Genomic DNA, 529,880 nt, shown 5'->3' with positions numbered 1-529,880 from the left:
GCGGGCGCGGGCGGCGCGGGCGGGGCGGGGCGCGGGCGGGGGCGCGGGCGGGCGCAGCCCCTCGCTCGCCGCTCGCCTTCCCTTTGTGTCCGCGGCCGGCGCCACCGCGTCACAAAGACCCCGGCCCGCCCGGCGAGGGGCGCGTGACAGAGCCGCGGGCGGGAGGGGAGGCTGCGACCCCGCCCCGCGCACACCCCCGGCGCCCGCGTCGGCAGCCCCGCCCCCGCCCGCGGCCGGCGCCGCCTCCGGGGGAGCTATTGTTCCTGCTGCGGGGCGGGGGGCGGGCGCGCGGGCGGGCGCGGGGGGCGCTGCCCTGACCCACGCCTTTGCCGCCCTTTGCAAGTGGTTTTCAAGCATTGCCTCGGCCCAGCAGCGAGGCCGCGAAGGGAGGGCAGGTGGTCCATCACCCATCTCTGCTCCAGGCAAAGAAATGGAGCCGCGGAGAGGCGAAGGTGACTGGTCCAAGGTCGCACCCCAAGAATTGGACAGCACCCGAACTGGGACCCAAGTTCCAACTCCCGCTGTGCAGTTCTTAGAGATGCGGTGAGCGGCCAGGCTCCTCACCCGCACCCCTTCCCCACAAACACCTACTGAATTTAAAAGACCCTTTTAAACATCCATAGTGCCCTCTCCCACTCCCCGTAAGAGCTCATATTGCATATGCATTTGCCAATTTGCCACATGCAAGACCTGGACGAAGCTTGTCACGAGCGTTCTCCCCAATTCTTTTTTGCAGCCCTGCAAGGGAGTTTTCATTTTCATCCCCATCCCATAGATGAGGAAGTTGGGCCCCAGAGAGGCCATGTGGTCGGCCTCCCCGTCGGTGCTCTCTCCGTCACATCTTGGTAGAGGAGACCTAGGGTAGTAAGATTATGGACTGGATTGTTCCAAGGTCCTCTGCCTTTTCCGTAGATTATGCGGCTTCTCGCCTTGGAGTTTTTTGTTTTTTTTTTAATCCCGTTGAAAAATTGATAAATATGCCTCAAAATTTTTAAATGTGCGAAAAGCCACCACAAGCAAAGCCACATCAGAGAAAATATTTTCAATGTGAATAGGAGATAATGTACTCAATATGAAGAATATAAATCAAGAGGAAAACGTTGACATAACAGAAAAATGAGAAGCTGACTTGTCTTTTTAACTTAAGATACAGGGATGCCTGGGTGGCTCAGGGGTTGAGACTCTGCCCTCAGCTCCGGTGGTGGTGATCCCGGGGTCCCAGGATCAAGTCCTGCATCGGGCATCCCGTAGGGAGCCTGCTTCACCCTCTGCCTCTCTCTGTGTCTCTCATGAATAAATAAATATTTTTAAAAATAAGTAACATAAAATATGACAATATATATGAAGGCATATTTAAACCCACTAGCAAAGCCAAACTGTGGAAGGAGCCTCGGTGTCCATCGAAAGATGAATGGATAAAGAAGCTGTGCTCTATGTATACAATGGAATGTTACTCAGCCATTAGAAATGACAAATACCCACCATTTGCTTCGATGTGGACGGACCTGGAGGGTATTATGCTGAGTGAAGTCAATCAGAGAAGGACAATCATTATATGGTTTCACTCTACGGGCAATATAAAAACTAGCGAAAGGGATTATAGGGGAAAGGAGAGAAAATGAGTGGGAAATATCAGAGAGGGTGACAAAACATGAGAGACTCCTAACTCTGGGAAATGAACAAGGGGTACTGGAAGGGGAGGTGGATGGGGGGGTTGGGGTGACTGGGTGACAGGCGCTGAGGGGGGCACTTGGTGGGATGAGCACTGGGTGTTATGCTATATTTGTTGGCAAATTGAACTCCAATAAAAAAAAATTTTTTTTAAAAACCCACTAGCAATAAAAGGCAGATTGAAACCACAAGGGTTTTTTTTTCCTCAACATAATTAACAATAGTTAAAAGAATTAACAAAATCTAGCGCTATTAATTTATACATCTTGGGAGGGCAATTCGAGTTTATATCAAAAACCTTTAAAATATGTTTACCCTGTATTTTTTTTAAGATTTTATTTATTCATTCATGAGAGACACAGAGAGAGAGAGGCAGAAACGCAGGCAGAGGGAGAAGCAGGCTCCATGCAGGGAGCCTGATGTGGGACTCGATCCCAGGACCCCAGGATCCCACCCTGGGCTGAAGGCAAGCGCTAAACCAATGAGCCTCCCAGGGATTCCCTGTTTATCCTTTAAATCTAGGAATTCCGGGTATCGGAATTTATCCTAAAGAAATCATTGTACAAGCACACAAATATGTATATAAGGATGTTCATTACTTTTTTATAGTAGTAAATATAAACTAAATGTCCATCTGTGGGAAATAAAGTATGGTTCCTCTTTGTATGGCGAAGTATTTTGCAATTTTATTTATGATGATAACATGGAAAAAATATTGATGAGTTGAGAAAATCCCATATTTCTAAAACATACGTGTGTGTGTACACATCCATAGGAAAGATGTCAAGAAAAATATACAGCTATATATTAACTGTGATTATCTCTGAAAGGGGGCTTATGAGTAATTGGCACTTGTCCTTTATATTTTTCTGTATTGTCTGAATTGTTTTTCAATGATAATTTTTATATTTGTAATTTAAAACTATTTTCTTCTCAATTATATTTTCAACTGGCTTTTTATGTAAATTCATATGTTAACTTTTTGTTAAGATTTGCCTCAAACCTTTAAACTGCTAGCATGGCAATTGGTAAAATGAAAATCCAGCTTCTGGCTTCTGTTTCAAGTGTGATCCCAGGTTTCTGACTGCTAAGCCACAGCTAAAGGCTCCTTCTCAGAGCATTCCTTCAACAGCTTCTCTGCTAGTCTGGACCTCTTCTTGTGCTTCTTTCCCGCCCTCTTGTCTTGGCTCTCCCACCCCCAGTATTGTGCATTTAATTTTCATTTGACTGCTAACCATAGCCTAGGCAGAAATACTAGAGGAGACAACCCTTAAATAAAACGCAAAACCCCAGTGCCCATAAATCACAAATTAATTTGCATCTACATCTTTCTCCAAATTAGGTAGGAAAAATTCAGCATAGATTTCTCAAAAGTTGTCAAGTTGAAAAGGGACTCTACTACAGAAATAGGATTTCTCCGATTTCAATCATCCAATCTCAGAGAGGAAAAAAGGTCTTAATGGTCATCTACTACAACCCCCATCACATGCTTTAATATTGGTGACCCCAAAGTGTTAGGTAGCGAGAGTATGGGACTTGCTACATGAAAATCACCCAGAGTTTTAAAAGAATGTAGATTGCTGAACACCACACCAGACATGCTGAGGGCTGGGTACTCAAGTATCCCTTATTTATATTAAAGTTCTCTAGTAACTCAGTGCACTGCCAGTTTGGAAAACACTGACCTAACCTCAATCAGTCAGTTACTGCTCTGTAACAAACAACCACAAACCCTTAGCGGTGTGCCACAATTAGCATTCATTTCTCATAGGTCTGGGGGTTGATTAATCTAGGCTAGACTTGGGTGTTGAATGGCTCTGCTTCAAGCTGCAAGTTCAGCTGGGCTTGACTCCTGTGTGCAGGTTGAGCTCTGATCTTCTCCAGTATTATGCTTTTGGGGGCCCCAGCTGGAGGGGCAGCAAGCTACCCAAGGGGAACTCTTATGGAGTTGATACTGGTGCAGGGGGGCATGCCCAACTGTGCAAGCATTTTTCATACCGCTTGTACATGTCTGCTAACATCCCACTGACTAAATCAAGTCTCATAGCTGAACCCAAAGAAAGGGGGAAGGGAACTCTATTCTTCTGGAGGTGATTGAGAGAGGGAGTGACTACAGGGTGCGTATTTTTGAACAATGAACTATCATAAATCCTATACTTGAATGCCATGATCTATTCTCCGTCAGAATGTTTTCAGTTCTAGGGTGCCTGGGTGGCTCAGTTGGTTAAACATTCTAAGCTTGATTTCTGCTTAGGGCAGGATCTCAGAGTTGTGAGGTCAGGTTCCTCACTGGGTGTGGAGCCAGCTTAAGATTCTCTCTATCCTGCTCCCTCTGCCCCTACCCTACCCTTCCCTCTCTTAAAAAAAAAAAAAAAAAAAAAAAAGAATATTTTCAGATCCAAGTAACAGAAAACCAACCCAAATTAACTGAAGAAGAGATTCATTGGCTCAGATTTAAAATTAAATTTTTAAAAAGCAAAAGCTAATGCCCTCTCTTATGAGTTGGTTTTTGTCCTCAATAAGGCTTTTCTCATGTTTAAAACATTGCAGTCCTTCAAGAAATCTTTATGAGCACCCACTGTGTACTAGGTACCACAGTAGCCTTGGAGGGGCACGTGATCATTCTGCCTTGCTGTCTTGGGGGGAAAGTGGGAGGACATCTGAAAATTAACAATTACAACTCAGTGTGATAAACACTAAATAGAAATGGAGCATGTGGGCAGGGGTAGGAGTAAATGGCAAATCCTACTCCACACTCCCAGGTTGGCCAAAATTCTGGCTTTTCTGGACCTCCTGCTGCAGGGTCTAGCTGCATAATGAAGCCCTAATAAATGGTAATGAGACAATTTGGGACTGACAAATTGGCCCTGGTAGGAGAGAGTCACAGCACTTGAGCTCAGTCCAGAAACACTGGAATGATTTATGATGCAGCACTGACACAAGCCTGGGATTGACCTCTGGCCCATCTTGGGAAATTAGACCCCCCTTCCTAGAGAAAAGAGTCTTTTCAAAAAATGGAAAGAGTGAGTGAAGTCACTCACTCTTCAGTCATTCATTCAGTAAGTTTGTACTGAAGGCCTACTCCTTGCTGAACACAATGGTGAGCACAACAGACCTAGTCCCTGTCCTAATGAAGTTTACAGTCAAAGATTAATCAAACAAGTATACAAATAAAAGTGAAATTGCAACAATGTTGATAAATGCTATGAAGGGAAAGGTCAGAGGTTTACCTGTTACAGTGATGCTTGCGCTAAGATTAGAAGGCTAAGTAGAAGTTGGCCAAGTGAAGAGAAAGTATTCCAGGCAGAGGGAACATCGTGAGCAAATGCCTGTGAGTAAGAAGGGTCTGAATGCCAGCCAGGGTAGTAAAGACAAAGTCAGCTTGTTTTAAATTTCATTCATTGACTCAACAAATATTTACTGAGTACCTACTGTGATGTAGGCACTGTTGTAGATGCAAAGAAACCTCAGTGAACAAAACAAAGTCCCTGCTTTTCATGGAACTTCGGGTCTAGTGAGGAGACCCCATCAGAGTAATCCTGGTGGGGGAGAATGATTGTTGGATCAGGCCACAACAACAGCAACTACAATTCACCGAAGACCTACTACATGCCACGTATTGCCAGCCACTTCGTATTTACGTCACTCATCTTCCCACCCACCCTGTTGGTAGGCATTATTTCCACTTTATAAGTAGGAAACTGAGGTTTATGAGGTTAAATGACAACTCAAACCCCAAAGCTACAAATTTGGAATCACCTGACTCTGACGCCAGAGCTCCACCACATGAGCCAGTAGACAGAGCAGCAGCAGTGTCTGATACAAAACGGAGCAAAGATTGGCACCACTAAGACTGCAGCCACCACAAAGTGTGCACAAACAATCCTGAGCCCCCTGCCAGCATGTCAGGAGACTTTTGTTGGGGCTTCTTGTGATCAGGCAGGGATTACAGTAATGTGATTACATTGCTTGTAATTACAACTCTGGTTGAAAGCACTATGATTGTTACCCACATCCCCTTAATGGTCCTCAATTACGTAGATGGGCAGAAGCCAAGGAGGCAAGGGTTACAGATATCTGAGCAAAAAGTGCTATAGGGATCCAGAGAAGTAGCCTCACTCTGCCTAGAGAACAGGCTTCACCACTGTAATTCTGTCAATTTGAAAAGCATCCCACCCAAACAGTCCCCATGATTGGATAGGGAGACTGAGGAGGCATCTCTGGGTTCTCCCTGCAGGTCTTCTTGTCTTTCAATTGTTCGGTATTGCACTGAATACAGAAGTAAGATTTTTCTCCATCTTTCAGCAAATAGAAATTTTCAGCTGCAATTCAAAAATTTCTCCAAGGGTTTAACTCCTAAAGGATTGTACCAAAGAAACAGCTTCTCTGACAAAGACAATCACACATAAATGGTAGTAAGAGGTATAGCATAGTAATTAAGAGTGTAAGCTCTGGAACCAAACCATCTGGTTTTGCATCTTAACTCTGCCACCCACTAGCTCTATGACCTTGGGCAATTTATTTCTGGATGCCTCAGTTTCGTAATCTGTAATATGAAGATAAAATTTCTATTTGTTTCAAAGGGTTATTGTAAGGATAAAATGGGTTTGGATGGGTAAAATGCCTAGAGTCATGCTTAGTTTATAAGTACTCAATAAATAATTAGCTAGGAATAGTAGTGGCAAAGTAAGCACGTAATAACTGCTAACTATTATTAGTGGCAGTAGCCATTAACTGCATTTATATACTAGGCTAAGAGCGTCACGTGTATTATCTAATGTAATGTTCCCAAAAATCTAATGGGGAAGGGTGCTATCATTATCCTCATTCTGTAGCTGAGAAAACTGAGATTTGGAGAGTTTAAATAATTTGCCTGTGGTTACACAGCGAGGAGGCAGCAGGACTGGTACTTGAATCAAGGTCTGTCTGACTCGAAAGCCTATGGTCTAAGACAAAACTCAAAGAGTTAAAGTCAGCAGTCAAAACAGTTCATGTGAGCTGACAGGTTGCTAGAGAGACCTGCAGGAGGGCAGCCTGCTGAGCGGCAGGAAAAGTGGTGACAAACAGCCAGGTGGGTCAAAGGGAACGACACGAGTTTACAGCCAAGAGTCTAGGAACTTGAGAATGGCATCCACTGAGCCAAGAATCATGAAAGAGAGCTAAAGCAAGAAGCTAACTACATAGAGGAATTAAGAGTGAGCCCAATGGAGTTAAATAATTATATTTTACCACTGTATATTTAAGTATGTCAGCTTGCCTCTGTATGTATACATACGTATAGAACATATGTCATTTGCCTGTGTGTGTACATATGTAATGAGTGTGTCAGCTTGCCTCTGTACATATGCAAAAGTGGCAAGCATATGTCATTTTACTCTCTGTGTACATATGTAGGGAATGAGTGAGTATATATCAGGTTGCCTCTCTGAGAGTGTGTATGTATGCATATTTGAGTGTGACAGCTGGGCTCTGTGTTTGTACATGCAGATTTACATGTATGTATCCATGCACTGTATATAGCAACTCATCTATATGTGTACATGTAAGCTTAAATTGAGTCAACCGTTTTCTAATTCTCCTTCCTTGGCTGTTAGTTGAAAATTATTTCCTACAGTCTGATGGACTCAGCATCAGGATCAATACAGTTAGACTTGGCACTCAGTCTGGGTTCCTAATTAAGGAATTTATAAAGTTGAAACAAAGACCACATTCTAAACTGTTTCTCTCAACACAGAACAATCATGATAAGACTTAGGACAGCTATGGTGGTTTCGATGGGAGTGGGAGCAAGGGTCAGGGCAGGGTATGGAGAGTGGTGACAGTAGCACCATTCATCTCATATTCATCCACAAGTGTTTAGAGATTGCCTGTTATGTGCCAGGCAACCACATTAGCCACTGAGGATGCACAAGTGAACAAGATAGGCACAGTCCCTGTCCTATAGTCCAAGAGGGAGTCAGACTTTAAACAAACAATGATAATTGTAAAAGATTTTTGCAAAGCATGTGTGAAAGCATCAGACAGGGATCCTTAACATCCCAGGGGCAGTGGGTATCAAATAAAGCTTCTCCAAAGAAGTCATATGTAAGCTAAGGCTGGAAGATTGAAGAGTTAGGAGGGAGGAGAAAGGGAAGAGTATTCCATGAAGAAAGTTCAACATGTAAAAATAAAAGAATATGGCAAGATTAGAAGCAGAGAAGCCAGCTATGCCTAAAGCTGTGGAAAGTGAGCAGGTAAATGACATAAAGAATGAGGTTGGAGACTTCAGGAAGCACAGGCCAGATCACATAGGGCCTCTCAAGCCAGAATAAGGATTCAGATTCCATCCTAAAATTATAAACAGGAAATTGCCTGCTCAGATTTGTATTTTTAAAAGATCACTTAGTTAGGGGTGCCTGGGTGGCTCAGTCAGTTAAGCATCTGCCTTTGGCTCAGGTCATGATCCCAGCATCCTGAGATCAGGTCCCACATCGGGCTCCCTGCTCAGCAAGGAGCCTGCTTCTCCCTCTTCCTCTGCCTGTTGCTCACCCTGCTGGTACACTCTCTCTCTCAAATAAATAAAATCTTTAAAAAAAAATTTTTTTAAAGATCACTTAGTTAAAGGAGTGAACCATAAGGTATGTTAATTATATCTCAGTGATGCTATTGGAAAAAAAAATCACTTGGGCTGCAATGTACAGAGTAGATTGAAAAGGTACAATGCACCCAAGGAAACTATGGGAAAGCTATTGCAGTGGTCTAGATGAGTGATGATGGTGGCTTAGACTAGGGAAGATGGTAACAAGTAAATGAATTAGATTGCGGGGGCGGGGGGGACGGTGATCAACAGAATTTGGTGACTGTCTAGATGTGGGGAGAAACTGTCAAGCCAGGGTTATCCCTTGGTTTAGTGGCATTTACTAAAATAACCATTTCTGGAGAAGAAGCAGGTTTGGAGGAAGGATGATGAGCTCAGTTGTAGGCTCACTGAGTCTGAGTGGCCAATGAGGCATCTGTATTGAGCCAGTTGGATTTTTAAGTCTGGTGTTCTTGAGAGATTTAAACCGGACATAGAAGTGTGGGTGTCATCAAAGGATAAATTAATTGAAGTCACAGAAGTGGGTGTGATGACTTAAAAGTGACTAACAATGAGAAGAGGGCCTAGGCTGAAGCCCTGAGGAACTCCAAAGGAGGGAACTATGAAAGAACTGCCAGAAATTAGGAGGAAAATGGGAAGAAAACAATGTCATTGTGACCAAAAAGTGTTTCAAGAAGCAAGATGTGGTCAACTGCTCAAATGCTGCTGAAAAAGATCAAGAAAGATGAGTACTACACAGTGTCCAATGGATATATCCACTTGAAGTCATCAGCGATCCTAGCAAGAGCCTGTTAAGTGGTAAAGTGGTAAGAGTAGAATCCAGATTAGAGCATGTTGAGACATAAGTAGGAAGTGGAGACTGATCATTTAGACAGGTTGGCTATAAAGAGAAGAGAAACAAAGCTAGAAGTAACTATGGGTGGAAGAGGGACTTTTTAAGATGAGACTGTATAATATTTAAACAATGATGATGGGGCACCTGGGTGGCTCAGTCAGTTAGGCGTCCAACTCTTGGTTTCGGCTCAAGTCATGATCTTGGGGTCATGAAATCTAGTCCTGTGTCACGGTTGGGCTCACACAGAGCCTGTTTAAGATTCTCTCTCCCTCTCCCTCTGCCCCTCCCTGTCCTGTCATACTCCCACCCCCCTCAAAAAACAACAAAAAAACTAATGATGATAAGGATCCAGTGGGGTGGGGGCAGTTGAATACACAATACAGGATAAAAGATAATCAGTAGTAGGATGAGGATAATTTCAAGTAACTTAAGACAGGAAAGGGTGGAATTCAAAGCGTAGAAGGAAGGATTACCTTGAGAGAAGACACTTTCTTTGTAATTAGAGGGAAGGTAGAGAGATGGAGGCTGACTCAAATGGGTTTGTAGATATGGTATTGAGATACCAAGGAAATTCCTGGATCTTGGTTTTGATATTTTCCAGAGAGAAACAGAGATGGGGTGGTGTGGGGATGGTGGGGGGGGGGGGAGTGGCTAGGTCAAAAGGTGGCTTAAGGTAACTATGGCCCCACTGTGATCCCTATCAGCTCCCTCTTAGCCTTTCTACCCCAATCTTCATCACCATCATTGATGTGGGCAGTGGCATTCTACCTTGTATACAAAATTACTTTGTTTTTAAGTGATCTAAAATATGCAATATAGGGCAACCCGGGTGGCTCAGCGGTTTAGCGCCACCTCCAGCCCAGGGCGAGATCCTGGAGACTCGGGATCGAGTCCCATGTCAGGCTCCCTGCGTGGAGCTTGCTTCTCCCTCTGCCTGTGTCTCTGCCTCTCTCTCTCTGTGTGTGTGTCTCATGAATAAATAAATAAAATCTAAAAAGAAAAAAGAAAAAAAGAAAAACTTACACCAATAATTAAAAATAAAATAAAATAAAATATGCAATATATGTAATAGACACCATAGCCAATACCCTGGGCCCTCCCTCTTAGCCAGATTACTGCCCAAGTCCCTACTACAGAGAAATTTTGGTCAGATTTGAGAAGTGTAGTCAATGATGTTAAAGGGAGAGAAAATATGTGTTTTTCCCAGCAGAGCTCAAGAGAGATCGATCCATAGCACCAGAGGCAGAGAGCAGAGAAGCAATTTGAAGCAGGAGTGCTTAAGAGAAGGAATTTAGGGGCCCTTTCTCTCACGTGGGCATTTATTAATATTGTTGTGGGGGGAGAAACTACCCCTCTTACTACATACCTCCAGCAGAGGAGTTCTAAGGTAGCTCCTTAAGAAGGTTGGGACAAAGTGGACCCTTTGCTTTCTGAGTAATCAGTGTGAACTAAATTAAGATTTTTCTCAGGTCTGGCATACTTTCTTTCCATATGAATGCTGGCAAATTATCAAGACTGATTAATCATAATGTTGCAATCCCTATGAAATAACTAATCAGAGTGATGATCATTAATGGATGCTAAAACCATTGGATGGGGGAATCCCTGGTGGCTCAGCAGTTGAGTCTTCCGCCCAGGGCGTGATCCTGGAGTCCCCGGATCGGGTCCCATGTCAGGCTCCTTGCTTCTCCCTCCGCCTGTGTCTCTGCCTCTCTTTCTCTATGTCTCTCGTGATAAATAAGTAAAATCTTTTGTTTTTTTTTTTTAGATTTTTTATTTATTTATTCATGAGAGACAGAAACACAGGCAGAGGGAGAAGCAGGCTCCATGCAGGGAGTCCAATGCGGGACTTGATCCCAGGACTCCAGAATCATGCCCTGAGCCAAAGGCAGACAGACTCTCAACTGCCAAGCCTCGCAGGCATCCCAAAAAGTAACTTTATAATGGAGAGATCTAGCAGATATTGCCTTCACTAAGTGATGAAATTTAGCTCCCCCAATGGTGGGGCAGCTTTTGACCACGTGACTTCCAAAATTATGTAATGACAAGTACATGACATTATTGACATGATAGTCTTGCCAAAGAGGGTTAACCTGAATCTAATCATGAGGAAGTAAATAAATCCAGTGTATGAGGCACATTGACAAAGCCTGGACTTTACAAGAAATTTAATGTCATGAAAAACAAAAAAGGAGAGGTTTGTTCTAGATTAAATTAGACTAAAAAGACGAAAACAACCAAATGTAATAACCTTGATTGAATCTGAGAAAATCAACAGCAATAAAAAACATTCTTAAAGCAACTGGAGAAATTTGAATGTAGACTGCACATAGATGATATTATTGAATTATTATCAGTTTTCTTAGGTGTGATAATGGGATTGTGGTAATGCAGGAGCATGTTCTTATTCTTAGCACATGCATGCTGAATAGTTTAGGGGCAAAGTGTCATAATATCTGCAGCTTTCAAAGCGCTTGAAAGAGAGAAAAGCTGTTAACAATTGGTAAATCTAGGTGGAGAGTAAAAAAAGATTTTTTAAAAAACTCAATACAGTCTATTTCTTCATTACTTTTTTTTTTTTTTTGCCATGACCTTGGGTAGCTTTATGCTTATAAGCATAAACTGTACTTCTTAATGTGCTAAATTAAATTAGATTGAAATCTTTAAAAGCATCATAGCAAGAAAATTGTTCTGCAAAGCTTTTTAGACATAAAAGAACTTCTAATTTGTGTAGGAGTATAAGTGAAGAATAGTAAAGTGGGAGAGAGAGCCACAAAATAACAAAAGAACACTTTCCTAGGAGTCAGAAGACCTTTGGGTCCAGCACTTAACCACAGGAGATTAAATTCCATGTCAGCAATGTGGGGCTAATGGTTTTGCCTTCGTCATCCTGCTGTACAGGTACAGGAGAAACAGGATGTGAAAAAGCTTTATCACCTGGAAACGAGCATGCAAGTGAAGTGATTTTTGTTATCATGCCATGGGGACATCCTAGTAGCAGTGGTTCTGGAACTTTATGATACCTAACAAGCAAATGGGAAGCTTGTTAAAAGTATAAATTTCCAGTCCAGCCTGCAGGGATTCTGATTCAGGAGGTCTGAATTGGTCCTAGAATTTGCTTTATGAGAGGAATCCCAGGACCCTGAGATTACGACCTGAGCCAAAGTCAGGTGCTTAACCGACGGAGCCACCTAGGCATCCCCCATTTTAACCATTTTTAAGTGTACAGTTCAGGAATATGATTTTGAACAAGTCACTTAACCTCTCAAGTCTTCATTTCACTATCTTTAAAATATAGACAAGGTGCACCTGGGTGGCTTAGTCAGCTGAGCATCTGACTCTTGGTTTCAGCTCAGGTCATGATGTCACGGTCTTGAAATCAAGCCCCACGTTGGACTCCACATATATTAGGGTCTGCTTGAGAGTCTCTCTCTTCCTTTCCCTCTCCCGCCCCCACCCCGCTCACACACACTCTCTCTCTCTCTCAAAGAAATCAATCTTAATTTTTTTAAAGATTTGATTTCTTCATTCACAAGAGACACAGAGAGAGAGAGAGACATAGGCAGAGGAAGAAGCAGGCTCCTCACAGGAAGCCCAATGTGGGACTCGATCCTGGACCCTGGAATCACACCCTGAGCCAAAGGCAGACACTCAACCACTGAGCCACCCAGGCATCCCAAAGAAATAAATCTTTAAAAAAATAAAATATTCCAAAAAAATAAATAAAAATTAAAAAAATAAAAAATAAAATATACATGATATTACCTATTCCTAGAGAGTATTTTAAGAATTAAATTAGATAATATATACAAACATGCCTAGGACCACAAAAGATGTTCAACAAATGCTAACTCCCTTCCTTCTTCCTTCACTTGAATTAGGTTTCAGACCCCCCTGGTTTTATAACAGATATCATCTACTGAAATCAACTGCTAAGATTTTTTAAAACATATGCAAAAAATCTACACACTATTGTCTTAGAACAGGGCAATTGTAAAATAGAAGTATCCTATAATCTATAGAATTGGACAATTTGAAACAGCTAAAGGAAACAGTACTCAGTTATATTTTGTTGCGAAAATTATATTTTAGGAAGCAGCAAATCTTTTGTGCTCATTATTCAGAAATTCTTTAATCATCTTTTTTTTTAAGATTGTATTTATTTATTCATGAGAGACACAGGGAGAGAGAGAGAGAGAGAGGCAGAGATACAGGCAGAGGGAGAAGCAGGCTTCATGCAGGGAGAGACGTGGGACTGGATCCCATGACTCCAGGATCAGGCCCTGGGCCGAAGGCAGGCGCCAAACCGCTGAGCCACTGAGGGATCCCCCCATTATACAGAAATTCTTATTTGACTGTATTTAGATTGTTTTAGAAACAATTTAAGTACAATTATCATCCAATATCATTAGCTTCTACAAATGGGGCTTTCAACCTTGGGAGTGATCCATTTGGATGCAGTATTTGAATTCCATTTATGTGCACATTATCTGTCAAAGAGAATGCTAAATTGAAATTTTGGGTTATGTGCAGTAAATGGAAAAGATTACTTTAACTTGAGAATTAGACTAATGAGAACAGGGGAAAGGAATTTAGAGATCCTCTCCTCCAACCTCCTTATTTTACAAATAAGGAAATTAATAGCATGAAAGACCTAGTAACTTGTCCTCACGAGTTACTCATGAGTTACCAGCAAACCTGGGAACAGAGCCCCGGTTCCAGGAGTGTCTTCTAGTGTCGTTTGACTTTGAAGAATGGGTGACACTTCAGCAGCATAGGTGATGGGAAGGGATTGTGGAGAGGCCAACAGCACTCCAGCCAGAGGGATCAATGGAAGTAATTGTACAGAGACAGGCTCTGAAACAGGGAATGTCAGAAAGGGGAGGCCGGAAGAAGAGATTAAGATGAAGTTCTGTGATGTCAGAAGAGAGTCTGGGATTCTCTTGTAACACAGAATATCAGAAAAGAGTTTTAGGGACTCCTTTAAAATTTTTTTTTAATTTTATAGTTTATACGGCTTTTCCATATTTGTATCCTCATATAATCACTATAGCAATCTTAGGAAGTAGATATTATACAGATGATAGTCTAATATTCAGGAGGTCACATTCTTTGCAAAACTAAGGGTTTTTTTTTTAAGATTTGATTTATTTATTCATGAGAGAGGCAGAGACACAGGCAGAGGGACAAGTAGGCTCCCTTCAGGAAGCCTGTTGTGGGACTTGATCCCAGTACCCCAGGATCATGTCCTGAGGCAAAGGCAGATGCTCAACCACTGAGACACCCAGGTCTCCCTAAAAACTAAGCTTTAAACTCAGGCTCTGAATAGAAAAAGTGTGTGTTATAATTTTTTTTAAGATTTTTTTGTTTTGGGGCACCTGAGTGGCTCAGTCTGTTGAATGTCTGCCTTCAGCTCAGGTCAAGATCTCAGGGTCCTAGGATCAAGCCCCAAACCTTCTTAGGAGAACTCTACTTCCCTCCCCTTGATGTTGGGCTCAACCATGTGACTTGTTTTGGCCAACGAAATATTAGCAGATTTAATGTTGAAATTTGAAATGTGCTTCTACACACAAGCTGGAGTTGTCCTCTTGTACTTCTGCTATCATAATGAGAAGAGCTTCACCTGAATGATAGTTCCTGGTCCATTAGCCTCAGGCTCAAGAATTTGAGTACATCTGCCCAGCTCCCCCCAGACTTCCCAGTGGTTGAGTGGCTGGAGTAACCACCCTCCCATCCTTCAGAAGATCTAATACTAGCCCATCCAAAGACACTCTCTGAGACTCAAGGATAATAATCTAGATCCATATGCACCTCACCAGCAGAGCACCAACCTCTGAGCTTCCTTCTTCATTACTCCGGAAGCTGAACCAGATGATGGGACAAAAAACTGAAACCTTAACTTCTATGTCTACTTACAGTATTTTCTCTGTAACAAATATTCTTTTTATCAAAAAAACCCAACTTCTTAAATAATAGGGTTTGGAATCTTTTTCCCCAACAAACCCATAAAAAGAAGACTCAAACCAGAACCCAATTAAATCTCTTGACGGTCATCAGGAGTTAAGAGAGCCCATGTTTATGGATAGAGAACGTCCTACTCTGAGCCCCTTATTTTTTTTAAAGATTTTTTAAAAGATTTTATTTATTTATTCATGAGAGCCAGAGAGGCAGAGACCTAGGCAAAGGGAGAAGCAGGCTCCTTGCAGGGAACCCAATGCATGACTCGATCCCAGGACCCCAGGATCACACCCTGAGCCAGAGGCAGATGCTCAACCATTGAGCTCCCAGGTGCTCCCCACTCTGAGCCCTTTAATGAAGGTACATGGTTAATCTTACACGCACACAACACACACACACACTCTCACACACACACTGGCAGTGCTGTAAGGGCATTTTGCAAGTAGAACTAGAGCTTCTGATCCTCATTCAGAAGTAGCAGGATCATCATTCTGTTCATTCCAATGAGTGAAAACAGTGAGAGAACCTTCATGCATAATCTGGATATCTGGATAATGTAGGACTAGACTTTTTTCCACCTAGTGATGATAAATTGCACTGTTAGGGTAATAATCAGCTTGCAAACCCAACAGTTAACAGTTGTATGGAGATTCAATAGATATGCTCTTTAAAAACCTTACTTCAAAAAAAAAAATAAAAAATAAAATAAAATAAAATAAAAACCTTACTTCAAGTGCACCTGGGTAGCTCAGGTCATGATCTCAGGGTCCTGGAATCAAGCCCCACATCGGGCTCCCTGCTCAGTGGGAGTCTGCTTCTCCCTCTCCCTCTGTTTCTTCCCCCTGTTCAGGCTCTCTCTCTCTGCCCCTTTCTGTCTCAAATGAATAAATAAAATCTTAAAAAAAAAAAAACCTTCATCACTCTCCTATAAATTGAATCTCATTCTAAATGCATCAAAAGGCTGTTTAAGAAAATGTCATGTTGAAATTTTTGACAAAGCAAATAATCCCACTCTTGTATCTGTTATGGAAGTTTTCTATACTGGGTGTTCCTAAACCACAGTGTACCTGCGGTACTTCCCCTATAAGGCAGCTTCTCTGCAGGAGGGCGTCCATATCACAATGACAACAGTAATGTTAAAATGCTTTACATCACTCTTTATTTCAAAAGTGCTTTACTAACATAGACTAATCTTCACAACATTTAAGGGAGGTAGATAAGTATTACACCACTTTCACGGATGGAGAAACGGAGGCAAAGATGAGTAAATTGTGTTGAAGGGCATAATATATGGCACGATTAGGAAAAGAATATGTTGCTGTCACGGATCACTGGTGATCTTTCCCATGACTTCTGAGTCCCACCAACACCAAGGTAGCAGATGCAGCATGGAAGCAGGTTGTCCACAGTTTGGCTAGTCTAAGGCTACGCTTCACCTCGATACCAGATGTTGTTGAATGTGCTACCCTTTGGCAAGTATTTCCCTCACACACACACTCTCACCTGACTCCACCTCTAAAACAGGGGAGAGTGGGAGCTATTGTGGGTGCAGAAGGAGGGGCTGGAGGAGCAGGGCTGGGAAGGCAGAAGACAGAAAATATGAACTCATATCAAAGCAAGGGCGAGGAGGAACAGGAGGACCAGTTGGAAGCAGCCCAAGAAAGAGGAAAGCCACGGCAGCAAAGAGTGTCACTTCATTTGAAAAGCTCAGACATCCAGAAATGCTATTAAAAGGGTAATTCTTAGCAATGACATTACAGAACCGCTCCTTGTGGCTTTGCCAAATATAATTATCAGGTCCTTCTGACATTCCCAGAAGGCAGAGCCATTCCTTTCCCCTGCTCCAGACCAAGTGCTGATGTAATTGACCTGACACTGCAGAAGCTGTTGACAACTCAAACGCACTCTGCCACCATGCCACCTCTCTTCCTTTATTCTTTCCTCTTTAAAAAAAAAAAAAAAAAAGCCAATGCATTTTAAGATTCTTTGCGAAATTCATAAAACATTCCCTAAAATTTTGATGCTTAAGAGGGCAGGTTTCCATGTTTGACTTTTGTAAAGGGGCTGTGATAGGCCTACATGGGGATTACCAGCCCCTCCGCTAATGCCCCTTTACACAACATGGCATGCTAAAGAATCTTTTCTGAACTTTCTAGCACAAAACCATGATAAGAGATGGTGACATGCACTGCTAGCTGCACTGGAGGTACTGGGGGCAGAGGCAGCACAAAACAAGAGGGCTGACAAAGACCCAAAGAGGGGCTACTGTGTCGGACAGACAAGTAGAAGAGACAAAAGCCAGAGTGAAGATGGGACAATCAAAGCAGAGATGGGTGCAGGTGCTCGTGTTTGAGGCTGAGTGGCAGGCAACAGCATTAGTTCATCTCTCGACCTCTCCTGCGTTGAGTCAGAGCCAGAAATGCATTCTTTCTGCTTTCATTTCAATTGGCAGGATTATTCTTTCAGGCATCTAGCTCTAACACCTCACCCCTCCTCTCCAACAAAAGCAATCCACCGCCAAACCTGACTGCGTCCCCCTCTGCAGTGCTCTTGACATTGGTCTCCCCCAGTCTGACTAGAGCCTCCTCTAGATCCTTCTATCATCTCGTCCTAACCAGGGCCAGATCCTCCTACCTCATCTCCCAGATTCATCTTCTCTAAACTCAGTTTCACCTTCTCTTCTTCCTCCTGGCTCACAGTTTTGATCATGCTACTGCCCAATTTGGAAATCCACCATGTTCTCACTGCTTCCCAATCATGTGTCTCATCCTCTTGAATCTTCAACAGGACCTTGCATCCAGCAAAGGTTCTCCTCTTTCTGAATCTCTACCTGTCCAAATGCCAACTCTAAAGACTTAGCTCAGATGCCACCTCCTCGAGAAGGCTTCCTTCCTCCTGGAGGAGGTGGTTATTTGCTCTGAGCTACAAATGCACTTGAAGATATGCACTAATGGAGTACGTGACAGCTGTGTACAAGTCTTCCCTCCCTTACTGGGCTGTGTCTGTGATCTGGCTGGGGGGATGGTGAACTGCCTTAAATTTTGTCTGTTCCCTACAACATCTATCAAGAAATGCTTTTGCATTTCCACCTCAGTTAGGGAACTACTCAACGGTGAAATGAACATATACCTGTCCATGAATGGAGACACCAAAGTACACCATAGGCATGATCTGGCTTTCAGAATAAAACAAATCTCTGATATAACCTGGAGGGATGGGGCAGGGGCAGGCAGGTGGGACTGTTTGTTTTCTAATCAAGAGTCTGGGAACTGAGCTTCTGCTTTGCCATTTATTAGCTACTGGTCTGGTACCAGATGGTTCTTCTCTGAGCATCATTTTCTTACTTCTGCATGACCTCACAGGATTAAGGATCAAATGAGACATATCTGTGAGCTCTACACCATTGGTTCTCAATCCCAATGACGTATTATAATCTCCATTAAAGTTTTCAAAAAATGTAGAGGACCAGGCCCCAACCCAGATAACTGAATAAGACTCTTTTGAGAATGGAACCAGGTGAGACTAATTATTTATAAAATACTATTTCTAATGCATAGCCCAAGTGGAAAACTGTTAAAAACTCATAAATATCATTAACAGTAGAGCAAGTTGCTTTAGGCTGCTGGTTTCATTATCCTTTGTTTGGTTAGGAATTAGTTCCATGTTTTTATAGTTTCATTATGTGTGAGCATTTTTTGTGTGTGTGTGTTGTGTTCTGCAATGGTTGTTTGTGTGCTTAAGTGATAAATTCTGAGAGAGGATAATATCCAGCACAAAGCTGCACACAAAGTGTACCTAACCCAATCTGGGTAGGGGGTGGGAAATAAGTAAAATCTTCTTGGAGTCCTCTGAAACCTTACTACACAGAAGTGTGATGATCAGACAGGCAGAACTGGCATAACCTGGGAGTTTTTAAGAAATGCAAAATCTCAGGTCCCACTCCAGAAGCTGCATATTAACAAGATTTCCAGATGGATCAGTAGGTGAAGCAAAGCGACACTTCTCTCAGTTGACATCCATGTTGAGGGCCTGCTGTTCCCTGCCCTAATCCTGAAGGGGTGAGAGGGCATGGAGAGTCAAGTCCTGTCTCCCATAAATCATTTAAGCTTGGGACTTTATCCAGATGTGTCTTATCTGAAGAGTCCATTGGGTAAAAACGAAATGAAGGACACAAATCCTTACAAAAGGATCCTTCCTTTCAAAGACTAGTCTTCACAGCTTTCCTTCAAATAACTAGTTCCTTATATTAAGAGATCAGGGTAGAGAATAAACTGATATCCATTCAAGTTTTATGCAGTGCATCACTAACAAGTGTCTGTTTATCTTATTGAACTTATAGCTCCCAGGACCCAAATCCCAAAATTATGAAGGCAGGAAGCTGAGCCAATGCAAGTCGTCAATTACTGCCTGTTGACCCATGCCCTCTGGACAACCATGATGTTGGCAGTACCCATCCAAGACTCTACAGACTATTATAGTCGAGGAGTTGTAGCAGATTCTGAACATTAGCTAGACCAACTTCCTTGTTGTATGAACAGGAAAGACCAGAGCCTGGATTAAAAGGAGTTACACCAGGTCACATGGTACTTTGAGGCAGGGCCACGATCAGAATTCAGGCCCTGACTCCTAGCCTTACACTCCCTACATAGCTTCTGCCACACATTCTTTTCTTTCCCCATCACATGGCCTTGATATTTCACACTCAGAAATTGCTGACCTGCCTTGGCACGTAAGTGTCACTTTGACTGTTCCAGCTACTGCTGTGTCCAACATCCCAGAAATGTTTTCAACACTAGGCTACAGGAGAAGTTATATCACAACCCAATCCAAATATCCACTTGCCAATCCATATTTCCAAATATGTTGGTAATGGGTTCTTAAAAAGCCCAATGCTACCCATGCAATGCAAACTACAAAGCATTACTATCAGCTAGCACCATGAGCACAGTGACCGAAGGGCCTTTCCCTAGGTGGCTAGAGATTAAAAACAGGGCGCCCATGAACTCAGTAGCACAAAGTTGGGAGGACACTACAGAGGAAAAGCAAAGATGAGCACAGTGGGGGGAGGCAGCACCTTTAAAAAACATACACAGTGTGACTATAAAATTGCAAGTCTTATCTTTTAATAAAACAGACATGACAGATTATAGAAATCTAATGAACGTTTCTCCCTCAAAGCAGTTACATCCTTAGTTCCAACAAACTATCACGGTTGGAGCTGCTATTTGGAACTCCTCTTTGGGGGAAAGGCCTTAAAAGGCAGTTTATGAGCCACATTAGAAAATATCCTTCCAAATGCTGGACTGTTTAAAATCAGAAAAGCCACTCAAAAAACAAAAAAACGACACTGATAAGAAAAACAAAACAAAACAAAACAAAAAACAATGAGAGAGGTGCTGTGTGCGGTTCTCAGGGAGGTTCCCTAAGGACTTCCCGCAAGTTCTGAGCAACAGCACCACCACTGCAGAAACAATGTGTGGCCTCCTGGGTCTTTGTGCTGCTTTCAATAGGAGCCCATTCATTTGGATAGAAAAGTTCTGCTGTCTATTTAAAAAAAAAAAAAAAATCAGCCACACTTCTTTATAGTCACACTTGCAATCTGATTTAAAAAAATACAGCAACAACACTCGCACATGGTTCTTGTATGAATTCTAATTAAGAGACATTACATTCAGAATTATAGCACTCGTAGTGATCATTTTCAGGAGACTGGAACAGCTTCTTTGCCACTGAAGGGGTACACAGGGTGCGGCTGGCTGTTTACCTGAATGTATTCTTAAATACGCGACTACTACCGCTCTAAGTTTCCTACTTGTAGCTCTGTTACAAGTTCCTGACCGCAAGTTCACGTTCCAGGCTTTCTTTGCCCACATGGGCTGGTTACAAGGGAGCCGACCCCCGCAGTCTTAGGGTGAATTGGGAAAGGGCCGGTTAAATGAGGAGACAGGCCACTCCTTGGTGAAAGTTTGTAGCTTTCTTTCCCAATACATCTTCTTTTTATTGAGAACTTCCATTTTTATCCTGTGCTCCTCCTCTGCCATCTCACACTCCCGCTCTATCTGCTGGATTTTGGCCACATGCACCTCGTTCATTTGTATCAGCTGCAGCTGTAAGATGGACATTTGTTGATGGTGTTCTTCCTCATGCATCTTTTTTAAAGCACCTTCCTGAGAGGTTTTGCTCCTGTAGTGTTTATTGGCTGTGATTCTGACAGCTGAACACGAGGGTTCAGGTTGAGAGGTCCCTTCACACACTGGAAAATGTATGAACTCTTTCTCATCATCGCACAGTTCTCTATTTGAAACAGCAAATGATTCTGAAAAACAGTAGCAGAAAACATATACGTTCAAAGATTTTACAGGCAAAGAGTAAATCGATCCTATTTCAAATGGCAGGTCCCCCATCACAGGAAGTAGCGGAAACAGCGTCTGCATGAGCCTGCGTGTCTATGGGTACCCTTGCCATGCCTGACTTTTGAAAAACCCACAAGTCAAAACCAGTGTTCCCTTCAGAAGTAATGATAAAGAGTTTTGTCATGTCACTTCTAGAACTGTGAACTATGGGAACAGTGGCTCAAGACTATGCTGATCCAGAACTGGAGACCCTGTTATGTTGATCTAAGTTCTAAAGGGGAATGTGCACAACTCTGAGGGAGCAGAAGGCCACGGCACGAGGCCAGCAGTGGGTTTTCAGATTAAGTTCTCCCTCCATCTGATCTCCCCATCTCGGGCTCTCATCCAACCGTGAACACTTATTACATTCGATTTCCACAACGGTGCCACTGCTCCTTTTCCTGGTCACGGGTCTTACCCCTGGAGAGCCACCTCACGGATGTTCCTTGAAAGGCGAGTCTACATTCCCCGGCCTAACCTCCTAGCACATCATTTCTCTGCAATCTCTAACATTTGGCTGTTACCTCTAGCACTGCCATCTGGGGGGCAACATCCAGATCTCAAAGAAACTTTTCAGTGCCCCTCTTACGTAACCTCTCCCTAGCACTTAACAATCCTTGAAATGTCTTCCTTAGCTTCTGCACCATGGCTCTCTGATCAGTTTTCGACACTTCCTCTCTGATTGCTCCTTCTCAAGCCTCCTTCCAGGACTGAGACTCTTGCTGCATCCACTCCTCACCTTTAATATCCCCCTGGGGTTCCCATCTTTGGCTCTGTTTTCATTGTTCTGGCCTTCCTTTATTCAAAAATACCCTGGGCGCCCTGCAATCCTACTACAGGCTTCATATTCTTTAAAAGCCAAGCTCTTTTTCACAATTCTGCCTCTGTTCCTTCAGCTGGAAGCTGGGCTAATTATTCATCTCTCCCCTCTCTCCCCCAACCCAGGGCCCTGTGCTCCTTTAAACCTGCATTTACTCCAGACTCTCCTTTTTAAACTCTCCCCAACCCCTACTTTGTCCAGCATCTGTGAAACCCCAGATCTCTCCTTTCTCTATGAGTACTCTACTGTTAAGGCACTTACCACATCCTAGTATTACTGTGGGACCATGCTTATTCATTTCTTTTATCCTTGGGTACCAATTATTTTGCTTGGTACACAGAGGATGCCTAGTAAATATTTATTGGCTGAAGCTCTGAACACAAAGGGAGAAGAGCTTATGGATACAAAAGGCTGCCATTTTAGCTGGTGCCACATTTGCACTAGTATTTTTATAGGGCAATGACATTTTATCAATTAAGGAGTTTCAATAAGGAAGACACTAACTCCACTAACCTATGGAGTCTTCCAGCTGTGACTCCAAGGCTTTCTTGGGATGCTTTATGTTTCCAATAATGAGAATTGTCTCCTTGGAGAAAAATAATATCAATTTATTAACAGAGTTGATTATGTTATAAGTCCACTCCATTATTCCAGAAGATGGGATGCCGGGAATGTTAACGGCTGCTGGGGGAAACCTAACTCGTAATACTCTGTTAATAAAAGGGAAATGGCTCCTGTTTGGTTTATTTTACTCCAAGGGGTTACGCAACTACCATAACTGGTCCCTAATTAAGATGAAAGGAAAGGTAGATGTCTCGCTTCTGAAGGAGAAGGTTAAAAGTACTTCTGTGTCATCCAGAGATAGTGAAGATGTCTCCCTAGGAATCTTTCCCAACTCCGAGGGCTATGGCTTTAATTAGATGTCCTGCCTTCACATTCTTGCTGCCTCCTGAGCCTACCTCTGGCACGGCACTTGTTAAAACTGGTGGCTTAACTATGTCCCCCTCAGGTCTCTGCCTACTGTGAAGACAGAAACTGTCTATTGTTCGTCCTCGAGGAGAACCCACTATGGCCTGGACACTGCTGGCCATGTCCAAAAGGTATGGGAATGAACTGGTTGCAGGGGGTCACATCTCTCTCAACTCAGCACAACAGGGTATACAGGACCGTGTTCTGAATGGAGAGCCAAGGCACAGGACGAGGGAATGGGAAAGGCTTTGCCCCGAGAATAGGGTCCCTCAGATGTGAACAACTGTAAAGAGGATTACCTCACCTGCTTCCCATCTACTATGAGATCTGAAAGTGTCTTCTTTGAAGGCTGGACACATAGACATTTTGTGGGACCTCTAGCCTCTTCTTTTCTTTGATTCCATTCCAGAGGGTAGTTCTGCACAGTCCTCTAAGTCTTTAACGTTCATGCCCTCATGATGCTGCTCATCTCTCCCCATTTCTAAATTTTTATCTCAACTATTCCAGGCTTTAGGGGCCTGATGATGATGAAGGCAGCTACCATTTTCTGAGTAGCTAACCAGGCACAAGGCTAGTGCTTTGCAGCATCACCTCACTTAATTGTTACAACAATCTTCCAAGAGAGGTATTACAGGAAACCAAACACGGGGCAGCCCAGGTGGCTCGGCGGTTTAGTGCCGCCTATCAACCCAGGGTGTGATCCTGGAGACCCGGCATCAAGTCCCACATCAGGCTCCCTGAATCTCCCTCTGCCTGTGTCTCTGCCTCTCTCTCTCTCTCTCTCTCTCTCTCTCTCTCTGTGTGTGTGTGTGTCTCTCATGAATATATAAATAAAATCTTAAAAAAAAAAGAAAAGAAAAGAAAACCAAACACAATATCCAAAGTCATTTGGCTAATTGAAAGAACCAGGACTCTAATCCAGGTTTGTGTGACTCCAAAATCCAAGCTCAACTACTACAACACCCAGCTTCTTCCTGCCTCACTTGCTCAGCTGATCACTCAGGCATCTTAAAAATGCTACCTCCAAGTTGTATCTACTACAAAATGCTCTATTATTAAGAATATGAGCACACAGTTAAAATGTTGATCTCCAAATTTGTCTCTATAGAACTGTGAACACGAAGACAAGTATGGTCATGTCTGGGAGCAGAGAAAGGACTCTACTTTTAACTGTCCTTTTTTAGTTTAAATGTGTGCTAATGTATAAATTTTAAAGAAAAAACAATTCAGGCCTCTTAAGAAAACTCTGGCAGAAGCTAAAGCTTAAAACTAGAAGAGCCTGATGGAGTAGTTAATTAACTTTCACACAAATATTAGCTCCAATGAATGGAAGCTAGTGTTCAGATGGGGAGAATCTTCTCTTAATTGGAAAAAGGCTATCCTGGGAATGGCAACCTGCTGCAAACACAAACCATGCAATCTCTCTCCCAGGTAACACAAAGTCACCCGAAGTAGAAAACAACTCAATCTTGTGCAAAATGGATAGGAAGACCTGGCTGAGTCAGGTTAAGCATCTGACTCTTGATTTTAGTTCAGATTTTGCATATTTAAAATACATGCATACAAAATACCTGCTGTCAAGGACATGTGAGAGAATACACAAGCACATTGGAATGATTAGGAGGCAGAAGAAAAGAATGAACGTGGTTAATGGTGATAATAACAAGGGAATAAATGCATAAATAACACAAAAAAGGGGGGCTTTACACAGACCAATGATGTTAATGTGCCATGACTAGAACTACAACTCAGTCCCTGTACTGGAGTTCCCATCCCCAAAAGAAGAGGATTAGATTAAAAAGTGATTAATCATGGAATTTACTAATAAATGTTTGCATTATTTAATTATAGCCTTGTGTACCTATGTTTGCATTATTCACTTATAGCTTTATAATAGAAGAATAATAACTATTATATAACAGCATATGAAACTAAATATCAGTTTTCTTAAGATAGTTGAGTACTACTTGAAAGCTTAGGTTTTTTTTTTTTTTGAAAGCTTAGTTTTCTTAAATGTATTTGACATTTGGTCATCCTACTCTCCTTTCCACCTCTAGCACATTTTGTTGGCTCCCTTAGTTTGTTCTGCAAACCTGTTCCCCCACGATAACAAGAGATATGTATCACAGTCAAATGATCACATATTATAAATCTATAGGGTACAAATTGTTTCAATATATTTAAGGGGGAAAAATGCTGGGGTTTTTTGCAAATACATTCCTTAGAGTTAAAATTTAAGACTACCATGTTCAAATACAGATGCACATCTCAAGAAAGTCATGGACAAAGCTAAGAATATCCAGGGGATGGTGATCAAGATGACACAGCCGAAACCATCTCACACAAGAAACAGTTGGAGGGAGGCCTCTAGTGGAATACTGCCAGGCTCCATCCTGTTCAACAAATTTCAACAAATCTCTAATCATCTAATTCTGTAACAGGCACTACTCTGTAAGGTGTGAGAACAGTACTGTCCAATAGAACTATAATACGAGCTGCTTGTGTAATTTAAAATTTTCTCATAGCCACCTAAAAAAAGTAAAAGGAGGTGAAATTAATTTTAATAATATATTTTTATCCAATATAAAATATTATCATTTCAACGTGTAATCAAAATAAAAATTATCAGTAAGATTTTCTACTTTCTGTTCTTGGTATTAAGTCTTGATAATACAGTGTATATATGCAAGAGCATATCTCAATTCAGCCCACCCACATTTCAAGTGTTTACTAGCCTCTTGGGGCTACTGTACTAGATAGCACAGAGTTAGAGACTACAGTAAAACACACACACACACACACACACACACACACAGTCTATGTGTCAAAATACACACCACAAAATGAAAGCCATATCCTAATGCAAGTTTTCAACTTTTTCCCCACCAAGCCCCAGAAGGGATAAATGACAATTATAGCTTTCTTCTTCTTTCTTGAAAATAAGTTGAAATACAAAATGAGGTAACCTCAAGGCTGTTTTAATGGATAAAGAGAATTCCAGTACCTTATCTACTAGTGTTAACAGATTACTTTGGACACACTTCCCAACTGACAAAGCACCACGGTTCTCCACTGACCTCCAGATGTGACCTAGAAACAGGAATAGTCAGCATAGGCTGTACTTTGATCGTCACCAGCAAAAAGAGAAGTCTCCCATGTCATATAGGTACAAACATTCAATTTAAAAACAATCTTTTTTACAAGTGTGAATCTCTAGAAATGTCACTACAGAAGGACACTGAGAATTCATATTTGTTCCCTTCTCACTGGAAATTTATAAATTGTGTTTATGAGTAAATGAATGACATCATTTCCTCTGAAAAGAAAGAAAAAAGTTTTTGGAATGAACTTTCCAGATCCTACTCTAGAATTTGAAAGTGGGGAAATACGACTGTCCCCTTAGAATAACGCTATGAAGTCAATACACAATAATTAAGATCAAAGATTTGCAACATTAAGTGAAAGCAGTCTATACCAGCATCTTCTTCAGCAACATCTCTCAGGGAACTAAACAATTTGAAAAGCAGCCGGGCTGATTCACCTGCCTCTCTCCCTCAGCACCACTCCCTTCACTGCCTGCCGAGAGTGAATGGCTCTGAGGCCAGGAGACAGACACTGTCAATTAGCAGTGCATTCCATCCACAATAAATGCTAACAAGGAGAGGTAAGAGAGAAAGTTGGCAGTGTCCACCCAAACACTATCTGCTGGGGGGTACCCTGGCTTGGGAACTCAAGAATCAAAACTCACACAGGGTTTCTGCACTGGAAAACAATATGTGATGTTCATGACACTATGGCTGTCCAAATGGCTCCCTGGACTTAATCTTGGTCAAACGATCAGCAAACAAATTTTTAATTATCCCCAGGATGATCTGCCTATAGTGGGAAAAAATGTGCTAACTAAAAACATGTATTCAATTCACTTGGTTACCATCTTTTTCACTCCATATGGAAAATATTCTTAGTTTTAGACAGTTTCTTGTGACTTATAATTAACCACTCCCTCAGAACTCAGTCTAGTCTGGGAACGCTAATAAGTGAATTTCTCATCCTGCAAGCCAAAGATCATAGTTTTCCTAGGCCAGTGCTTGCTAGGTCCTGGGAGCAGCCCTCTGGCCTCCCTAGGAATATTTCTCTGCTTTACAGTGTGTCTTCTGCAAACTTTAAATAAAATCTTTAAGAATAAATAAATTAATAAAACTCCGTCTCTTGATTTTGGCTCAGGTCATAATCTCAGGGTTCTGGGATCCTAGGGAAGGAGATGCCTGCTCAGCACAGAGTCTCCTTCCCCTCTCCCTCTGCTTGTGTGTGCTCTCTGTCAAATAAATAAATAAAATCTTTAAAAAAAATAAGATTGAATAAATATACATTCTCAAAGAAATTTTCTTTAATATGGATGACGTAGGCTGAGATAAGCAACTGAGGTACTTTATTAATAGCTGTATTAATAGAGCCCTTTATTTTTCCTTATTCTTCATAATAAAGATGAGAGAGACCCTAGAACAAGGATATCAACAGGTCCTCTTGTTTTGTTTTGTTAATATTTTATTTATTTATTCATGAGAGACACACACACACAGAGAGAGAGAGGCAGAGACACAAGCAGGGGGCGAAGCAGGCTCCATGCAGGGAGCCCAAAGCTGGACTTCATCCCAGGTCCCCAGGATCACACCCTGTGCCAAAGGCAGGGTGAGCCACCCCAGGGATCCTGGTCCTCGTTTTTATGTTCTATGCAATCTGGAGATTTTGAATTGGGAAAAATCAAGTTTGACATGAAAAGTTTCTCTTTAACAAACTCCCTCGAAATTAAAGATCTTAAAACTAAAACGTCAAGCAGGCACCCAGAGAGACCACGCCTGCTGGAAGCCATACCTTGGGCTGCGTTGTCCGGGTGGTACTCGGGCTCCTCTTCTGGAGGGCTCTGCAGGAAGTAGAGCTGCTCCGGCAGCATGCTGGTGATCTTCTCCTTCCCCAGGACGTGCGTGCTCAGGAGAGGGCTGACGCTCCGTTTCACCTTCTCTCTCCTCTCATGGGCCATAATCTTTTTGGTCCGAGCCTTGATGTTCTCCCAGCACTTCTTCAGCTGTTTGAAATCCCGCAGTGACACACTTGGCTGAGAGTTGTATTCATGGGCAAGCGCCTGCCAGGTACGCTGCTTGAGTGCAATAGTTCGCGCATCACTTTTCTTACATTCCAGCACATATTTGTACTTTTCTACCAAAGCAAGCAGGATGCTCTTTTCCAACTCCGAGAAGTATTTGGCAGGTTTTATAATTTCGTTGTTTTGCATTTTCCACTATATTTTTCCTGGCTGTTAGCTATCCTGTAAAAGGAAGTTTGAAACAATAATTACTAACTCCAGCAATGAAAATGTCTGCAAGCCACTTAAGCTGAATCCCGGGCTTGATCCCGTTGCCTGAGATACAGTACTTTCTCTCCCATTAATAGTGAATTAGGATAGTCTCAGGAAAACATTCAGAAGGTCACTAGGAGTGGGGCTTTACTTCAAAGAAGGTTTTCAAGTAGGTCCTTAATTGTGGGTCTTGGCCATTCTGTGATATCTTGTCTGTAACAGCAAAAAAAGAAAAGTGAACATCTAGGGGTACTCTTAATTTGTTCATTTATTTCTGCTCAGTGTGGGGGAACTAATCATTCCCCCACCTTCATAATGTTAGGCAGCTTTTCAACTAAACAACTTTCTCAAAGTTTTGTCACAGCTGAAGTCAAGAAAAGCCACAGTGTAACCAAATAGAATGGGTAACATAAACACTGAGATTTCGGAATCATCAGGAAATCACCCCAAAAGACTCGACATTTCCATCACTATGTCTGTGATCTTAGATAGGGGCATGCTCCTAAAGAAACTGCAGTTTCTTCATCTTTAAAATGAGGGCTTGGAGTCTGTGATCCCTTAAGGTCTGAGGGTCACTTTTAAGTATACAGTCCGATATAAATAATTCATATAATTTCAGAGGTGAAAGGGCCAGCAGCTCTTTTTTCAATTGAGGGAACCAAGGGCCAGCAAATAGATTGCTCAAAATCACAAAGATGGTGCCTTGGGAAATCACGAACCTGGATTGTCCTAATAATCTGGCATTCTTTTTTTTTTTTAACACACCAAATATTCATTTTTATTATGGATATTCCTTTAAAGTCTTTGTTCAGATACTATAATAACAGTTATCAATTGTATATTATTTATAACTTTTGAAATACTTTATATCTCTATTATCTTTTAAGAATAAGTTACATATCTTTTTATACATTTAGTTTAAAAATATATATTAAGGGCTCCTGGGTGGCTCACACAATTGAGCATCCAACACTTGATTTCCACTCAGGTCGTGATCTCAGCATCATGAGATCAGGCCCCAAGTTGGGTTTCCTGCTCAGTGGGGAGTGTGCTTGGGATTCTCTCTCCCTTTCCCTCTGCCCACCCCCTCTCTGAAATAAATAAATAAATAAATCTTAAAAAAAGAAAACTATATATTTAATACATATTAATTTGATAGCTATATACATAATGAAATGATTACTACAGTCAACATATCATCTCCTCACATAGTTACCTTTTTTCTTTTTTAAGCAATCTCTATACCCCACCTGGGGCTTGAATTTACAACCCCAAGATCAAAAGTCGCATGCTCTACTGACAACAAGCCAAGCAGGTGCCCCAACACAGTTACCATCTTTGTGTGTGCCCTAAGAGCACCTGGAACCTACTATCTCAGCATATCTCCAGTATTTAATACAGTATTACATAGACTTGTTCATCCCACATACCTGCAACTTTGTACCTTTTGTTGATTCTCCTTTCCCCCACCCCTAACCTCAGTCCCAGTAACTTGTGTTCTATAATCTACTGCTAGGAGTTAAATAGTCTAGTATTTTTTTTTTTAAGAATTTATTTATTTGATGGGATCCCTGGGTGGCGCAGCGGTTTAGCGCCTGCCTTTGGCCCAGGGCGCGATCCTGGAGACCCCGGATCGAATCCCACATCAGGCTCCCGGTGCATGGAGCCTGCTTCTCCCTCTGCCTATGTCTCTGCCTCTCTCTTTCTCTCTCTGTGTGACTATCATAAATAAATAAAAATTAAAAAAAAAAAAAAAAAGAATTTATTTATTTGAGAGAGAAAGAGAGGAGAGAGAGCACTCATGGGAAGGGAGAGGCAGAGGGAGAAGCCGACTCTCTGCTAAGCAGGGAGCCAAGACGGGACTCTATCTCAGGACCCTGAGATCATGACTCGAGCTAAAGGCAGACACTTAACCAACTGAGCCACCCAGGCGCCCCAGTCTAGTATTCTTAGTATCATTTCACAACTATGTCTTGGGTTCTCACCTTGGGTGATTCCAAACTACAAGTAGCCATGACTCCCATAGGTCATCTTATCATCCCCCCCAGTACCGAACCAGCATTCGTTCATGCAAAAGATGCTTAGTAAATGTCTTATTCCCCTGAACCTAGGTGTGTTTTGTCAACCCACACATTTGTGACATATCTTCATCACAGGAAGTTTCCTACACAATTAATCACTCAAATATCTTCTAGTAAGAATGTCGCTAAGCAACACTGAATACAGCAATTGAGTGTTGTATGTTTCCCTCTGTGGGAAGGACCAACACACCTCAGTCTTTATATTTTCCAAGCCTCTGATTTTTTGGAATAACAGGCAAGCATCAAGATTCTTGATGATGCAGTCATCAGATGATAATGTAGTCCATTTAAAACTGATCAAAAGAATTAGGAACCAACTTGAAAGGAATGAAACATCTGAAAATCAACAAAGGTGACAGGTACACAAAGATTCATTAAATTATTCTCTCCATCTCCGTGTATGTTTATGTTTGAAAAAGTTCTGCAATAAGAAGTTATTGGAAAAAAGGCTGTGACTTTTAAATAAATGGTATACTAATTTAAAATTACATGATTACAAGCCAGCTATTCACACACTATGCTTGGAGAGGGGTTACTATAGTTGTGAAGAGCTAAAATCTGTGAGACCTGAAGGGACCAGGCCATATCAGAGAGCCTTGCAATTGAGGCCAAGGAAAAAGAGCTTTACATGAAGGCAACAGAACCCAATTAGGTTCTCTCGTGATGTACCACCTCATCCCCAAAGTTAAGGTCAGAAAGACTAATCACTAGTGTGATTAGTGCCTCCACATACGAGGTACCCTGCCCCACATTCACTGTGGGCATATCAGCATCAGAGATCAAGAGATTTAGATACATGTCAAGGCAATTTGACCTTCAGGTCTTGGACAAAGCTAAACAAGGAGAAATTTACCTTTGGGAATGTGTCTCTGTATCCCTTAATTCCCAGGCCTGTATTTCAATCATGTTGGTCTAATGTCCCTACAATAACCCAATCCAGGCCCCTTCCTCCTCAAAGGTCCAAAATTTTTTGCCTTCATCAATATTCCTATTCCCTATTAACCAACATACCCCAAACAGAAATCTATTAGCACATATCCACTACAATACAGCTCTTCTGTATTATCTCTAGCTGCCAAGATATCTATGCCCAACTACATGTTCTTAAACTACACAGCTCCCAGAGCAGATTTTGATCCCTCATCCCAGCTCTTCTGCACCAGATGTCAATATGCCTACCTGCCCTTACACCCTCACTCTTTTGAAGAATCATTGCTATAAAGATAGAGAAATCTAAAAGAGAGAGAGAGAGAGAGAAATCTGATTAACGAATGAAAGGAATTGTTCCCTACACTTTTCTATTATAGGTAATGCTATCTTATTTATATGTACTTATTTATATACTTTTTCTTTCTACATAGATTTTTTTCTAACTTTAAAGATTTTGTTTATTTATTTGACAGAGAGAGACAGCACAAGTAGGCAGAGCAGCAGGCAGAGGGAGAAGCAGATCCCCCGCTGAGCAGACAGCGGACATGGGACTCCATCCCAGGACCCCAGATCATGACCTGAGACAAAGGCAGATACTCAACTGACTGAGCACCAACCCCCCCGCACCCCGGTGCCCCTCTAACTTTTCTTCTTCAAGATAGATTCCTAGAAGAGGAATAGTCGCCACAAAAGATGAAAACACTGAAGACTTCTGTTCCATCACCATCTGTCCTCCAGAAATGGTACACCGATTCACATTCCTACTAATAACACATGAGCACTTCTGCTTCCCCACTTCATTTACTGGTGCCCTTAACACTTTTTTTTACTCTATGCCAACCATGGAGCTGAAAAATGTCAGTTCACTGTTTAATGAAACATAAATTCCTGCTCTCAGGCAAATAAGTCACACTCTGAAAAAAAGTCTCTGTGATACTTGATGGAGCTCAAATTACATGGAATTAATTTCAAGCAATTAAATGACTCTACCTCATAATGTATGCAGAACCACTAGCTGCCACTAGGTGGTGGTGAGTTCGTGGGGAGTCTATTGACCTGTGTGACCAATTGAGTCTCAGTAGCAGATAACCTATACTGAGTACTTAATGTGGGTTAGACGTTATAGTAAAGGCTTAATATGCACTATATCACTTAATCCTCCCAAAAATAGCCCCTGAGACCACCATTTGTTAGACACAGTATTTTCTGTTAAAAAAAAAAAAACTTTATTAAAGTACCGGAAGAAATTATACAACTGCTCTCAAAAGCAAATACTCAGAATTACCAACACCTGGGGACCATTAATAGCCTATTAACTAAACTGTTATTTAATCACTAGCTAAGTAAATCCAGAGTTACCAATTTACTTTGCTTAATTTTGTAGAACAGCAGGCCTCCCTGGGCCATGTGGTTGCATTCTGCAGGGCTGTAAAGGAATTCTGGTATGAGCCAATGTACCCCTAGAGGTCCCCTATGGATTCCCATCAGCCTCATGAGGGAAGCTGTTTATTCCCACTAACCAATTCCATTTCCCAGGTCAGAAAAGTGAGGTTCAGTCACCTGCCTGTGGCCACACAAAAAGTAAGTGGCAGAACCAGGATTCAAACCCAGATCCAATGCCCTCACTGTTCTCCATCTTTCAGACCTGATGACTGCTTGGGTCCCCGCTCAAATTACATGTCAATGAGCAATCTAACGGTCAGCAGGGAAAGTTCCCAGGGCAGAGCTACTCCTCGGGAGGAGCTGTTCATGCTTCTGTCCATCTCCTTTTGGTGGCTCTTCGTCCCCCATCCCCCCATCACCTGGGCCTTCATGTCTCAAAGCTAAGGCCCACAGCCACCCCACCCCAAGGTGAACCAGAACTCTAACCAGAACTCTGAAATAATTTCTGCTGTTGATCTGATGAGAACGAATCCGTAGAGACAGGGAGCTTTAAAATGGTCCACGCCTCAGGGGAACACTGACATTCTGCTTGAGCACCTGACAGTCCTAAGAAAACAAATACTTCTCAAAGTAAGATATCTCCAGGCAAAGCTTGTTAAAAGAAACTTCGAGGACAGAAAGCATATTCTAGCTTAAAACTACTCAGCGAGGTCCATAACTGGTTACAGATGACAACAAAACAAGCCTTTCCGGCTGCATCAGCTTTTATTAGCAAAAAGACGGGCCTTCCCCATCCCTCAACTCTCTGCTCAATACAGATCATCGTTTTGTGTTCTTTTTTTTAAGATTTTTAAATTTATTTACTCATGAGAGACCGAGAGAGAGAGAGAGAGAGAGAGAGAGAGAGGGAGAGACATAAGCAGAGGAAGAAGCAGGCTCCTTGCAGGCAGCCTGAAGTAGGACTTGATGCCAGGACCCGGGGATCATGACCTGAGCCGAAGGCAGACGTTCAACCACTGAACCACTCAGATGCCCAATACAGATCATTTTTTGCCATTCTGCAAGATGATACAGCTCCTGGTCCTTATGCATGGTTGTACTTCAACTGGCAGCCCAAGGGACCCTCATTCATTAAACATTTAATGAGTGAATACATTTTGATATAGGCATAAAACTGCCTATCATGCACACAATGAGTGTCACACATGAAACTGTACATCAAAAGCTGCATTAAAGTAAAAATGGTCAGGGCACCTGGGTGGCTCAGTGGTTGAGTGTCTGCCTTTGGCTCAGGTCGTGAACCCAGGGTCATAGGTCCAGTCCCCGAGCCAGCTTCTCTCCCTCTGCCTGTGTCTCTGCCTCTCTCTGTGTCTCTCATGAATAAATAAATAAAAATCTTTTAAAATATAAATTTTTTTAATTTTAAAATTTAAAAAAATAAAGTAAAAATCGTCCAAAAAATGGCAAACAAAAACTCCCCTTGTGCCAGGCGAAGACTTGCAGACAGGACTAAATAAAAGAGCATGAATCCAATACCAAACAAGAACAGAGGAAACGGCACAATTCCCCAAACACGAACACTGACTAAAGCACCAGAAGATTGTAATAAGTACATTTAATATGACTTTAAAACAAAGACTCATCTGTTATGGGCTGAATGCTTATACACCCCCAAAATTCTTTTTTTTTTTTTTTTTTTAGATTCTATTTATTTATTCATGATAGAGAGAGAGGCAGAGACGACACAGGCAGAGGGAGAAGCAGGCTCCATGCAGGGAGCCCATTGTGGGACTCAATCCTGGGTCTCTAGGATCAGGCCCTGGACTAAAGGCGGCTCTAAACCGCTGAGCCACCTGGGCTGCCCTACTCCCAAAACTCTTAGGTGGAAGTCCTGCCCCCAGGATGACTGTACCTAGAGACTAAGTAATTAAGGTTAAGGAAGATGATAAAGGTGGGACCCTGATTCAAGGGGATTTACTGTCCTTATAAGAGACATCAGAGACAACATTCCCTTTCCCTCCTTCCCTCCCTCCTTCCTCCCCTCTCCCAGGCTTCCTATCTTCCCCAGGGCTCACAAAGAGGTCACATGAGCACACTGGGCACCAGCAGCCCACAAGCCCAGAGAAGCAGCTTCACTTGGAAGGAAACTTACTTCATTGGCACCACCTTGATCGTGGACTCCCCAGCCTCCGGAACTGTGAGGAATACGTTTCTGATGTTCAGGCCACCTCGTCTGCCGTATTTTATTATGACAGTCCAAGCTAACACACCATCTAATGACATTTCAAGTCCCCCAAGAGTCAATCTAAGCCCTAAAATTTGAGCAAAGACTAGAGAAACTTGGCCAGATTTTACTTCTATTGCCTTTCATGGAAAAGGGAAGGGAGCTCTTTGAAGTCAATACTCAGAATAGGAAGCGTGACTGGAGATTGGTAGTGCTGAGATCTGGGACAGGTGTCAGGACCTTTTAAACTTTAATGAATGACTGCTCGTGAAGTGAAGTGAACCAAGACACTGAGTGCATAAAACCTGGCCTCGAATCCTGACTTCACCCCTCACCGAGCTGTGTGACTTCGACCAAGTCAGTTCATCTCCAGCGTTTCATCTGTAACACAGGGCTAAAACCCCCGACTCTACCTCATTCCATCTGCACAACCACTCTGCAACGAGTATAATGAAGCAGCACAGACTAAAGCTTCAATAAATCTCGGTTCTTTCCCCTCCCTCCCACCTGGCCCATATTAAACTGCTTCCAAAAATAGAAGAGTGGGCTATATACAAGACACTCAGATACTTACTGGTTCTCTTACCGCATAGACATAGGATTCAACAAATGTGTCCTGAACACCTGCCAAAGGCTCTGTAGTATCCTAAACTATGTGGGAGGCACAAAAGCAAGCCAGACCCTCTGGCCTAGAAAGCGAGTTGGCCTGCACAAACTGATAACAAAAAGAGAAGCACATGGAAACAGATACTACGAAAGAGGACAAAGCCCCTTGGGCAGTCAGAGGAGGGAAGAGGTTCATTTGCATTCTTCATGAACAAGAGGATATCTGAGCTAGATCTTTAAGAATGTAGAGGATAAAAAAAAAGAATGTAGAGGATATGAACACAGAGAGTTGAAGGAGACCATTCAAATAGATAATCAATAAGGCCCTACACTCTGAGTGGTGGTGATGATGCTAATGGAAAGGAGAAGGTGCGCACCAGAGACTTCAAAGCGAGAAATCTGTGTGCATGTCTCTACACTAGGGTTGGGGGGGATCAAGAGGAAGCAGTGGATCCAGGAGCATCCACTCTGTGCAGGCACAGAGAGAGGGGGTATTCCTTAAGATCGAGGAGGTCACAATCCAACGAAGACCTAACCCAGTATAGCATATTGCAGGGCAGGCTGGTGACAAGGCAGAGTGACAAGCACGGTGAAAGAAATGTGCTCAGGGATACTACTCCGGGATTGGGAGGATCTCGATTAAGAACCTTAATTCCTATTAGAATAGACTGGAATTAGAATTAGCATGGCAGCAAAGGAAGACCACAATTTGGGAAAGAAAGAAAGAATGCACGGCGGTGTATGAGTGAGCGCAAGGAAACGTGGCACCCATTCCCCGAAGGCGGGCCTGGCAACACATTATGGGTGATCATTTGTTCTGAAGAGATGAAAGGTTATTTCTTATCCTGGCCTGTTGACTTCTCCCTGACTCAGCATCCCCAAAACAACCTTGTTCTCAAGGCAACGCTGATCCTAGCATGGTGAAAGTCCAATCCTCCCACAGATGAGGAAACTGGGGCTCAGAGCAAAATCAGGGGCTCCCTGGGATTCCAGCAACAAAGGAGGACCTAAAAGCAAAGCTTCCTCATTTGCTTTCAACATCTCCCCTTTGGAACCCTCTCACAGTCAAGATGCCCTCTTGCGAGGTGTCCTCAAGCCCTCTCCACTATCCCGGCTGGGAACCCCAAGGGCCCTGCTCTCAACTCTGATGTTAAATCTCTGACATTAGGCAAGTCCCCTTCCCTCCGTGACTGTCGATTTCTCATCTCTAAATTATAAAGCTAAAGTGGGTGTTCTCTAAAGCCCCATCCAGCACTGGGAATTCATAGTAACTCTGCGGCTGTGATGGTTTTTCTGCAACCTAATTTCCACAGATCTCTGCCAAATACGCAGAGATGGTATCTCCTGATAATTTATGAAGCTGGTGGCCCTACTGGCCAATGAAAGAGAACGCTGCAACAGAATAAAGGGATCTCAGCACTTTAGACCATGTAAGGCCCACACACAGCTTTAACCTATAGGTTAAGTAGTTCCCCGTGAAATGTCTAAAGCAGGTGATCGCATCTCATCATTACTGCAGCCCCAGCAAATTGAAGAGGACCTGGTACACAGAAGGCACTTGATAAATATTTGTGGAACATATGTTGAAACTAACCTGCTTTCCATTTGCATTTTTTACTAATTATATCTAGTTGTTCTACTATCTAAAACTTCTCCTTTGACAAAGATTTTATAACAGAAATGGCTTCCTGGCTTCTTCTTGTAAATGCTATTGAATTGTTTGCCAAAAATTTTTAAAAGATTTTATTTATTTATTTATTGGATAGAGCGAGAGAGTGAGCAGGAGGGGGACAGAGAGAGAGACAGAGAGAGAGACACTCTGGAGCAGACTGCACTGAGCACAGAGCCCGACTCTGGGCTCGATCCCACAACCTCAAGATCATGACCTGAGCTAAAACCAAGAGTCAGAGGCTTAACAACAAGCCACCCAGGCACCCCCATATACCAAATTTTTAAGAGCCACACTATGACAATGACGGCTTCATGATTTCACTTTATCCAGAGGGAAGAGTTATCAGACATTACTGTGCCTGTGCCCACCTTACTGTATACCTGCCCTCGCAAGTTCAAACCTGACCACCCAGGATGGCCACTCACCTGTGCCCTCTCCATCATCTCTCCTTCCCTCAGAGGGCTTTGCAGTCTTAAACCTTGAGATGAACTTGCTTCCTCCAATGCTCTCCCTCCTCTCTCCCTTCACCACCCACCCCAGGCGGCCTTGTAACTTGGAAGTGTTTATTTTTACCATCTGTGTCTGAGTGTGACTGTGAGCAGAACCAGCCTTGTGTTTAAGGCAAGAGCTCCCACCTCCTGTCCTTCCACCCTCACGCTTTCCTCTATAGACCAGATGAAGGTTCTTAAAAGTTCCCACCGCTTCTTCCCTTCGCCCATGGCTCCATCCTAAACCATCTCCCCACCCCAAGCTCCCCGAAAATTCCCTTGGTATCATTTTTATTAAAGTATCCTCTATAGAAAGTGCTTTCATAATAAAGTTCCCTCTCCAGCCCACTTCTTGCCTGTGAGCCCTCCTCCCCTCCCACTGCTGCAGAACAAGCTGGGGTGCTCCCTCCGATCTCTGGGCCAGGGGTCCCACGTATTTACCTCTTCTGCAGTGCTCAGAATTACTCTGAACCTCAATCTATCTGTATTCTCAAGTGCTGCCACTGTCTGAGGGTGAATTCCTGAGGCTGGGAACTACGTTTTATTTGTATTTTTAGCACACAGCAGATTTTCAGTGTTTGTTCAAAAGATAGCAAGGGTGTCAGGGAGATCCTCTCTCCCCGGCCCCATTCTCCTCAGCAGCACACACATCCCCACTTGTCCACCAGCAACCGTGTCCAACTGCCCATAGTGGGCACCTCAGAGATCTCCAATTCTTTTTTTTGTTTTTTTTTTGAGATTTATTTATTCATTTGAGAGAGAGTAGGGAGGGAGCGGCAGAGGGAGAGAATTTCAGACTCCTGCTGAGTGCAGAGCCCAAGGGGGAGGGCTCAGTCCCACAACCCTGAGATCATGACCTGAGCCACCAAGAGTTGGCTGCTTAACCAACTGAGCCACCCAGGTGCCCCAAAATCTCCAACTCTTCACAGCCAAAAGCAAACAAATTATTCCCCTATTTCCAAACCTCCTGATTTCTGATGATTTCTGAAAACTCAGAAATTAATTGGCCTCACAAGCAGAAAACTCAGCAGGCACTTCCATCACTGGTAACCAATCACTAAGACCTCCTACTTTTTACTTCAGTATTTATTACTCCCTCTCTCATCCTTAATTGCCTTATATTTCTGATATCAGGCCCTGGTATCCCAAAATGATCTCCCAACTTCCAGCTTCTCTTTCACACAGCTACCAGAGGGTTCTTCCTAAAACATAGTGATCATGTCCCTGTTCTGTGTGTAATCCTCTTAGGTCTCCCTCATCCTCAATAATATAGTTCAAACTCTGCCATAGCATTCAAGGCCTTTCCAGATCGGTGCCCCCTCCACCCCATCCCAATTCCTCTTTCCATATATTTTTCACCCCAGCAGACCAAATTCACCATCATGGCCTTGAACCTGCTGTGTTCTCATGACTCTGATGACTCTGTATACAGGGCTTCCTCTGGCTGGAATCCTTAACTCCAAGGTCTGCCAAATGCTCACTTTCTTTCTTTTTTCTTTAATGATTTTATTTTATTTTATTTTATTTTATTTTATTTTTTTTATTTATTCATGATAGGCACACAGTGAGAGAGAGAGAGGCAGAGACACAGGCAGAGGGAGAAGCAGGCTCCATGCACCGGGAGCCCGACGTGGGATCCGATCCCGGGTCTCCAGGATCGCGCCCTGGGCCAAAGGCAGGCGCCAAACCGCTGCGCCACCCAGGGATCCCAATGATTTTATTTTTAAGTAATCTCTATACCCAACATGGGGCTCGAACCCACAACCCCAAGGTCAAGAGTCACATGTGCCACCCCTCCCCAAAGGGCTCATTTTCATACCTCAAGATCCAACTCTTAGGACATTTTTATGATGACTCCTCAACTAATGCCTGAGCTGTTTGTTTACAATAGCTTCCTTCTAAAATGAGTTTGAGGTAGCTTACAAAGCATGCACACACTGTTAACTAGACTTTTTTTTTTTAAAGAGAGAGAATATCAGGGCAAAGGTAAAGCAAGGATAAAAAAAGAAGCTATGAGGTGGTGTAGCATTCAAAATCTCCATCATAATGTCTCAGATTCTTCTTGTTAGAGGTAATTTGGCCTTGAATTTTCTATCCAGAATGAATTAGTTACTCCTCTGTGAGCTCCCTGCCAGTTGTATACAACTATACTATGGTACTTCCTATATTTTTTGTAATTTGTTCTTTGTGTCTGTCTCCTTCACTGGACTGGGAAATTCATAAGGGAATACATCATTTCTGACTCATCTCTGTATCCCCAGCAGGAAGCATATGACTCAGCAGACAAGTGGTGCTCAGCAGACATTTGTTGAATGAATGTCACCATGGACAGGGAAGAAGGTACTAGTGTTGGTTGAGCTCCTTAACAGACGTCTGAAATAACATTATTTTATATTCATGAAACATTACACAGCTGAGAAATGGCAGAGCCAGGACTGGAACCCCAAACTGTCGATCTCTCCAAAGCAACTGCTCTTTCTGCTATGCACGCAAGGCTCTCTACCCTCACCACCAGTATGTGCCCAAAGACCCCTCCTGCAAGGTCTGGTTTTAAAAGAACCCTTCTCCAAGAAGCCCTTCCTACTTACTCAGGAGAAAAGTCAGCCTGAATCCAGCCCAGACCTTCCACAAACACTCAAGTAAGGAATAGCCACAAATTGGGTGAGGAAAGGGTGCATAATATTCTGCAGATGGTGTTGGGAGGTCCTTAGCTCCCCTTTCCAGTCCCTTTCCCCAGGGTACAGTCCCTAGGCCCTTCCTGCCTTTCTCTGGCTTCTTCAGGGTTGAAAGCCTTCCAAACTAAACCCCCAAATAATCTCCTCATGCCCATGGCTCCTCTAAACAAGTGAACTGTGTTCAAAACACACTCCTTCACTGCACCAGTCAGACCTTTGTATCTTAAGAGTCTTACCAACCTTTAGGGTCCATGAGCACCCCAATCTCCTTAACACCTGAAAAGAATTTCAAGGGGATTCCCGGGTGGCTCAGCAGTTTACCACCTGCCTTTGGCCCAGGGTGTGATCCTGGAGACCCGGGATTGAGTCCCACATCGGGCTCCCTGCATGGAGCCTGCTTCTCTCTCTCTCTCTCTCTCTCTCTCATGAATAAATAAATAAAATCTTAAAAAAAAATAAAAGAATTTCAGGAATCACAAGAAGGGTCTACAACGTTTTGGGGAGACCAATCTTCTGACTCTCAACCCATACAAATATTTTTGGGGTGGCTTGGGAGTAAGAAAAGACAACCTGTGATCTCATCCCCGCATCCCTCTCCCCTCCCCCAGGCAGGGTGCCTGGTCTCTAAGGACAGGATGGAATCCCGGTCCAGAATACTCCTGGGGTGGTGAACCCTGATCCCTTCCCTCAACATTTTCTTCCAGAGCTCCAGAAGTCTTCCTTGTCTCCCCCTCTCCAGGTCCTCCCCTCCTTTCTCTCCACGGTCCCCAACTCCCACAACAGCCCTCAATCTTAACTCGGGGGAACTACGGTTTTGAATTTCATATTCAACAATTTCCTTGGTAACACAACAGCCTCCCATCCGACAGGCTAAAATCCACAGTCCCGGCCCCGGTATTTTCCTACTCCCCCCCCCCCCTTTTAACTGTGACAAACAGACATCCCTGCACCCCGAAACCCCTCTCCTGCACCGCAGGAACATTTGTAACGTCAAATGTTACCACATCTAAGAACCGACCTATCTCCTGGATCGGAAGAGGGGGGAGGCTAACTAAATCCTTCCCTGTTTCCTACTCCTAAATAAAGATTATTCGGGCCATTCCCGGTAGCTACTACCTGAGAGCGCCGGGGTGATGATCTCGGGAACTCACGCCAACTGTCTAGTGCCCGGGGCCTGGTGCCCAGAAAGTGCTCGGAATGCAGCTCTAGGATCAGCGATGTGCATTTTCTCTCACAATAGTACCAGGGGGTGGTGCTGCGCGGGGCACTTCCCCGCCACAGCCCCCGCCCCCGGCAGCCGCGGAGGGCCCAGCTCGGGGTGAGGCAGCTCTCCCAAGGTCAGGCGGGCGCCGGCGTGATGCTCGGCGCGGCCTCCGACCCGGCGGCCCTCGCACCGCAGCCTCGCACGGGGCCCCGGGGTCTCAGGCACAAGTAAGCAGAAGCGCCCAGCACAGCGCCCGGCCACGGCGGGGCCCCCGGGCTGGGGGGACCCGGGCGCCGCGGGGGCGCCGACCCCTCCCCGGCGGCTCCCGGGGCCCCGGAGCCCCCGCCCCGCCCCGGGTGCGCCGCCGACTCGCCCGAGGTCCGCGCCCCGGGGCTTTGTACGGCGCAGGCCGGCCTGCGGGGCAGGGGTCGCGGCGGCTCGGCCCGCACGCCCCCCGCGCGCCCCGCGCCCCCCGCGCCCCCGGCCCCGGCCCCGCGGCGGGGGAGCCTCCTACCTGCAGCGGCGGCGCGGCGGCCGCGGCGACGGGGGAGGGGCCGGCGGGGCGCGGGCGCGGGCGGCCTCGGCTCCTGTCGCAGGCGGGGCGGCCGGGCGGGCCGCGGGCTCCCAGCGCCGGGCGGCGGCGGCGGCGGCGGCTGCGCGCCCCCGGCCGCTCAGGCCCCAACGCGCGCGCCGCGGCCACAAAGCCCGGGAGCCGCCGCCCCCTCGCGGGCCGCCCGCGGGCTGCGGGTCCGGCGGCGCCGAGCAGGGCGGGCGCGCAGCCCCCCACCGCGGCCCCCTCCCCCGCGGCCCCCCTCCCCGAGGCCCCCCTCCCCGCGGCCCCCGCCCCCCGGCGCCGGCGGCGCCCCCCTTCCCGCCCGGCCGCGGAGCTCCCCGAGGCCCCGGCTCGCCGCCTCGGCTGCGGGAACGACAAAGGACGCCCTCGCCACCGGGGGTCGGCGGCGGTGGGCGCGGGTCGGCTCCGGCCGGTGCCGCGTCTGCACGGGGCGCCCTCTGCTTTCGGGGTTCCCTGCCGCTCGGAAGCGCCGGCTCGCGTGCTGGCGTCTCCACGGAGTTGTCTTGTTTGTTTGTTTGTTTGTGGTTGTTTTGTTTGGTTTTACATTTACGGGATGCGTGTGCCCTAGGCTCGCGCCCCGAGGGCAGGCGGGCAGGCGCTGTGCCCCCCGGAGCCCAGCGCCCGCGGTGCCGCCTTCCGTGGAGCGTCCTGCGGGGGTCGGTGCGCCCGTTACCGCGCCTCCCACCGGGACCGTGGCTGCGGGGATTCCCAGCTCCCAAGGGCCGCAGGGCCGGTTGGACTTTGTGTTGTGATTAAGCTGAAGTTCACATTGCATAAGACTGACCCCTTTAGAATGAATGATTCGGTGGCATTTATTACAACGCTGAGCAACCAGCATCTTTAGTTCTGAGACATTTTCATCTCCCCAAAAGGAAAACTGGTGGCATGAGGCAGTGGCTCCCCATTCCCTCCTCCCCCCACCCCACCCCCCCCCCCCCCCCGCAACCGCTATCAACCACCAATCTATTTTCTGTCTCTTTGGATTTACCTATTTTGGACATTTTATATATATATATATAGTGTATATATGTATATATATGTGTGTATATATATAACCTATTCTGGACATTTTATATATATATATATATAATTATATATATATATATATGGAATCACAATATGTGGCCTTCTATGTCTGGCTTCTTTCACTTAGCTTGATATTTTTAGGTTCATCCCCTCTTGCAGCATGTATCGATCAGTACTTCATTCCTTTTTACCACTGGGTAATATTCCATTGTCTGTATACCAAGGTTTGTTTATACCTTCATCCTTGGTGGATATTTGCGTTATTTCCAACCTTGGTGAATAGTGCTGTCCTTAACATGCCTGGGAATGTATTTGTCTGAGTATCGCTTTTCAGTTCTCCCAGACATATACCCAGGGCTGAGCATCCTGTGGTCGTTCTGTGTTTACCTGCCAAAAAGGAACTGCCAAAAAGCTTTTCCTCGTCGCTGAATGATTCTCCAGTCCCACCAGCAAGGTACGAGGATTCCATATTCTCCACACCACCACTAACATGCACTATTTGGGTTTTTTTGTTGTTGTTGTTACAGATTTGAGGCTATGGATGTTCTCCCAGCTCCCATCACCTCTAGCCCTAGAACAGAGGCTGAGCCAGGCCCTTTGACTACAAAGAAATACCCAAATGCTTCCCAGGACCAGAAGCGCCAATAAAAATAAAGACACTTACTGTAACTAAGAGTTTTAACTGTTTATCACCTTAACAAAGATAAACAGGTCCACAGAACCTGGAGACTTGAGACCATCCTGAGGGAGTTGCTATTGACAAACTCTGTGAAAATCACCTCAGTGGAACCCAAGGCAATAAGCCATCACTACCCATAGTTTTGCACCCTAGTGCCATGTAAGACATTCATGCATATTTCCTTCTTAAATGAGGCTGTTGTCCAGGGGAAACTATTGGTGTGTGAAAATAGAAAGCCACTTGAGATTAGAAATGTGATCGATAGGTGGGACAGTATGGGGAAAGCAGTGGATTTAACAGATGTCTGAATCCTGACTTTGCTGCCTATATCTTCGTGAACTGAATTAAATTCCTTGAACCTCAGTGTTCACATTCTAAGGTAGGAATAATAGTACCTACCTGGCAGGGTAGATTAACTGGCTAGTCTTCAGTAAATGATCAATATCATTATTGTTATTTTTATTTATTTAAAATAATGATGATTGACATGTGCCACACACACCAAAATGCTGCTTAGGAAACACAGAAAACCCATATTTAATCACGAGTCTCCTCCTTGAATCAAGAGAGTAAACAATCTCCAAAACTAACATGACCGGGGTATCTACTCAGACCTGTAACATGGTCACTACCCCCTCAGCTCTCTCCTTGTTCCTAACTTAGCTCTCCATGTTCCTTGCCCTTGAACCAGCTTCTTAACCGGTCTGAACCTTCTCTGGAAAGTAGAGTAGCAATACCTATTTAATAGGGTTGTTTGATGATTCAGTAACATGTTATATTTGTAAAGAGCTTAGCACAATGCAAGCTTCATTAAAAAATACTCAAAAATGTTAACTATTATTTCGTTATTAATAATAAAGTTGTTCTGACTTCTCTGTAGAAAATGTTACAGGGGCACCTGGGTGGCTCAGTCAGTTAAGCATCTACCTTTGGCTCAGGTCATGATCCCAGGGTCCTGGGATCCCAGGGTCCTGGAACATTTTGGGCTCCCTGCTCAGAGAAGAGTACTTCTTCCTCTGCCCTTCCCTCCTGCTCGTGATCTTTCTCTCTCTCTCTCTCTCAAATAAATAAATAAATAAATAAATAAATAAATAAATAAAATCTTCTTTAAAAATGTGAACAAGAGAGTGGAGACCACACAGAGTTTAATAATAGGAAGCCATAGAGAAAACACATTCATGTGACTTATCCCTTCCCCATGCTTGTCGCAGGCAATTCATCCCCGCGTTGGAGATGCACGATGCATTGCATTCTGATTGCTTGTTGAGAACAACTCTGAAAATGATCTACCTTTTGCTCAGATCCAGTCTCACCAAGCAGTCTTGACACAGGAGTTGGTTTCTGTCAAAAGTTTTCTTACGGGAGGAAAAATAGACTGATCATCCAACCTGAACACTCCAGCGTCCTAAGAAAATACAGTTATCTTTGCAAACTAATATTCCGGTGTTTGGTTTATTCATGTGACTGTTAACGATTTTGACCGGCCATATCCAGTCTCCCTAAAATTTAATTAAGTATAGACATAGAGACAACTTTTATCTGGCTTTTGGGTGGCAAGGAATAGATTCATTCAAGTGTGCTAAAGAAAAAGATGTTCATTGAATTGTAGGTGAATTGGAAGACAGGAACCTGAGTTGAGCAGGTTAAGTTGAGTTAAGTTCCTCACAGGAACTTAAAAGCCAATAAGAACCCATTTTTTTCTCTTGTTTGAGGTGTGTCTTTATTTTTTTTTAAAGATATGATTTATTTATTCATGAGAGACACAGAGAGAGAGTCAGAGACGTAGACAGAGGGAGAAGCAGGCTCCCTGAGGGGAGCCCGATGTGAGACTCAATCCCAGCACCCCGGGATCATGACCTGAGCCAAAGGCAGATGCTCAACCACTGAGCCACCCAGGCATCTCGAGGTGTGTCTTTCGGTGTCTCTGCCTCTCTGACTTTCTCTTGCCTCTAAGTGCCCTCTCTTTATCCTGTTCCACCCTTGTCTCCCTCTGTACCTGTGCTCCTTCTCCCATATCTCCCAGGCTGCTCTCTCTGCTTGCTCACCTGCACTTAACGATCATGGCTACCCAGGCCTATGGTAGAAACCTCCTCCTTGTCTCTTGGCTCATATTTACCCATGCAAAAAAATGTGATTGGCCCATCACATTTTTTTTTAATTTATTTATTTATGATAGTCACAGAGAGAGAGAGAGGCAGAGACACAGGCAGAGGGAGAAGCAGGCTCCATGCACCGGGAGCCCGACGTGGGATTCGATCCCGGGTCTCCAGGACCGCGCCCTGGGCCAAAGGCAGGCGCTAAACCGCTGCGCCACCCAGGGATCCCCCCATCACATTTTTTTGATGAGCACTCAATGCTCATCATTTCATGCAGGAAACAGGAAACAAGGAAACAAGCTGGTAGCTTATGAATTGACTGTTTTGGGACTAGAAGTCCACTTCTGACTCAATCAGCAGTTATGGGATACAAAGGGAGGTATCATCCAGGACAAAAATCATCACCCAGCATGGCAGGAACTGAGAGTGAGAGTATCTGTGGGAAGCTAGAATGGATGGGTAGATGCACTGAAATCATACTTTCTGAACCAAATATCAGGATAAATTGTATTAAAAGTATTTGTAGTCCACTTTCTGATGGTAGAGGTAGCCTGGGAGTCATATAGTTCAGATGCTGAACTATCAAAACTTCTGAAGCATTTTGATAGCTAATGAAAAAAATGGACCAAGATTCTGAAATTGAGACTTTTCTGGAAAATCTTCATCACTGTAAGTTGGTGAATGATTTTATAAAGCAGAATACATATACCACAGAATTGTTGAGAGGAGTAAATTATATATATATATATATATAAATATTATGTATATATATATACTCACTTTAGTAGTTCCCATGTAATCCAAACTGTTGTTCTCACATAGAGAAAGACTGATCTGTGGTGACCCCACTAAGGTACAACTACCCTGTCTGACTGCTAGTCAATCCGTCTCTTTGCACATTTCTCTTTAAATACAGTACCAAGCACAGATAAACCAGGAAGATAGTTTTTAGGAAGTTCAGGGATCTCTCCCAGGATCTTACCACTGAGTTGATTTTCTATCTGAACATCTCCTTCCCTGGGTTGGAGAAAGGTAAGCTATTCTTCAACGGCCAGGCATATTCAAATATCTCTCGTAAGATATGGGCATTGAGAAAAACTAAAATGCCTCCATCTGTAGGATCCAGCTGTCCAGGGAAGGAATGAAGGGCAAGGAGTGTGGAGCACTGAACAAGAGACTACAGGTAGAAATATTAAGAACAAAAGCCAGTGTTGGTGGAACAACCTAGAGGAGTGTCAGGTCAGAAGGGGGGAGGGGGGGACGGGCCAGAGTGAAATCCAGACTGCCTGAAAATTCCAGGACTTATAGAACTCAAATGCCAATATTCTACATTTTCCTCAGACCCACCTTGTCTATCTTTATTTATTTGTTTGTTTGTTTAGAGAGAAAGAGAGAACACAGAGGGGAGGGAGAGAGTGAATCTTATGCAGGCTTGAGGCTCAGCACAGAGCCCGTGACTCTTAGTTCATGACCTGAGCCAAAATCAAGAGATGGATGCTTAGGGTGCCTGGGTGTCTCAGTCAGTTAAGCATCTGCCTTCGGCTCAGGTCATGATCCTGGAATCTTGGGATCGAGCCCCGAGTCAGGCTCCCTGATCAGTGGGGAGCTGCTTCTCCATCTCCCTGTGAATCTCCCCCGTTCGTGCTCTCTCACTCTCTCTCTCCTTCAAATGAATAAATAAAACATCTAAAAAAAATGAAAAAGAGTTGGATGCTTTACTTACTGGGTCAACCAGGTGCCTCCCACCTTGTCTATTTTTAAATGGCTGGATTTGCAAGCTACTGGTCACTGGAATTGCTGGTGCCACAGCAATTTGATGTTGACGTTGAAGTGATTTTGGTGAACATATTACTGGTACTTAGGTGTATTAGTTAGTTATCGCTGTATAACAAATTACTCCAAAATTTAGAGGCTTAAACCAACAAATATTTATTATCTCACGGATTTTCTGGATCAAGAAGTAGCTCAGCTAAACAGTTATGCCTTGGGGTCTCTTCTAAGGTTTCAGTCAAAATGTCAGCTTGGGCAAGAGGCAGGCTCCAGTGTTCTTTGTAGACCCAAATTTGTCCTCACAGGTGCTCATTTGTCCTTGATCTCACCTACGTCCATGCTCAACACTAGACTCCGGGCGACAGCAGCCTGCTCACACTGTTCCACCAGCTGCCACAATTGCACCAGGTCTAGTCTAACCCCTTGATAATGTCTAAAACACTGAAGCAAGCCTGCTTTACTTTTCATAAAACTGCTCAACACTGCTGTGTATTTCTAGGTCTGCTCAGCCACCAATAGACTGTGAAACCTTGAGAGAGAGGTTTAGTGCCTGAAAAATAAAGTGTTTTTTTTTAAGATTGATTGATTGATTGATTGATTGATTGATTTATGTGAGAGAGAGAGGGAGACCACTCATGCGCACAAGCTGGAGGAGCAGAGGGAGAGGGAGAGAGAGAATCCCAAGCAGACTCTGTGCTGAGCACAAAGCTTGACTCAGGGCTTGACCTGGGGCTCTATCCCAGGACCCTAAGATCAGGATCTGAGTCAAAACCAACCGTACCCCCAGGCACCCAGAAGGAAGAGTTTGGTTTGGTTTGTAAAGGCTTGATGGCCTTTACAGTGTTGGTTACCACTCCTCTCTTCCTTTCATTATCCAGGGTTTTTTTAAATTTTATTTATTTATTCATGAGAGGCACACACACACACACACACACACACACACACACACACACAGAGGCAGAGACACAGGCAGAGGGAGAAGCAGACTCCATGCAGGAAGCCCAATGTGGGACTCGATCCCAGGACTCCAGGATCCTGCCCTGGGTTGAAGGCGGCGCTAAACCGTTGAGCCACCCGGGCTGTCCCATTATCCAGTTTTTAGCACAACAATTCCAGTTCTAGGTATCTCTTCTAGAAAATATTCTCCATGGTTACAAAGAGGCACACTCATTGCATTTTTTGTGATAGAACATAAAGGAAGGCAGGAGGGAGGGAGGGAGGCAAAGAGAGAGAGAGAGAAAGAGAGAGAGAGAGGAAGAACAAGGAGGAGGAGAGGAGGAGAAGGAGGAGGAAAGAAGAGAATAAAGGGAAAAGGAAATTTTGGAAACAACCTAAGAGTCCATCAAAAGGGGAATTCTTCAGCAGACTATGATTTTTAAAAAAAGATTTTTATTTCTTTATTTGAGAGAGAGAGAGAGAGAGCACAAGCAGGGGTGGGGAGGCAGAGGGAGAGGGAGAAGCAAACTCCCAGCTGAGCAGGGAGCCCGAAGTGGGGCTCCATTCCAGGACTCTGAGATGATGACCTGGGGCAAAGGCAGACACTTAACCGACTGAGCTACCCAGGTGCCCCATTAAACTATGATTCTGGGGGTACCTGGGTAGCTCAGTGATTGAGGATCTGCCTTTGGCTCAGGTCATGATCCTGAGGTCCAGGGATCAAGTCCCACAACAGGCTCCCAGTGGGGAACCTGCTTCTCCCTTTTTTTTTTAAAGAGTTTTATTTATTTATTCATGAGAGACACACAGAGAGAGACAGAGACACAGGCAGAGGGAGAAGCAGGCTCCCTTTAGGAGCCCGATGGAGGACTCAATCCCGGAACTCCAGTTTCATGTCCTGAGCTGAAGGTAGATGCTCAACCGCTGAGCCACCAAGGCGTCCCCAATGACTTTTTTTTTTTTTTTTTTTGGTAAGATTGACAAAGCATTCTATTGATGTGGGTTTTGTTTGGTTATTTTTGCTTTTGTTTGGTTTTGCCTAGCTATTTTGACTCCACAATTTTAAACTGGTGAGTATTTTAGTCTTGGGCATATTCTCACCCAGGGCATTGTGATCTAAGGACATTTTGATCCATTTTGATGCAACTAAAAGTTAGCTTGTTCTTACTTCTACAGCAAATGAGTAGTTAGTACTACAGGCAAAGCTTAAAAAGCAGTAGACTGATAGAAGATGACAAGGAAATGTTACTCCTCTGGACCATCCGAAAGGAATTGCTTACAGTATTCTCAGAAATTACCTAATAATTAGTATAAACTATCAGTATTTTATCCAATTCATAATAAATATTTCTGGTGAAAATAATGCAAAATTAAATTGACAGTGGCTAAAATTGCACATTGCAAATGTCAGATCTGCTAACATTGACTTGGAAAAACAGGACTTAGAAATATTGATCACAAACTAGAACTCAAAATGGCAGAAAAGCTAATCAATTAAATAGAAAAATTTCGGGGTACCTGAGTGGCTCAGTCAGTTAAGCATCTACCTTTGACTCTGGTCATGATCTCAGGGTCCCGAAATGGAGCCTCACATCAGGCTCCCTGCTTAGTGGGAGCTACTTCTCCCCCTCCTCCCTACTCGTGCTCTCAGTTGCTATCTCTGTCTCTCTAATAAATAAATAAATAAATAAATAAATAAATAAATAAATAAATAAAGTCTTTTTTTTAAGAAAAATTTCATAAAGGAATTATCTTAATTATTCTATTAATTATAATTTCAATAAGATAAAAATGTAAAAATTGGACAAGTTAAAAAATTTGATGACAGAGTCATTAAAACAAGGAATATATAAGAAATTTTCACAGCCAAGAGGAGCATAAGGGGACATGACAACTAAGTATAATGTGCTGTGTGGATGAGACCCTGGAACCTAATGTGGATGAGACATTAGGCAAAAAAACAAGGAAATCTGAATAAAGTATGAGCTTTTGTTTGTTGTTGATTTTTAGATTTTATTTATTTATTCTTGAGAGACACAGAGAGGCAGAGACATAGGCAGAGGGAGAAGCAGGCTCCCTGTGGGGAGCCCAATGCAGGACTCGATCCCAGGACCCCGGGATCACTACCTGAGCAAGAGGCAGACACTCAAACACTGAGCCACCCAGGTGCTCCTGAGCTTTTGTTGATAATAACATATATTTCACTTCTCCACCCCAAGCTAGACATAGGGGAAAGAAATGTTGACTTCAGGATAGAGAACTGATTGGGCTAAAAAAAAATTATGATGATGATGGTGGTGGTGGTGGTGATGATGGTAGTGATGATGGTGATGTATGAATACTGGTTCATCCACTGTGACAAAGTGCTAATATGAGAGGTTAATAGTAGGAGACACTGGGTGTGGGGTTACGTGAACACTGTACTATCTTTAGTTTAGAATGACCTTACGTTTCTAGAAGTATTAGGGATTTTATGGGATGTCCTTCAGTTTCTCTCAATATTAGATGGGGGTTATTGATTCAGGGTAGGGCAATAATTATTAGAATTTTTAATTATGAAATTTAGGTATCTAGAGAAATACTACTTGCACATATGGAAAAAGGGCATGGACAAGGGTTTACTGGACCATTATTTGAAAGAAGAGTTAAAGCATCTATTGATAGGGAAATGATTAAATAAACTGTGGAATAGCCATAGCCATAGCCTAGAATACCAAAATTCTAGGTATGATGACTTCAGGAAGTCATCAATTATAGGCATCATTATTTTATGTATCACTAAGAAAAATGCTTCTTTTTTTTTTTTAGAAAAATGCTTCTAATTAAACTATGACACAAAGCTTTCTTATCACTTATAATTTTTATTTCACACTTATTCAAAAAGCCAACTGAGACTTAAGTCATGAGGTTTTTTTTATTCCATACCATCCTTGCACACGCATTAAAAGGGAAGTATTCATGAAATAAATTAAGGCATGTCTAAATCTTCTCAGAGTCTGAACCTCCTGAATCATGTTTAGACTCAGAATCATCAATATTCCATGCTGCTAACTTCCATTCTGCAAGTTTTGAAGCATATCCAGCAGGCAATGACAGCTACATCACTAATGCTGCCTCGCCGACAGCGATTGTAAGGTGCATACCAATGTTTAAGATCATAAAATGTGAATGAAAAAGTGTGCCTCAGAATAGTGAAACAAGGGTAACAGGCAGTAGCTAAATGAGCCGAGGAAGTGTCATATATGCCACATGCAAAGTTCTAATTCGTGTTACTAAGGAAAAATAGGTAGTTGCAAAAAATACATACAGCATGTGCTCATCATTTATGGAAAAAGGGAAAGAAACCTCTATATTCCTGTAGCAGACACTGAAAAGTTGGTTGCCCAAAAGACATTCACAACTTGTTTTTACTGTGCCAGTCTACACTTTAGATACTTGAAAGGTAAATTACTTTTCTAGACTCTGTTGTTGATAAAGGGGTCATATGATACATCTCTGGCCAATGAATTGTACGCAGATGTTCTGTGGGCTTCACAAGAAGATGACTTCACAAGGAGATGACTTTTGTCCTCTCCTGTCTAGTGTGTGGAAACATTCTTAAAGGAGCAGCAATCACCTTGTGACCATGAGGACAAAAACGAAATGCTTTTGTGGATGGTGGAAATGAAAAAGCAAGCCTGGGCTGATGGTATCACAGGCTGCCCTGCACTGTTGGCTTTGCGCTGCCAGCCCCTGAGCTTCCTTCTGAATGACACTAATGAATTGCTTTCTTTTGTTGGGTATTCAGTTGGCTGAATAAAGTTCTAACTACTACAAGTCATACATGTGTAAAGATAGTTTTAAAATATCTGAACAGGGATCCCTGGGTGGCGCAGCGGTTTGGCGCCTGCCTTTGGCCCAGGGCGCGATCCTGGAGACCCGGGATCGAATCCCATGTCGGGCTCCCGGTGCATGGAGCCTGCTTCTCCCTCTGCCTGTGTCTCAGCCTCTCTCCTCTCTCTGTGTGACTATCATAAATAAATAAAAAAATTAATTAAAAAAAAAAAAATATCTGAACAAAGTGTACACCAAACTGATAAGATGGGAATAGAATTGGGAGGGGATATTAGGAGGCTTTAACTTTATTTTTACTTTCTGAATTTCTTACAACATATAGGTAATGCATTATTACCTACGGAACTAAAAAAATATTTTTTTGTAAGATTGATGTCAAATGGAGGGCACTTGGCTGGCTCAGGTGATAGAGCATGCAACTCTTAATCTCAGGGTTGTGAGTTCATGTACCACATTGGGTGTAGAGCTTACTTTTAAAAACTAAATTTAATTTAATAACCAAAACCAACCAAACAAAAAGATTGATGTCAAATGGAAAGAGACTTGCTAACAAGAAAGGAGGATACAATGAGCCAGCACCTCAGGCTAAGATATTTTTCCAAAAGACTTAAGTCCAGAAAGACAAAAAGTTTTTCCACCGAGGTATCAGTTTACTACTATCCATTCAAAATGGTTAGTCTGGGTTGATTTATTTGTTCTCACTGCAGACTGCTTCCTAATGGACACCATTTCTTTTTCTAAATGCTCACAAATTACCTGTGATGTGACCCATCCTGGGTTTGTATTGGGGCTCAGTAATTCAAGATTATTAGACCCCATTTTTCAAGATCGACTCTTTTCTCCTTTTTAAAATCAGTATACTTTCCAGTCTTGAATTTCTTGTTACTTTTTACATACTGTGATATTTTTCAAGGATTACCAGCATAACGGTTGCATACAAAAGATCCTGGCACAAAAAACAAAAACAAAAACAAAAACAAAAAACAAACAAAAAAAACCACGGTATGACAAATATTATGCTATTAATCATGGTAATGATAATAACAGCCGTTATCACTTATTCAGCGCTGTCTCATTTACTTATTTATTTTGTATATTTTTTTATTGGAGTTCGATTTGCCAACTCGGCACTGCCTCATTTAATCTTCACAAAAGCCCAGTGCAGTCCATGACTATTTTCAGCTCCATTTTATACAGGCAGACACTGAAGCTTAGGCAGCTAACTTGCCTTAGGCCACAGAGTCACAGCGAGTCACAACGGATTGGAACCTGCAAAGCACCAGGTCTTGACCACTAAATTTAATTGCAAAAAAGGCAAAAACAGGGCATCCCGGGTGGCTCAGCGGTTTAGTGCCGCCTTCAGCCCAGAGTGTGATCCTGGAGACCCGGGATCGAATCCCACGTCGGGCTCCCTGCATGGAGCCTGCTTCTCCCTCTGCCTGTCTCTCTGCCTGTCTCTCTCTCTCTCTCTCATGAATAAATAAACAATATCTTAAAAAAAAAAAAAAGGCAAAAACGGTGAGCGGTAAAACGCCTCGTCTTGTCCATTCAGGTCTCCAAGAGGCTCTCTTTGAGTACCCACCAACGCCCTCTAAAGGGCCCCACCTTCCCCAACCCCTGGGAGCCAGAGCCCACTCCCTTCCGCTCCTCTCCGCATTTTCCGTATCACCGCAGTCTAAGCCCTGCAAGCCCCGCCCCCTCCAGCCGGTGGCGCCTCCTGCGCAAGCGCACTGTGGCCCGCCCCGGCCCGCGGCTCCGCGCATCCCCGAGCGCCCGGGACAGGTGCGGAGGAGCGCGCGGGGCGCGGCCGCGCCCGGGGGTGGGCGGCCCGGGTACCTGCGGGTGGCGCGGAATGAATGGCGGGGAGTAGGGTCCTAGCGGGGAAGGAACCGCAAGAAGTTTCCACTGCACGAGAGTTTTTATCACCCATCCATTTATTCCAGAAATATGTATTAGTGACTACTGTGTGGAGGAACCCCTCGAGCATGACGACTGCCCTCCCTGGGCTCCCGTACTGACTGATGGAACATGCGAGAGGGACGGACTAGCAGATAGGAGACATGTTCCTTGAAACCTCCCCCCCCCCCCAGCATTCGTGCATGAGAATACCTAATGCAGCAGGAGGAAATAGGGACCTAAGTCAGGGTTCCCTTCCCGGCCACATCTACTAGGGGAGTGGCACCCAGGTCGCCTCTACACTTGCCATTCCATCCTTTTCTATTCTCCAGAGCGCTTGTACTGATCCCATGTACACCGACCAGTCTTGCTTTCCAGAAGCTTACACTGTAGTGGGCTTAGAACACTCCGCCTCAATATAAGAGAGGAAAAGGCTGCGCTCAGCAGAGGGGCAAACAGCTGGGGAGGGTTTGTAGAAGATAATTAATCCTCATACTGGTCCCCAGTTATCACTGCAGTTCAAAGTAACTAGGTAGTGACAGGCATGACGTATTCAAAATCCCTGAGAAGTGAGGGGCTTCCCTCAGGAAGCTCACAATCCTAAAAAATAAAAGAATGGAAACAGTAGCCTGTGCTGTTAACTAGGAGAAAGCTAAATAATAGGAAAAGTATTAATTGTGTTTTGCCTGCTTATTTGTATTTTTGCGAAAAGCTATTTTTATTGCAGTTCTATTTCCTCCAAAGTTGTGTAGTTTCTCAAATCTGCAGCAACCTAAGCCATTTTTGCAGAAGTTCCTATTTCCTCATTGTCTCCTTGGTGTCACTCCTCTGCCCTCCCTCCCAGTTCTTCCCATGCCCATCACCTTCTACTAATAATTAACAAATACTAAATTGTAGAAATATTTTCTGTTCCCATTGTTCACCTTCTAAACCATTTTCCTTTATTTCCAGAATATATAGGCTTTAACGCATGAAAAGAAACAGCGAAATCTATTTTTTACTCTATTGACTATTTTATTTGCTTATTACTATCTTTTTTATTTTTTAGTGAGCTCTACCCTCAATGTGGGGCTCAAACTCATGACCCCAAGAGCAAGAGTCACATAGTCTACTGACTGAGCCAGCCAGGAGTCCCTGTTGACTATTTTATCATTTCCCAGTTCTATCCATTTAGTCTTACAATCAAGAAATCTAAACTTCCTTGACACTGTCCTCACTTTCACACCACCATATCCCATATATACTGAGTCTTCTTTTACGTCCCCCATATTTCTCAAACTTTTTGTCTCACCTTAGTCCAGCTCTTGCCTGGATTATGGCTATTCTCACCTCCATTTCATTTTTTTTTTTTTAGATTTTATTTATTTATTCATGAGAGATGGGAGGGGGGCAGAGACACAGGAGGAGGGAGAAGCAGGCTCCATGCAGGGAGCCCGATGTGGGATTCGATCCCGGGACTCCAGGATTACGCGCTGGGCCGAAGGCAGGCACTAAACTGCTGAGGCACCCAGGGATCCCCTCTTTTTTTTTTTTTTTTTTTAGATTTTATTTATTTATTCATGGGGGGGGCAGAGACTCCATTTCATTTTTGCCTGCCAATCCATTATCTCCTGAGGGATTTTCTAAATACACAAATCTAATTTGTCATTCAATGCTAATTAACCTGTCAATGGCTTACTTTTTTTTCCTTAAAAGGAAAAAAAAAACAGAATCCTTAATGGAAGCTACAATGTGGTCCTTCCAAAATCGTCTTTGACTCCATTCTCCCCTTTCGTCTGTTTCATCCACTGTCCTTTCTTTAAAAAAAAAAAAAAAAAAAAAAAAAATTTGTTTATTGACTTGACAGAGAGCCTGCAGGAGTTGAGGGAGGGGCAAAGGTAGAGAATCCCATGGTGACTCCTCATTGAGTACAGAGCCCGACTCCGGGGCTCAATCCCACAATCCTGAGACCACGTCCTAAACCAAAATCCAGTCAGTTGCTCAACCAACTGAGCCCTCCAGATGCCTCTCATCTACTGTCTTTTCAATTCCTTAAACCTGCTCTCCTACTTCAAGGACTTCATACAAGCCATTCCCTCTGTTGAGTGTGTTCTTTTTCTTACCCATTACATTTTTTAAAAGTTTCTTTTAATTTTCTAACTTCGCTGAGGAATAATTGACAAATATATATTTAATGTGTACAATATGATGATTTAATGTACATATACATTGTGGAATGATTACCAAGATAAAGATAAAATCCATCAGTTCACAAAGTTAACTCTTTTGTACACACTATTTCTGTGTGTGTGGTGAGAATGCTTAAGATCTACTCCTGGCAACTTTCAAGCATACAATACCATATTATTAGCTACAGTCACCATGCTTGCTGCATTAGATCCTCAGAACTTAGTCTTCTTTTAACTGAAAATTATACCCTTTGACCTATATTTCCCCATTTCCTCCTCCCCCCTCCCTTCCCCAGCCTCTGGCATAACCACCATTCTCCTCTCTGATTCTATGAAACTGAATTTTTCCCCTAGATTCCACACATGAGTGACACCATACCTATTTGTCTTTTTCTGCCTGGTTTATTTTACTTAGCATAATGCCTCAGGTTCATCTATGTTGTTGCTCATGAAAAGAATTTCTTCTTTTATGGCTAAAAAGTATTTCACTTGATATGTATATTATGAGAGATAGATATGTATCTCATATTTTTATATATTTCATATATATTTACATATAGCTCTCACACATCTTTCATTACATATCACTTATTACTACATATTGTCACATATTTCATTTACTTGTATATGAGATATAAATGGATGTAGATCTGTATAGATATATATTTCCTTTTCCATTGCATCCATCAATAGACATTAAGGTTGTTTCCATATTTGGCTACAGTGAATAATATTGAATTGAACATGGGAATGCATATACCCCTTTGAGGGACTGATTTTATTTCCTTTGGATATATCCAGAAGTGGCATGTTTGGGTCATATAGTAGTTTTATTGTTAATATTTTGAGGAGTCTCAAAAAGAAAATTTGTTTTGAGGAGTCTCCATACTGTTTTCCATGATGGCTATATCAATTTGCATTCCCATTAACAGAGTATAAGAATTTCTTTTTCTCTTGGGATGCCTGGGTGGCTCAGCGGTTGAGTGTCTGCCTTTGGCTCAGGGCATGATCCCAGGTTCTAGGATTGAGTCCTGCATTGGGCTCCCTACAGGGAGCCTGCTTCTCCCTCTGCCTATGTCTCTGCCTCTCTCTGTGTGTCTCTCATGAATAAATAAATAAAACCTTTAAAAAAAAAGAATTACTTTTTCTCCACCCCCTTGCCAACATTTGTTATCACTTGTCTTTTATTTTTTTTATTTTTTTTAAGATTTCTTTATTTATTCATTCAGAGAGAGCGAAGAGAGAGGCAGAGACACAGGCAGAGGGAGAAGCACGCTCCCTGCAGGAAGCCTGATGTGGGACTCCATCCTGGGTCTCCAGGATCACACCCCGGGCTGCAGGCAGGGCTAAACCGCTGCGCCACCAGGGCTGCCCTCACTTGTCTTTTAATAACAGCCGTCCTAACAGCTGTGAGGTGACATCTCATTGTGTGTTTTTTTCAAAAGATTTATTTATTTATTTATTTATTTATTTATTTATTTATTTATTTATTTGATGGGAGAGGGGCAGAGAGAGAGAATCTTCAAGTAGACTTGCCTGCAGATCAGGAGGGCTCAGCTTGTGTCCCTGAGATCATGACCTGAGCTGAAACCAAGAGTCAGAAGCTTAACCAACTGAGCCACCCAGGCATCCCTCATTGTGGTTTTGATTTGCATTTCCCTGATGATTAGTGATGTTGAGCACCTTTCCATATACCTATTGGCCATTTCAATGTCTTCATTGGACTCATCACACTCTTGACACCTTCACATCCTTTAGCTCTCAGATTCAACATAACTTCTTAACCTCTGTCTCCCAGACTCCCAATATCCCATTACAAAGATATTTCAATTTACCCCTCCAGATGCATTTTCCACTTTTTCAACCATGCTTTGTACCCAAGGAGTCCACCCCGCGGGGACCACACCAAAGTCTCTCTGGCCCTCTTCTGATGGGGGAGAACAATCTGACTGGAGAGCACAGGTAGGAGTTCAGAGCCAGGTAGGATGTCTTGCCATTTATCCCTCTGATCTTTCCTTCAGGATTGCTGCAGGCTGTCTGTTCCCTTAACCAAATGCCTACTATATTTCTTATGCCTACTACAGCTTAGCTCAGGCAGGGGTCTCCACCAAGCTTTCGTTGTTTATAGATTCCAGTAACTGCCCACTCCTCCCTCCTCATGCCCAATGTGTCACATACTGCATTATTACTTGGGATCTCCCTAATCCCTACCTACTCCTTTCTGAATAGATCTTGTGTTAAAGACTCCTCAAATTACTCTCTTGAAATGTGCCATCTGTTACCCTCAGGGACCCTGATTGAGACAGTGCCCCAGGGAATTCTTCATGTAACTAAAATTTACATCACTGGTGTCAAGACTTTTTCTTATAGCCTATGACAATGGATTCTCTAATCACTTATAGTTATAAAAATTGAGTGATGCTTGATTATTGAAAAATTATGTTTTTAAAAACTAGAAATGGGCTCCTGGTGGCTGTCAGTTAAGCATCTGACTCTTGATTTCAGCTCAGATCATGATATCAGGGTTGTGAGATTGAGCCCTGCATTGGGCTCGGTGCTGGACATAGAGCCTAGTTGGGATTCTCTCTCTCCCTTTGCTTCTTCTGGCATGTGCACTCTCTCTTCTGGCTCTCAAAAAAAAAAAAAAAAAAAAAAAAGGGGGAAGGAAGAAAGAAAGAATATAAAATATATGTTGAATTTGATCTCAATTTTATAAAACAAAATAAATTAAAAACAAATGTGTATATTAAAAGATTCAACATGTAATGCTCCAAAATGGTGATAATTGATTTTAAAGTGACAGGATTATTTTTTTGTTATAAATTCTATGTTTCTATGTTTTCCTTGTTTTTGGCAATAATGCTATGTTATTATTACAATGAAAAATATATATAAATGTTATTTTAAAACATTTTTACTTGATCATATTATACAGATTATAAAAATTACTAACTAAAGTATAAGTTAAATAAGACAGTGAATTTATATGACCTAGGACATTACTTGGCACAAAGTAGACATTCAATATGTCAATAATAATTTTTTGTTACAAATCAAAGTATGTTACAAAACATACTTTACCTAAAGAAACAAAATACAGAGAATAGAAATTAGCCTTTTCTGGATGACTCAGGAATATTAATTATTATAATTATACTTTAATAACATGATGCTCTGAGCTCAGTTGAATCCTATCACTTAACATACAAGAAAATCTGTAAAATGGAATTATCCCTAGAGAGAGTAAGTGACTTCCCTGAGGTCATATACAGCTAATTAGTGCTCTCGGCTCACCTTTTCTCTCTAAAGACTCTCTCCAAAGATATCCTTCCTTCTCTCTGGAGAAATACTTCTTTTCCTGTATTTGTCACTACCTACAACTTAGTTAATTCAATTATAGACTTTTTCATTAAGTAATTAAGTCTATTTCTATCTTTATCATAGTACATTATGTACGATTTTTTTCTTCTCTCTCCTTGCCTCAGTTCTATTTTAATTCTAGAAATGGAACTAACCAGGTAAAATCAGTACTAGTGAGGGGCAGATACAGTGAAAAGAAATTAAAAAGTTTCTGAGTTACATTAAATAAAGAATAAATACTATCAACTCTTACAGCCCCTTAACATGTCATGTATTCCTCTTCAGAAAACACACAATGTTCTTTCTCCAACTCTTTATCCTAGTAGTACTTTAGTGAGGTATAACTTACGTATTCAAAGATGAACAAGTCTAGGGGCACTTGGGTGGCTCATTCGGTTAAGCGGCCAACTCTTGGTTTCTGCTCAGGTTGTGACCTCAGGGTCATGAGATCAAGCCCTGCATGGGACCCCACACAAGGCTCTGTGCTCCATGTGGAGAGCTTGAGATTCTCTGTGCCTCTCCCTTGGCCCCTCCCTCTTGTGCTTTCTCTCTCTCTCAAATAAATAAATAAATAAATAAATCTTTAAAAAAAATAAAAGAGGAAGAAGTTTAGTGTAAAGTTTAATGAATTTTGACAAATATGTACACTTACACAACCATTGTCTGTTAAAAAATGTCCTTTGCCTCAGAATATTCCTTCATGCCTCCTTCCTTTCATCCTATGCCCTGCAGCCTCCATCCTCTGCCCATGGCACAATACAACCACTATTCTGATTTCATTGCTTGGTTTTGTCTATTCTTGAACTTTTTATAAATGGAATCATACAGTGTGTACTATATATATCAGTTGTTCATTTCTTTAATACTACTGTGTGGTACACTCCTGTACTGGTACACCACAAATTCTTTATCTATTCTGTTGATGAACAGCTGAGTTGTTTCCAGTTTAGACTACTATGAATAAAACTGCTATGAATATTTCTGCACAAGTTTTTGGAGGCATGTGCACTCATGTCTTCTGGGTATGTGCCTAGAAGTGGAACTCCTCTATGGTGGAAATTGCTCTATCATGGGGGACATTTTACTTTATAAGAAACTACTGAAAGGAAGAAAAATTTCTTCCTCCACCCCTTAGTCTTCTAGCTAGACTAAGAATTAAATTTATGTGAGATAGATTAACAAGGGAATAAAGCCAAATTTTTATTAGATGAGGACAAAGACCCAATAATGAAATTGAGACCCAGAGAAATGACCACATCAGGCAGTTTTTATACTTTTTAGACAAAGAAATAATAAATCATGGGGAATTGACTGGACAAAGAAAATTCAGTTAGCTTTGGGAGCTACAATTACTTAAAAAGTAAAAAGCATTGCTTAAAGCCTTCTCTGCTTTAAATTTCCCGTCTCTGATAATAAGGGTGTGGCTTTACCTCCTAGTACAGTGTGGGTCATTTTTCACAGGGGAGATTTATTTCTTGCTTTCAGGGAGACAGAGCAGGGTCTGAGTGTTTTCACACAAGCTGTCTCTTAAGTAACTTTTATTTAAAATAATCAATATGTCAAAGTGGTACATTTTGAGGCAACCTGAACCTGTCTTTGTTATTTTTTTTATAATAAATGTATTTTTTATTGGTGTTCAATTTACCAACATACAGAATAACACCCAGTGCTCATCCCGTCAAGTGCCCCCCTCAGTGCCCGTCACCCATTCACCCCCACCCCCCACCCTCCTCCCCTTCCACCACCCCTAGTTCGTTTCCCAGAGTTAGGAGTCTTTATGTTCTGTCTCCCTTTCGGATATTTCCCACACATTTCTTCTCCCTTCCCTTATATTCCCTTTCACTATTATTTATATTCCCCAAATGAATGAGAACATACAATGTTTGTCCTTCTCCGACTGACTTACTTCACTCAGCATAATACCCTCCAGTTCCATCCACGTTGAAGCAAATGGTGGGTATTTGTCGTTTCTAATGGCTGAGGAATATTCCATTGTATACATAAACCACATCTTCTTTATCCATTCATCTTTCGATGGACACCGAGGCTCCTTCCACGATGGACACCGAGGCTCCTTCCACAATTTGGCTATTGTCTGAACCTATCTTTGACCTTTACATGATGAAAGAGTATTTATTTATTTATTTATTTATTTATTTATTTATTTATTTATTTATTTAGAAAAAGTTTTCTAAAGTGGTTATCGTATTTTATATTTTCTCCCATTACCCCACACCTGTCCCCATACTTTAACCATTCTTTTAAATTGTAGCCATTTTGGTGAGTATGTGGGTATATTGAACTATGAGATTTTAATTTGTTGAGCACCTTTTCATAAGTTTAGTAGTCATTCAGAAATCTTCTGTGAGGCTCTGCCTCAAGAAGTCATCACCTAGGGCACCTGGGTGGCTCAGTGGTTGACCATCTGCCCTTGGCTCAGGTCATAATCCTAGAGTCCTGGGATTGAGTCCCGCATCGGGCTCCCCACAGGGAGCCTGCTTCTCCCTCTGCCTATGTCTCTGCCTCTCTCCCTCTCTCTCTCTCTGTATGTGTCTCTCATGAATAAATAAATAAAATCTTTTTTAAAAAAATCAACCAAGTTTGTGCTACAGAAGGCTGTACTATGTTATTAAAACCTAATTAACTGAAAATGATATTCAGATTATTGATCTTCCCAGCCAGGGAGGGTGGGGGAGTAGGGATACATACCCCAGAGGAACCAAGAATGCTGTTGTATGAGAGGGAGGAAGGCAGCATTTTGTAAGGTTGTACTTTCCAGTGAAAGCTCCAGGGACCGTCACAGGGAAACGGGGACCAGTTCTGGATCAGATGTGTTTCTGAGGCAGGATCAAAAGTGCAAAAAACCAGGAATTGGATGCTATTTGTTGACAGAATATCCTGGTTAGCTGTGGAGAGGACACTGCAAAAAGACCAGACATGGAATGGAACCAAACAATGGAAAAGAACAGTAAGAAACATCCCATAATATGAACTCACAAGCTAAAGTTCAATGTATAAATGGAAGAGGCACTCCTAAGGAAACAGATTATAGAGGGGGGAAAAAAGGTTATGATTCTCAAAGAAGCAAATAAGGAACATCCATAGAAAAGAACAGAATCAAGCAGCCCGGGTGGCTCAGCGGTTTAGTGCCACCTTTGGCCCAGGGCCTGATCCTGGAGACCCAGGATCGAGTCCCATGTCAGGCTCCCTGCATGGAGCCTGCTTCTCCCTCTGCCTGTGTATCTGCCTCTCTCTCTCTCTCTCTCTCTTTGTGTCTGTCTCTCTCTGTGTCTCTCATGAATAAATAAATAAAATCTTAAAGAAAAAAAAAGAACAAAATCATAAAACACTACTACTGGAAAGGAAAGCCATAGTGGAATAAAAATCTCAGCAAACTAGATAAAGTTTAGAATGAATACCATCTATTATTAAAGATTGATTTATTTATTTTAGAGAGAGAGAATGTGTGTGAGTGGGGAGAGGGGCTTAGGAAGAGGGAGAAAGAGAAAGAGAGGAATCCCACGCAGATTCCCCAGTGAGCTCCCAGCCCAACATGGGGCTCCATCCCATGCCCCCAAGGTCATGACCTGAGCTAGATTAGGAGTCTGACACTTAATTGACTGAGCCACTCAGGTGCCCCTAGAATGAATACTATTTAAAAAATAGAAAGACTTGAGAAAAGCACTGACAAATTCATCCAGGAGCACCACAGAGATGAAAAGATTGTTTTGAAAACAAGAAAATGCAGTTAAGAAACATGGAGGATAATTTGAGACATTACAAAATATTTAAAAGTGGATGAGTGATTATGTGTATTGTGGGAATTATGTGTCAATAAAGCTGTTTTAAGATCTATCTACATCTTAGATACATTGGAGTTCCAGGAGAGAATGGTGGGAAGAGAGGCGAAAAGAGAGCTGATAACTTTCTAGAACTGAATAAAGTTCTTAAGTTCTCAGAGAGAAAGCCCTAGGTACAATAATGAATCTGTAAAACTGTAAAGAATAAGAAAAACTTAACTACAAAACAGAAGTATGAAGTGTACATAAAGTCCTCCTTCACCTATCCCCGTAGTATCATTTCTCTCTCCACAAATCATCCCTATTTTTTAAATTTTTATTTATTTTTTTAAGCAATCTCCACACCCAACATGGGGCTCAAATTCATAACCCTGAAATCAAGAATCACATACTCTACCCACTGAGCCAGGCAGGCGCCCCTAATCACCCTATTAACAAGGTTGGTTTATCAATGTACAAGCATTTACATCCTCTAATATGACTTTAATATTCCTTTAATGACAATCACTTAGTTTTTTTCCCTATGTTTTGCTTCTACAAGTGTGGCACACACAAAACATCCTTTCCATATATCCTTGTGAATATTATTGTTTTATAGATTTCTAGATTTTGGATTCTGATTTAAGGCATATGGACACTTAAATCACTTAAATTTTGTAGACTACTATCTACCTTCCCTTCCAAAAATCTCCACCAGTTTACACCTCTTCCTCTTTTTTTTTTTTTTTTTTTTTTTACAGAGGGAGAGTGGGGAGGGGCAGAGAATCATCTTAAGCAGGCTTCACACCTAGTGCAGAGCCAGAGGCAGGGCTGACTTGGGGCTTGATCCCACACCCCTGAAAATCATGATATGAGCCAAAATCAAGAGTGGGACATTCAACCAACTGAGCCACCCAGGTGCCCCACACTTCCATTATCAGAGTATCTGAGTGCTTTTTTGTCCACTTCTTGTCAATACTGAGTGTTACCAAGTTAAAAAAAAAAAAGTCTGCATGGAAACTAAAAATGGTGACTCATTATTTTATATAGATTTTTCTAATTTCTAGTAAGAAAGGCAACATTTCATAGGCTTAATGATCATTTGAATTTCTTTTTCAAGCCCATTTTTTGGTTAGAGAGAGAGAGAGAGAGTGTGTGTGTGTGTGTGTGTGTGTGTACTGAAATAATCTGGTGCTTGTCGTTTATCTGTCATATCTTTTTACCATATCAAATCTTGAAATTTTAATAAAATCTAATGGTCAATCTTTTCCTTATGGATTTCAGATTTAGTGATTTTCCCGCAAAGGCCTCTGCATGCCCACGAAAATATTTATTTTTTCTTTCTAAGTTTTTTTTTTTTTTAACATCTAGATGTTAGGTTGGGATATGAATACAACTTTGATTTTCAAATCCATAGTCAATCATTCCAACATCATTTATTAAATCATATTTTTCTTCATTGACTTGAAATGTCATGTTCAACATATACTACTTGCATATATATGATATATATATCATATCATATATATATATAAATTCTGGTACACATGCATATCAGAGTATTTGTGTATGTGTATGCATATGTAGAGATCTCAGATCTCTTACTACAGGATAATAATTTTAGTATATGTGCTGCCGAAGCAAGCACCAGGATAATAATAACAAATGGTTCCAACTCTTACCATCTGAAATCCATCATTATTTTTGCTCTAAGGCCAGTTAGCAATTAAGTACAGCAAAGAGACCAAGGTTGGTCTGTTTCTGAGACACTAGGATTCTCTCCAACAAGTGATTTTGGCTGGAAGACTTTCTGTTGGCCTTGGTGAAACTTTCTCTTTTTTTCAGCCTTTTTTAAAAAAAAGATGTTATTTATTTATCCATGAAAGACACAGAGGAGAGAGAGAGGCAGAGACACAGGCAGAGGGAGAAGCAGGCTCCATGCAGGGAGCCTGATGTGGGACTCGATCCCGGGACTCCAGGATCACGCCCCAGGCCATAGGCAGGCGCTAAACCACTGAGCCACCCACGGATTCCCTTTTTCAGCTTTATTGATGTAAAATTGACAAATATAATTGTAGTATACTTAGAGTGTACAATGTGATGATTTGATACGTGTATACTTTATGAAAAGATTTCCATCATTGCCTTAATTAACACATTCATCACCTCAAATATTTACCTTTTGTGTGTGTGTAAGAATGTAGTTTCCACTCTCAACAAATTTAATTCCTATAAGATAGTATTATCAACTATAGATACCACTTTATCTCGTAACTCATAGTTTGTACCCTATTTCCCCCACCCCCGACTCTAGTAGTTCTACTCTCTGAAACTTCCTTAGAACTGCATGGAGGCTAAGACCTTCCTTCTTTCTCTCACTCCCAGGAGCATCTGTACTGTGGTCTATGCATTCCCAGCCCCCTCCACTTGCTCTCCATTTTTCCTCACAGGTATTTCCCCTCAGAGTTGTGAGAGATATCATCCCATTTTGATTCTCAGAGGATCTGTATTAATACAATGTATTTGGGTCTCTTTTGTTCCACTGATCTATATCTATTCTAGGTCTGATACTACAGAATTTTAATACTATAGATTTCTGGTGTATCTTGAAATTCAGTTAAGTCCCCTACATTGTTTTGTCAGAATATTTTTGGATATTCTTGCACATATACTTCCATCTGAGTTTGTTTCATGAAGTCTTTTTCCTTTTATTTATTTATTTTTTAATATTTTTTATTTATTTATGGTAGTCACAGAGAGAGAGAGAGAGAGAGAGAGAGAGAGAGAGAGGCAGAGACATAGGCAGAGGGAGAAGCAGGCTCCATGCACCAGGAGCCCGACGTGGGACTCGATCCCGGGTCTCCAGGATCGCGCCCTGGGCCAAAGGCAGGCGCTAAACCGCTGCGCCACCCAGGGATCCCTTTCCTTTTAATTAATGTATGTGCAGAATGACAAAATGATATGTGAAAAGTAAGTTTCTCTCCCACCTCTGACCCTCAGTTCCAGAGGTTCTCTTCTCAGAGAAAATCACCTTTACTACATTCTTCTGTATCATTCCAGAAGCATCCCAAGTATACACTAGTGTGTGTGTATATGTATATACCCATATACATAAAAATACATACACATCCTTTCCTTCTTGGCGCTTATTGTAGCATAAGATTGTTGTTCACTTAACAATAGGTCTTGGAGAATTTTACTTTATTTTAATTTTTTTAAAGATTGTATTTATTTATTCATGAGAGAGAGAGAGAGAGAGGCAGAGACACAGACAGAGGGAGAAGCAGGCTCCATGCACCGGGAGCCCGACGTGGGATTCGATCTCGGGTCTCCAGGATCGCGCCCTGGGCCAAAGGCAGGCGCCAGACCGCTGCGCCACCCAGGGATCCCTCAAAAGAACTTTAGAATCATCTTGTCAAGTTCATTTTTTTTTAAATCTCATTGGGATTGAAATGTATAGATTTAATTTAGGCACAAGTAATATCACTTTATTTGGGTTTCCCCAACCAGGCCACATAGAATGTCTTTCTTTACATTTAGTTAGTTAGACAAACTTCTACATCCTTGGTCAAGTTTATTAGTTTTTATAAATACAAATCTTGCATTTTTGTTTTGATTTTTTTCCTAAGAGTTTTTTTTTGTTTGTTTGGTTTTTATTGATATTGTAAATGGGAGTTTCCTTTTATATAACATTTGCTCATTATTTTTTGCTGATTTGCAGGAAACTCTTGATTTTTATGTGCAACTCCTATACCTGGTCTTTTTCCTAATTTTCCTTATTAGTTCTAATAGGTTCTCAGTTGGTTTTCTTAGGTTAATACCATTCTAGATAGAACAGCATGTGTGAAGACCAGGGGGAGAAAGAGAGCTTCATTTGATAAATTTTTAAAAGTTCAGAAAGACTGGGACCAGCAGGAACAAAGCGGCAATGAGACACACACAATTGTGTGATTATGACATTTTGTTGAAGTTGGTGGTAGAGGCAGTAGCAAATGGGTGTTGTTGGCAGTTGTCTGCTTTTTAGTTGAAGATACAAAAGCTACATGGATTGGAGAGATAAAGCAGTTATGATAAAAGTGCAGATTGCTACCTCAGGTCTTTAAAGAGGGAATGAAGAACAGCAGAGGCTGATTGGAAGCTAGGAGTCCTAGTTCTAGCTCACGTGACTGGGAATGACTCGTGTTCTTTCTGAGTCTCAATCTGCAGGATAATAGTAGTGTACCAGGAGATTTCTCAGTTCCTTTTGAATTCTGGCAATGTAAAATCCTATACCTCAGTATTCAGGCTCTCTGCAGAAGTGACTTCTCTTGTATCCACAGTCTATCTAGACCTCAGGAGAGAGGAAGATATCTCCAGGTTCCATGTAGGGATAGACTCATCCAAGTGCTTTTACTTAAATGACCTGCAGTGTTCTGGCTCCCCAGCTGAGGGAGCTAACTTAGTCTGGAGATTGGTATAAACAAGGCTAAAGGCTAGGATTGGGAAGTGTAGGGGATTTGGCAAGAGGGTCACCGGGCCTGGTCACCTAGCTTGCTAACTCTTAAGAATTCTGCTTTTCAAGACCTGGAAATTGTGCCAGAGTGAGTTTCTAAGTTTTCAGAGTCTGATTTTGGCCTTGCTTCTCAGGTGTTGAGGCACTCACCCAATATGTTTTATTGGCTCTTGTCTGCATAAGAAGTTTACATTGGGGTGTAAGGTCCCCTTCTCCATCCTCCACATGCAGCACTTCCCCTGAGGTGGATCGGGCACGCAGGAAATACTTGGCAAGTAGTTGTCACAGGATGAATGATGTTATTGCAATACCTAAAGAAAGGGGATAAATGAATGAAAGGATATATAAAAACATGAAGATCCCAAATACTCTATTCTCAACTGCCTGGTGCTTTCTAAAAGATATCAAAATAATAATTGTCCTTTAAAGACAAGAATTTCTCAGATTCAAGAATAAAGCTAGTTAAACACACCTTTAGGCTGAAGCTATCTTTTACTTGTTTGTTCATATTTTTGTACATTTGCTTAATTTTCTATTTGGTTATCATTGTTAAGTCACATGCAGTCATAAGAAATAATGAAGAGCGGGACACTTGGGTGGCTCAGCGTTTAGGTTCAGGGTGTGATCCCGTGGTCCTGGGAAGTCCCACACCGGGCTTCCTGCATGGAGCCTGTTCCTCCCTCTGCCTACGTCTCTGCCTATCTCTGTGTCTCTCATGAATAAATAAATAAAAGAAAAAGAAATAATGAAGAGAGATCCTATATATCCTTCACTCAATGTCCCACAATGGTATCATCCTCCATAACCATAGTACAACATCACAACCAGGAAATTGGCATGGGTAATAATCCACCCATCTCATTCAGATTTCACCAATTTAACGTGCAGTCATGTATGTGTGTTTAGTTCTATGTAACTTTACTACATATATCCATTTGTGTGACTAGGCAACAGTCAGGAGACAAAAGAGTATTATCACAAGGATCCCTGCTGCTAATCTGCTATGGCCACAGCTCCCTTCCTCTGATCTCCCTCCTTGCAAAAAACACTCATCTCTTGTCCATCTCTAGAATTTTTTTTTCAGTTTTAGAATATTATATGAATGGAATCCTATGTTGTTTAACCTTCTGAGATTTTATTCCTTACTCATCATAATTCCCTTAAGATCCATCTCAGTTCTTGTGTGGATCAATGGTCTTATTTCTGTTGTTGAGAAGTATTCCATGGTATGGATATACGACAGTTTGTTTAACCATTCACGCATTTAAGTACATTTGGGTTGCTTCCAATTTGGGGCTATTACAAATAAAGCTACTATGAACATACTTACACAGGCTTTTACATGAACATCATTTTTTTAAGATTATTTATTTATTTATTTTATTTATTTATTTTTTTCATGAGAGACACAGAGAGAGGCAGAGACATAGGCAGAGGGAGAAGCAGGCTCCTCACAGGGAGCCCAATGTGGGACTCGATCTCCAGACCTGGGATCACACCCTGAGCTAAAGGCAGGTGATCAACCACTGAGCCACCCAGGTGTCCCCACACATAGTTTTAATTTCTCTGGAAATCTTACCTGGTTTTTGAATTATATGATAACCAGAACTAAATTAAGAGGAGAGCTGGTACAGTTGCCTAAGATAGAAATCTATAAAGTGTGCTAAAAAATTTTTCTGTAGAGTTTTGAGGGAAAAACAATTATACTTATCCAAACTCCCCTTAGGAAGAACACTATATTTAGATGGTATCTTTGATAAGGCCTTCAGCACCTTTCTAAGGAGAATGCTCCAGTTGTTTGAAGGCCTTTTATTTTGCTGAAGGCAAAGGATACAAGCCCCCAAACACAATAGTCAGAGAGACAAACAAAATCAGCAATAGAAGTTTGTTAAGCAAAGATACAGAGAAAGCTCTTAGAAATGAGAGGGGCTCGGACAGGGTTGCCATAGAAGGCTTTTTGATTGGCCTTTTAATGGGAACCTAACCAGGGAGCCCAAGGCCTTGAGATTTCTTTGTGCTGTCACAAGTGATTGACATATGGCTGTTTTGGGGTCTGGTGAATTTCTGGGATTGTCTGGTAACCATCAAACAGGATCCTAACACTTTAGAGCTAGCTAGCTAGCTATTTATTTATTTATTTATTTATTTATTTATTTATTTATTTTTCTGTTTTTACTGTCTTATCTCTGTTTCCTTGGGATGGGTAGGAGCCTGACTCTGGACCATTTGGTGTCCTTGAGACTTATGGGAGCCCACAGATTTATAGGAGCCTGACTCTGGGCCTTTCCCTTATCTTTCCCTGCCTAGCCCCATCTTCTCCTAACTCATTCCTACATCAGTACTGTGCTCTATAGGTTGGATCTTACTCCCTAGCCAATGGTGAACTTATGAAAAGACTAAGTGAACTCCACCTCCACTAGCAGCGTGCATGTCAAACATTAATATTAAGCGTTCACAATCATAACCACTAGCAAACATTTATTAGGTCTTGCTATGTATATAAGATTCAGAACCAAGTTTCAGAACATTTACATATGTTTGGGGGGATGACAGGAAAACTGAGAGGTAAATATTATGTGAAGTGAAAATTAGAAGAACAGAAAAAGCAATGGCACAGAAGTCAAAGGAGGAAGAGAACCCTATAAGCTGAAGTCGCTGAAGAAAGTTTTCTTGAAGAATTATGGTTTCAACACAATTTTGAAGGATGGATAAGTCTTAAGTGTAGAATAGAAGATGAGACAAATTCTGGGAACAGGGGTTAACAAAGTGGAAAATCACATTACGGCACCAAAGAAAGAATTAGTAAGAGATAAGTTAGTTGAATAGGTGGATTGAAACCAATCTAAATTATTTTGTAGACATCTGGAAACAAATATTTTAAAACAATTTTTAAAGAGAATACTGGATTTGGGTGCCTGGGTGGCTCAATGGGTTGAGTGTCTGCCTTTGGCTTGGGTCATGATCCCAGGGTCCTGGGATTGAGTCCCATTTTGGGCTCCCTGCTCAGTGGGGAGCCTGTTTCTCCCTTTCCCTCTGACTTTCCTTTTCATGCTCTACCTTGCTCTCTTGCTCATGCACGTGCATGAGCTCTTTCTCTCTCTCTCTCTCTCTCTCAAATGAATAAATAAAAAATCTTAAAAAAAAACACACTAGAACACACTAGATTCTACAAAGTGGTGTTTAATATGAACTTAATTCAATATTGCTTGAATTAGCAATTCAAGTCTCTCACCCAGAGAGACTGTAGATTGGTGGCAGAGAGAAGAGCGTGACCTGAATAATGAATAAGCAATTCATTAAGGAAGTGTGATTGGCCAAACTATCAATTAGGAGTGGGATTTTGTGTTATTCTGCCATGTAACAGAAGACACAAGTAATGGTTGCTTAAATAACATTGTTTAGAAGATGAGCTAGTTCAGAGATTTTAAGGCCTAGGTCTTTTAGTTCTCTTAGTTAACATTCCCATGTGCTATGAAGTGTAACATGTCCTCTCCAAAGTCATACAGCAAAGACCTAGCACCCAATTTGACTACAGATATAGGAGGTTTAAGAGATAATTAATATTCAATGAAGCCATTAGGGTGGGTCCTGATAGGACTGTGGCCTTATAAGAAAAAGAAGAGGGAGGCACCTGGGTGGCTCAGTGGTTAAGCATCTGCCTTTGGCTCAGGAGGTGATCCCAGAGTCCTGGGATGGAGTCCCAAACTGGTTTCCCTGCAGAGAGCCTGCTTCTCCCTTTGCCTATGTCTCTGCCTCTCTCTCTGTCTCTCATGAATGAGTAAATAAAATCTTTAAAAAAAAAATAAGAGGATGGAGAGATCTTTATTTCTCTTTGCTATGTGAGGACACAGTGACAAAGTAACTACATCTTCAACTTGAGATGAGCATGCTCACCAGAAAACGACCATGTTGGTACACTGATCTTGGACCTCCAGCCTCTAGAACCATGAGAAAATAAAATTCTGTTGTTTAGGCCAAGCAGTCTATGGTCTTTTGTTGTGGCAGCCCTAGCTAATACACTATGCTTGTTCCCAGTCGAATTCCCATGGTTTGTTGCAAATGGCTGCTGCAGCTCCAGCTATCATGTCTATATTTTAGACAAAAAAAGAGGGGAAGGGACATACCAGCTGAGTCTGAAGGCCTTTAAAGATGCTTTTCTCGAAGCTCCACTCAATGACATACATTTAGATCTTACTGCCCAGAATTGTGATATACAACCACCCTTACTGCCAAGAAGGCTGGGAAATGTACTTTTTTAGCTAGACATATCACTGTATCTAGTAAAATTGGGATTTTTGTTAGTGAGGAAGAAAAAGAGAATAGATGGATACTGCGTAGGCAACTAGCTATCTCTGAAATAGCCAACAAATATATGGGGAGAAAAGCACAATTTTGATAAATTCAAATTAAACCAACAATGAAATATTATTTTTTTATTCACTAATGTAGAAAGGATTTTTATTTATTTTATTTTATTTTTGTATATTTTTTTATTGGAGCTCAATTTGCTAACGTATAGTGTAACACCCAGTGCTCATCCTGTCAAGTGCTGCTCTCAGTGCCCATCACCCAGTCACCCCATCCCCCTGCCCACCTCCCCTTCCACCACCCCTTGTTCGTTTCCCAGAGTTAGGAGTCTCTCATGTTCTGTCATCCTCTCTGATATTTCCCACTCATTTTCTCTCCTTTCCCCTTTATTCCCTTTCACTATTTTTTATATTCCCAGAATGAATGAAACCATGTTTGTCCTCCAGTTGACTTCACTCAGCATAATCCCCTCCAGTTCCATCCACGTTGAAGCAAATGGTGGGTATTCATCGTTTCTAATGGCTGAGTAATATTCCATTGTATACATAGACCACAGCTTTTTTATCCATTCATCTTTCAATGTACATGGAAAGGATTTTTAAAAGTTTGTACCTAGTGTTGGCAAGGGCACAGAAATTTGCCCTGCTGGTAGAAGGGCAAATATATTCAACATTACCAGGTAGATCTTGAAATATGCATATCCTTTGGCCCATTAATTTCTATTTCCAGAAATGTATCCAAAATTAGTCCAAATCTGAAGAGAGATTTTTTTTCAAAGAAGATATGCAAATTTCCAATAAGCACTCAAAAAGATGCTTAACATCATTAGTGATCAGGGAAATGCAAATCAAAACTGCAATGAGATACCACTTCGTACCCACTAGGGTAGCTATGATAAAGGTGACAGATGATAACAAATGTGACTAAGGATGTGGAAAAATTGGAAATTTCAAACACTCCTGCTGGGAATGTAAAATTATTCAGTGTCTTTGGGAAATAGTTTGGCAATGCCTCAAAAAGCTAAACATAGAGTTACCATCTGATCTAGCATTCTACTCACAGGTATGTTCCCAAGAGAAATGAAAACCTATTTCCACACAAAAACTTGTACATAAATGCTCATAGCAGCATTTCCATACTAACCAAAAGTGTAAAAAATCTATATCCATCAACTCATGAATGGATAAACAAAGTAGATATTATCTATATGATGGAATATTATCAGCCATAAAAAGGAATTAAGTTCTGATACATGCTACAACACAGATGAACCTAGAAGCCAGTCACAAAAGACCACATATTATATAAATGGAATTATATAATATATTATATAAATGTCAATTCCATTTACATGCAATGTCCAGAATAGACAACTGTATAGAGACAGAAAGTAGATTAGTGGGTGCCTAGGGCTGGGGGAATGGGAAATTTAAGGGTCATAAATAAAGGATATAGGGTTTCTCTTGGGGGTATGGAAATGTCTGAAGTTGATTATGTGATGATTGTAAAACTATCTGATCATTCTAAAAACCACTGGATTTTTACACTTTAAATGAGTGGATTATATTGTGTGTAAATTACATCTCACTACAGCTGGAAGAAGGAGGAGGAGGAGGAGAAGGATGAGAAGAAGGAGGAGGAGGAGGAGGAGGAGGAGGAGGAGGAGGAGAAGAAGAAGAAGAAGAAGAAGAAGAAGAAGAAGAAGAAGAAGAAGAGAAGAAGAAGAAGAAGAAGAAGTTATCTTTTAAAAAGAGAAAGACAATTCATTAAATTTTAGCCACATTTGATACAAATATCCCTAAAGTCATGTTTTCTCATCTGTACTCGATGAACTTTCTTATGTATAATTTGGTTTCAAATTTCTTCTATGTCAGCTAGAGTCTTACTATTTTTAGTGATAATATTTTCATTCCTGTGAGTCTAGTGTACAGCGTACTTGCTGGAAGCACTGAGTTTGAATCCCACCTTACACTCTAAGACTCAATTCCCTTGGCTGCTACATGGTTCTGACTACAGAATAACTAAACTCTTTTTTGGTGTGTGAATTTGTGCTGGCTTCAGTTTCAGGGATGTTCCTTTCCTAAACTTCTTTCTAATTTATGGAACTGTACTACCTTGAGCACCACTACAGCCATCACTGGGAGTATATTAAAAAAATCATTTGGTGGGGCACCTGGCTGGCTCAGTCAGAAGAACATATGAGTCTTGATCTCAGAGTTGTGAGTTCCAGCCCCATGTTAGGTGTAGAAATTACTTTAAAATAAAATCTTCAGGAACACCTGGGTGGCTCAGTGGTTGAGCATCTGCCTTAAGTTCAGGGCATGGTCCTGGAGTCCTGGGATCGAGTCCTGCTTTGGTCTCCTTGCATGGAGCCTGCTTCTCCCTCTGCCTGTGTCTCTGCCTCTCTCTCTCTGTCTGTCTCTCATGAATAAATAAATAAAATATAAAAAAATAAAATAAAATATTTGAAGGGGCACCTGGGTGGTTCAGTGATTGAGCATCTGCCTGTGGCTCAGGTCATGATCCCAGGGTCCTGGGATTTTTTGAGGCTCATATCGGGCTCCCTACTGGGAGCCTGTTTCTCCCTCTGCCTATGTCTCTGCTGCTCTCTGTGTCTCTCATGAATAAATAAATAAAATCTTTAAAAAATAATAAAATAACATCTTTTAAAACTTTGTGGTTTGGAAAAGGACTGGAAAAGGAAACAGCAAAGATGTTCCAAAACTGGAGATTGGGCCCGAGATATAAGAGCAAGAGGTTCAAGGAATCACAGATGCTGGAGGGGTCAGAGCTCAGGCAGTTGTCATAGCAGTAGTCAGCACTGAGCAATTGGTGATGCTAATGTAGGTGTTGCTAGATGGCTTTTATAGGTGAAGAATCCTTGTGTTGGCGGTTATGAAAACCTTGGAGGTAAGAAAGACTGTGCTTAAATTAAGCAATTTCAGAGCCCAAGAAAGGCAAGGGTGTTGATGCATAGCTCTTGTGGAGAGAGAGCTCATGGAATCAAAGATTCATATAAAACATGTTTTACTACATATTTGGGGTAAGTCCATTCTTGCTTCACTTGACAAAAGGAACACTGAAAGGAGTGATAAAAAAATCTCATATTATGTGATTGTTTTAGAATAGAAACTAAAACTGGAATCTGTTTCTCATCTTAGCCATTTTCCCCATGCCATGACCTGTCTTTCTTTGCCAATTTCTGGTCCCTCTCTGCACCAGGAATGACTTCCTTCCACAATGAATTAGTGGGACTGGCTCCTAAATGTCAGTCATTCCTCTCGCACCCTCACAGGGCAGATCCAAGGATTCTGTAAGACCCCCGTGTAGAAGAAGGATATAAATAGACCATTTGAATGTAGACCAGATCTTCAACAGGGCTGGCTGTGGACGAAATTGCTATGTTTCTGAATGCAGTACTGGGTAGAATTTTAGGATATCCTCTTTGGTTAAGGGTTGAGTGTGTTCTGTGTTGTTGAGGAAACGTGATATTTAGCAGAGGCTGAGGCTAGCTAGTTGTTTATCAAACTGAAAGGATTAACAGCACACCAATGTAGTATGAAAATTACTTTAAACTGGAAACATCTGAAAAAAAAAATAAACTAGAAACATCTGAACAATTAGCAGCCACAGAAAGAAACATCTAAACTTAAGCAGGGCCTCCCCAAAATACAGCTGCCATTGACCCTCCTCGAAGAGTTTCCCACTTGGAAGAAGACTGATGCTTAGCACAAGGAAGTGTGAATTCAGCTGTCTATAAGCATTTAAAAAAAAAAAAAAAAGCAATAGAATCTTCCATACTTTCCTCATTAGAGCCCTAAATTACCCTCCTCTTTTTTTTTTTTTTAAGATCTCTACACCCAACGTGGTGCTAGAACCCATAACCCCTAGATCAAGAGTCACAAGCTCCACTGAGTCAGACACCTCTACCCTCCTTTTTAAGTTGGCATATAAAACTTTACCTTTGATTATTCAGGGAGTTACCCACTACTAAGTACTCCTGCAAGTAAGCAATAAACTTTTCTCTGGTTTTTCTATTGTTAGTTGGTTTGCACCCCTGCCCCTGCCAATCGACCGGTCAGACATAAATTGATAGTGAGGATTTCCTCCCAACAAAACTCAATTCCTTACTTATCTAGACACGATGAACTATATTTTCTTTCTTTTTTTTTTTTTATGATAGTCACAGAGAGAGAGAGAGAGGCAGAGACACAGGCAGAGGGAGAAGCAGGCTCCATGCACCGGGAGCCCGATGTGGGATTCGATCCCGGGTCTCCAGGATCGCGCCCTGGGCCAAAGGCAGGCGCCAGACCGCTGCGCCACCCAGGGATCCCCTGAACTATATTTTCTATATTACTCCTGTAGCTGTGGCCATGTGATGGAGTTCTAGCCATAGAACATGGGTTTTGAGAAAATACTTAAAAATAAATTTCCTGGGTCACCTGGGTGGCTCAGTCAGTTAAGCATCTGCCATCAGCTCATGATCTTGGGATCCTGGGATCTAGCCCCTGGTCATTGGGCTCCCTGCTCAGCAGGGAGTCTGCTTCCTCCTCTGTCCCCTTCTACTCATGCTTGCTCTCTCTCAAATAAATAAATAATCTTAAAAAAAAAATAGGGGCACCTGGGTGGCTCAGGTTTGCGTATCTGCCTTTGGCTCAGATTGTGATCTGGGGTCCTGGGATCAAGTTTGCATCAGGCTCCCCGTGGGGATGTCTCTGCCTATGTCTTTGTCTCTCTCTGTGTCTCTCATGAATAAATAAAATCTTAAATAAAATAAAATAAAATAATTAATTTTTTGCCAACCCAGAAAACATCTCCATAAAGGTAGACAAGAAAAAAAAAGTTTTATTATTGAATATGTATTAAACAATAGTGTGATACACATCACAGGTAAGGGTAAAAGAGAGCAAAATCAAAAAGAAATCTCATCCTTTTATGTATGCAAGTTGTGTTCGTTTCAGCAGCACATATACTAAAAATATGTATGCATGTTAATTGTCCTTATCCAAAGGGAAAATGAAATTTCTCATATCTTTTCAACAACTTGGATGTCACTAATTGGAGCCAAGCATCTAGGCTAGAACAGGTAGTCAAGATGTCATGCTCCTTTAGGTTTGTATTGAAAAGTGGCAAAAAGAAAGTGGTTCCTGAAATGCAAAACTAACAAGGGGCTCACTTAGCTTTAAAAATAAAGATATATATCTCCCTCCAAGAGAAGGGAAAGCATTCACAGTTTCAAGTTTTCTAGAGGAAATGCTTAAGAAAAGGGAGATGGGAAAAGTTCTCTTTCCCTTTTGGCACCAGGAAAAATTTTAATTTTTTTAAGACTTTATTTTCAATCTATTGACCTTTACATGAGCGGAGGTGATGTGCATCTCCTCCGAGCTTGGTCCATGAAAATGTCCCACAGGTGATTCCCCATAACCTCTCTTTCTAGCATCTTGATATAGAGGAGCTCAGATGCCATATTTAAACAGCTTTTGCAGTTGTGTGATGCTGGTATATGTAATATTTGCTGTTTAGAATAGGTTAAAAATGCACATGGACAAAATGTTAAATATTAAAGGACATCATAGTCAACATGTTGGTGCCCACCCAGGTTCTTTGCACGGCCAGCACACCCATTCGCAGCTGCTCAATATTGGCTGCTAAAGCTCACAGCTGCAACCTTCTCCAGAGAATTGCTTTTGGCCAAATGGGAACTGCTTCCCTGGGGTGATCACCTCCCAGCCCTAGGTGCAACCCACAGCCAGTCATTGATCCTATGCCATTGATCCTATGCCAGGGTGCAAAAGGCTGGCTCCTTTGCCTCAAGGTGGGACCAACAGTTTGTGGCAATTTGTGCTCCTACTTCCACGGTGTGAACAGGTAGAGAAAACATGCTTGCTTAGCTACTTCTTCAGCTTTATCCTGCTTTCTTCACTCCCTTTCTCCTGGAAGCATTCAATAAACTGCCTGCATGTTATTTCCTGTGTCCGTGTCTGCTTCCAGGGAATTTGACCTCAAGGAGTAATACAACTGACCCTTGTTCAACACAAGTTTGAACTGTAAGGTCTACTTGTATGTAGATTTTTTTTTTGTACAGCACAGTATTGTAAACATATTTTCTCTTCCTTATATTTTTTCTTTTTTAAAAATTTTTGTTTATTTACTTGAGAGAAAGAGCACAAGTGGGAGGGGCAGAAGGAGAGGGAGAGTCTCAAGCAGACTCCACCCTGAGTGCAGAGCTGGATATGGGTCTCGATCTCATGACCCTGAGATCACGACCTGAGCTGAAATCAAGAGTCGGATGCTTAAACAACTGAGCCACCTAGGAGCCCCTCTTCTTTATAATCTTCTTAACATTTTCTTTTCCCTAGCTTACTTTTATTATGAGAATACAGTATTTAATACATGTAACACACAAAATATGTGTTAGTTGTTTATGTTATCAGTAAGACTTTTGGTCTGCAGTAGGCTGTTTCTGAGAATCAAAATTTTTTTTTTTTTTTTTTTTTTTTGAGAATCAAAAGTTATATGCAGATTTCTGACTGGGGGTATCAGTGCCTCCAATCCCCTCATTGTTCAACGGTCAATTGTACAGTTAAATGGGGTGGTCAGTAACAGAAGCACTGATCTCTCAACTGGCTTTGGACTTGTAAATTTTCTCTAAGATACATTGTGAAAAAAAGGAAAAAGACTGGAATGTAACATACAATTGTGTTGTATGAAACTGCTTGTTTTAGTGTACTGCTAGACACCGTGTACAGGTTTCTTCTTGTGCAACACCTATCAAGTATGTTGTGTTAAAAAAAAAAAAAAAGTAAAAAAAATAAAAAAGAAAATAAAAAAAAGAAAAAAAAAAGTATGTTGTGTTAAGAAGGATTCTGAGGCCTAACCTGGGCCTCAGCACTAGTAAAAGAGTGCTGATTGATATTTTTGCTTTAGGCAAGAGATAATGGTGTTCAAAAGGAGATGCTGAGGGATAATTTTGGTGCAGTTTTGCTATAAAAACAAATCCTTCTCTTTTTTAAACATGATTACAGTTTCAGTCTTATTTTTGGTGTCAAACTGAATGTAGTAAATTCCTCAGTAATTCAGTTTCAAAACAAGTATGTGAGTGCTATTTGAAGGGCACGTTACTGTACTGATTAGGAACACAGGCCCAGAGGCAAATGGCCTGGGATGCAATTCTGAATCTCCTACTTAGAAACTATGTAACTAAAAGAGACCTTTGACTACCTGCCTCTATTTTGACCTCAATCTGTGACATGGGATCGTGAAGCCCAATGGTCAATACAGAATTCTTGAGATGTTTTACATTCTTGAGACTTTTTACAGTGCAAAACATGTTTTTATTTTAGCATGGGTGGCAGGACCCATGAGCAGAAAGAGCTGCATTGTGATTGTGAGGAGTGACTGATTATACAGGGTTTTCTATGTTTTTGGTTTTTTTAAGATTTTATTTATTTATTCATGACAGAGAGAGAGAGAGAGAGATTGATTGATTGAGAGAAAGGCAGAGACACAGGCCGAGGGAGAAGCAGGCTCCATGCAGGGAGCCTGACGCGGGACTCGATCCTGGGTCTCCAGGATCACGCCTTGGGGCCGAAGGCAGCGCTAAACCTCTGGGCCACCAGGGCTGCCTATCTTTTTTTTTTTTTTTTTTTTTAATATTTTATTTCTTTATTTGAAAGAGAGGGAGTACAAGAGGGAAGGGTCCAAGAGGGGGAAGGTCAGAGAGGGCAGGGTCAGGGGGAGAAGCCAACTCCCCACTGAACAGGCGCCTGATGGAGGATCATGACCTGAGCTGAAGGCAGACTTTTAACCAACTTAACCACCCAGGAACCCCCTAAGGTTTTCTTTTAATTTTTTAAAAAAGATTTTATTAATTTATTCCTGAGAGACTCAGAGAGAGGCAGAGACATAGGCAGAGGGAGAAGCAGGCTCGATCCCAGGACCCCAGGATCACAACCTGAGCCAAAGGCAGCTGCTCAACCACTGAGCCACCCATGTGCCCTGCTCCGCCCCCCTCAACACTCATTCAGAGTTTTCTATCCTGTGAAGGTTAAGGTGATGTTAGGGCTCCAGGAAACTGAGTCTGGAGGTCTATTATTAAGATTGTGTTTTTCTTGTAAATCATTAAGACAGTTAAAACTATCATGGAGTTTCATGTCCTACATGACTGTGATCTTTATCAGTTGACCCATTTGTGTTTCCCCTGCCTTTGTTCTTAGGCAGTCACTAGTGTCTGAGGAGGTTGGTACATGTCCCACCTTAAGTGGAGAAGGGTGTTATGCTCAGCTTGCCTTTTGCTCTCTCGTGGGTCTGTACTTTCTGATTAAGCTCTTTTCAGCTTATCTCTTAACTCAAGCAAAAGACCCTTCCAGCAAAGGATCCTAGAATGGAAACCAAAACTACCCCTCAACTACCCCCTGGGGACTGCCTTGAGCCAGCAAGCCCCTATGTGACTGACCCTAGACACTGATACACCTGACCTTTCCTGCCCACCTGCATGTATCCACCAACTGTTGTCCCACATTCTCCTTATGTGAACCTAGAAGTATTTTCAACACTTCCCAAGTCTTTGAGATGTTAGTCCAGTGCCTTCCGAATGTTGGCCTCAGGAAGATTAATATCATTTTTGTTTTACCACCACTCATCCCTCTGCCTTTAGGATTTTGTCAGCTGCAAGCCTGGCCTGTTTGGGACCCCCAGAACCAGGCACTCCTGCACCCCTGAGTCCCAGTCACAGAACTGACCGAGTTACTTAACCTCAGTTTGAGTCTGTGAAACTACAATGCTAATAGCTTCCTCATAAAATTTTTATGAGAATTAAATAAGTTGATTCATGTAAAGCTCTAAAACAGTGGCAGGTACATATTAAGTAATCAATAACTGTAAGCTACTATTTTACTTTTTTTTTAAAGCAATCTCTATACTCAGAGTGGGGCTTGAGCTCATGACCCTGAGATCAAGTGTCAGATGTCCTACTGATTGAGCCAGCCAGGTGCCTTCCACCTTTTATTATTTTCAGTTAATGATTTCAAAGTAGTGCAGGCTTCATCAATGAGTGATTATTCTTTACTTAAAATATGTGTGTTAATCACATAGCTGGTTATTCATGATAATTTTAAAAATATTTTATAGGGATGCCTGGGGAGGCTCAGCGGTTGAGCATTTGCCTTCAGCTCAGGGCATGATCCCGGGGGCCAGGATCGAGTCCAGCATCAGACTCCCGCAAGGAGCCTGATTCTCCTTCAGCTTATGTCTGTGCCTCTCTCTCTGTGTCTTTCATGAATAAATAAAATCTTAAAAAAATATAGAAGCACCTGGGTGCCACAGTCAGTTGAGAGCCCAGCTCTTGGTTTCGGTTCAGGTCCTGATCTTGGGGTTGTGAGATTGAGCCCTGCGTAGAGCTCTGTGCTTAGTGCAGAGTCTGCTTGGGACTGTCTCTTGCTTGCCCTCCCCCTTTCCGCCATCCTGCCCACACTCTCTTTCTCAAATAAAAAAAATCTTTATTTTTAACATTTTATTTATTTATTCATGAGAAACACAGGGAAAGAGAGAGAGGCAGAGGGAGAAGCAGGCTCCATGCAGGGAGCCTGATGTGGGACTCCATCCTAGGACTCCAGGATCACACCCTGGGCCAAAGGCAGGCACTAAACCACTGAGTCAGGTGACTCAGTCCCCCAAATAAAATAAATCTTAAAAAAATATATATGTAGGGGCACCTGGGTTGGCTCTTAATTTTACCTTAGGTCATGATCTGTGTCCTGGGATCAAACCCCACATGAGGCTCTCTGCTCAGTGGGGAGTCTGCTTAAGGATTTTCTCTCTCCCTCTCCCCTTCCCCTGCTATGGAGGCTTGTGTGCGTGTATTACCTCTCTAAAAATAAATGAATAAATCTTTAAAAAAATTTTAAAAATATTTCGTATACTAGAATTATAATTTCTAGGCAATAGAATACAACTACTTAAGCTTTTAAAGGAATAAACTGTTCAGTAAGACTGGTGATTGTCCTTATTATCTATGATTGGTCAGGTTAAGGTTGGGGAACGTGACTACTTCTGCCAGGTAAAAGTATTAATCCCTTTAAGGGAAGGCAGTGAAAGAGCAGGTCAAAATGAAAGATCTAAAATTGAAAATGGAAGCTCTTAGAAATATTGATTAATGGAACTTTTTAACAAGTTTCTTTTTCACTTTGGAGGTTACTTAGAATGTTGATTTATGTAATTCACTATTTTTGGCTGCCATTTGAACAATATGTATTCATCAGAAAATATTTCTGAAATGCCTTGAGATCAGGTATTGGTAAATGTTTTGTGAAGATCAAAAACATATGATTTGAGATAGATACACTCTGTCCATCGCATGAAAATGTTTTTTGTACAACACGCAAAAAACTGGAAATAAGAGTGATAATGTAAAAACACTGTAATGTAGTTGAGTTAACTGTAATGAGTTAAGTGAAAAATGAAACTGTAATTCCCAGGAGAAACCAGGAAGAACTGGGATGCTTCTGTCTCAGACTTGTGCTAATGTTCCTAATATTAGTTGGAGGAGGGAAGTACTGGAAAATTATTGCAGGAATAGTTTACATTTAGTAGTGGTTGTTTTTCAAACTATGATTTAAATTCCATTATGGTGAATATTTTAATTGTACCTCCGCTCTTGCAAAGAAAGGGCTACATTTGCATTAGCATAGCCCAGACAACACTTAATTAGCACAGAAATTTCATTGAAAGGCAATATTCTTAATTTATTAACATATTTGCCACAGCATTCTGCAATGAAATAATTAAACAAATTTCAAATAAGTGTTAATAGATAATTTTATTGTGCTGGGAGGGTAGTGATTTCAAGAAACCGTCACAAAAAAGTCTAGTTCTATAAAGTACCATTTATTTTTATGTACACCATAATTGACTTAAAAAGGAATATAAATGCCTTTTTCCTTAACTGAAGATAGTCTAGTCTTTTCTATTGATTGAGTTGATTATAACAAGATCTGTAAAGTTGTAGTAGCTAGTCAAACATTACAAGATTAATGAGTAAATTTAAGCTTAATTTCCCTTAATTCACATACAGGGAACAGATAAAAATTCCTGTACCAAACAAGGAAATACGCATTATAATCTTAAGGCTAAGAGTTACTTAACAAATAACTCTTGATATTAAAGTTGGCTCCCACATCGGGTTTGGCAAATCATCACTCTTGGAAATGTCAATTTCCTTCCTTTTGTCTTCTTTCCTCTTTCTTATATTGAATTTTTCTTATTAAATATCCTATGATGTTGGCTTATCTTTAGATAAGAAATAAAACTTCAGCCATCATTGAGCACATCTATGGTTATCAGCCAGTCTTCCACCCCTCTTGGATGACCCAGGCTGAAGGGAACACAAGTTAATGTCCAGGAAAAGAGGAACCTAAACTATTGAGTAATAGGTGCAGATAATCATCTCCAGCAAATTTATCTCTGGCAAAAGTCAAGGGATCTAAAGCCTTCCCCCTGCTCCAGTTTAATATAATTTTATTATTCACACTAGTTGATTATGTAAGAAAGGAAGAGAAAATGTAACAAAATTTTATTTTTGAATTACATCTTTTGTGTTTACTGTGATCTTGAATAACAACTGAGCAGACCTTAGAAGAATGCCGTAGACTAGAGAATGTAAGAATCCAGAGCTTGCAGTTGATACTTTCATTAATTTTTCTTTTTAATCATTTTATTAGTAGTTCACAATGAAAGCTTTGAGTCTCCAAAATTTGCTTAATTTAAAATGTAATTAAACATTTACTATTTATAGAAAAGAGAAGAAAATAGAAGTGTCTATTCAGAAGGGGCTTATAATCTGAATTCATGCAAAAACATGAAAAAAAATCAGTTGTTTATCCAAAAGATCAAAGTGATTAAATACAAAATAAATGGATACATTTATTGCTCTTTGTTGAAAATGCAACCTAATCTGGAATTCTAAACTGCCATTTTTAGTGACTTTTCATTGAAGTTCCTCCTGTGTGATAGGTGCCATGCTTGTTAATAAACTTTCTCTTGTTAATTTTTTTATTGCAGTCCCAGCTAAAAACCTAAAATAGTTAAAGTTTTGCCTCTATTACAAGAGGAACTGCCCAATTCTTTCTCTTTCCCCATTTCATCCTCACAATGACCCAATAAAATAGGCTATATCATCCAAATTATGTAAGATGAGGAAATTAAAGTATAAAAATAAGAAATAACTTGCCCCAAATCACATAACTTTCAAATTGTGGTGCAGCACATTTTACATGGTAGCTTGCCACCAGGACTGCTCTCACTCAGATCCTGCCTCTCCAGATACAGCTTAACGAGAGAGAGGAATAGTATCTATGCTCTCATATTTTATGTATGATAATAGTATATATTTCATTCTTATGTACAAATGGAAAGAGTTGGCCTAAATAGATGATCCTATGAATTTGCCACTTGATACCCCCTGCTCTTCCTAAATTTCCTGGTTATTTTTCAAAGCTTTGGATGCTAAGGTGTGTGTTTTCATTCTGGATCATGAAAATGATTCCAAAGTAGAAAGTCAGGACTGAAGAACAGCTGTTGTGGTAGTTGACAATATGGTTAGGTGACAGTACACTTCGGTGACAATATTCTTAGGTCTTCCCTCAGCATAACATCACATCTGATCACTGCTTTACAAAGAAAGTAGCGGCTGTATAAATAAGAAACATCTGTGAATCATTTGCTAAACAAGTTAGCTTTCTTATTTTTTAATTATTAGTCCCTATAATCATATTTCATGCAAAAAGAATAAACGGTCTAGGGACACCTGGGTGGCTCAGTAGTTGAGCATCTGCCTTTGGCTCAGGGAGTGATTCTGGGATCCTGAGATAGAGTCCTGCATCAGGTTCCCCAGAAGGAGCCTGCTTCTCCCTCTGCCTCTCTCTCCCTCTCTCTGTGTATCTCATGAATAAATAAATAAAATCTTAAAAAAAAAAAAAAAAAGAAGTGGCATAGAAAAGAAAAAACATGAATTTGAAATATTTTTTCCAATTTTAGGATACAACTGATACAAATATAAGTGTGCATTTATTTGAGTGTATGACTATATGTGTATTTATTTAAACAGATTTACAAAAACAAAAAACAAAACATTTTACTCAAAGATTCTCTTTGTCCTTTCTTGACTTTGTGACGACAAATGAGAACATTTCTGTTTTCTATAATCTGAGGTCCACACTGAAAACAATCAAATTTTAGAATTTAGATTTAGTGGTAGAAAATTTAAAAACCTATTAAGATTCATAAATGATAAAGATTATATTCTCACTAGTCCTCAACAGTTCTTAGAGTATCATGTTTATCTCACAATAAAATCAATCTGTTTTGCCTGATTATTTGAAGATAAGCTTTTAAATTCCCAATCTTGATTTTATACAATTGTATAATTAATGGTGATGATCACATTATAGAGACAGAGGCATATGTGTGTGGGAGGTGGTAGAGATGGGGAGGCCCAAAAAGAAATTATAAGTAAAAGAAATAAAATTCCATTTTTTTGGTGTTAAATTACAAAAATGATATATCCTGATTTCAAAGAGGGATATGTCACTTAAAAAAAAAAAAAAGACTTCTTGGATTGTAAGACAGAAGGTAAATTGAGGGCAGCCCTGGTGGCTCAGTGGTTTAGCGCTGCCTTCAGCCCAGGGTGTGATCCTGGAGACCGGGGATCAAGTCCCATGTTGGGCTCCCTGCATGGAGCCTGCTTCTCCCTCTGCCTGTGTCTCTGCCTCTCTCTCTCTGTGTCTGTCATGAATAAATAAATAAAAAGTCTTGAAAAAAAAAAAGAAGTTAAATTGAATTTATTTTCATAGCTAACAAAAAAAATGTTAATCAGAAAAGGAATTGATTGTTTTTTTAAACAAAGGAAAAGGGAAATTCCCATAAATTTTGCTGTGTTCATTGGACACTGCTGGGGGAAGAAGCTTATTGCAACACTTCAGAAATTCCTTCCCTGGGGACAAATCCAGCCCCAGTTTGAAAGTGGGTTCACCAAGATCTCCTACTAGCAATCATTCAGTTAACTTACTCCCTTTGTTCCATTTCCCTATTCACTACTCAACCTCGTGATCATAGTTTTTCTTTCTTCCCACGGAAGTGTGCTCATTGGGAGAGAATGTACTGGCATGTTAACTCCAGCATCATAGTCTCTGTAGCAGGTGTTTTTTTTTTTTTTTTTTTTTTTTTTTTTTTATAAATCCAAACATTAACACTAGGTCTTTATGCACTAGCCCCCTTGAGCTGGTTAATCTAAACCTGCCTAAGATAACCTTTCAGTATTCAGGGGATAAGAGGGAGACTCTGCAGACACTTTCGTGAAGTTATCAAGGTAATGGTGAAAATTACCAGCATTTTCCCCGCAAAGAACTCTGTGTCATTGAGCACAGTTTTCTTTCAGAAACATCAACACAGTTGCCACTCATCTCAAGAATCTACTGAGGTGGGGAAGAGGGGGGCAGCCCGGGTGGCTCAGCGGTTTGGCGCTGCCTTCAGCCCGGGACGTGAACCTGGAGACCCGGGATCGAGTCCCGCATTGGGCTCCCTAAGTGGAGCCTGCTTCTCCCTCTGCCTGAGTCTCTGTGTCTCTCATGAATAAATAAATAAATAAATAAATAAATAAATAAATAAATGAAAGAATCTACTGAGGGGGGTGGCTGAGTGGTTCAGTTAAGCATCTGCTTTTTTTTTTTTTTTTTTTTGGTTTTGGTTTTTTTGTTTTTTTGTGGTTTATTTATTTATTTTACTGAAAGCAGTGCTACACCGCTGAGCCACCTGGGCTGCCCAAGCATCTGCTTTTGGCTCAGGTCATGATTCCAGGGTCCTGATTCCAGGGTCCTTGGATGAAGCCCCACATCAGGCCTCCTCCTCAGCTGGGAGCCTGATTCTCCCTCTTCCTCTGCCTGCATGCCCCCCCTCCTCTGCTTGTGCTCTCTCTCTCTCTGTCAAATAAATAAATAAAATCTTAAAAAAAAAGAAAAAGAAAAAAAAGGAACCCACTGAGGTATTGTGAAATAATTATTGAGGGCTTTTCTCTCCTAGGAAAAAGAAAAGATTGACATTTGTTCATTTACAGAATCAAATTAACAGGAACACAAATAGTTGTGTTCTGCTGTTATAAAATACCTTTCTAGGGGCAGCCCGTGTGGCTCAGCGGTTTAGCGCCACCTTCAGCCCAGGGCCTGATCCTGGAGACCAGGAGACCAGGGATTGAGTCCCACGTCGGGCTCCCTGCATGGAGCCTGCTTCTCTCTCTGCCTGTGTCTCTGCCTCTCTCTCTGTGTCTCTTATTAATAAATAAATAAAACCTTAAAAAATAAAAATAAAATACCTTTCTATCTTGCAGATGGAATGATCTTTAATGATGAAAAGGAAAGCATTATCTCTAAAATAGTTTTAAGAATTAGATGAAGACAGAACTGATGAAATATTCAAACTCCTAAATTAAGTTTATTTCTTTGTGGGTTATCAAAAAAAAAAAAAAAACAAAATATCAGTTATTTGGGAAGTAATTTTTTGAAAACCATTGAAGTATTTTGAAATGAAGAGATGAGAAATACCTAAATAAAACTATTTTTGCAATTGCTATATAGAAAATTTTTTAAATTATTGTAAATATGCCTAAAGTTAATATAAAAACCTAAGTCTTCTATAATAAATGGTATTCTGTGTGAGAACCTACACTAGCTTTGTTCTTTGGAGAAAAAGTAAATTTGCTAAAATTATTTGGAAATGCAATGCTAATTTCAGGTAAAATGAAAGAGGTAATGGTGTTAACTAATATTTAAAATTAATGCTTTCTTGGTGTCTCAGAAATTTGGTCTTTCCAACAGTCCTTATTTACAGATGAAACACTAAGGGCCTAGAGAGTTTACATAAACTGCCCAGAGTCGCAATACCCAATGGAGGTGGAGCAGGGATTCCCACCCAGACAGCTTAACTCCAGAGCTTCCTCTCTCCATCACTACAGTATGTACCAGAACAAGTGATACTTACATTAAAATGTAGTCATTCGAACCTATGTTTCAGTAGTGTTACAGAAGAAAATTCAAGGGGCACCTGGGCGGCTCAGTTGGTTGAACATCTGCTTGCGACTGGGTTGTGATCTCCAGGTCTTGGGATCCAGCCCCACCAAGGTCTCCTTGCTCAGCGGGGAGTCTGCTTCACCTTCTCCCTCTGCCTGCCACTCCCCCTGCTAGTGCTCTCTCTCTCTTTCTCTCTGTCAAATAAATAAATAAAACCTTTAAAAAAAAAAAAAAAGAAGAAGAGAATTCTAGGTAAAGGATTGTTGACTGAGCTGTTAAATACAGCTAAAATTTCATGTTCTGTGGTCTTTAGGAACTTGAATACTGGGACACCTGTGTGGCTCAGTGGTTGAGCGCCTACCTTTGGCTCAGGGCGTGATCCCAGAATCCAGGAGTGGAGTCTCTGCATCGGGCTCTCTGCATGGAGTCTGCTTCTCCTCCCTCTGCATATGTCTCTGTCTTTCGTGAATAAATAAATAAAATATTTAAGGACACCTGGGTGGCTCAGCGGTTAAGGTTAAGTGTCTGCCTTTGGCCCAGGGCGTGATCCTAGAGTTCCGGGATTGAGTCCCACATCAGGCTCTCTGCATGGAGCCTGCTTCTCTCTGCCTATATCTCTGTCCCTCTCTCTGTGTGTCTCTCATGAAGAGATAAATAAAATCTTAAAAAAAAAAAAAAACGATCTTGAATACTCTCTGACAATCCTTAATGACTATTGGTAAATCAGTTCAATTCTTTAATATTTTAAAAATATTTTTTAGATAAGTTTGACTTTAGAAATCCCAAAAGCTTTTGCGTACCTGTACTTATTTTCCCCTTCACAGCTAGATTTTTGCCAGAGCACTGGGAAATTCTCTTCTAAATATGTATCCCACAAAATATTAATTCCATGGAATGTCAAAACTTTTAATCAAGTAAGTTTGAGAAATGCTAGGGTGAATGAAAATAAAATACATTCCTTTATTTAAAATTTCCCAGAGCCTTTTTTTTCCCCTTTAGATTTTATTTATTTATTCATGAGAGACACACAGAGAGAGAGAGAGAGAGAGAGAGAGAGAGAGAGGCAGAGACATAGGCAGAGGGAGAGGCAGGCTCCCTGCAGGGAGGCCGATGCAGGACTCAATCCCAGACCCCAGGATCATGCCCTGAGTCGAAGGCAGACTCTCAACCACTGAGCCACCCATGTGCCCTCATTTCTTTTAAAATTTTATTCTCTTATTTGAGAGAGAGAGAGAGCACACAACCGCACAAGTAGGGGGTGGGGAGAGGCAGAGGCAAAGTGAGAAGCAGACTCCTCGCTGAGCAAGGAGCCCCAATGTGGGCTCGATCCCAGGACCCCGAGATCATAATCTGAGCCTAAGGCAGATGCTTAACCGACTGAACCACCCAGGTGCCACAGAATTCATTCCCTTTTAAGGCCAAATAATATTTCATTGTGTGTATGTACCAAATCTAATTTATCCATTCATATGTTGATGGAAATTTGGGATGTTTCTACTGGTACAAATTTATTGAGGCATAATTTATATGTAAGAAAATTATACAGGGCTCCTGGCTGGTTTAGTCGGCAGAGCATGTGACTCTTGATCTTGGGGTTGTGGGTTTGAGTCCCATGTTGGGTGTAGAGATTACTTAAAAATAGAATCTTAAAAAAATTGCACCTATTTAGGTGTACAGCTTGTTACACTCTGAAAAATGTATATACCCATGCAACCACTGCCACAACAAAGATGCATAATGAAAAGCCCCATCAAAAAAAAAAAAAAAAAAGAAAAGCCCCATCAATCAGGGTAGTTTCCTCCTTTGCCTTTGTGGTCAACATGCCTCAAATCCCTTGTCTCAGGCAAGTAGTGACCTGCATTCTATCAATATAGATTAGGTTTACCCAATCTAGAACTTCATAGAAATAGAATCATACAGTACTGTATTCATTTTTGGCTTTTTCTTTTCACCCAGAGTATTGTTTTCAAAGGTTAATTTTGTTGGTTTATGTATCAGTGATTCATTCTTTTTCATTGCTGAGCAGCATTCCATTGTCAAAAACGGAAAATTCTGAGATTTTACCCTACTTGCAAGATAACAAGTAAGACTGCCACAGGGTCATGGTAGAAGATATAAGATTTCTGGGTCAGAGATAAAGGTCTTTTTTACTCATGGCACAGCAGGAAGCATTAACTTCATGCTTGTGCCAGTTTCCAAGTGCCCCCCATCCCAAGTCCCAGGGAAGTGATTCAGATGGGCCTCAGTGGATACTACACACACAGTAATCTTGAGTCATAGTGAACCCCAGACTTAGGAAACTCTGATCTTTTAATAGAGGCTGCAGGGAACCTTGCCCAACTTATGACCAGGAGGGAGACATTATCTTCATTTTACTGGGCAGCAAACAAACTTGCCCTCTGCTCCAGATAGAGAAACTATATCTTCCAAGGTATCTGCTATACAAGAACTCTGGAGAAGATTGGAGCAAAGCTGTTAGTGCCTCTGTTCACAAGACATGCAGAAACACAAGAGACCCATGGAGAATCCTTTTCCAATATCTATTGTATGAATACATTTATTTATTTACTCTCCTATTGGGGAACATGTGAATTGTTTGCACTTTGGGCTATTATGAATACTGTGGACATGAACATTCTTGTAAAAACTTTTTGGATATACGTGCTTTCGTTTCTTTTGTGTCATTGCTAGGTCATATGATAAGTATATATTTAACATTTATTTTTTCAATTTTTATTTTTTAAAGATTTTATTTATTTATTGGGAGGAGGGGCATCTGGGTGGCTCAGCGGTTGAACATCTACCTTTGGCTCAGGTCATGATCCTGGGGTCCTGGGATTGAGTCCCACATCAGGCTCCCCACAAGGAGCCTGCTACTCCCTCTGCCTATGTTTCTGCCTCTCTCTGTGTGTCTCTCATGAATAAATAAATAAAATCTTTTTTTTAAGTTGTTTATTTCGGAGGGAGAGACAGTGAGCACAAGCAGAGGGGAACAGCAGAAGGAGAGGGAGAAGCAGACTTCCCCCCTCGCACGGATCTCAATCTCAGGACCCAGGGATCATGACCTCAGTCAAAGGCAGACACTTAACCAACTGAGCCATCCAGGAGCCCTATATTTAACGTTATTTTAAAAACTGGGGGGCCTGGCTGGCTCATTCAGTAGAACACGCGACTCTTGATCTCAGGGCTGTGGTCTTGATCCCCACATTGGGTGTTGAGATTACTTAAAAATTAAGTCCTTAAAATTACCTGTTTTCAAAAAAAGTGACATTTTTTACTCACTTTATTTTATTATTTTTTAAAGATTTAGTTTATTTATTCATGAGAGACAGAGAGAGGCAGAGACACAGTCAGAGGGAGAAGCAGGCTCCATGCAGGGAGCCTGATGCAGGACTTGATCCTGGAACCTGGGATCATGCCCTGAGCCAAAGGCAGATGCTCAACCACTGAGCCATCCAGGCATCCCTTTTTACTCATTTTATACACACTAATGTTTACCAGTCTCAGAGATTCCTCCTCCTTACCACAAATGTTAACACTTTATCATACTTTCTTTATTATTGTATCTTTCTCTGTCTCTTTCTATTCACTACCACCCCCAACTGAATTCTTAAATTGCAGACATGATACCACTTTACCCCTAAATATTTTAGCGTTTCATAAAAACAGACTTTTCTTATATATAACTGCAGTTCAGTTATTAAAATCAGGAAATTAACAGTGATACAATACTATTATTCAACTGATAGATCTTAGTCAGGATTCACTAACTTTGTCCATAAGGCCCTTTGTAGCAAAAGAAAGTCTGAGAGGTGCCTGGAAGGCTCAGTCAGTAGAGCATGTGACTCTAGATCTTGGGGTCATGAGTTCAAGACACACTTTGTATGTAGAGATTACTTAACAAAAGAAAAGAAAAGAAAAGAAAATCTGGGATTATGTATTATATTCAGTTATAATGGCTATTTAGTTTCTTTTTTTTTTTTTTTTTTTTTTTGGCTCTTTAGTTTCTTAGCAGAGTGTGCCTTAGTTTTCATTTTGTATTAGGGGAAAACAGCCCTGTGATGCTAATCTCCTCACCCACTTTTAGGCATTATGATTTCCATTTTAGTCTTTATTTTAAATAAATTAATGGGGATCCCTGGGTGGCGCAGCGGTTTGGCGCCTGCCTTTGGCCCAGGGCGCGATCCTGGAGACCTGGGATCGAATCCCACGTCGGGCTCCCGGTGCATGGAGCCTGCTTCTCCCTCTGCCTGTGTCTCTGCGCCTCTCTCTCTCTCTCTGTGGCTATCATAAATAAATAAAAAATTAAAAAAAAAATAAATAAATTAATGAATTATACAAGGTAATATATTCATATGGTTCAAAATTTAAAAGGCATATAGTATTCATAGGGGAAAAAGAAATCTCCTTTTACCCATTTCCTAGCCTCCGAATACCCTTCCCTTAAAACAATGTTTCTAGTCTTACGTGTTTCTCTCCAGAGATATTTTACGCAGATAGAAGCAAAATGAAAAACATTATCTTTTACCCCCAGCCACCAGAACAAATGGTTAAGCTTCCTTTTTTTTTTTTTTTTAGATTTATTTATTCATTCATGGGAGAGACAGAGAGAGAGAGAGGCAGAGGCACAGGCAGAGGGAGAAGCTGGCTCCATGCAGGGAGCCCGATGTGGGACAGGATCCTGGTCCCTGGGATCACACCCTGAGCAGAAGGTAGATGCTCAACTGCTGAACCATTCAGGCATCCCAGGGTTAAGCTTCCTTATGGAAGGTATAAAATTCTCATAAAGAGTCTCCTAGTGCTTTTGATCCGTAGGTGTTTCCTGAATCTATTGATATCCACACCAATACTAAAAAGAAAAAAAAAATCAATTCTCCATTATTTGAGTTGATTTTACGCCTCAAAATCTTCCTTCCAACCCTATGTGATTCCAGAATTGATGTCTATTTTCAGTCTAACCACTCCTCACTGCCAGCTTCTATTCCATTTACTCTAGGGATTTTTCTACTGAAAAGAAAGAAATGTAGTGACTCCCAAAGCAGGAATTTATAACCATTCCCCTAATTGGGTGTGTATGTATACCCTCCCTACCCCCAATCTGCTCCCTATTGTTTGCCCAACACTTAAGGAGGAGGAAGTAGTTGTGTTTCAAAGCAATTAGATAATCTGGCATTGACTAGAGAAGAATATTGCAAACCAGTTTTCCTCTTTCATATTAAATTGACTTTATCTAGATTAAAAAATTATTTACTACTTGCCTCTTTACTTTTTTGTCTTCCCCAGTAGATAAGAGCAGAGACTGGGTCCCCAAGACCTATCACAGAAGCCTGTCACAATATAGGGCTTTGTAAATGTGTATTACACACTTACAAAGAATAAACAACTTTATCTACTGAGATCCAGAAAATCTGCATTTCTCCTCTTGAACTCCAGTTACTTGGGAAAAAGATTCTAGAGGAGTGAACTAAATGAGGATCATACCTAATTTCTAGAGGAAGACCTTGTTTAAGGCTCTGAATTAGGAGCCTTTGGGGTTAGTGTCAGTGATTTGGGAAAGATTTGTCTTATATCCTGAGAAAGGCAAAGTTTCACAGGAAATGGCAGTGTAGGCCCAGATTATTCTTTTCATTTGATCATGGACATGACTGCTTTATTTTTCAAATCCAATTCATGATGTATAACCTGAAAAATAAATTAACCCTGGTATGTGAATTTGTTTATATCAAAATTTACAGTAGCATAAGAATTATATGTATCTACTTATAGGTTATTTATTACAAGGTATAAAAAAAAATTGGTCCAGGACTTGCTCCTTATTCCCTTGTGAGTCTACTTGCCTTTTTTTTTTTTTTTTTACTATGAATCTACAGTACTAGACTTTTTTTTTTTTTTTTTTTTTTTTTTTAAGATTTACTTATGTATTTGAGAGATAGTGTGGGGGATAGAGGCAGAGGAAAAGGGAGAGAGAATCCCAAACAGACTCCCTGGTAAGCACAGAGCCCAATGTGGGCTCGATCTCACTACTCTGAGATCATGACCTGAGCTGAAACCAAGAATCAGATGCTTAATCTATTATACCACTCAGGAACCCCAGTACTAGTTTTTTTTTTTTTTCTTTTTAAGGGTTATATTATAGAAAATTACATATAGAAAAATAGGCAGTGAATCCCCACATTTCTATCCTCCAGCTTCAATAGTTTGTCAGCTTATGGATAAACTTACTTTATCTCTGCCCTACTCATTTCTCCTTTCTGGAAGGATATATCATCATTTCATTCATAAATATTTCAGTATGTTTCTTTAAAAGATACGAACTCTTTAAAAAAAAAAGATTTTATTTATTTACTCATGAGAGACAGAGAGGCAGAGACATGGGTAGAGGGAGAAGCAGGCTCCCTGTGGGGAGCCCGATGTTGGACTTGATGCCAGGACCCTGAGCACAATCTGATCCAAAGGCAGATCTTCAACCACTGAGCCACCCAGGCATCCCTGAAAGATATGAACTCTTAAAAAAATTTTTTTTAGTATAGTTGACAATGTTACATTAGTTTGAGGTGTACAACATAGTGATTCAACTTCTTTATACATTATGATTTGCTCACCACAAGGGTAGCTACCATCTGTCACTGTATAACACTATTACAGTACTATTGACTATATTTTCTATGCTATACCTTAAAAAAAAAAAAGACTTAATTTAATTTATTCATGAGAGACACAGAGAGAGAGAGAGGCAGAGACACAGGCAGAGGGAGAAGCAGACTCCATGCAGGAAGCCGGAGTGAGTGGGACCCGATCCCAGCACTCCAGGATCACACCCTGAGCCCAAGGCAGACTCTCAACCACTGAGCCACCCAGGCATCCCTATACTATACTTTTTAGTCCCATGACTTACTCATTTCTAACTAGAAGCCTGTACCTCACTCCTCTTCACCAATTTTTGCCCATCCCTCCACCCCTTTTTCCTCTGGTAGCCAATAGTTTGTTGCTTCATTTAAAGCCTAATTCTGCTTTTTGTTTGTTTATTCATTTGTTTTTTAGATTCCACATGTGAGTAAAATCATACGATATTTGTCTTTCTTGGTCTGACTTATCTTAGTATCTTACCCTCTAGGTCCACCCATGTTGTTGGAAATGACGAGGTCTTGTCCTGTTTAAAGGCTGTGCAATATTCCATTGTATATATACTACATTTTCTTTATCCATTCATTTATCGATGGACACTTGTGTTGCTTTTATACCTTGGCTACTGCAAATAATATTGCAATAAACATACAGGTACGTATATCTTTTTGAATTAGTGTTTTTGTTTCTTTGGGTAAATACCCAAGAGTGAATTATTGGATCATGTGGTATTTCTATTTTTAATTTTTTAAGAAACCTCTGTACTGTTTTCCATGGTGGCTGTGCCAATTTACATCCCCAAAAACAGCTCACAAGTTTTATTTTTTCTCCATATTCTCACAAATATTTGTTATTTCTTGACTTTTTTTTTTTTAATTTTAGCCATTCTAACAGGTGCAAGATGATATCTCATTATGGTTTTGATTTGCATTTCTCTGATGATTAGTGACAATGAGCATCTTTTCATGTGTCTATTGGCCATCTGGATATCTTCTTTGGAAAAATGTCTATTCAGGTTTTCTACCCATTTTTAATTGGATTGTTTGGTTTTTAATGTTGAGTTGTATAAGTTCTTTATATATTTTGGATATTAACCTCTTACCAGATGTATCATTTGAAAATATCTTCTCCCATTAAGTTGGTTACCTTTTTGTTTTGTTGACAGTTTCCTTTATTGTGCCAAAGCTTTTCATTTTGATATACTCTTGTAGTTTATTTTTGCTTTTGTTTTCCATGCCGTAGGAGATGTAACTAGAAAATGTTGCTATGTATAGCCAATGCCAGAGAAATTACTGTCATGTTCTCTTCTTCAAATTACTGTCACAACTTTTATGGTTTCAAGTCTCACATTTAGGTCTTTAATCCATTTTAAGTTTATTCCTATGTATGGTATAAGAAAGTTGTCCAGTTTCATTCTTTTGCATGCAGCTGGCCAGTTTTCCCAGCACCATTTATTGAAGAGATTATCTTTTCTCCATTGTATATTCTTGCCTCCTTTGTCACAGATTAATTGACTATGTAAGCATGGGTTTATTGGGCTGTCTGTTCTCTTCAATTGATATGCCTGCCTTTTTTTGTGCCAGTACTATACTGTTTTGATTATTACAGCTTTGTAGTATGTTTTGAAATCTGGAATTTTGATACCTTTGTTTTTCTTTCCCAAAATGGCTCAGGCTATTTGAGATCTTTTGTTGTTCCATACAAATTTTAATATTTTTCAATCTAGGTCCGAAAAATGCTGTTGGTATTTTGATAGGGATTCCATTGAATCTGTAGATTACTTTGGGTAATATGGACATTTTAACAATATTAATTCTTCCAATAAATAAGCATAGAATATCTTTCCATTTTTAGGTGTCATCTTCCATTTCTTTCATCACTATTTTATAGTTTTCAGAGTAGAGGTCTTTTATCTCCTTGGTTAAATTTATTCCCAGGTGTTTTATCCTTTTTTGGTGCAATTGTAAGTGGAATTATTTTCTTAGTTTCTCTTTCTGCTACTTTGTTATTAATGCACAGAAACACTATCAATTTCTAGGTATTAATTTTGCATCCTACAATTTTACTAAATTCATTTATTGCTTCTAGTAGGGTTTTTTTTGGTGGAGTCTTTAGCGTTTTCTATGTATAGTATCATGTCATCTGCAAATAGTGAGAGTTTTACTTCTTCTTTACCAACATTGATATCTCTTTTTTTTTTCTCTCTGATTGCTGTGGCTAGGACTTCCAGGAAATGGTGAATAAAAGTGGTGAGAGTAGACATTCTTGTCTTGTTCCTGATCTTAAGGAAAAGCTCTCAGTTTTTTACCATTGAGTATAATGTTAGCTGTGGGTTTTTCATATATAGGCTTTATTTTTTATTTTTTATTTTAAAAGATTTTATTTATTCATGAGAGATACAGAGAGAGAGGCAGAAACATAGGCAAAGGGAGAGAGGGAGAAGCAGGCTCCATGCAAGGAGCCCGATATGGGACTCAATCCCAGGAATCCAGGATCACACCCTGAGCCAAAGGCAGACACTCAACTACTGAGCCAATCAGGTGTCCCATATATGGGCTTTATTATGTTGAGGTGTGTTCTCACTAAACCTACTTGTTGAGAGTTTTTATCATGATGATATTGAATTTTGTCATGTGCTTTTTCTGCTTCTATTGAGATGATCATGTGATTTTTATCCTTCATTTTGTTGATGTGATGTATCACATTCATTTGTGAATATTGAACCATCCTTGCATTCTTGGAATAAATCCCACTTAATTGTGGCAAATGATCCTTTTAATATATTGTTGAATGTGATTTGCTAATATTTTGTTGAGGATTTTTGCATCTATGTTCATCAGAGATATTGTCCTGTAGTTTTTTCTTTTTGTGGTGTCTTTGTCTTTGGTATAAGGATAATGCTGGCCTTGTAGAAAGTATGTGAAAGCTTTCCTTCCACTTCTATTTTTTTAAATAGTTTGAGGAGAATAGATATTAAATCTTCTTTAAATGTTTGATAGCATTCACCAGTGAATTTATCTGTTCTTGGGGCAGCCTGGGTGGCTTAGCAGTGAAGTCCTGCCTTTGGCCCAGGGTGTGATCCTGGAGACCTGGAATGGGGTCCCACGTCAAGCTCCCTGTATGGATCCTGCTTCTCCCTCTGCCTGTGTCTTTGCCTCTCTCTCTCTGTGTCTCTCATGAATAAATAAATTCTTTAAAAAAATTATCTGTTCTTTTTTTTTTTTTGTCCTTTTTATTGCCAATTCAATTTCATTATTAATAATTGTTCTCTTCAGATTTTCTATTTCTTCCTGATTCAGTTTTGGGAGATTGTATGTTTCTAGGAATTTATTCACTTCTATGTTGTCTAATTTGTTTGCATACAATTGTTCAAAGTTCAGAGTATTCTCTTATAATCCTTTGTATTTCTGTGGTATTAGTTGTTGCTTCTCTTTCATTTCTGATTTTATTTATATTCAGGTTCTTCCTCTTTTTTTTTTTCTTGAGCAGGGTGGAGAGGTAGAGGGAGAAGCAGGCTCCCTCCTCATCTGGAAGCTTCTTCTTCTTCTTTTTTTTTTTAATGAATCTGGCTAATAGTTTATCAATTTTGTCTATCTTTTAAAAGAATCAGGTCTTGGTTTCACTGAATTTTTCTATTTTTCTTTTTTAAAAGATGTAATTATTTATTTGAGAGACAGAGAACAAGCTCAAGTGAGCAGGGGGAGGGATAGAGGAAGAGGGAGAGAGAGAATCCCAAGCAGACCTCCTGCTGAGTTACAGAGCCTCACATGGCACTTGATCCCATGATCCCATGAACCCAAGATCATGATCTGAGCTGAAATCAAGACTCAGATACTCAGCCACCTGAGCCACCCAGGTGCCTCCGTTTTTCTATTATCTTTTTAGCCTCTGTGTCATCTATTTCTGCTCTGATTTTTATTATTTCCTTCCTTCTACTCAACTCGGGCTTTGTGTTTTTATTTTCTAGTTCCTCTAGATCTAAGCTTAGATTGTTTATTTGAGCTTTTTCTTATTTCTTGAGATAGGCTTGTATTGCTATATACTTTCCTCTTAGAACTGCTTTCTTGGGGTGCCTGTGTGGCTCAGTGGTTGAGCATCTGCCTCAGTTCAGGGTGTGATCTCAGGATGCCTGGATTGAGTCCTGCATCAGGCTCCCTGCATGGAGCCTGCTTCTGCCTCTGCCTATATCTCTGCCTCTCTCTCTCTCTCTCTCTCTCTCTGTGTCTCTCATGAATAAATAAATAAAATCTTAAAAAAAAATGCTTTCTCTATGTCCCAAAGATTTTGGACCATTGTGCTTTCATTTTCATTTAAAAAAATTTTTTTATTGGAGTTCAATTTGCCAACATATAGCATAACATCCAATGCTCATCCCATCAAGTGCCCCGCTCAGTGCCTATCACCCAGTCACCCCATCCCCCTGCCCACCTCCCCTTCCACTACCCCTTGTTCATTTCCCAGAGTTAGGTGTCTCTCATGTTCTGTCTCCCTCTCTGATATTTCCCACTCATTTTCTCTTTATTCCCTTTCACTATTTATTAAGAGAGAGCTCTTTCTCAAGATAATTAAAGTTGCTTTATTATTCAAGATTTCTTAATATTATGAAATGTCTAATGTTCATATTTCCCTGATTGCCATATACATAATTTATGGTTTGTTTATGTGAATCCAGTATCCTTGGAAAATCCATACATTATAATTGGTTGATATAGCACTTAAAATTCTCTTCATCTATTCAGTCTCCTTTTATCCTTTCAAAACAACCTTTGCTAACAGAAACCAGGTTGTTTGCCTCATTGAGTTTTTCACATCTAGATTGTACTGATTGTATTGCTGTAATGTAGTTAATATGCTTCTCTGCTTTTAGTTTCCATAAATTGTTAGATTTAGGCTTAATCAGATTCACTTGTAAATTATCCGGCAAGACTTTTTAAAAGGTAGTATTGTGTACTTTCAGAAGAAGGTACATAATGTTGGAACACTTGGGTGGCTCAGTGGTTGAGCGTTTGCCTTTGGCTCAGGTTGTGATCTTGAGGTCCTGGGATCAGATCCCACATTGGGCTCCTTGTAGGAAGCCTGCTTCTCCCTCTGCCTATGTCACTGCCTCTCTCTGTGTGTTTCTCATGAATGAATAAATAAAATCCTAAAAAAAAAAAAAAAAAAAAAAAGAAGGTACATAATGGCTGGGGGCATCTGGCTGGTTCAGTCAGTGGAGCATATGACTCTTGATCTCAGGGTTCTGAGTCCAAACCCCATGCTGGGTATAGAGATTCCTTGAAAATAAAGCCTTAGTAAGAATAAAAGAAGGTACATAATGTCTGTTTCACTCTCTATGATTTAATAAACTATTGATGATCTTTCTTAGATCCATTAGAACCATTTGTTCATTAAGGTTTGCAAAATAGTGATTTTTTCCACTGAAGATTTCCCTTGATACTTAGTCTTTAAAAACACTTTTTTAAGGGGTAATTGGGTGGCACAGTTGGTTAAATGTCTGACTCTTGGTGTTGGCTCTGGTTGTGATCTCAGGGCCCTGAGATTAAGCCCTGTGTTGGGCTTGGTACTCAGTGTGGAGTCTACTTGAGACTCTCCCTTTCCCTCTGGCTCTCTCCACTGCATACCTTTCCACCCTCTAAATAAATAAATAAATCTTTTTTAAAATCCTGTTTTTAAAGTCTTTGTGTATTCTTTCTTAAAGATTTGCCATACTTAAATATATATATTCACTGATTGCTGGACATCTATACTTTCTGATTTTTCAGTCTATAAACATTGATGGGATCAACATTCTTATACATCTCTTATACATAAATCAGTGGAAGTCTAAGCTTTATAGCTTCTTCCTACGCACAAAAATGTCTTCCTCAAAAGTAGCAGTTCATTCCCTCCACTGAAAAGAATGCCTGTTTTCTATATATCTTTATCATTCTTACATATTTAATATGTTTTTATTCCATATTTTATATTAAATGCAAATTATTACAAGTGAATTAGGAATCTAGCTACTATAAATACAATAAGAAAATTCAAGTTTTGTTATTTTCTAAAATGCAGACAAGAAAAAGTAATTGCTCACATACGAGAAAATTAAAAATTAATCTGTTGAACTTTCAGAACCATGGAAAATTATTGAACTACTTGGTGGGCCTCATGTTTATCCATCTATTGTTTTCAGGAATTAGTGGTAACTACAGAGTAGCTTTGTGTGCAAGTGTGCTATTTAATATCCTAAAAATTTTGAAGTAATTTTTTTTAAAATGTAAGTTTCTGACTATAAATATAATACGCTAATTGCAAAATGCTGCTCTAAGGAATAGTATCTTAGAAATAATGCCCCAGGCTCTGTGACTACCTTCTTGTAATTTTAAAGTTTCCGTTAACTATTTACTATATTTACTATAAGGAAAATTGTTTGATTTCTTTCCCTGTAAACTTAGGGGTTTTGAGATGTGGATTCAGAGCTTAACTTTATGCTTTACTAGATATGTATGTCCTTATGGCTTAGTTTCTTCAGGGTTGATATTCAACTGGGAGGTACTGGGATGACTATTTCAATAGATTAAAGCTGTATCTGTTGTTAAACCTCTGAGCATCATCATTGGGAATATGAATATCAACCTTCTGACTTCCATTGTGGGTTCAAGGATGTTCATCTGGATCCAAACAGAACACTTTTTTTCAATCTCTAGCTGTGGAAATTGCCAAACTTCTCCTGTTTAGCAGGATTTCTGAGAGCAGCAAAGTAATATCCTGATGTGGGAAAATATTTGTAGTGACTATGGATACGTGTAGAATCTGCAAGGTGGTAATTTAACCTCTGCAATGGTCATGTGACTTTTACAAAACAATTTCTTAAAGGATGTACTTTCTTAAAATATGTGGTCTGTGTTTTAGCCTCTTAGGAAACAAAATTGGGACGTTTACTGCTTAAGAGTAGTCTTCTTCAGAACTTTGTAATGGAACTTTTTTTTTTAATTTTTATTTATTTATGATAGTCACACAGAGAGAGAGAGAGTCAGAGACATAGGCAGAGGGAGAAGCAGGCTCCATGCAGGGAGCCCGATGTGGGATTCGATCCCGGGTCTCCAGGATCGCGCCCTGGGCCAAAGGCAGGCGCTAAACCGCTGCGCCACCCAGGGATCCCTGTAATGGAACTTATTAGTATGTTATTATAGGGTTTATTAATGTCTCAAATTTTGGGAAATGGTCAGGCATGCATTTAAAAATCAAAGCTTGGACAAATAATGAGGTATCTGAAATAGTCCAACTTAGAGAAGCAGAAAATAGAATGGTGATTGCCAGGGGACAGGGAGATGGAAGTTGATGTTCAATGGGTATAAAGTTACCTTTATGCAAGATCTGTTAGTTCTAGACAATTCCCATAGGACAGAGCGTGTATAGTTAGCAATATGGTCTTGTGCACTTAAAAACTCAAGAGGGTAGATCTTGTGTTCAGTGTTCTGTACTAGAAATTTTATTTTTTTTCTTTTTAAAGCAAAGGGGCACAGAGAAACTTTCAGGGATGATGGATGTGTTTATTATCTTGATTTGTGGTGATGGTATCACAGGTGCAGATGTATGTCCAAACTCAACACGTTGTATACATTAAATATGCACAGGTTTTTGTGTATCATTTATATATTAATAAAGCCATAAAAATTAGTGCTTATTAGAAAAACCGATCAGATCCAGATGTGATCTGTACCTGAGTTAATAGTATTGTAACAACTTCAATTTCCCAGTTTTGAAAATGTATTATGTTAAAATAAAAAAACTAATACTTAACATTAAGGCATTAAATATTATTTTATTTTAATTTTTGATAACCATTCTTTCAATTACCTATTGCTATTTACACATCTCTCCTTGCTTCAGTTCCTCCCAGGTAATTAATAACTTTCTGACCTGTAATGTTTTACACATTCTCCATGTTTCCATGGTCACATACAAATACATGCATTTCTGGGGATGCCTGGGCCACTTAATTGGCTAAGTGTCTGATTCCTTTTTTTTTTTCTTTTTTTAAAGATTTTATTTATTTATTTATTCGTGAGAGACACAGAGAGAGAGAGAGAGAGAGAGAGAGAGAGAGGCAGAGACACAGGCAGAGGGAGAAGCAGGCTCCTGCATAGAATATGGAAGCCTGACATGGGACTCGATCCCAGGTCTCCACGATTACACCCTGGGCTGAAGGCGGTGCTAAACCGCTGAGCCACCCGGGCTGCCTGATTCTTGATCTCAGCTCAGGTTCTTTTCTTTTCTTTTTTTTTTTTAAGCTTTAATTCACTTTTATTTTTCTTGTATAAAACTATGTGGTAGCCACAGCTGGAGCCTGGGTCCTCTGCATGGAGACTCTGGTGTGGGTCTTTACAAGATGGTCAGTGAATTGCTGATAAGGAGACTTGGTGAACACAGAGATCAGGGGCGAGATAGCTGTAGGTTTTGGAGATCGCATCAAAAGTAGCCTTGGCAAAGTTCCCCAGGGTGGCAGTGCAGCCCCTGGCTGAAGTGTAGCAGTCATCAATATCAGCCATCATCAGTAGCTTCTTGGGCACAGGGGCTGAGACAATGCCAGTGCCTCTGGGGGCAGGGATGAGACACACCAGCACAGAACCACAGCGACCGGTCGGTCACCTTGCATGGGACAGTGGGGCTTGCCTATCTTGTTCCCCCAGTAGCCTCATTGCACGGGGACGATGGAAAGCTTGGCCAGGATGATGACTCCACGGATGGCAGTGGCTACCTCCTTGGAGCACTTGACACCCAGACCCATGCGTCCATTGTAATCTCCGATGGCAACAAATGCCTTGAACCTGGTCCGCTGGCCAGCACGGGGCTGCTTTTGCACGGGCATGATTTTCAAGACCTCGTCCTTGAGGGATGCCCCCAAGAAGAAGTCAATGATCTCAGGTTCCTTGATGGGCAGAGAAAAGAGATGTATCTCCTCCAGGGACTTGATCTTCATGTCCTTGACTAGGCGGCCCAACTTGGTGACGGGGATCCACTCCTTGTTCTCCGCCTTGCCTCCATGAGCTCTGGGCCTCTCGGCCTCTGGGCCTCTGGGCCCTTCTGCAGCACCGGCGTCATCCGCCATTTGGTGTTCTCTCAGAGAAGGGCAGTTCAGGTTCTGATCTCAGGGTTGTGAGTTCAAGCCCTGCATTGGGCTCCCACTGGGTGTGGAGTCTACTTAAAAAAAAAAAAGATGCTCAATATCCCTAACACCCCCCCCCCACAAAAAAACAAAACAAAACAAAACAAAATACATGCATTTTTGGTTTATTTTGTAACAGCGTGATTAGGATTATATATACTTTCATGCAGGTTCTTATTTTACTTGAAAATACATCAAGGAAAAATATCTTCAAACAAACTTAACTGAAATAGATGGAACTCAGTCCCTTTAATAGCTCCAAAACACAATTAGGGTATCACAATTTATTAAACTGTGCCTTTATTTATCCATATCCATTTTCTCTTTCTTTCTTTCTTTCTTTTTCTTTCTTTCTTTCTTTCTTTCTTTCTTTCTTTCTTTCTTTCTTTCTTTCTTTCTTTCTTTCTTTCTTTCTTTCTTCTTTTTCTTGTCTTTCTTTTTAAGTAGGCTCCATAACCAATGTGGGGCTTAAACTCATGACCTCAAGATCAAAAGTCGTGTGCTCCACTGTCTGAGCCAGCCAGGTGCCCCATATATCCATTTTCTTCCCAATGTATTGGTACTCAAATATTGTTGAAATAAATAAACATATATATATATATTTTAAAGATTTTATTTATTTATTCATGAGAGAGAGAAAGAGAGAGAGAGAGAGAAAGAGGCAGAGTCACAGACAGAGGGAGAAGCAGGCTCCATGCAGGGAGCCTGATGTGGGACTCGATCCCAGGACTCCAGGATCATGTCCTGGGCTGAAGGCAGGCACTAAACTGCTGAGCCACCCAGGGATCCCCAAATAAATATATTTTGGACCGATGCTTTTATAGCTATGGGATAAGTTCTCAGGGGATGGGATCACTAGATTGAACGAAATACGAATTTATTTATTTTTAAGATTTTTATCCATGAGAGATACAGAGGGAGAGGCAGAGACACAGGCAGAGAGAGAAGCAGTCTTCCTTCCCAGAGCCCTATGCAGGGACTCCATCAGGGACCCTGGGATCAAGTCCTGAGCCAAAGGCAGACTCTCAATCACTGAGCCACCCAGGCATCCCGAAAGAATATGAATTTAAAGAAAACTTTGTTTAGATATTTCCGGACTTATTTCCCAAATGGTGGCATTATTTTACATTTCCAGTAGCAAACATAGAAAATACACTTTTCCTTGTATCCTCACCAGCAGTAGGTGTTATATTGCTTTATAATTGTTGTGAATTTGGTAAGTCAGAAGTCATACCTCATTGTTGTATTAATTTACATTTCCCTGACAATTGTGAGGTTGAGCAGGCTTGCAAAGTTTATTGATCATTTGGATTTTTGTACGTGTGAATTGCTATTCACAGCTTTAGGCCTTTTTTCTCATTGGATTGTTTTTGTCATTTTCTCAATAATTTGTAAAAACTCCTTGTATATTGCAGTTATCAATCACTTATCTTTCATATGTGTTACAAATCTTTCCCCTATGCTATTTTTTTTGCCTTTTGTCTATGTTTATGGTATCATTTGCCATATCATATTACATTTTTCTAGTGTTGTGAACTCTGTCTACATTCTTCTTCAATGGCTTCTAGGTTTCCTATCTTTTCAAAGAAAGTCTCCTCAACCCCCATATTACACATTATAATTACTTAATTTTTTCTGATGCTTCCGTTATTTTATTTAGTTGCTTAAAACTTTTATAAAGTTGTAGTTCTGATTATTAAGCAATGCTCTCTTGCTTCAAACTCACCCCTTCTATCTTCTGAAAGAAGAACTTCCTGGAGTCTGCTTGCATCTTGATTTTCAAGTGAGGAATTAACTTCTTGACTTTAATGTGAGAAACTAATACTTTTTTATGTTTTACTGTTACTCCTAGCCAAATTAAATTCTTGCAAGTACATCTTTTGTAGAGTTTATACTGCTACTAACAATATGTGAGAGGGATGCTTCTCCAGTGTCACTAACTGGTACGTTGTCAAATTCTTGAATTTTGATAACCGTAAAAAGTAAGAAAAATTATCATATTTTAATTTGCATTTCTCTTGTTGTGCGTCAGGCATAATATCTTTTATGTGAGGGTGACTTTTTAAAATTTATTTTATTTATTTATTTGTTTTTTACGTGAGGGTGATTTATATTTCTTTTTCTACAAACTGTATGGATATCAGTATTTCCTATCAAGCACTTCATATTTTTTTTTTTAAAGATTTTATTTATTTATTCAGGAGAGACACAGAGAAAGAGGCAGAGACACAGGTAGAGGGAGAATCAGGCTCCATGCAGGGAGCCCGATGTGGGACTCGATCCCAGGTCCCCAGGATCACACCCTGGCCTGAAGGCTGCGCTAAACCGCTAAGCCTAGCTGGCTGCCCTTTTTTTTGTTTCTAAGAATTCTTTGTATATTAAGAAAATTAATCCTTTACTTGTGATATGAGTTGCAAATATGTTTCCAAATTTGTTATTTGCCTTTACTTTTTATTTTCTCTCCCCCCCCCTTTTTTTCCCTTTGATCATGTGGAAGATTTCAGAATGTTTTGGGGAAAGCCTGCAATCAAATTTTTAAAACTTTTCTCTCTGGTATTTAGATTTCAAGTCCTAATACAGGGTCAAAGTAATAAAATAAAATTTTGTTTTCTGAGATTTTTATAGATTTGTTTTTTTTTTTTAAATTTACATCTTCAAATATAACATGTAAAGTATGAACCCAACTTTATCTTTTTCCAAATGGCTCCCTATTTGTGCAAATCATTTATCTTTATACTATTGATGGAAGATATTTACCTTACAATGTATTAAATTCTTGTATTCATATTGGTCTATTTCTGGACTTTGTATTTTGTTCTGTTGGTTTGTCTGTTCATATGACAAAATCCACTTTTTAAATTATTGAGTTTTTTAGAATGTGCTTCTGTATTTAGTAGGGCTGATTCCTCCTCACTGCTTTTCTTTTTCAAAATTTTCTTGGCTATTCTTGTTTAGTTTTTTTCTTTCTTTTTTTTTTTTCTTGTTTAGTTTTTTTCATGTGCAAATTTTAATCAGCTTGTGTAGGTCTAGAGAAAAGCCCCAATCTGTTGACATATATATTGGGATCTCATTCAATTTACCAATACCTTCAGGGAAAATTGACATTTGTAGGATATTGACTATTCTAATCTGATTTCTTATTCAGTCCTAGGAATTTTATCTATCTTTAAAAAAGATTTACTTATTTGAGAGAGAGAGAGAAGAACAAGCAAGTGAGCAGGGGGAAGGGCAGAGGGAGAGCAGAGATGCAGACTTCCTGCTGAGCATAGAGCCCCATGTGGGGCTCAATGAGGAGCTCTGTGGGGGGCTTTGATCTAACAACCCTGAGGTTATGACCTGAGCCAAAATCAAAAGTAGGATGCTTAACTGACTGAGCCACCCAAGCCACCCCAGCAATTTTATCTGTTTTGATTGCTGTTGTAAATGGGGCTTCTTTTTCCATTCTATTGTCTAACTAGTTTTTGTTTGTATAGGTGAAATCTATTGATTTCTGAATATTAGTTTTATATTGCTTTACTTTTTCTGAATTTTTATTGTTTGTAGTAGGTTTACAATTGATTTTTTTCAGATATACAATCATATCATCAAATGGAGATGATTTTACTTCCTCATTTCCAATTCTTATGTCTTGGACTGATATTTGTGGTATATTGATGGTTGTGCTCCTAGCTGGTGTTCTTCCTTCCTGTCTTTTTTCAAACCTGGGATCAGCAACCTTCCTGGCCATCTGTGTGTTACCCGCTATCTCAATAAATTCCTTTTAATTTAAAGTCAGAACGAGTTTCTTGTTACTTTCTTATCTAGGAAGCCTAACTAAAAGTTTTATTTTGCACAATGATAACATATCATTAATAGTAACATTTGTTGCTATTTATCTAGGGTTTAAAGTGTACCAGGCAGTAACCTAAGTAATTTGCATACATCATATCAATCAACTCCTGGAGAATGGGTTTTGAATTTTTGTCTGTGGTTATAGCAACAAATTTGAAGTCATCCTTTTAGGCTTTCTTCAGAGTCTCTGCTTTTCGTGTTAGCAGTAGCTTTGAAAAATAAGGTAAGAGTTAATTTAATGTTTATGTTTTTATTGTTTGCCTTTACATTATAAATCAAGCTTATTAAACTTTTTTATTTTTAGAAGTGTTACCCTATTTCCTAAGTAAATATTAACTAGGAAGCCTGGTTAAGAAAAAGAGAAGCTGTGGGGCACCTGGGTGGTTTAGTGGTTAAGCATCTGCCTTTGGCTCAGGTCATGATCCCCGGGAAGGGTCCTAAGATTGAGTCCCACATCAGGCTCCCCTCAGGGAGCTTGCTTCTCCCTCTACCTAGGTCTCTGCTTCTGTCTCTGTATCTCTCATGAATAAATAAATAAAATATTAAAAAGAGAGAAAGAAACAGAGAAGCTGCAAAGGTTATATAAATTGTGCAGGAGTAAGTTTCTTAATCTAGACTTCTGCGATGCTCCTGAGCATAGACAAAAAAGAGAGGTTGTTCCTATTAAATATAGATATTTCTGGACACAGATCTTGGTGTCGGTTAGGAGCTGAGTTGTGTCCCTCATAAAAGATGAGTTAGGACCCCTACCACCTCAGAAGGTGTCCTTATTTGGAAACAGGGTTTTTACAGAGGTAATCAAATAAAAAATGAGGTCATTTGGGTGGGCCCTAATCTGACTGGTGTCCTCATAGAAAGAGGAACTCTGGACACAGACACACACAGAGGGAAGACAATGTGAAGAGAGAGAATTTATCTACAACCCAAGGAACATCTAAGGCTACCGGAAGCTAGGAGAAGGCATGAAGGAAGCAGCATCTCCCTTAGAGCCCTCAGAAAGAACCAATCCTTTTTTTTTTTAATGATTTTATTTATTTATTTATGAGAGACAGAGAGAGAGAGACAGAGAGAGAGAGAGAAAGAGAGAGGCAGAGACACAGGCAGAGGGAGAAGCAGGCTCCATGCGGGGAGCCTGACGTGGGACTCGATCCCAGGTCTCCAGGATCACACCCTGGACTGAAGGCAGCACCAAACCGCTGAGCCCTCCGGGGCTGCCCAGAAAGAACCAATCCTGCCAAACCATGATCTCAGACTTCTAGTCTCCAGAATTAACAAATTTCTGTTGTTTAGCCACCAAGCTTGTGATACTTTGTTACAGAAGCCCCAAGAAACTAAAATACTGGAGTTTCTGTGGCTAACTGGACAGAGTTTTGAAAATGAAGTATGCCACGATTTTAGAATGCATGTTTTTTTGGCAAGGGTTAAAGACCTTGCTACATGACTGTCATTTATCAAAGGTCTATTCTGGCTCAGCTAAGCAGGTGACTCTTGTAACTATTGAGTTCATAACTTAGAGTTGGAAAAAGCTTCCTTTTGTAAACATACTTTTCATGTCTTAAACCAGAGGTTGTAAACTAGTAAGTAACCTGCTTATAAGAATTTTGTTTAGCCCACACAGTGTTTTGTTTTTTGGATTTTATTTTTTTAAGATTTTATTTATGTATTTATTTAGAGAGCACATGTGCTTGAGCGGGGGAGGGGTAGATGGAGAAAATCACAAGCAGACACCCCACTGAGTGTGGAGCCCAATATAGGGCTTGATCTCACCACCCTGAGATGACTGGAGCCAAGATCAAGAGTTGGACACTTAACTGACTGAGTCACACGACACTTCTTTTATTTTTATTTTTTAAAGATTTTATGTATTTATTTGAGAAAGTGAACTAGGGAGAACACAAAAGGGGGGGGGGGCAGAGGGAGAAGCAGACTCCCTGCTGAGCTGTGAGCCTGACCCAGGGCTCCTTCCTTGGATTCCAGGATTATGACCTGAGCCAAAGACAGAGGCTTAACTCATGGAGCTACCCAGGCACCCCTCAGGCATCCCTTTTTTTTTTTTAATTTTTAAAAGATTTATTTATTCATGATAGACACACACACAGAGAGAGAGAGAGAGAGAGAGAGAGAGAGAGAGAGGGAGAGGCAGAGACACAGACAGAGGGAGAAGACAGAGGGAGAAGCAGGCTCCATGTCAGGAGCCCGACCAGGACTCGACCCCGGGACTCCAGGATTGCGCCCTGGGCCAAAGGCAGGCGCTAAACTCCTGAGCCACCCAGGGATTCCCCCAGGCACCCCTTTTATAATTTATTTTTAAGTTACTTCTATACCCATTGTACTGCTTGGATTCATAACTTCAAGATCAAGAGTCTCAAGTTCTACTGACTGAACCAGCCAGGCACCCCAGTGTTTTAAAAATAGGAAAAAAAATGTGCTTGTTCACCAAAATTTAAAGATCAGATTTCATGGTGCTTGAGAGGCTCAGTCTGTCAAACGTCTGCCTTGGGCTCATCATGATCCCAGGGGTCTGGGATTGAGCCTGGCATTAGTTTCCTGCTCAGTAGAGTGCCTGCTTCTCCCTCTTCCTGTCTTTTCAACTTATGTTCTTGGTTTCTCTCTCTCTCTCAAATAAAAAAATTATTTAAAAAAAATAAAGATCAGATTTCTTATTTTTTGTTTTCCTTTTTTCTTGAACATGATTCCTCATGGCATACTTCCTTTAGCCAGGCCAAGCACTTCTGTTACTTACATCACCACCAGTGCCACTTTGCCACAGACAAGAAGCAAGGGAGGTTGGCTGGAGAAGAGTGAAAACAGGAGAGTTGTAGGAGTGTCCAGAAGTTCAGTGATATTTCAGAATACGGCAGATCTTGAGGCTATGATAAGGATTCTGGCTTTATTCCAAATGACATGGGGAGTTGAGGGGTTTTGAGCAAAAGCGTGACCTGACCTTAGATTTTAAATTAATCACATAGCTTTTCTGCTGATATTAGACCGTAGGGGGGAGACACTAGAGTGTAATAATGGAAACAGGAAACCCATTCAGAGATCTTCTATCGTGATCATGAGATGGCTTGGACCACGGTGATAGCGAGGGAGGTGGTGGTAAGTGGTGGAAGTCAGGTAACATTTGAAGTAATCTCCTGATGAGTTAGGTGTGAGATGCGGAAGAAAGAAGACCTTCTTTGGGTTTTTGGCTTGAGTAACCAGAAGGATGAAATTGCTATTTGAGATGAAGAAGCTGTAGCAGGAATACATTTCGGGGGTGGGGTGGGGTGGGGTGGGGTGGGGGGGTGTGATCAGGAGTTCCATTTTGGACAAGTGCACCCTGAGATGCAAATAGGATGTCAAAGGAAATGTTGAGTAAGCTGTTAGCTAGGAACCTGGAGTTTAGGGGACATGATGGGTGGCAATAAACCTTTCCTCTTCTGATCCAGTTTCACAACTTTTAACATCATGTAATACTGTAGGATGCTGGGGACTCCCAAATGTTGGTTTATGGTGGATTCAAGGCAGATTGTGTGTCGCCAGGGGAGGGGGAGGGGGGTATCTGGCTCTGCCTCATCTCTCATCCTAGAACAGGAATGGTCTCTGTCCCAGGGCTCGGGTCTCTGCTCATCAACGGAGGCTCATAGGGCTGTCAGCTTTTCTGTCTTATAAACTGATAAGCTGTAGAGACAAATCTGAATCATGGTCTCCCACCCATACCCGGGGGGGAGGGCGGGGGGGTGTCTTCCCTCCACCCTACCTGCCAGTCTTTGGCAAGGATTATTCTTTCCAACAAGCACTCTCCTTCCTTTCTCATCTCCTTTCTAGACATTCAGGTCCTCCCTGAACTTCCCCGGGGGAGCGGGGCCCACTTCATTTCAGCCGTTGCAATCTCAGGGCTGAGATTTTGAAACATCAGGGGGAAAAAAAAAACAAAACAAAAAACCCTCGACGAAGACTTTCAGGCTTCAGCGACTATAGGTGTACGTTGCCCTCGGCCCGGCAGTTGCGAAGCGCTCCATCCAGGTTAAAGTCCTCGGGAACTCCCGGGTTCCAGCGGCCCGAAACTTTTCCCGCGGCCCCCCCCCCCCCCCCCCCGCTCCATTTCGGTTCAACTTCTGTTCTCTGAATGTGGCACCGGGTCCGGGGAGCCATGGAGCACGGAGGGGAGCAGAGGCACGCTCTAGCGCCGCGGGAACCCGGGCGACGCCTCCGGCCCCCGCCCCCGCCTCGCCCGCCCCGCAGGTCCGCGGCCGCGCTCCGTCCCGCGCCGGCCTCCGCGAGCGCAGGGGGCTTCCGGCGGGCCCCCTCCTCCCGGGGGCGGGGCCTGGCGCTCGCGCTCCCGCTCCCGCCTCCCCGGCTGCGCGCGGCTGCGGGCCGCGGTCACGTGAGCGCGGCGCGGCGGGGGAGGGGCCCTGGTTTCCGGGCGGCGGAAGGAGACGCGGCCGCGTGAGGACGAGGCGATTTGAAAACACGCTCGGGGAGCGAGGGGCTGAGGCCGGTGGCGCGCGCCGTCGCCCCGCGGGCTTCCGCTCGGACGCTCTGTCCTCCGCTCCGCGCCCCGGTCCCAGCCGGGCCCTCAGGTGAGCGGCCGCCGCCCGTCGGGCCGGGCCCTCCCGGGGCGCGGGACGGGCGCGCGGGGCCGTGGCTCCCCCGGTCCGCGCGGCCCAGGCGGGCCAGGCCGAGCCGTGGCCGGTCCGCGCGCCCCGGTGGGGGGGCGGGGGGCGGGGGGCGGAGCGGGGCCTGGGCGCGCGGCGGGGCAGGGCGGGGGCGGGGCGGGGCGGGGCGGCCCGCGGGCGTGTGGAGCGCCTCGAGTGACTGGGCGGGTTCGCGCCGTTTCGCGGCGGAGGCACTTTTAGGCCGGGGAGCCTCGATTTGGGCCCCGCGGCCGCCGGGAGGGGAAGGGACGGGAGCGCTGGCGGCCCGGGGGGGCTCTTCTTGCCGTGTGGGACGCCGGACGGCGGCGGGCGGCGGGGAGGAGCGGGCGTCCCCTCCCGGGCCCCCGCCGCGCTCCAGGTGTGCGGGCGGCGCGGGCGGCGGGGGCGGCGGGGGCGGAGCGGCGTCGGGCGGCCCCTCGGGGGGGCGTCCACTTTCTGGGAAGTCCCGGGTCTCTCCCCCGGCCCCTTCTGTAGAGTCGGGAGGAACTCGGGAGAGGAAGGGGTTGACGGGGAAACCATCGAAAGGAAAACTGCAGTACACGCGTTATTACAGTTTCATTAATTTATTATTTATTTATTTTGCGAAGGAGGTTGGAAATCGGGGGTGGCAGACAAGCCTAGCTGGAATTCGATTCGGTCGGTGGACATTTTCAGGCCCGCGAGAATCTCCCCTTGTGTTGACAATCCAGGAGACCTGCAAATTGATTGGAATCTGTGAAATGTTCAGTTCTCAAACTTCAGGGGCTTCCCCCCCCCCCCCCCCCCCCCCGCGTGGGAGGTGGCAGCGATGTGAAAGTTCAGCCCCTTAAGGCTGGAGTTGGTACCTCCTGTTCCATACCGGCTGCTGCAAAGTAGCTTTAGTCAAACCATTTGACTTGCCGTGCTATGAAAAAAATCTTATTTGTGTTTTATTGACTTGTTTTTAAGAGATTTTTAAGTCCTCGCTCGCTACACCCAGTGTCAACCTGAGATCCAGAGTTGGCGTGCTTTTTACAGGCTCCACAGGCTTGCCCAGCCGGGCAGCCCTAAAAAAAAAAAAAAAAAAAAAATAAATCTTTATTTTGAAGTGAAAATGACAAATTGGTTAATAGAGCTTTAAAAGTTCCTAGTATAAAAATGTTCTCTGCGTATCATAAAATAAAGGTCCCGGCTTCAAAAGTCGAGGAATGGCGATCAGCCCTCTTAGGCTTTCTTATTAGGGAAATTAGTGTGACGGACACAAAGTGATACAAAGTGATACAGCATAGACCTTGACAAGACTGTGTTGGACACAGGCCAGATATAGTGGCTAAAAATAACACGGAGGATTGGTGAGTTGGGTTGATTCATTTGATTTTTCTGTCTTGTACCATTTATTTTCATCTCTGGTACTAGCTAGTAATAAAATTGTAGGGAAAGCTCAAAAAGTGTGCTTGCTTAATGAAAGTTTTTTTTTTCCCCCCCTCAAAGATTTATTTATTTATTCATGAGAGAGAGAGAGAAAAGAGGCAGAGACACAGGCAAAGGGAAAAGCAGGCTCCATGCAGGGAGCCCGACGTGGGACTCGATCTGGGGTCTCCAGGATCACTCCCTGGACCGAAGGCAGGCTCTAAACCGCTGAGCCACCGGGGCTGCCCCCTCCCCCCTTTTTTTTAAATTAAAAGAGGCCATGCGAATTTTTTTTTTTTTAGATTTTTGCTTACCCATTTTTAAAAACTAGAATAACTAGAGGTGTGGGTGGGATGAAAACTTGAATAGGTATAAATGAAGTAAGATAAGCCATTTTGCCACTCAGGTTTCCAATCCTCACCTTAATTCCACTATATGTGACATAAAGCTGATTTTGCAGAGCTCTCTTTGGTGTATTAAGTCCCTCTTCAACTTCCTAATACAGGTCTGACAAATCTTTCTGAGCCACATCTTTAAGATGGGTTTAGTACCACTTTCCTTACGTGGTTTTGTGAGAATTGAATGCTAATATACATAATGCATGTGGTTTTGTGAGAATTGAATGCTAACGTACGTAATGCATTTAATACTATATGTGATTTGTACTGGTCCTGAGACTTTTAAGAAAATATACATGTTTGTGCTTTTAGCATACATGTTTAACAGTGCCAGGTATAAATGCTCAGAGTTTTACAAATAGGAACTCATTTGCTCCTCATTAATCCTACCTCGTAATAATTGTATGATGTAAGTTTTATTTAATTTTTTGGGTATGTATTATTATTCCTATTTTGTGGATGAAACTGAGGCACAGTTTTTTTTTTTTTAATTTTTATTTATTTATGATAGTCACACAGAGAGAGAGGCAGAGACACAGGCAGAGGGAGAAGCAGGCTCCACGCACCGGGAGCCCGTCGTGGGATTCGATCCCGGGTCTCTAGGATCGCGCCCTGGGCCAAAGGCAGGCACTAAACCGCTGCGCCTACCCGGGGATCCCTGAGGCACAGTTTTTAACTACAGCTAGAAAGTGGTATTCTGGATAAAGAACTAAATCAATCTGGCTCTAGAATCTGCTCTTAACCTATGTAGCCAAATCCTATCTATCTCAAGGGGCTCTAATGTATTAAAACCTTGAAATCGGGCAGCCTGGGTGGCTCAGGGCTTTAGTGCCACCTTCAGCCCTGGGCCTGATCCTGGAAACCCGGGATCGAGTCCCATGTTGGGCTCCCCGCCTGGAGCCTGCTTCTCCCTCTGCCTGTGTCTCTGCCTCTCTCTGTCTCTGTCTCTCTCTCTCTCTGTCTCTCATGAATAAATAAATAAAATCTTTAAAAAAATAAAATGAAACCTTGAAATTATGTAAATTTGTATGTAATGTTATAGATGATTAGCTTCTGGATTCCTGGAACTTGAGCTGCTTGGTCTGGCACAAGCTATTTTATTTCACAATAAATGTAAATCTTCATTTTACTCAAGGTTTTTTTGGGTCCTCATTTATTGTATTGTGTCTTTTTTTTTTTTTTTTTAAGTACCTGGACACAGGGTAATTATGATAGACCAAGAAGAAGTTTTATTTATTTCAGAGGTACTTATCTATTCTAGTGGGTGTACAGAGGCAAGCAGAATTCAGTTTTTGCAGCATGCTGGAAAAGGTTTCAAGAAGAGTTGGGCTAGTTCCTGGTATAGGAGGCTATTTTTTAGATAGATGTTAGCTTGTGGGAAGATAAAGCTGGAGAGGAAGTTAGGAAGGACGTGATATGTCAAGCTATGGAGTTTTTACTGTAAGTGAGTAAAGAAACAGCTGAAAACTCATGAGTCTTGGTCAGATCTGTGTTTAGAAAGAACCCTCTCATGACTCCAGCAAATGGGCTAGGGAGTAGATACTAGAAATAAGGCAGGCATACTGATGGGGGAAACTACTAAACAATCTAGGTAGAAATAAAGGATTTAAGAAGTGGCCTGGGAATGAGTAGGAGGATCAGATCAAAGATTTTGTGTGTAAGTGGGAAGATTTAGATGTTAATTGAAAAAATATGTAGACGGGAAAGTGCAAGATGGCATGTTTATGCCCAAGTTATTTATTACAACAATGGCCTAGTTGGTCTTTGCTCCTTTTCTCTCTGTTGCACTTTATTTTCTTTTATACTGTTTTTTATCCTGCTTTTGAGTACCATTTTTTTAAACTTTATTCATGAGAGAGACAGAGAGGGAGGCAGAGATACAAGCGGAGGGAGAAGCAGGCTCCAGCAGAGATCCTGATGCAGGACTTGATCCCGGAATCCTGGGATCACAACCTGAGCCAAAGGCAGATGTTCCACCACTGAGCCACCCAGGTGCCCTGGATACCGTTTTCTGTTTATATCTAGTCTGAACCTAAGCCTGGTGTCCAAAATGCTGATACCACATTTTTGCCTATACTAGGCTTTTTCTCTACTGATCTATTGTTTTCCTTGCTCATGAAATGTTCATTAACTCTCCTTGCTGCATATTTCTGTATCTTATATTTCTTTCAAGCATCAGCTTAGGTTCATGAAACTTTTTCTATTATAGGCTGCATTTAAAAACTTTGTTTTGTTAGTAGAGGTTCCTTAGGGACTTTTAGGGGCCAGGAGCAGATACATCTCTAGTAATCTGTGTGTTGCCCACTCATTCCCCCAAAACTCTGGGTGAGGGGTTATTTCAAAAGATTTTCATTTAGTACAATTACTTGACAAAGGTTCCATGGCTAAAAACCCTTGACAAACCTGTGGCTGGATTGTTACCTTATTGTTGATGACCCCTGTTTACATTATTGACTAAGATATACTTCTTGGTAAAGCTATTTTCCATTTAGTACTTTGATCCTTTCCGCATAGGTCTTAATTTTTGATTATCTTTGAAATGTATTTTAGAGTAATGTAAATGTTAGAAAACACCTTTATTATTTTAGAATTTATCTTTTTTTGCCCATTGTTTTAAAATTCTTTTCACTGTAGCACTCAAGAATGACCAAAAAAAGAAAACGCCAAGATGATTTTCAAAAAGTAAAACTAAAAGTTGGTAAAAAGAAACCCAAATTAGAAAATGCTACTGTTACAAACTTTAAAACAAAGACTATATATCTCCCTGAGCAGCTCAAAGAAGATGGAACTCTTCCAACAAACAACAGAAAACTTAACATAAAGGTAAATGGTAACTATTGTTTTGATAAATAACATTTTCTTTGAAATCACCTTTTTTTGTGAAAAGTTGTTTTAATTCTCAGGGTTTACTGATGGCTGAAGTTTGGAGTTTATTAACCAAATCTGAGTTGCCAATGTAGCTTTCCTACCTCCTCTAGAAAGACTTGCTCAACTAAACCCACAGTCATTTTTCTATTGTGTACCTGTTTGATGATTTGATATATGATCTAGAGATAATTCTTGTGTTTATCTTGTTGATGTATCAAGTTTTTGGTATGATAACTTTTTAGCTGTTTTTATAGTTTATGAAGGTAATTGTCTTATTTTTTAGCCTTACATAGCACATAATATATAGGTTTGTAGTAAATGTGTGAAGTTTTAGCAATGATTTTGCCTACAATTTTGACAACTTCATTGAAATGTAACTTTTGCATTATAAAATTCCAGGGGCACCTGGGTGACTCATTGGTTAAGTGTCTGACTCTTGGACTCAGCTCAGGTCTTGATCTGGGGGTTGTGAGTTCAAGCCCTGTGTTGGGCTCCATGCCCAGCGTGGAGCCTACTTAAAGTGTACCATTCTGTAGTTTTTAAATGTATTTGCAGAGTTATGCTATTATCACCATAATCTAATTTTAGGACATAATTATCATGCCAGAAAGAAAACCTATGCCTATTAGAAGTCACTGCCCATTCTTTTCCCTTTGCTCTACACAGCCACTAACCTACCTTTTATCTGTATAGATTTGCTTATTCTGGTCATTTAATATAAATGCAACAATATGATACATGGTCTTTTTTTTTTTTAATTTTTATTTATTTACGATAGTCACAGAGAGAGAGAGGCAGAGACATAGGCAGAGGGAGAAGCAGGCTCCATGCACCGGGAGCCCGATGTGGGATTCGATCCCGGGTCTCCAGGATCGTGCCCTGGGCCAAAGGCAGGCGCTAAACCGCTGCGCCACCCAGGGATCCCCATGGTCTTTTTTTTTTTTTTTTTGATACATGGTCTTTTGTTACTGGTCTTTTACTTAGCATGTTTTGAGGTTCATCCATGTTATAAAGTATCTCTGAGAACAGTACTCCATTCCTTTGTATTGTTGAATAGTATTACAGTGCATGGTTATGCCACATTTTATCACATATCCGTTGATAGTCATTTGGTTGTTGCCACTTTTTTTTTAGGTTTTTGTTTTTATTTTTTTAATTTAAATTTTGTTAACATATAGTGCAATATTGGTTTCTGGAGTAGAATTCAGTGATTCATTATTTACATACAACACCTAGTGCTGCTCATCACAACAAGCCCTCTCTTTAATACCCATCACCCATCTAGCCCATCCTTCACCGAGTTTCACTCTTAGGTGTAATGCTATTATGAACATTTGTGAACAAGTTTTTGTGAGGATAAACTTTTTCTAGTTTTGCTTTTAAGCCCTGAAGGTTAAATAATATTGAAAAGGTATTTGAAGTTATATTTTTTCACAGATTATATAAATTATTCCACAAATAAAATTGTCAAATGTTATACTCAGGATGCACATACACCCTGAAAGACCACTTAAAATAGGCAGACTGTGCCTGTTTAGTAGTGTATAAATGCACCTATCAAATGTTTGATTTTTTTTTTTTTTTAAGATTTTATTTATTAGACAGAGAGAGACAGAGACAGGCAGAGGGAGGAGCAGGCGCCATGCCGGGAGCATGACGTGGGACTCCATCCTGGGTCTCCAGGATCACTCCCTGGGCTGAAGGCGGCGCTAAACCGCTAAGCCACCGGCTGCCTGATTTTTCTTTTATTCTTTTTTTTTTTAAGATTTTATTTATTTATTCATGAGAGACAGGCAGAGACATAGGCAGAGGGAGGGGCAGGGCTCCCTGTGGGGAGCCCTATGTGGGACTCAATCCCAGGACCCTGGAATCATGACCTGAGCTGAAGGCAGATGTTCAACCACTGAGCCACCCAGGCGCCTGTATAGTAGGCCTTTAAATAGTGATGATAATTTCTGTCACTTTAAATGATAGCATGCCTAAGTCTTCATACAGGTTAATTTCAAAAAGAGAAAATTCTAACTGAAAATTATGTAATGTTTTTATTGAGCTAAATCTGTCTTAAGGATAAAATAATGTTTCTGTTCTTAGTAAAAGCTTGGTAACATTTAGAAAAGTACTTATTGAAGCAGTTTCCCCAAAGATTGTCAGTTTATGGTTTTAGTTAGCATGTTTATTTGAAAATGTTAGAATGTGCACATATACTTAAATCCTGTATTTTTATTTTTAGGATTTGCTGTCACAGATGCATCACTACAATGCTGGGGTTAAACAAAGTGCTCTTCTTGGACTTAAAGACCTTTTGTCTCAGTACCCATTTATAATTGATGCACACCTTTCAAACATATTAAGTGAAGTGACTGCTGTGTTTACAGATAAAGATGCTAATGTACGATTAGCAGCAGTTCAACTTCTTCAATTCCTGGCCCCCAAAATACGAGCTGAACAAATTTCTCCATTTTTTCCTTTGGTAAGTGCCCATCTCTCTAGTGCCATGACTCACATTACTGAAGGAATTCAGGAGGACTCTTTAAAAGTTTTGGACATTCTGCTGGAACAGTACCCAGCCTTAATTACTGGCCGTAGCAGTATATTGCTTAAGAATTTTGTAGAACTTATTTCTCATCAGCAGCTGTCTAAAGGACTAATAAATAGAGACAGATCCCAGTCCTGGATACTTTCTGTAAATCCTAATCGGAGACTCACTTCTCAGCAATGGAGGCTGAAAGTCTTAGTGAGACTCAGTAAATTCCTTCAGGCCTTGGCAGATGGATCCAGTAGGTTGAGAGAAAGTGAAGGACTTCAGGAACAAAAAGAAAATCCCCATGCCACTAGCAACTCCATTTTTATCAACTGGAAGGAACATGCCAACGACCAGCAGCACATCCAGGTTTATGAAAATGGGGGTTCACAGCCAAATGTCAGTTCACAGTTCAGGCTACGGTAAGAAGGATTTCAGTTATGTCCACACTCAGTTTTCCTGTATTGAATTTTAACTGCTGACCATTGATGGCTAATGGTGGGAAGATATGCAGTTGTCTTTTATAGTTTTCATATAGTTACTCATGATTTGATTTTTATTTACTGATGGGAGGAGTCATTTGAAAGTATTAATTTATTCATTTCTAGCAAAGCCTAATGAGAAGTAAAACTTGATAGTCTCGGCTTTGTCATTTAGAATTTTATTTTCTTACTGGTCTTAATCAATGTAATTATCAATTCAGGGAACTTCATTTTTACTGGTACTTTTCACTTAATATTTAAATTAAACAAGGAATAATATTTTTTGCTCATTAATTTTTTTTTTATTCTTACCCTTCCTTATTAGGTACCTGGTTGGAGGACTAGGCAGTGTGGATGAAGGCCTCTCATCTACTGAAAACTTGAAAGGATTTATTGAGATAATAATTCCATTGCTGATTGAATGCTGGATTGAAGCTGTGCCTCCACAACTAGCTGCTTCTATTGGAAATGGTATAGAGCGAGAACCTCTGCAGGTCATGCAGCAAGTTCTTAATATTATTTCCCTTCTGTGGAAACTCTCTAAACAACATGATGAAACTCATAAATTGGTGAGAACTTAATGGGTTCTTTATATTCTCAGTAATGTCTTTTATCATAAATGGGCAGATTAGAAATCAGCATTGGTTATGCATTTTCTAAAACATTCCATAGTCTAACTATAAACTTGTTTCTTGCTTTTGCCCCAAACTGCAAATTAAAATAGTTTGTGCGATTCTCTGAATAGTTTTAACTTATGTGAAATGTATACGTTTTTTTGAAAAAGATTTTATTTATTTAGAGAGTGTCTGAGTTGGGGGGGGGGGACGGAGGGAGGGGCAGAGGAAGAGAGAGAATCAGCGCTGATCCTGAATGTGGGGCTTTGTGGGGCTTAGTGCAGGGCTCATTCCAACAACCCTGAGTTTATAACCTGAGCTGAAATCAAGAGTTGCTTAACCAACTGAGCCACCCAAGTGCTCTGTGAAATGCATAACTTAATGAGCTTTTTTTTTTAATGACCTTAGTTTCATTTGCTTTTATTAGATATAATTCACAGTAGTGTTACAATGTATTGTTTATGGCAGGTTGATTGTGTAGGAACATTCTACTTTCTGGAGGTCTTTTGTGAGATTAAAAATGTTGCTTTTTTAAGTACTTTCTTCCAGTGTGTGCCACATTGCCAAATTTAGCAGAAATGGACCACAGCAAAGATCTCATAACCAATCCTGAGTTGTTTTTAAACTACTGTGATTGATTGATTTTTTTTTTTTAATATTTTACTTATTCATGAGAGACAGAGACAGAGAGAGAGGGAGAGGCAGAGACACAGGCAGAGGGAGAAGCAGGCTCCATGCAGGGAGCCTGATGTGGGACTCGATCTCGGGACTCTAGGATCATGCCCTGGGCCAAAGGCAGGCGCTAAACTGCTGAGCCACTCAGGGATCCCTAAACTACTGTGATTTATTTTTTTCTTTTCTTTTCTTTTCTTTTCTTTTCTTTTCTTTTCTTTTCTTTTCTTTTCTTTTCATTTCATTTCATTTTATTTTATTTTATTTTATATTTATTTTATTTAGTAATTTAATTTATTTTATTTTTTAAATTTTACTTATTTATTTTGTTTTGTTTTATTTTATGATTATTTATTTATTTATTCATGAGAGACAGAGAGGCAGAGACACAGGCAGAGAGAGAAGCAGGTTCCATGTAGGGAGCCCAATGCGGGACTTGATCCTGGGACTCTAGGTTCACAGCCTGGGCCAAAGACTGGCACCAAACCACTGAGCCACCCAGGGATCCCCCAAACTACTGTGATTTAAAGCAGAAGCTACATAGAGACTTGATTAGTGCATGCTCTTGTTTTCTCTTGAAAAGGGATAGGATCAGAAAACATTTGTAAAAGTTACCCTTACTATATATGTAGGTAAACTGTAGTTGTAGGTATGATGTTCGTGAAATTAACCTAAGATTCTAAGTCTATAGCAGTTTTTTACTAAAACTGATAGTAAAGACATGATTAAATCTGTGGTGATTAAATTATCTACTGTTTGGGAGAGAATTGAATGGTGGCAGCTTTTTTATAGTGCCATAATATATAGTTAATAGTTTAAGTAAGGAAGAACAAGTTCTGAGATTGGTGTTAAATTAATGTGATAGCACACTTAAAGAGGGCATCTACAGGAACAATATTTTAAAGCTTGAAGCATCTAGTTTTAGAATTCCTGCAAGGATTTTTGGCTAGGCAGGTATAATCTTTGAAGTTGCCTACATATGTACACAATTGACAATGCAATTTTTTGGTTTTATTTCAAGCTGAAGTTTAGGATGAATTAATAGGCCACATAAGTTGAGGTTAAATTAAAAATCATATTTGATAATCTTGAAAAGCATTATGGAACCATACTAAAGTATGTGTTTTAAGAGCTTGCTCTAGCACTATTAACTCATTACCCATCATCTGTAGGGTTGATATATGAATTGCTTTTTCAGATAGTGTGGTACTTTATTGACTGTAGTTTTGAGCATGTCTCATGATTTATTGAATACATTGGCAGGAAATTGATTAGGATTGGGGTAGATTGTGTGTGTGGTTTTTTTTTTTTTTAAGATTTTATTTATTTATTCATAAGAGACACACAGAGAGAGGCAGAGACATAGGGAGAGAGAGCAGGCTCCTCAAGGGGAGTCCGATGTGGGACTCAATCCCGGGACTCTGGGACCATGCCCCGAGCCAAAGGCAGATGCTCAACCACTGAGCCACCCAGGCGTCCCTGGGGGCAGATTTTGATTTTATGAAAGCATAGTTTACTGTCTTTATGGCAGTCTGTGATGTAGACAGGTGACAGTAATAATGCATACAGCTTTTTAGAGAATTGTATGTTATTTGCACTCTTGAATGGGTTTATCTGAACCTGTGATAGAAAGTAAAAGTAATGATATCAATATAAATCTTAAGTACTAGTCTTTCCTTCAGTTTTAGAAGGCTAAGAAGTAAAGATTCTGGGCATTTTTGGTGTTTGATGACATATAGTCACTGATTAAGTATTGTTATTCCTTTAGTAATAGTACTTGTAACTTGATAGAATGGTAGGACCAAATGCAAATTCATTGTGTTAGTTTTTTTTTTTTTTTAATTAATTAATTTATTTATGATAGTCACACAGAGAGAGAGAGGCAGAGACATAGGCAGAGGGAGAAGCAGGCTCCATGCACCGGGAGCCCGACGTGGGATTCAATCCCGGGTCTCCAGGATCGCGCCCTGGGCCAAAGGCAGGTGCCAAACCGCTGCGCCACCCAGGGATCCCCATTGTGTTAGTTTTATATCATTCACTAACATTCAGATAACATTGTCAAAGGACCTAAGTACTGCCTTAATTTTTTTTTTTTTTTAGATTTTATTTATTCATGAGACACACACACACACACACACACACAAACAGAGGCAGAGACAGGCAGAGAGAGAAGCAGGCTCCATGCAGGAAGCCCGACATGGGACTTGATCCTGAGACTCCAGGATCACGCCCTGGGCAGAAGGCTGGTGCTCAACCACTGAGCCACCCAGGGATCCCTACTGCCTTAATTTTATGGATATTTAAAGTTGTATGCTTTAGAACTATTCTGTGCTAATCTAATACGACTGTTATTTATTAGCAGTTCATTAAAGCAGGACATAAAGTTCAGAAGACTGTTTTGCATAGACCATTGAAGGCAACATAGAATACTAAATTGGGCTACTGTTTAAAATTCAAATAAACTGAAGGAAATTTAGTTCAAATAGAAACAGTATTTAAGAACATGCACTGGTAGAATTCTCTTATTTACCTTGGCAAATGTGTTAATGTTGAACTGTAATAACTGAATAAGGGAAGATCCATTATTTTAGAGACAAAATATGAATATGTATATGAGTTGTACAAGGTGAAATTAAAATGCATTAATTTATTTTTTATTAACATTCTCACTGTTCCCCTCTCTCGCTGACCTTCAGTTATAGCTTAGTAGTTAAGGTATTGGGTGGTTTGTAACAGCTCAAACTTTAAAGGAGGGATGAAATGGCATTCGTTGGCCTTAAATGCTACTGTGTTCTACAAGCTGGATTCAAACTCTTCTCTCAGAAAAGGTATAGGTATTTTGTTGGTAAATTGGCATCTAGATTAGGTGCAGTCTTAGGATAACTTTGCTTTTAGGTTTTGCTTAATGTCTTTATTTGCTGCATAGTTGAGGAACTTCATTTTTATGCAAGTATTTTTTAAAAAACCTTTTTAGAGGGCAGCCTGGGTGGCTCAGCGGTTTAGCACCGCCTTCAGTCCAGAATGTGATTCCCCTCCCCCCCCATCGAGTTCCACATCAGAGTCCCTGCATGGAGCCTGCTTCTCCCTTTGTCTGTGTCTCTGCCTCTTTCTCATGAATAAATAAATAAAATATTAAAAAAAAAAAACTTTTTAGAAATCTGAACTCTCTGATCTTTGCTTTGAAATCTCAGGGTACATTAAATTTTATTTGTGGTGGTTGAGTACTCGTCCTTACTGAGGTTGCTTATTTCTGATATGCCATGTGTATCCTTAAAGTATAGCTAGTTTTAAAAGTGAAATACAATTTAACATTAACTTTTTAATTTACTTTGGATTTTGGGATCCTGTATTAATAAGCTCTGGGTCAATATTATAATTACTATAGAAATTTTGTTGGAGCTTAACTTTATTTTTTAATGCTACTTTTAGTTTGTGTCTTTCATTGCTGATGTCTTTTTTCCGTGAAGATTAGAATTTGTGAAGATGGGAATCCCTGGGTGGCTCAGCGGTTAAGTGCCTGCCTTCAGCCCAGGGCATGATCCTGGAGTTCCAGGATCGAATCCCACATCGGGCTCCTTGCATGGAGCCTGCTTCTCCCTCTGCTTCTCTCTCTCGCTGTGTCTCTCATGAATAAATAAATGAATCTTTAAAAAAAATAATAAAGAATTTGTGAAGAATAGTCAGATGCAATATAGGATTTGTTGAGCATCTATAGATGCTTTATAGGAGCTACTTAAGTTAATTAAAATTCAGTTCCTTTAAAAAAAAATTCAGTTCCTTAGTCATACTAGCCACATTTCAGGTGCTCAGTAGGTGCATGTAGCTAGTGGCTGCTGTATTAGACAACACAGATGAAGAACAATTTCATCCATCATTACAGGGTTGCTTGCCCTTAATAGTACTTAACCTTCTGGTGGGGTTGATGGATGTAAGCAAATACATAATGCCAGTACTAAGAAGAAAGATGAAAGTAAAGCAGGGTAAAGAGAGAAAAGTGCTGGAACAGAATGAGCGGGAGCTATTTTAAATAACTGGTCTGGAAGTGCTTTCATGACTTGAATGGCACTGAAGTTAAAGGAGCAAGTCTTGTAAAAGACCTGTAGGAAGAACCTTCCAGGCAGAGGGAATAGCAGGTGTAAAGCCCCTGAAGTGAGAACAGATTTGACATTTTTGAGGAATGGCAGGAAACCTGGGCAAATAAGGTACTAGGAGAATGATAGAAGATGAGTCAGAAAAGGTGACACTGGCCAGATATTTGGGACCCCATGGTCCATGGTAATAAGTTTGGATTTTAACCTGAGTGTGGTGAAAGGACAGTGGAGGATTTTCAGCAGGGAAGTAGCATGATTTGAATTATATTTATTTAACTTTAATATGTTGAATTTGCAAATGGGACACAAGTGAATTTCCCTGTAGTCAGTATCCAGCTCTTGCAAAACAGTGGAGCCCAAACTCACGCAATCTATTCTATGAATGACTGGTCCTGCCCTATATACACCTTTAATCCCTTTTTTCCTTTCTGTATTATTATGAAGCACGGTTTATATTTTAAAAGATCACTCTGGCTGCTCTGTAGAGAATTGACTTTTGAGGAGGGCAAGAGGAAAGTGGGGAGACCAATTAGGAGGCTATTGCAGTAATCTAGGTATGAATGGTTGATTGGAGTAGAATGATAACTAATGGTTGAAGCTATGAGAAGTAATTGGATTCTGATAAAGCCAGTGGGACTACTGATGTGCATAGTGAAGGAAAAAGCAGCAAGGATGGTTGATGCCTGTGTTAAGGTCCAAATGACAGTGTGACTGCTAGTGAGGAGAGTTTAATTTATTCATGTTAACTTATTTTTTTTTTTAAGATTTATTTATTAGAGAGAGCACACATGTGCACATGCACACACATAAGGGGTGAGGGTGAGGAGCAGTAGAGGGAGAGAGAAACCCAAGCAGACTCTCTGTTGAGTGCAGAACGCGATGTGGGGTCATTTAGTCTCATGATGCTTGAGATCACGACCTAAGCCGAAACCAAGAGTCAGGCACTTAACTGACTGTACCACCCAAGTGTCTCTATTCATGTTAAATTTAAGATGCCTGTTAGAAGTCCAAGAGGACATGTTAAGTAAATTATAGATTAGCACAAAGAGAAGAATCCAGTTAAAGATCCTAAGGTGCTCTTGGATGACCCGTTATTTTAAACACCTCAAATCCCACATCTCAAGAAACCGTTCAATCCCTGGCAAAGTGGAATGGTTGGTTCTCTGGATAGGAGGAAATAAGAGTGTTGTAATCTGGAATTAGAGTTTTAAATAGGAAAGACAGATTCATGAGTACTGTAAGAATTAAAGAGAAGTGCATTGCTTTGTGACAGTGTTAAATACCTTTAATTGGAAATAATAGAATTGCTGGGAAGTAGAATTATTGTATAAACAGAACATTAGGTAGAAGATCTTCTGATGTATTTTACAGATAACTGTACTAGTGGTTGAATTTAAGAATTTTCTTATATCTTATTTACTTTTTCTTCTTTTTCTTAAACAGTAGATAAAAGGCAAGTAAAGGTAACTATTAAGCACTGAAAAGATCTGTGGGTAAGAATTGGATGCCCTAATATTTTATTCTGATTTTAAAATTTACATCTGCTATCACGAGCAAAAGATGTATAATGGTAAATTTATAGTTGAAGATTAACAAGTAGTCAAATTTCTGCTTAAATTTGGTTATTTTAAATGTTTTGTGTAGATTTTCTAATCTTTGCTTATTTTAATAGGAGTCGTGGCTTCGAAAGAATTATCTTATTGATTTCAAACACCATTTTATGAGTCACTTTCCATATGCCTTAAAAGAAATAACCAAGCACAAAAGGAAAGAGACAAATAAAAGGTATTGTGATTCTTTCCACTGTATAGACTGGATTTATTTTTTTAGCCTGAAATTATTAAAAATATTTAGCCTTAAAGTGGAACTTTCTACACTGTGAGGGGTTCATATCTAAATTTTGTGAAATAGAAATTAAAGTAGCAATAGTATGGCTGATCTTGAACAAGTCACTTTAAGCTTTGAGACTCATTTTTATTTATTTTAATTAAAAATATATAATGGATATTTTATATAAAGTGAGCATCAGGTATCAAATTATATAAATATAAATTTAATAAAATTTGTTGAGGTGGGTCATTTATTTGGGAGAGGTACTAGGTAATCTCTGAGATCATCTTAAAGGTCATCTAGTTGTATCATTTATATGTGAGAAAACTGGCAGTGAAACTAATATCAGGAAAAGGAATAATTGGAGAAAAATAGTTTTCTAAAACAAAGGCTTACAGATGAAAAGATGGAGTTTAAAATTGTAAGCTTGGAAATTTTAAAATATTTACCTCAAGTGAGTGCAAATAAATGTAAAAACAAGTTATCAAATAACATTTTCTTCTTGAGGTGGGCCTGTAGTTAAGTGCCTTCTGAAAAGCACTTTATCCTTTCATTTATCAGTGGATAGTTGGATTGCTTCCACAGTTTGGCTATTGTAAATAATGGTGCAGTAAATATGGGGTGCGTGTATCTCTGAATTAGTGTTTCTGTATTTTTGGTGTAAATACCCAGAAGTGTGATTCCTAGATCACAGGGAGGTTCTAGTTTTCATTTTTTCAGCAACCTCCATATTATTTTCCATAGTGGTTACACCAATTTGCATTCCTACCAATAATAAATGAGTACTCCTTTTTCTCTACATCCTCACCAGTGCTTCTTTCTTGTGTTTTTGATTTTAGCCATTCTGACAGGGGTGAAGTGATATTTCATTGTCGTGTTGACTGGGATTTCTCTAATGTTGAGTGATGTTGAGCATCTTTTTGTGTGTGTTGGCCATCTAATGTCTTTGGAGAAATGTTCATGTTTTGCATTTTTAAGTGGATTATTTATTTTTTAGGTATTGATTGTATCAGTTCTTTATATATTTTGGATAGTGACTATTGGATATGTCACTTGCAGATATCTTCTCCCATTCTGTAGGTTGCTTTTTAATTTTGTAAATTGTTGTGTTTTCTGTTCAGAAGCTTTATTTTGATGTCTCCATGTAGTTTACTTTTATTTCCTTTGCTTCAGGAGACATATCTAGAAAAACGTTGGTACAGCCAATGTCAGGTTACTGCCTGTGCTCTCTTCAAGGATTTTTATGGTTTCCGGTCTCACGTTTAGGCCTTCAATCCATTTTGAGTTTATTTTTGTGTATGGTGTGAAAAAGTGGTCCAGTTTCATTCTTTTGCATGCAGCTCTGCAGTTTTTCCAACACCATTTTTTTTTTTTAAGATTTATTTATTTATTCATGAGAGAGAAAGAAACAGACAGGCAGAGGCAGTCCCTGCATGGAGCCTGCTACGGGACTCGATCCCAGTTCTCCAGGATCAGGCCCTGGGCTGAAGGCGACGCTAAACTGCTGAGCCACCCAGGCATCCCTCCAACACCATTTGTTGAAGAGACTCGTTCCCATTGTATATTCCTTCCTCCTTTATCAAGGATTAATTGACCATATAATTGTGAGTTTATTTCTGGATTTTCTGTTCAGTTCCATTGATCTCTGTGTCTATTTTTATGCCAGTACCATACTGTTGTACTACTGCTTTGGAATATAACTGGAATTGGGATACCTCTAGGTTTGTTTTTTTTTTTTTTTTTTTTCAAGATTGCTCTGGCTGTTCTAGGTCTTTTGTGATTCCATACAAATTTTAGGATAGTTCCAGTTCTGTGAAAAATACTGTTGATATTTTGATAGGGGTTGCATTAAATCTGTAGATTGCTTTGTGTAGTATAGACATTTTAACTATTTATTCTTCCAACCCATGGGCATGGGATGTCTTTCCATTTTTTTTGTGTGTTGTCTTGAATTTCTTTCATCTGATTTTAAAGTTTTCAGAGTACAAGTGTTTCACTTCTAGATACTTTATTGTTTGGTGCAATTATAAATGAGATTGTTTTCTTAATTTTACTTTCTGCTTGTTTCATAATTAGTGTATAAGAATGCAACAGAGTTCTATGCATTGATTTTGTATTTTGTGATGTTACTGAATTCATGTATCAGTTTTAGTAGCTTTTTGATGAAGTCTTGAGGATTTTCTAAATGTAATAGGTCATTTGCAAATAGAGTTTTTGTTCTTCCTTACCAATTTGAATGCCTTTTATTTCTTTATGTTGGCTAATTGCTGTGGCTAGGACTTCCATTGCTATGTTGAATAAAGGGGTGATAGAGGGCAGCCATGTTTTGTTTTTGACCTTAGTGGAAAAGGTTACAGTTTTTCACCATTGATAGGATGTTGGGTGTAGATTTTTCACATAAGGCCTTTATTATGTTGAGTTGTGTTTCTTGTAGACCTGCTTTGTTGAGGGTTTTTATTGTGAATGGATCTTGTATTTTGTCAAATGCTTTTTTTGCATCTGTTGAAATGATCATATGTGTTTTTTTTATCCTTTCTCTAATTGATGTGTGATATATCACATTGTTTTGTAAATATGTATTTTTAGTATTTTACTTTTTTAAAGTAGACTCCACACCCAATGTTGGGCTTAAACTCATGACTCCAGGATCAAGAGTCGCACACTCTACCAACTGGGCTCAACAGGTGCCCCTTCTTTTGCGAATATTAAACCAACCATTGCATCCTGGGAATAAATCTCACTTGATTTTAGTATATGATTTTTTTTTCTAATACATTGTTGGATTTGGTTTGCTAATATTTTGTTGAGGATATTTCCGTCTGTATTTACAAGAGATATATCGGCTTGTAGTTCTCTTCTTTTGGTGGTATCTTTGTCTGATTTTGGTGTCAGGGTGATACTGTCTTCATGGAATGAATTTGGAAGTTTTCTTTCCTTTTCCTTTTGTATTTTTGGAAATAGTTTGAGAAGGAATATTAACTCTTCTTTAAATGTTTGCTAGAATTTGCTTGTGAAGCTGCCTGGTCTTGGACCTTTGTTGAGAGATTTTTTTTGATTACTGTTTCAATTTCATTGCTGGTGATTGGTCTGATCAGATTTTCTATTTCTTCCAGCATTAGTTTTGGTAGGTTATATGTTTTTAGGAATTTATCCATTTCTTCCAAGTTGTTCAACTTGTTGGTATATACGTTTTCATAATACTTTGCTACAATTGTTTGTATCCCTTCCTTCCCTTTCCCTTTCTTTTCATTAGAGAGGGGAGGGAGTACACATAGGGTGGAGAGGGGTGGAGGGAGAAGGAGAGAGAATCCAAAGCAGACTCCACACTCAGTGCAGACAGAGTCCAACACAGATCCCAATTCCACGACCCTGAGACCATGACCCAAGCTGAAATCAAAGAGCTAGATGCTCAACCAACTGAGCCACCCAAGCACCCCTATAATTGTATTTTTGTGGTGTTGGTTGCTGTTTCTCCTTTTTCATTAGTAATTTTATTTGGGTCTGCACACGCTCTCTCTCTCTCTCTCTCTCTCTCTTTTTTTTTTTTTTTTTTTTGATGAGTCTTGCTGGAAGTTTTTCAGTTTTGTTGATTTTTTTTTCCCCCCAAAGAATTATTTCCTGGTTTCATTGATCTGTTTTTTTTTTTAAATTTCTATGCCATTCATATCTGCTCTAATGTTTATTTTTTAAAAGATTATTCATTTATTTATTTAAGACAGAGTGAGCACACGAGGAGGGAGGGGCAGAGGCTGAGGCATAGGGAGAAACAGAAGCAGGGTCCCCGCTGAGAAGGGAGCCCCACACTGGGCTCCATCCCAGTGCCCTGGAATCATGACCTGAGCCAGAGGCAGATACTTAACCAACTGAGCCACCCAGGTGTCCCTGCTCTAATCTTTATTATTTCTTTCTTTTTGCTGGTTTTGGGTTTTGATTGTTCTTTCTCTGGCTTCTTTAAGTATAAAGTTAGGCTGTTTATATTAGATTTTTCTTCTTGAGGTGGGCCTGTGTTTCTATAAACTGTCTTCTTAATACCACTGTTTGATGCATCCCAAAGATTTTGAACCTTTGTGTTTTCATTTTCATGTAATTTTTGATGTCTTTGATTTCTTGGTTGACCCATTGTTTACTAGCATGTTATTTAACTTCCATGTATGTGTGTTCTTTTCAGATTTTTTCTTGTGACTGATTTCTGGTTTCATAGCATTGTGGTCAGAAAAGATGCATGGTATGACTTGGGTTTTTTTGAGTTTGTTGAGACTCGTTTTATGGTCTAATATATGATCTATTCTGGAAAATGTTCTGTGTGCATTGAAGATAATGTATATTGATGTTTTAGGATGGAATGTTCTGAATATGTCTGTTAAGCTATCTGGTCCAGAGTTTCATTCAAAGTTACTTTGTCCTTGTTGATTTTTCTGTTTGGATGATCTGTCCATTGATGTGAATGGGGTGTTAAAGTCTCTTATTGTTATTGTATTAGTATCGATTATTCCTTTTATGTTTATCATTAACTGATTTATGTATTTGGGTGCTTCCATATTGGGTGCATAGATATTTACAACTGTTACATCCTCTTGTTGGATTGTCCCCTTTAATTATAGCGCCCTTTGTCTCTTGTTACGATCTTTGTTTTACTTTATATTTTTATTTTTGAAGATTTTATTTACTCATGAGAGACACACAGAGAGGCAGAGACATAGGCAGAGGGAGAAGCAGGCTCCACACAGGGAGCCTGATGTGGGACTGGATCCTGGGACCCTGGGATCATGCCCTGATCCGAAGGCAGACGCTCAGCTGTTGAGCCACCCAGGCGTCCTTCCCCCTTAATATTTCTTTTGGACTGGTTAGTAATTATGAACTACTTTAATTTTTGTTTACTGGGAAACTCTTTTATGTCTTCTATTCTGAATGATAACCTTGCTGGTTGTTGTATTGGCTGCAGATTTTTCTCTTTCAGCACTTTGAATGTATCCTGCCCCATTCCCTTCTGGCCTGCGCAGTTTCTGCTGAAAAATTCACTGATAGCCTTATGTCTCTTGTGTGTTACTGTCTTTTTTTCTCTTGCTATTTTTAAAATTTTGTCTTTATTGCTAGTTTTTGCCATTTTAATTACTGTGTATCTTGGTGTAGATAGCCTTGGATTGAATTTGGTGAGGGGGTAATCTCTGTGGTTCCTGGTCTGGATCTTGGTTTCCTTCCCCAGATGAGAGATGTTTTCAGTTATTCTTTCTTCTGTCTTTTTTTTTTTTTTTAATAAAGGTTTTATTTATTTATTCATGGAAGACAGAAAGAGAGGCAGAGACATAGGCAGAGGGAGAAGCAGGCTCCCTGCAGAGAGCCCATGTGGAGCTCCATCTCAGGACCCTGGGGTCACCACCTGAGCCAAAGGCAGATGCTCAACCACTGAGCCACCCAGGTGCCCCAGTTATTATTTCTTCAAATAAATGTTCTTTATCTCTCTCTTTTTTGATCCCTATAATGCAAGTGTTATTATGTTTGATGAAGTCACTGGGTTGCCTAAGACTTTTCTCAATTTGCATAATTTTCTTTCCTTTGCTCGGTTTGTTACTCTCCATTACTCTACCTTCCAGATTGTTAATTCACTTCTTCTGCTTCCTCTAGCCTACTATTTATTCCATTAAGAGTATTTTAAATTTCATTTACTGTGTTCTTGATCTCTGATTGATTCTTTATCTCTGTGTTAATCATCTCTTTGATGTCCTCCACTCTTTTCTCCAGTCCAGGATCTTCATAATCATTATTTTAAATTCTCTATAAGGCGTATTATTTATGTTTGTTTCACTTTGGTCTCTCAGCAAGGGTGAGGCACATTTTAACAAGATGTGTTGGTAGTCTGCTTGTGAAAGTCTGCCACAGCCAAAACTGAGGTCCTGAAATGTGGGTGTCAGGAAATAAGGCATTGTAGGGTTTCTCCTGGGCTTCTCAGGGAGGGGCCTGCAGTGCTGAGACTCAGTGTAACTGGGAAGGGCATATCTGCTGAAGGTGGGGGAGGGGTGTGGTAGGGAGTGGAATGTGAGAAAGCTTGGTAGAAGCTAGTTGGGAGTGTTGGCACCACACTGGTTACCACAGGTGGCCTGTTGCAGGTAGCAGGTGTTTTTGCTGGGGGGTGGGAAGGGAAATGGCGCCTGCCGTGTCCTTTGTTCCTATAGTCTACCTGTGATCCCAGCCTCTCTTGGCCATGCTCTGAAATGAGCAAATCACCCTCCCTCCTGTCTGCCCCTAGAGTTTTCCATGTGCTGGTTCTGCACTATATCTTTGGGGCTATTCCTCTTGTTATCTCTTATCATGGAACTCTGTTTCCTAATGCCTTCTGGGCTCTCACAGAGTTTTAAAATTCTAGGCTTTAAGTCCTGCTGGTTTTTGAGAACTCAAAAAATTCAGCCCTTCTCACTTTCAAAGGCAAATATTCCATCCTCCCTGTTCATGGACTTCCCAGTGTGAAAGTATTTTCTACCCTTCTCCATGCCACGAGCTCCCTCTCCATTGTGTCAAACAGCCATGTGTCTTCACCTTTCCCGTCTTCTTTAATGTCCCTTCCTTGATTTTAGTTGTGGAATTTGTCCTGCCAGTCTTCAGGTGGTTTCCTGGGTAATACATGGCTATGGGTGTTTTCTAGTTGTATCCCTGGGAGGAAGTGAGCTTGGGGTCTGCCTATTCTGCTGTCTTCCCAGCTGACTTTGCAGTTGTGGAATTTTTAGCAAAAATAGATTGGTAGTGTAACTAGCTTATTCCTCAGAAGATTCCCCAGGGATTCTTTTTTTTTTTTTTTTTTTTTTTAGAGACTCTGGGCTGCTCTCTTACATCCATAAGGTGCTGCATTGAATATTTAGCAGATAACATGTGGAAGGCAACATTGGCTTCACCCAGTGGTCTTCACACTCCTGTAACCCCACTTAATTTTTGATTTAATGTCTAAAGTTCTTCATCTTCAGTTAAAATACAGAATTACAAAGGATATTACTTTTATTGTTGTAGAATATATCTAACATGAAATTTGACCTTTTAAATCATTTTAAGTGTATTAAGTATATTTACATTGCTATGCAACCATCACCACCATCCGTTTCCAGAACATTTTTCATCTTCCCAAACCAGAAGTCTGTACCCATGAAACAGTAATGGTCCCTTACCACCAGCGCCTGGGAACCAGTATTTTTTTTTTTTTTTTTTTTAAGATTTATTTGTTTATTCATGAGAGAGACAGACTGAGAGAGAGAGAGAGAGAGAGGCAGAGACTAGGCAGAGGGAGAAGCAGGCTCCCTCCAGGGAGCCCGACGTGAGACTGGATCCTGGATCACAAGCCAAAGGCAGGTGCCCAACTGCTGGGCCACCCAGGCATCCTGGAACCAGTATTATACTTTTGTCTCTATTAATTTGACTCTTCTAGGTACCTCGTATAAGAACCATAACATATTTTTCCTTTTGTGTTTGGCTTAATTTCACTTTGGAAAATGTCTTCAAGTTTCATTCATATTGTAGCGTGTAGCAGCATTTTTTCCCTTTTTTGAAAATAGATTTTATGTTTTTAGAGCAGTTTTAGTTTGATAGTAAAATTGAGCAGAAAATACAGAATTGTCATGTACTCCTGCTTGTAGAAATCCATAGCTTTCCTCACTGTCAGCATCCTGCACCAGAGTTAAACATTTACAGTTTATGAACCTACACTGACACATCATTTTCATCCTAAATCTATAGTTTATGTTAGAGTTCACTGGTGGTATTACAAATTCGGAGTTTTGACAAACATATGATGACATCTATGTACCATTATTATATTATATAGGATAGTTTCACTCCCCTAAAAATCCTGTTTTCTCCTATTCATCCTTCCCTTTCCCATGTTTTTTTCATGACTTTTTTTAAGTGTTAAGTTCCATTGTATGGAACAGTTTATGTATCACAGTTTATGTGTCACAGTTTATGTATCTACTCACCTACTTACTGAAGATCCTCTTGGTTACTTCCAAGTTTTCCTTCCTTTTTAAGGCTAAACAATACTCCATTGTATGTATATACCATATTTTATCTGTTTATCTGTCAATGGGTGTTTGGGTGGTTTCCATCTTTTGGTTACTGTGAATAATGATGTGAACATTGGTGTTCAGGTGTTCATTTGAGTACCTGCTTTCAATTCTTTCATTTATATTAAAGGCTATAATTTTGTCATTGTAAATACTGACCTTTAAAAAAATGCAGTGTAGTCCTCTCTAAGAAAAGGTTCTTTTTTTTTTTTTTTTAAGATTCTATTTATTTTAAAGAGTGGGCATGGAGATGCTTGGGTGGCTCAGTGGTTGAGCCTTTGGCTCAGGGTGTGATCCCGGGGTCCTGGGATCAAGTTCCCGCGAGGAGCCTGCTTCTTCTTTTACCTGTGTCTCTGCCTCTTTCTCTGTGTCTCTCATGAATAAATAAATAAAATCTTTAAAAAAGTAAAAGCAAAGAGCAAGTGCGAGCAGGGTGAGGGGCAGAGATTGGAGGGAGAAGATCTCAAGCTGAGCTTAGAGTGTCATGTGGGGCTTGATCTCATGATCCTGAGATCATGACCCAAGGTGAAATCAAAGAGTTGGATGCTTAACCAACTGAGCCACCCAGGTGCCCCTAAGAAAACAGTTTTTGTGCTCAAAATGTGTTAGTCTATGGTGATTATTCCAAGTTAATTCTTATATGTACTAGGAACAAATACTATAACTGAACTAACATGAGTTCAATCCTTGGTGGGTTACAGATAGAGATTTCAGATGGAGTTATCATAAAATGGAACATATTTACTGCAGTAAGGAGATCATGGGGAATAACTTCCAAAGCCATGTGTCCCTGAGTATGGGTGAGCAGGTTCTTTTTATTTAGGGTTTAGGATGAATATTCAGAAAGGGGACCTCTGTCCATCACATGTAAAGGCATGTGATGTATGTTTGTGCAGACATGCTTAGGAAACATGTGTGCTATGTTATGAAGCTTGTGCCCCTCCCAGGGTTTAGACTTTAACATCATAATGAGGCAAACCCTGTCAGGGGAAGAGGTTTTGGGCAAACTCTTAACGGTATAAACTGGATGGAGTCTTGAGCTCCTTATCTTGGATAAGAAATACAGGGCCTTGTTTACTTTTGAAGCAGCACAGGAGTTTCACCGCTGATTTATTGTTTCTGTTATAGTTAGCCTATTTACTGGCCTCTAAGAGACTTAGTTTTTGCATTTCTTTAGTTACCCTTAACTACATTTTTGTATTTTCTTTGTAATTCTGACACTTCCTAGGAAGCTTTGTAAGAAATGTAGTTAGGCTAATAGAGCCAATGGAGCATTGATCAGGGAAAATATGAAAATAGCTGGGGACCTAAAATGACTTATTTTATGTCATAAAAGCTGTGTCGTGTCTCCTTTTTTTTTTTTTTTTTTTTTTTTTTTAAGATTTTTATTTATTCATGAGAGACACAGAAGGCAAAGATGTAGACAGAGGGAGAAGCAGGCTCCTCATAGGGAGCCCGATGTGGACTCGATCCTGGGACTCCGGGATCATGCCCCAAGCCGAAGACAGACACTCAACCGCTAAGCCACCCAGGCATCCCTCTTGTCTTTCTTTTTTCGGGGACCCCAAATCTTTCTGTTTACAGTATAGTTAAGTCTTGCCTTTGGGCTACAAATCAACTTGGGAGAGCAGAAGTTCACTGCTGACAAGAGTAGTCTGCTGTTGGGAAGATTTACTAGTATGCTGGGAAAAGAAGTTTATTTTTCGAGAGGTAATGGAGAGCTTTGATTGATTTGACGAGTTGAGGTTGATTAAGTGCTGGTTGGGTTGTTGGGAATTTACTGCAAAATGTATTAGGAAAAATTGGTTTTCTGATTATGGTAGTGACAAATTTTCTTTTAGAAATTCTATTTGTCTTTAAAAACTGAGCTATATTAAAAAAGCATAGTAAATATTAGTTCAGACAGTACATGAATGACTACATTTTAGAGAAAATTACTACCAAATAGATTTCTTTTTGAGAAACTAAGGACAGAATAGGGGCCAGAGAAAGAGTGCAGCAGGTATTGAGTACTTAAGCAGAATTCAAAAGGAAATTGACTTGCAGTATCATCTGTAGAAGAAATTTGAGCTTCCTATAGTTAAATTGAATAGAAATGTTTGTTAAGGCCAAAAGGAAAGATCATCTGGAACAGTATAAAGTTTATTTGGTAAAAAGGAAGTTTATTGGTATATTGTATATAGAAAATTTTCCTAACTGGTTCAAATAAGGACTCTAACTGAAGAACCAGATCTAATTTTTTTTTTTTTCAGAATCTGAAATTATTAGGGATGGGTACTCCTTTGGGAGAGACTTATAGTATAAAGGAACAGAACAAATTAGGTTGTGGATGGGGGAGGGAAGCTTACTGGTATATCCTATAAACAGTAGACCATTGTTGCTATTGTGAGACAGTTTGTTATAATTAGCTGCCTTAGTCCTATGTCGTTTATCTTTTTTTTAATAATAAATTTATTTTTTATTGGTGTTCAATTTACCAACATACAGAATAACACCCAGTGCTCATCCCGTCAAGTGCCCCCCTCAGTGCCCGTCACCCATTCACCCCCACCCCCCGCCCTCCTCCCCTTCCATCACCCCTAGTTCATTTCCCAGAGTTAGGAGTCTTTATGTTCTGTCTCCCTTTCTGATATTTCCCACACATTTCTTCTCCCTTCCCTCATATTCCCTTTCACTATTATTTATATTCCCAAAATGAATGAGAACATACAATGTTTGTCCTTCTCCAATTGACTTACTTCACTCAGCATAATACCTTCCAGTTCCATCCACGTTGAAGCAAATGGTGGGTATTTGTCATTTCTAATGGCTGAGTAATATTCCATTGTATACATAGACCACATCTTTATCCATTCATCTTTCGATGGACACCGAGGCTCCTTCCACAGTTTGGCTATTGTGGACATTGCTGCTATAAACATCGGGGTGCAGGTGTCCCGGCGTTTCATTGCATCTGAATCTTTGGGGTAAATCCCCAACAGTGCAATTGCTGGGTCGTAGGGCAGGTCTATTTTAACTCTTTGAGGAACCTCCACACAGTTTTCCAGAGTGGCTGCACCAGTTCACATTCCCACCAACAGTGCATCCTCTCCAACATTTGTGGTTTCCTGCCTTGTTAATGTTCCCCATTCTCACTGGTGTGAGGTGGTATCTCATTGTGGTTTTGATTTGTATTTCCCTGATGGCAAGTGATGCAGAGCATTTTCTCATGTGCATGTTGGCCATGTCTGTGTCTTCCTCTGTGAGATTTCTCTTCATGTCTTTTGCCCATTTCATGATTGGATTGTTTGTTTCTTTGGTGTTGAGTTTATTTATTTATTTATTTATTTATTTAAATTTTTATTTTATTATTTATGATAGTCACACACAGAGAGAGAGAGAGGCAGAGACATAGGCAGAGGGAGAAGCAGGTTCCATGCAGGGAGCCTGACGTGGGATTCGATCCCGGGTCTCCAGGATCGCGCCCTGGGCCAAAGGCAGGTGCCAAACCGCTGCACCACCCAGGGATCCCTGGTGTTGAGTTTAATAAGTTCTTTATAGATTTTGGAAACTAGGCCTTTATCTGATAGGTCATTTGCAAATATCTTCTCCCATTCTGTAGGTTGTCTTTAAGTTTTGTTGACTGTATCCTTTGCTGTGCAAAAGCTTCTTATCTTGATGAAGTCCTAGTAGTTCATTTTTGCTTTTGTTTCTTTTGCCTTCATGGATGTATCTTGCAAGAAGTTACTGTGGCTGAGTTCAAAAAGGGTGTTGCCTGTGTTCTCCTCTAGGATTTTGATGGAATCTTGTCTCACATTTAGATCTTTCATCCATTTTGAGTTTATCTTTGTGTATGGTGCAAGAGAGTGGTCTAGTTTCATTCTTCTGTATGTGGATGTGCAATTTTCCCAGCACCATTTATTGAAGAGACTGTCTTTCTTCCAATGGATAGTCTTTCCTCCTTTGTCGAATATTAGTTGGCCATAAAGTTGAGGGTCCATTTCTGGGTTCTCTATTCTGCTCCATTGATCTGTGTGTCTGTTTTTGTGCCAGTACCACACTGTCTTGATGACCACAGCTTTGTAGTACAACCTGAAATCTGCCACAGTAACTTCTTGCAAGATACATCCAGAAGGCAAAAGAAACAAAAGCAAAAAACTTCAGGATCAATTTATTGATAACTACAAATAGCATGTTGGGATTTTGATTTGAATTGTGTTGAATCTGTAGAGCTGGTTGGGAGGAATGGTTATTCAAGCCACTGGTGTAAAGCAAAATTGGGATTAAGTTTTACCTAAGAGCTATTTTTATTTCTTCTTCACCTTTACCCTGGATAATATATGAAAGTCCCCTTGTTAGTCAGGTCCTGGGCTCTGACCTTTCCCTGTGAGGCTGCTTAAAGGTTACATCAGTTTTGCAGCATTTTCTTTGAAATTGGCAGCTGCCCTAAGGACAAATCCTTGAGTGATAGTATCTTGCTTTTTTCATAGATTTTGGGACCCAGTAAATGTTTATTATCTTCTTAGCTCTTGAATACTTCTGAGGTTTTTAAAAATGATTTCATCTAGTTTTAAAGTTGTTTGGAGGAAGAGGATTAGTTCTAATTAGCTACATTATTGTTACTGAAAATTGGTTTACCTATCGGCCTGCGTCCCTCATAGAATTGATGGTTGGTATATTTAGTCTTTAAAAATTTGTGTAAATTATTGGAAGAGCAGAATAGATTCTCCTAAGTTTGCAGTGTCCATTTGGACCTGCCAGACAGTAATAGATTATGCTGCTTTGAGATATACTTAGGGTAGATCTTGGTAAGCTCTACTTGTGAAGAAATGTGGCGGGATCCCTGGGTGGCGCAGCGGTTTGGCGCCTGCCTTTGGCCCAGGGCGCGATCCTGGAGACTCGGGATCAAATCCCACATCGGGCTCCCGGTGCATGGAGCCTGCTTCTCCCTCTGACTGTGTCTCTGCCTCTCTCTCTCTCTGTGACTATCATAAATAAATAAAAATTTTAAAAAAATAAAGATAAAAAAAAAAAAAAAAGAAAATGTTTAAAAAAAAAAAAAAAAAGAAATGTGGCAATTGAGTTTTTGTGTGGTCTAATTAATGTTAAAATGTGTCTTGGTTTTGGGTGCTGGGCAGTTTTGCAAAAAACCTTGTAGTTATTTGGGTTTGTGATGTGTAGACTGCTAGTTCTTTGTCCCAGTCTCATTCTTTCTTTTCTTAATTTCTGGTGTGTAGCTAGGAATATGACTATAAAAAGTAAAAATTGTATTTCCTGCTTCTTTTGCAACTAAGAGTGGTCATATGAGTAATTTTCATCAAATAGCTTGGATTTCTCCTTCTGGTGTCAGATTTGTCTGACAACTTTGAGTTGTCTTTTAGCCTCTGCCTGGAGTTATACTGGAGACACTTCAGGCTACACATATCAAAAGTAGTATTTATTTTCTGGATCTCTGCTGCTTCATTTATCCAGTCACCAATGCTAGAACTTTTAATTCCCCCAATTCCCACCTTTCCAAGACTCACATACATCTTATACACTTAAACTTCAAATCCAGCTAATTTTTATTCTTGCTAAATGTTCTGCCTTCTCCCAGTCCATACCCAGCATTGACCCTGGTTCTTGAGCTTGCCATCTGTTGCCTAGATTGTTACAATAGCCACATAACTGCTTCTTTGTTTTTGTTTTGTAAAGATTTTATTTATTCATTTGAGAAAGAGCAGGTGAGGGAGGGGAGAGAGCAGGAGAGAAAGAGAGGGAGAAGGAGAAGCAGACTTCCCACTTAGCACGGAGTATGAGTTGGGGCTTGATCCTAGGACCTGGAGATCATGACTTGAGCCGAAGGCAGAGGCTTAACAGTCTGAGCCACCCAGGCGCCCCTGCTTGTTTATAGTCTGGTAACTTTTCTATCCACAGAATCACCCATCTGAAATAAGTTTTCAACTATGTTACTCATGTGGTTTCAGAATTAACTCTAGTGCCCTTAGTCTTTCTAATAACTCTTTGTAATTTGGTGTCATTTTATTTTTCCAGGCTCGTTTGTCATTCCTGTAACTGTACATTTGATGCTCTGATAGTACCAAATTTCTTTTATTTCCTTTCCCGTGTATTGGTTCTTGACCACTGTGTCTTTGCTCATGCTTGACCTAAGAGTAACTTTTTCCTTTAAAATTGGCTAGTTTGAGAGATTTTTAAATTTTGTAAAAAATATTTATTTAAAAAAGATATTTATTTATTTATTCATGAGAGACACAGAGAAAGAGAGAGAGGCAGAGACACAGGTAGAGGGAGAAGCAGTCTCCCTGTGAGGAGCCCCATGCAGGACTCACTTGATCCCTAGACCCAGGATCACGCCCTAAGCCAAAGGCAGACACTCAACCACTAAGTCACCCAGGCGTCCCGAGAGATTTTTTATTTTAATTAACTTTACATTTTTTTTGAAACCTGAAATAAATAGGCTCTGCTTTTGAATATGCCATAGTCTGAAATAAGTATTTATATTCTGAGTTGCAGTTTTTTTATTGAAAGTATTTGAAATATTTTTGGAAATCTATTTCTTGCTTTAAAAGAAATGTCTTATTTAGCTAGAAAAAAACTGGTTTTAATATGTGTATCACAAAAGTTGTTTCAGAATAGTGCTTATTTGGACCAGTCTGCTTATGTCACACATACAGAAATTGTGGCCAGGAGAAATTAGTGATTATGTTGGTGAGGTAGAAGCAGAGTTAAGATCTACTGTGACCTACATCCAAATATAGGTATATGCTTTAAAAAAAATCTTCAAGCATGTTAAGGTTCTCAAGTCTTCTCTCCAAATCACGTTTAGGATTACCAAGTATTGTTACTAGGGCCTTTACTTTTTGTGTGAAGAGGAACTTGGGTAATGAGCAGTATACAGTGTAATTCATATCTTCTTAACAACCTTAATTCCATAAGGAATGGTTTATTTACAAAACAGTGGCCTAAACCTTGCCTCCATACCTGCTTCTTGGCAATTTATTTTAAAAGGAAATTTTTTGACCCATTGATAGCTTTTTTTAAGTATTCTAAGTGAAGCAGGCATGGTAGATTTAACACTTGATAGATGTGTGTGTCTTTGTTTGTTTTTAGCATCAAGCATTGCACGATTCTCTCCAATAATGTAGATCATCTTTTACTGAATTTAACACTGTCTGATATCATGGTCTCCCTGGCAAATGCCTCAACTTTGCAGAAGGATTCCAATTGGATAGAAATGATAAGGAAGTTTGTGACAGAGACCCTTGAAGATGGCTTTAGGCTAAATAGTAAGCAGCTGAACAGATTGCTTGGGGTATCGTGGAGGTTAATGCAGATACAACCCAACAGAGGTAGGTGTTAACTGCTTTATCTTTCTTTCAGAGAGGAGCTCTTATATATGCTATTAGGGTCTAGTTTTGAATTAGTGATTTTCAAACTTTATACATAGGTTAATTACATTCAAGCCATAAAAGATAGCTCCTACAAAGTACTGTCTCCTTGAACACTTAAATTGTATATGGCTCAGAGCGTCTCTTTCTCAGTGAGTAGGTCCATTGTGAAGCAACATGGTAAGATTTCTAGTAGATTACAGACTTTAGTAAAAGAAGGTAGATACAGTTAAGAGGAAATGCCATTGAGCCTAATGATAAAATACCCATTTCTCAGTCTAGTTTGATTAGAAATTGAGCACTTTTCCCTTTTATCCATCTGGAATGAATCCTGCCTGTCTCTACTTCTAGCCTGAAGTTACATATTAGTATGACTTACTAATTGTTTTCATTCAAAAACAAAGCTTTCCTGTTTTGTTCCCATCTTATTCATCTTTCTAAGAATCCTGGTTATTTTCATCACTACATAGGTTTTTTTGTCCCTTAAGAAAATTTATATGTAATCTCTGGTTGGTTTGACTTTTATATTGGGTCATTGCTACAGGACTTCGGTAGTGATCATTTTGTGACTAGGGTCTTCTTTGTCATAGGAACAAAGTAAACCGCATCTGTGCTTTTAGAGGAATTAGAGCTGGTAAAGAAACATTTTTGATTCATATGCAGTTGTTCTTGTTTTTAGAGGCTACAGAGTCTCTCATCAAGGCAGTTTATACATTATATCAGCAGAGAGGCCTTCTCCTGCCAGTTCGGACTTTGTTACTGAAGTTTTTCAGTAAAATCTATCAAAAAGAAGAACTGAGATCTTACAAAGTCAGGTAAAATTTCATTTATTTTGCCTTTCTTTTTCTTGGGGAGTTCTTTTATAGTCTGTTGAAATAAAATAATAGGGTGATAAAATCTTTGGAGAAGTTCATTTTTTAATCTCATTTCGTTGCATATAAGAAAAAAAACAAAATTGTATAAAGGAGCATACCTAATAGTACCAGTAATCTTTATGTGTATAACCAAGCAGATAAAAGCCTCTTTGAATTTGTATTTCTACTTGTTCACTACAGCTTAAGGACAATTGGAACAACCTATAGTAGCCTCAGCCTTTTCTTTTGCTTTCTATAAAAGTTATGGAAGTTGAACCACTAGCCCTTAAGGACATGTTGGGTATGGGAATGAGGACAATAGAAGATGAGAAAGTTTCTGGCTTAGTTTGGTGCTATCAAGTGAGATGGACAACACGAAGAGTGGAACTAAGGAATTAATTTTTTAATGTGATGGGTTTGAGGTATATTTCAGATGGTCAGGAATGTATGTTTAGGCAGAAAAGGATTGTGGGATACCTCAGCATACATAGGTAGTTGTTGAAACATTTGAGTCTGTAGTACAAACCAAGGTGCTTTTCATAGTTTATCTAAATCTCATACTCCTACTATGAGGTAGGTGTAGGTACTGTTACTTTCATTTTATAGGAGGAAACTGAAGCTTAGGTTACATAAGTTGGTGAGTGTCTTAAATATAATAGGACATAGAGCTGAGACTTAAGTTCAGATCTTACAACAAAGGTCATGCTTAAATCATTAAGCTCTTGGGCTACAGCAAAAGTGATTGCTGTTACCTGAGCATAGAGACACTGGAGCTTTCTTGAGTACAAGTACAGTTGACCCTTGAAGAATGTAGGGGTTAGGGACACTGACATACACCTCCCCCACACATCCCCACCCCTCGTGCACAGAAATCTGTGTGTGACTTTGGACTACACTAAAACTTAACTACTAATAGCCTACTGTTGACTAGAAGCCTTATCGATAACAGTTGATAAACACATATTTTAGGTGTTACATACATTATTACAGTTACATCTAAGAAATTAGAATATAATGTTTTCAGTATTTCTAGGCTGTGCACTTTTTGAGGTTTTCAAATTGTTGCAATTCTCCAAAAACTTTTTAAAATAGATTTATTGAAGAAAAATTGCTTATAAGTGGACCCACGCTGTTCAGACCCATGTTGTTTTCAAGGGTCAGCTTTATACTGAAGAATTAAAATAACACAGGTTCGAAGTCATTTAGTCTGGGAGCACCCTTCATTGAATGCATCAGTGTGTTAATATAGTATAATTAATTAAAATAAATGGTACAAAGAGTTGTACCATTGAGCACTTTTCCCCTTTTTAAGATAAACATACGGTTTTTAAGATAAACACACAATTAGTACCCCAAATTACATGATCTTTTTAATTCAATGGGTAAAATTGTGGAAAATATTATAGCTGAATAAATTTATGCTGCCATTCTTGTAGGCTCTCAGATGTTTAAATGAGTACATGTGGTTTTCTTGGTAGATGATTTGTTACTCTGGTATAGTCAAGTTAAAACTTTTTTTTGTTTAAATTTATTTCCCTTGTCTTTGGAAATCATACCTTATTTTGTTCTTCTTTGGTGTTTCTTAGATATCGTAGTAAAGTGTTATCCCGTTGGCTGGCTGGTTTACCATTGCAACTTGCTCATCTTGGCTCCCGAAATCCTGAGCTCTCAACACAGCTTATTGATATCATCCATACTGCAGCAGCACGAGCAAATAAAGAATTACTAAAAAGTTTACAAGCTTCTGCTCTCCGAATCTATGGTAAGAGTTCAACTGTGTAGGTAGCCATTGATCTACCCTGAATTAGGAAGGAAGCTTCTAAGGGGAACTCTTTAGGTTTCCTCGTTTGTTCTTCTCTTCTCTTCTCTTCTCTTCTCTTCTCTTCTCTTCTCTTCTCTTCTCTTCTCTTCTCTTCTCTTCTCTTCTCTTCTTCCCTTCCCTTCCTTTTCTTTTCTTTTTTCTTTTCTTCTTTTCTTTTCTTTTCTTTTCTTTTCTTTTCTTTTCTTTTCTTTTTCTCTCCCTCTTTCTTTTCTTTTCTTTTTCTCTTTTCTTTTCTTTTCTTTTTTCTTTCCTTTTCTCTTTCTTTCATTTGAGACAGAGAGTGAGCACAAGCAAGGAGGAGGGTCAGGAGGAGATGGAGAAGCAGGGAGTCTGATCTAGGGCTCAGTCCCAGGATCCTGGGATAGTGACCCAAGCCAAGCCTTTCCTTTAAATTATAAATTGGTTATACCATGGTTAAATTGCCAAAACAAGATTTCAAATAGTAAATTTATTTTCAGTAGTAAGTATTTTTTATTAGGATAATTTTAGAAGGGTAGTTGTTGTGGATTGTTTCTCGGATTCATAAATCATCTTTTCAGCCCCCTGCTGTTCACAAATTCAAAACTGATTAGGAATTTAAAAAAAATTCCTTTGAACTTCAGCCGCAAATTACATACTTAATCATAACGGATATCTTGTATGACTTCCATATATTTACATTTTTAATTCCTCCCAGGAAACATTTTACATTTTATTAGTATTTAAAAAATACTAATAAAAGCATACTGGGATATATACATATATATAATTTTTATTTATTATTGAGATATAATCATTCACATGCCATAAAATTTGTTATTTTATGTACATTTCAATGTTTTTAACATATTCCCAAATTTATGCAATCTGTCTGATTCCAGAATATTTTTATCACTCCAGAAAGAAACTATACCCCTTAGTAATCCTCCCCAGCTCCTGGCACAGAAATCTACTTTTCTCTCTCCGTGGATTTGCCTATTTTGAACATGGAATTTTATAATAAGGGTCTTTTGAATCTGGCTACTTTTACTTAATGTACTGTTTTCAAAATTAATGCATGTTGTAGCATGCATGTATCTGTACTTTATATTTTATTGGTGAGTACTAGTATTCCATTGTATGGATCTTTCACTTATACATTCTTTAAGTAATGGACTTTTGTTTGCTTCTACCTTCTTGGGTTATACTTTTAAGTCTGTTTTTTCAGTATTGCTTATATGTATAGGTACCTTTTGCTTTAAATTAGGTTGATATTATGACTGCCACTGTTTAGCAAAAGTGCTTATTTTTTACTGTTTTACTTTGTGTTCAATTCCTTTACCCCCATCAAAGTTCTTATTTCATACATGACACTTGGATGTTATGGAATTATTAGTGTGTTAAACAAATGTGTCTTTAAATAATGATTATGTTTATTTTACCTTAGAAAATAGTTTAAGTTGTACATATACTTTATTATAAAATTTTTTTTAAATGTAGTTGATGTATTGGAATTCAGTTTAACACAGTAATCAATCTGCTTTATTAATTTGATCTCTGTATATCTTTTATAGTTGAATTTAATATGTGTATCTATCCCCACTAGATCCACAAGAAGGCACTGTAGTGGTTCTCCCAGCGGAGTCTCAGCAGCGTTTGGTCCAGCTTGTATATTTTCTACCCAGTCTGCCTGCTGATTTACTTTCTCGGTTAAGTCGTTGCTGCATTATGGGAAGACTCAGTTCAAGTTTGGCTGCTATGCTTATCGGGATACTGCACATGAGGTAGCATCCTCAAGTGAACTGTATTTTAAGTGTGTAGTCTTTTTCTCTATGCCTTTTATTGGCAATGTATAAGCTACAGAGCACTTTTAAAGTCACATACTGCTACTAACTTAATTTACTCTTAATGCAGCAATTAAAACTGTTGATATTATTCCTAGAGTAAGTTCACTAGAATAAGACTGTTGCAAGTTTTTTAGTGATTTGTATAGCTAGAAGTTATCTATAATAGTATTTGTATAGATTTATACAGATTTGAAATTATCAAAAGCATGTTGTATGGGTTCCATGGCACGTGAGAATACTGTGCTTAAAATTAACCTTGGTGTTATGGAATTGTGAGACAGACTTCTTTTCAGGGACCTGCAAATTTAATACAGCTGGTAAAATAAGCATGTTTGTAGACTCAGACAAGGAATCAATTGAAATCTTTTTGTGTGTGTGTGTGTGTACATGTGGTTAAATATACATAACATAAAACTTAACTATCTTAACCAGTTGTAGGTGTACAGTTAAAACTGTATAGTGACATCAAGTATTTTCACATTGTTGTACAACTGGCACCACTGTCCATCTCCAAAACGTTTTCATCATTCCAAGCTGAAACTCTGCATGTGTTAAAACAATAACTCCTCATCTCCACTCCCAGCGCTTAGCAACCACTATTCTATCTTCATGCTTTTGATTATTCTAGGTACTTCATATAAATTGAATCATATAATATTTGTCCCTTTGTGTCTTGGATATTTCACACAGCATAACTCTATCAGAATTTCCCTTTTAAGGCTGACTTAATGTTCCACTGTATGTATATATTACCTTTTGTTTGTCTGTTGATGGATACTTGTTGTTTTCCATCTTTTGGCTATTGTGAATAATGCTGCTTTGAACATAGTGTACAAATCTGTTTAAGTCCTTGCTTTTAATTCTTTTGGTTAATATACCCAGAAGTGGAATTGCTAGATTACATGGTAATCCTCTGATTTTTTTGAGGAATTGCTATACTGTATTCCATAGTGGTTGCATCATTTTACTCTTAAATGTTTATAACTAATTAATGGTGTTTTATATTACAGATATTCAAAGTATTCTTAAACACCTGTGTTTGTATCATTAGGTGTAATATTTTTAGTATTCAGTAATACTTATTACTGATTGTGGCTCATGGACAGGCTCTAATATGGTTTTAGGCAGAAATCTAGGCTGTACCTGAAGAGTTTAAAGACTAACTTCCTTATGGTTTCTTGTCTATACAGGTCCCCTATCCCAGTTAAGTAGGAGTAGCTCACTTTATTAGTAGACTTTCTTTAGCTTGACAGTCTCTCCTTACCAGTATATGACATGTTGGAATCTCGTCACCTGAAGTGTGGTTCATAACTGGTGATCGTCTTTCCTTTTAGCAGAAGAGAGCTATCTGTAACATGTTTATATGTGAAAATTCAGTGTTACATTTCTTCTATATGCACGTGCATTAGAGAAAGACTTGGTCTTATTTTTAAGTATTTTAAGCATTTATTAGTTTCCCATGTTTTCCTTTCTTGGGGAAACAAAAATCCTGCTTTTTTTTTTTTTTTTTTTTAAATCCTGTTCCTTGTCTAATCGATTATTTAATGCTAGGCTTTTAAAAAAAATTAAATGTTATTTTTTTTTTCTGTTACCAAATTGTTTTTGTGTTTATTAACTTCCAGTAGAGGGCACTCTGTTCCTTTGATATAATTTGTGAAGGATCAGTTTTTGGTTTTTTCTTTGTTTTTTAAAGATTTATTTATTTATTCATGAGAGACAGAGAGAGAGAGAGGCAGAAACATAGGCAGAGGGAGAAGCAGGCTCCTCACAGGGAGCCCAGTGTGGGACTTGATCCAGGAACTCTGGGATCATGCCCTGAGCCAAAGGCAGATGCTCAGCTGCTAAGCCACCCAGGTGTCCTGTGAAGGATCAGTTTTAAAATTGATTTAAAATCACCATTTGAACACTTCTTGAAATTGATTGTCCTTGAAAGCTATATTTAGTATTTTTATCAACATCAGTTATGATTCACATTGCGTAATAATTTTTGTAAGGATGTTTTCAGATGTTTACTTTTTTCTTGTGGAGATTTGTGCTAACTGTTGAAAATAAATTTACAAATAATAGTAGGGGTTCATAATCATTAAAAACAGATTGTCATTGTAGTTAAAAGCCCACCAAGTTAAATTTTGCTTTTTAACAGAGTCCATTAGTGGACTTATCTCTGTAGATGTATTATTCCCATTCAAACCAATCTGTCTTTTAAAAAATAATACAAAATTAGGACTCCTCAACTTTCTCGGGCCAATGACATCGTTTCACTTTTAGATTCAGAATTTTAAAATAATGTTTGCTTCCTTCAGTCATACATTGGGTTAATTCATATCTGGTTTTCTTTTCAAATATCCCTTTCTTTCCTCCATCATGGCTGTAAACTAGCCAGCTGTTTTTCATAATCTTCCACCTGTACTATTACAATATCCTATCTATCTTGTCCGCTGTTGCCAGACTGATTTTCTGAAATATTCCTTTAATTCTGATTTTTATCTGTTACATTAATTGGATTGTGAGATCAGGTTCAATTTAGGTTTTGTAGTTTTTGACACCCGTGTTTGTCTTTATCAGAGTTAATCCCAAGGAATATTAGTTTATTCCATGTATGAAAAACTCATCAGCTGAAAACTGTTGGTATTCAGTTTATCTTTTGAAAAGTGTAGAGTTGCTGCACCTACTTTTTTTATTGTCCACTTGCAGTTTTTTAGTTTGACTTTTTCCCCCATAGCATTCTTACTTGCATTTTTCCATTTGCCTTTGCTCATTCCTCACCCTTTCTTGCCCCTAGTTTATTTACAGCTAGATTGGGAAACATAAGACATAAATGTGGAGAGGTAATCTACATTGTTAGATAAAAATCTTTGACAAGGGAGAAATTTTGGGACTAAGAAATTTGGCTAGGGTTTTAAGTGGTAAATATATGACCTGCTCTGCCAGGAACAGATTCATTTTGCTTCTTTTGCCTCGTCTTACTCTCAGAAGTATTGTGGCTTAGCTATATAGTACATATGGTCATAATTTTAAGACTGTATGATATATTGCTTGTCATTTGTCCAAAGTGGACTCTTAAGTGGATTTGTTACCTCTTTTAGCCACTGGATGGCACAGTTGATTCCCGTTTTCACTGGATTAAAAAGCGAATTAGTTTGTTTTCTAACTACCATTTAATACTCCTTTCCATTATGCATTTCTGGCTTTTTTATAACATCTTTTTGATATTCCCTCAATAGTCCTTTGCTTACTGTGGGAATAATACTCGGAAGGTTGTTTTCATTATTTTAACTCCCCAAATTTAAAGAACATTAATAAATATAAATACAACTATTTTAACAGTAGAAAAAAATTAAGTGCTTTTACTTAAATTAGAGACTCTTAATTTTGTCAGACATTTATTCGGGTAGCTGTGATAAAATTTGTAGCCTCAGCTTGTTTGATCTGATCATTCTTACACCTCCCCCTCCCCCTCCCTTTTTTTTTGCCATATCTAAGGCAGACATTGGCAGTCTTTTTCTTTAGCTTTAACTTGAAGAGAGTTTTTAAAGGAATCACCGGAAACTGATCCCACAGCAGGAACCACATAATCCTCATTTAATGAGATACTGCTTTACATTTAGCTATGCCTTAAGCACCCTACCAATACTTGAGTTGCACTATTATGAGGCAGACCCAGTTATACAGCTTTGCAAAGTATAGAAACACATAATTATTGTATAGTAGCTCTACATGGAATATTTTTTACCTAACCAAGATACTTTTTTAGTTTAGTTAGGTAAGAAGCTGGAGCTTGTTTAAACTTAACTCATTTAAGTAAGCAAGGTAAGACTTTAGGAAAATCAAGTAGCAGCCATACCTACTACTGAAAAGCAAAACTTCATCTTGGCTCCTTACAGTCTGATTTTCAAGTGGTGTGGAAATTTTCTAAGTTACACCATATATATGGACCAATTATACTTTTTCATGAAAACTTCACATAAATATAAATATTTTAGAAGTTAAAATTTTCTTATTATGGTACTTGAGCCCTTATATGAAAGTAAATATATACCATGGATTTTTAAATTATCAATGCAGATTTGTTTTCAATAAAGAAAAATGGTTATATATTGTGCTGTTTTTCTAGAGTCTTCAAGTTGGTCACATCTGGTAATAATTCTCCCATTGTTTATTATAGATCATCATTTTCTGGATGGAAGTATTCAGTTAAAGACTGGTTGATGAATGATGTGGACTATTTCAGCTTCTTATTTTCAACACTTACAGGTAAAGACATTCACCGGCCAAGTTAAGGAAAGGCAAAATCTAATATGAAAATTCTCTCTAGATAAACGAACAAGGAAGGGGTAGTGGAAGGGAGGTGGGCGGGGGGGTTGGGGAGCTGGGTGGCGGGCACTGAGGGGGGCATTTGATGGGATGACCACTGTGTGATATGCTATATGTTGGCAAATTGAACTTCAATAAAAAAAAAAAATAATTCTCCCTAGATTTGCTGTCTTGCCTATTTAGGTCTAAGTTTTGAAGATGATAAATAATCTGTTTATCTTGAAATGATTTTTTTTTTTTTGAAATGATTTTTATTGACTAACAAGTGGAAATCTTTGAAGGAATATTTTACCCTCCATTGTCAGGCTCTTGAGGCAGGGATATATATGATTTATGTTTAAATCTCTCAGAGTACAAGTACTCTGGGGATTATTTGAATGTCACATGAGTATATTTTCCTTTCTTTGTCTTATTTCTCAACTTTATTATCCTGGTTTATAGTGAACTGGATGTACTTTTTCAAAAAAAATTTTTTTAAGATTTTATTTGAGAGAGAGAGAGAGCACAAGCAGGAGTGGAGGGAGAAGCAGATTCCCCGCTGAGCAGGGAGCCTGACAGCATGATGTGGGGATATGTGGGGCTCATTCCCGGGACCCTGAGATCATGACCTGAGCCAAACAGCAGACACTTAACTGACTGAGCCACCCAGGAGTCCCTCCCTACTTGACTCTTTTTCTGATAGCCAGGTGCAAACCCCATTGCAGACTTTTAAAAAACTGATGAACAGAATATCCATCTTAAACATATTTAAAATGTTCAGTAGGAATGTACATCAGATTTCGATTCACCATTTTCTATATTCCATTTGCTCTCAAAGCAAAATTAGTAAGATGAATCTAGAAATGTTATAAGTTAGATGTATAATTGCTGTTGTTTTAAATGATTGTACTATTTCAGCATTTGTGTTTTATATTTGAATGATGAAGATGAGATTCTTTGAAATTTTCTGAATACTTGAAGTTAGGATGCTTAATGGATAGGTTAAATGAGACTCTAGAAAGAACTTGACAAGTGCTGATAATGAGCTGAATCCAGCAAGATAAATATTGCATATAAAATAAATGTATTTATTTCATATTTTTAGATGTGCTTATTTGAGATAGGAAGCACGGGCTTTATGTTTTAATGGTAGTACCAGTTAGAAGGTTTAGTGGTTTTGGAAAAGCTCCTTAGGAGTCAGTAGTGTGATGTGGCCATCAGATTCTTTAGGCTGTGTCATGGAAATACAGGGATCTGAACATCAAAGCAGATCACGTTGCTGGTATTCTAATCATTCTGAGCATTGTCTTTCAGGAGAGACTGTCAGGTTGTCTATGTAGGTCAGACCAAGAATAATAGAGGTGGTAAGAGAATCAAATTTTGTTTTATATGGGGTAGTTGAAGGAACTATACATGTATTATTAAAAAAAAAATCCAGAAGGGTTTAGGAGGGATAGAGTAGTTTTAAAACATTTGAATTTGAAGGGATATTATATAAGAAAATATAGAGATAGTATATGTATGAAGATGTATATCATTTTATTTGTTGCTTTGCTTTTCTAAACCTACCTTTAAAGAGAAAGCATTTAAAAAAAAATAAAGAAAAAGCATTTGCCTTTCACATTCTTTTTAAAGTAAAAGTGATAAACTTCCTAATATGAGGGATAAAACCTATTTCTTGCTGTATCATATATTGGGTAAGATCACATGCTTTTGTACTTTTTGTAATTTTATGAATTTTACTGCCTCTTATTATAAGCAATTCATTTTTTAAAAATACATGAAATGCAGAAATTCAGAGAAAGCAAAGCTTGAAGAAGAATACAGGTTTTCTAAACCTACCTTTAAAGGTACATGTCATGTCTCTTTTAAAAAAAAATATGAAGAATATGATTTGCTTTGTGGTTTAGTTTTTTAAATTGTCTGTGTTTATACCCAAATTAGGGTTTTCAAAAGAGGAGTTGACTTGGCTTCAGAGCCTTCGAGGAGTTCCTCATGTTATCCAGACACAGCTTTCTCCTGTGCTGCTTTACCTTACCGACTTGGATCAGTTTTTACATCACTGGGATGTAACAGAGGTAATAATGCATTTAAAAAAGAAACTCATTATTAAAACTCTGTTCATCAACCACCAATTGTTACCATATTATTAAGATTGTGTTATAGGAGATACTCTTAGAGATAAACAGACATGATCCATGTTCTGAGAGTGCTTATGATCTTGAATAGAAGATCTATGTCTCTAAAAGAGGAGTATTTTTCATGACAAGTTGCACTACTAGAGTAGAATAAATTAGCAATTTGAACGGTAGAGAAATTTATTTTCTTTTATCGTATAGAATATATAGGATAGATGCTTCTGTGGAAAAGAGAATTTGACTTGAATATTGAAGGATGAGTAAGACTATTTGGATTTGGTATCGTTGAAGATGATTTTTTTAAAAAAACACAAAAGATTATTCTGCAGTTACTTTGGTCTTGAGAATTTGTACATAGTTTATTAAAGTTAATTTAAAACCCTTTACTTTCATTAAGTTTTTTTTTTTAAGATTTATTTATTTATTTATGATGGGGGGAGGTGCAGAGACAGGAGGAGGGAGAAGCAGGCTCCATGCCGGGAGCCCGACCTGGGACTCAATCCCGGGATTCCAGGATCGCGCCCCGGGCCAAAGGCAGACGCTAAACCGCTGAGCCACCCAGAGATCCCCAACTTTCATTAAGTTTTAAAGTTCAACCTTACAAATCTTATTTTTAAGAGAAGTCAGTTTAAGCCATCTTTTATTTTTATTTTTATTTTTATTTTTATTTTTATTTTTATTTTTATTTTTATTAATTTTTATTTATTTATGATAGTCACACAGAAAGAGAGGCAGAGACACAGGCAGAGGGAGAAGCAGGCCCCATGCACCGGGAGCCTGACGTGGGATTCGATCCCGGGTCCTCAGAATCACACCCTGGGCCAAAGGCAGGCGCTAAACTGCTGCGCCACCCAGGGATCCCTTAAGCCATCTTTTATTTTTTTATTTATTTAAAAAATTTTTTTAAAAAATTTATTTATGATAGTCACAGAGAGAGAGAGAGAGGCAGACACACAGGCAGAGGGAGAAGCAGGCTCCATGCACCGGGAGCCCGATGCGGGATTCGATCCCGGGTCTCCAGGATTGCGCCCTGGGCCAAAGGCAGGCGCCAAGCCGCTGCGCCACCCAGGGATCCCTTAAGCCATCTTTTAAAATGGGACTTTATATTTTATTCCTTTTACAAATTTATTAAACTATTTAAATAACTTTTATGTATTCACTAATTATCAAGTAGTTCAGTTTTCTGACAGACCTTTACAAATGTTAAAGTAAATACTAAATATATAGTAAATTAAACTTTATGATAAATCTTAGTAACCTAAGTTTGTATAGTAAAAATCAAAATCACAAATCTAAATTGTAAATTAATTACATGTTTTAAATTGGAATTATTAGGCTGAACTTTGACTCTAATAGGCCAAATTGTCTTATATGTTGCAAATATGTAAACTAAATATGCAGAAATATCACAAACATTGATATTAAGGATTTAATACTCTGAAAAATTTCTGTAATAAGTAATTTCTATTATTTCTTCAGCTTTGTTTCTTGCATGAAAAATGCTTACCCAATAAGAATGCACTTATGTCATCTCAGTTAATTTTGGTTTCCAACCTTTCTTGCCAATTCTAATGTTATGTTCTGGCTAATTTTCTTTTAATTATTAATTTAATTTAATTAATTTAATTTTCTTTTAATTATTCAGAAGGCCTCTGGTGAGGACACTGACTATAATCTTTTTTATAGTTTATAATTGCTAGTCCAAAGGTTTTTTTTTTTTTTTAAAACAAAACAAAACAAAACCTCTTTGTTATTGTTCTCAACAGGATAGTCTCCAGATTCAAGTTACAACCTACTTCTTTTTTTTTTGGTACACAAATTGAGTTTATTCAAATCTGTTATTTACTTCTTTCATTCTATTCTGAATATGCTTAATGGTTTTCCTATTAAGATTGTACCTTTTATAGATATTTAATACACTTCTCACCTGGCTTTGTTTGACTCTGATCACAATACTAAGTATGCCAGTTACATTTATCTTCTCTTTGTTGCCATGGTGCCTGATACTATGTTTATATGTAGGTTCTTCAAAAATACTATATTTTAAAAAGTGAAAAGAAATAATGAATTGGTTTAGCATCTGAGATTTTATCTACTCTACAGTAAATGAAGAGAGCTAAGACAGGTCTCTTGAGGTTAAGGCCTTGAATACTAGCGTGGTGGGATTAGGCTTGCCAACAATTTTAAGAGTATGTTTTTTTTTTAATTTAAAAAAATATTTTATTTTTCGAAAGATTTTTTTTTTTATTTGAGGGAGAGAGCCTGAGTAGGGGGAGGGGCAAAGAGAGAGGGAAAAGCAGACTTCCTGCTGAGTGGGGAGCCCAACCTGGGCTCTATCCCAGGACCCTGGGATCATGACCTGAGAAAGGCAAACGCTTAACTGACTGAACCACCTAGGTTGCCCTATTAAGAGTAGTTTTAAAGGACTGACTGTATCTATTTAAACCCTTATGTATTGGAGAAAGCACTGTATGGGGATTACTGGGCTCCTTATTCCAGGTATAGATTTGCCATTGTCTAGTTTTGTTACTTGGGCAAGTTTTATAATCTTTATCTGATAACTTAAATTTCTCATAAGCACATCATCTGTGTAAAGCCAAGATAAAATTGTCATGAAAATGTTATCAGCTGTATTTCTGAAGTAACATTTGGCAGGGACGTGTATTAAACTTCCAGGTTGATGTCTTTGAAATGTTAAGACATAATTAGGAAAAATCTGAAAGACACATTTTTGTTTTTGAAGTTCTTAAGTGAAGATTTCAGCTTTCTTTTGGATAAATTTTGTTATTTAAGTTGGCCTTTTCATGTAAAAATATTTGAAATACACAGTTTTTGACATCCTTAATGTAAAAATTTATTTTTATATTATTTCATTTGAAGAAGTTATTAGGACAGTGGGATTGCTTAGTTCTTTTGTAGTTTTATCTGCCTAGGCCAAAGGTATTTTTTAAAAAAATCAAACTTAAAAATTTAAAAAATTTTTTTAAAGATTTTTTAAAAAATTTATTCATGAGAGATACACAGCCAGGGGCAGAGACATAGGCAGAGGGAGAAGCAGGCTCTCTGTAGGGAACCTGATGTGGGACTCCTCTCAGGACCCCGGGATCATGACCTGAGCCAAAGGCAGGCACTCAACCACTGAGCCACCCAAGTGCCCCAAGTCAGACTTTTTTTTAGTAGGTATTCACAAAATACAGTTCAGAACAGAAGATAATAAAAAAGTCTTTTCCCATTCCCTCTCAGACACCCATTTTTTTCCTCCTCAGTTTCTAAATGTACTCTTTCAGATATCTTCTGTCTTTATAAATGTCTAAGTATATTATTTTGGTTTTCTTTTACAAAATAACATACTTTATATACATTTATCTGGACCTTGCCATTTTGTTTTATTTTATTTTATAAGATTTTATTTATTTGAGAGAGCGGGTGTATGCACATGTGCACGCAAAACCGCGGGGGGGGGGGGTAGGGCAGAGGGAGAAGCAGACTCCCTGCTGAGTGGGAAGCCCAACTTGGGGCTTGATCTGAGGACCCTGGGATCATGACCTGAGCTGTAAGGCAGACATTTAATCACTGAACCACCCAGGTGCCATTAGACCTTGCCATTTTCATTTAGTATTTTTGTGATTATTCCTTCTGAGCACTGACAGAAGAATTGTGTGACTTTCCTGTTAACAATGGAAACTGTAGTTAACAGGGAAAGATCACAAAGGAAACCAGAATCTCTTTCCAGGGTTACTCTTTACAAATGGAGACTTCTCTTCCAGAGCCAATGAAAGGTTTTAATATTAATTATCATTTATAAAATACTGGATGGTTGTAAAAGAATGTTTTTTTTTTTTAACATGGATAAGCTCTGAAGAATAATAACATAAATCCAGTTTAAGAAATAGAACATTTTGGGGCACCTGGGTGGCTCAGTTAGTTAAGCATCTTGCCTTCAGCTCAGGTTGGGATGGAGCCCCACGTCAGGCTCCCTGCCCAGTGGGGAGTCTGCTTCTCCCTCTGCCTCTACCCCTGCTCATTCTCTTTCTCTCAAATAAAATCTTAAAAGAACAGTTTTAATTTCTATTAGTTTTTATTTATTTATTCATGAGAGACACAGACTGAGAGAGAGGCAGAGACACAGGCAGAGGGAGAAGTGGGCTCCTCACAGGGAGCCTGATGTGGGACTTGATCTCATATCCCAGGATCATCCGCTGAGCCACAAAGGCATCCCTTAGTTTTTATTTTTGAAGATTTATTTATTTTAGAGCAAGAGTGTGTGCACCATATGTACAAGTGTTGGGAGGGGTAAAAGGAGAGAATCCTTGAGCAGACTCCGTACTGAGCATAGACCCTGCCTGACAATGGGGATTGATCCCCATGTCCCATGAGATCATGACCTGAGCTGAAATGAAGTTAAATATTTAACTGACTGAGCCACTTAGGCACCCCTGAACCCCTTTGTGCTTTTCCTCTTTCCTTTCAGAGTAATTCTGTTTTAAATTTTATCATATTCTTGGCTTTTTTACAGTTTTACCATAGTAGCACATAACTCTAAAACTGTATTGTTTAGATTTTCATGGTATTAAACTTTTAAAAAGTGAAATCTTTTTCAGTAATTTGCTTTTTATTCAGTATACTCTTCAAGTTATCTATACTAAGGAGGGCATGTGATGTAATGAGCACTGGGTGTTATATGCAACTGATGAATCATTGAACTCTATCTCTGAAACTAATATATATTGTATGTTATTTAATTTAAATAGATTAAAAAATAAAGTTATTTATATTGTGTAAATGGTAGTTCATTGTTTTTATTGCTGTGTAGTATCCTATTGTAGTAAGATACCATGGTTCATTGTTTTCATAGGGTGAGTATTTTTAGCCATTTTAGCTCCACCTTGGCATATTAGCTATATGCCTCTTTGTTTTATGTTTTTTTAGGTATTTGCTCTTAAGGACAGTCTACCTTCAAACTATGCTATACCATACCATAATATAATGTGTAATGATATTACATGAGGTCATTGTTTGTTTTTCTGTATGTAATGTCTTTTTTTCTCTACATGCATTTTTTTCCCTACATGTTTTTCAAGATCATCCTTGTATCACTTTCCTCAGCAATTTGATTGTATTAATTCCTTAGTGTTGTCATCGTCATCTTTTTGGGCTTGATGTTTGCTGAATGTTTTTTAAGGCTTATAGTTTATTGTGTTGGGAAAAAATGTCAGTCATTCTTTCAAAAAAAGAGTTTTGGTCCCCTTTGGGACCCCAGTTACATGTGTGTTAGAATCTTGACCTTATCCTTGTAGGCCTTTGAGACTTTTTTACCTTTCCCCCCTCTTTTCAGAAAGTATGCTTGTGTATTCAAGTCATTGGACTTTCTGCATTATCTAATCTGCTCTTAAATCCAACCAAAGATTTTTTTAAAAAGATTTTATTTATTTATTTGACAGAGAAAACACAAGCCAGGGGGCAGCAGGCAGAGGGAGACGGAGAAGCAGGCCTCCCACTGAGTGGGGAGCCTGATGTATGGCTGGATCCCCAAACCCTGGGATCATGACCTGAGCTGAAGGCAGATGCTTAACTGACTGAGCCACCCAGGAGCCCCTAAAGATTTTTTTAAGACTTTTTTTTTTTTTTTTGATCAGTTCTAAGTTTACAGAAAAATTGAAGTAAAGGAATGGGTATTTCCTCTGTATAACCCCTCATATTCATAGCTTCCTCCATTATCAACATCTTCCATGAGAGTGGTTCATTTGTTAGAATTAATGATTCTGTATCGATGTAATTAACCCAAAGTCCACAGTTAACATGATTCACTCTTGGTGTTACACATTTTTGGATCTGGACAAATGTTTGATACCATATTATCTATTCTTATTATCTCATACAAAGTGTTTTTATTGCCCTAAAATCATCTGTGCTCTGCCTATTCATCCTCTACACCCCCAACACCTGACAACCACTGATTTTGTTTTCTTTAACTATCTGTATTTTTTCTTTTATAGAATGTCATATGGAACTGTATAGGATATTGCCTTTTTAGATTGGCTGTTACTTTGACTTAGTAATATTCTATAAGATTCCTCAGTGTTTTTTCATGGCTTCATAGCTCATTGCTTTTTAGTGCTAATAGTGCATTGTGAATAAAACTGTTTATAAACATTCAGGTGTGTAAGTTTTTGTGTAGACATGTTTTCAGCTCCTTTGGGTAAATACCAAGGAAGCATTTGCTGGATCACATGGTAAGAGTGTGTTTAATTTTGTAAGAAACACCAAACTGCCTTCCAAAGTGGTTGTACCATTTTGCGATCCTACCAGCAATGAATGAGTTTCTGTTGCTCCAGATCTTTGCCAGCATTTGGTGTCAGTGTTTTGGATATTGGCCACTCTAATAGGTGTGTAGTGTCTCATTATTTATTTTTTTTTTAAAGATTTTATTTATTTATTCATGAGAGATACAGAGAGAGAGAGGGAGAGAGGGGCAGAGCCACAGGCAGAGGGAGAAGCAGGCTTTCTGTAATGAGCCCGATGTGGGACTCAATCCCGGATCCCAGGATCACACCCTGAGCTGAAGGCAGACGCTCAACCACTGAGCCACCCAGGAGTCCCTCATTATTTAATTTTGATTTCTCTGATAATATATGATATGGCGCATCTATTCATGTTGATTTACCGTATGTCTTCTTTGGTGATGTATCTGTTAACAGTCTTTAGCCCATTTTTTAATCGGGTTATTGTTGAGTTTTAAGTGTTCTTTGAATATTTTGGATAACGGTACTTTATCAAATAGGTGTTTTGCAAAGATTTTCTCCCAATCTGTGGCTTATTTTTTCATACTCTTGACATTATCTTTTGTGGAGCAGAAGTTTTAAATTTCAGTGAAGTCCGGCTTATCATTTCTTTCCTGCATTGTGCCTTTGGTGTTATATCTAAAAAGTCATCACCATACTTAAGATCATTTAGGTTTTACTTCCTGTGTTTTCTAAGTCATTTATAGTTTTTTATTTTGCATTTTACATTTAGGTCTGTTACCATTCTGAGTTAATTTTTGTGAAGAGTCTAGATTTAGTTACGTATGGATTGTTAAAGCACCATTTGTTACAAAGTCTATCTTTGCTTCATTGTCAAAGATCATTTGCCTATGAGTCTATTGCTGAGCTCTCTTCTGTTCCGTTAATCTCTTTGTTCTTTCACCAGTACTATAGTATCTTGATTACTGTAGCTTTATAGTAATTTAATTTATGAAGTTGGATATCATCAGTCCTTTAACTTTGTTCTTTTCCTTTAATACTGTGTTGGCTGTTCTGGGTTTTTTCGCCTGGATTTTTTGCCTGTTTTTTTTTTTTTTTTTTTTCCCTAAATAAACTTTAGACTTAGTTTGTTGATATCTACAAAATGATTTATGGGGATTTTGATTAGATTTGCATTGAGTCTATGGATGAATTTGGGAAGAACTGACATCTTGACATTACTGAGTCTTTCTATCCCATAAACATGAAATACCTCCCATTTATTTTATTCTTGGATTTCATTCATCAGAATTTTGTAGTTTTCCTCATACAGATATTGTACCTATTTTAAGTTTATATCTATTTCTCTTCTTAGAGATGCTAATGTAAATTTAATTTCATATTCAATTCAATGTTCTTATGAATAATATTCATAATGAGCATTCATGTTTGTTCAATGCTGATATTTGGAAAATGGACTTTTATGTATTCATATTGTATCCTGTAATCTTGCTATAATTACTTATTAGTTCCAATAATTTTTTGTGAATTGTTAAAGATTTTCTACATAGTCATGTCATTTATGAACAAAGACCAAGAAGTGAATTTTAAATTCTATATAATGTATTTTTTATCTCTTTTTTCTTTAACTTTTTTTTTTTAAAGTAATCACTACACTGAACATGGGGCTTGAATCTACCACCCTAAGATCAACAGTCACATGCTCCACCCACTGAGTCATCCAGGCACCCCTTCCTTATTTTAAACATGTTTATAATAATAGGTATTTTATTTTATCTATTTATTTATTTAATATTTTTATTTTTTTAAAGATTGTATTCATGAGAGAGACAGAGAGGCAGAGACATAGGCAGAGGGAGAAGCAGACTCCCTGCAGGGAACCCAATGTGGGACTTGATCCCAAGACCCTGGGATCACAACCTGAGCCAAAGGCAGGTGCTCAACCACTGATCTACCCAGGCATCCTCTTATCTGCTAATTCTCTCATGTCATTTATATTGATTGGTTTTTCTCCTGGTTATGTAGCACATTTTTTTAAAAGATTTTATTTATTCATGAGAGACACAGAGAGAGAGAGGCAGAGGGAGAAGCCGACTTCCCCTGGGGACCCTGATGTGGGACTTGATCCCCTGATCAGGAATCATGCCCTGAGCCAAAGGCAGACACTCAACCACTGAGCCACCCAGGTGTCCCTATATAGCACAGTTTTAAGTTCCTTGTCATGCTTAGTAGTTTTGAGTGCATGTTGGACAATGGACATTTTTTGTTAGATTATGCTGGAGTGTTTTGCTTTGTTCTGGGAGGCAGTCAAGTTACTTGAGTATTAGCTTTATCCTCTCGAGTCTTGTTTTTAAGTTTTGTTGGTGTGGTTATTAGAGCAAGTGGGCTTGAGTCAAGGATCAACAAATTACAGCTTATAGGCCCAAACCAGGTTGGCCCTGTTTTTGTACCACCTTGGACCTAAGAGTGGTGTTTACATTTTTTTCAGTTGTTAAAACAAAAACCCCCACAAGAATATGTGAGAGAATATGTGGCCTACACAGCCTAAGATATGTATTATTTGGCCCTTTACAGAAAAAGCTTACCAACCCTGCCCTTGTGCTAATTTATCTGTATAATTAATGTTCTCATTCTGAGCACCATCTGAATAAAACCTACATGTTCTATGAAGACCCCATTGGTTAGAACTTAAACATCTCTGCTCTATTTGAGCTTTGTTTTTTTTTTTTTTTTTTAAAGGTTTTATTTATTCATTCATGAAAGACGTAGAGAAAGAGGCAGAGACATAGGCAGAGGGTGAAGCAGGCTCCATGCAGGGAGCCTGATGTGGGACTCGATCCAGGGACTCCAGGATCACGCCCTGGGCCAAAGGCAGACGCTCAACTGCTGAGCCACCCAGGCGTCCCTCTATTTGAGCTTTGGAATTGTTTTGTTCATAGCTCCTGTTTATTCTTTGGCCTTGTAGATTTCCACCTTGTACATTAACAGCTTTGTTTAGCAGTATACCTCAGGACATTGGAGCTTTCTCTCCCAACAGGAGGATAAGAATTTGGCTTTATGAAATGGCCTGTATTGGAGGACAGAAAATCCTGCCAACCTTCTGACTGTCTTCTAGGACTAAACTGAAAAAAAAAAAGGAGACTCAAGGGACTTTAGAGATGTTGGATTCCCCTCCATCCCGGCATTCCTAAATTCTTAAGCTACAAACGAAGAGAAGCTTAAAAGCTACACCAGTAACTTGTGTGACTCATGGTGCTCAAGAAACCATGATTACTTAAAGTTCCTGTCCTGGAAGTGGGTTAGGGCTTCAGTGGACACACAGGCACTCATTAGAGACCTCTAAGGGCACTACCTTAGGAATAGGGATACACAAACACGGACCATGAATATAGATTAAAGGAGAATTTCACCAAAGGATTACTGAGGACCTCTGAAGACAGTGGAAATTGTAAAACTTACTGAGAAATATTAAAGATAAGCTAAGTACATGCCATGGATTGGGAAATTCCAATATTGTAAAATAATAGCTCTCCCTAAATTAATCTACAGTATATATAAATTCAGTGTAATCCAAATCAGAGCAGATGTTTTTGTGGAAATTGAAAAGGTGATTCCAAAATTTATATTGAAATGCAGAGGATCAAGACTAGCAAGACCGTGTCAACACTGTCTTTTAAACATAAACTTTTTAAACATAAAGCTGGAGGCTCTATATTACCAGATATCTACTATAAAACTATAGTAATTAAGCATGTGTGATAATCCGAAAAAGCAGTGGGGCACAAAAGGACCCTGCATAATACATGGTTTCCAATACTACAATAAAGACAGCTTGAGTAAAGTGAGTTTGTTTCCTCACCTACCCACTTAAAGGAATAATGAGGTAAGGAAAGAGCCCTAGAAGAGAGGCCAGCTGTCTTGTCTCTTTCTTATGTTTTGTATTATTGGTTAATAATTGTTGAGAGACTGCCAACATTGGAAGGGTAAAATCTGTCAAAAGGTAAATCTAATGACATTTTCTTCTGATATGGATTGTTAGTATGTGGAAATACTCATTCTGTAAATACATTCTTTGATATAACTTTATTTAGGAAATGAAAGCATCTCTTGATCTGAATTTTAGTGTTTTAATAGGTTTTTTCTTTTAGCATTTTAGTACAGTAATAAAAATATAAGAAGTGTTAGGTGCATGGCAGTTCTGTGCATATTCTGATGAAATTTGGTAGAAAAATAGTTCCACCTAGAAATTAAATGTATAAATCCTTAAGAAAAATAAGTCTTTGTATATTTTTTAAAAACCCTTAATTTCCACTTTGGACCAAATTATCATGCTTATTCTGGAACTATGCAGTGTAAAGTCGGGGTTCTGATATATGCAAGTTTCTGTTAACATAGTAATGTGCAAGAGTGAGGACTATATATGTGTATGTTGGTGAGTGTGCACATACATGTGTTTATATTAATGTTTATTTGCCCTTGAAACAAATTCAAACTTAGAGAAAAATTACAACTATAGTACAAAGAACTTTTTTTTCATAGACTGTGACATAATGCCCATAGCCCATACTTTAGCTTGTGTGTCTTAGAAACAAGCATTCCATTATATTACCACAATCTAGTCCTCAAAACTAGGAAATTAAGATTGGCATGTTATCATCATTTAATCCTCAAAGCTCAATCATGTTTTGCCAGTTGTCCCAATAATTTTTTTTTTTTTAAGGTAAGCTTTATGCCTAACGGGCTTGAACTCACCACCCTGAGATCAAGTGTCACTTGCACTGCCCACTGAACCAGCAGGTGCCCCTCAATAATATTCTTCGGAGCAAAAGGATCCACACCCAATTTTTTGTGGCATTTAGTTGAAATGTCTGTTTAATCTCCTTCAATTTGGTATGGTTCCACAGTCTTTCCTTGTGTTTTGTTGACCATGACACTTTGAAGAACATTGGGACACTTATTTTGTAAAATTTTCCTCTTATTTGGGTTAATGTTCCCTCATGGTTAAATTCAGGCTATACAAATTTGGTAGGAATATGACACAAGTGATGCTGTGGTATTTTGCTTGTATCCTGTCAGGTGGTGTGTGGTTTCCATTTGTCCCATTAGATACTTGATTTGCCCACTTGATGAAGTGCTGCCTGCCCAATTCTCCACTGCTTGCTTTTTATCTTTTGTAATTAATAATTTATGGAGATATTTTGAAACTGTTCATATCCCATTTTTTATTAGTCTGTATTTATTTGTGTTAGTATGGTTTCCTATTTTATAGTGGGTCACTATAAAATTTAGTCTTTTTTTGTTCTTTTGACATGTACTCATTTTTTTCTGAGTACTTCCTTACTCTCTTGTACCACAGATTGTTCAAGATTCATACTTTATTTTCTCTGTCTCAGCCCTGCAATGATATTTTTTAAGAAGCCCAGTTTTTCTTTAAGTGGAGAATGGTATTTTGAAACCAACTTTAGGACTCTGGGGTGTGGTCATTGCTCTTGGACCTTGGTGCTCCCAGGCTGTCATGGACAGAAATCATCAATTTAACACCACAGGGTTCATTTTAATTGTCTTCTTTTCCTCTTGTACCTGCCTCTTCTGAAGGTGAGAACCCTGGCTTCTGTTAACTTAATATAATTTACTTGATCAATTTGTCTATAATTAATCTCCGTTTGGTGCCACCCCTCTCCCATGCAAGCATTTTCCTCACCCCATTTGAATTCCCAACTTGTTGGGGGTTCCTGGGTTACTCTCTTCCCTCCATCACTGCAGCTCTCCTGCCTACTCTAGTGATGATGTTTACCTGATTGAGCCCCACACAGTGGCTTTAGAACTGAATTGTTCAGGAAGGGAAGGGGTGGTGGAAAGGAAGAGACTAAATGGTCATTTAATAGTGAATGGGCCTTATCAAATGTGATTTATCTTTTGATAATAAAAATATTCACTGCCTATTTTGAAGTAGGATGATGGCATTAGAAATATGTTATTTACATTGTTACTTACAAGGATAAAAGAAAAAAAATTGCCATATGAAAACTCTGGGTAGTTATTAATTTAGAAGAGGTTTTATAGAGAAATAATGCAACAAGCTATTGATTTTTCAGGGTTGGTTGACAGTTCCCTTAAATTTAGTTTCACTGTCATCTTGCTAGAGTGATATTCTTGTTTCCACCAATCTTGTCTTTCCATGTGATTCCTTCACATATTTCACTTTTGGCATCACACTCCATCAGTTTCTGGAATTGTGTAATAATGTCTCTGAAGGACTTGATGTTGTCCTTCTCTCCTCTTGTTTCCTTGAGAACTTAGAAAATTAAAAATACTAAGGATTTGACTCTCACCTTCCTTATATTTTTCTTTTCCTGTGGATTGTTCTCTTCTTTTTACCTTTGGGGAATAGGAAGCATTATAATTAATTCAAAGAGGATATTAGTATTTTCTGGATCATAATTGTTTTTCTATGGTACATTTTCCTACCAAGTGGATAAAAGGCTGTTAGCCCTCCATTCACATCACTCAGATCTTTGTTTTATTTGTTTTATTAAAGATTTTATTTATTTATGAGAGACACAGAGAGAGAGGCAGAGACACAGGCAGAGGAAGAAGCAGGCTCTCCACAAGGAGCCCCATGTAGGGACCAGATTCCTGGTCTCCAGGGTCACGCCCTGGGCTGAAGGTGGCGCTAAACCGCTGAGCCACCCGGGCTGCCCAGATCTTTCTGTTTTAGCACTTACTAATAGAAAGATAGTTTCTACATTGGTAGCTTGAAGCTACTTTTTTTAGAGCTGTGAGAGAGGAGTTTCTCAGTCTTTTCATTCCTGTGCCTGGCACCTGGTAGGACTACCTCAGTGTCTGGTAAATATTTAATTAATAAATTGTTTGGAAAATTAGCTCATATATGAAACTTAATTGTTTTACCTTTGACATTTGCATCTTCAAAGTAATTTTTTGTTAAATCTTCTGTTATTTGTAGGGTAAGTAGGTTAAAAAAAATTCTGTAGAACTTGTTTCTGACCTAAAATGTCCTGATTTGGTTCCTGGTTTTCTCCTTTTCTGACAGACAGTTTGTCACAGTTTATTGGTTATCCCTGCTCGAAGCCAGAGCTTTGACATCCTGCAGAGTGCCATCAGTAAGCATTTGGTAAATATACTTTTTTTTTTTTTTTGCTTTCCTACTCAAAAAAGCAGACAATTCTTGGTTTAATAGTGGGTTTGCCATAGGCAAGGAGAAAGTGAGTGTGCAGAATTTTAAGCTTAATAGTTCCATGGCCTCATAGCATGATGTTGTGATAAGAACTGGGAAATCTCAATGTTTTTCCTGGCTGTTACTAATTAATTCTGTTAACTTGGGAAATTCCCCTTTTCTAGGACCTTACTTTCTACATCTGCAATGAAGGGCTTTAAAATTTTACATTAGGTTCTTGATTTAATTAACATGTACTTGGTATTGGTGTATTGGGAATCCAGCATCCAGACTGGGGTCTAATTTCCACCGTGAAGATTTGGGTTCTGCAGTAGGGATGTAACCTAACAGGCTCAAGGCCTGGTCACTAGCAGCGGCAAGCTCAGCCTTGAGACTGTCTTGTCTTCTGGCCAGTTGGTGTTCCTTTTTCTCATTGGCTATGCCTGGGTTTTTGGTTTTTAGCTTCCTCCAACATTTATACTTGGATCTTTGGCTTATTATAGTTATGTATAGTGCAAAGGGAGGGCTCCCACAGTTTATCTTCTAGGCACTCTCACTTGTTTGGGTAATTTTATGGGTACATTCCAACCCCCTTTTCTCCTTTAAAATGTTATTTCCCTTAAGTTGGAAGAATATTGTTTTAAATTCCCAGTACTTTTCTCTCTGCTGTTGAACTTCCAGTCCTTATGCACTGTGTCTCTAAAGATCCTTACCTTTTTTACTTTTCATCTCTTCTTTAGGTATTAGTGCCCTCCTTTGATTACACTCCTTATTCTAGTTAAAAGATCACCATGTTAGTCAGTCTTGGCCACTATATTTAGACAGCCTGATCAGAACCTGCAGACTTTCATAATAATTAAACAGTAGTGTCCAGGAGATTTAAACCATGCATACATAACAGTTATAAGTTAGAGTCCACCTTAATGATAGTTTATAGGAGAGTCCAGATGAATACATATACCATGATGTCCCTTATTGGGGTTTTGGGGCAGTGAAGCAATCAAGTGTTAAATATAGTAATGTCTTACTTCAGGGTGTTTTACTTCGTCATGTCTGAATGACTAGCTAAATTAAAGGGCAGGGGAAGGCTAATTGTAAAATGAACTCTGGTTTGTACATTTAATTACCTGGGGTGGGGGTGGTGGCAGGTATTAGACTTTTCTAGTCTGAAGAATCTAATACGGATCATGTGAGTGCTGTTGTTGGTATCAAGATTTTTTGGGGGGGGGTGCCTGAAATAATCTTTTTAGATGATAGTATTTCTGACCATCAGAAATTGTAATGTCTTGAAAATTTTAGTAGATTTTTTGTTATAGAGGGGAGGTGTGGATTAGGTAAATAGTATTTCTTGAGTTGTCATGCTTTCAAAGAAGTTATTTAATATAATAGTTAAATTCCTAAGAGAAAACAGGACCTTAAGGTATGGCAGGTGGCAAGTTTATTATGTATATACTGTTTTTCATTAGAAGTGATGTTACATGTTAACTCTCTATTTAATGGGGTTTGGTTTTATCCTGGAGAGAAGGACTGTTGTGAAGAGGTCATTAATCTCATTTTTTTCTGCCTAGGTTGGGTTGACTGTAATTCCTGACAGTACAGCTGGCTGTGTTTTGGGTGTTATCTGTAAGCTCCTGGATCATACGTGTGTACTTAGTGAGACTCTCCTGCCATTTTTGGCTTCTTGTTGCTACAGTCTTCTTTATTTTCTGCTCACTTTAGAGAAAGGAGAAGCAGAACATCTAAGAAAGAGGTAATAGTTTTTGTATTCTTCAACTTTAATTTTTTCCCTAACTGCCGCAACTGAATAAATAAATTTTAAGAAGAGTGAAAGAAAATTAGATTTTGGAAAGATCTTAAATTCTCTTTCTGAGTTTGTGTAAACCGAATGTCATTTTCTTTGTTCTTTCATAAATTCTCATTGGGTTGATAAGAATTTTTAGTTTTTGTTTTTTCCTTTAGGCTACAAATTTGAAAAATCAGATGGCATAAAGTTTCTTAGGAGCTTTCCTTATTAATGTTGCTGTAGGTCTAGCAAGAAAAATTTTATCTACCTTTGAAAGAATGTGCTTATTAATAAGTACAAAGCCTTTGTATTTTGTTTTGGGCTCATTAGAGCTAACTAGAATTTTTAAATTCTTGGATTTAAGGATATTTTTCTAAGATGCTGGTGTTTGTATTAGTACTTTAGCTCTTATATAATATTTAGGCTGAAGTTTCTAGCATAGTTTAGAATATTTCACTTTAATTTTAAAAAGTATTCTCGTACTATGTTCTTATTGGTATGCCTGTTAACATTTTTTATAGAAATCTAGATTTTTCTTTTTAAGACTTTATGAGAGAGAGAGAGAGAGAGAGAGAGGCAGAGACACAGGCAGAGGGAGAAGCAGGCTCCATGCAGGGAGCCTGATGACAGGACTTGATGCCAGGACTCGATCCTGGGACTTCCAGGATCACACGCTGGGCTGAAGGCAGGCACTAAACTGCTGAGCCACCAGGGATCCTCCAGAAATCTAGATTTCTATAGAAATCTATAATTTTTTAAAAAAAAATCTAATAGTATAAGAAAATAAAAATTAGTCTATTGCCTGTTAACATTTTGATATTTGTCTTTCTAGTTTTTTAACTTTTACATATCATAAAAATAAACATATGTATGAAATATTTATATAGTTTAAGGAGTAAGTATAAACTGAACATCCATTTAACCAGTCTTCAGGTTCAGAAATAGAATTTTATCAACACACTCTGTGTACCCTCTACAATTACCTTTCTCTTTTAAACCCTTTAGAGATTGCTTTTATATGTTAAATAACAAAAGTTCAACCTAGTAAACTTTAAAGATCTAATTGGCTGTATTAATTGATTCATTAATTGGGCAGCATCCCATCTAGCAAGTAGAGGGGAGCTCTCAAAGGCTATAGAAAGGGAAAGGTTTTTAAAGGTAGACAAGGAGTGGAAAAAAGGAAAGAATCTATCCTTTAGGCAGGTTGCCCTTCCAAGGGGAATTGAAGAGGAAGGAAGGAAGTTTTTCCTAGTGCTGACCAGAAAGTTCCCATGTTGACTGGTGGTTAAAGGTCACGTTTTTGGGGGGTTGAAACTGTAGTTATTTTAGGTATTAAGTCTTAGTTTGCTGACTTGGGGCCTTCACCTAAGTGACACCGTTTTGAACCTGTGGTTTTCTTAACGTGTTAATCACTTCCTTACCTTTTATTAAAGATTTTATGTGGATTTGTAAACAATACAATTTTTGTTTTGCATATTTTAAGAATTTTATATAAAATTCCATATGTATTTTTGTGATATGATTGTCATTTATGAGTCATTCATGTTGATTCAGAAATTTATTTCACTTTTGTTTCTCTGTACTAGGGCTTAAGCAAATTTCTTTCTCTAAAGAGTCAGATATTAAATATTTTAGGTTTTTAATATATAGAGTCTCTTGTCAGAACTATTCAGCACTGCCCTGGCAGTAGGAAAGCAGCAACAAAGAACATGTAAATGAATGAGTGTGGCTGTGTTTTAGTAAAACTGTTTATAAATATGGGCTGTGAGTATGATAGGCTGTAATCTAGCCAGTACACTTACTCTACAGTGTTTTGTTATATGAATGCACAGTAACTTACCATTTTACTGTCAACAGAGATTTAGATTTTTTTTTTTTGCCAAGTACATATGTATGTTTAAAATGGATTTTATTTAAAATAGACTGTAAAATTTACACATAAACACAGATGTGAGTTTTCCTTACGTATCATCAAACTTTAGGTCTGATAGGTCAAGACAAGGCTTTATAAATCCCAAGGAACGTCTCAGGGTTCAAAAAGTTTTATAAGTGTCCCCATTTATGAAATGTGTATGTTGCTATTTGTTATTTCCTGTCACTTGAAATACAGTCCCTTTACTGAATACTTTGAGACGTTTCAAAGATCATTTATAATTTCTTATAGAGAAACCTCCCACTTTTGACTCTGTGGCTGGACAGAACAAAGTTTATTATATGAAATATTTTTTGCTTGTTTAAAATGCCTAGTTTTAAATGTTTTATGCTAGATATTGAAACAGTTGGTATTTCCAGATCCTTGATATCTCTTGGGGTAACATAATTTAGTCTCTGCCAGCCAGTCTTAAGTACTTAAATTTCCCTTTGGGTGACCCCTACTCCCTGAGGAGGTTTTTGTAAGGTTATAAATAATGAGAATGCCAGTCAGATTACTAAGGAGGCTTTAATTTCACAAAAGCTGGCCAAAACATCGGGTTTGACCAGTCAGTTTGAGTTGTTAAAAACTCTGGCCACTGGACTTTGAAGAAACTATTCTATCGTCTTCTGGACTCATTGTTAGTAACAAAAAAATCTCTTGTCACTAAGCCCTCTTGGTTGTAGGTAGTAATCTGTTCTTCTCTATGGTTTTATTGTTTTCTTCTTACCTTTGTGGTGTTGCCAATCAAGGTGTGTCCTAATGTAGGTTTATTTATCCTGCTTCTTGAGACAGTGTACTTTTTGATCTGAAGACTGGGTGTTTCTCCCTCAGGTCTGGGAAGTGCTGTTACTATTTCTGTTACCTCTCTGGTTGTTTCTGTTCTCTCCTACAACCTCCTTTAAATGAAGGGATCTTCTCAAACTGTCCTGTACCTCTGAACATCTTCTGCTTTGCTATATGTTTTATTTAACTCTGTTAAGTTTTAATTTCATCAGCTCTATTCTTTGCTCTGTTGTTGGTTTTTAACTTAGCTTTTTGTCATCCTTGGTTTTTTTCATGATTTATTGGTCTTACTTTAAAGTCCCTATCAGTTTGTTCTATTTGCTCTTTTATCCTCTGGTGTGGGAATTCTCCCTTCAGTAGGGGAGCAGGTAAGGCTCTGGAGATTGTTTTTCATGGGCTTGAACAGACTTATGGTTTGGATTGTATACCCTCTCTTTGAGTGCATCTTTTGTGAGAATTCTGTGCAGATTATGGGTCACTTTTACATATACATTTTCCTGCCTTCCAGCTACACATAGGAAACCCCGCCTCCCACACCTGGGGCCTGAAGTCTCAGCTTCCAACATTTAGCTGTTGAAAACTCAGACCTAAAAGCCCACATCCAACTCTTTATACCCCTGTTGGGGTATATGTTTATATGATTTCTGTGATGGTTTCTGGCACCTAGAAATTTTACCCATTCTGGCTTTTGGGGCTTGGCTGTGTACTTTTTTTTTTTTTTCCTTAAAGTATTTTATCTCTATTTCTCTGTGTTTGGAGTGGAAGGGGAGGTTGCTGTTATCTGATTGGAATTTATCAGAAATTTGTGGAGTTAGCTGAACTCCTGAAAATTGTATGCAAAATACTGAACTTTCATCACTTTATTTATTTTTTAATTTTACTTTATAATTTTAAAGATTTTATTTATTTATTCATGAAAGACACACAAGAGGCAGAAACATAGGCAGAGGGACTGTGGGGAACCTGATGTTGGGACTCAGTCCCAGGACTCTGCAATCACCACCTGAGCCAAAGGAGATGCTCAACCACTGAGCCACCCAGGTGCCCCTCATCAGTTTCTTTAGAGTGGTTTTTAGAACTACTGCTTTGAGTTCTGAAACCTCAATTTCATTGGTCCCAGTTCTGTCCTTTTTTTCTTTTTTTTAAAGTATTTATTTGAGAGAGAGTGCATGTATGCAAGAGAGAGCAGGAGTGTGGGGGAAACGGGGAGTGGCAGAAAGAGGGAAAAGCAGACTCTTCGCAGAGCAGGAAGCTCATGGGGCTCCATCCTGGGACCCTCAGATCATGACCTGAGCCCAAGGCAGAAGCCTAACTGACTGAGCCACCCAAGCGAACCCCCCAGTTCTGTCCTTTAAACACTTGTAGAATAAGTAGACTTATTCATGTACATGACAACTCTTAGAAAACCCTAGGAATGGCTCTTGTTCATATGGTATTTCTTCTATTGCCTATGTACCCAGGTCTCTCGTATTTTTTCGACTTGACAGTTTAAATGTGTGTTTTAAGGTGGAGTTCTAAACTTTATTGATCTATTCACTGTATTTAATATTGTGTAGAATCCATGAGCCCTTTTAGCACAGTTTTGATCAGCAATTATTTGAAATCCACTCAAGTTAAAATAGAAAATGAATATTGGATCATTACGGGGGTAACTTATAAAACCCAAGGGCAAGGAATTGAAACTCATTAGGGACCAAAGTGTAGTTATCTCACATTTTCTTCTAAATTGTGTAATCTTTGTCTCTGTGCCTTATTAGCTGTGTCTGCAGTCTGGCTTTTTTCTCCTTGCACATGGCTCTCCTAACCTGGCTATGCATGAGTCAACAGGCTGGATAAAGTCTCTTATAATCTTATAAGTAAGAGAATCTGGTTGGCTTAGAGTGGATTCAGTATTCACCTTTGATGCTGTGTATGAAGTTGGGGAGGTTGATGAGAGTGTGAAAGGAGTACTGCTTCTACATCTGGAGGTAGTCAGGTTCTCTCTGAAGGATTTGGGAACTAGAAGGATTATGTACTTCTGGTAATAGAATCTGACAGACTAAGGTCAGAGCTTTTAGCAGCCAGTGGGACTCTATTTCTGCATTTAATTGACACTTCTAGCATGTGGTGAGGGTAGCTACAAATCCCCTTACTTTTTCATAAAACGTTTTTGTTCCTGCTCTATAATGATACCAAGATAATGATGCTTACTAATATTTGGATTATTTCTGGCCTTTCATGACCTAGTAGTACAGTAATAGTTTCCTTACTGGCTACTTTCTGAAATCCATTTTGGTTCCTCGTGAGCACATCTTTCTCCACAAATTTGCCCTCCTTAAAACATTGAAGAGGCTCATAATTCAGGTCACAGGCTTAAAGTTCCATGAAGTTTTGTTGTTTTGTGTGTGTGGTTATTTTTAAGATTTTATTTATTTGAGTAAGAGCACATGCACCAGAGCAGAGCTAGGATAGAAGGCAGGGTGAGGGGGAAGAATCTCAAGCTGATTGTGGAGCCCAATGTGGAGCTCCATTCTACAACCCTGAGATCATGTCCTGAGCTAAAACCAAGAGTTGGATGCTTAACCAACTGAGCCACCTAGGCACCCGTTTTTTTTTGTTTGTTTGTTTTAAAGTAAATTCTACCCTCAACATGGGGCTCAAACTCCAAGACCCCAAGATCAAGAGTTCACGTTCTCTACTGACTGAGCCAGGCATCCCATGTTCTTTTCCTTTTTATCAGTGGGATATTTTTTTTTCAGTGGGATATTCTTACTCTTGATTTTTGATATTGTATAATGGTTGAATAATGTTCAGTGGTAGAGAGCAGTATGTGTGTGTAGATTGTCTAATTCTGTGTTATATATGATCAGGTTTAAGAATGTCCTGTTAAGCCCAGGAAAGTGCTGATTGCTAGGCTTCCTAGAACTCATTAAATAGGGGAGAGCACCTCCTTCTTCATTGGATTTGCTTAAAATTAGCTCTGATGAAACCCAGTTACTAGTTTTGATTTGTGGAGTTTTATTAGAAAACACTGTGTTTCTTAAAATGACCTTTTTCAGTTTTAGGAAATAGGGAAAGGGTACCTTTTCTGTGTTTTGGCTTTCTGACTCATTTTTGTCTGTTGTAGGGACAAGCTGTGGGGGGTCTGTGTCTCCATCTTGGCTCTCCTGCCTCGAGTCCTCAGGTTGATGCTGCAGAGCCTGCGGGTGAACAGAGCTGGGCCTGAGGAGCTGCCTGTTGTGGGCCAGCTGCTTCGCCTGCTGCTTCAGCATGCACCCCTCAGAACTCATATGTTAACCAATGCCATCTTGGTGCAGCAGATCATCAAGAATATCACGGTAAGAAGTGTGAAACGGGGACTTGTACCATTAGTACTAGAAAAAAGATTCATGGGCAGGGCATGGGGGTGGGTGTTGCTCTGAGGAGGTGAGGCCTCCTGTGCATTGAGTGGCTCCTAGAATTAAGCCCACTGTGGTGATTTCCTAGGGCTGCCCCTGCTGATTAGCACCTGTTACTTAACCAGGGGGAGGTCTTTGGTCCAGTCAGTAATAAAAACCATAAAATACTCAAATTGAATTAAGGTGGCAGGCAGCTTAGAAAAGGTACAGGCATCATAGTACATACTAGCAGGATTCTTCAACTCTGTTGATTAACTGTGGTAGTTTGGCATGTTTTTAAACCTGTCAGTTATTTTACTTAGCTGTAAGAATAGCAACTTCTTTGGGTGTTGATAACCATAAAATGAGATCATTCAAGTAAAGTTTTTAGTATAACTGACATAAGTTTTCAACAAATGTTAGCTGTCATTAAAAAAATTATTTAGCAGGAATAAATTACAATCTCTAGTCACTTAGTTCACTAGAGAATAAGAGGGAAGTTAAATTGTTACAGACTTCAGCTTTGTCTAAGGGTTGGTGTTTACAAGGGCATCTCTGTCTAGCATTCTTTCACTGTTCATGGTTTGGAAGAGTTAGAGGTTTTTTATGTAGGCATTGAGGACTTTATTGATATGTAGTAATACTTCAGAGTAATAGAACTTATCCAGATGTATGTAACAGATTCTTATTCTGGATTTTCTCAGTAGCCTTCTAGACGTAATGGAAGAAGCAATAGAATAATTCAGAAATAGGAAAAAAGTCAGTAATTTGGATTATTCCAAGGTTGGAGATTCAGGCCACCTCTATAAATAAGAGAATGACAGAAATGGTCAGTTGGCCTTGTAGAATTTTCCTGTTCATGCAAAGATTGTGAAATTGTACCATGCCAAGGGGGGAGGAGGTTCCTTATCAGTATTTGAGAGGGAACAGATGAAACCAGAAACTGGTGTATGGCTTGTATTTGAGGCTATTGTAACTAGGAATTTTCTTAATTGGGCATTACCACAGGCAGTGAACTCTTCATTTCCAGTAAGATTTTCTATGGTGATTGATAGATGGAAGATGGGGTTGCAGTGGTTCTGAGATCTTGTTTGGGTGTGAAAAATACTGTCATTAACAATTTTGATACAATTCTCAAAGTACTCTTGTTTTTCTCTGCAGACATTGAAGAGTGGAGGTATTCAGGAACAGTGGCTCACAGATTTACATTATTGCTTCAATGTGTATATCACTGGGCATCCCCAGGGCCCCAGTGCACTGAGTACAGTGTATTGAGTACAGTAAGAGGCATTGTGGTATCTCCTGTTTGAAATTGTTTATTCACATCTAATTTTGAAGAGAGATTGATGTAATGTTTGTCATTAAAGCTGAACTTTTAAAGAAGTTGTTTATGAACCTTCCTTTGCACTAAAGTAGGAAAATAACATAGCTTGGCTTCTTGGACTAGTATATGATACTTGGTTACAAGGTGGTTAGTGTATTTTGCATTTCATAGGAACTAAATATTTATAAAATATGGAATGGTAATATAGTACCTTCTATTATTTACCAAGAAAGTAGCAGAATCTTTGCGGTCTCAGCTCCAGTTCATTCAGATAGCAACAGAAACCAGTTGTTTATTTGGGAACAGCTGCCATGACATTCAGCTTCTCACTATGGAGTTCTGTTATTTACAGCAGTTTTCTGTCCCTCTATGCAGGAACAAGATCATGCTAAATGGTACTTGTTTTGATCTAGTTAATTCTTTCAAAAGTACTTTTTACTAATGACCATTATAGTTCTTTTAAAATTACAAGCTCTATATAGCAGTTCATACTAACCCCTGTACAATGTTGGGGGAGGATTTGGGGGTGCTGACACCCCCCCATCAAAAAATGTATGACATTTGATTCCCCAAAACCTTTTATAATTAATAGCATACTGTTGACCAGAAGCCTTACTGATAATTAGTTTACACGTGTTTTGTTATACGAATTAGATACCTTATTTTTTTAAATAAAGCAAGCTAGAGAAAACACATCTGCAGTACTATGGCTGTATTTATCGATACCATATGTATTTATTGAAAAAAAAAACACATGTTCAATGGATCCACACAAACTTGGTTGTTCAAGGGTCAAGTGTAATCACTATTTGCATAATTAAGAAATTACCTTCATTTTTTTGTTTTTTTTTGTTTTTTTTTAATTACCTTCATTTTTAAACAGTTTGCTAATTGTTAACATTTTATTGCTTCTTAGGACAGGGGTGGCAGTAGTTTTAAGAAAATGGAAGTGTTCCTAGAAATGTTTGAGTTTAATATGCCACTGTGCCTTCTGTCTACATTCCTGTAGTTACTTTGCTCTTAAATATGTGAAAAAGCCTGTGATCGCTGGATTGTATTTATGCCAGGTGTTCTTAGAGTTAGAATGTATGTAGTTTTAGCGCAGTTTCCCTTGCCCAGTAGGAATGGCATTTTGACAAGAGTGCTTACCTGTACAGATCAGGCAGAAAATACTTGACAAGTGAAATGGTAAGGCCTGAATTGGTACCTTATACATGAATGGTCTGGTCTGTAGACCTCCCCAGTTGATTCCTTGGCACTGAGATACTGCTGCTGGCGCTCAGCAAGTGAGACTGCTGTTCACAGGACAATGGTAGCAACCTGTGGCCTCAGAAGCTAACATGAGAACTGTAAAATGTAAGGAATCAACAGAATTCCTATTATTGTCTTTTTTTTTTTTTTTTTTTTTTTTAAGATTTTGTTTGAGAGCACAAGCCAGGGGGCAGAGGGAGAGGGAGAAGCAGACTTTCTGCTGGGCAGGGAGCCATTCCAGAGCTTGATCCCAGGACCCTGGGATCATGACCTGCGCTGAAGGCAGATACTTAACTGAGCCATCCAGGCGCCCCATATTGTCTTAACAATTGTTAAAAGCAAATGCTAGGTCATGATTCTGGCCCAAAATTTGGAGAAAAGTAGTGAAATGAAGAAGATGGCTGCTATACAACCAGCTCCTCCCATCTCATCTAGGTTTTTCATCAGAGCAAAAAAACCCAAAAACAACAAAAAACCCCACCAGGCCTGCATCAGCTGGCTGGCAGAAATGTCATGTTTGTGTTCATGTTTTTAGTTTTACTTATAATTAACAGTAAAGTCTGAGTTGTACTTTACAGCCATACTGACTGAAGTGAAGGCAGACGTCCCGGAAGCTTTGCGCAGGCACCGTGTACTGTGGTCCTTGTAGCACAGGCTAAGATAGTTTACAAAACAGTGCTGTGGAAGAGCAGAAAGACACCCTGACATGGTTATTCACTTAACACTTTTTCAGGCCATTAAGGCGTTAGGCATGAGTACTGAGGTTTTTTTTCAACAGGTGAAAGATCATCAGCAGAGAATAAGAATTCTGCACTAGCTGTTCCAGCTACCCCGGACACACTCTTCCTCCAGAGATGGTCGAAGCTTTGTTTTGGTTTTTGGTGGAGTAGCCGATTGCAGATTATAAGAAAAATTCTTTGATCTTCCACTGTTCTCAAGGAGGTGTATACACTGCAAGTTGCTCACTGTTAAAATACCAGAGAGAGATTGAGGTTATTGATTTTAATACTGAAGAGTTCATTGCTGGTGAGGAGACAGTTTAGTCATGGACTGTCCATGGGGCTGGTAAGGTGATGGCCAGTTTGCTGTGGAAACAGGATGACTTATCAGCCTTGCATTTCCCATTATCCTCTAAATACATGATATCTCTTAAAGGAAGAACCTTGACTGAGAGGGGCCGGCCAGGTGCCTGAGCTGTGACTGGGACCTGGGTCTTCAGTCTGGAGTAATTGGTACCGCTTTCTCTGTGTTTTTAACCTAAACTACCACAAACATGTACACATACATACCTTTCTATGGGCCACGTTGTTTAGGCTATATAGTCCATTCTAGAAAATAGGTTTGGTTTGAAAACTTATCTTTAAGGATGATAGACTGATAGGCCTTTTTAAGATGCCATAGTTGGAAATCAACCCTCTCATTTGACAAATGAGGATGCTGAGGCCCTAAAAGGTTAAGAGAACTTGCTGAGGCCATGTTGCTATCTGTTGCTCCTAACTCTGGAGAATAAAGGGGAAAGGTAAGTAGGTTCTAAAAGTTACAAATGTGTCTTAATATTTCTCTCCTGGTTTTATTACTGTTAAAGTTCTACAGTGAACTACTGATCTGGAACCCAGTTTTTGGCTGCCTTTATCAAATCTTGAGTTACTTGCATACCCTTCTTTGGGTGAGCAGGAATTCTGCATTCACACAAGGGGGTTGTCATTACTAGTAATCACCTGAGCCATGGTTATTTCATTCACTGGAGTGGATTTTTAAAAGGTACTTCTCTCTCTCTCTCTCTCTCTCTCTCTCTCTCACACACACACACACACACACACACACACCCACAACACACACTGCTATATCCACCTGACCTGCTTCCTCTTTAAAAGAGGTTAAATCACTACTAAAGTCTTTCCCACACTGGAGGTTGGGAGCAACAATCTTCACTCACATTTGAGCACTCTTATGTACTAAGTAATTTTCTAAAACTGAACAGGACAGTGAGCACATGAGAGGATCTTTAACCCCATGGAATTCTCAAAGCAAAAAAAAAAAATTTTATTCATGGAGAAGACCAAAATTAATGTTCTCTTTTTGGTTCACTTTGGCTGTGATTATAAGCTGCAGAAGTCTATGTGCAAGTCGTGCCCATTTCTGTGGAAATTATTCATAGACATGTTTTCTGTATAAAACCTACTGGGTCCAGCTAAACTAGTTAGTAGCCCTGACAGCCTGATTCACTGGTTAATGCTTAATGTGGATGGGTGGACCTAAAAAAACCTGGTGTTCCCCCATGTTTAGGGTTAGGAAAAGATTCTCTTCTTTTTTCCCTGTTTTCAAGCCGGTCAGGATTATATGTGTAGGACAAAAAAGCTATTTGTTCATATGAAATCCCAAGAAACCTCTACGTATTTGAATTTGTTTATTCTGTCCTAATTAGAAACGTCTGTGCTTTTAAAGCCCTTCATTTTTAAGATTTCTGGTAGTCCTGGATTTTTCACTTGAGACAAAATATAAACTGCTCTGATTATCTAAATGCTACTTCTCTGGTAGTTCTGACCATTGTTTTTGAAACTAACTTTTCATTCAAGTACAACAAAAGTTTTCTTTTTTACATGGAAACTCTCAAAGGAATCAAGGTCTACAGTCTCAACTCCCCTGCCCACTACTCCCTGATCAGCCTGCCTATATTACATGAGTTGCCCGACTCTGATTAAAGATTGGGCAGTAATTACTCTGTCCCCCGCCTGTCAAAAACTAAATGAATGTTAAAGTTCAGGCTGACCGTCATTGTTCACTTTCCCAGCTGCACGGTGTTCCTGCAGGATGACTGGATTGGCAAGGGTGGGGGGACTGTGTTGCCATAGCCACCCATGAGCAGCACTGAATCTGACATTAACAGCTGACAGCACTGAACTTATCACCCAAATTTAATGCTGGTGTGAATGAAGGGGGCCTGAGTAAAATACTCTTGTTTTATGGCTGAAAAGTAAGTTCCTTGGGCTTCTGTAGGAGTGAAATTGTGCACAGTGAAGCATGAGCAGGACGTGTTATTAAATACTAAATGTGTTCCTCATGGGGCCAGAATTTGTAGTTAAGGAACTTCTCAACTTTGAGAAGGAGACGAAGAATCTTAATGTGAAACCAATATGGAACAAGAATTCCCCAAGGTATTACTTTGAAGAATGACTTTTCATTTCCCTCTTCCTTTATGTGAATACGTAAAAGTGATCAATACTAGGTACCATTTATTGTCTCTACTGGAGGTAATGTTAACAAAAACTTGTGGTTGTGAAAATAACTTCCCTTCTATGGAGACATGTTGACTGCAGTAATACTATGGGAGGGGAATGAAAAATATGCACACCTTAAATGACCACTGGAAACGCCTGGCAATTTCTGTTCTGATGTCTCCCACCTTTAGGGATGAAACAAGGCAAATGCTTCCCCACATCATATCCCCAATCTGCTGTACCAGTGCACTGGCTACCTTACCTGAATTGAGATGCAGCACAGAATGGGTTCTGGAAGATCTTGTGGAATGAGGTACTTTCCCTTCTTGGGAACAACCTGAAATCAACAATGATCATTTCTCTCTGACCATGACCAAGTTCTAAATTCTTTAATGAGGTAAAGGCTTGAGATTGTTGGTATCTGCCAAGATAAATTAGGTATGTTGTGGAAATACCATGTAGGCCCAGGGTGAAGTCCTGACATTTTGCTGCAGATCTATTTCTAAAGGTACTTTGGCTCACTGCTTTTCTGTTGAGGAGCTAGCCAGGCTTGTTCTCGGCTGAGTTTATTTGATGGGCTTTTTCCAAGCTGAAAATGTTTCAATTTAAAGCAGTTCATTTGCTGAGTGAGTTATTTACTATAGTGTATGGGTCTGGGGCATTCCCACGGAAGGGCAACCCTGTACTCTCTCAGCATAAGAAAGGTCAAAATGAGGCAGGCAGGGTCTTCCTCCTGGAGCCCTCTTACATTAACCATTTGGAAGAAGACCCAAGCAGTGGTCTGGAGAGGCTTAAAGGGTGAGGCTTTCAGTAATGAAAGCCAGCAGAAGACCTCTTGACTGGAAGGCTCTCTTGAGATGCTAGAATACAACATGAAACCAATTCTGACCCAGAATTGCTGGAGGGGAGGCATTAAATGTGGGTGCTGAGAATTCTCTTGGTGCCTGGAAGTAGAATAGGAAAGTTCCTACCTGAATGGAGGTTTGCCCATTGTAATTAAATCCCATTTCAGATACTGATGCAACATCCTGGGGATGCTTACAACTACAGAGTGCTCAGAAGGACAATTACCATAGATTTGCTTGAGTACCGAGTGCCTGGTAGACTTTGCCCCTGAGCTGCCCTTGGATAGACTCTTGGTGGTCCTGGTTACTGCAGTGGTCTTTGGAGGGGTTAGTTCCAGATCCTTCCTCCAAACTTGGAGCAGCAATGCCAGGCACTCTCGGTTCCATCTGTCCACATCCCTGGCTCCAAGCTCCTTCATATGCAGAAGGTGAGACAGGTGCTTCCTCAGCTGGTAGCTGGTGGAGTCAGAAGACGGGAGAAGCTTTAAGATCACAGTACTGAGAAAACCCAAGCTTCCTTAAGGTTCCTAGAATCTAATAGGAATAGCATTTGCTGAACTGGGAGATTCATTGAAGTTCCCATTCCTAACTTTATAGTGGCCTTATGTTTAATGTTGAATTCTCTTTTTAAAGTCACCAAACATTTCCTCAACTAGGAATTAGTTGAGTCTGTCTTTAGGGTGGGTTGGGCCAACGTGTAAACAAGTAAGTGGAGTATGAGAAATTCTATGCAAGAATGAAGAGCTAGATGGCATGGGACAATGTGGGTCTGATAATTGGTGATTGGTAAGGCTTTACAAGGCTGGTATTTGTATGTTTTAAAGGAATTAGGGTAGTTGAGGCAGCAGAAGCAGCATAAGCAGAGGTGTGGGCATATGTGCCAGGAAAATTAGTAATGAGATGTGTATAAAGCATTGTGTATTGGTGAAGGAAGAATGGAAGGCTATGCTACACTGGAAGGAGCCAACTACATCTGTTCAGAGCCTGCTACATATCAGGCATTTTCCTTATGATTAAGCCAAAAATAAATCCATGAGGCATGAGGCAGACATAAGTCTGATAGATGCTCAGTAGGTGGGATGTTACTAAGATGGCAACATAGTTACTTTCTTGTAAGGGGAAACAAAGGAACAACCTAACAACTATTTACAGATAATACGCTAAGAAAGTCCTAGAACATGAGAGTGAGGCTGCAGCCTCTTGCATCACAGAAACTGCATTCCAAGAATATGAGGGATGGCTATATGCTGACTGCACTACCCCCTCCACCAAGCTGGTGTTGCACCCCACCAAAATGTCTGCCCTGAGCCTATGCATGGTTCCTCAATGGAAAATGAGAACCCTGAGTGGAATCCTGCTCCCCCAGCATTGTGGGTCACATCTTGGGAGTCCCCATCCTGGTCTCACCCCATGGGGATTGTCAGCTAATCTGTAGGGCTTGACCACTGAGAATCCAACTGCTGGAGAAGGGAAGAGCTTAAAATAGCCAGCACATGGATCTTGGCAGACCAAGTTCCTACCTGTGGTACCCAAATGGTAATCCCAATGTTTAATTTTGCTTATCTGCAGAGCCAAAACAAGTGCAGTCTGACCAGGGAACTCAGGAGGGTGCCTGATTGGAGTCCTCAAAGAGCCTTGTCAGCCTTGCAGTCTGGTTTGCTTCAGCTCAGGTGGGGGAGCATAGCCTGGCCCACACATGTAAGTGTAGCTCCTGGCTTGCTCAAAGCCTGGCCAGAACACCTAGAAAGCTTCATAGCCCTGCAACACTCAAGTAGGGAGGTGCAGCAGGCAGAACTGATTATCTACAGAGCAAAGATAGTGGCCCGGCTGTATAGCCAGGGAACTTGGAATACAGGTCAGCTTGAGTCAACCACAGAGAACTTTTTAGGCCTTTGAACCAGTTCTCCAGCTCTGCATGGGCAAGGAATGTAATTCTTAGCCCTAGCCATTGCTGAATACAACCTTCAGTCCATCTGACCAGGAAACCTAGCCAGAGCACATAGAAACCCATGGACTCTAAATTACACCTGAACAGTATTATACTGAGACACAGTATCTTGTCAAAAGTCAAGTTTTGAAATAAGAGAAAAGAAAGAAGTTAAATATATAAGAACCCCCATAAAACTATAAATGCATTTCTCAACAAAACTTTGTAGACCAGGAGAGAATATGATGACAAATTCAAAGTATCAAAGGAAAAAACTCAAGAATTCTATAGCTGGCAAAGTCCTTCAGAAATGAAGGAGAGATAAAGAACAAACTAAAACTGAAGGAATCCATAATCACTAGACCTTCCTAATAAATGCTAGATGGAATTCTTTGAGTAGCAGTAAAAGGATGCTAGTTAGCATCAAAAATACCTAAGTAGCATAAAACTCACTGGTCATGGTAAACATATACTCAAAATTAGAATCTGTATTATAATGGTTGTGCATCCTGTACTTCAACTTTAGCTTAAAAACAGGGGTGGGCAGCCCCGGTGGCTCGGCAGTTTGGCACTGTCTTCAGCCCAGGGCGTGATCCTGGAGACCCGGGATCGAGTCCCGCATCGGGCTTCCTGCATGGAGCCTGCTTCTCCCTCTGCCTGTCTCTCTGCCTCTCTCTCTGTGTGTCTCTCATGAATAAATAAATAAAATCTTTAAATAAAAACAGGGGTACCTGGGTGGTGTCCAACTCTTGTTTTTGACTCAGGTCATAATCTCAGGGTCATGAGATCAAGTCCTGCATTGGGTTACTTGCTCAGTGTGGAGTCTGCTTAAGACTCTTCCTCCCTCTCCCTCTGCTGCCCATCTCCCCACCCTCCTGCCACCACATCTCTGAAAAGTAAACTCTAAAAAAAGTTTAAGAACTTAACCATAACTATAGTAGTCTGTTATTGGATACTGGGTACAATATGAAAAATATGTAAACTTCAAAATCAGTAAGCAAATATGTATGAGTGGAAAAGTAAAGTTTAAGAGTGCTATTGAAGTTATCAGTTTAGAGTGTTATAACTAGAAGGTATTTTGTAATCACAAGCTGAAAACCTGTACTAATTACACAAAAGACATGATAAGTCAAATATAGGTACCAAAAGACATCAGAACACACAAAAAGACAGTAGGATAAGAAACAAGGAAAAACAGTTCTACAAAATAGCCAGAAAATAATTAACAAAATTGCAATATTAAGTCCTTACTTATCAATAATTACTTTAAATGTAAAGGAATTAGGGCAGCCCGGGTGGCTCAGCAGTTTACCGCCACCTTCAGACCAGGGCCTGATCCTGGAGACCAGGGATCGAGTCTCTGCACGGAGCCTGCTTCTCCCTCTCCCTGTGTCTCTGCCTCTCTGTGTGTGTGTCTCTCATGAATAAATAAAATCTTTAAAGAAAATGTAAAGGAATTAAATTCTCCAAAAGACAGAATGGCTGAATAGAGTGGAGAAAAAAAAAAATCCAATGATATGCTGCCTACAGGATACCCAGTTTAGTCCTAAAGGCATGCACAGAGCAAAGGGATGAAAAGAGATATTTCAGGCAAATGGTAACAAAAAAGCAAGGGTAGCTATATCACAACAGCCTTTAAAATAGTAAAGCTTTTTAATAGTAAAAGTAAAGCTTTAAAATAGTAAAATAAACAGCCTTTAAAAATAGTAAAAAGTCAAAGAAGGCCAATATAATAAGGTCAATCCATCAATAAGATATGTTTGTAAATATTTATGTGTCCAACATCAAGGCACCTAAATATATAAGAGCAAAAATTGACAGAGCTAACAGAAGTAAACAGCAATACAGTAAGAGCTGAGAACTTTAATGCCCCACACTCAACAATGGACAGATTATCCAGATAGAGCATCAATAAAGAAAAAGGATTTGAATAACACTATAGATCAATTGGACCTGACAGACACATATACAGAACATACATCCAACAACAGCAGAATACATTCTTAAGCACACATTGGGGCATTTCCTAGGAGAGACCATATGTTAGGTCTCAAAAGTCTTGGCAAATTCAAGACTTGGAACCAAACCAAGTAACTTCTTTGACTATAGTGGTATGAAACTAGAACTCAATAATTGGAGGAAAACTGGAAAACTCACAAGTACACGGAAATTAACATTTTCCCGAGCAACCAATGGACTAAAGGAGAAATCAAAGGGAAAAAAGTATCTTGAGGCAAACAAAAAATGGAAATACACACCAAAACTTACAGAATGCAGCAACAACAGTTTTAAGAGAGGAGTTCATAGCAATAAATGCCTACATTAAGAAGAAAGATCTCAATAGGTAACCTACTCCTACACTTTAAGTAGGAAAAGCAAAACTAAAGCCTAAAGTTCTGAAGATTAGAGAAGAAATAAATGAAACAGCAGAAAAACAGAATATCGAGTTCTTTGAAAAATGACATTTAGCTAGACTAAGCAAGGAAAATGATGTAAATCAACAAAATTATGATGAAAAAGACATTACAACAGATATAGAAAGGCAATGGACCATAAGACTACTATGAACAACTGGACAACAAACTGGACAACCTAGAAGAAATGGAAGTTACTAGAAACATACTTATCAACACTGGATCAAGAAAAAATAGAAAATGTAAATATTAAATGTAAATATGTAAATGTAAATAGATGAATTACTAGTAAGGAGATTGAATCAATAATCAAAAAGCTCCTAATTGGGCAGCCCGGGTGGCTCAGCAGTTTAGCACAGCCTTTGGCCCAAGATGTGATCCTGGAGACCCAGGATCGAGTCCCACATCAGGCTCCCTGCATGGAGCCTGCTTCTCCCTCTGCCTCTCTCTCTCTCTCATGAATAAATAAAATCTTAAAAATTTTTTTAAAAAAGCTCCTAATGAAGAAAAGCTCAGGACCAGATGGCTGATAAATCTCATCAAACATTTAAAGAAGGATTAATGCCAGAGCACCTGTTGGCCTAGTCAGTAGATTATGTGGCTCTTGATCTATGGGTTGTAGGCTCAAACCCTATGTTGGGTGTTGAAATTGCTTAAAAATAAAATCTTAAAAATAAAAATTAATGCCAATCCTCCTAAAACCCTTCCCAAAGAAATCAGAATAAAGAACACTCCCAAACTCATTTTATGAGGCCAGCATTACCCTGATACCGAAGACAGAAAAGGATACTACAAGGATACTCTTGATGAATATAGATGCAAGAATTCTCAATAAAATAGTAGGAACTGGATTCACCAGCGCATTAAAAGGATTATTAATGGTGATCAAGTGGGATTTACTCCTGAAATGATAGTTCAACATACATAAAAATCAAAGTGCTACTTCACATTAATAGAATGAAAGAAAAACATGATTATTTCAATAGAAGCAGAAAGAGAATTTTAAAAATTCAACATTTCTTCATGATAAAACTTAAGAGATTAGGTATGGAAGGAATGTAGCTCAACATAATAAAGGTCACATATGACAAGTCCACAGTTAATATCAAACTCAATGGTGAAAAGCTGGAAACTTTTCCTGAGATTAGGAACAAGACAGGGGTGCCCACTCAACTCCTATTTAGCATAGTACTGAAAGTCCTATCTAGAGCAATCAGGGAAGAAAAAGAAATAAAAGAGATCATATAAGGAAAGGAAGTTTGTATTTACAGATAATTTTATTTATAGAAATACTTAAGGACTCTACCAGAAACTGTTATATCAACAAATTCAATGAAGTAGGATAAAAATTAACATACAAAAATAAATCACATTTCTATACACTAATAACAGATTATCTGAAAAAGTAATAAAATGATCCCATTTATATAGCAAAAACAAATAGGAATAAATTCAACTAAAGAAAAATCTCTACACTGAAAACTGCAAAACACTGACAAAATGAATTGAAGACACAAATAAATGGAAAGGTACTTTTTGTTCTTGGATTGGAAGAATATTATTAAAGCATCCATAGCACCCAAAGCCATCTATAGGTTCAGTGCAATCCCTATCAAGATTCCAATGGCATTTTTTTACAGAAGTAGAAAAAAAATTCTAAAATTTATGCGGAACTATAAAAGACTCCAAGTAGCCAAAGCAATACTGAGAACAAACAAAGGAAGAAGCATTATACTTCCTGATTTCAAACTATATTGTAAAGTTACAGTAATCAAAACACTATGGTATCCACATAAAAACAGATGCCTGGACCAGTGGAAGAGAATTAAGAGCCCAGATATAAACCCATGCTTATCCAGTCAACTATGCTTGACAAGGGAGCCAAGCATTCTCAATGAAGAAAAGATAATGTTTAATAGATGGTTCTGGAAAAACTGGATATTCACATGTAAAAGAATGAAACTAGTCTCTTATCTTACACCACTAACTAGAAATGCATTAAAAAGACTTAAATGTAAGACCAGAAATTCCTAAAAGAAAACCCAGGAAAAAAGCTCCCTGACAGAGGTCTTGCTAATGATTTTTTGGATAGGACGTTAAAAGCAAAAACAACAAAATAAGCAAGCAGAACTATGAAGTAAAGATTTTAAACATAGTGAAATTAATGATCAACAAAATGAAAATACAACCGGTGGAATGGAAAAAATACTTACAAATCATATCTGATAAGAGATTATTACCTAAAAAATATAAAGAACTCCTACAACTGGGACGCCTGGGTGGCTCAGCGGTTGAGTGCCTGCCTTCAGCCCAGGGTGTGATCCTGGAGTTCTGGGATCGAGTCCCACATCAGGCTACCTGCATGCCTGTGTCTCTGCCTGCCCCTCTCTCTCTCTCTCTCTCTCTCTCTCTCTCTCTCTCTCTCTCACTCTCTTTCTCTGTGTATGTGTGTGCGCACGTCTCTCATGAATCAAATCTTTACGAAAAAAAAGAAGGAATCCTTTAAAAAAAGAAAAAGAACTCCAACTAAATAGCAAAAAATCCTAAATCTTGAAAAAAATGGGCAAAGGACCTGAATAGACATTTTTCCAAAGAAAATCCATGAATGGCTAACAGGTGCAAGAGAGGGTGCTCAACATCATTAGTCCTAGGGGAAATTCAAATCAAACCCGCAGTGAGAGATCACATCATGCCTGTTAACGTGTCTACTCTCCAAAGACAAGAGATAACAAATGTTGGCAAGATGTGCAGAAAATAGAACCCTTGTGTTCTGTTGGTGGAATAGTAAATTGGTTTGGCCACTACGGGAAACAGATGGATTTTTCTCAATAAATTAAAAATAGAACTGCATAGGATCCATCAATTCCACTTCTGGGGATATATATAGAAGGAAATGAATCTGTGTTGAGATATCTGCATCCTCATGTTCACTTTACCACTATTTACAGTAGCCAAGACACGGAAACATCCTAAGTGCCCACCCATGGATGAATGGATAAAGAAATTATGGAATATATACAACAGTTATAAAGAAGGAAATCCTGCCATTTGTGACAACATGGATGGACCCTCAGGGCATTATGCTAAGTGAAAGAAGTCAGAGAAAGAAATACTGTATGATTTCACTTATATGTGGGATATAATAAAAAAGAAAAAGAAATAAAAAGAGAACAAAAAAGATCAGATTTGTGGTTACCAGAGGCAGGAGGTGAGGGGAGGAGGAATTGAGGGAAGGTGATCAAAAGATACAAACTTCCAGTTATGAGATAAATAAGTACTGGGATATAATGTACAACATGATGACTACAGTGAACCTTGCTTTATGGTATATATGAAAATTGAGAGAATCCTAAGAATTCTCACTGCAAGGAAAAAATCCAATTTTTCCCATTTCTTTTTAATATCCACATGAGATGATGATGAAGTTTAGATAACTAAACCTATTGTGGTAATCATTGCATATAAATCATATATGCAAATAAAGTCCTTATGCTGTACATCTTAAACTTCTACAAGGCTGTATGTCAATTAAATCTCAAATCGGTGGGGGAAAAGCTGAGTCACTTGTAGAAGGTCTCACAGCTAGAGCCAGGAGAGACCAACATTCAAACTCAGGGCTGTCTGACCCAACAGCCAAATCCTGCTAAGGACTTTGATCTGTACTTGGTGGGGATCTGCAGAGGTTTTTAAGAAGGGTGGCAAAAGTGGGGCACCTGGGTGACTAAGGTGGTTAAGTGTCCAGCTCTTGATTTTGGCTTAAGTCATGAACTCAGGGTTGTGAGATTGAGCCCCACGTCAGACTGTGTGCTCAGTGTGGAGTCTGCTTAGGACTCTCCTTCCCCTTTGCCCCTCGCCCCCGTGCACAAGCTCCCTCTCTAAAATAAATAAATCTCAAAAAAAAAAAAAAAGGTGCAGAAGTTAGAGCTATATTTTACTAAGTTCATTCTATTGGAGGGTGGGGCCTAGAATGGGAGAGAGGCGAGGGGCATGGGGAGGATGGCGATCTTTACACCTAGCGTTTATTTGACGGTATCTGTCCCACACGCGCTTCCAAACTTATTACTGAACACAACTGTTTGAGCCTCTCAAGGAAAGCTGCAGTGTTCATTAGCTTATTGGTAGCTCATTAATTAATTACTGGTGAGCCTAAAGGTGCTGCAGAGACAGGCCCTGTGCCTAATTTTACAGTACACCAAATTAGGGGGAGGTCTTCCTTCCTCAAGTCTGCTAAAAAAATCTCCTTGTGATGTTAGGTGCCCTCATGGCTGATTTCACTCAGACTTCACGAGTCTTCTTTCTCCGGGAGCATGCCAACCATGGCTTCTCTCTACTACAATACTGATCACATTTCCAAAAAGCCAACTATGGAGAAAAGCTGGAGATTTGAATACCGCTCCATAGTTCAGCTTCTTTGGGTTTGTGGTGTCAAGCATCTTCCGCGTCCTCTTCTCTGCAGGCAGAAAACTCGCTGGGAAGCCCGGGTGTTGGCTTTCAGCGGGTGTAACTTCCACCCGGTCAGCTGGGATGCAGACTTCTTAGTCTGTGTCCAGATGATGGCACGGTCCCGGGGGTCAGGTAACGGCCTGTTCTGCTATCCTGAGGGAAAACAGCACTCCTGGTTTGTTGGGAGCCCTAAGATGCCAGTCGCCCTGTTCAGCTCTTAGGGTCCGGCCCAGCCTTGCTTATTCACCTTACAACGTGGAGACGCTGACAGGAAGGCAGCTGACAGATATTCACGTAAAAAGGAAGTGTTTAGTATGACTGCTCTTAGCCACAGCGACTTTCCAGCCTCGCTTAGATCACCCAGCATCTGCTTTCAATCCTGAAAATAAAGTCTTGGGCAGCCTGGGGGGGCTCAGCAGTTTAGCACCGCTTTCAGCCCAGGGCCTGATCCTGGAGACCCGGGATCGAGTCCCACGTCGGGCTCTTTGCGTGGAGCCTGCTTCTCCCTCTGCCTGTGTCTCTGCCTGTGTGTCTCTCATGAATAAATAAATAGAATCGAATCTTAAAGAAAAAAGAAAAGTCTTGACTGATAAGGCTCACACTTTAAAGTCAGCCCCGCTCACTGTCTCTGGGCCCACGGTTCCCTCTGCTCACCCTATCCCTGTGCATTTCCCAGCCGCCTTGTCTCTGGTCTGTGTCCTCACCATGTCTCCTGTAAGGACAGTTGCCTCTGTGGACCAGTTATGTGCCAAGCCCTGTTCTCTACCCCACCCCTCACCGCTCCTTAAGTTTGGTGTCAGACACCACACACTGTCCCAGGACACCACTCTGAGCTCCTGTACTTAAAACTGAAAACGCATAAGGCTGTATAACAGAATCAATAGGAATGCTTTTACTGTCACCAGACACGCGACTTCCCACAGTCCCTTTGGGAGTCAGTGCCCCAGGGCTCAGACTTGTACAACGGAGCAGCCAGAGGGCTGTGTAATTGCCTCCCCAGATGGGCACACAGACTATGAGCCCAGTGTTCAGGGGTGGGGGGGATGACTGATGGCTCATTTGCTGCTATGGACACTTACGGACAGGACCTGTCAGCTTCTGACTCTTCAAAGGAGTCAAAGAGTAGTTTGACGGGAAGGCATTTCGGCTGGGGAGCAGCTGTGGGGCCTGATGCGGTAAACCTTGCTGGCTTGTTTAGATCCCAGGTTTCAGCTGAAATACTTAAAAAGTTCCTCTGGGATGGCAGCCAGTGCAGAAGTCCCCGGGGAGGGGGAGCAAGGACTGTTCCCATTTGTGGCTTCAGAGGCAGACTCTCTGCTCCAAGCCAGCACGGGCACTTCCTAGCTCTGTAACCTTGGCAGGTTTATTAACCTCTCTGTGCCTCAGCGTCGTCATCTGTGAGATGGGCACAAGAACAGTACCTGCCTCGTAGGGTTACTGGGGGGATTAAATCAGTTAATACGCATAAAACTCCTTAGAACAGCATCTGGCCCCAGCACCTAACCAACGCCAAGTGCTAGCATCTGCCCCAGTAATGCCAGCAACCCCTGTAACAACAGTACCTTGACCAGGGTGGGCACCACCCATGCAGCCCTTCTGCTCCGGCCTGTTCTGAGGTGAAGAGCACGAGGTCTGCCTCCGCCGCCGTCACCCTGACCACAGCAAACACCTTTACCGAGAATGTATGGCAAAGGCCCTCGAGTCAGAGCTTCCAGTGCCTGACCTCTACCACTAGGACAAATCACTTCTCCTGGGACAATCTGCTTGCCAAAAAAATGGGGACACTGATGCTCCTGGTGACAGCTTCCTGGGGTAGCTGGGAGAGCAAGGGGACCAGACAGGAGATGACTTCACAAGGCCAACAGCCTGAACAGACAGGATGCCCGCAGCACGGCCGTGCCGGCCTGGAGCAGGTCGCCCAGCTGCCAGCCAGCCCGCCCCCAGCACCACAGTGGCCAAGGCCTCCCCGGATCTCACGAGAACCTCTCCTGCTCTCCCCTCTCTCTGCCAACGTGCAGGTCTCTCCGGCCCTTTTATCTCCTGACAGCGGCGTTGACATGTGGCACACCTGTGCTCACAGTGATTTGCCTGCTTTGTTCCCCCATCAACCTTCCTCTCTCTGGAGATGGAGGCCACCTGAGCCCCACCTGTGGGCAAGGGCTCCAATCCTCCCCCAGACACTGGTCACGTCTAAGGCCTAATCTAGATTTAGGCCCTAGCGGGGCCTGCCGATGAAGGAGGTTATGAAATACGTGAAAAACTTGCAGCAAAGGACTCCTCCAGTCCCCCCGTAGTTAGTCCCTGGGGGAGTCTGTCTCCGTATGCCAGGGCGCCCCCACCGCTACCCCTCGCACCTACCCCACATTCCCAGCGTGGCAGGTGCTTTCACAGGGTTTTGTAATCTATTTCAGCCACTTAATCCATGATGACCAGGCCCTGGTTTAGGTATTTGGGCCATGCCTAACGCCTGGGTAGTAAAGACATAACAAGAAAAACTAAAATATTTTACATGTGTAGTGCTTTAGAATTTACAAAGTGCACACGATCTCATTCTAGCAACCTGCCCTATAAACAGGACAGGTGCAGCAATTACTAAATCCTATTTTACAGATGAGAAAACTGAAGGTCAGGGAGACCGTGTGATTTGCAAAGGTCAGATAACTTGTCAGACACCTGAAACTCGGGCTTGCTGGTTACAAACCGAGGCTCTTTTCCTTTGCACCAGGCTATCTTGGGCTTCCTATCTTTCTTGGCAAAAACATCTTCCAAATAGCTTATCCGGGCAGCCCGGGTGGCTCAGCGGTTTGGCACCGCCTTCAGCCCAGGGCGCGACCCTAGAGACCTGGGATCGAGTCCCATGTCGGGCTCCCTGCATGGAGCCTGCTCTTCCCTCTGCCTGTGTCTCTGCCTCTCTCTCTCTCCTTCTCTATGTCTCTCATGAATAAATAAAAAAAATATTTTTAAAAAATCAACAAATAGCTTATCCAATGTAACTTAGTAGGACCTACACATGAGTGAATTTTATGGGTATGCTCAGTAGAAACTGGCCTTGTCATGCCAGCATGTGGAATCCACTGGAGGATGCTGCAGAGCATAGGGCGTGTCACGTTAGGAGTATCAGAGCAACCACAGATCCGGAGATGCCGCGGCACCCTCTGCCCCCTACCTTCTCCAGGCCCGCTGGATAACAGCTGCCGCCTTGTTCTTTTTGCGAAACAGCTCTTTTCTGCTTCTTTCTTTCTGGATTATCTGCAGACGCAGCTCTACGGGGAGAAGGTCAATATTCACACTCTGCCCAGAGAGGGGACCGGGTGCTGGATCAGTCTCCTTGGATACCTGAGCATCCTCAGACAGGGTGGATGTCCCCGACTTCCTGACTCCTGACCTCAACACTTCTGTGTTCTGTGGCAAGTCTGAGTAGATCCCTCCTGCGAGCTTGTCCTGCGTCGTTTTGTTTCTTGGTGTCCGGTGCTGGAGAGCATTCGGCCCAGCATGGACCACCTCCCCCTTGGCGCTGCCAGGCCGGCTAGAACCAGCGGGGGAGTGCCTTCCTCCTCGGAGCTCTTGAACGCGTCTTTTCTGGGAGGTGCACTTGGCCTTGGATGCTGTGTCCTGCCGCCTGCTGGGTTTCCGGTGGCCGTCCTGCTGTGGAAGGCTTGCAGCTGCCCAACCGGGGTCCTCTCCTTCGTCACCAGGCCCAGCCACCCTGAGACAGGAAGGCTGCTTCAGGAAGCCTTTCCCCTTGTCACACCGCTGCTCACCACCTGTCTCACTTCTGGACTTCTCAACAGAGGAGACTCCAGGATGTCTCTTTCCATCACTGCCTTCACTGGGGCTAAAGTGGACACAGGCGGACCGGCCTTTACACTGTTCTCTGGGTGATTCTTGGGGGAAGATAAGGAAAAAGGGAAAGAATATTTATTATCCCAAACTTGCATAGTAGGGAAGTTCTTGCTTATTTGTTCACATAAAATACACTTGTCCCATAACATCACCATAATAGTGGTTCTAATTAGAAAAAAAACTATTTAGCTTCCATGTCTAGCAATGGAATGTTAGGCAACCTGAAAGCCTTCTCATCATAAGAACCTAGAAATGCTGACTAAAATATTAAAAAAAAAAATGTTCTTTTACGAGTACCAAAGTGCCTTCAAGAAAATAAAGGAAATCCTTGGAGGCCAAAAACAAAGAGAAAACTGAAAATCAGGGTGTTAAGTTTGTGAGCAGATCCAGCAATCATCTGGGCAGGTAGTAGTGGTGGAGTGGGCAACACTTGGTTTTATTAAATATCTGGCTGTGTTTTAATATCCAGATAAGGACAGAAAATAAGGCCGTACAGGCAGAAAGTTTAGCTAGAACCAAGACCCTGCGTGAAGCCAGGACTCTTAAGGGAGTATATCCTTTGGAAAATGATAATCCAGATAAAAAAATCTAATTTCCAGCACTAAGACAAACTTGCTTGTCTTAGCTTGGGTTGTGGGTGGGGGAAGGGGTCTCCCTTGAGAATTTGAAACCCAAGTCCTGTGCCTCACATGGTCTCATATTCATTTATTCTCAACCAATGGGAAAAATTAATATAAAAACCAGTCTCAGGATGGTGGTACAGGATGCTTCATTGAAGCAAACACAATATTACTTTGACATGGCATTCCCTCAACTCAGGCCACACAGAGGGGGCCTTCTGAAAATGACTTCACAATCCAAAATGATAAAATGCAAGATAACCAATCTGCCATGAATGAGTTAACAGACACAACAGAAATATTAGATCATCAGGAACTTAGCTAATAAAATAGTGTGCACATGCACACAGACACACACACAAACTGATTAAACAAAATTATTTACTTATTTATTTTAAAAACGATTTTATTTATTCATGAGACAGAGAGAGAGAGACAGAGACATAGGCAGAGGGAGAAGTCTCCATCCAGGAAGCCCAATGTGGGACTCGATCTCGGGACTCTGGGATCACACCCTGAGCCAAAGGCAGACAGACACTCAACTGCTGAGCCACCCAGGCATCCCTAACACAAGATAATTTAAAATTATGGGAAAAGAACAGACAGATTTGAAAAAGAACTAAATACAACCTCTAAAACTAAACATTTTAGACTCAATGTTAGAAGCAATGAAAGAACTTCTGTAATGGCAGAATTAGGCACACTCGCCACTATGGACAAAAGTAAAGCCAAACAAAATATTATAAAGCACCTGTCTGAAGGCATCGAAGGGCTAACAGGAAAGAAAAATACAGGGCCAACATGCAGGAGAATCAGGTAACCAACAGAGATGCACAAGGCGTTTGAGGTCATAGATTCCTAGAGGAAACAAGTCATCCCCTCAAGGCTTGGAGGAGCAATCTGGAATCTAGAACCCGCCACGATGCATTCTTTTGGACTGGAGCCCTGGAGGGCTATATCTTAGGAGAAAAGGTGAACTCGTAGTAAATTGACCCTTGTAGGGATTGAGTGCAGCTGTGCATCGTCTCAGTGCTGGAAACTGATGGATTAAGGTTTGGATTGCTCAAGCTTGGATTGCTCCTGCTCCTAAATGCCTGCCAGAAGCCAATGTAAATCCTCTCTAGAGGCATTAATATCATTTTAAGTCTCAAGTTATTTCTATAATGTTTCATATTAAATGTCTGCGACTCAATAAAAAATACGCAGTCAGATAAGGATATAAGACAATGTTCGAGGAGGGGCAGGAGACAATAACACAGATACACCGGTTATCCAGATAATGTGTTTTCAGAAACAGATTTTAAAACAATCATTTTACATGCAAAAAAGTATCTAAACTATGCTACTCTTCATGTAAGACAAAAGGGGAAATAAAATATACTTGTATCTGCTCAATTGTACAAAAGAAATATAGAAAGCATAAACCAGAAACTAAAGAAATTGCGTACCTACTGCGATGGGGCAGGAAAGGGAGAGAAAGAAGGGGGAAATGGGAACTGGATAGTAGGGTGAGGGAGAGCAATACTTCTCTGTGCATATCTTTTTGTATAGCTCTGACTTTTAGAACCATTATAATGTTTCACATACACCAAAAAATCTCCAATTAACTAAACAGCAGGACACCATTACACACATATCAGAATGATGAAAACCCCAAAACACTGACAACATCAAAGGCTGATGAGGATGTGGAGCAACAGGCCCTCTCATACACTGCTGAATACAAAATAGTACACTTTGGAAGATACTGTAGCAGTTCCTTACAAAACTATTCTTACCATAGGATCCAGCAATTGTGCTCTTTGTTATTTACCCAAATGATTTAAAATTTATGTCCACCCAAAACCCTGCATATGGATTTTTTGAGTAGCTTTATTCATAATTTCCAAAACTTGTAAGCAACCAAGATGTCCTTCAGTAGCTGAATAGAGGACTAACCTGTGGTTCATCCAGACAATGGAATATTATTCAGCACTAAAAAGAAATGAGCTGAAAGGAAATGAACTAAAAATGAAATGAGTGCTAAACAGAAATGAGTTATCGGACTATGGAGCATATTCCTAAGTGAAATATTTCTTCTCTTGCATGAATATTGCTAGCATATTAGTAAGTGAAAGAAGCCAATTTGAAAAGGCAACCTATTGTATGATTCCAGTTTTGCCCATATGACATTGTGTAAATGGGCAAAACTATGGTGATAGTAAATGGATCAGTGGTTGCTAAGGGTTCAAGGGAGGGAAGGATACACAAGCAAGCACAGGGGATTCTTAGAGTAATGTGATGGCTAATTTTATGTGTCAACTGACTGGGATAAGGGATGCCCAGATAGCTGGTAAAATATTATTTCTGCACGTCTGTGAGGATGTCTTGGAAAGAAATTAGCACTTGAATTGGTAGACTGAGTAAAGAAGACTGCCCTCACCAATGCAGGTGGGCAACATCTAGTCTTTTGAGGGCCTCAACAGGACAAAAAGGTGGAGGAAGGGCAAATTTGCTCTTTGCTTGATCTGGGACATCTTTGCCTGCCCTCAGGCACAGGTACGGCTGGTTTTAGGCTCTCAGACTTGGAGCAGAACTTACACCATCAGATCCCTTATTCCTCTGATTTTTCAGGCCTTTGGACTCGGCCTTACACCATCTGCTCCTCTGGTTCTCAAGCCTTCAGATTCACTGAATCATACCATCAGCTTTCCTGGTTCTCCAGCTTGCAGGCAGCAGATCGTGGGACTTCTCAACCTCCATAATCAAGCGAGCCAATTTCTGTAACAAATCTCCTCTTTTATATATATCCTATTAGTTCTGTTTTTTTGGAGAACCCTGACTAATACAGGCAACAAAACTATTCTGTATGATACCATAATGGTGGATATGAGTCATTATACATTTGTCAAAAACTATAGAATGTGCAACACCAGTCATGAAGTCTGATGGCAACTACGGACTTTGTGTGATAAGGATGTATCAGTGCAGTTCATCAATTTTAGCAAATGTACCACTCTGTTATAGGATGTTGATGGTGGGGGAGTATGTGTGTGTTGGGGGCCAGGTGTGTATGGGAACTCTGTACTTTCTGTTCAATTTTGCTGTAAACATAAAATGGCTCTAAAAAGTAAATCGTACTAAAAGGAAAAAAATTGGGACACTTGGGTGGCTCAGTGGTTGAGCGTCTGCCTTTGGCTCAGGGCATGATCCCAGGGTCCTGGGATTGAGTCCCGCATCAGGCTTCCCTCAGGGAGCCTGGTTCTCTCTCTGCCTATGTCTCTACTTCTGTCTTTGTGTCTCTCATGAATAAAAAGTAAAATCTTAAAAAAAAAAATTAAGAGGTATAAACTTCCAGTTCTAAAATACGTCACAAGGATGAAAAGTACAGCATAGGGACTATAGTCAATAATATAATAGTGTCGTATGGTAACAGATGGTAGCTACACTTATGGTGAGCATTGCATAATGTATAGGACTGTCCAATCACTATGTTGTAAACCTGAAACCATGTAACATAGTATGTCAACCAGACTTTAATTAAAAAAAGGAAAAAAAGAAAAATAATGAAGGGGCTGCTAGATGGCATTTAGATACTATTAACTAGTAATGATAAAAATAATGTGATTTGGGTATTAATATAGATAGATCGCTAAGAAAGAATACAAAGCTAAAAATACACCCATGTATAAAAATATATAACAAACATAGAATTTTTAATTTGTGGTGAGGAGCTGGGCTGCTTGGAGCCCCTGAGTGTGAACTTAGAGAAGGATGCTGTACCTCTCCTGAAGCCATTACTCACAAAGCCCACTGCCAGTGTTGCAGCTCCAAGTGTATGGCTCGTTTCCACGTATAGTATATTGTTGTATATTCCATGCAGATTATTCCATGTATATGGCTGGAACAACTGCCTGTTCTCTAAAAGGAAGTCATTAGATTCTGGTACCACTATATAAAAAATTTAAATTTGCGATAGTAAAAATTAGAAAATATGTCTCCTCATCAGATCTTGAAGTGGGAAAACCCTTTTCTTAGGTAAAACTACAAGAATAAAAATCTCAAAAAACCTTAAACAATTAAAAGGTAAACTTAAAAAAGACATGCATTATATATGATAGACAAAGGTTGCTCTTCTTATATGTGCTGAGCTTTTAGAAATATTAAGAAAATGAAAACCAATATAAAAACTGACAGACGACATCAGTGAACAATCTAGAAAATAAATACACAAAGCAAATAAAAATATGAAAAAATTCCATCCTACTCAGATTCAATAAAATCACTATTTGCCTAAATGTTTAGAGAAGTTTTGTATTTTTTTGTTTTGAAAGGGCGAAACAGTTTTCTGCAACCTTCGTGGAATGAACTTTGGCAGGATGTTTAAAGAGACATAAAAATTAGGGATGTATACAAAAATTTCTACAAAAGGTTAGTTAGCTTATATATCTTACAACACAGACATGATTAAACAAATCATGCTGTATTCAGTATTCTGATATAGTACTATGCAGCTACTAATCTTTGTTGAAAACAGGGGAATAATGTAAGAGGATTTCAAAATAGGATGCTCACACGTTTCTGCTTTTAAAAAAAGGGAAAGTTTTTAGATGGATTTGTACCAAAGTGATGAGAGTTATTTATCTTAAGATTAAGAATAATTTTTTTCTTTGTTCTTTTCTGTTTTAAAATTATTTTGTAAAAAAAAATCATTTTGTAATGTACATTAACTGATTTTGTAATTAGAAAAAAAGTCACTTTCTCACAGAGGAAGACATAGACATGGCCAACATGCACATGAGAAAATGCTCTGCATCACTTGCCATCAGGGAAATACAAATCAAAACCACAATGAGATACCACCTCACACCAGTGAGAATGGGGAAAATTAACAAGGCAGGAAACAACAAATGTTGGAGAGGATGCGGAGAAAAGGGAACCCTCATACACTGTTGGTGGGAATGTGAACTGGTGCAGCCACTCTGGAAAACTGTGGAGGTTCCTCAAACAGTTAAAAATATACCTGCCCTACGACCCAGCAATTGCACTGCTGGGGATTTACCCCAAAGATACAGATGCAATGAAACGCCGGGAACCTGCACCCCGATGTTTATAGCAGCAATGGCCACGATAGCCAAACTGTGGAAGGAGCCTCGGTGTCCAACGAAAGATGAATGGATAAAGAAGATGTGGTTTATGTATACAATGGAATATTACTCAGCTATTAGAAATGACAAATACCCACCATTTGCTTCAACGTGGATGGAACTGGAGGGTATTATGCTGAGTGAAGTAAGCCAGTCGGAGAAGGACAAACATTATATGTTCTCATTCATTTGGGGAATATAAATAATAGTGAAAGGGAATATAAGGGAAGGGGGAAGAAATGTGTGGGAAATATCAGAAAGGGAGACAGAACGTAAAGACTGCTAACTCTGGGAAATGAACTAGGGGTGTTGGAAGGGGAGGAGGGCGGGGGGTGGGAGTGAATGGGTGACAGGCACTGGGGGTTATTCTGTATGTTAGTAAATTGAACACCAATATAGGTAAATTTATAGAAAAAAAAAAAGAAAAAAGTCACTTTCTGTTTAAATAAAACGTACCCAACTACAAAAAAAAAAGCACACAACAATTAAAATCAGCTAGGATGTGGGAAAGAATTCAAAATGGAATAAAATAATAACAAACAAATCTGGGATGCCTGGGTGGCTCAGGGGTTGAGCATCTGTCTTTGGCTCAGGGTGTGATCCCGGGGTCCTGGGTTTTAGTCCCACATCGGGCTCCCTGCATGGAGCCTGCTTCTCCCTCTGCCTATGTCTCTGCCTCTCTCTCTGTGTCTTTCATGAATAAATAAATAAAATATTTAAAACAAACAAATCTAACTGTATTCCTTTTTTTTAAGTTAGTAAGTTTGTCTCTCACAAGGATATGGTTAGCAATTCTGAAACTGCTTTATGTGTATACTAGGATTGAACAAATAAGTATATATATCCTAGATGATGGGAGCCAGATCTTTCACTGTTGGAGGAAACACTTCAAATAAAGAGAAAAGATAGAATAAATGCTCTGGTGTTGAATGGGACTGGAGGTATCATGAATATGAACTCATGGTGTGTGTGTGTGTGTGTGTGTGTGAGATATACACACAGATAGATGCAGAAATAGATGTAAATAATTTTTATCTCTGTCTGCTGAAAGGGCTTAGGAGCAACGGTACTCCAATAGTAATACGCCCACCCAGCACTCAGATTTTGTTTTCTAAAACCATTCTCCAACAAAGGGAACCAGGGTTCCTTGGAGAAATGGTTAATTCCAGGGCTCTGAGTGGGGGAGAGATATGATGAGGTTTCGTTTGGAAGAGACCAATCTGTTCAGACAGGAAAATGGACTAGGGGAGTCAGAGCAGATAAGTAAGACCAGTTAGGAAGCTACTACAATAGTCCAGAGATGGAATTAAGAGGATGTGATCTAGAATATATGGTGGTGAAGGATGAGAGGGGGAAAATGGGTTTCTGGACAGTAAAGGAAAAGGAAATAATCATTACTCCTGTCCTAAATGTTCAAAAGGATGAGTATGTGATTAACCAATGTGCAGAGCAGGGTTACATAAAATCTCCATCAGTCCTGTCTCGGATAGGTTGAGTTTGAGATGCCTTTGGGACATTCAAGTGAGGGCATGAGTAAATAGTTAAATATATATAATTGGAAAAGGGAAGGAGGTCAGGGAGTCTTTGGCATATAGGTGGTAACTGAATTTTCTGCCTTAGCCATTGTACATGTACCAAATGTAAGGGCCCACTTACTCCCACCAGTCATACCCACTAGCTGTGGCAGCCCATATGGTGAGAAAGAAGATAACACCAGGGATGGCCCTTAAAACAGTGAGTCTCTCCTCCACTAGACTCTCCTGACTCAAAGACAACTTTATCTCACCACCTCCCACAAGCAATCTGCTAGCAAGTCCTCTTAATTCCACCTCTCTGGTCCCATCCCTTACTCCTCACCCCGCTGCTGTGTCTTAGTGTAGGCCCTTCAAGCCCATCCTCCACTCAGCCACAGTGATCTTTATAAATATATTTTTTAAGATTTTATTTATTTATTCATGAGAGACACAGAGAGAGAGAGAGGCAGAGACATAGGCAGAGGGAGAAGCAGGCTCCCTGCAGGGGGCCTGATGTGGGACTGGATCCCCAGACCCCAGGATCACGCCCTGAGCCGAAGGCAGAAAATCAACCACTAAGCCACTCAGGCATTCCTGATCTTTCTAAATATTATGTCTCCTTCCTTCTGTACCTTTTGAAATAATATTGAGATCAATTACAATAACAGCTCATATTGGGGCAGTCCCGGTGGCACAGCGGTTTGGCGCCGCCTGCAGCCCGGGGTGTGATCCTGGAGAACCGGGATCAAGTCCCGCATCAGGCTCCCTGCATGGAGCCTGCTTCTCCCTCTGCTTGTGTCTCTGCCTCTCTCTCTCTCTCTCTCTCTCTCTGTGTCTCTATGAATAAATAAATAAAATCTTAAAAAAAAAACAGCTCATATTTATAGAGTGTTGTAGGTACTGCGTTTAAATCTTTTCATGGGTTATTGCATTAATGTTCACAAATTTCTAAGAGGCATTATCTTTTTTTTTTTAAATAAAGAAATGGGGGCTTAGAAGAAGTTAAGTAACTTGATCAAGATTATATAGCTAGTAAGTGGTAGAGTCTAAATGTGAACCTAGTGTATTTGATTCTGAAGCTTGTGCACTCAGCCATTAGGCTCGACATTCACTGTAAACAAGAAGGGAAGAATTACTATGAGAGGGAAGAAAGAAATCTCTTATTTATATTAAGAGATGTTTTTGGGCAAACCCCTCTTTCAGGGCCTCCATTTCCTGACTTGTTTTGAAAAGGCTGTACTGGATGCTTTCAAATAACCCTCAAGCTCTAACATTCTCTATTTCTAAGACGTAGGTTGAAGGAGAAAAAGAAGTGGCCCACATTTCCCATCTCTGGGTTCCTGCTGGGATGCCCAACCCTCATTGTCTGCACTGCAAGAGCACTGATGGGTTGAGCAGCTATGACCCTTCTTTTGTGGTCAAATAGAAAGTGGCTCAGGGTGCCCTTTGCCCAGTTATGTTGGGGTTTCCCAGAAATACTATACTAGAGAAGCTCCAGTCCATGGATAGTATTGGTTTGTAGAAAATCTCCTTTTTCCTTTGTACTCCGGCTTCTGAGGTAGGTAAATGAGGGCAGAGGCTGCCAGTGAAAGTGGAGCTCCCTCTCTTTACATCTGAATCAGGCTCATTGGCATCCCTTCTAATTACTCTTCCTCAATGTTTGGATGCTGGGCTTTTCTGAGACCCTATCTGTATATTTGAATCTAAAAATGAAACTGAAATTTCATGAGTATTTTTCAGGATGTAAGGTGACTGATTGTATCTCAATGTGACCAGGTCCACAGTAGATCTGATTGCTCTTGTAGCATAAATGTCTCAAGGTGTTTTGGGGCAACTGGATGGCTCAGTTAAACATCCAACTCCTGATTTCGGCACAGGTCATGATCTCAGGGTCTGTGAGGTGGAGCCCCATGTCGGGCTCCATGCTGAGTGTGAAGCCTGCTTACAATTCTCTCTTTCCCTCTCCCTCTGCCCCCATGACCTGCTCGCTCTCTTAAAAAAATAAAGTCTCAAGGTATTTTATAATAAAAGGAAGCACAATTACCCTCTGTACTTGTAAAAAGTCTGAAATAACCATGCTCTCCCTTCTCTCTGTTTTGTAGAGCACTGCATTAGGGGGAAAACACTTGTATATGCAAAATTGCAGGAATTAAGCATAACTCTTGTGGTATACAGTAAGCCCCAAACCCACCAAACTTTTAATGGGTGCTTTCTAAGGGGAGTCATGTCAAGAAATATCTATATAACCAATTTTCTGCTCACTGTTATAAGAAAGATGCTGATGGTATGGTCCTTAGCCCTAATTATAGTTAAGTATGGCTGGTACCTAGTGTGTGGGCTCAAAAACATACCTGTTGAAATGAATGCATACATGAGTGATTTAGTGAACTGAGTAGAAGCTAAGTTTTGCAATAAAATGGAACTCTGTTACAGAAAACATAGTATACCTAATGAATACCTTCATGTCTTTTTTTTTTTTTTTTAAGATTTATTTATTTTAGAGATGTCTCTACCCCCTTGAATTTGGACTGACCTTGTGAGTTGCTCTGATCAACAGAATGTGGTACAAGTGATATGAAAGTTTTGGAGCCGAGGCCTCAAGAGAGCTTGTGACTTCTGGCTTTCTTACTCTCAGGCGCTGTTCTGAGGACGCCATGCAAGGGAGATGGTCTAACCTCCTGGAGGACGCAAGGTCATGTAGGAGAGATCTGAGGCACCTCAGCCCACAGGAGCACCAACAGCCACCCAGGGCAAGGAAGCCGTCTTGGTCTTTCTGACCTAGCCAACCTTCCACCAGCCACATAATGAAACCAAGTGATCTACCGGGGGTTGGGGGGGGGGGGTGCGGGGATGATTATGAGATATAATAAATGACTGTTGTTTTAAACCACTGAGTTTTATGGGTAGTTTGTTACGTCACTAGAGATCATCAACAAGAAACCAACAGCTAAAAAAAGAGGTGCTGGCCTAACAAGAAACCATAACATTGACTTAAGAGACTGGTTACTGGGCATAAGCTGGAAAGGCAACGAAGAGACAAGAACCAAAGGCTGAAAGAGCAGACAGGAAATTGCTAGTGGAGTTTGGAGGATGGTCAATTGTATTGTTCAGTGGCAGACTCATTGGCAAAACTGGCAAAAGTTACCTGCAGTAACTTAGAAAACATATCTAATGAATTTGTAGATATGGATTAGGAGAGTTCCAGGTACAATAACCGAAGAAGTCTCAACTGGCTTTTTTAGCTGCATGTGATAAGGTATGGGGAGAAAGAAAGAAAATTAGGAAAGAACTGGTCAGTTTGCAAGCAGGATCTATAGGAAATACAAAGAGCCAAAAATGTGCTGGGTTAGAAAAGAAAGCTGTGTTGCATATTCATTCTTTCCAGCCAATAAAAGAGTCTCTTAATAAAATATGACTTAAGGATAAAGATCCAGTCAAGGGGCACCTGGGTGGCTCAGTGGTTGAGCATCTGTCTTTGGCTGAGGTTGTGATCCTGGGGCCCTGGGATCGAGTCCCGCATTGGGCTCCCCACAGGGAGCCTGCATCTCCCTTTGCCTATGTCTCTGCTTCTCTCTCTGTGTCTCTCATGAATAAATAAATAAAATAAAATCTTTTTTTTAAAAAAAGATCAAGATTACTACTGTGCAGCCCTTTATTAAGACCTCAAAAATATCTAAGATGGTACATTGGAGGCACTGTAAGCTAAACAAAAGAACTTCTAAGAACTTGAAGCATTTTCCCACAGCAGCCTGAGCCACCCAAGTAGAGAGAGGCCTGTTTGAGAAATAATTTTGGATGTAGTTTTGGAGCATGGAGTGAACCCAATCAGATTCCTAGGGAACCCATGACATTTCTTTTTAAAGATTTTATTTATTTGAGAGAGCGAGAGCGCAAGCATGAGCAGGGAGAGAGGGGCAGAGGAAGAGGGAACTCCCAAGGAGACACCTTGGATCATGACCTGAGCCAAAATCAAGAGTCAGATGCTTCATTGACTGAGCCACCCAGGTGTCCCTGGAAACCATGAAATTTCTGAGATAATTGCATCACAGAGTATCAGTAGCTTGAAACACTGAGGCAGTTCAAAACAACAGGAGCTTCTGGAACCTCAGCTTCCTATAAGGCAGGAAACAGGCTGTGAGAGCTATTTCACTGCAAACATGGGCTATGTCTTATGAAAAAGGAAGATGTCTCAGAGTAGAACCAAGAACCCAGGTGGCACAGCCAAGAGCCAAGGAGAAGAATGAAATAGGAAACCACACATAGGGGCAAAACCACACTGTAACCAAGGAACATTCCATATTCCAGAGTAGGGGCTCTGTTAACATGTAACCAGTTGGCTTTCAGAATTGTTATGGACTAGTAACTGGTATGTGCCTCTTATTTCTCCCCTTTTGGAACAAGGGCATCTACCGTAGTTACTCTGTCCCTGCCTCACCATTGCTTCTTGGGTATATGTGGGGGGTTGATAATGTGTGTTTTGGGTTGATTAGTCCCTGAAATTGGAAAGATTCACACCTGTGGAATCTGGACATGACATGGGTCTCATGTTCCCAAACTTCAAGCTTGCTATGACAACTGAGATGACATTTGGGGTGATAACAGTGAGAATATTGTGAATGTGGGAGGAATCTGAATAATCTGTGACCAAAAAGGAACTGTGATAGATTGTTTAATCGTCAAAAATTGCTCCCATCCTAGTATGTGCAAAGGGGAGTATATTTTTCCATATCATTCAGTCTGGGCTGGTCGTATAACTTGCTTTGATGAATAGAAGGTAGCATGCAAATTCTGGAACCTATTCCTCAAGAGGTCCTATAGCTTCTGCCTTTGCTTTCTTAGAATGATGCCCAGAGACCATGTGTAGGGAGGCCAGTCTAGCTAATAGAGCATGAAAGGACACATAAAGCAGAGGCAAGGAATCTCAGCTGATAGCCAGTGTCAACTGTCAGACATTCAAGTCAGTCTATCTCAGACCATCCAATTCAACTGACCCTCCACCTGAATGTAGCATATGAATGAGACCAGGTGAAACTATAGGGGAACTGCCCAACTGGCCCACAGAATCATGAGAAATAATAAATTGTTGTTCTAGGCCACTTAGTTTTAGTGTATTTTTTTTTAACATAGCAGCAAATAATGGAAACAATCCTGATCTTACAGATCTTGCAATCTATTGGAAAAAACAGACAAGCCAGTAACAACAATAAAAGGTGATGATCTTTCTAATATGGCACTACAGAAGACCTATGGGAGCACAAAGCAGGAAGACAAAGCCTTGTTTAGTGAGGAGGTATGGCTGTATAGAGGAAGGAACACTCATCCTGCGGTCTGGAAAATAAGAGGCACTTTTTATCCATATGGATAGGGGGAATGTAAATACACAATGACCTGAGGCTAAGAAAGATTTTGAGGAAATTCAGTGTGGTTGTAACATGATAGGCGTCTAGTTAACACTAGCTGAATGAATAAATGGATGAATATATAACAGAGCATCAGACCTCCTTAAGGCATACATTGCTGATGCATTATCATTGTAAAATGGGTTATGGAATTATATTCTGGATATGTTTGTGGTCATTCATATGTATTTTTATGTTGTTTTGTTTTGGCTAGATCACTAGTGTGGGTTAATAACAGTAGTTACTGAAGACCTTTTACCTTTTCAGTAGTTAATGAAGACCTTTTACTGAAGTAGTTACTGAAGACCTTTACTGGGCTATAATAAATATTATTTGATTTATATTCATAACTGTCTTGCAGGATAGAGAGTATGCCCTTATTTTTTTCTTTTTTAAAATTATAGTTGATATACAATGTTACATTAGTTTCAGGCATACAACATAGTAATTCTGTTATGCTATGTTCACCAATACACTTGTGGTGTCACCATATGGCACTATAACAATACCATTGACGGTATTTCCTATGCTATTCCCTATTCCTTTCTTCTCCATGACTTATTCATTCCATAATTGGAAGACTATACCTCCCACTTCCCTTCACCCATTCTGCCCATTGTCCCAACTCCTTTCCTCTCTGGCAACCATGAGTTTGTTCTCTGTATTTGTCTATTTCTGCTTTTCCATTTGTTCTTTTTGTTTTTTGTGTGTGTGTGTGTTTTTTTTTTTGTATACCCAACCCCCCCACGACCCCTTATTTTATAGGTAAGGAAATAAGGCTCAGTGAATAGAATAAACTGTCCAAGCCCTGAATTGGATCACCATGAGTTTTCATAGACTCTTTCTGGCTTCCACAAGATCAAAACTATTTTTATAATAATAAAGACAATTATTTGCCTTTTTCACTATGTTGGCATTTGCACTTAGATTTCTGGAGGATTCTCGCTGTTCCCTAATTAAAAGAATGGCTCGATATGCTTAAATTGCTTTGGGTAAATAATATAATTTATGCAGAATACTTGTTTTCCTTCTGGGAGCCTGGAGTTGTAGTATACGCTAGGCAGAGGTACCTACGCAACTGACTCCAATAAAAATTCTGGAGTCCCAAGTTTAGGTATATTTTCCTGGTAGACAAAGGCTAATTGGTTGTTACAATTCATTGCTGGAAGAATTAATCATGTCTTGTGTGGTTCTACTGGGAGAAGACTCTTGGAAATTTACATGGAAAGTTTCTTCCAGATTTTGCTCCATGTGCCTTTTCACTTTGTTGATGTTGACTTGTATCTCTTTTTTTATAAAAGATCCTAGCTGTGGGTGCAAATATATGCTGAGTCTTGAGTACTCTTAGCAAGTTACTAAAATTTGGGGGGATTCTTGGGGATCCCCAACATCCTAAGTGAAATCCAAACAGGAAAAACTCCAAGAATCCATACCAAGACACATCATATTAAACTACTGAAAACTAAGATAAAAGATAAAGAAAAATCTTGTAAGCAGCCAGAGAGCAGTGACATGTTACTCAGAAACATTACCAAGGAACATCAATTTGAAGGACAGTGGATTTCTCATCTGAAACCAGGAAGCCAGGAGTGGCACAGCCTCTTTCAAGGATGAGAATGAAAGACCTGCCAACTGTGCATTCTGGATCTGGTTTATCAACTCTTCAGGAATGAAATCAAAACATTCTCAGACAAAGGAAAACTCGAATTCATTGCTAGTAGAGCTACCCTTAAATACTGGCCAATAAAGGTTCTTCCACAGAAAGGAAATGATAAAAGATGGAATCTGGAGTACTGGGAAAGAAGACGAAACAACAGAAAAACAGAATTGTGGGTACATAAAAAGAGACTATCCTTTTCCTCATGTTTTTTAAATAAATTATATTTGATTATTGAAACAAAAATTATAATACCATCTGATACCTAATCAATGATATTTAAAAGTGGGGAAGGTCAAGATACCTAAAAGGAAATGAGGTTTCTACATTTCACTCAAAGTGGTAAAGTGTTGATACTAGTTATAGGTTCCTTATAACTTATATATACATTATACATATACATATAAGTATATACATACATATATGTGTATAATACACACATTACACATGTATGTATATATTTATACATGCATATATTTTATACATGCATGTATATGTAAGTATATAATACACATATATAGTAAGTATACATATAAGTATATATACTTAATATAAGTAAACATGTAAGTATATAATACATACATACACACATATATACATGCATATATACATATATACACATATATTATACATATTATATATATTATACATATAATACTCAGAACAACCACCACAAAAACCATAGAAAAAGATGCTCAAAACCACTATCAGCCAATCAAGATGGAATCCTAAAAGATGTTCAAGTACCCCAAAGGAAGGGGGGAAAAAAGAAAAAACAGGGATGAGAACCAGAGGAAATAAACAGAAAATAGATGATAAAATGGCAGTGTTAAGGGCTGACATAATTAACCTTAAACGCAAATGGACTAAATACACCAATCAAGAGAGCCCACAGTCCATGTGTTGGCATCAGATAACAAAGGCAATACACCTACCGTTTGGCTTTCTGGGGACTGTTCCCTGCACATCTGGGGAAAGATGCTGCTCCTTCTGGGGAGCTCTGCTTGGAGATACTCTGCCTGGACCTCCTCGACAGGCTCTCTTGTCAGGGTCCTGGGCTGCTTCGCTGGAGGGAGGCTGTTTGCTGGGGGCCCGGCTCTGCTTGTGGGAATCAGTCTTGGTGTTGGGAAGACAGGGAAGGGCTTGGGGTCTGCAGGAATCTGGACTCAGCCTTCCCTTCTGCTGTTCTGCTTCCCTTCGTTTGTTTTCTTCCTCTCGCTTCCTGGAAGCACAGCCAACGAGGTAGAGGAAAAAATTAAGAGTGCTACCCATTCAGATGTTCCTGAGTGAGATTTAAATTTTATGAGGAGCTACTACATCACAGGAGGGGTTTGGAAATTCACAGTTTCCATGATTTCACAATTCTTGGTCTTTTCTCCAGAACTCATAACTCAAAAGATGATGAAGCTGAAATGAAATCTTATAGATCAGGGCACACATGATGGAAAACTCTGTTTGTGAGACACGACACAATCCTAAGGTGTGTGTACCCAAGCTTGTGTGGGATCCCTGCAACTATCTGCTTTTTTCTCCTATTCCAGAAAGCAAATCAGAATGCAACTGAGCATGCCAGGTACAGAGATAACCTTTAAATTTCTCTATTTATTAAAAAAGACCATTGGCAGGCCTTATGATTATATGAAACAATTACTTACAAAGCACCTCACAACTGATTATATATAACACACCTATGTGTTGCAACCTGGCTATCGAGAGCTCTAGCTAATGAGACAAACCCACACATTTTGCAAATGAGGTCCAGAAGGTAGGATGATTTTCAAAAAGTCCTACAAAAGTTCTGGTGACTAGGCTGGCCTTGGTGGTTAGCAACCGAATAGAAGAGGGCTGGCCAGCAGAGGCCAGGGTGAGGAATGAGTGGCAGTGGGAGGAGGAGGAGTATGGGTCTGAGGCAGCGCAGGTCTAGAAAGGGGTAAGTTGCTTGAGGATGAAGAGGTTAAGTTCAGTACAAGATCTGTTTGACCAATAGCATTAATTGCTAAGGATTTCCAAAGGAAAGAAAGGGAGAAGAAAACTAACATTGAGCCTCTCCTGTGCTGGGCACCGTCGGCCACCGAGTACAACCCTCCACAACAAGCGAAGGAAGCTTGATTTCAGAGGAGACAGCTAGGAAAAAAAGACCTAACAAATGATGGAAGAAATGTTACACTAGTGCTTGCAGAGAGGGATAGTGATTAATTTTGTCTGGAGGAGTCCAGAAGGTCCCAGCTGCTGATTCTCAAAGATGTGGAGAGGTTTGCTACACGGATGAAGTGGGAGTGAGGACTTTCACTTTGGGCAAAGGCACGGAGCGTGGGAAAATTGGGTCTGTTTTGCATCTTCTCATCTTGGAGCACAGCAGGCACCCCATGCATATGTGCTGCTCAGACGACTCAGTTATGGCTCAGGAAGAGAAGTAAGTAGGCGGCCACATAAAGGAGAATGATTAGGCCCGTAGTGGAGAGAAGCCTACACTGGGAAGTATGAGAACTTTTCTAGTCCTGCTCCTGCCAATAAATACAAAATGATATCGAGCCAGTCACTTTCCTGTTGGAGACTCAGTTTCCCAGGTCTATCACTTGTATGATATAAGTTTATAACCTCGAATTGGTTTAGGGGTCAGTTTGGAAACCAGATGTCTTTATAAAATCTGGGGTATCTTTTGTAATGAGATAGGTTTCTTTTATTGTAATAGCTGGTATCAGAGTCCCTCTTGGGGGAGAGGGGACCTTGTTTGGACAAATATTTTAATCAGCTTGAGAACAGAACTGAAGGGTGGTAGCAGGTGAGACCTTCAGGGCCTGGATGGCAACTGGCTCTAGGCTCTGGGGGAGTGCTGCTCCTGATAAAAAGAGAATGCGTTTGAAGCTCCTGACAGGGAAGGAGGAGATGAAAGAACCAGAGAGAGAGAAAGGAGGGGGAAGAAAGAGAAGATGAAAGGCTGGGTATTGTGTATAGCAAGGGCCAGGCTGAGAACCCTCCATGAGGAGCTGATGGAGAAGAACTTTGGGTCTGCGCTCCTCACACTTTAACGAATGGAGTCTCCTGAGATCTCGTTAAAATCTAGATTTTGATTTAGCAAGCCTGGGGGAGGGCTCAAGATTCTGCATTTCTAACAAGCACCCAGGTTATAGAGGTGTTGCTGGCCCTCCGAACTGCACCTTGAGTAGCAAGGTTTAAGGCAACAGGAAAGTTTCATATGGACTGTTTTTTTGTTTTGTTTTGTTTTTAGAGAGAGTGGGTGCAGGGAGGAGGGCACAGAGGGAGAGGGAGAGTCTTAGGGAGGCTCCACCCCTGATGTGGGGCTAGATCTCATGATCTTGAGATCATGACCTGAGCCAAAATCAAGAGTTGGATGCTTAACCGACTGGGCCACCCAGGCACCTCACATGGACTGTTCACTATACCATGACGGGATATGAAATGTGATTCTCCTCAATGACACCACCTTTTGGGTAAGGTCTACCAGGCTCACACATGCTTTTTTAAAAGCAACTTGACAAGCTGCAGAGCTAAGATATCAGACATGGACGCAAGAAACAAGAGTGAGGCAGAGACCCTACGCCTCCAAGAAGTCATAGAATTCAGATTTCCACAGGCTGTGGGATTTGAGGCAATGTTTATTTAGATCTCAAGGGACAGAGAAGACTCAGATGACAGGTATCTGGGTTACACTTTGATATAATGCCTTGTCAACTTAACTTCCCCTTCTGAAGGTCTTTTGTCCTGTGGTGAAGCTCCTGTGGTCCACGCTGGCTTACCTAATAGTTTCCCACTACGTCCCATTCCTAGCAAAAGTGGCCAGATGGGTTGTGCTAAGTCCCGTATAACTCTGATGTTTTCCCTTGACTCTGGTTTTGTTACACGCTTTGCCAACTGCTGACACCTGAGCATGCAGCGCTGCAATCCACAGGCTAGCTGGACAGCCTGTCATCATCAGTGCCTGAGATGCATATGGATGCTAGCAGGTGCCATTTCAGTGTGAGCTGTCTGGGAGAAGGCTGCTTTTCAGAAGAAGGTGGAAGCATCTGGATGGCTGAAGTGCCACTAATTGATCTAACAGCCTTGCTCCTGGCAGGCACGGGGACGGCTGCTCTTTTTACGAGCACTGATGAAGAGAACTGCTCTAAGAGAATATTGGTCCTTTAGACAGACACACACGTGCGGTTGTCTGGCTTGGCATCTACATGGATCTCACTGCCATTAAGAAGGGCTCGGAGGTGATAAATTAGACTTTGTTATTTGAGTGGTCACTTCTCTTTCTTTTGGGAAACTAAACAGCTTTCCTTTTCAATTCTAAGCAGCTGCTTACAATCAGGTGCAGGGCAAACCTTGTTACTGCAGACCTTTCTGGGCCTCCATGAAGGCAGCCACAGAACAAACAGGGGATCTAGCCTTTTAGAGTGATCAGAATGTCCAGAAAACAAGGGCACCCTGTCTTCTGAAGATTACTTTGGGAGGGAAGGTTTGCAGGAAGGCATTTTTCATTTTGGTAGAACTAAGTTATAGCAGATTTGGAAGAAAGAATGTAATTATCAGAATATATCATTAGAGCCTCAGTTTGTGAGCAGAAATAAATTAATATTTTAAAAAACTGATGGGAAATATAAGAAAGGGAGACAGAACCTGAGAGACTCCGAACTCTGGGAAACGAACAAGGGGTGGTGGAAAGGGAGGTGGGCGGGGGGTGGGGGTGACTGGGTGACGGGCACTGAGAGGGGCACTTCACTGCATGAGCACTGGGTGTTATGCTATATGTTGGCAAATTGAACTCCAATAAAAAAAATAAAAAATAAAAAACTGATGTATTAAAAAAATCTTCCAGGTGACGTATGGCCCACAACTGTGCAGTTCTCCAGAGCTGTGGCTCTTGATGTAAAAGTAGTGATCATTGCAGATAAGGGGGTGGGATTAGAATTGGGACTACGCATAGCCCGCATCCTATTTACATATTGCTGCCTTAAAACAAAAGCAACAATACCACTGCGAACGCACACATGCACAAAGACTATAGCCCGGGAGCAGAACATGATCGTACATGCATGTGTCCTTGGGGAATAAGGTCCAGCTCCACTGCTCATGGTCTGAGTTCAAAGGAATCTCAATTTACTCACTTTTATTTGGTAGATAAGGAAACTGAGGCAGAGACAAGTGACTTACCCATGACTGCATGGTAAACTACAGACAGCTGAGCTAGACCTCAGTTCTTTACCCCTCCCTATACCATTGACCGCAGTGACTGAGTTGTTTTTTAGAATTTGAATTTCACTTGATCCATTTCTATCATTTAAAAAATGAATTGGGTCAGGGGCACATGGGTGGCTCAGTCTGTTAAGCATCAAACTCTTGATTTTGGCTCAGGTCATGATCTCAGGATTGTGAGCTCGAGCTACACATTGGGCTCCATGCAGGGTGTGCAGCCTGTTTGAGATTCTCTCTCTCCTTCTGTCCCTGCTCCTCCCCTATGTCCACCTCTCAAAAAAAGAAAAAAAAAAAAAAAAGAATGAATTGGGTCATATAGCTTCGGATATAACTTTTAGTCCTAAACCCTTAGACTCAATTGTCCTGAAACATGTTTTTTTCTCAAACTAATTTATTGCAGAATGTAGAAGATCTAATAATCTCCATGGGAGTTATGTTATAAATGTGACCTATTTTTGTCAAGTTTGGGAACAAATATCAGAAAAGGAACCAATGCTATTCTAGACTATATGAAAAATTAAAGAGAAAATTCTGCCTATGCACAGGAAGTAACATTTTAGCAGGAAATTTACTAACATAGAAGAATCTTAATGCCAATAAAATAGCCCTGCCTTTGGAGTCCAGGTTCCAAACTGTGGGCTGAAGGAACCAGGGCTGTGTCACCCAGGTGAAAAATGACGTAAGGGACACATTACTGCTGCAGATCTCTGAAGGGCCACTATGAGGCAGTAATGTGGCCTGGAGTCCCCCAAAACCAGACCTGAGTCCCAAGGATGGAGATTTCTACAAATGAGTCGCCTAGATGACAACTACAGAAATGGGCCAAAAAAGAACTCAGTGATCCAACGATTGCTTGGTGTGCAAAGAGTCAGATCAAGGGCCATAATTTAAATGACTTGAATGTCCAACGGCTTTAGCATCTCAGGACTGGGCATGTTTGTTTGCACAATGTGGCACAGACCTCCCTCTGGGCCCGTACAATTTAAGTCCTGGAAGGTGATGCTTTTTTGTACCCTCCAATGTGGCTTCCAATAGAGAATCATATTTGCTCAGTTTCAACAAGAAGAAATTAATTCTGTCAGAAACTGTAGAAAGAAGCAAGCTCTTCTTATTCCAGTGGAGTGTTCAAGCTGTCATTGCTACGAAGGCAGGACCTCAGAGAGGTTTGAAAGATGGAATTAAAATGGCTCTGACAGAAAAGGAACATCTACTTAGCAGGTCCCGTTGTACCAATTTAACTGGGCTTTGCCGTAATAATTTTTTTTTTTTTTTAAGATTCTAAAAATTTTATTTGAGAGAGAGAGAGAGCAAGCGCACAAGCAGGGGAAGGAGCAGAGGGAGAGGGAGAAGCAGACTCCCTCAAGCAGGGAGTTTGATACCAGGCTCTATTGCAGGACCCTGAGATCATGACCCAAGCTGAAGGCAGACACTTAACCAACTGAGCCACCCAGGTACCCCTGCCCTAATGATATTATTGTTTACAGTCTTGGTGTAGGCTTGGAACCAACTAATTTTTTTCAATTTTCTCAAAAATTTAGGAGGAATTTGGTGTGCACTGCCATGTTAGCTTTGAGAGTAATAGGAAGATTCTTTATTAAACTATGTTGCAGAATTGATGATGGTGACTTGGCATCACTCTTTCAACAGTTACTGAAACAACACTGAGCAATTGAACAAGCTCTGGGGTAAGAGAAAAACTGATTTGAGGCCTGGGTAAAAGGAAAAAAAAAAAAATAAAAGAAGCAGAGCTGTTGCATGCTGGCCTATCAAGATGGGTGCTGGCAGCTGGAGACAGCCTCCAGCAGTAAGTATGGCTGGTAGGAACCCGGGCTCAGGGTAGGACTGAGATTCACATGCCATCTTTCTCCTTATGAGCTGTGTGATTTCAGGAGCGTTAACCTCTGTATGCTATTTTCCCCATCTGTGAAATGAGATTGAGGATAGCTATGAGGATGGAAATGAGGATGGGTAGTCCTACCTACCAAATGATTGTATGGATTTAATAAATTAACATTAAAGAAAGCACTATATAAATATAATTGATCACTATTACTTTTACGTAAAGCTGTTAAGATAAAGCTGCCCTGTGACAGGATCTGGATAGAAGTGAAGAAATCAGTGTTTGGCATGAGTGCCATGCAGTCTAAGAGCTTCCGGACTGGGCCTAACCATATTTTCAGAAATGCTCAATGTTGCAACTACACAACTCCCTTTTCTGTAAGAGCCATTTTAATCCTCTCTCTCTGACCTGTCGTAGGTCCCACATTCATGGCCATGGAAACTTCCGGCACTCCACTGGAAGGGGAGAGAGCCTGCTGTTTTCTGCAGTATATGATAGAATTTTCTTCTTCTCAAAACTGGGCAAATTCAACTCTGGGCAAACAGAAATTCGTGGAATCCACATGGTGGGGTCTCATGTTCAAGTATATGCAGTGGTGAACCCCTTTGCTCTTAGGCTTTTAAAAACCAGAATAAAGGGGGCACCTGGGTAGCTCAGTCAGTTAAGCATTTGCCTCGGGTTCAGGTCATGATCCCGTGGTCCTGGTATTGAGCCCTGTGTTGGGCTCCCTGCTTAGCAGGGGAGCCTGCTTCTCCCTCTCCCTCTGCCTCTCCCCTTTGCTCATGCACTGTCTCTCTCTCTCTCAAATAAATAAATGAAATCTTAAAAAAAATCAGAATAAAGGACTATCATAAACCTGTCAACTGGTAATTTGCTCATGATAAATATGGAGGGAGCTAGGAAGCCGAATGCACAAATCTAGAAGGACCAGTGTGTGTCATGAGGATAAATGGCACATAAATATATTTTCTGCCCAGGGAAGGCAGATAGATTAAAGTAGTACACTTAGAGATTCACAGGGTTGAAGGGGACTAAGCCTCCCACTTGGCTGAGGGGGAAACTAAGGCCTAGAATGAAAAACGACTCATGTAAAGTTTCAGGCTCACTGTAATGGTAGCGATTGAACATTTATGATTAAATGCTTATTAAATGTCAGGTATTTTAAGATATTGGAAATATGGAGACACAAATATAATCCCTGTTCCCAAGGAACAGACCATCTAGTGGGGAGTTGGACCCATATGCTCCTATAGATAGTTCTGCATGTGACGGGTTCTAGACGTGATGGGGGCTAACACAGAGGTACCTACACAGAGCTATGGGGGCTATGGGAGGCAGGCACCACCTGGGAAGAAAAAAAAAAAACCTAGAAAGAATGTCAAAATGAGAAAGAGGGAAGTGAGAGGTTGTTTTAGGCGGAGGCAAGAGCATAAGCAAGGACATGCAACCTAGCTCTCACAGAATCTTTGACTCAGAAGGGATCTCAACGACTAGTTCTTTATATAATTAAAAAAAATTCCTTGTATATTATCCCAGAGAGATGATAATTTCATTTCTGCTGAAATATTTCCAGTGAGAGGAAACTGATTACCTCACAAGACAGAAAAGGTTCTGCTCTAACCTTTTCAGTTGGTATTGTGCCCTACAGAGGGGGTTTGTGAGATTCTGTCTCTTTACTGTCGCTGAATAACAGGCTGAGGAATATCTGGGCTCTGACTTCCTCTTGAGGGAATAAGAAAATGTCATGTGTCTTAGAACCTTGGACTTATAGAATGTTAGAGCTGGGTGGGGTGGGGGGAGCTGAGATATCATTTAAACCAATGTTTTTTAAAAATCTCTTTGTGACTCATGGACCTTCGAGATTATGATAAAAAATATATAGATCTTTACCACCCAAATAGTACATATGCTCACAATAGACAAATCACTATGTATAGCTTCAGGGCATGCATGGAGCCCCAAAGCCCATCCTGGACTAAGAAATCTTCATATTATTAATGGAAACTGAGGCTCAGAGAAGTGGGTGGCATGTAGTAGAACCATGGCAGTGTTTCCCCATGGGTCGGACCACAATTCAAGCAGAAGGGTCAGGGCTCTGCGTCAGCCCTGGAGAAACTCAGTGACAGCCTGAAGGTGTTCAGGAAGGTGGGCTGAAATTGGATCTATTATGATGAGAAGAGGAGACCTGGGGCAGGAGTAGGGATGCCAGGAGCACTTTCTTTAATGATTTGAAAGTTGGTTTATGGAAAAAGGGTTTAGACTTTTCTGTTTTGCTTCAAGGGGTATCTCAAGATTGAAAGGTAGGTAAGAATTTCTGCCAGATAGAACTGTCCATTACTATGGAATGTGCTGCCTGAATTCCTTGTCACTTGACTTTTTGAGGACACAGAACCACCTCCTTAGAAGGGACTGTAGCATCACAAGAGTTTGAACTGAGTGACCCAAACTGGACTTGATCATGTGCCTCTGGGAGACACACAATCTCATACAGCAGCCAGGATGCAGCTCAGGTCTCCCAGAGCGCATGGAAAGTTATGGAAAGTGAAAATTAACAAGACAGGAAACAACAAATGTTGGAGAGGATGCGGAGAAAGGGGAACCCTCCTGCACTGTTGGTGGGAATGTGAACTGGTGCAGCCACTCTGGAAAACTGTGTGGAGGTTCCTCAAAGAGTTTAAAATAGATCTGCCCTACCCAGCAACTGCACTGCTGGGGATTTACCCCAAAGATACAGATGCAGTGAAACGCCGGGACACCTGCACCCCGATGTTTCTAGCAGCAATGTCCACAATAGCCAAACTGTGGAAGGAGCCTCAGTGTCCATCAAAAGATGAATGGATAAAGAAGATGTGGTTTATGTATACAATGGAATATTACTCAGCCATTAGACACGACAAATACCCACCATTTGCTTCAACGTGGAGGGACCTGGAGGGTATTGTGCTGAGTGAAGTAAGTCAATCAGAGAAGGACAATCATTATATGGTTTTACTCTATGGGCAATATAAAAAATAGTGAAAGGGATTATAGGGAAAAGGAGAGAAAATGAGTGGGAAATATCAGAGAGGGTGACAAAACATGAGAGACTCCTAACTCTGGGAAACAAATAAGGGGTAGTGGAAGGGGAGGTGGGAGTGGGATGAGGTGACTGGGTGACGGGCACTGAGGGAGGTCTTGATGGGCTGAGCACTGGGTGTTATACTATATGTTGGCAAATCGACTCCAATAAAAAAATATACAAAAAAAAAAAAAAAAAAGAAAGTGAAACATGAAGAAGTGAGGAAAGTTCAGGATGGCTGAGCCCACACACCTGAGGGTGGGGCAGGTAGGGGGTCATGGAGAGAAATGGGCCTTAGAGACAGAAGTGGAGGCAGAGTGGTGAAGGGTTATGTAGCACCGTGGATGGTATTCAAGAGTGATGGCCTTCACAGAGTGGTGGGACAGAGGAATGAAGGCAAGAGCACATTTTAAGAGGAATTAACAGCATCAATGGGGGCAGCACCAGCCAGGGAAATAAGGAGGTGAGAAGAGACACCGACTGTGGTGGCGAGTTGCAGGTTTCACGGTGAAGCTGAAGTGACAGTGACAACAACACACAAATGGAAAGTGCTAGCAAGTCACAAAAGGACAGCGAAATGGAAATGCCCAGGAGGCAACTGATGATGTGGAATCAGAGTTCCAGGAGGTCAGGATGTGAGATGTGAGACAGAGTAATGGACTATCTACAGAGATGAAGTCACTCAAGTTTCAAGAGTAGATACCTTTCCAGTGGAAAAGAGTAGAGCACGAGGTGCAGCGTAAGGGCGAGTCTGCAGAGCTGACCTCAGTGAGGAGGTGGTGTGATTACGAAGATGTGAGAGGGAAAAGGCAGAAGAGAGCTGAGATTAGAGGGTGAAACAGAAACTCGGTGAAAAGGAAGCTTTTGGGGAGACGAGTGAGCAACATAAATACAGCCTTGTCTCGCGTGCATTCAGCCGCGTGCTGTGGCAGGTCAATTACAGCGATGTTCATTTCGGCAACAACATAGGTGGGGAGTATGAGTTATAAAGTGCTTTTAAGTGGATTATAGCTATTTCTTAAATAGTATTTTCTAAAAAACATGCCTCGGAAAATATGACTAAAACCTCACTCTCTCCCAATTTCTCTATCAGTAAATTAGAAGTCATTTTAAGTTTAATAAGTTCCTTTCACATCGTTGCTTTAAGGAAGGTGATGTGTGCCATCATCCTAAGATGCTACGCTGGGACCCCGAGGTGGCGTGATATGCCTGGGACGCCTGAGCCAGGGAGGCGCCGGTGGCAGCAAGGACCGAAGTTTTACCATTCTGATTTTTGTTCCTTAAAAGCGAAAACCAAGGCCAAAATTAAACACTGACTCAGATCTTAAGAAATCACTTTTGAGAAATAAAATTAAACAAATGCAATGAGTTTCTTTTCCATTTAAATATTTCCCTTGGAGCTCTATGGCACAAGGGCTGTAGGAGGTGATGACTGGACTGCACGAAATTTGTTTCCTTCCAATAATGACACCTAATAAAGGAGAGACTGGGGCTGAGAAAAAGGAAAGAAGATTATAAATTTCCAGTTAAGGCGATTTTAGATATTGTCACGGTAAGCACAGTCTCATGTAAAAGTGTTTTTAAAAATGAGCTTCAGAAACTAAGCCATAAGAACAAGGAGGATGCACCTTGGTGATGGTGACACTAACCAGGATAACAACTAACTGGGGGAGGATTGGACTAGATGGTTCCTGAATCCCTGTGCCCTTTCAAGCCCTCAAGGCTGGGAGTCACAAAAAACCTAGTTAGGAAAAAAAAAATCTGTAAGCATGTCCTGATGTGAAAGCCCTTCTTCCATATAGGAGCTCATCTAACAAATGGATTCTTGGTTCCCAGCTCCACACTGACTAGCAGAGCCTGTCCACAAACTCTCTACCCAGGCATATGGCCTCTGCGCAAAGGAGGCAAAGGAGAGATGAAAGAGATTGAGATCATTAACTGTGAAGATTCGGGGGCTTCCACAGACCCAGAGGGTGCCTACGAGTCAGCTGGTCTAATCTGCCATGTGTCACAGGTGAAAACACCAGGACCCAGAGAGAGAAATGCTGTGTTCCACCACAGACCCTCTGTCCTGCTGGAAAAGGAGTGTGGGGGCTCCAGGGCCCCTCTCTACAGTAACAGAGCAGAACGGATTTGGACTAATATGCTCCTTTCTGGGGGGACATACAAAATCAGTCACATTGCCTTGTAGAATTCCACCTCATATTCAGGTAGGTGTGACTTCAAATTCTGAAAACAGATGCTCACACATTAAAAGTGGAGTTTATGAAAACACCAGATAGAAGCAAAAACAACATTCCAGCCCCTGCAGAGAGTATTTAACTTGCGACTCAGGATAATTTGCCACATGTATTACCCACTTAGAGTTGTCACTCTCCTGCGGAACTTTTATAAGGCCGAAGAAGAGGCATGTACAGAGGCCTTATGTTAAACTGGATTCTTTTGCAAAAGTGAAGAGAAGATGGCCTTATGAAGAGAAGAGTGCAGGATCAGATTTCCTAGGACGCCACCAACTGTGGTAGCTTCACTCACAGAAACTGCCATTTCCTCAGTCTTAACTACCCAAGCTGCCATTATGGTTAACGTCTCAGGTCACAGTGGTATTTACTTACTAAAATGGTTCGTCCTGCCTTCTATTATTATTTTAAATTATTCTTTATTACACTTATGCTTCCCCCTTGTGGGGAAGATATGGAAGGATTCAAGATTTGGAAACATTCAAGGTACAAGGATGTTACTCCCATCAAGAATCTTTCTGTTGTCTTTCCCATCAGAAAGAATGGGTTTCGGCATCTCTACCTACCAAAGCAAAATTCTTCGGCTACTTAAAATACCCAACGGGAGTTCTCATAAATTCTCTTCAGGAGCCACCACGACTCTTCTTCTTCCCCTAGTGGCCTGAGGTGATTTCTGAAAATGGTTCACTACTCGCTGGACCTAGAAAACCCTACAAAATCATGCAAATCAAGAGGTTTGAATCTTCACGTTCACTGTAAGAATACACATGACACTGCCCAGGCCACCACAGGTATGCATATCCAAAAAGCCACCAAGTACCAGAAGGATGTCACTCTGCAGAAGCAGTGTGAACCATTCCATTGCTATAATGGTGGAGTTGGGAGGTGTGCCCAGGCCAAACAGTGGTGGATGGCCCAAGAACAGTGCTGAATTTTTACTGCACATGCTTAAAAATGAAGACAGTAATGCTGAACTTAAGGGTTTAGAGGTAGATCGTCTGGTCATGAAGCACATCCAGGTGGACAAAGCCTCCAGGATATGGCATAGAATTTATAGGGTTCATGGTCAGATGAACTCTCCCTGCTGCACTGAGATGATCCTTACTGAAAAAGAGCAGACTGTTCCTAAACCAGAAAAGGAGGTTGCACCGAATAAAAAGATACCCCAGAAGAAACTGAAGAAACAAAAACTTATATCCTAGGAGTAAATTCTGCATAGAATAAATGCAAATAAAAGGAAGGAAAGAAGGAAAGAAGGAAAGAAGGAAGGAAGGAAGGAAGGAAGGAAGGAAGGAAGGAAGGAAGGAAGGAAGAAAAAAAGAGAAAGAGTCCAACAAAGGTCTCCAAGGAGGAAAACCAAGGCATTATCCAAAAATCAATCATTTATGGTAAAATAATCACAGTGTGTATATAATAGGTACAAATGACTATTTTACACATTCTGTATCATTATCCAAAATAGTGTGATGTCCTTGAAGCAAGCACTTTGCTTTTAGTTACTTTTTTTCAAAGGCTTGAGACAAGAGTTTTATATGTACAGTAAGAATTTAGTCAATATTTCTTGAGTAAATGACATAATGTAGTACAGATTTGTGAAGGAATAGGTGGGGAGGGCTAGTTATTTTTACACAAGTTGGTTGCTTTAATCAAATCAAAACTAGACACTTCTAGTGAAGTAGGCGGGATATTGGTATCAGTTTCCTGTGGAAAGGCAGGAAAGGAAGGAGGAGGAGCAGTTACGTCCTTGCAGCTTCCTGTAGGCACCTTCCCACCCCCAACTCCTTGCCATGATGGCTGTGGTGGTGGTCTGTTCCTGTGTTGGAACATCAGGGACTAGCCTGGAGGGACAGCCACCGAGCAGGGATCGGGCCTTGGTCCTTCACTGCAGCCACAGTGCTCTGCACACCCAGTGGGCAGAAGGGGGAAGGTGACATGGGTACAGGGGTCAACATGATCTCAGATCCTCCCCTGATTCCCCCTCCTGCCTGCTCCTGCCACCTGTCCCCTTCCACCCTGATTCCTGGGCTGTGAAGGAACACAGTCTCCATAGCCTGAACTTACTTGGCAGCAGCATCTTTTCTCAACTGTTCATGCTTCATGAGGAGATTTTTCCGGTCTCGAAAAGCCTTTCTGACCTTGTACCCTTTGTAGACGGCCTGGATTTTGAAGGCGGCGATGTCCTGTATGGCTGCGATGGACAGGGCACCGTGCTCCAACATGAACTGGATCACTTCATGGCGCTCACCAAGCAAAGCATAGTCAAGGGGAGTGTACCTGAAGCAGGAAGGTATTTTTTTTTAAGCGTTGGAATGTAATTTGAGGTATAGTTAAACTGGCAGTATTGTGTGCAGCAGAAGGAAATCTCATTCTGAGATGTGGACTGTTTCTCAGGCAAGGCTATCTTCAGTACTCCAGGGCTGTTCCTTTTTCCTCTGAGGGCACAAAACAAGGGTAGAGCTGGAGTTAGGTGCTTTGTGTCACTGATCATGATGATTCCTGAGTTTCACTTGCTGGCTCATAAACTGGGGGCTGCAGGAACACGTGATCACTTTTCTTCTCCCCTATGTGCCAAATAATACCCCATGCCTATCTAAAAAGTACTGTGGATAGTATCCTGTGAGATTCATAAGTTTAAGCCCATAGCTACTGATGGTTTATGCTTATGAAGAAAAAATACATCTCCAAACCAAGAGATTTAGTATATGATAAGGATGGCCCTTTAAGTCAGAAAGCATGGCTTATTAAGTAGTGTTGGGACAATGGCATAGCCATCTGGAAAAAAGAGATTCTTATATCACATTTTACACCAAAAGGAGTTCTGGATGAAGCAAAGACCTAAAAAGAGAAAAAGAAACCATGGAAGTACTAGAAGAAACTATGGAAGATTTTTAAAAATTGGAATGGGAAGGTGTCTTCTTTTTTTTTTAAGATTTTATTTATTTATTCATGATAGAGAGAGAAAGAGAGAGAGAGAGAGAGAGAGAGAGAGAGAGGCAGAGACACAGGCAGAGGGAGAAGCAGGCTCCATGCCAGGAGCCTGACGTGGGACTCGATCCCGGGACTCCAGGATCACTCCCTGGGCCAAAGATAGGTACTAAACCGCTGAGCCACCCAGGGATCCGGGGAAGGTCTCTTCTAATAAAAATGATCCAAAACTCAAAACCATTAGAGAAGATTGATAAATCCATCTACATAAAAATGACAAAATTCTATAGGGCAAAAAATACCAAAAACAAAGATAAAAGTCCCCAGAATAGAAAATACTAATGGCTTCTAAATATATAGAAATATGTTCAATCTTACTCATTTGAGAGAAATACAGATTAAGACTAACAGGGAGAGTACTTTAATGATCAGATTAATGAGGATCAGAAAGTTTAATAACACACTGTGCTGGCAAGGATGCAGAGACTAGCTCTCTATGTGCTACTTTAATCTTTAGAAAGAACAATTTGGCATTATCTATCAAAATTACTCATGCATCTGCCCTTTGACATGTCCCTTGCAGGCATATATCCCACAGACTTGCTCTTGTGTGTGAGATGCTTTCTTTACAAGGGTATTCACAGAAGCACAGTTTGAAATAGTCCAAGAGTGGAGACAACCTCAGTATCCATCAATGGAACACCTCTTGCAATAAGTATGGGCCATTCGTGTGATGCAGGCATCCGTATAATGCAGCCACAGCTGTGCTCTGGCATATGGATAAATAAGGAATAAAGTCGGGATCCCTGGGTGGCGCAGCGGTTTGGCGCCTACCTTTGGCCCAGGGCGCGATCCTGGAGACCCGGGATCGAATCCCACATCAGGCTCCCGGTGCATGGAGCCTGCTTCTCCCTCTGCCTGTGTCTCTGCCTCTCTCTCTCTCTCTGTGACTATCAAAAATAAATAAAAATTAAAAAAAAAATAAGGAATAAAGTCCAGGATGTCTTGTTAAATGAAGGGAAAGAAAAAAAAATTAAGAAACAGAACAGTATTGGGGCGTTTCAGTGGCATAGTCAGTTAGGTGTCCAACTCTTGGTTTTAGCTCAGGTCATGATCTTAGGTTCATGAGACTTAGTCCCACATTGGGCTCTGTGCTCGGCACAGTCTGCTTGAGACTCTTTCTCTTTAAAATAAATAAAATAAATCTTCTTTTAAAAACAGAGCAATATTAAGGGATGCTCCATTTGTATAAAAAAGAACATATCCCCATATGCTTATCTCACGTAAAATATATCTCTAGAAGTTTACCAAGAAACTCGTGATAGTGACATCCCTGGGGAGGACGCTGGTTGTCTCAAAGGCAGGGGTGGGAGGGACATTTCGTTTTCATGCCTTTTAAATTGTTTACACTGTGCATACCTTTTTGACAAATATATTATTTAGAAAAGATGAGTTGTATTGGCAAATGGTTATATATTTGAATCTCAACTGGCTACCTTCTAGATGTATAATTTTAGGTAAATTCTTTTCTTACAATATACCTTTTCTATTTTTAGAAATATAAACTAATCAGATAAATACATAGAATAACACAGCGGTCATCTGTATTCCCACCCTGAGAATTAACCACTGTTATTATCTCAGCAGGTGTTATTTTTTAAAAAGATTACTTTGTAATAATGACACATATTTAAAGAATTCAAAGAGTGCAAAAAATATAAAAATTGAAGTAAAAAAAAAAAAACAAAAACCAACAAGCCAATTGTACCTTCCAACAATGGTAATGCTGTCACTTCTTAACCAACCTAGCTTTCCTCATTACAGACTTGGCTTGAGGAGAAAAAGGAAATAATAAATACAAAGAAGATATCACTGTGCCTGGCATAAAAGAAGCAATTAATAAATGTCAGCTATTGTCGTTCTTATTATAGGACATGCACTTGCAGCAGGGTTTGTGATACCACGGTTGTGCATCATCAATATCATTGCCACAGGACCCAAACTAGTAGTTATGACCACCTAATGACTGCCACTGATCTGATTCCTCTCTGGGTGGCTGTTACTAATCCAATGCAATCAGAGGTGTTAGGAAGAAATAATCAGCTGATTTATGAAGTGGAAACACTGATGATTATATGGATGCATGATTAGACACAAAAAAATCATCCAGTGATTATAGAAATTTTCTCTCTTCAAAACTCACCTGACAGTCAGACATAAAAGGAGAAAATTTTTCATATAAGCAAAGGTGGTTTGGTCACTTCTGGAAGGAAACTGAATTCAGAAAGAAATCCCAAATGCTAAAATTAAGAAACTTTCATTTTAGGACATCTTGATTTGTCTCTACTGTCCAGGGACCAGAAGGCCATAAAGTAGAGGTGCCTCCATAAACTTTAAAATGTTATTTATAAGTAGATGGCATCTTATAAGTTCAGAAGAACTTTAAAATTTTTCACTATATATTTTATTTTTAAAAACTTTTCTTATTTTTAAAAATTTTAATTCCAGGGTGGCTCAGTGGTTTAGCGCCTGCCTTCAGCCCAGGATGTGATCCTGGAGTTCCGGGATCGAGTCCCACATCAGGCTCCCTGCATGGAGCCTGCTCCTCCCTCTGCCTGTGTCTCTGCCTTCCTCTCTCTCTGTCTCTCAAGAATAAATAAATAAAATCTTTAAAAAATTTTTTAATTCCGGTATAGTTAATATACAGTGCTAAATTAGTTTCAGGTAGGTGTACAATATAGTGATAGAGTGATCAAGATAAATGTAATCACTATATATTCTAAAATGCCTTCATGACTGTACTCTCCTCAATGTAAAAAATGATCAGAGCCACAGAACTCCATGATATTAGAGCTAAATGGAATTTTAGAGGAATTTTATCCTATCACCTTCCTTTTATAAATATGTAAACAGATCCAGAAAGATTAAGCAACTTGCTGAAGTTCCCTAACTAGTTCCCTGCAGAACCCACACCTGAACTAAGACTGGATGACTCCCTGTTCCTTCCATAGCACAGCTATCAGTTCTTGAAAATAAATCTCCTACAGAACAAAGCTGTGGGGTGCCTGGGTGGCTCAGTCAGTTAGGCGTCTGCCTTTGACTCAGGTAGTGATCTCAGGGTCCTGGGATCAAGCCTCACATTGGGCTTCCTACTCAGTGGGGAGTCTGCTTCTCCCACTCCCCCTGTGCGTACTCTCTTTTTCTCTTATTTTCATGTTTGTGCTCTCTCAAATCAATCAATCTTTTAAAAAAAGAATGAAACCGCTTCTCAGATCAATGTACAAATAACATATGTATTTAGCAAGCTTGATCATCTTTTCTATAATTACTCATACAGAGTATCTTTCACAGATTATACAAGCAGGATTATCGAAGTCTGGTTTATGAAAGGAAGGCCTAACCTCTAATTTTACCAGAACTCTCAGGCTGCTTGTGGACGGAAAATTGCAATTTCAAGTATTTTAAATATCTTGATCATGGAAAAGTTGTATTTTTATTATAAGAAACTTTGTAAGCATAAACAAAAGTAGAGAGACTGGCATAATAAGCACTTATATGCTCACTACACAAATTTAACAAGTGGCAACATTTCTGCTACATTTGCTTCCTCTAACCCCTTCCTTATTATTTTTCCTGAACTGTTTTAAAGCAAATTCTAGAACTCCTATCATTTAATCTCTTTGCATTTGAGTATTCTTCAGTAAATAATATGGACATAAGCACAATGTCATTATGGTATTAGCAAAATTAACAGGGATTCCTTAGCAAAATCTAGTACCCACTCCAAATACAAACTTCCCCAATTTTCTCAAAAATGTCTCTCTTATAATTGGCTTATTCAAATTAGGATTCTTCATCAATTTTTGATTCAGGGAAACACAGTCCAAATATATAGAAAGATTTTAAGACTAAAGTCTATGCCCTAGTGTTTCAGCATTGACCATATTGTAATTATTACTCCTGAAACTTTTTGCACCCCAAATTCAATTTAGAGACATTCAAGTGCTGTGAATATTCCCATCGATGTTGGAGTCGTGGTTGTCAGATAGTTATTGACTAGAAGCCAGCAGTAGCTGGCAAAAATTATGTCTATACGGTACACATCAAGTGGTTGGTGTCAATGCATGAGAAGTAAAAATTAGCACTACATTGATGGTAACCAGTCAAGAAACAATGTAGATAAAGACAAGATGCAAGATACAATTGGACTTGCCATGCAGGAATGGTCTGAAGGGATGAGTGGAATGCCTAAACTGGAATGTCAATAAACATAAAAGGCAGTGCCAGGTTCTGACATTTGTACATCAAGGTGCATTGCCAATGAAACGTCAGAGGAGACTGGGATATTGCCACTGCCCATCTTCATCTATAGACTGGCAAGTACAGTTAGGGTGATTTTTCCTGGGGTCTGTTGGTCTGTAATTAACATATGTTTACTCTAGGAGGCAGTAAGCACCTTAATTCCCACTCTTCCTTAGGCCTGAAATTCAAGTCTTACCATAAAAATGGGAATTGAATTACAAAAGTCAATGTTATTTAAAAAAAATTTTTTTTTAAGATTTTATTTAATTATTCATGAGAGACACAAAATGAGAGAGAGAGAGAGAGAGAGAGAGGCAGGGACACAGGCAGAGGGAGAAGCAGGCTTCATGCAGGGAGCCCGACGTGGGACTCCTGGATCTCCAGGATTACGCCCCAGGCCAAAGGCAGGGCCAAACCGCCGAGCCACCTGGGCTGCCCAATGTCTATTTTTTTTTTTCCTAAGAAAATAGCAATTAGACAGTAAATACTGTTACAGATTAAATCCTTCATAATAGAAATAAATCACCACTAATTCTTAGGATTCTTAACCTCCCCCCACCCTTTTTTTAGGGTTTCAAAGAGAGAAAACTTCTGTTCTCTCACATATCTGCTTTAATGTCAAAACCTCAGCCTTGAGGATTCTGCTTGGCTTTCCACCTTCCTTAAATGTCCAAACCCCTATATCTTTGAGTCTTTTTGATTTTAAAGTTGTCATTTGAATATAATAGAGTGAGTTCTTTACATAACCCCTCTCAAAGTAAGACATACTAGTCAGATTTATCTAATTACACACTCAAAGAATTCCAGAAGTTTCTAATGCAGGTACTTAGCAGGGGATGCTACTGGGAACCTGAAAGCACGAACCTAATGATACAACAGTTATTTACTGAGCATTTACTTCCTGAGAAGCACTGTGAGCAACACAGGGATGACAATGATCTTCAGGAGTTCTCCACTAACATGGCAGACAGATCACATAAAATTATAATATAAAGTGAAATGTGCTAAGTGATCTACAAATTCACACTGTAGGGGAGAACATCATTTGGAACACATGCCTCTGGGATCAAAACTATCTTCTTAGATGAGATTGCATTTGAATGGAGGCAGGACATGATTAACAATTGCATTAGAAATACGGTTTAGGGAGGCTACTTTGAAAGCAGATGAACTGAATGATAGTTCAAAGGGGAGAAAACAGCGAGAAGGCATTGCGACAGCCCCCAGAACAAGGCGGAGAGGGCAAGATTTAGAGGATGGTGTTGGTACTGAAGAGGAGATGACAGCAGTAACCCAGGAGATATTGGGTCTGAGGGACAGATTTAGAACTCACCAGCACCCAGGTGACTACCGAAGCCTTGATGGTAGGTCAGAGAGCCAAAGAGGTGCGCTGAGAGAAAAGACCCAGTCCCTGAAGAGTGTCTATATTTAAAAAATAAAAAATAGAAAAGGAAGCAAAAAAAAAAAAAAAATGGAGGAGCAGACACGACTGGCAGAGAATCAGGAAAATACACTGTCACAGAAGCTTAGATAAGATACAGTCTCAGTAAGGTAAAGAAGAGGGGTCAACAGAACCAGGTGAATGCAGACAGGCCAGTGCGAGTAGACAGAGGGACCAACATAGGATTTATCAGTGAGTCTGTCAGTGACCATTCAACATGGTTTCAGTGTCAATGTGAGGATGGAAGTCAGACTGCAAAGGCACAAACCATGAGTAAGAAGAAATGGGGCAATGCAGACACTCCAAGAGAAGATGAGCTTTATAGGAAGAAGAAACAAACCTCAGAAAATAAGTAAAATGGAAAATAACGGGTGGAGGCCATCATTAATGGGGAGTGGTTCTGAAAGAAATGGGAGAGATGAAGGGTTCCCCCAGAAAGAAGGAGTGGGTTTCCTGAGACAGGTGGCCTAGACACAGTCCTTCCTTCTCCACAATGTCAACTGTCTCCTGAAAGAACTGGTGATGGCTATGAGGGGTGACATGGGGTCATAGCAGGAGCCACTGCAGTTATAGCATCCATGAACGACAAGCAAAGCATGGACCCAGATGGGTGGAGCTCAGGTGTGGAAGTCTTATCACAAACTTGGTTGTCACCTACAGATGATCAGAATCTTCTTAGATCCAAGACTGCCAAGAATCTCTCCTGTTTAGAATTCACACCGTGTCTGGCCCTCTTTATTTGGCCTGGGCCCTGGGGTGTAACTCCAGCCTTGCTCTTATATTATTCAATCATCTCACATTTTCCTTAGTTTTTCATGCCACATGGTGGCACCTCTGTCCACTAACTAGTATTACCCTGTTCATCAAGAGAAATGTCCTGGACATATGACACATTCCTAGGACTGGTCAGTCTAGCCTCCCCTGAGGTTTTGCCAGCCACAAGCCAGAAGAACATGTTTCTCTATTTGTAATTTGTGAGCTTGCCAGAGGTAAACCTAAAGTTCTGAACAACTTTAAAAATCCCATGATTCTAAATCAACACTAGATGGAAATTTTGCTCTTTTCTTCTGGTTTAGGATTTCTTAGTGTAGCATTTCCTTATGAGTATACTTAGTACTTTTGAACGAGTATCTCAACTTGAGATTTTTTAATGTAGCAGAAAGGAGGTGAGTTGGACAACAATACTTTCTTATTTTCTTTTTATCAATAGCTTACCTTTCTTCATTGTTTTCCATCTGATTAGGAAAAGCAGCAAAGTCTAGTAGTAATTTAATGGCATCGAGGTATCCGTTGTTACAGGACCAGTGCAAAGCTGTTCTTCCCTATTAGCATGAACAAAAATCAGATATATCTGGAGTAGGTATTTTTGGACACATAGTTATTTATGCTAACTAAAAAATAGAAACAATTCTCCCAAATTACCTAATTATAAAAAGGGAGAAAATGGATGGTATCTTAAGTAAGTGATCAAAATTAATATCATGTAAAGAGGCATCATGTGTTTCCAGAGGTAATACCCTGAGAAGGATTCAATATCACTTGTATAATATTCCAACCAAAAATGTAAAACTTAAACTGAATTATGAGGAATCATAAGGCAAACTCAAACTGAGTGAGATTCTACAAAATAAATGGCCTGTATTCTTAAAAAAAATCGATATTATGAAAGATAAAGAAGGCATGAAGCATTACTAGAAATACAAGATAGATATTTCACAGTTTTAAAGGGGTCAAAGAGGAAAATGTAATAATCCTAAATCTGTATGCATCTAATAACACAGCTTTTAACATATAGAACAAAAAATGACAAAATTAAAAGGAGATATGGTCAAATTCATAATCACAGTGAGAGATTTTTAACCCATCTTTTATAATAGGTCATAGAACAAATAAATAAAACGAGAGTAAAGATACAGAAGACCTGAACAACACAGTAAAAAACTTTGAACCAAGTGATACATATAAAACGCTGCATCCAACTAATGACACAATTGGCATTCTTTTCGAGTGTACATAAAACATTTCCAAAAGCAATTCATATATACTGGGTCACAAAGAAAGCCTCAAAGGACTTTGAAGGATTAAAATAATTCTGAAATAAAATAAAATAACTGTTATTCTGTTTTCTGACCACAGTAAAGTTACAAATCAGTGTGGTAGACAGAATAAATGCATGCCTTTGCTAAAATGTTTACATCCTAATCTCTGGAATCTGTAACTCTTTTATGTTACTGGAAAGGGTAAATAAAGATTGTAGATGGAATTAAGGGTGCTAATCAGCAACCTGAGATGGGGAGATTATTCTGGATTATCTGAACAGGCCCAGTGTAATCAGAAGGGTCCTTTTAAGGAAAGGAAGGAGGCAGGGAGGCAAGTGTCAGAGTAATGTGAAAGACTCAGGCAGTCACTGCTAGCTTTCAAGATGGGGGAATGGGGCCACAAGCCAGGGAATGAAGGCAGTATCTAGAAGCTGGAAAAATGAAAGAAAGAGATTCTCCCCTAGAGTCTCCAAAAGGAATGTAGTCTTGCCAACACCCTGATTTTTAGCTCATTAAGTCCCATTTTGGACTTTTAACATCCAGAACAGTAAGATAATAAATTTGTGTTGTTCTAAACTACTAAGTTTGTGGTAATTTGTTATCACAGCAAGAGGAAACCGATATAACCATTAACCAAAAGATAATGAGCAAATGCCCAAATGCCTGGAAATTAAACAATATACAGCTAAATAATCTATGGGTCAAATAACAAATCTAAATAGAAACTAGAAAATGTTTGAGCTGAATTATAGTGATGGTAGAGCTTACCTAAACTTCTAGGATAAAGTTAAAGCAGTGCTTAGAAGAAGCATGCTTAAGTACATATACTGGAAATGAATACTGAAAAAAATCAATGATTTAAACTTTTATCAAAAGAATCTTTAAAAAAATTGGTAAATCAAACCTGAGGAAAGTAGATGGCAGGAAATAATAAACAGTAAACACCAATGAAATAGTAAACAATTTAAAATATAGAAAATCAACAAAGAAGTTATTCCTTTGAAAAGATGAACAAGATGAAAAATATTTTTAAAAAGAAAAGAGGGATCCCTGGGTGGCACAGCGGTTTGGCGCCTGCCTTTGGCCCAGGGCGCGATCCTGGAGACCCGGGATCGAATCCCACGTCGGGCTCCCGGTGCATGGAGCCTGCTTCTCCCTCTGCCTATGTCTCTGCCTCTCTCTCTCTCTCTGTGTGACTATCATAAATAAAAAATAAAATAAATAAAAAAAATAAAAGAGATGATACACATTACCAATATATGAAATGAATAAGAGGAAATGACTATATGTCCAACAGTCATAAAAAAGGTAATAAATTATATGACCAACTTTATGCAAATACATTTGCTATGTTAATAAAATGGATATGTTTCTCAAAAAATGTAATTTACCAAAACGGAAAAAATAATTAGAAATCTGAATGGTCTTGTAATTATAAGTGATACTGAATCAGTTTTTAATACTTTTTACACAGAGGATATCCCTAGACCAGATGTCTTCACCAGGGAATTCTTCCGAACATTTTTTTTTCTTCCGAACATTTAAGAAAAATGTAGTATCAATACCACACACATTCTTTAGGAGAATAAGAGGAACTACTTCCTGATTCTTTTTAACTCACCATATCAAGAGCAAAGAGGTGAAAAATCATGTGATCATGTTAAAAGATACAGAAATAGTATCTGACAAAAACAGCTAATTGTGAATAAACAAACTCAATTCTCAGTAGCTAGAAATATCTCTACCTATAGCAAATATCATATTCAATGGGGAAATATTTAAAGCTTTCCCTTTGAGAAGCCAGAATGAATTAAGGATGTCAACTATTATCAATTCTATTCGACATTGTATTGGAGTTATTAGTTCAATAAGGCATACTATTCACAAATGAAATGATATTTATAGCAGATAATCCAAAACAGTATACATAAAAACTAAATAGAACTGGAAAGGAGCTTAGTAAGCTACTTCTGTAAGTCAGCTTAGTAAGCCAGCTTCTGTAAGAAACTGTAAAAAAAAAAAAGTAAAAGGTACTACAGATTACAAAAGATTCATTTCTAGTAACATATGTACAAGGACCATATTTTACATGTTTTTCATTATGTTACTTTTACATATAGGAACAATCTTGATAAATATTTATTGAATGAATTAATAGAAAATATATTTTCTGGCTTGGAAAACATAATATGCTAGTATTTTTGAAGACTTAATGTAATTATAGTAGCAACAAAAGTCAATACTGGTTAAACTGAGAGAAGTCAATACAGTACTACATAGCTGAGGAAGTGGATATTAACCCACATAGTTTAGAAATCAGTTGGATGGGGGCGCCTGGGTGGCTCAGATGGTGGAGCGACTGACTCTTGATTTTGGTTCAGGTCATGATCTCAGGGTCCTGAGATGGAGCTCCCCCTCATCTCATCAGGCTTTGTGCTCAGTGGGGAGTCTGCTTCTCTCTCTCCCTCTCCCTCTGCCCCTCCTCCTGCTCATGTGCATGCATACTCTCTCAAATAAATAAATAAATAAATAAATAAATAAATAAATAGAATCTTTTTAAAAATCATGTCAACAGTATATATCAGAGCCCAATCACATTCATATACCAATAATAAATAATCTCAGGGGAAATTATTCTAAGGAAACAATAAGAAAAGTTAAATGCACAACAATGATTAATGAAACATGATCTGTAATAACAAAAAAGTACCCAGCGATAGGAAGTTACTTAATTCTAAAATTGGGGTTACAAGCAGTGTTTGGACCCTGACTCCCCACAACAACCCAGACCCTGTTGTCACCTTGTAGTGTAGTTGGGTAAGCTCCAGGAATTTCACTTTTCTTCCCTATAAATACGAATAATAACTGCAACTCCTTTAGGAGCTGCTGTGAGGATTGGATGAGTCATTCAACATAAAGTTCCTAGAACCTTGGAATACTCAGCATCTACGATTATGCAGAAGGTTATACACCAAATGAGAAAATACTAGTGATAATTTTAAGTGAACAAGGCAAAATGTGGTTTGTGAAATATTATATATGCATATGTATACACATACATACACATGTCATAGTTATAAAATTAGTCCCATTCTGTATTATGACTTTGTTATAGTGTATATGGATATATGGACAAGAACTAGAAGGAAAATAGAGAAAAATAAAACTCGTTTTCAGCTTATAAGTTTGTAAGTGATCCCTTTATTTGGCAAAATGTTGTTTTGCTTTATTTTAGTTAATGAAAAAGAAATACTCCAAACACCCAGTAGCAAACAACATAAAAAAGACTTAGAATTTCTACCTCTTTGTCTTGAATGTTGGGGTCTGCATTATTTTCCATGAGCACTGCCATGCAGTTGATGTAGCCGCCGTATGCAGCACACTGCAGAGGGGTTCGTCCTGCATAATCTTGCACGTTTGGATTGATCTTATTTTCTATCAATATCTGGCAAACATCAGCATTTCCTCCTAGTGCTGCCCAATGTAGAAGGGAGTGTCCGTCTTGATCAACTAAATCTACTCTCGCTCCACCTGAAAAAGCAAACATATCATGAAAATGTCCAATAGAGAGAGCGCTGATCAAAAAGAATAGAAGTCTGAAAAATGTAACAACAGTCCCTTAAATGCTTTCCTCTTAGCACACTGCATCTGTATATATTACCTACTTCAGATTTTTACAATGAGCCCATAAGTTGGTCAGGGCCAGGGTCATTTTTCTTTTATACAAAATGAAACTGAGGATTGGGCAGGTGAAGTGGCTTTTCCAAAATCACACAACTGCCAACAGGTGAAGCTCCTAGTGGACAGCAGGTTTACACACACAAACACACACAGACACACACACAGCAGGTGTGTGTAGGGGGTGGAAACACCACTTTTCCCTCCATCCTTCCACCCAGGCAGCCCTCTGCTATGTAAGCTGGTTTCAAACGGTGCCCGCAAGAATGCCTACCTTGGGAGAGTGACTTGCTAGAGCCACTCTTAATAACCAACCTTTAATAAGTGTCTGAATCACATCTTTGTGTCCCATCTCACAGGCTCGGAAAAGTGGAGTGTGCTTCATGACATCAGTGGCATCTACTTGAGCGTTATTTTCCAACAATAATTTCACAGTGCTGACATGGCCAGAAAGGGCAGCAGCATGTAAAGCTGAAAGGGAGCGAAAGAACGCAAGGACTCTTTGATAACAACTTCACCTTCTTCTTATTCTAACTGTGCCTTTTCCTCTTCTGATGTCCTCGTCATTTTGGCTAAATGCAATTTAATCTTAAGGATTCTCTATTGTTCACTTCTAGATATTTCAGTCTATTTTTTTAAGATTTTAATTATTTATTAGGGAGAGAGCACGAGTGGGGGGAGCAGCAAAGGGAGGGAGAAGCAGGCTTCCCCCCTGAGCAGGGAGCCTGATGGGGGCCCAATCCCAGGACCCTGGGCTCCTGACCTGAGCCGAAGGCAGATGCTTACCCGACTGAGCCACCCAGGTGTCCCTCAGTCTTCCTTTCTAGTCATAGTTGCTACTCACACCTTTCCCCTTTCCTTCCACCTTTCTCATCTCACTGTTTCTTCCTTTCCTCCTGATGGTCTGAAATGCTTTCCTTTCCTCGGTTACAACTTTATTATCTTTTCCTCCCTCTAAGAGGATAAGGGAACAAAAAATGACAAAGAGGAATGATTTAAGTGACACAGCCAATTCTGCCCACCAACCCACTCGATAAGCATATGCCCGAGGGTTGGTGTGACGAGAAGTGTCAATCTACCGGCCCTTCAGCTGCTTAGCCGTGCTATTCCTGCCGTAGGTCTGTGTACCCATGTGGTACTGAGGGTACACACATCCCACTGCAGCGAGTGCATTTTCCATACAACATGGCTCCAAATGCAAGCCACTCATTTCCTCGGGGCCCAATTTAAGAAACAGCAATTTGTTTCAACATTGGAGAAAAAAATCTGAGACGGAATGTGGTCTCTTCTCTGGTGCCTTTGTATGGGGTTTGAAAGAGTAATTTTGACTCTATGTGGGTTTCAGGTTATACTGACCTGAGCCTATGTTACTCCACACCAATGCTTGACTTATGCCATTACTCTGGATTACTCTTTAACTTCTGTTTAAATACATCACTCTTTAGGGACACGTGGGTGACTCATGGGTTGAGCATCTGCCTTTGGTTCAGGTCGTGATCTCGGGGTCTTGGGATCAAGTCCCACATCAGGCTTCCCATGGGGAGCCTGCTTCTCCCTCTGCCTGTGTCTCTGCCTCTCTCTCTGAGTCTCATGAATAAATAAACAAAATCTTTAAAATAAAAGTAAAGACTCTGACAATGCAAAGAATCCCTTTGCTTTTGCTGTTGCGAACTCTGAAGTGATATCCCAAGAATCCCAAGATTTCTGGTACATCCCTATGGTACCCATCAGCCTTCTATGTTTCTGCCTATCTCTCTGTGTCTCTCATGAACAAATAAGTAAAAAATCTTTAAAAAAATACATCACTCTTTAAATTCTGAGTTTGCCAACATAACTGTCTAGAGGCCTGGGCCAGCTCTTTCTAAGTATCATGGCCCTGTCATGCCTAGAATAATGTTTCTTTCATAAAGTGTGATCCATGGACCAAACCCAGGATGCCTATAAAAGTGCAGATTCCTGGGCATTTGTTGAAAACCTCCTATGGGCTGGGTATGAATGTAAACGTGGGTGTTCAGCAGAGAACAAGATAGATAAGGTTGGGAGAAGCAAAACAAAAACTGAATAAACAGGAAAGTATTAGATGGTGATGAATGGTAATAATTGGAGTAACAAAAGATATCTTGATACTCAGAGTGACTGGGAGTCCATTTTAATCGGTGGTGATGGCAATCATAAAGAGACAGCTATGTAGAGATCTCGAGAAGGAGTAGTTTGGGCAAAGAGAACAGCTAGCCCGAGGGCAGAAATGACTTTGTGCTTAAGGAAGTGCAATGAAGTAAGTTGGAAAGGTAGAGAAGGCCAGATCCTAAGGGGTCACCCAGGTCCCAATGACGAAGACTGAAGGACTTCAAATAGGTGAGTGATGTTATTTGACTTGTGCTTTAATCAGATCACTCTAGCTGCTTGGAAGAGAAGGCACTGTAGTGGGTTAGAAAATAAGCAGGGAGGGCAGCCCCGGTGGCTCGGCAGTTTAGCGTCGCCTTCAGCCCAGGGCAGGATCCTGGGGACCTGGGATCGGGTCCCGCGTCGGGCTCCCTGCATGGAGCCTGCTTCTCCCTCTGCCTGTGTTTCTGCCTCTCTCTCTCTCTCTCTCTCTCTCGGTCTCTCATGAATAAATGAATAAAATCTTTTTTAAAAAATAGAAAATAAGCAGGGAGACCAGCTAAAACTTTTGTAGGAGTCTCAGTAAAAGATGCTACTGGCTTTAAGGAGGGTGGCAGGACCGGAGATGGGAGAGAAGCAGAAAGGTTTAGAAGCTATTTTAGAGGGCGAGTCAATAAGATGTACAGGATCCAACATAGCATTCCTGTCTCTGTAGTCTGGGCATCTGTCCCTAGACAAACACCCTCACAATGCTTACATGCACTTGGGTTTGAGGACCCTGATCTGCATGGCTGAATGTTAGTTTGGCCCAGACAAGATTCAAAGAGTGTGAGAGACTTCGAATATCTGAAGTGCTGCCATGTGGAAGACAGTACAGAGTGGGACATCCACTTTGACGAATCTGGGCTTGGTATAAGGAAGAACGGACTTAGGTTCAGATGGAAGTAGTGGGTTTTTCATATTGGAGCTGACAGGCCGCTCATGAGAATGGTATAAGGCAGATGAAGGGTGCTATATCTATGATGGTTTGGTGACTTGATTCACATTTGAAGAGCATAAGAATACATCTGGCCTCAAATGAAGTTTTAGAAAACACTCAACACATAAAACAGATAAGAGTTGAGTGGTTCTGACTAAAGCAGGGGTGAAGGGGTTACCCACTGAAGTACCCGCTCCCCTTGGCAACATTTCAACACTCTATAGAAACCTGTTGTTTTCAAAAATATGGTCTGGAAAACGCTGGACCAGATTTAATTTTGAGGTAGCTTCTAATATTGAAATTCTACAATTCTGTGATGTGGGGTATCAGTATGCAATAAATACTGCTTAGATAAATGTCAATGTCAAAAAAAAAAAAACCTACCACAAAGTCCCAATTAAGCAAAAGATAGACTTAATGATCTTGTTAAATGAAATTCCCAATTTCTGACTATTTGCATTTACAGTACTTTAACTTTAGATTTAACTGTTGTTGCCCTCTCTTAGAAGGGATCATAAATTTACATAGGAGCCCTAAAGTTTTTTATTTAACTTTTTGTTATGGAAAATTTCAAGTGTATTCAAAAGACAACAACAACTTAGTGAACTTAATATAGCCATTACCTACTTTCAAGGATGATCAGTAGATGGCTGGTCCTGTTTCATCTAACTGCCATCCATTGTCCCCACTTCTAACAGTTTTGAATAAAATTCTAGATTCAGATCCTTTCATTTGTAAATATTTTGGTAAGTATATCTCAAAGACAACGATGCTTTTAAAAGGCACGACCACAGTATCAGTAGGTGTCTATTTAGGAGACAGAAACCCTGCCAGATACTTTCACAGAGAGAGTTCAACAGAAAGAATTGTTAGCTATGGATTGAAGAATTAAAAAAGCAAAAAAGGAACAATAGGTCTCACAGAGGTTGTACGTGTGGAAAACAGCCAACAATTCTAGGATTGAGGGGACGAAAAAAAGAAGATGGAATTATTAAAACTTCAAAGCCTCAAAGAGGAGCCCTGTGGGGGGAAACTCCAACCTCTGAGCAGGGGCTCTGCTTGGCTGCTGCTCATGCCTCTGAGGTGGGTGCTCTGGGGCTGGTACAGCGAGTGCTGGAAAAACTGCACAGGGAAATTAACTGTCGCCATTGGAACAAGTGACCACTGCTGTGCTGAAGAAGACCCTACCAAGATGATGCCAACAGGAATAGGAAACCCAAACAAGAATAGTAAACCAACAGGAAGGTGTGGTCAGGGTCTTCCAGCTTTCCAGTGTCCCTCTACTGCTCCCTATGGGAGGATTCTAGCAGGGCACCTGCTGGCAATGGGGAAATGGGGTCTGCAGAGTCCGGCCCTGGCATTGCAAAGAAAGGCTAGTCCCGTTATTGTACCTAGAACACATGAACAAAAATTCTGTAATATCAAATATCCAGAAAGTGTCCATACTTCCCTTACAGTTTCATAGTATTTTTTTCGGTTTTATAATTTTTAATAGTTTATTTGAATCAAGATCCAAACGTCTGTATGTTGCTGTTGATGAGAACTCTTTTTTTCATGGGAAGGAAAAAGAACCCTGTAGAGGGATGATGGAGAGAAACTCACTTTCAGAGAAATGTCAGGAAGGCATGTCTGACATATAATAAAATCATCTTAGGAAAAAGAGCCAGGGAATTAATGAGTCTAAGAAGAATTTATGTCTGAACTCCAATCATGGTGCACATCAGAAAAGACACCTTTGGTCAAAAGAATGGAAGTATCCTTGGCCATACTTTATTAAAATACATGAAAAAGTTAAACTAAAAGCAAGGCTTGTGATAAAGTGAAAGGCTGCCTACTAATAGAAGTCTGACAAAAAATGAAATGTTCGGACCATTTATAAACCCAATGTCCTACATGTCTGCGCTATACCCTTTCTTAAGAAGCTTAAGCTCTACTGTGAAGCTTTGATAAAGAAATACTTTTGACAGTTAAAGCCTTTATTAAAATTGATATTACTCCAAAACTCTTTAGAATATAATTTAAGGTGCCTGGGTGGCTCAGTTTGTTGAGCATCTGCCTTCAGTTCAGGTCATATCACAGGATCCTGGGATCGAGTGCCGTATGGCACTCCCTGCTCAGTGGGGAGTCTGCTCCTCTCTCTCCCTCTACTCTTTTCTCCACTTATCTTCTCTCTCTTCTTAAATAAAATCTTAAAAAATTAATTTAGAAGGGGTGATGGTTTAGGTATAAGGAGGGAGATTATTAGGTATATCCCCCCTCCCCACCAAGTGCTGCATCAGTAGTTTTGGTGACCAAGAAAGACCTTTTTCTTTTCCTTTTTTTTTTTAAAGATTTTATTTATTTATTCATGAGAGACAGAGAGAGAGAGGCAGAGACACAGGCAGAGGGAGAAGCAGGCTCTTCGTGGGGAGCCTGACGCAGGACTTGATCCCCAGAACCCAGGATCACACCCTCAGCCAAAGGCAGATGCTCAACCACTGAGTCACCCAGGCGTCCCCACCAAGAAAGATCTTATCCAGGACTACAGGTAGGTGCAAATGGCTCTACTATATGTTTCTACAAATTAGAAAACATAACACTGAGAAGCTCATAGCTGAGTTTTTATTCTGTTCTGTGTTGTGCTATTGTGTGACCTTTCTTTTTCTGACTTGCAATTAGGATACAGTGCACAAGGTAGACTTCCAAGTTGACAACAAATGCTAAAAAATTCATACCTCTCTTATTAACCAATGCACAGTTGAAAGGCTCTCTTATTAGAAAAAGAGATAGGAAGATGCATCTACTGAGAGCTTTTGATGCAAATCTAATGTGAAGCTCTGAAGCTTCAAGAGTCATGGGAGGTTATCCCCAAAATGAGAGATTTGGGAGGAAGTAATGCTCTTCAAATCTGAGAAAAGCACATTATGTGAGACTGGTGAGCATACTTAGATATGTGTATTCCTTAAAATATAATCCTAAAGTTTTGAAAGTATAATTGATAACTACTAAATAGGCATAGTTTTAATTCACAGGTTTATGGTTTTTTTTTTTTTACACAAAGATAAATGATAAGAGTTGCCATAGTCATTTTTTTTTTAAGATTCTATTTATTCACGAGAGACACAGAGACAGAGAGGCAGAGACATAGGCAGAAGGAGAAGCAGGCTCCTTGAGGGGAGTCCGATGTGAGACTCAATCCCAGGACTCTGGGATCACACCCTGAGCCGAAGGCAGATGCTCAACCACTGAGCCATCCAGGCGTCCCTCCATAATCATGCCTAAGGAGCAACCACAGTTCTGTTTATTTTTATTTTTAAAAAATTTATTTATTTATTTACTTGAGAGAGAGAGAGAGATAGCATGAGCAAATGGAGATGGAGAGAAAGAATCCTCAGGCGAACTCCTGCTAAGTGTGGAGCCAGATGTGGGGCTGATTCCAGGACTCTGAGATCATCAGCACCTCAGCTGAAAACCAAGAGTCAGACACTTAACCTTGTGAGCCAGGTGGGCGCCCCAGGAACAACCAGGGTTTTAAACCTAATGCCACCATTCACCTGGTAGAAACATAGGCTAATTTTAGCCATCAAACTTGGAGGAAATTAAACCCTTGGAGTGATATCCTGGTAAGCTAAACTTAAAAAGTATAAATGAGAGTTAAATAATATTAGATTAGGAACAATGATTTAAGGCTCTACTGTACAAGTTTTAGGGCACCTACACACTCTGGAACCCGGAAGAAAGCAAACTGAGCATTTCCGCCAATTCTTACCTGTACCTCCGTATTTGTCTGCCATGTTGATATCAATGTCAGATTTTAAACTCAGCATAGTCCTAAGGACATCATCACTGCCTTTTCCAGCAGCCCACATAAAGGATGTTCTTCCTTCGAGGTCTGAATCATCTTTCACTGAAGGATGTTTTAAAAATACTTTAACTGTTTCCTGTAAGAAAACTTCATTATAAAAAATTGAGACAAGAGGGTAGCATCTTCTTGGGTAATAAAGCCAGTGTTATATGTGACTTCCACTAAGACCCAAAGTATTTTTTCCCTGCCTTCGAATCAAATGAAATTATCTTTTTATGAATAATGAAACTACAATTTCCATTGAAAGTAACAATCCTCTTTCTTTATATATTAGTTTTAGTTTCCATGCACTTCAAATACATAACCTAAACTCCCTCATTCAACATACTCATAATTGAGAACAATCATTCTCAATCAAGTTTTAAAATTTTATAGGTCACTTTTTGATAGATGAAGTGACAGTTAAAAGACTAACGAGTATTCAGGGTCGTGAGAAACATGAAGATACAGGTTTTCTCGGACATTTTACATGCAGAGACCTGTATACTCAGCCATGCCTATAGAGAAAGTTAATACATTCTCTCGTTGTGGTTTTGTGACTACAACTTAAAAATACTTAATGTATTTATTGTATTATTATTAATAAATATATGTGGCTCCTGAGAAATGCAGTGTTAAATTCATTTAAAAAGGTATTTATTTAGCAATTCCTATATGCAAGATCCTTCCTCTATGGAATCACACAAAAATTAGGAACCACAATAATTCTAACAGTGCCTAACAATTTTATTTATTTTATTATTTATTTTTTTAGTTTTTATTTAAACTCCAGTTAGTTAACATACAGTATAATATTAGTTTTAGTAGAATTTAGTGATTCATCATTTATATACAACACCCAGTGCTCATTATAACAAGTGCCTTCCTTAATGCCCATCACCCATCTAGCCCATCCCCTCCACTTCCCTTCTGGTAATCCTCAGTTTGTTCTCTACAGTCAAGAGTCTGTTTTATGGTTTGCCTCTCGCTCTCTTTCTCTCCCTATGTTCATCTCTTTTGTTTCTTAAATTCTACATAGGAGTGAATCATATGGTATTTATCTTTCTCTGACTGACTTCACTTATCGTAATACTCTCTAGCTCCAGCCACATTGTTACAAGTGGCAAGAATTCATTCTTTTTTCTATTCCATCACATATATGCCACATCTTCTTTATCCATTCAACAGTCTATGGACACTTGGGCTCTTACCACAATCTGGCTATTGTTGGTAACAGTGCCTAACAATTTTAACAGGGGTTAATATTCACAGCATTTTAAGTTGCCTCTTTTCTTAAGCCCCAGATACTTACAAACTTTTAGGGAGATCATAGAGCCTTCTGCTTGAATGGAAGTAAAACAGTTTCAGAAAAAGAAAAATTCTGGATGCTGTGAACTGGCCAAAAATGTATTAAGCACTGACACTCAATACTTTAAAGCAAGAAGAAATTCATGGGCTCACCTAATGCAACCCTTCGTTTTCCAGATGAAGAAGTTTAGGTTCAAGGTCATGTAAACCTTGGTGGCAGATATAGGAGTAAAACCCAGGACTCAACTGCTGCACACACTGCTTCCTAGTCTTATCACTTAATGTTGAGCTGCTGAGGCATTACAGTGTCATGCTCCTGGGATCTAGTGTATATGCCTTGCACATGCTAGATTGGAATAAGCAAGTGGTTTTTAAAAGCTGGTGATGTTTTGGTGTTTTTTCTTTCATTAATTCATAAATATATCTTTGTTGGGTATGTTTTCTTAATGAAAGAATGTTTGCAGAGGTTTTGTGGGTCTTGTTGATGTTACTGTTTTGTTTTTTTTTTAAAGATTTTATTTATTCATGAGAAACACAGAGAGGAGAGAGAGAGAGAGAGAGAGAGAGGCAGAGGGAGAAGCAGGATCCATGCAGGGAGCCTGACATGGGACTTGATTCCGAATCTCCACGATCACGCCCTGGGCTGAAGGCGGTGCTAAACTGCTGAGCCACCCAGGCTGCCCAACTGTTGATGTTTTCTAAACAGGGAATTAGAGCCTCTATGGGTAAACATAGTCCAAGATCAAGGGGGCTTGAAACTGAGCTTAGAGGGACACCTGGGTGGCTCTGTGGTTGAGCGTCTGCCTTTGGCTCAGGGGGTGAACCTAGGGTCCTGGGATCAAGTCCTGCATCGGGCTCCCTGTGAGGAGTCTGCTTCTCCCTCTGCCTGTGTCTTTGCCTCTCTCGGTGTCTCTCATGAGTAAATAAATAAAATCTTAAAAAAAAAAAAAAAAGAAACAAAGCTTAAGGAAATTTGCAGAATTCTTTAAAAGTCATCTCTGTAATTGGCAGATCATCCAGAGCAAGTATTTCTTTGAATGAACATCCATCATGTTCTGTCATTCTTCCTTACTCCCAATAGCTTAGTCCTTAATTGCTGGTATCTGTGCATGTGTTAAATCTGGAATCTAACACTTGGGTTCAAGATCTTGGCCAAGTCATTTAATCTCTCAAAACCTTGGTTTCTTCCTCTGTAAATTAGGGATGCCATGTCCCCTCACAGGCTTGTGTTGAAATATGAATTGAATTCTGATTTCCATAGGTTGATTAGGCTGGGCCAGTGAATTTCTTAACTACCTAGAACAAAAAAGAGTTCCTCCTCAAAATATATTTTGTATTTTTCTGAGATAATAGAATAATGAGAGATACTAGAAGAGAATAGTTTACCAAAAGTCTAGGTGATAAAATTTTAGAAATTCCACGAAGGAAAGAAGACAGTTACAGTTGAGAGAAATACTAGTAGGAAAATAAGATATTTTAGCAATCTGAGTATTCAGTGATGCACTGAGGAGGTCAGGAAGATGGAATTACACTCTGCTGATAGCATTCTTTTAATTTAATGAAACCAAAGTTTTCACTACACATACCCATACAGAAGCCAGTAAAATCAGCTGTGAGTGCTCTGACATGTGCCTCTTTGGATGAGTCTCTAATTGTTGGTGGCCACTTATTCAGGAAACTGAAACAGCCTAGCTGTTATCATGTTGCTGGCTGGACCGAGTTAAGTAATGGATGAGAAAGTGCTTTGTAAACTATAAAAGGTGGCAAGGGAAGAATTAGTAATAATATTCAATATCTTTGGAAATGGTAATTCATATTTTGGTTTTCTCAGCTGTATAATGCATAATACTATTAGCACTAGCAATAGTAAGAATGCACTGCATTTCTTGAGTACCTGCTCGGTACAAAAACTAATGAGGCACTGGTCACAAATTTTCTCTAATTTTTATACCCATCTTGAAAGAAAAGGTATAATTATCCTCATTTTACATATGAAGGAATTAAGACTCAAGAAGTAAAGAAATTTGTGCCGGTCATCTAGCCAGCAGAGAGTGGAGTCAGGATCCCAGCCAAGCCTAGACTAGTTCTAAGAACTTGCACACTGCTTTCAGGACAATTACAGATGGCCAAACACAGTGCATATAAAATGTGAGGGTCATAAAATTAACCAGAAGATGAAATATACTTACACAGAACAAAATGTTACACCGAAGAGTTAATATAAAAATTGTCTTAAAATTTCCCATGACTAACAACTTTACAAAGACAAAGACTATCCCTCGCATCTCAGCTAGAGCCAAGAGTATGAGCAACTGTTAAAATATAATTGCCACACAGACACAAAAATGAGTACCCGTATAACTGAAATTTGAATAAGATCAGTGGATTGTAGGAATGTCAATTTCCTGTTTATGGTATTGTTTCATAGTTTTGCAAGATGTTTCCATTGGTGTAAACTGGGTTATGGGAATATAGGATCTTGCTATTATATTTCTTATAACTGCATATGAATTTCTAATGATGACAAAATAAAAATTTAATTAAGGGAAAAGATAATTGTCATGTTTTACTTACGGCAAAGTTACTCTGAGCTGCATAGTGCAAAGGTGTTGCTCCTTGGCTGTCGGATGGGATGGTTCCAGACTTATTTCTTTCTAAAAGGAGATGGACAATCTGTGCATGGCCTGAAAGCAGACACAGTGAGGCCGTTATCACATCAAAGGACTACTTAATTTGTAATCTGTTTAAAGGGAAGTTTTCTGAATAGCAGCCCCCAGTACAGCCTCTTCTAACTTCTCACGAAAATATTATGATAATGTAGAACAGAGGCAAACACTCACAACACTAAAATCTTAGTGCTTCAATCAGAAAGGAAATGACAGTCATTGTAATTGCTAGGTTGAGAAAAAGTTATATTAGGTACAGCTCATCGCATTCCTTGACCTCACTATAATAATGGTGGGAAGCTAGACCCTGACTGCCATCACTGTCCCTCATCCTGGGTTCCACTGTATAGCCAATCAGCACTGCACAGCTATTCTCTTCTGCTCTTCAGGAGGACCATCCATAATACATCCTCTTGTGATCTCTGAGGCCTCCTCTGAATCTCCTCTACCCTCCCTCCTCCACTTTTTTCATATCTAGGCAGTGATTACAAGTCCAAGGAACCAAGTGACAGGAATGATGAGGTGGTGGCAGAGAAGGTAATCTACAGGGCACTTCTGCAAGCAAGGAGCTGTAGAAAGGATCAAAGAATGAATAAACCTGGTAATAGCATATTTGGAATATGCATTATTCCAAAATGCATAGATCAAAGAATGAATAAACCTGGTAATAGCATATTTGGAATAGCATATTTGGAATAGCATATTTTCCATATTTGGAAACCTGAATTTCATGAATTCTATTGTTTGAGCATACTAGGGACCCAGGCAATGGAGATGTCACATCAGCAGAACAAGGACACACTGAAATCCAGGCAGAAAAAGGGAATCTGAGTGGTAGTTGTGCTCATCTACCTGTTCCTGGGTATGATCCAAGATGGAGTTCTCGGGGATGGGAAAAAAGTAGGATCACAGGCAAGCCATCAAGACACATGCCTTATTTGAAAGATAAAGAGAACAATTCAGTAAAGGCAATACGAAAACATACTATGGGACGGGAAAAAGAAACACCATCATGAAGATGAAGTGCATACCTTGGAAAATGATCTAGAGAAGGATCCAGAGGAAAATTTCAGGACACTGTTGGGCATCCTTGACTTGTGCAAAGAGATAGCTTCTAAGAAATAAAACAAAATATCCTAAGAAGGACACAGTCTGAAATGAAAGGGTGATGGAAGGAGGCGAAAAGAAAATAAACCAAGATACAAAGAAATTTGGATGAGAGTAGGAAACCAAAATACAACCTCAAATACAATCTATGAAAAGCAGAAAGAAATCAGAACTTATGGAACAAAAAGTCAATGTATTGATATGGAGACAAATTTGCCAAGTCCTCCCAGAATGCAGAGGAAAGGAAAAAAGGATGAAAGTGCACACTGAAATGAGAGCTAAATAATAAATCTGACAATAACACTGAATGCAAAAAGTATTTTTAAAAAAGCACAATGTGGGATTTAAAAAGTAAATTCATCATAATAATTGGGAAAAACTTCAGATTATATTAACAAATACTAAAAAAGTGGTAAGTAAATTGTGCTAAGTCCCTCATTTTTAAATGAATGGAAATCGATAGATATAGTTTTGCTTTTAACTCTGACTCAGGTTTTAAAAAGTTTTTGATAATTTAAAGTAACCACTAGTAGAACCTAAGAAACTTGCTAAAACATTAGGCAATTCAAAACCAAATAACAACAAACCTAACCTATATACCAAAAGGCAGAAAACAAAGGAAATGGGGGCAAAAAAAAAAAAAAAACCCAAAAAGAAAAAAGGGGGAAAAAAACACCCAAACACTGGTAATACTCAAAGAGCAGAATAGCAGAAAAAAGACCAAATTATTTATCTTACAAGTGACTATTAGTGACTAAAGACTCTCAGATTGCATCTCCTGCAAAATCAGACAGATACACATTATTTATACTCTCACCTAACAGAGTGATCCCCTCAAATTTGGTTAAGTAAAAGGCTTATCAGGAAAATAGAAAGAAAAAAATCATATATCATAGTATTGGCACAAACGCAAAATTAAACCCCCCACAAAATACACAGGCATTGAATGTGAAAAGATTATTTTATATTTACATTTGTCAATGATTGTGCATTACCTTTAAAATAAAAATTAAAACATGTTAAGACATTATGTTGAAATTAAAACCAATATATAACAGAGAATACATTTATATTGCTAAAATTTTTTCTTAAAGATTTTATTTATTTATTCATGAGAGATGCAGAGAGAGGCAGAGACACAAGCAGAGGGAGAAGCAGACTCCTCACAGGGAGCCCAATGTGGGACTCAATCCCAGGACCCCAGGATCACAACTTGAGCCAAAGGCAGATGCTCAACCACTGAGCCACCCAGGTGCCCTATATTACTAAAATTTAAGCATATGACAGAAGGATTTAAGTATGAGATGCCACATATCAATTAAAAAGTAAAATAATTAAAAAGGAAGTGGGAGCTGACAGAGAAAGGGAAGCCATGGGAAGTTTCTGGTATTCATGTATTTCCTCCTACCATTGATTCTTTGATTTAGTCAACTCACCTAGTAAAGCTGCCCAGTGAAGCGGGGTTCGAAACAAGTTATCATAAGACGTTATATTGCAGCTTTCATATGAGGTCAAGACATCAACCACTGTCACATTCCCATCGGCGACTGCAAAGTGAAGAGGTGTCCGACCCTCATAGTCTTGCCAGTTCAGTAAAGATTCCGTGGGAGCAGCATCCTATTTTTAAGGAAACAGAGACTTCAGACACGTGGAATCCTCAATGAATCACACTGGACGTATGCATTAGCTGAGCAATTTTCTAAACTTGTATATTCTCTCTTAGCACAAAATGGTAAAATTCAGGAAAAAAAGTACATGTTCTAAATCTTTAAAAATTTGTCATGTTTAACTCTAAAATATGAAAAAAAGATATAATCAATACCAACACTGATTATCCAGATTAAATAGGTGTCAATATCTTGCCTAATGTGCTTTTGTATCTGTTATGGAGTCAGCTAAAGCTGTATGTTTTATACTTTTGTTACGTATGCGTGTATCCATAAACAATATGTAAATATGTATATTTTCAGTATTTATACTTTTGAGTTCTTTCAACACTATACTTTTGGGTATATGTTGAATCTAGTTCATTTGTTAAACCACAATTTAATTATCCATTCTCCTACTGAGGGATAGTTAGGTTATTTACATTTTTCCCACTATTAACAATTATGCTGCAATGAACATGCTTCCTTTACAAGGTCCCAATGTGTGAGATTTTTCTCTAGCTCAGATGCCTAGAAGAGAATAGCTGTGTAGAAGGATATTTACTTTTTTTTTTAAGATTTTATTTATTTATTCATAAGGGACACAGAGAGAGAGGCAGAGAAACAGGCAGAGAGAGAAGAAGCAGGCTCCCTGTGGGAGCCCGATGTGGAGCTCGATCCCAGGACCCCAGGATCACGACTTGAGCTGAAGGCAGATGCTCAACCACTGAGCTACCCAGTTGCTCCGGATATTTACATTTTTAACTAGGTATTATCAAACTTTTCTCCAAATGGCTACACTAATTAACACATCCATGACAATGTGTAAAAGTTTTTATTTCCCTACATGCTGGCACAACTTAATCCCTTGGTATTATCAAGCTTACTGGATTTTTTCCCTTATAGGTATGGAAAGCATTTTGTTGATGTTTTAATTTGTATTTATTTTATGAATGAGATTGGGATTTATCATATGTTTATTGGATATTCTGTTTAAATTGATGGTTCATATTTACTCATTTTTTCTATGAGGTCTTTGTATCTACTGTTTAGGTCCCTTTCAAGAATAGTGGACTTATTTCCCTAGCTGCTGTGAGTGCTGTTGGCAGATGACCCTCAATGATCAGGCTCCTGTGATTGTTTCAGCTAAAGAGAATTACCTCACCCAAGGTCATATGCCTTCCCAGATCAGGTCATATCCAAAGCCAAGTCCTCCTGCCCCAATCTGAGAACTCTCCAAAGGGCCACCCAGATTTAGAGCTGCCTGTACAGTCATCCTATTTTATTAAAAAAGTGCATGGAAGGTATTGTAAACACTTCAAAAAAGGGAAGTAGAATTTTATCATGGTGGTATTTTAGGGCTTTGAGTCTCCCAAGGACTAAGATGTGTTTACAAGGGAAAAAAGAAAAGCCAAGTCTGTGAGGAAATAAGATATTATGATTGACAATCCTCTAGGGACTTCAGATAATGGAACTGACACATAAAGCATATAAAATAACCATCTATAAAACATATAAAACAAAAAGTGAAATAAAAGGTGAGCAAGGAACAAAAACTATCAAAAAGACCAGGCAAATGTGAAAACACCAAACCAAAACAAAAAAGAACTTTTAGATGTAAAAATATAATTACTAGGATTAGAGGCTCGATGAAGAGGGCAAATGACGGGAAACATGGATAATAAAATAAAAAGGTCTAAAATATGTGTAATTGGGACCCTGAAGGCAAGATTGTAGAGAATGAAAGAGAGGTAATATTTAAAGAGATAATAGCTATATATTTTCCAGAACTGATGTGCAATGAGAGTACACACCAAACAGGACCAAAAAATAAATAAATAAATAAAAAGCACCATACCTAGACACATTGTAGTGAAACTGTAGGATACCACACAGAGAAGAATTTAAAAGCAACCTGAGAGAAAAGATAAATCATCTATAAAGTAATAACAATTAAACCAATAACAGACTCCTTCAGAAGAACAATGAAAGGCCCAAGGCAAAATCATAGCCTGAAAGAGTTGAGAAATGATCACTGCATATTCAAAATAATTTTATCTTTTAAAGTCTAATTTGTATGTTATGAGCAAAAGGACTATATATTAGAGTGCTACAGTTTGTAAGCTGGAATATGAGAAGGAATGGGTAGAAATGCCAAAGAATCCACTGATAAATATTCAAAATTAATAAGAAAGTATAGTAAGTTAGTTAGATACATATTCAATGAATAAAAATACCAACTGCATTTCTATGCATCTGCATCAACTAGTTAAATATGTATCTTAGTCATGCTAAAAAAAAAAGTTCAGGGTCATCTGGCTGGCTCAGTTAGTAGAGAATGTGACTCTTAGGCTCATGAGTTCAATCCCTATGCTGGTTGTAAAGATTACTTAAAAAAAAAGTGCCAAGCAGCATTATTTTTTTAAAAAAGATTTATTTACTTATTAGAGAGAGAAAGAGAGAGAGAGAGAGAGAGAAAGAGACAGAGTGCATGAGAGTGAGGGGCAGAGGAGAGAGGGAATCTTTAAGCAGGTTCCCTGCTGAGCCCAGAGCCCAACCAGGGGCTCCATCTCACCACCCTGAGGTTATGACCTGAGCTGAAATCAAGAGTCTCAAGACACTTAACCCACTGAGCCACCCAGGCACTCCAAAGTAACACTATTTTTTTAAAAAAAGATTTTATTTATTTATTCATGAGAGACACAGAGAGAGGCAGAGACATAGGCAGGGGGAGAAGTAGGCTCCCTACAGGGAGCCCAATGTAGGACTCGATCCCTGGACTCTGGGATCACAACCCGAGCCAAAGACAGACCCTCAACCACTGAGCCACCCAAGCCCCCAGCAACACTATTTTTAAATAGTGAAAAACTAGAAATAGTTCCAACTGTTTATGAATAATTGAATAATGTGTGGCTTTTTCATAAAATGGAATACTATGTAACAGTAAAAAAATAATATATTACAGTTATACACAGCATAGGTAAAATCGCCAGCATAATATTGAACAAGGAAAGCATGTTGCAAAAGAATACATTCAATGTGATTCCATGTATGGAAAATTCAAAAGCATTAAAAATGAAACAATATATTGTTTAGCGATACAAATGTATGTGGTAAAACTATAATGAAAATCAGGAATGATTAACACGAAATTGAGGATGGTGGCTGCTTCTCAGAAAGAGGAGAATAGAACAGTGCTGAGAGGTACCCAGGGAGCTTCAAAGGTAACGGTAATCTACTTGTTCTTAGATCAGAGATGAGGGCCACCTAGGTGGCTCAGTCAGTTAAGCGTGGGACTTTTGATTTTGGCTCAGGTCATGATCTTGGGGTTTTGAGATTGAGCCCTGTATTGGGCTCCGTGATCGGTGCTGAGCCTGCTTAAGATTCTCTCTCTCTTCCCCTCTGCCCCTTCCCCACCCACTGCTTCCATGCTCTCTCTCTCTGCACCCCCCAAAAAAGGAAAACTCAGAGATGAGTACATGAGTATTTGTGGTTTCCCTATTCTTTATATCTTATAAGTATTTTACAAATGTTACCTCTATGCAGTATTTAATGAGCATAAGTATAAAACAACATCAGGGATGATAAACACAAATTGAGTAAAGTACTTGATGGGGGACCGGACAAACGTGGCATGCAGGAGAGAATGTATTGGGAAACAGGCACATAAGAAGGGTGCCAGGGTAGCACAGTTGGTTGAGTGTCTGACTCTTGGTTTTGGCTCAGGTCATTATCTTAGGGTGGTGAGATCGAGCCCTGGTCGGGCTCTGCGCTCAGCATGGAGTCTGCTTGGGATACTCTCTCCCTCACCCTCTGCCCGCCACCCCTACCCTTGCTCTCTCTTTTAACTAACTAACTAACTAACTAACTAACTAACTAACTAACTAGATAAATCAAAAAAAAGAAAGAAAGAAAGAAGAAAGAAAAGAAAGAAGAAAGAAAGAAAGAAAGAAAGAAAGAAAGAAAGAAAGAAAGAAAGAAAGAAAGAAAGAAAGAAAAACTGGCACAAGGGAATTCTGTGTGGTCTTAAACAAGCACTAAAATGTTCTATTTCTTGAGGGATGGGTTCACATGATTGCTGTATTTCTTTTGCTTCATAATTTGTTTGTGTGTCATATATAGGCTTTTGTATATTGGCTATTTCAAAATAAAAAGTTGTTTTTTAGAAAGGTCTAGCAGCACCACCGTACTCACCAGAATGCATCGCACTGTATGAACAGCACTTGGATCCTTGTGGTTGGCTGCCCAGTGAAGTGGGATCTTGCCTTCAACGTCAGGAATCCCAATGTTGGAATCATGCTTGATAAGCAGCTTCACGTGCTCAGGGTTATTGTAGTAGGCACTCCAATGCAGAGCTGTTTGCTGCAAAATTTAGAGTCTCAAAAAAACAACAGTAACAAGAGTAATAGTAACACAACAAACTTTTCCCAAGCTTTTATTGTGTGACAGGCAGTATTGTATGAGCTTTATACATTTTACCTCAGATAGTCATTATGACAACTCTGGGAGATAAGGACTCTTGAATTTGCATGTGACTGATGAGAAAATGGAGCACAAGGAGGATGAGTAATCTCCTTAGGGACATAAAGGTAGTAAGTGGTCCAACTAAGATTTTTTTTTTCAAAAAAAGATTTTATTTATTTATTCATGAGAGACACAGAGAGAGGCAGACATAGGCAGAGGGAGAAGCAGGCTGTATGCAGAGTCCAATGTGGGACTCGATCCTGGGATCACGACCTGAGCCAAAGGCAGATGCTCAACCACTGAGCCACCCAGGTGTCCCTCCAACTAAGATTTTTAACCCAGTCAGTCTGAGTGTAGAATCTGACTTCTTAATCATGATAGGCACTTAGGTCATCAGGGACTAATCAATAAGATTAGTAATACTGAGAAAAAGAAAAGCAGTACAGTAGTTTATGAATAACTATCAACAAAGTAAGTGATATTGATATTACACCAAGCACCTTAAGAATTTCATAGAATGTTTTGAATTTCAATATCTATCAAAAAGAAGATCTATGCACGGGAAATCACAGATCTGGAATCCATTTCTTACATCAAAGTACACATTTAAATTTAACTATAATTTTACAGGATAAATTCTTATACCTGCCATTGATGTTAAGACATATGTAGAGAATACAGCAACACTTACTTTATTTCAGATAAAAGTTTATAAATGAACATCTTGATGGGACACCTGGCTGGCTCAGTTGGAAGAGCACACAACTCTTGATCTCAGGGTCTTGAGTTTGAGCCCCATGTGGGGTGTGTAGCTAACTTAAAAATAAATAGAATAAAATGTTGTCATAAATAAAATTTATTTTTTTAAAAAAATGACATCTCAAACTTGTTTGCATTGCTTTAAAATATCCTTTGCCATTCTCATCAATAAACCACAGTAAGAGTAGTTTCCCTATTAGAAAGGTTACTGAGGGAACACAGAAATGGTTGTGCTGAACATTATCCCTTATAAATAGCAGTGTCATCAATTCAACCTAGAATCAGATCATTTAACAGGCAGGAACCAAACTCACTTGCTACAATGAGAACTTTAAATGTTGACATACACAGTATTCATGGAAAGTGTACCCATGGTCATTTAATAGGAAGAGTCACTCATTACTTTTCGTTTAGTAATGATTATAGAAAAAACCAGTCACAAATACAATAGCAAGTAATTTCTGATAGCCACATTTTTTCTTTACTTCTCTTTCTTTCCTACCTTCCTTCCTTCCTTCCTTCCTTCCTTCCTTCCTTCCTTCCTTCCTTCCTTCCTTCCTAGTAGGTTCCATGCCCAATGTGGGGCTTGAACTCACTTCCCTGAGATCAAGAGCCACATACTCTACTACTGAACCAGTCAGGCCCCTGGAGCCACATTTTCTTTTCTTAATTTTTAAAAAATTTTATTTATTTATTTATTTTTCACATTTTCAATAAACAACATGTACCGTTTCTGTAATTCCTTTGCCATGTTATGTTTGTTCTGAATATACTTACTGAAATGTAACATTAGGTCTGTTGAATCTGATAGCACAAGTTTGGAATTATATTTTCTACATCTTTAAAAAATGTTTTTCTAGTAATTTTTTAAAAGATTTTATTTATTTATCCATGAGAGATACAGAGAGAGAGAGGCAGAGACACAGGCAGAGGGAGAAGCAGGCTCCATGCAGGGAGCCCGATGTGGGAATCAATCCTGGGACTCCAGGATCAAGCCCAGGGCCAGAGGCAGGCGCTAAACCACTGAGCCTCCCAGGGATCCCAAGTAATTATTTTTTTTACTGTAGTAAAATATAGGTAACAATTTTTTTTTAAGATTTTATTTATTTACTCATGAGAGACACGAGAGAGAGAGAGAGAGAAAGAGAGAGAGAGGCAGAGACACAGGCGGAGGGAGAAGCAGGCTGAGAGAGAGAGAGAGAGAGAGAGAGAAAGAGAGAGAGAGGCAGAGACACAGGCAGAGGGAGAAGCAGGCTCCATGCAAGGAGCCCGACATGGGACTTGATCCCAGAGGTCTCCAGGATCACACCCTGGGCCAAAGGCAGCGCTAAACGGCTAAGCCACCTGGGCTGCCCAACAATTGTTTTTAAATGTACGGTTCAGTGGCAGGAAGCACATTCCCACTGTTGTGCAACCATCAGCACCTTCCATCCCCAGAACTTTTTCATCTCAAACTGAAACTCCATGCCCATTCCACAGTGACTCCTAATATCTACCTCCTCCCAGCTTTTCACTTAGCATAGTATCTTCAAAGTTCATTCATGTTGTACCATGCATCTGACTTTTATTCCTTTTTAAGGCTGAATAATATTCCATTGCATGTACTGCATTTTGTTTCTCTAACCATCCAGCAATGGACATTTGAGTCATGCTCATCTTTTTGCTATTGTGAATAACGCTGCTATGAACATGGATGTATAAATATCTGTTCACATTCCTGAATATCAATTCTTCTGGGAATATGCCCAGAAGTAGAATTTCTGATCATAGAGTAGTTCCATGTTTAGTTTTTTTGAAAAATTGTCATGCTGTTTTCCACAGTGGCTCTGTCATTTTACATTCCTACCAGCACAGCACAGGGTTCAAATTTCTCCACATTTCCACCAAAGTCTGTTATTTTCTGCTTTTGTAATAATAGCCATCCTAAAGGGTATAAGGTGTTGTCTTATGGGGTTTTTTTTTGGGGGGGGGGGTCAGTTTTAATATATGGTATAACATTATTGGTCTGTGATGGATTGGAAATTTGAAGAAAACACAAAAAAAACACACACAAAAAAAACACTGATGGGATCCTTCCCATCAGATTGTTTGAGAATCATGGCTCTAAGCTTTCGTCTTGCTCTCTTCTTGGTGCCTGCCTGGACCTTGCAGATGTTTTTCTATCTGTCTGACTGGATAACCTCCTATCCTTGTTCAGTAACAGAAGAATACATAGGACTGGAAGATAGCAGGGAGTTCCTAGAAGATACTGGGGAAGATATTATAGAGCCTAAAGACATCTGTGACTTTGTAAGCGATTAATGGTCTTTGTGGTTTGATCAAAGTACTTTTTTAGTGATATATTAGCACTACAAACGCTGTGAATAAGGAATAATATTAGTTTATGGTCGTTGTAAAATAAAGTCAAAGTTAATTTCAGAACCCTGGGTTATGTGAGTAACAGCTAAACAAAATCTAAAAACTACACAAAGAAACTGTGAGAATGAAGGGATCATGAACCCAGAGGGTTTAATCCTAAGTGTTTTAATTACACGGGAGTATTGGAGTTAGCAAGACTCTTGTGATTCGGTGCCTGGTGGAAAGGAAGAGGATTTTTGCACTCATCTAATCGAACACCACAATTTTTTCCTGTAAACAATGATTAAAGCATTGATCAAAACAGTGACCGGCTTGTACAATATGCTAAAATTCAAGGTCTGGGAAGATGAGGGATCCCAGCAACAAATGGCAGAGCAGCTGTGAGAGCCAAAATGAAATGAATGGTATTTATTTTATAACTAACATGTATCGAGAGCATCCTATACACTAGGCATTGTGTTAAACCCTATTTATATATCTTATCTCATTTTATTTTCAACAACCCTATCATTCCCTTTTCACACAGGAGAAAATTGAAGCATATAGTGGAGTTAAGAAAATTTGCCCAAAGGTGCAGAACAAGTAAGTAGTGGCTTCTAGATGGAAACCCAAGGACTCTGATGCTAAAGCCCAGGCCATTAAACTACTATGCACTGCCTACATTGCCCCAGGCATTTGGCCACCACGGCTAACCACCAATGGTAATTATCGCTACTAGCTATGAAATAATAGGGTCTGGGGGTAGGTCTGGGTTGAATTCTGGTCCTGCCACTTGGATCTTGGACAGAATTTTAATCTCACACTTCAGTTTCCCCATCAGTGAAAAGGAGGTGATACTATCTACCATACATGGTTGGTAGAAGGAGAAAATGACAGAATTTAAGTGAAATGTTTCACTGGGAAGTACGGGGACTAGGAAATGTTCCATCAAGTGTATGAGTGATAATTCTTCCTTGAGATTTCACATCATAAAAGGAAGCATTTGTTCTTTGCTCTTATTTGCCTCCAATTCTGACAAGTCCCTTACCTTGTTTTTATCCTGTGTATCCACTTCTCCTGGTGCCATAAACTTCAGCAGAAGCGCCAAACACTTGGGGCTCTTGTGCCGGGTGGCCAAGTGCAAAGGGGTCATCTCTTCCAGATCCTTTTGCATCCAGTTTGCCCGGCGTGTAAGTAGGAGTTTCATGAAACGATAATTTCCCTAAAAAAAAAAAAAATAATAATAATAAACATAAAAAATGATAAGAGGACATTTAGCTTGGGGCCAAACATGTTTGAAATTTTAAAACTTTTTAAGCAGTTTAATTATTCTACAAGAGTAAAAACATTCAGATAAATTCATCCAATGAAAAACACGTATAAGTCCATTATTCCATCAATTGTTTTACTTTTTCATGTTCCCTTCCAACCACTTCCTGGTGCATACGGTTTATACAGTGGCTGGTTGATGTTTCCTTTTTTAATTTTTTTTTATTTTAAAGATTTTATTTATTTATTCATGAAAGATCGAGAGAGAGGCAGACACACAGGCAGAGGGAGAAGCAGGCTCCATGCAGGGAGCCCGACATGGGATTCGATCCCAGGACTTCAGGATCATGCCCTAGGCCGAAGGCAGGTACCAAACCGCTAAGTCATCCAGGTATTCCCCTGGTTGATGTTTCATTCTGTTTAAAGCACTATCTTTTATTTAGCTGTCCCTATGATCCTTTCCAGTATTTTTTCTTTTCTTTCTTTCTTTTTTTTTTTTTTTAAAGATTTTACTTATTTATTCATGAGAGACACACAGAGAGAGGGCAGAGACATAGGCAAAGGGAGAAGCAGCATCCCCATGGGGAGTCTGAATGCAGGACTCGATCCCAGGACCCCGGGATCATGATCTGAGCCAAAGGCAGAAGCTCAACCACTGAGCCACCCAGGTGTCCCTTCAATATTTTCTTTTATAAGAAATGCTGCAATGTACTTTTATTTCCACATAGTATTTCTTTTCTTTTCTTTTCTTTTTTTCTTTTCTTTTCTTTTCTTTTCTTTTCTTTTTTCTTTTCATACAAATAAATGATCAGGAATCAATCCACTAGGTCAAAGGAGTTTGTACAGTTTATGGGTTTTGGCGTATTTTCCAAATTGCTACCTACTAGTGGCAATGGGTAGATAGTTTCAGCTCGTTTTGACCAATATGGCATCTGTGATTTACATGCAAAGTATAACAACCTTTTGAAATGAGTGGAGATTTAAAAACCTAAACCCCAGGTGAGGGGAGTGAGATTCACCCAGGTTGAATGTTTTGTTCACAGTCATCTGATTAATAAAATAGGTGGTTAGTTTTCTTGGAGAGACCTCTGTACAGTTACAACTGAGATAGACGCATCTTTGTTCAGAGTCTGGGTCCTAGACTCATCTGGTCACCTAAACGCCAGCCCAGGAATCACTGCAGGCTGTCCACTTGCAGGCAGTACTCTCCACGTCAGTTAAACTCTCCAATCTGGTACTGTCAACCCATCCAGAGAAAGCAGTTTAGCTCCAGAGGCTACAGCACTGGTGGGGATCCAGGTCAACTGTATGTGTATGTAATATGGGAGCTTTGAACCAAAACAGAACCCTCAAAAACTAGTTCTTTGGAGCTCCTTCCTGAGATCTGGTCCCATATCTCCAATTCTGGTTGGGGCCTTCAGCTTGCCTGGTACCTTGAATACCTGACATTCAACATGATCAAACAGTATGGCATGAACCAGTTCTCTGCCTGTTTCATGCCTGCATATTCCTCCCTATTCAAAGCAGAGTGGTAATCCTTTTCATCTTCTGAGATCCTCTACGTCCTTAATGTTGTTGGAAAGGGGAATTTTTTTTTTTTTTTTTAGCATTATAATGCATTGATAGTCTAAAAAGGCAGGCTTGGACCAAAAAAGCCAAGTGACTCAGCTCAATTGTTTCCTTTCAGGAAGGCTTTCCTTGACCGCACTAATGGAAATTACTTTGTTAGGCTTTATTCTAGTACCTTTCCCATTTCCTTCACAGCAATTTGCTCAGCTTACAGTTACATATGTAATTGCTTATTTCCCTTCACTGTGATCTCCGTCACAGGCTGTAAGCATCATGGAGGCAGAGACTATATTTTATTGAGCGTTGTACTCAGCATAGCTCCTGGCACAACAGACATGTTTGCTTGAGCTCTGAGTCAAGGAGTGGACATAAAATATCTTCCAGAGGTTTTTCTTTTTGTTTGAACATTCTTAATGTTGCTATATTAGATCATAACAGTTAAGAATCCTAATACTCAGATCTCTGGTAGTTGGTCACTCTTACTTTTTAATGTTTTATTTATTTGGGCATCATTCATCTGGGTTTCTCATGTCATCCAATGCCAGCTTTTGAGAGGTAAGGTTCTAAAATTTCCTCAAGAGGGCACCCTGCTCTAAATCTCTTGCCATCTTTTCTTTGAAGAAAGAAATGGTACCCAGGAAAAACAAATCTATATGGTACTTCTTACCAAAAAATAAGACTTGACCTTTTTTGAGCATAACATTTCAAATATTATGGAATAATTCATCATGACCTTTTAAAGATATTCAATCAGACAATCATTTTGATTCTGAAAAGGGAAGGCAAAAAAGAATATGTTGGTGTGGGTGACTACTGGCTTACAGACACAGCACTTACATTGTTCTGGGAATTCAACCTATACAAAGCAAGATGCACTCAGTAATAATATTTATTTATATGTCCACTCACAAAACCCTAATTGAGTCCTGTTATGAAGCAGGCAGTATAGCAAAATGTTTACACTAAACTTTACTTAGTACAAAGCTCTTTGATATAGATTTCATCTTTGTTCCCTACAGAAGTAAAAGGAAAGGTTTTACAGATGAAGTAAAGTATCTTCCTGTGCCTTGATTTCCTCATCTGCAAAATAGGGCTAACAGGAATTGAGATTATTGTGCATGTGAAATGATAAAGATCGTAGTTGTAAAGTACTCAGAACAGTGCACAAAGCAAATGCTTGGTAAATGTTTGCTAGTTTTATTATGAACAGCCTTCCAGTGTGGGGGAGGCAACAGGACGTAGCCGATCAAGTAGAACCAAGAATGGCTCATGATGGAGGGCATACAGATAGAAAGATCTGACTCTCTATATGCACTTCAACTGGTGATTATGGAGAGAACCAAGGTTAGGGACAAATAAGAGTAAAAATAGTTGGAATGTTAGAAATAGTAGTTTTCTGATTTTTTTCTTTTCTTTTCTTTTCTTTTTTTTTTTTTTTGCATTGAGAAAGATGCCTATATTCTGCCTACAGATAATGATGACATTGGACCAGTAAGGGCATGCCCAGAAGGAATTCAGCTGGAACCCTGGGGAGATGTCAGCTTCTGTTCCGAAGGACAGAGACACAAAAGAGTTATTATCTATGAATGCTGGGACTAGAAACACTATAATCTGTTTGGATCACGGTCAACTTCCTGGTCTCATGAACAAGCATTTATAAGATGCCTTGGGTATGCAAACTCAATTCTGAGAATGAGCAGAGGAGACAGAGAACTCCAAGAGCTAAAATCAGGAGAATATTTCTAGAGTCAGTGGAAAAGAGGAAGATACCAGTCTGAGACAGCAAGCTACTTTGATAACTCTCTGAAGGTTGTAGGACTCTGGGGACCCATATCCCAGACAATTTTACTTCCTGTAAAGCCCTCTCGATACAAAAACAAACAAACAAAATGTCTAAATGTTTCCTCAATATTGCTTGAAATTCAGACTTCTTAAGTTTTCTGTTTGATTCCTAAATGCAAGAATTAGGAGGATTTGGAAATTAATCATTTAGCACCATCTCTTAGGGGCACACAGAACCTGATCCTGAGGGATCTGCTTTTATAATTTCTAACTGAGTAGGAAACAGTAAAAGAGTGAAGGAGATTAAAAAAAAAAATCAAGAGTATATATTCTTAAAAAAAATAAAACAGATCTTATTTATTTATTTGAGACAGAGTGAGAGAGCCCAACAGAAGGAGGGGGTCCGAGGCGGTGGGGAGGAAGGGCAGGGAGCTCAGGGATCATGACGTGAGCTGAAGGCAGATGCTTAACCAACTGGGCACCCAGGTGCCCCAGAGGAGTAGATAGTCAAGAAAACTGGTGGTAGTGAGCACAAGTAAGAGAGCTGAAGGTATAGAAAAGTCCTGATTTAGTCACTAAGAGGACATTAACCCTGATGTGATCAGGTCTGTTATGCCACTGAAATGAAAAAACACTTACTAATGTCTCTGAAACACTGAATGAGATACTTGTTTTAATAGGTAGCCATAATCCTCACCTTAATCTTCCTGTCATTAACAAGGGCTTCTTTAGTCTGAGATGCAAATGATTATAACATTTGGATTTCCCCTATATGCATGAAAAGGACTATGAAATCTAAAAGGGTAAGAAAGGATAAAAAAGTTCTCTGATGTGGAGAACAGCATTTGAAAGGAGTCTGGGAAACAAATCCAACCAAAATGCTACTTTTAATCTTATATTTTTTGTCTGTCCAGTTCTCTAAAATGGACTTTTTTTTTTTTTTTTTTTTAGAAAAAAGCATATAGTCAGGTAATCTTAATAACAATAATAAGGAGTTTTGAGTGAAATGCCTGATATTTTCCTTTAGGTTTTTTATGTTTAAGAAATAAAACACAACAGAGATAGTGGATGCTCCCTTTATGGCCCTCTCCAATGCCAACACCTTCTCTCTCTTTTTAGAGACTACTACCCTGAGTTTGGTGTTTATCATTTCAATGAATGCTTTAATACTTTTGCTTCTTACACATATATGTATCCATAAGCTACAGAGCATTGCTTTACATGTTTTCAATCTTTATATAAATAGTACTGTATGAATCACTTGCCACTTTTTACTCAAAGCAGCATTTTTGAGATTTATCCAAGTGGCTCTGGTTCATACATTTTCATTGGAGAAAGTATTTTGTCATATGAAAATAACTGTAGGTCTTTATTCTCTAGAGGAATATTTAGCATGTTTCCCATTTTTCACTATTCCAGACAATATTGTAGTAAATTTTCTTGTACATGTCTCCTGGTAAAATGTGCACGAATTTCTGTAACTGCCAGGTTGAAATTGCTCTTTAAAGTAGCTACTCCAATTTATATTCCCCCCAGTAATGTACAAGAATTCTTATTGCTGCACATCCTCACCACACTTGGTTTTGTCACACTTGTTAACTTTTGCCAATAAAACAGATAACACAATTATGTTTTACTCTGGACTGAATTTTCATTTCTCTGATTGAGGTGGAATGTTTTTATATGTTTATTGGCCATTTGCTTCCTCTTCTGTGACTAGCCTTTTTTGTGTTGTTTACTCATTTCCCAATTTAGTTATTTGTCTTTTTCTTAATGATCTGTAGGAGTTATTTACATATTCTGGGTACTAATTCTTGGTTGGTTTTGCAAATATCCCTCTCTTTGTGTGGCTTGTCTTTTGCTTTGTTTATGCTCTTCAACTGGGAATGAATTCATGATCTGAATAATGATATTGCTAGCTTTCTTAGCGTTAGAGTTCTTCATCTATTTTGGAATTTTTGTTTGCAGGCTCATTTTAAAAAGAAGACTGTTTGCTGTTGTTTTCCTTTCCTTTCCTTTTTTTCCCCTCTCTCTTCCCTTGCTCACCCTTACAGCTGCTAACACCCACTCCTGGCCCACTAAGAATCTGCTCTTATAATGTTCCCTTGCAGCCCTATCTCTACTGATAGGAGGGATGCTTTCCTTGTCTGGAGGCTTGATCTTTGTCCTGCTCCTACCACTTCTCTAGATAAAGAGCTTCCTCTAAAACTGTAGCCTCATATTAAGGTAAACAATACTCCCTAATTCTAAGTATTTCCTTGGCTTTAGTGTGAATATGACCACTCTTCACTCAGTGGGAAAAATGGGGAGTATCTTCCTGAACCAGAATATCTGAAATCATATAATACAAGATTGTTCTCTGTTCCTGGTTAAGTGCCTTAATTATTAACTTCTAGACTACTGGCAACTGATCTTCAAAACATTTTGAATCTCTACCTCTACATTTCTTCTCCAAGTGGCTACCATATTTTCTGTATCTGACTCCTGGGAACCTTTGCTATTTGCTTCCTCTTTAGCTGAAACAATTACTTGAACAGACTCCAAAGCTGAAGACTTGGCTAACCCTACCTGTAGTGGCTCTTCTCCCTATTGAAACACCAAAAGAGAACGGATATTTTCCCCCAAAACAATACAGTACTTTGGGACTCACATGTTTCTCAATTAAGATCTTTGCATTCTTGTTCTATGTCCTCAGCACTTATATTTACTCTCAGTGTAGTTGAGGAGAAGACAATTGTTGACTATATATACAAGTGTTCACTACATTTTTTTGGTTCATTTTTGAGTTTTTATAGAACTTTGTCCTGGAAATATTATAACTATATATATATATATATATATATATATATATATATATATATATATATATAAAATAGCACATATGAATGTAAGGTAGGCATGCTGTCATATCTCATTTTAAATGCTAATCATATAACGTACAAAAAGATACATTATTTACAACTGAAATGGAGATAATAGAAATGTGATGTTACTAATTCTAATGATAACATTATAATTATATATTTATAAACTCCCAAGGCATTTGCAATATTAATTTTTTTAAAGAATCACTATCCCTAGGAAGTATTTAGGTCACAAATATCAGTGATTTCATTATATTACATTTTTTCTGTAATGGTTACAGACACAAATAGTCTTGGAAATACCACAATAGTGCTGGGAGTAGAAATCTGCCATGGGTCCTGAGTATCCCTACATGTGTTTACTGGGTATGCCAAGAATGCAAAGCCTTGACTCCTCTTTATTTAGGCCATTTCTCAGAGTTGGGTTTGCAGCAAGCAATCCTGAAGGACATTAATCCAGGACATCAGGCAAGGAGCAGGCTTGCTTAGTACACACTACAGTCTGGGGATTCCCCAAACTCAGCATTTCTCAGATGTTACACAAACCCATTGTATGCCCAGAGTCTGTCTAGGTCCTCTGCATTGCTCCCATAGTTCTTGGGAGCAAGAGAAACTGATGCAAGCAAGCAAATGCTCATGTTATTGTACCATCAATAAGTAGTAAAGCTTTTTTGTCTCTTTTGGTAGTCTTGTGTCTTCTACTGGTACCCATAGACAATTTATCACACCTTATAATAAGTTAGCATGCACTAAAGAAAAAAGTAGGGTAAAATTAAATCCAAGCCCTGACAATGCAGGCAATGAGGAAGGGATGCTGACAAAGACATAGTTTCCTTGACGAGTAAGCACAAGGACTCTGCAGGCCAAGTTCAGGGATACGAAGACTCTCTGAGGTGGTATCCAACTGGTAGGCAAGGTGGGGGAGGTAAGAGGTCACACTATCCTATTTGTTAATGAATCTAAATGGTGGCAAGTAGAAAGTAGAACTAAAACAATGAACCCAAATGGTGCTTTGGTCTCTGCTCACCTTCCTGTGGGCAGGCAGAGGAAGGAATATTAGCATGACTATGGGGCAGCAACTTGAAGGCAATATGGTTGTGGCTGCTGAGCCAAGGATCCAAAGTGAAAATGAATGGTGAGAGCAAGGAGGAATGAACAGCGGCTCAAAAGTGAAAGTAAATGCAAAGACTTGCCTAATAGCACAGAGCCAACTGCCTCAGGTATCAGATCCCTGCTATAGCCTTATTTGTCTGGCAATGAGGACAAAGCACTGGGTGCAGAGGTTGTCACTGTCTAAAGTAAAGCTCCTGGCTTAATAGTGCCCTTGATGTCCTGAATGTCTTGGCCTGGTTTACTGATGATTTAGCTAAGTTAAAACCTGATGGCATCCACTGGGAGGCAGTCCAACCTCAATGACAACTTGGGAAAACTGACTATGGTAAGGGGGAGTCAGCCCAGAGGTCTGAAATGAAAGCCATCATCCTTACCTTAGACAATATTCCTAAGAACAGGGTATGTTTTTACTACCTCTTGGGTTGTTGCTAATGCTCTAGTCATCTGGTCCGCCATGGGGAAGACTCTAGATGGTGGTAGATGAAAGATACTCCTCTTTGTGGCTGCAAATTATAGAAACAATTGTGTCTTCCAATTAAACAGCCTGAATCTCTCTGTAGACACCTATAATAAAGGCTCATTCTCTTATAAGACCTACCGGAATCAGGCTGCTGAATAAGCCTGCATTGCCCAAGTCATTGGTCATTTACCACCTGGATCCATCACAGCACTAAACATGGCAATGAATCCATCATCATAGACTAGGCCTAAAGTAAAAGGTACGTGTTTGATGTAGAAGCTACCACTGCATACCAAACTTGTGTATTCTTCTATGTAGGTCTATTTTTGTGTGTGTGATGAAGGAGGCCACGTTATAGGGCAGCTCCTGCTCATTCCTTGCAAGGACTTTTTGACAACTCCTTGCCAAGGTCACCTCATGCCCACCACTGCCGACATTTTTCAGGTTATGATATTGTTGTTTCAGTCTGATTAGCCTATACCAGCCACAGCACTGAGGCCATTGAAACGAAAACATTTCATGTTTCGGGGTTTCCAGACCATCATAGTCTGATTATGGTATATCTTTTGTCACAAAGACCACTGAACAACAGGCCAATACTTAAGGTATTTGATTGGTGTTCTTTGTTTTCTACCACCCTCAAGAATCTCAAATTGTTGAGAGAGGGCATGGGTTCCTCCAAAATAAACTCAAAAAGATTTCTGAATCTACCTCAGTTATCTCCTCTTGGTCCACACACCTAAGAGAGGCAGTTTGGCTGTTGAATGTGGCCACCCCTAGAAAGAGTTCATATCCTCAGGGCAGTCTCCTGGTAAATAATCAGAGCAAAGGAGTGGGGATTATACATACCTATTTTAAAAATCTGGGAATCTTCCTGGCCCATTCATGGTTATGATGTTTCTTTCTTTCCCTGAGGAGCTATCCCAGGCTGACCTGGTTGGTATAGCCCCTGGATGGCAGCCCAGCCAAAAAGGGACTTAGAGATTCAAATTTATTCTAGTTTAGCCACTTGGGTTTGTTTGGTGGACACAGTCCTAGATCATAAACATCCATAATGACCACCTGATTGAGTACCCTGTTTACTAAGTCTTCCTACAGTGCTCACATAGGCCAAGGTGGGGAATATAATGAGTCTCTGTAAATTTGCTCCATATGCATCTACCCTTCTAGATGAAGGGTATGGGTGCAAGCAGTAGATAATTGGAGAAAAGGTGAAGAGATATAGCCATTTGGATGGGATACACTAATTTTTGGATGGGATACACTTCAGCATCTGGGAAGGAAATACCTTAGATCTTGGAAGGATAATTAACACTCTTTGTCCTTTGGATCCAGTACTGCATTCTGGATATTGTTTGCTGCCTGAATCAAAGACTAACTGAGGCTAACGATAGGATCGTTTCTTGTGTTTGTCATTGCCACTCACCTGCTATGAAATAAAAAATTCGAGTGGACATGGATGGTCTTGAAGTTTTCTGCTGTGCTTGACACCATCAATGGCAGTGCCTGAATGTGAACCCCCTCATACATGTTGAAACACAGGGACTGGCTAAACCTAATTTTAGCTTAATGGATACAAATAAATATGTCTCTCCTGGTGTGTGAGGAGCTTTGGGCTATGCCACATATGACAACTGAAGCTATAACTGCTTGGTGTTACTGCTCATGTGGCCTAGCCAAATTAATGTAATGTAATGGTGATCCAGGCTTAATAGCAAATCCTAAACTAAAGTAACTTGTGCCTTTTTTAGGTTATATATTTGTATATAGGGGAGAAAGGACCATGAAATATTCCTCCATTGGTCCATCTAGAACTTCCTGTAATTATTGGTAATCCCACCAAAGATTAGTAGGTCAATCAAACTCCCTTGCACAAGTCATAATAGATAATAGACTAGTCTTAGAGTGCATCCTGGTTGTATAAAGTAAGACCTACTGTTTCCCCTGGTACTTATTAACAGTTGACTTAATCCCAGACACTGAGGGGCATAGTTGAATCAATACTGCAAGTTGTTCTCATCCTGCTGCTTTGAGTCCTATTAATTAAATGTCATATGAGACATATTAAACAGATTTGTTTTCAGCCTCTGTTGGTCAGATTAATCAGAGTAGCTAATGGAATAGCATGCTCATGTTAAGAACATGTAGGACTAAGTGATGGATTGTTGGGAGAGGCAATCTACCATGGACCCTAATCATCTCTGCATATTCTTTTTTTTCTTTTTAAGATTTATTTATTTGAGAGAGAGAGAGAGAGAGAAAGTGCACACGAGCTTTGAGTATGTGAATGGGGGGAGGGGAAGAGGGAGGGGAAAATCCCAAAGCAGACTCCATGCTGACCTCAGAGTCTGATGCAGACCTTGATCTCATGACCCTGAGATCATGATCTGAGCTGAAACCAAGAATCAGATGCTTAACTGACTGAGTCACCCATAGGTGCTCCTATCTCTGCATATTCTTATGGCAAAAATGCAAAGTCCTGACCATTCATGACTTACACAAGTTCTCTGGGATGTACTGGCAGCAATCAACTGGAGAGATGAGGTCATTTTTTCCCTCTGTGCTTAATTATTGATTATAAAAGCAGCAGATTCCTCAGTTCTGATGGAAACCTACCATGTAGGTAGGTAGGTAGAAGGCCCAGATCATCCATCATCTGGTAACTGGGAAACTCCCTCATCATTCTTGGGGGCAAGGAAAATCAATGCAAACATATAGGTGCTGATGATTTTTATAATGCTGTCTTGTTAAACTTCTTTGTTTCTGACCTTGGAGTCTCTTGTCTATTGTCAGTATACGTGAAACAGTAATAGACCAACTTCTTACCTTGTTTGTAGAGTAAAATAAAATTTCAAATCCTGAAAATAATTCTTTATTTTTGAAATATGAAATAAAGTATAAGAAGACCTGAAACACATTAGAGAGGTGGGCAAGGGATAGAAAATGGGAAGTCTAATATAGCAATATAGACAAAGAGTCTAAAATTTATTGTTACAGGTAACAGGGAGCCAATGAGGAGTTTAAGAAAGAAATGACGTGAGTGAATTCGTGTTTTAAAAAAAAATACCCTGGAGGCTGTGTGAAGCATCAATTTGGGGGGGACAAAACCTTGACAATGAGGCGAGGACAGTCAGAGGGCCTTACTAGAGCAATTCAGAATAAAAATGTTGAGGGCTAAATGAAAATAAGAGGACAGATTAGTGAAATATATAAGAGGACTCCTACATGGGTAGAAGATGGAGAGCGGTGTCAACAACTGGAAAGATGGAAAGAAAATGGGGTTAGGAATGAAGATTTTGAGTTCTATTTTTTTTTTAGCATGTGGAATTTGGGGCTCGAGGGATGTCAATATAGAGATGCCTAGCAAAAATAGCAAAAAATGAAATGAATACATACGGATCTGAAGATGGGAGGAGATGGCTAGATTCAAGATATAGGGTTATAAACCATCTATATTAATAGCTGCTTTAACTGCTTTCCCCAAACAATAATTCCTGCCATAAACTAAAGTCATAAAATTGGAAAAATGAAACTTTACATCCTTATTGAAATAAGGATTAAATGTAAACATAATTTAAACAGCCACATAGGTAGCTCAGTATAATACAATCTAGTATTGTTCTTTTTCCTGGGCCAGGAGATACCACTACTAACTACATCAAATATAGAGTATAAGTGGATTGGAAAAGAATGGCCCTTCCTCATTATTCTTGTTTGCTTGGCTCATTTTCTCGTTTCAGTTGATTTAGGTGTCTTGTTATACTCTGGTTTCTTGGACTTTTGTTTAAGGTGACTCTATAAGAAAGCAAACAGTTACAAAACCCACGTTTTTGAATGACATGACTTCACTGGGCTTTAGAACTGAAATTAAATCTGCGCTGTTTCCCCCAGTTTCAGATATTCTTTTTCCATAAATTTCTGATAGTCCAGTCCAAACACTAGGCTTTATAGCTAAAATTTCTAATTTCTAATTACTCAACAACTATGATGGTAACCACATCACTAACCTGCCACCTTCAGCAAATCTTTAAAACTATTTTTTTAAAAGCTATTTGAGAATTCTCTAAGCAAAGGCTAAGAATGGCACTTCAAAGACAGACTAGGAGCTCTATTTGTTGTTTTTCCAGTTTAAGATGTTCATCCATCTGGCAGAGCAGCTAGACAATACATCAGCCAAGAACATCTCCCCGGCTTGAAACAGATTCTGGCTCTCAAAAAGGATTTGACTGAAGGAAAGGCAACATCTTTAGTTGCTCTGTGGCTGAACTCTTCTAATATTTCTCCCCAGTGCCTTCTCCAAGTCTTGGCTCCTTCCACTAACTTGGTTTCCATAGGAATAGACAGAGCCATCAAGTGGCACACAGTCAAACAGCACAACAGAAAGAGAAAATGTTACTGTCAAAAACAACACACACACACACACACACACAGAGAGAAATGTACAGACTTTTCTCTAAGAGAAGAAATGATGTAAAGGTATCCTTGACTTTGAGGATTCTTTATGCAATGCTAGATCCGTCACATGCTTTTCCCATCTGTTATAACCTATTTTCTTAGATTACTATGAAAATTAGTTCCTTCAATAAAGAGCATTTCATGCAAAAAATAAATATTAGAAAAAAGGTATAAAATGTTGTGATGGCGTATTTCCACAAATACAGTTCTGCTGTGCTTGTAAGGTACCCTTCTGTATTTAGAGTGGTGCTTTAAATTGGCACCACCTTTTGGGGTGATTATAAAATGCATTTTGTTTCCCATAATTGATATTTTGTTTACAGGAAAACAGTTTTTCTTAAATCGATAGCTCTTGACCTCTAGCATTTTTGGGATCAACCGAAGAACTTGAAAACACAGATTACTAAAGCCTTCCCTCAGTGTTTTCATTTACTAGGCCTGGTGTGGGGTGCATTTCAAACAAGTTTCTGGGAGATGCTAGTCTACAATTCCACACTCTCAGAACAATTGTTTAAATGAAGAACCTAATATTGGAGTTTTCAACTCTGAAAAGCTTAAACAACAAACAATAGATAAACCCAAACGAAAACAAAACGTCTGTTCTATCCCAGGTCAATGCAATGAGTTTCTGGGATTTTGGAATTAATATTTCTTAAATACTTTGCAGGTAATTAAAAAATGTATCAAGATTAAAGAAGTACTGACCTAATTCAATCATTTATTCAATATTCAATAGTTATCTACTATATGAATACTCTGTATCCAACACTATGCAAGAAGTTTGGAAGTGTTAATTTTTTTTTCTTTGGAACCATAATTGGCACACAATGTTACATTAGTTTCAGGCATACAACATAGTGATTCAACAACTCTATACATTATGCTCTGCTCACCACAAGTGTAGCTACCATCTGTCACCATACAACACTATTACAATACCACTGACTATATTCCCTATGCTGTACCTTTTACTCTCATGACTTAGTCATTCCATAATTAGAAGCCTGTATCTCCCACTCCCCTTTACCCACTTTTGTCCATTCTTCTAACTCCTTCTGCTCTGGCAACCATTAATTTATTCTCCGTATTTATAGGTTTGATTCTGCTTTTTGTTTATTCGTTTTGTTTTTTAGATTACACATATAAGTGAAGTCATATGATGTTTGTCTTCTTCTGTCTGACTTATTTCACTTAGCATAATACCCTCTAGTTCTACCCATGTTGTTGCAAATGGCAAGATCTCACCTGTTTTTATGGCTGCATAATATTCCACGGTGTGTGTGTGTGTGTGTGTGTGTGTGTGTGTGTGTGTGTACTTCTGTATCCATTCACTTATCAATGGACATTTGAGTAGCGCTTCAATATCTTGGCTGTTGTAAATACTTTATTTCTTGTCTGTTTGACTTTAGCCATTCTGACAGGTGTCAGATAATATCTCATTACGGCTTTGATTTGCATTTCCCTGATGATGAGTGATGTTCAGCATCTTTTCATGTGTCTGTTGGCCATCTGGATGTCTTCTTTGGAAAAATGTCTATTCAGGTCCTTTGCCCATTTTTTAATTGGGTTGTTTGTTTTTTGGGTTTTTTTTTTTTTGTTTGTTTTTTTGGTGTTGAGTTATAGAAGTTCTTCATATATTTTGGATATTAACCCTTATCAAATATATCACTTGCGAATTTCTTCTATTTAGTAAGTTGCCTTTTTGTTTTGTTGATGATTTCCCCCACTATGCAAAAGCTTTTTATCTTGACATAGTCCCAATAATTTATTTTTGCATTTGCTTCCTGTGCCTTAGGAAACATATCTAGAAAAATGTTGCTATAGCCAATGTCAGAGAACTTACTGCCTGTGCTCTCTTCTAAGAGTTTTAGGGTTCCAGGTAGAGTTTTGGAAGTTTTAAAAAATAATTAAAAGACATATGTACACTCATATGCAATGTAACACAACAAGCAGAGAAGAGTAAGTGTATAAAAAGTGAAAAACAGACCAGGATAGAGGATGTACTTTCAGCCCTTTGTGCAGATGGGAAAGGGTTAGATCAGGAAAAATTTCATGAAGGAGATGGCAATTGAGCTGGATGTTAAGTTAGAATCACCGATATTTTAGCACTTCTCCGTGTCTCCATTTCATTTTCCTTCTCCGTTTCTTTGATATGGACAATAGTATTTTCTGAGTTTTATGTAGTCTTATAACAAAAACAGCTTTGGGTTTTACTCCCACCCCTTCCAATCTGTCTCCGTAAGCTCCTCCTATACCAAACTTATGAAGCCAACATTAGTTAACTTGCATGTATCAGTTCTTTTGTATTGGCTTATTGTATGGTGCAGTAATTGCCACACTACCCCTTGCTTCAGCCATAATGGACAATGAAGCCATATGTAGATGTTATTCACTGTTGTAATATGGCAAATGAGATAAGTGACATATAAAGATAGACAATAGTAAGAACTCTTTAGAAGGGCTCCTAACTCAGCCTTGAGGGGCCAGTAAAGTCTTCCTGGAGGAAATGGTTCCTGAGCAGTGTATATACAATTAGGCTCGCTTAAGTGGAAAGGAAGCTGAATGTGCAAGGGCATTGTGTGTGCAGAATGAGGGTGAGGAAAAAGTGACTCAAATAAAAGCTTTAAGTAGTTCATAGGTCTACTATGGAGTAAAAAGGGGGACATAGGAAGCAGAAACCAAAAAGGTGAGGGAGGCCTCGACAGATGATGAAAGGTACCAAACCAAGCGGTTTGGACTTTACCCTCTGGGTTTCTGAAGCAGTCCTAAAGGATTTAAGTAAGGCAGATCACCCTCACATCTGAAATCAAATCACCGAATTTCTCCTAGACTCAGTTTCCTCCCATATTGAATAATGATCTAAAGCCTCCTCCAGTTTAATGTTCTTTGACTATGCTCCTAAGAAGCAGAAGATCCTCTACAAACAGCTATTCCAAACTCATTGTTTTTTTATTCAAGCTTAGTAACAACTTCATTTCTAATAAGTTCTATTTTTCCTGGCCACAGGCTAATAGTTTTTGAGTCAATTTCCTTTTTCCTTATACAAAATTAATTTTTCTAGCCTACTGAAGTTGAAGCTTTGGGGGATCCAGAAATGCTACCCCATGGGAGGCAGCATAGTATAATTAAATGAGAGTGTATTTTGGAACCAGTCAAATCTGGGTACTTCACTGGTTGTATTAACTGTAGCATGTTACTGCTCAAAACTTCAGATTTCCCATTGGTAAAAAAAGAACAAAACAACACATAGTGACCAGGTCACGGAAAATGCTCGATAAATATTGGTTTCTTTCTTAGGTACCATATTGTGCTCCTCTCATCCTAAAAGTGGTCTTTGTAAACAAAACATCTTTTATTTGACCATGTTTGTTTCAAAAATAGATAAATAAGAAAGCACTTGCTTCTTGCATTCTCATTGTCTGATGTCCATTATCATCTGCCCAACCTGTTCTCACTGATCCTGACCAGCCTTCTGAGTTACATTGCAAGTAGTTTTTAAAAAATCATATTTTAATATTAAATTCAAAAGTTAAATGCAACAAATCTTATTTACCTCCTGGTTCCTTTGAAGCACCCCAGGTCTTGTGGTAGGCTCTATCTTTAGTTTTCCAAGAATGTACCTTAGTTTTATTGATTCTAACATGCAGTTTAAAAAAATCAATTCATCTACTCAGCTAAGATATGTGCCTTGGGGGGGAACTGTTTCAAACAACTGATTGAATCCATCTGTTGCCTTTTCTACTTTGGTCCCACTCTATGAATGGGATTTCTTAAGACAGTGATAGAGACAAATGTGCAGATAAATGTAGAAATAAATCCAACTAAACTGAAAAATCTTTAATGAACCTATGCATTAAAGGTTTTAATCAAATGCAATAACTAGTAATCTGACTCAGTACCATTACCCGTTTTCAACATAGTAGCCAAGGTCCTCACAGTGATGATGTTTGAATTCAAATCTGTATCTTCTAGTCTCAAGTCCAGTCATCTCTTAAAAACCATATCACAATGCACCCTCTATCTGCAAATCAATCCCTGAACTTTGTACCACTCTTTACCTTTTTCCCACCATTCTAGACCTTTTCTCTTTAAAACTAAACTTTCTCTTTAAAATTTTTTAAAACTAAAACTAAAACTAAGAGTAACTTATTGGTAAAGAATAATGCCCTAGTTCAGTGGTAGGAGAAGGGAAGAAAGATCTAGAGATTGAAGGCTATTTTAGATGTACCACTTTATAACTGAGCTTAGATAGGTGTCCTGTTTGCCATAGCTTTATTTTTAATTCTAACCCAATAGTTTTTCTAATTTCAAGAATATCACAGTTCCTAAATCAATATTTTAGTATTTTGTGCAAGCCTTTTGTGGATCATTTGGAAATAAACAAACATCCATCATAGAAAGCCATTCCAAAATTATGAGATACATATTTTATATGCAATGAGAAATTTGGAAAATTATTCAAAATTGGGAAAAGAAAGTAAAAAAAAAAAATCACCTATAATTCCATTACCCTAAGCTTAACGTAAACTCTACTAGCATTTTGGCACAATCTTGTCCACTTCTTTTTAGCTTATTTAATATGGGAGGTGATATTTACAGTTTCCATCAAAATATACATCTAATTTTACATCTGGAAGAAGCCATGATTTTAAAAATAACTTCTGCCATGGTAAGAACTGATTTAGGTGGGGAGTGGTCAAAGGATGCTAATGGTGGTGAGCCAAAGTTTGAGGACTGCCAAGGTATTTACATAGTTTAAAATTAGCTCTCCACAAAGAGAGCTAATTATTACAAAGGAAAAAGGTAACTATATTGACGTCAAGTAACCTGGCAGCTGACACTTTATCCAAGTGATTCAACGTGAACATCACCAGTAATAGGACAAATCAGTGTCATGTTTTTTCTGATATGATGCACTGGAAAGAACACAACATCGCTTCTGTGGTATTCTTGCCAAAAGTGCATAAACTAAATCTAATTATGAGGAAACATCAGATACATCCAAAGTGGAAGACAATACAGCTTGCCTCTTAGAAAGCGTCAATGTCATGACATGCGCATGTGTGGTACTCACACACATGAGAAACTGTTGCAGATGAATGAAGACCAAAAAAGATGTAATAGAACGCAAGACTTGAGCCTGGGGGGTTTATATGGATGACATTATTGGGACATATAAGAAGGATCGGGGATTAGATAATAGTATTTCATGTTAATTGCTTGATTTTGCTAACTGAACTGTGGTGATATAATGCCCAAATTTTTAGGAAATATACACTAAAGATTCGGGGGCAAAGAAATATCATGTCTACAACTTACTTCAGATGGCTCAGAAACCAACATCTACACACACATACACATATGCGAGAGAGGAGGATAAAGCACATGTGGTTAAAAGTGCACATTTGGGGAATTTGGGTGAAGGGTACATTCTTGCAACTTTTCTGTTAACCTGAAATTATGCCAAAATATAAAGTGAGAAGAAAAAAGAAAAAAACTTTAGCAATTATTATAAAAGTAATAATATATTCATTAAAGAAATTTCAAAAATAGGGGTGCCTAGTTGGCTTAGTGTGTAGAGCATATGGCTCTTGATTTCAGGGTCATGAGTTCGAGGCCCATGCTGGGCATAGAGCTTACTTAGAAACTTAGAAAGAAGAAAAGAAAGAAAGAAAGAAAAGAAAGAAAAGAAAGAAAAGGAAGAAAAGAAAGAAAAAGAAAGAAAGAAAGAAAGAAATGAATTTCAAAAATCAAAAAAAGAGCAGAAAAACAATGTCCATCTTTCAATGCACAAACCTGAGGTAACCATGGTTTACATTTTCATATATCTATCAGGAGTGTTTCTCAGCCTCAGATTGCACTTAAAATGCTCCATAATCACGCCTTAGTTAATATTCACAATGCCCCTGTTGTGAAAGCCAGAATTACTGTTGCTTCATAGATGAGAAAACACAAATTCAGAAAGATTAAACTCTGGGCTTATTTTTAAAAGATTATCAGATAATATATATAGTAGAAAAAAATGTCAATAAATAGCTGGTTGCCTGTGACTCACAAACTGTTATTTAGTTTCCTGTAAAATAATAAGTTTGGAGGTGGTTTCTGGGATTCTTTTGAATACTGAAATGTTACAATTCAAACCTCTTCTATTATCACCAACATTTTCTTTTGTATACAGAATCTAGTGCCTGGTGCAGTGCCTCATACATAGCAGGCATTATATAAATATTTTTAAGTGAATAACAAATGCATTACAAATTATAAAATGGATAGTTCTGTTTGGAGGCTATGAAGCTAAATAATAAAGAGTGGTTTGTCAAGCAGAACATAATTATAATTGATTGTTATTATTGGTTACTTGTAATAGAAAACAATATAAAAGTAACTACTCATTTTAAAATAGAGATTAAAGTGAAGATATGTCAGCTTTTTTTTTAAAGATGGCACCTTTTGTAGGAATCTAAGAAATTTACTATGAAGTTTATTTCTGTATTACTCTTTGTTCAAGTATAATTCACCTTATTCGCATCAATAACCAATTTAACTGACTGTTTACAGACAGATGGAGAGACAAATGACAAATTAGTACTCCCCGGGTTTGTGGCATGGACATAAAAAGTGAATTTATTTTTCAAATACCTTTTATAGCCATAGCCTTGCAAGTAGAAGACATCTTATCTGGTTTACTATTGATCCAAATGACAAGGCTGAGCATCAGATTAAGGATATGTCAGAAACCTGAAGGAAGGCTACCAACAGATGCGGCAGGATGGTAGCTTCTTTCAAAATGATCTATTAAGGCGACGGTGTTTACAAAGGCAGTTGAGAAAACACAGCACAATATACTGGGTTGTATCAAGGAACCAGCAGAGCACTCATAAAAACTTCTAATACTAATGTGAACCCCCATACACCATACATGATACATGTTTATTTCCAAAAATAAAAACTATGCACAGATTTTTGATGACAAAATATCGTGCTTTTTCTTCACTTACATCCTTTTCCTATTGCCATAGGTTCTTTCTTGACAAACAATGGCATTTCTAGGAGATGATACCTGTTTTAAGAAAATGGGAGATACTATCTAATTTAAATTGTTTGTCAACCAGAAACAGTCAAGTCAAGCACAATTCAAGAATTTAATTCTAAGATATCTTTGGTGATAGTGAAATATGACTTAGCTAAGTGTCATAATGACCGAAAAATATCATGCCAAAATGGAGTCCTGAAAAATAAAAATTCTAAAAGTGTTTCATATATATATATATATATATATATATATATATATATATATATATATAGTACAATATTTTTTCGTAAAAGAAATGTCCTGGGGATAAAATACCACCATGCTAAAAAAGAAATGTAGCAAAACAAAAAAAGAAACCTGATCAGAGGTGGGAAAATCTGTCTTTTGTGATCACCTTGGGATTAGCACTTCTTTAAGGAAGATCCATTACTTTCTAGACTAGAATGAATTGAAGAATTTTGTGAGAATCATGGGAATAGAAAAAGCTTCAGAAAATTCCCCTTTCAGATGGCTTTAGACAGACTTGAACTGGTTTTTCAAAAACCAGAGTGCTCTAACCAATTTCAAGAGATCAACGTTTGACATTGTTATAGACTAAAGGGAGAGTGAGCGGTGGTCTAAAACTATTTAAAACATCAGCAAACCACTCAACTTTTTAGTTTGTCTTTTGTAGCAATGATAAAATCTGTAGCAATGATGAAATTTGTTTTTATTTATCACCAGTTTAAAAAGTAGTAAATATAAGTTTAGCTGCATTGTCATTATTAAATGTTGCAGATTTTATTTTTAAATAATCTCTATACCCAACATGGGGCTCGAAGTTACAACCCCATGATCAAGAGTTTCGTGCTCTACCGACTGAGCCAGCCAGGAGCCCCAAGACATTGTTCTTAGAGGTGATGAGTAAACAACTTTCAAATTTCCAAAGTGTTTTACTGGTCACCAGTTTCTTAAGATGTTATTAGCTTATGCTTTAAAAAAGTATATATTGTGATCAAAAAATAAAAGTCTCCACCGTATGACTTCTCAGAGCCTTTGAGATGCTAACATGCATTGTCAATTTCCAAGAAGGAACATGCAATATTTCCCAAACTTATTTGGCCAGGGGACCCATTTTCACACATTTCATGAGAACATTGTTCTAAGGAAGGAGCTTTGGGAAATGCTGCACAGAATGATTTTCAAAGTCCTTTTAAGCTTTTGTAATTTTTATTGTGTGTATATGTGTGTGTGTGTGTTGTAAGCAACAAAAAGCTGCTTAATACCTAACCTAGGGATGCCTGAGTGGCTCAGTGGTTGAGTGTCCGCCTTTGGCTCAGGGCGTGATCCTGGAGTCCTGGGATTGAGTCCTACATTGGGCTTCCTGCATGGAGCCTGCTCCTCCCTCTGCCTATGTCTCTGCCTCTCTCTCTCTGTTTCTCATGAATAAATAAATAAAATCTTAAAAAAAATACCTAACTTAATATTTCTTGGATAAAATAAACTTGGGTTAAAAATGCTTGAAAAAAATTCTCACAAAACAAGCTAGGTTAATAGCTAATCTAAAACATGGAGGGAGTGCCTGGGTGGCTCAGTCAGTTAAGTGTCTGCCTTGGCTCAGGCCATGATCCCAGAGTGTTGAGATTGAATCCTGCATCAGGCTCCCAGCTTAGAGGGGAGTCTGCTTCTCCCCCTCCCTCTGCCCTTCCCCTGACTCATGGTCCCTCCCCGTCTTCCTTTCTAATATATACATAAAATAGTAAAAAACAAAAAACAAACAACAACAACAACAACAAAAAACCAACAAAAAAAACATTGAGAACAAATGCCAGAAAATGTGGCAGAAGAACACAATTACAAAAAAATTACAAAAACCCAAATATACCTGTAGCCAGGATTCTTTTTTTTTAAGATCATTTATTTATTTATGAGAGAGAGAGAGAGAGAGAGAGAGAGAGGCAGAGACACAGGCAGAGGTAGAAGCAGGCTCCATGTGGGCAGCCTAATGTGGGACAGGATCCCAGGTCTCTAGGACCACACCCTGAACTGAAGGCAGTGCTAAACCGCCCTGTATTTTAATCAGCCTTTTTAATCTTTTTAAATCAAGCCTCCTTTCAACCTCCCTTATCAAGAGTACCCAGTATATGCTTCACAATGGCTAACCAAATGGCATAGGTGCCAAACATCAAATACATATCAGACCTTATATTTTGCACCATTAGAGATACAATTTGCCTATAGCTATGGTGAAATGCCTATCTTATTACCCCCCATGTGCTTTGCATTCAGCCTTTTTGAGCATAACACATTACTTTTATGCTCAAACTTCCAATCACATCCTTAACTCTCCTTTGCCAGTAGATAAGAGATATTGCTCTGGTTAGAACCAGGTGACAGTAAAAGCACAGAGCTTCCAAGTGCAGTCATGCAAATCTGAGGAGGATTTCTGGTAGCCCACAATAAATCTAGTTAGTCCAAGGAGACTAGATTTATGAATGAATCTGTTCAGTAATAGAGCCAAGTTCAAAACGACTCTGCTGACCCAAAAGTAGGATAGTCAATGGAAAGGACAAAACTTTGGAGATGCAGCAATTTCTTTAACTCTGAAGGCCACCGAAATGAGTAAGCAATGTGAAGCTACAGTGAAAAACCGAAAGATTTAAGCTATAGACAAGTTCCATGGGTGATAGAAAGGGAAGAGAGAAAGAGAGAGGAAGTGAAGAAAAGAGGAAGGAAAAAAATTAGAATTAGATAGGAAAGAAAGAAATTTGTATGATGGAAACTCTAATATACCTCATTCTTTTCTGTAATTTCCTCAGTTTCTAAAAAAAAAAAAAAAAAAAAAAATGCCATGGCCATTCTGCCTTTCAAGCTTTGTTCACTCTATTCTTTCTGCCTTAAATTCTATCCCCCATTCCCATTCCTTGTCTAAGTTTGGCCATTTCATTACAGCATACCTGAAATTTCAATTCCACTGTATTAGGCAGGTTTAGTACAGGAAACAGCAGCTATTTTAGGCATTCTGGGCAGAAAGAATTTTATTTAATTAATTAATTAATTAATTAATTAATTTATTTATTTATTTATTATTTTTTATTTATTTATTTTTGAAAGAATTTTAATATAGAGAATTATATGCTTATAATCAGAAGCACTCTAACTAGGCTTTGAGGAATGACTATCTGAACAATGCAAAGTCACCGCTGTGACTACAGTATTAAGTTCAATTCAGGTCTGTAGTTGAGTCAGGAAGTTAGAATAAAAAAAGCTGCTGTAATAATTGTCTCTCAACACCTAGGTGGAAGAAAAATAGACACCAGAATGGTCCATAAACCTCCCTTGATGATTGTTCCCACCTGTGAAGCACTTATAGCCTGGCCTCCTTATAAGGGACATTCAGCATACTAATACTGTCTTGTAAGATTAACACCCTCTTCAAGTATTGGCCCATCCTCCTTATCTTGGGTATAATACCCTTGCAGCAAGAATCAGTGTATATCTCTAGTCTCTTCCTTTTCTGATTGTTATAGCTCACTTCCTTTGGATAGTTGTACAAAGCATTAATAAATTGCTAATTACAATCAGATAATGCCTTTGCAGACCATACCTTTCCAGTTTAGTGTAAAGGAATATAAGCCCAAGACTTCCACAGTAATTATGATTTTCAGCCTTGTATCTTATTGTGGGATGAAAGATTAAAAACCTATTGTAGAAAATTAAGGCTCTAATTAGCATGTGGTTGAGATTTCTTTTTTCCTTTGTAAATGGAAAGGGGAAGGATAAAATGACTTGGTAGAACAAATGGACACATTTTTGTTACCCCTAAAATTCACTCTCTACCCTTGACCAAAGGTAAGTTGCTTTTATCTTTTACTTTTTTGGAGATGATTCTCCGTAGTGTGTCTACATATTTAGTAACTTGGACACATTTTCAAGGATGTCTGGATAGCAAGTGGCCTTCAAAGCTAGAGATATTATCTCCCTTCAGGTTGAAGGATAGATTTGCTTGCTGACCAGGATAATAAAGAGACGACTCCCTTAGTGGCAAAGGTTGGGCCTGTTTGCCTCAAGTCCTGATGTAAGATCAGGGGTTTGCAAAGGTCAGATTTCCTCAGGTGTGACACAGACCTACTGTCTCTGCAGAATCTACCTGGACCTGTCTCCACATCACCCCTACAGGACTTGGGGGCAAGGAGAACCAATACAAACCTATAAAGTTCATGCTCCCTGATGTACCGTGAGTACTATACCATCTAAATAAATTGGGTCTGTGGTCTTATTATCAGCTGAATTCATGTGGCAAGCCAAACTAATAGCTGCAACAGCTTGGCTGCTTGACAATATTGTCTTTTCGGTGAATACTCATCAACTTTTGACAATAAATGAGTGAATGAAATCTGGCTGTAGCATGGAGAATGGTTTGAAGAGAAAAAGACTTGAATCAGGAAGACTGATTAGCTAGTTCAGTTGTTTAGAAAATAGATATGGTAGACTGGATTAGAATAATGGAAGTTATTCCAAAAAGAGCCAGAGAGGGAGGCCTCAACTATGCATATAGACCCCTCTAAAATCCTCAGCTAACCCCTGGATTGCAATATGTGGGCAGACTCCAAGAAATCTGTAGAAACCACCAAATGGAAGGCTGCAAAGCTGATAAGAGAGCTACTACCCAACATAGAGGAGATAGAAATTAGAGTTTGAGTCTCACCTCAAGGACTTATTACACCTCTCAGGCTTTTCATTGAAATCTCCAAAGAGACATTCCTTAAAAGTACAGACTATGAAAAAAAAAAAAAAAAAGTACAGACTATGAACCAGGTCTAACATATTCAACTAAAGACTATGAAAAAACTGAAACATTAAACAACTTCACTGTGATTTACCAGTTTTAATTGCCTGATAAAACAACAACAAAAAGTCAACATTCTTGAGAGGAAGGTAACAAAATGAAGATTCCCTACAATACATGATATAAAGTTCTGAATGTACAATAAGAAATGACTACACATAAGAAAAGAACAACAGAATAGGACTCAGTGATAAGAGAAAAAACAATCAATACTAGGGCACCTGGGTGGTTCAGTCAGTTAAGTGTCCAACTCTTGATTTTAGCTCAGGTCATGATCCCATGTGTCATGGAATCGAACCCTGAATTGGGCTCCACAGGGCGTCTGTTTGAAGAATCTCTCCCTTTGTCCCTCCCCCCACTCACACTGTCTCTTTCCCTCTGTCTCTAAAATAAATAAATAAATCTTCAAAAAAATAAAATAAAAAGAATCAAGTAAAATTCTAGAGCTGGAAAATACATCTGAAATGTAAAAATCATAAAATGCTTTTAATATTAGCCTAGATAGCAAAGAAAAGGGCCAGTTAATTTCAACACAGATCATAGATACTATCTAATTTGAAGAATAAAAGCAAAGGAATTTTTAAAAAATCAGTAGAGTTTTAATGACCTATATAGGACAATGTAGAAAAATATAACATATATGTAGTTGTCCCAGGTGGAGAAGAGAGAATGAGACAAAGTATTTGAGAAATAATTACTGAAATTTAGTTAAAATAATCTACTTTTAGATCCAAGAATCTCAGCCCAAGCATAGTTAATACAAGAAGACTACTGCTAGGCACATAATAGGCAAACTGCTAAAAACCAAAATTAAAAGGAAAATACTGAAAGAAATTAGAATGATAACAACTATCACACACATGAGAACAAGAGGAATGATGGTAGATCAGAAACAATGGAGGCCAGAAGACAATGGAATGACATATTTAACTTGTGTTTTATGAGAAATAGCATAATACTCCAATGTGATAAGTTAAGAATGCATAAAGTCAACCCTAGAGCAACCCCTTAAAAATAATACATAGATATGGGGCACCTGGGTGGCTCAGCCTGTTAAATGTTTGACTCTTGAGTTTTGGCTCTGGTAGTGATTTCAGTTTCATGAGTCTGAGCCCCAGGTCAGGCTGTGCACTGGGTGTGGAGCCTGCCTAAGACTCTCTCTCTCCCTTTTCCTCTACCCCTCCCCCCTCCCTCTCTAAAAAAATAAAAAATAAAAAAAATAAAAAGCCAAACCCATAGATATAGCTAAAAATCCAATAAAGGAACTAAAATGAAATATTAAAAAATATTTGATTCCAAAAAAGTACAAGAAAACAGATTGAGAGGAAGAAAAACAGATGGCTCAAACATAAAATGAAAATAATAAAATGGAAGACTGAAATTCAGCCATATCAATAATTCATTAAATGTAAATGGACTAACATTCCAACTAAAATGTAGATATTATGTGACTAGATTAAGAAAAAGCAAGAATCAACTTTGTACTGTCTACAAGCAGTGCACTTTAAATATAAGACACAAATAAGTTGAAAGGAATAGGATGGAAAAACTTATGCCTGGAACAATAATCATAAAAAAGTTGGAGTGGCTACTTTAATATCAGATAAAGTATACAATAAGATACTTATATACATAGTTTCAAACTATACATAGTTTCAAAGTATCTCCCCACAAAATATTTATGAATGACAAAGATGAAAGAGTATCTCTATGGTGGAGAAAAGCAAACCCTACTTTAACTAACAGAGCAAGTGAACATCATCAGGAATGGGAAAAAAAAAAATTGTGTGTTCCCCAGTAGGATTCAATGAGAAGAACACAGCACCATTTCTATAATATCTCTGTTGAGAAGAATAATATAAGTCTAACAATGAGAACATATCTAACATGTCCAAATTGAGGAATATTGCATAAAATATCTAGCCACGAATCTTCAAATGTATCAACACCATTAAAGTTGAGAAAAGATTAGGAATTTTTCCATATTGAAGGAAATTAAAGAAACTGGACAACTACATGCAATGTGTGATTCTGAACCTAATCTTTAAGGGTATTATTGGGATAACAGAATCTGAAATTTTGAGGGTAGTACCCTATCAAATGTTAATTACCTAATTTTGATGTTTATATAATGATAATACTGAGGAATGTCCTTGTTTTTTTAAAAAAATACACAAAAAAATACTTGGAAGTGGTGAGGTATCAAGTTAGCAATTCACTCTCAAATGGTTCAGGAAAATAAAAGTTTATTGTACTATACTTGCAATTTTTCTGTAAGTGTGACACATTTCCAAAAAATTATTAAAGCTAATCTGTACATAAAGGATTTGAACACCACTGTCAATAACATTTGCTTAATATTTTATAGAACACTACACCCAACAACTGCAGAATACAATTGCACATGAAATGTTGACAGAACAGAACATATCCTGGGCTGAAAAATGTCTTAACAATTTGAAAAAAATTGAAATCTTATAACATATTCATCACAACACAGTAAAATTAGTACAATATCTATAGAAAAGCTCAAAATATTTGGAAATTAGATAGCATTTTTTAAAAAAAGTAAATAAAAATAATCTTTGGTTTAGAGAAAAAATCATCATGGAAATGAGAAAATATTTCATATTTAAGGATAACAAAAATATAAAATATCAAAACTGTGAGTTGTAGTTAAAGCAGTAGTTGGGGAAATTTCATAGCCTTAAAATAATTATATTTATATATTTAATTAAAGTATACAAATGCATGCTTAGGTAATTATATATAACATATTATATATAAATGTATGATAATATTTTACAATTATTATTCTATAAAATCACTAACCTAAGATTCCAGTATTAAAAGTTAGAAAAAGATGAAAAATTAAACCCAAAGTAGGGAAAGGTTAGGAAAAATGAAAAGAAGTAATTGCAATAGGAACTGACAGATAATGGAGAAACAGAACCAAAGTTGGTTCTTTTGAAAGATTAACAAAATTAATGTCTACAAGGCTGATCCGGGAAGGAAAAACAGAAAAACTCTACAAGTTACTAACATCAGCTATATTCATGTTCTAGTGCTGTAGTAACAAATTATAACAAATTTAGGGACTTAAAATGATACATATTTACATTACAGTTCTGTAGGTCAGAAGTCTAACAAGGGTCTCACAGGACTAAAATTCAAGTATAGGAGACAGGGCTGCATTTCTTCTAGAAACTGCTTTCTTTTTCTCACTTCTAAAGCTGCCCATACTCCTTAGGATCTGGCCTCCTTCTAGCTACCAATCTCCTCACTCCAAGTTTCTGTCATCACATCCTCTCTGCTGAGGCTCCTGCCTTCCTCTTTCCCTTGCAAGGACCCTTTTGATTGTATTGGCCCCACCTGAATAACCCAGGATGACTTTCCAATATCAAAAATATTAACAGGGCACCTGGCTGGTTGAGCCTACCCTTGGTTTCAGCTCAGGTCATGATCTCATGGGTTGTGGGACTGAGTTCCGCATGGGGCTCCGCGCTCAGCATGGAGTCTGCTAGAGATTCTCTTCCTCTGTCCCTCTTCCCACTTGCATAAGCTCTCTCTCTAAAATAATCTCTAAAAAGATGTATTAACTTAATTACATTTGCCAAGTCCTTTCTGTCACCTAAGGTAACATATTCACAGAATCTGAAGATTACAAAATAGAGGATTTGGGGAGCCAAATCCTGTCTACCATATGAGGAATGAAAGAGAGGATATTATTACAAATATTTAAAGGATAATAAGGAAAAAGATAGAACTGCCTTCCAATAAATATGACTACTTAGATGAAATGGACAAATCACTGAAAAAAAAACAATGTACCAAAATGGACGTAAGAAGAAATATAAAATCTGAATATCCTAGGTCTATTAAAGAAATTCAATTTGTTATCAAAAAACCACCTGGGTGGTTCAGTTGGTTAAGCATTTGACTGGATCACAGTTTAGGTCTTGATCTCAGGGTTGAGAGTTCAAGCTCCACATTGGGTTCTATGCCCAACTTTAAAATCAAACAAGCAAATAAACAAACCACTTCTCATCAAAATTAGGAAGTTAAAAACCATGAGGTCTAAGTGGGTTTACTGGCAAATTCTATACAAAATTTAATAAGGAAATAACACCAATCTTACACAAGTTTTCAAATAGAAGAGAATGAAACAATTCCCAACTTATTTTATAAAGCCTACATAATCTTGATGCCAAAACCTGACGACATCAGAAGAAAAAAAAACCCCAACTAAACTGTAGATCAAAATTCTTTAACACTGCTACATAATTCCTCAAAATATTAGCAAATTAAATTGAGCAATATATAAAAAGCATAATACTTAATGCTTTATTAAGGACTTAGTCCTTAATTCCTGGAATGCAAAGTTGATTTCACACCTAAAAATCAATTGATGTAATGAGCAAAACTGATTAAATAAAGAGAAAAATCATATGATCATCCCAACAGCTGTAGAAAATGCATTTGACAGTGTTCAACACCCACTCTTGGTAATACATTCTCAGCAAACTAGAATCAAAAGAACATTTTCCTCATCAGTGTACCAATTGTCAATTATCTGACTTCCAACTTCAAATCAACTCTTCTTTACCCTGATTTGTGATGCTGGAGATAGTAACCATTTCTCCTTTCCAGATGCCACAAAATTTGGCTTTATCAGAAGGTACAGCGGGAATACTGTTTCCATCTGGCAATTTCCATTCAGCCTGAAGAACTTCCTTTAGTTTTCCTTATAATGGCGGTTTGTTTGAGATAAATTCTCTTAGTTTTATTTGTCCTTCTTTTAGTTTCACTATAGAAGGACAGTTTTACTACATAGAGAATAGTAGGTTGATAATGTTAGCACTTTAAACCTGTCATTCTACTGTCTTCTTGTGTCTGTTGTTTTTGAGAAGTACGCAGTCATCTGAATTCATGGTTTATCATATTAGATTCTGTCTTTTTCCTTGGCTGCCTTCAAGATTTTCTCTTTATCTTTGGTTTTCAATGATTTGACTATGGCATTTCTAGGCAGAGTTTTCTGTCTCTTTTCAGTGATCACCAAGCCTCTTGAATCTTTAAATTTATGTCTTCCCCAAGTTTGGGAAATTTTTGGTCATCGTTTTCTCATGTTTTTCTGTTCCACCCTCTTTTCTCTCCTGATAATCTCACTGCAAGTATGTGAGATCTTTCAGTGTTGTCTCACAAATCAGTGAGATACTCTTTTTTCCCCCATTTAAGAACACATTGTTCTCTATTTTGGGGTTGGATAATTTCTTGTAGTCTATCTTCAAAGTTCATTCATTCTTTTGTCATCTCCAATCCATCAGTAACTTCTTCCAGTAAAATTTTTATTTAGACAGTATATTTTTCAGCTCTAGAATTTCCATTTAGTTCTTTTTTTTTATACTTTCTATTTTTCTGTGAGATTTTTGAATGGGTTTATTCAATAAGAGCATATTTCTCTTTGCATCTTTGAGCAGAGTTAAAATAGCTGCTTAAAAATCCTTGTCTGCTAAATATAACATCTGGATCAACTTGAACATTGTTCTCCAAGGTTTCCTTCTGAGTATGCATCACAAGTTCCCTGATTGTCCACATGTCCAATAATTTCAAATAATATTTTGGACATTGTAAATGAGAGTCTGAATTCTGTGTATGACATTGAAGAGTAGTTTTTGTTTTAGCAGGTACTTAATTTGGCTGAGCTCAAATTCCAAACTTTGTTTCTCCTGCATTGGAAGGCAGCAGCTAAAATATCTGATGAGTTATTTTAGTCTTAGCTTGCCTTCCTGAAGTTTTCCCCGTGTATGTTTAGGTAACAGATCAGCCAGAGATTTTGGCAATTTATATGTAGAATTTGGAGCTTCCCTACCATGAGACCCTCTATTTGAGAGTCATTCTCTTGACTTTCACCCATTGCCCAAAATGTTGTTCTCTGATCTCTCAACTAGTAAAAATACAGCTATCTCTTTAATTTTCCTTCCCCTTGAAAACTGACTAGGCCCTATCATAAAAGCAGAAACTCATTCACTGCCATTCTTTCCTTTTTCCAAGAGTTGATTCCTCCTTTATTTCTGCCTGTTTCTGGTTACTCTTCAGGTTTTCCAGATCACTTTTTCTATATTTTGCCCAGAGTTTTAAAATGCTATTTGTGGGACAGTTGATCCAGTATGACCTAGTCCATCATTACCAAAAGGCACTGTTATTTTTAAAAAGCTCTCTAGATAGTTAAGAACCACTGTACTAATCCCAGTGATGGAAGAAGTATTTAGGTAGTGTTAGCCATCCTCATAAGTACCACTTGACTATGTGTCTATTTTGGAACCATGTTGCCAATAGCTGTCCTTTATTAGAGACTAACTATAATCTTTTACACCATTCAACATTCTCTCCTGTTGAGTCCTATAACCGGCTGGGTAACAAAATACATTCTCTCAGAGTTGTCCTGGTGCATGTAAGTGAGACCAGTATAAAGCTTCTGTTCTTTCTCACTATTAATCAAATGCTATACTTCATTAATAAATCCTAAAGTCAGGGTAATAAAAGGATTTGTAGAATGAGTCATATTTTTAACATCTCTGCAGAACCGAAAATGAGGGAATAATTTGATTCAAAAATGTGGGATATTAAACTAGATTCAGAGCTAATTCTGACAATACTAGCACAAGAATTCACTGTTTCATACCCTCAAACACAGAAATATTTACTTAGTGCCTATTATTTATATTTGTACTTAGCACTGAATTACAAGGGGATACAAAAATAAACAAAAATAAACTCTCTTACTCTTCGAGTTCACAGAATACGAAGAGTGGATTTGTTCATAAGTAACCATAATATAAGGTAAGTGCTAAGATCCATAAGAGAGAATCTAATGGTATTCTCAGAACTGTTACCTGATTGTCTTGATCACTGCCTCTTACTTTCAGCTATAAAATGACTCATTTGATCTGCATGAATACATTTTTTTCTCCACCCAAAGTACCTATCATTTTCAGATCCAAATCAGGGCTCTTTAGAATATATGGCCTTTAAGAGAATCAAAGGGTTCCTTCAAATAAATTCCTTTTGAATTAATTAATTTATTTACTGCCTGTAAGAACCTTTTTGAGTTAAGAATTGTCACACATTTAAAGAATAGGAAATAGAAACCCAGAATGTTTATGCTTAAAACTTGCCCCAAATCACTGTTAGAAAGAAGCAGAATCTGTCATGAATCTAGCTCTTCTGACTTCCAAGTCTACTCCATTGCTTTTGTCACTTACAGGTCAGGGAAAAAAGAAGTAGATTCATGGAGAAGTTTATAGAAGGTCAAATGGACCAACAAAGTCAAAGACAAGGCCTCAGGAAAAGTATTTGAATTTGATAATCAGAAAGTCATTGGTGAGTTAGCTGCATATCCCTTTCTTTCAGCCTGATATAATCAATTTTCACATTTTAAATCTAACCTCTCAATAAAAATTCAAATCTACTCACTGTTATCCATGTAGGGCCCTTTGTGGTTTAGCCCCATTTTACTTGTCCAATATCAATTATTTTTCCATATTTTCTACCTCATATTCAACAATTCATACATATTAAACCATATATTCTTTCTCTCCCTGAGCAACACAAGGATACTCCAAGGTATTCTTGGAGTGGACTTTCCACCTCTTTCCCCTGTCATCTAGCACTGATGCTATCTGTTTAAGGAACCCATTCTAGGCCATAACACCTCAGTGTAGTTTAGGTGCCTCTCCTGATATCCCAAGGCTTACTCCTTTTCTAAGATTTAACACAAAAATACCATACCTTAATTACCATTTACCTTGTCTATTCTCCCCACTAAACTATGAATTCCTTGAGAACAGGATTATGCCCTCTATATGGTTATATTTCCAAAACTTAGCACATAGCTTTTACACAAATATTTGTTAAATGAATGAATGGTAAAGATTTTGAGGTGTTACAAAGCAACAAAATATTCTAATCTGACCTCAAGAGCAAAGACTTTGATTATGGGTCAAAGACAGTATGTTCTAATCAGAGATCCTAATGTGAATCTACCTATTTAGACACTGAACTTCTTTTGTCAGGATATCAAGTTTGTCTCTACCATTTCCTGTGAACAATTTAGCTTAAGAAAATGTGGTCAGGCACTTGAGTGGCTCAGTTGGTTAAGTCTGACTCTTAGTTTTGGCTTAGGTCAAGAACTCCTCGTTGTGGGATTGAGCCCTGCACTGGGCTCCTCGCTGAGCGTGGAATCTGCTTCAGATTCTTTCTCCCTCTCTCCGCCTCTCCCCCTGCTCATGCCCTCTTTCTCTAAAATAAATAAATAAATAAATAAATCTTAAAAAAGAAAAAAGAAAATGTAGTCATAATTATACTTTCAGTTATAGTTCTAGAAGAACTGCATGAAGTCTGAGAGATTTCTGCAACCTTGGATAGTTGTTTTAAAACTTTAAATTTTTCTTGCTTAGATCAAACAAAAGAAGTACTTTAGAAAACCACAATTCTAAATGCTTAGTCCGCAGCACTGAGACTTGTGCTAATCTTCAGTGTGGACTACAAAGTAAGATCATAGAATCTTCAAGCTAGCTGACAATAGGGAGAACTTAAAGAAATATTTGTAATGGTAATGAATCTCAGAATTTGAAGGGTGTGATGAGGTCACTGGGTTCATCCATCCAGTATCTAGTTTGTACAACCATTCAGTTCTTTTGGAGTACTTTTTTGAGTCATTTCAAATTGGTTGGCAGGGGTTTGAATGACTATATAAAGGAGACCATAGGGGTATAGAGATGGGCTGAATGCGTAATCCATAACCTAGGAGTGACTGTTCACACACTGTGGACATTACTGTCAATTCACCTTCATCCAAGGCCTTCATTAAAATATACTTACCTATATATACATAGATGATGCTTACAAATGCTCTCTGTACCGAGTATACTTTAAAAACATTTAAAACATTGTATATGATTTTGGATAACAGCAATGTAGTCACTTTAATTTGTAAGTAGAGAATGTACATATAAGGAAAATTTAAAATGTTGCTTATAACATTGTATTTAGCAATTATCATTGTTAACTTTGTTCCATAGAATTTAGTGGAATTTATTAATTTTTATTTCATTTTATTATTTTTTAAAGATTTTATTTATTTGTTCATGAGAAATACAGAGAGAGAGGGAGAAGCAGGCTCCATGCAGGGAGCCTGATGCGGCACTTGATCCCAGGATCCTGGGATCACGACCTGAGCCAAAGGCAGATGCTCAACCACTGAGCCACCTAGGTGCCCTGAATTTAGTGGAATTTAAAACCATACACTTAAAAAAATAAAACCATACCCTTGGCCATGGAGAGATGATATTAAGGGTTCTGTGCACTGGAGAATAAGTCAATTGATTTTTTCCTCAAATATCTTCTCCATTCATAGTGAAAATGATAGCTTTATACAGGAGTACATATAGAATAGCATAATTATGTGTGTGTGGGGGACTGGGAGATGAGATTTTGAGACTGAATCAGAGATGACAGCACTGGTATAATTTAAATCCAATCCTGTCACTTGTTCTAATTTGCTAAGGCAAAAAGAATAAAGTATTCCTTGGAGGAAACAACTTAGCCAATGTATAGTTCTTCTTTGGGTTGGTGCATGTAGGTAAGGATAAATGAAAGATTATGTTTTATAAGGAACCACATTTCTAAGTGGGTATGGGAGAAAAATATTGTCAAATATCCACACTTCATTATTAACTCATCTATCCTTTTAATTTAATGTCTTACTGATTTTTTTCTAATAATAATGTTCAAGATGCTTATCACTTGTTAATTCTGACAACTAAGGCCGTTTCTCCCCTACAGTTTCATTTTTAATCTCCATTTAAGTGTTTTACCTTCCAGCCTGACCAGAGACAAAAGGAACCAGTCTGGATCTGTACTGTGTGTGTATACGTGTGTGTTTTGCACATCCAGACTTGAAGATATCATTTAAAGTTACACAGATTTATTATCCAAAGGGATAGCTAATTAAATAAAGAAGGGGGCATATGTGAGCTGGGCTGACTTCAGGATCTGTTCCTTTGTATAAAAGGGCTTTCACATGCCTTCCTCCTCTATTCTGAAAGCACACGGTTCCTTCTTCCCTTCACCATGAATAAGGCCGACATTTGACAGCTTCACAAGGCTGACAGGGTTACCCAACAGCCCACCCTCCCTATTCTCAATCCAATTAGACCTCTAATCCTCCAGATGAAAGGCCCAACTGCTCACGTTCCTCATGACAACGACAGCTATTGATTATTTGTCACTGCAGCTAACACCTTCCCTGTCGAGGCTGCTCTGACAGAAGCAAACCTACCAAATTAGACAGCACTTTATCTGCCCTGGAGGCCAAATGGCACAACAAGTAAAGGCTAATAAATGGTATAAAAATGAACAAATCATAACATTATGACAGGCTGATCGTTGCCAGCAGCCTCTCAGCACAAGTGTGATGCTCTGTTAGACTTGCTCCTTCTCTTGCTCCTCTGCTCTAGCTCCAACTTTGACTGAATTAAAGGCCAGAACAATTAAGGCATTTGACCAGCAAAGATAAGCCAATTGAAGTATCACCAAGGGACATAACTGTCAATAACTGACTGCCATTTGTCAATACAAACATTCTGGAAATGCAAATGCTTAGGCCTCTGCTCTCCACCAGGCTGCACTGACTCGCTTTCCAAGAGACTCCGCTCAAATGGCCAGTCTGTGGCTATTTAGCCAGAAGGGGGCGAGGGGGCGGGGAAAGTGGGGGAGAAAAGGAGAAGAAAAATAAGAGTCCCAAGAGAGGAAGTATTCTATGAAGAATAAGCAGGAGTCACTGGGTAGGGGTTGAGGGTTGAATGAGAAAAAGAGAGCAAAGCAGAGATATTCTTCCTTAAAAATATATTCTAATATTCAACAACTGGAATGTCATCATATGTTTTTAGTCAAGAATACACACATAATGTGAGAAGTGCTAGACCACCTGGGAGGATTAATAAAGCTGTAACTTCAGAAGTAGACTCATTAATTTAACGAACATTTTTGAGCACCAAACGTGCACCAGGCACTGTTCTAGGCAATGAGGAGAAATAGTGGGGGAGAAGGGCCCCCAAATCCCCAGCTTCATGGAGTTCACATTCTAGTGGGGTAAGAGACAATAAGCAAGGCAAAGAAGTAGAACACATAGTATTTTAGACAGTGCTAAGTGCTAAGGAAACAAATAAAGCAGAGTAGAAGGAATAAAATGTGTGCAATGAAAGACAAACAGGTAGGATAGACAGGGAAGGCTTCACTGAAGCAGTGACTTTTAAGTAAGAACAGATGAACGTAAGGGAGTTTGAAGTACCTGTGTGGCTCAGTTGGTAGACAATGAAACTCTTGATCTCAGGGTCATGAGTTCCAGCCCCACATTGGGTGCAGAGCTGACTTAAAAAAAAGTAAGTGAGGGAATTCAACACAGAGATACCTACTGGAACAGCAGTTCTAGCAAAGAGAAAAGTAAATGCAAAAAAGAGCACTTTTTTCTTCTTAGAGGAACAGCACCAAGACCAGAGTGGGCTTAAGGCGAAAACACAAGGGTAAGATTAAAAATGAGGTCTTATAGGTAACTGGAGATTTAAACATATAGGTCTTTATAAGTCACAGGAAGTGCTTGGGCTTTAACTCTGAAATTAAACAAACAAACAAACCCTTGGAGAGTCTGGAGCAGAGACTGCCATGATTTGAGCTGAGTTTAAAAGGCTTATTCTGGCTCATGTCATGAGCACAGACTGCAGGGGGCAAGAGTGGAAGCTAAAAAGGCCAGTTAGGAGGCCACTACAAAAATCCAAACAAGGCTCCTACTTAATCCAATCCAAGATGTTGGTTGTTATGACCAGGGTAGTAGCAAAGCAGGTGTTCAGAAATGCGCAACTTTTAAAAAAAATTATTTATTTATTCATGATAGACACACACAGAGAGGCAGAGACATAGGCAGAGGGAGAAACAGGCTGCTTGCAGGGAGCCCGATGCAGTACTTGATCCCAGGACCCCAGGATCACGACCTGAGCCAAAGGCAGATGCTCAATGAATTTTAGTATGTAGCGTTTACAAGATTTGCTGATGGACATTAGCCTCACACAAGACAACAGGACTTTGCATAAAAAAATGGGCACCCAATACATGTAAGTTAAGTTGAATTCTCTACCTGGCAGTTCAATTAAAAATGTATGCTTTGATGCAAGGGAACTATGTCAAGTCAAAGTTTTAAAAACCAATTTAAGCAAAGACTTTGGAGTCAGACAGATCTATATATTGCCTTCTCACTCTGCCACTTAATGAAAAACTACTCAAGCTTTTTTAGTCTTAGTTTCTTCATCTATCTAATGTGATTGCTATTATTTTCAGCTGGGTGAAAAAAAGGAGTAGAGATGTAAGGTAGAAGAAGTAAAGTGAAAAAAAAAAACAATAATATCTTAGTCCTGAATTAGAAGAGGAAGTGACAAAATGACATTTTTACTAAAAAAATAGTTCTGAGGCATGCCTGGGTGGTTCAGTCAGTTAAGTGTCTGCCTTTGGCTCTGCTCATGATCTCAGGATCTGGGATTGAGCTCCGCATTGGGCTCCCTGCTCAGTGGGGAGTCTGCTTCTCCGTCTCCCTCCTCCTCTCACCCCACTTGTACTCTCTCTCTTGCTCACTCTCTCTCAAATAAATAAATAAAATCTTTAAAATAAATGAATAAATAAATAGGCCCAAGAAGTGACTACAGTAAATACTTAGAAACAGTCACCAACTCTGTAAAAGTGAGCGCCCCTAGACTCTAGACAGTGTGGTCTCCAAATTCTTTTTCCTGCTTTCAAGAACCATGGATCTTTAGAGAAATGGTGGATTCCAGGTTTGGAGTAAAAAATACAGAAATCATGAAACTAATATAACACTGTATGTTCACTATACTGGAATTTACAAACTTAATAAAAATACAGAAATGAACCTGGAATCGTTGGTCCTAGCAGATAACAAGGAAGCTATCAAAAAAGGATCATGTCAAAAGGATCCAGGCACCAATCTGAAGGACTTTTTATAACCAAAGATGGAATAATTTGAATATCATTTAGGGATAATAATATCCATGAACTGATATAGCAACTGTGTTCAAATGATACCAAAAGTATCCAATGCCTTGTTCATGATGAAACTAACAAGGAAAAAAGGAAAACTTAATTGTTTATCAAGAGAGGTCATATTTCCTTATTTTGAAAACTGATAAAGAGAATCAAGGATTAATTCTTCCTTTTCTGTATCAGTGAGTAATGAAAGAGCAGATAAGGGGAAATTTCTCTTTAATGAATCATTCCAGCAAACAAGTGTAGAAGGGATGGCAGATTTAGAATGTTGCCATTTTGCAACTCCTAAAACACACTGGCTTTGGGCAATGAAATCCCAACAACTGAGAACCTCAAAAAAAAAAAAAAAAAAAAAGGCAAACATTCGGTGTCTTCTGATGAGGAATGGAGCAAAACAGTGAAGTAGTTTAAGCCAAAAAAATTGAACCAGAATCAGATCAAGCCTATAGACCCAATAAGTAATTTACAGGAAATCTGGAAAGCAGAGGGACAAGTGAATTATACCTAGAGAGAGAACTGACGTGATCTAGACTGAGATCGTCAGCTTGGATTGACATCAAGTCCAAGTAGGGAAGGAGTCAAGCCGCAAATACAAAAAATTGTAAGGAAAAAAGAAGAGAGAAAGAGGAGGAATTTATAGGTTTAGATAGACTTAAAAGACAGAAGCCAATGTCAGTTTATAACTCTTATTTGGATCCTGATTCCCAATTCAAATAAATGCCAATAACCAAACAAAAACATTTACAAGACAGTTTATAATCTGAACATGGGTGGGCTATTTTATGATACTGTGATATTAAATAATTCTCGTTAAATTTTTAGTATTACAATGATTATATTTAAAGAGAGTAATTTCCTTTTATTTTTATTTCTTTCTTTTAAAAGATTTTATCTTGGGATCCCTGGGTGGCGCAGCAGTTTGGCGCCTGCCTTTGGCCCAGGGCGCGATCCTGGAGACCCAGGATCGAATCCCACGTTGGGCTCCCGGTGCATGGAGCCTGCTTCTCCCTCTGCCTGTGTCTCTGCCTCTCTCTCTCTCTCTCTCTCTGTGTGACTATCATAACTAAATAAAAAAAAAAAAAGATTTTATCTTTAAGTAATCTCCACATCCAATGTGGGATGTGAACTTAACAAACCAGAGATCGAGAGTTGCAAGCTTCACTGACTGAGCCAGCCAGGTGCTTCAAGAGTCCTGTTTGTTTTTGTCTTTTTTTTTTTTTTTTTTTTTTTTTTAAGAAATAAATATTGGTGTAATGATTTAATATCTGGGATTTCCTTCAAATGTGAGGGAGAGAAGTTCTCTCTAATAAAACATTTAAAAAGATAGGAAGCTCAGGGACACCCTGGTGGCTCAGTGGTTGAGCATCTGCCTTTGGCTCAGGTCATGACCCCGGGGTTCTGAGATCGGGAGCCTGCTTCTCTCTGCCTTTGTCTCTGCCTCTCTCTCTGTGTCTCTCATGAAAAGAAAGAAAGAAAAAGAAAAAGAAAGAAAGAAAGAAAGAAAGAAAGAAAGAAAGAAAGAAAGAAAGAAAGAAAGAAGAAATCTTAAAAAAAAAAAAAAAGAAGCTAGGAGGCTTAAAACCTAGTGTATAGTCCATTGGCTCCTCCTCCTTTCAAAACTCCAACAGTAAGTTCAAAATACATTTGAACCTGGACTCTTCTTACCTCTTCCATAACTACTACTCTGGTCCAAGCCAACATCATCTCTCAGCTTCCTAATTAGTCATCCTCCTCCTGCTATCATCCTTTTGACAGACTACTCAGTTAAATAAGCCTCTCAAACTATAAGCTAGATTGCCTTTTCTGTGCTTAAACCCTTCAATCACCTTTTCCTCTTGTGCACAGAGCTGAATCCTTCAATATCCTGTGGGTCCTACACGATCTCTGACCTCATCCTCTCCCTAGAGTTACAAGGGTCTTCCTGTTGACTGTTTCTTATAAATATCATGTATGCTCCCATCTCAGGGTCTTTATACTTGGCATTCTGTCTCCCTGAGGGGTTTGTTCTTTCACTGCCTTTGGGTCACTTAAATGTTAAATGTTCACTTCATGTTACTTCCGGGAGATTTATCCGGATCACTCTATTTATAACATGCAACCCCTTGGCTCCCTATTTTTTTCACCTACCTTATTTTTTCCGTTGCAGGTATCCTCATCTGACTGTATATAATATTATATATATTTTATAATCTTTTTCATTTGTTGGTTTCTTTTCTACCAACAAAATGTAAGCTTGGAGGCAGGGATTTTTGTTTCATTTTGTTCATTTTATATGCCAAACAGTACAGAACAGTACCTTATGATTAGTAGGTACTCAATAAATAAGTATTTGTTGACTAAATGAATTTTTTTTATTTTCAAACCAGTGCTCTTTGCAAACATACTTCTCAATTAAGCTTGCCGGATGAAGAAGGGTGGGGTAACATGCTATGTTGTGCCCATATTTGTTACTGACAAAGCTAACTGATTTGACCCTTCTCTTATTTAGGAAGGAGATGTCCATATATGCTAAAAATAGGAAGGACTGTGAGGTAGACTAAGTGTTAGGCCACTCCCATTGTAAACAGAGTTGGTATATCTGACTTTTTCATAGCCTCAAGCTAAAGGCAGTGCCACAGGAGGTAGCTTATAGTCATTGTTTAGGTAGTAATTAAGTCCACGAAGCTCTATAATTGTCCAAAGGACACCATGGCCAACATTATAGAATGCTTATCTATCATCTATGCTCATCTACTTCTGGGCTAACAGAACCTTGTTATTTGTTGCCACGAAGCTCTATAATTGTCCAAAGGACACCATGGCCAACATTATAGAATGCTTATCTATCATCTATGCCTATCCACTTCTGGGCTAACATAACCTTGTTATTTGTTGATCTTCCTTTAAGTGGTTATGTCCTTCAGAGAAGGCTGGGCCCTCACCAAATCAAGTGGTTTTGACTGATATGAACAATCATGGTGGTTTCATTTTTGCCAAGAGTGTTAGATGTGGGAGACAAAGAGATGGAAGGAAAGTCTGCCACAGGACTTCTAGGAAGGTTTCTCTTTTTTAAAAAGTAAATAAGAGGAACTCCTGGGTGGCTCAGTCAGTTAAGCATGCAACTTTGGCTCAGGTCATGATCTCAGGGTCCTGGGGTTGAGCCTTGCCTCAAGCTCCCCACTCAACAGGGAGTCTGCTTCTCTTTCTCCCTCTTGCCCCTTGCCCCCAGCTCATGTTCTCTCTCTCAAATAAATAAAATCTTTTAAAAAATGATAAACAAGATAAGGGCATTGTTTTTTTTCTGCTTCTAGATATTGTGGTCTGCATGCTATCCTTCCGTCGGCTTTGGGACATATCTTGACCCTAATTAAGGAAAGATTTAAGTCTAGCTCATTAGTGAGATCGGCGAGGGTTAAATCAGCCTTAATGTTGTGATCCAGATAGAGCAACTCAGTTTTCTGTCTTGCTCCTATAATCTAGTTTCAATCTTGTACCATAAGGTCTAGCAAATTGGTGCCTATCTATCTATCTATTCATCTATCCACTCAACAGTATGATGGTCTTAGGCACTGGCACTCCAATTATGTTCTTTAAATGCTAACTTAAAAACCTGCCTGTGGGCGTTTGGGTGGCTCAGCTGGTTAAGTGTCTGCCTTTGCCTCAGGTCATGATCCCAGGGTCCTGGGATGGAGCCTGGGATCCAGCTCTACGTTGAGCTGTGTGGCAAGCCCCCAGGGGAACTCCCTGCTCAGCAAGGAATCTGCTTCTAAAGCTTCTCAATCTCTTGATTGCTCAATCTCTCTCAAATATATAAATAAAACCTTAAAAAAGGAACAAACCCTGCTTAGTATCCAAATTTCTTCCAGCCTTGTTCTTTGAGATTCTCCCAAGGAATGGTGTCCTGTCATGGCTTACCTGTTCTTTCATCTTGGGGGCTGAGGTCTCACTGACAGATTACCTACTACTTTCGTCATCACCACAACTCAGCATGTTTTGTACTCTCAGTTGCCCTTAGCTGGGATATGGCCCGTGATTTCTGGGTGGACTTTCATTTTCTGCCCAACCCAGGGATGTCCTCAGCCATACCACTCCAAGTCTGGTTTATCCCCTGTCAATTGCATGACAAGTTCCACTTCTGATGGATCGTGGATAATAGTCTATACTTTTCACTCTGGGAAGTCATTTAAAAATATTATATAAAGAAGTTACTGTGGCTGATTTCAAAAAGGGTGTTGCCTGTGTTCTCCTCTAGGATTTTGATGGAATCTTGTCTCACATTTAGATCTTTCATCCATTTTGAGTTTATCTTTGTGTATGGTGAAAGAGAGTGGTCTAGTTTCATTCTTCTGCATGTGGATGTCCAATTTTCCCAGCACCATTTATTGAAGAGACTGTCTTTCTTCTAATGGATAGTCTTTCCTCCTTTATCGAATATTAGTTGGCCATAAAGTTGAGGGTCCACTTCTGGGTTCTCTATTCTGCTCCATTGATCTATGTGTCTGTTTTTGTGCCAGTACCACACTGTCTTGATGACCACAGCTTTGTAGTACAACCTGAAATCTGCCACAGTAACTTCTTGCAAGATACATCCACGAGGGCAAAAGAAACAAAAGCAAAAATGAACTATTGGGACTTCATCAAGATAAGAAGCTTTTGCACAGCAAAGGATACAGTCAACAAAACTCAAAGACAACCTACAGAATGGGAGAAGATATTTGCAAATGACCTATCAGATAAAGGGCTAGTTTCCAAGATCTATAAAGAACTTCTTAAACTCAACACCAAAGAAACAAACAATCCAATCATGAAATGGGCAAAAGACATGAAGAGAAATCTCACAGAGGAAGACATAGACATGGCCAACATGCACATGAGAAAATGCTCTGCATCACTTGCCATCAGGGAAATGTAAATCAAAACCACAATGAGATACCACCTCACACCAGTGAGAATGGGGAACATTAACAAGGCAGGAAGCCACAAATGTTGGAGAGGATGTGGAGAAAAGGGAACCCTCTTACACTGTTGGTGGGAATGTGAACTGGTGCAGCCACTCTGGAAAACTGTGTGGAGTTTCCTCAAAGAGTTAAAAATAGACCTGCCTACAACCAAGCAATTGCACTGTTGGGGATTTACCCCAAAGATTCAGATGCAATGAAACGCCGAGACACCTGCACCCCGATGTTTATAGCAGCAATGTCCACAATAGCCAAACTGTGGAAGGAGCCTCAGTGTCCATCGAAAGATGAATGAATAAAGAAGATGTGGCAATGGAATATTCCTCAGCCATTAGAAACGACAAATACCCACCATTTGCTTCAACGTGAATGGAACTGGAGGGTATTATGCTGAGTGAAGTAAGTCAATTGGAGAAGGACAAACATTGTATGTTCTCATTCATTTGGGGAATATAAATAACAGTGAAAGGGAATATAAGGGAAGGGAGAAGAAATGTGTGGGAAATATCAGAAAGGGAGACAGAACATAAAGACTCCTAACTCTGGGAAACGAACTAGGGGTGGTGGAAGGGGAGGAGGGCGGGGGGTGGGGGTGAATGGGTGATGGGCACTGATGGGGGCACTTGACGAGATGAGCACTGGGTGTTATTCTGTATGTTGGTAAATTGAACACCAATAAAAAATAAATTTATTATAAAAAATATTATATAAAAATATTTCTCATTACTTTCTATAGTTACATAGTACAACATTGTGTGGACACACTTCTTTTAGTCAACCAGTCCCCTAACAGGACCTTTCCCTTCATGCTTTCTCTATTACAAACAATGCTGCAATTAAATAGCCTTAAGCATACATCACTTCTTGTTTTTGCCAGTGTACACTTCTAGAAGTGGTAATGTTGGGTCTAATGGAAATACATATTCTGGTTACTTTTGTTGGATATTGTTGAGTTTCCCTTCACAGGGGTTGTACTATTTTTCATTCCCTCCAGCAACAGTTTTGCTATCAGAGCACTCTGTCAAACTTTTTTTTACTTTTGTCAACTGAACACATGAAAAACATCTCATTGCAATTTTAACTTGAATTTCTCTTACGATGAATAATGTGGAGCATATTTCCAGATATTTAAGGGCCACTCACATTCCGTTTCTTATCAACTATCTATTTATATCTCTTGCTCATTTTTTATAGAATCATTGGTCTTTTTTCTCCTCCATATTATATATTAGGGATATTAACCCTCCATTAGTGACATAACTTGCAAATATTGTTTCCCAGTTTGTCTTTCTTCTTTTTCTTCGCTTATGATGTTTTCTAGGAAGGAAAAGTCTTTTTTATTTCGATGTAGTCATATTTATTAATCCTTTCCTAGTGCTTCTACATTTTGATTTACAGATAGAAGGTGTTCTCTGCTCTTAGATTATGCAATGTAAATCTTCCCGGTACATTTAATGCTGTGTAATGTGTATACACATTACCATTCAATGAGATAACAATTTAAAGCATGCACCTGTGTGCACATGTACATATACATACACAAACTCACACAGATTGTATTAGTTTACAGTCTGCATAACTTTGAAATGACCAGTTACACACTTGGTTAGAAGTTTATAGTCATTGCTTCAAATTCATATTTTAGCCCAAAATTTCTAAGAAATGGATTACAAAGAATCAGTCTGATGAATGACAGAGACCAAAAGAATTTGAATAAAAAATTTAAAAGGATACAAACCATGTCTTCTAAAATCTACAATTGTTTGAGATAAATGGAGTATACTCAATAAATTTCTTGAAAATGAGTAGTTTTGTTGGTGAAATGTTAACTTTGTGATGATTCAGAATTTGAAAGACTTTAAATATTTAGACACAAGTTGGATTTACATATTTCAAGATATATAATGCTACATGATACAGATTAAATACTAAAAAAGTATTTGGTAAAAGAATGAATGAATTACTCCATCCGGATTGGAATGGTGAACAAGTGGACTCTGATAGAGTGAATAAGATTTTTCAAGGGGCCTAATTACCACTGATGACACAGTTTAGACAAGTATAAGGAAAGAATACAGCAATCTTTTAAATTGGTAAAGTTAATTTTAGTAATAGTGTTTCAATGATTAAGCTTTTCTGCAAGCAGGATCTATTTTGATATAAAAGATTAGGATGAAATTTCTGGTGACTCATATGGTGGAGAGATGACAACTATACTGAATGATGGACTCAAGAACCAAGAGGACCTCAACAGGTTGTATGATGAATCCAATTCAATTAATCAAGTATTAATTATTTGTTAAGTACTAGGCCCTGGAAATAAAAAAATATGACTATTATACTCTTACTAAGATGCTCATTGTGGGAAAATAAAATGTGTAAACAAACAAATACCTTTTGGTGAGATAGGGGATGTAACAGTAGTTCAGTATACAAGGTACTGGAGGAACAAGGAAAGTAATGGTAAATTCTACCTACATGAGTCTGGGAAGTTCAAAGAACTGACTAAATATGAATACAGTAAAAAGCTACATTTAGGTCCCAAACCACAACAATATGAATACAGATTTAGTTTAAGCAGTAGCAAGCATAAAGCAAAATTAAAAGTTTTGTTTGAAAAATCTTCAATAGGAATCAATGGCCTTTGGTTGCCAAAATGACAATGATGAAAATCATGGCATACGCTGTGCTTATCAGACTGGCATTGTATTCTATTCTAGGTGTCTAACTTTCAGGGGGATTTAGGCAACTGTATGTATATGTGGTGAAAGGGATCAGGATGGGAAGGAGACTTGATAGCATATATGAAGAAGGAATAAAGAAATAGATAATAATAAGCCTGCAGAAAAATTTTTTCACTGGGCCAGAATGATTATTTTATTAAAATATATGTTAGCTCATGTCACTCCTTTCCCCCAAATCCTCTAATGCTTCCTCATTTCATTCAGAGTAAGGACATATTCCTGACAATGGCCAAAAGCCCTGGAAGATCTGGCTACTATTTCTGCCATATTCTCATCACCTACTGCTCCTCCCTTTCTCACTCGCTATAACCATGCTAGCCCTGTCCCATTGTTATTCCTCAAACATTCCAGGCATGCTCCTGTTTCAAGGCCTTTGCTCTAAATGTTCCTTGTGCCAGGAACAAAAGAAAGTTCTCTCAGCCACTCACAGGGCTAACTTCCTCACCTCCTTCAAGGCTTTCAAATGTCACTATCTTAAGGAAAGCTATTTTGATTACCTTATTTAAATGGACACTCTGCTCTCCCTAGTCACCACCTCCCTGGCTTTCTAGATTCCCCCTTACTTTGGCATCTTGGCTATATTTCTGTTATCATATTAGTAAATGATTGTTTGAGCTTTGTAAAAGTGCAACCGTCAAAAGGAGGTACAAAGAGCCCTATGATTGGTTGTAGGGAAAATACTGTACCTAGGGGCTGACAATATTCATACTGTAGGAAGAACAGACCCCCTGATTCCCTCTCATTCTTTTTTGAACAGTAAAATATAAGAAAACAACAACAACAAAAAAAATTATATGAACAAAAACAATCCTATGGCATAAGAAGGCAATTATCAAATTAATGCTCAAATTTTCATTGGAATTGATGTTATAGCACAAAATTAATTTTAAAAAGTATAAATGAAAAGTAAATGGATCTGAAGTTTCTTTTTATCAGCTGTAAAAATATTCGCTGGCCCTGTGCCCAGAGTTTAAAAGAAATCAGCATGAGTCTAATGAAAAACAAGCTGTAGGTCTCAGGGAAATTTAATATATACTCTTTCTTTTGCTTTTAGTTTTTGATTGGTTTCCATGGGAATCTAAGCTTGTGGGGATCTCTAATCTATTCATAGAAAGCAGATGCTTGTATTTTCATGACTTAGTAAAACTGGGGGTCATGAAGAGATAAAGATTAGAAAATGGCCATAGTCATAGGGAATAGGAACCATATCCAAAAGAAAATTCAGCAAACCACATAGATTTTAAAATACAATCTGCAAGGCTGCTCTGCTGTGTTTAAGAGGTGTCACAGCACTGGACTTAAATGTGAAAGCTTTGGGGGCTCCCGGGTGGCTCAGTCAGTTAAGCATTCAACTTTTGATTTGGGCTCGGGTCACAATCTCTGGGTCATGAGATCCAGCCCTGCATCAGGCTCTGCATTGGGCATGGAGCCTGCTTAGAATTCTCTCTCTCTCTCTCCTTCTTCCACTCCCCCCTCCCTCTCTTAAAAAAAAAAAAAGAAAAAAAGAAAAAGAAGAAGTGGAAGTTCTGGGTTAAATTCTTAATCTTGCCCGTGAGAAGGAAATACTTTGATACTTCTTTGGGGGTTTGACTGGGAAGCTGGATTTGGGAATGACTCTAGGTCAGAAAAATCAGAAGACTGGGAAAGTAAGCCTCCAAAAAGTACTTAAGTTTCTTTTCAATGGAGCATTATCAGGAGCACTGAGCTGGGAATCAGAAAAACAAGGGAATTCCTGATTCTATAGGTATCAAAGTGACCAGAAGAAGTCAACCAGACTATATATCTCAGTTTACTTATATAGAATAGATAATATTTGACTGTTCTGCTATAAAGCTGCTATGAAACTAAATGAAATTTTTACTAGAATTCTGTTAGAAAAATTCAAAGTGGTGATTTCAATCAAGATTTGTTGACATATTTTCCTTGTAACTGCAAATTTCATCCATGTAGTATACATACATTAACTATTGTGAAAGTATTAAAGGACAGATGGGTTTTGATTTCAATTCTCAGATCAACTCTGTATTTAGTTGGAGTGCTCTTGAATACATGATCCTAAATATTTGAAACCAGTTTCTAGGGATGTCTGGGTGGCTCAGTTGGTTAAGCGCCCAACTCTTGATCTCAGCTCAGGTCTTGATCTCAGGGTTGTGAGTTCGAGTCCCAAGTTGGCCTTCACACTGGGCATGGAGCTTACAGGAAGGAAGGAAGGAAGGAAGGAAGGAAGGAAGGAAGGAAGGAGGGAGGGAGGGAGGGAGGGAGGGAGGGAGGGAGGGAGGGAGGGAGGGAGGGAAGGAAGGAAGGAAGGAAGGAAGGAAGGAAGGAAGGAAAGAAAGAAAAAAGAAAGAAAGAAAGAGAGAGAGAGAGAAAGAAAGAAAGAAAGAAAGAAAGAAAGAAAGAAAAGAAAAGAAAAGAAAAGAAAAGAAAAGAAAAGAAAAGAAAAGAAAAGAAAAGAAAAGAAAAAAGAAAAGAAAAAGAATCTGTTCCTAAACTGGAAAACTAGAGGGCAGATTTAGAGATAGTTTCTAAATACTCAGAGAAGACAAACTTGAAGCTTGTTTGGAAACCTCAGAAGTTGGAATATACTGAAGCAAAGATTCTTTAGCCTGGGACTCTCTGCCTGCCTGGAAAAGGTGGCCGAGTTAAGGTTAAGGTTAAATGGGGCAAACTGTGAAAGCTGTCTAAAAACACTCATCTCGGTCCAGAGATTTCTTGAGAGATTGTTAACACTCCAGAACATAAGGGTTTCATAAACTCAGACTTTCCTACATTTCTAAGTAATGTGGGCATCACAGATGTCTTTTGGTGCCTTCTTTCAGAAGCATACCAATGGCCAAATCCTCATTTGTTTACTCTTGAGATATCCATGGGCTACATAGTTTGCGGCAGAGTGGGCACTTATTATTTTAAGATGAACTAATGAGTGATTACAGCCACAGAGAAGCCTAGCAGTACCTACTAAGCACCTTCAGTGATTTTGATGCATGCTCAAGTTTACAGGGCTTTCATAGAACTCCTGAACTTAACACTAAGGAAATGTGACCAGTGCTTCTCAGCCTAGGTCAGGAACTATTCTTGATTCCATTCTTCCTTATTCTACCTACAAATAATATTCATCAAGTTCTGGACATTTCACCATTTTTTAAAAATAATTTTTAAATCGAGGCATCATATATCTACAATAAAGTAGATAAATCTTGAGTATACAGACTGATAATTTTTTATGTAATCAGCATACAAATCAAGATATAGATCATTTCCAGCACCCTGAAAACCTTCCTTTATGCCCCTTTTTAGTCAATATCTATATCATGGGTAACCCCAAATCTGATTTGAATCACCATAGAGTTTTGTCTCTTCTAAAAATTCATATAAATAGGTGACTTCTTTCACTCAACATGATGTCTTGAAATTTATTCATGTGGTACAATGTATCAGTAGCTCATTATTTTTTATTGTGTAATATTCCATTGTAGGAATACATCATAGTTTATTTACCCATTTGCCTGTTGACATGGATTTCGGTGGTTTGTGTTAAGAATGTCTATTATAAATAAAGCTATCATGTACATTCTCATGCATGCCTTTTGGTAGAATGAGGGGCTTGTTTCTCTTAGGTATTACTGGGATTGGATTGTGAATTGAAGTGATTCTGTGTATGTGTGTGTTCAGCTTTGTTAGAGTCCAATTGTTTTCTAGAGTAGATTGATCAAATTGTATCCTCACTAAAAATGTTCCATATCCTCATTATCAATAGGCTTTATCAGATTTTTTCATTTTAGACATTCAAATGGTGGTATAGTATCTCAATGTGGCTTTAATTTGCATTTATCTAATTAGTAATGAGGTTGAACAGCTTTTCATGTAATCTTTTGTGGAGAGAGCTACATGTTTCAACATACACCTCAAAATCAATAAACTCAAAAACATAATGTTAAGTTAAAAAAACAAGTTGGGAAATGACACACAAAGTATAATACCATTTATATAAAGATTTTAAACATGTGAAATAAAATTGTTTATAGGTATATCCATACAAAGGTAAGGTAGAAAAATATGCATGGGAATTGAAACCACCAAAATTAAGATAGACTGAGAAGGCAGAAAGAGGGGAATGGGATTTGGGAGGATAAAAAAAAAAACTTCAAGTGCATCTATACTGTCTTATTTCATTAAAGTAAGTCTAGAAGAAAAATTTAAAAAAATATTCAGTTTTATCTCTTCTATTAGGTACCTATTTTTAAAAAATATTCTCTATTCTTATGAATAATTCTAAAATAATTTAAACATCAGGATGCATATATCCCTTTGAATTAGTGTTTTGCATTCTTTGGGTAAATGCTTGGTGGCGCAATTGTTGAACTGTAGGGTAGTTCTATTTTGAACTTTTTGAGGGACCTCTATACTATTTTCTACAGTGATTGTACCAGTTTGCATTCCTACTAATAGTGTAAGAAAGTTCCCCTTTCTCTATATCCTCACCAACACCTGTTGTTTCTTGTGTTGATTTTAGCCATTCTTTTTTTTTTTTTTTTTTAAGATTTTATTTATTTATTCATGAGAGACACGGGTGGGGGGGGGCACAGACACAGGGAGAGGGAGAAGCAGGCTCCATTCCATGCAGGGAGCCTGATGTGGGACTCGATCCCAGGTCTCCAGGACCACAAGGTGCCGAAGGTGGCGCTAAATCGCTGAGCCACCCGGGCTGCCCAATTTTAGCCATTCTTACCCATGTGAGGTGATAGCTCACTGTAGTTTTGATTTGCATTTTCCTGATGATGACTGATGTTGAGCATCTTTTCATGTGTTTGTTGGCACTCTGATGTTTACAGCAGCATTATCTACAATAGCCAAACTATGGAAACAATCCAAATGTCCAACAACTGATGAATGGATAAAGAAGATGTGGTATGTATACACATACACACACACACACACAGGAACATTACTCAGCCCTAAAAAAAGAATGAAATCTTGCCATTTGCAATGACATGGATGGAACTAGAGAGTATTATGCTAAGCAAAATAAGGCAGTGAGAGAGACAAATATTATGATGTCACTCATATGTGGAATTTAACAAACAAAACAAATGAGTAAAGGAGGGGAAGATAGAGAGACGCGAACCAAGAAACAGACTCTTAACTATAAAGAACAAACTGATGGTCACCAGAGGGGAGGAAAGTGGGGGGATGGGTGAAATAGGTGACGGGGATTAAGGAGTATGCTGGTCCTGATGAGCACCAGGTGTTGTATGGAAGTGCTGAATCACTAAATTGTACACCTAACACTATTATTACACTGTACCTTAACTATACTATAACAATAAAATTTTTAAAAATTAAAAAAATAAGACAAAAGACATTCAGGTTTATGCAAAGGCAAAAAGAATGATGAATAATTTATTAACAGAAGAGAATTGAAAGGAGAATTGACTAAATTTCTTCATCCAATAACAAACTGGACCTCACTATCCTGAAGGCCTTTTTATCTCTGACATCTGATTCCTAAAGAGCAGTTTGAAATTTATACCTATATTGCAGTATGATGAACAGCAATAATATTGACAGCCTACAGTCTTAGAGAGCATATGTCTCTACCAGGCAAAATGCTTTATATCTAAGGAAGCATCATTCCTAAAAAGCAGGCAGGAAGAAGATTATTCCATTTTATAGATAAAGAAATTGAGACATACAAGAGTGATATTTGATGGGAGATTAAGCTCAAAGAATCTTGTAAAATACCACTAACAAAATTAGAAGGGGGTGGGATGGAATGAAAAGGAATAAATATAACAACTGATTTATACTTCAATAATTCTTTCATAATAAATTTATCTTATGTTTTTAGTGATTGATTCCTTCATGTATTTGTTAAACAAACATGAACTGAATCTTTTTTAAATGGCAGGAGTTCTCTTAAGACTGGAACTAATAAATCAAAGAAGACATAGCCTCTGCCTTCAAATAGCATTAGTTGGGTGGAATATAGAGAAGTGAAATCTATGATTAATGGTGGTAGGGAAGGAGTTAAATATAAGTATATATATGTATGGGTATGTACATATACACACAGTAATATAGAGTTCTAGGGGGCTGGGGGATGGATTGTTTGGTGTGTTTGTGTATAAGTGTGAGTGTGTATAAAATAAGGGGATCTAATATCCTAATATTGTCACCTAATATTAAGTTTTCCCAAAAACTTTCAGACATACTCTACTCTTCTTCTTTAATTTTTTTAAGTCATTAACATGGAAATAGCAGATCTTGAAAGCTAATATTAATTAAAAATTAATATTCAGTTTCCATAGATGAATGGATAACTCTATGGTGAATTAAAAAACAAACAAACACACAACATATTCACAGTCTGAAGCTTCTTTAGTTTCTGTATTTAACATGATATCATTTTTCAAAGTGGGTAGTCTTACTCTTCTTGAAGCCAAATTAATAACCTCCTGAAAGATTAAAAATGCATAACTATTAACATTTAGTAAGATTGCTCAGGCTTTTTTATCCTTATTAACAAATAAATGTATCTGTGGAAGTCAGAGAAATAGTGGATTCCCTGGAGGAAAACATTTCTAACAATTAGATATCGTTTGTGAGAAACCCAGAAAAGGTTTGATTGATTGGTTTCTTGGATTAAACTGAGGGTACATATGAAAAACAAATTAGGTACAGATGTTCAGTATATTGAGATTAATTTTATTCTTGTGGGTACCATTTTCTTAGCTGCTTGGACTAATGCCAATTTATTTCTAAAGTAGTGAATATGTGTCAAAATAACTAAGCCAATCAGCATGGTTCAATAAGTTTTTCCCATATATGTATTTTGAAACTGGATAAATGGTTCTAATAAACAAAATGTCAAGCATTTGTATTAATAATGACTTTCTATATAAGTAACCCAAAGTATATTCATTCATTCAACCAAGACATGTCAGACACTGTGTTAGATTCTAGGGGATTCAAAAACCAATAAAACAAGGTTCTTGCCTGGAGATCCAGTCTAGTGGGAAAGAGACAAGTAAGCAATAATTACAATACAAGTTAATAGGCCTCTAATGGAGACATGAACAAAATGCTATGGCAACAAGAGTTTTTCCTACTAATAAACCTAATGAAAGATAACATAATTAGTTCACTATCACAAAAAACCCCCAAAACATAATAAATGACTATTACATGACACGGCTGTTGATATTTTATAAAACACTTAGATATATAAGGGAGATAGGCCAGCTTTAATTATCACTTGATATCTTTATCCATGATCTTTGTAAGCAACTTAAGAGCATGAATCATATCTTTCATCTTTGTATTCCAAGGCCCTAGCACAGCACCTGTTACATAGTAACAGTATGAACATATGTTGAATGAATGCATTCATGCACATACATATGAATATTGATGATTACACAAATAGCACACTTCTGAGTTCACAGATAACTGAATTAAGTGAGATAGAAAATACTTGAAAAGAATATTTGATATGTGATATATTAGAGGTTCACTAAACAAAGACAAATGTAAATTTAATATGGATCAGTATGGACAGTACTTTTTTTTTTACAGCAAGTGTTTGTGATTCATTTTTTAATACTTCCTCTAGGTGCATCATCATGACTACATAGTAGACATTTGGCAACTACTTAATGAATGAACTGTTCTATCTCTACAATAGATCTCTCGGATTGAACTCCTTCTTTCTATTGGCCTAAAAAGTAATAGTTTTCTATGCATCTCCTCTTTCTTCCTCTTCCAAATGAACTTTAGTTGCCATATTCAACTCCCTAATGTACTTTAATGGTGCAACTGTCATTTTCAAATTTCCTTAGTAGCTCCCTCATATGTGGGATACTTTATTTAAAAAACATAATTAAAAACAAAACAAAATCAAACCACGGGAGGTACATAGTACAAAAGCCTGGCACTGCCATATAGCAAACACTAAAATGGCTAAAAATTAATGAGCTTGGTTGTCCTGGGAAAATTAGTTATTCATATGTTTTAAAATGAGAAAGGACCCCCATATAAAAATCCACTTGTTGTGTATTAAAGACTTACGTTAGAAAGAAAATATAGGAAAATTTTAAAACAATTTCTGCTTAGCTCTTTAGTCTCCCAGCTGTTGTTTACTGCTGGGTTTCTTTGAGCCTTACCCAGCAAAAGTACAGTTTAGGAATTTGCTAATGATTTGCAAGAATTTGTACCCAGATTTTTGGGTTCCTTCTCTGCAGTTCCCTTCTCCCAGGATTTTACCCTGCCACATTCCCGCCGCTGCTAATTCCAGACTCTACCTGTGGTTTTTCAGCCTACTAGAACCATCACTTCCTGCTAGGGTTGTATTCTTTTGCATTCCACTTTGGAAGATGCCTGAAGGATACAGCCAGATAAATGTGGTGCTCATTTCCGATGCTTCTCTTCTCCAAATGATTGTAATTTCTTAGATCCTGCTTGTGCTGACTGTTCTCAATGCCGTTAAACAATGTATATATATTTTGTTTAGTCTTTATAAATATTTTTGGCCAATGGGTTATTCTAAAATAAGGGGTCATGGTCAGAATTGTGCATAGTTCTAAAAGTCTCATGAATGCCCTTCCTTTCTTCTTTCCTTCCTTCCTTTCTTCTTCTTTCACATACATGTACATGTGAATCCAAGTGTAGGGAGTTAGAGGGGAGGAACAGAGGGAGAGAGAGACTCCTAAGTGGACTCCACAGGGTCCTGATGCAAGGCTCGATCCCACGACCTGGACTGAGATCACGACCTGAGCCAAAATCAAGAGTTGAATGCTTAACCGACTGAGCCATCCAGGTATCCCTAATTGCTCATTTTTCTGATTTCTTCTTTTATATCATCTTAAAAAAGATTTATTTACTTATTTGAGAGACAGAGAGTGCAAGCACCTGCACAAGCAGGAGAAAGACAGAGGGAGAGAATTCCAAGCAGGCTCCCTGCCTACCACAGAGCTCAAGCCCACAACCCTGAGATCACAATCGGAGCTGAAATGAAGAGTCAGAAGATGCTCAACTAACTGAGCTACCGTCTTCTTTTATATCTTTAAGCATTCAATCAATTATTGTTTTACATTGTTTCTAATGATGCCAGTATTGAAGGTTTCTTAGGGAATAAATTGGTTTATTGTTTCTGTAGACTCTCATTCCTGATAGATTACTTTCTCAAATGTTTGGTCTTTCACTGTGAGATCTTGTTTGGTCTTTGTAATATGGAGGAATCCTGGAAGTTTAGGGTGAAAATGTTTAAAGAAAATTTGTGTTTGTGTCTGCTCAGAGGCAGGGTGTGCTATAGATATGTCCCTAATCGGACATATCTCCAATTATTCTTTGAAAATTAGTTCTAGATTCTTCATAATCTTATTCCTGTCGGATCTCTACTATCCCTGGTTTTTAAAATAATGGTGTTCTTGAATAAAGCACAAAATTAAACACAGTACCTGGTTTTGAACTGGACAGAGTAGAGTACTAAAGATTTACTACAACCCTTATTCTGGAAATTATACTAGTGCTAGTGTAGCCTAAAGATACATTACTGCTTTGGGCAAATATGCAAAAACAAACCACAACACAGAGAAAGGGGGAAATGCATAATTATCAGATAGTTGAAAGACCATGAAACGTGTTATTTATGAAATCAGTTATATAAATTGCAACACGTAAATCACAGTTCTATTTATTCTTTAATGCTGTAGAAAATCACAATGTAAAAAAATAAAGGAGAAGCAAAAAGCAAAAGAAAACAATGCACTGCATCTTGTGAAGAGACTTATAAATCAACCCCTTTTCTCACCTTTTTGGTCACATTATACCTCTACAAGGATGACATACCGGAGGCTCATCAACTCAAATCCTCAGTTTTTTCACATGACCCACTTGATGTGAAGTTAGGTTCTTCTAGCCTACACATTTATGGAGTTGGGTTTTAAACCTAAATGAACCACAATGAAAAATCTAAAGTGTATCAAATTCATGATACTGGGGCTATTTCCAATCTGAAATGTTTACTTTTTTATGATAACAAGTTAAATGGAGTTACCCTTCCTGAGTGAATAATTTTAGCAGCTGACAAGCCTAGGTGAAAGGTTATAAATACCTAGGCGGTAGTTAAAACTGAAATTCAAAATGAGGGAGATTTTTAAAAAATTACTATAATGAAAAGCAAATTCAAGAGCAATAACTTTGGAAATAACCCGACAGACCTAACTGATCATAGCATGTAACCAGCATATTCAAAAGTATATCTTAATGTCAGTCTCTTTTTCTGTATTCAACTAATGAGAAAGATATTTTTCTAACCCCTCAATTAATCAGCTATATCTGGTTCACATTTTAAATGGGAAATAACTCTAATAGTTTCTGCAGGAACTAACTAATTTTTTTATTGCTTTTTATTCCAAAAATATATGTCTAAAATAATAAGAAGGAAAGTATCAGGCACTGGAAATATATATTTTATATAATCATTTTATAGAGGGAAAAATCATTTTCAGATAAATAAGTCCTTAAATAAATTCAGAAGCTTCCCATTTTAATTTTTTGATATATTAAATCCTAAAAATCTCAGCTTTTAACAATGCCTTTAAAAACCCCAAAATTGGACAGCCCTGGTGGCTCAGCGGTTTAGCGCCACCTTCAACCCAGGGCCTGATCCTGGAGTCCCGGGATCGAGTCCCACATAGGGCTCCCTGCATGGAGCCTGCTTCTCCCTCTGCCTGTGTCTCTGCCTCTCTAACTCTCATTAATAAATAAATTTTTAAAAATTATTTAAAAAAAACCTGAAATCCTTTTTACTGGCAATATAGTTTTAGATTTTTAAAAAGTTGGAATACATTTAGAAAATAAATTTCTTTTATGCTTCTTAATGCTCACGTTCTAAGAGAGACTGCAAGTTTTTGTTGTAAAAGTAATATTTGTCAGGGGAAAATTTTTAAACAGTAAAAAGTACCAAAATTCATACATACTACCAATTTTAAAATCTGACCCCTATTAACATCTCAGTGTGTTTCTTTTTGGCCTTTGCTTTTTTCCTATGCACATATTGATTTGTAATATAGTTCATCATATTGTATATACAACTTTGATTCCTTTTCCCTGACTTAACCTTAGATCATAAAATGAATTCGACTGCTCAAGAAACTTAGACAAATAAATGGATCCACTGATGATTATCTATGCTTTATTCTCTGCAGTTTATACTGTTTTTAAAGAAAACATATGAAACTAAGAGTCACATACTTGTGATTTCTTTATCAGCTGTCAACTGCATTGTTCCATTAATCAACTTATAAATATCTCACAAAAGGTTTACACTTCAGCGTAATTTAACTTCTCACCTTTTGAGCTGCAAGATGGAGGGCAGTTCTCTGGCTGTGGTCAGTTTTATTAACATCTGCTCCTGCCTTCAGGAGAGCATCTGCACAATCCAGTCTGTCCGCCAATACACAATACATAAGTGGTGTCCTCCCAAATTGATCTTCTTTGTCTTTAAGGGCAGAGTTTCCTATGAGTGTAAGAAACAGATAGTGATATTTGATAATTGCTGTTGTTATTGCTAATATAACTGGAAGCTATATTTATTAACTTGTCAAGCTCTGCTAAAAGCATGAAATATATGTCATTTTTACTTACCCTATGAGATAGATATTATCATCCCCATATTATAGGAAACCGAGACTTAGAGAAGTAAACTGTTTATATTACACTGAAAGTAGGTGAAGCTAAAATTCAAATTGATAATTGATTCTAAAAGCCATATTCTTAACTACTATATGTTTTGCTGAATTAATATTGTGAGATAAGGAGCTATTTATTTTCCTCCCTCACTCCTTTCTTTTGTGTAGACTATACACTAAGCATTGTGGTATTCTTTTTTAAGATTTTATTTATGTATTCATAAGAGACAGAGACAGAGAGAGAGAGAGGCAGAGACACAGGCAGAGGGAGAAGCAGGCTCCACGCAGGGAGCCCGATGTGGGACTCGATCCCAGGATCACGCCCTGGGCCAAAGGCAGGCACTAAACTGCTGAGCCACCTAGGGATCCCCCATTGTGGTATGTTTTTATGAGAGATACAAAAATGAATTATGACTGGTTTCTCATTTTTGATAATATGTAGTAAGTACACACTACCCTGATTCTCCTGCTAATTACAACTAAAAACCCAAGGCAAAATACATGAAAGGTGGAGAAAAGAAGGCAAACTGTCTAGGGACTATGGGACTCAGGGAAATACATGATGGTGAGTTCCCTGTCTGTCTGCCTGCCTTCCTTCCTCTTTCTTTCTTTGTCTCCTAAATACAGTCTGGGTGTTGAAGTAGCCCACAAAATGAAACATCAAAGGGCAGATACAAAATTCCCCAGAAAGCCTGCTCCCTCCAGTCAAAAGAGCTTATTCTTGGCTCTACTCAAAGCACATACAATGAAAGAAACTGCCCCCTTTTTTCTCCCCACTGGGCACTGCACCCTATAAACCATCATGTCCTAAATTAAGCAAAGGATAGCAATGAAGTAGTATCTTACCCCTTCCTAACTAGAGAAGCAGGGAGGATTATGGAGAAAAGGAGAATGCAATTCTTTAATTTGGTGCATGAAGTCAACAATTCTGAAAAGCCCATGTGTGAAACTAACCAGAATTAAAGTAAAAGAAGTTTTGAGAATTGAACTATGAGTAAAATATTGCCCAGGTTCTAAAACAGCTTGGGTAGCACATAAATAGGGAAGACCGAAGAGCCCTGCAAGAGCTATGAAAACTAACTTGACATTAGAACCATTGTCCATAAAACTGAAACAAAAAGTTCATTCCAAACCTAAACAGATTGTCAGTCTATTAAACAGAAGGTATAAATAGAATCCAGAATCTCATAACATAATTCACAAAATGTCAAAGACACAATCCAAAATTATTAGACAAACCAAGAACCAGAAAAACATTAACTTAAATAAAAAAAGCAATCCCAGGCACCAATACAGTGATGATACAGACATAAGAATTATCTGACAAGGATTTTAGAGCAACTATAATAAAAATGCCCCAAAAAGCAATTACAAATGCTCTTAGAATAAATGGAAAAATACAAAATCACAACAAAAAAAATAGAGTATAAAGATGAACCATATGAAAATTTCAGAATAATAAACATTTAATAAATAAATAAATAACCAAATAAAATAATTAAAGTAGGAACTTCACTGAATGCAGAGGACAGAGGAAAGAATCATGAATTTGATGATGGACTAATAAATACTATCTATTCTGAACAGTTAACAGAAAACATAGAAACGAAAAGAATCCACAGAATCTCAGGACTCTGTGGGACAATACCAAGGTACCTACTATTCATGTCATCAGAAAGAGGAAAAAGAATGAAGGACTAAAAACGTATTTGAGGGAATAATGGCTGGGAATGGTGCAAATCTGGTGAAATACACAGACCTAAAGATTTAAAAAGCTGAGCAAAACTCAAACAGAATAAGCTCCAAAAAATCCATGATATGCCAATCATAATAAAATTCCTGAAAGCTAAAGAAGAAGAAAAAAAATCATGACAGCAGCCAGAAAGAAACAATACATTATCAATAGGGGAAAAACAACTCAAGTAACAGTGTATTTCTCATGGGAAACTACAGGGTCCAGAAGGCAATGACATGACATTTTCAAGCTTTGGGGGTGATGGTGGGGATGAATTGTCAACCAAGAATTCTATACCAAGTGCTTGCCTAGGGCTGGGGAACAGGGGAACAGGGGAGGTATTAAAGGGGACATAAGTAAAGGGGATATAGGGTTTATCCAGGGGAGTTATTGTTCTAAAATTAATTGTGGTGGTGTTCCTACAACTCTGTGAATATACAAAACTGACTGAATTGTACTTTAAATTGGTGAATTGGATGATAAGGATGGATGGTGAATCTCAATAAAGCTGTTACAAATAGCCCCCCTAAATATAATTTAAAATAGAATACTAAAAACATTCATGAAATTCAGAGGAAGACAAGAAAGAGAAATAACAGGAATGAAAACAGAGGGAACAAATAGTAAACACATAACAAACTAGAAATCTTACATCTTAACATTAACAATTACATTAAAGGTACATGATAAAAACACACTGATAAAAAAAGAGATGGGTAAAAAAAGAAGATCCAACTATATACTATTTACAAGAAACTCACTTGAAATATAACAAGTTAAAAATAAAAGAATAAGCACAGATATGATATGTAAACACTAATGAAAAGAAAGCTGATTAACATCAGATATTAATATCTATATATAATAGACTTCAGAGCAAAGACAATTACCAGGGACAAACAGAAACATTATATAATAATAAAGGGATTAATTCATCAACAATCCTAAATGTGTATGTACTAAATCATGGAGCTTCAAAATACATGAGGCAAAAACTGATAGAATTGGATGGATGAAACATTTGAAAAATTTACAATTATAATTGGTAACTTCAATACTTCTCTCTCAATAATTGCTTGAACTGCTAAAATGAAAAGTCAGCAAGGATAGAAAAGAACAGAACACCACTATAAAGCAGCAGGATATAACTGAAATTTATTGATCACGTCACTTAACAGCCAGATATATAATCTTTTAAAACACTGATGGGACCATTCACCAAAATAGACCATACATTGGTCATAAAACAAACATTAACAGATTTAAAGACGTGAAGTTATACAAAGTATGTTCTCTGACAGTAATGTAGTTAAACTAGAAATCAATAACAGTAAGATAATGGGGAATCACTGAATATGTGGGAATTAAATATCACATACATAATCCATGAGTTAAAGAGAAAAATCTCAAGGGAAATTAAAAAATATAATTAAATGAATGAAAATAATAGTAGTGTTATAAGGTTCCTACTCCACACATGAGGGGGCTTGTAAGGAAATATAGAGCATTGAGTATTTGTACTATAATAGAACAAGAGCTTCAAATCAATGATCTATAATTGTACCTTAGGACACTAAAAAAATCCTGAATTTAATCCAAAACAAGCAGAGGAAGTACATAATAAAGATACGAGCAGAGATCGATGAAATTAAAATTAAAAAACACTAGAGAAAAATCAATGAAGTTAAAAGTTGGTTCTCAGAAAATATCAATGAAATTGATAAATCCCTGATCAGAGTGATCATTAAAAACAGAGCAGAGAGGGATGCCTGGGTGGTTCAGTGGTTGAGTGTCTGCTTTTGGTTCAGGGTGTGATCCTGGGGTCCTGGGATCAAATCCTGCATAAGGTTCCCAGTAGGGAGCCTGTATTACCCTCTGCCTATGTCTCTGCCTCTTTCTCTCTCTGGGTCTCTCATAAATAAATAAAAAATAAAATCTTAAAAAAAAAACCCAGAGCAGATGAAAATTTCCAATAACAGAAATGAAAGCATGGATAACACTATAGAACCTAAAGTAATGAAGTAAAAAACATGGGAATATTATAAATAATTTTATGCCCATAAATTCAAATTTAAATTAAATATCCAAAAGAAAGAAAGAAAGAGACAGAGAGAGAGAGAGAGAGAGAGGGAGGGAAATAGATGAATAGGATAGAATTGAGGGTACTGAAAGAGACCTATAAATGTATATGATCAATTGATTTTTGACAATAGTGCCAAAGCAAACCAATGGGTAGTCTTAAACAAATGGTGCTAAAAGAACTGGACATTTATAGACAAAAACACAAAATGAACAACCAGAAACTCTTGACCTATACTTTTCACCATATACAAAAATTATCTCAAAATCAATCATTATCTTAAATGTAACACGTCTATAACTATATAAAACTTTTAAAAGCAAACAAAAGTGACAATCTCCGTGACCTTCGGTTAGACAAGATTTCTTAGGATACCAAAGAACAATCCATTTTAAAAATCAATAAACTGGATTGCACCCACATTAAAAATTCTGTTTGAAAGACACTGTTAAGAAAATAAAAATACAAGCCACAAATTGGGAGAAAATATTTGTTAAACACATACATATCTGATATTCTTTTACCTAGAATAAATCAATAAAACTGATGGAATGGCAAACAGTGGAATGGCAACTGATGGAAGGCAACTGATGGAATGGGAAAAAATATTTGCAAAGGACATACCTGATAAAGAGTTAGTATCTAAAATACAGAAAGAAATTGGAAGACTCAACACCCTCAAAAAAGAATTCTTACAACTGAATAATAAAAAGATAATAAAATTAAAAGATGGGCAAAAATTTTGAATTAACATTTCACCAAAGAAGCATATAAAAAGATGCCCAACATTGTTAATACACAGGGAAAAGCACATTCAAACCATATGATGCCATTATATATCTATTAGAATGTCTAAAACAAAACCAAAATTGAAAGCAAACCTGACAATACCAAATGCTGGGAGGATATAGAACAACTAGAACTCTCAGACATTACTGGTAGTTACGCAAAATGGCACAGCCACTACAAAAAACTGTCACTTTCTTATTAAGTTAAATATGAAAATACTACATGGCCCAATAATCTCTTTCCTTAGGTGTTTACACAGAAGAAACAAAAGCATGAAAGCTTATATTCCATAAAAACTTGTATTTGGATGTTTGTGGAAGCCTCGTTCATTATTACTAAAAACTGGAAATAATCTCAATTGTCCTTGCAGAGAATGACAAAAGAACTGTAGTCATCCACACAATAGAATACTGCTCAGTAATAAAAAGGAATGAACTACTGATCTACCTAACAAGGAAAAATCTCAAGTGCATTTATGTTAAGTGAAAGAACTCTGTTTCAAAGGATACATACAGTATTCATTTACAGCACATTCTGGAAAAGGTAAAACTATAGGAAGAGAAAACAGACCCAGTGGTTAACTGGGGCGGGGGGGTGGGGGTGGGCAGCTGAGATGCAGGAGGGATTGGTTATAAAGGGATGCGGGGAGGGGCACCTGGGTGGCTTAGTGGTTGAGCGTCTGCCTTTGGCTCAGGTAGGGATCCCAGGGTCCTGGGATCAAGTCCTGCATCAAGCTCCCCGCAGGGAGCCTGCTTCTCCCTCTGCCTATGTGTCTGCCTCTCTCTCTGTCTCTCTCTCTCTCTTTCATTAATAAATAAATAAAATCTTAAAAAAGGGCCCTGGAAAATTTGGGGATATGGTGGAACTTGCCTATATCTTGATTGTGGTGGTTACGTGACTACATATTTGTTAAAATTAAATAACTGTACACTACTAATGGTTAAGTTTATTGTATTTATTGTATTATACCTCAATAAAGTTTACTTGAAAACAACAAAAGATACCTCCTGCCATGCACTTTATGTGACAAAAAATTTGCTACTTTCATCACAATGATCAGGTATTCTTTTTTTTTTTTTTTTTTTTTTTTTTTAGGATTGTATTCATTTATTCATGAAAGGCAGAGAGAGAGAGAGAGAGAGAGAGAGAGAGGCAGAGACATAGGCAGAGGGAGAAGCAGGCTCCATGAAGGGAGCCCAATATGGGACTTGGTCCCGGAACCCCAGAATCACACCCGGAACCAAAGGCAGACACTCAACCACTGAGCCACCCAGGCATCCCTGATCAGGTATTCTTATACAAGTTGAGGGTAACATATGAGTTGAAAATGAGGGAAGCCAGTTACTTTTAAGGTGCTTTGGCATAAACTCTGCTAATGCAGGAGGAAAACCGATCAAATGAAATATTTTTAGAGGGAAATATAAATGCTAGGGGAAGGAAAAGAAGGTGTTGCACTTCTGAGTTGTTTTGTGCCCGAAATTAAGCTGTGTTAATTCTAAATATTTCAATATATATTTAAATCTCAGATGTATTAGGACCCAGAAGTACTTTACAGTTTCTTAGATAACTTACTTTGCTAATCCTTATTCCCACGTATTCTGGTAATAAATCAAGAAAGGTCATTGCTCTGGAAATTTGAAGAGAGCCTTACAATTGTGTATAACTCCTGGAGGAGGCAGGTGTTCTTTTTCAGAGTCTCAGTTTTGAAGATGGAGGCAAGCTCTGCATATGATTCAATGTAACTGATAATAGCAGCTCCTGTGCACAAGTCTTGAGTGGTGCTGGCTATTGTTGCCTCCAACAAGGGCCTCTAATGCCTAACCTAGAAGGCTCCAGAGATTTGATCACTGCATTTATAGATAAGGAATCATTTAAACCCAAACTCACAAAACTAAAACTTATTAGAGGTAGAGCATGTTCCTTTTATCATTTGAACCCTTCTGGAGTCAAAAAGATACTTGTAGAGAATATGCAGTAATAAGGCCAGTCTCTAGTCTTTCAAGATGAAAGCGCACTCTCTACCGCCATTTTGTCTGCCAGTGTTTTGTTTTAAGAATTTTTAAAATTTATTCATTCATGACAGACAGAGAGACGCAGAAGGAGAAGGAGGCTCCAGGCAGGGAGCCCAATGTGGGACTCGATCCTGGGACTCCAGGATCACACCCTGGGCGGAAGGCAGGCACTAAACCGCTGAGCCACCCAGGGATCCCTTGTCTGCCAGTGTTAAGCAAAGACAGTAGTACCTAGGATCAGCATGATTGTGGTAATTCACGTTTAATTTCTCATTGGAAACTTCAGTGAGGGAGAAGATTTAGGAACTGTGGTCCCAAGTGCAAATGTTGCGGAATGGAGGCCTGGGATAATTCTAACTCATTAGGTTTCTTAGGGCCAAAGTGAAGTCAGCACCATGGGGTGAATAGTAACTCTACCTCCTAGGATATAGAACTTTAGCCAATTGTTACACTTTTCCCAAGTCCTCTGTAATGTACAGGGAAACCTCAAGCCTTCTCTTCAATCCCCGAAATACTTGTTTTCATGTGACCAGTAGTATACTTCCGGACAGAAAAGATTTCATTGGGCTATGTCCCCACCTCCAATGTGTTATGCTTGCCTACACAATAGAATTGGTGTATCTGACAAACCTGAAAGCACGTATCCCCTATTTATGATTAGAAAAGTGGCACTAGGCTTCATTTGAGTCCTGTTTTGAGTTTCTTTATGAGGATAGTGGCTTTATAACTAGTTTCTGAGTAGGGTCCTATTTTGAGTTGCTGTATGGCTAGTTTTTGAATAATGAGAGTCTTACCAGGTTCTGAGCTTCTTGGCTAACAAGAGAGTAACTGAGAGAGGCTTGTACCTTTATGCCTTTATCCATCTACCCTACCTCCTACCTTAGTTCCTTCAATTATAACATGCAGCCAGCCAGTACCTGTCCAGTTTGCACAATGGCTTATTTTGATGCTTGGGTGAAATGGTTTCCTGTTTGGAAGTGTCTGGTGGCTGCAACATGTTGTACAAATGTGGGGCTTGGGGTGTAATCTAATACTCACTGGATGGCAGTGCCTTGAATTTGAATTCCTGTCAGGAGCAGCTAATATAGAAAGCAGCTGGCTAGTGTGCTGGGTTGTTTTAATTATTCTGGCAACTGTGGAGATAGCTTCTAATCCATGACCAATTGGTGCTTGCTTCACAGTGGCTGGCATGCGGCATGCACTCAGCCTGAACACAGCTCAGAAAGCCGGGCTGGCATGATGACTAGAAAGCCACTGCTCCACGCATGCAGTTGTGTTAAGGCCAGCTGAAAAAGAAGAGTCTGCACGGTTAATGGACTGGTATGTGCAGAAAGCACAGCTCCAACTCGGCGGTCAGAAGGCACAACTGCCACTTCCAGGGATACTTGTGCCAGTCTACACAACAGCTACTGCACCACACTGTCCAACACAAGCAAATCTAGCATTCTTTACTAACCTCTTATTTGCTTGTTCTCAGTCAGATGTTACCTGTGTGTGGCATCAGAGATGCATTTCATCTGCTTTCATTCACTTCTTACATCATACCTTTTGTATTGTCACAGTCTTGGGAAGGCTTTTGTGGTCATTTAAAAATGATTTGTTTATTGTTCTAAACGCAACATGGGAACAACAGGAAGAACATAGGATTCAAAATCACATAAATTGGTTGGAGTCTCAGCTGTGTGGTTATTAGCTTTGCAACTGAATTTCTTAACTTCTGAATCTCCGTATCCTAACATATAAAATGAGAACTATAAAATAACAAGGGACTTATTACATTTTAAGGTCACTTGAGACTTTACAAAATATTTTTACATTTTATCTCATTATAGTTGTTGTGGCATCTTAAAATAGCATTCATACTCATTGCTATTTTTTTAAAAGATTTATTTATTTATTTTAGGGAGGCGGAGAGAGAGAGAGAGAGCATGCACAAGACAGAGCATGAATGGGGGGAGGGGCAGAAGGAGAGGAGAGAGAATCCACAAGCAGACTCCCAGACTGAACATGGAGCCCAACTCCGGGCTTGATCCCAGGACTCTGAGATCATGACATGAGCTGAAATCAAGAGCTGGCCACTTAATTGACTGAGTCACCTAGCTGCCCCTATATTCATCACTATTTTGAAATTATCATAGCTGTTAGATTTTCCATTAGACCTTGCTATTTACTGTGTTAATAAAATGATTGTAGGTATATTGCTATGTCATAATTTTAAATAGTTTGACATCCATATTTCAGTATAGCTGCTTTTCTTTGGATTTCTCTTATTATATTTAAGCTCTTAAAAATACATTTTTGAGAAGGGGTCCATAAGTTTTATTGGATTGCCAAAAAGACCTGTAGTACAAAAAAAAAAAAAAAAAAAGGTTAAGAAAAATCCAGCCTAGATAATCATTAAGTTCATCAGTCAAGGTTTAGACCTAATCAGTAGTTCTTCTCCTGTGTTTCTTTTTCTCTCTGTGTTCAGAGAAACATATGAATGTGCATGTGCATGGAAAAATCTCTATACATGGAGAATCCATAGTTAAGTAGTTAAAGGCATGAACTTGGGAATCAGACTTCCAGGCTTCAACCCAAGTTCTGCTACTTATTAGACAAGTTACTTAATCTTTCTATACCTTAGTTTCTTCACTTATGAAATGAAGATAATAAGAGAACCCAAAACTCTTTGTAGTGTTTTGCTGTTTTAATGAGTTAATGAATTGCAAAGCCCTTACACAGTGCCTAGCACATAACATAACTTTATGAAATACTGGCTAATTTTATTACTATTATTAGTAGGGATGTATACACATGTAGGTCTATAAACACATTATGTATGGGGTACCTGGTGGCTAAGTTGGTTAAGTGTTTGACTTTTGAGTTCAGCTCAGGTTGTGAGATTGAGCCCTGTGTTGGGCTCCATGCTCAGCACAGAGTCTCTCTCCTCCTCTGCTCTTCCCCTAGCTCAGGCTTTCTCTCTCTTTCAAATAAATACATCAATAAAAATCTTAAAAAAAAAAAAAAAGCCTACATATGTATATAAGCAAGCATGTATAAAACATTTAGTGACCCTAACATTTAAGGTCATTGTTGAGGTAAAGACAGACATAACCTGAAATAATGTCATTGCTCTACCTCTTATGAGACTCCTTGCCTTACCGAACTACTGTGTTGGCAGATGTCACAAACAAAGAGAGAAAATAACTCAAAGATTTACACTTGTTTAGAACATCGATAGGGGATCAAAAGTTGTGGAAGAATCAGAATGGAGCAGCCTTGTCACTTTACCACTGCAAACAACCCAAACACTATTAACAGTGATGATAGAATCAATCATTGCACACCATGCATATCTACAAATCATTCTGTTTAGTCTTCACAAAGAAAACAGTATTATTCTTCATTGCATTTAGTGATTTTCCATTTCAAGACACTTCTGAAACTATGTAAGACTCGTTCATTTCACTATAAGTCCAACCTGACAGTAGCAGTAATAAGGTCCTATTTATTGTCTACTATGTGTCAGATGTAATGCTAGATTTTTTTTTCAGATATACTTGGCACACATCATTATATTAGTTGCAGGCATACAACATAATAATTTGATAATTTGTATATATTGTGAAATTATCACCACGTAAGCCTAGGTAACATTTTTTACCACAGAGTTATGATTTTGTTTCTTGTGATGAGAATTTTTAGATCTACTCTCTTAGAAACTTTCAAATAAACGATACAGGATTATTAACTATAGTCATGCTTGATGTTTTACAGTCATCCCATTGAACTCTCACATAAGCAGAGTATTATAGTCTATAGTTTTCAGACAAGGAATTGAGCCTCAAAAAGATTAAGTGGCTTACCCAAAGTAATACTCCTAATACGTGACAAAGCCAGAACTTAAAACTTGGGTTTATCTGACTCTAAAACTCACATTCTTCCTATGATACCACATTGTATAGTATTAAAATGAATATACTAAATTCTATTATCAAATATAGCTGGCATTCATCCAAATTATTAGAGTTAAGAGAAAAAGCTACATATCTACAAATGATAACCATGGTATATAAAGATTTTACTATGTAAGTTTATGCTTTTATGACCCAGGACTGAGCCCTAAATCATCTGAATCGAGGATGTAATATTATGTTAAAACATTAATCTGTTGTATTAGGTTAAACACTAAAAATTGCTACTAAAATGATGTCTCATTCAGGGAAAGCCTCTTCAGTCCTCCTCCAGAACAATGGGCAGCATAGAAAGCGTTCGATTTAATTAGTTGTGTATGTAGAAAGAGATGCTCATCTGTTTCCATGGAGTCGAACACATCACTGACATACTTCTCCATGGAAACAGAGAAGGGAAAACAGAAAATGCTAAAGTGAATGAATTCAGTGAGCAGTTGGTGAGCAAAGATTCAGGAAAAAAAATAATTCATCTGTAGTACTATGTTACTAGTTTAGGAAAAAGAAATAGCATATATTTAGAGAGCATCAAAATGCACTACATGAAAGAATATATAAGATATGCTGAAATTTAAGATGACAACACTTATTATTTTGGTCAGGATATATAAATATTGAGAAATGCCAAGAGCACAGGTATGACTGTCTTTGCACAGACAACATAATAGCAGAATTCTGAAAAGATGAGCAGTATTACAGCTCAAAGTCGGTAATGAGACAAGATGATAAAACACAGAGGGAACACATTTATAAAATAAATTTATTGGCTCTATATTGGTTTCACATAATTTTGTTCTGCTTTGTTTTTAAGGATTTTGTTCTTTGGGGATTTAAAATTATAGGAATATCTCGTTTTATTACATAACATATTAGTTAATTTATATGATTGAGCCTATGTAACTTTTTAATTTATAACACCCCTGCACATTTTATTTCCTTTGAAGGTTATTTTTCATTAAAATAATAAAGAGTTCATTTTATAAGATATTTTTTTCTTGAGGTGTTCTGACTTTTAAAAAAATTTCCAATGGAATTTAGTGCTAACCTGCCTCTCAAGTCAATTTAATTTAATTTAATTTAATTCAATTCAACTTGTTTCACAATTAATCCTCAAGATGATTGTAGGCTTCTTGGGCTTCTTGGGAGGACAGGCACTTAAAAGAATGATTAAAGCATCTATTGACTCCCTCAACAAATTTATCTCATGTCCCTACTATGTGCTGGGTACTGTACTGGATTTTGCAGATTTGGTGATGAATTAAACAGATTCCGTCTATATTCACAGAGGCTACTAGCTTATAGGAGAGATAGAGAGATGGTAAAATAGTCATACATATAAATAAACAAGTTCAATGAAGAAACATTGCACAGTTCCAAGAGAGAACACAACAAACATTTCACTAAGGCTGGATGATGAGGGCAGGCCTCTTGGAAGAAGTGACCTAGAAGCTGAGGTCTGAAGGATGACAACAGTATTTTGGGCAAAAGCCGTGAGACTAAAAAGGGCATGGTGGTTTTGAGAAAATGAAAGAAAGCAAGTTTTTCTAGGAAGAGAGTGGATAAGGTGAAGTTGGAGATGGAAAGAGGTACAGGTGCACTTGTAAATTTTATTCCAGGTATAATGGGAAGCAATTAAAGAAGTTTGAGCAGGAAAATGACAAAACCCTATACAAAACTTTCAGTTCAGGTAAACATGGAACACAATAAAAAAAGTTCAAAAAAGGCAAAACTAGACTATAGCATTTAAGCTCTATACCTATGTGGTAAAACTACAATGCAATTATGACTATAAAAGAAAAGATAGAAAATGACTCCAATGGGAATGAAGAATACATTAAGGGAATTCTGGGGGAATAACGTTCTGTCTCTTGTCCTAGTGGTGGCTACATAGATATTTGCTTTATATTTATTTGTTAAACTTACATATAAGTTGTATGTACTTCTCCATACATATACTTCAAAACAAGCTTTTTTTTTTAAGATTAATTTATTTATTTTAGAGACAGCAAGGGCATGCAGGAGTGTGGTCTTGGTGGGTGGGTGGGTGGGGAGAGGCAAAGGGAGAGGGAGAGAGAATCTTAAGCAGACTCCCAGCTGAGCATGGAGCCTGTCCAGGGGCTTGATCTCATGAGCCTGAGATCATGAACTGAGCCGAAATTAAGAGTTGGACGCTTAATGGACTAGCCACCAAGATGCCCCTGGTTTTGTTTTCTTTTAATAAAAGAGGGGATTGAGGTAAGAAAGTGGGGGTGTAGATAGCACAAGAAGTTTGCTTTTGGTGACAGAAAGTGATAATTGCCCCAATATCCATTCTCTGATTTTTCTAAGAATTGAGCTGGGTGTGATGCCATCAAAGGAAAGACACTTTAGCCTCCTTTGTCCAAGGTGTGGCTCTATGTCAAGTGCAGTCCACCTCCTAAATGACAAGTGGCTTTTCTGAACTCTCCCTGCTCCTGCTGGCTGGGATATGGCTACCACAGAAGTATCTGCTTTTGTCCTACAGATGGAAGCAACGTGTTGACAACAGCAGAGCCAAGTCCTAGCAGCATCCCTGGATGATTCTGTGAAGCAGAGATTTCTACCCACCATAGGCTGCTCACTTATATTTGTACTATGATGAGAATAAAATCTACTTCTACCTTTCTTAAGTCACTGCTAGAGCAGTTCAGCCTGTAACTGATACAGTTAGGATGGAAGTTAAGAGATATGACAATATGTAGAGGGGGATGAAGAAACAGGGAAGGGATTTTTAAATAGTGGAGACAATAGGGGCACTTGAAGGGCTCAGTCAATGAAGCAACTGCCTTCAGTTCTGGTCATGATTCTGGAGTCCCAGGATGGAGTCCTGCATCAGGCTCCCTGCTCTGTGTGGAGTCTGCTTCTCCCTCTGCCCCTCCCCCTTCTCATGCTCTCTCTCTCTCTCTCTCTGTCTCTCTCATATAAATAAATAAAATCTTTAAAAAAGAAATGGAGACAATAGAGCATGTTTAAATGCTGATGGAAAGCAATAGAAGAAACGGTTGAAGGGGTAATCATCAGAAGTTTTTTTCTTTAGAAAAATGAGGGCAGGGTCCCTGAGAAATAGGAAAGGATGGAACACAGAGCATGTGTGGAAGACTTGTGACAGAAGGGGATATTTGCTCTGTTTTGGCAGAAAGAAAGAGAGAAGGTGGGTGCAGATGTAGGTTGATCTGCAGATATCATGCTGAAAGGTGAGGGAGATCCAACTTAAAATCTTAATTTTCTGTAGGGAACATGAAGCATTAGCTGAGAATGGAGGGAGTGAGGGAGGATTGGTGGTTAGAAGTTTCAGGAGCGTGAGAAGGTATGAAACACTCTTTATGGAGAAATATGGTGTAATGAATGGAAAGGGTTGAGTGCCTACTTGAAGTAGGTAACCACATTAGGGTGCTACCAATATTTGTGACCAGTTAAATTGCTCAAGAGTTGGCAGGGGTACATGGATTAGGTCCATCCACAGTTGGGATTGCAACAGCCAGGTGCAACAGAAGGTGAGGAGAAAAGATAATTTTTCTTTTTTAAAGATTTTTTAAAAAATTTATTTATTCATGAGATACACACAGAGAGAGACAGAGAGAGGCAGAGACACAGGCAGAGGGAGAAGCAGGCTCCATGCAGGGAACCTGATACGGGACTTGATCCTGGGTCTCCAGGATCATGCTCTGGGCTGAATTTTAACAGAAGACCATGGAATGATGGTTGAATGGTGGAGAAAGTAAAGACAGAAGGAGACCGATAGTTGAAACTGCAGGAGATAATGGATTGCAAGTCTCCATGACTTGAAAAACTATTTTTCTCATTAGTAGGTGAACTGGAAGTAAGAGAGTTTTAATTGAATGGTGTAATGTTTGAATGAGTGACTCAGAGATTACTGGAGGATATCCCATTCCAGGGAATAACTCTGAATGCAGGTAGCTGATTTGAAGCTGAGGTGTCAGGAAATAATGTCTCTAACAGAGAAGAGAAACCTTCACAGAGTAGGTAGTAAAAGAGTTTCGTCTTTAAAGATTAAGTAGGAGTGTAGCAGAGATGAGAATAAGGAGGTAGAAAACCTCCCCAGGAGAGGAGACATATAGAGAAAAGTAAGACAAAATTCATAACATTTTGGGGAATGAAAAGTCTAGTAGAGGTTAGGGTACATGGATAGAAGTTTTCAGAGAAACCAGAAATGTAGGAAAAAATGAATTCTGAAGGAACCAGTATGGAGATTCAATTACTGTGGACTTTATTTCAAAGCCTCAAGTTGTCAATCATGTCACTAGACACTAGTGTGTAAAAAGATTAAAAACAATATACATTTTTATTGCTTTTCTTTAAATAAATAAAGACTAATGACTTCTAAATAGGTAGACATGTGGTTTTTACAATACTTGAAAAATTCTTACCCATTTTTGTCCTTGACTACTCTCCTACTCACTGTGTTCTCTCCTTCTAGAACTTTTATATTGGGCCTCTCTCTCTATATATATATATATAATAGGGAGAAGGTTGGATCAATTCAAATCAATTGACTCAGTGATAGGGAGAACACTGAATCTATTTTAAATCATTACAACTTAAGTTATTTGTAAGCCTTAGTACTTTGGGTATATACTAAATATAAAAGATCATTTATCCACTATCTCATTCTAAATCTCTGTTACTAGAAAGATGAATAAATTCTCTTAGCACATTTAGAGTACATATCCAGATTCATTGTCGAACACACAGACATTTCTCAAGTATTTTTCACCTAATCTTAATCCATATTCTTAAATTTCAGGATTTTTTTATTTGTTTGTTTTAACTAAATTTCAGGATTTAATTACTTTCTTGTTAAGGTTCTGGAATGAAATATAAATAATGATACATCGCCATTAAAATGTGTGAGTACATTGCAATTAAAACTACAACTAACACACTCCCTCAGGACAGAATTATTTTTAAAGTTTCTGTATTTATGGGGACCACTTACCTATGATGAGCCTGTGAAGAGCACCTTTATCTCCATTAATAGCAGCAGCATGAACTTGGGATGCTAATGAGGAGCCAGAAAAGAACAAGTTCTCTGATCTGTTCATAGTCTTCTCAACAACTAGAGCACCCTGAAACAATGTTTAAACTATGAGTATATGCAGAAAACATTTCTAAAAGCTGTCTCATCAGTTCTAAGTGGGTATATTATAAATATGGCTGAATAGAAATATTTGATGAGGGGGGAGCCTCTGTGGTTCAGTCAGTTAAGTGTCTGCCTTGGCTTAGGTCATGATCCCAGAGTCCCGGGATTGAGCCCACATTGGGGCCTCCTTGCTCAGCAGGGAGTCTGTTTCTCCCTCTCCCTCTGCCCTTTCCCTCCCCTCTGCACATGCTCTCTCAAATAAATAAATAAATAAAATCTTAAAAAAAAAAGAATTATTTATTTGACTAGGATTCAAAAAGTCTGTTGTCTTGGTCCTACCTAGAATTTCCATAATATGGCAAATTAGATGACCCTTTGTACAAGCTGCTCATCTGTAAAATGAGAGGGTTGGATGCTTCTAAGACTCTTCTCAGGGGTTATCTAAGGGAAAAAAAGGAGGCTCAGTATTTAACCTTAAGCATAGGCCTCAAAAACCATAGTGACTTCTGATTTGATTCCACATAGTACTAAACATCAGAACTGTACTGGGAATCAAGATGATAAGCCACAAAATGGGCATGATGTGAACTTAATTATGAGGTCAAAATCAAGTAGATTTAAGTGCTAAATTAAAAGGTACTTGGTTCTATACATAAATAAAACTTAGTTCTTTCTCTCATGTTGCTGAATGGAAGAATTTTTATTTGTTCTTTCCTTATGCTCACCGAGGAAATATACCTAGCTTGAGATCTTGACCTTTGGATATTACTACATCATTAGGATCATTAAGAAAATTTTGTTCTGACTGGTAGTCGGATATGGTTTCATAGAACCTTCTAGAAATGCATCAGCTGCATGGAAAAATGGTGAGTTCTCCAGCATAACACTGTTGAAGCAGAGGCTGGATTATGTCAGAAAGGCAGCATGAAGAATATAAACATCAAATGGGAAGGAAAAAATGGTGGTTGCATCAATGATTTTAAACTTCCTTCCTAAAAGTAAGATGCTATATCAAAGTTTCTGAGTTGAATGCCTGCAAGGACCAGGAAGGTAAAAAGTGTAAGAAACAAATGGAGTCCTGGAGAGCATGGCACTCTGGGGCACACATGCATATCTAAAGGAAGCAGCTGCTAATCAGCCAGTTAACAGCTGCCAAAAGGTCAGACAAGCCCTCTTTGGATTTCACCAAAAAGTGTCACTCCAATCTCTGACTCCCGAGGATCTGGGAGCTTTGGAGGAGGAATTTATCACTACTGATGAGCTAGTACTTGCGTTGTCACTGACGAGGATTATAGGTTCAAATTTTGCCTTAAACTGAAAGTGTTTTCTTAATTTTGGTAAAGGTCAGTGCTTCATGTCTTTATTTTGCTGACAATTTGAGTTAACATGCTGGCAGAAAATATGGGCTTTGTGAGACACTCCTGTCATGTCAGAAAAACCACTGTCACAGGCAGGATTATGTTAAAGTGACTTGAAAGAAGCTACAAAATGGGTGGAGGTAGATACAGAGGAAAGGAGGAATTGCATGTGGGCCCTAGGCCTGATTCTGTTAATAATAAGCAGTGTGCCCTTAGGCTACCTCAGCTCTCGGATTTTCAGTAAAATATGAACGATGACAAAGGTAGACTATGTTGATTCATTCAATAAGTCGAGTGCTGTGTGCTAGACACTGTTCCAAATTCTAATACATGTCATTTCTAAGTGGCCAAAGTTTTAGGCATATCAGAATCACACACACACACACACACACACACACACACACACACACACCTCTTCATACCCTTTGAAAAATACACTAAAATTTGATCTCAGTTATATACATTTCACCTCACAATTGTTAGCACTTAGCACAGTAACAGGTACCTACATAGCCGGTATCAGTAAATGTTTGTCCAATGAAAAGTCACAGGGGAGTGCTAAGTCCAGAAGGTGAGCAGGATCAAAGTTTAATTTCTTGGACTAAAGACGTCATACTCATGAGCGTCTGCTCTTTAATTCCCCATTTCTGTCTAGGAGAGGAGAGAGAGAGAAAGAGAGACCTAAGTCTTGGCTCTGCCACCACCTAATTTTGTCACCCTGGGAAAAGTATTCTCTAGGGTCCTTTTTTAGCACAAAATACACACACACACACACACACACACACACTATGGCGCTGTTTTTTGTAAATGATTTTTATAGATGAAGAGCAAAACCACTTCATTAGTTATAAAGTGTCATAAAATGTACAGGTATCATTAATTATAAAACCAGCCAGTGTAATAGATGCTCTGATAATTATAACTGTACAAAACTAGTGGTGCTGCAGTCAGTCATATGCAAAGGGAAGAGTCATTCTGATTAGGACTAAAGGGCTGGTTTTTTTTTTTTTTTTTTTTGGAAGTTCTCAGAGATGGTGACATTTGAGATGGCATTCCAGATAGAGAAGGGGCTAAGGCCATTCCACCGCAGCAGGAAAGCTAGAGTACAGGCAAAAAAGTAGGGAGAACCTCAAGAAAGCAGAATGCAAAAAAAAAAAAAAAAAAAAAAAAGGAAAAAAAGAAAAAAGAAAGCAGAATGCCTCCCAGGTACTTAGTACGGATTGTGTGGCTAGTATCTGGGACACGTGGACCTGGCTCGGTGTTGGCAGATGAAGCTGGGGAGCTAACTAGGGCCAGATTAGGATCCTCCGTTGCTGGGCTAATGCATTTCGTTAACCATCCGGTCCGAGTGATCCATGCATTAGTAGCAATCACAGCCGCCACTGAGCTTTTCAGTTTAGAACGTGCTTTCTCATTTTCTCCCGTATCTGCTCCCTGCACGAGCCCACAGAGACAATTAGGGATAAGTCCTCGACTCATTCAACGGAGGCCCCGAGAGCTGGCTCCGGCTTTATAGTGCAGTAATTAGTGCAGAAAGAAGAGGCAGCAGGCGAGGAGGCCAGTGATGAAGGACCGGGAGGCCACACAGCCCAGGCCAGGAGGGCCCGGGAGTCTGAGGCGGGGGCCAAGGCAATGCAGAGCGATCGGAGCTTCCCCAGCCACAGGCCCCTTCCTACTCACCCTCGCCTCCTCCAGGACTCACGTCCCGGGGGCGGCTCCAGGAGGTACGACCCCCAGCGGGCCGCCCCTCCCGCCAGGACCGTACACTACATCCGGCCGGGAGAGACCCCAGCGAGCTGAAACTAGGAGAACCCCTCCGAAGGCCGCCCGAGGCGCTCGACCGCGCTGCCCTCTGGGAATTGTAGTTCCCAATCCTCTAAACGCAGAGGTTCGCCGCCCTCCGCCCTTTGTTTCCCACAGGACCCCGCGCGCGGAGGACTCGGTGGAGCGGGGCCGAGAGCCTGATGGGAAAGAAGTTCTAGATGCCCGATGACGTGCTCGGGGAGAGCGGTGCGCGACTACGTTTCCCAATATGCTCCGAGGTGGGCAGGACCCGGAAGTGAGGGTGTGCGAGGCCTCTCTGGAAGTTGTCCCGGGTGTTCGCTGCTGGAGCTCCGGGTCCAGAGGACGAGGTGCCGCTGCCGGGAGGGCCGTCCGCCGCCGCCGCCGGCTCCCGGAGCCCAGCCCTTTCCTAAACCCAGCCCAACCCTGCCCAGTCCCAGCCGCGAAGCCCGGCGTTACCATGAATCCTGCCGTCTTCCTATCCTTACCCGACCTCAGATGCTCCCTGCTGCTCCTGGTGAGTGAGTGAAGGAATGACAGACCCTTCGACGGACGCCGGGACGGCCTCGCGCCCTCGCCGAGCGGGAGCACAGCTGCCCCCACCCTTGCCCTCCTCTCTGGTGTCCGGTGGCGGGGAGTGCATCCTCCCGCGCTGCCTCCGCTCTCCGCATCGGTCCGTACGCCTCCCCGGCCCAGGGCGCCCGCGGCCTGAGAAGCCGCGGTTGGAGGTTGGGACCTGTAGGCTGGAGAACTGGCCGTGGGGGAAGGATACGCGGGAGGGTCACGGGCGAGGAGCTCTCCCTTCCCCCAGACCGACTAACGGAGGTGGTCTCCGGCTCCAGGGCTCCGGCGGTAGCTGGGATCGGAAGGGGCGGGAGAGAGAGCCTACTCCTCCCTCCCACCCCCTCCTTTTGGGAAGGCCGACAGGTGCTGGGGTCGTGTGAATCTCGCCCTGGAGCCCTGAAGCGGTGCCCGGGGTTGGCGGAGCCCTCTGTTGTGGCCTGATGCGATTGGCTGGGAACCCGGAACTGGAGGCAGGTTTGGAGTCCACCCGGGGAATACAGGTTTGGAGGGTGGAGACGGATTTTCCTGAAAACCTCACCTCACGGCCTGCCTCCGACTTTTGTCACACATCCCTCCCCCGCCCCCCTCCTCGAAATTTAAGCAGAACTCTTTTTTTTTTTTTTTTTTTCAGTGCTCCTAGTTTGAGAATGACCAGGGCTCCTGCATACATTTGCACTCATTCCTAAGCCCCCTCACCTGCTTGGCTCCATCCCCTCGTATAAAGGCCTGTTTCCCCAGGCCCCTCTTTCCCCCGAGTACATCTCCAACGTGCGATCTAAGTAATTCAGGCTGCAGGTCAAACTGACAAAAGTGAAGGAAGGACTCCCGTGTGGCAAAGTGACGTACTTTTAGTTGAGGTGTTCCGATAATGCAGTATCTGAAAATAACTTTAGTTGTAGTAGATTTTGAAAAGCCGGATTTAAGATGAACATTAAAGTCAAAAATCACTCTTTTTTTTTTGAACAATTTAAAAACCGTAATTAAGTGACTCACAGAAAGTTGCATAGCTACCTGGTTACCGGCAGAAGTGGGACTTGAAGCCCGTCTCTTGGCTTGCGGTGCTTATTATTCCACCACAGCATGTAAAATCTTTAATATTTTATATTTGAAATTGACTTAATTTCTTTCTCCCTACTCCCTCCCCACCCTGCTTTTTTTTTTTTTTTTTTCTCTTCTGTCCTCCTCTCCCTGTTTTTTTTTCTTTCTGATTTGCAAGTCCTATGAAAAAGCCATCTACAATATTTGGATCTTTTCAGAGAAAAAGCACTGTGAAAAACTAAAGGGGATATCAAAGTAGTTTTGAGAACTGAGAGTTGAATATAAACATGTGATATTAAATGATGAAGTGTCGTATTGCCATTTCTTATCCAGCAGTGAGTGACTTCTGTATAGAGGAAAATATTCTGTATAGAGCTCTTTTTGGTAGTTTCATTAATATGCTGTGCTTCTCTTTTCCTTCTAGAAGTACTAGGATAAAAGTCATTGTTATTAAAGACTACTCTCATTTTAAGGATAATAGATAGTAATCTTTTATCCATGAAATGATAAAATGGTCTGAGTTATGAGTTGTCTGCTAGAAATTACTTTTAGGTTACAAAAAACAAAAACAGAAAACCAACCAAAAAAAAAAAAAACCAAAGGACAAAAATCTTAAGACATTAGAAAAGTTGAAATACTGAATAGGAAAACTACATCAGGTGCACTTCCCTGAAATGGTATGTTTGGTTGTAGAACTAAGCTTAAGAAGGAAAAAGTATTTATTTCAAAATAACTCATACTTTTTATAGAAAACCTACAGATCCTTTTAAGTACAAATTTTTTCCCCTAATAATTCTAAAGTCTAGTGAACATTTTGTATATTTAAATAAAAGTAGAGGAATAGAAACTTTGAAGACATTTTAGAGAATACTTAGAAAGTTAATGGGCTGGAAAATAAAGCCCAAGAAAAGGTTTAATAAACCAGAAGTACAAGTCAAGCTAGATTCAGTTTGAACACAGTGTTTGCCAAAGCAGTTTTAATTATCATAGACTAGTTAGCAAATATTTATAAAACATCTGTTTAATCAGTATTTGAGGTATTGATCTAACTGGTAATTCTGTTCCTAGTGATGGAACGTGTTTAGTCAGCATCCCACCTGTCTAAAAATATTTCCTTTATCTTCCCCAGTGTAGTTTCTTTCTCCTCCCTCCAACTTCCCTTCTCAGACTTCAGGTTACTCCCTCCCATGTCCAGTCATTGAATATCCCAGTTTCCATTTAGCTGAGTTCATCATTTTCTCTCAAATGGCCTGCCCTAAAAAGCCGTATATTCTCTTACTACAATATTTTTTTCAGGCAATCTCTACCTCAGCCCTAAAGAACTTAATCTGTTCAGAGTTAATGGTATTCATAAAAGAGTGGAAACATATTGTCCTTAAACTTCATTGAAAAATATTTTTCTTTTCCCTGATCTCAAAAACACTTTGGAAAGTATCACTGTATGCCTAAAAAGCCTTTCTGGGATGGGTAACTAAACACACAAACTCAATGTGATCACTTTTCCTGGGTTTTCGTATATATTTTCGTATTTTATTTATATATTGCATATATAGTTAAATGTCTACGTGTATATTTAAAGTCAAGGTCTTAGAGAATAAGTTCGTTTATTGTAGTGAAACACCCCCATTGCCTTTAAATTTTTTTTAATTTAAACTCCACTGAATTTGCAGTATGTCTTGGACAAAATAAGGTAGTCTGGATGCACTGATTTTGGATAAATCAGAAGAGAAATTTGAGTCACCTGGAAAATGCAATGAGGCTTTAATGCTCCTCATATCTTTTCTGTATCTCACTATGTATTTCATTTCTTTTATGGTTTGTGTTGATTCATTTGATGTATATTTACAACTTTAGTTCTTAACTTTGTGTAATCTATGCCCCCCTAACTGTTCATCATATTTTGTGGATGATTTGAATGCTGGAGATAGCAGTGATTCTCTGCTACAGCACCATGTATGCGATACCTGCCTGGACTGGGAAATTGCTTCCTGTTGTGTGTGCATTTTTGTTTTTGTTTTTGTTTTGGAGAATTTGTGGGGTGGGGAGTATAGCAGAAGAGGGGCAGAGCAAGAGAGAACCTTAAGCAGGCTCCACACTCCTTATTTTCTTTCTTTCTTTTTTTTCTTTTTGAGTGTGAGTGAGCATGGGCAGGGGGAGGGGCAAAGGGAGAGGCAGAAAGAATCTCAGGTAGACTCCCTGCTAAGCACTGAGCCTGACTAGGGGCTCTATCCCAGGACCGTGAGATCATGACCCGAGCCAAAAACCAAGAGTGGGACGCTTAACCAACTGAGCCACCCAGGCCCCCTCCTTTTCTTTTTTTTGTAATTTATTGTTGAGGAAACTAGATCCTCTGTCATTCAGAATTTCTCATATTTGGATATTGCTGATGGTATCCTTGTGTGTGGTTTTATGTTGCTATTTTCCTTGTGTTTTCTGTAAATTTGTCATTAAATTTATGCGGTCTCAACCACCAACTCAGTGTATAGTTTCATTTAGCTTTCATTTTTTAGTTTTCAAAAACTTACCTTCTAGTGTGTAATTATGTAAAATTTACCTCTTCCAAAACCAAATCTATAAAGCCAACTATTTTGACAAATCTAGCCTCTATTCTCCTCTGTATGTTCTTAATCTCTCCTAATATAAGAATCTTAAAAAAATTTTGTTTCCGAGAAGAGGTGGTCTGCTTGTGTGTATGTATATATGCTTCTCCCTCTCCTTTGATAAACTGTAGCATGTATTTTGTTTTTTTTCTTTTTCAAAGCGTATGTGTTAAATCACTAAGTTGTACACCTGAAACTAAATATTACACTGTATGTTAACTAATAGGAATTATAATAAAAACTTTAAAAGTGTGTCCTAGGGATCAGGGTAGAAATACCTGTTATTTCTTCTTAAACTGCTTATTGCTCCACTTGGTAGATGTACCAAATCCACTCATTTGCGTTCTTCTGCTATAGCAAAAGTTCTGCAAAGATTAGCTGGTGCATACATATTTTTGCCAGTGTGTCTCTGAGATAAACTCCTGTAATTGAAGTTTGCTAAGGCAAAGGATAAATGTATATGTAACTTTGTAGCTGTTGCTAGATTCTGCGAAATTCCTCTCCATAGGAGTTTTGCCATTTTGTGATCTTACCAACAGTGTAAGAGAATTTCCCTATATCCTGATAACAGAGTATGATGTGGACCGATGGGTGTTTGTCAATCTGATAGGTGAGAAATGGTATCTCAGTGTATTTTGATATGATTCTTTCTTTTTTTTTTTTTATGATTCTCTTTTAATATGAGTGTGGTTGAGCTTTTTTATGGGTAAAGGCATTTACATTCGAGTTCTTAACTCATTATTTCCTTAGTTGATTCTATGATGTAGCTAGATTGAGAGGCACTGGAATGTACTACCCTAATATTTCTGGTGGGTTAAAACTTGTAAAAATCTTGGAGGAGATGTCAGATTGCTGCAGTTATTAAAAACCTTTTCTTGGGCCAGGTGGCTCAGTTGGTTAAGCTGCCAACTCTTGATTTTGGTTCAGGTCATGATGTCAGGGTTGTGGAATCAATTTCTGCTTGGCCCCGCTTCTGACCCCTCTCTGGGGAGTCTGCTGGAGACCCCCCCCAGACACACCCCCCTCGCGTGTGCACGTGCATGAGTGCTCTATTTCTCAAAGAAATATTTTTTTAAAAAGTAGACTTTTTCTATATTGTAGACCATGATTTTTAATATCTTTATGCTAACTCAGTCTTTAGATGTGCTTTAAATGTCTTAACAAAAGATGAAGTAAATTAGATTACTGGTTATGTCCAATTTATTCACAGATAAAAAAATATGAAAGATACAGGTGTGCTATTTCCTGCCAATTTCCAAATACATCTTCAGGACACCTTTCTAGAATTATATTTCTTGTTTCATACAGTATGTCTATTCTTTGGGATTTCTGATACATTGTACTAAATTGCCCTGCTGAAAAGTTGTACCAATGTGTATTCTTACCCACAATATGTGAGCACGCCCAAGTCCTCACACTCTAATCAACAATGCTTTTGTAATCGATGCCAATTTAATAGACCAAAATTAGCATCTGATTTATATTTACATTTCTTTGATTGCAACCAAAGCTGAATATTTTTTTTTTTTGTATTTCTTGACCATTATTCTCTCTCTGTGTGCATATGTTCATGTTATTTGTCCCATTTTCAAGAAGTTGTTTTCTCTTATTTCCTCCGGTAAATCAGAATAGATCTACTCACAAGATACAGTTTAGGAACATTGGAGAGTGTTAATCCTTTGTCAATTTGTTTAATGTCTGTTCAAGAGGTAGCAGAGTGCAAAGAATTCTGGGCTTAATGTCAGGGCATCTGTGTACAAGTTCTGTCTCTTCCTTGTTCTTTTTTTTTTTTTTTTTTTTCTTCCATGTTCTTAACATTGTAACCTTGGATAAATCACCTAAGTTTTTTAGTTTATAAGGTAAGCACATTGGATTCAGGGATTCTTTGTGTAGCTATTTTGTTTTTCAGAAAGGATATTTCTGTAACTCCTGTAATTAATATACTTAGTATGTAATTGGATATCTCCTAAAAAAATCTGACTTAACAGGTTGCAGTTCTGGACCACCTCACTCTGATTCAGTGCAAGGAATAACATGCTCTGGTCATAGCTTTATTGATATTGACTGTTGCTGTGCTCCATTTCATCTAACCAAGGAAGTGATTAAAAAGTTTGACTTTTCATGGCATTTATTGATCTTTAGCCTACCCTTGATTTTGTATAGTGGAACTATCTGTGGCCCAGGCTGCAGGAACTTTATATCATTGGTGGTATTCTTTCTTCCTGTCATTTGAATGCCTGTTTACTACAGTAGAAAAGAGCAATGAAAGAGAAGGAAATCATCTCAAATATTCTAGTAGTATCTGCTAAAGAAAACTACTGAGTGCATTGTAGAATGCCAGTACCTTTTCCATTTCTTCCTTAAGATTATCAGTCTAGTAGTGGGAAGTTTGGTAATTGGATTTAAGAGATTTTAGAAAAAGTTCTTTCTTCAGGAATCAGAAGAGTTTTTGACCCTGGAAGAAATTGGAGCTCCCTTTATTTCTGTGGTACTCAACCATTAGTATCTTGCTTGGTTCAGTAGGTGGGAAGGGATGTAACAACCATGAGTAGATCACATGCAGTTAAAACGACTGAAGGTATAGCTGTCTAGAGTTGTGCCATAAATTTAAGTTCATTAAAATTAAAGGGGTACCTGGGTGGCTCAGTCAGTTAAGCATCTGCTTTCGGCTCAGGTCATGGTCTCAGGGTCCTAGGATGAGCCTCAGGTGGGCCTGCCTGCTCAGTGGGGAGTCTGCTTCTCCCTCTCCCTCCCCCCTCCCTCTTCCCCACTCATGTTCGTGCTGTCTCTCAAAAAAGTAAAATCTTTTAACAAAATCATTAAAATTAAAAACTATAAATTCCATTCCTTGGCCACATTAGTCCCATTTGAGGTTCTCAAAAGTCGTAAGTGCCTCGTGGCTACTGTGTTGAACAATGCAGATTATGGAATATTTCCATTGCTGTAGAAAGTGCCACTGGATAGTGGTCATCAGATCTTGCTCTTGCTGTCCGTCTCAGAAACCAAGACAAACTGAAATAAAGAATGAGAAGAATGCCTCAAACAGTGTTTCAAAGCTTGTGAGGAACATAGTGTTTTCCTCTCCAAGGGACAACAATAACCTGGAAAATGTCAATAATCTTATCAATGAGCACAGATTTGGCTTTTGGTTGCTTGTTAGCAGATTTAAGGAGGCACCAGAGAATACTAGTTGAAACTAAAGAGTAAGAGTTTATGTGTTAGTATTGATTCTTTCACTAGTTCACAGGGTCACTTAGGCAGGTCCCTCCCTCCCTCCCTCCCTCCCTTTCTCTCTCTCTCTCTCTCTCCTCTCTCCTCTCCTCTCTCTCTTCCTTTCCTTTCCTTCTTTCTTCTTAGTTTTTCGATTAAAAATTGAGTAGGCTTGAAAGACTATTTTGGCAGTCTAGTGGGCATTCTGATGGAATGTGACCCTGACTTTGGGGTTTGAGGGCTGCAGTTTGTCTCTGGTAAAATCCCTTTTGAGGGCTACATCTTTAGAAATGATGCTTTGGGGGATATTTTATTGAGTAAGAAATTCATACATTTTAGTTATAGTAAAATAACCTGTAAAAGATAGCCTGTTGATATCTGTTGTTTGTTTCAGACATCAGAAGGAGCTTCATGACGGAGCCGAAGCTTCTAATTTGATAAATCCACAAATTAACGTAAATCTCTTTGCTTCAACATGACCAGAAATTATATGAGCTCATGAAGATGGGCTAATATTTAATACTTAGATTAAACGGAGTTAAAATTTGTCATTTCTTTGGACAGGATGCTCTCATAATTACATGCCTGCCATTCAGCGGTTTTGTCATATTTGAAGATTTGGAAAATGTAGAGGGGGAATGCCAACTTTTAAAAAACTGCTAACACCACATTGAAGTCTATCTCTCTACTTAAAAGTTTCAGGTGTTAGATAACTTGTGATTTGGAGTTATTCTGAGGAATGAAATTTGGATATTCTCAATTCCTTTGACTTTTATTACTATGGTTCTGGCCCAAGTGCAGTAAAATCTCAGCTAGCTGATGACAAGCACACACTTTGTAATGACTTCATATTCTGAAAGAGCTAAGAATAAAGATGAGCCACTTTTTTTTGTAGTCAGAATAATTTTTTAGAAAATTGGCTCATTCTTCAGGCTTTCTAGATAGCAACCAGTTTTTACTATAAGAATAGATACTGATTCTCATAGGAAGTCATGTGATCTGCTTACAACAAAAGTACTGCAGTGTCACAAAATACTTGGTTCTTTGTTAGTTTAATTTTTGAATGAATAGTTCTAGAGACTCTAATTTTAGAATTGTAAAAACTGTTACATTTTAAAGCATGTTTTATTTATTTGTTTCAGAAATCATTCAGTTTATTAAATAATTGTGCCTCTGCTCTAGTCTTCCAGAAAATCTGAAGAACTTTTCCCTTAATGATAACTTGAAAGTGTATTGGCTAAAGAGAAAGCTTTTTAGAAAGAATGTTCAGTTTAGCAGAGACTGGGGCTCAAATCTTGGATCTGCTACTTTATCTTGTCTGTTAATTTCTGAGGAATAATACAGGTATTCTCTGCCACTCCTAGGAGGTGTTCTTGTTTGCACACTTCTGTGATTTGTTAGAACCAAAAGTATCACATTTTCTGGTTCTTAGATCTTAGTTTTTAATACAATGCCTTATACAGGTTAAGTGCTTATAATAATTATGTTAAGTGTATGGAAAAAAGAAAAGGTAGAGCTAGAGTAAGGATGATCAGGAATGTTTAGGGGAGTTGTTGGTAAGCATCACAAAGATGAGCCTTAAAGTAAGTGAGGGAGTCAGTCATTTGGATTTCTTGAGGAAGAAGGCTTCCAGGCAGAGGCGGAGTCCCAAATGTGGGAGTGTCCCACACATATTCAAGGACCAGCCAGGAGGACAACATGGTTGTCATACTGTGAATAAGGTGCAGTGTGTTAAAAGATTAAGTCGTGTAGCTAAACACGTTTTGCAAAGTTGTGCTTGCTCTTAACTTGTGTATGCTGTTTGTTGATCCTCCTCTCCTCTCCCCTCCCTCCCTCCCTCCCTCCCTCCCTCCCTCCCTCCCTCCCTTCCATTCCTTCCTTCCTTCCTTCCTTCCTTCCTTCCTTCCTTCCTTATTTTATTTATTTTATTTTATTTTATTTTATTTATTTTTTATTTTATTTTATTTTTTTATTTTATTTTATTTTATTTTATTTTATATTTTATTTTATTTTATTTTATTTTATTTATTTTATTTTATTTTATATTTTATTTTATTTTATTTATTTCATTTTATTTTATTTATTTTATTTTATTTTATTTTATTTTAAAGATTGCTGACTTGACCCAATAAGATAGAACTTCTTAATAGCGTTGCTGGAAATAGTGACCTCCTCAGCCTTGGCCCAGTTGGTCCTGCTAGGTGTAGCATCATGTGTTTACCCCAGTGGGTCCTAGTATGCTAAATTAAAAATAATCTCTATATGTAACAGGGTGGGCCACAACCTACAGTTATAGTAACTTCAAATGTTAAAACAAAAGGTTTCCTAACATAGTTTGATTCCTGAAAGTAATATGCTTTCATGGTATAGAAAAGCATAATGAAAATAAAAACTTCATATCCCAACCACTGATAACATTTTAATATAGGTTCTTCCAGTTTTTTCCTATGCATACTTGAAAGGACTTTAAATAGTAACATGTAATTTTGAACAAGATCGGTTTGTGCTTTTTGTTTTTATTTGATCCTGGCATAGAGTAGTAAACCACTGTTTGTGTGGGAATACAGAAGATACCCCTATGTGTGCATATACTTGTATTCATGTAACTTGGAACTGACTCCTAGCTTGACCACTTACCTTCCTTTCTTTCTTTTTCTTTCTTTCTTTCTTTCTTTCTTTCTTTCTTTCTTTCTTTCTTTCTTTCTTTCTTTCTTTCTCTCTCTCTCTCTCTCTCTCTCTCTCTCTCTCTCTTTCTTTCTTTCTTTCTTTCTTTCTTATTTTATTTATTCATAGAGACAGAGAGAGAGGCAGAGACACAGGCAGAGGGAGAAGCAGGCTCCATGCAGGGAGCCTTACATGGGACTGGATCCCGGGTCTCCAGGATCACACCCTGGGCTGCAGGTGGTGCTAAACCGCTGTGCCTCTGGGGCTACCCGACCACTTAACTTTAAAAAGTTATTTAACCTTCCTGAGTTTCCATTTTTCTCACCTATCAAGTGGGGATAAAGACCTCTTCTGCAGGGTTCTGGGAAGACAATAAAATTATTTGTGGATGAGTCCATGGTATAGTAGACATTTCCCAAAACAAATGTTTGGATGAGGGAATCAGTGAGCGATGAATGGTTGAATATATTTTGGGGACAGGGGTAACTTTCAGATTATCCATCCAGTGGTATAAGAATTGTGTGAGCTGGCATGACTAGCTTCCAGTTCTTGTGGTCTTCTGATGCTGATAATTGCACTGTCATTATTATACTAACAAAAGCAGCTTAAAAGTGTGACTATTAAGTGAGCAAGTTATCTGCTTGCCTCTTTTTTATAACTGTACTTCGTTTTGCATGTAAATTTGGTATTTAATGATGATAACAGTTTATGGAGACAGTTGGATTTTCTTGTACAGGCTGTTGGTTTTATAATTGAGAGACCTGGGTTTGAACCCTGTTCTGCCAGTAGTTTGGAGTGGTCACTTAGTATTTGAGTCTTAATCATTTAACAATATTTGCATTTACTGTATACCAGATACTGTAAAGTTTCAGTTTCCTCATTTATAAAACAGGAATAATATAATTCCTACTTCAGCTTCAGAGTTGTTTTAATGATGTAAAAGATAATATATGGGTTTGCAAATAAAAGTTGTCAGACTGAAATATTTTTGCATGCTTCAGATGTATGTTTGCTACTTGGTTTCTTTACCTAGAAGCCTAGGTATGTGATATATATCCCTTTCAGGAAAAGTTGATGCATTATGGAAATAGTTCTAGGGTCTGGATTGCCAAGATAATGACAATACCAGAAGGTAGAGTGACTTTGATCTTGGAAAGACCTAGCTCATTCCCAACTCTACTACCTCTTTGTAGCTGTATGATTGATATAAAGCAAATTTCCTTATCTTTCTGACCCTCAAATTTTCCATTTTAAAAGTAGGGATGATTATTTTGCAAGGCTGCAAGATTGAGATATATGGTATATAGAATACTTTGCATCATTTCTGGCGTATAGGAGACATTTTTGTTTTGTAAGGTAATGAATAGAGAAGGAAAGCTTGTCAAATGGATGGAGTCATCATTATGAAATGGAGGAAGTCCCCTGGAGGAGGACAGCACTTGTGCTGACCATCTTTCTGTGTTGGTACTACCTTTTCTTGACCCTTAGAAATGAGTAAATGGATGAGGCTTTTTATCCTAAAAGTGTAATTCTAAATATTAGTGGTTTCTTAAAATACTTATCAACTTCTCTCTTTCCCCGGTGAGTGATGACATAGTCTTATCAACATAGTGACAAACGTAACTATGATTGATAGAAATAAGAATCTAACTTGATATGCATTTCTGCTTTTAATACAAAAGCAAATAAACTCCTGTAAGTGGTAGAAATGAGAGTGGAGAAACATGCTTTATGCTTTGCTGTTTGAAAGGTATCATTTGCTCCACAAAGAAAGGCATCATTTCTATTACTTTGTACACTCAAAATCATTAAAAAAAATACATTCTTGACACCTGTAATTGACTAGATACTAGGAAAATGATAATGATTCTTTGGAAATATATAATCTTGTTGAATTTAGTAAGGGAAGAGAAAATTATTACAGCATATTTTTGGTCACTGAAAAGACCTAAAATAAAAATAAAAATCCTATTTGTATAGGTGTGGAAGATTTCAAATTGCTGGTTATTCAGTTTCATTTGTTTCTATAAGCCTGACTTAAATATACGATAGTTATCTCTTAAATATTGCTTCCCCTGGGGAGTAAAATTATTTACACATAAACATGTATTATACCTAATACTTTTATAACTTTTAGTCCAACACTTTTAGTAAGTTACAGATTTGATGAAAACTGAGGGTATAGTATATCTTTTTAATTTGGATACTCCTGAAGGTGTCTGCTTAGAACCTGTTGACATATAGTTTATGATGAGTATTTCAACTTGGATCAAGGAAAGCTCATCATATAGTCTTACTTTTTTTCTTTTTCTTTTTTTTTGAGGTAGAATCTGTCAGTATATTTATTGATTTATTAAATATTTATTTGAGAGAGAGTGAGAGGGGGAGCGCACGCACAAGCAGAGGGAGAGGAAGAGGGAGAAGCAGACTTCCTGCTGAGCAGGGAGCCCGTTTTAGGGCTTGATCCCAGGACTTCAGGTTTTTTTTTTTTTAAAAAACATCTTTTTATTTTTTTTATTTATGATAGACACACACAGAGAGAGAGAGGCAGAGACACAGGCTGAGGGAGAAGCAGGCTCCATGCACCGGGAGCCTGACGTGGGATTCAATCCTGGGTCTCCAGGATCACACCCTGGGCCAAAGGCAGGCGCCAAACCGCTGCGCCACCCAGGGATCCCCGGACTTCAGGTTTATAACCTGAAAGCAGACTCCCAGTCAACTGAGCCACCCAGGTGGGCCTAGTGTTGCTTTTCTAATCTCATTAATATATCAACAAATCCCTTCAATTGGGAAGGTTAGTACTTGGTTAGAAGAGGAGAGTAAATTGTGTTTCCCAGTTCTACAACACCTATATATAGTTCCTTGATATATACCAGCTATAATCTTGAGCAGAAGAGTGACTTGAGGTATATAATAAGAAGAGCTGTCAAAAAATAGCTTTTAGTTCTAAGAAGTATCCAATATATTCTGTAGGAAAATAATCAGTTTCAGTCTTTCTCATTTGACCCATGAGTCTTTATCTAACTGGCTAGATATGACTGAAATAGTTAATTATATCTGTACCTATTATGTTTGATGCCTTAGTGAAAGTCTTTCTTACCTACCTTATTTGGGGAAATATTGATTTGTATAATAGTACTAACTTTCCTGGACCAACTTGAGCTGTTCTAACACAAAATGGATTTTGATATTTGAAGGAATTAGCAGAGAGCTTGTTTATATTCTTACACGAGATGATTTTCCAAGAGTCTGTCATCTATTTTGGAATATTACTTTGAAGTGCTAATAAGTATCCATATTGTAAAGATGGGATATTTTTTTTTCTTAATGGCCTAAAAGGTACTTTTATTCAGGTTGTTCAAATGATTCTTAGTTTAAGGAAGGAACAATGGCCTCTTCAGGCCACATTTTCTTTTCCTGTTTTTTTATGATTTATTTATTTATTTTATTTTTTATTTTATTTTTTTTAAATTTTTTTTATTTATTGAGAGAGAGAGAGAGAGAGAGAGAGAGAGAGAGGCAGAGACACAGGCGTAGGGAGAAGCAGGCACCATGCAGAGAGCCTGATGTGGGACTGGATCCCGGATCTCCAGGATCAAGCCCTGGGCTGCATGCGGCGCTAAACCGCTGAGCCACCCGGGCTGCCCTGATTTATTTATTTTAAAGATAGAGACAAAGAGAGTGTGGCAGAGTGGTGGACAAAGGGAGAGGGAAAGAGTGCTGGGCAGACTCCCTGCTGAGCATGGAGCCTGGATGGACTCAAGGTTCCATCTCTCAACCCTGAGATCATGACCTGAGCGGAAATCAAGAGTCTAATGCTTTACGGTTTGAGCCACCCAGATGCCCCAGGGCACATTTTCTTCTCAGAGAAAAAAAGGACAGGGGCACCTGGGTGGCTCAGTCAGTTAAGCATCTGCCTTTGGCTCAGGTCATGATCCCAGGGTCGTGGGATCAAACCTCACATCTGGCTCCCTGCTCAGCAGGAAGTCTGCTTCTCCCTCTCCCCCAACCTTACACACTTTCTCTCTCTCAAATAATTATCTTAAAAAAAGAGAAATAAAGGACATTTATATTATTAGTAACCCATTGTTAGGACTGAGGTAATTTGTATCAGTAAGTTATTTTGGTAATTAAAGCCAGTATCATTCAAACAAACCATTTTTTCACTGGAAGTCATTAAAAATATAAAGAAGTATTTCTTTTTATATTTAGGTTCTGAAATGATGTTTGTTAATGCCCTGGTTCCTAAGTCCAGAGTGATACATCATACAAGGTGTGACTAATTTCATCCAAGGATGGCGAGTAGAATCTACTTGGTTTTGTTTGACTTACATCTGTGGAAACTTTTAGGTTTGTAGATTGAAAGGTTGTAAATAGAGGAGCCGTGTCTTCCTTAGAGGGTAACAAATATGATTTGACTTCTTAAAAATGCTGATTGTGATGTATTCCCTAGGTCACACGAGCCTCCTAATTGTGAATTACGCTACTCTTTGGAAAGTCTTCTGCTCATCACCCTTTTAGTATTTCATCCCAGTAACCACTCCATTTCTTGTTGAAATGCTATATCCTCCTTGCTGCTTTTATGCTCTAGTAGTTTGTTCTTTCTTTCTCTGCCCCATCCCCGTGGGTAGGAGAAAGGGAAAGGGCCTGCCTACCGGTGACAGAATGCAATAAAGAAGTAAATGTGGATGTTCTTGAACACAAGAACTGCCAATCTCCCCCCACCCCCAGATCTTGTCATCTTAACTCTCAGCTTTAACTATTGCTTTAACTGAAGTTTGGAGTAGTTGAGGAGTCTCTTAGTGCTTTGGTCAGAACCTTAGGCTCAGTTACTTCCTTGGTGCTTTAGTCCTGGTTATGAAAAGTAGTCAAATGCAGCTGCCAGCCTCTTCATGCTGGTGGGGAGAAGGTACTTGGTGCTCTGTCAGCTGCTTTCTTACTGACTGGGCAAGGCAGAGGACTGGGGACATTGAAGCAGATCAGTGACTGCACATAAATTCTATATAAGAGTCTTCTTCCCCTTTCAGTTAGGTCAGTCACCTAGGTTTATACCTTTGGCTCATTGAATTTTTCAACCCTTTAGTTTGTCATCATGACCTGTTTAATTTCTTTTAAAAGTCTCTCAAATTACCCCCACCCCAACCTAGGCCCTTATGTCCCTTCTCTGTATTATGTTTCACTCTTTGAACTGTGTAATCTTACCTCATAAAATGTAGACCACTGATCTTTACATCTTGAAATCATTGCGCTCCTCACTTAGGAGAAGTCTCCTGTGCCTTCCTATTTTCTCCTATAGCAGGTATCAACCCCTCTGTCTGTCTTTCACTGGTATTATACTTACTCACCGTATACCCTGGTTTTCTTCTTAGCAGTCTGTCCCCAAACTAACTAACCTTCCAACGTATCTACCAATACTGCACGTATATGAACTTCCATATCCAGATTTTGCTACCTCAGTTACTTTATTCAAAGAAACTACTCTGCTCATCTAACCCATGGCAGTGCTTTCTGCCATTTTTCTGTGCTCTCTACAGTTTTCTGGGATACTTTGTGTAAGCCTTACTACTTGCATCATCTATCTTGTGTGCTGACTTTTCACATGTGGTCATGAAGCCCTTGAAGAACAGAATGTGCTTTTGAATTCTCCATAGGCCGTACCTGCTTCTGTGTTTCCATCCCCATTGGTTCTCATCCAAGGACTGCCATGAGCTGTGGATATGTCCTTGATGAGCTGTGCATGACAGAATTGTGATGAATGTGTAAAAGGGAAAGGTGAGCAGATGTTCATCCTAGTAAAGTAAAACTTTCTAGTGGTGCTACTTCATTGTGGATTGGTTTGCCTTGTAAACACAGTCTCATGGCAGGTGTTCCCTTGTAGGCTAAATGGCTGCTCTGCCACAGATGCTGTCAAGGAGATTCCTGCACAAGGTAGGAGGGGAGGGTATTATGCAGTTAGATAAACTTGGGCACCTTCAACTTTGTGATTCTTTTTTTTTTTTTTTAAGACTTTATTTATTTATTTGAGAGAGGTTGAGAGAACACAGAAGGGGGGGGGGAGGGAGAAGCAGGCTCCCCACAGAGCAGGGAGCCTGATGCCCAGCTTGAACCCAGGACCCTGAGATCATAACCTGAGCTGAAGGCAGGTGGGATCATAACCGAGTGAGCCACCCAGGTGCCCCTCAACTTTGTAACTCTAAGTAACTACTCTCTTGACCTAATAAAGTAGAGATCAGAGAGGCTGATGGGAATTAAGGGATTGACTAGGGTATTGTGAAGAAGTTAAACAAATTCTGATAATTTATAGCTGAGTAGTCATTATAGTTTATGGTAGTATTTTTCAGTGCTGTCTTTATATTCCATGATGTTGAAAACAAAATTCAAAATTATAAAATATGTTTTTGTGGCCTTCACATTTGATCGTTTATTTGACTACTGAGAGAGTGCCATTTGGAAGGCTGTCTAGCCTATATAGATTCTTTATTTGAAAACTTTTTTGAATTACTGAAAACAAAATGTTCATTGCAGCTGCATGGTCATTTCACTTACTGGCAAATAGGAGAATTATGCTTACAATTTCCACAATGATAGAGGATGTAAACTTCAGCTGATTGAAATTTGCTTTTTTTCTCCCTTTTTAAATCAAATCCAGTGGTGAACATAGTAGTTTTTGTACTCACTCTCTTGATTGTGAATTGATTTGTCACTGTTGTATTTGTTAGCTTATCCTAAGGCATGCCCAGCATTTTTCTCAAGTCTTTTGGGGGGAGGGAAGTCTCTAGAATCCTCACTTTATGATGAAGTATGTTTTTTTTTTTTTCCTATTTAAAAGTGATCCTTTTATTGTCATAAATGAGTTCTAGTCCTCAAGCAAGGATTTCAGAAACTTCCCATTCTGACTGCAAAACCGATGTCATTCATGGCCTCTCTCACCTTTAAGCAGATAGGCTGCTTTTGTGGTCTCATAGACTTGTGGAATGTCTAAAAGAACTTTAAAGTTATTTGGTTCAATTTCTTTGTTCATTTAGGAAATGTTGTGGAGTCTCTACTATTTGTCAAGCCTCATTCTAGGTATAAGGAAACAAATGTATAAAAGTGTAAGACTGGGGTGCCTGGATGGTGCAGTTGCTTAAGCAGTCAACTCTTGGTTTCAGCTCCTGTCATGATCTTAGTGTCTTAAGATTGAGCCCTTTGTTGGGCTCTGTGCTTAGCATGGAGTCTGCTTAAGGTTCATTCTCCTGGGACGCCTGGGTAGCTCAGTGGTTGAGCATCTGCCTTCGGCTCAGGGCATGATCCTGGGTCCGGGGATCAAGTCCCACATCAGGCTCCCTGTGAGGAGCCTGCTTTTCCCTCTGCCTGTGTCTCTACCTCTCTCTCTCTCTGTGTCTCTCATGAATAAATGAATTAAAAAAAAAAAAAGATTCTTTTTCCCTTTCCCCCTGCCTTTCCTGCTCATGCTCTCTCTCTCTCTAAAATAAATAAATCTTAAAAACAAAATAAAACAAAAAAACAGTATAGAACCTTCACCTTCTTGGCAAAAGTAAAATAAAACAAGAAGAGAGGCATTTCCACAGTGAAATAACTTTTTCATTATTTTAGAATAGCCTTAGGTTTTTCAGATGCAAGGTCATTATCAAATGAAGGGATCATAATGATCAAGGCTTGTTGCCAGTGGTGTATTTGCTTTGCCAAATACATATACGAATGGTCATGCCTTCTTTGGTATGTGTACTTAGTTCTTAAATGTGAACTAATATGATTTTGCCTCTGTATTAGTTTCCTGTGGTTCTCACAAATTAGCGTAAACTTGATAGCATAAAACAAATCTATTTTCTCGCTGTTCTGGAAACCAAAAGTCTGAAATCAAGGTACTGTAGTATGGCCACTGTCCCTCTGAAGGTTTTAGAGGAGAATCCTTTGCCTCTTGTAGTTTCTAGTGGCTCTGGGCTTTCCTTGGCTTTGTACCACACCAATCTCTACCTCCATCTCTATATCATCTTTCCCTCTCTGTCTCTATGTCCTCTCTTCTTGTAAGGACACCAGGCATTGGATTTAGGGCCCACTTGAAATGCTAAATCCAGGATGATTTCATCTCACAATCACTAATTATGTCTGCAAGAGCCCTATTTCCATATAAGGTCACATTCTGAAGTTCTGAGTGACATGAATTTTGGGGGTATCCTATTCAACCTACTGAAGCCTCTGGTCCTTTTTGACCCCAAATCTGTATTTATGTAGATCCACAGGCAGAAAGAAGTGAACTATTTGTGTGTGTATGTATATGTATCTCAAATGTTAATCCTTAGGCTTGAAAATAAAAGTAGTGAATTTTTAAAAATATTTATTTATTTATTTATTTACTTACTTACTTACTTACTTACTTATTTGACAGAGAGCATAAGCAAAGGAAGAGGGAGAAGCAGGCTCCCCACAGAGCAGAGAGCCCAATGCAGAACTAGATCCCAAGACCTGGGATCATGACCTTTGAGCCCAAGGCAGACACTTAACCGACTGAGCCACCCCAGGCTCCCAAAGGAGTAAATACTTTTGTTGTATTAAAAATTTTTAGGAAAATAATTTTCTTTGCATTAATAATGAAATAAAGAATACAGAATAGACTTTCTTAAAAGAACGGTTTTCGGTTCAGAGCTGTATTAAGCAGTAGATACAAAGATTTCCTGTGTACTCCCTGCCTCACATGTGCATAGCCTTCCTCATTATCAACGTCCCCCACCCAGAGTGTTATGTTTATTACAGTTGATGAGCCTACCCTGACATATCATTATTGCCCACCTTCTGTAGTTTACATTAGGATTTCCTCTTGATTTTGTACATTCTGTAGGTTTGGACAAATGTGTAATGACATATATATACCATTATAGTATCACACAAAGTAGTTTTATTACCCTAAAAATCCTCTGTGCTCTACTGATTCATCCATCTCTCTCCACTAAACTCTGTCTCCTGATATTTTCACTATCTTGATAGCTTTGCCTTTTCTTGTCTTGTTTCTTATATGATGTCATATAGTTGGAAACAAAAATAACATAGCCTTTTTAGATTGACTTCTTTCACTTAATAGTATTCACTTAAGTTTCCTATATATCCTGTCATGACTTAATGGCTTATTTCTTCTTTTAGCACCAAGTAACATTCCATTGTCTGGATGTTCACCTACTGAAGGACATCTTGGTTACTTCTAATTTTGGCAGTTATTAGTAAAGCATCTGTAAACATCCATGTGCATGTTTTAGGCCAATCTAAGCTCTCACTTCCTTTGAATAGATATCAAGGAGCATGTATTGCTGGATTACATGGTAAGAGGATATTTAGTTTTGCAAGAAATAGCCAAAATATCTTCCAAAGTGGCTGTACCACTTTTCTGTTGCTCCACATCTTTGCCAGTATTTGGTGTTGTCAGCATTGTGGATTTTGGCCATTCTAATACGTGTGTAGTGGTATCTCAGTCTTTTAATTTGCATTTTCCTGATGACGAATGGGAAGCTTGTTTTCATATGGTTATTTGCCATCTGTATGCCTTTGGTGAGGTGTCTGTAGGGTCTTTGGCCTGTTTTTTAAATCAGGTTGTTTGTTTTCTTATTATTGAATTTTAAGAATACTTTGTATTATTTTAAATAATAGGCCTTTATAAAATATGTCTTTTGTAAATATTTTCTTGCTGTATGACTTGTAATCTTACTCTTTTGACAGTGTCTTTTGCAGGCCAGAAGCTTTTAATTTTAATGAAATCCAGTTTATCAATTCATTCTTTCATGAAGCATGCCTTTGGTATTACATAAAAAAGTCATCACCAAAACCTATATAGATTCTCTCCTTTGTAAACTTCTAGGAGTTGTATAGTTTTTTTGTTTTAGGGTTAATTCTGTGATCCATTTTGAATTAATTTTTCTGAAAGGTCTGTGTCTAGATTCATTTTATTGCATGTGGATGTCCAGGTGTTATAGGATCATGGTTGAAAAGGCTGTCTTTTCTCCAATGTATTGCTTTTGCTCCTTTGTCAGAGATCAGTTGATTCTATTTATATGGGGCTATTTATGGGCCTTCATTTCCATTATTCTGTGTATTCTTTTTGTCAGTATTATACTTTCTTGATTATTATGGCTTTATAGTGAGTCTTTAAGTCAGATGGTGTCAGTCCTCCAGTTTTGTTCTTGCCCTTCATATTGTGTTGTCTGTTCTGGATCTTTTGCCTTTCCATGTAAAATTTAGAATCAGTTTTTCAGTATCCACAAAATAAGTTGCTGGGATTTTCATTGCATTTGCCTGAATCCATAGATCAAGTTGGGAAGACTTCACTTCTTGATAAGTTTGAGTTTTCTTATCCATGAACATGGAATAACTCTCCATTTATTTAGTTCTTTGCTTTCATTCATCAGAGTTTTATAGTTTTCTTTCTTTTTTTTTTTTAATAAATTTATTTTTTATTGGTGTTCAGTTTACCAACATACAGAATAACACCCAGTGCTCATCCCGTCAAGTGCCCCCCTCAGTGCCCGTCACCCATTCACCCCCACCCCCTGCCCTCCTCCCCTTCCACCACCCCTAGTTCGTTTCCCAGAGTTAGGAATCTTTATGTTCTGTCTCCCTTTCTGATATTTCCCACACATTTCTTCTCCCTTCCCTTATATTCCCTTTCACTATTATTTATATTCCCCAAATGAATGAGAACATATGTTTGTCCTTCTCCGATTGACTTACTTCACTCAGCTATAGTTTTCTTTATATAGATCTTGTACGTATTTTATTAGATTAATACCAATTTTTTCATTTTGGGGCTTGCTAATATGTAAATGATACTGTGTTTCAGATTTTAAATTTCACTTGTTCATTGCTGGCATATAGGAAAGTGATTGACTTTTATATATTCGTGTTGTATATTCAATCTTGCTATAATTGTTTATAAGTTCCAGGAGGGTTTTTTGTTGTTGTTGTTCATTTCTTTTGGATTTGCATAGATTATCATGTCACCTGCAAACAAAAGTTGTGTTTCTTCCTAATCTTTATATGTCTTATTGCATTAGCTAAGACATCCAGTATGATCTTGAAAAGCAGTCATGTAAGGAGACTCCTTTGCTTTGCTTTGCTTTTCTTAGTTGGAAAACTTCAAGAAGTTTCTCACCATTAAATATGATGGTGGCTGTAGTTTCTTTGTAGATGTTCATTAACAAGTTGTGGAAGTTCCCCCCTATTCCTGGTTACTGAGAGTTTTATCATGAAAGAGTGTTGTGTTTTGTCAAATGCTTTTTCTGCATGTATTGATGTGATCATATGATTCTTCTGTAGCCTGTTGATGTGAGAGGTTACACTGAATGATTTGCAAATGTTGAATTGACTTTGTATACCTGGGATAAATCTCACATGGTCATGGTATATAATTCCTTTTATCCACTGTTGGATTCAATTTGCTAATATCTTTTTGAGAATTTTTGCATTTCTGTTTATGAGAGATATTGGCCTGTAGTTTTCTTGGAATATCTTTGCCTGGTTTTGGTATTAGAATAACACTGGCTTCATAAAGTGACTTAGGAAGTATTTCCTCTGCTTCTGTCTTCTAAAAGAAATGATAGAAAAGTGGTGTAATTGGGAATTCCTGGGTGGCTCAGCGGTTTAGCGCCTGCCTTTGGCCCAGGGCGCGATCCTGGAGAGTCCTGGGATCGAGTCCCACGTCAGGCTCCCAGCATGGAGCCTGCTTCTCCCTCCTCCTGTGTCTCTGCCTCTCTTTCTCTCTCTATGTCTATCATATATAAATAAATAAATCTTAAAAAAAAAAAAAGAAAAGTGGTGTAATTTCTTCCTTAAGTGCTTGGTAGAATTCACTAGTGCACCTGTCTGGGTCTGGTGCTTTCTGTCTTGGAAGGTTGTTGATTATTGATTCAATTTCTTTAATAAATATAGGCCTATAGGGATAGTCCATTTCTTGTGTGAGTTTTGGCAGATTGGGTCATTCAGGGACTTATTCTATTTCATCTACATTATCAAATTTGTGGACATAGAGTTGTTGATAGTATTCCTTGATTATCCTTTTAATGTCCATTGGATCTGTATTGTGATGTCCTTTCTTTCATTTCTGATATTAGTAGTTCTTAATTGTGCCAGTCCTTGTTCCTACATTCCCCCCCCCCCCCGAAGGAATTTAATACAGTGAATAGATGTTGGGGGATGAAAGAGCAAAAGTGAAAGACAGTAATAACCTTAGGAAGTAGTCCCATGCCTAGATTGAAGGAAATAAGAGAATATTATCATAAGATAAGAGTTTGAAAGGAGTATCCACAGAGCTGGTGTTCAGAGTCTGGGGAGGGCATAATGAGCCACCACTTCACCTGAGTAACATGGAGGAAGGGTCTGCAGAGTTGAGGGAAGTCTACTGCCCATGTTTTTTTTTTTTTTTCTTTTTTTTTAAAGGTTGTATTTATTGAGAAAATGAGCGAGCGGGTGTACACACAAGCTAGGGGAGAGGCAGAAGGAAAGGGAGAAAGAATCTCAAACAGACCCCATACTCAGTGTGGAGCCTGATATGGGCTCAATCTCATGACCCTGAGATCATGACCTGAGCCAAAATCAAGAGTTGGATGCTTCACTAAGCCACCTACGCACCCTGTCCATGTTTTCTTCTTTGAAAAGCTGCCCATAAACATAATCCAGTCAACTGAAATGTAAAGTATAGGTAATCACTGTTGAGTAAATATGGGTTTTGGAGTATAATCATAAAACACTAAATTCTAGCAGTCAAAAATAAAGGATAACAGAGTAAAAACAGGAGGAAGGAATTAGTGAAGGCAAAAACATGTATAGTGACTTATAAAAAGAAAAACAGGGTTTTCTGGATAAGAAAACTTGGAAGAGTTTGGATAAAGTTGATCCACTTGTACTTAGACATAACACTTTAACTCTTTTTTCTTTTTAAGGTTTTGTTCATTTATTCATGAGAGACACATAGAAAGAGGCAGAGACATAGGCAAAGGGAGAAGCAGGCTCCATGCGGGGAGCCTGATGCAGAACTCTGTCCCCTAGGACCCCAGGATCATGATGTGAGCCAAAGGCAGATGCTCAACCACTGAGCCACCCAGGTGCTCCAGCAATTTAACTCCTAATTATAGACCCTCAAAAAATGCTGCTAATATGCGTAAGGAAGCACATGAGTGTTGATGCAGCATTGTTTGTAGTAGTATAATCTAGAAACATTTTTAATATCTATCAGTAGAAATGGCTAAATAGTAGTGCTATATTCATACTATGTCCCATAGCATTTCAATCCACATGTATCATTATGTCTACATAGAAAAGTTACAAAGAAAGGTACTCGGTTGGCTCAGTTGGAAGAGTATGCAACTCTTGATCTTGGGGTCATAAGTTTGAGCCCCACATTGAGTGTAGGGATTACTTAAATAAATAAAATTTAAAAAGTTGCAAAGAGATATACTCCCCAAAAGGACCTGACTCAGTTTCATGGATGAATGCTTACAAATACTTAAGGAACTTTTATGAAAGCTTATTATGTGCTTTATATGAATTCTAAAAATAACACATGAAGTCCTATCACCATTATCATCCTCACCCCTTTTTTATAGATAAGTACCCTGTGGCACAAAATGGTTAATTTGCCTGGTATCAACCACTAGGAAGTGACAGATCTGGGATATAAATCCAGGCAATCTTCCTCCAAAGGCTGTACTCAACCACTATGCTATACTCATCCCTGTGCTATCTAAACTATTTCAAATTGTAATGAAAGATGAAACTTGTCTAATGATTTTTTAAAGACTAATTAGTAAAATATCTAAATATGTAGTAAATACAGTATATAAAAAGAGAAATGCAGAACAATCTCAATCATATTAACACTATCCTAGTAAAATATTAGCAAAGTAGCAGAATTTTATTAGACTGAAACCTGCAACTTTAGCAGATAGAGCTATTCTAAGAAGATAAGGATTATTCACTGTTGGGAAATCTATTTCAAACTTTTTTTTTTTTTAAGATTTCATTTATTCATGACACACACACACACACACACACACACAGAGGCAGAGACACAGGCAGAGGGAGAAGCAGGCTTCGTGCAGGGAGCCTGATGTGGGACTCGATCCCAGGACTCCAGGATCTGCCCTGGGCCAAAGGCAAGTACTAAACCGCTGAGCCACCCAGGGATCCCCCTCTGTTTCAAAATCTTACCACACAAATCAAAGGAATAGAAGCAAATGATATTGTTTACTTAATAATTTTTCAAATGATAGAGGAAAATATTCTAGATTAAATAATTTAATATAGAAAAATAAGTATAATTGGAATAAAAATGAAAACTTATGTGCCCTTTTCCATTCCTAATTTCTCCCTTTCTAGAAGTAACCCCTTTGGTGAATATCAGGTAAATCAGATAAAATATTTTAATGTATTCAGGTCATCTTACAGTGTTACTTAGCTGAAAAGTAAATAAAAATCATGCTATTATGTACATAATGTTTACTGTCTTATCCTTAAACTTTATAGAATTGTGCGTTGTTTTTTTCAAGTATAGTTGACACAGAATGTTACTTTAGTTTCAAGCGTATAACATGGTAATTCAACATCTCTACACATTACGCTCTGCTCACCACAAGTATAGCTACCATCTGTCACCATACAACACTATTACAGTATCACTGATATATTCCCTGTGCTGTACCTTTTATTCCTGTGATTGTTTCATCCATAACTGAATGAAGGAACATAACTGAATGAACTGAATGAATGAACATAACTGAATGAACTTCATCTCCCATTCTCCTTCACCTGTTTTGCCCACTCTTACCCCCCTTTACCCTGGCAATCATCATTTTAAACTTGTTCTTTGTAGGTCTAATTCTACTTTTCATTTGTTTATTTATTTGTTTTATCTTTTAGAATCCACATTAGAGTGAAATCATTTGCTATTTGTTTTTCTCTATCTGGCTTATTTCACTTAGCATAATACCCTCTAGGTCTTTGTTCCTTCTTTCTTTACCTGTATCTCATGGCAGTTAAACAAAGGGAGACAGGAGTGTGCAAGGGAGATGGAAACCTAAATTCAGATTTCCTTTAATAAGTCATGTTGTATATTGGCTGCTCCTTCTTCCCTGTTTCTCTGTGGGTACTTCCTTTTTCTTCCAGATGAACTGCTTATTTTCAACTACTTACCTCAGGATCCACTTCTCAGGGGATGAAGATAGGCTGTCATTTTTCCTATAAAATTTCCTATCTATCTCTTGACGTGGCTGCTTGCATTCCCATGGTGTCACTTCAGTTTCATCCATTGTTTCCTTACATTCATTGTTGGGCTTGATTAGATGGAGGTCAGGTTCAGTTTTTTTTTGGGTTAAGAATACTTCACAAGTGGTGCTTTTTATTTCCTATTGCATCCTGTCAAGAAGCATTAATATCTGGTTGTTCCACTTTTGGTGATAAGATTGCTTAATAACAGTGGCAGGGTAGTTGTTCTGCATTACGATGAACTCAAAGGTTCTTGAAAGCCCGGGCAAAAAGGGAGTATAACATATGGTGTAATCCTCATTGTTCAGTGCCTAGCAGTTATCTTTTGAGAATAGATAATGACTTTGCCAAGTACTATGGATGACTCTTCAATTAGAATACTTGAGAGAATCTTTTCTTTTTCTCTTTTTTAACATGAAAGGGAAATTAAATGATCTTGCTGGATGTTTTATACACAAACACACACAGATGTGTGTGTGTGTGTTATTCACATCCCTTTCCCTAGTGCCTAGTATAGTGCCTGACATGTATGTAACAGATGATTCAATGAGATATTTATGGAATGAATGACCTAACGAAAGAATATATGTATCTACATGTATGTAGATTCCCTTAAGTAACTTTCTCTCATCAGGTGTCCTGGATGAGAATTGCATTGTAGCATAAGAAGAGTAGTCATAATTTTCTCTTGGTACATATTTGCAAGTATGTGTTCTCGACTGTTACTTATAAGATCCAGTGTAGGTACTAATCTGGAGATGGATGAATGGGATGTTGTTTCACACCGCCCTCACCCTCCACCCCCTGCCTCTGTTTTTAGAGTGTGTACAGAAAAAGAAGAAAACAATTCTCATCTTAATTTTTCTCCCAATTCCCATGCTTTATTAGTACCGCCATTGCTAGAATTTAGAGTTTTAGAGGAGGAATATGGGATGATTTTAAGAGAAAATCCTTTCCATACATTGAGAAGATCACTTCCAGTTCTGAAAAGCTTTGGGCCTTTTTTGAAGGTCAGAGAAATACATTGTCTATTACAGGTAAATTAGATCATCCCGTTTTTTTTTAGTTTTTAATTTTAATTCTAGTACAGTTAACATACAGTATTAGGCTCTCATCCCATTTTTAGAATGTCGTGGGGAACAAAACAGGACATCAGTTCCTTTTTTAATAGAGTTGGCACAATGTCGCATTAGTTTCAGGTGTACAACATAGTGATTCAACAACACTATACATTATGCTCTGCTCATCACAGTGTAGCTACCACCTGTCACCATATAACACTGTTACAGTGACATTGACTATATTCCCTGTGCTGTGTCTTTTACTTTGGTGACTTATTCAGTCCCTAACTGGAAGCCTGTATTTCCCTCTCCCCTTCACCCGTTTTGCCCATCTCCTGACCCTTTCCCTGATAGTAACCATCAGTTTGTTCTCTATGGGTCTGCTTCTGCTTTTTGTTTGTTCGTTTTGTTTTTTAGATTCCTCATGTAAGTGAAATCACGTGATATTTGTTCTCCGACTTAGTTCATTTAGCATAATACCCTTAGGCCTGCCCACGTTGTCACAAATGGTAAGAATGCATCTTTTCTTTTTCTTTTTAAAAGGCTGAGTGGTAGTACAATGTGTGTGTGTACATACATATGTGTACACACATACCATAACTTCTTTATTCATTCATCATGGATGGACACTTGGGTTGCTTCAGTATCTTGGCTATTGTAAATAATGCTGCAATAAACATAGGGATGCATATGTCTTTTTGAATTAGTGTTTTTGTTTTCTATGAGTAAATACCCAATAGTGAAATTTTTGCATCATATATTTCTATTTTTAATTTTCTGAGGAACCTCCATATTGTTTTCTGCAGTGGCCGCACCAGTGTACATATCCACCAGCAATGCAAAAGGGTTCCATTTTCTCCACGTCCTCACCAACACTTGTTATTTTTTGTCTTTTTTAATTTTAGCCATTCTGACAGTAGGAGGAGAATCTTGTTATTTTGATTTGCATTTCCCCGATTATTAGTGATAGCATATTTTCATATGTCTGTTCGCTATTTGTATGTCTTCTTTAGAAATATATGTGTTCAGGTCCTCTATCCATTTTTAATCAGATTTGTGTGTGTGTGTGTGTGTGTTTTATAAATTCTTCATATATTTTGGATATTAAGGCCTTACAGATATATAATTTTTAAATATCTTCTTCCATTCAATAGGTTGCCTTTTTGTTTTGTTGAAGGTTTCCTTCGCTCTGCAAAAGCTTTTTTTTTTTTTTTTTTTTTGATGTAGTCCCAATAGTTTCTTTATGTTTCCCTTGCCTTAGGGGAGGCATACATAGAAAAATATTGTTACAGCCAATGTTAGAGAAATTAATCATATTCTTGTCTAGGATTTTTATGGTTTCAGGTTTCATATTTGGGTCTTTCATGCATTTTGAGTTTATTTTATTTCTTATGTTTTAAGAAAGTGGTTGAGACTTATTATTAAGCACTTAGTTGTCCAGTTTTCCCAGCACCATTTATTGAAGAGACTGTCTTTTCCCCATTGTATACTCTTGCCTCCTTAGTCATAGATTAATTGTCCGTGTAATTGTGGGTTTATTTCTGGGCTCTCTATTCTGTTCCATTGATCTATATCTATTTTTGTGCCAGTACCACACTGTTTTGATTAGTGAAGCTTTGTAGTACGTCATGAAATGACATCGGTTTTAGTGGAAATCCATGCATGATCAAATAACTAATGTGCAAGAAAAAGTACGAATTGCAGCAATTTATTTTTATTTTTCATTTTTTTAAAGAGAGTGGAGAGAAGGGCAGAGAGAGAGAGAGAATCTTAAGCCGGCTCCATACCTAGTGTGTGGAAGAAGAGCAGGAGGGAGAGAGAACGAGCAGGGGGATAGGGTAGAGAGAGGGAGAGAATCTTAAGTAAGCCCCACATGCAACGTGGAGCCTGACGTGGGGCTCAGTCCACAACCCTGAGATCATGATGTGAGCCAAATCAAGAGTCAGGCACCCAACTGGGCCACGCAAGCGCCCCTATTTTTATTTTCTATATTTGTTCTATTGGGAGAATTTGAGTTTAGGGATTATATTACTTATATTTGAATGATTATTTTGGGGGTATAGCATTTACTTTCCCAAACATGTCCATGTCCACCATATTTGGCTTATTTAATGAGGAATGTTACAATTGTTCTAATGTTTCTTTATAAAAGCAAATTGGTTCTGACTTGCCCAGAATTTGTATCACTTGCCCAAAAGTTGTATCACTGAGCAATTTAAGGGTTAAAGTAGCTTCCCAGTGTTATTCTGTACTTAGTCCTATTTTTCCCCTCTCTTTGAACTTCTAGTTCATTATAATGCTTCTGGGAATACGAACAGTGAGATGTGCCTCGATTGATACTCAGCTTCAAGGCTCTTACAGTGCTTGTCAGCCTCAGCTTTTTTTCTCTGGGGACCTTTCATATCTCTTAGCTCCTTGCAGCCAACTGAAAATCTCTGTGCTTCTGTTGCCTGCCAGCTTAATGCAAAACTGAGAGTCAGAGAAGTGGCCCCAGGGAGGAGAAACAACCTGGGTCCCATGGCATCGGGACTTCAGGTAGTAGTCTGGTTTGTCACTTTGGATTAGAATGGAAGAGAGCTATGGCCTGGTACATTACTTATTTCTTGCTATAGGAGAGACATAGTTTGTAAAGGGCTTTGAGACTCTCCTGACAGAAAGGCAGGGAAATGAAAGATTTAGCACAAATACACTAAGCTATTACTGCAGACTGCCTAGCAGATGTAATGTCGATTGAGAATGGTAATGCCACATGGAAGGAAACATTCTCTATTAAATTTTTTATTTTATGCCAATAATTTTCATGCAGAAATATCTGTTCAGGCAGTAGGCAGCATATGTAAAAAATTAGCATCTTTGTAAATTTCTAATAAGACTACAGGCTCCACATTTTTCTAAAATCAGTATTTTGCACGTCAATACGGACTTCTCACAATAAGTCTTGTTCTTGTATTCATATTTGAGGACTATAAACATTGTACAGAGTTTAAAGTGGGTTTACATGCTTGTGGAGTCATAGGCTTTGCTCTCTAAAGCAGTGCTTCTTAAACTTTAATGTACGTAGGAATCACTTGGGGATCCTATTAAAGTGGAGATTCTGATTCAGTGGGTCTGGGACCTGATATTCTGCATTTCTCACAAGGTCCCAGGTGATGCCAGTGCTGTTGGTTTAGGGGCCATTATTTGAATAGCAAGGCTTAAAAGAAACAAATACACAAATTCACTAGAAATAATTATTGTTTTCTAAACTCATTGAATAAATATGCTAAAAACACTTAAAGCGTAGCAAATAAATGCTTTTGTGACAATGAATCTTGCTAACAGAAATATCTAATAACCTCTTCTGCTTGGTACTCTATTAGATTCTGGTCCTGAAAGTCCTCAATTATTTATTTTCATGACTGGCTTAACACCTTAAAAAAATACAAGAAGTAGTAGATTTTTATACACTGATGTAACATAGTTATATATTCTTAAATGAGGATATTCTGTGTGCCAAAGTGTCTGGAAATATGTTGGAGTACAGCTGTGGGGGAACCAGAAGAAGGTTTAACTGGGAGCTCTGCATAGCTCTTAGAGGTAGATGGCTTTCTGTAGCAGGTAGGAAGATCACTTTTGAGGTTCCCTCTAAATCTGAGTCTGTAAATAATCACCTAGTGGTGTGCTCTTCACCATTACAAAATTAAAAACAAGTTTTAATAGACTTTATTCCTACTTGATAATGTTACTATCCTCAAATATTTTAAAAACGTTTGTTGGAGGGTGCCAAGTAGCACAGTCCATTAAGTGTCCAACTCTTGATTTTGGCTTGGGTCATTACCTCAGGGTCATGAGCTCGAGCCTTATGTTGTGTTCCACGTTGAATGTGGGGCTTGCTTAAGATTCTCTCTCTCTCCCTCTCCCCACCCCCCTGCTCATTCTCTCTCCCTCATTCTTTTCCTCTGTCTCATTAAAAATAAATAAATAAAATGTTTGTTGGCTCTTCCCATTTCTGAACCTCTTCCCTCCACTTCCCACCTCCAGCACCCTCCCTCTAAATTCTTAGTGTATCAACATCATCTGCTTTTTCATTCACTGAGTATGTATTTGAGTACTTACTGTATACAGATAGGTTATTGTAAAAAAAAAAAAAAAAAAGGTTATTGTAGTAAATGATCTGGGGGATCCAAAATTGAATAAAGTGCAGTTTCTCTTTCAAGATACTCGGTCTCCTGAAGGAGGTAAAATGGCACAGATAATCTGTGTGAATCACAATCTGTCGACACCCTCTAGAAAGTGCTCTGTGGGTTCAGAGGAGAGAGAAATGAATCACTGGGGTCTGGAATCACTAGGAGACCCTTTATAGAAAAGATAGCTTTTGAATTGGGTCTTGAAAGCTAGATAACCTTTCCTGGCTGTTCCAAGCAGTGTGTTCCAAGAGAAAACCGCACCAGCAAAGTCTGGATGCAAGACAGTAAGGAGATGCAGTTTAGGAATTGTATGGACTGTAGACTCAATGCATTCTTGGATTTGTAACTTCAGGATTTGGACTGTTCGTTTGTGAATGACCCTTGAAGGGTTTTGTGAATTACTGATTTTATTCCCTGTGAAGAGCTTGGTGTCTCAGGCAGTGAGTAAGGCTAGTCATTGGTTCAGCAGTATTCACAGCAGAGTCCATCTTTATTCTCTATTCATTCTCATTCCATTTTTCCTTTTACTGTATATTATGTGGGAAAGCATTATAGACTTAACAATAATTTAGGATTTGTGAGGAGCTTGTAATTCCCTTCAGTTGCCAAAGCTCTCCTACAAATGGGATGACCATATAATTTATTGCCTGACCTGTAATAAATAATATTCCATGGCAACAGGCATAAGCTGGGTTTGTCTCAACAAGTTGTTTGGCCAACTAGAATGTATGATTACTCTGTACTTCATGTTAGTTGGAGGAAAGCTTATGGATTGGGGCAGTAGGATGTTATTTAGGAAAGCAAGTCCGTGGATGGTCCTACATGCTAGGTTAAGGATTTAGGCTTTTATACTGTAGACAGAGAAAAACCCTTGGAGCTTTGTTGGTTGGTTGGTTTGGTTTGGTTTTTGTATTCTTTTGGCAGATGATTTGATGTATGCAAAGCAGCATTTGGAAAGATTAGTTTGACCTCTGTGGGCAGGTTAGATTGAAGGGAAATCCTCAATTCAGGGAGTGTCTTACTAGTTCCCATTAAGGGTGTATTTGAATAGTAGCCACTTATGGGTTTAATGTACAAGGAAAATTTGTTAATGTATTTTTATAATTATGAATAGAGAAGCTTTAATAATTCACTTCAAATATGTGTTATTACTGACATTAATTCATACTTCTGAAGGAGATCCTGTTGGATTGGTGTCTTGTTCAGTGAATTTTTCTCGAAAGAGGCACAGTGCTGGGGCTTAGCAGTGAGTGCCAGAGCATTTGGTATATGTTAGCATTATAGCGCATATATATATGTTAATATTGTAACAATTAAAATTTGACCTAACAGAGTGCTTACTCAAAAAAAATCTTTAGAAAATTTATTTCTAAAATATTGTCTTTTATCATGTAACCAATATTTCAACTTGATGTCTGTCTGGAGAGAATGCTAATTTCACAGTAATTCCTATTCCTCTAGTGCATATATCCCCTTTTTCTATCCCCATGCATAAAATAGGTTGGACTTTTGAGAGAGGAAAGTTATTTTCTATGGGGGGAACCAGACAGATCTCCATGAAGAGGACATCAATCTTTGAAGGATTGAGTATGTAGTAGTGGCGAAGAGGACACTGCAGGTAGAGGAAACATTTTATGCAAAGAGAAGGGGTGGGGCACCTGGGTGGCTCAGTGGGTTAAGCCTCTGACTTGTGATTTCTGCTCAGATCATGGTCTTATGGGTCATGAGACTGAGCCCCTCCTGGGGCTCCGTACAGGGCAGGAAGTCTGCTTGAGAGTCTCTTGTTCTCTGCTCCTCCCCCACCTCATGTGCTTATTCTTTCTCTCTTTAAAATGAGTAAATCTTTTATAAAAAAGAGAAAAGGGAAAGCAGAAAAATTGTAGGTGGTGCTTTGGGAAAAGCAACTGGCTTCTGGGTGACTTCAGAAATGCTGTGGAAATAAGAGCTGGCACATGGCATCACCATCCAGTTAGGTGGTCATGGAGGATACAGGGAAGTTTAAGGAGATAAAGTTTTTTAGTGCTCAAAGATAGCTCAATTAAAAAAAACCCTTCTAATGGAAGAAAATATTCTTTACTTGTTGAAGAAGCTCCTATTTAAAGCTAGTCTGTCACTTTATTTTTTTAGTGAATTAGGGTACAGTATTTGCCATTTCACTCATGTGCTTTTTATTTTTTATTTATTTTTTATGTGCATTTTATATAAGATCACATTACTTGACACATCTCAGACTGAAAAATTTTTTTTAAAGATTTATTTATTTATTCATTCAGAGAGGGCGAGAGAGAGGCTGAGACACAGGCAGAGGGAGAAGCAGGCTCATGCAGGAAGCCCGATGTGGGACTCGATCCCAGGTCTCCAGGATCACACCCCGGGCTGCAGGCGGCGCCAAACCGCTGTGCCACTGGGGCTGCCCCTCAGACTGAAATGTTTAATATTTGGTACAAAAAAATGCATGTGGGTATAATTATCTACTGACTTGTAGATGATTAGAGATGCTTTTCAGTTTTCTTGGCAAGAAAAAGAGCTAATGAACTGAAGAGAATGACCAACTTACAAAATACCATAAGTTTACATCTGTATATTTACATATGTTGTCTAAATATTCCATCATTAAAGGCTAAAATTCTCCATGTCTGTTAACATCTTCTATTCAAATGTCTTTGTAGGTTTTTGTTGTTTCTTTTAAATAAAATAAATTTAAAAGTTTACTTTAAGTCTTAATTTAAAAAAATGAATGATTATGCTCCCTCTCTTCCTGGTCTAGAGCTACTTGTCTTTATTTTATCTTTATTTTACTTAAGCACTAAAGCATTTGACACATAAAGATGTTTCCCTGGGAGGATTTTGTTTAGGCTTAGGGCTGACATGAAAAAAAAAAAACAATTTGTCAGACTAGTGGAGCTTGCTAACAATTTAAATAAACAACCTGTCTTTCCCTTTATACTGCATATTAATAAAAATGTTAATGGTAAAACACCTCTTTTACACCCTACAGGGTGGAGAGAAGATTGGGTCAGAGACCATTTTCTTGCTTTGGGCCTCTTCAACACAACTGTTAGCTGAATGCGGCTTGTCAGTTGCGTGCTTATTAGCATGATTTTTTTTTTTTTTAAGATTTTATTTATTTATTCATGAGAGACACACAGAGAGAGAGAGAGAGAGAGAGAGAGAGAGAGAGGCAGAGACACAGGCAGAGGGAGTAGCAGGCTCCATGCAGGGAGCCCAATGCGATCCCGGGCCCCCTGGATCAGGCCCTGGGCTGAAGGTGGCGCTAAACCGCTGAGCCACCCAGGCTGGCCAGCATGATGTCTTTGTACTAACAGGTATTTAATGCAGCCAAATTTGATTGTTGCCTTGCTTTTGTTATCATCTGGCATGTAAATATTTTTGCCATGTAAATATTTCAGAGTCAAAAGCAGTTAAATTTAGAATATACTTCTCTGTAAACATGCTTTGATGGATGATGACTAACTCTTCAAAAGTGGGCTTCCTTAGATTATATAACTGAAGACGGTTATCTGTATTTGACATTTTTCTCCACTCCTTCTCACCACTATTTGGAGAGCTCTTCAAGGTAGAGCATGCCATGCCTTATGCATTTGTGCCCTCAGTATCTAGTAGATGCTCCATAAACGACTGCCAGGTTATTTGATGACTTGACTTGATAATGACCAACTTTGTTGCTTTATGATAATATTTTTATATCACCTTCTTGAATTTTTCAGCACAATTCACTCTGAAATCTTGTATCAGTGTAATTGGCTTTGTTAAAAACAAAACAACAGGGCCCAAATAGTTACTTATTTAAGCCCCATGTTACCAAACTAAGGCTTAATTACAGTTTTGGCTTTCCCAGAAATGGAATTTCAAACCAGTCAACCAGGAAATGCCTGATCTGCTATAGTTCGGTAATAATGCCTCATAGATACCCTGCCATCCCCAAAAGGAAAGTGACTTTGCAGTAATTAACCCACTTTTTTTTTTTTTTTTTTTGTCTAATAAAAACTTCTGTTTTCCTGCTCACTAATGCCTTTATTTTATACAAGTCCTTGGAGCTCCATTTCTCTCTGTTAGATTGGATGCTGCCTGATTCACATTGATTTTTGCTCAGATGAACTCTTAAGATTTTTAATATGCCTCAGTTAATCTTTCAACAGATTGCACAGTTGTCAAGAGCTGGTCATACACTGATGAGGGAAGGATCTGTTGATTGTGATATGGATTAGTGAGGGAATAGGACTAGTGAGAGAAGTCTCATCTTTCCAGTTAATGATTAGGGTGTTAAAAATAATGAGATTAGTTATATATGTCAAATATTCGGATATTTTTAACATCTTAATTTGCTTTTAGCAGGTTATAACTTATTGGTTGCTAGCAGAAATAGTAATCCACCTTTGGGTGCATGATTATGGTAACTTGAAAATAAGACTAGTGCTATTTGGCTTTTCCTAAGAAAATAATAAGTTAATAGAAATATTTCAAATATTTGGGCTTGTTTACTTGCCAGCATCAACATGGCTCTTTATACCATTCAGAAATTGAATTGTTGGTAAAGTAAAAACTTTTTGGGTTTAACTACTAAAGTGTCTGTGAAATGGGTGGGCAAGGAGTAGTCTTCCCTACCTCATCAGGGCCTGACGTTCATTGTCACTCCATTGCCATGGTCCAGTGAATAGATTTCCATAAACACATAGGGTGTTAAAGATGGTGCCTGAAACTACACCAAGGATTACTTTTTGAACTAAGTGAACAGTTGCTAAAGTAGTCTATTTTATTTTGCGGATGGCAAGCTAATATTTTCTTTGATGAAATTTGGGTTCAATATTTTGGAAGTAGAAAATTTGTATTTTAATAGCCTCTTTAATAGTCTCTCACTGAGCACATCGTTATCACCAAAATGTGAGATGAGGCAGGAGAGGCTTTTGGTTCACAACTTGAAAAATCTTTCTTTAATTCTTCTCTTTATTATTTTGTTTTATCTGAGAAACATGGTAGGGATAGAGTCAGCAAACTTAGCTTTGGTTTTGTATTCTTTCCGAATTGATAATAATCCAGTAAATTTTTTCTTGTTGCACTATAAAGTTGTTGAAATATTAATTTAAAAGAATGAATTAATTCTTAATTTCTTAATTGTTTAAAAACAATCGCTTTTGTGTATTTGGAAATATAGGAAGTCTTATTTGATGAGTTTCTAGGCTTCAGAAGTTAGTACTTCTATTTTATTGATCTAGCTAAGGGTAAGAATAATAAGATAATAAAAATTAAAACCAGTTGATGAATGATTTTGTAAATAACAAGTGGAACCAACTTAATTAATAAATTTTCTTTTTATTAGCCTTTCTGTATTACTTGCCTTTTATGGAAACACTTATTAATTTTGCATTTTTAAAATTTCCAGGTAACCTGGGTTTTTACTCCTGTAACAACCGAAATAACAAGTCTTGATACAGAGAATATAGATGACATTTTAAGTAAGTACCTCGATATTTTTAAAGAACACTTTTTTTTTTAAAAGAGCTGGTTTATATACAAAAACAAAGTTAAATCTCAATTACGAGAACAGTTGAGGAGCTGGCATTCTGATTAGCTTCATGGTTTCCTGAATTAACAAAGCACTTTTGGTTTTGATTTTTAGTAAGATTTCTTAAAATGTGTAAGTCTCCTTTCCTGTGTTACAAATAAACTTTTGGTCTTGTTTTATTTCTTTGCCTTGTCTTAAGTACTACTGTTAACAATTCATAAAGTATTTTTGCAAGAGCTTACTTACAGGTCAGCAGGTCCCACTGTGCAATAATAAATGTTCACACAGTGGGAACTGTGTTACTAAATGATCTTAGGACATAGTCTAGAAATCTTTTGTCTTTTTAAACTTTTAATTAATTCACCCCCTCTGATCTCTTTTATTGTCATTGGCTCATTAAGTTAAGTAAATATTTTACTGAATGCTTTGCTGACAGTGCGAATATGGATAAAGCTAACTTGGGAAAAACATTTCTGTTTTTAAAAGTAGTAGAAGGAAGGTGAACACATGGTTGATAGAAAATCTTAATTTAGGAGATTTAAGAAAATGTACAACGCATAAATGATTTCTTGCTGCTGCTTTTTAAAAAGCACTCCATTTCATCCACTGGTTTGAGCGGAACAAAATGAAAAATGTTAAGAGTAAAAGGAGTTATTCATTGAGCATCATATACTGTTTTGTGTTCTTGGAACTGGTTTTAAATGCTAAAAAGTCTGTCCCACATTATGGGATCTCTTTAGAGCAATGGTTCTATATAACCTTTAGCATGCATGAGTCACCTGGAGGACTTATTAATATCTGTACTGCTAAGTCTGGTTCCAAGTTTCTAACAGAAACAGTAGACCCCAGCTGAGAATTTGCATTTCTGTAAATTTCTACCTGCTGCTCCTGCTTCTGGTCCAGAGAGTACAGTTGGTGAACCACTGCTTCAGATTGAAGAAGTAAGTGTATAAAAAGTGCTTCGAGAGTAAAAAAAGAAGAAGGGAACTGAAACTCACAAATCATTCTCCTTTCATTTTTCAAATTCTAGAATATCTCTATGCTTTATTTTTATGAGTACTTGAGTTTATGTATGAAGTTTAGGCAAAAGAAACAAAGGTATCTTTCTCTTGACTTCACATTCTCATATGTAAATGATACTTTATTTTTATAACAAAGAAGAGCTCTTTAATGGATAAGAACCAGAAAATGTGCATGTTATGCAACATTATTAGTTGTAGTTTACTTGTTGCAACTAGGAGAGACATCTGAACTTTAGAAATAGCTTAATTACACAGGTCTTTTTTGTGAAATAGAATGTTCTTGCACAGCCAGTTCTCAGTTACTCATAGGAGATAAAAAAATGGGTTATTAAGGGTTGCCTGGGTTGCTCAGTCATTTTAGCTTCTGAGTCTTGATTTCAACTTGGGATTGTGGGTCCGAGCCCTGCTTTGGGGCCTGCTTAAGATTCTTTCTCTCCTACTCCCTCTGCACCCCCATCCCCACTCATACTCATGCTCTCTCTTAAAAAAAAAAAAAAAAGATAAAATCAAGATCATTTCACTTCACTTTTAATGAAAGTAGGCTATTTAATATTTTTTTAAAATTTTTATTTATTATAGTCACACACACAGAGAGAGAGAGAGAGAGAGAGAGGCAGAGACACAGGCAGAGGGAGAAGCAGGCTCCATGCACCGGGAGCCCGACGTGGGATTCGATCCCGGATCTCCAGGATCGTGCCCTGGGCCAAAGGCAGGCGCCAAACCGCTGCGCCACCCAGGGATCCCCTATTTAATATATTTTTTTAAAAGATTTATTTATTTATTCATTCAGAGAGAGCGAAGAGAGAGGCAGAGACACAGGCAGAGGGAGAAGCAGGCTCATGCAGGAAGCCCGATGTGGGACTCGATCCCGGGTCTCCAGGATCACACCCGAGGCTGCAGGCGGCGCTAAACCGCTGCACCACCGGGGCTGCTCCTATTTAATATTTTTTAATGAGAATAGGCTATTTAATAGTTTACTTTCCTGATCTGGATTTGATTCCCCTTTTGTTTTATATTCATTCAATGAAGGTATAAAAATGGAGGATATAGAGAAAAGGATCAGGGATTCACACAAATTATATTACCTGTCCATGACTCTGTATATGGGTTTCTGAATGAGAGGTAACTTAATTGTTATTGTGTGTTTTTAGTGGACCTTTACATAAATGGGAAAAAGACCATGATGAAAACCATATCTTTGATTATGCCAGTTATGTGGACACAATTAACTTAGATTGTTTGGTTTTGTTTTTCAATTTCAGATAATGCTGATGTTGCTTTAGTAAATTTTTATGCTGACTGGTAAGTAAGAGTCTTATTTTTGTTTTTGTTTCTTGGGGTAGGGAGAATGAAGTTGCATCATTTAGTTTTTTTCTTTTATCTTGCTATGTGTGAATTTTTCTTTGCTAGAAAGGGGGAAGGGGAAAGCCTTTTTTTCTTATGTGAGACAATATTTCATATACAAAATTAAGGTTCAGTCACAAAGGGAGCAGCTTAATTTCATGATTATTTGTGTTTTAAGAGAAAAATGTATCTGATTCTACTATTCCACATCTTAAAAGCAGTTACAAAAACTCAAATCTAAGCCTCCCACCCCCTGCCCCGCCCCACAGGAGTATATATTGCAGTTCTGTATTTTTCCTGACTGAGGAAGTAGGGCAGTGTTTGGAGGTGAGGATGTGGGTGTGGCAAGTTTAGAAGGAAAAATAATATTGATACTTTTTAAACATATATCATCTATTACTTCTAGGAAGCCTTTACTCCTTCCCCTGTCTGAATCAGATTCTTGTCTTTTGTGTCATATAGTACCGGATACCACTTTCTTATTCTTACTACATTATTTTATCTTTTATACTTGTGCAGACCAACATTGAGAGCAGATAAAATGTCTTACTGAACATTCCTGGCATCTAAAACCACTGCGTAACATGTAGTAGATGTTAAAGAATGTGACATGGTGATAGGTAGAAGGGAACTTGAGCTGGAGAGAAGTTTTGAAACTCTCACATAATCCTTATTCCCTGATAATCTGTATCTTATTTGACCCTTTGAGGCTTATTGCCTGGTAGACCCTTTGAGGTTTATTGCCTGGTAGTTGTTACCTCCTTAGTTTAGGCCACAGTCCAATTTACCTAGATTCCTGTGACAGTCTCCTAATTAATTTTCTGTGCCTCATGTCTTATGTGTCTCATTCTGTTCTCTTTAAAGTAAGCCAGAGTGGTCTACCTAAAGTGCATACTGAATAGGGTTATATCTCCTCTTAAAACCCTTAAATGGTGTTCCATTAACTTTAGGTCTGAAGTCCCTTACCTTGGTCTAGAAAGCCCCTAGTGACTTCAGACCTAAAGTTACCATACCTCTACATCCGTATGTCTTGCCTCTCTCCACTCCCACATTATGTTCCAGTTGTACTGAAAGTCTTTCGGTTTCTGCGATATTCTCTACTCTTTCATCACTGGGCCTTTAGTCATGATACTTTCTCTGCTTGATTGGGTCACTCTTCTCTCACCCATTTATTTATATAGTTAAGTCTTAAACATCTTTCAAGTCTTAGATTAGATGCTGTTTTCTCTAAGTCACCCTCCTACATCAATATTCTCACCCTATTCCAACTCTTTTTTCTATCTTCCCATGACACTACTCACTTAGCACATCATAACACTTGTATGCTGTAGTTTTGTTGTTACCTACTACAGCCTTAGCTTTATGAAAAGTTACCATATCTATCTTTTTTCAGCATTAATCTCCAGGTATTCTGCATAGTACTTGGCAGATAAGTACATATTAGATATATACTGAATGAATGATGTATAGTATAGATATTTAAGTAATATCAGTAAAATGTTGAAGATACACAGAGAAAATGCCATTTCTAAAATGTATAACCAAGGTAGCATTTTCCAAGGTACATTGGGATTGTCCACATGTAACAGTAGCCACAAAATTGGGTTTAAGATATCTAGTCCAATCCACTTTAAAAATAAAACTGAGACCCAGAGGAGTAAAGTGGCTTCCCAAGGTTACCTGACAGAGTTGTGGCAGAGTTAAAACTAGAACGCAATTCTCTTGATTGAGGGAATTTTGTGTGTTGTAAGAAAGAGAAATAGAATGTGCCACTGACCTTGTCACAAAAGCTAAATTGGATATGTGGACTAATTGTAGTTATTTGGGAAAACATTATCCAAAGAACACCTTGAGTTGTTCGTGAATTAGTACTCTTTTATTCAACTGAAAAAAATCTTAGGTAATTGACCATAAGACATAGGTTTATACTTGTGGCCGCAAAGGCTAGATTCTGAGTTGTGTCTGGAAGTTATGAATGTGGCACAGCTTAAGGGAAAATTCTCTAATAGAGCTGCCTAAAAATACTAATATGGCTTGGAGAGTGATGAACCATAGTAGGTACTTAATAATGCTTTTATGTACCAGGCTCTTTATGTACATTGTTTTTAATGCTCAGAACTACCCTGCAGGTAGGTATTATAATTTCCATTTTAGGTTGAGGAAATTGAGGCTCAGAAAGGTCATACGGCTAGTAAGTGGTGGAACTGGGATTTAAGCTCAGGTATGTCTAACTCCAAAGCTTATTTTTTTCCACCCTACTAGGTCATACTAGTAAGTACACTAGTAAATACTCCCAGTTGTCCCTGCAAAGACTGTTACCCATTTGGTTGATTTGTGAAGGGTAGATTCAAGCACTAGATTGGAGATTGGATTCAGATGATCCTTCCTTTTAATTTATTGCTTTTGTTATCTTACTTTTATAAATATAACTTTCATATGTGTGGATACATGTGTATGAAAGTATGATAATATTGTGGTTGAGCTTTTATTTCATATTTCCCATTCACCTTCTGGTATTAAAATAGATCCTGTTTTAAACATGAACCTGTACTTAAATGCTTACTGGGCAGCAAACTGGACAATCCAGAAAGAAGGTGCCTCTTATGTAATGTCTTTACCTTGCCCTTAAGCCCAGAGCCTGTCCACTAATTCTTTACTAGGCCATATCCTAATTCTTCAAGAAACCATTCCTCGGTTCCTATCCTTTGCCTCCCCTGGCCTCCAGCACCCTATTTTCAGCAAACTTTAAAAACCTACAGACTTGGGGTGCCTGGGCGACTCAGTTGGTTAAGTTGTCTGACTCTTGGTTTCGGCTCAGGTCATGATCTCTGGGTCATGAGGTTGAGCCCCATGTCAGGCTCTGCACTGGGCATGGAACCTGCTTACCTGCTTAGGATTGTCTCTCTCCCTTTCTCTCTCTCTCTCTCTCAAAAAAAAAAGGAAAAAAAGAAACTAAAACCTTGTGGACCTAGCCTTTCCTGTTTCTCCATTCTATCAGTTTAATCATTTAACAGACATATATTGAAATGCTTATTAGAATACATAGTCAAATAAGACACGGTCCCTGATGTCCACAGACCCCACCCACCTATCCCAGATGGGAGAGATTTAAGAATGATAAAAGAGGAATGAGCCACTTGAGAGCAAGAGATTGAAGATACAGATTGTGTCTCCTTGATATGTTCTAGGACATCTCCTTAGGAAGTCAGGTGAGTGGGCTAGAGGAAGTTACCTACAAAAAAAGAAATAGGGAGGAAGCATAGAGTTTATAACCTTTCATAGGCTTTATCAGACTTTTGTTGCATTATAGTTAATATGTATGACCTAATCACCTGCGGATAAAAGAGTTCACAGGCTTCATTGAAGTAAATTTCTTGGTGGAAAAGGCCTCTGGAAGCAGTAGGAGCAATTATAGTTTTGTTTTGTTTGTTAGCAAATACTCAGTACCTTTTTCATATAAGAATGACTATTCTAACCCAGCTGGCTGTGTGCTGATTCTGATTCTTCTTCTCTTTCTTATCAGGTCCCTTTAATGACCTACAGCATAGTTCTGAGGTAGTTGGCCTGCTTAAGAGACAATCAGAATTAAAAAAAAAAAAAAATTAGAAGTATCAAGTTTCAAAAAACAAAAACAAAAACAAAAACAAAACAAAAAAAAAAGTATCAAGTTTCTAGAATACCGTAGGGCTTGTGCTCCTTTGTAAAAGTATAAACAAACAATCAGAAACGACAAAGGAAATGTGAATAGGAAGTCTTGTTTAGGAATTTAATGTTTTTGCTCCTGAACTTAATATATTTAATACATTTATAGATATGAAAGCCTATTTTAACCAGGGGTAAATTTTGACAGGGCACATTATATTATATACTATATATTCTTGTCATGCAACTTACTTAGTATGCTAACTTGCTGTGAGATTTGGCTGACCTAGTCAAGTGAATCAGACTAGTATTTGCAATAAATTTACCATCTTAAAGATTCTGTATAGTAGTCTAAAAATATGTTCATTATTTAGAGAAAGCTAATTTCTTTTATAAATGCCCAAGTCTTAGGAGTTGCAAGTCCAGGTGGATCCATCGTAGAGGGCTTATTTCAGACTTGTTTCTTGGTCTCTGTGAGAGATCCTTAGCTGTGTGCTTTATAATATTGGCCATTTTCTTAAGGTACAAAAAACCAAAATCTTTTACTTGTACAGTCTTTGAATTGGAGTAGTCTTTGAATTCAAAACTGTCTTCATCTTCAATGAATGACATCCAGTGCCATGACTACATCAACTATGCAATTGTCTCAGAAGCTCTTTATTGTACATATACAACATATCAATCGATGATAACTGAAATAAGATTTTATTGCTTCCGCTTCTCAGTTTAATTGGTATCCTTCTTTGTGTATAGGTGTCGTTTCAGCCAAATGTTGCATCCAATTTTTGAGGAAGCTTCAAATGTCATTAAGGAAGAATATCCAAATGAAAATCAAGTAGTGTTTGCCAGAGTTGATTGTGATCAGCACTGTAAGTACCTCACTAAGAAATCTGGAAGGAATTGTCCCATCCCACCTCTCCTCTGTGCACTCGTGCGCACACGGACACACACACACTCTCCTCTCTTTTTTCTTTTTTAATGCTAAAAAAAATTCCTGCTTTAGATGGAAGGTTCTAGTGACTTTTGGTTAAATGTTAATCTTTATGTACTTATAATACTTTTGCCTGCATTTTGCCTGCAAAGTAATTAATTTTTTAAATTAAAGTATAGTAGAATAAGCATACAGGTAGTAAATCATAACTATCAATGTTTTCTGCCAAAGCGAATACCAAAATCAAGACAAAATTGAAATAAAGTTTTAGGGAAAAATAGATCTGTTTTAGAGTCCTACAGAAATACCATTTGTAGTCATTGGAGATAAAACTATGTCAAATTTTTGTGTTTCTGTTCTTTAAAAATTCCACTAAAATTGGCATAGACTGTCCTTGAGGTATAGTTATCTGTAGTTGTGGATTACAGTTATTGAGATACTTAGGTTAGACTCACTTATCGTCTGGCCTCCTGGATTTTACTTGTCCCAGTGGAGGGTGGTTTTCTGTATACATGACAGATCTTGCTAATACATGACAGATTGGGCTGGTGAGCCTACAGTGGTGTTTCCTCTCTAGTGCGTCCATCACGCGTGAACTTTCCTCGCTCAGGGTATCCGACTCGCTGTGTTTTGGAGTTCCAGTTCATTGTGTGTTAGTGGTTTCACCCGTTACAGTGTCCGTTCTTCAAAGGCAGGAACTTTTTTCTTTTCATCTTTTTAATACTCCCTTTTAGTGGAGACCAAACTACTTATTAATCTTTGAGTCTCATGCATCTGACAGTTTCTGGGAGACAGAGACTGCTCATTAAAAACTTCCTGCATTGAGTGATTGGCGAGTTGGCCTGAATACAGCCCAGCTTTCTGCAAATCGCCTACCCTTTGCTCTTAGCCTGATAATTAGAATTAGTACATATGTGTACACTAGCTTTTTGTTTTAATGAGAAGAAATGGAAATGGAAATAAAGTGACTTAACCAGTGTCAGACAGCTTAATATCTAGTCAAATCAGAGTTAGAATCCAGATCTCCTGACTAGATATTAGCTTCATTTCTGTTTAGGTTAAGAAACATTTTTGGGGAGTTATTGGTACAGAAATGGCTAACAGCAAAACATTTCAGTATTCTACAAACCATAGCCCTCATTTCTGCGAGATTCATAACTAGATAGGATGAAGGGAGCAGTAAAAGGTTGTCAGTACAGGCATGGACTGCATTTTCACACTGCGCTCTGAATCTTTCCTCCCACTTTTTACTGACAGACATGGTGTTTTGTTGTAGGCTCTCATTTCAAATCTTTCAATTTTTTTGTGTATTTAATTAGATGTTACAGTACAGATAGTAGTCCCTAACTTTCACTGAATTTGGACTTTAAAATATGAAATTGTGCTCTCAAACTTACAGTCATTGGGAAGAGAAAGTAACTTGTTGAACCATAAATATCATTTATTCTGAATTTTAAACAGATTAACTTACTTTTTAGATAGATCTAACATTACTACTGTTAATCAGGCTCTCTTTTTATAGGAGTAAATAGCCATAGTTCACATGCTTTTTGATCACCAGAGAGATCTACAAAATTAATTTTTTACTAATGAAAGTTATACATGAGACACTGTATATTCTAAGTATTTTATCCCTTCTGTGTAATTCTTCACTTTTTAAAAGTGCCATTATGAAATCCTTATTAATGATTTATTCACATTTTCCACTCTCTGTAGAGATTGTAAGAGTACCCCCTGGGTCACTCCTTATGTGCCATTTGAAATGTAGAGGTTTTAAACTGAAAGGACCTTATTAATAATCCTGTGGTCTGGGGAGAAATGTGTTAGGCATGTTGTTCTTTGGTAGGATTTGTTTCTTTTTAAAAGAAGATTTATTGAGATATGATTAGCATAAACTGCACAAGTTTAAATTATAAAATTTAATGTTTGACACATGTCTGCACCTGTGAAGCCATCGCCACAATCAAGATACCAGCATATAGGTCATTCCCCAAATTGTTCTTGTTCCCTTTTGTGGTCCCTTTCTCTCCCCTTTGGTCCCAGGGGACCAAGGAACTGCTTTTTGTTAACTAGAGATTAGTTTGCATTTTCTAGGATTTTATATAAGTGGGATCCTCTGTTGTGTTAGTGTGTGTATATATATGTGTATACATACATATATACACATATATGTGTGCGTGTGTGTGTGTGTGGTGGTTTTTTTTTTTACTCAGCCTGGTTATTTTGAGATGTTGCACATATCATTCATTTTTATTACTGAGTAGCATTCCATTCTATGGCTCTGCACCACATTTAGTTTATACCCTTATTTTTTTTTTTATTTATTTTTTTTAGTTTATACCCTTATTGACAGACGGTCGGGTTGTTTGCCGTTTGGGGCTATTACAAATAAAACTGCTATAAAACATTTAGGTACATTGTACATATATTTTCATATTTTCTGGACAAATATTTAGCTGTGAAATACCTGAGTCATAAGTTAGTGTATATTCAACTTTTCAATACATTGCCAAACTGCTTTCCAAAGTATTTGTACTCTTTTATAGTTCTACTAGCAGTATAGACACATTCCAGTTGTTCTATATTGTTGTTCCATATTCTTACCAACACTTGGTGTGGTCAGTCTAATTAATTTAACATGTCTGTTAAATTATAATTTCTTACTGGGTTTTGAGAGCCCTTTACAAATTATGAATATAAGTTCTTTTTCAAATGTATAATTTGCAAATATTTTCCCTCATTCTACTCTTGTAAGAATGCCTTTTTCTTTAATTGTAGTAAAATCCACAGAACATAAATTTTGGCATCTTTACCATTTTTAATTTTACAGTTTTGTGGCTTTAAGTATATTCACATTGCTGTACAACCAGTCTCCAGAACTTGAGCTTATAAAATTGAAACACTACACTTACTAAACAACTCCCCATGTCCCCCTCTCTCCAGTCTCTAGAAACTACCATTTTACTGTTTATTTCTATGAATTTGACTACTCTAGATACCTCACATAAGTGGAATCGAACAATATTTGTTATCTGGCTTATTTTGTTTAGTGTAATGTTAATGTTCTCAAGGTTCATTCATGTTGCAGCATGTGTGAGAATTTCCTTCCATTTTAAGGCTGAGTAATATTCCATTGTGTGTGTATACCACATTTTGTATATCCATTCATCTGTTGATGGACACTTGGGTTATTTCCACCTCTTGGCTATTTTGAATAATGGTATGAAATACCTCTTCAAGGCTTTGCTTTAGTTCTTTTGGGTATATACTCAGAAGTAGAATAGGTTAAAAAAAAGGAAGTAGAATTGCTGAATCACATGGTAACTAAATTTAAAATTTTTCGAGGAACCATCATACTATTTTCCACAGTAGCTGTCCCAATGTTGCATTCCCACCAGCAGTGGACAAGGATTCCAGTTTTCTCTGTGTCCTTGCCAACACTTGTTATTTCCTGTTTTTGTGATCATAGCTGTCCTAAAGGGAGTAAAATGCTTCTTCATCCTGGTTTTGATTTGCATTTCCCTGAGTAATAACGTTGAGCCTCTTTTCCTGTGCCTTTTGTTGGTGTTCAATTTACTAACATACAGAATAACCCCCAGTGCCCGTCACCCATTCACTCCCACCCCCCGCCCTCCTCCCCTTCTACCACCCCTAGTTCGTTTCCCAGAGTTAGCAGTCTATTTCCCAGAGTTAGCAGTCTTTCCTGTGCCTTTTGGCTTTTTGCGTATCTTTAGAGAAATAGTCTGAGGCCTTTGCCCTGTTTTTAATCAGGTGATTTTTTTTGTTGTTGTTAAGTCATAGGAGTTCTCTTTGTATTCTGGATATTAACCCTTTATCAGATATATAATATGCAGTTTTCTCCCATTCTGTAGGTTGCCTTTCACTTTGTTGATTATATCCTCTGCACAGAAATTTTAAATTTTGATGTCCAGTTTATCTGTTTTTACATTTGTTGCCTCTGCTTTTGGGGTCATAGTCAAGAAATCATTGCAGATCCAATGTTCTGGAACTCTTCTACATTTTCTTCTTAGAGCTTACAATGTAGGTTTTATGTTTACTTCTTTATCATTTTGAGTTAATTTTTGTATAGAGTGCAAGGTCAGGATCCAATTTCATTCTTTTGCATGTGCATATACAGTTTTCCTAGCACCGTCTTAGATGGGGACATCCAGTTTTCCAGGATTGGTGTTGATGACACCTTCCTTTCCCCATTAAGTGATCTTGGTACTATTTGTCAAAAAACATTTAACCACATGTTTGAGGCTTTGTTTCTGGGCTCTCTGCTCTATTCCATTGGTCTATGTATATTTCTTTATGCCAGGACCACACGTTTTTGATGACTGTACTTTTTTTTTTAATGATGGTACCTTTATAATAAGTTCTTTTTTTTTTTTTTTAATTTTATTTATTTATTCATGAGAGACACACACACACAGAGAAAGAGACACAGGCAGAGGGAGAAGCAGGCTCCATTCAGGGTACCCGCTGTAGGACTTGATCCCCAGTCCCCATGATCACTCCCCGGGCTGCTGGTGGCGCTAAACCGCTGCGCCACCAGGGCTGCCCCAATAAGTTCTAATATGAGGAAATGTGAGACCTCCAATTCTGTTTGAGAGTGTCCTTTGAAGGCCTTATATTCTGAATTTGACGAAGTCCAATTTACTTATTTTAAAAATGGATTATGCTTTTGATGCTGTATCTAAGAAATCTTTGCCTCAGGATCACAAAGATTTTCTGGTATGTTTGCTTTCATAAATTTCATAGTATAAAGTTTTACATTTGGCTCTGTGACCCATTTAGAGTTAATTTTTACATGTGGTGCACAATGTAGGAGTTGGTGTTCATTTTTTTTTTGCATATAATTATCAAGCTGTTCTGATATTATTTGTTGAAAGGACTATCCTTTCTTCATTGACTTTGCATCTTTTTCAAAATCAACTGAACATACAGGTATGGATCTATTTCTCATTTGTCTATTCTGTAGTGTCGATGTATTTGTCTATGACTTCTTTGTTTTTGTTAACCCCAGTACCACACTTTCTAGATTCCTGTAGCTTTATAATAAGCCTTAAAGTCAGTAGTATAAAAATCTTCCTACTTTGATCTTTTTTTCAGAGTGGTTTTGCTATTTTAGTCGCTTTGGATTTCTGTATGACTTTTAGAATCAGCTTGTTGATTTCTAACCAAAATGAGGGGGGAAAGTTGCAAAGTATTATCTTTGCGTACAGAGTTCCCTTTTAGACCTTACTCAGTTTACCCTAATGTTGACACATTTCCATGATACATTTGTTACAGCTAAGAAACTAACACTGGTGTATATTATTCTTAGCTGAACTGTAGACTTTAAACTAAAGACTTTATTCAGATTTTATCAGTGATTCTACCCACATCCTTTTTCTGTTCCAAGATCCAGGATAGTTCATTTAGACATCAAGTCTTGACAGTTGATAGTTTTGAGGAGTAATGGTCAAGTATTTTGTAAAATATCCTCATTTTGGGTTTGTCTGTCTTGTTTTGTTTTGTATTTTTGTCTCACATCTTCGTGAAATCTATCCCTAAGTATTTATTATTTTTTGGTGCTGTTATAAGTGGCATTGAGTTTTACATTTTAATTCCTAATTGTAAGAAATACAACTGTTTTTTGTATATTGATCTTGTGTCTTGGCACCTAATTCAAATAGGTTTTATATAAATACAATAGGATTTTCCATGTAGATGATTATGTTGTATGCAAATAAAAACAGTTTTACTTTTTGTGGTCTGTATATCCTTACAGTATTCTTTTTGGCAAGTGGACCTACTGGTTGCTTTAGGATTAATTTCTCTGAGATAGAGGACCTATATAAAGCTTTCTAGCAAAGGCAGAAGATGACTTTGGGCTGAAGATAATCATCCTGCCCACATATGTATATTACCTTCTGGCACTGTGGCAGCCTACTCTGTCCTACCGTCTGATATTTTAATCTGTCTGTCTTGCTTCTGATATCCATCACCCAGACTTTCTATCCAAAGTAAGAGTGTTATCTCTTGGAAAAGTTCCTGTAAAAAGTTTCTCGTCATATTGCCAGGAAAAAAACTATGTATATAGTGTTCACTTGGATTTAGGCATGCTCTTACACGCATTATTTTAGTTATCTTCACCACAGCCCCTTGAGTCAGTGTTACTTTTCATCCAACAAAAAGTTTTATATACAGTGTACCCTTTGTCATGTGGTATGCATAGTTTCTAGATATATAGCAATGAACCAGGTAGACTCAGAAAGACAAGAGCAGTAAATACACAATTGCTCGTTGTGATAACTGCCGAAGAGAGGTGTTGATGCTGGGATAATCAGGTCTGAGTTTGTCTGGGGGATAGAGAAGTCCCTTGTGAGACAATGCTACAAGGCCTGAAGGAAGAGTAGGACTTTTAAGGGAAATAGGGGAAAAAGAGTATTTCAGACAGAAGGAGGAGCAGATGTGAAGTTTCTGAGATGGGAAGAACCCAAGACTTTGAGAGTGTGGGAGTATGTGATCATTTTACAGATGAAGATACTCAAAGACCTAGAGGGGCTGAGTAATTTACTAGGATTTTGGAGTAAGTTCAAGGAGCTTGACTAGAGCCCAGGAGTGTACAGCTTGTCCCAGGTAACTCTAGTATTTTGAAGGTCAAAATGAAGTAACTTAATTTGGATTTCTCATAGAAACTGGGAATTCCCCCATTTCTATATAAAAATGACTAAAAATGTCTGTTGCAAATTATATCATAATCTGTTTAAATGATTTTTTTTAAAGATTTTTATTTATTTATTCATGAGAGACACAGAGAGAGAGGCAGAGACATAGACATAGAGGGAGAGGCAGGCTCTTCGCAGGGAGCCCTATGCAGGACTCGATCCTCAGACCCTGGGATCATGACCTGAGCCAAAGGCACATGCTCAACTGCTGAGCCACCCAAGCATCCTTGTTTAAATGATTTCTAATGGGTCAGTGTATAAACAAAAATGAAACTATATGTATGCAGTATTACTATTGCTATACCGTGTGGCCCAGACTCCACTAAGTCAGAATTCTCTGTTCTAATACTAGAAGCCCACTGCTTACCAAAGTTATATACAGTTGGACAAGTTACTTAAGAAAATCACTGAATTTGAGTCAGCGCCTGTCATAAACAGTGTGTGTGTGTGTGTGTGTGTGTGCGCGCGCGCGTGCATGTGTATCTAGAAAGAAATCTGGTAATCAGATGTGATAAGGTGTTAAATCTAGGTGAGGGTGTACAGGTGTTCATCATATTACTTTTTCATATTTTATGTAAGTTGGGAATTTTTCAAAATACAAAGTTGGTATAAAAGGTCTCTGAGCCTGGGGCTCCTAGGTGGCTCAGTCCATTAAGCATCTGCCTTTGGCTCAGGTCATGATCCCACAGTCATGGAATCTCTGATACAGCCCCTCATCGGGCTCCCTGCTCAAAGGGGAGTCTGCTTCTTCCTCTCCCTCTGCCCTTCCGCCTGCTCGTGCTTGTGCTCTCTCTCAAGTAAATAAAACCTTAAAAAAAAAAAGTCTCTGGGATCCCTGGGTGGCGCAGCGGTTTGGCGCCTGCCTTTGGCCCAGGGCGTGATCCTGGAGACCTGGGATCGAATCCCACATCAGGCTCCCGGTGCATGGAGCCTGCTTCTCCTGCCTCTCTCTCTCTCTCTCTCTATCATAAATAAAAAAAAAAAAAAAAAAAAAAAAGTCTCTGAGCCTGTACTTTGTCTTTGGTTAAGAGCAAGAAGGAGTGCTCTTCTTGTTGCTTGAGAGAAACTGTTTGTGGAAGAAGCTCGAAATTTGCACAGATGTGCGTGATATTATTAATTGTAATTTCTTTTTATTTTTACTGTGATAAATGACCTTCAGCAGAGTCATTGAATTTAAAAAGAATTTTCTTGAATAGACTTAATGGCATTTTGAATACTACTTAGAGCCGTTTGATGCCTTCTGGAAACTGACCCAGTTCTCTTGGTGGCTGTCGGGAATTTTTCAGTGCAAACCTCCTGTGAGCAGGTCTGGCTCTTGAGGCCATTTTATTGTTCTTGAAACTGTCTTCTTTCATGAGTTGCTATCTCCTGGGCATAAGCATGTCTGCCTTATTTCCAGGTGTCATGGAAGGTAGATACGCCTTTGTGAATAGCCTCCCATTACCAGGTGGCATTTATGCCCATAATAGAAAGATGGGTTAATATTAAGAAATAGAATGAACCCTCATCAGTAGGTAAAATAAAGAAAACCAGCTTATCTTATCAATACATGCTGTGAAAGACTTGACAAAACCCAACATGGGTTTTTGGAAGAAATTAATGTGGCAAAATGTATGAATCAACCTTGGTTTGCTTGAATTTTTTAGAACTTTAATGACTATTTTATTGTTTCATAGTACGTTGCAAGCTCAAATTGAGGTATGACCTATATCTGAATTTAGTTGTGAAATCTGTCTTAGCCATAAATTTTGTATATTGTCTTGCATTTGGGAATTTCTGCCAATGCTGTGTTAGTTTTTTTTTTTCTTTACCAGCCCTGTTTAAGAATTAAGGATGAGGGTGTCTGACTGGATCAGTTGCTTAATGGCCTGACTCTTGATTTCGGCTCAGGTCATGACCTCAGGGTCATAGGATTGTGCCCCATGTCGGGCTCTGCGCTGGGCAAGGAGTTTGCTCAAGATTCTCCCTCTCCCCCTCCCCCTGCTCAAACTCTCCCTCTCAAAAAAAAAAAAAAAAATTAATCTTAAAAAAAAAAAGAGAAAGAATTAAGGATGCGATGAGACCATAAGGTCAAAACACAAACAACATAATTATATAACAATATTAACATGTAATGACTCTACTTTTCATAAATCATTCCAAGTGAGTATTTTCAAAGTAGTCCCTTAGGGAGGAAATATGTGTACTCATTCCTTAGAATGTGTTGGGAATACTTTGAGAGTTGTCCTCTATGCCACTTTGCTAGTTGGTGGGGAGAGCCTGGTCTCTGTGCACAGCTGCAGACCACCCTTGGCCAGTTTGCTGCCTGCATTTCCTTCTCTCTCCCTCCTCCACCTGTCAGCATGCCATGGATTGCTTTGTGTCCCACCTTGACCTCACTTCTTTGTATGCCTTTCCTAGGACTTACTTTGACAAACGTTCAGCTAGATAGGCCAATAATAGAAAGAAGGTAAAGGAAGATATAACAGGCATTTCACCCAATTGGCCCTTTTGCATCTGAGTATGAACTAGATGCAGCAGCTTTGGTCTCCTCTCCCTGTCCCCTGACCTCTCTCCCCACCAAAGCGGTGGGTGGAGGGGGTGGTATAGAAAGAGAATTTTGAACTCAGACTGACACTAGAGTGTCATCAGGAAGCTTAGGGTTTTAAGCTTAACTATATATTTTGAAACCCCAATGTAACGCTTGTTAAAATTTAGTTCACTTTCTGAGCCCCTGAATTCTCTATTGCATTTAATATAGGGAACAAAGTGGGAGGAGGAGAGTAGGAGGAAGAGAAAAAGGGAAAGTAAGTCAGGATGATTACAGAGAAATAAGAGCCAGAAAGTTGTGGAACCACCTGTCCCCCACCTGCTGGGCAGAACAGGTATCCTCACTCATCCTGCTCAGGACTAGGATGCCCAGTTTTAGACATGTCACACATCTGACGGTCACCCTTTCATCTTCTCCCACCTGGGAGATCCCTAAAAGGAATCTCTGCACCTCTGGTGAAGATATATTTATTGTTGACATATGGAGGGTTTCTCTTATACTGTACTTAGGAAATCCACACTGGTACATCTTTTTGGTACATAAATTGCGAATTAAGAGTCTTATGAATTTCATTTAAGATTCTAGCCTGTGGAAACAATTAGTAGCAGCAGTAATCGTAATAGTACTGATGACAACAATAATGATAAATTGTAAACTCTGTAATCGCAGGGACCATGTCTTTTTACCCTTGTGTCCCCAGCACTGGAATGGTGCCTAGCTCAAAGGAGATGCACCATTATAGTTGTTGAAAAGATGGATGGGTAGGTATAATAAGTAGTAGCCAGCATTTATGAACGGTTAGTTTTGTAGGTACTTCAGATGGGCTCTCTCATCTCCCAACAATATGATTAAGTATTTTCTGCAGTATTTCATCAAATCTAATTTGTCATTGATTATAAGGCACACTTATAATCTGTAACTGAGAAAAAAACTAAGAAAAAAAAACTAAGAAAAATTGAACTACAGCACAATGCTTATCAGAATTTTTATCATAAGTATTTTAGAGTTGAGGATTTTTTCATCATATCGTTAGTGTGTGTATCTCAAAAGGAAAATAAATTTGCTCAAGTAATCCTGAAACAATTTCACATTCAGAATCTGACTGTTGTACATCACTTTCCAATTCTGAGTAATTGATTTTTGTGTTTTTCCACATAATATCGACTTCTGTGCCATTAAGAGTGTTGGTAATGCTCTTGATTAAAGAGCATTATTCTGCTTTTTCTAGGATTTTCTTCCAAGCGGCTGATACCCATTCTGCAAGTATTGATGCTGGCTCTTAACTATTTGACTAACCTCAGAGTTCATTTTTTCTCCATTGAAACATGTCACTGCTTGTTAAACAACTTTTATTCAAAGTCAGCAAGATATAATTAAAATGTTGGGGTACCTGGGTAGCTGTCAGTTGAGTGGCTGACTCTTGATTTTGACTCAGGTCATGATCTCAGGGTCCTGGGATTGAGCCCTGCATTGACCTCCGTGCTCAGTGGGGAGTCTACTTGAGGATTCTGGCTCCCTTTGCCCACCCTCCCACCCACCGTACTCAAGCTGTCTCTCAAATAAATAAATAAATCTTTGAAGGGGAAAAAATGTTACTAGTGGTTTTCCCCAGTGGTTGTTGGATTACAAATGGTTCTTGTTTTCTTCTTTGTAATTGTCTTTGTTTTCCAAAATTTCTGTACACACACACAATTAAAACTTGACCTCTCTTCTTTGGCTGTCGATCATGGTCTCCCTTTATCTCACCTTCTCATTCTCTTTGTGTGGAGAGTTTGGAAGTTGAATTCATCACTCTCCCTGGTGGTCATGCCGCCTTAGATGTGGAAGTCCCATCAATCTGCCCCAGGTGGGACCAGGATCTCTGCTGACCTCCAGTGGCTCTAGGGTGCATGGCACTCAACAAGAGACTTCATATGTTACTTGCTGGGAAGTGCAGAACATTCACACTCCTGCTAACATTTTTATGAAAGTACTTTTGTAACTGTCCTTGAACTACGCAGCACACACTCCCAGATACCAGAGTTAGTCTTACCTGTGTTCCTTCCAGTACAGCCTGAACCTTCCATAGTGGAAATAGAGCTTTTATAAGAGCTATATGTAAATGAGGCATTAAGAATAAGAAAATAATTATAGGCAACAATTTTGTCTTAAAAACAAACTTGCTAAGAGACTGGATCTTAATTATTCTCACCATAAAAAGCGATAATTATGTGAAGTGATAAGGTGCTAGCTAGAACCACACTGACAGTCATTGCAATATATAAATAAATGTATCAAATCAACATGTTGTGTATACCTTAAACCATACAATGTAAAATGTCAAATATATTTCAATTAAAAAGGTAGAAAAAAAAGAAGAAGAAAGTATATGCTGAAGTATTCATGTACACAAAACAGAACTTGGATGTCCGGGTTTAGCCTGAGTCCTGAGTAAGCTTCTTGGCTTTGTTTAAAATTTTTCTGTTTAGGGTTGGTTTTATTTTGTTGTTTTGCTGTTGTCGTTTTACCCTCATTGTGGGGAGGGCATGGTTTGGGAATGGAAAAAGGTACAGAGGCAACAGTGGTGGCCCTCCTCCCTGGACCAGAAGAATAGTAAGACCTTCCTGTTGAAATCATCTGCCGTGGGTAATCACAGTGGGGAGACACATTGGGAGACTGGAGTGGGAGGCAGTTTCCCCACGTAGAACCCTGCTGGGCATGAGTGAGGAAGGTAGGCGGGTAGGCAGCCAGAACCCATCAAGGGAAAGTAAGTGACCATTGAAGCAAAAATACATGCTAATTTTCTAATCAGCGAGCTGTTAACCTTCTGAAATTTCTCATTCCTTTGACATGCATTTTAACATTTGATCCATCCAGTTAATTAAAAAAAAAACATTTATTATACCCCTTAAATCATTCTTTGTTATATTGTCAAAATGTCACATTGTAATTATCTTAAAATCATTTTTGACCAAAGCCTGTAGAAAGTCACCTTTATGTCTGAGATTATTGATCAATGTAATTTTAAGGTTTTTGCTTCTTAATAATTAAAAGCCACCTCATTATGCAGCACACCTGCTGCCATGATGGTGTTGAGAATTAAGCAGGCAAGTATCTATTCCTCTAATAGTCTTCAAGTATTATTTAATCTTTTTCTATCCATAACTAAAATTTTAAGGCAACCTAAAGGTTGTAATGTTTAAGTTTGTAAACAGACTCTTGTTATTTCTGCCAGGACTGTTGCAGTAGCTTCCTTACTAGTCTCCCTGATTCTCCCTGATTTACTGCCAGGTAAATATTTTTAAAGCCCCATCCTGCTTCAGTGGCTGGCTGCTTATCACATATCAGGTAAAATTCAAACTCCATTAACCTAGAATTTAAGACTCTCTGGAGTCCACCTATAGCCTTATTTATTTATGCATGTTTGCTTTCAGGACAGTATTTTCCCATTATGCCCACTAATTTAAGAAAATTAATTACTCTATCAGTGTCTCTTTATTGTCCATTTTCATACTGATCCTTAGGCCACAAATAGAAAATGGATGTTTCCAGTTAGACTGGTCCTTTTCTTAATGGGTCTGTGTTATAAACTTTCTGCCAAATCCTTTGGAGATTAGAAAAATCCCTTGGCCTTCTGCTGGCAAACAAGGCCCCAGCTAGGCTAGTTTAGCCTTACTGGATGTGAACCTAAATTGGGCTTAGTAGGCATTTTTTCCCTTTGTAGGGCTTGATATTACTGAATTTTAAAAGCCTCTAAGTATTATTTTGCCAATAGGATGGACAAAATGTTACCTGGTAGTTTTAATCTGTAACTTCTTGATTATAGATGAGCATGTTTTTACGTTTACTGGCTACCTGTACGTTTACTGGCTACCTCTTTCATAAATCCACTGATACCTTTAGCCCACTTATCTTTCTGGCAGTCCTTTGTTAATGGTTTTTATGTATTCCAAGTATTATGTTATAGATATCTTAAAAACTCATGGTGTTTTTCAGCATCTAGATGCTTCCTTGCCTATGCAGCTTCAAAATCTGGCAAATATCTTGGTTATGTGTTTGATGCCAATGCAGGCCCTTTCTGCACATAGACATTGCTTCCTGAACACCACAGGGCCTGATGAGGGACATTACTCAGTTTTTCTGGCCCAACCCCCAGCTCCTGTGCCACCCATGCCTTTAGTAATATCCTCTGGGGAGATCGTGCTGTTTGTGTCTCAGGGTCCTTACAATCCCCCATTCCAGCCCAGGGGACTATGAAAAGTTTTACTGAATTGTCTTTGTCTCTGTCTATGCAGGCATGGTTCTCAGCCCTAAGTCTGCACAAATTGCAGATTTAATTTCAAAGAGGAATTACATAGGAAATGTATAGGAAAGAAAATAGCCAATGGGGGATTTTTGCTCACTTAGGAATGGTCTTTTCCTTTCTAAAATTTCAATTCACTTAGTCTTCATTGGTTTCATGGTGGTCTGATATCTTTTAAAATGTGATTTTTAAAAAATCTGTTTTTTTCCTGGTTGTCACAGCAGAACCAGTTGATTTCTGCTACCTACTACATCCTGCTTGGAAATGGAAATTCTTTAGTAGATTCCCTTTTAGCTTTTTCTGTGAATAACAACATTTTTACTTCTTTTCAGCATATATACTCTTTCTTATTCCACTGACTGAGAACTCCAATACAGTGTTATACAGAACCCATAGCAAGTGTCTGTGTTTCTCTCCTGGTATCAGCAGGATAGCTTTCAGTGTTTTACCATCAAGCTGTTTGGTATTTGTTTATTTAGATACCCCTTATCTGATTAAGGAGATTACCTTTCATTTTGGATTTGCCAAATTTTTTAAGTGTGAATGGATTTTGAATTTTATCAAATGTTTTTCTGCTTATTTTGAGAGGTACAGCAGTCCCCCTTACCTGAGGTTTGGCTTTCTGTGGTTTCCATTACCCACAATCACCTAGAGTTCTCAAGCAGATGAATTGTCATAAAGTTAGTAGTAGCTTCACGTTATGTCATTCCCTTCACTTCATCTCTTTATGTGGAGATTTTAACATATCACCACAAGAAGGGTGAGAGTACAGGACAAGAAGATACTTTGAGAAAGGGAGAGACCTCATTTGCATAACTTTTATTACAGTGTATTATAATTGTTCTATTTTATTATTAGCTACTGTTAGTCTCTTACTGTGCCCAATTATAAATTAAACTTTATCATATATGTATGTAAAGGAAAAAGCATGGTACATAGAGGGTTTAGTACTATTCACAGTTTCAGGCACCCACTGGAGGTTTTAGAACATATCCTTTGGGGTGGGTGGGGGGGGGTGGAGATGCCTACTATAGTGGAATCTTTCTCTTTTATTCTGTTAATATCATAAATTACATTTATTGATTTTCAAACATTAAACTTAAGTTCTAGGCTAAAATCTGGCTTGTGATGTATTATCCTTTGTACACAATGTCAAATTTGGTTTAATATTTTCAATTATTGAAATTTTCATCTGTGTTCTTTAGTAAGACTAACATACACGTTTCTTTTCTCATCATTTCCTTGTCTGATTTGGCAGAAAGATTATGCTGACCTCATAAAATCAGTTGGGAAACCTTTATTCTCTTGTATTCTCTGGAATGCTTTTGTAAACAGCATTATAGGCTGCTTAAATGTTTGGTAGAACTTGATAGTGAAGCTTTCTAGAAATGGAGTTTTCCTTGTGAGACAGCTATGGATTATGGATTCAGTTTACTTAATTTTAGGACCTTTTATGCTTTCTCTTTATTCTGGTGTCAGCTTGGTAAGTTATGCCTTAATGGGGATTTTTAAAAATTAATTTTTAATCCCAGTGTAGTTAACATAGTAACTCTGGTAACTTACCATCAGTTTGTTCTCTATAGTTAGGAGTCTGTTTCTTGTCTCTCTCTCTCTCTCTCTGTCTTTTTTCCTTTCCTTGTTTGTTTTGTTTCTTAAATTCTACATATGAGCAAAATCATATGGTATTTGTCTTTCTCTGACTTCGCTTAGCATTATACTCTCTAGCTGCATCCATGTTGTTGCAAATGGCAGGATTTCATTCTTTTTCAGTGGCTGAATGATATTCCATTGTGTGTGTATACACATACACACACACATATTACTTCTCTATCCATTCATCTATTGATGGACACTTGGGCTGCTTCCATAATTTGGCTGTTGTAAATAATGCTGCAATAAACATAGGGGTGCATATATCCTCTTGAATTAGTGTTTTTGTATTCTTTGGATAAATACCCAGTAATGGTGGAATAGTTCTATTTTTAAATTTTTGAGGAACCTCCATGTTGTCTTCAACAGTGGCTGTACCAGTTTGCTTTCCCACCAACAGTGCAAGAGGGTTTACCTTTCTCACCACATCCTCCCCAACACTTGTTTCTTGTGTTGTTGATTTTAGCCATCCTGACAGGTGTGACTGATACTTCATGGTGGTTTCGATTTGCATTTCCCTGAGGATGAGGGATGTTGAGCATCTTTTCATGTGTCTGTTGGTCAGCTGAATGTCCTCTTTGGAGAAATAATGGAAATTTTAAAACTTTATCTACGGGTGCCTGGGTGGCACAGTCAATTATGTGTCTGACTTGGTTTAGGGCTCAGGTCATGATCTCAGGGTTGTGACATAGAGCCCCACGTTGGGCTCCACACTCAGTGTGGAGTCTGCTTGAGATTCTCTCTCTACCCCTCCCGTCTCTCATTCTCTCTCTGTCCTCTCTCTTCAGGATCAGGGCCTGGACCCAAGGCAGCGCTAAACCACTGAGCCACCGGGACTGCCCTGTCCTCTTTCAAAATAAATAAATCTTTAAAAAGAAAAGTTTATCTAAATCTCCAAACTTACTGTCATTATGTTATTGGTAATCTCTTATTATACAAGTTAAATATCCCCTGTTACATTCCTTAAATTGTTTTCTCTTTCATTTTTTACTTGATAGTCTTTCTGGTGGTTTATCAATTTTATTGTCTTTGCAAAGAACCAAATTTTAGCTTTTTGATCTTCTCTGTTGTAATTTGTTTTCTGCTTCATTGATTTTTGCTTTTATCTTTCTCATTCACTTCTTTATTCTTTGTTTTTAATTTGTTCTTTTTATACTTTTTTAAGATGAATGCTTAGCTCTTTGCTTTTCAGCCTTTCCCCTCTGACATGTCCATTTTAATGTCACAAATTCATTGCGAGTATCATTATGGCTGCATGCTGCAAGTTCTCATCAGTATTTTCATTATCATTCATGTCACAGTATTTTCCAGTTTCTCTTTGTGGTTTCATCTCTGATCCATGTCAGTATAATTTTTTAATTCTCATTATGAGTTGAATCATTTGAAAGTTGTTGAGAGGTTTTTTTTTTTGTGACTCATCATGTTTGTTTTTTATATGGTATATATGACCTGCAAAGAATGTGTGGTCCACAGCTTTGGAATAGTGTGTTCTATGTGTGTCAATTTAATCAAGTTTCTTGGATGCTTTGTTCAAATTCTCTTTACTTTATTGATTTTATTTATGTTGCTTACTGAAGGAAGTGTGTTAATAATTTCCCACCATGATCATACATTCGTCTTTGTAGTTCTGTAAGTTTTTACTTTGTATATTTTTAGGCTATTATTTGATGTAAACAAATTCAGAATTGTATCTGCCTGGAAAATTGAACTTTTTATTATGAAAGGTCCCTCTTGGTTTCTAGCAGTGTTTTTTTGCCTTGATGTATACTTACTATTAATATAGCTATACAAGATTTCTTTTTAAAAAAGATTTTATTTATTTATTTATTCATGACACACAGAGAGAGGTAGAGACATAGGCAGAGGGAGAAGCAGACTCCCTGCAGAGAGCCTGATATGGGACTTGGTTCCTGGACCAGGACCACGCCCTGAGCCGAAAGCAGACGCTCAACCACTAAGCTACCCAAGCATCCCTATACAAGATTTCTTTTGATTAGTTTTTGCACAGTATATCTTCCTTTAGCCTTTCTTTCAAGCTTTGAGCATCTTTGTATTTAGATATGTATTTTATAAGTAGTAAATAGTTAGATTTTACTTTTGCACCTTTGTCAAAGATCACATCTATATGTATATGTAGGTCTGTTTCTGGACCCTGTCCCATTGATCCGTTTGTCTATCTGTATGCCAGTAACACACAGTTTGGATTCCTGTAGGTTGCTTGTTTAAGCCCTCTAGTTTTGTTTATCAGGGATATTGGTAATTTTCTTATAATGTCTTCTCTAGTTTTGGAATAAGAGTAATGCTGGCATCATAGAAAGAGTTGGAAAGTAAACAACTTCTCTTCAATTTTCGGGAAAACTTTGTGTGGAAATAGAATTATCTCTTCCTTAAATATTTGGTAGGATTGGCCAGTTCTCCTCATACCAGTTTTTGCTGGTAGTTCCAATTGAAATTAAACATTTACAGGGCTTTTACTTAATTTTCTCAATTTTCTGTTCGTATTCTTTTTTCTCTAATGCTGAGAATCTTGACTTTCAATGGCTTTAGCATAATTACTATGTGCTTTATCTATGTGTCTTTATTTCAGAATAACAATGCTGGTGTTAAAATTTCTTTAAAATTAATTTTATTTATTCTTCCCCATATTTATTATGCAAAATAACATATCTACGCACATCTTTCTGTTCCTGGATTTTTTGACTTAACAGTATATCTTGGAGATTGCTCCTTAGCAGCATAAGGAGATCTTTTTCATTTCCTTATGTAACAGTCTAGTACTTCATTGTATGGATGTACTTTCCTGTATTTACAGTCTTTTATTGATGGTATAAAAAGACATTTTCCATATTACAGACCACAGCACTGTGGCATTGGCCTGTAAAACTTCTTAACCTAATTGTAACAGCTTTTTTATTAAAATAATTTTCATTTCTACATCACTGCAAATATTCATTTTATAATATGCAAGGTTTCACTGTGTCATATGCTGGGGGCCAAAGGGGTTTTTCATTAGGAAGTTAAAGTTCGGGAATCCCTGGGTGGCTCAGCGGTTTAGTCCCTGCCTTTGGCCCACGGCGTGATCCTGGAGTCCCAGGATCAAGTCCCACATCGGGCTCCCAGCATGGAACCTGCTTCTCCCTCACCCTGTGTCTCTGCCTCTCTCTCTCTCTCTCTCTCTCTCTCTCTCCCTCCCTCCCTCCCCCTCTCTCTCCATCTCTCATGAATAAATAAATAAAATCTTTTAAAAAAAAAAAAGGAAGTTAAAGTTCCTTTAACTTTACTTTTTATTCTTTCTTTTGTGCTAGTTTTTTGAAAAGTAGGGTAAGGCAAAGCCTTCATGGCCTTTGCCTTACAGCAAGTGCCTCTGTTTCTCTTAAAAGACTTCTCTACTTGCTTCTGGAAGCACTCTTACCCCTCACTTTGTAGCACCAATTTAATCTCATTAATTCCTTGCTCAGGTGATAGAACCCACTAGTCTTACAACTCCTCAAAGACGTGATTTCTCATTATAATGTATCAGGGAGAAGAGGGTATGTAGTGCTATATCTACTAGTCTTCTGTTTCAAGAAGTCCCAGCTGCTAAACCAAATAGATTAGTGTCTATATTAAGATATCTTAATATTATTTCAGATTTCTGTGATTTGGTGAATAAAATACTCTCCTTGGCCTCATATGTAACCAGTGGTTCCCCTTTATATTAAACAAATATAAGCAAAAAAAGGGAACCTTTTTTGTCTCTTCAGGGGACTTTAGTAGTCAAGCACTATTCCTCCTTTATAAATCTTCTTTGGAGTTTATCAAAGTGTTACGTGATCTTAATTACATAGCCTTTTCTCTCAACCTCCTTCTGAGAACCCATGTGCATACTTAGCCCCTAATACATCAGTTTAGCTCTCCCTAATTGTTTATCCTAGAGAAAACAAAATACATCTTGACTTACCAAATACTGTAAGTACTTTTCCCTCTTCCTGAGTAGTGCAGAGAGACCTCAGAATACTTAGAATCCTTAACCTCCTCGTCAGTCTCCTGCCCTAGCTTATATGCTGTTGATGTCATCATGTATTTTAGTTTGTGTTGAACTCCCACGAGGCATAACTGTCATTGTTTTGTATAGTCAGTATTCACTTAGATTTTTAAAAACTCCTTTATTGAGGTAGAATTGACATCCAGTAAACGGTACATATTTAAAAGGTACAGATTGATAAATTTGACGTCAGAATACACCCATGAAGCTGTCAGCACACATGTGTATGTTTCTACCATAGACTCTCTTAGAAAATGAAGGTGGGGAGGTGAAGAAGATGAAGGTGGTCAGCAGAGCCTTATTGTGGTTTTATAGGTTTGGTTTGGTTTTGTAGCCACTAGAAATGGGAGGTGGGGGAAGAGAATTTTCTTGGTTTCTTGTGCCAACACTTTAGAATTCTGCCCTCATTTACAACTCAGTTAAGAAAACAACCTGCTACCTGTTTTAGGTCACTTCAGTGCCCTCTCAGGCCTCCTTCAGTTTAAAACTTCAGTGTATCTTTTATTATTTTCATCTATGTGAGTAGCTTGGCCTTTGAGCTTTTCTAGTGCCTACAAGATGCTGATTTCTTGTTATTTGCCACCTCTTGGAAATAACAGCTGAAATATTTAAAGGCTTTTCTATTCTGATTAAGTCTGTATCTTAGTAATTGTGATTTCTACAAATGAGATCAGCATACAGTTTGATTTAGATTCTTATTTTGAGAACATACACGCTAATTTCAAGGATTTGTGTGTGTGTTCTTTTTAAAATCTACACTGCCTGAGAATATACCCATAGGTCATAAGGGACTTTTTTTTTTTTTTTTAAGTGTATACTGCTGACTTTTGGGCTTTATTGTATTAGCTTACACAAAATTTGTATATTTGGGATTATGAATTATTTCTACCAGCCAAAGAATCTAATATTTTTAGCCTTTGAGCATAGTTTTAAATTTAATTTTCTTTTATTAAATGCTCTAAGAGATTCTCACAAGTATAGAGTGAGTTGAACTATTTTTTTTTTTGAGTTGAACTATTTTTAAAATGGGAATTTTGCACATTCTAATTATTTTCTGGCATATATATATAATAATATTTACAAACACTAAACTTACTGAGTCATGCATTTGTGTTATCTCATTTAGTCCTTAAAACAACCCTGTGTGGTTATCCTTTACATAACAGATGAGAACCTAACAGAGTTGATACAACTTACAAGTTCACATAGCAAGTAAATAGCAAATTTGATATTTAAACCAGGCAATATATATGTCCAAAGCCTGGCCTCTTAATCAGTATAAACTTAATATAAACTTGTCACGATTAATTTTTTTTCTAACACTGATATGAGCCAAAATATTCTCTCTAAATAATTGTAAGAATTTTGACTGTTGGGCTAATGTGCTCACTCAGAGCAAGTACGAGAGTGAAGTTAATTTTGTTTTTTATTCTTTTAGCTGATATAGCCCAGAGGTACAGGATAAGCAAATACCCAACCCTCAAATTATTTCGTAATGGGATGATGATGAAGAGAGAATATAGGGGCCAGCGCTCAGTGAAAGCTCTTGCAGATTACATCAGGCAACAGAAAAGCGACCCTGTTCAAGAACTTCATGACTTAGCAGAAATCACCACTCTTGATGTAAGTTGTTAAGTTTTACTGGATCCAATGAACATTGCCTGTTTAATATAAACAAAGTCTTATGTGATCTAATAATCTGGACATTTTCTTAGAGTTCATTGCAGTGGATCTGACATCTACATACTTAGAGAGTTAAATTTTTCTTGAATTAATTCTCCAGGGAAATGCTCATGTTTTATTGAGCCTTTGGATAAAATATGTAGCATACAGTAGAGCTGCACTGATTTAAATTGATTAAGGGCAAAAGAGTAGCCTGAGTTGTGAAGACAGAAGTTAATGTCAGGCATCTGCCACAAGGGTCTCCATATTTGCCTTAGTGGAGACCCTCAGGATATCTGCTCTAATTACTTCCATATCAGCTCTTTGTATAACTTCTAGTGTCTTCTAAAATAGCCCTCCTTAATAAAAACCCTTTCCGTTGTATACTAAGTAGTTTTTTTTTTTTTGTTTTTTGTTTTTTTTTTTTAAAGGTATTGAGTTTGGGCTGTAGGTTGTCATTTCAAGTTTGAGATTTGACTTTTATCCTGCTCACCAGCTATGAAGTTAGCCTTTCATGGATGCTGTCAGAAGGCATAAGGCTCCTGGGTCAGAGATAAAAGACTTTGTTGCTCATATCCTAGCAAACAAGGAGACCACGTTAGCGTTTGTCACCCTCCCCCCGCCCCAAGTCCTCTGGAGGTGGATGCCTGTATACTCTGGAGGTTCTGTCGAGGGAGAACTGTGGCCTCAGAGAAGTCCTGTTTCTGAGCCAGCGGTATGCCTGTGCTTCAGCCCAGGTGGAGATTACATCACACTGCCGTGTGGCTTGCTACAAGCACAACCCTGAGGAATGGCCTGGATCATGAGTGGTCAAGGGCTTGGTTTTGGCTATACCTAACTGTGTAGGATGTGTGAGAGACCCAGGAAGGAGTCTCTACCAAAGGTCGTACGTTATGAATCCATGTATAGTTTTAAGAATAGTCACCTTACTTAGGAATTCATCACCTTATTGAGTAACAGATTATCACTGATTAGTTAAAATGCTAGAAGGAAATGTTTATGATTACATTAGATGGGAGGTAAGATTATTTTCAATCTAATGCAGTCTTTTGGACTAGGTGTTAAAATCCAAATATGCTTTTATAGTGCTTCCCCATTTGTAGATAGTTGAACCAGTTGGGTGAATGAGATAACATGTTTTGCATGTCTGTATATGTTTGTAAAATAATTACATACTTTATTTTACAGCGCAGCAAAAGAAATATCATTGGATATTTTGAGCAAAAGGACTCAGAAAACTATAGAGTTTTTGAAAGAGTAGCAAATATTTTGCATGATGATTGTGCCTTCCTTTCTGCATTTGGGTAAGTATCCTAATTGAGAGTGTGTTAGTGGGTCGGCTTGACTGCCATGTTACGTTCTTGTTAGGTGTGGTCATTTTCTGAAATTGATCTCTCCAGAAATGATCTCAGTTCCTTAAAGTCACTAACCAGCCTTCTTTACACATATTTCTGACCTCTTTTTAAGAGTTTAAAAGTCTGTTAATTCTTCTTTTGGTACTATCTCTTATTTCAGAATATGGGTAAGTGAAAAAGAATGGACAAGTTAACAACCACTTCTCATGCTTTTATTCAGTTCATTTACTAACACTATTCTGTGTTCACACGAAGTGCTAATGTGTGGGTTTCCAAACTGAAACAACTCCTGGTCTTTCTCATGAAGCAGCATGGGCTTAGTTGTCTTGATTAATCTCTGGCTCTCCACCACCTTTTCTTCTGTCTTCCCTGACCCAGAGAAACAGAACTCTTTTCCACGGCTAGCATCTTTTCTTGTGTCTTTATTACCATCCTTCCAGGATCCTCTGTGGCATTCACCCATCAATTGTCCTCACTTCCCTGTGTTTTCACCCTGACCCTTTTCATGACCTACTTTTCCTTTGCCAAAAACATGATTCTCTCTTTCCTGACCTTTCTGTTCTGTCTCTTGAGCTAAAATCTTGTCCTTTTCTTTTCATTTCTAATTTTTTCAAAGATTATTTATGCTTGGCCACCCTGAATTTCTTAAACTCTAACCAGTGAAAAATCCGTACCCTTTTATCCAACTTTTGCCTTCATTACTCTCGTGAGACTTCTCTCTGCACAGTCCCAAAGTACTTCTTAATTACCAAGTCCAGTGGCCTTTCTTCATTCTCTAATGCTCTTCAGTTTCTCTAAAGGCTGGGACAGTCAACTACCTTGTCCTTTTCTGCTGTGTCTATACTTAGGCTACCTTGAATCCCCCTGGTTTGCTTCTTATTTTTCTGACTTCTCTGACTTTCTTCCTGTCTTTCTCTTTCCCTCTCAAAATGGAATCGTTCTATGGTTCTTTCCCTTTCTTTACACTGGGGGTTTTCTCCACCATCCTTTGACTTGATGCAGTATTATTTCTCTCTTTTCTTGGGCCTGTAACTGTTAGACTCCATTTTAGTGATGATCTTGAGTAGAGCCTGGGTTTCTGGCATAGTATGTCCTTTTCCATTGTGTGACCTTTGTCCTTATTTTAATGCTTCTGTAGATTTTGTGGATGTGTTTTATTGGAAACATTATCAGTGATATTGGGAGATCAGTGTCGGAGTAAATAAGCGAAGACTGTCTCCCCTGACCCCCCCATGCTCTCTGCATGACTGCGTGACTGCTCTCGGGCCACAAGCCACATGCTTGCTCCTCACACACTGTAGGCACTTCTGCCACGGCCCATGCCCTTATTGTTCTCGGGTTCTGAAGTGCATCTCCTTGGTATTGCCTCCTTGGGAAGAGCTTTCCTGATGACTTTTTATAAAATAGCATTGCCATCATCCCACTTGCCATTCTTTAGCCATTTAGTTTTCTTCAGAGCACTTTTTTTTTTTTTTTTTTGGTTTTTGATCACCCAAATAAATAAATATATCTGTTTGCTTGTCTTTCTTTCCACCAAAATGTCAGCTTTGCGAGAACACAGATGCTGTCAGTTTTGTTCACTGCTGTGTACTTAGTGCTAAGGCCATACCTGGTACGAAGGAAGCACCTAGTGAATAGTTAGTGAGTGAACGAATGGATGGATGGAGCATGTTCTCCCTTTTCGTTCCACTGGCATCAGTCAGTCTCAGCATCCCTTGTACCTCCATCCTGTACAACTCTAGTCAGAAACTGGAGATAAATCAGTGTTCAATTAATCCAAATATAATTTAAAAAGAGAAAAAAGTTACCTATTTGACTTAGAATTTGTTGTAGAATCCACTCACCAAACATTTGTCAGACATCTATTATGTGCCAGATACTGTACTAGGGCATAGGAAATAACAGTGAACAAATAGAACAAAATAATTGGTTATTGTAGAATTATATTCTAATGATATAGGTTATTTCAGCTCATCCACTTTTTCTTTCTTTCTTTTTTTTTTTAACAAGTCCAGTTTTAAAAAATAAAAAGTAGAGAATCTGTGATTATGTTTAGAAGCAAGTAATGTGTTTTTGTGATTGATCTATGTGACCACATCAATGACCTTGATCCCCAGTTACTGGAAACAGTCGGGGTCAAAAATAGCCTTTTGGTGCTCAAACTGCCAACCCAAACTTATAAAACATTGAGTCACAAAAACAGCTAACTAAAATTTTCCCTTAAAAAAATCTGCCTCATATTAAAGTTTCCCTTCAAATACATGCTTTTGTTGGTATTGGATAGTCTATATGAGTAGGAAAGATGATGGACAAGCATGTTATTTCAAATCATTGCAATACATACATTGCAAAACAGCCAGCTCTGTTTCATTCAAGTATATCACTGCTATTATTAGTCTAAAAGGTATTACTACTTCTTCTCTCTTCCTATTAGAGCTGTTTCAAAACCAGAAAGATACAGTGGAGACAACATAATCTACAAACCACCGGGGGTAAGTTGCTATTTCATAGTGTATATAATTTTAAATATAATTTAAATACATGTATAGTATAATCTGTGGTTTTATACTTGTTAATTCACAGAATCATAGAATTTTAGTACAGAAAGGAATTTTAAGTCATTGTCTTGTACTAATTCAAACCTTTCAAGGTAAAGATGGGGACACATAGGCCTAAAATCACATAGGAATTTAGTGGTCAAGCTGGGACTAGAGATCTCCTGATCCCCAGGCCTTACCCACCTCTCTGTTTTGCGTTCATTATGTGACCTAAATTCCAAAAAAGGCTTCAGTGTTTTGTGATCATCACTCCTGCCTGGGTCAGACTAGCCAGGCTTCCAAGGTCTCTGGTGTATAAATTAACCTGATACTTGCCAGACAATAGGGAGCAACTAAGTTGCTTTTAACCCTTGGCTAAGAAGTTAAGTGTATCTGAACTTAGAAGTAGTTGCTCTGACCCAGATGATGGTAGCCACAACCAAGAGGCAGAAATCACAATATTTGTCATCTCAGTTGACCTACTGCTCTGTCATTGCAGTTTTTCACAATTCCAAATAGAAGTGTATTGATATTTTTTCGATTCATAGTTTTCATTTTAGTGTTGTTTGCAGTGTCTTGGTACACTGAAGTTTTTAATTTTTATGTAGTCTTGTGAGTGAATTTTTTGCTTAGAATGCTCATTTCCTATTCTGAGTTCAGATAGGTATTTGCCTATTTTCTGCAAGTGCATTTCATTAATAGGTTCATAGTGTGACTGTCTCTAGATTACCAAATCCAGTACAGTTGGTTGTTAAGTGCACGGACTCTGGAATGAGACTCCGCGTTAATGTCAAAACTGCCACCTTCCTAGGTGTGTGACTCAGGAAAGCCTCTAAGCTTCTTTATCCTTCAGTTTGTTCATTAATAAAAATAGCTGTGATTATAAGAGTCCTTGTCTTATGGGGATGTTTCAAGGATTCAATGAGTGAACATATATAAGATGGTTACAACAAACAGTGCTTGGACACGGTAAGTTTACTCAGTTAATAGTAGCTATTATTTTTGTCCTCATTTTAAGCACTTCCTAAATACTGATTTTGAGTAAATGTAGAAAGAGATACTATAAGTAATATTAGAGATAGCAATGCTTTGGATTTATATAGTATCTTGTATGTCTCAAAGCCTTTTTCCTGGAAGTTTCCAAACTTTCTTCCAACATTTTCAACTCTAAGGGATAGCTAAAGTAATTAATCTGGATCATTCTTTTTCACAATGCCTGCCTGCCATTGGTGAAGATACTGATAAACAATTAATTGACTCAGATCTGAGGAAAAGCAGAAGGCTTAGACATCACAGGTTGGATACAGAATTGTATGGCTCTCTTTCTCGGAAGTTCCATGTTTTTTGTCTTTTGGGGTTTTTGTTTTTTTGTTTTTGTTTTTGTATACTCTGTAGATTTTCTGGGTTCATAGATGGCTTTGAGAATGCATTTTTGCTAGCACAAGTTAGATTTGTTGTTTAATTTTTTCCCTCTGCTTTTGTAACAGCATTCTGCTCCAGATATGGTATACCTGGGATCTATGACAAATTTCGATGGGACTTACAATTGGATTCAAGATAAATGTGTTCCTCTTGTTCGAGAAATAACATTTGAAAATGGAGAGGTATGGCTTTCTGACATGTGTTATCTTTAATTCAGATTTCTGAAAAAGCAAGCTTCCTCCAGCCATGTTACTATTTTACTACACTTTTACCAGCTGTACGAATCACACAGTGAACAGAACTTGTCATAGCCATTTCCATAATGGAGGCCACTGGCTCTTTGCCTTTGCTGTCCCAGAACGCCTCTGTTGCACTTCTTGCAGTAGCCTTGAAGATGAGTTTGACCATGCTTCTCAGGTGATGCTGATACTATCTAGTGGTTAAGGGGGCGCCCTGTAGAAGCAGTGCTCTGCAGATTTTAGTTATAATTAATTATATACAGTGAATAATCTTTTGCCAGGAAAAGGTTTTTCCAATTCCTATCTTCAGAGAATGAAATTGTGTTCTCTTTCATTATAATAATGAAAGCAGTATCAGATATTACCATGTAAGTGACCTCAGTGATCCCATGCTCCTGAAATGCAGTCCATCCAAACTCTTACCCCTCCCACAAAAACAAAACACCAAGAGTCTGATATTGGAGGAACAAGTACCAAGGGCTGTGTGTATGAGGTACATAAGAGAGTGATGTATTACACATTAAAGAATTGCAGGTGTGTAGTTCAGACTTTAAGTATGTAGTTCCAATTATCACATACCTGTATAGCCACCACCTACTTGGTCAGGGGTGGACAGTCCTGTGAAGGGTCAGGTGCTACTTTAGGCTCTGTGATTTGTTTGGTGTCTTGTCCTGAGTACTATGGCTCTGCACTTGTGCAACACCTAGACCAGTGCGGTTATGCTCCAGTAAAGCCTGCTCACTTGCACACTCTCCTGGTTTGTCAGATGAACATCCTGCTCCTTTCCTCGTTCTCTGGGCTTTGGGTATGTTTAGCTGAATACATTTGTTGATTACATTAGCTTATTTAGTCCTCAGAGGCTTAGAAAGATTTAGGAACTTATCACCAATTATTTACCTTCCTTGGCAGTTTATGTTCATTTTTTTTCCCCAAAAACACATTCTTTTCTTTATTTTGTAATAAAATCTGATTAATTTTATTTGTAATTTGTAATTAATTTTTAAAATTATGGTATAACTAACATAGCATTATATTAGTTTTAGGTGTACAGTATAGTGATTGAATAATTCCATATGTCACCAAGGGCTCATCATGACAAGTGTACTCCCTAGTCTCCATCTCTTTTTTGTTTTTTTTTAATTTTTAAAAATTTTTTATTTTTATTTATTTATGATAGTCACACACACAGAGAGGGAGAGAGAGAGGCAGAGACACAGGCAGAGGGAGAAGCAGGCTCCATGCACCGGGAGCCCGACGTTGGATTCGATCCCGGGTCTCCAGGATTGCGCCCTGGGCCAAAGGCAGGCGCTAAACCGCTGCGCCACCCAGGGATCCCTCTATCTCTTGTTTCACCCATTACCCACCCCCTTTCTTTTGCTAACCATCAGTGTGTCCTCTATAGTTAGGAGTCTGTTTCTTGATTTGTCTATTTTTTCCTTTGCTCATTTGTTTTGTTTGTTAAATTCCACATATGAATGAAATCATATGGTATTTGTCTTTCTCTGACTGACTTATTTCATGTAGCCTTACACCCTCTAGATCCATCCATGTTGTTACAGATGGCAAGATGTTATTCTTTTTATGGCTGAGCAGTACTCCATTATGTGTACGTGTGTGTGTGTGTGTGTGTGTGTGTGTGTGTGTATATGGACCACCTCTTCTTTCTCTGTTTACCTGTAGATGGACACTTGGGTTGCTTCCATAGTCTGGCTATTGTAAGTAGCTGCAGTAAATATAGGGTGTATATATCTTTTCAAATTAGTGTTTTTGTTTTCTCTGGGTAAATACCCAGTAGTGGAATTATTGGATCATATGGCTATTCTATTTTTAATTTTTAAAGAATATCCATACTGTTTTTACGTTGGCAGTTCTTACAGGAATCGTTTCTAAAACAGAGTTGAAAGGTAGAGACCTGGAAAATCTTAAACAATTAAGAATGGTTCCCCTGCCTACCCCCATAGTAGTCACATTTAAAATTCTTTAGATTTTTATTTCATGTTGTAACCCAAAATCATTTAAACTACCAGGAAAGGTTTGTTAACCTCTAATGTTGATTGTCTTGATAACCCTCTCCTGAATCTTTTAATACTGATTTCATAAAGAATATGTTGGTGTGGACACAGGTAAACATGAAAGCCCAGGCAGCATAAACTACCAGCTACTATATTAATGTATATAAGTTGGTACAGCAGGCTAATTGACATGGATGTATTCAAACTACTCATCTCTTCATTACTTCTCTCTTAAAATAGAGGAGAGACTTCATTTCTACCTTGGGTGGAAATGGGTAGGAATCAGGGATGACTTCCTAGAAGAGGCGTTTGGATCCTATAAAAAAAGGACAAAGAAGAAGTGGAAGTACTCATGGAAATAGGGAAGTAAGAGGAGGGGCTTGTGCCTTAATGTTGAATGTTGAAGGCACTGGTTGGGCTGCGAAATGAAGATCCCCCCCGCCCCACCACCGAAATGGAGATATTGAACAGGAAGTTGGGAATCCAGACTTAGATTGAGGACTGGAACTGGGCTTGGATATAGAGAAGGAACCAGTTAGTAGTGCTGGAGATTGCTGGACTCTAGTTGAAGTTGCCAGGCTAGAGCAGATGAGTCCAAAGACAGAACCATGCGAGTGGAAGCAATGAATGTGTTGGGAAAAGAAAAAAATTGTGAGCTGAAGAGATCAAAAGAAAGGAGGAAGAAATTGTAAGTTCGCTTGCTAAAAGATCAGTGTGATGCTGGGGCCGCGGGGGAAGAGAGACAGAGAGCAATTGCTCACAAGTGAGTACGGGTTTTCTTCTTGAAGTGATGCAAACATTCTGGAATTGGATAGTGTTGATGTTTGAAAACCTTGTGACTGTAATAAAACCCGCCAAATTGTATTAAAAATGATGAATTTTATGGTATGTGAGTTATATTTCAATTGAAAAAGGTAAATGTGACAAGAAGCTTAATAATTTATTCTGTATATGAGTGTAACAGGCTGCAACACGGAGACGGAAACCATTAAGCAAATTCATGTCCTAGAAGAAGATAGGTTCTAGTTTCAGTTTTTTTAGCATAAAGGATGTTTGTGTTTTTTGCTGCTACAATTCTTAAATTACAGAGAGACACGCAAAAGGATAGTTGATGGAAATAATTTTATTATAATAATTTTATTATGAAGCCCTTTCTGGGCTCTTTCTTATGAGTCAGAACTTAGCATTTGTCAGATAATAAATAAGTTGGCTATCTATATACATCATGTTTCTCTTGATTTTCTCCAGTAACAATAATACAAGTTTTTAAGGCATTCAATAATTTTTGAGGTACTTTCGTGTCCATACCTTGTATAGACATATACACATATATAGTAGCAGGTCCTTGTTAATAATTTGACGTCAATGCATTGTGTATAGGTAAAATCTTGTGGGGTTTTTGTCTTTTGTTCTGAATCAAACACTTTGCAGCTTTAAGTAGTTGTCATGTAAATGGAGTGGTTTTTGTAATAAACTTTAGAGGAATCATGTTTCCCAGTCAGTTAGATTTATTTGTTGCTGCTGCAGTCACTCAGTTTTTCAGTGTTATTTGTGAAGAATGAAAATACTAATCATGTTTATCCCACCCCAAAATCAGCATCTTGATCAAGAACCAGCATAGTTCCTCCTTTGGTCAGTTTTTAAATGTCATGGTTTCATCTAGAAGGAGCTGATAGACCAGCCCAAGTGGTTACTTTAAGACAGATCAGTTCCAGCAGTAGAGTAGGACATGTGGATCCTCTGAGTACCTCGGTACTTCAGGTAGATGGCTTGGGTTCCTTCTTCCATTAAGGCTAATGTTTGGACCTTTTTTTCTGGCATGTTGCAGTCATTATGCATGTGACATGGGTTGGGGTCAGATTGTTCATACCAAGAACAATGGCAAGGCCTGATAATTCTTATTGAATACTTTTGCATACAGGAATTGACAGAAGAAGGACTGCCTTTTCTCATACTCTTCCACATGAAAGAAGATACGGAAAGTTTAGAAATATTCCAGAATGAAGTAGCCCGACAATTAATAAGTGAAAAAGGTAGACAGATGAAGGTGTTTATTTTCAGCCTTTCTTCTGTCCCTCCCCTCCCCCATTACATTCATATCAATGTAAACATATTTGGGTTAAAAAATTTTATAAGTAATGTTAACTCTACTCAACCCCTGAATGTACACATCAACATGGGGGTGGGAGGCATTAGTAGAGATAATATGAAGCACTGGGTTTTTAAAAAACAAACAAACTATTAATAGCTCCTGAAATCAAATAGCATGGAAAGGGGGGTCATGAGTGGACAATGTTAGTTTTTCCTTCCAGCACTTTTGATACTTGAGCAGTCCCTTTCTAATGATGGATCGTCCCAGAGATATCACCAAACGAACTCACACAGTCTAACATTTACTTCTAAATGAAAGAATGTTGAGTAGTTCTCTGTGGAGTTCTCTAGACTGTCAGAAAGGAATTTGAGTTTTCACCCACTTTTCCTCTGTAGTTAGAGAAGCAAGTCAAACAAAATAAAGTGAGGGCATTGTATAGAGCAATGCTTTTTTTTTTTTTTTTCTTTAATCACTGAATAAGTATTTTGGGGTTGAATTATATTAAATGTCAACCAGTAGGAACTGGAAGGAGCTCTGTGAAGATGGTCCCTTGAGAACAGCTCATATGTCAGTTTCATGAACTGCTCACAACTGAGACCTGGATAGGTAATTGCCCATTTAAAGAAAATTAAAAAAATTCACTATAGCATTTGAATTCAGGTTGAGTTCATATAATTTCTAAGGAAATTATACTCTGCCCTAAGTACTGAAATTCTACCTCTTTTAAATGTTATAATATTTAGGTTGTAGTTTTTGTGACCTATATTACTCTAAAGCATGTTGGTTTTTAAAATTAATTAAATTAGTATGTCACTTTTCATGAACTTATAATCCTATGAGACTATAGTCAAGAAAATTCTAATCTATCTCTCCAAATTCTATTTCCTGTAAAGGTACAATAAACTTTTTACATGCTGACTGTGACAAATTTAGACATCCTCTTCTGCACATACAGAAAACTCCAGCAGATTGTCCTGTCATAGCTATTGACAGCTTTAGGCATATGTATGTTTTTGGAGACTTCAGGGATGTATTGTAAGTATTCTTTTTTTTTTTCCTTCTTTTTTACTTACTGATATGTGTCTCAAAAATGAACTTAAAACCATTGTTTGAATGTTTTAAATAGTCCTGTGTTAAACTAGTAATAGTTTGTTATTTGGATGGATAAGGTTTTATTTTTCACTCTAAAGTGTGGTATAATTGAGTGTGAGAATTATAATATATTCCTATAGAAATGCCAGCATTAAGTGATCCTAATGCTTTGGAGTAAACCGCTAAAAGAAAATTTTGCCCTTCCAGAAATTAGTTCTGAAATTTGGTGTTTGTCCGCATGTCAGGGAAAGTAGGTTATAGTCCTATATCAGATTAAAGGTTACTGGTAATATTGCTGCTCATTTGTGGGATTTAAGAGCCAGAAGATGGCCATGACTACGGGTTTCTGTGGGTATACAGCTACAGACCTTTCCAAGAACAGGTAAGTGTTCTGATTCCATTCTCAATTATCCATTCTCAGCTCTTCTTTGTATTAATGAATATGTAACCCTTGTAACTGCAACAGATATTAGATTTTTATCAGCTGAAATGTTAAATTTGGTGGTTAAAAATGGAGATGTTTCTTCATGTATGAAAATTTTAAGCAACAAGATTAATTCAAATTAGACCTTTTCTTTTAAATTTATATAAGTACCCTGTTTTATGTCCACAGATTAAATTGCACAGAGGATGATTTGAAATCCTATGGCAGAATGAGTTACCTCACTCACTATTCAGTATTTCATTATAGAGATGTAGTTGTTTGATAGAAGATTCTCAGTCTTACCGTATAGCAGACCTACATTTGAGTCCTACCTTGGTCAAGTCACTTAGCTTCTCTATTATTGTTTCTTTACACTTAAAATATGGTTGGTAGTACAACTTACCTGATGGGATTATTATGAAAATTAATGAGAGAGGAAGGTTGTGTCATGACCCATACAGTAGTAAAAAATTGTTTGTTTTACTTTGTCTATACTCAGAATAATACCGTTTGGCCTATTAATTCATTAAATATTTGTGCAGGTCTTCTGTAAATTTTTAAATAGACTTTTTTTTTTTTTAATTTTTTAAATTTTTATTTATTTATGATAGTCACAGAGAGAGAGAGAGAGAGAGAGGCAGAGACACAGGCAGAGGGAGAAGCAGGCTCCATGCACCAGGAGCCTGACGTGGGACTCGATCCCGGATCTCCAGGATCGCGCCCTGGGCCAAAGGCAGGCGCTAAACCGCTGCGCCACCCAGGGATCCCTTTCTGTAAATTTTTATTGTAAAATAAATACACATAACATAAAATTTACCATTTTAACCATTTTAAAGAGTAAAATTTGGTGGTATAAATTATGTTCACAATATTATACAATCATCACTAGTACTAGTTCCAGAACTTTTTCATTATCTTAAATAGAAATCCCATAACCCATTAAACAGTCACTTTGTATTCCACCTTCCTACAGTCCATGGCAGCCACTAATCCACTTTCTATTCTTGTGGATTTGTCTGTAATGGATATTTCATATAAGTGGCATCATATAATTTGTGATTCTTTGTGTCTGGCTTCTTTAACTTAGCATAACTTTTTCAAAGTTCATCAATATTTAGCAAATACCGGAGGTTCATTCCTTTTTATTGGTAAATAATACTTTGTTAAATAGGAATACCACATTTCTTCTATTTGTCAGTTAGTAAATTAAAAATTTTTTTGTTTAAATTCAATTAATTAACATATATTATTAGTTTCAGAGGTAGAGGTCATTACATCATGTGCCATCCTTAATGTTCATCACCCAGTTACCCTGTTCCCCAGCCTCCTCTGCCCCAGCGACCCTGTTTGTGTCCTATGATTAAGAGATTCTTGTGGATTCGTCTCCCTCTCTGATTTCATCTTGTTTTATTTTTTCCCTCTCTTCCCCTAGGATCCTGTTTTGTTTCTTAAATTCCACATATGGGTGAGATCCAGGTCTTCTGTATGACAGTCATTGTATAACATAAACCAAGTCATATAAACCAGTGGTTTAAAGTTTACTAAGATTGAGTCCTTGCCATCAACAAACTCACAACCAAGTACGAAAAGGGGACAAATAGAGTAACAGGCAGTTGTATTTTATTATATGAGAAGGGCTCTAACAGAGCTCAACAGGGAGATACTTGATCCAAGCTCTGGGGATGTAAATGCCTAATGTGGGTCCTAAAGTTCTGTACAGGTTCATCATGGATGGAGAAGGAGACAGGGCTTGGAGAAGGGGGATGTTGGCAGAAACAAGTAGGAGTTGGTGGCTGAATATGCATGGACGGGAGGGGGGGTACTGAGTGATGAGGCTATGAGAAGCAAGCTAGCTCATGAAAGCCCTGTGATGTGTAGGGAAGTTTGACATTATCCTGAAAACCCTATAGAGTCAGTGAAAGGTTTGAATCCGGAGGTTATTTTAAAAAATCACTCAGGTTGTAAACTGGAGAATAGAGGAGAGGGAATGAAAACAGAATCGAGGAGACTGATGAGTAATCCAAACAAGAGCTGATGCTAGATAACAAGGCGATGATTCTTGAATAAACAAATTACCTAAATAAATTCTGGCAGTAGCACTAAAGCTAGAGAGAAGCAGGAATCTTGAGATACTTTGTAGGTGGAATAGGAGGACTTGGTATCTTAATAAATGGGAGAAGAGAGCTATGAGTGATGGCCAGGAATCTGACTGGCACAGCTAAGTGGGTTAGCCATTAACTGAGCTAGAGAACTCAGTAGAGGAGCAGCTTTGTGGGAAAGGTAATGAGTTTTCTTTCTTGGCATATTGAATTTGAGGTGCCTATGGGCTACAAAGGAGGAGTTTCTAGCAGGGAGTTTACATGCTCCAGGATTCAACAAGGAGATAAGGGCGTGGGGTCTTGAACACATAAGGATGTAGCTGTAGTTACTGAAACAGATGAGATTACTTAGCACAAAGCTGAGCATGGAACCCTGATGAATACCCATATTTAAAGGGAAGACAGAAGATGGAAATATGTAAAAGACTAAGGAGGAGAAGGTATCAAAGAAATGAAAGAAAACCAGAAAAGAGTAATATGGTAATTGAGGAAGGAGCACTTTTAGCAGGAAGGAATGCTTAATCAGGAGGATGAAGGATTAGATTTGCCTCCCAAAAAAGGCTGTATTGCAGTGAATCAGAGTACTATTTGATGAGGAAATGAAAATTTGACAATTAAAATTGTCGCAAGAAGCTAACCTCTAAAGGGAAAGAAAAATAGGGGGATAGCTCGAGAGAGAGAGACATAGGATGATGGGAGGTTTTCACTTTTCTTTTTTTACCCCCTTGGGGTCCAGGAAACTAACCATGATAAAATGCTTGTGGGAAAGAATCAGATGGATTGAATGAAGAGTTATTGAAAAGATAGAAAAAAGAGGGGCTAATTGATCAAGCAGAGCTGTAAGGGGCACAGAGGGAATGAAATGCAAAGGAAAGAACCTTCTTTCTTTCCCATGAGAAAAAGAGGAAAGGAAAGGTGCATTTCTTTGGGGGTATTTGGGGATTCTGGTGTTAGTGACAGCGGCAGAAGACTGCAGAGGTTCCTGTCCAGCTCGTTTTTAACTGTGGCTAAGGAAACAAGATCTTTTACTGAGAGTGACAAGGCAAGAGGATAATGAGAGGCAAGACCATGCTGGATTTTACGAGGAAGAGTACTTATACCCAGAAATCCACCTGAAAGGTCTGGATCTTCCTAGCATCCTGGTGGGACTCCTACAGTCCCCTTAGCAAGCCTGTGAGCATTGACTCTTGGGCTAGATGGAAATGTCTGGTTGGGTGTCTTCTTCTCATTTCTTAGGCTTGCTTCCTGAAGCTATAAGCTCAGGCTGAAAGAATGAGCTTTTTAAGAAAGGGTAATTGTAGTGTCTGGGCTCTCTGCAGGTGCTTCCAGGCAGAGAGACTGTGCTTGGCATTAAAAATGCTACCTTATGCATGGATTGTTTATATGAAGTTGTTATCAGCACATTTCCCTACCTCTCATAGTGGATAAATCTCTGGTTGTTTACCTCTTTGTTTTCATTGCAGACTTCTAGCCCCAGTTATAAAGTCTCATATTAGTGGAAGTCAACAGGATACTGACTTTACTACCAGTCAGCAACCAGACCTTGCCCAACTTTGGCTTTTGTTCCTAGGAACCCTGTGTAACACCTCAAGGGACATCTGTGAGGATTTCCATCTTGGCTTTGTTAAGTTTTCTTCTCCAGTTTCTTCTCCAGTTCTTCTCCAGTGCTACTTTGGCACTTCTAATTCCATCTTGGTGTCTTTTGGTCAGAGAACCCAAGTAGGTGTATTCTTTATCTGACCCAGTCCCCCTATTCTCCAACTATAGTTTACTGGACCAAGAGGTGGGCACGTGGCCAAGAAAAACTCGTATGTCAGCTGGTAGCATTCTACTTATGCCCTGGTATAAAAAGAAACTGTGCCAGTAAGATTCTCAAAAGAAATCTGGAAATGAGAAGTAGTTCTCTCTCATTCTGCAAGTGTTTAATCCTGTGAGTAGGGAGGGAGATAGAAGTGACTATACTTGAAGCTCTTCGAAACAAATTACTTAATTTCTCCCTTAGGTGCCTGATTTTCCCTCCTAGGCACTGTTCACTCTAATATTTTTTTAATTGTAAGGAGGCACATGCTGCGTGAGCTACAAACTGAGCCTATGTGAATAGATGTTGTTGTTAAAAATCAAATAAAATATGTAGCAAAGTGAATCTGACACATTTAATAGCTTGCATAATTGTTATTGTGCTGCATGGTAATTAAAGCTTAAATGATAACCAGTTTCCATAAATTACTGTAATTACTCTTATTTTAGTAACTCAGCATTTCTGGGGTCAGTTGGAGGAAGTGTGGTTGTGATAAGGAGCAAGAAAGCAGATTTATGGCACACAGGGCCCTCCCATGGCAGGTAGGCATGGGGTTGAGGGAGGGGGATGTGCTACCAGTGTTCTGTTCCCCTCTCCCTTATTTCAGAGAAACCTGAGCCTTAGGGAGGTAACATAACCATCAAGGCCACACAGCTAACTAGCGGGAGGCCTGGGATTTGTGTCCCAGCATACTGAATCCAGAGTCCCAAGCTCTGATGTATCATGTCAAAGCAGTTACATTTCAGTGCATACGAAAAGTGGTGTGTGAATGTGAAAGATGTTTGAAGAAATAGTACTTGTACCTGAAACTAAATCTTGGATCTGTGAATCTTCGGTTGTTTGCCCTGTAGATGGACCAGATTGATTCCTTGCCAAATGTAAAGGGAAAGGTTTTACAGGTAGAGGAAAAGGAATGGAGGGTAATTTAGGGAGCTAAGAGCACCTAAGGGCAGGTCTAGGAAACGGTCCCAGGAGAAGAAACTAGATCATGGGGTGTGGTAGAAGCTGTTGAAGGACTTTCAGGAGAAACTCCCCTTCTAAAAAATTGTGACCAGCAAATAACCTTCCCATCTGCACCTTTGGTAAAATTTACATAGATACTACCTACCGCTGGAGCCCCGGTGATGGGAAAAAGCAGAACAGGCTTCAGGTCATTCCTGGGAAAATGGAACAGGCTCCATAATGCCGCGTCCCCTAGCTCTGGGATCTAGGTCATTTATCCCAGGTCACGAAATCACTGAAAATTATCATAGTTCCTTAAACTACTTGGTCTGGGAAACTTGGTAGCAGCTGATTGGCTGCATTAGTGGCAGGGTGAGGGGCGGCTGTGGTGAGATGAGAGGGGCAGGGCAAAACTAAAGATGGGGGTGCGTATCTCACAAATTCATCTGCTATGACAAATTAGCCTGCCTTCTTGAATTTGGAGGGAGCAAAACAGGAATTGGGCGGAACGATGAACACTTGGAGAGATAGGTAGAAGAAAACCTTTTTTTTTTTTTGAAGATTTTATTGATTTATTCATGAGAGAGAGAGAGAGAGAGAGAGAAACAGGCAGAGGGAGAAGCAGGCTTCATGCAGGGAGCCCGACGTAGGACTCATCCCAGGACCCCGGGATCACGCCCTGAGCTGAAGGCAGACGCTCAACTGCTGAGCCACCCAGGTGTCCCTTAGAAGAAAACTTTTAAACCAGGTCACCATTAGGTCTCTTTTAACTCTGAAAATTTAGTTTTGTTCTTCAGGATCTAGAGGTTCCTTTCCCCTTCCCACCCCATGAGGCTTTTTTTAAGTGGAAAAAACAGGTACTGAAGAGAGCTTCTTAAAAGGCAAATTTTATTTAGTTTTTATTATCTCTTGCTATACCAACTGCTTTATGACAGCATTAGATGTTCAGTAAATGTTTTGATTAATTTGCTGTTAGTTTAATCTGCTTATTTTATGTTTAAGTGTTTGACTACTTGGATATATATCTGCACATCTGGAATACGTCCTAGTATTTATCAGCTGGCCATTCTCCCGGTTTTCCTCCTCTCCTCTTCACCTCTGTAGTTGTGATTTCTCTGAATGTGTCTCTCCTGTCAGCCACTGGGCAGTATATACAGTGAGCTGGGTCCCTAAACACCATTTTTACTCTCATGTGATATGCTTATCATAAAACTTACATTCATTACCTTCTTATAAGTACTGTTTATAAGTCGTTACACTACATTTTACCTTATTTGGCCCTGCCAGCAAAATAGACATGAAACTCTGACAGAGGCAGACCCTGTAGCAGCTCCACTTTATACGTTATGTGTATTCTCAGTTTCTGGAAGAAGAATATAAAATGGGTATTATTTCTACTTTTACAATGAAGGACTTAAGCTCAGAGATTTAGTAACTTTACTAAAGCCAAGTCAGTAAAGAGGCAAATATAGCTCACAATTAGGTGCTCAGACTCTAGATCCAGACTGCTTAGATTCTAATCCCAATCTCTTACCAGTCTTACCAGTCTAACTGCCAGTCTAGTTATTATCACTCTGGGCGATTTCTTAGTACCTCTATACCTTAGTTTCCACATCTATAGAATGGGAATACTAATAGTATCTACTTCATAAGGCTGTTGTGGTCATTAAATGAATGTGTAGATCTGTAGCTCTTAGTGTCTGATACATGGTTAAGTATTGTGATAAGGCTCTATTGCCTGTATTACAGGAAATAATCAGATTTAAATCCAAGTCATTAGACTATAAAAACAATACAATTAAGTAAGCAGGCATCGTTTTCATTTTATACATCAGAAAGCTGATGCTCAAAGAGGTTAGGTAATTTAAGTGGCAAAATACTGTTATACAATACATTAAATGTAAATACATTACATTAAATGAGTTTGTACTACATTGTTATATAAGTTAAGTTAAAAAGTCGAGTAAACAATATTAGGAAATTGAATCCAGGGACGCCAGGGTGGCTCAGTGGTTAAGCATCTGCCTTCGGCTCAGGTTGTGATCCCAGGGTCCTGGGGTTGAGTCCCACACTGGGCTCCCTGCATGGAGCCTGCTTCTCCCTCTGCCTGTCTCTAACTCTCTCTCTCTGTTTCTCATGAATAAATAAATAAAATCTTCAAAAAAAAAAAAAAAAAGGAAATTGAATCCAGCAATATAGAAAAAACAATGTAAAATTAAGTGAGCTTTATCCTAAATATGCAAGGCTAGTCCAACATTCAGAAACCAGTCAGTGTAATTCAGCATATTAATGAATAACCAAAAAACAACCGATCACATTAATACATGTTGAAGCATTTAACAAAATTCAACATCCGTTCATAACAAAAATGCTTAACAAACTAGGAGTTTATGGAAACTTCTCAGTCTAATAAGAGATATTTGTAAAAACCTGCAGCTAATATATCTAATGGTGAAAGACTGAATAGTTTCCCATTAAGATCAGGAACCAGGCAAAGATGTTTACTGTTTTAGTGTATGTGTGCATTAAACATATCATTTGTTCCTTATTTCTGAGTATAAAAAATTTATGTTCTTTGTGGATAATTCTGAAAGTTAATAAAATGCCAAAGAATAAATTAAAAATCACCCATAAATCCACAAACCAGAGATCTAGACACATGTGCGTGTTATAATCAGGGCCATGCTATTTTATGAATTATCTTTTTAATTTATCCACACATAAACATCTTCCCATGTGATTTAAATTTTTTCTTTTACTTTTATTGGCTAGTTTTCCTCCTAATGGGTTTGTTTCAGGATTTGACTTGTTGTTTGAATCCAGGTTTTCCCGTGAGCAAATAACATACTGCTACTAATGGAACTTTACCAAACTTGTCCTCATTAAGACTCTTGTAGTTTTTGGTGCAGTGGAGCACCCCCTGGTTGAGTTCTGTGACACACCACCCTAGTTTTCCTTTCTTTTTTTGGCTCTTTCATTGTTTTTTACTGATTGTTTCTTGTCTTGTCTTTGTCTTTCTTTGAGCCCTTGTAGTAATAATCATAGAGTTGTGCTGTCCAGTAGGATAGCTAGCTGCTAGCCCTGTATGAATAGTCAAGTTTTAATTAAAATGATGTAAAATTTTATTTTATTTTTTTTATTTTATTTATTTATTTTTTTTAAATTTTTATTTATTTATGATAGTCACACAGAGAGAGAGAGAGAGAGGCAGAGACACAGGCAGAGGGAGAAGCAGGCTCCATGCACCGGGAGCCCGACGTGGGATTCGATCCCGGGTCTCCAGGATCGCGCCCTGGGCCAAAGGCAGGCGCTAAACCGCTGCGCCACCCAGGGATCCCAAAATGATGTAAAATTTTAAAGTCAGTTTCTCAGGTGCTGAAGGGCTCAGTGGCCACATGTAGGAAGTGGCTACTGAATATGACAGCGTAGATAATATTTTCTGTCTTCACTGTAAGTTCTGTTGGGTAGCTCTATTGCTGTCAGAGGGTATGCAGTTGTAAAGAACAGAAACTCACTCCAAGGAGCTCAAAAGTGAAGCGTTTGTGCTGGAAACTATAGGAACATAACCAGGTGCAGCTGGCCTGCACTGCTGGAGAGTGCTGGGGCAGCTACTCCCTTCCCTTCCTCTGGGGTCCAGAGCTCTTCTCTTGGCTCCTCACTTCACATCTGCTCCATCCCCTCTCCGGATACCAGCTTCTTCCTCTGCCCTGCCAAAACTTCTGCATGGATGTGGTTTTGATTCACCACGACAGGATGTAGCCTGAACTCCATATGACCTTGTAACTCTAATCATCTCACTGTGCTTCCTATATCTCCTATATCTCTTAGTTCATATTCTCCAGACATCTGGCTCAAATCCTTCTCTACCCCAAGTTATTTGTCTTCCCCCTCTTTTTTTCAGCTTTATTGAGGTAGAGTTGACAAAAACTGCTGATATTTAAGGTGTATAATGTGATTACTTTGTTATATGTATACACTGAAATAATTACCAAAATCAAGCAAATTAATGTATCCATTACCTCACTTACCTTTTTTTTTTTTTTTTTTTTTTTTTTTGGTGAGAAGTTAAAATCTACATACTCTCTTAACAAATACACTACAGTATTAATAACTGTAGTCACCATGCTGTACATTAGATCCTCTAGAATATATTCTTCCTGTAGCTGAAACTTTGTACCCTTTAACCAACATTTTCCCATTTTCTCTCACTCTAGTCCCTTGTAACTATTAGTCTACTCTCTGCTTCTGTAAGTTCTGCTCTTTTAGATTCCACATATAAGTAAAATCATGCGGTGTTTGTCTTTCTGTGTCTGGCTTATCTCACTTAGCATAATGTCCTCCAGGTTCATCCATGTTGTTGTAAATGATAGGATTTGCTTCTTTATTAAGGCTAAACAATATGTGTGTGCATGCCATATTTTCCTTATCTATTCATCAGTAGATGGATATTGGGTTGTTTCTCAATCTTGGCTATTAAGAGTAATGCTGCAGTGAACATGGGAGTGAAGGTAACTCTTTAACACAGTGCCTTGATCTCCTTTGGGTATATATCCAAAAGTGGGATTTGGGGGCCAAATCGTAGTTCTATTTTTAATTTTTTGAGTAACCTCCATACCTCCATAGTGGGCGTATCAGTTTACATTCCCACGAACAGTGTACAAGGGTTCCCTCTTCTCCATATCCTGGCCAACACTTACCTTTTGTCTTCTTGATAAAAGCCATTCTAACAGGTGTGAGGTGATAGCTCATTCTGGTTTTGATTTCCATTTTCCTGATTAGTGATATTGAGCACAACAGTACATGTACTTGTTGGCTTTTTGTATGTTTTCTTTTGAGAAATGTCTTTTCAGGTCCTTTGCCCATTTTTAAATCAGGTTGTTTTCTTGTTCTTGAGTTGCTTTAGTTCCTTTTGTTTTTTTGGATATTAATCCCTTATCTGGTAGATGGTTTGCAAATATTTTCTCCCATTTTGTAGGTTATCTCTTCATTCTGTTGTTTCCTTTGCTGTGCAGAAGCTTTTTAGTTTGATGCCACCACATTTGTTGGTTTTTGCTTTTCATTGCCTGTGCTTTTGGGGTCCTATCCAAAAAATAATTGTCCAGACCAGTATCAAGAAGCTTTTCCCCTGTTTTCTTTTAGGGCCATAGTTTGTCAGGTCTCACATTTAAATCTTAAATCCATTTTGAGTTGATTTTTATGTATGGCGTGAAATAATGGTTCAATTTAATTTTTCTGCTGGTGGCTATCCAATTTTGCCAACACCATTTATTTAAAAGACCATCCTTGGGGTGCCTGGGTGGCTCAATCAGTTAAGCGTCCGACTATTGATTTCAGCTTGGATCATGAGAACGAGCCCTGCATCAGGCTCCATGCTGAGTGTGGGCCCTGCTTAAGATTCTCTCTCTAGTAGTCACTTATTTAGTTAAGTGGCTGACTCTTGGTTTTGGCTCAGGTCATGACCTCAGGGTCATGGGATCAGCATGGAGTCTGTTTATCCCTCTCCTAGCCCCTCTGTCCCTCTCCCACACACAGTCTCTCTGAAATAAATATTAAAAAATATATATCTCCCTCTGCCCCTCCCCTCTGCTCATCCTCTTTCTCTTTAAAATACCATCCTTTCCACATTGTGTATTCTTGGCACCTTTGTCAAAGATCAGTTGACTATGAATGTGTGGATTCATTTCTGGGCTTTCCATTATGTTCCATTGGCTTATGTCTTTTTATACCAGTACTATACTGTCTTGATAACTATAGCTTTATAGTATATTTTGAAATCATACAGTATGATACCCTCGTCTTTGTTCTTCTTGCCTGAGACTTCTTTTGCTTTGGCTATATTTAGGGTCTTTTGTGGTTCCATACGGATTGCAGGATTTTTTCTGTTTCTGTGATAAATGCCATTGGAGCTTTGATAGGGATTGGACTGAATCTGTAGAGGGCTTTATGCTTTAGGCAGTATGGACATTTTAACAATATTAATTCTTCCAATCGATGAACTCAGGATATCTGTCCATTTATTTGTGTCTTCTTCCATCAGTGTTTTACAGTTTTCAATATATAGCTCTTTCACCTCCTTGGCTAAATTTATTCCTAAGTATTTTATTGTTTTTGATAAAGATGTCCTCTCAGAAACAAACTGAGGGTTGCTGGGGAGAAGGGGAAATTCTGTAACTGGGTGATGGGTATTAAGGAAGGCACGTGATGTAATAAGCACTGGGTACAAGACTGATGAACCACTGAACTCTACCTCTGAAACTAATAATACAGTATATGTTTATTGAATTAAAAAAAAAAGATGACCACTCTCACCAGTTGTATTTTAGTACAATACTCGAAGTCCAAGCAAGTATCATAGGACAAAAAAGTAACCAAAAAAAGTGTCTGGACTAGAAAGAAACTTTCTTTGTAGACAACATGGTTGTGTATGTAGAAATGCCTAATAAATTTGCAAGAAAGCTCCTACAGCTAATTAGTGATTTCAGCAAGATAGAAGGTCATCTTTTAAAAAGTCACTTTTATTTCTATATATTAACAACGAACATTTGGAAACCCAAAAACGTTTAAACTGCCATTCATAATAGGCTCCAAAAGAAAAAAGAAAAAAGAACTATGTATACATCTAACAGAAAACTGCAAAACACCAATGAAAGAAATCAAAGATGACAAAAATAAATGGAGAAACATACTGTGTTCATGGATTAGAAGACTTGATACTGTTAATGTTGATGTCACTCAAGTTTATAGATTTAATGCAATTTCAGTCAAAATCTAAGATTTTTTTGTAGATATAACTGATTCTAAAATTTATATGGAGAGGTAAAACTAGAATAATAGAAACAAAACAATTGAAAAAGAAACAAAAGACTCATAATACCCGATTTTAAGACCTACAATACAAGCTAAAATATTTATGATAGCGTAGTATCAGTGAAAAAAATAGGTACAAGTTGCTGTGGAAAAGAATAGAGAGTCTAGAAATGGCACACAATAGTGATTTTTTTTAAAGATGTAAAGACAATTCAATGGAGGGAGACAATCTTTTCAATAAATGACGCTGTACCACCTTAACATCTTCATACCATAAAAGAAACAACTCCTATAAAAAATTAATTCTGAATTGATTGTAGACCTAAATGTGAAAGGTAAAACTGTAAAATTCTTAGAAGTAAATTAGAAACTCTTTCTGACCTGAGCTCTTGGTATGCCCAAAGGACTATCCATAAAAGAAAAAATTGATAATTGGCTTTCTACAAATTAAAAACTTTTGCTCCATTAAAGATACTGTTAGAATGCAAAGAAGATATACAAATGGCAAATAAGTACATGAAGAGGTACTCAACATCATTAGACATTAGAGAAATGCAAATTAAAACCACAGTGAGATCCTATTATATATTTTTTAGAATGGCTAAATTTAAGTACTTAAAATACCAAGTGAGACTATGGAGCAGCTGGATCTCTTATACATTGCTGGTGGGGTTGCAAAATGATACAGCTACTCTAAACAATTTGGCAGGTTTTTTAAAAAGTTAAACATATACCTTCCATATAAGCTAGTATTTTTCCTAGAGAAATGAACTTAACGTTCACACAAAAACTTGTGTACAAAAGTTTGTGGTAGCATTGTTCAGAATTACCAAAATCTTGAAAGAACCCAAATACTCTTCAGCGGGTGAAAGGATAAACTAATTGTGGTATATCCACTCAGTGGAATGCTTATTCAATAAATAAAGGAAAAGAGTTACACATGCAACAGAATGGATGAATCTCAAAAGCAGTATGCTAAATAAAAGAAGCCAGTCAGTCTCATGGTTACATGCTGTATGATTCCAAGTACAAGTCATTTTGGAAAAGGCAGATTATAGGAACAGAGAACAGATCAGTGGTTGGCAGGAGTTAGGGGGAAGTAGAGGGTCTTACCAAAAAAAAGGGTGTTGGAATAGTTATGTATCCTATTTGTGGAGATAGTAACTAGATGTTATATGCATATGTTAAAACTCAGAACTATAAGCCTGGAAGAGTAAATTCCACTGTGTGTTAATTTTTAAAAATAAAAATGCTTCTCACTGTGATACATATGTCAAAGTTCATTTAATGATACTTAACCTCTGTGCATTTCATTGTCCCTAAATTTTGCATCACCTGAAAATAAAAATTGAAAACAAACAGAAAAGTGTTTGGAAGGTAGGAAAGAAACACTTAGGTGTTCTAATTAGAAGAACTGTACCCTAAAGTATGAAAATACAATAGAATTTATAATGGCAAGGATCCATTTATTTTCCTTTTTAACACATAACCATGTTGTCTGTTTTCTTGACAATATACTGTGATTCACTGATTGCTACTTAATAATGATGGATAGTTTCTGGCCACAAGCTACATAAGAGCTCTTTTGTAATCTGTTTTTCTACCCATCAATTCCGATTCATTGTATCTCCCTTTGCCTTTTGCTACAATTCTCTCATCTGTTGACAAGGGGAAAGAATCAAGTTAGGAAAAAATCTGTTTTCAGTGTTCTCTATGAATTTGTTACATTTAAGATTTAATCATAAATTATTTTTTGACTAGCAAACGCAAGTTACACTGTTGATTGGGATTGTCTTTGGATTTTATAAAATAATAAACTTAACAGAGCCTTTATCTTAAATATTAGAGACCATTCTTTGATTTGAATGGAAATATTGTAGCACTTTGCTTGGGTGACAGTAGATGATGTCATATTAAATTTAAATTGATCTCCTCTGAGTGTTTATCTTTAGTGCATGTGCAATTTCTTCAGCACCAGAGAACCTTTCAGAGGCATTCTGTCAATACAGCTACCTGACAGTCATTTGTATTTGTAAACTGTGCATTTGGCACCTGCTGGTCTCTTGCATTGGAGCTAGTGGGGAGCCAAAATGGGTGTACAATGAAGTTATTGGTTGGTACATCTCAGTGGGAATTATTGAAGGGAAGAAACAGCACTTGCAGGACCTCAGGAGAGGATAAAAAGAAACTAGGAGTATTAACACAAGCCAGCTATTCTTTGCTCCCAAAAAAGGATGATTTAAAAAGTGAGGCAGTTCTACCAAAGTCAAGTGTTTATGGACCTGCATTTTAATTCTTGTTAAGAGATACGAGGAAAGGTTTCTAATTAAAATCTATAATGCATTTTAAAAATTTCAAGATTTCAGTAGAAGACTGAGAATTCATATAAGCAGAAATATAAAAATTGCGGAAAAATGCTTAATTTCTGAAGAAATGGAAATTAAAATGCAGGTGTCTTTTTATTTGTCATAGTAAAACAAACTTTAATACAAAAGAAACATGTTGGCAAGACTTCAAAGAACAGGTAGACAAGTAGCAACAAGAACTAATGTTTTGTAGGTGTAACTTGCCCACACTTAGAAAAGTTATTTACTCAACAGATTTCTCCTCAACTTATGATAGTTTGATTTAAAATGTTTTTGCTTGATGGTGGTGCAAAAGCAATACACAGTTAGTACTTTGAATTTTGTTCTTTCCCAGGCTAGTGATGTGCACTAAGATACTCTCTTTGCTGGTGGTGAGCAGTGAGCCACAGCTCCCAGTAAGCCTCATGGTCCCAGGCATCAACAACTGACACACTTAATATACCCATGCAACCATTGTTTATCACTTTCAGTACAGAATTAAACAAATTACATGATATTAAATACTTTATTATAAAATGGGCTTTGTGTTAGATGATTTTGCTCAAGTAGGGTATTTTAAGTGTTCTGAACACATTTTAGGGTAGGCTGGATATATTAAATGTATTTTCCATTTAGGATTTTTCAATGTAGGATAGGGTTATTGGGCTGTATCCCCCTTGTAAGTTGAGAAAGATCTATATTCTTTATTGGATACAACTCAAGGAAATAATTACAAAGAAAAAAAGGCTGATAGGTGGATATGCTTTAGTCTTTTTTGCTGTAAGGCATGTCTCTGTGCTGCAAGTTTGCTCATAGTGTGACTGGTAATTAGAGGAATAATGTTAATATAAATGAATGGTGTTCATATTATTTTCCTCAGAATGTTTTGAAACTATCAAAGAAAAGTTTTTTCACCACTAAACAGAATTTAGGGGCGCTTGGGTGGTTCAGTTGGTTCAGTGACTTGTTTTCGGCTTTGGGTCATGATCTTGGGGCCCTGAGATCAAGCTCCACACTGGTGCTCTGTGCTCAGTGAGGAGGCTGCTTCTCTCCCTCTGCCACATCCTCTACTCACGTGTGTGCATCCTTTCTCTAAAATATTTTTTTAAAAAAGAAAATGCTTTAGTGGTGTATGAAGACCTCTTCCAACCTAAAAAGGAGGGACAGTTTCATGGCCTTGAGAAATACTTTGCTTTTCACAATGTTAAGCTATCCAGTGGAGCTACCCATATAGTTGAAGAAGTTGTGAGATTTTGCCTTTTGCTAAAAAAAAAAAAAAACCAAAACCATAGAAAAACTACACCCTGGTTTAAACTATTTTGGTAAAATTGGTTCCACTGGCAGTGAATGCCCTCAAGGACCTCAGTTTATATCTTGAGAAAGGACCTATTTGCTCCAGATTAAGGCTACAGAGGATCACCTGGCTGACACAGTGGTAGGCTAAACAGTACTAGTAGTTTTGTTCTAGGCTCTTCATAGTAAGTACTCTGGTTGTAAAGTTACATAGTTTCAAGTGGTTAGCCCCTAATGCTATTTTTCTCTTGAGCCCTGTTATTTTTAGTGTGATTGTGCAGAACATGAGGTTTTTAAGTTTTATATATATATATTATATATATATTATATATATGTTATGTATGTATTTTTAAGTTATATATATTTTAAGGAAAAAATATAATTTTATACATATTTCATATATATGTTATTTAAGTATTGTTATTTTAAGTTATATATATTTTAAGTTATATATATATTTATATATATATATTTTTTTTTTAAGGAAAAAATATAAATTCCCAACAATTAGGAATGGTTAAGTTTTAGGACAACATCTTGATAGATTCTAATGCATCTTAAATATTAAATAAGCATAGAAAAATTTCTGAAACAAGTGCAAGAATTAGAACACAAAACTGAACATCTATATTTCATGATTATAACTGTTTAAAATGTTTGCATCGGTATGGTAGGATTGTAGGTAAAATTTAAAGAAAAAAATTTTAATGTGTGAACCTGATAAAATAGAGGTAAGTCCATTTTAACAGTTTAAGCTAAATTTTTATTTTACTTTTAATTTCAGAATTCCTGGAAAGCTAAAGCAATTCGTATTTGACTTACATTCTGGGAAACTGCACAGAGAATTCCATCATGGTCCTGACCCAACTGATATAGCCCCAGGACAGGTAGGACTCTTGTTTTTCAGTGGGAACTCTTTTTCAGTTAGCTTTGAAGAGGATCTAAAGCTCTTATACAAGGTTGAGTTTCTGCTTCTAAAGATCTTTATAATGAAATTCTGAACATACTCAAGATAATAAATTCTATTCCTTTTAAAATTAATTTTTAAAATTATGTAACTTCAGAAAAGTTGCAAGAATGATACAGTATAATTTCTTGATCACATAAACTGATGTGGTATATATCCTCTGTGGAATTTGGGTAAAAGGATTAAATACAGTTGGCTCCAAATACAGAAGCAAGAGGTAAGAACTAGAAGCACATAGATCAGTGAAGAAGTCAATGGATTCCATTAACTGGTCAAGTCTTCCTTAGGGCCAGATTGACCATACTATAAAGAAAATAATGATTCGTTATTCTTGCTAAACCATCCTAAGCACCTTCACTGGTGCTCAAAACTTAAGTTGTTTTTTTTTTTTTTTTTTATGTTGGCAAATTGAACACCAATAAAAAATAAATTTATTATTAAAAAATAATAAAAATAAATGTTTTAAATATAAAAAAAGGTTTAATGCAGCTTTTCATTTGAGATGTAGAATGCCTCACAACTATTTATATGAAATTTTTGTTCTTGCTTTTTATGTAAATTTTAGCCTAAAAATTTGACTAGTTCTACTTTGTAACTTGTTACAAATAATTTCTATGTTCCTGCTTTGTTAAACACCCCTAAATGTTGCATTTTGATGCATTATTGAGTTAGATCATGTCTATTACCAGTATATACTAAGAGGAAAGATGATATGTAACAAAACTTATGCCCATATGCCCAGAACTTCACTGTTTTGCCCAAGAACCTCCACATATTAAAAGAAAAGCTAAGTCAGTTTTTTCTGAAGAGTCCAATTAAGTTCATTGTTGAGAGTTCCCTTTTAGAATCCAGTGACATGCTTTTCCTGAAGTTTGAGGTCAGGTTTTTCTTTGATAATTAGGCAGCTATAGAAGCAGTTTGTTGGCAGTCACCTAGAGGCGATTATTTCCTTTAGGAAAGTAGGCCTGCTTAATATTTTATCAGGTTAGGAAAAGATGTTACTTACCATTATTATCCTAATTTACTTCAACTACTCCATTAGACAATGAGTTTCTTATATTTTATAGCAAAATAATTATGGCTTAAACCAAACATATATCTCAGTAAAAATACAAATAAAAAATGTATTGGGGAAGGGGAACATGAAAAAATAAAATGGGAAATGTGCAGACTCTGCTTTTTCATTATAATGGGAATGAGCCATGTCCGTGGTATGTACCACAGGTACTATGTGCCTATGTTAACTGGGGGATATTAAAACAATGACAACATGTTTGTTCTTGAGTTGCTCACAGTGTGGAGATAAAGGAGAGACTGACTACTTACAACTTTTCTTTGAAATTCTTAGAAGTCACTCTCAGAGTTCTGCTGTGTATTTTTGTCTACCGTTGGTGCACAAGTAAAATACTACAGAAATTAATTTCTTGCAGTATGGAAATGTTTATTTTCCTCCTTATGTCAACCAATTTCTGGTATCCAGGTAATTGCTAAATGAAAGCTCTATTTACAGAGTTGGTGCCTTTAATCCTCTTTGTAGTCAGTTTTTAAGAGTTTGGACCAAATTAATCACAGTTGTGCTACCTCTACAAAAGAGTCTAGGAAAGCACTTAGGTGTCAGGTATTTTGTTGCCTTCCACTACACCTCAGGAGCTGTCCACAGGTCCATAGGTAAGGGCTTTGTGGCAACCTTGCCCTGGAGAATATTTAGTAAGAGCAACTGAATGGGGAAAGCAAGATTTCAAACTTAACTCTGGTGTTTGTCACAACATCTTTATTAAGCAAATAATTACAAAACTACCATTCATCTGATACTTATTAAAACAGTGTAACTCCATAAAATATATTGATATAAAATGTTTTATTCTTTCTTTTGTAGCAAGTCCAAGATGTAGCAAGCAGTCCACCTGAGAGCTCCTTCCAGAAATTAGCACCCAGCGAATATAGGTATACTTTATTGAGGGATCGAGATGAGCTTTAAAAACTTGAAAAACAATTTGCAAGCCTTTCAAACAGCAGCATCAACTTACGTGGTGGAAATAGTAAACCTATATTTTCATAATTCTATGTGTATTTTTATTTTGAATAAACTGAAAGAAGTTTTGGGTTTTTAATTTGTTTTTCCTCCCCCTGACTCAAAATGCATTGTCATTTAATATAGCCTCTTTTTAAAAACCTGTTAGGGATAAAAAAAATAAAAATAAAAATCAGAGGCCTATCTTTGCTTTAAATCTGTCCTGTAAAATTTTTATAAATCAAATGAAAGGTGACATTGCCAGAAACATACCATTAACTTGCACTACTAGGTTAGGGAGGACTTAGGGGTGTCTCCTGTGTAGTATGTGCTTTTCTTTATATACAACCAATCAATCTTGCTGGTATTTTCATTGTCACATTTCTCAAAGTTAAGAGGGTATATATTCTGGATACTTGGGAGGGGAATAAATTAAAATTTTCACACTGCGTACTGTGTTTTACTGATTGGTCGGATATTGCTTATGAAAATTCCATAGTGGTATTTTTTGGATTCTTAATATGTAACTTAAACATACTATGAAGAGGAGGAGAGCCATAAGCCAGAACATTTGGCAGGAATTGTCCTTATGAATTAAGAAAAAGAAAATGAAAAGTGTTATTAAATTTCTATGTGTTTGTCTAACAAAATGGCATATGGATGGCATTTAAAACTTTGAATTAAACCTAAATTTGAGATACTAGTGGAGGTTACCAGTATTGAACCAGATGACTTTTAAGGCTCCTCCTATCATGACACATTAATTTCCAAAGACAAAAACCAGCAGAGAAATTGTATTTCATTAATTCTAATCTTCTTCTATCTTGTAGAGTCTTGTTATAGTTGTATAGATCAACGACAGTAAGGCACATAACGTTCTTAATTTTTTTCCATTGTAAAATTGTTAGAGGACCCTACCCCCTCTAGATTCCCTGATTTCCCAGGCCTGCAGTGTATAGTCAAATGGGTCCCTGTGCCAGGCCTCAATACTGCCAGGGAACAAAACCAGAGGGAGAGGACCCTCAGTGTCATATCAGGAAGCCCAATGCCAGAGGACAGACAGGTTCAAAATTGGCTTTCCTCTGGGCCTGGGTTGGTGCTATAGGCCAAGAGTCATTTTATACTTGGAGTCTAAGTCAATCCCAGTTTGGGGAAAGATTATTTTTAAGCTTAAAAGGCTGACATGTGCCATTATATGTAGTGTGTAATATATGTAACATCTTCCATTTCTTTTAAAATAAAGTGAATATTTATAATGCATATTTAATGATTGTTATTTTTAAAAAATCAGCCTAGAGTTCTTAGTTATGCATGACTTACCCATCATTTCATTCAGAATAATAAATGTTAATAAGGTGATAAGGGGCATGTTTAATATATCTTACTAGACTGTTAATTAGAAAAGCAGGACAGAGCTTCCTCAAGGTTGGGTTTTAGTTCTGTTTAATTCATTGCTTTTAATCAATAACTCTGAAATCCAAGTTGTAGTCTTCAGGTCAGAGGATGGACCACATCTGAGGCAGTTAGAATGAAAATTCATAAACCTTCAACAAGGCAGCACACAACAGCAAAAGCAGCATTTGCAATTAACTGGAATAAATTTATAATCCTGTAATTGGCTTTTAAAATATTATAAACAAAAGATAACATTCAAATATTGGATTGCAGAGAGCTGACTTGAGAGTAGTTATTATGAAAAAGGCCTCAAGGAACACATGTTCAATGTGATCGAAGATAACTGAATGGCTGCTAAAATAGATTTGAGGCTGCATTATTTAGCTTTTATGCATAGTGGGACTCAAATGTTTACTGAATGAGTGAGATGCAAAGTGATATTGTGGGTAATTTCTGTACCCCTCAAGGGCTATGTGCTCAGCAGGACTGGGTGCCCAGTTTTATAAAAGAAAAAAAAAAAAAGCTCAAGTGCAAAACACCAAAATGTATTAGAGAAAATAAGTTTTTGCTATAGGGCTAGTGAGGGTGGAGTGAGCAGGAGGCCTGTGGCTAAGAAAATGAGAAAGGAAGTTAGAGAAAGAATGGGAGCTGACTGCAGGCCTTGAATGCCAAGCTAATAGGTCTGTACTGTGTCTTAGGGGCAGCAGAGATCCACTTACAGATTTTTAAGCCAGGAAGTATGTTCATATTTAAGTTTGAGAAAGAATACTCTGGCAGCAGGTCTAGATATGATAAAATAGGTCCAGCACCCGAGAGAGAACGGTCAGAACTAAGAAATGGAGAGGAACAGATACAACATAACAAAGCTGCAGATTCCATAGGGATTTGTCACCAGCTGGACGTACAGAGAGAATGTCCAGGAACCTAGGACTCACAATTCAGACTTCTTCCCTCCGAACCATGCACCAGAGAATGTCACAGGTGTAAGTCTTCTCATTTATCCAGTCTACTTTGGGCTTCAGGCTCCTCAGCTGTGAAGAGAGAGAGAATGCAAGACTGAAGAACAGTTGAGCTGCAAAACCCAACCTAGAAGCAGTCCCTCTGCTTGCCAGCCTTTTCAAGTTTTTCAAAAATTGGTCTAGTAGTGAGGGGGACCATAAAAGGATGAAAACTTCTTTAGATGAAATTCTAAACAAGTTTTAAACAGTTAAGTGAACCTGGAGAAGAAGCTAGAGAATAGGCATCTAAAGCATCTCGTCAAGCTCCATGATGAAGTTGTCAAAGATCATGTACAGACGAAGGAAAAACTGGCAAGATAAGGGCCAAAAAAGAGAGTGAAATATAAAACTGTTGAAATACTAAAGCCCAAGGAGCTTAACCTTGCAGAAAGTGCTAAAGTTGCCAAGAAGGCATTAAAAAAATAGAAAAACCTGAGGGTAAAAAGAATAGATGAAGGAGTGTAATGGATTAACAATTAAGAAAACCCCTGGTCATCCCTTTCTCTTCTAGAAAAACACACACACATAAACAATTAAGAAAAGCAGAACTCAACTTTTATTTTTTTCCCTGACAAGAAGACCTAATCTAGCGGGGCTAAAATGAAGTTAACATTAAACAAAAAAGCAAAAGTGAGAAGTAAAAACAATCTTGCCACATTAAATAATTTTAGGGCTCTTTGGACCAAACTGCGGTATCCCAAAGAGCTGCTGGAAGTTTTAAGTGCTGTTAGCACTGGAAATCCTGAGGAAGACTGGAAGGGAACTCTCAATATTCCAGTTTTCAAAATAACTAGAGTTAATGGCTTTAGCTATTTTTCTAGATAAAACATCTCACAAACCAAACTGAAATGTTAGTAATCTATACTTGGGGAAAAGATTTAAATAGGTGGTAAGAATAAAACAGTTATCAATTTTTAAGCCCAATATTTAAAGACCCTGAAGACAGTTGTTTCAGGACTTAAATGGTTTTATGCTGATTATAACCGTTTATGTGTTCATTAAAACAGGTTGGATAGGACCTCTGCTTGGCAACTGTTTTTTAGCTGTGTTTGAATTTTTGTATGTATTTACAAGTAATAAAACTATATTTATAAAATATTCTATATTTTAGACTTTTTACTAATTCAATTTGTCATATGTCATAAATATAATGTGAACCTTTTACTCTGAACCCAGATGACCAGTTACAAGCTTTTCCAGTTTTTATTTTTTAGATTTAATCGTACTTGAATCAGAATAGGAAGCTATATGAATCCAGATGCTGATAGCTCAAACCTGGCCTTTAGTTTGTGTCCAGGCTCGCCCTCAGAGCACGCCGGGGAAGGACTGACCTGCCCTTAGACAGTGGGTTTTGGAGAGGAGGAAGAAAAGTGCAGCCTAGAAACTGCTTTTCTAAAATGCCCCCTTCCTTCTTCCCTTGCCTAACAAATTCTGTCTATTCATCGTTCAGTGCCCAGGACAGTTATCACCCTTTGTGGTCCCACAGCCCTTTATTGATGTATTTTAGAGGACTCAGTCTAATACACAGTTGGGAACATGTATCTGTTTTTCTTACACCACGTGAATGCCACAGATGCAGGAACTCCTCTACCTTTGTATTCCCAGCAATCGAGAGCACTGTAAGATCAATAATTCTTATGGGGGGGGGGCAAATTACATCATAAATGAAGAAAGGATAGGAAAATATCACTGTCCCTAGAATGGACTCTGCTCCAGGAGAATTAGTAGAGGCTGTCATTTTTCTCTATTAACATGTTACTGCAGGGACGCATGGGTGGCTCAGTTAAACGTCTCTTGGTTTTTGGCTCAGGTGGTGGGATCGAGTCCCGCCTGGGGCTCCATGCTCAGTGGGGAGGCTGCTTGAGGCTTCTCTCGCTCTGCCCCTCCTGCCCTCTCTCTCTCTCTCAAAGAAATAAATCATAAGAAAGTCTGACTGTAGTAGCAAAGCACTGCTAGGAATTGCTGCCCTGTTGTTTCCAGCTCTGGGCCACTCCAGTAGATCGTGTAATTGCCCTGTCTGTGCTGTGCTTCATTTTACTTACTGGGATGGGTGACAGGGAGAAAGCTGCATGGCAACTCCTCTGATGTCATATGTAAATTTGCACATGACACAGGATTCGATCAGTCTGGGAAGCCTGATACTATGATTGTTTTCCTGCCCTCACCACTGCCCCAAATGCATCCTCCCTGGCTACACACAGAGGGAAATAGGATAGAGCATCTATCCTGACGGACCCATTCTTCATATCTTCATAAAGAACATGGCTTTCTGATTTAACATATTGTTTTGACAGTCTATTTCAGAATTTTTCTAGATTACAAGGTAAATTCCCTGGTCCATGGCTTTTGAAATAGAACTTTACCCCTTAAATTTTAGCCTTCTGCCCACGCTCAGTATTCTGGCACTTTTTTATTTTCTGGTCCCTCAGAAATTAGTGGTAGTGCTTTACAATCACATTTACAAGTTCCCACTAACCTTAGGAGGATGATATTTGCCCAAGCCTAGAAACAAATTCTTTTAACACAGATGCTTTTTTTGAGGGGGAGGGAGAGAACAAACTCTGCACTTATTTTCGTTGCTCTTATAACTAGGGTGACCATGTAATTTTTTTCATCCAAACTAAGATATTTGAGAGTGAAAGGAAGCATTAGTAATAACTGCACCAGGACAAAAGATGTAAATCAAGATCGTCCCAGACTAGCTGGGATGTATCATCACCCTATTCCTACCTGGACCTGTTAATACATTTTCATGTTTGGGTATCTTCTTATCAGAGAAAAAAAAAGATTTACTCTCCCCTCCCCCCCCAGTCACCTGTCATCATTATACCATATTCTTAATAACAAGCCTTTTTTGAAAAAGTTATTTTCAGAATTCTTGGTGTTTCTATCAAGTCTCCACTCATTTTAGAGGTCTTCCTAACAAGATTCTCATAGGTCCATGATGCTTTCTCATTAATGTGCTGTTCCTTTAAACTTTAGGAAAAAATAGTAACAATTACCATAACAGTAGCCTCCTAACATTTGTACATTTAATATGAACCAGCCTCCATCCTGGACACTTAACATGTACTAATTGTTTTCATCTTCATGACACCCCTGTAAGACAGGCCAAGGTATCAACAGGGAAGGGGAAATTCAAGTACGTGAAGGCTAAGAAGTCTTGAGTTGTTCACCCTCACCCCAACGCAAATAACAGGTAGCAATTTGTAATGAACACTTAAACCTAGTAAGGAAAGAAAGGGAACTAACGTCCATGAATAAACTTAGTAAGTGCCAAGCACTTTATTCCTTTTCATTCTTGTCAACTCGCTGAAAAGCTGTTTGGTGGGAAAAGTACGTGAACTTGGGTACTGGAGACCTTGGGTCAAAATCCCGTCACATGCCTACCCCTTCACTTCAGCCCTGCACTTTCTTAATTCTAGTCTCCCTGCCTGCCTCACAGAGCAATTAAATTCCTGCTGCTACTTCCGTTTTAATAGTAGGCCATCAGATCCTAAATCCTTCTTGGGTCCCTACTATACTGACCCCATCAATCCTATGGAAGATTGAAGATAAACCCAACTTTTCCAAACAATTTCTTCAGTGATTCAGATCCTATATCCTCTTTAAGTCATGACTCTTAGTTGGAAAAATAGAAATAGCTTTACCTCCAAATTCTGAAATTTTCAATTCATGGCTCCCAAGTCCTGGAGGTATTTTCCAGATTTCTTCTGTTGCATCATTCAGTCCTATGTTAATATATAAAAGTGAGTATTGAGCAAAGGTTTGAAATGTCTTGGAAGGCTTTTTCACATATCCATATATATCCCTGAAAGATGGTACAACACCCAAGCTAGGACCCCATCATTCATTACCTAGAAGTCACTCTTGGGAGGTGTATTTATTTTCCCTTTCTCATCAATGTATTTCATTCCAAAAAATATTCCAAGAAGTAGATGATATAGTCCCTGCCCTGAAAGAAGCTTACAGTCTAGTTGGGGAGATCATACCACTACAAATGAGAAGTTTATAGCTATGAATTTATAAAACTGCAGAATTTGCCACAAGTGAATGAAGCCAATGAATTGCAGTGGTTAAGAAATACTCCTGTAGAAATGGAAAACTGGACCATGAAAGTCTTGGCCACCAACAGGTAAATTTCATGACTATTTTCTCAGTGGGCTTTCAATAAATATTTATGGAATAAATAGCAGGACAGGAAGAAAGCAGGCATTCAGTATGAAGCAGAGGATCTCACAGCAGAGAGACAAGAAAGCACAAATCACTTCTTGCATGTGGGAAAGGAAAACAAATATGCCAAACATACCAAGAACTCCGGCAAAGGTGAGGTTTACTAACTTCCCAGGCAAGGAAGGCCTTAAAAGGAAGAACTCTGAGGATTCTAAGTCTTATCTGATGCAAAGCAACACATTGATTCCTTTGAACAAAGAATTATTAAAAACATACATAACCACCTTAGTCTCTATTTCCAAACTACCGGCTTCACCACTCTCAACATCTAATTCCTTGGTTTTTCTCTGAGCACGCTATCCTCTTTCATGTTTTCAACCCTTTGTACGTGCAATTCCTCTGCCACCCCAGAGCCCACAACTCTGTCTTCAGTCAGGCAAAACCTTCTTTCAGGTACTGCTCCAATAGCACAGGTCCCACCAAGCCTTCCCCTTTTATTCCAGGCAGCAAACCACTTCATCTTCGGTGCCTTATCTTACTTTGTTCATTCCTCTTATAAGGTACTTACCACATGTTACCATGATTTATTTGCTTTATGTATCAGAATTCATTAGCTTGAATGGTTTACGAGGGTAGATTCTCTGGGTCTAACATTTTTCTATGTATGGCCCTGGCACTAAACACACAACAGGCATTCAATTCACTGTTTGTTGAATGAATTTATTGCGTGTTTCCTTATACAAGCACCACTCAACAACATAATGAATTCAGTAAGCTTTACAGAATTTGTAGAAATTCTCACCATTGGGCCTTTTCTTGTGCTGACCCTTGCTAACAACAAGGGTTTAACAATAAAATGGAAAATATCTTAGGGTGTTTAATTAATGAAGTCCAGGTAAACATTTTTTTTTCATGATTAACCATAATACAAGAAAATCTCAAGTACTTGAGAAATGTATGAATAACATGTATCTTGAGTTGTTCTTCTCAAATATTTATTAGTCAAGTTTCTCACAGGAGCTAGACAATGGTCCATTCAAGGCTGGAGTATCTATGCTGCTGAAGAAAAGTCCCCATGCTCTGGCTATCGGATGCACAGGTGACAAGACTGACATTGTTTCGGAGGTTAAATTGGATATAATTTCTTCTGGGGGGACAAAAGATTTTCCTTAACTTTCAGGCTGACTAGTTGTGTAAAATGCAGTATTACAGAATTTTCATCTGAACAAATGTAAACATTTTATTACCAGTTTGTAACTTTTAAAAACCTTAAAATCATTTTTATGGAATGTCTGATTCTCAGTGGCACTGTCAGATGGTGAGTAGTTGAGTTTGAAGAGAGAAAGCTAAGGCCAGAATAAGGAAAGCTGTGAAGGCCAACCTAAGGGGTTTGAACGTTATTGAGTATTCAAGGGAGAACCACTGGAAATTATTTCAGCAGAAAAATGGAAGAGGGACCTGGTTCTCATTCCCGTGGCAGTGAAGTGAGGAATGGCTTAAAGTTGGGGAAAATGAGGTAGGGGGAATGAGGTAATACTCATTTACTAGAGTGATGACCATGAATATATTTAGAAGTGGATACAACTAACATTCAAAGTACAATTGACAGGACCCAGTGAGAGACTAGATATGAAGAATGGAGAGTGTCAAGCTGCTAACTGCTGGGCTTTACAGTTAGCGAATCCCTGGCTGGAACAGGGGAAGGAAGGCAGCCACACTAAGAAAAAGCTTAGCATGGGAGAGACAAAGCCAAAATTAGCACTCTGATCTCCTGATCCCCCATCCTATTTTCTTTTCACTATAGCTATTGCCTGATCTGGAATTTAAGCTGGTCTGAAAGACCATAAGCCTCAGCATGCAACTTGATATAGCATAACAAAACCTCAGTTAAATTACTTTGAGGGTTTTGGCTTTTTTTTTTTTTTTCTTAGACCTTGGTATAATTCTAGCTGTTGTGCTAACTAGCTTTGATCTTGGGCAAATCATTTTTATTCAATTTATTTTTTTTTATTCAATTTATTTCTTTTTTGAATTTACACAGATATATTTCTTATCTCTGGAAATAAATAATTTCTTTGAGGGTAGTAATGTGAAAAATAATATGCATCTTTTTCCACTGACTGTTTATAATACCAAAGAAGTTTCTCTGTAAAATGGTGTCAAATTAACGAATATAAATACCAAGAACCACCTGTTACAAACAAAATGAAATGTTAAAAACACAAACAGAACCTGAATTGTTTACATTAATTTAGGCTCATGGGGAAGATGTCCTACCTTTTATTAGTCTTCTGATTCTAAGAACATTGTCTAATATTCCTAAGTATCTGAGAGCAAAGCTACATTGTACTTTAACACAAGAGAAGAACTTGTCCATTTCACAAGAGAACCTTTTCCCCAGGCTTTTCATCATCCTTCCTCCCAGATGTTATGTGGCAGCAATGAAGGGCAAAGGGGACCCTGAGAAACACCTTTCAGTTTTAAGTTAACAAAAAGCATGGCTTGGTTTGGTTTCTGTTCTTCACTGGAGAGAAATGCTGCACATTACATACTTCTATTTCCAGATTCCTCACCTTCTTGTGATTGATATTATCAACATTTCAGTCCTTACTCCTGTGCAAACTACTTATGACATTTACAAGCAGCCCACAGACAAAGGTTTTGGGACTTGTAGGATTCTCCCTTTATAACATTCAGCTTCAATATAAACTAAAAGTTCTTGCTCCAGGAACTCTGGCCAGCATACCCGCTTTCTGGGTTATTGGCTCCAGCAAAGGTGGGTAGGAGAACTAAGCCAGCAGAAGAAAAGCAAAACTGAGAAAGGAAGAGAGGAGAGGTCATAAGGACAAGGGAGTGTAATCCGTGACTAATAAAATGCTGAGATGGCTTTTCTATGTGGTTTGCAAAATGTCTTTGGAGCCAATTCCAAAAGAAAAGTTTCAAACATGTTCTAAGTAATATAGCATCACTGCAGTAAGTACATGGCTTCCCAAGGGTACCATTTTAAAAGACAGTAATCATTTGATTCTATGAGTTATGATAGATTTTTAAAACAGTAGAGTTCATTTTTAATATATAAAAAAAACACTGAAAAGATGGCTATAACTCACGGAATACAAGGAAATTTGTAGGATGCGTAGATGGGATAGAAACATTTTTAATTTTACAGTCTAAGGACCAAATTCAGCTAGGTAACTGTGCATCAGCCACTATTAAAAACTTTGAGGCTGCAGGACACTTCATGACAAAAGATAAAACAAAAAACAAACAAAAAATCCACAAATTGTTGGCACATGAAATTTCACAGCAAGCCTGCCTTATAGAATATACTGGTGTTTAGGTGAAGCAGGATGAATGAATCAGTTTTATACACAGAAGTATGAGAGTAACTGAAATTTTTGTAGTTCAAGAGACTTGGTTAACATTCCTCTGGTTTCAACCTTTTACAGCTGAATAACCCTTTTCAAGTCACTTAACTTCTTTGAGACTCAGTTTCCGTACCTATATAATGCCTAGTGAAGTGCCTGGAAAAGAGAAGATATTCAATAAATACCAGTTCCTCCATAGGGTGTTTTCTTCTTTTCAAACTAAGAGTCACAACCCATTGGTAGATTATGAAATCAATAGGTAGGTTGCAACCAGCCATATTTTAAAAACTGAAATAAAAAACATCAGAGAACACTACACATAATGGTATTGTTCCATTATTCATATGCTGAGTTCTGATGTAAATGCATTTTTTACCGTGGGTTACAACCACAAAGTTTCAAGGTCTCTAGGGAGAAATTCTCGTATTATTAGATCATAAAGTCTTTAGAAAAACAAAAAAAAAGTCTTTAGGAGCATTGCATTTATTCAAATGAACTTCTATATATTTTCTCCCCCTAATCTGTATTTTCCACCTCTGTGACTTCATTTTATAACTGGAAGTTTATACCACTATAATTTTTAAGAACTTAATCAAAGTGACCCTTATCTTCTAATCTGAATCTAGTAAAAATAAGACATGAATCACAGAAAAGATGAATTTAATCTGATACCTAGGGCATTAAATTCAGTTTAAGATTGGCTTCTGCATCATATTAACTAATTCATACCTCTAAACACTTTATAGGTATATCATTTATAGTTGATTAAACACTTCAAGAAATTTCTACAAAAAGTTAGCTATTATGTTCTATTATGGGGAAATTAGATACAATTTCTAAATAATTTTAAATGATAAGACTTTGTAAAAGGACTGTGGTTTACCTGAGCATAAATAAAGACTGCTCCTGATATTCCAATCCTGATTAGTAAAAATCAAAGGCTTATATGAGCACATACAGTGGTGTCCCAAACTGGCTGGTAGAAAATAAATCCCCAAACAAAATATAAGCTTCAATTATAGGCCTATTCTCTTCTCTAGTTCTCAGTGTAAAACTAGCCTGACAGGATAATGAGTCCCTAGTGCCAATAAGATGGTGGATGGACTAAGAGGCACCTGGCTGGCATAGGCAGTTAAGTGTCCAACTCTTGGTTTGGCTGTCATGATTTCAGGATTGAGCCCCACATCAGGCTCCATGCTCAGCTCAGAGTCTGCTTAAGACTCTCTCCCTCTCCTTCTGCCCCTTCCACTCATGCTCTTTCTCTCTAAAATAAATAAATCTTTAAAAAAAAAAAAAGATGATGGGCTAAAAAGTGTAGCCAATTGTGGGCTGGCAGAGTGGGAATGATATGGAGCCATGAAGACTGGGCCACGCTGAAAGCCAAAACACTTAGAAATTATAGAATTCAATGATACAGCTGAATCCTGATGTAACTAATACCTTAAATTTATAATTTTATAAATTTAAAATTTAAATTTATATGGCATAAAATTTAAAAATTTTATCAATTTTTTGACCAGGCCAGATTGGCTATTGTTAGAGTTACCTATGGGGCTGAAGTTAAGCAACCTGGGTGAGTCTGGTCCTCACTCTGGTCTGAATACCCTGTGTTAAAGGGACAGCAAGAATCAGAAAATATTTAAAGAGGTGGAGCTCCAAAGCAATTATCCCAACCTTACGGATACCCAGTATCAAATACTGGATCAGAATCTAACGCTTATTCAAAGCACTTCCTTCTTGGCATTCTACTGAAGATACAAGTCAGCAGATAGCAATACTTGATATTTTCCAGTTATTTGATGGCAGTAAAAAATGGTGCTTTCTCTTCATTAGAATTCATTGATGAGTCAAAAGAAAAAAGTGTGAGAGAGGTCTGTCTAGATTAGAGAAAGAAGTAAAAGGTAGCAAACAAACAATAAAAATTATCAAGAGTAAACTCAGCAAGAGAGAAGTAATAAACCACTCAGCCACCTGAGGACTATTGGGGCTCCTGAGCTCACACATTTTGTGGTATAGGTATCCATTCTTCTGCCCCCAGAAAATAGTAATGATTAAGGCAAAAGGTGGTTCCCTCCTATTTCAAATGAATTGGGGGGTACAGGATGAGGCTACCTATTATTTTCAATTCTTTTTCAAAAAATTAAAACCTTTTTGCTATTTGAGATACACACTGCATTGGGCTGAGCCATGCTTGCTGTCAATGTCAAGTGTTGGGATTAGCACCACAAATCCTTCATCAGGACCAATCTTGGCAACAGGCTTTGTCTATCATCTTGAGTGTGAGAAAAGCCGAGCAAGAATGCCATTCTTAGGAAGAAGTAACAGCTGTGAAAAGTAAAATAAAGCACAGGAGACAGCAAAGCCTGGGGAAAAAGATGGTAGTAACAGAAGTGAGGTAGAAAGCTAGTTCTTAGCTCCCCCAAGGGCCAGCTGAAAAGTCTTAGGGTCAGAGATTCCCTGTGTGGCAGGCACATCAGTCTCTTGAAATTGTAAGACGTCCCAAGAAATGGTCTGGTATCGCCCTTACCCTCTGCTTATTCTTTATCTCAAACTCTAACAGTGTTGGAAATATTTGGAGATTTCTCTTCTTTTCTTTCTCTCTTTAACCTAGAGGTTACAGGAAAGGATGAACAGAGATGGGAGACAATACAAGAAAGCAGATTATGAGACAAGTCCTCAGTACATATGGGTAGAATCACCCCCTGAGTCAGAATTACAAGGGAGGGAAGGCAGAGGGCACTAGATCTTTGAGGTGTTAAATAGACAGGCTGACAGAGCAAGTTTAGTGACTGGCTCAATAGTCTCCTATCACTCGAGAGTCTGTGTTCTTTATTTAAAGAGACAGAAGGAAGAGTTCAGAGGAGAAGCTTGTGTCACAAACTAAGATATCTCAAAGAGAAGTGCACCTTCTTACACTTCTTACATTTTCTTACATGATTAGTGTCCCTCATCAGAAAATACAGGTGGACCAAGCCACAAGAGGGTTCACCAAATGGATTCCACTATGTAGTTCACCCCTGCCCCTCACCAGATCCTGATTTCCTTATTTGATAAGAAAGGCTCCTGAACTCCCCATTCTTTTCTTTGTTAACAGGCCTAAATAACCTCCTATATTTAGGAGATAAATAAGCATGCTTATAATACACTCAGCCTTTGGGTCTCCAAGTCAGGGTTATGGAATAAACATCATGTCCACACATTTCGAGTCCTTATCAATATTATAAATTCATTTTTCACATTTCCAGGCAGAAAATCTGCTCCTTGGCAGTCTTTAAACTTTACCTGACAACGTAGCTCACCCTCAGTCCAGGCTCCTCAATCTCTAACATCTCTGTTAACACTCCAGCAAACAACAAAATACATCCACTCATCACAGTTCAATCCCACTTGAGCATCTACAGCCACTATCTTGATAGAATCATGTTCCAAAAGCTGAGTGTCCAACAGCAGCAAAAGTCCTCATTAGAATAGACATGTTGGCGCCAATAATACTAAAGTTTGGTTTTTAACTGCATTTTTTGTCAGTTTGGCTGGGAAGGTCTGGACAGCTGGAAGTGAGCTTCTCCATCATTTTCTGTTTCTTTCTTTGTATCAATTTTCCACCTGTGAAGCCCAACACCCCACCACCAAGTGCAGCTGCAATTCCTGCCACTTTGAAGCCTGCAAGGAGGCCAATCGGACCCCCCACCACTCCTCCGATGAGTGCACCTGCCACAGGCAGAGCTGCCAGCTTGTATTTTGCAGCCTGTAAAAAAAAAAAAATAAAAAAAATAAAAAATTCAATTTAGAAATTGAGTTGAGAATATCTGCCTGTGGTGATGTGCATTTTCCTCTCATTACTCCTGGCAATGCCTCTTTAACTCTTGGTACATAATTAACCTTAGAGATTGGGGAGTGGGGGGAGTGGTGTATTCCACAGGTACTACAATTGCTTCTGGTCTCAGAACTTAGAGAAATGAGCTATAAAAAGCAGACTACTGCCAATTGATTTTACTTGCAAAACAATCAATCTACTAACTATCTAGCAAGCTTATTTAAACAGTTTCAGCTACTATAGATACCCCAAAGCTTTTACATTGCATAGAGATTATTCTGTGCTGTATACCTGGGGCTAAAAGCAATATTCTATGGAAAATAGACGGTCGCACTCCACACATGCCGTCACATCCTTACACTTTTGCCCCAACTGGATTCCGCCAACACTCTCTACTTCACTATCTGAACCTCTACAAATGCTCCCTTATAACACCAAAATGCCTTATAGCAGGGCTTTGGTTTATTCCCTAAAAAATTTCTCTCCCAACAGAGTGGATCTTAGAGTAGAATATTACAACAGTCATTGATTTCTTGCACTACCTATGTGTCATTTGTTCCTTATTTCCTTAATTGCTGGTTCCCTCCACATTAAAGAGAGCAGATCAATTGGGTTAATACTAGAGATTCCTGGGAGCCAGAGTACCATTGATTTGTCAGCAGGAGCAGAATCTTACCTTCCCCAAGTTTTTGGTTCCCTCTTCAACATTCACAGCAGCTCTGTTGACATGGTCTTCAATGCTGTCAATCTTCTCCTGCTGAGACTAGATGCAAAGGAATTATGAGTGAGCGTTCCTGCTGGGGAGCAGCAGTCAGCCAATACACACTATTTTAATTCCTGTAATCAGGATCCCGTGTACTGTAGCCTTGCAGTCTGAATAGTGCTTCATTAATAGCGTCTGATAAACTATGTTGAAAGTACAAATTCACTTGTATACATAAAAAAAGAGGGGGACTTATTAGATAATAAAAGGGTGGCACCTTTATAGGAGAAAGCATTTCACACTAAAATTCAAACATACATATTATTCTCCAAATGAATCTACTTTGTAAGAGAAGAAAAATCCAAATAAGCATTTACATGTAGAAGTTGATGATAAAAAAAACAAAACCAAACAAAAAACCTCCTTATCTTCTTTGAAGAGTCAAAGATTTAAAACAGGCAAATTTGCCTTAGGAATAAAATGCCCTGGATCCAATAAATACAAATGATTACATTTTAAAAATGAGAACACAATTTGGTTTGATCTGTCATTAAAACTTTCTACTTGTGATATGCAGTAGGGAGCACTGAATGAATTTACTGTCCTGAGCTTCACACCTGTACACTTTAATACATTTTAAAATCATGACAAGTTAAGATGTTCCAGATCAAAGATATTAATAAAGCAATCTACAAAAAAAGGCAACACCTGTGCTGACACAATAGCACTTGTGACACATAGAACCTCTGGGTAGAAGGAATGATTTTCCTCTCAGAGGTGAAGCCCCACTACATTTCTCACAAGTGGTTACTGAACCTCAGCTCAAACACCACCAGGGATGGGAACTCAATTACTTGCCACAGGAACAATGGGAATTTTTAAATAAAATGTAGACAGAATTTACATACAATAATATGCACCCATTTTAAGGGTACAGTATGATAAATTCTAATAAACGTATAAAACCCAAGTGACCACCATCACATCAATATATAGGCCAGGGTTTTTATTTGTTTTTGAAGATTAATTCATTTGAGAGAGAGCATGTGCATATGGGGAAGGGGGTGGAGAGAGAGAGACAGAGAGCCTTATGCAGACTACATGCTGAGTGCAGAGCCCAACATGAGGCTTGATCCCACGATGCTGAGATTAGGACCTTAGCCAAAAACAAGAGCTGGATGTTTAACCAACTGAGCCACCGAGGCACTCCTAGGTTTTTTTTTTTTGTTGTTGTTGTTTTAATTCATAGAAAAAAGGAAGAGAATCCCTCTTTGATCCCAGCTAAATCCCACTCTTACAATGACTGTGAAATAATTCAAGTTTAATCCTCAAGCACTTGATTCCCTCTTAACTTACACTGCATTAGATATTTACACTTAACTCCAACCATCTTAAAGAACATGTAACAACACAGCTGATTTTTTCCCCACAGTTGCTTCCTATCAGCCTTACTGACATTCCTTCCCTTCTCATACACCAAGTATGTACCTTTTCACTGGTAGACCTTTCATGGTATCGCTTCATTCCTGTATTCTCCCCTGCTATCTTGCAATCTCTAACACAACCCCTAAACAAGTCCTTTATCAGTTTTCTTCTGAACATTTCTGTCAGAGACAAGTACAACAGTGATTCCTGCATGTGAGTGCACACCAGAATCACCCAGAGGACTTATTAAAGCATGGACCGCTGGGTCCCACACCCAGAGTTTCTGATTCAGTAGACTTTAGGTGAAGCCTGAGAATTTGCATGTCTAATGAGTTCCCAAGTGATACTGCAAGTCCACACAATGGGATTAAGGGCACAACCTTTGGACAGATGTCCTGTGTTTAAATCCCAGCACTGTGTGCCCTTGGACAAATTACTCAAATTCTCCAGGTGTCAATATTCTCATCTCTCAAATAAGGATAATATACCTCAGGGAGTTGAAGTGAGGCTAAAATGAGATAGGGTCTGTAGAGTGTGAGGAGAAAAATAGAACAAGTCATGATCTTCTCAAGAAAGCTTAGCTCCCATCTTTCTTTTCTAAAAAGCATATTAAACCTTTTCCTATGACGCTTGAAAATTCTTGGGCATTAAAACATTAGATCTCTCCTAGTCATTCATTGTTTTTCTTTTCCTCATATAATAAACTTTTTAATGTTAGCTTTCTTTTTCCAACCCACAGAAGCATAAGTGCCAACACTAATAATACCCAACCTGTTGGGATTTCTTTTTTTAAATTTAAATTCAATTAGCCAATATATAGTTATATTAGCTTCAGATATAGAGTTCAGTAATTCATCAGTTGCATATAACACCCAGTGTTCATTAAAGTGTCCTCCTTAATGCCCATTACCCAATCACCCCCAGCACCTTCCTTCCAGCAACCCTCAATCTCCTGTAGTTAAGAGTCTCCCATGTTTTGTCTCCCTCTGATTTTTTCCCAGTTTTCCCTCCCTTCCCCTATGAACCTCTGAGCTGTTTCTTATATTCCACATGAGTGAAACCATATGGTAATTTTCTTTCTGATTGACTTATTTTGCTTAGCATAGTACTCTCCAGTTCCAGCCTACCGGGATTTGACACTGAATTTTAAGATTTTTTAAAAAAATTATTTATTCATGAGTGACACAGAGAGAGGCAGAGACATAGAGAAGCAGGCTCCCTATAGGGAGCCCAATGTGGGACTCGAGCCCAGGATCTTGGGATCACGACCTGAGCCAAAGGCAGACGCTCAACTACTGATCTACCCAGGTGCCCCATGACACTGAATTTCTATCACTGTTTCCATTTGGGACACCCCCAACACTTTCCATTTTTGCCTGAAAGTTTGTGCTAGCAGATAAATCACAGGTGTTACCATCAGCCTCCACTTCTTGATGAGCTGAGGGGTAGACGGAAAAAAACCCAACATGTCTCCTCCTCTCTCTCAGTCCCCAAGTAATTCCATCAAGATGATGGAGCCTGCTAGACTTATTGTCATTTCTATACCCTGTTTCATCTCATCGCCTCAGAGAAATATTTTTGATACTCCTTCTTAAAAAGGTTGGATATTCAGTTCTATGACTCTTTTTCTTATTTTTTAAAGATTTTATTTATTTACTCATGAGAGACACAGAGAGAGACAGAGCCATGGGCAGAGGGAGAAGCAGGCTCCTTGCAGAGAGCCCGATGCAGAACTCGATCCTGGACTCTGGGATCACGCCCTGAGTCAAAGGCAGACGCTCAACCACTGAGCCACCCAGGCTTCCCTCTTCTTTTTAAATAAATAAAAATTTAAAAATAATTTAAATATTTTTTCACAAAAATCTTTTGGTATAATTGAGAAAGGACCACAAGACAAAATGAAGCCTGAGATCACTGATGCTCCCTTATCACTGATATCACCAATACTTGATGAGGTCTGTCTCACCCTGAGGAGTAGCCCACACTTGAATACTTAATCACCGACATGTGGAAGCTTGCTTAAATGTGGACATGGAGATAAGGCAGAGGGTAGACCAGTCCCTCTCCTGGGATCAACAACCGTCCCTCAGTTATACAGACTTGCCTTTTCTTCCCCTATTTTTCTTGGTGTGAAGCCCAAACTTTGCCCATATCTTCAAATTCTGCTTCATAAATATCGAATTTAAAGAAGATCAATGACACAATTATAATTAAGCAGCAAACCAGTGCCAGTTGTCAGTCACTGTCTAAGAATGCCAAACTAGATTCCATTCAGACTTGTTCACTGTGTCTTTGGTTCTTTATGCTGGGCCAAACCATCTAACTACCACCTTACTGCAGAGTACAGGAAACCAACTTCCTGATGATAGTGGCTCAGAAGTCTCCTCCCATATACCTACCAACCTCCCCTTTGTGCTTCTGATTTGCTTATGTTGCTTTCCTCTGTCTGGGTCTCCCACATTTGACAATCTTCAAACTCCCTTCTTGACATTTTATACTTTGGCCCCTCCTATATATTCTCAGCATCCCTTTATCAAAGAGTTAAACCATACAGGAAAGACACTAGTGTTTCTGTAAAGTAATATAAAGACTCTTCCCTTTTTTAAAGGAAAAGAATTCTCAAAAGACTAAGAATATGCCTATGAATTTCATTTTTAAAAATACTGAGTTAGGGCCCTTTATCTTCCTGAAAAAATAATTGAATCTTAATGAGCAGTTGTAGGAGCATCTAAGATTCTGAAAAAAAAAAAAAAAAAAAAAAAGAGTAATTTATTAAGTTAATGTTGGTCAAGTAGAATGCAGTTTTCCCTTGAATGCTTATTGTGGACACTTGTATAACCAGCATCCTCTTTATCAAGCAACATAATACATTGAAAAAATCCATGCAAATCTATTTACATCAATAAAAATGCTCTCCTTTGGAGAGTCTTGCTAGTCGTTGTATGGTTTTATTAATGTGCCAAAAAAGCTATGGGTTTCTTTAAGAAGTTATTGCCAAAACTGCAGTTATTTTCCTTTATTATATTCCTGACTCTCGCAATTCTAGCTATCTTTTAAGGCTAGCTCTAATCTTGGATCTTGGTCAATCCAGGTAACACTGAGCTATCCTGGTTTTTAAGTCCAAAAGTATGTAATCTATAATTCTTAATCATAGCCAATAAATAATACACACAGAAAAGCTCAGAAACATACAAAGACTACTATATACAGACAGAGTCCAGGATTATATTGACCTAGAGTAGGTGATAAACAGAGTAGGAAAGTAGGATGTTGATATCATGGGATTCAACAATAGGAGAGGGACTCTAGAGACTATAGTACTAAAATGTCTAAAGGTAACAGTGGTGGCAGAAGTAAAACTCTAAGCAAGAAGCCAAAGAGGGAGATGACTGGGTGGCTCAGGTAACCCTGGTTGAGCATCTGCCTTCAGCTCAGGTCGTGAACCCAGGCCTGGGAATCGAGTCCCGCATCAGAGTCCCTGCAAGGAGCCTGCTTCTCCCTCTATGTCTCTGCCTCTCTCTCTGTCTCTCATGAATGAAAAAATAAAACCTTTAAAAAAAAGAAAAGCCAAAGAGGGAATCCTATAAGGGAAGGACAAAGGCAGGAGTGCAGTTGGGGGTCAGTGAAAGGAAACGAGATGGGAAGTAAAAGACATTATCTCATTTAGTCGTCCCACAATTTTATAAAGCACATTGTTGTCAAACAACATTCTTAAGGTCAAATAGGTAATAAATCTGATTGATCTGATCTAATCCTTTACAATCCAGTTTTTAGGTATCCAGAGTAAAAACCATAGGGAATAAGGTAGAAGGGAGAAACAAAACTGGACCAGCAGCAAGGGTGACATGCCACTGGGCTACAGGCCCAGAGTTCTTTAAATTCCCCTTGACAAGAAAAAAGGCTAGTTCCACAGTTACAGGAAGAGAAGAGGGCACTTGAGCAATAAAGATTGAAGAAAACTGAAGCAGGGTGCTTAGTAGATATTAGTTTATTATTGGATCACACCTGGATCTCTCAATGGCTTTGCAGGTTCATTTTTCATTATGGTAAAAAAAATACATAATATAAAAATTACTATTTTAACCATTCTTAGTGTGCAATTCAGTGGCATTAAGTACATTCACAATGTTATGCCATTATCAAGACTATCCTATAAGGTTGTTTTTTTTTTTTTTTTAAGATTTATTTAGTCACGAGAGAACATAGAAAGAGGCAGATACATAAGCAGAGGGAGAAGCAAGCTCCCTGCGGGGAGCCCGATGTGGAACTCGATCCCAGGATCCCAGATCATGACTTGAGTCAAAGACAAATGCTCAATCACTGAGCCACCCAGGCCCCCTGATTTTTTTTTAAACTATTTTGTACTTTTCATTGAGCCTACTTAGCACAGTACTATGCACATAGAAAGGGCTCCAAAAATACATGGCTAATTTGTCTAGAATCTATCACATCCATGTGATGATAATTAGAGGATGTGGTCACTCTGCTTATGTTCCCAAGTCATTTGGTGCCTAAATGGAGCTTCTGTGAGTCCTGACCATTTGGTCATGAGAACTCAATTACCCTGGGAATAGTAATCAGGGGTTCTCCTTTGAGCTTCTGCCTAATAGCTTTCTGTCCCATGGCCTCACACAGATTATAATAAATAGGACATTTGTATAGAACCATGGCTATAGCCAAAGTGTTCCTACACAAATCTTCCTAAGATTAGGGGTTGGGAGCTGCTTACGTAACCTAATTGGATATATAATTGTTAAATGGCCACAAGCCCTCAATTTTCCTTTCATGTGCCTATCCCTTTAGAAGGGAAATGTATTTGTCTGGAATGAGAACTTTGGACATGTTTAGTTTGTTTCTTAAATCAACTTTATTGAGGTATAACTTATATACATTATAATTCACAAATTTTTATGTGTAGATATCAATGATTTTTGACAAATGTATATACTTGCAGAACCATACATGTACAGATTTTACAAACAGCATTAAATCAGAGAGTTAAAATAACTGAATAAAACTTGATTCTGAAACAACAAATATTTGGGGATTCTTGTATCGTTCCCTTTTATATGCAAGTATATTGACAGATTGTATAGCTACCTAATCCAGAAACTTCAAGCATTTTGCTTCTTCTGATTTAGAAGCATCAAAAAAGGAAAATGCTTTAAACAATTTACTGATGTTCAATTTTAGGCATTAGATTTTAAGAAAAAATATAAAAACTAGAAAACAAGCAGATGAAGGGATTAGCACTGAAAAGCCTAGGAATCACACATTCTAGAAAGAACACATTTGAGAATTAAGAGCTCTTAAAAGAAAAAAAAATATGATGACGTTGGACAGGGTGAGGAAGGATAATGTTGGCCTCAAAAAGTTGAAAAATATTATATGAGAAAATGACAAAACTTGTTCAGTATATGGTTCCAAGAGGGCAAAAGTACCAATGGGAAGTTATTACAGGGCAGAGTTTATATCAGGAAGAACTTCTAAGAGGTAGAGTCTCCAAATGGAATGGCTAAAGTATAGAGTATTCCTGTACTATAATTGTTCAAAAAGAGGTGAAAAACCATCTATATGAGAAGCTGGGGCAAGAACAGAAGAATTAGATTAGCTGGCCTCATTAAGTCCTTTGCAGTGCTAGTTCCAATATTGTGTAATCTAGGGATTTCTTATACTTGAAAGCCAGATGTCAGGGAAACCATAATTCATATATATATAAAACCCCAAATCACAGTTTGATTGAGAACAAAGGACTAAACCTAGACATAAGCATGAGCAGACACAGGTTTGTTCCTGTATGTGCATACAGATATACACACACTTACATCCAACCTTCCTATACCTCCTGGGAAGGAAACATAAGAATAATTTAGAAAAAACAATGACAGAAAACCTGTTCTGTCTTTCCCACCAAATCTACTTTATGTTCCTTCATCTATGTTGATATCACTGGCCACGCAATTATGCAGAATAAGCTTTAATATTTTACTCTTCCATCTTCCTCTAATTTCTACTAAGTCTACCCCAGAAATACCTCTTAGCTGTCCTTTACCTTCATACTTGTATTGCCATTGCTCTTGGTGAAACTCTTGCTATTGATTTCTAACTAGTCCTCCTGCCTACTATCTCCTCCTTCCCAGAGCCATAATTCACACTGCTAACAGTAATCTTTCTCAAGCAGAATGGATCATATCACTCTAATCTGCTCAAAAATCTATACTGGCTCCCTAATATCTACAAATTTAGGTTCAAATTCTTTGGTATGGCCTTCAATGCCACCTCATTCTGGCCTGCACACTCCTTGCTTTGCCTGCCTATAGTAGTTCATGCTTTGGTTATTACTGCAATACTTGTCGTTCTTCAAAGGCCATACACTTGTGTACTCCATGTCTTTATTCAGCTGTTTTCAAACGCACCCTTCCCCACTTCCCATCTGTGGACATTGTACTCAATTTTCAAGGCTCAAGCAAATGCTACCTATCTCGTGAAGCTATCCTAATGCTTCTATCTCACAACCCTTGCCTCTCTCCCTTGGAATAAAATGCTTCTCTTAAAGCTGATAATACCTCCCTTCATACCTCATTTTTGCACTTAATAATCATGCTTGAAATTTCAGTTTTGGGGGTCCAACCTTATCAACAGCCACTATTAAGTCCTTGAAGGCAAAGAATAGGCTTCATTTACTTCTATAGCTAACCCTGTCGGACCCCAGGTGCCAAGGATCTAACACAGTACCTTTTAAATAACAAACATTTGATAAATGTTTATTAAATTTATCTGGAAGTTGAGGACCATTGGACTTCAATCCATGGTTCAACATCAGTCTTAAAAATTCTAATTTCTGGGATCCCTGGGTGGCGCAGCGGTTTGGCGCCTGCCTTTGGCCCAGGGCGCGATCCTGGAGACCCGGGATCGAATCCCACATCGGGCTCCCGGTGCATGGAGCCTGCTTCTCCCTCTGCCTGTGTCTCTGCCCCTCTCTCTCTCTCTCTCTCTGTGACTATCATAAATAATTTAAAAAAAAAAAATTCTAATTTCTATTGAAATTATAATCAAAAGCCTAGGAATTAATAAAAGCTTCTTATCTTATTAATCTAACATCTCTGAGCCAAAAACAATTAAATACTTACATTCACTAGGAGAGAGAAATCAGTAACCAGTTGGCTAAGTTCAATTAAATCCTTAAAAAGAGAGAGAAGAAAGTTACTTACTTTTTTGCCTAACAGCTACCAAAACAAAAAGAATTTTTAACATACCGCTTCTAAGGTTTCCCATGATTCTGCAGCATTTTGATCTCGAGGAATTTCAGGCAACGCATATACCTGAGTCATAGTCTGAGGATCAGCTTCAGCCTCAGCAGTGTGAAATGTTCCTGGATGAACACAGCCTCGTGTTTAGTTTATGGGCTTTTGTTAGAAAGCAGATAGCATAAATCAATTTTGTAAAACAATTCCCATGTAAAATGCTAACTAACTGAATTCAGGCTAAAAGTAAATTGATTATTCTATAAAAATAGATGTATCTATGGGCAGATTATTCCAAGGGTAACAAATATTCTACAAAAAATCTCAAGAAGATAGCTACAAATGCCATCTACCCAATCTGAATAACTAGAGCTCAGTGTGGAAGAAGCACAGAAGGAGAACTATTCTATTTGGCCAACATTCCATGAAGAGACCCACTAGAAACAGGTTTCACACTTTCAATGTAAATCATTAACCTTTCCTTTGGATATTTTAGTAATAAATATCAGATTCAGAAGGTGTTACAAGTAGGGACATCATGTTTGTTTTTTTTTTTTTTTAACAATGAAAATCAGCCATTTGGGGTAACAATAAATTTGTTATCAAATGAACAACTCTTACCATGAAGATCTTTTCATACATATTGTCATCCTCCTTCTCAGACTCATTTTTCTAGCCCATGTCTCCATTGCTTCTATTTCTTTTCTGAGTTTTGAAAAGTCGTCAATCCACTAAAGCCTTCCTCAGTAAAACTGCTAGGATGATGAATTAATTTACACTCCAAACTCCACCTTCAAGTTTTTATTTCCTTGTATTGGTTTTCCCTATCATTCATTCATTAAACTGATATGTACAGAATGCCTAGTAAATGCTAATCGGTATGCTAAGGTACTATAGACACAATGGTAAACCATATAAACAGCTCCAGAAGTCAACATAGTACAATGGTTAGGAGCATGGGCCTAGTCAGAAAGACCTGGGTTAGATTCTGGTTTGGCTAATTACTAGCTCTTTGAATCATTGTCCTCATTTTTATTTATTTTTTAAAAAGATTTTATTTATTTATTCATGGGAGACACACAGGGAGAGAGAGAGAGAAGCAGAGACACAGGCAGAGGGAGAAGCAGGCTCCATGCAGGGAGCCCAATGTGGGACTCGATCCTGGGTCTCCAGGATCATGCCCTGGGCTGAAAGTGGCGCTAAACTTCTGCCCTGTCCTCATTTTTAAAATAAGGTGAAAGGGATGATATCTGGCTCAGTTGGAAGAGCATGTGATTCTCTATCTTGGGGTCGTGAGTTCAAGACCCATACTGGGTGTAGACATCACTTAAATGAATAAATAAAAACTTAAAATAAAATAAAATAAGGTGATAGGTATTTATTTTGCACTGTGCCTGGCTTAAATATTGAGTATAAGTGGCTTAGTAGTTACTACTACAATAAATAGGCATTGCTACTGTTACTATTATTAATGGAACTTACCATATTATGTACAATACACTATATTAACAGGCAAGGCCAGTATAGTCTGATAAGAACTATGATATGAATAAATATGTAATGCTGGTGAGCACAGAAGAGAGGTATTTAACCTAGATGTGGGGAGGGGAGAGTAGCTGGAGGTTTTGAAGCTGAAACCTGAGAATGAACAGAAATTACATAGGTGAACTGGGGCAAAGGTGGAGGGGAAAGCATAGTATTCAGGTCAGGGAGAATGATACATGCATAGGTTTGGGAACTGAAATACAGACTATGAAAGAGAAAAGCAAATGTTGAGCTCTTTTAGAAATCTAACGTGACATTATTCATGGCATTGTAAACTATGTTAAAGAATTCTGTTTTTCTCATAAGATCAATATGGAACTATTAAAAGGAGCTGGAAACTACTGGGAAGCTGGAGGGTGCCATAATCAGATTTCAGATTTAGAAAGAGAACCATAGCTGTAGTGTAAAGAATAGATTAAGGATAAAGTTGAAAGGTAAAAAAAAATTAGAGAGTGAAAACCCAGTTGGGAGACTTTGCAGTATGTCCAGTGCAAAATGATGATGGCCTGTTTGAGGACAGTGGCAGTGGAAATGGAAAGAAGAGATGTGAAGGTCTAATTCCTTTTGTCCTCCTTACTTCAAATTCAAAATATCTACCACTTTAATATTACCTGACAACTGTTATGTATTGTGTTAGGTACCAAAGATGAGAAAATGAGTAATACAAAGTAGATGTTCTCAAGGAACTTATATTCTAGAAGAGTTAGACATACAAAGAGATAAATCCTAAAACAGTAAGAGATTGCAATGGTATTTAGATAATCATATATAGGTACATACAATATTCTGTGGGTATTCTAAGTTTGGGATGGCATCTGACCCAGCTTGGTGTGGTGTGCAGTTTATGAGACAACGTCCCAAAATAGGTGATCTTACAAGACAAAGAAAATAGGAATATAAATTCTACATAGAGAGACCAGCACAAAAAAGGCCCTCAAAGAAGAAAAGATAAACCTTAACATAAAATCAGCAGGTTGGTCTTGCCAAAGAATGAAATAAAAGACACAGAGTTACAAACATAGAATATTATATAGATGGTTAGGAGGGGTTTAACCATAGACCAGTTAAAGACTTTGTACCTTATCTGGCAGACAGTAGAGAGCTACTAAAGTGTTACATGCAAAGACTTGACATAATGACATATGACACCTTATCTACTCCTAAAAGTCATTACTCTAAGTTCATCTTCTCAATTTCTTTTTCATCCTAGTCTATAACTGAATGGCATTTTATAAAACTGCATTACTATTTTACTTTTGAAATTTATGAATGTTTTACCTCTCGAGGAAAAGAATCTGTTTGAATTGTTTAGGAAGGGCATAGTCAGTTGACTAAAAAATATTTCGTAGGCTTATCAGAATTGACAGTGTTCTTTTAATTTTGAATTTTAGCTTATCTGAATACATTTCCTTATCTTGAAGAGCAAAAACATCAGATAAAGTTTTACATTACAACATTATGGCAAGTATCCAATATTTTAAAAGCTCTCTGATTTTTACAAATGTTTAAAAGAGTTATTTATCCTATGTCCTAACTTATCACATAAAGACACTTTCATTTTCCCATCAATCAAGATAAATGAATTCCTCTAAGACCGCTCTTCCACTTAATATTTCTATTGTAATAAGAACTCCAACTTCTTTAATAGGATGATGAATAATGATAACTTTGTTATCATTAACAGACCAAATGTAAAGCAGAATTTTATAATTACAACATCCACTCTAAGGATTTTTATAAGCCATAACCTTTATGCTATTATAGAGGATTTAAATGGAGTATACCAGGGTATATAACAAAATGAGGGGAGACTGTCATACATAAATTCTTGATCTAAAAAATGAAGGAGTGGGAAATGTTTGGCATTTTAAGTAAACCTAACAGATTTCCTCTGGTAAAAAATAAGAAGTGTTTAAGTCATTTACGTCTCACTTGAAACCAAACTGCGTATGCATCTTAGTTCAAATGGAGTCTTAGAACAAAGAAATCTGTTCTATTCCATGGAAAATCCTGCTGTAAACTTACAACTCTGAACATCACTAATCAATCTGAGGCATAACTAACAATTAAGAAAGAAATCCTTTAATTTCTACAACTTCCATAATTCATTTATTCCAGCTTATTTTAGAAATCACCACCTCAGTGAACATCTATTGACTTTGAACTTTTAGAAACTGCTACAGACGTGATGAGGGAAAACAGTGAGACAGATTATAGCTGCAGGAAAGAAGGATGAAGTACTCACCCTGTGCACAGAACTCAAATTGCTATTGTTTTATATGATGAAATAATCTAAGATAGTTCCATCCACACGCAAACAACTGCAAGTGTAAAGAATGTAGAACACATGTAGAATACATATATCACTCCCCAGTTTTTCAAACTCCAGTTTTAAAATCTTATTATTGACTTCAAACTCAAATAAACATGAAGATATTCTTATTTGAAGCTAATAACACAGACATAAGACTTTTCCCTTCTCTCTATACAACCAAACATTCTCTTTCTCTCTGTATTTCATGAAAGGCAATGATTCTTCAAAGAATTATAATACAACACAGAAGAAATTTCCACTAAACTTCAATATGTGAGGAAAAGTTTCATTATAAATCTAAATTAATTCAAAGGCATTTCCTGAATTCTTCGTGTTCTGACTGTTTAAAAATAGTGAAATTAATCTATTGATCATGAATACCAACCTATCTAGCCAAATAAAATGACTTCTAAGTCATGGCTTAAGGAGTATTTTTAAGAAAATTAAAACCAACAGAAAACATATCTTCTTAATAATATACAAAACTATCCACGTGCTTCACAAAACTGTTCACTACATGTATATATACCTGTGATAAAATCTGATATTTCATCAAATTCAATATGCGGTCTGAAGTTCCCAGCAGTTTTAAGATTGGATTCTTTTCTTTTCTGAGTATTTGTTTAAAATGTAATAAGATTCTATTCCTATTGCACTGGTGAACTGTATGTGCTGGAAGGGGAGTAAGAAAGACAAAGATGGAGAGAAGCCCTGATTCACTCTATATGACTTGATATATCTTTCTAAATACAAATCAAATTTGTAGGTTCATCACTTCTCTTGGTGGGAAGCAATATGCTAAAAATGAAACTAGACACACAAGTGAGACAGAAGGGAGTTTCTCAGATCAAGCAAGATTGGCAGAGAAGATTTGCTTTAGGAACTCTCAGAATCTGGACAAAAGAAGCAGCAAAATCATCACAGCTTCCCCCTAAACTTAATAAGCTTCTTTTACTCTCCAGAGAACATAAAACACCCTATTCTACTTGTTATTTCTATCTGTAAATGAAAAACTATTTTTGTATTTTGATCTCACTCATGGAAATGTGGCAACATTGCTCCTGAATCTCTGCTGATATTTCCAACCAATTTATTTAGAATCAGATTGAATTTTTAAAGGAAGAAGTATTTTAAGGCATTTAACTTCTATGCAAATCAAACACATTTTTTCTGTATAGGCTGTCACTACTAAATGAGTATTGAAAGCAAAAACAAAGAAAAACCAGAAAGCACAGGATAAAAACATGTAGAATTGCAGAAAAGAGTCCATAACTAGAAGACCACACATGGAACAAACCCAATTCCTATCCTACTCTTAAGGTCTTATGTAAATCAGTTGCTTTGTTTTTATTCTTCTTCTTTCCCATCCTCTCAATTATTTGTTAATAATAATTCTGGATTTAAGGCAACCTAGTAGAATTTCTCATTTGGTGAAATTCTCAGGCACTTGGTGAGACAGGTCATTTTAACTGCTTAATGTTGGCAATGAATTCAAAGTCAAAGTACTATCTCACCAGTAGACCATTTGGAATTTGAAATTCTACACATTGTTTTAGGTATAAATTAGGTATTTTATAAATAAGATGACCGTCTCAATCAAATCAGCACTAGTTATAGAAATTTAATCATGTAGTTTTTCCCAGTGGCAAGTGATTAGGTCTTTAGTTGATTTGATGTTCCATGAATTGAGAAATCTAAGAATCAAAAGAGTTGGAAAATGAATTTTGTCATTTCTTCTTCCTCATCCTCTGGCTCTGCTTCAATCTTTTTCATCTTCTCTGTACATGTGCTTCCTCAAATGTTGCATAAATATATATATATATATTAATACCTGTCAGCTTTCCTACAGAGAAATTTAATTGCCAGCAAACTATGTAAACTGCCTTCTTCTCATAATCACCCAGTTCCTCTGATGATATATAAACCTAAGTTTGTTGAGCCCAAACCCAAGTTTGTTGAGTCCCACTGGCAGAAACTCAAATAATGCAGTAATAAAATGCAAATAAGACCAAGTATTAGAATAGTATCATATGTGAGAAACCTCAGAACTCAAACCTTTTGTTTTTGAAGGAATTGCTGGTGATGGGCAATTCAAAACTAAATAGCAAGAGACTGATATCAACGACTCTTTCCAGAAAAACCAACATATCTTCATTGTTGTTACTGTCCTCACAACTGTCACAGTGTTTAGGTAGATAAGAGAGCTGCTTAATCACATGGAAGCCCAGTTTCTCTATACATGCACATAAAGTATCAGGTTCACACTAAATGATATGAACAGCATTTAGCTGCATCATTATGGTGGTGATTAATACACACAGAATAACATAAACAGTAGCTACAAACTATCAAAAGGCATTATTCCTAAATATTCTTCAACCAAGGGGCTGAGTGGTAACATCTCCTTCTATCCTAAATGACACTTTAGGTACTGGTTATCCACAGAGTGTAGTGAGTATAGTACATCTGAAATTACAAAACTGCCTCTAAAAAAGTACTTATTCTCTCACATTTATGAAACATTTATTAATGGTCTACTATGTGCCAAGCACTATGTACTATGTGCTAGGTACTCAGGATATAGTAAAAGCAAGATTGCAAAGAAACTCTGGATGATGGCCTAAATGTTTCCTCTAATTTTTCAATTTTGACTTCCCTATGAATTACTGGATCATTAGCACTGAAAATAAAACGTCAAAAATAATCTGGTTTTGGAGACAGGGAATGGTATAAGAGCCTCCTACATACATGAAATGGTGAAAACTGGACAGGTATAACATCTCTTAGATTCTAATTTATAATTTATTAAGATTTAAAAGCATCTTAGAACATACAAAATATAACAAGATAGCATAAATTAAAAGGGAAACAAAAAAGGAAAAATGAAGGGAGCAATTATAAAATAAAGCCAGGACAGTTAAAAACTTTGGCTTTTGGTAGTTAAAAAAAATTCAGACGTAAGCATTCCAGTAAATAACTGAAGTAGAGAAACCTTATCAGTTATTCTAGCCAATATCCTTTTAATGAGATTTTAAAAAGACCAACTGCTTTCAAGTACTATTATGTATTAAACCAAGAATTTTTTTTCAGGGTTCAATTATCAGTTACATTCTTAAAAAAGATATGATGAAAAGTTCTGCTGGACCGTTTCTTAGAGTACCATTTCACAAAAGCTGATAGCATGACCCTCAATGCAGGTTTGTTTTTTTTTTTTTTTTTAATGTTGTCTGTTAAATTCAGAAAACTGAGCTGATAGATCTAAAGTCCCTATGAAAGAAAATCAGAATGCCAAAGAAAGAGGTATGCCTGGTTAGGCTACTCTTGCACCCGGACATGAAGGGGGTATCCTCTGCAAATTAGGATGAAATTTTCAATATATAGACAAATAGGTACTTAGAAGTTCCACTCTATATAACATAGCTTCAAAATTTTTATCCCATGAAACTTTATCTACATGCATTTCTTTTTTTTTTTTTTAAGATTTTTATTTATTTATTCATGAGAGACAGACAGAGAGAGAGAGAGAGAGAGAGAGAGAGACAGGCAGAGGGAGAAGCAGGCTCCATGCGGGGAGCCCAATGCAGGACTCGATCCCGGGACTCCAGGATCACGCCCCGGGCGGAAGGCAGGCTCTAAACCACTGAGCCACCCAGGGATCCCCTCTACATGAATTTCTAGGCATGCCCAGGGTCCAAGAATTCAACATACTGAAATAGGACGTGATCCCTGGAAACTTATGTATCTGCAATAGTTATACAAGATGGTGAACTGCATTACTATGAACAAGAGTAAGACTTAGTACGTTACCACCAACAGTCATGGATCTGGTCAAAGAAGGCTGTAGTAAAGTTTCTTCATCATTAAATTGTTTCTTAAGTTCTTCTACAGATTCCAGATGGAGTTGAAGAAATTCTGCTGTTGCTGCTGATGCTTCTTCTTTAACAGGATCTATCATTCTCTTTAGAAGTACTAGGTCATCCTTTCGGACTTTCAAACAAAGTTTCTCCATTTCTCGAATATTGGAACGGAGTTGCTATAAAAGAAAAAAAAATCATTAAAGCCACCATCTGTTAAAATACCTTTATTTTCAGAGGTAATCTGTGATAATGATCACGAATGGAAATGATTTCCAGTGTCCTCTACAACAAAAGCTACCTATAACATTTTTCTATTTTTCATGTCTTTAATCAAATTGAGCTTAAGAACTCATATTCTCATGTTTTGAATTTATTTAGCATTTTTTCCTTCATTAAATGTGATTATTACAAAGGTAACAAACACTCTTCATAATAAACCAAACAGTGTAGAACATATCAAGAAAAACTTAATGATTTCCCTCTTCACCAATCCAACCACCTCTTTTAACCCAGTCCTCCTACACATTTCCCAATGCTCATGCAAACATTAACATATATAGACTTTCCTTTTACAATGAAATGGATAACATGTGCAGGATAATCTATAATTTGTTATTCCTCACCCCAGTGATGTAACAATACCATCATGGGTATACTGTACTCCATGGTATGGATGTATAATTACATAAAGGGTCACTGCATAAATAATAATTTATTAAATAATATTATTTATTAAATAATAATTTATGCAGTGACCCTTCCAAGTGATCAACAGTCATGCATGTTGTTTCCAAAACAGGAGTCTTTGAATATATCCTAATATACCATAACAGTATATATTAGTATTATAGTATATACATTGTACTGTATTTTGTAGAAATGATTCCCAAAAGTGAGAGTACTCAAAGGATCATGTGCTTTATTTCAATAGCTATTATCAGTAGCTAAAGTAAATAGTTACCTAAGTAAGAATTTATATTACCACCAAAGTATGAGTTTTCCCACATACTGCCAGTACTACATGGTTATCTCACTGTTGCTTTAATTGCATTTCTGAGTGAAGTTACTGGATTTATATCAAATTATTTCCTCCTCTTTTTAGAATCATCTACTGACATAATCATAAATTTTCCTCTAATATGCTGATACGAGTTATGGGTAGGTTTCATAATATAGAGCCATCTTTACGTTCCTGAGAAAAACTCTTCCTGATCACATATATAATTTTTTGGACTCTATTAGCTAATAAATTACTTGGACTTTAACACATGTCTGTCTATATGTGCGTGCGTCTATATTATCTTTACTAGATTTAAACTCACTATAAGAGGTTTGGGGTTGTGCTAGCTTCACAGAACGACATGGGGAGTTTTCCATCTTTTCCAATGGCCTATACTTTGAAAACATAAAAACCAAAAATATTGTTTGACAATTAAATAGAACTTACTTGCATGAACGATCTGAGTATGATGCTTCTGAAAAATTATAGATCTCTATAGTATTGACCATATATTTTAGAATATACTTTAATATTTGTGTAATATCTTAAATTCTTCTCCCCTATTGCACTTCCACATATTCTAATGCAAGTTCTGTATAATAGGACAGAATGTATTAACTTCTTTAATTTCTCAAGTACCTACTCTGGGTGAAGTATTACATCCTATATTCTTACATTCCACATTATTAACTTATAGAAAAATCAGATCAAAGAAAACTTGCTTAGAATTTACTTAATTTTATCTAGTAGCAAAGCTTAGTTAAATTAAAACCCGGGTATTTTTTTATTAAGTTTTCATTTTAATTCCAGCATAGTTAACATGTAGAATTATATTAGTTTCCTGTGTACAAGACAGCAATACAACAATTCCATACAATACCCAGTGCTCATCCCAAGTACACTCCTTAATCCCCATCACATATTCTCCCACCTCCCTCCCTTCTAGTAACCATCAGTTTGTTCTCAGTTTATAGTTTGTTTCTAGGTTTCTCTTTTCTCCTTTGCTGGTTTTGTTCCTTAAATTCCACATATGAGTGAAATCATATGGTTTTGTCTTTCTCTTATTCTATTTAGCATTGTACTCTCTAGCTCCATCCATGTTGTTCCAAACGGTAAGATTTCATTCTTTTTTTGGTAATGGGTGAATAATATTCTGGTATGTGTGTATCACATCTTCTTTATCCATTCATCTATCCATGGGCACCTGGCCTGCTTCCATAATTTAGCTATTGTAAATACTACTACTATAAACATAGGGGTGCGTGTATCTCTTTGAATTAGGGCTTTTGTATTTTGGGGGTAAATAACCAGTATTGCAATACTGGATTGTAGGGTAGTTTTATTTTTAACTTTCTGAGGAGCCTCCTTACTGTTTCCGCAGTGGCTGCACCAGTTTGCATTCCCATCAACAGTGCATGAGGATTCATTTTTTTTCCATATCCTCACCAGTGCTTATTTCTTGTGTTTTTGATTTTAGCATTCTGACAAGATAATTGATTTCTCTGACAAGTGTAAGGTGACATCTCATTGTAGTTTTGTTTTACATTTCCCTGATAATGAGTGATGTTGTGTATTACTTCATGTGTCTGTTGGCCATCTGGATGTCTTCTTTGAAGAAATGTCTGTTCATGTTTTCTGTCAACTTTTAATTGGATTGTTTGTTTTCGGGGTGTTGAATTGTATCAGTTCTTTATCTTTTGGATACCAACTCTTTATTGGATATGTCATTTGCAAATATCTTCTTGCATTCAGTAGGTTGCCTTTTAGCTTTGTTGATTGTTTCCTTTGCTGTGCAGAAGCTTTTTATTTTGATGTAGTCCCAATAGTTTATTTTTTTATTTCCCTTGCCTTAGGATATCTATCTAGAAAAATGTTGCTATGGCCAATATTAGAAAAATTACTGCCTGTGCTCTCTTCTAGGATTTTTTTTTTCCTTCTAGGATTTTTATGAAAACCTACGTATTGGGATCCCTGGGTGGCGCAGCGGTTTAGCGCCTGCCTTTGGCCCAGGGCGCAATCCTGGAGACCTGGGATCAAATCCCACGTCGGGCTCCCGGTGCATGGAGCCTGCTTCTCCCTCTGCCTATGTCTCTGCCTCTCTCTCTCTCTCTCTCTCTCTCTCTGTGTGTGACTATCATAAATAAATAAAAATTAAAAAAAAAAGAAAGAAAACCTACGTATTCTTAAAAGTCCAGCAATCTTCCCATTAAACTATAACCATAATTCATATATATGGTACCTTAATATAATCTAAGGTATTTATTTTATTCTAGCAAAATTAAAAACAATTCTGGAAAAAATAGTTTAGCTACAACCTAATGTATCTTGTGAGATATTCTGGGTGAATAAAAAAAGTTGTGTTTCCATCTTGCCATGACTCTATATTTTCTTTAACCTTCTGTCACTCTTATGTGAACTAGAAAACCTAAGGATAACTGTACTGTAAGTTTAAAATATGTGATATAGGGGATCCTTGGGTGGCTCAGCGGTTTAGCACCTGCCTTTGGCCCAGGGCACGATCCTGGAGTCACGGGATAGAGTCCCACGTCGGGCTCCCGGCACGGAGCCTGCTTCTCTCTCTGCCTGTGTCTCTGCCTCTCTCTCTCTCTCTCTCTCTCTCTATCATAAATAAATAAATAAATCTTTAAAAAAATAAAATAATAAAATAAAATAAAATATGTGATATGCAAGCATTACTACGGAAAAATCATAGAACATAGAGGCATATGTGATCATCTAATACAATCTTATGATTTTACAAGAGGGAAACTGGACTCCAGATGGAACACAGTGGCAGAATTAGGTCTAGTGTCCAGTTTTCAAGTCCTGGAACAATACTATTTCTAACATACCACCAATTCTTGGCTGTGCAATTCCTTTCTGAACTACAGTTGTAAAGCTTGGTTACGTAGTTGCCACATAGTCCACAAAATATTTTAGGCAGTATTATCTTGGAGAAGCATTAAAGTTTCTGCAGCTAACGACCATTTGCTTATGACATTCTTCCTCTCTTATAGAATTTGTACATGTTTATGTCCCCAAATTATAGTGTCTGGAATTCTATTGCTAAGGGTAGAGAGGAAAATGTTAAAAGAAAGAAAACATCCACTGAACTATAAAATCTGACACTAAAGTAACAAAAACAAAAATAATGGCTAAATTTCTATTAACACTTACTATAAGCTGTCCATTGTACTATGTATTTACCTTCATCTTTTTTACCTCCACAGCTTACCTTTAAGCAGATATTACTACTATGCTCATTTGGCAGAAAATTAAAGACATTTTTAAGTTTTTTTTTAAAATATTTTACCTATTTATTCATTGGGGGGGGGGAGGCAGAGATACAGGCAGAGGGAAAAGCAGGCTCCCCAGAGGGAGCCCAATGCAGGACTTGATCCCAGACCCCAGGATCCAAAGGCAGATGCTCAACCGCTGAGCCACCAAGGCGTCCCCCACAAGACATTTTTTTTTAAAAAGCCCAGGATTACACTTCTAGTAAAAAGTACAGCCAGGAATTAAATCCAGGCTACAGAGCATATGTTCTCAACAACTTTTGTACATAGCTATACTATCCAACAGAAATATAATGCAAGCCATAAATATAAGGTATATATATATATATATATATATATATATATATATATAATATTTAAACTTTATAATAGTCACATTAAAAAGTAAAAAGAAACAAGTTAAGTTTAATGTTTTATTTAACCAAATACATTCAAAATATTACCATTTCAACATGTGATCAATATAAAACTTATTAATGAAATATTTTACATTCATAGCACATCTCAATTCAAACTAGCCACATTTTTTTCAAAGGGGACTTGAAGTCATGACCCTGAGATCAAGACCTGACCTGAGATCAAGAGTCAGACATTTAATAGACTAAGCCACCCAGGTACCCCCAAATTAACCACACTGCAAGTGCTCAACAATTAAATGTGGCTAGGAGCTACCGTATTAGCACAGCAACAGAATCGCTCCAAAATCAAATAAAAGGAACAGGATAGTAAGGCCATATGTGAAAAATATAAAGTAGGTATTTCTGCCTCTGGGTGTAGCAAGATAGATAATTCAAACTAACCCTCTCACCAATGACTAGTTAAAGCATTGGCAATGAAACAAATGACAAAGAAACAAAATTCAAAGGCATCAAAAAGCAAATAAAATAGTAAAAAGTTTGTAGGCCATGAACTAGACAAAGGTGGAAAACCACAGGTGAGTCCTGAACTCAAAGCCACATCTGCTTGGAGGTATTTATTTACCAGAGTGTTTGACAGCCTCACAAATTTCTGGGTAAAATACTCAATGCGGGGGCCTGCTAAATATAACCACTATGGTGCTTTGAGCTGGGATCTGAAAGAGCTGTACCCAGAGAGCACAGGTGATCCTGAAATAAATCAGCCCTCACATGAACTATAGTTTGGCTTCCAGTCTTTTGGGTAGTGTATAAAAATTTTAATCCTTGAAACTATATAAAGATAATCGTGGGGCAGCATGGGTGGGTCAGCGGCTTGTGCTGCCTTCAGCCCAGGGTGTGATCCTGGAGACCCAGGATCGAGTCCCACGTCAGGCTCCCTGCACAGGGCCTGCTTCTCCCTCTGTGTCTCAGCCTCTCTTGCTGTCTCTCTGTGTCTCTCCTGAATAAATAAATAAAATCTTTAAAAAAAAAAAGGTAATTGTAGAAAATCAGTACCCCAGGGGCTTAGAGGCAGTAAATGAAATCCTCTCTAGGGGAAGATAATATTATCCCTATCCTCAAATAATTTCTATAAATAAGTTTTCAAATATAATGCCCACCAAAGATAATTAAGCACAGAAGGACAAACACAACATGGAGAAAGAATAGCAGAAACAATAGACAATAGGAGCATCCAAAGGGACATTTGATATGCATAAAAGCAAATGTAGCCTAAAAAACTATGGTTACTTTGTCCAAAGATATAAAAACCAAGCTTGGAAATTCAGCAAACAATGGAATTATAAAAAGCAAAATACAGGTTTTTAAAAAGAATGAATATTCTATAGTTTAAAAATAGAGTATAGAGGGGTACCTGGGTGTCTCAGTTAAATGTCTGAGTCTTGATTTTGGCTCAGGTCATGATCTCATGGGTAAATCAAGCACTGTGTTGGGCTCTATGTTCAGTGGGGAGTCTGCTTGAAGATTCTCTCCCTCTGCCTCTCCCCCCATGTGCTCTTTCTCTCTTTCTAAAATAAATAAATAAATCTTTAAAAATAAAGTATACAAAAGAAAAAGTTTAATAAGAGTTTAGCTGTGGAGCACCTGGGTGGCTCAGTCAGTTAAGCATCTGCCTTCAGCTCAGGTCCTGATCCTAGGGTCCTGGGATCGAGCCCCACCTGCTCTCCATCTCCCTCTGCCTGTCACTCCCCCTGGCTTGTGTTCTCATCCTGTCAAATAAATACATAAATAATTTTTTTAAATAGCTGCATATTAGACCAACTCAAGACTTAGTAAACTGAAAACTAGATATGAAGAAACAATGTAAAACTATGTAAAAAAGAAACTATGTAAAAAATATAGAGGAGAGATAAAAGACATAGGATATAGTTAGAGAAGAATACAAAATACATCTACTTAGAATCCTAGAAAAGTACACAAAATAAATTTGAATAGATAATGACTAAGATATCAAGCCACAGATTCAAGAAGGTCAACAAATCTCAATAAGCATAAATAAAAAGAAAAACATATAGCCAAATAGGGAAAAAAGAAAAGAGAGAGGGTAGGACCTCTCAGAAGGAGCTCAGAAGGAGCTCAAAGGAGCTAGAGGCAATACAAATTCTTGCAAAATAGTCTTACCACTTCAGAGGCACTACTGCCAATGTTGCACATGCTGCAGTTAACCTTCAAACCAGATGTGTGTCTACTCTGTTATGTAACATCTGGTTCCTTCATCCAACATAACTAGTCCAACTTTTTTTCTTCTATCAGTCACATTCTGGGATCCAATATATAAATCCAACATTACATGTATTATGTATAACTGTTCTAAAGATTCTTATTTTCTGTGTACTCTATGTATTAGAATAGCATACACTGCCATATAATGTAAAAACAAAATCTATATATAAATAATGAAACCAACTATCCATGGGTTATACCAACAAAAACAATAAATCTTGAACAATGACAAAAAAAAAAAAAAAGCAGTGTCACACCCAGTAGGCAATAATAAAGATCAGAAAAAGAAACAGTAAGACTATAATATGACTTCTCAAAGCAACAAAAGCCAGAAGAGAGCAGAATGATACATTCAAACTATGGAGAAAAAACTGCTATCAAGCTAAAATTTTATACCCAGCAAATATATCTTTCAGGTAAAATGAATATAAAAACTGAAGGAATCTATCTCCAGGAAATACACAGTAAATATAAAGATGTCCTTCAGAAAGAATAATAATCAATCCAGATATTAAGTTGGAGATGCAGAAAGAAATGAAGTATATTTAAAAAATAGTAAGAAGAAGAAAAAAAAACAGTAAAAGTATAAATCTACATGACCAGTAACTATACTAAAACAATAATATCTTTTAAATACATGTGTAAGATTAAAATAGCATTTAATCTTGGGGGGGGGCATATATACAACTAAAATATTTCAAGCTACCTATACAATCTATATTGTTTATGATGTATATTGTAATTTCTAAGAGTATATAATTCCAAAACTAACAAGAGAACAGTTGGGTCAGTAAAAAAAAAATACAAGTGAAGATGGGATATGAAAAAGAACACAGATTATGTGAAGGAAGTAGAAAGCACATAAGAGGCTGTAAGATCTAAACCTAAATACATCAACAATTACATTAAACATAAGTGGAATATTCCAGTTAACAGAAAAATTTTCAGACAGGAAAATATATGAAACTCAAGAAATACATCTAAAATACAAAGACAGTTAAAAAAAAGGGTAAAATAACAAACCATGTACAGCTGACCCTTGAACAACATGGGTTTGAATCTGCAGATTCAATAAATTAGACTAAATTTGAAAAAAGGTTCATTGTTTTGGTGGAACTTGACATGCTGAATCCAAAATGTATATGGAACTGCATATATAGGCTGATACTAGCTTTGAAGAAGATTAAGAAAACTTCCTCTATTAGATATCAATTGATTATAAAGCCACAATAATTAATACAGTGTGGTATTAGTGCAAGAATAGACAAATACACCAATGAGACAGACAGCCAAGAAACCACCCAAACTTATATGCACTGAATTTACAACAAAGGTGGCACTGCAGAGAAGCATGATCTTTCCAAAACACAGTGCTTGGCCATTTGGGTATCCACATGGGAAAAAAATAAAACTGAACACACCACTTTACATGATACACAATAATCAACTAGATGGATTATAGACCTAAATGTGAAAGGCACCACAACAGAACATCTTTATGACATTAGGATAGGAAATACCTCTTATATGTGGCACAAAAAGCACCTAGAAAAAACTGATAGTCTTGACTATATTAAACTAAATGAACTTCTAGTCATCAAGGAATACAATAAAGACAGTAAAAGATTAACCACTAAGTGGAAGAAAACTGCAACACATACGCTGATAAAGTGGTCACAGACAGAATAAAGAACTCATAGCTAAGAAAAAGACAAAAAACCTGTACAAATGTGGGCAAGAACTCTAAATGGGCACTGCTCATAAACAAAGAGTTACACACAGCACCTGGGTGGCTCAGTCAGTTGAGTGTCTGACTTGATTTTGCCTCAGGTCTTGATCTCAGAGTCATGAGGCCCTGTCGGGTTCCCAGCTCAACAGGGAGTCTGCTTCTCTGTCTCTCTCCCTCTCCCTGTTTGTGCTTTCTCTCTCTCTTAAGTAAATAAATAAATCTTCAAAAAAATAAAAAAACACCCAAACAAACCCAGAGTTACTCAATCTGACTAATAGGTAAAATTAAATTAAACCATAGTTAGCTACCCACCAGAATAAAGTTTGACTTTCCTAAATATTGGTGAGGATGTGGAGACCACAGGAATTCACATTCATTGCTGGAAGGAGTATAAAATTAGTACAATTATTTTGGAAAAGTTTGTCATTATACTACAGTTAAAATAAGGATGCCTAATGAACCAACAATTCCTGTCCTAGGAATACATTTAACAGGAATGTATGCATGCATATACAAGTAAAAATATACAAGAATGTTAATGGCATCTATAATAGAAAATGAAAACAAAACAAAGAAACCTAAAAATAACCCAAGTGACCATCAACATATCATAGTATATGCTTACCAAACACTATGGTAAACTCATACAATGGACTGTATACAGTAAAGAAAATGAATGAATACTGCTATAGGCAACAACACAGATAAATCTCAAGCCAGACACAAAGGATATATTCTGTTTATTTAAATTTATATAATGTTCAAAAACAGACTAAATTAATCTATAGCTTAATGAGACATTTTGGTTTTAAAACTATACAGAAATATTAACAAGCAATGACCACATAAATCAAGATAGTAATTACTTTTGGTGGAAGAAAAGCAGTTGTTATAGGAAAGAGGCTATAAAGGGTTTCTAGGATGCTGGCAATTTTCTACTTCTTGATCTGAATAGTAGTTATGTGAGTATTCCCACTACAATTTGGTTAGGTGTATATTTATGTTGTATATATTTACAGCACATATGTTATATTTCACAATAAAAAGTTTTAATAACATTTTTAGAAAAGAGCATTATATTAACCTGTATGGCCAATTAAGGATAGAAACAAGTGTTTTTCTTAAAGGAGTTTAAGACTAAGACTTTATTTATTTATTCATGAGAGATACAGAGAGGGGGCAGAGACACAGGCAGAGGGAGAAGCAGGCTCCATCAGGGAGGCCAATGCGGGACTCAATCCTGGATCCCAGGATCACACCCTGAGTCAAAGGCAGACGATCAACTGCTGAGCCACCCAGGCGTCCCAAGGATAGAAACAAGTTTGAAAGCATTTGGGTAGGGGTAAAAATGAGTATCAACCTAAGTATGGAAGTATATTACCTATCACCTTGTTGGATAAAAGATTAATTCATTCATTTGACTAGATTGTGCAGTTGTAAGGACAGAGACTATGCTTGTCTCTGACACTATACCATAGTGTTCTTAATGCCATATTTGATCCCTGATACATGGTTCAATTCAATAAATACGTAAATGAATGAATGCTTTCTTAATATTTTCCACAAAGTGGCAAAACAGTACTTCAACAACAAAAGAGATCTCCAACTCTCAAGAATGCAACTAGATCTGTTTCCTAAGAATGCATAATATAAGCCACTAAGCATATGAAACATTTCATCTTTCATTAGCTGGAAGAAATAATGAACCATTTTTTTGGATTTTTTTCTGACATACAAGCATAAAATAGTGACGTGGAAATGAAACCCATGAGAAAAAGCAACCATACCACCTTGGAGTTCTTAATCGTTAAAAAAGGAATAATGGAAACACTGATACTTTAGAGAAGTGAATTAAGTTTTTTCTGGAGAAAATACCTCTGTGATACCATAGAAATTATATGTAATAGGAAGAACTTTTTTGAAAGAGAAAGATAGTTTCTAAAAGGTGAAATGCTGACACTATAAATAAAAAAAAAATTAATCTGGTAAGAAAAGAAAGTGGCATCTAAAGAATCCACTATGGTTGTGTATGGTGTGCTATAAGTTCAGAATTTTAAGAGACTTGTTAAAAAAAAAGAAAGCAAGCCATGTGAACAAGGATGAATACAAAAGAGTGGTGTGAAACAAGGAGATTCATGTAAGTAAAGTAAGAGCCCAGAATGAGCGGAGGCTGAAGAAAAATGTTAAGAACAATAAAAAGGATTTAAAAAATACATGTAGAGCAAGAACAAGAAAGGAGGATTAGGTCTACTGCTTGGGGCAGATGGTATAATGTTAACAGATGATGCAGAGAAAGCACAACTACCAAATTCCTATATTGCTTTTGACTCTCTATTAAGGACAAATATTCAAAATGGAAAGGAGCATAAGAAACATACTCAAAGGAAATCTGAAATATCTTATTGTAAGAATCTAGACAGGCTTCATGAAGGAAGTGCAATTTGAGCTGTCCCTAAAGAATGTATTAGGAAAGCAGAAGATATTAAATAGGCCAAACTGGGGAAGGACAGAGGTGTAGTAGAAGGGTAGAAGTCTTCTAAATACTATATTTTGTCAATTTTAAGACACATCTTTCCCACATTCTAACATCTCTGAAATTGGAATGCATCTTAAAATAGATGTCAAAAAAAAAAAAGCAATGGGCCATTCTTAACTGGCAGCACTTTTCTTCCTTGGAGGTACACAAAACAATGGTGTATCTTACAATAGATGGTACCTAAGATTTCATTTCCTCCCTGAGGTTCTATAGTACCTATGCCAATCAGAGTAGAGGTCAAAAACCTAAATCCTGATTAATCAGCTTTTAAGTACCTCAAGGCAAAATTAAAATTTAAATTCAATTGAAGCTCATAATAATCTAAAATAATTTATCTTCTAATAGCACTCCATGACCATGGAGCCAAAACAGAGCCACTCAGGAGCCCCAGGAGCAGTATCTTTCTAAATGTTTTCTGAAATCTACTATCTCAGAATCTCTAAGGTACATCCTAGAAATCTGTGTTCTCAAGAAGTTCTGTATCACCATTGTTATGGAAACTAGGCTGATCAAGAGCATTCAGAAAGGTTTTATGGCAATGCGGGGGACTGCTCCAATCAAGCCTAATAAATCATAAAAGTAAGATCCGAAAGAATCAAAGTATTTTCAAGTATCTTAACTATATTTCATAATGAAACTCAAGAAGATTTATAGGAACATGAAAATACCTAGCACTCAAAAAAAAAAAAAAAAAAAAATCTAGCATTCAGCCAGGCAAGGGCCTCCCAATCAAAGATCATTGGAAACACAGAGAAATAGGAAAATATGACCCATAATGAGAATAATCACTTGATTGAAACTGACCCAGAATAAGCAGATATATTAGAATAAGCAGAAAAGGATAGTAAAACAGTTATTATAAATGTATTCCATATGTTTAAAAAGTTAAGTAGAGACACAGAAGATATAAAGAGACCCAAATCAGGGCACCTGGCTGACTCAGTCAGTAGAGCATGCAACTCTTGATCTCAGGATCCTGAGTTCAAGCCCCATGCTAGGGGTAGAGCCTACTTAGTAAAAAGAGAGAGAGAGAGAGAGAGAAAGAGAGAGAGAGACCTCCCCCAAAATCAAGGTTCTAGAATTTAAAAATGTAAGATGTGTGATTAAAAATGCACTGAATATATTAACAGCAGATTGGATGCTGCTGCTAAGACTAATAAACATGAAGGCACAGAAATAACACCAATCAAAATGAAACACACGGAGAAAGAAGAATCCAAAAAAAAAAGTTAAAAGCTTCAGTAAGTTGTAAGATAACCTCAAGCAGTCTAACACATGTGTAATTGGAGTCTCTGAAGAAGAGGAGAAATAGGAAGGGACAGAAAAATATTTAAAAAATAATAGCCAAAATTTTTCAAATTTGATGTAAACTATAAACCTAAAGATCCATGATGTTCTACAACTTGAAAGCACAAGAATTGTGAAGAAAATGTCACCAAAGTTCATCATAATTGAAGTACTCAAAGCCAGGGATAAAGGGAAAACTATAAAAGCAACCAGAGAATAAAGACATATTACACAATGAAAATAGTAAGTTTCATAGGTAGCAGGATAAGGAGATACAACAGAATAAAAAATACTCAATTCAAAATAAAACTGAAACATCAATCACAAATTAAAATTACAATTTCATAAAACAGCTTGGCACTTTCTTAAATAGTTAAGGAGTAACAATAATATGATCCAGCCATTCCCATAAGTATTTATTCAAGAGAAATGAAATCCTTTGTTCATACAAGGTCCTGTACTCAAAATGTTCGTAGCAGCTTTATTTTTAATAACTCTAAACTGGAAACAATCCAAATTTTTATCACAGATAAACAAGCTGTGGTATACTCATACAACAGAATACCTACTCAACAATGGAAAGGAATGAAATAACGATACACATTGTAATACGAATGAACCTCAAAATATTTATACAGAGTGAAAGAAGCCAGACAAAATAAGTGCTTATTTCATGATTCTATTTATATAAAATTCTAGGAAATCCAAACGCTGTACAGTGATTGCTTGGGTACTCAGTGTGTGTGTGTCTGTGTGTGTGTGCATGCATGCACATGCATGGACAGAGTACAGAATGAAAAGGAGTGCAGAAGGATGTGGGAGGGAGAAGCCAGAAGAGTTTCAATGGGGTATGAAGGAACTTTTTGAGGCAATGCATATATTAATTATCTAGACTGTAGTGACAGTCTCATGGTACACATGTCAAAGTTATCAAATTGTGTAATTATATGTCAATTACATCTCAATAAAATTGGAAAAAAGAAAAATACAAAACAGTATCATTTATTATTTATGAACAGTTAAATGCATAGAAATAATAGTTGTTGCTGGCTGGCTCAGTTAGTAGAGTGTGCAAGTCTTGATCCTGGGGTTGTGCATTCCAGCTCCACATTGGGAACAGAGCTTACTTTAAACAATAAAAGTAATTTTTAAAAAAAGATGATAAATACTTAAATCAAGAGAAAATATTTTCTTCAGATCAAGATAAGAACAAAGTAAATGGAATCAAGGAAAGGTACACAAGGGATTTCAGTGGTATTTCTTTTTTTTTCCCCAGTGGTATTTCTAAAGTGCCTTTAAAAAAAAGGGGGGGGGGGAAGGAGCACCTGGGTGGCTCAGTCAGTTAAGCATCAGACTCTTAATTTCAGCTCAGGTCAATGATCTCAGGGTTGTAAGACAGAGCATGGAGTCTGCTTAAGACTCTCTCACTCTCTCTCCCTCCCTCTTTGCCCCTTCCTCCTCTAAAAAATAATAATTATAATAAAATTTTTTAAATAAAAATTTCTTAAAATTTCAAAATTATTTTAATACTAATTATATTAAAATTTTTTTTAAAAGGAAAAGCTGTGACAAAATGTTAATATTTAACAAAGTTGGGTGAGGAGTACATAAGTGTTACATTATTTTTATATTTTCCATATCTTGTATGTTTGAAGTGTGTATGTGCATAATTTGTCAAAAAGTTACTTCATTGGTTAGGTTGATATCAGGGTAGGTCCTTATTCCTGTCAAGCTTTTAAGTTCAGAACCCTCATTTACCAGGGCTATAAAGAGAATAGATAAAAATCTTAACATATTAGGTCTCTGAGATCCTAAACAAAATTGTTTACACATGTGCAGGTCTGCATTTTTCTAAAAAGTAAACCCAAGGGCACCTGGATGGCTCAGTCAGTTGAGCACCCAACTCTTGATTTCAGCTCAGGTTATAATCTCAGGGTCATGAGATGGAGTCTGGAGTGGGGATCTGTGCTTAGTGCAGAGTCTGCTTGTTCTTCTCTCTGCCCTTCCCCTTGCTCAAATGTGCTCTTTCTCCAAAAAACAAAACAAAAAACCTTTAAAAAGTAAACCCATACTATCCTGATTATTACATTAGCCATCTAACTATATTCTTATTTCCATCTTTGTTCCCTTAGAATTTGTACTTTTCTGAATAATTGTCAAGATAATTTTTTAATTTAAATTCAATTAGTCAACATATAGTACATTAGTCTCAGATGTAGTGTTCAACAATTTATCAGTTGCATATAACACCCAGTGCTCATATCACATGCCTTCCTTAAAGCCCATCACCCAGTTACCCCATCCCCCTACCCAGCTAAACTCCAGCAACCCTCAATTTGTTTCCTATAGTTGAGTTTCTCATGGTTTTTCTCCCTCTCTGATGACTTCCCATTCAGTTTTCCCTCCCTTCTTCTATGATCCTCTGTGCTGTTTCTTCTATTCCACATATGAGTGAAACCGTATGATAATTGTCTTTCTGATTGACTTATTTCACTCAGCATAATACCCCCCAGTTCCAACCAGGTCGATATAAATGGTAGGTATTCACCCTTTCTGATGGCTGAGTAATAGTCCACTGTGTGTGTCTGTGTGTGTGTGTGTGTGTGTGTGTATACATACATACCACATCTTTATCCATTCATCTGTCAATGGACATTTTGGCTCATTCCACAGTTTGGCTATGGTGAACATTGCTACTATAAACACTGGGGTGCAGGTGCCCCTTCAAACTACATTTGAATCTTTGGGGTAAACACCCAGTAGTACACTTGCTGGGTCACAGGGTAGTTCTATTTTCAACTTTTTGAGGAACTTCCATACTGTTTTCCAGAGTACCTGCACCAGTTTGTATTCCCACCTACAGTGTAAGGAGAGTCCCCGTTCTCCACATCCTTACCAACATTTATTGTTTCCTGTCTTGTTAATTTTAGCCATTTTGACTGGCATAAGGTGGTACCTCATTGTGGTTTTTATTTGTATTTTCCTGATGCCAAGTGATGTTCAGCATTTTTTCTTTTCATGTGTCTGTTGGCCATTTGTATGCATTCTTTAAAATAATGTCTGTTCATATCTTTTGCCCATTTACTGACTGGGCTGTTTGTTTCTGGGGGTGTTCAGTCAGTACGTTCTTTTTAAAAAAAAAAAGATTTATTTATTTATGAGAGACAGAGAGAGGCAGAGACATAGGCAGAAGGAGAAGCAGGCTCCTCACAGGGAGCCCCATGTGGGACTCGATCCCAGATTCTGGGATCACAACCTGAGCTGAATGTAGGTGCCCAACTGCTGAGCCACCCAAGCATCCCAAGTTGGTATGTTCTTTATAGGTCTTGGATACTGGCCCTTTATCTTATATGTCATTTGCTAACATATTCTCCCATTCCATAGATTGACCTTTAGTTTTGTTGACCGTTTCCTTGGCTGTGTAGAAGCATTTTATCTTGATGAAGTCCCAATAGTTCATTTTTGCTTTTGTTTCCCTTGCTTTTGGAGATGTGTTCAGCAAGAAGTTGCTGTGGCTGAGGTCGAACAGGTTCTCCTCAAGGATTTTGATGGATTCATGTCTCACATTTAGGTCTTTCACCCATTTTGAGTTTATCTTTGTGTATGGTGAGAAAAAATGGTCCAGCTTCATTCTTCTGCATATGGCTGTCCAATTTTACCAGCACCATTCATTGAAGAGACTGTCCTTTTTCCATTGGATATTCTTTCCTGCTTTGTCAAGGATTAGTTGAACATAGAGTTCAGGGTCCATTTCTGGGTTCTCTAGTCTGATCTATTGATCTATATGTCTGTTTTTTGTCAGTACCATACTGTCTTGATGATCACAGCTTTGTAACAGAGCTTGAAGTCAAGCATTGTGATGTCACCAGCTTTGGTTTTCTTTTTCAACATTTGTCTAGCTATTTGGGGTCTTCCCTGGTTCCATACAAATTTTAGGATTATTTGTTCCAGCCCTGTGAAAAATGTAGATGCTATTTTGATAGGGATTGCACTGAATGTGTAGATTGCTCTGGATAACATAGACATTTTGACAATATTTATTCTTCTAATCCATAAGCACAGAATGTTTTTTCCATTTCTTTGTGTCTTCCTTCAATTTCTTTCATTAAGTGTTCTTCTGTAATTTTAGAGTACAGATCCTTTAGATCCTTTACTTCTTTGGTCAGATTTATTTCTAGGTATCTTATGGTTTGGGTGCAACCACAAATGAGATTGATTCTTTAATTTCTCTTTCTTCAGTCTCAGTGTATAGAAATGCAATTGATTTCTGTGCATTGATTTTGTATCCTACCACATTGCTGAATTCCTGTATGAGTTCTAGCAATTTCGGGGTAGAGCCTTTTGGGTTTTCCATATAAACTACCATGTCATCTGTGAAGAGTAAGAGTTTGATGACTTCTTTGCCAATTTGAATGCTTTTTATTTCTTTTATTTTTTTGTTGTCTGATTGCTAGGATTTCTAGTATCATGTTGAACGACAGTGGGCATCCCTTTTGTGTTCCTGACCTTAGGGGAAAAGCTCTCAGTTTTTCCCCATTGAGAATGATGTTTGCTGTGGGCTTTTTGTAGATAGCTATGATGATGTTGAGGTATGTTCCCTCTATCCCACTACACTGTGGAAAGTTTTCATTCAGAAAGGATGCTATATTTTGTCAAATGCTTTTTCTGTATCAATTGAGGGGATCATATAGCTCTTGTCCTTTCTTTTATTAATGTGATGTATCACAGTGATTGATTTGCAATGTTGAACCAATCTTGAAGCCTAGGAATAAATCCCACTTGGTCCTGGTGAATAATCCTTTTAATATGCTCTTGGATCCTATTGGCTAGTATCTTGGTGACAATTTTGGCATTCATGTTCATCAGGGATGTTGGTCTGTAATTCTCCTTTTTTTGATGAGGTCTTTGTCTGGTTTTGGGATCGAGGTAATGCTAGCCTCATAGAACAAGGATGGAAGCTTTCCTTCCATTTCTACTCTTTGAAACAGCTTCAGGAAAATAGGTACTAGTTCTTTCTTAAATGTTTGGTAGAATTCCCCTGGGAAGCCATCTGGCCCTGGACTCTTGTTTGTTGGGGATATTTTTGATTATTGTTTCTATTTCATCACTGGTTATGGATGGGTCTGTTCAGGTTTTCTATTTCTTCCTATTTCAGTTTTGGTAGTTTATATAAGTTTCCAGGAATGCATCCATTTCTTTCAGATTGCTTAATTTGCTGGTATATAATTGTTCACAATATGTTCTTAAAATTGTTTTCCTTGGTGTTGGTCATTATCTCTCCTCTTTCATTCATGATTTTATTAATTTGGGTCCTTTCTCTTTTTCCTTTTTGATAAGTCTGGCAAGAGGTCTATCTTACTAATTCTTTCAAAGAACCAGCTTCTAGTTTCTTTGATCTGTTCTACTGTTCTTCTGGTTTCTATTTCATTGAGTTCTGCTTTAATCATTATTTCTCTTCTTCTACTTAGTTTAGGCTTTGTTGTTCGTTCTCCAGCTCCTTCAAGTGTAAGGTTCGTTTGTGTATTTGAGACTTCTAATTTTTTGAGAGAGACTTATTGCTACGTACTTCTCTCTTAGGACTGCCTTTGCTGTGTCACAAAGGTTTTGAAGAGTTGTATTTTCATTTTCATTTGTTTCCATGCATTTAAAAAATTCTTTAATTTCCCATTTGATTCATTAATTCTTTAATTCTTTATTTATTTATTTATTTATTTATTTATTAGAGAAAGCAAGCACATAAGCCAGGGAAGAAAAAGAGGAAGAGGGAGCAGCAGACTCCCAGCTGAGCAGGGAGCCTAATGTGGGGTTCAATCCTGGGACTCTGTGATCATGACCTGAGCCATGAGGCAGACACTCAACCAAATGAAAACCACCCAGGTGCTCCAACCCCATTCACTCTTCAGCATGCTTTTTAACCTCCAAGTGTTTGAGTTCCTTCCAAACTTCCTCTTGTGATTGAGTTAAAGTTTCAAAGCCTCGTGGGCTGAAAATACACATGGAATAATCCCAATATTTTGCTATTAGTTGAGACCTGATTTGTGACCAAGTATGTGATCTGTTCTGGAGAATTTTCCTTGTGCAATCAAGAAGAATGTGTATTCTGTTGCTTTAGGATGTGAGCTCTGTATAAATCTGTGAAGTCCATCCGGTCCAATGTGTCATTCAAAGCCCTGTTTCCTTGTTGATCTGCTTGGATAATCTATCCATAGCTGTTAGTGGGGTGTTGAAGTCCTCTACTATTACTGTATTTTTATCAATGTGTTTTGTTAATTTGGTTATTAATTGGCTGCTCCCAAGTTAGGAGCATAAATATTTATAATTGTTAGATCTTCTTGTTGGATAGACCCTTTAAATATGATAGTGTCCCTCTTTATCCCTTTCTACAGTCTTTGGTTTAAAATCCAATTCTTCTGATATGAGGACTCCTACCCCAGCTTTCTTTCTTTTTTAAAGATTTTTTAAAAAATGTATTCATTAAAGACACAGAGAGGCAGAGACATAGGCAGAGAGAGAAGAAGCCTCCTCACAGGGAGTCTGATGGAAGACTCAATCTTTGGACTGGGATCACTCCCTGAGCCAAAAGCAGATGCTCAACTGCTGAGCCACCCAGGCATCCTTACCCCAGCTTTCTTTTGAGATCCATTAGCATGATAAATTGATATCTACCCTGACCTTCAATCTGGAAGTATGTTTAAGTCTAAAATTAGTCTCATATAGACAGCATATGGATGGGTCTTGCTTTTTTATCCAATCTGATCCCTATGTCTTTGATTGGAGCATTTAGCCCATTTATATTCAGAGTAACTCCTGAAAGATAAGAATTTAGTGCCACTGTATTACTTGTAAAGTCCCTGTTTCTAAAGATTGTTTCTTTCTAGTCTATGTTACTTTTGGGCTCTCTCTTTGCTTACAGGACCGCCCCCCCCCCCTTAATATTTCTTGCAGGGTTGGTTTAGTAGTCACAAATTCTTTCAGTTGCTGTCTGTCCTGGAAGCTCTTTATCTCTCCTTCCATTCTGAATGACAGCCTTACTGGATAAAGTATTCTTATCTGTATGTTTTTCTCATTTAGTACCCTGAATGTATCACACCAGCCCTTTCTGGCCTGCCAGATCTTCTATGGATAGATCTGTTGCAAGCCTAATGTTTCAACCACTGTAGGTTAAGAACCTCTTGTATCGAGCTGCTTTCAGGATTTTATCTCTCTGTAACTTGCAAACTTCACTATTGTCAAGGTGTTGATCTATTTTTATTGATTTTGGGAGGGGTCCTTTCTGATTTCTTAGACTTGAATGCTGGTTTCTTTCCCAGACTACGGAAGTTCTCAGCTATGATTTACTCAAATATATCTCCTAAGCACCCCCTCTCTTTATTTATCCTTGGAGACACCAATAATTCTAATATTGTTTCATTTTATGACATTGCTGATTTCTTGAAATCTCCCCTCATTGCCCATTAGTTGTTTCTTTTTTTCCTCAGCTTCCTTCCTTTCCATCAACTTGTCCTCTATGTCACTTACTCTCTCTTCTGTCTCATTTACCCTAGCTGTTAGAGCATCCAATATAGACTGCATCGCAATTAGAGAATTTATTTTTGCAATTAGAGAATTTTTAATATTGGCCTGATTAGATTTCATATCTGCACTAAGAAATTCTCTAGTGTCTTTTAAGGTTTTTTCAAGCCCAGCTAGTAACTTTACCATTGTTATCCTGAATTCCAGCTCTGATATCTTACTTATATCCATATTGATTAGCAGAAAGTATTACCTCTATAGCAGAAAGTATTACCTCTAGTTCTTTCTTCTGTTGTGAATTCCTTCTTCTAGTCATTTTGCTCAAAGAATGAATGAGGGAACAAGATGAAAAATATCAACCACAACCCAAATGAAATATACACTAGACAAATCCAAAGAGGTCAGAAATCAAAAAGGAAAGAAAAAGAAAGAATAAAAGGAGGGAAAGAATATAATCTCCCAAGTGGACAAAACAGGGTGATCCACTTGGTCCTGGGTATTTTGGTCTGTTTATTAAAAGACACTAAATCCTAAAATTGTAAAGAAAGCAAAACTTATATACATACAAAAATTAAATTGAATACGGTGAAAAGAAGCCCAAAATGAAGAATATATCTATAAAATGTAAATGTAAAGATTTAATGGAAATTTAAAGACTTAAAAACAAAGAGCTGATAAAATAAGAAACTAGTTGAAAAGGGAGAAAAAAAGGAAAATTTTAAACTGAAAGAGAAATGAATCATGAGAAAAAAAAAAAACCTCGAATTCTATATATTATTTTCCCCTAGTCCTGGAGTTTTACATCCTGTGTGCTCTGTAAACTTGGTGTTTGCCTGTTGTTTCAGCTGGTCTTCTGGGGGAGGGCCCTGCTACACTGATTCTCAGGTGTCTTTGCCTGGGCAGAGTTGCATGGCCCCTTGCTAGAGGGCCAGGCTCATTGTGAGCAGCTACGGGGTGCTTTATGTGGCTTTTGTTCCCCATCTCTTTAGAGGATCAAAATAAAAATGGTCATGCCCTGATCTCTAGTCACAGAACTGAGAGATACCAGTCTCCTCTCTTCAGTAAACCCTCAAGGATAAGAGGTCTTCACTTTTGTGTGCCAAACTCTGCAGACTCCTGTGGTACGTGCCTGCCTGGATCCTCCTGGTGGAAGGCAGAGGGTCACCACAGTTCTGCTCTTCCCAGGGCCCCTGCAGAGAGCTGTTGCCCAATCATGCTGCAGTCTGCAGTTTCTGGTGACCTAAGAGCCTCCCCCTGGGCTTGCTGACCCTCAGTGGTTTCCCTGCTCCAATGCTTGGGAACTCTGTCAGCTTAGACACCCACAGTCTTCCTGTGACCCTGGGGATCCTGAGGCCACACTGTCCTACCTAGGATTCTGCCCTGATTCACCACCTGAGCACTTTTCAGGCAGGGATGTCTCTCCCTGTAGGAGATTTCTAAAGGTTCCAATACTACGCTCTGGGGCTATATCACTTTCCAGTAACCTGCTTACAGAGGCTCCCTCCCCCTGCCGATTATCTTCCAATATATCCCCTCAGACTCATTTCTCTGCACCTCTTACCCTGCAAAAAGTAGTTTTTCCATTTGTAGAATTCTATCAATTCTTCCTTATATACCTCAGATTGAATTCATTATGTGTTCAGAATGATTTGATAGTTATCTAAATTCAAGGAACCAGATGATATGAGGTCTCTTCTGCCATCTTGCCTCCCTCAAGATGATCTTTTAAAGTTGTATCAGGTCATCATCTGCTCAGGTCCTTCCAAAGGCTCTCTACCCAACTTCAAATGACCACATCCTGCAAGGCCTTCCATCATCAGACCCAGGCGATCTCCCTTACCTTATCTCCTATATTCTTCTCCTTGCTGACATCCTTTCTACCTCTTGAATATGCCACTGCATCCTCTCACCTGTCTTCCCACTTGATTCCCTAGTATCCAAACTTTATGCCTTAACTTCCTTTAAGTCTCCACTCAAATGTCATCAGAAACCTTTCACAACCACCACGGATATAAGAATATTCATCACTTTCTGTGATTTTTTTTTTTGTTCCCTTTAATCTCTTTAAATTCTATTTCATGGCACTTATAACCATCTAAATATTAAAAAATTATCTTTTCTGCTTTTTCCACTTACCATCCCCAGAATATAAGTTCAATGACAACAAGAATTTTCTTGTTTTGCTCACAGCTATATTTCCAGGGTCTAAAATAGTATCTAGAACACAGCAAATGCGCAACTGTTTCTGTTCTTTTAATAATCAGGTCAGAGAGGCTAATATGCCAAGTTTTAAAAATATACAGCAATATCCACAAGTTAGATAAATGGGTCTACAGTTATTGAAGTAAATTTAAAAACAAGAAAGTATACTAACTCAGCAATTAACAAGCTTGCAGTATGCAAGCAGTAAACTGCAAACTATGGCCAAACTTTCAGTAAAATGAAGGTCACATATCTCTCTCTTTAGTTCTATAACTAAATTTAATAACTAGCTATAGCTTTCCCCCCTCCTTTCAGAAATATTCTGAAGTTTCTGTCTAAAGATTAAAAGATATGTTTAAACATATACTTATCTATACTGATGATTGCAGAAAGTAATTATTCTGAGTTAATTGAAATTCTGAAAAATGGCTAATTATGTATTTAATGATTAAAAGAATGGCTATGCATATATTTGCTTTTGTTAAATATTGATTTAAGGATTCCTAATGTGTTTTTACAACATGTAATTTTGTGAGCAAATTGTGTACAGCTAAAAACATTTGGTATCATAATAATCTGATTTCCTTACAAATACAGAGCACAAGTCCACGGTAAACATTTAAACAACTTAGAGTAAACACATTCTAGACATGTCATTTATTATTAAAGGCTCCAGAGTCATAACTGCTTAATTACAATATATCTGGACTGTTCTTATATTACCTAACTACACTAAGGTATTGTTAGTAGTATAACAACTTTACACTAATTTCAATATCTAAAGGCACCCAAAAGAACATACATATTCTTAAAAAATATTAACTGAACTACCAAAAGCAGTAAAACTCAAAGGAAAAAAAGGTCTCCATTAATTTACTCAACATGTATCTAATGAGGATCTAATATATAGGTATTAAGTGCAGTGCTCCCTTTCTATTCACCTAAGTTAATAATAATTCCAGATTAGATTCCTGTACTATCACTTATTAAGGTCTTGTGCAGTTAGTCCATTAAGTTTCTCTGTTTTTCAGCTTTCTTTTAAATATAAAATGAAGGTAACACTTTCCCTTATCCAGTATCTAGCTAGCTAGTACTATATCACCTACTGGTCTCTATATTTGACAATCACATATTGACTTACTTCTTTTACTAAAGCCTTAAACTATTATTTAAATATTTTATTTAACTTTTTATGAATTCCCATATAGATAAGTTTCTTCAAAGAAAAAATTGTAATATATTTTGTATAATCCTCTATCATCAGCTATTATTATTATTATATGTTAAGTACCTGGGAAGAAGGGCAGGGAAAACTAAGCTTTTCTAAATGTACACTTTGTACTTTTGTATGATAAGCCAACCAAAATAGGCAAAAGTGATGTGATTACAATGTGTTTTAGGTTAAACTATCAAAAACCCAACACTTTTGCTTAGCTTGATCTAGTAGTTGAAAGTGAAAAGTATGAAATCAAGCTTATTCCAATTCCTCTTATTTACTGGATACCTACTGCATGACAAGGCTGTGTAAGCACTTTGCACACATGATTAACAATCCTTACAATCATCCTGGAATACAGTAGAATAAGACTTTACTTTCTGAGAAAAGATTATATATAAATAGTATCTAAAATATTTTTGCAGAGGGAGCAGTTGCCATTTATGAGATTTTTTTTTAATCAAAGATTTTATTTATTTATTCATGAGAGACACAGAGAGAGAGAGGCAGAGACACAGGCAGAGGGAGAAGCAGGATCCATGCAGGGAGCCCGATTTGGGACTCGATTCCGGGACCCCAGGATCACGACCTGAGCCGAAGGTAGATGCTCAACCATTGAGCCACCCCAGGCGCCCCTGAGATCTTTTTTTAAAAGACAAACTTGAACAATGGGGTACCTGCATGACTCAGCTGGTTAAGCGTCCGACTCGATTTTGGCTCAGATCATGATCTCAGGGTCCTGGGATATAGTCCCACATCTGGGGTTAGTGGTGAGTCTGCTTGAGGATTCTTTCTCTGTCTCCCTCTGTCTGCCCCCCTCTTCACAAATGCACACACACTCACTCTTTAAAGAAATAATTTTTTTTTTTTTAAAAAGGATAAATTTGAACAAGCTTGTTTATAATCGTTTCTTCCAAAAACTAAAAAGCCAGATTGGAAAAAAAAAAAAAAAAAAAACCTACAAACAATCAAAACAAGAAAGAAATCAGGAAAAATGGATGATCTTATAAGAGAAGAAACATATTACTCAAAACAACCTACAAATAGGGGCACCTAGGTGGCTCAATGGTTGATCATCTTTTGGCTCAGGTCGTGATCCCAGGGTCCTGGAATCCCACACTGGCCTCCCTGTGGGGAGCCTGCTTTTCCCTCTGCCTATGACTCTGCTTCTATCTCTCATGAATAAATAAAATCTTTTTAAAAAACTATAAATAAAAAGTCCAAAGGGATTTAGACCAATTATCCAAAATAACAAGAGAATTTAATCAGTCACAGGTCTATGCATAAATATTAGCTGTATTTCTATATACACCATCAAGTTAGAAAGCATAATTTAAAAAACATTTAGCACCTCTACCAAACACACACACCCCATAAAACTGTAAAGTACTTAACACCAGATAAATAAAATAGATGAATAAAATAACAGTAATCATTACATACAGTCATTTGTTGCTGCATAACAAATTCCTCCACAACTGAAGGGACTAAAACCATTTGATTTTGCTAATGATTGTGTAGTTCATGTACTAAAGACATCCTCACTTGGGGTCTCCCATGTGGTTGAGTCAGGCACCCACTGAGGCTACAGTCATCTGAAAGCTCACCTACACTAGATGTCTGAGATGACTCACTCATGTGGCTAGCACTTGAGGCTGCAAGTTCCTGAGATCTCAGTTGTGGCTGTGGCTATTTTCCACAAAGGGGTCTCAGAATAGTTGGACATTTCACATGATGGCAAAGTTCCCCCAGATCAAGCATGCTCAGAAAACCAGTGGCTATCTGACCTTTCTGACTTGGCCTCAGAAATCAGGCAGTATTATTTCTGCTTCAACCCAGATTCAACAGGAAGGGAATCATGCTCTACCTGTTGGTGGGGAAGTAGTAAGGTCATACTGTAGAATACCAATTAGGATGGAAATACTTTGTAGGTATCTTTAAAAATCTACCACAATCGGTATTAAGAATATTAAAAAAGACAAAAGAATATTCCATATTCATAGGTAGGAAAACTGGACAATGTAAACATGTCGATTTTCTCTAAATACATGTATAAATCCAATACAATTCCCAACAAGACTATATGGACTTTGACAAGCAGATCCAAATTTCATATGGAAGAGTAAAGAGCCAAGTATAGCCAAAACACTTCTGGAAAGGAAGAATAAGATGGAAGCACTGTGCTACCAGATATCAAGCTTTATCATAAGGCTGTCTTAAGATAGCGTGGAACTTGATGGAGAAATAGACAAACTGACTAGTGGAATAGAAAGACCAGAGACAGCCTCAGAGATATGGAATTGTGATATGTAAATAGCATTGTAGAAATCAGTTAATAGTAAGAGACAACTGGTTTTCTGAATGGAATAAAGGAAATTTTATTTGTATCTGCTTCATCTGAAATCTAATCAATTTCAGATGGACTAAAGACTTAACTGTTTAAAACAAAACATTTAAAACATTCAATAAAAAATATAGGAAAATATCTTCTTGATCTTAGGATAGGGAGCATTCCTTGAATATGACATCCAAAGCATGACCATAAAACAAAAGATTGACAAATTAGACTATGTTTAAATTAAAAACTCCTTTCAACAAAGATGCTATAAAGTGAAAAGATAGTTTTTTTCTTCTATATATTTTTTTATTGAAGTTTGATTTGCCAACATATAACACCCAGTGCTCATCCCGTCAAGTGCCCCCTTCAGTGCCCGTCACCCAGTCATCCCATCCCCCTTTCCACCCCCTCTTCCACTCACTACCCCTTGTTCATTTCCCAGAGTTAGGAGACTCATGTTTTGTCACCCTCTCTAATTTTTCCCACTCATTTTCCCTCCTTTCCCCCATAATCCCTTTCACTATTTCTTATACCCCGTATGAGTGAAAGCATATAATGATTATACTTCTCCGACTGACTTACTTCACTCAGCATAATACCCTCCAGTTCCATCCATGTTGAAGCAAATGGTGGGTATCCGTTGTTTCTAATGGCTTAGTAATATTCCATTGTGTGTGTGTGTGTGTGTGTGTGTGTGTATACATATATACACACATCTTCTTTATCCGTTCATCTGTCGATGGCCATCAAGGCTCCTTCCACAGTTTGGCTATTGTGGACACTTGCTATAAACATTGGGATGCAGATGTCCCAGCTTTTCACTGTATCTGTATCTTTGGTATAAATACCCAGTAGTGAATTGCTGGGTCATAGGGTGGCTCTATTTTTAACTCTTTGAGTAACCCTCCACACAGTTTTCCAGAGTGGCTGTACCAGTTCACATTCCCACCAACAGTGCAAGAGGGTTGGTTCCCCTTTCTCCACATCCTCTCCAACATTAGTTATTTCCCGTCTTGTTAATTTTCACCATTCTCACTGGTGTGAGGTGGTATCTCATTGTGTTTTGATTTGTCTTTCCCTGATAGCAAGCAATGCAGACCATTTTCTCATGTGCTTGTTGGCCATATATATGATGTATGTCTTCTTTTTTTTTTTTTTTTTGTATGTCTTCTTTGATGAAATTTCTGTTCATGTTTTTTGCCCATTTCATGATTGAATTGTTTGTTTCTTGGATGTTGAGTTTACTAAGTTCTTTATAGATCTTGGATATTAGCCCTTTATTTTATTTTTTAGAAAGATTTTATTTATTTATTAGAGACAGAGAGAGAGAGAGAGGCAGAGAGAGAAGCAGGCTCCATGCAGGGAGCCTGACGTGGGACTCAATCCCAGTTCTCCAGGATCAGGCCCTGGGCTGAAGGTGGTGCTAAACCGCTAAGCCACTGGGGCTGCCCCTGATATTAGCCCTTTATAAGATAGTTCTTATTACATATCTCTAATAATAAATCTAGAAAACCTATTGTAACTGTTCACGAAACTGTTCAAAACTAAGTTTTACACAAATTAGCAAAGACCTAGCCTACACACATAATTCAGGGAATATATGAATAAAACTAAGTAAACACCTAAAAACAGTTTCAATCTCTTCTACTAGTATACATAAATCTTTTGTGCCAGATGGAGATCAATAATGTAAATATATATATACTTTAATCAGTAAACAAACACTTTGACCATAAGCACTGTCTCAAGAAAGTAAGTGATTTTTACTGACATATTGAACAGTGAAGAAGTAAGAAATCCTAGTTATAATAATCTCATTGACATTTACATGCTTAATAACATTCAATAAACAATCTTGCTGAACAACAGGTACGGTGGGATACACAAATAGCAAAGACACAATCCCTGATCTTCAGGTCTATAATCTAGTTAGCAAGCAGTAAAATACATATATGGAGAGGCAAGTCTAATTTCTACTAGACCTCAAGTCAATCTGTTTTTTTCCATCTCCAATATCTTTGTAATCTCTCCTGAACAATCTCTTGCATTCATTTCACTCTATCCTAATCTATTCACTATACCGCAGCTATAGAAGCCTTTTTGAAATGCAAGAAGACCAGAGATGCATTCTTTGGAGAAACAAACCATAGATTCAGAAACCAGGCACAGGGCTAAAAGAGATTTATGTGAAAGCCTCTACTGAACAGCCTTCACTTAGTCTGCTTTTATAACTGAAAAATAAGTATCCACTCGCCCTAGGAGAATGAGGATTCTTCTTTAGAAAACTAAACCAGAATGAACCTCCTTCAAGGAAAATGCCATCATTTGCTGATTCTTGCAATTAAAGATTAAAAAAAAAATAGAGCAAAAAGAAAACAGAGGAATCAATTATCAAATAATTTAAACCTCCCACTGAGTGGCTCGGTTGGTTAAAAATCTGATTCTTGATTTCAGCTCAGGTCATGATCTCAGAGTCCTGGAATCGAGCCCCGCATCAGGCTCCATATTCAGCAGTGGTCTGCTTACGGATTCTCTCTTCCCCTCCTGCCCGTCCCCTTGCTAGCACATGTGCAATCTCTCTAAAATAAATAACTACATCTTTACTAACTAAATAAACAAAATTTCCCAGAACTAGTACAGAACTTAAGTTTTTAGATTGAAAGAGTCCAACACAAAGCATATCATCAAATTTGAGAACACCAGGATTAAACAGATTACAAAAGCTCCCAAAGAGAAAAAAAAAAAGGATCTCATACAAAATTTGGGATAGCAGACATCAGATTTATTAAGGGCAACACTAAACTAGAGAACTTTCAAATTTGAAAGAATTCCAACTAGAATTCTATACCTACTGTTTTAGCAATCATGTATGAGGGGAGAAAAAAGGTATTTTTCAGATTCATAATAACTTAAATATTTACCTCCCAGGTTCCCTTATTTAGAGATCTACTAAAAGATGTACTCCAACAAAACAATGAAGTGAACCAAAAATAATTAAGGGCACGATATCCAGGAAAACAGGGACCCAACAAAGAAGAGTAGCTAAGGAAGTCCGAGAACAGCAGCTGTGCAAGAAGCCTAGAAAGCAAGTCCAGATTGGGATTGGGAAGAGGGCTCCAGGAAGGAGTCTTCAGGATAAAGAATGGATAGTAGTATATTTGAGCATATGAAAATTATTACTGATAGCATGGAGCAGAGATGTGGAGCATTTAGGAAAAAATTAACTACAAATAAACAGAAAGCCAGTGGCATAACAATGTAATAGTCTTACCTGAACTGTACGCCCTGCATTGATATGTTCTTCATGCAACTTGTCCCATATTCTGCACCTTTGATACTATATCAAAAAGACAAAATTACAGTTTTTTTTAAATTACTAAACTTATTACTTCTAGTTACCACAAAAATCTCCACTCACCTAACCAAACTTAAATATACCAGATAAAAGTTATTGACTTAATAGTGACAATTAACTGTCCAACGACAAGTAGGAAATTTTAAAAAACATTACAGACAAAATTCTGGCAAATGGTAAAGGAAATAAAAATAATTTATTTTACTGAAAAAAGATGGTATACTTTGTCTTGCAAATTCTTTGGAGATGAAAAAAATGAGAATGTAAACAAATATGAAAAATTTAAAAATTCAGTATATCATGAGGTATTCTTACTATATATGAAGAAATTTAAGTTTGTCAATGAGAATGTCAAGTATTAAAAACTAAATCTGACTTTGAGAAAAAGTAACATTGATACTGTAGACTAGAAAGTACAAAAAATGAGAATGAACATCTAATATACATGTTTCAGTTTTTACCAAAGCACTGTTTAGCTTTCAGAGTTTCAACCAAGAAACTTTATAAGCATGATAATGGAAAATTCATTTGACAGGAACTATAGCAAAATGTGGTAACATCACAGCACAACACTTAAACAGAATATAAACATCAACATCAAACATCACATATTATATATTTTAAAAAATCAACCTAGAAATACTGTGAAAGGACAGATACATGAAAATGTGCCATACAGGGGCACCTGGGTGGCTCAGTTGGTTAAGTATCCAACTCTTGATTTCAGCCATGATATCAGGGTCATTGGATCAAGCCCCACATCAGGCTCCACACTGAGAGTGGAGTCTGCTTAAGACTCTCTCCCTCTGCCCTTCCCCCCCAAAATAAATCAAATCTTTTCAAAAAAATTTTTTTTCTTATTTTTAAAATCTCTTTGAAAGAAATTCTGGGGCCCCCTGGGTGGCTCAGTGGTTGAGTATCTGCCTTTGGCTTAGGTCATGATCCTGGGATTGAGTCCCCCATCAGGCTCCCCACAGGGAGCCTGCTTCTCCCTTGTCTATGTCTCTCTCTCTGTCTCTCATGAATAAATAAATAAAATCTGAAAGAAAAAAAAAAGAAAGAAAACTCTGTTCAGGGGCACCTGAGTGGCTCAGTTGGTTCAGCCTCTGCCTTTGGCTCAGGTCATGATCCCGAGGTCCTGGGATTGAGCCCCATGTCAGGCTCTCTGCTCAGCAAGAAGCCTGCTCCTCCTTCTCTGTCTGCCTGTTCCACCACCACCTCCAAATCGTACCCTCTCTCTATATATCTCTCTCAAATAAATAAAAAAACTAACAACAATGTATTGTTGGGCTAATAACATACATGAAAGCAAATTATATGACAATAATACTATAAAGACCTTGAGAGAGAAAATGGAAGTATATTGTATATTTTTATAAGGTTATACAGCTTATGCATAAATGTATGCTACACTTCATGTGTAAGAACCTTATAATCATATATATGTGTGTGTGTGTGTATATATATACATATATATATATATATATACCAATGAGACTGATTAGATTTGATTTTGTATCATATAGTTTTGTGCTTCATACCTAAGCTGAACAGTCCATGCCACTCATTTTCATACTTAATTATATATCACCTATTATTCTCAGAATATTTCATAATTTATTTCCTTAACTGAACTGTATACTTCTTGAGGATTAGAAATCTAACTTTTTATGAGCTTTTCAGTGCTAACAATAAAAGAAACACCAAACATTAACAAACACTTAGGAAAAGCTAACATACATTTATTACTTGTAATTAATGACTTCTCATTATGCCTGGGAAGTTTGAACACAAGCATTTATCTCTGCTCTTTTCTAAAACCCAACTAAAATGGCAATAAAGAACTTTAAAAGGTATACATTCACAAGACTCATGAAAATATAACAGTAGATATCAGCTGACAATAAATTTTAACAAAATTTTAGAAGCTGGAAAGATTACAGACATGTTGCAACTGACTTATATCTGAGAAAGCTGCACCATGAGGTTGCAGAAGGGGTGAGTGGCATGGAAGAGGCAGTGAGTAACAAGCCAACAGGCACACCACCACTCCTGAAAGACTCAAGTAACCAGAACTACCAGCTACTCAGGAGGATGTGTAGGGTGGGGCAGAAGGACTGGTTTAAAGTTTAGGTAAAAAAGAGGTAGTCTACCAAACGCTCTATCTCTGTAGGCCTGAGCAACTACACTGCCCCTACCAACACAGAAGACCACATTCCAGAAGAGTATCTGGTGGTTCCCCATTAAAACAGACCTTTTACTGCTCACCCCTGCAGGTAACAAGACCCCACCTACCTCCTGCTACACACACAAATACCTTCCAATTAGCACTCTTAAATATCAACAGCTAGCCAAGGAATGCCCATAATACTGCAGGCTGACACAAAGAAGAAAAGGAGGGAAAAAGGGGAGTGCGGGGGCAGAGAGAAAGAAATAAATTTGAAAGGGAAGAAAGAATAAAGACAGGGAAAAGAGACAAAGAAGTAGATAAAAACCTTAAAAATAACAATAAAACCACCAGAGAGATGCTATGATACTGCATCCATGAAACAAGAACAGGAGGATTCTCTTTAAGAGAAAAAAAAAAAAAAAAAGAGAGAGAGAGAGAGAAAAGAACAGAAAGAAAAAAGAACAAAAATATGATCTCCATTATTTTATCTTAGCTGGAATGTGGATGTAATAGCTGAAGTTGGAGCTGCTATTTTACATGCAAGATAGAAACAAGTTGAGGATCAGAGAGCAAGATAAAAAGAGCCTGGGTCTTTAATGACTGCTGAGCTGCCACTGCAGCCCGGGAGTGCCTCTGTAACTATGAGAGATTAAAAATAAAAGCAAAAACAAAAAAAGTCTATCTGATATAATACACTATTTTGGGGTTTTCTGTGACTTGTAGCGATATACTAACACAGTACATGCAACACAGTAGGTTTTCTCCTAACCCTACAATAACAAAGAAAATTATGCTCCAAGCATATGATCTTGTTTCTATTAACTACGCTTAAGCCTACCTTCCGTTAGCCCAGAAAACTGAATGCTAACACTTCAAATTTCAGCACTGCATTCTAATCAAGTCTATCATGTATAATAAAATGTAATGCTGAAGGACCTATGGAATACAGTTCCAGGTGTCCATAGCACACTACTCTCATTGTTTTCAGATGTTGCAGAATCACTCCCCTAAGGCTTACCTTCAATTTCCCTTCAGCATGACTTTCTTCTTTTAAATTCACATTGGATGACTGACGGCTAACATAATAAATATTTTATCTTTCTACACCCTTCCCTCAGGAAGAATATGGCTTTTTTTAAAAGTGAGGCACTGTCAAACACCTGGAGTCCAAACCTAAGTTCTTAACTCTTTTGTCCACAGTGAACACAGCAACTTTTAAATATGCTTACATTGCCACAAACTACTAAAATATGCTATTCAATCTTATATACATAAAAAGTCACTTTCATGGTAAAACTAGAAATCCTAGAGAAAGTATAACAACCAAGAATATGGAATAAAACATAGATCAACATGAGCACATTAGCTTCAGATATCATCTATATTGTAAATTATAATTATTCTGACTTTGTCTAAAAATTTCACATTAAGTAAATATTTCATAAAATGCTCAAAGAAAATGTTATGGCAGTGAAAGATCAACATAACTGGAATGATTTTCTTATGGCACAACTAATCCAATCAATAATAAATCCTTTCCTACTCCACCTGCCTTGTTCCCAGGGTTCTGACTTTTCCACTGATGACTGACCAGGTGGTACATGTGGCTATGATCTGAAGGTATGACTGCAGGCACTTTCATACAGAAGAAGTATAAGAAAAAGGAAATCTAAGACATGCTGAACCTCAAAGGTAATATAAGGCAATAAAGGAAAGAAATGGTCTTAATAGATTATAGTCCACCTATGTCTGGCTTTCAGAATCAATTCAACTGCCAAATTCTAGTCTTCTTTGTAACTGAGCGCTTTGATACGAGCTCAGTCTTTAAAACACACCTTATCAATCTACCACCCAGATATGATCAACCAAGTAAACAACTCAATTTCTGTATCATTATAGTGCTAAAAGAACAAGCCCTCCTCATTAATAATCAAAGCACAGAGCCCTGTAATTTGTTTCTGCTCATGACAAGAATAACCAGTTTAACAGAAAACTCCTCCACCCTAAAAAGTCACAGTACTTATTGTTTACAAATAAATAAAAACTTAAGAGATGACAAAATAGCAATCTTAAATTCTATATTTGCATTAAAATTTTCATCTTAATACTCTTGGCACTTATTTTCTGTACTTTTAAAAAAAGATTTTATTTATTTGAGAGACAGCAAGAGAGCACACAGGCAGCAGGGAGGGATAGAGGGAGAAGCAGACTCCCTGCCAAAGCAGGGAGCCCAATGTGGGGCTCAATCCTAGGACCCTGAGATCATGACCTGAGCCAAATGCAGACGCTTAACCAACTAAGCCACCCAGGTGCCCTATTTTCTATATATTTTTTAAAAGACTTAAATATTAGGAAGACAGATGGTATGTACCGGGGAAAAAGCAGCTGACATTCTTAGTTGTATATCACCTCACTCAAGTGAGGGTGATAAATACTGTTTATACTAAAGGCTTAATGAGCATTTCCACCCCACCCCCACCACAAAAAAATAATGGAAGGCCATACAGCTTAAAATTTATACCTTCTCTCTGAAGGAGCAAATCCCACTGACCTGTCCTACAGCAAATAAAAAATATAATCTGCTGCATCAATGCTCAGTACCCAGTAAACCTGATGTTCCCGTGAATGCCGCACCTGTTCCACCAGATGCTGGGAGTCCAGGTTCTATGCAACCTTTACCATGGTCCAAAAGACTCTTCCCTCTACCTGTTTTCTAAATGGACCCCTAGGTGGTTATTTCCCAATTTTGGGGTTTCCTCAAAGGGAAGAAGTCAATTTGGGAAATTCCCTCATATCGCATGATGATTTATCTTTTTACTCCAAGTGCACCTGAAGAAGACAGGAGTTACTGATGGACACCAAAGTTCAAAAGCCTTGCCATGGGGTGAATGAAATGAAGGCAGGTCCCTTTGCCAAAGTTCACTGCCTTCACATTATGGTGCATTATCAAACAATCTGTATGCTAATTATTAACTGCTTAATATGTCAGTATGTACAATCTAAAAGGTATAGTTTCTATTCTTACATCCCTCCCTAAAAAAAGGAATAATATGAAGTATATTTGTAAAATAAAACCCAGTAGAAAAGAATGAATGTTGCTAAATCAATAGGAGATGGATGTCTTAGCAAAGCCTCTTATTTAATATTCTAAGTTTAACTGAAATACATAAGTATAAATCAGAATTTGTAACTGTTTCTTGTGGTAGAAAATGAAAAAACTCACCTTCTCAATATTTATCTGGTGTTTTCTTAGCCTCTCCAAGTCTGTTGGTATTACTATCTTAATGAATTTCTGGATAGCTGGTTCAAGACGGCGTAATTTCACTTTTTCTTCATCTTCAGACATCCTAAAAAAATGTTGGGTCACTTCTACTGTCAGCAACTGTCTTCTATACTCAGATAGAAAAACCTAAGGGAAATATTTAAGAATGTTTTTAATCAGTTGCTGTTATTTTTAAAAACCAACAATTAGGTAATTTTATTTACAACTTATTCTAAATATATATATTTCAACTTAATTCTGGACTTGAATGACTTAAGAAACATTTTGAAACCTTCTTTCTACAGATGTATACACAATCTAAAATGTTTAAAAAAATAAAAAATAAAATGTTTAGAAAACATGAAAAAGGATAAAATAAAATCAATCACCTCCTCACCTGTAGCTAATTATTCTTTCCATTCTGATGTATGTCTTTCCAGGTTTTTCTCAAAATAAGAATGCATACATTTAAATACCTTTTTAAAATTTTTAAATGATGAGTTTACTGTCCAGGTTTTCATTTCCCAATGTATCTTGGACAATGACTAAACTTTTTTAAAATGACAGCAAATAGCAAAATAAAACATTTCATTCTTAACATTTCTGCTTGTGTAAACTCCATTTCTAACCTCATAATGTAATACTTCATAATTATATACTTCAAATATAACATCATATGCAACTCTTCTCACTGACATCCTTTAAACTGCCTCTTCCCTGTCTTACAAAGTGATTATTTGCATCGTCAACAACCAATACAAATAACCAGTGACAGAGCTGGAATAAGAACTCAGGGTTCCTGGGAGTGCAATCAAATGCGCTTTCGAATTCACCAACAGTTTTCTAGCAGTGTTCCAGAATGTCCAAGGGTATGCCTCTGGGGCCAGGAGAGGTGAAGCAGTCTCCAGGACCCCATGCCTGTTTCAGTTGGAGAAAATTTACTTCTATCTATTTCGTCATAAATTTGAACTTGTTAGATTTTACATCAATAAAGGGCTTCACTGCCTAAGCTTGAAAACCACTATTATGCAACCTTGCTTTCACGCCATCTCGTTAGCCCACAACCTCTCCTATATTTAAACAATTTTTTTGACTATGTCAATCCAATAGGTTATGGTGTCTTAAACCAGGATCCATTCAGAGGTTTGCAAATATACTTTATGGAGTCCCTGAATCTTTATGAGTAATTGTGAATGTATTCTTGAGTTATTTCAGAGGACAGTCCATTGCTTTTATGATATGAAAAACAGAAAAGAGATCATTGCAGAACTATGAGGAACTGTAACTCTAATGTTTCTTTCTTTCAATTGAAAATCTTTAAGTGTTGGTTATACATATCTCATCAACTTAGTAACTTGGTCTTTATGTTTCAGCTTTAAAGCAAAAAGGGGTAATCTCCACACACCAAAAATAAAAAGAGTTCAACAGCTACACTATTGAGTAGGAACTGGATACACATGGAGAAGTTCATTGCCAAGAGTCCACAAGCCCAGCAAAACAGGAAAATTCATAGCTAATGGACTAGAGATAAAAATCTAAAAAGAAAATTAAAATAGGTAAGTTAAAAACATTCAAAGATATAAAGGAAGGAATAGAATCCTTTTAAAAATTAGATAGTACTATGAAATAGTAGCAGGCTAATCTGAAAAATCGAGTACAAATTCGAGAAAAACCTCAAAAATAGGTTAAACAATAAACTGTAACTGAAGGGAGAATTATTGATTGGAAGATATCAGTCAGAACACAGAGGAATAAAGAGATGGAAAACATAAAAGATAAAGTGAGAAGCTCAATAACAAATAGGAGTCCCATAAGGGAAGAATAAAGAAAGTGGTGAAAAGGCATTATTCAAAGTGAACATGCTGAGAATTAAGATGCAAGACCTCAAACTGAAAATGCACATAAGCCTCAAGTAGCATAAATTAAAAAAAAAAAAAAAAATTACCGACACATGGAAGCGAAACTGCAGAATGTGAAGGGCAAACAAAAAAAATCTTTAAAAAAGAAAACCAGAGATAAACTAAAGCAACAAAAGCAGCAAACTTTTCATCACAGATATCAAAAGACAGGAATATCCTCAAAGTGCTGAGGGAGTTGGTATATGCCCCAGTAAATTATTATTCAGAAGTGAACGCAAAATAATTTTTAGACATACAGAGTTTATAACCAAGGCCCCTCATTAAAAGAACTACTAAAAGGCACACTTTAGCAAAATCTAAAGGAGATGAATGCCAAGGAGCTATGAATATAATATAATATACTGTTACTGGGTGGATAAATGAATGAAAGGATTTATTTTGAATATTCTGATTAAGTATAATAAAAATCTTTACATGTAAATTATTATTGTTCTATAATACATTTTTATAGCAGCATAGTGGTATTTTACATAGATGCTCCATAATTTAACTAATCATCTATTGTTGACTGCTTAGGTTGTTCCCAATTTTTCACTATTATAAACTACGCTAAAGTGTAATTTTTATACATAAATCCATATAACCATCTATGATGTTTCTTCAAAATAAATAATTAGAAATTGAATAGGTACACACATTTTTTATGGCTTTCGAGACCAAGTGTCCCAAAAGGTTGTACCTGTTTACATTCCCTGTTTACATTCCTGTTTATATTCACTAGCAACATATCAAAATATCCAAATATCCATATTCCCACCAACACATAGTACTATATTCTCCTTAAACTTTCAAAAATGGTGTCTCATTGTTTTATTTTACATTCCTTAAATTACTGGTGGCATTGATTTATTAGCCATTTGCTTTCTTCTTACGAATTGCCTGCTGGTGCTATATCTATTTTACTACAGGGGATGTCTTTTTCTTATTATATTCAACATATAATAGACTCATAAATTACCGATTGTCTCACAATGTTCCCAGTTTATCACATTGCTTGTATTTTTTTTCTGTCATGCAGATTATATACTATATGAAGATACGTTTTTATCCACCACCATTCCTTTTTTTTTTTTTTTTTAACAATACTGGTTCTCAAAAGGTGCTGATGGAACTAAAATATTTCTTCACATGTCCCTTCTTCACTATTACTAATCCCATCACTCCAACAGTGCAATGCACAGCACCTTACAAGTGTCTTAATTGGCTTCCCTTTAAACTCTTTCCCCTCTCCAATTGTTCCTCACAGATTACCACCAATTAATATTTCTAGAACACCAATTGCAACGTTCTCCTCTGAACAAAAACTTCCAAGAATTCCCTATTATTTGAACAAGAAAATACAATGTTCAATCTAAGTATTATCACCCAATTTCTACTTTGGGCTTTGCTATGATGCTCCCTCTGTTTAGATGCCCTTTTATATCCCATCTGCCTCTAAAATTTATGTATCATTTTATATACAACTCTAATGATTCTCCTTTCTCCTCCACTAATCAGTTTATAGTATATGTAAAAAACCCCGATTATTGGATGTTTGACTTGACACTGTTTCCTTATGCTACAATGACAGATTTTTTCCAGTTCCAGAAGTGATATTTCTAGGTCAGAGTTACGCATGATTCTGCTCTTCAGCTTTCTATCCAAGGAAAACCAACCGCCTCATAAAGACCATCTATCAGGGAAGACATTCCACCCCAGGAACCTCCCAACATACATTTCCAATTCTTGTTCTCCTTTTGGCCGGTATTTTTTTTCTCTTCTCCATCATTTCCATTTTTTATAAATTACAACAAAATGTCTACAGAAACTAAAATGAGAACATATTGTTCAAATAATTGCTTAAGTCATGATGTTACTGGGATACCTGGGTGGCTCAGCGGTTTGGTGCCTGCCTTCAGCCCAGAGCGTGATCCTGGAGACCCAGGATCAAGTCCCACATCGGGCTCCCTGCATGGAGCCTGCTTCTCTGTCTCTCTCTCTCTGTATCTCTCATGAATAAATAAATCACATCTTTAAAAAAAAGTCATGATGTTACTGAAATGGAAAGTTGTCCAGCAGTGGCTCCAATCATAAAATAGCACAAATATGGTTTGTAAGTTGTTAAAGTATAATCCAACATTCAAGACATAGTTTCAAAATAAAATTGAAAAAATAAAAAATAAAATAAAATAAAATTGAACAACAAGTAAATGTATTTCACCATCTCGATTTTTCAAAAAACTGGAACATACTTCTGATAATTAAATGACAAAAATAAAAAAATACATTTACATTAACTTCACAACTGTGTAAAATATGCTTATGAAAAAGACAAAACATAGAAAAATGCCTAATTTTCCAAACTTTTGTAGAGTTGATTTCTTTGTAATATTTTTTTAAGTGTAATGAAATATTTGGGGTGATAGTTGTTTTATATCATGACAGTGGTGGTAGATACACAATTATATGCATTTGTCAAAACTCATGGAATTGCACATTACAAAGAATGAATTTTTGAAAATTAAAAAACAAAAAATGTGGAGGAACACAAAATGGAACACAAACCATAAGAAAGGAAACTATATTATCAATGAATAGCATAACCGCACTAAAAGTAGAGGAAGAAAATAACCTAAGTAACTCTGGAAAACACTATTCTAACTGGATACTACAAGGTTAAAGACCATAAGAACTATATACGATTCTACTATGTTCTAATTAGAAAATTTATTTTTTATAGGAATATGTGTTAGAAATCCTGAAAATCCTTTATGTGTATACCAGGACTGAAGAAATAAGAGAATATTTTGTAGAGCATGAAAATCAGATTTCTGTCAAAGAAAGAAGTAACAATTAAGAGGCATGGGTAGACTGAACCCTGTGGTTTAGGTTTACAAATGGAACTCTCAGAATGAATTTTTGTTTTTTTAAAAATATATATACTCAGATGTGAGTACATAGACACACTTAAATACAAAACAAATCTTTGTGTATCCATGAAATATGTGGATATATATGTATATAGCTAAGAAACATATATTTACAAATAAACATAACAAACGATATAAATAAAATATAATACTTAATTTTTCATAATTACATAAGTAATAAATAGAATGATATATTTTATTTATATATAAAGGAAAAATACTTATAAAAATAAAATATATATTTACATATAGTCCTAGCTGTTTTCTGCAAAGAACCACAAACAATAATATTCTAGTAGCAATGAGCACACCAAGTGCCCTGATCTTGGTGTTTAAATACCACTCTCCAAAAAAGGAAATCACGGATCCTTGGAGAAGTGGGTGATCCAGGACTGGGGCAGAGAAAACGCAAGATAAACGTGGAACATCTTATGGTGCTAGAAAGTAAGGAAGTTCTCAAAGAGAGATGGAAGCCTGTCAAAAGGAAGCAACCTGAAAAAACTCCCAAGGGCCAAGGCTGGAACAACCTGAGACATAAATAAATAACAAAAATAACCAAAAAGTAAAATAAATGAGTTCATACTTATATAAAAAAATAACTGACTAAACAAATGGAAAGGGGCAAGCCTTCCTTACAGAACTCCAATTAATAAAAGAAGGAATGGGGACGCCTGGGTGGCTCAGCGGTTGAGTGCCTGCCTTTGGCTCAGGGTGTGATCCCGGGATCTGGGATCGAGTCCCACATCAGGCTCCCTGCCTGGGGCCTGCTTCTCCCTCTGCCTGTGTCTCTGCTTCTCTCTTTCTGTGTCTCTCGTTAATAAATAAATAAAATCTTAAATAAAAAAATAAAAGAAGGAATGAGGGGAAACAAAAAATCACCATTAGAACATAATAGTAATCATTGCTGAAGGCAAGATCCACCAATGGATGGTAAAATCAGCAACTGAAAGTTTGAGGAGAACAACATATTTGCATAGTTTAGAAACTCAAGATATCCATTCATTTCAAGGGGAAAGCAGTTAATTTACATTAGAGAATCCTGGCAGACACCTCAACCAAGTGATCAACAGTAATACCAAAAGCAGTGTGTCATAACATGAACCCTTCGTGGGATGGACTGAGAAGGGTACATCCACTTCTGTGGTATCAACAAAAATGCATAACTTTAAAAATGCCTAACTTTAATTGTAAGAAAATACCAGACAAGGGGCAGCCCGGGGGGCTCAGTGGTTTAGCGCCGCCCTCTGCCCAGGGCCTGATCCTGGAGACCCGGAATCGAGTCCCACGTTGGGCTCCCTGCATAGGGCCTGCTTCTCCCTCTGCCTGTGTGTATGTGTGTGTGTCTCTCTCTCTCTCTCTCTCTCTCTCTCTCTATGTCTCATGAATAAGTAAATAAAATCTTAAAAAAAAAAAAAAAAGCAAAAGAAAATACCAGACAAAACATAACTGAGGGACACTCTGCTAAATAATTAACCAGGATTCTTCAAAAGTGTTAAGGTTAGGAAAGACTTAAGACTAAAGAGCCATGCCAATTAAATGCAATGTGGGATGTTATACTGGATCCTGAAATAGGGGGAAAAAAAGGACATTAGTATAAAAAAGTCAGGAAATCTGAGAAAAAGGTAGCAATTTGGTCACTAGAATTGTACCAACGAGGGGCGCCTGGGTGGCTCAGAGTCTGCCTTTGACTCAGGTTGTGGTCCTGGTGTCCTGGGATCAAATCCGGCGGGAGCCTTGCTATTTCCCTCTGCCTATGTCTGTGTGTCTCTCATGAATAAATAAAATCTTAAAAAAAAAAAAAAACGTACCAATGATACTTTATAATTTTTTATGACTGTACTTATGGTTATATAAGGTGTTAACATTAAAGGGGGCTGCAGAGACCTTTGTTACTTTTGCCACCTCTCTGTAACTGGAAAATCATTTCAAGAATAAAAAGACTCTCTAGGAAGGTCTGATGTTTCACCGGAAACGGGTCACTTAGACTAACACTGGCGGGGGCCTGCGGGGCAGGTGCTCTACAAACGACCCTGACCCTTTTCGGGGCTTACGACTACTATCATCACCTGGGTACCATGACTACTCCTGTTTCCGTGAGAAAAAAGTACTGGGGGGGGGAGGGTTACTACATGATTTAGACTATTTACTGTATAAGTTAAAAAGCCCCATTTCTCAGAAAAAGTCCCCAAGTGCCAGCGACCTTCGGCGTCCCCCAGAGCGACGAGCGGCCGCCTCCCAGGGCAGGGATCCACACGGGCCCCAGGCAGGCCTCCCCGAGCTCCTGACCCGGGGACTCTGGAAGGCAAGGTCACGGCCCCTGCTGCTCCCTGGGTCTCCCGCCTGAGCCCTCCCAGGCCGGGCTTATCGAGGGCGCAGCTGCGGGAGCTTCCAGAAGCACCGGCTCCGGCTCCGGGTCCGGGTCCTCCGCCCCTCGCGGGCCCCCGAGCCCCACGGCGCCCCCCCCCACCCCCGCCGCCCCAACCAGAGAACGGATGCGCGGGCGGCCTGGGACCACGCCCCCGGGCGACCCGGGCGACCCCGACGGCCCCGGGCCCAGCCTGCGCCGCGGGCACGGCAGCTGCAGGGAACTTTCGCACCCCGCGACCCCGGGAGGCCGCCTCCCCACACCGGCTTCGCAAAGAGCTTCCAGAAACGAAACCGGCGCTTCGGGGAGCCGGGAGGAGCCTCCCAAGCGCGGGCACGCGGGACCTGAGGCCGGGCTTCCCCAGGGGGCGCCTCTGCGGCGCGCGGGCTCAGCGCCCGGCCCTCAAAGCCCGTCCGGGCCTGACGCCCCCGAGGCGGCCTCCCGCAAACCCCTTACCTCCCGCCGGGGCGCTCGAGGCCGCTGGCTGTGCACGGCGCAAGCGCGGGCGCGGCGGGGCGGGGCGTCGCCAGGGGGCGGGGCGTCGCGAGGGGCGGGGCGGTCCCGGGCCACGCCCCCTCCCGGCCCGCAGGAGCCCTGCCGGGTGGGGCCGCCGACGCCGTGACGGCTGCCGGCCGCGGGGAGGATTGAAGAAAGTGGGCTTGGCGTCTGTTTGCGGGGTTGCAGCCCTGGAGCCAGGAGGAAAGAGACCTACAATCACCTCTTAGGTCTGCTTGTTGTCTTTTCAGTAGGACGTAATTCACACACGCATAGCTTTCTACATTTTTGCAAAGTTTGCTGTCTGTTTTCCTGTTTACTTTTTTTTATTTTTTAAGATTTTATTTATTTATTCATGAGAGACACAGAGACAAAAGGAGGCAGAGACACAGGCAGAGGGAGAAGCAGGCTCCATGCAGGGAGCCCGACGTGGGACTCGATCCCGGGTCTCCAGGATCAGGCCCTGGGCTGAAGGCGGTGGTAAACCACTGAGCCACCCGGGCTGCCCTGTTTTCCTGTTTAAACAGGAATTTTATGGGCAGGCTGGCCGTGCATTCTGAGCTTTTTACACATGCAGAAACTGAAACTCCGAAAGGTTGTGCCTTCTCTCATTCACCACCGCACCCCCCCCCCCCCAAACCTCGTGAGATGGACAGGACGCAAATCTTAACAACTGGTAACAGGTGCAGAAATTGAAGCTCGGATGAGTTGTGATTTTCCTTCCCATCAAAGCCGGGGGAGACCATGCTACTGTCCTTATCCCAATTTTATAGATCATGACGCTGAGGTTAAACAAAGAGTTTTAAGTGACTCACTCAGTTCAGCTACTTAGTGACAGAGCTGGGAACTCCACTGGGTTTCCTAATTTCCCTCTCAAGCTCTTCCAGTTACCAGCTGCTACCAATGACCAAGCAGATGGTTGGCTTTGAAGCTCTGTCCGGGTCCCATGACCTAACTTCCAGACCCAGCCTTTCTTAAGTGTTTGTGAATGTTCAGATGACCTGTCTAGAATGTGACCCCTGACAATATTATCCTCAGACAGTCATCAGGATGTTCAGGCCACAGCTCAGGAAACTCAGGTCTTAAGGTTTCCCAAGTGAGTGGGAGAAGAGGTGGAGATTATAGACAAAATTAGGGGCCTCTGAGAAAGCCTTGATAGGCAATTTCTAACCTAAAGAAAAACAAAACAAATCTAAGCAACTTGGAGATTCTTTGTGGGTGTAATGAAGGTTGTTCTGTTTGTTTGTTTTATTCTGGGAATAAAAGGATTTGGAATTTTGAATTTTAATAAGAGAAATTAATTAAAGTATTAAGCCATGCCATGGGAAAATGTTTTCCATGCAAGGGTCACTTAAGCAAGATCTTTTGAAATGAAGGTCATTCAAAATAAGTTCTAAAAACCTGCCTCAACCACTGTAGGGAGACGTGGCACTCAAGGACTCTAAATTTGAACCTAGCCTTCTGGACTGTTATATGTATGTTTGCTATAACTGAGGTGTGTCAAGGTAGCAGGATAAAGCTTTTTAATCTAAGAGTTTGTTAGCTTGATTTATAATCTCTAAATATTTAAACATACAGTGTGTGGAACTCTTTGTGTTCATGCCTGGGAGCCCTGAAGTTGTCAGGGCAGGCCTACTGCTACCAGCCAACATTTTCCCCAAGTCCTAACTGACACAGGAAAGAAAAACAAAATAAAACAGTAAATATATATACATTTATATGAAAGAAAAAGGTAAAAAAAATCTTTTGAGATATTAGAATTGCTTACTTGGAACATCCACAGGAATGAATTGAATTGAAACAAAGCTTAATAAGGTAGCTAGAGAAATAGCTTTCCTAAATTTCCAATTTTAAAATGTAGCAGGAGAAAAGACCACATTCAAAAATAGTAGAATCAAGTTTGTGTTTATAAGGAATTACAGGACCTATTTGAAGAATTAAGAATAATACCTCTATGGGGTGAGGGCAGAGGGAAGGATTATAAAGGGGCATGTGGAAACTTTGGGGGTGATAGATATATTCATTATCTTTATTGTGGTACTAGTTGCTTGGGTTTATACATATATCAAATTGTACATATTACCAAATTGTACACTTATTTTTAATACATTTTTTACAAGATTTATTTGAAAGAAAGAGTGCTCACACAAGCAGGGGAGGAACAGAGGGAGAGGGAGAGAATCTCAGGACTCCCTGCTGAGTGTGGAGCTCAATCCCATGACTCTGAGATCAAAACCTGAGCTGAAACCAAGAGTTGGTCACTTAACCAACTGAGTCACCCAGGAGCCCCCAAATTATACACTTTAAATCACAGTATATGCGTTGATTGAATCAGTCATATCTGAATAAAGCTGTTTCTTGAGAAAACATATATATTATTATTTGCTTAGAACCTAGCACAGTTCTTGGAACATGAAAACATTTTAAAAACTAAGAAAATAATATACACTCACTATATGAATTAAGAAATATTTTTTTTAGTATCACCGAGCAAGTATGTGGAGAACCTGACAATCAAATTTAGATTTGGCACAGTAATATACACTTCTGAGGTTAGCTTCCCAGCCCAGTCCTTCTTTGGGAACTGACTCTCCCGCCAGGTCCACATGCTTCAGGTATGAGCCTCTGGCAGCCATTTTGTACAAACCTGAACCCATGCACCTGACCACAGAGAACTGGTCCAGGAGCAGACACCTGACTCAAGCTGGGACAATAAGATACCTTCCCCAGGAATTTGGGATTGGGGCTAGGATTACAGCCTCAGGCTCACTGGTTTCTTGAAAGGAGAAGGTGCTTACAGCAGAGCGCTTAGTGGCTGTCTTTTTTCACTCCAAATCTTCTAAATCAGAGGAAGCCATGCTGCTCTTAGATCCCATTTGTAATTGTGGAGAGATGAGTATAGGTATGTCTCCTACTTCATGATGTTAAAAGCGTTTTTTTGTTTTGGTTTTTGGCTTGTTTTATTTATTTATTTTTTTTTACTCCAGGTCATATTTGAAAGACATTTAAAGATTTTATTTATTTATTTCAGAGAGAGAGAGAGAGAAAAAAAATGAGCATGAGTGGAGGAGGGGCAGAGTGAGAGAAAGAAGCAGACTCCCCACTGAGCAGGGAGCCCAGCATAGGGCTTGATCCCAGGACCCTGGGATTGTGACCTGAGCCAAAGGCAGGTGCTTAATCAACCGAGCCACCCAGGAGGCCTTCAAAAAACATTTAAAAGCCACTACTCCCACCAGGTTCTTTCTTGAGCTATGAATTATTAAAATATCTGTTGCAGTTCTAAATGCATTCTATTTTTTGGTGCATTCTGTCATTACAACCATCCTGAGAACTGAGATGAAGAAAGATTGAAAATACAGTGGTAATAATGGTTACCTTTGGGATGGCATTAACTGGGAGAGGGCATAAGGGAGCTTTCTAGGGTGCTGGAAATGTTTTATATATTGACATGGTGTGATTACGTACGTGAAAATTCATCAAGCCGTACACTTAAGATCTATGTACTTTATGTAAGTTATCCCACAATAAAAAAGGAAAGTAAATAAAGAGCTAGCAATTCTTGTTTTAAAACAAACAAAGCCTCTTAGTAAACAAGGAAATAGATACTTCCTTAATATTATTTCTATTACCTCTCTCTGAGATAGTGGTGAATTAGCAACAGTAATCCCTACCCTTGTTAAAGCCCTTTATTCCCTTTGAAAATAAAATAAAAAACCATGAAGGAGATAGGGAAGGGAGGTGAAAATATTTAGATATAGGAAAAAGAAATAGAGTTTGGAAAACATTTAAATCCCTGGTTCCACCAATTGACTTTAGTACTTAAATGTCTCTACTTTCTGCTTACCGTCCCCTCCCACCACACACACACACACACACACACACACACACACACACACACACCTGTCATCAGCCTGTCATGTATATTACCATTATAGAGATCTTGTATCAAACCAAAAGGAGTAAACTCTGTGGGCATACAGTAACGCTGCAATCCTCTACTCATCACCCATCCACCATTTAGGAATTTGATAATCATTTTACATGTAGCTATCTTCAATGCCCAGACATCTACCTAGAAACTCTCCTACCCACCCCATTTTTTGCTCTTTTAATTACTTTAATTATCTTCAAAACTTGGTGTGCCCAAGAATTATTGTATAAGGTAGTATTTATAAAACTTATCATGCTTGATGGACCTTATAGGCAATTTAAACAATTTTCAAGGGTAATCTTGACTCTAATTTTGCTTTATTCACTGACTTTAATTCCTATAGCCACACCTCTCACTATCCAACTCACCCTCCAAATATGCAAGTTTCTCTTTGTAATGAAATGTAAATGAATCATATTAAATGTCATTTAAACTTCAGCAATTTGCAAGGCACCTTGAATTTTATAGTACCTTAGTTACTTTTATCATGAATGTCAGTTAATATCACATGGTAGATGGAGGACCTGAGTGGCTCAATAAGTGTCTAGCTCTTGATTTCAGCTCAGGTCAACAATCTCAGGGTAATGAAGCTAAGCCCCACATTGGCTCTGCATTGGAGGTAGAGGCTGCTTAAGATTCTCTCTCTCTCTCCCTCTGCCCCACTCCACATCCCTCTCTCTCTCAAATGAAAGAAAGAAAGAAAGAAAGAAAGAAAGAAAGAAAGAAAGAAAGAAAGACCAACAAATTGGTAGTTATTCTGCATGAACCCAACCTTGCTTTCTATTTCCCATTACTCCCCTTCACACATCCTGTGCTCTAACCAAATTAAACTCCTTGAGATTCTTCATCCCAATCCTTCCCCCAATCCTACATGGTGTCTTTATGTGAAAGATTCTCCACCAATTGCCCCTCCCTCTTTGCACATCCAAATCCTACTCATCTTTCCATGTTCACCCCAAACATGACTTCTCCTAATATTTCTAGAATTTTTAAATTTAATGCCTGCTTCCTCCAAATACATACCTTATAATCAGATCTTTTTTTTTTTGACACATCATTTGTCTACATTATATTACAGTAATTTAGTATATGTCTTGTTATCACTTTCAATGCTTTTCTTTTTTTTTTTTTTTTTTTTCAATGCTTTTCAACCTTTTCCTTGTCATGGCACAAATAGAAAATGATATTTATAAAGCAAAACTAGGAAAGTGGCTGTAACCTTCTGCCCCTGGCCCAGTTTACTAGCAGCTAGGGAAGTTAATGCCTCTACATGCCTCTAACACATTGAAACACAGGAATTGAGACGTTATCTTGTGTCATCCCTTGTTAGAATATAAATTCCGTGATTCCTCATCTGGGTGAAATCTTTTGGTATTTGTCTTTCTCCATTGGACTTATTTCACTTAGCACAATAGCCTCTAGGTCCAAAACAAATGAATAAACAAACAGACCTATAAATACAAACAACAACCTGACATTTCCCAGAGGGAAGGGGAGGGTGGAGGAATGGGCATAATGGATGAAAAAGAGGGAGAGATGCAGCTTCAAGTTGTGGAATGACTAGGTCACGGGAATAAAAATCACAGCATAGGGATCCCTGGGTGGCGCAGCGGTTTGGCGCCTGCCTTTGGCCTAGGGCGCGATCCTGGAGACCCAGGATCGATTCCCACGTCGGGCTCCCGGTGCATGGAGCCTGCTTCTCTCTGCCTGTGTCTCTGCCTCTCTTTCTCTCTCTGTGACTATCATAAAAAAAAATAAAAAAATAAAAAAAAAAAATCACAGCATAGGGAATATAGTCCATGATATTGTAACAATGTGGTATGGTGATAGATGGTAGCTACACTGTGGTGAGCAGAGCATAATCTACAGAGACATTGAATCACTATGTTGTAGTGAAACTAATGTAAGATTGTGTGTCAACTATATTCATATTAAATTTTTTTTCTCAATGAGTAAAAGCTCCCTGAGGGCAGGATCCATGTTCGCTTATCTCTGTATCTACCCATAGAGTCTAGTTCAATGCCTTGTACTTATAATAAGTGAATAATTGAATAAGTGACAATGCTATTTAAGTTTGCTTTTACAGACTTCTGAGGGCTTCCAGTTTCAGCTCTGCCATGTAAAGAACTTGAAAGTCATCACTCCCATCCTTACAACAAGAACAAAGCTGAATAAACGTAAGCATCAGTGACTTTTCTTGGACTCATCAGAGAACTGAGGTTGCAGGGCAAACTGCCCTCCAAAATCTGGAGAGACAGGTAAATACAGAGAAGCACAGACAATATCAGCTTACCTGAAACAGAAACCTCTGGAACATCTGAAGCTTGTAGGAACATCTAAATGGCAGCTTTGACAAATTGTTAGTAGTTAAGTGTGGACTTGTGTGACAGTGAGAAATTTCTGGGGGGCTACAGTCTTTGGGAGGATCCCCACACTTCCATGGGTTTTACCTACAGGAGCCTCACCAAGTTCTGAAGAGGAAGAGCCAAGAAAAAGCTCCTCATGTTTTTTTAGCAGAGGAGGGGAAAATAAACCATTTTGAAACATACCCAGGGCCTTCTCCATAGCAAAGGCCTACTCTGCAAAGGAAATGATTTAGCCAGACTTATGGGGTGGGGGTGAGGGGTTGGGGAAGATGGGAAGCTACCTAACTCTGCCCCTCTTAGCCTTCCTGTCTCTGCTAAGAGAGGGGTGAGGGAAAGGTTGGGAAACACTTGTGAAAGTCATAGCCCAAGGACATAGGTCAACTAAAAGACTGAAACTTAATCATAGGATTATAGGATGTTTCCTTCCCCCCATACCTGACTCCCACCTACCACTCCAATATAGTAACAGTGGATTATAGTTTATTTATTTTTTTAAAATTTTTTTTTTATGATAGTCACAGAGAGAGAGAGAGAGAGAGAGAGAGGCAGAGACACAGGTAGAGGGAGAAGCAGGCTCCATGCACCGGGAGCCCGACGTGGGATTCGATCCCAGGTCTCCAGGATCGCGCCCTGGGCCAAAGGCAGGCGCCAAACCGCTGCGCCACCCAGGGATCCCTGGATTATAGTTTAAAGAGGTACAATCTCTGTATGAGAAATTTTTAGGAAAATTTTAAAAACAAAAATCAAAGAAATTGAAGCATCTGACACCTGCTGGTATAGCAGACATTAAACATAGCTTAGTCCTAGGCAAATTAAGACACACACACTTCACAGTAAAAGCCTATTCACCTCAGTTCTTACTACCTGATACATCATGTCTGGCTTTCAACAAAACATCACAAGGCCTATTAATAGGCAAGAAAGAAGAGACAAAGTAAGGATCAGAACCAGACTCAGATAGGACATAGATTTTGTAATGATCAGATGAGGAATTTAAAATAAGTATGATTAATACGGCAAGGGGCTTAATGGAAAAAGCTGACAACATGCAAGAACAGATGGGTTATATAACCAGAAAGATGGAAACTCTAAGAAAGAATCAAAAGAAAATGCCAGGAATAAAAAACACTGCAATGAAGATGACGAATGCCTTTGATGCGCTTGTCAGTAGACTGGACATGGTCCCAAGGAAAGAATCAGTGAATATGAAGATACATTAATAGAAACTTCCCAAACTGAAATGTGAAGAAAAAGCAGGATGAAAAGAAAAAAAGATATGATAAATCTGAGGGACAAGTTCAAAAGATGTAATATCACATAGTTGGACTACTAGAAGGAAAAGAGAAAGAGAATGAAGCAGAAGAAATATTTGAAGTGATGATAGCTTTTTCCAAAATTAATGACAGACACCAAACCACAGATGCAGGAAGCTCAGAGAAAACCAAGCAAAATAAATGCCAAAAAATCCACACCTAGGTGTATCATATTCAAACTCAAAAAAAGAAAAGAAAAAGATACTGAAAAAATCTTGAAAGAAGCCACAGAGGGAAGAAAACATCTTACCTGTAGAAAGCTCTTCTGTGAAAGGGAGTATATGCAAAATGACTTCCAAAGGCAGAGGGCCTAAGACAGAAGAAAAAAAACCAAGTCCAGCTTTAGAAAAATGCCTCATTAAGGGGACTAACAACAGAAGCCTGTCTTGGGTGCCCATAAGAAGTATATCTCTGCAACTCCATCTCCCTTAAAACCTTGTATGGCCCTAGAGGCCTGGGAATACTGCTAGGGGATCACCTAAGGGGAGAATGTACAAGAATAGGTGTGTTGGGGTGCCTGGATGGCTCAGGCAGTTGAACATCTGACTGTTGATTTTGGCTCAGGTTGTGATCTCAGGGTCATGGGACTAAGCCATATGTTGGGCTTCATGCTCAATGCAGAGTCTGCTTGAGATTTTCTCTCTCTCTCTCTCTCCCTCTGCCCCTCTCTCCAATTGTTCTAAACAAATAAAATCTTAAAAAAAAAAAAAAAAGAAGCACATGTGTGTGTCAAAGTCCTATCTCCAGGGGAGGTTAAGGACATTATGTCTGCAAGGTGTGCCTAAGGCTGTGGTTAAACAAAAAGAATGTTGAGGGGGAGTGGTTGTGCTCAAGAAGTTTTCAGGTCACAGGACAGGTATCATGAAGGATTTGTGCAAGATGGTATTAGTCTGGTTCATAGAAGGACTAAGGATAAGTTACATCAGAATTCTCATAAAAAACTATGTAAGCAAGAAGAGAATGGAGTGAAATATTTAAAGTGTCAGAAAGGGAAAAAAAATCCAATAAAACACAAACCTAGAATTTGATATTCAACAAAATTACCCTTTACAAGTGAAGGAAAAATACTTTCTCAGACAAAAAGAGAGAGAGAGAGAGAGAATTCAGTTCCATTAGATCTGCTCTGCAAGAAATGTTAAAAGAATTTTTTCAGGGAGAAGGAAAATGATGTATATCATAAATCTGGATCTACATAAAGAAAAAAGGGTCCAGGAGAAGGAATAAGTGAAGTTAAAATAAAATCTTTCATTTTATTTAGCTAACTATTGAGCTAATAGCTCAAAGTAATAGTAACAATATTTTGAGTAAAATAAATGGTAGCAATATTTTAAAGGATAGGAGAGAGAAATTGGGAATACTCTTGTTGGAAGGTACTTGCACTATCCATAAAGTGGTATGATGTTATTTGAAGATATACTTAGGGGTGCCTGGCTGGCTCAGTCAGAAAAGCATGTGCCTCTTGATCTCGGGGTGGTGAGTTCAAGCCCCTTTTGGGGCCTTAGAGATTACCTTAGATTAGTTGTAAATATATATTATAAACTCTAGCACAATCACTAAAAAAAAAAAAGTTTAAAAATAAGTAGAAGTGATATCTTAGAGAAGGCAGAAAAAGGATATGAGAGAAATAAATGTAATAAATAGAAAATAGCTACAAACATGGTATGTATTAAACTAACTGTATCACTTTAATATGAATGCCCTGACTACACTATTTTTTTGGTCAGCGTGATTGTCAATGTGAACAAAAAACAAGACCCAACTATCTGTTTTCTACATAAAACCCATCTTAAAAGTAAAGACACAGAAAGGTTAAAAGTGATGGAGAAAGATACATCATGCTAATACTAATCCAAAGAAAGCAGGAGTAGCTATATTAATCTAGGACAAAACATTTCAGAACAGGGAAAATTAGCAGCAATAAAGAGGGAGCACGTTACATAAGGATAGAGGTTAATTTTCTGAGAAGACATAACAACCCTTAATGTGTGCACCTAACAACACAGTGTCAAAGTACATGAGGCAAAAACTGATAGACTGCAAGGAAAAAGTGCCTTGCAAATAGAATATGAGAGCAACATGAGTTAAGTTTATGAAAGTTGCCATTTCTTCCAGGCGCAGCAGGATTGTCATAGAAGAACTAAGAGAATTTAACAATAGGTCAAAGTGATTTCCAAGATACCAAATATTTCTAGATTCCTGTTGGAGAAGCTGCCGGAGCTCTCTTTTACAGGATTATAGAATCTGTCTTCAATCCTTTGACAACTGACACTCTCACCAGTAAACCTTTTAATCCTCCAACTAGTGAAATACATTTAAGGAATTGGAAATCAACAAAATTCACAAAGAGTCCCACCCTCCCTCTTCTCTGCCAGCAAGCCCCCAAATACCATTGTCACAACCCTTAGGGGATTTTTTCCCTTCTGAAGACCTCGATGGCTTGCAGGGGCTTTTGAGTGGTATTTATATTTCCTCTAGCCAAAAACACACTAACTTTAATATTTCTTTGGCAGATTATAACCAAAGAAAGAAATATTGCTTCCCCCATGGAAATAAATTGACAGGTTCAGCAACTCATTTTGCTTGCATAAGTGAACACTTCAGAAAAGAAATGTTTAAAACCTGAGTGTATGTTTTTTTTTTTTTAATATGGAAAAAATTTCCTGAATCCCTGTACTTAAATGTTAAAAGACATGATTGCTAAGTTTAAGATTTTATTTATTTATTTATTTATTTATTTATTTATTTATTTATTTATTATTTTAAGGAGAGGAAGGGAAAGCTTTATACTTGAGGAAGGGGAAGGCCAGAGGGGTGGTGAGAGGGGGTAGAGAATCTCAAGCAGAATCTCCATGGAGCGTGAGCCAGTGTGAGGCTGGACAGGGGCTCTATCTTACAACCCTGAGATCATGAGTCGAATGCTTAACTAACTGAGCCACTTAGGCACCCCCATGATTGCTAAGTTTAAATCTTTTTCCAACATCTGGTGTTTCCCATTCATTTATTCAGTCAGTCTATATGGCCAACAAGCCAGGTACTATGCTTAGTCCTGGTGATCAAAGGTTTAAAGATTCCATTCTTGTCTTCTAGGGGCTCATAGTCTGGAGGGAAAGACAGACATGTCAATAAATACAACACAATTGACAAGCACTATTATTAGCTATTCCTAAAAAGTGCTATAGGAAGAAGCACAGAGAACATGACTTCAGAATTTGGTCAATACATAAGAATGAACAACAAAGGGAGGAATGTGCATTCTGAACAGAAAGGACAAAGTAAAAGACACAAAGAGTGCAACAGAGGTATATTCAGGTTTCCGGAGGAGTGGGGTCAGATAAGCAGACAGAAGGTTGCCAAAGGGCAGGATGAGTAACTATCTCAGATGTATTTATCAAAATTCATGTTGATCATGTTCCTGTCTGTTTCAGATCTGGTCATGGCACTATTTAATTTTAAATCTGCGTCGTGGCCCCCTCCATCTAAGACACATATAACAGATTCACACACACCTACTGATTCCTTGTGGGGGCTTCCAAGGCCCTCCAAATTTTAATTTAAATTTCTAGCCACCTAGCCCACTATTTTCTGAAGCTCTCCCTTTCCTGTAATTCCCTAATATTCCATCTATTTTCTTGCTTCCGTGTCTTTGTGGAAGCTGTTCTTGCTTTGGAATGCTTTCTGCCTCTTTTCTGTTGATCAAAATTTTACTCCTCCCTGAAGATCCATCTCAAATCCTTTCTCTCCCCAAAATCTTTCCCTTATTTCCCCAGCCTGTGCTCCTACAGTACTTGCTTAAGTTTAATTTTGCTCTGCAGTAGAGTTGTTCACATGTCTCTCTTTCCAAGTAGAGCACAACGTACAGAGGGCAGGTGCCTTGTGTTATTTATTGTGTGCTAACAGCTGGTGGCCTGGAATGTAGCACTGGATAAATATTTGTTTTAGATGATGTTGTTTGTCTCATTGCCTTTGCAATCTCATTGTTTCTTTTTTTTTTTTTCCCTCCAGTTTTACAACTGAGTTTCTCCAGTGTACCGTCTGAAGCTCAGTTTGTCAGTGAGGGTGAGATCAGAGGAATAAGAAGAAAACTACCTGACATGGGCGCCTGGGTGGCTCCATCAGTGGAGCATCCAACTCTTCACTTCAGCTCACGTGGTAATCTCAGTATTGTGAAATCAAGCCCTACATCTGGTTCCATGTTCAGCATGGAGTCTGCTTGTCCCTCTCCCTCCCCTCTACCACCCCATCCCTCAACACATCACACACTTGTGCATGAGCTATCTTTCTCTGTCTCAAATAAATAAAATCTTTTTAAAAAGAAAAAGAAGAAGAAAACAACCTGATGTATAGATTCCCAACCCTGATGGCACGACAAAGCCACATGGAAACCTTTAAAAAAATAGTTATCTGGGCTCCACCTTAAGAGATCCTGATTTAATTGTTCCTAAGTGGAAACCAAACATTTAATTCTAAAGTACAGTCAGTTTTGAGAGCCACAGACCTTAAGGGGTAGAAATAGTCACCAGGCCCTATATATGAATAGGAATAATTTCAAATTCACTTTCTTGAAAGGTGATGCTCTTGCCTAGGAAAACACAGCTAAAACAATGGAGGCCACACAGTCTGGGTAAAATGGGCCTTTTTCCAGGGAAATCTGCCACAAGGAGTCTGAGTTATGCTGTGGGAGGAATCACACATTGGGGATGATGCTGGCCTTCATGTTCCTACTCAGCATATCTAGAAAATCCCATTATGTTCCCTGTACCTCCCTCCCCTGCCATCTTTAAGAGGAAGTTATAGGAAGCTATGAAATGAACTGAAATCAAAACACCAAGCACCAAACCATTAAATGAGTCATGAGGGTCTCCAACATGGGTGTCTTGTCTGGCACTCAGTGGAATGGAGGAAAGAGCCAGACACCAAAGGACAGACCCCAGGTTGCACAACGCTAAGGTCACTATGCCCATTGTATTCCATGTGAAGAGTGTCTCTTGGAATTGTGTACTGGCACATCCTGGTACAGGGATTTTCCTGTGCTCAGACCAGGAGATTTCTGGTGATAGCCTTCATCTTGGTTCTGTTTCCCAGACATCTTCTATGTTAAAACTGTCATTTTGAGCCAACGTGAGAAATGAAGAGCCTCCTTGCCAAAATACCTTTCCTGGAGTCTTTTCCTACCTGATAAAGCCTTCATCAGAGATTCCTTTAACTGGCAGCTCTTGTCAACACATCCTTGATCTACCCTATGTGTCATACCTGCTGAACTCCAGCCAAAATTGGTCCCCAAATCATTCAGTACAGCAGAGTTTCAATTCCTTCTCAGCTTCCCCAGTCTTTCTCTTTTTCCTCATTAGTCAAAGTATCCACAGAGAAGGAAAGTGTGTATTTTATTTCTAGATTTTGGCTGTTTTTTGTTTTTGTTTTTGTTTTTGGTGGGGGGCAGGGAGGAGGGGAATCAAATTTAACAATCTAAAGGCAAGGGAGAGGTAAATTGAAGCAGTATTATCTGCTATAAAAAAGTATCCCAGCACCTGGCAAAGAGTAAGGATCTAAAATGTCAGTTTCCATTGTTCTTGGGGGATGGTAAAGTGAGTGTGGTGGTGATGATGGTTGGTAAAATCTACTGAACAGATTTTACTTTTTGCCTGAGTGTGGGCAGAGCAGCAGGGGCTTTAAGATAAGGAGACAATTACATTTTGTAAGTGAAGTGAGAATGAAAAAGAAACAGGAATTTAGCATGAGAAAGTGTTTGGTAAACTGTAATACACTATATATACAATGTATGGAGTTACTATTAAGTGTCACAGGAGATGTGCAAACAAAAATTCCCCCAGGGTCTGAAGGAGAGAAAGAGACCACATCCTATTGTGGAAATCAGGTGGAAATGGCATGTACATTAATGGCATGTATTAATAAGGAGGCACTTCTATAAGATTTGTTTCCTGCATTGTAGAGGAGGGACTGTGATCCCTACCCAGACCACAAAGCAAGCTGGTTGTGAGAACAGTTTAAAATTGTTGTGTCTGCACTTAGTAGGGCACTATACAAATCAAAGTGATATTAGTATAGTGTCTAATAATAAGAATATAATAAGTATATATATGATGATTATATATGATGTAGTAAGTGTATAGTAATATGGCTATTGTGGGTGATGGAAATATGATTATCATTATTATTGACTCTGAAGATGTTGGTCAGCCTTCAATAGGTAGAGCTGGCAGGGAAGGCTTTTCAAGAATGGAGATGAGGGCTGGAGAGATTTCCACCAACTTTTTGGCTGATTGTGAGTTCCTCTACATAATATCGTTGAGCCTCTATTGACACTTACTCTGTCACAAAAGCCTGTGACAATGTCAATAACACCAGTATTGAGTAAGATATACTGTCTGCCTTCAGGGAATTCACCTTGATTTGGTTTGGGGGTTGGCCTCAAAATATCAGATCTAAGAAGTTAGTAGTTAATTTATAGGTAATGGAGAGCTCCTGAACTTTTCAGAGCAGAGGAGTGACATGGTCTGAATTACATTTCAAGTACTCCTGAGAAATTATGTAATTCTACTTGTAACCAGCTCAGTTTACCACCAGGAAATATTTTAGGTTAACTGATGATTAAGCTTTTCCACCCTCAGGGATTAGGACCTAGAATGTTGCCCCTCTCTAAATAGACTTTTTTAAAAAAAACTTTATGAATCTTAGAACTGATTGTTTCTTTCTTTGTAGTGGCGGTTAGAAAGCCTAAGTCAAATTTAGCAAGTATACAGAACTTCAAAGCATGAGTGTGAAAACTCACTTTATTTTTATTTTTTTAAAAATAGACTTTGCACCCAATATGAGGCTTGAACTCACAACCTTGAGATCAAGAGTCACATGTTCTACCAACTGAGCCAGCTAGGCACTCCATGAAAATTCACTTTAGTCCTGGCTTACTTTCTCCACATTGATTTTATTTTTAATCCTTCCCTTGCTTTAAAAAAAATCCTGTTGAAGTATATATAGTTTTGCAAGTCTTTAATCCTCCTGGATAAGGTTAAGTCATAAATAAATTTCTTATTTTAAAAAATTTCTTATTCAATTAACTTCTGGTGGCAATTATTTGAAATGTCCACTGGGGGACTTTGCATGGATGAAGCATATTGGGAAAGTAAGATTACAGGAGTTACTTTCTGACACTACTGCTGAGCTCCTAGCTTTTAAAAATTGGTTAAAGTCATGTAAAACATTGTTATAAATATAAAGTGAGTCTATTGGTAACTGAAAATTTTTGCATTTAGAGTTAAACTTTGAATTTTGTTTTGAAAAGAATTTAAGCAGAGATACAAACTTAAAGCTACCTAAATTTTTGTTCCTATGTGTTTTAAAAATTCTATTTAAGTCTAAATAAAGGAACTAAGATTTATAGCCTATGAGAGCCTCAGAAGATAACATCTGTTATCCAGTTTTTAAAACTGTACATATAAAAATGCATTTGAAGTGGAATGAAATCTGTTCTGTTACTAGAAGATATTTGTAATGCTCAGGTTACAATGCTGTATCAGAAAAAAGGAAAGTATAGTCTTCCTATATTCAATCTCCCTTATCATTTTAAGCATACATTTTTTAAACATTTGAAAGCAAGATGATCTTTAAGAATTTGAAAGTGTTAAGGACATTTTCTTCCATTAAAAAATTCCTGTCTAAAGATTGCTTTCTGGACTAATTTATAAGACCCCCAACTAAATCAATTCCCTTGGTTACTGCATATACTCTTCCTCTTTACCTTCTTCACTTCCCTGCCCCCTCATCTAAGTGACTACCTAGGTGATCAAAGTTCATCCTTCTTTGTTTCTAATAGACTTGACCATTTCTGAAAAAGCTAAAAAAAAAAAAAATTCTCTAAAGAGCAATGACTTTCTACCTGGGAAGACAGAAAGTAAACTTCAGAAGGGAATTCTGAAAGAGGAATTTAGAGATGTTTTAAATAGAGGCAATAGTGTTAGAACTCAAATGTTGCCTCTGGGGTGACTACAGGAGGTAGAATGAGCACATGGTCAGGATGGACTCACTACACAGTTTTACTAAGACTTCTCTCTCTCTCTCTCTCTCTCTCTTTTTTTTTTTTTTTTTTTTACTAAGACTTCTCTTGAGGGGTGCCAGAGGGCAGGTGGGGGATGAGGGCAAAGGGTGCCTGTTTTAAGCCGTGTTCTTTTGTTTAAACAAAGTTGATGCTGGGGAAGCTGGTTTTTTATTTTTTTAAAGAATTTATTTATTGATTGATGCACACAGAGAGAGGCAGAGACATAGGCAGGGGGAGAAGCAGGCTCCCCCCAGGGAGCCTGATGCAGGACTTAATCCCAGGACCCCAGGATCATGACCTGAACCAAAGGCAGATGCTCAGCCTCTGAACCACCCAGGTGACCCAGAAGCTGTTTCATTTTAATATAAACCATATCGAATGTAAACCATGTCAATGAATGTGAGAATAAGATGAATATGAGAAACTACCATTCCCAGGTCTTGGTAACCAGATAGTACCATGTATGTTATACTGTGTATGTGCCTACATGGATGTCTTTTTCTCACATGGCATGTGTAGAGATATAGATCATGCAGGAGCTCTTAGAAGAATTTGTTTTGGGTTCTGTACATGGATCATGTGTTAAACTTTTCCTTGCAATAAATGAGGTGGTTTTTGTTTTGTTTTGTTTTGTTTTTAATGGTGGCTCAGTTGGTTGGACATCAGACTCTAATTTCTGCTCAGGTCATGATCTTGGGGTCCGGAGATTGAGCCCTACATGAGGCTTTGCACTTTGCATGGTGTCTACTTGAACCTCTCCCTCTGTTCCCCCCCTCTGTACTCTCTCTCTCTCTCTCTCTCTCTCATAAATAAATAAATACAAAATCTTAAAAGAAAAAAAGGACTTCTCATGAACAAATAATTGCTGCTACATTTGGAACATAGACAGAAAATTAAATGCCATCCAGTTGATTTTATGGTTTAAATTTAATTTTTAAAAATTTTATTTAAATAAGAGAGCACAAGTTGGGGGGGGAGGGCAACAGGAGAGGGAGAAGCAGACTCCCTGCTGAGCAGGGAGCCCAATGTGATGATGCGGGGCTTGATCCCAGGACTCTGGGATCATGACCTGAGCTGAAGATAGAGGCTTAACTGACTGAGCCACCCAGGTGCTTCTATGATTTAAATTTAGATTTGTTTTGGTTGATTTAAATATGATTTACATTTAAATCTGATACACCAATAAACAAATATGTTTGCTAATAACCCAGGCTAGAATATAAAGGATGAACTGGATGAATGGTGATTCATGTGTAGTGAATTCATGTTGCTTCCTAGTCATCACTTCATTCTTTTCAATGCTCAATAATCCGCCTAAACTTTTCCAGAGCTTTACAGTAGACTTACTTGCTCTTTCTCTTCAGGCTCAAATCATTTCTCTCTTTAGAAATGCAAAACATGTACTTGTTTCTAGTGCATAAGCACCTCTTCTCACTTCTGTGATGGCTCAAAATGTCTCATAGGATGACAAACAGTGTCTGTTTCTTGTACATTATGGGATAGAATTTATCTGGGTCTAGAGATTCGAAGTCATATGGAGTGGTTAAGAGCACTCTTTCTTCCTCATATGTCTTGAGCCACAGTTCTCTACTGTTGTGCTTTGTCTGACCCTTTTGAGCTCATATTATGCTTCCATTTACACCAGAAGAAAATGTAAATCAAGTTGAAATTGAATATAAAATGTCAGAACTAGAAAAGCTATTAGATCAAGTCCAGATAAAGGAACAAGTGCGGGATTTAATCTGTCTTTTTCCTTATGGAGATAAGTACATTGGGCTACATCAAAGCTAATGCTATTGACCACTTCAATCATGGGCTAAGTCCCCTCGTTTTGAATCTATGCTTATGTGCAGCAGACTTTTAATAATAATTTGTTTTTCTGTATAGACCTGTCTATAGGGAATATACTATTTCCTAGCTATAAGTTAATAAGTGAGCTTCCAAAAACAAACAATAAATAAAAATAAATGAGCTTTCTGGTTTACACATCAGACCTTGTTATTTGGGGTCCATCTAAGAGAGAGAGAGAAAGATACACTCTCACCATGCTGCTAAATCAGATTCCTGAGGTGTGTAGCTTCTGAAACATGGAGATCACACTAGGGATATGGCCCTTTTGAGGCCTCTCTGGGCACCTGGCAACTATACACTGAGAGATACTTTGATTTCATCTCGCTGCTGGCTGTCCACAAACACCTGCTCTGTGAAGACAGTCCACCTCTTAGTTTGTAAGAACAGAAATAAACATAGCGACTTCTCAGGAGCCAGTTATTGACTATATTAGATCTTTTCTTCCTAAGAGCAAAAGCTGCTATCCTACCACCTGTTAAAGCATCTTCCAAAATGCTCTATGGAACAAACACTGTTGTTTTTCCTTTAGACATATGATGTGAAAAAATCCATCTTTACAGACATATAGTGAAACATGGAGTTATATGGAAATCTTCAGGAATAAAGAAAAATTATAAAATATTCACTTTCAAATCTTATAGAGATTCATCAAATGATGGTGTCTAATTTGAGAGCTTGATACATGTTCCAAGGATTGACTGTGAACCTTTACAACAAGGAGGAAAAAGGATCGAAACTGCCTAAAAGCTCTAACACCTTCTTTTTAAAAATGTTTGCAAAATATAATTATTGAAAAAGTACTACCTGGAACTTTATCATGATTAAGGAGGCCTCTGAAAATAAAGTTGCATGGCAGTTTTGAATTACTCTCCCACCAAAAAAATCTGTTTAATGGACTTTAAGATGATTTTGTATTTGTGTTTCAAAAGTATGCACCTCTATCCAGTTTGACAGCTTAAGTACCAGGCCCCAGTCAGATAAAATCTTAAGTGACAAAGGCAATGCTTCTTAAATAAGAGCAAATTGGAACTGCCATCCCAAATCACTACCATCCCTCCTGGCAAGATTAGATATGTACCAATTCTGAGGGAGTCATCTCAAACTTGGAAACAACCAGTTTGAATCACCCATCAAGTACAGGATAAAACCAGAAAAGGGTCCCAGAACTCTGCTCTTTGGCTAGCCCATATACTAGGAGAATCTTATCAAGGCGATGTGGTCAACACTTGGATACCCTGAGGAAGAGCACATGGCTCTCTAGTTTCTTCTCTGTCTCTTTAGGCCAGCTCAAAATAACCAAGTACCTGCCCTCACTGACCTCTAAAGATGAGTTATTCTTATGTTTCATACTTGCTTTTGCTCTATATTTCTTTTTCGCCTCATTCAGGTACCTGACGTTGGGTCTGCTGCTGGCGCTTTGGAACTGGTATTTGAACTTGGTCTTTTAGACCAAGTCTTTTGGTTTTTTAGACCCTGGATTTCCCTAACAGATTCCAACTGGGTTTATTCCGCTGGCTATCTATGCTCTGGGCTATGCCAATGCTCGCCCTTCTGAAGCAAACCTGCAGCACAGAACACTTGGCTGGCTGGCTGGCTGTTCTCTGTGTCTGCAAGACTATATGTGAGTGTATGGGGGCCAGGGATAGGGTATATATGCAATTCGGATAATCACTCTCTAAGTTAATCTAAATAGAAACAAGGGAAGTTGGAAGGTAATGGATTTGCTACTCCTCATTAACTATCCCGAGGTTTGACGTAAATTCTTAATTAGGTGTTCACTTTCCTGCCAAGAATTTTATCTCAGCTCTCAGATTTTGCTGCCACCTGGTGCTAAAATGTTCCAGGTAGTGATGACTAAATAGTTTGACAGACTCCAGAAAGGATAACCTAGATTCAGAGATAACACAAATTAGGATGCTAGATACTTCATGTAATAAATAAAAGATATAACATTACAAAACAACAATATAGTAGGAAATAAATGTGGTATACCTGTTGCAACAAATTTATAAGAAATAATAATAGTAAAGTACTATGTAATTCTAAGATATCACCACCTCTTAGAAGTATGGTCCTGATGCTCATTAACAGTCAATAATTTCTCTCAGTTAATGTCCCCTGGCTCCCAATTAAAAACAGTTTGCCACCTACTCCTTATAAGTTAAGGTTGGCTAATTCTGTCCAAGGTTTCTTTCTTTCTTTCTTTCTTTCTTTCTTTCTTTCTTTCTTTCTTTCTTTCTTTCTTTCGGTATTTTATTTTTAAGCAATCTCTACACCCAACGTGGGGCTTGAACTCACAACTCCAAGATCAAGACTCTCATGCTCTACCAGCTGAGCCGGCCAAATGCCCCATCCAAGATTTATTTCTATTTCACAGAAAATATTTTTCCTTTTATGGCCTTCTCCCTGTTCTTTATCCCGCCACTAATCACCACTGGCTTCCCTATTGCTTCTGGCTTTTCCAAAATCATGTTTTGTCTACATTCTTCCACTCACTGTGTTGGAAGAGATTTTGCCTTCCAGGTGATAACACATTATGCAGCCATCTTTCCTCATCTGAGTTTGAAAGAAATTCTGTGCTAGTGGATGCCCCCCTTCCCCCCATAGAGCAATACTTTGCTCTTTTAGCTTTAGAGTCCCAGGTGTAGAGGGATGTAAAAAGAACTCCCCCAAACCTAGGCAAGAAGAGTGGTTCAGTAGTGTCATCCACATGTGGCAGATTTTATTTTCCAAAGATGACCATAAGAATAACTTCCGTCCTGCGTGTTCCTCTTCGCGATGGGACTTTGACACTCCTTCCATGGAGAAGTGGAATCTATGTGCCTTTCACTAGAAGCTGAGTGGTTTTGTGACTTTGGAAGAAGTGACACAGTGTGACTTCTAAGATTAGATTAAAGAAAGTGATTAAGTCTCTGCCTGGCCCTCTTGGGATACTCACTTTTTGGAACTCCGCCACCAAGATGAGGAAGTGCAAGCTATCTCCCACAGAGATAACCACATGGGGAGGTCACTCGTACTTTTTCCAGCTGCCAGCCGTACAGAGGTCGAAGTCACATCCAGCATCAACTGTGAAGATCCCTATAGATGATTCCAAACTCCTAGATGAGACCCCAGACATCAGAGAGCAGAAACAAGCCCTCCCTGCTATGCTTTGTCCAAATTCCTGACCCACAGATGCCATGAGTATGAGAAAATTGCTGTTTGTTGCCACTGAGTTTGTGTGTGAGACTGGGGGGAGTTGTTACACAGCGATCCTGATAGAAGCAGTATCCTATTCAATGTGTTCCTCACAAATGGTGAGCAAGTCCCCTGAGATGAGGGTAGATGCATAAGTTGCTTGTCATCCTGCAATGTCTCCCTTAACCAGACCTGGAGCAGCCTTTATCTCATCTAGGTTTCAGAGTCTTGCTTCTGGCATCTCAGATGCCTCCCCCTTAATTTCAGAGACACTTTCTTTATTTCTTCTAGGAGATCTGGGACTTCATTGTAAATATTTCTGTCTCACTCATTTCTGGCTCATTTCTCACATTGTCTATTCTTGGTTTCTTGTTCCATCATCCACTCCTGTGATCCACAGCTTCTTGGGTTGAGTACCAATGGGAATTATACTTCCAAGGAGACTCCAACCTACTCATAGGAGTATGACTTCACCTGCTGGTTCCTACTTGGCAATTATATCATTGACAGCCCAATATCAGCATTTCCTTGATTGTTCTAAAATTTATTGTGTTATTACTATATGCCACAAATTGTGCCTAACTCTCTATACAATTCTTTCTTTTTTTTTTTAAAGATTTATTTATTTATTTATTCATGATAGTCACAGAGAGAGAGAGAGAGAGAGAGAGAGAGAGGCAGAGACACAGGCAGAGGGAGAAGCAGGCTCCATGCAGGGAGCCCGATGTGGGATTCGATCCTGGGACTCCAGGATCACACCCTGGTCCAAAGGCAGGCACCAAACCGCTGAGCCACCCAGGGATTCCCTTACTTTATTTTATTTTATTTTATTTTATTTTATTTTATTTTATTTTATTTATTCATGAAAGACACACAAGGAGGAGGGCAGAGACACAGGCAGAGGGAGAAGCAGACCCCATGAGGGAGCCCGATGCAGGACTCGATCCTGGGACTCCAGGATCACACCCTGGGCTGAAGGCAGGCACCAAACCGCTGAGCCACTCAGGGATTCCCTTATTTTTTTATTTTATTTTATTTTATTTTATTTTATTTATTTTATTAAAGATTTTTATTTATTCATGAGAGACACACACAGAGAGAGGCAGAGACACAGCCAGAGGGAGAAGCAGGCTCCATGCAAGGAGCCTGATGTGGGACTCGAACCCGGGAATTTGGGATCACGTTGTGAGCCAAAGGCAGATGCTCAAATGCTGAGCCACCCAGACATCCCATTTCTCCCATTTTAAAATAAAGAAAATGAAGAATAGAGCAGTTAGGTAATTTGCTCAAGGCAACACAGCTTATAAATGGTAGAGGGGGATTCAAAAGAAGGTAGTCTAACTGCAGAGCCCATGCTCTTAACCACGTCCCATGCAGAGACATTAAACAACTGGAATGCACCAAACTGAGCCCAACTTTTTTTTTTTATTTTGTTTTTGTTTTTTTTTTTAATTTTTATTATTTATGATAGTCACATACACAGAGAGAGAGAGGCAGAAACATAGGCAGAGGGAGAAGCAGGCTCCATGCACCGGGAGCCTGATGTGGGATTCGATCCCGGGTCTCCAGGATTGCGCCCCGGGCCAAAGGCAGGCACTAAACCGCTGCGCCACCAAGGGATCCCTGAGCCCAACTTTTTAAAAGACTATTCCAGGATGAGGTGAAGATCTTGTTTACAGGTCCCTCCTACTTTTCACTTCCTCACAGCTGCCTCTTCCTGCACATAAAGGCACACATACCTCTACAAGAATAAGCAACTGCTTCTAAGTGAAGAACACCTAGTTTAATTCTATACAGAGAAAACACACATTTCTCCCAAAGAAGCAACAAAGTCTGCAGATGCATACTTTTGGCTACTAAAAGATAGCCAGGACAACTTATACCATAGTCACTTGGCTTTTTTGGCTAAAATATCTGCCTCCAGGTTATATCACAGATCTTCCCAAGAAAATATGTAGAAACTTGTTTTATATCTGCCTCAAAGTGTCTTCGTGCAGGGCAGAAACTGCTTACGGCAATTCTATAACAGTGTTTTGCTTTTTTTTTTTTTTTACCACTATAACAGGAACATAGCAGGCTTCCTGGGAGCAATCATAGCTTTGGCTGTAGATCTGCTACTAAGATTGCATTTTGACATATTCCCAGTATAGATCTACCCCTTCCATACATGGATGAGAATGGATATTTTGCTGAGAGTTCCGTGGGATTAAAGGGAGAGGTTTTGTATTGCAAAATCATGTTTTAAACCTCAATTAAATCCTCTTTCAAGATCTCTGCTCTTTTCCTAGGTTTCCATAGTGGATAGCAATTTTCTTTACTCTTCAAAAAGCTTCCCTCTCCCTTCAGAATTGTTCTCCAAATCCTTCGGCCTCTCATCCCAAACTGTCACCTTACCCCCATCTCATAGTTCCCTCTCCAATTTGCACCCTTAGATTAATTTCAATGCTCAGAAAAAGGACTCTGTTCTGTAGGAAAGGGAAGAGTGTGATGTACAAAAAAATGTAATTTTTCTCATTCACAAATGATTTTCTTTACAAATATCTCCATATCAAGAGCTTCTACACATCAATTTTTAAATGGATTTTAACATCTTTTTAAAATTATGAACTAAACCATAGATGCGAACAAATAAACATGAAGTATATATGCATGCTAAAGAATAAAAAATAATAACAATGATAAAATCCAGTGTACTGGATTATGCTGGGTCAACTTGCTTAAACTGGGAGCTGTGTCCCAATATTCCCTTTTCTCTGTGACTCATAGTTAGAGTTGGCGTAAAGGGAAACTTGCACAAATATGGAAGGTGGAAGTAGAGGTGCAGCCATTATTCTCTGGAGGTGATTGTAGTCAGATGTGGTAACAGACGGTTCCCAGCGAGTTCTAGCTTGCCCTTCCTCTCATTCACTCTGCCGATAGCTCTTCTTTCTAACTGCTTGCCCGGCTACCATTCCAGATGTGGTTTCTTCACTGAAGCAAAACAACATACACTCTGGCAGCTATTGGTATAGCTAATGCTTTTTTCTCAATGCCCATTAGTAAGACCATCAGAAGCAGTTGCCTGACAGCAGATCCAAAGGTTCTTGAAGTGTCTTTACAGATAGAGATGCGTCGTAGAGAATTTGTCAAGTCTTTGTGGGTGAATCATAGAACAGATTTCCTGAGGTTTTGAAATGAAATTATGTCATCCTCTCCCAATTACTATTCTTTTGAGAAACATCTTCTGGTGTAATACCAGGCCCTACTAGGGACTATACTTGCCTATGGGACACCAGGCTGCCTGAGCTGCTCATCACAAAATGAGTGGTATCTGACCCAATATGCTATAATGTTGGGTGTGCACAGCATCATGTCATCAACAAGTGGGAGTACTATGTAAGAGATCAGGTCCTGAAGACATAAGTAATTGCATCAGTAGTGGCACAGATACCTGAGAAACCCACTTTTGTTACATTACCTTTTCTCCCTCAGTGTGCATCTATGGCTTCATGGGGTGTTTTTTATGATCAGTGGATTAAGGAAGGAAAATAATGGGTTGGACTTATAGATGTTTCTATCAAAAATGCAAGCTGACGTTGAAGTTCTATGCCTGCAGCACTACAGCCCCACTTAAGTGTGGCCATGGAGGACAGTGTTGAAGAGACCTTCTCTCAGTGGGCAAAACTCCAAACAGTGCACTTGATCAATTCATTTTCCAGGAAGGAAAAAAAATGACCAGAGGTATGGATCTGCATTAATTCATGAGCAATGGCTATCAGTTTGATTGATTGGTTATGGACATGGAAGGAAGATGATTGAAGAATCAGAGGCAATGAGTTTTGGAGAAGAGATATGAAGATAGACCTCTTTGAGTGAACTCAGAGTATGATACATGTGTCCCAGGTGAATGCTCACCAAAGACCAATCTTACCAGAGAAGGATCTTAATAATCAGGTAGACAAGAAGATCTATTTTATGGATGTCAGTAAGCGTCTTTTCCCAGTCAATTCTGTCCTTGCCCAATGCACTAATAAGTAAAGTGGCGGTAGCTGCAGGGATAGAGGTCATTCAGCAACATGGACTTTCTCTCACCAAAGCCAGTATGGTTATTTCCATTCCGGAGTACCCATCTGCCAACAGCAAAGACCAACACCAACTGGAGATATGCCACTATTTCTCGGGTCACCTGCCATCAGGCTGATTACATTGGACCATTTCCACCATAGAAGAGAAATGTATTGTTCTTACTAGAATACTTACTTTGGAGGATACCTGGGTGGCTCAGCAGTTGAGTGTCTACTCAATTCAATTCCGCCTTTGACTCAGGACCTGATCCCAGGGTCCAGGATCGAGTCCCACATTGGGCTCCTGCTTCTCCCTCTGCCTATGTCTGTGCCTCTCTCTCTGTCTCTCATGAATAAATAAATAAAAATCTTTTTAAAAAATTTAAAAAAGGAAAGATGAAGTAGATTTTTGTGTACCCTTTTATTAGAAGGATAATTCAATCATGTTATACAGAAGCATGGTCTTGTTGATGTTTTTATTAGGAAATTAAATATGGTTAAAGAAGTGTCTGTGGATACCAAGTTGACAGGACTGTGCTGGATTGTGATATGCCAACTTGGATAAACTGAGAACTGTATTTCCTAGATTTCCATTTTTTGGTATTCTGAGTTAGAATTGGCTAAATGAAGAATCTGTGGTAGGTTTCAAAGTCAGAAGTGAAGCAGTGACCAATAGTCTCTGAGGGTTACTGTGGCCAGGTGTGGTGATGGACAGTTACAGAGGTGCTTAGTGGGCCCATCTTATGCTTTCCCATTGGCATTTAAATGTGTCTTTGCCATCTTTAAAAATCTCTCCCTTGACCTCATGCCCCCTTCCAATCTACCCCGTCTTCTTTACTGCTTTCATTTTTACCTTCTCTTCAATTCTCTGCTACTGGTCTGGCACATCCTTCTCCTTAAAACTGCTTTCACTGTTCTTCTTCCATTACTCATTCTTGCGGGTTTCTATTACTATTATATGCTGATTGTGCTCAAGAATAGATCTATCTAGATGATTCCTCTGCATATCCAATGGTCTATTCAAGAGTGCCACCTGGATGATAGACAGGTACAGACAAATCAGCATGTACATAACTAACTAATCATGTTTTTTTTTTACATAACTAATCTTAATAGTATTTTCCCTCAAAACTATACCTCCTTCATATCTCTAAAGAGCACCATCATACACTCAGGTGTTCAAGCCAGAAAGCTTCCCACTTTTCTTCCTCCTTGTTTGGGTTTCCTTTATCTTTTGCCTGGATTACTACAACAGTCACGCTTCTCAAAGTTGTGAAGATCTAAGTAAATTACACAACTAGAATGTACCATTATACATGCTAGGGTTATCTTCAGTATAGATCCATATTAACCCTGAAGATGTGGGGCAATAAATTCATTTATGAGAGGTTGCAGCCAATAGTGAGCTAAGATGGGCAAAAGGAAACATGCTTACGTAACAGTGGGCATTTTCAGCGTGTCAGATGTGTTGGAAATATTGTTCATTCCATAAATATTTACTAACTTTCTATCATAGGAACTGTGGAGGAAACTGCTAGGAAGACACAGGAGAAGTTTGCAAGGCATTGATTCACTGTATGCTTTATCCTAGGCCCTGCACTATGTGACTTGCAGGGAATACAAGGATGAAAAAGTCATCTTCCCTATTCTTAAGGGACTCTCAACTTTCTCAAGTTACTCATGATGTCGAATGATATCTCAAATGGCCCCATCCACTGCTGAGCTCCTCTCACAGACAGTGTTGCAGTAGTAAAGTTCTTTCTAGGGCCTATTAGTTTTCAGAGAATACCTTAAGTGCAGAGAAAAAGAAAGTATCAAGACATGTAGACTGTTGTCTAGATGCGAGGACTCTTTTCTGGTGACACATAGGGACCACCTCCTTGGGACCTGAATTAAATTGTGAGCAATCTCAGTAATGAATTCAGTCTTGTGCTCAGCCTATTCCCAGAACCTCTGGCTTAATTATGAGAAGAAAACCTATTTATTCTGGGACATCACCACTTTGGGAAAAATTCCTGGAAGTCATCAGAAAAGCAAAGCAAAGATCTTTCTCAGAGTCTCTACTCTGGATTTCTCAGAAAGAAATGTTTCATGTTTGGCCTGTCAAATGCTTTTAATTTCAGTTCATGGATTTGCCCCCTATTTAATTGTCTTTGAATTTAGGTTTCCCTGTCCATCCAGGGGCCCCGGTCTTCCATGGAAGAGGAAGTCAACCTTTCTCGTGTCTTTCTCCAATATCATCTTTCCCTGGGTATGTTCTTCATAGTATTAGCTATAAAATTATAAAAAAGAATAATACTTTTAGAGTATTTTACACTTTGCAAAACTTTTAATGGGTTTTAGTTCACTTAATCCTAGTAGCAGGGCAGCCTGGGTGGCTCAGCGGTTTAGCACCGCCTTCAGCCCAGGATGTGATCCTGGAAACCCAGGATCGAGTCCCACGTCAGGCTCCTTGCAGGGAGCCTGCTTCTCCCTCTGCCTGTGTCTCTGCCTCTCTCTCTCTCTCTCTCTGTGTCTTCCATGAATAAATAAATAAAATCTTTAAAAAAAAAATCCTAGTAGCAACCAAGAGAGGCAGAGCTATGAGGAATCTGAGGCTAAGAGAAGCCACTTGGCAAAGTTCACACAGCTGTTAGACAGCCCACCTCACCAGTAACCCAGATATCCTATTGTAACTCACATCCTCTTTCCACTGCTGCTCTCTGCATCTATCCAGTGGCCGAAGTCATTTCTAGTTCTGCCCCATTCCAAAATTATTCTGAAGTTTCAGTAAAACTGTGTTGATATTGGGAGCCAAGGAGCACTGAGGTCCCTCCTGGAGACTAGCTTCATCCCCATTCTCCCCAAGCCAGAGCCCACTAAGAGCAAGGAGATGCAGGAGAAAGTCACCTGAGGGCTCCTCAACCTTGGCTACACCTGGGGAGCTTTAACAAAATACTGAAACCTGGGTTTTACCCCCTGAGACTTTTATTTAATTGGTCTTGGGGGCTGCCTGGCAACTGAGGTGTTTAAAAAGTCTCCAGGTAATACTAATACGCAGCCAATATTGAGAAATATTGCCTGAGGGCTTCCAAAGATTTAAGATTTGTGGATGCATTCTCTCTTTCTCACTTCTAAATGCTTATTATGCTAATCATATATAGTCATCAGATAAAAATCTAGAAACTGCAGACTAATCTTTGGATTAGTATCATAATTATTTCACAGAGGAATACATACTGTTAACAATTTGTTGTGTATCTTTTCAGACTTTTATCTGTGTGGAGACACATAAATAAGCTTTTTAAAAATCAAAATTATATACATACTATTGTCTTTGTCATTTCTTCATATCAATAAATTCAAATTTATACCATTGCCATAGGACTTACAGCATTCTATTGTTTTGTGGTGTCTCATTTAGACTTTAAGAACAAACAGAACTTTTCTTTTTATCTCCATGTCCCCTTCCTTTCAGATAATGTGACACTTGAAATCTTAGAATATCATAAGAATGAAAAAAATTTTCTTGTGTCTTTTGGTTTCTGAGCCAATTCCAATTTGTCTGGAAGAATTATAATTAATCAAATAGTATGCCATAATGGAAAAGTTTTTTTGGAGAGAAATTTGGAAATGATTATTAACACTTAAACCCCAATATCTTAAAGAAACTTTGTGCTCTACAACCCCAGAAGTTCTATCACGTCTTCAATTGTTTGGGGTCTTTTCTCAAATTGTGAAAGCCTAGCCAACTACTTGGGTAAGTTCAATGAGGAGTCTGTGAAATAATGCTAAAAATAATTACAACTAGCATTTGCATAGCACTTTAGAGTAGCTAATTCTAACATAAAAATAAAAACTAATTTACCATTTGTTAAATATGCCTTTTGAGAATCAATGTGTCAGGCACTGAACTAGACAGTATATATAGTGTACTATTTGATATCTTTTGTGAGGTCTATACAATGGCATCACTATCTCCGTTTTACAGATGAGATATCCTAAATCTCAATGGATTGCCTGAATTCACATTTTAAAACTTCCCTGTATCTGAGATATCACCTCATACCAGTTAGAATGGCTAAAATTAACAACACTGGTAACAACAGGTATTGGTGAGGATATGGAGAAAGGGGAGCTCTCTGGCACTGTTAGTGGGAATGCAAACTGGTGCAGTCACTGTGGAAAACAGTATGGAGGTTCCTCAAAAAGTTAAAAATAAAACTGCCCTGCAATCCAGCAATTGCACAACCAGGTATTTACCAAAGGGCACAAAAATACTAATTCAAAGGGATACATGGACTCTGATGTTTATAGCAGCATTATCTATGATAGCCAAGCAACTCAACTGTGTATCAACTGATGAATGGATAAAGAAGATGTGGTGTTTATATAAGAAATAAAGGGTGCCTGGGTGGCTCAGTTAGTTAGATATCTACCTTTGCTTGAGTCATGATCCTAGGGTCCTGGAATTGAGTCCTGCATCAGGAGCCTACTTCTCCTTCTCCCTCTGTCAGCTACTCCCTCTGCTTGTGCACATACACTCTCTCTCTCTCTCTCTCTCTCTCTAATGAATAAATAAATAAAATATTTTAAAAAAAGAAGTAAAAAATCATCATATCATGGTTTTACTCAGCATTATATCTCAGAGCCTATCTCAGTGCCTTGCACTCTGCCTACTAGAGAGAAGGCAGTCAGTACTTAGTTGGTGGATGAATATTAAATCACATGTCATTTCATTAATTTATACTGCCTCTGACTAATGCAGAAATGTCCTCCTCAGAGGAGATTTTCTTTCTTCTATTTTTTCTTCCAAGTTTTTATTTAAATTCCAATTAGTTAACATACAGTATAGTATTAGTTTCAGGTGTAGGATTTAGTGATTGATCACTTACATACAATAACCAGCGCTCATCACAAGTGCCCTCCTTAATATCCATCATGCATTTAACCCATCCCCCCTACCTCTCCTTCAGCAATCCTGTTTGTTCCCTATAGTTAAGAATCTGTCTTGTGTTTTGCCTTTCTTTTCCCCCCTCTGCTCAATGTTTTGTTTCTTAAATTTCATATATGAGTGAAATCATATGGTATTTGTCATTCTCTCACTGACTTATTTTGCTTAGCATAAATACTCTTTAGCTCCATCCATA

At 38.6% G+C, this 529,880-nt stretch overlaps 5 protein-coding genes, 1 long non-coding RNA gene and 1 pseudogene across 31 annotated transcripts; 3 read left to right on the top strand and 4 right to left on the bottom strand.

Moving 5' to 3' along the window:
- Positions 1 to 16,177: 16,177 nt before the first annotated feature.
- MSANTD3 (Myb/SANT DNA binding domain containing 3) lies at positions 16,178 to 42,476 on the bottom strand. Of its 6 annotated transcripts, none has more exons than XM_072842125.1 (4): positions 42,353 to 42,476; positions 28,095 to 28,545; positions 26,227 to 26,312; positions 16,178 to 21,357 (listed from the first exon to the last, which is right to left on the bottom strand). In XM_072842125.1, the coding sequence occupies exons 2-4, from the start codon at positions 28,510 to 28,512 to the stop codon at positions 21,196 to 21,198; spliced, it is 666 nt and encodes a 221-aa protein (XP_072698226.1). In that variant the 5' UTR covers positions 28,513 to 28,545; positions 42,353 to 42,476; the 3' UTR covers positions 16,178 to 21,195. The 6 variants fall into 6 exon arrangements, with proteins under 6 accessions (XP_072698226.1, XP_072698224.1, XP_072698221.1 ...); XM_072842123.1 differs by lacking the exon at positions 42,353 to 42,476 and adding an exon at positions 41,751 to 41,969; XM_072842120.1 differs by lacking the exon at positions 26,227 to 26,312.
- LOC140641771 (uncharacterized) lies at positions 41,913 to 45,553 on the top strand. The gene is made up of 3 exons (XR_012038364.1): positions 41,913 to 42,065; positions 43,773 to 43,892; positions 45,329 to 45,553. It is a non-coding gene; the product is annotated as an uncharacterized lncRNA (long non-coding RNA).
- A 58,149-nt stretch (positions 45,554 to 103,702) lies between these two features.
- LOC140640981 (small ribosomal subunit protein uS5 pseudogene) lies at positions 103,703 to 104,554 on the bottom strand (annotated as a pseudogene).
- Positions 104,555 to 112,799: 8,245 nt separating this feature from the next.
- TEX10 (testis expressed 10) lies at positions 112,800 to 176,858 on the top strand. Of its 3 annotated transcripts, none has more exons than XM_072842104.1 (15): positions 112,800 to 112,982; positions 117,458 to 117,646; positions 119,922 to 120,634; positions 121,020 to 121,263; positions 127,744 to 127,856; positions 143,033 to 143,271; positions 143,990 to 144,125; positions 145,751 to 145,926; positions 147,551 to 147,728; positions 151,957 to 152,045; positions 154,029 to 154,162; positions 167,516 to 167,596; positions 169,207 to 169,388; positions 175,226 to 175,436; positions 176,637 to 176,858. In XM_072842104.1, the coding sequence occupies exons 2-15, from the start codon at positions 117,467 to 117,469 to the stop codon at positions 176,748 to 176,750; spliced, it is 2,790 nt and encodes a 929-aa protein (XP_072698205.1). In that variant the 5' UTR covers positions 112,800 to 112,982; positions 117,458 to 117,466; the 3' UTR covers positions 176,751 to 176,858. The 3 variants fall into 3 exon arrangements, with proteins under 3 accessions (XP_072698205.1, XP_072698208.1, XP_072698206.1); XM_072842107.1 differs by lacking the exon at positions 112,800 to 112,982 and adding an exon at positions 113,267 to 113,415; XM_072842105.1 differs by lacking the exon at positions 112,800 to 112,982 and adding an exon at positions 114,138 to 114,367.
- A 652-nt stretch (positions 176,859 to 177,510) lies between these two features.
- Positions 177,511 to 333,791, bottom strand: INVS (inversin). Of its 12 annotated transcripts, none has more exons than XM_072842092.1 (19): positions 333,545 to 333,789; positions 332,374 to 332,515; positions 330,363 to 330,492; positions 314,480 to 314,646; positions 258,016 to 258,189; positions 253,602 to 253,769; positions 249,198 to 249,378; positions 246,563 to 246,672; positions 242,606 to 242,777; positions 236,091 to 236,246; positions 235,399 to 235,628; positions 231,274 to 231,380; positions 223,452 to 223,664; positions 209,992 to 210,278; positions 194,064 to 194,781; positions 182,340 to 182,569; positions 181,531 to 181,605; positions 177,667 to 179,015; positions 177,511 to 177,628 (listed from the first exon to the last, which is right to left on the bottom strand). In XM_072842092.1, the coding sequence occupies exons 3-18, from the start codon at positions 330,466 to 330,468 to the stop codon at positions 178,864 to 178,866; spliced, it is 3,246 nt and encodes a 1,081-aa protein (XP_072698193.1). In that variant the 5' UTR covers positions 330,469 to 330,492; positions 332,374 to 332,515; positions 333,545 to 333,789; the 3' UTR covers positions 177,511 to 177,628; positions 177,667 to 178,863. The 12 variants fall into 12 exon arrangements, with proteins under 12 accessions (XP_072698193.1, XP_072698194.1, XP_072698198.1 ...); XM_072842093.1 differs by having other exon boundaries at positions 332,374 to 332,511; XM_072842097.1 differs by lacking the exon at positions 332,374 to 332,515 and having other exon boundaries at positions 182,359 to 182,569; positions 333,545 to 333,790.
- A 90-nt stretch (positions 333,792 to 333,881) lies between these two features.
- ERP44 (endoplasmic reticulum protein 44) lies at positions 333,882 to 427,054 on the top strand. 4 transcript variants are annotated; one of them, XM_072842110.1, is made up of 13 exons: positions 333,924 to 334,163; positions 349,601 to 349,650; positions 369,594 to 369,666; positions 372,001 to 372,040; positions 376,478 to 376,593; positions 397,296 to 397,480; positions 398,708 to 398,823; positions 401,309 to 401,366; positions 402,899 to 403,015; positions 407,006 to 407,117; positions 408,070 to 408,211; positions 424,761 to 424,863; positions 426,820 to 427,054. In XM_072842110.1, the coding sequence occupies exons 2-13, from the start codon at positions 349,606 to 349,608 to the stop codon at positions 426,919 to 426,921; spliced, it is 1,209 nt and encodes a 402-aa protein (XP_072698211.1). In that variant the 5' UTR covers positions 333,924 to 334,163; positions 349,601 to 349,605; the 3' UTR covers positions 426,922 to 427,054. The 4 variants fall into 4 exon arrangements, with proteins under 4 accessions (XP_072698209.1, XP_072698211.1, XP_072698210.1 ...); XM_072842108.1 differs by lacking the exon at positions 349,601 to 349,650 and having other exon boundaries at positions 333,882 to 334,163; XM_072842109.1 differs by lacking the exons at positions 333,924 to 334,163; positions 349,601 to 349,650 and adding an exon at positions 334,171 to 334,374.
- Positions 426,824 to 500,050, bottom strand: STX17 (syntaxin 17). Of its 5 annotated transcripts, XR_012038363.1 has the most exons (10): positions 499,982 to 500,050; positions 492,294 to 492,479; positions 486,817 to 486,882; positions 457,741 to 457,966; positions 450,087 to 450,202; positions 449,961 to 450,011; positions 441,379 to 441,465; positions 440,171 to 440,633; positions 432,998 to 433,078; positions 426,824 to 429,380 (listed from the first exon to the last, which is right to left on the bottom strand). XR_012038363.1 is itself a non-coding variant. In XM_072842114.1 (9 exons), exons 3-9 carry the CDS (start codon positions 486,849 to 486,851, stop codon positions 440,394 to 440,396), a joined length of 822 nt encoding a protein of 273 aa, XP_072698215.1. In that variant the 5' UTR covers positions 486,852 to 486,882; positions 492,294 to 492,479; positions 499,982 to 500,015; the 3' UTR covers positions 434,220 to 440,393. The 5 variants fall into 5 exon arrangements, 3 of the variants coding, with proteins under 3 accessions (XP_072698215.1, XP_072698213.1, XP_072698214.1); XR_012038362.1 differs by lacking the exons at positions 426,824 to 429,380; positions 432,998 to 433,078 and adding an exon at positions 434,220 to 437,044; XM_072842114.1 differs by lacking the exons at positions 426,824 to 429,380; positions 432,998 to 433,078 and adding an exon at positions 466,767 to 466,833 and having other exon boundaries at positions 434,220 to 440,633; positions 499,982 to 500,015.
- Between the last annotated feature and the right edge of the window lie 29,830 nt (positions 500,051 to 529,880).

This window comes from Canis lupus, chromosome 10 (assembly GCF_048164855.1).
Source record: "Canis lupus baileyi chromosome 10, mCanLup2.hap1, whole genome shotgun sequence".
NCBI lineage: Eukaryota > Metazoa > Chordata > Mammalia > Carnivora > Canidae > Canis > Canis lupus.
Note: the sequence above shows the minus strand (reverse complement) of the source record. Positions and strands in the feature narration are given on the sequence as shown.

Coding starts and splice junctions, on each gene's coding strand:
- MSANTD3 (XM_072842120.1), bottom strand. CDS start 28,512: ATGCAAAACAACGAAATTATAAAACCTGCCAAATACTTCTCGGAGTTG. Junction 21,358..28,094: donor CCCGGACAACGCAGCCCAAG/GTATGGCTTCCA, acceptor ACTGTTTTTCAG/AATCATTTGCTGTTTCAAAT.
- TEX10 (XM_072842104.1), top strand. CDS start 117,467: ATGACCAAAAAAAGAAAACGCCAAGATGATTTTCAAAAAGTAAAACTA. Junction 121,264..127,743: donor ATGATGAAACTCATAAATTG/GTGAGAACTTAA, acceptor TTATTTTAATAG/GAGTCGTGGCTTCGAAAGAA. Junction 147,729..151,956: donor ATCGGGATACTGCACATGAG/GTAGCATCCTCA, acceptor TGTTTATTATAG/ATCATCATTTTCTGGATGGA.
- INVS (XM_072842092.1), bottom strand. CDS start 330,468: ATGAACAGATCAGAGAACTTGTTCTTTTCTGGCTCCTCATTAGCATCC. Junction 235,629..236,090: donor GATTCAGACACTTATTAAAG/GTTGGTTATTAA, acceptor TTGCTTTTTCAG/GTGGAGCGAGAGTAGATTTA. Junction 231,381..235,398: donor CCAACATTCAAGACAAAGAG/GTAGAAATTCTA, acceptor TCATGCTAATAG/GGAAGAACAGCTTTGCACTG.
- ERP44 (XM_072842108.1), top strand. CDS start 333,897: ATGCTCCGAGGTGGGCAGGACCCGGAAGTGAGGGTGTGCGAGGCCTCT. Junction 398,824..401,308: donor GCCTTCCTTTCTGCATTTGG/GTAAGTATCCTA, acceptor TCTTCCTATTAG/AGCTGTTTCAAAACCAGAAA. Junction 401,367..402,898: donor TAATCTACAAACCACCGGGG/GTAAGTTGCTAT, acceptor CTTTTGTAACAG/CATTCTGCTCCAGATATGGT.
- STX17 (XM_072842112.1), bottom strand. CDS start 492,416: ATGTCTGAAGATGAAGAAAAAGTGAAATTACGCCGTCTTGAACCAGCT. Junction 457,967..486,816: donor ATGCAGGGCGTACAGTTCAG/GTAAGACTATTA, acceptor TTTCTTTTATAG/CAACTCCGTTCCAATATTCG. Junction 450,012..450,086: donor CATGGGAAACCTTAGAAGCG/GTATGTTAAAAA, acceptor TCTCTTTTTAAG/GATTTAATTGAACTTAGCCA.